At 41.4% G+C, this 443,630-nt stretch overlaps 4 protein-coding genes and 3 non-coding genes across 8 annotated transcripts; 2 read left to right on the top strand and 5 right to left on the bottom strand.

The window, feature by feature from the left end:
* Nucleotides 1-35,525: 35,525 nt before the first annotated feature.
* On the top strand, nucleotides 35,526-76,078 carry ACOT12 (acyl-CoA thioesterase 12). The gene is made up of 15 exons (XM_052644210.1): nucleotides 35,526-35,658; nucleotides 43,339-43,408; nucleotides 47,912-47,972; nucleotides 51,184-51,285; nucleotides 54,161-54,296; nucleotides 59,609-59,765; nucleotides 61,307-61,426; nucleotides 62,374-62,524; nucleotides 63,031-63,086; nucleotides 63,366-63,429; nucleotides 64,087-64,170; nucleotides 71,581-71,714; nucleotides 73,469-73,597; nucleotides 75,536-75,662; nucleotides 75,929-76,078. Exons 1-15 carry the CDS (start codon nucleotides 35,526-35,528, stop codon nucleotides 76,076-76,078), a joined length of 1,674 nt encoding a protein of 557 aa, XP_052500170.1.
* A 10,847-nt stretch (nucleotides 76,079-86,925) lies between these two features.
* On the bottom strand, nucleotides 86,926-95,642 carry ZCCHC9 (zinc finger CCHC-type containing 9). Of its 2 annotated transcripts, none has more exons than XM_052643836.1 (6): nucleotides 95,551-95,642; nucleotides 93,418-93,846; nucleotides 91,339-91,489; nucleotides 90,937-91,029; nucleotides 88,740-88,808; nucleotides 86,926-87,468 (listed from the first exon to the last, which is right to left on the bottom strand). In XM_052643836.1, the coding sequence occupies exons 2-6, from the start codon at nucleotides 93,799-93,801 to the stop codon at nucleotides 87,350-87,352; spliced, it is 816 nt and encodes a 271-aa protein (XP_052499796.1). In that variant the 5' UTR covers nucleotides 93,802-93,846; nucleotides 95,551-95,642; the 3' UTR covers nucleotides 86,926-87,349. The 2 variants fall into 2 exon arrangements, with proteins under 2 accessions (XP_052499796.1, XP_052499797.1); XM_052643837.1 differs by lacking the exon at nucleotides 95,551-95,642 and adding an exon at nucleotides 95,453-95,530 and having other exon boundaries at nucleotides 93,418-93,824.
* Nucleotides 95,643-114,335: 18,693 nt separating this feature from the next.
* On the bottom strand, nucleotides 114,336-139,654 carry CKMT2 (creatine kinase, mitochondrial 2). The gene is made up of 10 exons (XM_052642908.1): nucleotides 139,564-139,654; nucleotides 129,176-129,347; nucleotides 127,660-127,858; nucleotides 125,728-125,823; nucleotides 125,063-125,284; nucleotides 123,367-123,452; nucleotides 122,304-122,427; nucleotides 119,521-119,655; nucleotides 118,005-118,130; nucleotides 114,336-114,598 (listed from the first exon to the last, which is right to left on the bottom strand). The coding sequence occupies exons 2-10, from the start codon at nucleotides 129,325-129,327 to the stop codon at nucleotides 114,479-114,481; spliced, it is 1,260 nt and encodes a 419-aa protein (XP_052498868.1). The 5' UTR covers nucleotides 129,328-129,347; nucleotides 139,564-139,654; the 3' UTR covers nucleotides 114,336-114,478.
* A 7,704-nt stretch (nucleotides 139,655-147,358) lies between these two features.
* RASGRF2 (Ras protein specific guanine nucleotide releasing factor 2) lies at nucleotides 147,359-395,986 on the bottom strand. The gene is made up of 27 exons (XM_052643635.1): nucleotides 395,699-395,986; nucleotides 325,002-325,108; nucleotides 303,638-303,785; nucleotides 301,308-301,397; nucleotides 296,745-296,998; nucleotides 291,220-291,299; nucleotides 290,366-290,559; nucleotides 284,574-284,683; nucleotides 283,586-283,704; nucleotides 277,785-277,945; nucleotides 276,817-276,883; nucleotides 276,153-276,289; nucleotides 262,255-262,337; nucleotides 255,529-255,777; nucleotides 254,555-254,943; nucleotides 247,341-247,469; nucleotides 244,672-244,761; nucleotides 194,018-194,124; nucleotides 172,301-172,413; nucleotides 164,174-164,234; nucleotides 163,749-163,852; nucleotides 160,985-161,069; nucleotides 156,945-157,142; nucleotides 152,407-152,486; nucleotides 151,036-151,153; nucleotides 150,400-150,468; nucleotides 147,359-147,461 (listed from the first exon to the last, which is right to left on the bottom strand). The coding sequence occupies exons 1-27, from the start codon at nucleotides 395,984-395,986 to the stop codon at nucleotides 147,369-147,371; spliced, it is 3,723 nt and encodes a 1,240-aa protein (XP_052499595.1). The 3' UTR covers nucleotides 147,359-147,368.
* On the top strand, nucleotides 176,349-176,421 carry TRNAG-CCC (transfer RNA glycine (anticodon CCC)). The gene has a single exon. It is a non-coding gene; the product is annotated as a tRNA-Gly (tRNA).
* Nucleotides 270,212-270,284, bottom strand: TRNAG-UCC (transfer RNA glycine (anticodon UCC)). Its single transcript has one exon. It is a non-coding gene; the product is annotated as a tRNA-Gly (tRNA).
* On the bottom strand, nucleotides 311,222-311,328 carry LOC128051855 (U6 spliceosomal RNA). Its single transcript, XR_008199774.1, has one exon. It is a non-coding gene; the product is annotated as a U6 spliceosomal RNA (small nuclear RNA).
* Nucleotides 395,987-443,630: the final 47,644 nt, after the last annotated feature.

Raw genomic sequence — 443,630 nt, 5'->3', positions numbered from 1 at the left:
TTTGAAAGTAAATCCGCTTTAACCTTAGCAACACCTTAGAAATGCTTTTAATATAAACAACAGGTTCAAATATGTATGTGACTTTCTGTTGTATTTCAGAATTATCCATGCATTGAAACAATTAAAAAAACTTCACAGAAATTATATGTTATAATGAATAAAGAACATGGTGTTGTTTCAAACATGAATGGACAAGTCTTTACAAAGCAGATTCTTTTATAGCCATCAGCTTATTGTATTGTTTAACTGTGATTTTAAGAATTTAAGATGTTTTCTTACTACATGTATTTAAATGTTACTTATAATGTCTTCCTGGAAAAACAAGTATTTGTAAGGTTTTTATAAATGCACAATTAATGTATAAATATAGTTGGAATCTGGGATGACTGTTCGTAATCTACTATTTTTCATTCTACCACGGCCACCAGCTACCTGATACGTTTTGTAAATTTAGCATCTTCTGCGTGTGTGTGCACGCACATGCATGCACACGTGCATTATTACATTTTCAAATGGATTTATCTCTGTTTTTGTAAAAATATCTGAGCTATTCATGTAGTGGGAAAGGTTGCCATAAAGATGTACATAAATATCCATTCATTTCACACATTTTCACATTTAATGTTAAAATGCAGTATTTCATTTACAGTTTCTACCTTTTTTTTCATTGCTAGACTATTACTTATTGAAAAACTAAAGGAAATTGTTCATATAAAACTAGCACAAATGCTTTCTGAATTATAAGAATTGTAACTAATGTGGACATGTGTCTCTAATTGAATTAGATGTTCTGCTTTATGCAAAACCAGCAGTCTTGTATCAAAGAATTTATTTATATGCATTTAAATAGGTTATGATGAGTGTCTAATTATCTAACTATAAAAAGCTAAACTTTGACTACCAAAAAGTAGTAATATTATTAGCAAAATTCATGGATAAAAGTTCAGTATTTTATTCCAAGTAGGATTACACATAATGCAGAAATCTGAAGTTATTATGCACATAATTCATGTAACATTATGCTTCTTCTCAAGTACATTCATCTTTCTAATGAATTACACAGATTATCGCCTCAGTTCACCATAAGCATTTATTTACCCACATGAAAATTCTGAAGTAGGTTCTGTGCACAGCTCTATAGATAAGAATATAGAAGGAGGATGGTCTATAACTGAGGTTAAAAATAATTCATCCTAGGTATCAGTGGAAATATATAAATTATTTCTTCAATAAATTCTTAAATACTGTTTCTGTAGTATTTAAGAGGATTTAATGTTAATGATTTCTAGCATTATGGTTTTGATCCAGATGGGGTCTTCTAGTTCAGTGATGCCACACATTTGTACATAGTGTTTAGAGAGGAAAAAACTGTAAATCTTATTGGTCAGACACCTTACTGAACTAAAGGTTACCTCAAGTAACTTATTAAAATGACAGTTTTAGCAAGATGTCTGGATTTCTGGCAGATGGAAGGTAGGTAGCAAGGCAAGAGAAGAGTCCCTGAATTTAAAACAGCTAGCATCCTATAACAAAGAACTTTTTCAGAAGGCGTTATTTAAACTATTTCTGATTGTATGGAAGTGGCTGTTAATGGTAATAGCATCATGTAGGTTCAGAACAAGAGTAACACAGATAAACAAAAGTCAGTAGAATTGGTTTAATTTCTCCTCGGCTCCTTCTGGTGAGTGAGATAACAGTAAAAGAGTAGGAAAGGAAGGGTGAGGGGCCGGGTGCACACCCAGCCCCACACAGTAAGACTCACCGAGTGTTCCCATAGCTCAGTGTATCCCTCAAGGTAAAATAAACCCTGTGTATCTAGAAAGGCATAAAAGTTAAAAAGAAATTATACAAGTTTTATTCCCTGCAAAAACTGTCTGATGAAAAATATGGTAGTGCTTTTTAGAAAGCCCTCAAGTCAATAGACATTACACATACAAGTGTTACCTGTCTCATTCAGTTTGCAAAGTTTCCCTTGAAGTCTGTGGGGCTCAGCTTGGCTACAGTTGCATTTCTCTTTGCCTTTCTCAAATTTTCCTCACGTGATTTTATCTTTGCATCTTACAGCACATAATTCTTGATGGTAATAGGAAGGAAGCTCTTGATATCTACTCATGTCACATGGAAAACTTTGCTTTTAAGTGTGCTCACAATATAATCTTGGTTATCACATATACAAAAATTTGAATACAATTTGTAAAAGAATTCAGTGTTTCTTGTTTTTGTAAATATTGTTTCAGGGAAAGAAATAGTTTAAGAAGTGAAAATCAAAAGTATTCTCTTGACAGTCTTATTGGTGCTCACTGTTTCGTCATCAAGTTAGTTATTATTCACTTATGACTGAAGGGCTGTTACACATATTTAACAGTCTCAAAATTGTTTTAATAGAACACATGCATAAATCATGGAAAGTAATATTCATTTTAATTTTGAGAACTCAGCATGGTATGTCAACAAGCAGTTACTAGCCAAATGTCATATATTTAATTGATCTCTGAGAAGTATTACCTAGGTACAATTTTTTGTTCAGTTGAAAAACCTCCAGAGAACTGAATTTATACCCACTGAAAAAGACAATACAGTGAACACGTAACAAAGATAATAAGCCATGTATGAAAGTGTCACATGGAAATAGAGCACCAGCAATTGCAAGAGACACATCTCACCATAGAAGTTCTCAAACAAATACCCAGTTCAAAATTGAAATGCTCAGTATAAAAGTTAATGAGAAATTGATTGACCCCAATAACCAAATCAAAACCAACACAGGAGCCATATCTAGTTTGACCATAGGTGGATTAATAAGACCTCTATCAGTATTTCTAAGATAATTATCTCCACAAAAATCAGACCACAACCAAATTCTCAATATTGAGACATCAGTGTTTAAAATTCAATCCACTTAAGCAAAAATTCCTTTTGAAATAGGCAACACAGTCTTCTCAGTTTCTTCCCCAAAAGGAGTAATGCTGAAAGATTTCTGGTTGTAAAACTACATGGTCCAGTGAAGCTCAGTTTAGAATGTAAAGCATTTGAAGTTCAAATCTACAGAATGTGTATGCTACAAGTATCTCTAAAATGAACCTTATAAATCATCTCAGATGGGAGGTGATCTGGGGTGAGTAGAAGTCTGGCAAACTGTCACTGGTTACTTCTCATGACTTGAAACCTTGTTGAATCAGGCATCCACTACTGTATTTTCAAGTTTTAGAAAGATTTGCATAGTGTTTCCATGTACAAGTTACTGAACTGTGCATCTGCAAAAATGAATAACTAATAGCAACCGTTTTCCCTTCACACATCCAGAAACAATTTTGTTGTCTTACTCTGGCAGTCAGCACTTTGGAAAACATGAAATGTAGATTGCAAAAAGTGTCTGTTCCAGATTACTTCAACCTTCATTTGAAGCCTGTTTAAAATAAAATATCTTTCTGGTTCACTTGGCAGTATTATTTCTCAAGTTTGCCATGACATGAGTTGTTGCACTGGGTCTCAAAAATTGAGGTCCCCACTTGTGCTTTAAAGAGGCACTGGAAAGGTACAATCCTATCTTGCTGAAGAGTTTTGGAGCAGACAGATAATTCAATCACATCTATTTTCCATTTGAGTTGCACAAATAGATGTTCTTACTCCTAATAAGTAGGAAATTGGCATTTACCAAAATCACTTAACTGCCACAGAAACTTCAGAAGTAAATGCCTACAGTTAATCCCTAACCTATTGTGGTGGATTTCCTCCCACTAAAGACAAAAATGTATGCTATAGGTTTTATATTACAGATTGCTTTGTGGTGGATGTTGATTCTGCTTGCCAAAAATAAGCACTATGACTCCAACTGTTTTCAGATAGAAATGCCAACAATTAAAACACTTCAAATCTATTTCTGGCATAAAAACACACAAAAGAAAGGACTCAACCAAAAGAACTGTGACAAATACCTAAGTAATTTGGGACTTGGAGAGAGTCCCAAATATATGTGCTAACAGTAATTTATTAACATATTTCAACTTTCAAACTCTATGGGGGTAAATGCTTATTTTACAAATAGAATTTCTATTTTGCCATTTGATTAAAAGTTGAAAATCAACATAAATATTCAGAATGTGTTTAGAGTTCAAGACATTTCTCAGTTACTTGGCCATGAACTTTTGTTTTCAGTGATTATGTTAAAAGCATATATTGAAAAAATTTGGACTTAATTATAAGAAATCAGAGGTCTGAGAGGTTCAGATCTAGATGGCAGAGTATGAGGATGTGAAGCTCACCTCCCCTGATGAACACATCAAAGATACATCTACATGTGGGACAGTTTTCACTGCAAACTGGTGAAAGAACTCCGTTCAACCAAGGCTCTAAGAAAGATACACAGGTAATCAGGTAGGAAGAGAAGGAAAGCAATACCATTGAAACCTGGGTCACTGGGCAGGGACTCAGAGGAAAAAGGGGAATATGTGGGGAAGCGGGGAACCTACTCTGGGGAGTGAATGGTTGGAGCCACAGATTGGGCCCTTCGGTGCTGGGGTCCTACTTGGAGGAGACAAGTCCCCTCAGCCAGCTGCAGGACTGCTAGGACTAACAGAAGAGCCATGGAGAGCCTGGACTCTCCTGGTAAGGAGCGCACACTCTGCCTTGTCCCTGAGGCAGGGTAGAGAGAGCTTCGCTCTGGCGACTGCTGGGTTTCCTGCAGCCACCTAGCTGCACTGGCCCCCTCACATCCCTCTCCAACGCATCACAGGATCTGGAGGAGCCGTGACCAGGGGAGAGACGTAACCCGGCCCTCGGCTGGAGCCTGGGTGGGAGGGCAGTGCCCGTTGTTAGTGATCACACAAGCGGCACATCAGAAGGCACCCAGATCTCTGATGGTGGCCACTCCACCACCGCTCATCCCTCAATACATGCCAAGAGTCAACATGGGCCCTGCCCGTCCTCTGGAGCAATTCTACACAGGGAAGGGGCAGTGACTGGCGGTGAGGGACAAAAGGGACTTACATGCAGGCTGCATCTAAGTAGAGTGAAGGTAACAACTGGATGCCTGTAAAGGCAGCACACAGGAGGTAACTCAGGCCTCTGCCAGCAGAGGACATAAACTGAGAACCTGCACAGGCCCCACCTGCCTCAGCACTCCCCCAGCCCGGGGCAAGCGTCACAATGAGGGGAAAGGGAACAGCCAGCTCAGACCCAGCTCTGGGATGTCTGACAGCCCCCAGGGCCTCAGGGCAGTGACAGCCACCGAGCAAAGGGGAAGTCACACCCAGCACCGCTCCAGCCACTCCATCTCTAGCCCCACCACCCACTGAGCTGATAGCTACCGCAGACCCTGAAGAAAGAGGTGACTTAATCCCTGTCTAATCTAGCTCATCCACCAAAGGTACTGGGCACACCCGTTCTTATGCTCCCACATAAGAACACCCCTTCAAGACCACAGTAGCTACCTTTCACCTAAACTCGCAGAGGCAGAGAAATTAAGCCAAAATCCAGAGGAACTACTCTCAATTGAAACAGAGCAAGAGAAACTCCCTCAAAACAATGAAACAGAAATAAACAATTTACCGACTAAAGAACACAAAGCATCAGTAATATTTGAGTAATAGTCACTGAGTTAGAGAAAGAATTGATGCACACAGTAAACACTTTAACAAAGTACTAGAAAATAAATACTCGATCAGCAATGAAGAATTCAACAGCTGAAATAAACACACTAGAAGAAATGAGCAGCAGATTGACACAGAACGCATAAGTGACCTGGAAATAGAACAGTGGAAATCCCCCAACCAGAATATCTTGGGAAAAAAAAATTTTTTTTTAGTGAAAACAAGAGCTCTCCAGTATAACATTAAGCATACCAACATTCACATTGTAAGGGTCCCAGAGAAGAGAGAAAAAGGAATCAAAAATGTATTTGAGGAAATTATGACTAAAAAACTCCCCCAAATCAAGAAGGAAACAGATATCCGGGTACAGGAATCACAGAGGGTCCCATAAAAGATGAACTCGGACCCATATCAAGACATAACAGAATCAAAATAGCAAAAGAGACAAAGTTCTAATGGCAGCAAGAGAGAAAACAAGAGTTGTATACAAGGGAATCCCCACAAGGCTATCTGCTGGTTTCTCTGCAGAAACTGTGGGCCAGAAGGGAATGGCATGATACATTCAAAGTTCTGAAAAAGAAAAACATATCCTAGGTTACTAAACCCAGCAAGATTATCATTTACAATAGAATGAGAGATGATGAACTTCTCAGATAAGAAAAGACTAAAGAGTTGATCAACACTAAATCTGCCCGAAAAGAAAAGTCACAGGATCTTATCTAACATGAAAAGAGGCAAGTATCTATGGGAAAAGGAAATTTCCTTGAGGAAAGGCAAATATACTATAAGGACTGAGGATCAACCACTTAACCATGAAGATTAAAAGACAAAAAAAGAATAAAATCAACTACAACTAAATAAAACTTAAAGCAAAGGAAACCACTGACAAAAAAAGTCAGCTTATCAATGGGGAGAAATTATTTGCAAATGTGACTTAACAAGTAAATTCCAAAATATATGAACAGCTCATACAATTCAACATTGAAACAACCCAACTTAAAATTGGGCAGAAGACCTGAATTGACGTTTTTTTCCTGAAGAAGACATAGAGATGGCCAACAGGCACATGAGAAGATGCTCAACATCGCCAATCAGAGGCATGTAAATAAATTGAAAGGATGATGAGATAGAACCTCACACCTGTCAGAATACTTACCATCAAAAAATCTATAATAATATTGGCAAGGATGTGGAGAAAAGGAAACTCTCATACACTGTTGTTGGGAATGTAGATGGTACACTGTGGGAAATTGTATGGATGTTTCTCAAACTAAAATAAAACTACCATATGATATAGCAGTTCTACTTCTGGTATATATCCAGAAAAGATGAAAAAACTAATTTGAAAAGATACATGCACCCTCGTGTTCACAGCAGCACTACTTCCAGTAGCCATGATATGGAAGCAACACAAGGAAGTGCGCATCAAGAGACAAATGGAGAAAGGAGAGAATATACATACGATGTTGTGCTGTTGTTGTTGAGTCACTAAATCATGTCGATGGACTGTAGCCAGCCAGGCTCCTTTGTCCATGCGAGTTCCCAAGCAAAAATATTAGAGTGGATTGCCATTTCCTCCTCCAGAGGATCTTCCCAACCCAGAGACTGAACCTGTATCTCCTGCACTAGCAGGCAGAGTCCTTACCACTGAGTGACCTGGGAAGCCACCACAATGTTGTATTATTGAAACATAAAAATGAATGAAATTCTGCCAATTGTCATAATGGAGATGAACCCACAGAATATTATGCTTAGTGAAATGTTAAGACAGAGGAAGACAAATAGGACATATCACTTATATACTGAATCTAAAAAATACTACTAATGAATGTACATAGCAAGACAGAAATACAGATAGAGAAAATAAGCTAGTGATTCCCAGTAGGATGGGAGAAGGAGCATGTTAGGGGACATAGGATCAAGAGATACAAACTACTATGTCTAAAATAGATAAGCAAGAAGGATGTGTTGTACAGCACAGGGAAACAGCCATTATCTTGCAATAACTTTTAATGGAGCATAATCTGTAAAAGTACTGGGTCACTATGTGGGACATCTGAAACTAATATTGTAAGTCAAGTATATTTCCGTAAGAAGAAATTAGAGATCTAAAACTGGGTTTTTAAGATGTTTGTATATAGAACTGTTTCAACTGGAGAGCATAATCTGCACATTTCTAAGAAGCAAACAGAATTAGATTAGTTTCCCATTAGTTAAACTTTACCATCCTGAGACATTTAGCCAGCATACAGAGATGAGAAGCTGGCTGTGTGAAGTTTACTTTGACCTTTACATTCCAGCAGAGATGAGACCAGGGGAGTCTTGCTGCAAACAACCAAGAAATGTATGTGCAAAGTTGGCTCCTCTGTCTTCCTATGAGATAATTCCATCCATTTATGCAACGTGAGCACACTCCTTTTCCTGCAGTTAGAATTTGACAGATTCTGCCTTCATTACAAAAACACTTATTTTTCAAGTCACGTTTAAGGCAAAGAGGATGAATTAAGATGAGGGTATGAGGGTTTCCCTGGTGGCTCAGTGGTAAAGAATCTGCCTGCCAATGCAAGACACATGGGTTCGACCCCTGGTCCAGGAAGATTCCACATGCTAAGGAGCAACTAAGCCTGAGAGCTGCAACTGTTGAGCCCATGTGCAACAACTGCTGAAGCCCGAGTACCCAGAGCCCATGCTCTGTAACGAGAGACGCCACCACAGGCCTCACACAGCATCTAGGGAGTAGGCCCACTCACTGAAACTAGACAAAAGCCCGCCCAGCAGCGAAGACTCAGCAGACCCTAAAATAAAACATAAATAAAATGATTTTTAAAAGATAGGAGCATGAGAATGGAAACTTCAAGAAGGGGACTTTTAAAAAATCTATTTTCCCTTCATAATAGAAGAGTACATAGAAAGGAACAGGTCAATGAAGAAATTAGTTATCTAAGCAAAGAGCCTCTTGATGAAGAGGAGAATGAAAAGGCTGGCTTAAAACTTAACATTCAGAAAACTAAGATTGTGGTATCTGGTCCCATCACTTCATGGCAAACAGATGGGGAAACAATGGCGGACTTTATTTTCTTGGGCTCCAAAATCACTGCAGATGGTGACTGCAGTCATGAAATTAAAAGACACTTGCTCCTTGGAAGAAAAGCTATTGACAAACCTAGACAGCATATTAAAAAGCAGAGACATTACTTTGCCGACAAAGGTCCATCTAGTCAAAGCTATGGTTTTTTCCAGTAGTCATATATGGATATGAGAGTTGGACCATAAAGAAAGCTGAGCACTGAATAATTGATGCGTTTGAACTGTGGTGTTGGAGAAGACTCTCGAGAGTCCCTTGGACTGCAAGGAGATCCAACCAGTCCATCCTAAAAGAAATCAGTCCTAAATATTCATTGGAAGGACTGATGCTGAAGCTCCAATACTTTGGCCACCTGATGCAAAGAACTGACTCATTGGAAATGATCCTGATGCTGGGAAAGACTGAAGGCAGGGGAAGAAGGGGACGACAGAGTATGAGATGGGTGGATGCCATCACCAATTCAATGGACATGAGTTTGAGCAAGCTCTGGGAGTTGGTGATGGACTGGGAAGCCTAGCATGCTAGAGTTCATGGGATTGCAAAGAGTTGGAACCAACTGAGCAACTGAACTGAAGCATGCATTATCATGATCAAATGAAATCTAACTTGTTTAATCAGAAATTCCTACAACTTTTGTAAGTAGAATTACATAAAATCATGTCTATATGTCTTTCTCTCTCATTTGGGAGTTCTGTTATCTCTAGTACCGACAATTAGTCCTTGTAATTAAGGTATATGTAGAATTATTTTTTAAATGTACCTTCATAAGTAGTTATTAGTGTAAAAAGGATTAATGTGGTTCTGGAAACAACTACTTTACTCCTTAAGGAATAACTCTGGCACTGGTAAAAGATTCCAATCTTTTCTGAAACATTATTAAGACAAAAAAAGACTCCAGGAAAACATAATTAACTAAAAGCCAAGCTGATACAAATCTTACACTACTGTGGCAAGTAATAACGGCACCTCACAATCACTGTAATCTTTCCTATAATGAATGATTACAATTTGATTAAAGAATTCCATTTCTCCATTAAGCAATCTTTCAAGAGGTTTTGCTTTGGGGCTAACTACTCTCCTCGCCTCTACCACAAGACCCATTGTTTACATTCAAGCCCATTATTTACATTCAGTTAACAGTAATCTTCCTTGACCTCTTCCTACTTGTATCCCTCCCCGTGGGTCCCTCCAGTCCTGTTACAGGAGCAGTGTTAATAAACACACACCACCGAATCGGCAACAGGTGGTTCCTTAGTCAGTAAGGCACACACTAGCAGCCTACACAGAATGAAGCCCCACTGCCTGCCTCCCTTGTACCAGTCCCCCAGTCTCCGTCAGTTCCCACGGAGACCCACAAAACTTTTAGCTGTTTTAAGTTTTACCCCCAACTTCTTTAGTTTGCATTGTGTCCATTTGGTGTTTGTTTTTCAGGGTGTTTTCCCCCTTTTATTTCACATTAGGTAGGCATATGATCCTTGAAAACCCTGAGTTCACTCTGGGTTTTTTATTCCACATCTTGTAGCACTGAGACAAATATCTACTAATATCTTATATATCAGCTTCGATTGAATATTGTAAGTGTTTAGTTTTCTTCCCAATGTTTTCAAACAATGAGGGTGAGGAGGGGAGGGTGAGAGTATGCCCTTTTCTCTTTCATTTTTGATTGTCTACATGGATGAAATGTGAACTCCTTGGTTTATAACAAGCCACCTCCACCCCTTCAATCAACAGTTCCTCAGTGTGGTTTATAGTAAACATATTTAGGCTTCTAAGACTTCTAAAATCTATAAATAATTCAAATATTATAGATGCATGCTCATTTCATCTATGAATTTCTGCAAACCCAATTCATTAAAACATAACAACGCAGTGTTTGTCATCTAAACACAGTCAATTATTTCAATATCTGATGTGAGGGAATGGGGAGACTGTTGCTGGTAAGGCAATCATATCCAGCTAAAACTAATTAGTCACCGGGCATTCAAAATTAAAATAGTATACATTTCTTTATGGTCCAACTCTCACATCCATACATGACTACAGGAGAGTGGGACTATAAGAAAGCACCAAAGAATTGATGCTTTTGAACTGTGGTGCTTGAGAAGACCCTTGAGAGCCCCTTGGACTGCAAGGAGATCCAAAGAGTCAATCCTAAAGGAAATCAACCCTGAATATTCATTGGAAGGACTGATGCTGAAGCTCCAATAATTTGACCACTTGATGCAAAGAGCCAAGTCATTGAAAAGGACCCTGATGCTGGGAAAGATTGAAGGCAGGAAGAGAAGGGGACGACAGAAGATGAGATGGTTGGATGGCATCACCGACTCAATGGACATGAATCTGAGTAAATTCTGGGAGACAGTGGCAGACAGAGGAGCCTGGCACGCTGCAGTCCATGAGGTCGCAAAGAGCTGAACATGACTTAGCAACTAAACAACAATACATTTCTTAAGGAAAATAATTAAATCATAGTCCAACATATTACTGAAACCTGAGTATTTGATGATTGCTCCACAACAATCGGGCTTCCCAGGTGGTGCTAGTGGTAACGAACCTGCCTGCCAGGAGACATAAGAGACACAGGTTTGATCCCTGGGTCAGGAAGATCCCCTGGAAGAGGGCATGGCAACCCATTCCAGTATTCTTGCCTGGAGAATCCCATGGACAGAGGGAGCTGAGCAGTCCATGGGGTCGTGCAGAGTCAGACACGACTGAAGCAACTTAGCACACACGCACAATAATTAATTGGTTACATCCCTGAGATGAGACTTCCTCCTCCATCAAAAGGCAAGTAAAACTACGAAGTGAATATGCTGATTAAAATGCTGTGATTTTACTCAGTGTCCCAAAGGACTCACATGCCTATTCAAAAGCTAAGATTAAAGGGGGAGACGTAGGTGGGATGGAGGTGTGTGTAGACCACACCTCTGGCCAGGTTGGTGGACACGACAGCTGCGGAGCAGAGCAAGGACACACCCCTCCCCAGGGCATGCTGCTTCTCCATCAGTCTGAATGGCACAGGGAAGCTTAAAGGTCTCCAGAAATCACAGCACCAGTCTACTCCCAGTGAGTGAACAGCCACAAAGAGCAGCAGAACTCTTAAAGGCTACATGTTTGTTTTAAAGCATTTGAGGTATGACTGACATGTAAAGAGCTCTGCATATTTTGTATGTACACATCACTAAGCTTGGGGATAAGCTGCACCCATGAGACCATCAGGAGCATAGACATATCCATCACCTCCCAAGTTTCCTCTCACCCAGTTTGTTCCGTATGTGTGTGCGAAGAATACAGTATTAAAACCTTAGGCGCTGCGCTGAGTAATGTGCTTGCTCCATGGCTCAGTCATGTCCGACTCTTTGTGACCCTATGGACGGTAGCCCAGCAGGCTCCCCTGTCCATGGGATTTCCCAGGCAAGAGTACTGGAGTGGGTTGCCATTTCGTCCTCCAGGGTATCATCCCAACCCAGGGATCGAACCTGGGTCTCCTGTGTCTCCTGGATTGCAGGCGGATTCTTTACCTGCTCAGTTATCAGGGAAGCATGCTGAATAATGTCTCCAGAAATTATTACATAATTCAAACTTTCTCTGGCTTTCCCTGGTGGCTCAGATGGTAAAGCATCTGCTTGCAGTGCAGGAGACCCGGGTTCGATCCCTGGGTTGGGAAGATCTCCTGGAGAAGGAAATGGCAACCCACTCCAGTACGCTTGCCTGGAAAATCCCACAGACAGAGGAGGCTGGTAGGCTACAGTCCATGGCGTCGCAAAGAGTCAGACACGACTGAGCGACTTCACTTTCACACTTTTCTACCCTTTGAATATGATCTCCTCATTTCCTCCAACTCCTGCACGTACCTTTCTACTGCTTCTAGACTGACGATTTGATGATTTTTAGACTCCACATGCAATATTCATCTTCACGTCTAGCTGCTTTTAGTTAACAAAATGTTCCCCAGGCTCATCCGCATTGTTGGAAAAGGCAGGATTCCCTTGTTTAAGGCTGAACAACATATAATTGTACATATACACTGCATTTTCTTTATTCATTCATAAGTGAGCATTTACATTGTTTCCATGTCTTGAATATGTCTTGAATATTGTGAATAATGCTGCCGTGAACACAAGAAGGCAGGGTTCCCTTCAAGATCCTATTGCAATTCCTTTGAATATATATCCATGAGAGGAATAGCTGGACTCTATATGGTGTTCTATGTTTAATTTTCTGAGGAGACTACTCTTTTTAATCGTGGCTGAAAAATTTACATCCCAACTGAGAGAATACAAGGGTTCCCTTTCCTCAATACTTATCAACACATTTTTTAAATAAGCAGCATCCTAACAGGTATGAGATACTTCATTGTAGTTTTGATTTACATTCTTAATTAGTGATGTTGAGCATCTTTTCAGATACATGTTGGCCATTTCTAAGTGTCCTTTGGAAATATATTAATATTTATTAAAGTCCTTTGTTTTTTGATATTGAGTTATAGGAATTCTGTTTTGGCTTTTAAGCACTTAATAGACATGGTTTATAAATACTTTTTCCATTCCATAGGTTGCTTTTTTTTAATGCTTGCTTTTTCTATTCTTCTTTTTTAAATTGGAGTATAGTTGCTTTACAATGTTGTGTTAATTTCTGCTGTACAGAAAAATGAATCAGCCATATGTATACATATATCCCCTCCCTCTTGAACCTCCTCAGCTCCCCCAAGCCCATCCCTCTAGGTCACCTCAGAGCACCTAGCTGAGCTCTCAGCTCTATACAGCAGGTTCCCACTAGCTAGCTATTTTACACATAGTAGTGTATATACCCTTGGAGAAGAAAATGGCAACCCACTCCAGTATTCTTGCTGGGAAACCCCATGAACAGAGGAGCCTGGCAGCCCACGGGGTCACAAAGAGTTGGACATGACTTAGTGACTAAACAGCAGCAGTGAACATACATCACGTCCATTTTCCCGCCCCCTTCCCACCCCCCATCCCACATGCCCGTTCCCTATGTCTGTGTCTCTGTTCCTACCCTAATAGGTTCATCTGTATCATTTTTTCTAGATTCTGCATATATGCATTAAAAATTCAAAAAGACACATGCACCAAAATATTCACTGGATCACTATTTACAAAAGCCAGAACACAGAAGCAACCTAAATGTCCACTGACAGAGGAATCAGTAAAGAAGATGTGGTACATATATACAGTGGAATATTACTCAGCCATGAAAAGGTACAAAATCTGGAGTCATTTGTAGTGATGTGGATGAACCTAGAGCCTGTCATACAGAGTGAAGTAAGTCAGAAAGAGAAAAACAAGTATTGTTGCTTTTTCTTTCTGCTGACTATTTCCTTTGCTGTGCAGAAGTTCTTTGTCTGATTATTTTGCTTTTGCTGTCATATCCAGAAAGTCATTGCCAAAAATCAGTGTCAAGGAAATTTTCCTCTTTTTCTTCTAAGAGTGTTAAAGTTTTAGCTTTTACATTTAAGTGAAATAAAACATAAATATTTGACTCATCCTAAAAAGGAAGCTAGAGATATATTCCTAATAAAGAATATGCATAAACTCTAGCCAAGAAAAAAAAAACCCTTCAGATATTAACTTTCAAAGTTCTGTTACTTTTGCTTATGAAGATATTTTGGTTATTTTTAAAATGAATAAAGACCTGATTAGATACAGTGACCATAATACTAGCAGACAGAAACTGGGGGTTACAATCTTGCTGTCATGATATGACTAACAGGTTGTTGTTGCTGAGCCTCAGTTTGTTCAGACTTAAACTAGGAGGATGGATTTGAAAAACCTGTACATACTATAAACTTCCAGAAAGTATCAATAGCAATGATAAAATTACCTCATCTTAAAGCCATTGCATTTTGAGAATACTAAGCAGAATACTATATCTAACACTGCTAATGTCAAGGTGGGATCTTATAAATAGCTAGAAAATTATATTGAGGTAGAGAAACAGTCTGCTAATAAAAGCAAATTTGGAAAACTGATTTTTCTGATAGTTCACCACCACTTATTATTTCACTTTCCTATGTTAACAACCAATTTTATGTTACCATTGAAAAGCCAGAGAAATTCCCTAATAATAGTGATTTTCTCCATCTAAAACTAACTAAAATGTTAATTTCCTAAAGAAAAAAGCAACTAGGAAGGGATGAGTCAGAAGAGATGATTAAATGTGTCCCCTGCCCAATGCATTAACCCATTTACAAATTTAACAGAATTTTTAAATGTACCTACATCTCCATAGGACTGACTTTTGTTCCCTTTACTACATTCTGAACTTTCACTACATCCAAATCTAAAACTCTAACCTGGGGAGTTACTAATAATATTTCAAGAGGTTAAAAGATGCTTGCTTCTTGGAAGAAAAGTTATGGCTAACCTAGACAGCATATTAAAAAGCAGAGACATTACTTTGCCAACACAGGTCCGTCTAGCTAAATCTACATTTTATCCAGTAGTCATGTATGGATGTGAGAGTTGGACCATAAAGAAAGCTGAACGCCGAAGAATTGATGCTTTCGAACTGTGGTCTTGGAGAAGACTCTTGAGAGTCTCTTGGCCTGCAAGGAGATCCAACCAGTCCATCCTAAAGGAGATCAGTCCTGAATGTTCATTGGAGGGACTGATGTTGAAGCTGAAACTCCAATACTTTGGCCACCTGATGCAAAGGACTGACTCATTGGAAAAGACCCTGATGATGGGAAAGATTGAAGGCAGGAGGAGAATGGGATGATAAAAGATGAGATTGTTGGATGGCATCACCGACTCAATGGTCATGAGTTTGGGTAAACTCCAGGAGTTTGTGATGGACAGGGAGGCCTGGCGTGCTGCAGTCCATGGGGTCGCAGAGTCAGACATGACTGAGCAACTCTACTGAACTGATTAAAGGATAAAGAAGTGTATTTATGAAGTTAACTTGTTCTTATTGAGTTTTCTGCTATTCTTTTTCATACATTTGAAGAGAACTCTAAATGTCCACTTGAATGAAGGAAGCTACCATAATTACACAGTCGTGTAGTAATGAGATTTTGGTACCTGAAATATTTAGAAGACAAACAGATGAAGAAAGGTGTCACAGGAAAGCAAATTTAATGAAGAAGTCTCAATCAAAAATGCCCCAAATCTAACAAACCAGGTGATAGTTAATATCAGATGTGACAGAACCCGATTTATTTTTGAGGTAAGGAAAGAGAAGAGGTGGCAGTTGCCAGATCATACAGGAGATTTTGGAAATAAATCACTTTGTCATTTAATAAAATCTGTTCATTAGGCTATGACTTGTGGACTTGGTTGTGCGATCAATTTGTTTGAAATTAGACTATAATTAATTTGAAGCACTCTGCACAGATTCAAATGTACATATACCTTGCTTTTATACTCGAATTCACAGTTCACATAGTTTTGTGTTTTACTTTGACTGTTTTTAGAATTATGCTAGAGTTTATATATGTAATTTGGAAATAAATCTTTATATTGGGTTTTATCAATAGAGACTTCTTAAAAGTCAAGATTTTTTGTTTCACCATAAAATGTACATATACATTTACCTGTTTCAATAGTGCTTGTGTCTTGCAGTTTGGGATATGTTTTAGAATAAGATTTATTTTACAAAAAATTATATTAAAATTATATGATTTTATGTTATATAAAATCATATAATTTTATGTTATATAAATTAAAATTATATAATTGTATGTTACATAAAATTATAGAATATTAAAATTATATAATTATGTGTTATATAAAATAATTACAGGATTATATTAAAACATTACAATTATATTTTTTAAATTCAGTACTGAATTTCTGAAGAAACTAAGAATTAAGAAGCAACATTCAGATTATGTATGAATGCTATTATGACAATATTATAAAGGATAAAGTAGTATGAAATATCAAGAAGCTTGTCAATCTCAAGCATTAAGGTGATTCTGAAGTCAGCCAGCCCAGGTTCAACATCTCTTTCCACAACTTCACACTGTGTGTGACTTTGGACAAGATACCTAACTCTGCTCATTTCCTCAAATATAAAATAAGAATTCTTACTATTACCTTATACTAATCCATGCAAGTCTTTGTGACAATTACATGAAATGATGCATATACATTATTTTGCATGCTGTCTGGCACAAGCAACAATAAAGTATTAAAAATAAGTCTAATGATTCTCTTTTATAATTACAAAATATTGAAAGGAAAATTTATTTTACATTGATTCTATTATATGAAAAAATATTTAAGGTTTACCAAAACAATCCCAAATTACATATGCATATTTATTTTAAAACCAACTGGTAAATTTCCTTTTTTCAAATGAAAAAAAAAAAGATTTTGCTTTGTTTCAGGCTATGAAGTACATTAGTTGACTGAGATCTTAGAACTTCAAGTATGCCTTAAAAATCTCATGTAAAAGACTAAATTTTTATTCTATATAGATTTAGCTTTTTTAAAACTTACCTAGTGCAATTAAGCTTTTCATGTTAAGATCAGTTATAGAAAAACATTAGAAACTGCAAAGACAGTTTTTATTACTTTGCTATTTGAGAAAGAACAGCAAGGTAGCTGATATAAAATTTCTATTAAAGTGATGTTTAATAGGTTATATTCTGAATTCAAGTGAGATTTGGCCTGATCACAATTTTACGTTTATATTCTGTACATTAATGACCGAGGTGTGGTAGAAAGTCCAGAAGAATGAAAAATTTTTATATTTGTTGCACTGTAGACGTTAGCAGGACTGTGGGCCAGAGTACTTGAGGAAGTGTTGAAGTTTAAAAAATGGTTCTTCTTAATCCTCTAATATCTAGAATTCTAGTTAGCTAATATGTTCAGTGTTTGCATTATTGCCTCCTACTCTTATTGTGGGTCTCAGCATGAAAGTCACCTCTCCAGAGAGCTCTTCCTCTACCCCTGTAGCTAAAGTTGCCATCCCTGCCCCATTTCATGATTTTTCTGCATAGTACTTATCTCTATGATAAATTATCTTACTTATAATTTATCTCTGGCCTTCTCCCACTAAACTGTGAGTTCGATGAGAGGAGGAAACCTGACTGCCTTGCTCACTGCTGTGCCCAGAACAGCCTCAGACACACGAATGAATGGAAACAATGAACATGAATCACTAAACTAGGTTTGCAGCCTCATCCCTGTTCTGTTGTTGGGCTTGGTGGGGGTTAAAAGCGGATAAAACTTCACATAATTAGAGTCCTATCATTGTTTCCCAGACTTCTCTTATGATATGGAACACTGAGGTGACAATGCCCTTACATTAAAAAGGGTCCCTGCCCTGATCCTGCACATTATTTAAAAGGGTCCAGGTATTACAAGCACTCTCACCCAAATTTTTATCAAACTATGCAGGTCAAGAAGCAGCAGTTAGAACTAGACATGGAACAAGAGACGATCCAAATCGGGAAAGGAGTACATCAAGGTTGTATATTATCATCCTGCTTATTCAACTTATATGCAGAGTATATCATGCAAAATGCTGGGCTGGATGAAGCACAAGCTGGAATCAAGATTGCTGGGAGAAATATCAATAACCTCAGATATGCAGATGACACCACCCTTATGGCAGAAAGTGAAGAGGAACTAAAAAGCCTCTTGATGAAAGTGAAAGAGGAGAGTGGAAAAGTTGGCTTAAAGCTCAACATTCAGAAAACGAAGATCATGGCATCCAGTCCCATCACTTCAAGGGAAATAGATGGGGAAACAATGGAAACAGTGGCAGACTTTATTTTGGGGGGCTCCAAAATCATTGTAGATGATGACTGCAGCCATAAAAATTAAAAGATCTTGGTCCTTGGAAGAAAAGCAGTGACAAACCTAGACGGCATATTAAAAAGTAGAGATATTACTTTGCCAACAAATTTCCGTCTGGTCAAAGCTATGGTTTTTCCAATAGTCATGGACAGTTGTGAGAGTTGAACCATAAAGAAGGCTGAGTGCAGAAGAACTGATGCCTTCAAACTGTGGTGTTGGAGAAGACTCTTGAGAGTCCCTTGGACTGCAAGGAGATCCAACCAATCCATCCTAAAGGAAATCAGTCCTGAAAATTCATTGGAAGGACTGATGCTGAAGCTGAAACTCCAATACTTTGGCCATCTGTTGGGAAGGACTGACTCCTTGGAAAAGACTCTGATGATGGGAAAGATTGAAAGCAGGAGGAGAAGGGGATGACAAAGGATGAGATGGTTGGATGGCATCACCAACTCAATGAACATGAGTCTGAGTAAACTCTGGGAGTTGGTGATGGACAGGGAAGCCTGGCGTGCTGAAGTCCATGGGGTTGCAAAGAGTCAGACGTGACTGAGCAACTGAACTGAACTGATGCATGCGATACTCTTGAGGTCTGGCTCTCAACTGACGTGGACCATTCCTAACCTAGATATCCACTCTAATGAGCAACACTGTCCAGGTCTCGGGGAAATGCCTTTCCACTCTGCTTGCCCTACAACCTCAAAAGCTGTCTGAATTTAATAAAGCTTTGTGATTTTTCAGTCAGAAATGAACTTTAGAATGTGGGAGGATATCATTGAGAGAATTTCAGGGAAAAATTTCAGGTGAGAAGAGAAACTAATTCACCTGACAACCTTACTGTAAGATGGTTAACATCAAGGTATTTCCTGGGAGTTTTTTGTTTTCTTCATTCTCCAGTTTCCTGACTCGGGAGATACTTAGGAATTAGGGACGTTGTGAGCCACAGTAGCATGCAGTGGCTGTGTACTCTCCACAGTATGAAACAGTTACTCATCCAAACTTCACCAGCCCAGAGACATGTATAATAATAAATTCAGTTGTGTTTTGTATTTTGCCAACTTTCTGCTTTGTCATCATAAATGTGTATTTTAAGATGAGAGGATAGAACATATTTTATTTCACAATTTGCTCACTTGAGTTATAATTTTTAAATATTTAGACATATGGTGTGTGGGCCTCCATTTGGACTCTTGCTCCAAAATGTACAATTTTTAGAAACAGGCTTGCAATGAAGGCATATGAAACAGTTTTTTTTCTCCCTGTCTGGGCTGTAAGTCATAGTTGGGTAAAAGGAAAGGTTTCCTTATATCTGGAAGAAATTACAATCATCCTCATCAGATAATTCAATCCTATCTTAATTCTTGCTCTGCTTGAATCTAGTTCTGGAAACTCTTACCCAGTTCAGTTTTATGATCTTAAAGTTATCAGAAAACTCTGCTTGTCAAAGTTACTCTATTTGGACATACCAGATTTCCAGGAATTTTACATCATTTCTAGAAGCAACATAATACTTATTTGACATGCTTCCCATGCCCAGAAGATCCCCTGGAAAAGGCAATGGCAGCCCACTCCAGTATTCTTGCCTGGAGAACCCCATGGACAGAGGAGGCTGGTAAGCTACAGTCCATGGGGTCCAAGAGTTGGACACGACTTAGCAACTAAACCCCAACCACCCATGTAATTTAACACGTGTGTGTGTGAAGGTCCAGCCCTCTTAGCTAATCAAAGACCTGATGTGAGAGAAAAAAATTGACAGGACACAAAATCTGTTTTCTCAAGGCAGATCACTGAAAAGGCAAATAAAATCCCCTGCTTACAATTTTTCATCAAGAATAGACTGAGAATCCAAAAACTCATGTGAGCCAATAGAGAATTCTGTAGTACATTATTACAAAGAAACTCACGTATTTTGTCTCAAAGTTCGCTAACCCACACAGATTCTCTGATAATTGATCACACTAGCATAGGAAGCAGACACAGAATATGGCAGGAAAACATGGAGGTTGACTCTGGATGTTTCTCTTAGAAAAGTTCCTCCGTTTCTCTTACCATCTTTTACCAAAAACACACATGCTACTTCTCATACGCAGTCATTTTGTTTCATGCTTACTATTTCTAGTAGTTTTATACAAATCAGTTTTTCGCTACCTCAGTCTGTATTTTTAGAAGTCTCTCTTACTCGCTTTCATATTCACTGCTTTCCTGCACATTCTCTTAATCAGGCTTTGTCATCACCTGGATCTTAAATCTGCGGCATCTTTTGTCCTAGCTTTGCAAAATGTGATGCTAAGGTCTCTAACTTATTATCCTGCTTTTCCACCTTGTCTTCCCTAAGTTAGCAGAGCAGTGGACAACCATTTGTCACTTCATCTTTTGATTCATCCTCATAGTAAGTTTATTCAATATGACATGTACATGTTCACAAATAGATCACAGTTCCTCTACAAAAAGGAGCAAAATTCTAATGATGTCAACTACCAAAAAGGTATGGGAAACCATTTAAACCATAATTTTTGCTAAGAACCTCACCTAAAAATTTCTACCTACTTACATTCATCTAATTCATTTGCTCTTAAATCATACCTAGTTTTAACAGTATATTAAATTTAGTTTACCCCAAACAGCTGCATTATAGTCAATAATGATAATTCTGAAGCACGCCCACTCTAATCAAACCAACAGACCTAAACCAGCTTTTACCTATCAAATATTAATACTATCCCAAACCATGAGAACTTGGAAACACTTGGGCTGGTTTCTGAGCATATACTTAATTTAGAGAGCAGTTCTTTGCCTTTAATTGGACAGGGCTTTTTGCAAATAAATCTTAGCAATACCATCCAGAGGTTTAAAAAATTACAACATATCTATTATATGCATACATAGATACATATAGACGAATAGACTTTTTTTTTTTTAAGTTAGCCACTTTTCAGGTAAAAACTCAAAAGAATAATTGAGTCACCATGACCATCTCAACTGGACTAAGTTAAAGTTACAAGCTCTGATGACAAAAGTGTTCTACTAAAGAATTTTATTTGCATGCAAAGAGGATCCTTTCAGGGGCTTCCTGCCGACTCAGTGGTAAAGAACCTGCCTGCCAACACAGAAGACTTGGGTTCAACCCTGGTTTGGGAAGGTCCCCCGGAGAAGGAAACGGCTATCCACGCCAGTATTTTTGCTTGGGAATCCCATGGACAGAGGTGGACTACAGTCCCATGGGGTCGCAAAGAGTTGGACACAACTTAGCACGCATGTAAGGATCCTTTTAGAGCTATTTTTGGAGTCTTTAAGTGTCTGCAAACCAATTGAAAAGTGCACTCCATTGCCTCCAAGAGATTTAACATCCTCTCTTTTTGCTTTGAAGGTGGATTTATCTAAAACAAAGTTTCCCCAGAATGGCCATTGCAATTCCAAATGATTCAAAAGTTCATCTATATATATATATATATATATATATATATATATTCCCCCCCTCCCCACCCCAGAAAGGCACAAGAGCTTGACCCAAACACCAGGGGAAACTATCTTGGTTTAGATTCCCTAAAATATCTTCCAGGGATTTGTGTCTGACTCTGTGACCCCACGGACTGTAGTCTACCACCCTCTTCCCTCCATGGGATTCTCCAGGCAAGAATACTGGAGTGGGTTGCCATTTCCCTCTCCAGGGGATCTTCCCGACCCAGGGATCAAATCCGGGTCTCCCGCATTCCAGGCAGACGCTTTAACCTCTGAGCCACCAGGGAAGCCCCAAAATTAACTTTAACTTTGCAAAAATCTCAGAGTGTTAAAAATGACTTCTTAAACTGGTAACTGTGAGGAGCCTTCTTTCCCAATAGTTCTTCCCAAATACACAGAATCACATGTTATCCCTCCTTTTGAAAGGATGAGTGGGTTGACCAAGAAACTTCAACAGAACATGAACAGAACAGAAAAACAAACAGCAGTGGAACAGTGTGCATGATCAAGTTGGAAAGCGTCATACACAAAGAGTGAAGCTCAGACTTACCAGGGACTCTGCGGTTGGCGGGAAGACAGAGGCAGAAAGGGCTTATGTGAGGCAGCAGCCAGTTTGCCCACTGGCCTTGAGGTTGCAGGGTTAGTCTTCTTTGAGCCCCACTTCAGGCACGATTAAATATCCTTGGCTCAAAAGTGGCCATATCATAATAAAACCAATAGTCAGCAACTAATAAAAATTATTGCCCACATTCTGAACAATGGTTTGCAAACTGAGAGCACCCAAATGAGAGCATGGAAAAAGAAACATATGCGCTTACAAACAGCTTATATAGTGAGAAGGCAACGTCGTCACAGTAATTGGTAATTAAGCTAAACTAATGACTAAATTGGTTTTGCCTGCTCAGGGAATCTTCAAGACTGGTCTCCATTTTATTTCAATTGTAACACAGGTTGTATAGCATAAGCCAGATTCCCTGGGGAACAGACTCCGAGCAAAGTATGCTCTCTGTTTTAAGAGGTGGTCATGTGCATGCGTGCTAATTTGCTTTGGTCGTGTCCAACTCTGTGTGACGCTATAGACGGCAGTCTGCCAGGCTCCTCTGTCCATGTGATTCTCCAGACAAGGATGCTAGAGTGGGTCGCCATGCTCTCCTCCAGGGGCTCTGCCTGACTCGAGAATGGAACCCACATCTCTTACATATACCTGCACTGGCGGGTGGGTTCTTTCCCACTAGCGCCACCTGAGAAGCCTAGGAGATGGTCACAAGCCAATCCAAATTGAAAGGGAGTGGACACAGACCCCATCTTTCAATGGGATGAGTGTCAAGAAATTGCAAGCAAGTTTCTAAACTGCCACAATCTTCAGCAGGTTGCAGGCTGTCTTTGTAGCTGCCCCCATGGAGATGATGAGACTTTCCAGGAGCAAAAATTGATCCATAGTAACATAGGCAACCTCTGGTCACAGAAAGATTTCCCCCTATAACCGTAGGAAAGATGTAAATTATTCCAACATCCTTGCACAATTCCTTTACCTCTAATCTTAGATCTAAAACAAAGTGCATCCAAGGACTTTCTAATTCCAAAAAGCCTTGAGATGATGAAAACTGCTGGAGAGTCTGGGACCAGATTATCTGTGGACTTCATTGTTTAGTTGCTCAGTCGTGTCTGACTCTTGCAACCCCGTGGACTGTAGCCTGCCAGGCTCTTCCGGCCATGGGATTTCCCAGGCAAGACTACTGGAGTGGGTTGCCATTTCCTTCTCCAGGGGGTCTTCCTGACCCAAGGAACAAATCCACATCTCCTGCATCGGCAAGCAAATTTTTTTAACATTGAATCATCTGGGAAGATCACGTGTAGGTTATTGTCCAATTCAGCTGGAGAAACTAAAACTCTTGGCCACTAGATTGATTTGATCTCCCACAGGATTCTTTTCCTAATAAAAATCTGTCCACAGGTTGTATAGCATAAGCCAGATTCCCTGGGAACAGACTCCGAGCAAAGGTTTGCATGTTCAAAGTTTACTGGGGAGTGTTTTTACCACACAGTACCTGTAAGGGATTGTGTGTTTTCTATTGTTCCTGTCAAAAAACAAACAAACAAAATAACACAAACAAGGCTTAACTCAGCACAATGTATCATTTAATAATTTTAGAGATCAAAATCCAAAATCAGTCAGCAGGGCTGCCTTCCTTCTGAAGTTCTGAAGGAGAATCTGTTTTCTTGACTTTCTCATCTCCTAGAGGCTACCTCCGTTCTTTGACTTGTGGCCCCTTTCTCCATCTTCAAAACCAGCAGCATAGCATTTTCTCTCTTCTCTGATATCCTGATTCTCTCTCAGAAGGACCCTTGTCCACCAAGGGTAATCTCTCCATCTCCACATCTCTAACTTAATTACACCTGCAAATTCCTTTTGCCATGTAAGGCAACACATTTATAAGTTCTGGGAAGTAGGGTTAGACACCTGGGGGAAGCCATTCATTATTCTGTCTACCCCAGAAAGGAAGGAAGCAGACTGGGCAGATGGAGCTGAACTCTGATGTAAGTACAACAGAGACCTCAGCCAATCACAGAGAGATTCTAAACCAGGCGTGCTCTTCAGAGATGTCCCAGACTGAGGCAAGAGGCCAGGTCCTTATACTCCGCAAGTAAGCCAGTCAGCGAAAATGACCCCCTTTTGGGGAGGGAACATAAATCCTGGCAGTTCCCGTCCACAAAGGGCAATATCTGGAAAGGTGCCCAGGTGTCATCCAAGAATGGGGACACTCTTGGTAACTTGGAGAATGAATGTTTGGGTCCTGCAGGGGGTATTGTGTGCTGCACACCACAAAATTCACTGAAATCCACCCCTTGCCTGCTCAGATCTGCTTGCTTTGTACAGGAAGTCTGATGACCTTGGAATAGCTGCTCCAAGTTTCTAGCTGGTCTCTTTTCCTGGAGAAAACTTACAAGAGAAAATTTATGAGACAAACTGTACCCCCTACTGTAGCTGGTTTCAGTTTGTGATGATGCTAATAATCACCCTCCTCAATTACCCATTCTAGATTACCCTTGGCTACACCTCTAAGGGCTTAGGTGGTTTACCTGGTGAGTGAACAATGTCCTCATTCCTGAAGAGCTTGTTTATCCTGGTCGTCATGCCCTTCAAAGGACATAGCTGCTGAAAGATCTATTTATCACCAAAACCAGGCAAGGAAGAACCAAGAGATGCTCCCCAAATCACTGCATGCCAAATGGATTTTTGCCTTCCCCCAAATTCCAGCCTGCTCCTGGAGTTTTAAATCAGTTTCCCCTGCCAGGATGGTGACATCTTTCCTTCCTGCTGGTCTCTTGGCACAATGAGACTGGAGTGACTAGAACGCTTGCTGGACTCCCCTGGCACAAGTGTCCCTCTTTGGGAACCAGGAGATATACGCTCACAAATCCCCGAGCTGTGAGTTGCAAGGACTAGAATCATACATTTCCCAAGTAGCACAAGTGGCAGTGGCTGGGTCCACCCCTGCTACCACACCCTGTTTCCCAAGCCCCTGGGTTCCATCAGGAAAGCATACATGACCTGCAATGATCTCCTTACTCCACTTCTTGCACTTTGCCCCCTGCAGTCTATTCTCAGCAGAACGTCTAGAATGATCCTTTTGAAATGCAATGCAAATCTTATCTTTCCTCTGCTCAAAACTCCCCAATTCCCCATTTCACTCAGATTAAAAGCAAAAGTCCTTACAATGGCTTTGAAGGCCCTGCACAACCTGTCTCACCCTTCATCACCTTTGTGATATCATCTCAGGACTCTCCTGCCCAATCTGCTCCACACAGCCTCTGCACTGCTCCTCAGACATGCCAGGTACACTTGTAGCTAAGGGCCTTGGCATTGCTGTTCCCTCATCCAGAACACTGCCGCGTTAGTCGGAACAACCTAGGGAATGCCACAGTGACAAGCAACTCTCACATTTCAGGGTTACAGCAGCAGAGTCTCTGGGTTAGCTGCTGGCTCTGGCCCATGATGTCCCGATCCAGATGCATCCTCAGGGGCCTCTTCTATGTGGATTCCACTGTCTGAAGAGAAAGCAACATGACAAGTCACGCCCTGACTCTTAACGCCCTTCACCCATTGCTACTTATGTCTCACCGGTCAAATCAGTTCATACTCTAGGAGATCTGAGATGCAGTCCCACCACGTGAACAGAAGGAGGACAGGGACATTAGGGAGCACTCCTAGAGACAACCTGCTCCCCCAGAGAGGCCTCATGGCTCTTCAGTCACTTCCTTCTGACCTTTGCTCAACTGTCAGGGTCTCAGGGAAGCCTTTCCTGATCACTCTGTGTAAAGTTGCAACCATGCCCACCTACCTCTTCCCCTCTCCTGTTTTTTCTCCAAAGCATCTCACACACACAAACACAAACACACCCATTTATCAGTATCTGCCTCCCCTTACCAGAATGTAAGCTCTAGCAGGGATAAGCTCTCAACATTTGCTGAGGGACCCACTTGGCTACCTACTCCCATTCATATTAGGATTTTGAAAGATTAATTGAGAATGTCTTTTGCCTCCTAACTTCTACTGACCTAATTCAAGTGACAAGAATAAAAAAGTAAGGAAATGATGGCCTATGTTTATGTCCCTTAGATACCCCAGGCTACACATGTGATTCTATAGAGGAAAGAATATGCAAGACAGTTGTAATTCCAACAGGTAGGAAATACATTTTTTCCAAGATTTATTAAAATGTTTGTCTTCACTAGTTCCAGTCTGTAAACCAAGATTTTTCTGACCTATGAATTACTGTTTTCTAACAGAAATTTAATTCTCTCTTCTGTTTTCTCTGCATGTGATAAAATCAGGAGAAAAAGATCCTAAATGAAAAATCCAAGAGATGTCAGTATCTACATTATGGGACATTGTTTTCTTTTCAAATGCCAAATGATAGGTATTAGGATATTGTTTAATACATTAAAATAACATGGCAAATGGCAAAGATTGCAGTACCTTGAATGAGTGACTCAAGAGGCAGAGTTACTTAGGAATTCAGATTCAATTACTGATTAGATGGACAACTTGATTACTGATTGCTGCTAAGTCGCTTCAGTCATGTCTGACTCTGTGCGAACCCATAGACGGCAGCCCATCAGGCTCCCCGACCCTGGGATTCTCCTGGCCAAGAATACTGGAGTGGGTTGCCATTTCCTTCTCCAATGTATGAAAATGAAAAGTGAAAATGAGGTCGCTCACTCGTGCCCGACTTTTAGCGACCCCTTGGACTGCAGCCCACCAGGCTCGTCCATCCATGGGATTTTCCAGGCAAGAGTACAGAGTGGGGTGCCATTGCCTTCTCCGGATTACTGATTAGGTTGGACCATAAAGAAAGCTGAGTGCTGAAGAAATGATGCTTTTGAACTGTGGTGTTGGAAAAGACTCTTGCGAGTCCCTTGGACTTCAAGGAGATCCAACCAGTCAGTCCTAAAGGAAATCAGCCCTGAATATTCATTGGAAGGACTGATGCTGAAGCTGAAACTCCAATACTTTGGCCACCTGATGCAAAGAACTGACTCAGTGAAAAATACCCTGATGCTGGGAAAGATTGAAGGCAGGAGAAGGGGATGACAGAGGATGAGATGGTTGGATGGCATCACTGACTCGATGGACATGAGTTTGAGCAGGCTCCGGGAGTTGGTGATGGACAGGGAAACCTGGAGAGCTGCAGTCCATGGGGTCGCAGAGTCAGACATGACTGAGCAACTAAACCGAACTAGGTGGATAATGCAGGGTAAATTTCTGACCTTAGTCTCCTCATTTAAAAATTGGAATAATTAGAGTGGCTGTCCTAGACAGACTCTCTTGTGAATTAATTAGTAACTAAAGCCCCCCAGGATAATGTGGCATTATATCAGGTCAGGTTACTTTTCCAGTGTCCCATGGGGACAGGAACTGACCTGGATCTCTTTGATGCTGCTGTGTATGCCCCATAGCACCTAGGCAGGGCTCAGGCCAGGGAGACCTGGTGGGACCAAGAAGTTGCCTGATATAAAGACACACTGTTGACTGTGGAGGCTTTGTATCTCTAGCCCAGTCAGCTGGATGGCTGAAACACATTTCAAAACTGCTGTAAGAAAAAAACTATTTCCAATGTGTGTTACCTTGGTTTTTAGGATGCTACAAAGCATTGTAATCAAACATTGTTATAAAAGCATATCACCTATTTGAGAAAAATGACTTAAAAATGTTGTTATGGAGTTGTGTCACTCACCTGATATGAGCTAAAAATGAGCAGTATGGATGTCACTCAGAGACTGAAAAAGTAGAAATGAATATTTCCATAGCAAATAAAAGAAAAACAAAAAACTACCAGCAATTGTGTAAGAACAATGGGGAGTGGGTATGTATTGGTTAGAAATCTTTTGGTTATACATGACAGATACCCAAACTCAAACAGGTTTTTTGTTTGTTTGTTTTGTCCTAAGCAAAAAGAAAAGAGTAGGGGAGAAGAGGCCATAGAAAAGACTTATCTGGTCATGTAATTGAAAATTCCAAAGTATGTTGACTTCAGGTGAGGCTTGATCCAGCTGCTGATCAACACTATCAAGAACTTGTCTTTCCCTATGTCTTCCCGATGCCTGAATGCCTTTGTACAAGTCACTAATAATTCTAAAAATTCATCTAGCTTCCATTCTCCATTCCAAATCATAGATCATTTCTTTGGGGGGAATAACTTCTCCCCTAGTGTGTTTAATCTTCATGAGGAAGTAATTCCAGGTACCTGTCTCAATCTCTACTGAAACCAAGAGAAAAAGATTTTGCCCCTCCTGTGCTCTTCTCTTCCCCAGTCCTAGGGCCATGAGAAGACATATGAATTAAGCTTAGTCAGATAAATGCCTCTCTCCTGAGACTTTAAAGCTTAACCAAGGTCCACAAGGAAGGAAGCAGCAGAGGCAGGGCCATAACAGAACCTTCTTAATAAGCATTTGCCATATGTCCCAGCCTTGCAGCAGTCTTTGCACCTGCCCACTGTCAAGCCTGGTTCACCATATTTAGCCAATTTTGGGAGCCCCAAGACCCAGGCAGGGCTCAGGCCAGGGCTCATTCTCCTTTTCTCAGGATGCTTAGGTCCTGCTGCTTGCTTGACAGAGCAATGAAGACTTTCTGGGGATGGCCACGTGGAGGAGAGCCTCCCCTCTCGATGTCCCCATGCGCTGTGTACAGTATCTTATGATGTGCCTTTTTTCACACCACATTACTGATTTAAATACCAGACAGAGTTCCTTGAGAATGGGGGCCTTACCTATGCTTAGCCCAGTGTCTGGTCAATATTATACATTTAAAACAATATGTTTAATGAAATAACTGATGCATGAATCTCCTTAGAGAGAAAAGACATGCTCGTATTAAACAATTCTAAATTTTAAGGCAGTATATTATTAAGCACAAATCATAAAGGCTGTATACAAAGTGGGGAACTGCCATACAAAATAACTTCAGGCTGTTTTATAAGAGGTTATTACATAGTCTTTGAGGATCTATGTACCTGTCAGGACAAATCTTGTTTCATCCTTGAAATTTAATCTGGAGCTTTTTCTCAGCAGGTGGATATCTCTCTGCTGCTGCTACTACTAAGTCGCTTCAGTTGTGTCTGACTCTGTGCGACCCCATAGATGGCAGCCCACCAGGCTCCCCCATCCCTGGGATTCTCTAGGCAAGAATACTGGAGTGGGTTTCCATTTCCTTCTCCAATGCATGAAAGTGGAAAGTGAAAATGAAAGTGAAGTCGCTCAGTCGTGTCCGACTCTTAGCGACCCCATAGACTGCAGCCTACCAGGCTCCTCCAACCATGGGATTTTCAAGGCAAGAGTGCTGGAGTGGGGTGCCATTGCCTTCTCCAGGATATCTCTCTAATAGGGGATAAATATCCATTTTACCACCAGGAAATGCCTCTGATGCTTAGGTACAGGCCTCCTCCTAAATGAAATAGGTAGGTTTTAGCCTTCCAGCATTGCTCCAGTTACCAAGCCCTGGCTGATGATTCCTCGTGGTTAAAGATGTGTTTGGACCTGCAGGGTGAGCTCTGAGCTTAGTGGGGGTCAGCCCCTGCCCTCTCCCACGGGCCCATGGGGAGCCACTCTAGTGAGTATAACACGGGCATATCTTCAGGGAGGACCATCCTTCAACCCACTATGGACAGATAAGTACACACACTTCATAGCTCCGTCCACAGTAAGGGCCTAGGAGCAGTGACACTTGGACAGCAACAAGCACATCTTTGCATGGTACTTCCACTGTTCTGAAGGTCTGTGATTGTTTAAAAACACAAATCAGGAGTGACCTTCAATTTTGGTCAATTGCAGGATATAATCTGAGGAGCTGCCCACAGCCATCAGCTAGTTTCCATACATGTTTATCACTGTTTCATACTTCTTAAAATGAATTACAGTTTTGTAGCACTTTCGCATGTTATTTATTAAGCAATGAACTCTGTAAAGTTGGAGACTAAATCTATTTCATTCATCATTCATTTATCCAATGCCCCAAACCGTCCCTGGGACACAATAGGCACTCAATAAATATGTACTGATTGAATGAATGAATGAGCAAATGAAGGTAGCTTGGACTAGAAGAAGCATGGCCTTTGAAGTTAGACAGATCTAGGTAAATTGTCCTCTCTCATTTCCAACTGATCCAACCTGTCAGTCCTGAAGGAAATCAGTCCTGAATATTCACTGAAAGGACTGATGCTGAAGCTGAAACTCCAACACTTTGACCACCTGATGTGAAGAACTGACTCGTTGGAAAAGACCCTGCTGCTGGGAAAGATTGAAGGTGGGAGGTTCTGGGGATGACAGAGGATGAGATGGGTGTATGGCATCACTGACTCAATGGACATGAGTTTGAGTAAACTCCGGGAGTTGGTGATGGACAGGGAAGGCTGGTGTGCTGCAGTCCATAGGGTCACAAAGAGTTGGACATGACTGAGTGATTGAACTGAACTGGACCCCACTGGTCACTTTCTCAGCCTAGTTGAGACAGCAGCAAGACTATTGGGTTTGAATCCTGGCTTTACTATTTTCTAGTTGTGTAATCTTGGGCAAGTTGCTTCAGTTTCCTCATCTACAAAATGGTAATTATTAATATAATAACACCCATTATATAATAATAATATAAAATAATAGTATAATACTTCACTGGGCTGTATAGCATGTTATGAGGGGCTCAGATGGCTTCACTGCAGAATTCTAACAGATGTTTGAACAAGAATTTCTTCTAGAATACAGAGGGAACACTTCCCAATTCATTTTATGAACCTGACACCAAAACCAAAGACAGTAAAGAAAAGAGAACAGACTAATTTCTCCCAAATTGTAAATGTAAAAATCCTTAACAGAATATTAGCAAAGAGAATTCAGCAACATGTAAAAAGAATTAAACCCCATGACCAAGTGGGGCTATTCCAGAGATACAAAGCTGACTCCATATTGGAAAGCAGACCCTGGAGGCCAGCAAATTGTCAAGCGGTGGCAATGGTATCCAGGAACCTCCGCTGAGCAGGTCCTGGGAAGGTGTGTGTGTGTGTGTGTGTGTGTGTGTGTGTATGTGTGTTTGTGTGTGTGTACTCAGTGGTGAGTGGTGTCCAACCCTTTGACTCTCTGGACTGTAGCCTGCTAGGCTCCTCTGTCCACGGAATCTTCCAAGTAATACTAGAGTAGGTTGCCATTTCCTACTCCAGGGGATCTTCCAGACCCAGGGATTGAACCTGTGTCTCTTGCCTCTCCTGTACTAGCTGGCGGATTCTTTACTCCTGCACCTCCCGAAGGTGAGGCCAAGCAAACCCTGCAAAGTAAAAAAACTGGACTTAATACACATGGCTTAATACATATGTTCAAAAAATAAAGTGCTGCACTCCACACATCAGGTGACACCTGCCTGGCTTGTACACCTAATGCTTCTTTGTTTGAGAGCTTCGGACACAGAAGACATGGGAACAAACAGAAGGAAGGCTGGCCTGAGGCTTCAGATGCTAAATGGGACAATCCAATTTCCTAAGGTCAATGTGACCCCAAAAAGAGGGTCCAGGAGCAAAGACGACGCTCCAGGCAATAAGCTGGCCCTTGAAATATATGGAAACCAATTCTGAATTTTTTTTTGTTTAGAAATTTCATATTTACACTTTGAACCACATCCCTATAAATTTGAATTTGAAAACATTGAGCTGGCACCTTTCCTAAACTATACCAAAGGTGGAGATAGAGACTGCTAGCTAATAAAGTTCATCTCTGTACGAAATATGTTGTTACCAGACCCTCTGCCTGGGGTTCATCTCATAAGAAGAAAAAGTTCCCAGCTGCCCCTGGGAAGTCTCTGAACATCAGTTCAGGACAGAAAGCAGCCCCTCACCACTCCACATCCCAGCTTCAGTGCAAGCTGAGAGCCTCCTCTCTCCCTCCAGAGGCACAGCTCTCAGCGAAGAGTTGCTCTTGCCCTGAAATCAGAAGTGCTGAGGAGTTCAGCTGGGAAGCAGCCCTCAGCAGTGAAGGGTGGGAATTGGAGGATAAAAATCCCAGCTCCCACTTCACTGGGAGGAGTAACTCAGGCAGGTTCTTCACAAAGGTTAATATGCTTACAACTCCCTTGGGAATTGGAATAATAAGCAGCTTCTGGCTCAGAGGTTAAAGCGTCTGCCTCTAATGCGGAAGACTGGAGTTTGATCCCTGGGTCGGGAAAATCCCCTGGAGAAGGAAATGGTAACTCACTCCAGTATTCTTGCCTGGAGAATCCCATGGACGGAGAAGCCTGGTAGGCTACAGTCCACGGGGCTGCAAAGAGTCGGACACGACTGAGCGACTTCACCTTCACCTTCTGACTTAGCAAGCTGGGGGTGGGGCGATTCTGCATTTCTAACAGAATCCCAGGTGATGATGACGCTGATGGTCTGGGGACCACACTTTGACTCTCCTACAAAGTGCCTTCTGCAGTTTTCTCCCAAATAAACTGCTTGCTCTCAAATTTCTGATGGAGGGTTCGCTTTGGGGGGAAGCACTTTTTTTTCCCTTTGCTTATATTTCATGCTCCTTGTTCTCAGTTTTCTCAGAGCCTGACCATTAACTTTGCAATGTGACCCAGGGTAAATGCCTCATTTCCTCATGTCCGGAATGCGGGGGTCTGACTACCTCATTTCCCTTCCACTCCAGCATCCTAAGATGTTCTTATTATTCTAGTGATTATCATACTCTGTCTACTCTTCCCGAACAGCTCCCCTGCTCTTGTACATGACCTTCTAAAATCAAGCTGGCTTCAGAGCCAGCTCATCTTCAAAAGATGCCTCTGAACAGAAATGGAAAAATGGAAGCCTTTTCTTCAAACATAACAGCAGAAGTCTTCGACAGATAAAGGCTATAGCAAATGTTCACACATGCGGATGCTATTAAAAAAAAAAGTAAGAACAGTAGTTTCAGGCAGAGGCTATGAAACTGAAAATTGGTGCAAAACCAACAAAAGCTAAGAAACCATAATCAAGACATCTAATTAGGAGATAATACATGTAACAAAGCACAATGGTAACTGTGTGTACTTTGCTTCTTTAGTCATAAATTCCTAGACATACATATACAGACACATGCTGTCCTTTTCCAGATAATCATTTTGGAAAGTAAAGTATACATATAAAGCAAGTACATACATATTATTATGTTAGTCACTGTTTTTTACCCCAAACAATAAAACCCAGCCTAAACACATGTTTTATTTCCAGTAACTTAATAAATTTTCTAAAATAGTAATAAATGAAATTTGCACATGTAACTGTTAGGCATTGCTGTGTAACAATCCCCCAATCACAGTGACAGACAAAAATAAATAGTCAAATCCCATTCAGCATGTCTGCTGCATGGCTCAGCTTCAGGCTGCAAGTCTGCAGGTCAGCTGGAATGGCTCTGCAATACGTGAATGCAGCCCGGCACCCAGATGCTCGTGGGGCAGTGGCTCAGGCACAGCGTCTTCTCACTGCAGAGGTCAGATGTCCCTAAAAATAAGTGCTAGGTTCAAACAGGTACACCATTACCTCCTCACATTCTATAAAATGCAAGTCACATGGCCAAGCCACACACCAGTAAGTGCCTCCCGTGGAGTAATCAGTAGATGGAGTGAGTATTTGCTGAATAATAATCCAAGCTGCCAAGATGCTATAAAGAACTCTAGAGGCACTTTCTAATGAGGAATGACAAAAGTGATAAAACTAATAACACTGTTATTTGAAAATCAACATGTAGGGGGACCATCCTGGAAGCATAAGTTTTACTTTGCTAGAAAATAGTCATTTTATAGAAGTCAAACTTCCTACTTACCCAACTGAATGCATCCAATTCTTAAGCTCATATGGGACAGAAACCTACCCACAGAGGATCCTGAAAAGCTACCATGTCCATGATTCCTTAATTCCTCTCTTATGTTAAAAGCGCTTTTAAAAAACAAGCAAAATTACCAGAATCTCCATTCAGATGCTCCAAGCTGGGGCTTAGCAGGCCATCTGCAAAGGGATGAAAAGCAGCACTGATTTGTTGGAGTCGATTAGACTTTGTGGTAAGTCAGGAGCCCTGAGTTCAAGTCAGGTGCTCAACAACCTTAACTGCTCCGTTACATCAGCTGCCTGCCTGACACACCCCTCTAGGCACCCATTTCCTCACCCATGCATGCCCTCCCAGATGCAGCCAGTCCTCCTAATATGGCGTCTAGGGCTCTATAATATGTTGTAGGTTTTCTGGTGTCACTGTTTCCCTAATGGGGAGTGCCCTGCAGAATCACTGATTTCAGCTCTGGAAAGCTTATGTGTGCTAAAAGTTGACAATGAGAAATCTTATTTAATATTCTAGATTCTGTCTCGCATCAAGCAGAACTTCTCTTGGGATCTGTTGAGCTCATTTGCAATGCAGCAACAGTTTATTCTCTACATTAAAATCAAAAGGTTGCCTTCCCTTATTGGGTGACTCTGATATGCCAGCAAAAATCAGCCCCTCTTTCTGTGTTTGGCTGTGGGAGTAATTTCATAACAAAATGATGAATAATAGAGCGGCTTTTTTTGAGCCATTATATTATTCTAAGAACCAGAAGGTGGATTTTGAACTAGGGATGGGAGGAGTGATTGCCCACCCTACCTGGCAGTGTACAGCAGAAAAAAAAGAAAGAAAAGTCAAATACTTTAAAAATCAACTTCCAAAGCGAAAGGTCTACCTTTCTCTGGAGAAAATGTAACTAATTAATTATTAACTCCCCATCACTTGTCAAGTTCTTCAGGCAGGCACAGTAACCTCACTAGTTTACTTGGCAAACACCCATGTCCCCTTAGCCCGTGAGTTTTGTACTTCATCTCACTAATTCTCTGCACAGTCCTCTGAGATAAGGGCTATCTCCCCTTTACAGGTGAGAAACCCGAGCTGGTTCCAGCTTTGCCAACCTCGGTCGCCCCGGATTCAGTGAAGAGTTCCATTTCACTCTCCTCGCGACATTCCTGGCCCCTTAAATCTCACCTCCTGGTGCGCCAGGGCGCGGGATGCGGGCTCGGGACAGCGGCTCAGTGCCCTTTGGAGCTGGGGCGGGCCCGGCCGGTGGCCAGGCGGCGCCTAGGCCCGGTCGCTTCGCACTCTTGACGAGCCATGGAGCTGGAGCGGCCGGCGCGCGCGGAGGTGCGCATGAGCCAGGCCATCCAGCCTGCGCACGCCAACGCCCGGGGCGAGCTGAGCGCTGCACAGCTGCTCAAGTGGATCGACACCACAGCCTGCCTGGCGGGTAGGAGTGCTGGAAGGCGGGTGTAAGACCAGGGAGACCCGGGGTGCCGGGGATCCGGAATGGGGGGAGCCCTACTTGAGGGGCCCAGTGTGTGTTGGGTAGGCGAGTGTCCGGGATGGCAGAGAGTGCCCGGGAAGCGGGCTGGGATGTGGAGATGCAGGAACGCTGGTGTCAGTAAGGCAGAGGTCAGGATGTCAAAAGATCTGAGGCAGTGGGGTGCGGGTCTGCGCCACCCCAGGACCCGCAATGGGTAAGAAGGGAGAAGGAAGGAGAGGAGGGTATTTACAGAGTTTTAAGCCTTGTGCAGCTGGGAAATAATGATTGAGACTGTTTATCCAGTACTGGGAAAGTCCTGGACCAGTGATTCTTAAACCTCTTAAGTCTTTTATCCCATTAAATAAGCGAGGCCCCAAGAGAACTTTCATGTGGTTTCTTTTTTCATATGCATATTTACCATATGTGAAAATTTTTAAAATAATTCTTTTGAAAACAAAAATCCATTACATATTTTTATGGTAAAATAACTATTTTCAACAAGAACATAAATGTACTTAGAGAAGCGGTGTTGGCTTACATTTCTGCAGATCTCTTTAATGCCTAGTTCAATACATCACCCATCTCCCATATCTGCTTCTGAATTAAGTCTGTTGCCTTCCACGCCCTCGTGTAGTCTCCACGAAGGACCTTTGCACCTGCTGTTCTTTTTGCCTTTGCACTCTTCTCTTGGCCCTTCCTTGCATTCCATCTCCACTAAACCTCATTTCTGCAGAGCAGTCTATCCTAACCACCTGCTGTACACTTCACCCTTTCATCACTTTTGTCACAACACCCTTTCCAAATTCCTTCACACCACTTAACACAATCTGCAATTACTTTGTGTATTAGTATGTTCACCTTTGATTTCCTGACTGGCCAGTTAGCATGTAAACTAAAGCTAGTTTTCTAATGCTTAGTAAGCACCAAACAAAAACCTCCTGATTATATGGATGGGTAACTGAATGGATGTGTCCAGAACCTGCAATCTTATTTAGGAAGCCAGGCTTTGCATACAACACTTAATAGACCCAGCAAATGTACATTTTAAGTAAACTATGTTAGGATAAAATATTAGAGCTGGAAGGAGCTTAAGATCACGTATTCCAGGATTCTTATTTTACAGAGGACAAAAGTAAAGCTCAGCTAATTACAAATCCCTGCTTTCCTCAATGAGTGTTCATACAATTTCTAATCCCCTGTGTGTTAACCACCCACAAAATTCAGTCATATCCGATGCCAGTCTGTTTGATTTCTGTTTATTGATAGGAATGTTTGGCTTCTGTCTTAACAGTTTTAATCAGGATTTGAGGTTGGTTATAATAGCATAATAATGGCGACATGAATACAAATGTAATTCACATGGAGGAGAAACCAGTATAGAAATTATGGAGGTTGCTAATAATAACGATGCCTATTTCCATGGCAACCGAATTCATCATGTGAATATTGAAGTGACTTTTAAAGTTACCGCACTCAGTGCTTCTGTCCTATAATGAGGGAACAATTGCCCTCTTGCAATTTTCATAAAAATTTCTATGCTTTTACATCTTTGGAAACTCAGACCACAACAGGAGTCAACTGATAACCAATTACTGTGGACCTTAATAGTTATATTATTAATAATACAATATTGAAGAAACCTTTATGATAAAGTTGGTTTAAACCTTTATGATAAAGTTGGACCTATATAGTCCATGGAATTCTCCAGGCCAGAATACTGGAGTGGGTAGCCTTTCCCTTCCCCAGGGGCTCTTCCCAACCCAGGGATTGAACCCAGGTCTCTCATATTGCAGGTGGATTCTTTACCAGCTGAGTCACAAGGGAAGCCCAAGAATACTGGAGTGGGTAGCCTATCCCTTCTCCAGTACATCTTCCTGACTCAGGAATCGAACCAGGGTCTCCCAACTGACCTATAGCCAAGGTGTAACTGAATATTTGGCAGAGAAATGCTCCATCATGGCATTATATTTAATACAATAGGAGTAATAATAATAAAAAAACTTTTTTTCTGGCATTTTTCCAACCAGAGTTCCTAGTGACCCACACTTCTGTATAGACACATTACTATGACAAATAATGATCACAACTGTGGCCCCAAAGTACTTGCATGACACCCAGGCACTGCTAGATTCCCAAATGCCTTCTCAATACTTAAAGGAAGATTAAATACATTCACTATCATGTTGCCATTAGACCTCATTTCTGTCTGTGGCCCCATTATTCTTCTCGTATCTTAATCCTAGAGGCTTGAAGCCATCTATGAGTCATTCTCCACCCTCCATATTTTAAAATATCTCAGTCTCACATTTCCTTCTCTATTTCATTTATGTATCTTTTCCAGGGTTCACTCTTTCGGGAATGGCACCCAAATATTCACTGATGCATGCCAAAAATCTAGGCATCAACCATCCTTGATTCTGTACCTTGCTTCTCCCTCCATATCTCTAATCTATGAACCAAGTCTTATCAGTGTTCCTTTGAAGCAATCTCTCAAACCCAAGCATCTTGCTCGCCTCCACTGCCACCACCTAGTGCAGGAGAAACATCATCTTTCATGTGGACTTCAGCAGTGGTTTCCAAACTGGTCTTCTCCATTCATTCTGGTCTCCTCTCCGCACTGCATCTAAAGTACTTTATGAAGGTGCTTATCTGATCATGTCACTTGTTCTGTTCATCTTGTCCCACTGTCTTCCTTACCAAAGGCTATAAAAATTACTCTTCTAACATGGTAAGTATCTCCTATTAGAAAAATATCTCACACAGATAACAACTATAATCTCTGGAACAAACACTGAATAAAAGCCACATAAGGGAACTGAAAATCAGACAAAAGTAGGCTTAAAACATTTGGGAATCAACTCTCAGAGGAACAGAAAGGTGCTAAGAAGCTTTGGTTTTTTTGTTTGCTTTGTTTTTAATAATTTTAAGATCTTCTTTCCTTAGAAAGAATCTAATATTCTCCCAGCTTAATTTCTGAGGGAAACCCATAGACATGCTGATTTGAAGAGCCAGAGGATTTGAGGGAAATACAGCTACTGGAATATGAGGAGGAAAATTCAAGACAAGAGAGAGCCAGAGAGGCAGAGCCCTAAAATATATTTATAATCTTTGCTCAGCTCTCTGGTGAACCTTGAGTCATGTATGTACAGGCAGACTCCAGACTTCCTTCCTGGAGGCCAAAGAATTAAAAGAGCCTATCCCATCTCTAGGGAGACAGAGTTTTATACTGTGAGTTTGATTAAATTACCCAATTAAAAAAAAAAGCACAATACTTTTCAGAGGATCATATAAGAACCCACAATTTCTATAACATATCACTCATAATAACTAGGCTACAATCTAAAACTACTTGATATTCAAAGAAACGGGAAAGCATGACCCATTCTTAAGAGAAGAGACAGTCGGTAGAGACCAATCCCCAGAAGACTTAATGCTGGAATTAAGCTTCAAGGATTTTTTTTTAAACCGCGTGTCATAACTCTGGGGCTTCCCTGGTGGCTCAGACAGTAAAGCGTCTGCCTGCAACGCAGGAGACCCAAGTCATAACTCTGCTCAAGAATACAGTGAAAAATATTATCATAACAAAAGACACAGTAAATCTCAGCACAGAAATAGAAACTATAAAAACAATAACTCAATGGAAATTCCAGAACTGAAAATTATAGTATTTTAAATTAAAAACTCACTAGATAGGATTAAACAAAGAATGGAGGTGACTGAGTAAAGTTATTAAACATAAAGATGGATCAATAGAAGTTATCCAGTCTGAAGAACAGAGGGAAAACGAATTTAAAAAATAAAATGTCTGGGATTTATGAAAAAAATCAAATGCATAAAATGCCTTTTATAATTGAAGTCCTATAGACAAGAGAAGGCATGGGAAAAAAACAAATATTTGAAGAAATAATAGATGAAAATTTCCCAAATATGGTAAAAGACATACATACACAGATTCAAAAAGATCATAGGACACCAAGCAAAATCAATACAAAGAAAGTCACATTTATGGACATCATCATCAAACTATGGTGAAGAGAAAATTTTGAAAGTAGAGAAAAACACTTTATGATATATAGGAAAACAAGGATTAGAATTAGCCACTGACCTCATTAGAATTAGGGCTTTCCTCAAGGCTCAGGTGGTAAAGAATCTGCCTGCAATGCATAAGAACCAGGTTCAATCCCTGAGTTGGGAAGATCCTCTGGAGAAGGATATGGCTACCCACTCCAGTATTCTTGCCTGGAGAATTCCATGGAAAGAGGAGCCTGGTGGGCTACAGTCCAAGGGGTCACAAAGTCAGACACGACCGAGCACCTAACACTTCCACTTTTATTAAGAGTTAGCCACTAGCCCCGTCTGGAGGCCCAAAGATGCTGAAACAATATCTTTAATACTAAATATTATAAAAATTGTCAGCCAAGACTTTCAAGGCCCTGTTGGTTTATCCTCAGCCTTCTCTTACCTACTCATGTTGTTGCTTTTTTCATTTTTTCCACAAAAGCCTTCATCCAGCAAGCCCTCCCTTCTCTGTGCCCTTCTCCACAACATACATCTGTTTCTACTCCTGATCATCTTTCAGATCTCACTTCAAGCATCCTCTCCACATGGACACCTTCCTTGACATCCCACCCAGGTGTGGTTCCTCAGTTACAGACCCTCAAAATATCCATGTATTCTTCAGCTCATCTAACTTATTTTGTTATTATGTATTCGTTTAATTAATGTCTGGCTTCTCCACTAGACTCCATGAGAATAAGGACAGTGGCTGTTTTACATTTCCAGGATCTTACATAGAGGTTGGCGCAGTAAAGGTTGTTGTTGTTGTTCAGTCGCTAACTCATATCCAGCTCTTTCCGACCCAATGGACTGCAGCACACCAGGACTCCCTGTCCTTCACCATCTCCCTGAGTTTGCTCTAACTCATCTCCATTGGTTCAATGATGCCATCCAATCATCTCATCCTCTGTTGTCCTCGTCTCTTGCCCTCAATCTTTCCCAGCATCAGGGTCTTTTGTAAACAGTCAGCTCTTCTCACCAGGTGGCTGAAGTACTGGAGCTTCAGCTTCAGCATCAGTCTTTCCAATGAATATTCAGGGTTGATTTCCTTTAGGATTGACTGGTTTGATCTCCTTGCTGTCCAAGGGACTCTCAAACACCTTCTCCAGCACCACAATTTGAAAGTATCAACTCTTTGGCATTCAGCTTTCCTTATGGTCCAACTCACATCCATACATGACTACTGGAAAAACCATAGCTTTGACTATATGGACCTTTGTTGGCAGTGATGTCTCTGCTTTTTAACATGCTGTCTAGGTTTGTCATACCTTTTCTTCCAAGGAGCGTTTTTCAATTTTGTGGCTATAGTCACCGTCTGCAGTGATTTTGGAGCCTAAGAATTTAATCAATATTAGTTAAAAGAAGGAGTGAAGAAGTCACCATCGTTTTGATCAATCATCATTCCTGGATTACTTCCACTTAGCTACTACTATTCCTCAGCTTCTCTCAGTTTTCCCGGGAAATCAGAACTAGCTTTTGGGGTCCTCCACTTTTACTGGCATACTGCATGAAGGACAATTAAAACCAAGAACCAGAACAGATTGGTCCTGTCAAATTCATATCTGTCACACTTACAAAGAAAAATGATCACACGTAAAATTTGTGGCCCTATGTTGGTTCCCCATATTTTAATTTTTCATTTTTAATTTAATGGCCCTTGAAAGTCTATAATATAGACCATGGCAATTGAGTCCCTAAAGCCCATATTCAGCCAAGAACTTCTCTAGGGAACATTCCTTGGTTGGTCTTTTTTCTCAGAGTTCCTATTGCTTCTACAGTCAAAATGACTATTTGGAACAATCTATTTGATCTTTCTAAGCCAAAATTGCCTCATTTGTAAAATGGAACTATTAACAGTATCAACCTCATGTAATTAATATGCATACTTAGCTCAGTGCCAGACCAATAATAAATGATAATTATTATTATGATTATGGTTCTTTGTGATCCCTAAATGCAACCTGGTATAGTGCTACATACACATAGAAGACGCCCAATATATACAATAAAAAGTCAGTCTTTTTTTGCACTTCAGTCATCATTTAAATCACTCAAAATTTGGTAACTCGTGTTGGTTACCAAATTGTTTGGCTACAGTGTTACACTTTATCAACAAGAGTAGTTTAATAAACATATCATTCCCTCATGTCAGGTAACCAAAATGAATGTAGTCAACATTTTACAGCATATATTTGTAAGAGTCCCAATCATTCTCCAGAAAAAGGGCATTGACTATGGCTAGGTCTCTGTCACTGAGTAGACTCATTAAAAGATAGGACTGATTCAGCTCAAAGTGTCTGAAAAGCAATGGGAATTTAACAAATATTTGATATACTGAATTACACTGAGCCCACCTTGTGCATTTCTAGAGTCTAATATTTTTATGTGTCCTTTCTCTAACTGAACTTCAGACCTGGGAAGCCCATTCTCCCCTCTCCATCACTCACATACACAGTTCTGCTATGGTTAGTTTTCTAGTAACTCAGTTTAGGTCATGTGCATATTTGGAAGAATAGCTACTTCCAGTGAGTAAAACCAGAATGTCCCATTTTCTACAGAATTAGATCATAGGGAGGAATGTTTCACATACTTGCTCTCTGGAGTACTTTATCATATCTCTTTATCTGGGACTGTCAATGTATATTACAATTAAAATAATCCTCTAAACACAGAGAATGCAGATTCGGTATAATTCACTCTCTCTTTCTTTTTCATAATATGGCACTTAGGAGTGAAGTCTGCAAAATTAAAATGGAGTTAAAATTTCTTTCAAAAGCTAATGCAGTCAGTCTGTTTAGGTTTTAATTGTTCCTCAAAATGAAATTCTGGAAAAAACACATGTCAAAAATTTTCCCAAAGGGGACAAATTCTGATACTTTTACATAAAGTAAAACCAACAATTAAAAAAAAAAAAACTCAACGAATTAAATAATGCAGACAGGGGCCATGGAAATAATTGGAGCTCCTTCCTAACCTCTCACCCTACTCAATGCTTTCCTCCTCCAGCACAGTTAATGCAAGTGAATTTCATATGGATTTAGTAGTAATAAGTAAATAATGATTAAATACTTACTACATGCCCATCTCTATTTCTCTGATGCCGAGACAAGTTTCTATCTGATTTGGGATATGACCTTGAAGTCTTCCATACTGTTCAGTGCTTACACTGGTTAAGTGGTTTAAATATATTCAGCTACTGGTTACGTGGGACAATAGATACAGCTCTGATGCATTGTTTTTTTAAAGAAGGGTAGTACTTGACAAAATAGTTAAAGTTGACACCAATTTATTGAAGTTACTATTCAAGTAGCTAGATATGCAGGGTATTGGTGTTGAATTTCAAATCAAAGAGTGTAAGTTAAAACTTTGGAGGAAGTACAGTAATTTTCATGCAGTAGAAAAATAACTTTTCAAGCAAAGGAACTGTTATCAATCCAGTTCATTCAGAAGTGTGGGTACAGTGGTCCTGTATTGAATAGAGGGGTGAGTTATTAGAATAAACCCACTTGTTTTGTTCCTCTTCCTGCATGCTGAAGTATTGAAACATAACTAATCCAGCTCTTTTTTTTTTTAACCTATTTTTTGAAGCTGAAAAACATGCTGGCGTTTCCTGTGTCACAGCCTCAGTGGATGACATACAATTTGAAGCAACAGCTAGGTAAGTGGCATTGCTTTATCATGCCTTTCCCCTGGGCTTATTAGTTCATTTATAACATGTATTTGTGGCACCTAAGCTTACTCATTTGCAGTCAGGGATCCAATTTGTTAATAACTAATATTTGAGCCAATGTAAATCAGTAGATAATAATAATTTCAGGACCTACTTTTAGTAAATACTCTTAGTGTAAAATTTATAGCCCTGATTTATTAAGAAATAACTCTCAGCATTAAATGCCTTTTGGTATAAGGCATTACAGGATTTCTAAAAGCTGATTCTTAAATGGCTCTTTCCTCTACTAGGAATAATTAATGATAATAAGTATCTCTATAATGGTGAATTTCATCATTAGGTTGTTGGGTAAATATTAATTATTCTCAGTAGGGATGTTAAATTATGAAAAACATTTTATATGTGGGAATGTGTATGTTTTACCATTTCTTATTTGTAGAAAACTTCAAGATATACAAATCTTTCAACCATATACAAAAGAAGAGAGAATAGTACCATGTATCCCCAAGGACCCAACACCTAACTACGAAAATAATCAATTCATGGATGATATTGTTTCATCAATACCCCTCCATAATCCCCCATACACCTGGTCTATTTTTAAGCAAATCCTATAATCATCTCTGAATATTTCATATATATTTCTAAAAAACATGGGCTCTTTTAGAAAACATAATAACACAGACACAATACCATTAACAAAAACTATCATTCCCAATAGTCTTAAAAAGTGTTTGTTTTGTTTTTTAATTTATGCAATTGTCTGTTAAATCAAGAACCAATATGGCTGATATGACCTTTAACATACAATTTTCCTTCTCTTCTTTTCTCTTGCAATTTATTTCTTGCAGAAATCTGGTCTTTTGTCCTATACAGTTTACTGCACTTTGTGTCTGCTCACTGTCTCCCTGTTTAACATGTTCACTGATACAGGTTTGGTCATTATTTCTATTCCTTTCTGGTGGCAGGATTAGGAATTATGCTTTTTAAGAGGTCGTATTAGTAATTCTAATGAACTAGGGTCGTATAGTTTTATTTATTTGATTTTATGTTTGTATCTCTTTTTCTTTCTGAATATCTTGATCCTAAAAGACATAAACATAACTTACAAAAAAAGAAAAGGGAGAGAGAAGATTGTCTGCTGCTAGTCTAGGACTCTTCTCAAGGACCATGGCGTAGTTACCACCAGTTTTCAAACCCCAGGGAGTCTGTCCACTGAGATGCCCAGTTCACCTCTCCAATCTTCAGCTTACATTTATCTATCTGGCACTTATCCATTTATATGCAAACAAAATTAAGTTAAATAAAACCACATGCATAAAAAATTATACCATCAAAGCTAATCCAAAAGAAATTTTTGGTAGGCATTAGAATCGTAGATATAGAGAGACCTTTAGAACTCAATGCAGTCATCTTTGTACTGATAAGAACCCGAGGCCTAAGCCCCATAGCCAGCCAAAGGTCAGAGGGCACCTACAGCCTGGATCTTCTTACACTCTATCCAGTGCTTTCCCCAACCCACTTCTTCTATCTTTGTGATCAGCAACCTTTATTGAACATCTCCTGACACTTATTCTCATAGTCTGCTGCAGTGTCTGAAAGAGCCTTTGACAGATACAGATACAGATGAAGATCTGTAGATACAGATGAAGGCCTGCTGACTCAGTGCAGACACTAGGTGATTTTTTTCCCTCAAGTAGAAAAAGCTGACATGTGTCTTTATCTCAACAAAATTACAGATTACTGAAAATGCAAACTTATTTGAGAATACACTGAAGCACCATTATTAAGCTTAGGAAAGCCAACAGTATGTTACAATAAAATATCTATTATATACTTTCCAACCCTAAATTCTATAACTTAGACTTAACAAGTAATCTCAGCATCGAATTGTAGTTTGCCATTTGTACTATGTTGTGTTTCTGCTATCAGAAAGGACTTGTGGCCACTAAAACACATGGGACCCACACCATTAAAAAATAAGAAAATTGAAAGCTACCTATAGAAAGCCATATAATTTGGTTAAAAGCCATATTAGATATTTTTAACTCACAAATATATATTGCATATAGTACTGGTCTAGGCTCAAGAGAATACGTGAATGATTATGACAAAATTCTGGAGTGTGGCAGCCATTCAGTCTGGTAAGAAAGTCAGACAAATACATAGTCATCAGAATAGAGGATGCATGCCTAGGGTGAGATATAAGTCCTGGGAGGTACACATTGACTAGAGAATCAATGAGTGTTTCATGATGGAGGTAGTATTTAATATGGGCTTAAATGAGGTATAGATTTTCATTGATGAATAGGGAAAAGACTTCACAAGATGAGGCACATGGAAGAGCCTGAGCACTGAGTTGGGAAGAAGTGGGTGTGCTCAGGAAAGGCCGGTGTGCTAAGATGATGCCCTAGCAGGAGTGTGGGGCTGGGTAACAGAAAGCCTTGAATGCCATGCTATGAAACTGATTTTACTTAGTTGGGATTTTAGCCGTGCCATTTATTTGACAATTCAGTGTCAGAAGTTTAGTTTGGTGGAGAACCAAGTCCTACGAATTTCTCCTGCTGTTAAAGGCAGGGCAGAGATCACAAGAGATGAAAAAGATGCAAGATGGCAAGATACTTCCCCCTCTCAATGTCTGACAGGCAGAGAGGCAGATTTCAGTAGCATATAAGTACAAAGTACTACAGCAGCTTTGAAGAGGGACTCACCCTGTACCTCGTGCTATTACTGAAAACGTTTGCTAGAAACTTTACTAGAGCTAGGAAGTCAAGGAGGAACAAATTTAAGGATGTTGGTTTGGGTTTTCACATGGTAACTGTAGGGGTTAAATAAGGTAATATGTGTTTAGGTAGCTAACACTCAGCCTAGTAGAGCCTCCATAATTATTGGTTGAATCTGCTGAAAGAAGTTTGAAAATATGGCTCTGAGTTTCAAGAATGAGGTTCAGGCTAAAGATGAAGATTTGAGAATCATCTCTGTAAAGATGATAGGATCGTGGAGGATAACAAGTCTTCAGGAAGAGGGTAAAATGAGGGAAAAAAAAAACCCATAAATTTGGGGGATGGCTATACCTAAGGGATGGATTAAGAAAGGGAAATCAGTGAAGAAAACTGAGAATGAAGAGAGAAAAGTATTTTGGAAGCCAAAGGAAGAGAAGGTTTCCTGAAAAGTTGACTGATGCTATTAAATGAAAGGAGACCTTGGATTCAGCTGTTAGGAACTGACTTTGGAGAAATCAAGAGTAAGATGTGGAAGCAGCACCTAGATTTGAGTGACTGAGAGTGAATGAGGGATGAAACCTCCAAACTTTTAAACCTGGCAAAACCCTAATCTTTGAAGACCCATCTCAGATGTTACCTCTTCTATGACTTCTTCCCTGACTTTCAGAATTAGTCACTTCTGGGTGCTTTTGTAATACCTGATTTTTTTCTTCTTTTTGAAAAATTTCATAGCATTACACTTCATCTATATCCTCGTGTCCCAAGTAAAGACCAGTCTCCTTGATGTCAGCAACCTTGTCTTATTAATCACTGTATCCTGAGGTCTTAGCTTAGTGCCAGGACTAGTTGGAACTCAGTTATGAGCTGGAAAAAGAAAAAGATTATAGGAAGCTTGAATATGGAGGGGAAGAGAAAAGAATCTTGAGGTAGAATAAACTTGAGAGTTAAGATTTTTAGAAAGGAAAAGCCTTGAACATTTTCATAGACTGATAAGGAGTTGAGGAAGGGGCAGAGACTGAGGCTACAAGAGTAAAGAGCTGCCTAAACCAGGCCATGGGTGGAGGAGGAAAGGTTAAGAGTGGGATGGGATCAAGGGTACAGGTAAAGAAAGGGGTCTGGAAGAGATCTAATTTTCTTCCTCTGAAAGAAAAGATTGAGAAGAACAGTGAGAATGCAGTTCACCTCTGAAGTAAGGGAGAAAAACTGAGGTGGCTTGAATTGGATAGACCCTTTGGTGAGCAAGGGGCCTAAACACAAAAGCTTTGAAACAACTTGTGGTTATATGATCAGAGTTCCAGAAACAATGTGGAGTGAATGAATCATCTGGCAACAATGAGTGCTCCTATAAACCTAGTGAAGCTATTCCATTTGTTTGCTTGCTTGCTTGCTTGCTTGTATGTCTATCCATTTATTTGTTAACCAACATTTAAAAATATCAGTTGCATAGGTTTGCATGTGTTTGTTGTAACTTCTCTTTAGGAAACAGCTGTGGTACAAGGTGTAGATTTGGAAATCATTTTGCACATCATCTTAGCAAAGGCCCTTTTCTGTTAAAAGGCTAGTCAGCTGACACATGTATGGTTTACAGAGATCTGCATCTGTTTTTGCTGCTGTCTTATATGTTATCATTAGTTTGCATTTTTCATGCATGAGCATTATCAACATGGTAAGATGGAACTGTTCGATGGCACACATATTTAAGTGAATCTTCAAGTCTGAAATGGGAGGTGCTAGAATTACTGAGGTTTTTTTTTTTTTTTTCCACTAGAGTTGGACAAGTTATAACCATCAAAGCAAAAGTTAGTAGAGCATTCAGCACAAGCATGGAGGTAAGAGGCTCGCTTTCCTTACTACTGCCTCTTGGTGCTCATCTCTTTATTGTTTACAGAGGGCAGAGGAGGAAGCCTGGAATAACTTAGAGTTTATGAGATTCTGAATTTCAGAAGGCCCTTGTATCTGTAGTCAGGCTCACAGGTAAATAAGGAGACTATGTTTCCCTGCTACTAAAATTAAATGTGATGCAATGAACGGTTTTTACACAGAAAGTAAACACACAAGGGAGAAGGGCACCCTTGGTTCTTTGCCAGGTATGGCTTTTATTTCTTAATTATTCTGACTCTATTAATATTCTAACTCTACTTTTTCTCCATCTCCTCACCCCTGATGAAAACCAGCCCCACAATTAACTAGTTTTTGAAAGGCAGAGTAATTGGAGCAAGAAGGGAAGCTTAGACTTTTCTTCTTCATCTACTTAGTTTTCTTTACTATAGTTATGAATACAAAATTCTCAGAAACACAAAAGTCTAATACAGGTTAAAATAGCAGGAAAGGATTTCCTGGATCCCATATTGCAACTTGTAGGATGGTCAGCAGCGGTCCCTTTGCTCTCTGGGCACAAATGACATGTATTTGTATCTGAGGGCTCCCATGACAAAGTTTCACAGATTAGGTGCCTTAAGTGACAGAAGCTGATTGCCTCCCTGTTCTGCAGGCTGGCAGCCTAAATCAGACTGTTAGTAGGGTAGGTTCCTTTCAAGGGCTACGGGAGAGAACCTGCCCCCATCCTCTCTCCTGACCCCGGTGGTTTGCCAGTGGCCTGCTCCACTCCGATCGCAGTCTCCATCTGAACATGGTGTTTTCCCTGTGTTGCTGGGTCCACGTTTTCCCTTTCAGAAGGACATCAGTCATATGGGCTTAGAGGTCCATCCTACTCCAGAAGGACCTTGTCTTAAATAATTACACCCTACTTTCAAATAAGGTCACATTCTGAGGTACCAGATTTGGTGGGAGACACAAATCAACCCATAACATAACTGTTTTGGTAATAACCATACCTATGGTGATGGCTTTACCCTAATTTAGTCCTCACTTTCCCCTAGTATCTATGTAAACAAGGCACTAAAAACTTGAAGAAATCAGAAAGGTTATATAAACTTGTGGATAAAATGAGCCGTGTCAGAGACAGTATAACAGTGCTTCTGGATTCTGATTCTCAACTATAGGGCTCTTGATCTCTGCACACAGTAGCTTCTGGGCCTGGCCTTTCTCCTGAGAGACAGTACTCTCCCTCTATTCAGCCCATGCATAGATGAAAGTCCCCTTTCTTTTCTCCTGTCCTTTTCCCTGAGACCAGCCAGAATTTCCAAAGGAAGTTTGACTAAAAGCTAAGAAAAGAACAGAAAAGAGAGAAAAAAAAATAACAAACACCCAGTGAGTGGAAAGCATAGATTTCTGATCTGAAGAAAAATAAATACTAGCCCCATTTAGGGCTAATGTAGTCCCTCTACAAAGTTGTGGTCCTATGTGGTCTCTATGAATGTGTTTTTTATTCAGTGAGGTCTGGCTGGAGGGAACACCAGATTCCCAGGGCTGTGTGAACTCTTGGAATTTTTACAAGAGCTCAATTTACAATTGTTTCTTCCTCAGAAACTGTTCTTTTCTGGCTTTGTGAAATTTCACCCTACACAGGCTCAGACTGGTATCAACCCAAACACTCAACAGGGACAATATGCACATACCTGAGATTCTTTCCTTTTGTAGCTCCTTCCTTTGTGGGACAATCTCAGCTGCCGTGATCTTGATTTCTGGGTTTTCATTTCAGTGTTTCCCATTTCCCCTCCTTGGTCATAGTCTGGGAACTGCCTACAGAATGAGAGCCCAGGCAAGTGCTCCCCTCATTAATCTTCCCTTTCCAAGGAGATCCAGCTCTGCATTGCCTGCTGTCCTATGTGTGAAAACAGTTGCTTCCTATACTTGGTCCAATTTTCCAGTTGTTTTCATACAATGTAATTCCAAACTGACCTACTATGTCATGACAAAAAGTGAAATTCTCGCTGGCATATGTTTTTGAGACATTTGGGTATTAACTATTCTAATAGAAGACAAGGTTCAAAACTTGCTTTAACTCTCCAAAACTGTTGCTTTGTTTTTACTGTTAGTTGTCTATTTTCCATTTGCTTATTTCTCTGAAAGTAGAAAGTTATGTGGGTGAGAGTTGGGATTTGAGAATGGATGGTTTAAATCTGGTTAATCACCATCTGGTTAACTTACATTTACCATGCAAATACTAATTTGGTTTCATAAGTTAAGTGACTCACTGACTGATGTTTATTTCTGTACATGATGTACTTGGTGAAGATGAAGAAATAGATACTATCATTGATAACACAGTGCTGAACTAAGAAGGGCGAGGTTGCCCTCTGTTTCAGGAAGATAGTATTATTTCTCTGGGCTATGTTCCCAAGTTTACCTATACTTCTGCTGAGTGTGATCATGATAAGGACCTAAGCTTCAGAGTTCTTCATATGGGAAATCCAGTCCACTGTGCTATCACCATAGAGTGTCTTAGCCAATTCTCGCTAATCCTAAAAAAGAAAACTCCTGAAAGAGGAAACAAAGCTGCAAATAACATGACTATAAATAACATTCTATCCATGTCAACTTGGTTATAAAACTGAGACAAAAGATTAAAAATAGTTGTGGTACACCTCTCTGATGGGCTATAAGGCATTTGTTAATATCTTATTTTCAAAAGCACATTTAGTAATAATAGGATTTGAAAATGTTTAATAAATGCCCCAAAGTTGTAAGATATAATATAAAACTGTAAATACAGTATGATAGTCTTTTGTATGTATGTGTATGCAGATAAATATACATACACATCTATATACATATAGACACATTTCATATATATGTATAACACTGGAAGAAAATTTATATAAAGGTTAGTAATTATTAATTTGGGTGATGGGATTCGTGATATTTACTCTTGATAGTCAGATTCCATTTTTATCATTTATTTTTATACTTAACAAAATTTTCCATGGTAAATATACATTTTTCTATAATCAGAGAAGAGATTTTTTTTTCAATTTAATAGAAAATCACAGAGAGGATGATACTGACTAAAAGTAAATTAAAATAAGGGTTTTATTCAAAAAACAAAAAAATGGTGAAGTGCACAAATGAATTTTGAATGCCGCAGTGTCATCTGTTGTCTGGATGACTGAAAATTTTTTATTTTTCTTTCCACTGTAGATCAGCATCAAGGTTACAGTAGAGGACATGCTCACTGGCACTGAGAAACTTGTTAGTGTGGCTTTCTCTACCTTTGTAGCCAAACCAGTTGGAAAAGAAAAGGTAAATTTCTGTCTGAAAAGTATCTAGCATATAATTCAGGGACTCATTAACAGAATTACCAGCATCAAAATTGTTACAGGTAAGGGACATTTCTTTCTTACCAGGAATACACTTTCCCAAGATTTGTTATTCACCAATACTTACTGTAACTGTCACCAATACTTATGCAATGATACCACAGTATTAACTACCTTAGAAAAAATGAAAGATGTAGCCAATTTGTGAAAGAGGGAAAAAACATTGTGTTTTAAGTGGTCTGAAGGTCATATCAGTTTCCCCAAAATATTGCTTACTGGTTTGGTTCTTTTGTGGTTATATAACTCGAAATTGAGTTAAAATATTTTTTAAAGCAAGAAGCATTTTAGCTACCAATTGTGCATTATGGTCCAATCACTTTTTCAAACCTAAAGGAATAATGTCAAAGTTGCTGAGTTACTGAAGTTTGAAAATAAGCTGCAGGGCATAGGGTGTAAAAACACTCTTAATAGAAATATGTTGGCCTGATGTGGGTATTCCAGTGGGCTTGCCTGGTGTTGGCCCAGAGCAGCTTATCCTTTGTCTACTGCAGATTTACTATAATTTCTTGGATTTTCTTTTTAGAGCCAGGATACCTAGGGGAGGATCCACACTTAGTACAAGCATTTTAAAATGTAATAATTAAATTTAGAACTCAAATCTTTCACTTGAAGGATCGCTTTAGAAGTGGGCACAGTGGCTTCTCCTAGCTCCACAAGTACTATTCACTCTGCAAAAGTCTTCCTCACATGGAAGAGCCAGCTGGGACAAAGCTTTCCCTGTACCCAAAAGAAGCTACTGCTACTGCTAAGTCACTTCAGTCGTGTCCGACTCTATGCAACCCCATAGATGGCAGCCCAGCAGGCTCCACCATCCCTGGGATTCTCCAGGCAAGAACACTGGAGTGGGTTGCCATTTCCTTCTCCAACCCAAAAGAAGCAGTCACCAGCAACTCCTCACTTGGGCCAGGAGGCACACAGATGGGCCAGGGCCTAGTTAGGCCATGGTGGTGCCTGGGTGGCAGGTGTCTCTGCAGTTTTGTACAGTGGGATACTTCTTCCACTCTCTGTGTGATATAAAATAGACCACAAAGCAAATCCCCATTGCCTGGGGGGCATGGTTTTTTCAAACTGAAGTTCATATCACTTATTGTATTATAAAAATGCAGCTTTCTGGGCTGTATCTCAGACCTATTGAATTAGAATCACTAGTATAGGAGTCTGGAATCTGTACTTTGACAAAGCATCCTAGGGATCCTATGTTCACTAAAATCATTGAGACACTGAGACAGGTCTTCTCAAACATTCTGTTTTCCCTGGAATCCCCTCTGAATCTCCAAACTTTTGTGAATAAGAGAATATAGGGGTGGTTGCAGAGTTCTCATATCTGAGAGCAAGTGACAGAAAGGAATCCACCTCCCCAAATCATTCCTTCACATGGAGGAGAAAACAAAACCCATCATTTCCCACCTCCAGCTTCAGGGACTCGTGGAATAAGAATAGAATAGCCACACTTCAGTCTAGTCTCTGCTGAGCCTAAAGATCTGTTTTCCAACAGTGCTTCTGAGAAAGCAAGTGCCCTAAGTGCTGTCGTAATTGGTTAGCTCAGATAACCTTTATTGTAAAGCACCTGTATTTTCTAGTTGGTAAATTCTTACTCAGTAGCACACCATTAAGAGAGCCATGAAAAATCAGTGGTTCGACCCGACAGGGCTACCTGGGTCTCTGTCCAAAGTGAGTTCATTCCAGGAAGAGATGGGCAATGATTACTTCAGTCTAGTTCAACAATGACACAGGCCAGATCATAGAACGCTTCCCAAGACTCCACAGGGTATGCTCGTGCAAGGCCTTACTGAAGCTAAAGGAAAGGGCACAGCAGGAGAAAGAAAGCACAGCAGACATCCGAGAGGTTTGAGACTTCCAGCCAAAGTTCTTAGGGATCTCTTCAGCACACGAAATGTACTTCATCTGCAGGTTGGAAAGCCGAAACATTAGTTTACCAGGTGGTCTTCTGCACCCCACTGGTCACACAACTAAAATAAAGCTATGTAATTAGTTAAACCAGTATAAGCTACTAGTCATTACATTCCTAAACAAGTTGGATGAGGTCATCCAGGGGAGTTTGACTTTAACCATGTTTTAGAAATCACATGCTATTTCATCGTTATCTTGGTCAAGGGTCAGCCTTTACGTGGCCTGTAAATAAGCATGGAGCTCTCCCAGTCCAGCTGCAAGGTGACTCACACACAGGACAGCACTCAGGCATTTCTGGAAGAACTTGAGCCCTTGCTTCTGTTGCATCACATTTCCAGGTTTCTGGAGGTCAGCTGGAGCTTTAGTCTGATATACTGATTCTTTCAGTTTGCTTATTAGATAATGTTCCCAACATGTGATGAAATTTCCAAACAGGGAACATCATGACAGCTTTCTCTAGAATATCTTTCTTCTCTCCCTCTGATATCTTAATTTTTCAAAAGGTAGAAAACATTTCTTGATGAGAATTTAGTGGCGTCAAAGTCCCTCTCATTCATTAATTTGAAGAATAGTTTATTTTGTAATTCTGTTGAAAATTTTTTAAATCAGGGAAAATTAATATTTGGAAAACTTTTTAAAGGCACATATTATATGAACAAATTATGAAGCCTACATTGGTTTTTTCAGTTTAAAAATATTTTAAGAAAAAATTAAGACAAAATAAAATGTACACATCCATTATATGTACATTAAATGTACATATCCATAAATGCTCTATTTACTTTGAGTTAGAAAATAATGTGGCATATTATTTGTTTTTGCAAAGTTCATGTTGTGCTTTTATAATTTAACAAGGCAATGAAAGATAAATGTTTTTCTTTTTCTAGATTCAATTAAAACCAGTCACACTTCTAACTGAACAAGATCATGTGGAATACAATCTGGCTTCTGAGAGAAGGAAAGTTCGATTACAACATGAAGATACCTTTAAAAACTTGATGAAGGAAGGTGGCAAGTTTGATGGTTAGTAAATCTATTTACAGGAACTTTAATTATATGATTGTGATCATATTCTGGAGGAGGTTCCATGTGCACTTGAAAAGAATGTGCATTCTGCTGCTGTCCTGATCCTTTCTGGTAGTGAGACAGAAAACCAAAGACAGAATAACCTCAATTCAGGTCAAAGTTCCTGACCGAAAAAATGTGGGATAAATGTAACATTGTCCAAGAGGAATGACAAAATACTTATAAACATCCAAAGTACAAGAACTGAAATTGACCTCCAGATGAGTATGTCCCAGTTGGAAACCAAGGATGAGGTTTGTTTACTGTCCTTAACATGGGTGCACAGCCAAAGCTCTGAGCCTAGACTGGTCTCTAGTCTAAACCTGGGAGTGCCCCATTTCCCCAATGATTGGCAATTACCTCCAAATAGGCATATTTCTGCACCAAAGTCCCCTATACTCAATACATTCCTGCATACATTTCCTAGATGATCCTTACACACATGAGACCTGCCCTAGTACACAGCTCTATGTACCCCAGTGTATGCTATGTATGTCTTCATAGGAATCAAGTAAATTTTTCTTTAGTTATCCATCAGAAAAGGAGTTGTGCTGGGGTCCAGCCCCCACAGGATCCAGGGGAACCTGAAGGAAAAACAGCGTCGGCGATTGATTTAGAGAGAGATAAGGAAAGAATATTGTAGATAAGAAAATAGAAGAGAGAGAGGCTGATATTCCTTGGTTTACATAGAAAGCCAATAAAACTTCGAGACAAGAAGTTTGCCCTGTTCACGGAGGCCACAGGTGCCTTCCCGGTCTCCCGAGGGAGTGAAGACGCAGAACATCTTCCCGTTCAGGTCTTAGAAATGTGGGCAGGTAAGTGAACGCAGGGAGCCTCTATGCTCCAAGAGATCAGCCTGAAAAAGAAAGTAAGAGAGAAAAAAAGAGAAAAAAGAAAAACACGGGGTGACCAAGCTTCTTCAAGCGAGGCCCATTGTTTTTATTTTGAAAAGGGTCTTTTATACCTTTACTTGTACATAGAGGGAAATGAAAGATGCAAAGTCATACAGAGTCAGCCCAAACATTACATCTGTTTTGTCTTTATCAAAACTGGGATTTCTTCTGCAAACCTTTCCCATAAACAATGTTGTGTACATTATCTTTTGGCCTTGGAGGCCTGTGAACATTTATGACCCTCTTTTGATAGAGGCTTCTCAACCAGAAAACTTATTTTCCCTTGAAATGTTTTTTCTTATATTTCTAATCTATGTCAGCCTCAAAAAGTATTAAACAAGTTACATTTCTCACGGAGTAAAGGTGCAGTGAGTTACAAGAAAGAACCAATTAGCTCAAAAGTCTGATGTGGTTAATTTCAAGGCTACACTTGTTTTTCTTACTTTCCAACTATGTGAACTAATGCACTCCCAGGTGCAGAGTGGATAAGAGATATGGGAACTTAGCAACAAGCATTGGCCCAATAATGAAATCCTACATTAACACTACTCGAATAACTTTTAACTCTTGAAAGGCTCTATGTTTTAGGCTTTTTGTGCCTCTCACATTTGGGAGGCTGTAAATAATCACATGTGTAGCTGCAAGAGTCTGGATATATCTGCCAAGCAAGCTAAAATGCTAACAGAGGGGTTTTGATTGGAAATATTCCTCTCATGTCCAGGAGACTTATTAGCTATAGTCCTAAGTTAATTTTCTCCAGAGAAAGGTGATCAGGGTTAGCCCCCTGTTAATGTCAGAGGAGTTGGTGAAAGTCATGAAGTAGTAAAACAGATTCTGGTTTTGGGGGTAGATGCTCGAGAAAGCCTACGGAGCCCGTTGAGTTCTGAAGCCTTGCTTAACAGTTCTCTTCCACATGACCTTGTCATGGGTGGGATCTCCCGTGGTGGCCCCTGGCAGAGTTGCCTTATATCTGAGTCTTTACAAAGTCTCTCACAGTATAAGGTCTTTTCTTATTTTTTTAATTTTATCTTGGTAACACAATATTCAAACAATTACACACCTTTCCTTTTTTTTAATTTAGCTATATATTGTACAGATAATTTATATTAATTTATTTTGAACCAAAAAAGTGCCATTTGAGTAAGAGAAATTAACCTTAAAAAAATCTCAATCAGTACTAGTTTGGGATGTTTATAAAAAATTATCTAGCAAAATCAGTACTTAAAAAAGACAGAAGTTGGAAGGATTTAAGAATTTAAGATTTTATATGCTTTTTAAGGATTACTTTAGGAAGCAATCCAATTCTGATTACAGCAATATGGTGGACTCGCAGTCTGAAAAAAATCTAAAATTTCTGGATAAAATATTTACAAACACATCTCAGCAGGCAGAAAACTAAGAAAGAGGCTTCAAGTCCACAAATGATCAGAAACACAAATGCAGCAGTGTAAGGAGACACAAGAGCTGGCATTTGCTAAGGGGGACCCTGTAGGTGGTAGACCCTGCGCAGTGTTTTAAGGCACCTGCCCTAGCTCAGGAGGCACAGTTAAGTGGGAAGGTGGATCAGGGAACCAGACCTGGAGCTGAAACCCCTCCAAAATGATACCCTCAGTGGGTCAACTGGAAAAACCATGCCTCTGAGAACTCTGGTCGGCATGCTTCCCGCTTAACCCTATGTGGAATGGAAAAAACACTTGTTTCTCTTTGAGGATTCAATCACAACTGCATTCTCAAGCATATTTGGTGTCAGGATTCACATAATTTGTTTGGCTTGAAACAGACCAAGTAAAACCTAGTGTGAATTCATACTGTGTTAAGTACCCACAGGTGATCTGCAGCCACAAATGCAAATCCTCTGTGCAGACACGACTTTAAGCCCAGTCCTCAAGAACTCCCACAGATAGAGATCCAAGGAATGTGAGCTCTTAGACAAGAATCATAAGACAAAAGTAAGTCACCTGAATTCAGAAAAGCACCAGACAACAGAATGAAGCCTGCAATGAAAACTAAAGAAACAGAATTTACCACATAAAGAATCTGAAGTAAAAGGTTAATATATTTTAAGAAATAAAAGAGTATCAAAAGTATTATGTAGGAACAAGAAAATGACCTAGAACATTAGATGAAGAAGCAAAAACCATTTCTATACAAAAAGAATACAAAATAATTAAAATTTAAAACTTATTAATGAAACAGCATCTAAGACAGTAAACTGGAAAGTAAATCCAGGAGTTACCTAGAATGCAGATGGATAAACAAGGAAATGGAAACTATACAAGAGATTAGGAGACAGAGAGAATAGAGTAAGAAGTCTAACAGGCATCTAATCAAAGTTCCAAGAAGAGAGGAGAAAAAGAATGGGAGAGAAGTAACATTTGAAGCAAACAATATAGATATTTTATTAAGAGGTAACATGAAAGTTTAACATGCATTTGAAAAGATTTTGGACCTCATTATTAATCAGGGAAATGCAAACTATAACCACCATGAGACCCTATATCACACCCACACACACATCTGGAAAAACTGGAGTCCACAATACTAACCAAGTGAAAATGAGGGGCTGGGGAAACTACTGTAAAAAATAGAAGTAGGAATCAGTACAATCATTTTGTTACCTAAAATATCCTGTTGATAGTAAGGATTGTGAACGTGGAATAAATCAGCAAAGTTAAGTTTATTCATCCATCCATCCATTCATTCATTCAATAAATACTGACTGAGCACCTACATTCTGGAATTCTATTAGGATTTTAAAAACTCAGTCCTTACCCAAAGGAGCTCAGGATCTAGGGGGTCAGATAATCAAAGATCACACAAACAAACATAAAATTGTGACTGTGAAAGAAAGGTACAAGTAGGAGCTAATAACAGTGGAGTCAGCTGTGGAGGTCAGAGAAGGCTTTCCCGAGGAGGTGGTAACTGAGATGGGTCAAAACAGAATAGAAAGTAAGTGGAAGAAGGTGGTGGTGGGCAGCGGGACTGCTACTTACAGAGAGAGACCATGTACAAATGCCCTGATGCTGAAGATGGCATTTTAGTTATAGGAGCTGAAAAATGCTGGAGTGGCTGGAAGGGAGGGGGAGAGAGATTACGAGAAGATGTGATGGGGGAAGAAGGGTTGCTACTGGCATTCAGACTAGCTGGGGCTGGAGAGGTAGGCATAGGCCAGAGAAGAAAGGAAGGGCTTGGGGGTCATAAACATGATTCAGGCTTTTCCAACAGGCCAAGGGGAAGTCACTGTATGTTTTTAAGGAGGGGACTGAAATGATCAGTGAAATGCAGGAGGAAAAAGTAAAAGAAAAAGACAATTAAAAATATAAAATTTACATTAGGAAATGAAATGAAAATCTCTGTAACCACACTTCTCTGCTGACTTATATGTAAATGTGCCAAGAAGGGCTCCATTCCCAGTTACCAGCAACAGCTGGGCATATCTGTGCTCTCACACTGCCAGCTCAGCTCTGCCTCCGAGAGTACAACCAGCATCGTACCCCTGATCTGTAATTCCTCCCCCAGCTCCTCAACAACAGCACGTGAGATTTAAGCCTAGCTGGTGATTCACTTGATGATGCAGGAAGTATAACTGAATACATTTTACTGCTTTGCAGCCAAAGTAAATTATTTCTCCATTGTTGAGAGGAAAAACCAATCTGTCAGTGAATGAAGCAGATATGATTCAAAAGAAGCAGAAAGACACCAAGAAGAACAATGTATTGTGTCTTTTCTGTTTGTGACTGCTTTCATTACCAAGCAGTCACCAGGGGAGGCCATATTCCCATTCTGAAGTTTATAGTGCAGCAAACTGTTCCAAATTCTGTGTCCATGGCCCCTAAAGCTCAAATCCCTTTCTTTTCATTAACTTTATTAACATACCATAAATGGCCCATATTTAAAGTTATACTTGATAGGTGCTGAGACATGCATACTCCTATGCAATCATCACCACAATCAAGACAATAACATATCCGTCAATCCCCAAATTTCTTTCTGCCCTAACCTGCTGTAATCTGCCCCTTCTCCACCTGAAGCAACTCAAATTTAAAACTTGTTCTTTTGATCAAAATTCTGGTTGACTTATAAAACAGGTTGGAATACAATCTCTAAAACGTCCTTTCTGATCTGTTGTCTTACCCAATTCACTGTTAAATAAAATCTATTCATTTCCTCGGGAGTTTTAAGTCTTGGGTAATAATATTTAATTTTTAATTAAGTATTATTATTTAATTAATATTTAATTTTAATTAAGTATTATTTAATATTTAATTTTTAGAAAATTAAAAATAATTTTTCTAAAAATCTCATGAATTGAAGGAAAGGTTATAGCCTCAGGTTCTACATTTAACTTTACTATTTTTGTTTATGTCTACCTTTCAGATCCCATTTGTGATGAAGAGGAAGGAACTGTTTCCACAAGGGGCACCTCTGTTCAAAGCATTGAACTTGTCCTCCCACCCCATGCAAACCATCATGGAAATACATTTGGTGGCCAGATTATGGCTTGGATGGAGGCGGTGGCTACTATTTCTGCAAGGTTCTTGGTTTTAGCCTTTGGTTTGTGATCTTGAGGCTAGTTGGGAGAAGGCAGAAGGGTCTGAGACTGGCTACTGAGTGAGTCAAGGGAACAAGTAGAGAACAATGTTGCCTTTTATCAAACTGAGAAAATGATCAGTCATTTTCCTGTTTACCTGAGAATTATTCTGTCCTTTCCTGAGGGTTAAAGTTTAAATTCTTGGTCCAAAAATAAAAATGAAATGACAGTTCTTACAGTTATTCTGAATTATGACTGTTGATCTTGCAACTCTTATAAAGTTAGTTATGACAAAGTAGATGGAAAACAGAAATAGAAGATAGCCATTATTACACTTAAAAACAGTCAAGATACAAACTTTTTAAAAGGTGGTTCACAATTAGGTCTGACCTCTGGAGGTGCTGGTTAGAATCATTACGGTCAAAGGATTAATTGAAAAATATGATGAGAAAGAGGGAAGAACTTGGAAAAGTACTTTTAAATGCTGCTCAGTTTCAAAAAGGGTAATTTCATTCTTAACGGAGTCATGTAGGTAACTGGGCAGTTTTAAAGAACACTGTAGTCTCTGAAAATGCATTTGAACAGGATCTGCCCTTCTGACAATTTTTGTAACCACTAAAAATTGTTAAGGTTTTATTTTCCCAAAATTAAAAGAATTTTACTTATTAATATATCTATAGTTATGACTATAATTAGAAACCTGTGGTTATCCTAAAATTGTGCACAAATATAAGAGCTTGTTTTTAAAACAACATTGTCATTCTTAATGACAATAAAGCATTTAAGCCTGTTCTACTATAAAGGCTTACAATGTAATTAACTATGGCAAATCTGTTCACTTATCGTTGGCAGAATTCTTTAGAGTAACTGAATGACCACAGTGGGAATCTAAAATGTAGACAATTATAGTAACTTTCTGAGATCAAATTTTCTTTATAGATTTTCAAAACTTCGCACACCAAAAAACTGTAAAATGTGTACCTTGCAGCCTTTCAGGCTTTGTGCAGCAATGCAGGTAACTTTTTTTGTGGGGAAGAAAAATTGGTCTCTGACATGTGGGTGAATTTAGGCAACAGTGAAGCCAAGGAACTCATGTGAATGGCATCAGCTGAAAGTTCTCTTCACTGTTTCCCATGCCAACCTGAGAGTCACAGCTTCCTGTGACTGTAGTCATGAGCTGTCAGGAGGAATAAAACTCTGAAATCAGAACAAAAGACAGTTGTTTGGTTTTTGGAGATACTTCCATAGGGCACAAAACAAGAACAGGACTGTCACCACAAGAACAGAAGCACCAGCATCTTGGGAAAGCCACCCACAGACTCGGACATTGTATCTCCTAAAATATTTGCAGATAATGTCACAGGACCACTCTCGACACACACAATCCAGTTATTTATTACCCTCTTGGGCTGAAAGAGATGTTCATTAGAAAGCACCCCAAACACAGGTCTATTGAATCCATTAAGCAAAGCAGTAGCTCCTGAAAACATTTTGGAGAATGATCACTTTCTTCTCTTTCTCTCTCCTTCCCTTTGTTTCACCAGCCGCCTGTGTCAAGCGCATCCTATTCTGAAGTCCGTGGATATGTTTAAGTTCAGGGGACCATCTACAGTTGGAGACCGTCTTGTCTTCAATGCCATTGTCAACAACACATTTCAGACCTGGTAAAGCATGTCTAGTGCTCTTAGATTGCTATAAAATGAAATCAAACTTGCACATAAGCAATGTTCTTTGTTTTATCTCAACCTGGAGGTGAGTATAGGGAATACTTTACAATAACCACATTCCTTCTAATTTTTTTGAAATTTCATGTTCAAAATCTATAGACATACATATTTATCCTCTGTTCCACTGAGGCCTCCTTACACTAAGTGATGATAAGTTGGTTTTTGTCTCATAATAAGTTCGGGAGTTGGTGATGGACAGGGAGGCCTGGCATGCTGTGATTCATGGGGTCGCAAAGAGTCGGACATGACTGAGCGACTGAACTGAACTGAAGGTTGACTATATTTCCCATTTGATCCAGGATGGTCTTGGTTTGTGTGTATCATAATCATTAATTCTTCCTTTCACTCTCAAAAGGGTCCCATATGGTCAACAATTCATAATGGACCTGTCATTTATTACCATGAAGTCCAAAACACTTCTCAGTTATTTTTATTATTCTTGATGCACAAAGAAAAGATTTAACTTGGTATTTTTTTCTTTTTAAATGTAAAAAAGAACATCTGTATTTCCTATTCAACTTCAGTGTTTGATGCTTTTAAATTATAGAACTACTGTTTTAGGAGAGAAAACTTGACTTTGGCATAATTTAACACCCCACCCCCCATGGCCAAAATTTATTCATGAATGTATATAAGGTCCCACTGGCCTTTTTTACTACTTGAAAGTGGGAAAGTAAAGCAGACATGCTCCCAGGAGCTTGTATATAAGATCAATCGACTTGATGAAATGGATGTTAACCGCTGCATAGATTAGCAGACAACAAAGAAACAACAACACAGGGTCCTCCTTCTCTTCCTTGCCTGGAGGAGCTGGTGGGGTGGTGGGCGGGGGAGGCCTAGCATGCTCAGGCTCTCTGCCCACTACCCTTCTTGCCCTTCTGCAGTGTTGAAGTTGGAGTGCGCGTGGAGGCCTTTGACTGCCAGGAGTGGTCTGAGGGCCGGGGCCGTCACATCAACAGTGCTTTTCTCATTTATAATGCTGTCGATGATAAGGAAGAACTGATCACATTTCCCAAAATCAAACCCATGTCAAAGGTCAGTTATTAGCACATGCAGTTTGGTAATCAGACCACTTATTCTGGGGGAAGCTGTGGTACAGAGCTCCACCCAAAATCTTTTCCTGCACTGGCAACAACCTGCATGTCCATTCCCCTTTGCTTTTCTTTTTTGCCTCACAAAGTAAAATGATCCTTTTCCTCTCTTTCCAAATCACTCCGGTCTTTAAACAGTGAAGGCCCTGAAGACCTCACATCTATTCAGCCACATGCTGCTGTTGGAAGCATATGTCTTCCATGTCTCATTTCTGACTCTCTTTTCCCACTTTATATCCAGTTCTCTACTTTATATCCAGCTGCTCTACATTCATCAGAATTAAGTCTTGTGGAATAAGCGGCCTTACTGCCAAGTCTGACCTGAAGACAGTTCATGTAGAGATTCCTTGTCCCAGTTAGCCTTTTCAACTGACTTAGGAGAGACAGACTTAAGGACTGTAGTACAGAAATATTAAGAATGTATTGATTTTACTTTTTTTTTAATTTAAGGATGATTTTCGACGGTATCGTGGCGCTCTCGCACGCAAGAGAATTCGCCTAGGCAGGTAAGGGACTCAGATGTAAGATATTATGGACTCTTATCTGACAAATTACATAGCAAAGAGCCTTCTCTGGGTCTCTATTCCCGCATAATATAAAAAGAGAAGGTTTGATATTTTTTGACTGTGGATGCCACTGTGATGAAAATTGTTCTTGCTGATTGTTCCGCCAGAAAAGGCAGCTTTTTGTAACTGCTGATTTCACTTCAAGAAAGTGTCACAGTTATTGCTATGTGCTAGATACAGGGAAGAAAACTATTATTTAATATTTTCATTTTTTTCCAGAAAATATGTCATTTCCCACAAAGAAGAAGTTCCACTTTGCATATACTGGGATATTGGCAACCAGGTGACAATTTTGTGATCTGAAGTTCTTCATGTAAAAGTCGCTTTATTACAAAAACGGGAACCCCCTCATTTAACTGACTCATGTTGTGCCTACACAGGTTAGATACAGAGGTGAATTATAGCAACCTGTCATCTCAAAATGAAACAAAACCAATCTATGAGTAACTAGTCATCAGCCAGCTGCTTCACTGCCTTGTTTGAATTATCTACATAGTTACTGAGTTACAGACTCCGGTTGATCTGCATCAAATGCATTCAAGCAACATAGGACATTGAGATCTAGTGTCTCAACGTGATCTGTGCTGAATGACACGCCTTCTCAACAAAAAAGTATTAGTCATTTTAACGTTCTGACCATGAAATGTAAAGGGAAATCTAAATTTGCTTATTATACATTGATTACTAGTCACACTGAAGGGTATTTTTGTCTTTACTTAGGATATCAATTAAAATGATACTAATTTCCTAAGCATATAGGACTCACACGATTTATCCAAATTCTGAATTAAGAGTCTGAGACAGAAATTATATTCCTATAACTTAGTTCTAACTTCAACATCATCACTTTGGCTCTAACAGTATCCATTTTCTAAGCAGAAAATATTTGATCACATATCTGTACACTGAACCCACAGCTTTTCAATTATTTATACTTTAGGTATCCTTGAGTAATGGCAATGTGGAGGCTCTCAAAAGCCTGGCAGCCAAAAGTGGATGGGAGGTTACCAGTGCTGTGGAAAAGGTAGGAGGCATTCAGGTATACATACAGCTCACTGCCCATCATGAATGAACGTTTTCATGGTAGAGGTTGTTCTACTACTTCTAATGCTGCTTTCAAGAAGGTAAAAAATGGAGATCAAGATGGCAGAGTACAAGGACACCGAGTCACCCTATGAACACATCAAAAATACATCTATACGTGGAGCAATTCACAACACTGAAAACAAACTGGAGAGTGGCAGGAAGACTCTTATACAACAACTATGGCTATAAAGAAAGATCCACATAGTCAGGTAGGAAGAGAAAAAACGCCATCAGGTCAAGACCTGCATCCCTAGGAGAGGACACCCCAGCCCTGAGGTCTCAGCCCGAGAGAAGGAGTATCCTTAGCTGGTTTTAAAACCAGTGGGACTAACAGAAGGGCTGTATAAGAAACCTAAACTCTACTCTGAAAGGAATCAATGCTTCCTTATTCCTGGGAACAAGGCAAAGGACGCAGACTGAAACTCCCAGGGCTCTGCTCCACTGCAGTTCTCAACTAAGGCAAATAAAAGTTCAGGACTGGAATAGGTAATTCTATCAAACATACAAAAAAGAGATAATACCTAGCATTCCCAAAATAAATTGAAGGGAACACTCCCAAATTCATTCTATAAGGCTATTGTTACCCTGACGCCAAAATCAGACAAAGACACTCAAAAAAAGAGAAAATTACAGGCCAGTATTTCTGATTAATATAAATGCAAAAATCCTCAACAAAATATTAGCAAGCTTAATTCAAAAATATAAAGAAAAGGGATCATACATCAGGATTAAATAGGATTTATTCCAGGGATACAAAAATGGTTTAATATTTACAAATGAGTCGATGTGATATACCACATTAACAACAGGAAGGATAAAAATAATATGATCATCTCAATAAATGCATAAAAAGCATCTGACAAAATTCAACATCCATTCATGATAATAACTCTCATCCAAATTGGTATTATATTTCAATATAATAAAGATCATATATGATAAAATTAAAGCTAATATCATACTCAATAATAAAAAGGTAAAAGCTTTTCCTCTAAAATCAGGAATAAGACACCCTTTATTTAATTCTAGCCACAGCAATCAGACAAGAAAAAGAAATAAAAGACACTCAAATTAGAAGGGAAGAAGTAAAACTACCTCTTGTTTCAGACAACATGATACTATTATATAAAGAAAACCCTAAGATCGCCAACAAAGTAACTATTGGAACTAATAAGTGAATTCAGGAAAAGTTGCAGTATACAAGACTAATATACAGAAATCTGTTTCTTTGCTGTACACAAATAATGAACTATCAGAATGAAAAATCATGAAAACAACCCATTAAAATCACATAACAAAGAAAAAAAAATACCTAGAAATAAACTTAATTAAACAGGTGAAAAACATAGTCTCTGAAAAATATAAAACACTGAAAGAAATAAAGATATAAAGAAGTAGAAAAATACAGTGTTCATGGATTGGAAGAATTAATATTGTTAAAATGACCATACTATCAAAATAATCTGCAGATTTAATACAAACTCTACCCAAATAGCCATGAAATTTTTCAGAGAACTAGAACAAATAATCCTAAAATTTGTATGGAACTGCAAAAGACCCCAAATAGCCAAATCAATCCTGAGGAAAAAAAGAACAAAGTTGGAGATATCATACACCCTGCTTTCAGAATACATTACAAAGCTACAGTAATCAAAACAGTATGGTACTGGCACAAAAACAGACACAATTAAGCTTAAAAATTAAGCTAATTAAGCTTAAAAATTTTTGCACAGCAAGAGAAATCATCAACAAAATGAAAAAACAATCTGCTGAATGGAAGAAAATATTTGCAAATGATATAACCTATATGGGGTTAACCTCCAAAATATATAAACAGCTCATATATAAGAAATATAAGAAAACCAAACAACCCAATTAAAAAATTGGCAAAGACATGAATAGATATTTTTCCAAAGACATACATATGGCTAACAGGCACATAAATAGATGCTCAACAATCCTAATCATCAGAGACATATACAAATCAAAACCACAATGAGTTATCACTTTACACCTGTCAGAATGCCTATCATCAAAAAGACCACAAATAAATATTGGTGAAGATGCAGAGAAAAGGGAATCCTATTACATTGTTTGTGGAAATGTAGACTGGTACAACCACTATGGAAAACAGTATAGCAGTTCCTCGGAAAACTGAAAATACTGCAGAACAACCATATGATTCAGCAATTCTACTACTGGGTATGTAGTGCATAAATATACACTTATAGATATATTCATATATAGTCATATATACGGGAGTATAATCTATGAAAATATTAAATCACTGTTATACACCTGAAACTAACAGAATATTATAAACGAACTATATTTCAATTTTTTAAAAGGTAAAAAAGTCTTTGGGGAAATTTCTTTTAAGAGTCAAGTATCTTTCCAGCTCTGACTCTGTTCCCCACCTAGGCTGATCTAGAAAGTGAAAAGTGAATTCGCTCAGTCATGTCCGACTCTTTGTGCCCCGTGGACTGTAGCCCACCAAGCTCCTCTGTCCATGGGATTCTCCAGGCAAGAATACTGGAGTGGGTTGCCATTTCCTTCTCCAGGGGATCTTCCCGACCCAGGGATCGAACCCAGGCCTCCCACATTGCAGGGAGACACTTTAACCTTAAGGGCCTTCGTATCACCCTACACATTCCTACCTCCAAGCTTAGTTCTCATATTCAATCTCTTTCTCCTTCTCTTCTCTATCTACCCCAGTCCTACCTGATCTTCAAGATCTGGGACAAATGCTTCTCCATAAAGCCAATCATCTCCTACTGAAGGAAATTATCACTTTAGGAACTCCTTTAACAATTACTTTTTTTAAATTAACTTGTCAATTAATTATGTATTATCTCATGACACTTACTCCATAGCCACACTGAATTGGTATTTGTCTTACATGGTAATTTTACAAATGGGTCTTTTCCCTTAACTAGATTACAAACATCTTAAGAAAGCAGCCTTGTCTTGACTTTTTTGTATCTCAGCACCTTTTACAATGCTTTTGCATGTCATCAAATTTAAATAAATGTATATCATTTGAATTTCATCTACTTTCAGAGGTATATCAGGTGACCCTTTGAAGCTGATGCCCACACTAAACATATTATAAGCTCTTTGAGGACCATTTTGTTCATCACTATAGTCACAGAACATAGCACTAGCTGGCATTCAGGAGATGCTCAATAACGCCGACACTTTGTCTATGCTCACATTTCAGTGCATACCGTTTTTCATAATCATTGAAACAGTAGCCTCTAAAACAGGATTACCACATGTTCTGGTTTTCCTGGGACAGTCCTGGTTGCCCCATCATAATTATTAACCATGCCCAAGTCTTCCAGTTTGAATAAATTACATGGCCACTCACCCTGAAATAGAAACAAATTCAGATACTACTTCCTTGTTTTCAACTCTGACTTTGACCTCCTCCGCACGTTTTAGCTTTGGTTTGTTTGCTTTTACTATGTCTTGGTGCTTACTTCTGAATCCTTTCAGAGTCTTCCTTATTTTCTTTGGATCCAGTTAGGTTTCCATCTATGCTTGGTTCAGTGATGCAAACAGGTTTAACATAACAAAGTTACTTGCTTCCATTTACCCTTTATAAAAGGTGCCTCAAGACCTTGTTTTCTTTTATTAACACTAAATCTGCTTCTTGCATCATTGCTGGTATCTGAGCACTCACTGAGCAGCTTAGTAAAAGACAAACTTATGTCTGGAATGAAGGATGAGAACATACTTAGTGAAGTCATATAAATTAAAATTTCAATTCCTTTGGAGTTTGGACCAAAACCCAACAACCTAAACAAATAAACGTGCATTTACAAGTGTCTAAGGAGAGCCATCAATAATTAATTCTTAACTTTCTGTACAGTTACTTACTAGAGAACATTGTATAACTAGAGAAACATTCTTATGTTATCTCTGTTGAATTTGAAGCCCTCCTTTTTTTCAGATTATATTTGTGATAAAAATAGAATTTTTTTCTTTTTTGGGTTATCCTCTTCTCTCCCACTTTTTAAAGCTTTTATGCTTTTAACTATCTTAACCCATCATGTTTTTAATTTCAAAATATAGCTTATTTTTTTCTGTCACTTTTTAGCTGAAAAAATTTTCACAACTATTAAGAATTATACTTATTTCAGGTTTTAAAAATCTATACTTATTTTGATATAAATTTTGATAGATGGCAAAAGTAAAAAATTTCTGGTATTCGTAATGAAAATTGGGCAGTACTTACTGTTTTAATCCATATTTCATTTTCAAGGTATAGTGTTGGAATTAATAATAGCACTAATACAAGGAGCAAAAGATGAGCCCTCATCTTAAAGGAGCTTATATTAATAGTCTATCTTGAAAATATCTTAAAAGTACTTAGACTATCTTGAAAGCACCACACATACACATACCATAGCTGAAGGATAATTTTAAGGTAGTTTATAAACAAGAGTGAGATTTAGTATTTAAACTACAAAGCTCAGCTCTTGGGCAATTCAAAGTCAGGGAAGATAGTTGTTTAAAGACAACTTTGGAGAGTAGTTGATTCTTTCCTCCTTGAAGACAGTGTAAGGATAAATTGCTGGAAGGGTAAAAGAGGCTTTTTAGGCAGTGAGTAGCTTGAGCCACATCTTGGTGGAAATTAGCATGGGTGAGCGATTGGCCTGATAGGAGTAGCTTTTTATTTAGGCAGTAGCTGAGAGAGGACAGGAAGCCAGAATGGCAAGAACCCTTGACACAGGACAAAACCCACAGGAAACAGACCAGAGGAGATCTATTCTCATTGAAGCTGGGGAATGACTGGCTCCAGACCTGCACCTGACCACGTCCCCTCCCCTTAGTCAATGGGTAATCGACCTTCAAGAACTCTACCCTCTCCCTATACCTCTGTAAAAACCAGTTTTGTCCTCCTTCCCACAAGACAGTCTCAATAACATCTGTCAACAGATAGTATAAAACTCTAAAACTGAGCTATTTCCACTTGTGCTATAAGATCTAAACTCATTAAACAGAATCTTATTAGAATGAAAAAATATATCATTAATAAAAAGTTACCAAGCTCCAGCAGATTTTGAACCTACTTTAAGCTTCATTTCATAGAATAAAATTTCATAGAACTGAAATTCATTCTCAAATGATAAAACATTTGAGATGATAAATGGAATGTAACCTGTATTCTTCTAAGCATGAAAGGGAACTCATTTTCTTGGAGAGTTGGTCTTGGAGAATTTTTTCACTAGGCAAAAGTTGGCTTTCCTAAAATAGTAGAATTTCAAGAGAGCCAACACCAACAGCTGCCTTTCCTTGTCTGCATCAATGTCATTGTCTCTGACAGCAGAATGTTAAGGACTTTCTGCCACTTTTACCTTTGGGGAAAGGATCAAAATGCCATCCATTCATCTAATACTGTAGTTGACACTGGCCAAGTCCAGTGAGCTCCATAAGGGCAGAATTTAATGATGGCTACTTACTGTGAAGTTTGTTATGTCTCCAGGACAGGAAGCAGCAGCATGTGTCTCCAACCTGGGGAGCAGCTTCCTGGAGAAGTGCTGTGATGGTTTTCTCAGGCTGCCAAAACAGAGTGTACCAGAGTGGGTGTCTCATGGTTATGGGAGCTAGAAGTCTGTGATCAAGGTGTCGGTCATGCTGGTTCCTTCTGCGGGGAGTGAGCAAGATCTATTGCAGGTCTCTCCCCTAGCTGACAGCGCTCTGCTGCAATCTTCAGCATTCCTTGGATAGTCGATGTATCACTTGACCTCTGTCTTCATCTTCATATGGGATTATCCCAGTGTGTGTGTACATGTATTTGCCCATACTGCCCCTTTATATAAGGGCACCAGTCATATTGGACTAGGGGCCCACACTCCTGCAGTAGAACCTCATTTAACTTATTACACCTGCAATGACCCTATTTCCAAATGAGGCCACATTCTGGGGTACTGGGGGTTAAGACTTTAACATATGAATGGAAGGGTGGGACACAATTCAACCCTTAAAAAGAACTCAGCCCACTGTTACATCCCACTCTACCCTGGTTTCACCAAGGTTGACTGTGCTTGCCCCAAGGCCAGAATCTGACTGAGGTGGTGGAATTCACCCTGGCCACCTGCTCTTACTCCTCTGAGACTGCAGAGCCCCAACAGGCTGGCTAAGAGCCACAGGGAAACCAGGATCAATGAACCTCCTGCTACTTCTGCAGCATAGGGGGCAAGAGTAAGTAGGTGTAGGCTGGGCTGGTCTCAGCCTTTGACTTAGGGCTACATTCATGGTTCTCTTTCTGTTTGATAAGTGCCCACAACCTACATCATGGCCTCCTTTGCAGGCTCACTTTAAAGACAGGCTTGGTGCCGAGGTCAACTGGCAAGGTAAAATGGCATAAGCAAATAGCTAGTTCTTACCTTTCTAAGCTGCTTTTAGTCAGTTTCTCATTTCTTCATTCTCTTCTTAAAAGATATTTATGTTTAAATAAAGGTTTTCTCCCTCACAGCCTTTTTCCATCTGCTTGATTCCTGCAGTGAAGTCTTAACCCTATGTTTGTTTGTCATCTCATTGCTTGTTGCCATGGGAATGATTATAAGATGGTAAATTTCAACACTATCTTCAAAGCATCCTGAAAGAGATGGAGTAAATGGGCAGGATAGAAATGTGCTCTTAGCTGAACATATATCTCTGATTATTGATGAAAACACAGTAGAAGCGAAGTTCAGAGTAACAAAGGGTACATTAATATTTAAGTGTAAGTCAAATGGATCCCCAAGACAAGCTTTCTGTTCTCTAAGGAACAGCAAGCACTAGACACTCAGGAACTGATCGTGTGACCCTTGTGATTCACCAAAAAAAACAATGCTTTGTGCTGAAGGAACAATATGGTTCAGCAGTCCTGTTGAGACGTTGAGTTGGATCTAGAGGTGCTGGCTTACTTCCTGGATCCCCTCAGCCCAAATGAAGGCACACCTGACATCCTGGGAATGTTAGGCTGCAGCCTTGGCTCCAGGGTCTTATGGGGAAAGGAAGCACTGACTTGCCTAGCAGTCTGGTGATATTTTTTGTCGTTCCTGGATAGAGGCAAGGAAATATCACAAAGAGATAAAGCTCTTTATTTTCCATGAGAAAAACTACTGCACAATAATTAAATAACCTACCCTCAAGTAGCATAATGTGTAGATGACACAGGAGAATAGCATCCTGGTCTGAGTTCTAGACATCCAAATATTGACAGTGAAGTTTCCATTACTGGCTTCATGATTAGCCAGGTGCCAAGATGCTTTAGCTTGTGCAATCCTGCTGTGGTCTTAATGTAAAAATATCAATTTTCCTTTTGTAATTTATTTTTTTGGTTATTTTATTTTAGATAAAAATATACACTCTGGAAGAGCATGATATTTTATCTGTTTGGGTTGAAAAGCATGTGAAAAGACCGGCATACTTGGCTTATCATCTCTTGTCCAACTTTACCAAGCGACCTTTGTGGGACCCCCACTTCACGTAAGAATAAATTTAAAAGACTTCCTAATTCAACCTTGAGGTCATGTAAAAAATGACCCCTACACTGCAGTCTATCTCCATCGCCCCACGTACGACCCATTGTTTTAACTGAAGAGTATTTGCTATAGCACAGTATCAGCAGCTGTTGGAGAGGCACAAAAATTATTCTGATCATCTAGTTTTCATCTTTATTGACTCGACATGCTTTCCCCACATCTATTGTAATCCTACCGGTAACTCTTCAAGGTTGATATTATTCCCATTTAACAGGAGAGAGGACCCGAGACTTGCCAAGATTACACAGGCAGTAAAGCAATGGGACCTCATTTGGAACCCAGGTCTGTCAGGCTCTAAATTTCCACACTCTTGTACTTTAAGACATAGTCTCATTACTCCTGAGAAAGTGATTATCAAATTGTACTTCCCATTCTTGATCTTTACTTGGTAGCCCTTCTTTTTCTGTGAAACAGCACTCCCTGGTGAGAGGCTGGGAGAAGCAGCTGTGTGAGTAGACTCCTTCCTGCCCTCCCTGTCTGATCAGGGCCCACTGATGTCAGCCTACATCTCTTCTGTTACTTCCTGTCTCCCACATCCCTAGTCCAACCTTCTCCACTCTCCCTCCTTTCCTGGAATGCATGGCTGTGCACCTGGTCAACTCTTCTGTCAGGGTGACATTCCCTTCTCCAAGGAGTTCCAGCTCCTGGGTTGCAGGGTTCAGGCCTTAGGGACACCTTGCTTTAAGGAAAACTGGCAAGATGGGCTTCCTATTATATTCAGCATTATTAATACCATTTACTTCCTAATTTGGATGAGGTAGAATTTCATCTCTTAAATGTCTAAATCTCACTATGATTAACAGCCCATAACAGACAATTTAATACCACTAAAGTGAAACAACTCTAGGCTCATGTGTTATATTTACATAGATGCCAGAAGGATGCATCTTGGTTAATGTTATTGTTAGTAAACACTTCATGAGAAGTGTTTTCTTCACAATTTTCTTGCATCAGTATCTATAGATATAAGTACAAAGCTTTCAGCAAGAATAATGCCTAACCTTTGCTGCTCTTTTCAAATGTTTCTCTCCACTATTTTCTACATCACCTGACATTCCAGGTGAATGAATAGAGAGGAATGAATGAATGAATTCCAATTCCATTAACTTTTTTTCTGCATCTATCTGATTCAAGTACTGTGCTAGGTATTTTCATTTGATCCTCAGCCCATAGGTATTATTATCTGCATATTACCTATACAACATACCATAGGTATTATTATCTACATTTTATGGATTGAAAAAAAAGTGACTTGCCTAACACAACACAGCTACTCTGGGACTCAAAGGCAAGTTGTTTGACTCCAAGCTTAGTGCTCTTTCCCAATATACCATATTCCTTTACCTCAGAGTCCACAAAGGATTGTCCATAAAGTTTGCTAGTCTTTAAAACATTACTTGATCCTAGAGAAAAATAATTTTCTGGAAAAAAGAGAAGTGCCCTTCTCTCCAGTGTTGAAGGCAGTGACCTTAGAGTCAGATGGCCAGCATTCTATCACAGGCAGAATTATTCCTCCTGGCCAAACAGCTCTAAAGATAGACTTTAAGAAATGATGCTGGCTTTGTGGAGTTGGTTATGTGAACAGAAGGGTGAATATAGACACCAATAATGAAGTTATGCAAACAAACAAAACAAAGGCATGCCTTATTCTACCAGGTAGAAAAGTGTAGACTTTCTGTCACTGTTCTGTTTACCTAGGTCCTGCGAAGTCATAGACTATGTAAGTGAAGATGATCAGATATATTATATCACTTGTCCTGTGGTGAATAATGACAAACCCAAAGACTTGGTAGTACTTGTTTCACGAAGAAGGCCACTCGAAGATGGGTGAGTATTTGTAACTCAAGTGTTATAGCAAGGTCTTATAGTATAAAGTAGAAAGAAAAAGTTGATATGAAAATAAGGAAGTCAATGGAATAAGCATTTCTGGTCTTGAATGATGTTCATATAAATTTTTTCTAGATGAGGCTTTACTTATCATTTAAACAAAACTATTAAGTGCCAGCCATGTGCAAAGCATCATGTAAGACTCCTAAAGCAGTTCCCTTTCCTTTTATTCTATGCACATGTAAAACTGATATTTACCCAATCTTTGAAGCATTCTATTACTGTTAAAAATGCAATGAGAGCCAAATAAAACACTGCTGCTGCTACTGCTAAGTTGCTTCAGTCGTGTCCGACTCTGTGCGACCCCAGAGATGGCAGGCCACCAGGCTCCCCCGTCCCTGGGATTCTCCAGGCAAGAATACTGGAGTGGGTTGCCATTTCCTTCTCCAATGCATGAACGTGAAAAGTAAAAGTGAAGTCGCTCAGTCGAGCCCGACTCTTCGCGACCCCGTGGACTGCAGCCTACCAGGCTCCTCCATCCATGGGATTTCCAGGCAAGAGTACTGGAGTGGGTTGCCATTGCCTTCTCCGAATAAAACACTAGGAGTTGGTTTTGGTTCAGAATTTACAAAGGCTCTACTTTGTACACACCCAAAATGGCTAGCTTTCAATCAGTGTGTCTGTTCAAGGCTACTCCATGGGCACTGGACTTCTCAGAGAATAGGTTCTAAGGAAAAGGGTCCCAAGAGTAAGTGTTCAGAGGGATAAGAAATGAAAGCTGCCAGGGTGGTTATGGTTTACCTCTAGAACTGGTCAGCATTATTTCTGATGTCAAAACGGGCCTATAGAAAAATCCCTCCCACATGGGATTAATGCACATAGACGTTCAGTGTATTATCATCTACTATGGCAAAAGATATTAGAAATAAATGGAAGCTTTATCTTATAAATTATAGTAGAACCATACTCGGAGAAGGCAATGGCACCCCACTCCAGTACTTCTGCCTAGAAAATCCCATGGATGGAGGAGCCTGGTAGGCTGCAGTCCATGGGGTTGCTAAGAGTCGGACACGACTGAGCGACTTCCCTTTCACTTTTCACGTTCATGCACTGGAGAAGGAAATGGCAACCCACTCCAGTGTTCTTGCCTGGAGAATCCCAGGGACGGGGGAGCCTGGTGGGCTGCCGTCTATGTGGTCGCACAGAGTCGGACACGACTGAAGCGACTCAGCAGCAGCAGCAGAATATATAGCATACTATACCAGAATACTACACCAGCATTAAAAAGGATGAAGTAGTTATAGAGGTATTGATACAGGAAGCACCTCTAAAGATTTATCACTACATGAAAAATCAAATTATAGACCAATATTTGTAAAATGATTATATTTATGTAAAAATCTGAATATGTCCATTCAGACCCTCCAGAGGGTGTGAATAAAGTAGAGGGTCACAATAAAATGTTAACTTTATTGGTGGTCCTCTCTAGGATAGGAATATACTGTGGTTAAGGTAGACTGAAGGATGACCTCTGTTTTCTAATGTACAGGGTTCCTATTGTTTGAAGGTTCTTTAACACAATGGTATTATTTTTTCCATTAAAAAAGTGGACGAGACTGAAATAACAACCCATTAGAGTATACACACACACAAGTTTGGAGTCTGACTACAGCTCTGCAGAGTCATGCAAAGCATACATAATTTTTAGGCAGAAAATATCTATGGCCCTTATTACTATTTCCTATACTTGAATGTAGCCATAGAGAATGTTTTTTATGCATGTCACTCATGTAAAACATCTGGGTCTTCATAGTTTTACTTCTACTATATAAACGAGTTGCATTAACTGCAGAAATTTACTTTTCTTCACCATTTACTGTTTCATTCACTGTTCTTCATTTCTCTCAAGAACTTAGAAAACGTCCTTTTATCTTTCAGTCACACTTACGTGGTGGCAGTGAGGTCAGTTATTCTGCCATCAGTCCCACCTTCTCCACAGTATGTCAGAAGTGAAATCGCATGTGCCGGATTTCTCATCCATGCTACTGACAGCAGTTCATGTACCGTAAGTTCAATGAAACATGCACATTAATTTTCTCCTACAGATGCAGAGAAACCATTTACCTGGATTTGCTAAATTAACTATAATTCTGTAATGTGTGTCCACCCACACCCACCAGAGAATCCTCAGGTCATCCTTTCAGATCCATTTCCAAAGGACTGGGGTCATAGCCTCCCCTACACCAAAAAGATTGAGATGCTTGCTTGAAAAAGCTCCAATGAATAAGAAATTAAAATATTGTTTTGTTTCACTTTGTTTTCTTGAAACAGGTATCTTACTTTAACCAGATTTCTGCTAGCATCCTTCCTTACTTTGCTGGAAACCTTGGTGGCTGGTCAAAATCTATCGAAGACACAGCAGCCTCCTGTATACAGTTCATAGAGAGTGCTACTGATGATGGGCTAATAAGCATACTTTAAATTATCTGTCATTTTATTTCCCACTTCCAATTCCAAACTCCCTTAGTCCTGACACTTGACAAGTTTCTTGGCCACAAATAATTTCGTATCAGTCTAAGAAAAATGCAGTTGTGAAGAGGTTAAAAAACAAAATTCATCCCAAGTCAAATACCAGTGATTTGGGTTGAGATTAAAAGAGATTTAAGACTCTGTTTTTAGATCATCTGTGGCTCTGCTACCTTCCAGGGGAACAGGCGATGGAAAATTTCTCATAATCAATATTGTGTGTTCTATAAAATGGTGAAAGTTTGGTTAAAACAATCAAAACATTTTTAGGCTAGAGGGGTGGGTGAAACATATTTTGTTTGAAATTTTATAAAATATTATAAAATCAGAAATGATACGTTGGCTAGGTGATGAATAGTATGGGGTTGTTCCACGTACAGCAGGTATCAGTGTGTCAGAAGCACCTAACAAGATGTATTACATGTTTTAGAGCTTTAAATTAGGAAGACATTAAAACATAATGGAATCCAATCAATTTTAGTAATAGGAACTACTTTCCTGGTGTCATTTAACATATATCAAGGTAGCTCACCCATTTAGTATCTATTGCTATATACACTCACAAAGTACCTGCAAAATGTGATACTGTAGAGAAAGAATGACCTGAGCTCTTCTTTCATAATCATTACATTAGAACTTTATTCTCTAGACTTTACATTTATTATTTTACTCTGTGATTTGTCTTGACTCATAAGACAAACCAGCATACATCAAGTTAACCTCCTCTACGGGACAACTTCTAAAATTTGAAGGACTTCTCCATTAGAGTTTAGAGCACTTAAGAGATTAGATACATCTTGCTTTAGTTTGTCAAATCTTTACCTCTGTCCAGACCTGGTTGTAGTCATTTTTATTAATCTATGCCAACAGGTTTTCATTTATATGAATTTTGGACTATGTCCCAATCTTATGAATTAACATTTAAATACAATAAGAAGAGTGGAGAGGCAGATTTAAATGCTTATACATTACATTCCAAAAGCAGATTTTTTAGAATATTTTTAATTTTAAAAAAGGTTAGAAAATGAGCAGTAAAGAGGGTTACAGTACACTAAAGTTTCGTATGCTAAAATTTCAGCCCTCTTCTACAACTGAAATGCTTTTAACTTTTGTCTTTCGTACATCTCTGAATTTGTATTTTTTTTTTTTGGAAACTTTTTTCTGAATGAAAGAATAGAGCAACTTTGGCTGGATTACTTTTAGATACAAAGATGTTGCCCACTCTAACTTATAACACAGGCACAGTCCATACCAGCACTGTCCAATACGGTAGCCACTAACCACATGAGACCATTTAAATTAATTAAATTTTAAAGTAAAATTTAAACATCAGCTACACTAGCCTCATTTTAATATTATTAGTCACATGACATTATCAGGTCATCATGGCCTAATCCAACTGCTCACTTTCAGACTACTGGACTAAAGATTCTTTAAAAGGGCACGACACTGGAAAAGACAGCAATGCATTCAGGCTTTACCTAGGGGACTTCAAAAAGTTTAAAATCTATTGCCTGAAACCATGACACAACTGACTAACGCATTCCTATTGTAAAATTCAACAACAGCACTTAGGTTTATATTTCCTTTTTTAATGGAAACTTGTTTGATTGCTCTTTCATGTATTCAATAAATATTAAGAATCTACTCTGTATGAGACATTTTTAGGCACTGTGGGTTTACCAAGTAACAGAAGGGTACTGATCACATCATAATAAAGTAAATAAATACTATAGGCTATTTGGTAGCTCAGATGATAAAGAATCTGCCTGAAATGCAGGAGACCTGGGTTTGATCCCTGGGCTGGGAAGAAGCCCTGGAGAAGGGAATGGCAACCCACTCCAGTATTCTTGCCTGGAGAATTCCATGGACAAAGGAGCCTGATGGTCCATGGGATCACAAAGAGTCAGACATGACTGAGCAACTAACACTTTCACTTTACTTTTCAAGAGGTAAGTGTTAAATGGAAAAATAAAGCAGGGTAAATGATGTGCATGCTGGGGAGGTGTTGGAGATGGCTGTTCATATTTTAAACACGGTGGTCACCTGCCAGAAGCAGTAGGAAAATGCTTCTACAGCTTCTGGCCTCCCTTCCCTGGGGCTGAGGCCAGTGCTTGTGGCTCAGTGCAGAGGCTGGGGTTCCCCAGCCCCACTGAGTGTATCCTTTGCAGGTGGGGGTGCAGAGCCTCCCCCACCCTCCTTACCTCTGCCACCCTCACTCCAGCTGGGCCAGGGCTGGAGGGGCCTGGTGAGGGCTTCCAGGAGTTGCCCTCACACCTGGGAATGCAGGAATGTGGACTGGGGTCAGATGTCTGAAGCTTCCCATCTACTCCTTAGGGCCACTGCAAGTTAAAGATGTAATATTTAATAACATTTTTCCGGCCATGAGACAGGACTTTTAAACAACAAGGAGGTGTGTGTGGGGTGGGTGTTTCACATCGAAAGATAGTAAAATATTCTGTATAATGAATACAGAAACATATACATCCAGGATTTGGGCTTTGGTTATTGATGGCCTGATACATTGTTTAGGAATAATAAAGAAAACATTAAGAAAAAAATAAAAATTAAAAAAAAATAGGGTGGTCAGAGTAGGCTCTACCTCGAGACATCTGAGTGAAGACCTAGAGGCAGAGAGGGACTGAACCATGAGGATTTCTGGAGGTAGCACATTTCCTGTAGAATGGCCCAGGCAAAGTCTGTGAGATGGGAATGTTTCTGGCGTATTCCAGGGAAAGCAGCTCTGGAGAGGCTGGAATAGAATGAAAGGTAATCAAAAACAGATGACTTGAGTACAGTCTTCCTCGGCTTTCTTTGGTGCCCCGGCTTTAAGCAAACATGATTGATCCAAGAGTAAGCAGTGAAGCTGGTTCATCAGCAGCCATCCTCAAGCCCCTGGAGACTAAGGACAGAGGGAACATAAAAATGTAGCCAGGCTCACTTTCTCCTTTGGAGTGCTAAAATATCCTCCAGGAACACTTGAGATTTCATGCCCTTCTTGATGGTAAGGGTTTTCAAGTGCTTCTAACAGGACTGAAAGCTTTTTGATTAAGAAAGGAAACTCTTTCCTATTAATTCTTCCTGGTGTTAATGCAATGGAGTTTCTGATCTATATTCAGTTTTTCTATCATATTTTTAAAGAATTCTAGAGGAAAAAAATGTGAAAACTGATCTGTATACTTTAGAATATATCTACCCTTATATGCAAATACCACTGCTGCTGCTGCTGCTAAGTCGCTTCAGTTGTGTCCCACTCTTCCCGACCGTATGGACTGCAGCCTACCAGCCTCCTCCATCCATGGGATTTTCCAGGCAAGAGTACCGGAGTGGGGTGCCATTGCCTTCTCCAGCAAATACCACTAGGAAATAATGAATAATTTGAATAAAAATCTAAAGAAATCCAGTGTATTCTTATATATACCCACCATGTGGTTTTATTCATATTTTTTATTGCACATTTCGCACCTTGGAAATTTTTATTGATCTATTTGTAGAAGCAGTTTTGAAAATATGTGTTGAAAATGTATATGTTAAGGAATAACTTTAATGGTTTGGAATAAATTATTAAAATGTAAACTATGAAGTTTGCTCATGATTCATTTTACCCATTTGAAAGTAGTGTAACTACTGGATCTGACAATTCACCATGGGCTCAGAGGGGTCCTGCATGTTCTCGCTTGGTGTGCCAAACTGCAAGACTTATCTACTGGCAATATGCTAGTCCCACAGGCAATTCAGTAGGTCGTGGTGACCACAGCCTGACTTCAGTGTAATGGCTCCCTCTCAAGGTGCAGAAGACTGGCTTGTGTGCTGTGTGCTACAATTTTTGCCACTTGCTCAGAGTGCTGGCCCTGTGTTCATCAGCTGTGACACAAACCCACCATGTCCACAGCATCCAGCTGGGCCCATCATGTCACCCTGGGGGCTAAGGGAAAATGGAAGCAACACAAATAAGTTAATACTCATGATATGCTGTTTGCTGTGTCATGAGTAATAATGTCCTTTGTCCCTGAACCAGGATTCTCATGCCTTCTACTGACATCCATGAAACTGTAACAGACTAGATTAATAATCTCAGACCCTTCATAATTACTGAGAGTAACCCACCTCCAAAAGTCACAAAAGAAAAAGTGAAAGTTGTTCAGTTGTGTCTGACTCTTTGCCACCCCATGGACTACACAGTCCATGGAATTCTCCAGGCTAGAATACTGTAGTGGGTTGCCTTTCCCTTCTCCAGGGGATCTTCCCAACCGAGGGACAGAACCCAGGTCTCCCACATTGCAGGTGGATTCTTTACCAGCTGAGCCACAAGGGAAGCCCAAAAGTCAGAAAAATATTACAAAATGCCTCTCTCATTGTACACTTCCAAGTATATAAAGTACCATATAAAAATTGTACATTTGATGCCATCTTTTCCTTCCTCATTTTGTGACATTTTTAGGGACACTTGAAAACAGGTTTAAAATTAATATTTCTATCATTCCCACAGCTCATTATCCCTCTCCATGTCCCCCTTCTTTCCTTATCTGGTTTAGGGTCTGTGGTTATTATTAATGTCACTCCCTGTACCTTTTGCTTTCATTTGGCTTGTCTGGCAAATTCAAAACTGTGGCTGAATTAAAGTATTTGTAAAACCTCAACCCTGCACTGAGCACCTGAAAACTGTGGACTGGTCTCACTTGAGATTTATGAGCACAAATTTCAAAAGGGCTCTGATAACCCGACTGCGTTTCCTATATGCTTGCTGTTTCACACTGCCCTCCCTTCCTTCAAGGTTTTCATGTGTCTTACTCCTTCACAGTTAATCAACTTTAGAAAATACTTCACTGAGTATAATACAAACTCTTAGCCAGGAGCCATCTCATTTCCCCCTCTATGTACCTCCCATTCTTTGCCATTCCTCCTATCATAATAAATTAAACATCTCTACCCCCATTCAATCCTAAAGGAAATCAATCCTGAATATTCACTGGACAGACTGATGCTGAAGCTAAAGCTCCAATATTTTGGCCACCTGATGGTCACCTAACTCACTGGAAAAGACTCTGATGGGCAAAATTGAAGGCAGGAGGCGAAGGGGATGACAGAGGATGAGATGGTTGGATGGCATCACCAACTCAATGAACATGAGGTTGAACAAACTCTGGAAGATGATGAAGGACAGGGAAGCCTGGCATGCTGCAGTCCATGGGGTCACAAAGAGTCAGACATGACTTAGCAACTGAACAACCACCACCACCCCTAGCAAAGAACTATTTCTCTAACCTGCTCCAAGGCTTCACTCCTTCAATTCTCTTTTTTCTCTATTTCAGAAGTCTTTCCTGGATTATTATCATAGTCATTATTATCTCTTAAAATAAAGCAAAGCAACACTTCATCTGATCCCATTTCCTAAAGGCCACCCATCTTTACTCCAATTATCTATAAACGTGGTCTTCACAACCTTATTTCATTCAATGAATCGTACTTCTCCCTCCACTACTCCACAGACCTCTCTCATTGCCACAATTAACGGCATCAACAAAACTGACTGGCTCCTTCTTTTTGCAACATTTTCTCCGCTTGGCTTCCATCATGTCGCTCTTGGAAACTACATCACTGGTCACACTTTTAAAGCCTCCTCTTGTGGTTCTTCCTCCTCCACCAGACCTCTAAATACTAGACCACCCGGGGCTCCATCTTGGTCTCTTCTCCTCTATTCCTCATTGAGTCCACCCAGTCACTGGGTCTTAAAAGACATCTACTTGCCAATAACTCCCAAATCTACGTCGCAAGCCCTAAACTCTCCTGAACTCCACATCTGTGTATCTAACTGCTTAGGTGACATTTCCACTAAGATAATAGTCATCTCAAAATCAACGCATCCAAAACAGATCCCTTAATTCTGCCACCTTTCCCTTCATAAATCCTTCCTTCAGGAAATCTTATCAACTCTATATGAAGAATATAATCAGAACCTGATTCCTTCTAATCAACTCTATAACCCTAATTCAAAACATCGTCTTCTATCATCTGAAATATAACCTGTTTCTATTCCTACTCCTCCCTTCGCTCTCAACTCAGCAATCAGATCGTGTCACATTTCTTCTCAAACCTGTAAAAAATTTTGCATAGCACATAGTAAAAGCCAAAGATTTATGAGTCTGGGATATGATGTGGTATATTCAATTATTTTTCAAAAATATTCACTCCCTTGCCACCATCCCCAGCTCTGCCAATGGAGTGCACTATTCCCCTTCTTCATCAACAGACATGATGCAATCAAAGGCTTGAAGATGTTTTTGCAAGTGGACCTGCCCTCTTACATCTTTGTCACGAGAAAAACAGGTCAGGACTAGTCTGCTGGTCGCAGGAAAAGGAAGAGATACAAGCAATAGGGCTGCTTCATCTGAGCCTACTTTAGATCAGTTCAGTTCAGTCGCTCAGTCGTGTCCGACTCTTTGCGACCCCATGAATCGCAGCACGCCAGGCCTCCCTGTCCATCACCATCTCCCAGAGTTCACTCAGACTCATCGAGTCCGTGATGCCATCCAGCCATCTCATCCTTGGTCGTCCCCTTCTCTCCTGCCCCCAATCTTCCCTAGCATCAGAGTCTTTTCCAATGAGTCAACTCTTCGCATGAGGTAGCCAAAGTACTGGAGTTTCAGCTTTAGCATCATTCCTTCCAAAGAACACCCAGGGCTGATCTCCTTTAGAATGGACTAGTTGGATCTCCTCGCAGTCCAAGGGATTCTCAAGAGTCTTCTCCAACACCACAGTTCAAAAGCATCAATTCTTCGGAGCTCAGCCTTCTTCACAGTCCAACTCTCACATCCATACATGACTACTGGAAAAACCATAGCCTTGACTAGATGGACCTTAGTTGGCAAAGTAATGTCTCTGCTTTTCAATATGCTGTCTAGGTTGGTCATAACTTTCCTTCCAAGGAGTGTCTTTTAATTTCATGGCTGCAATAACCATCTGCAGTGATTTTGGAGCCCAAAAATAAAGTCAGCCACTGTTTCCACTGTTTCCCCATCTATTTCCCATGAAGTCATGGGACCAGATGCCATGATCTTCGTTTTCTGAATGTTGAGCTTTAAGCCAACTTTTTCACTCTCCTCTTTCACTTTCATCAAGAGGCTTTTTAGTTCCTCTTCACTGTCTGCCATAAGTGTGGTGTCATCTGCATATCTGAGGTTATTGATAGTTCTCCCGGCAATCTTGATTCCAGCTTGTGCTTCTTCCAGCCCAGCGTTTCTCATGATGTACTCTGCATAGAAGTTAAATAAGCAGGGTGACAATATACAGCCTTGGCATACTCCTTTTCCTATTTGGAACCAGTCTGTTGTTCCATGTCCAGTTCTAACTGTTGCTTCCTGACCTGCATATAGGTTTCTCAAGAGGCAGGTCAGGTGGTCTGGTATTCCCATCTCTTGAAGAATTTTCCACAGTTGATTGTGATCCACACAGTCAAAGGCTTTGGCATAGTCAATAAAGCAGAAATAGATGTTTTTCTGGAACTCTCTTGCTTTTTCCATGATCCAGCAGATGTTGGCAATTTTATCTCTGGTTCCTCTGCCTTTTCTAAAACCATTTTGAACATCTGGAAGTTTAGATCAGCTGACCTCAAACCAGGCTTCTTATGGATATAAGCAAGCCCCACTGATATTAGCAGAGCTATCCAGATAAGCCCAGCCTAGAAATTAAAAGACACTTATTCCTTGGAAGGAAAGTTATGACCAACCTAGACAGCATATAAAAAGCAGAGACATTACTTTGCCAACAAAGGTCCCTTTAGTCAAGGCTATGGTTTTTCCAGTGGTCATGTATGGATGTTAAAGAGTTGGACTATAAAGAAAACTGAGCGCAGAAGAATTGATGCTTTTGAACTATGGTGCTGGAGAAGACTGTTGCGAGTCCCTTGGACTGTGAAGAGATCCAACCAGTCCATCCTGAAGGAGATCAGTCCTAGGTGTTCACTGGAAGGACTGATGTTGAAGCTGAAAACTGCAATACTTTGGTCACCTGTGTGAAGAGCCTACTCATTTGAAAAGACCCTGATGCTGAGAAAGACTGAGGGCAGGAGAAGGGGACAACAGAGGACAAGATGGTTGGATGGCATCACCGGCTCGATGGACATGGTTTGGGTGGACTCCGGGAGTTGGTGATGGACAGGGAAAAGAGTCGGACACGACTAAGCAACTGAACTGAACTGAGATTTGACTCACAAGCATAAGCTAAATAAACAGTTACCATATGCTTCTGATTTGTGGTGGTTGTGTAGCAGAAACTGGCAGTCTGTAAGATGTGACCCCTGTTAACTGTCTGATCTTTACTACCTTATTCCCAACTCTTCCAACCACACTGGCCTCTTTGCTATTTTTCAACTACACCGAGCAGGCTCCTTCCTCAGTATCATTGCCCTTACTTAATATCAAACATCAAAATATCCAAGGCTTCTAATACTTCTCTGTATACCTAGGTACCAATGGAATATTACGGATGAACTTTGAAAACATTATGCTAAGTGAAGGAAGTCAGTCAAAAAGATCACATCTTCTTTCTGACCCTCAAATATGGCAAGCTCACAGCTTTGACTATTTTCTGTCCCTAAGTATTCTTTTTCCTTATCTTCATAAGATTCCCTCTTGCCATCCAGATGTCAGCTTAAAAGTCTTCCCCTCAGAGGCCTTCCCTTGATTTTCCGGTCTAAAGTAGCTATCCAGTCACGTATCATCTCTCCGTTAAGTCTAATTGTCACATATTCATTTAATTCATTCATTCCTTCAACAAGGGTGAATGCTTTGTATGCACCAAGCACCTCTGAGTATAATGAGTAAGACTCAAAATTCCTGCCCTCATGTGACCTATAATCCAGTGGAGAGGGGACAAATAGTGTTCGGCAGGGACTTAAATTATGGAGAAAATTTAGAGTAAGAGAATGAAAAGTTATTGGGATGAGGAAAAAGCTATTTCCTATAAGGGTAGTCAAAAGACTCTTTACTGTGCACACTGCCAAGTAGAGGCCTAAAGAAAGTCAGAGAGGATCAAATCTGGGGTGTGGTGAGGGAATGTCAAGAAAAGAATAACTTGAGATTTGAGCCTGTAGGCTAGGGATATGACTGTACTAAATAAAATGGAGACAAGAAAGGAAATTTGTTTATTTTTCCCCTCAACGGAAGTGATTCAGTTTAAAGCTACTGTGAGTTTGGGGTGTTAGTGCAACATCCAATTAAGAATGTCCAGCAGGCAGGTGAGCACACAACTGAAACCAAGGGTCTTAGGACTGGACGTAGATTCAGGAGTCAGTCCTAGAGAAGTGAAAGATGAGCTTGTAAAAAGAGATGACATTTCCAAAGGACTAAAAGGAAGAAGAGTGCTAACGACTACATCTTAGGGAATTCAACAAAATATTTATAAAATGTTATAAATATTGACATTCTGATATTATTTTTACTGATAGTTCTGATATGTATTTTTTGTGCCTAAGTCTGCCTTCCATTCTTCAGCCTCAGCAGAATGCATGTGGCCTTATCTGTCTTATTCACTGCCACAATCTCAAGTGCCTGAAAGAGTACCAAGAATGTAGTTAGGTCCTTGTCCTTGCAAAATCTACAATGAAAAAGTACATGTGTGCCTTCCTTGTTCAGCATTGATCGTTAAGAAAATAACCTACAGTGAGCAACCTGCAATCTCTCAGGACATCAGAATTTCCACCTCTGGTGAGTTCCTTTAACAAAGCGTCCACATACTTTTCCAGCCTTACATGGGACACCTGAAATGCATTTCTAGTTTCACTGTAAATAGATCCTTAAAATGGAAACAAAGTAACCATAAGGAAAACAAAAACGGACTTCTCTGCATTGAAGACTATATAAAAAACATCAGACTTAGCTTGCAGCTGATGGGTTTTTCACTTTCCAGAGCCTTTTGCTCCAGATAGGATAGGTGAGATAAACCTGGGTGTGTCCAGGCTGAAGGACTAGGACAGCACTCCTATCCTTCTCCAGCTGTGTGGCTTGTGCTATTCCTTTAAAATGACACTCACTTCCTTAAGCTCTGGTATGCTGAGCCAAATTGGGTTATGTTTTCCTGTGTTGCTGAAAAAAAAGAACAGCTCTTATTAAGATTAGAAATATTGAGATATACAGACATTAAAACAGAAAAGTGTTCCTTTTCTTATTTGGTAAATATTTTGCTTTTGAAAACATCAGTAACTAATCACAGCTGTTTCCTTTTGTTACAAGTGCATCCAATCAGGTAAAATTCCAAATGAAACACACAATCCAACGAAGTCATTCCATTATACAGTACAATGGGAGCCTTAAGCCTTGTGAAATATATGTATTAAGTATGCATGTATTCATCAAATCAAACAAAGAAGCTAATGGGTCTCTGATTAGTGTTCTAACTCTATTATGATGATGCCTGAATCTCACCCTGACTCATCTAAAACATGTGAACAAAATGCTATTAAGTTTAATAGACAGTCTGTTACACACCATCATCATTCTGGTTAAATATCCCAAACTGAATTTTGGCTGGACTCTCTCTCTTGAAAACCAGGGGCAAAGAAAGAGCTGCTATTAAGCTGAGGTACTCTTCTATTTTAACCTCAATAATTTGTAAATCTTTATGCCAAAACTAAAACAAATATTAATCAAAATTAATCTCATTTAGGATTCAAAAAAGATCATGTTTCCAAAGAGATTGTTACATGGACATTACCAAGGCTCATTCAATCCAAAATTAGGTATTCATAAAACTAGGTAAATAGCAAACGAATTTTTATTTAATATTTTAAAAATACATTTTGTGGCAATTATAAATACATTTCTAACATAATGATAAACTGATACTTGGAACCAACAATAGGGCCACAAATTCAATTCCAAATGCAAAGCAGTTACCCTATGTTTAGGGATAGTTCATATTAATGCATAATTTTGTTTTTAAGAAAAAAATGATTGTTACAATCAGGTATATAATCACTTAGTTACACCTAAGTTCTACTGGTCAAAAATATATTCTTTTAGAAAATCCATTTTGAACATCTTATACTTTTTTTCAGTGATCTTCTCCAAACAATGGGAGAAGTGCCCCTTGATGGACAGAACTCAGGAATTGGTTTGATCACACCTAAATTATACTGTTATCTATAATACAGGCCTCCAAGGGACAGTCTAGCTCCAACTTGTGAAGCAGGCCCAGTTCAGAATGTTGAACAAACAACAGTACTAATCATCAAAAATTAACAACTTTAGGTATCTTTGTTTTGGGTTTCTGTGGTTTAGGCACATCCAAAATTTCTTCATAGTCTGCACTCATTCCCTTTGCCCAGCGACCAACTGTGACCATTCGATCTGTAAAGACACAGAAAACTCAAAATGTAAGAAAGACAGTGATCAAATACACCCACCTAGATTGACTGGTGCTGGTTTAGCAAAGGAACTAGTTTTGACATGAATAATCACAAAGAGAGAAGAGTCCATCACTAAAGCAAAGTGAGCAATTCTGTAACTGATTATAACCCTTGATTTCAGAGTACACAGGCAATTTGTCATCCCAATTAGGAAAATGCAGCAACTGCTTTGCAATGCACAAGTTGATGAGAAAGCTCTTTCATTCTTTCCCAGAGTTCATCATTACAGAGTCAATGAATTCCAAGAGACTGTAAACAGCAAGACTTATGAAGCCATCAGTTTTAAATGCACAAGATTCCACCTGTGCAATTATACAACATCTGCTTGTCAGTCTTGTCATTTGGGAAGTGGCAATCCTCCCAGGAGGGAGAATTCAAATTCCACTTCTCATTTCAATCTCAGTGCCTACAATGTAGTAAAGACTATCTTCTTCTAGACAAGACTCTAAACAAGAACTCTTGGTTTTCAAATTCAAATGCTAGGGGTAGGAAGTAAGAATGGGCAGACTTATTTGTATAGTACTATGACCATTTGATATAGAAAGAAATGTACTTTTTCTCCAAGAAGCACTACTGGGCTACCCTACTGTCTTGCCTCCTTTCACACAGATTGTCACCATTCTAATCTAGGCAAACTAATGTAACAATGGTCTCCACATACCCCAATATCTGTCTTAGGTCTGTTGAACATTTATGAAGTTTTAGATGACCAAGTAACAAATATGGTAGTATTTGTTAGGAAAAAAATATAAACTGTCCAGATACTATGTGGATTACACAATTTAAATATTTCTGGAAGTTTTTGCAAACAACTTGGAATCCTTCTGACTTCAGAACATACATGAGGATTCTCAATCATAACAATACTGCAACTTATTCTATTCATTTTCTTAGTAAATTAATATTTTTAAGTAACATAATTGACTGTTATTATTAAACACATAAGTTAGCAAATATAAATATTTATGAATAAGATGCTTTATAAAATCAGGGTCCTCTGGGGCTTACTGATCATTTTTTTCCCCACCTGAGAACAGCTGCTAATGCTTACTTAGTACTGCTGATAAAGAAATGATGAAGTCATCACTGTAACAGGAAACCAGACAGCCTTAAAACCAGTTGTACCTCAGGGAGTTGTTAATTACAAAATTCAACAAAAACACAGAGGAATATTCAATCTCACCCCTTCTAAACGAGGCCCAGAGATCTCACCTGAGTTCTGACTTTCGGGACAATCTTTCTTCATATGTTCCACAGAGCCACAAAGTCTGCAGCCACCACCTATAAAAAGAACAAAGTCACTGAAAACCTCTGATACTTACATAGGGCATGTAATGTCTCAAAGCACTTTCCTAGCTTGTTTGGTCCTCATAACCTTGTTAGCTGCAAAGGTAGCTGAAGCCAGGAACGACTTATTCCTATTAGTAAGTCTATTCTCCATTCCTTTTAACCTCATAGAGCACTAAACTGTAACCCACCATTTCTTGCCCCTGACCTTCAAAGGAGATGTGGGAAAGAGAAGTGAGATATGATGAAAGGTACTTGTTCTCTGGAGTGTCCAGGAGCCACTGCATGGAAGCCTGGGTCTTAACCACAGTTAGAAAGGCATGGGCTTGTGAACTCTGAAAAATCTGTGTGCAGATGCATTTTTTGAGAAGAATGCCCACAGTTTTTAATCAGATTCTTTAGTGATCAATGCCCCCTCCCCCTAAAAAAGGATACAAACCTCTGCCCCACTGTATAGGTCAGATAGGCATGAGTAATCACAAAAGGAATGAAGTTAACTTTTCTCTCAGTGCCTTTATCTGCCAGGCATCCTAACTCTAGTAAAAATGCCTATTTGCCTACTTTAAGCAACACTCCAGGACTGTGAATTACAACACAGTCCTAAAATGAGTTTTTCTAAAATGAGTCTTTCACTGAACAGTCAAACACTAATGCTTAATGGTCAAGCATTATCATGATCATGCTCATAATATTAAATGACTTACTCAGAAAAATGACCCTAACAGGGCATAAACGTGGATGAACTCACGCTTTTCTGTGACTTACTCCCTTTGCCACACTTTTTATATCTAGTCATTTTGGTTCACCATACAAAGGCATCTTTGCTCACTAGTCATATTATATGGCCTGTTTATTAAGTTCAAAACTGAAAGACACTTTTGAGTATCTTTCAGGTCCAAAACTCTTTACTGCTGTAGATGCCACAGTGAAACAGAGGATGCACTTTAATAATTAATCCTCATAACTCTTTAAGGTAAAATATCATAATTCATCAAATCTAAGACACCACTGATTATAAGATATATCATTATTTTACATTCCTTTCTGGGGGAAAAAAAAACTGCCTATTATGTAACACGCACCAATAGTAAGATACATTGAGTTCAGATATATTAAAATGTGAAAAAAAATCATGCATCTTAGAATCAATGAAATAAAATTTTCTCATCTCAATTTCACAGGTGAGGAAACTGAGATGAGAAAAGTTAAATAACTTGGCCAAAGACCCACAGTGAGTGAGTGGTAGTGCTGAGACTATAACTAGTGTTAACTCCAAAGCTATGCTTTTTCACTGGACTTCTGCAAGGGAACCCAGGACATGACACTAGAAGTGTCTAGAACCTAATGGTACCAGCATCACATTAATAAATGACTCACATTAACAGATGCCAACCTCCTCCTTAAAGCTTTAAACATTACAGACTTTATTGTGGGCACCTTAAGACATTAGCTGAGCCAAAGGTAAGAATGTTACATGGTCCATGCCAGACAATAAACTAAGGAAAACATTCAGGAAAAAAAAAATCCAGAATAGTGAGTACAAACCCTTCTACCCAAAATATTACGCTATACTGAGATTAAATTCACCACACTATTTTTTAAATCTTATATTAGTTTGAGAAATAATCTTTTTGCTTGTTAGGTTTAAAAGTAGCTATTTATAACACGTTCTCACAAATGATACTGAAGTAAGTACAAATAGTTTGAAATATAGAGGTCAGCTTTTTCTGATTTGATGTATCAACTTAAATTACACAAAGTCTAGTACATAGAATGTGTGCTCAGTTGCTCAGTTGTGTCTGACTCTTTGAGACCCTGTGGACTGTAGCCTGCCAGGCTCCTCTGTTCACGGGGATTCTCCACGCAAGAATACTGGAGTGGGTTGTAATTTCCTTCTCCAGGGGATCTTCCCAGCCCAAGGATCGAACCCTGTTTCCCACGTCTCCTTTACTGCAGGCGGATTTACCTCTAAGCCACCATAGGATAATGCTTTATACAAATAATGAAATTCTAGAGATTTTGCCACTTATTCAGGAATTTAAAAACTGTTTAAGTGTAAATTAAATCACAACTGCATGATAACTCATCACCATTCTCAACATACAAGAGTAACAGTACTCACCATCAGCATAGAGTCCTTTGGGATTATCAGGACAAGATCTGGACAGATGCCCCATTTCCCCACAAACAAAACATTTTGCAAAAGGAAATTCACCTGTAATGATCAACAGTTCTTGTTTAGTTATATACATGTATGGATGTGAGTGAATATATATCAACATAGATACAGATATCTATCTATATCTATATATATAGTGTAATTCATATCACTTTAAAACACTCTGAGAAGAAAACATATTGTTGTTACATAATTTAAAGTTTAATCACATTTGATTTCAAACTATTAAGTGGCACACTCATAACAAACCCTGTCAACAATGAAAAAACCAGTTGGTTACTTACTGGCCAGTGTGCTCATTAACCAAATGAAAAAAATTGATAGGAAAAACCAACAACAACATACCAAGAGCTGGGTCTACTTTAGCCTTGCACTTGGTTATTTCGTGCTCTGTGGATCCACACCTGTAACATATTCCAGTGCCCATTTCTTGATTCTCAAGGGCAGCAGGGCAATCTGCAATCCCATGGCCAGGTTGTCTACAATGGAAACATACCTGAGAAAACAAAAAGTGAGTTTCCACACTGCAACACTACACTGGCTTCATTAATTCTAGGCATCAAAAAAACAATCCCATTTTAAAGTTGTCTAGTTCTGTTTTTTGAACTCTCAGTATTTCATCTGTAGAAAAAAGTGTTTCTCACACCCTCTTAAACTGTAAGAAACGTCATTTTCATCAAAGGGTTTCAGTGCTTTTGAAAACCCTCAATTCATAAATCTATCAGTCTAGGAGACAAAGTTATAAATCTTTGCAGGAGGTAATTGCTTAAAAGAATTAAGCAAATATGGACTCATTACATTTCATTAATGGAGATGTCTGTATCTTAAACTGAGTTTTCTGGAGGAGACAGGCAATGAGCATAAAAATTATCACTCAAAATTAATACCTTCACTTTTTAAAGTTCACATCATAGAATGAATTTGGGTCAAGTGATTCCATTTAAGTTGTGATTCAAATCATAAGATATATTTCATACCCAAAATTATACTTTATAATTTTTATATCTTTTATACATATTCCTTAATATTTATAAACAGAAGTTTCATCTTAAAATATATGCACATTTTAAAGGTATAATTCTAAGATTAATTATTTGCTACCAGCATAACATTGAGCAATGGTTTCATTGCTTTACATACTACCTAGCAATTTGGAGGATATTTTTTGCTGCAATGAATAAGTGTATCAGTCATAATCAAAGACGGTAGATATTTAAGACATTTTATTTAAACTGGAAAAAGTTTTTGGATAAAACAGTTCATCATTTTTTAATTAACAATTAAGAACTGATACTTAGTCTGAGCTACTAAGAAAAGTTAAAAAATGAATTGAAAGGTCTCAACAAGCCTTATGGTATTAAAGCATATGCTTTGCTATAAAGAATTCCTTTCCTATTTTGAAAAACAATGTCTTTCCCCTTAATTAAAAACATAAATTTTCCCTTCAAGTCATAATACTAAACTTTTTCAAAAAGTATGCAATTCATCACACCACCTATGTCAAAGAAATTATCTTTAAATTTTTAAAAAAATTTATTTGGTTGCGCTGGGTCTTAACTGCAGCTGTCGAGATCTTCGATTTCCTTGCAGGCTGCAGAATCTTTAGTTGGGGCATGTGGGATGCAGTTCCCTGACCAGGGATCAAACCTTGAACCGGGGGCCCCCTGCAATGATGCATGGAGTCTTAACCACTGGACCACCAGAAAAGTCTTAAAATTATCTTAAAATTATCTTCATGTTAAATTAACTTGACTTTAAAATATTTTAAAATAACTCCACAATTTAAACAAGACTATCTTGATCCAAATAGAAATGATTCTCTTTATCCAATTTATTCATAAGGAATATTTTATCAGTATTAGCTTATAAAAGAATCTTACAAAAGACACTCCAAATATGATACTGCATAGAAATAACCCTGCAAATAGAAACCACATTTATGGAAGCTGCAACATTTCAAGTCTACACTCTTGCAAACAATGTTCTACATTTAGTAAGTCTATTAAAAAATAAAAATGTAAAATAGCAACAAATCTTGATTCTTATGTATTACCCTGCTAGAAGAATCTCTTCCTAGAGAAGGGAAAGAATTATACCAGTATTTCATTTCCTGTGTCTGAAACAGCTTAAAATCTAGTCTTGGGAATGCAGAAATTAAAAAAAAAAAAAATTCACACTCATGTTTTCTACCCAAAAAATGGAGATAATGCCACCATCTTTGTATGTTGTGATAATTCATCAGTACATCAAGTGTGTAGCATATAAGAGCATATAAACAAAAATCCTAGAGTTACTACTATCCCTCAAAAAGATGCCATCTAAGTCTAGCATACAGCCACAATCACACTCTGCTAAAATATGTATATGAGCGTATGAATAAGTTTCCAACCATACAACATAAGGTGATAGAAGGGATAATCTTACCATTGCATTTTTCTTTGCTGCTTGTCTTTTTAATCGTCTTCCTTCCCGACGACTGTCTTTCTTTAAAGCAACTTCAATTTCTTCCCTTACTTTCTGACTGTCTGTTGCTATCACCTCACCATTGTGAAGCATCTGTGGGTTTTGTCTTAAATATTCCATGAATCCATTCACATCTTCATTTAAATACTCCTTTTTCTTTTTATTCTTTTTGTGTTTTGCTTGGGGGGCATCATTTTTAAGGGACAGCCTGTTGGCTTCAAGTTGTTTACTCTTTGGAAGATTTTGGCTTTGTCCCTCAGAGGACCCCTTCTTCATATCCTCCCATGATGTGGCAGGAAAGGGTCGTTTGTTCTGTGTGGTAGTGACTCGTGCCCACCTGGTCATAGCTTCATCAGAGGGGTATCAATCTTTAAGACAACCACGGTCAATCTGTCATCATTTCAAAGAAAAAAATGAAACTAAAGATATATGCTATATCACTATATCAAGGATACCCATATGTTGAGTGTTAATTATTAGAAGACTTTTTAACTTAAAAACTTAGAGATCTATATATTTAATTCTATAACATGCTGCATAGACATACCTGCAATGTAAATCTAGCCCTTGCCAGAGAAGCTACCACTCCAGTTTAAAAAAAAAAAAGCAACAATTAAAAAAAAAAACCACATATAAATACTTGCTTCAAACTGGAAAACAATTCAGCAAAAAAACAAATTATTTCCAAAATGAAATTACATGGTAATAGTAAATTAAGTTACTTTTCCCAAATTTTGCAGTTTTCTTAGTTTATTTGCCTATCTCCAAGTCCCAGGTCTACTTTCTTCCAATCTTTTTGCACCATCTGCCATTTCATCACAAATAGTTTATACAGCAAATTAGTTAAGTATACACAAATCCTGTCCTGAAGCATGAAGTTGTCATGCTTCCTTCCGGAAGATTGATAAGCAAAATATATTCGTTTAGTGTCACATGATAATACCGAGTCTACCTGTTTTTTTAAATTTTATTTTAATTAGAGGATAATTACTTTACAATGTTGTGATGGTTTTTGCCATACATCAAAATGAATGGGCCATAGGTATACATATGTCCCTTCCCTCTTGAACCCCATTCCCACCCCCGCCCTCCCCTCTAGGTTGTCACAGAGTACCCGGTTTGGGTTCCCTGCTTCATACAGCAAGGTTTCACTGGTTATTTATTTTACATACGGTAAAGTATATGTTTAAATGCTATTCTCTCAAATCATCCCACCTTCTTCTTCCCCTACTGTGTCCAAAAGTCGGTTCCTTACGTCTGTGTCTCCTGTAATCAGAGTATAAGCTACTTCCAACCCAGCTGTTTCACATCGTTTCCGACTATTAGCACGCTGCCTTCTAGGGCAGCATCCCCTGCACTGCTGCTGCTGCTAAGTCGCTTCAGTCGTGTCCGACTCTGTGCGACCCCATAGACAGCAGCCCACCAGGCTCCCCCGTCCCTGGGATTCTCCAGGCAAGAACACTGGAGTGGGTTGCCATTTCCTTCTCCAATGCTTGAAAGTGAAAAGTGAACGCGAAGTGTCTCAGTCGTGTCCGACTCTTAGCGACCCCATGAACTGCGGCCCACCAGGCTCCTCCATCCATGGGATTTTCCAGGCAAGAGTACTGGAGTGGGGTGCCACTGCCTTCTCCCCTGCACTAACCAGTGTTAAAACCTCAGCTTCGGCCACAACATCCCTTCAACACAAGCGGTGGGGAGGAGCCAATAAACAGGCGTGGGACTCTGCACGCCACTTTACACCACGCGCGCACACTCGTCGCCGCAGATCCTGTGGCTGTCACAGTGGGGAATGGGGCCGTTCAAGGGGAGATGGATGATCCTTCTCCTGAGAACAAAGAACTGGGGGAGCTCTGAGTATCCAGTCGGTCGCGTTCATTCCGCCCGACCGGCCCCAGTGAGACTGGACGCGCCGGCCCAAGCGGCTACCCGACTACAGCTGAGACGGATCCCCGCGCTCCGCCTGGGCCCGCCGCGAAGCGCGGTGCTTCCGCCTCACCTGGCGCTGGGGGCCCCCGGGGACCTAGCCGCCAGTTCCTGCGCCCTCCCGCCGCGCCCCAGGGAACGGGCCTTACTCCCCAACGCGCAGCTTCTTACCAGGAAAGAATCCTCCAGAGCAGAGGAGTTAAGCAGGCCAGAAAAACCCGCCCCCTGCAACAGAGGCGGCGACACCCGGGACCGGAAGCACGTCGTCCCGGCAGTGCGTCACTTCCGGCGAGCAATTGGCTCGCTAGGAGAGGTGTCCCTGTCCGGCGCTGCGGTGTTGCCTCAGCTCTGGGAAAGGTGGCTAATTAGTAAATGTGGAGGACGCAGTGTTTGAGGGGCACGCGCTGGGCGCCGGGGACGCAAAGATGAAGAGTGTACCATCTGTGCTGTGCAGAACGCAAGGCATAAAGTGGGGAGACGAATGAGAGGATCCGTGGCGATGGGAGAGGCCCAAAAGGCTTCCCTAAGAAATGCTCTTTGTAATGGACTTCATCGTAAAATTAGGCAAACATTTCTTGGAGTCGGTGGCTGGAGGGACTTACGTTTTCCTTTGTTGTTGTTGTTCAGTCGCTTAGTCGTGTCTGACTCTTTGCTACCCCGTGTACTACAGCACGCCAGGCATCCCTGTCCTTCGCTATCTCCGGGAGTTTGCTCAAACTCATGACCATTGAGTAGGTGATGCCATCCAATCATCTCATCCTCTGTTGTCCCTTTCTCCTCCTGCCTTCAATCTTTCCCAGCATCAGGGTCTTTTCCAGTGAGTCAGCTCCTGGCATCAGGTGGCCAATGTATTGGAGCTTCAGCTTTAGCACTAGTCCTTCCAGTGAATATTCAGGGTTGATTCCCTTTAGGATTGAGTGGTTTGAGCTCCTTGCTGTCCAAGGGACTCTCATGAAGCTTCTCCAACACCACAGTACAAAAGCATCAGTTCTTCAGTGCTCAGCCTTTTTTATTGTCCAGTTCTCACATAAGTACATGACTACTGGAAAAATCATAGCTTTGATTATACAGACCTTTGTAGGCAAAGTATTGTCTCTGCTTGTTAATATGCTGTCTAGGTTTGTCATAACTTTTCTTCCAAGGAGCAAACGTCTTGTCATTTCATGGCTTCAGTCACCATCTGCAGTGATTTTGGAGCCCAAGAAAATAAAATGTCACTGTTTCCATTGTTTCTCCATCAATTTGCCATGAAGTGATGGGACCCAACCAGTCCATTCTGAAGGAGGTCAGCCCTTCTTCGGAAGGAATGATGCTAAAGCTGAAACTCCAGAACTTTGGACACCTCACGCGAAGAGTTGACGCATTGGAAAAGACCCTGATGCTGGGAGGCATTGGGGGCAGGAGGAGAAGGGGACGACAGAGGATGAGATGGCTGGATGGCATCACTGACTCGATGGACGTGAATCTGAGTGAACTCCGGGAGTTGGTGATGGACAGGGAGGCCTGGCGTGCTGAGATTCATGGGGTCGCAAAGAGTCGGACACGACTGAGCGGCTGAACTGAACTGAACTGATCTGATGGGACCAGATGCTGTGATCTTTGTTTTTTGAATGTTGAATTTTAAGCCAGCTTTTTCACTCTCCTGCTTCACCTTCATCAAGAGGCTCTTTAGTTACTCTTTGCTTTCTGCCATAAGGGTGGTATCATCTGCATGTCTGAGGTTATTAATATTTCTCCTGGCAATCTTGACTCCAGCTTGTGCTTCATCTAGCCAGGTATCTTGGATGAGGTACTCTGCATATAAATGAAATAAGCAGGGTGATAGAGAAGTACATGACCTTTGTCATGTCTCGCCTCTCCCACACCTTGAGTATTCCCAACCTCCAGGAGTGGGCGCTTGGCAGCCATGTTTATATCGTGTGACTAACTCTTCACAGCTGATTGGGCCAGGACCAGGCACCTGTGATCAAAAGAGGTCCAATCTGAGACTTTTGCCTGAAATCAGGACATGCAGTTGCAGGACATTATGTTTTCCTAAGCAGCAGTAAAATAAAGCTATTAGCACGGTGGGAATGGATCATTGTAATAGAAATATAAAGGACATTTGGGGCCCTATTAGGTGGAGGTGGCTCAGAGTAAGGAAGTCTCCTGCAGTGCAGGAGACCTGGGTTCCATCCCTGGTTTGGGAATATCCCCTGGAGAAGTGGATGTCTACCCACTCCAGTATTCTTGCCTGGAGAATTCCATGGACAGAGGAGCCTGGTGGCCACAGTTCATGGGGTTAAAAGGAGTTGGACATGACAGAGTGACTAACTTTCACTTTTTACTGGGTGGAGGTGGCGCCACATAGTCCTAAACAATGCTATTTAAGCATGCGACTGAAATACCACCATGTAGAGTCAAAGAAGGTCTGTCTTCAAGAGAGAAAACTTAGTCTCCTGAGCAACTATCTCCACAACCCCCTTCCCTTCCCTACAAAAAAAACAAATGGCTACCACCAGTGTTTGTACTTGGTGGGAAAGTTGGCAATCCGCTCAGCTCACCAGGACAACTGAGCCCATCCCCATCATCACACTCAATCCATTTCACCTCTTAAACTCTTAAATAGCTATTCTTTTTATCACTGCTGTTACCTCCTTTGTTCTAGCTTTCATCATGAATCAGTGGCAGCTGATCTGGGCATCTGTTCTGGCTCCACTCCCTCAAATCCATTTTCCATGCTTTAGCAAAGCAAACTTTTGAAATGTAAATCAGATTGTTGCTCTCCTGCTTTAAACCTTCTGTATTTTCCCACTGTTCTTAAGATGAAATTCAAACTCATTAAGGAGATGCTTCCCTGATAGCTCAGTTGGTGAAGAATCCACCTGCGATGAAGGAGATCCTGGTTTGATTCCTGGGTCAGGAAGATCCCCTGGAGATAGGATAGGCTACCCACTCCATATTCTTGGGCTTCCTATGTGGCTCAGCTGATAAAGAATCCACCTGCAATGCGGGAGACCTGGGTTTGATCCTTGGGTTGGGAAGATCCCCTGGAGGAGGAAACATCTTACCCACTCCAGTATTCTGGCCTGGAGATTTCCATGAACTGTATAGTCCATGGGATTGCAAAGAGCCAAACACGACTGAGCGACTTTCACTTCACTTCAAAGAGATGTTAAGTTCCTGCCTCCTTCTCTAGCCTCACAAGTTCCCTCTCTTCTTTGAACTCTATGACAGGAGTCTCACATGCACCTTGTTATCTCCAAGTCTTTATATATATTCTGTTCTCTTTGTATGGTACTCCTCCTCTTATTCTTCCAATTAATTTCCATTCACCCTTCAAGACTTTTACTGTTTTATTCTCAACTAAGCCATCCAAGGGCTTTGCAGGTGGCACTAGTGATAAAGAACCCCCCTGCCAGTGCAGGAAACATAATTCCCTGGGTCAGGAAGATCCCTGGGTTGGGACAATCCCTTGGAGGAGGGCGTGGCAACCCTTTCCAGTATTCTTGCATGGCCAAACCCATGGAAGAGGAGCCTGGGAGGATACAGTCCACTGGATTGAAAAGAGTCATACATGACTGAAGTGACTGAGCACGCATGCAAGGCTTCCAAAGCCCCTGTCTCCAACCTAGATCAATTCCTAATACATACAGCAGTCTGTATATACTTCCTTATGGTGCTTTTCAAATTTGTAATTCATAGTGAATTGTGTAATAAGTTGTTTGCTGTATCCCCTTTGCCTGGTAGATAATTGATGCTCAGTATGGTCTGTTAACTAAATGAAGACTAAGTATTTTGCAATGCTTGGTAAAGTAAGCTAGAAAATTTCCTCTATTTTAAGAGGAAAGATTAAAGTCGATGCTACAGGAATATTGGAATTTGATATGGTAAATATCACAAATAATCCTAAGTCTTATGGGAGTAAAAGTTAAAAAAAAATTTTTTTTAATTCCTCCAGCTCTGGAAGAGAAGAAGCCTCCTAAAAGATGAAAGCATTCATGCTTAGTTGCTCAGCCGTGTCTGAGTCTTTGTAACCCCATGGCCTGTCATCAGCCTCCTCTGTCCATGGGACTCTCCAGGCAAGAATACTGGAGTGGGTAGCCATTCCCTTCTGCAAGGACTCTTCCCAACCTAAAGGTCAAATCCAGGTCTCCTGCATTGCAGGCATATTCTTTACTGTCTGAGCCACCAGGGAAGCCTGGTGAGAGTGCTGTTTACACCATCATTTTCTTAACTACCTGTCTTCAGGCTCTAAATGTCAACCTGCCATGCCTGTGTGCTTAGTCATGTCTGACTCTTTACAACCCCATGGACTGTAGCCCTCCAGGCTCCTCTGTCCATGGGATTCTCCAGGCAAGAATACTGGAGCAGGTTGCCATTTCCTTCTCTGGGGGATCTTCCTGACCCAGGAATTGAACCCGTGTCTCCTTCACTGCAGGGAGATTCTTTACCTGCTGAGCCATCAGGAAATGTCAACCTAAAACCTGACATTTCATAAAGAGGTTTTCTTTTGTAGACACCAGGTTCTTGCATATAGTATATACCACTAGAGGGTGCATTCAACTAAAACTCGTCTTTAGTATTGTACTGAATTTTAATCTGTAGAAGGTTGTATATTCCTGGAAGTGAAGGAAAATAATCTCAATTTGTTTTTGTGGAAATGCATCAAGTAAAAATTAGAAATTGAGTAAGTCAGCCATAGATATCCTTTCAGATTCAGAAGAAAGTATTAGTATTAATAGTAGCTAACTTCTACTGAACATTTTACAGGTACCTAGAACTGTGTTTAATGCTTTACATTCATCACCTGATTAATCCCTCCAGTATCCTGAGAGGTAGAAAATATTATGTTCTCCATTTTACAATGAAAAACAAGTTCAGAGAACTAAAGTAACTTATCCAAGGTCACATATTTGGTAAGAAGAGTCAGTATTTAAATATCAAGATCTCAATTCAAAGGTGTGAGCTCCATTAGTATGTTGAAATATTAATACTACAGAGGATTGTTTGCTGGCTTGAACCCTTAATGTGGGTTAAAACAGACTTTACTCACCCTTGCCATGTGAGACTTTTTTTTTAAATGTGTTCACTTTTACAGTTCAAGAGATTTTTTTAATTAAAATTTTTCATTCAGCTATCATTAATATACTGTTTAAATATGTTATTTTCAAAACAATATGATCCAAAGGGTAAATGTTAAGTGAGAAACTGAAGTTCTGGTTATGAAGGACTGAAGTACCTCATTTTTAGAAAATTGTGATGTATATAGTGCATACAGAAAAGGTTATAAAACATATGAAGTAATTATAAAATACATGTTCATATAAACACTGCCAAGTTTAAGAAGCAATCGCCAGATATTGTTTGAAATCATATTAATGTAAATATTTTTGCAGAGGCAGTACCTTTTAATGTTTCAAACAAAAATTGTTTATTATGATATTAATATAAGCTTTCTATAAACCATCTCTCATCCTGATAACAATAAATTCTGGACAAAATGTATAAAACAACTACCTGAGGATTCTGAAGAGTAAATAAAAGCAGACATTTGTGGAGGGGAGTAGAAATCTGAAGAAGCAATTAGCACATGATTGTGTGTCCCTTTATGTGTTTGTGTCTTTGCCATAAGAGAGAGCCACAGTCACAAAGTACATGAGCAGCTAAAACTGCAGTAGAAACCCTACCATCACTTTTTGGCATGAGGAACCAGGGGAAAGAAGCATGCAACAGCCACTCCTGGAGAACAAGGAGAGAAAAATCTGAAGAAAGAGTGCTCTTGAAGCTCTCTCTGTATGTGTATGTATTTTGTATTGGGTTGTCCAAAAAGTTCATTCATTCTTATGGAAAACCTGAACAAACTTTATGGCCAACCCACTATATGTCTATGAATCCCTTACAAGTCTCAGGCTGGTCCCTGAACCCACATGCACAGGACAAACTTGAGAGGCTAAAAGAATGAACTGAAATTTGAGTTTTCACTGACAGAAACTGAGGCAAAGCCTGTAACATAGTCTAAACACATTAACTGCCCACTTAAAATATTTTTTCCTAAGGAATAAAACAGAGCTCAGAATATATATATAATCGCATCCATAATGTCCAAGATAAAATCCAGAATGTAAATTTAGCACTGGTTTAGCGGTACTTTGAATTCTGATCTTCCCTAATTTGCCTGCTACTATTTTTCAGAGTCCTCAAATAGCTGATGTCTGCATTGAGTTTTACAGCTGCATTCATGGGGAGATAGGGGAGAGTGTACTCATTCCATCTTACCTGGAATTGGAACAACTACAATTAGAATTTTAAATCTTCATTCTTGCCTGGATTCTCTCAGAAGAAGAAGTCTTGTCAGCCTGAGTAAAGTCACCTTGTCGGTGCTTTAGGGCTGGGAGTGTCCAAGGACCACACGGGATAAGCCACCCCTCAAGCTGAGTCTCACAGTAGCATGAGCAGCTATTTAGCTGTAGAGTAATTTGTAATGAAGGTTAGAGAATCTAAAAAGAAGGGCTGGGATCAGATTTTACTAAGTTAAAGGATTTTTTTTTTAATGCCAAATCAAAGTGTTTATCCTTTAGAGCTTAAACAATGAAGACCTTCACAGAGTCTTTTAGATTATACAGTAGATCCCATAAAATAGGTCAAGAGAAGAGGGTTGGATGTAGAAAAATGTTTTAATATCTTATGCAGTGCTCAGGAGACTCTGGACAATGTCCAGTTCAGTTCAGCCTCTCAGTCATGTCCAACTCTTTGCGACCCCATGAACTCCCTGTCCATCACCAACTCCCAGAGTTTACTCAAACTCATGTCCATTGAGCCGGTGATTCCATCCAATCATCTCATCTTCTGTCATCCCCTTCTCTGCTTGTCTTCAAGTTTTCCCAGCATCAGGGTCTTCTCCAGTGAATCAGCTCTTGGCATCAAGTGGCCAAAGTACTGGAGCTTCAGCTTTAGCACCAGTCCTTCCAATGAATATTCAGGGTTGGTTACCTTTAGGATTGACTGGTTTGAGCTCCTGATGTCCAAGGGACTCTCAAGAGTCTTCTCCAGCACTGGACAATATACTTACTGATAAATATACATACAGAATATATACTATACAAAACAGAAATACAGCACAGGAGAGGAAAAAAAATAATGATTCTACTGTTGATAATTTAAAAATGAGATCCAGACCAGTGACATTCTAACAGATTCCTTCTTAAAATTCTGTCATGATTTTTTAAGCTGCTTTAAGGCTCTTACAAGAAAAGATGCAAAAGGGAAGGAGAAAAGGAAAGATATACCCATTTGAATGCAGAGCTCCAAAGAATAGAAAGGAGAGATAAGAAAGCCTTCCTCAGTGATCAATGCAAAGAAATAGAGGAAAACAATAGACTGGTAAAGACTAGAGATCTCTTCAAGACAATTAGATATACAAAGGGAACATTTCATGCAAAGATGGGCTCGATAAAGGACAGAAATGGTATGGACCTAACAGAAGCAGAAGATATTAAGAAGAGGTGGCAAGAATACACAGAAGAACTATACAAAAAAGATCTTCACAACCCAGATAACCATAATGATGTGATCACTCACCTAGAGTCAGACATCCTGCAATGCGAAGTCAAGTGGGTCTTAGGAAGCATCACATGAACAAAACTAGTGGAGGTGATGGAATTCCAGTTGAGTTATTTCAAATCCTAAAAGATGATGCTGTGAAAGTGCTGCACTCAATATGCCAGCAAATTTGGAAAACTCAGCAGTGGCCACAGGACTGTAAAAGGTCAATTTTCATTCCAATCTCAAAGAAAGACAATGCCAAAAAATGTTCAAACTACCGCACAATTGCACTCATCTCAGTTCAGTTCAGTACAGTTCAGTTGCTCAGTCGTGTCCGACTCTTTGCGACCCCATGAATTGCAGCACACCAGGCCTCCCTGTCCATCACCAACTCCCAGAGTTCACTCAGACTCACATCCATCAAGTCAGTGATGTCATCCAGCCATCTCAACCTCTGTCATCCCCTTCTCCTCCTGTCCCCAATCCCTCCCAGCATCAGAGTCTTTTCCAATGAGTCAACTCGTCACATGAGGTGGCCAAAGAACTGGAGTTTCAGCACTAATCTCACAAACTAGCAAAGTAATGCTCAAAATTCTCCAAGCCAGGCTTCTACAGTACATGAACCATGAACTTCCAGATGTTCAGATGGATTTAGAAAAAGCAGAGGAACCAGAGATCACACTGCCAACATCCACGGGATCATCAAAAAAGCAAGAGAGTTCCAAAAGAACCTCTACTTCAGCTTTATTGACTATGCCAAAGCCTTTGACTGGGTGGATCACAACAAACTGTGGAAAATTCTTAAAGAGATGGGAATACCAGACCACCTGACCTGCCTCCTGAGAAATCTGTGTGCAGGTCAAGAAGCAACAGGTAGAACTGTATGTGGAACAATAGACTGGTTCCAAATTGGGAAAGGAGTACGTCAAGGCTGTACATTGTCACCCTGCTTATTTAACTTCTATGCAGAGTACATCATGAGAAACGCTCAGCTGGATGAAGCACAAGCTGGACTCAAGACTGCTGGGAGAAATATCAATAACCTCAGATATGCAGATGATACCACCCTTATGGCAGAAAGTGAAGAAGAACTAAAGAGCCTCTTGATGAAAGTGAAAGAGGAGAGTGAAAAAGTTGCCTTAAAACTCAACATTCAGAAAACTAAGATCATGGCATCTGATCCCATCACTTCATGGCAAATAGAAAGGGAAACAATGTAAACAGTGAGAAAGTTTATTTTCTGGGCTCTAAAATCACTGCAGATGGTGACTACAGCCATGATATTAAAAGATGCTTGCTCCTTGGAAGAAAAGCTATGACCAACCTAGACAGCATATTAACAAGCAGAGACATTACTTTGACAACAAACATCTGTCTAGTCAAAGCTGTGGTTTTTCCAGTGGTCATGTATGGATGTGAGAGTTGGACTATAAAGAAAGCTGAGTGCCAAGAATTGATGCTTTTGAACTGTGGTGTTGGAGAAGACTCTTGAGAGTCCCTTGGACTATAAGAGATCCAACCAGTCCATCCTAAAGGAAATCAGTCTTGAATATTCATTGGAAGGACTGATGCTGAAGCTGAAACTCCAATACTTTGGCCACCTGATCCAAAGAACTGACTATTTGAAAAGACCCTGATGCTGGGAAAGATTGAAGGCAGAGGAGAAGGGGAAGACAGAGGATGAGATGGTTGGATGGCATCACGGACTCTATGGATATGAGTTTGAGTAAGCCTTGGGAATTGGTGATGGACAAGGACATGCTTGATGACAGCCTGGTGTGCTGCAGTCCTTGGGGACACAAAGAGTCAGACATGACTGGGCAACTGAACTGAACTGACTGACGGCCCTTATAGTAAGGCCAATGGGTAACAGAACTGAGTTCCTTTCTTCTTCGTTAATTATTATTTTACGACTAGTCTTTAATGAATAAAGTGAAGTCGCTCAGTCGTGTCCAACTCTTTGCGACCCCATGGACACCAGGCTCCTCTGTCCATGGGATTTTCTAGGCAAGAGTACTGGAGTGGGTTGCCGTTTGCATTACCTTTAATATTATTACTAAAAAGCTTTTTTGGGGGCTCCAAAATCACTGCAGATGGTGACTGTAGCCATGAAATTAAAAGATGCTTACTCCTTGGAAGAAAAGTTATAATCAACCTAGATAGCACATTCAAAAGCAGAGACATTACTTTGCTGACTAAGGTCCATCTAGTCAAGGCTATGGTTTTTCCAGTGGTCATGTATGGATGTGAGAGTTGGACTTTGAAGAAAGCTGAACGCCGAAGAATTGATGCTTTTGAACTGTGGTGTTGGAGAAGACTCTTGAGAGTCCCTTGGACTGCAAGGAGATCCAACCAGTCCATTCTGAAGGAGATCAACCCTGGGATTTCTTTGGAAGGAATGATGCTAAAGCTGAAACTCCAGAACTTTGGCCACCTCATGTGAAGAGTTGACTCATTGGAAAAGACTTTGATGCTGGGAGGGATTGGGGGCAGGAGGAGAAGGGGATGACCGAGGATGAGATGGCTGGATGGCATCACTGACTCGATGGACATGAATCTGAGTGAACTCCGGGAGTTGGTGATGGACAGGGAGGCCTGGCGTGCTGTGATTCATGGGGTCGCAAAGAGTCGGACATGACTGAGCAACTGAACTGAACTGAAAAAGCTTTTTTTAATCCATGGAAGTTTTGAGACAAGCCCGTGAGAATTTCCAATTATATATAGATTCATAGAAATATATACCTTTAAAAATCTTGTTTTACGGGTCAGAGAAGTTAAGTGATTTCCATAGAACACCCTGCTGGTGACAGTTTTATTACCTGACATGCACATGGAGATGGCCCTATATTTTTAGTTTTTCATTTGATTGTTGGTTTTCTCACTAAATAACAAAATTACAAGCAGGACCTGAAGTGCCTAACAGCAGAAACCCATTAGTGGAAGTTGCTTGAGATTGCTAAGCAATAAGGAAGAGAGATAATATGAAGTTTGTGTTCTTCCCTGAAAAAGCTTGAATCTTTTCGTACTCTTTGTTTAAACATGAAAAAAGAGTGGCACTGGAAACTAATCACAAAAATGATGTGGTCTTCTGACGCTCTTCTCACCCTCTTCTTGTGTGTCTCTCAAGCTTGAGTTCCTAATCAAGCATTTTAGTGGTTAGAGTGTCAAGTGCTTTAAATGAATACTTAAACCTAAATTATAAGTAAGTGGTAAGATTTATAAGCTCTTCTCTCTGAAGTACTTCCTCCCCTTCTCCTAAAGCCTGAGGAAATGCTACCAGGTACGGCCCTACGGTCTAAGGGAACAGTGGTAGTTCCCTTAGTAGTTACAAAGGGAATTCTATAAATGGATAGTTAGGAAGAAACATTTTTTGATCTCTGTGTGTGTGTGTGTGCTGTGCTCATTTGTGTTCAACTCTGCAAGCCCATGGACTGTAGCCTGCCAGGTTCCTCTGTCCATGGGATTTCCCAGGCAAGAATACTGGAGTGGGTTGCCATTTCCTTCTCCAGGGGATCTTCCTGACCCAGGGATCAAACCCGTGTCTCTTGCATCGCCTGCTCTGGCAGACAGATTCATTACCACTGTGCCACTTGGGAAGCCTTTTTTATGTCTACTGCTTTCCAATACCTTGTTAAAGACTAGATATATAAAAATGACAGCCCTCGGCTTTAAGCAGCCAGCAACCTATAAGGGTAAGACATGAAGACCTGTAAATCACTAGCAAGGTGATAAGTGAATGAATTACACTGGGAGTACAGATTACAGATAAGGTCATTTTTCCTGGGAGATTTTTGGAAACTCTCACAATAGAATGTGTTGCAGACAACTGGAAAGAGGGATTAAGGAAGTGATGGGGAGGAGTCGATAAAAAAGCAAAAAATCTACCCATCTTCTTCAATAAGCTGAAATGCTTTGTGTAAATAAGGCACGATCACACACACACACACATATGCACAGACTTAAGCTAATACTTGATACAGGACCAAAGTGAACACCATAAAATGATCGAAATATTTAGAACAGATTTAGTAACTACTGTAAGTAATCTACCTATAAATCAGCGAGTAAAAAATAATTAATTTTTAAGAGGACCACATAGTTGGGAAATAGTCCTCCAAAAAGTATGGCATGGCAAATAAACAATCATGGGAAAAGAGGTTCCATAAATATTGTAAGAAACATATATGGGCCAGGAAAATGTACCATCATATTTATACTTATTCTGGAAGATGTGTGTATATGATGGTGAGCTCTATGAAGATGAATTGGGCACTGCCTATATTCCCAGAGGAATCTGTAATCTAGTGGAAGAGATAGGAAGGTGTACCAAAGTACCCCAAGGAGTAGATGAAAGAGGGCAAATGTGGAACTGTACCAGGTGTGCCCAAGGCAGCGCAATATGGAAATTATTAGCCAGTTTTCAAATGGAAATTGGCCATAGTGTGTATGTTGCTTTAGATATCTAAAAAGCGTCTTGGAGCAGGAGAGCAAACCAACGAAGGGATTTCTTTCAAGATCTGATCCAAATGTACAGTGATGGGGTTCAGGGAAGGTTGCCCCAAGATGTTCCACTCTGGCCTGCTGATTATTTTCAGCTAAAAACAGGCAAGCCCCAGAAGACTTGAGAAGATTTTCTGAACATTCCTGATAGTGTCCAAAAGAATTTAAGACAGGCAGCCTGTCCCGGGAAGGAGGAGTTATCACCATAAATAACAACTATCGTAAGTATGCTGTATACACTAGCAGTGTGTCCTATGACAATCACTTAACTTCTCTGACCTGTAAAACAAGAGAGGTAGACAGGAAGAAACCTAGCAAGGCCCGTTTGATCAAAGTCTTGTGTCCCCTGTCTTTGGATGGCCCAGCAAACATTTGTATACCCAACATTAAGTCTCTTTATCATCCTGCAAATTATCTTACTTCCCTTTGAGGTCCCTGACCCCTACCTACTCCTTAGTCCAGAATAACGGTGTTACCCCATCTTGCCTTGCCATCTTTGGAGTTTTTCATATTTATGAGGATTTTCCCATGCATATGCAATACATTTGATTTTCTCCTATTAATCTGCCCACATCTGCCTTTAATTAGCAGTGTAAACAGAGAAGAACAAAGAGTGCTTCTATTCATCACCCGATTCTGCAGGGATTAAGCTGTAATCTGCTGCAATCACTGACCAACTCTGTGCTCTGAGAGGAAATGAAGCTGATAACAGGATGATGCACTCTGTGCCTCAGAAAGAGGGAACTAAGATGATACAGGATGCTCTATGCTTTGGACAAGTAGGCCCCATGGAGAGTCAGATGTACATCTCAAGTCTCGCATCTCCACATACATAGAAATACACTAAAACCATTAACTTGTGATACCTGTTCTTTGTGACTAGCATTACTCTTTTACCAACATATATGCTTGACAGATTCCTTCTCCAAAAATCATGTATCAATATCTGGACTGATTTCTTCCTAGATGTCTTTGGAGCAATTCTTCAGAGCTATGGAGAGGCTGTCTCACACTGTAGTTCTCAGTAAAAATCCCTGGATAAAACAAATATATAACTCTTACTTTGTGCATTTTTAAGTTGACACCAGCCAAAAGAACTAAGAGGGAAGGAGAGCAAAATTGCTCTTCCACTCACCAGTCTTCAACCTATAGGTGTTTCTGCTTTTCCTGTACTGGGTATTTGTTTTAAAATTATATTTAGGATAGTGGCGATGACTACACAGCAGTGTAAATGTGCTTAGTTCCACTGAACTGTACACTTAACAGTGGTAAATTTTATGTATTTTTATCACAATTTGAAAAAAACAGGAAAACTGCTGTTTGACCTTTTTATGAGTAGTATTTTCATCTTGATTCTCTTGAAGTTTACTTTTTTACGTCTTTATTTACTACTTAAGAAGCTGTTCTTAAATGTAGGAAGCAAGTTGTTAGCCATGTATAATTTTCCTTTCTAATCATAAAGTCAGCCATCAACTTAAATTTAGAAAGTTCTGTTGTGGAGCACAAAGCATTTTTGAAATAAATATAGCCATTATTAGTAAGCATCTTATGCTCGAAAACTTTCCAAATAGTCATGAATATTCATAATATATAATACTAATGCTCATACACAGTAACACTCATTGACATCTGGGGGAAACTAAGATACAAAAACTAGTATTTTAAGACAGCTTAACTAACATTAAATTTGTCAAAACTGTATCCAGGCTTTAAAACATCTGTTCCCTCTCCTTCACTCAGAGACATGATCCTCCTATAGTTGCCTAATATTTCATATTTGCCAGGCTAACATTAAAATAAGCATTGATACTCGGCAAACATTCATCTTTCCTTCTCAGTTTCAAATTCTGCTGAATCTCATAGTAAAGTCCTATTTGGAGGTGGTGGAATTCCCCCTACCCAACATAATACATTTCTAGAAAAGATTTTAAAAAACAGGGGCCTCATTGGCTTATAAAACTGCTAGCAGCATAAAACAGGGGAAAATGCCGTCTCAGTAGTATAATAAGAAAATTTGGAATCTGAGAGAGAACAATTATTTAGTTTCTATTACAAAAAATAAAACAGGATAGCAAAAGACAGATAAATCAACCTCTGTTTTCATTAAGCCAAACCCATAGGCCATTTAAGTTAAGGTTGAAGAGATGTGCCAAGGAATATGTTGAACACGATGTATTAAACCTTAAACCTTCAAGAGCCAAAACTTTTTACCTGCCTAGCAGAAAGAGATGTGATTGCACTGTCAACCAAATTGTTGTCATGTGAGTAAAATGCATTAAAGACTTTAAAACCAAGGCTCTTTTACTCATTAAAGTCTTCTAGAGCTTCATTAATTTTAACAGTATAATCTCGTTCTGATGGAACCGCACCTGAATGCAGTTAGTGCTTCATCAGTTCTGATGAGCTCCAAGTAATTCAAGCCAGGTCTGCAGAGTGATCACAAATTATGTGTCTCTGTTTACATCTACTCTAGGCCTGTTTGCCCATGTCTTCAGCAGCACAGCTTTTACGTTCCAGGAGCCGAGGGGCTTCTTTTCTGGCCTCTCTTACAGTAGAGATTTTTATTTTCAGAGCTGCCTTTATACTAAAACCTGAGTTTTGTGCAAACAACAACAAAAAAGATTTTGTGGAGATGCCAAAATATAACATTTCTTCTCCAAATCTTCAGACTGAATACAGATATAGAATATAGATATGAGTCAAATGCATTTTTGAAAAGTTGGGAGTCTGATGTCTTTGTTAAAAAGTAAATGAATCAGTTCTGCATTTCCACTGTAACTCTGTTTCAAAAAATTCTTTTTAGAAAAACCTTTTCTTGGGACTTCCCTGGCAGTTCAGTGGTTAAGACTCCATACTCTCAATGTAGGGGATAGGGGTTCTTTGGTTTTGTCTCAGATCCCAGGCAGGTCTTTTAGTCTTCCAGACGGCTAACCTCCATTATGTGCAGATTTTTCTAGTTTAGTTCTCAGAGGGCAGTTTTATTTACTTTCTCTTTTTTTGAGGGTTTTGAGGCTCCCTCCGATATGTTGTATTTCTCAATAAAATTTTAAATCCTTGTATAGTTCCCTACACATGAGAAAAAGAGTATTTCTACCATAGAGAGATTGTAATTATTTCATTTCTACCTTGATTATTAGATTAAATACAGTAGATATTGCATAATTTGTACCAAAATTTTCCTCCATTAAAATTACTAGCAACTATATATCCTTTCACATTAAAAAAATTAGCCTTGCTTTAATGTCAAATTTTCTAATTTTTTGGCCATGTAGCATACAAGCTTCTTAGTTCTCTGACCAGGGATCAATCCCATGCCCTCTGCAGTGGAAGCACTGAGTCTTAACCACTGGATCACGAGGGAAGTCCCTAAATGTCAGATTATTAAAAGTTGTTATGAAACATTTTTGGCATTCAAAAAGGAATAAAAGACTTTTTATGTCTGGGGACCAGCAGGTGAGAAGAGTCACCATTGTGAAAGGGGTAACCACCAAAAACCATAGAAGTCAGAAGACAGTGGAACAAACTATTTAGAGGTGAAGGAAGGGGGTAAAAGTAGAGAATTTAATGTTTATCGAGTCAGGTAATTAGGTCTGTGTCTTCAAGAATATGAATTTCATCCCATTAATGTGTTGTGAGATCAATTTAGAGTACTACAATCAGCATTTTTTTTAAACTGAAAGAGAATAATACAGAATAGAAAAATATCAGAGTGCATCTCACATAGTAAGGGTAAGTATTATTACCTGAAACTTTTATTTGGGTTTTACATACATACACATACGCACTCACTATCTTACTCATATATGAAAAATATCAATAATATAATGGATTCTACGGTAAAAATATATTTCTTCCTAGAGGTTCCAGTGAAAGAAAAAAATGTAAGTCACTGTTTATTATTTAATCATCATAAAAACTCTGTAAGGCAAATTATCTTCATTTACAAATGAAACCAAGACTCTATTGAGTTAGATTATTTGCCCTTGGTCAAACAGCTATAGTGGCTGAGGCTGAATTCAAGGCAAATCATTTGACCTCAAAACAACTTCTTCCAGATGCTTTCACAACATGCTCTTTTAAACCTTGGGCCTGAAGAAGAATAGCCATTTCTGCATAAGCAGACATATTGTGGCAACACACAAGTCAAAAATAAGGACCCAAAGAAGAGAGCCAGAATGGTTTCCCAGGCATCAAAGCCTTCTCCAGCTGCATTCTGCCGCAGATACAAGGAACATCATAAATTTTAAAAGCTCCGTGACACAAAACCACACTCTGTTCACATCATTGCTTGATGAATATTGATTAAAGGAGACTTAGTAAACGGAAAGTATTTGCATGATCTGACACCTTCAGCTGAAAGATAGGGCATTCAATTAGAATTTTAATTAATAGTTGTCTTTTTATCTTTTTCAATTGACTCATCTTTTACATAAAATCTCTTATTTTCACTGTAACACTGCCAATGTGCTTCTTTCTTGAATAGCAAAAGAGACCACAACTTCTGCAAAGTGGATCATATCACTCAAACAGTTGGCAATATTTGAGGAGAAAGGATATTCTTGTATCCAATTTAAGTGCTATTACATGCTCTGAAAACTGTCTGAAGAGCTGTCAGAGGAGGATATTTGATGAATATGGAAGATGTCAACAAAAACTGAGGTGCTAGATTGAATATTTAGGAATCCATTGTAGACTCTGTTTAAATGACTGCCTTTAGTTATGAATATCCTGCTCTGAAAGAGTCAAGTCACATGTAAGTACATTCCTGGTAATACAATAAAGAGTATTGACCCACAAATCAAGGGTTTCAAATGTAAACAAGACAATTTAAACCTTAAGAAGTCTATGGTCACGCCAATATTAAATGCAAACGTTAGTGTGGTTATTGATGAGTAGAACTAAAGATGAGCAATGAATTAGGTAAAAATGCAACAAAAAAGGAGAGATGTTAGCTTACTCAGTTAATTCTTGTTAATAATGTTGCTTTGCATGTCATAGATGACAAGGCTTGCTTTCTTTTTAATATATAGCATATAATTTTATACCATTGCTTATTTTTTAGTTCTTCTATGAAAAAACAAAAACAAAAAAAATTGGTATATACTTCTATCTAATCTCTTCAAGCTCATTTATGCTTATGTTCTTCAGATGTATGAACTGGCCTTCATTGACCACTTATCTCATCAGACCTTTCAGAGAAGCGATCATCAGATCTGTTGGTTTGTTTGCCCTACAGAATGGTTTTAAGGTATATTCAGAGATAGATTATTATCATAATAATGATTTCTTTTTCATTATTTAACAAGCAAACTTTTACATGGTACTTAAAATGTGTTGAGCACTCCTAAGAGAACTTTACAAATATTTTATCCTCCCAACGACCCTAGGAATGATTTCTTTTTCATTATTTAACAAGCAAACTTTTACATGGTACTTAAAATGTGTTGAGCACTCCTAAGTGAACTTTACAAATATTTTGTCCTCCCAACGACCCTAGGAAAGAAGCATCATCGTTCTCATTTTACACAAAAGAACTTGAAGAACTTAGAGACTAAGTCAATTACTTAACGCCATATAATGGGAGAGTTGGGACTTGTATTCAAGAAACATGCTGTAGAGTCAACATGCTCGGCCATGATGCCAGTCCTCTCAGCCCTCCATCCCTCGTCCCCAGCATGCCAGTCACTGTCGAGGTTATGCTCCCTCTTATGTCTATGGGCATTGGTGGGTAGAATGGCCCTTCACCCCCATCCCATTCGGAGGATGTTCAGGGGAATATCACAATATCCTGAACTATACTGGGTGTGCCTTCCTCTTCTAAATTTCGACCACATATCAGTCTGTCTCTCAAAAGTTAGTATGGTGCCTTTTAGCATCAGCACAAGTGGATTATTTTTACACTTTATAAAAAGGAGGGACAACAATGCTTATATTATAGCAATGATGTATCTTCACTGTAGCATCTACAGTACTCACAAAATGCAGAATGTGATCTCATTCCTGTTATTCAAGGTATTTTTCTATTCATGTGGAGCAGTTTTAGAGTTATAGAGTTAGTTGCTCCCACCTCTTCTATTGTGCTCTTCAGGTTACAGACATCACAGGATGGATGGAAAAGAATAACAAGATTCGAGAGATAAGTATCTGCATGCTGACGGAAGAATTCAGCTATCGAATTATACTAAATATGTTTTCAGTATTTGAGACATCAGATTTTGGATCGCTTTTGAGAGACCAAATGTACAAATAGACAATGGCCAGACTATCTATGCAAACAGAACTCTGACTCACAATCTTTGCAGCAACCAATTCAAGAAGCCAGACCGCAATCTCTGAAGCCATCAGCTTTGAGACTGGGCTTGGTCAGAGATTCCCAGTTCCCCTCATTTTTCCCCTGCTTCCAATTCAGGACCAGCCAGAGAAAGCCAAATAATACTTTCCAAACCACTTACTTAGGATATCCCGCTTGTAGTTAGTCTGCCTCCAATCTCCCCAGGCCTACCACTCAGAGCACACCTGAGCACACCCTTCTTTTTCACCAGAAAGCCTTCCTATGCCTGCCTTTGAGTTTTTGCCAAATTTAAGTAGGCGAAGGTGGCTGACTCCCTTGCTACAGCAAGCCCTGCATAAATAGCCTCTATTTGTCCTCATCAATATAGTCTTTATTTCAAGAGAAATGAATCTCCTCTCACTCTACTTACCAGAAAACTGATTACATTAGTTCCTCATTTTCCAATGGTGTCTGTAGGGATTTGCTGAAAGTTTAGCATCTAGATGGTTGGAGGTTTTTTAGATTTGTGCGAAGCGGTCTTACAAATATGAGATTTATCATTGTCCTAAAATATTTTTACTGCCTGGCACTTGTAATTGGATGTGTTTACCCATCTTAATAGCATCAAAAAAAAAAAAAAATCAGGAAAACACACCAAAGATAATAAGGAGAGTTTTATTGTAAAGATAGACAGGACCTATAATTTTTATATTTTTCCAAGTCTACAAAAACTCTCAGAGTAGAAATTTCTTTATGTCTGTCATACCAGCAGACAGATTATTTATAAATCAGGGAAAGGAAAGTTTACTTCCTGCCAAACTGAGGTAGAGGAGGTGGCACCTTAATATCCTGGCCTCTCTCCAGCTTCTTCTCACAATCCACCAGGTAATTGACTCCATCGATGACTATCTGAACAAGCTCGACCTTTGACAATGAAAGAGATGAAAGATTAACTTGTACAGAAGACACAGCAAGGCTTTGATCAAAAGGAACAACACTGGGACACATTAGAACTTTCCCTGTTAGATGGATTGTATAACAATTTCTTCTCATTGTTTCCCTAAAGTTTTGTGGGAAGAGAGGTATCTGATAGCTAGCAGGGATATTACAGGGTTACTCTCGATCTTTCTGTCATTAAGATAAGGTTACTACTTTGCTTGTGAGAACTTTTTAAAAAATATGAAAACCATTAGTTTGCATTTCAGACATTTCTTCCCCATCAATCTCTGCTAAAAAATGACAGGAACAGGAACGTCACTCAGTCGTGTCCGACTCTTTGCGACCCCATGGACTGTAGCCAACCAGGCTCCTCTGTCCATGGGATTTTCCAGGCAATAGTACTGGAGTGGATTGCCATTTCCTTCTCCAGCGGATCTTCCTGACCCAGAGATCGAACCCGGGTCTCCCACATTGTAGACAGATGCTTTACCGTCTGAGCCACGAGGGAAGTCCAATCAATCTCTGCTAAAAAATGACAGTTTGTCTTACAGTATATCTACACAGTGACACCCTCATGATATTCTCTGACCCAGATCTAAATTCTGACTTGCCACTAAGCTACCTGAGCACTAAACATGCTATAGTTCAGATATTATCATTTACACAGTGAACGGCTTTCTGAGCAATATTTCAACTCAAATGTTTGGCAATTAAAGAATGTTTGCACTGTACCAGGCTAGTTTGTTACTTAAGGAAACTATGTGAATTACATTAAGATATACTTTTTAAAAAATACTTGCTTAAACTAAGTTAGAATTTTCATTTACAAATAACTGGTTTTCTTAAACTAGAGTACATTTACCTATGATTTTTCCCCTGGGAATCAGCTCTCAAACAAATTTCTTACACTGCTCCTAAAAAAACCCAACTAAGGTAGTAAGTAATTACTATTTAGTTTCAGACATCACTAAAATACATGATATAACTCAAGAATGCCCAGCAATAATGGAGGAGATGGTTAAGTGTTTCAGCTGAACATATTTTAGGCATGATGGAGTCTAGTGTCCTCCCCACTTCTTTTCATGCAGAGGGAAATGGAAGCTCTAAGAAAGGGTTGGGTCAAAAAATTAGTCATTACTAATAAAAAAAAAAAAACACTTATTTTTTCTACTTATCCAACTGACCCATTCCATTGTTGATGAGGATGTGGTGAGGGGTCATTCACTGCCAGTGGAACTCTCTTGGTATAAATCTTCTGGTAGGAAACTTGGTCATAAGTAAGGGACTCTCATATTTAACCCAAGAATCCCCTTTCTAGAAATATATCCTAACTAAATAATCATAGTTGTGATCAGAGTTATACATAGAGATGGTCAAACATAATATCAAATAATCAGGGAGACATTAAATAGATACGTTTTGAAGACTATTTAATACTGTAGAAAAATGCTCATGTTGAAAATTACATTGGGGAAAAGCTGTTTTATATCCAACATATGTAATAATACTAAATTTAGTAAAAAAATTTTTTTGAATAATTGTAAGAATGGAAGGCAATTTAGAATAATGTTCACAATGGTTAACAGGGTTGTTAGATTAAATAAGTGGATTTTAAAAAAAAAACACTTTTGGGAATATTTCTAGTTCCTATAAAAGATCACTTACTAAATCATAGGTGTTTTTTAATGATGACCACCTAGCTTTCCAGTAATTAAAATTAAGTTTTAATATTAGAGGCAAACAGGGCTAGGGCCTAGATTTTCTTTATTATTCACTGCTGCCGCTGCTAAGTCGCTTCAGTCATGTCCGACTCTGTGTGACTCCAGAGACAGCAGCCCACCAGGCTCCCCCATCCCTGGGATTCTCCAGGCAAGAACACTGGAGTGGATTGCCATTTCCTTCTCCAATGCATGAAAGTGAAAAGTGAAAGTGAAGTTGTTCAGTAGTGTTCGACTCCTAGCGACCCCATGGACTGCAGCCTACCAGGCTCCTCTGTCCATGAGATTTTCCAGGCAAGAGTACTGGAGTGGGGTGCCATTGCCTTCTCCATTATTATTCACTACATCATATGTTATTAAGCTAATTTCAGAAGGTGTGGTATTTATAGCTGCTTCTTCCTCAAGTACTTTACCAGAGCTGGTAGCATGCAGGCTGATTTCATCATTTTGTTTTCTCCCTTCCTTCCCTCAGTTTGCTGGTAGGAATACCAACTAGCAATGAAATACACAAAAGACGGCAAGAAAGAAGAGCACCAATGATCCATGGGTTTAACAACCAGCCACTGAGTTATTGAGTTGTATATTGTTGTTGAGTTGTTAAGTCATGTCTGATTTTTTGCAACCCCACAGGCTGCAGCACACCAGGCTTCCCTGCCCCTCACTATCTTCCAGAGTTTGCTTAAACTTATGTCCATTGAATCAGTGATGCCACTGAGTTGCGTAAGAGCCTTTTAATCAATGATGGGCACAGTATGTTCAGGGCTTCCCAGGCGGCACTAGTGGTAAAGAACCCGCCTGCCAGTGAAGGAGATGGAAGAGATGTGGGTTCTATCCCTGGGTCGGGAAGATCCTCTGGAGAAGGAAATGGCAACCCACTCCAGTATTCTTGCCTGGAGAATCCCATGGACAGAGAAGACTGTGGGTCACAAAGAATTGGACACGACTGGAGTGACTTAGCAAGCACACACAATATGTTCAATGAGATAAACTGGGAGGAATTACTGAGATCGGGATTTGCTTAGGATTCTGCTGCATGTTCATCAGGTGTGCTCTTTGTGCTTTTTCTCACGCGTCACTCCAGGCCTACCTATAGTTTATGAATCTCATTCATCCTTTATATTCACAGAATCCTAAGGGCCATCTGCTGAGCACAATCTTACACATATCTGGTGCATACCTTATTTGCCATCTTGAGCCCTAAATACAAAATTTTACAAACTATCAAGTAGCTAAAAATGCCCAAGTGAAGATGATAGCATGTGACCTTCATCAGAGGAAATTCAGAATCAAGAGAAAAATCCACTATTTCACTCCACTCAGAGAGAGCGCACGTGTTCTCTGACTTCATAGTGATAAGACTGCTGTCCTTTAGCAAAACAGAGCTCCCACCACTCACGATTGCTGGAACAGCTCTGGGGGCAGGCTGGTGACAGCAGTCCCACTGTGAATTCCTTCGCTTGTCTATACATTCTCAGATCCCATGGTTCTTACCTTTATGCAGTGCTTTCCCATGGAGGACAAGCACTACAGAATGAAATGCTAACATGAGCCAGGCCTCAATGGGCCTAGAGGAGGTCTTGAATTTTGTGAATAAGGAAGGGCTGTTGAGGTTACTTCTTGTCCTCTTAGGCTGATTTTGTTAGCTCATTTTTGGAAAGTGAGAGAAATGTTACCTCCGATCGGCCAATTCGATCTATGTTGGAAATGTCATACACGTCTGCTACCGCTGCAGTGTCCACACCACCGGTGCCCCGCTTCTGGAGTCTCAGGTTCTCCAGAATCTTAGAAAACCGTGGATCCTGGGACGAAGGAGAATACTTGGTGTCATAAGAGGCAAAACTGATTCATCATCCTTGGCACATGTAGAAAAGATGCAAAACGAGAAGTAATAACAGTTCATATTTAGTAGGCAGATATTTGGGCTTCCCAGGTGGCTCAATGGGTAAATAATCCTCCTGGACTGCAGGAGATGCGGGTTTGATCCCTGGGTCGACACAATCCCCTGGAGGAGAGCATGGCAACCCACACCAGTATTCTTGCCTGGAGAATCGAAAGGACAAGAGGAGCCCTGCAGGCTACAGTCTATAGGGTTTCAGAGTAAGACACGACTGAAGCAACCAAGCACATATGCACAAACACAAACATATACTTACTATGTACCAGGGCCCTGTGCTGGAACTTTTAAAACTTATAATAATCCCATGAAGAAGGTATTATTTTTACCCCTATTTCACAGATGAGGAAACTAAGCCTCAGAGAAATTAACTTGCCTAAAAGTAGAACATAGCTAGAAGGTAGCAGAACTGTTATTAACTTCTATACCCCTATTTTGGTATCTAGATATCCGTTGGTGAGTTTATTGTTCATCTTTATAACAGCTGTTATTGATATAATTAAAATCAAGATGTTAAGTCACATCAAATAATTTTCTTAGAATTAGAATTTTGAATAATCTTATCATGCTTTGGGAGGGGGCAAAATCACATTTTCTAAACTTGTTTTAAAGTATTTGATTCACTTGGTGTGCTATGACAGAGAAACCCCCAGGTGCCCATCAGAATCCATTTTCCTATCTTAACAGGTGAGCTGAGGAAGTAACCACTGTCTAGGTTCTTGCTAACGGAACAAGCAGAAGTGACAAGTGCCACTGGCAGGCCTAGACCTTAGATCTTCACACGGACACACTGGCATGCTCTCTCGCCTTCCCACAAATTGAACATGAGGTCTGACTTTGACCACGCCTTAAGGCAGCGGTGCTGTAAGTGTAGTTCCCTGACCAATAGCATCGGCATCACCTAGAGACTTGTGAGAAATGCAAATTCTATATTCTGGGTTTTCACAACCCTCCAGGTGATTCTGCTGCAGGTTCAAGCCTGAGAACCTCTGAACTAGAAGAGAGGAGATGGAAGGCTGGCCAGGCAGCAGAGAAGCCTGCCTGTCCATCTCTCCTTGTGATATGATGGAGGATTTAAACTTCCTAAAGTGACATCCCATTCTTACAGCCCCTTAACCTCTTATCCTATGGACACAAATGTTGTTTCAAGCAAACAACCTTTTCTTGTCATTTTCTTTCATCGGTCAGAAAGTGAAGGTTAAGGAATGCACTGGGACATTTCCCCCTCCACAAAGCAGCCCCAGGTGAGCTCATCCTGGTGGAACCCAACAGGACCACAGGCTATGTGACAGTACCTTGCTGAGCTTTGGGATCCTGACGTGGACACCAGCTCGCAATCCCGTGCCGAGGTTCGAAGGGCAGGTCAGAATGTACCCCAGGCGCTCATTCCACATGAACTCCCAGCCTCGCTCTTGGATTAAGCGTTCCACCTACAACAGGGAGCAAATGATGAAGTTCTCAGAGAGCCATTCACCCAGCACGCCCCCAGCACCAGGGAGAGGTGTGTGTACTGTAAGTTTGCCATGAATAAAACTAAGGTAAATTATAGTACTACTTCTATATTTGGAAAGGAAAAAGTAAAACTGCAGTTCTTTTTTTGAAGTTATTTCTAATCCTTTTATTTTAATAATTTTTATTTTTTCATGGGTCTTCATTGCTGCAAGGGCTTTTCTCCAGTTGTGCTAAGTGGGGGCCATGCTCTAGTTGCGGCATGTGGCCTTCTCATTGCAGCAGCTTCTCTTGTGGCAGAGCACAGGCTCTAGGGCACTTGGGCTTCCACAGTTGCATGTGGGCTCACTACTTGCAGCTCCCAGGCTCTGGGGCACTGGCTCAATAGTTGTGGCACATGGGCTTTGTTGCCCCTCGGCATGTGGGATCTTCCCAGATCAGGATCAAACTCATGTCTCCTGCACTGGCAAGCGGATTCTTTACCACTGAGCTGCCAGGGAAGCCCAGTCTTTTTTTATTGAATGAAAGATTCTTTAAATTCTATCATGCTTTACAATTTTCAAAAGTTTCACACATGTGATTTCATATATTCTCAGAATAACCTTTTCTTCCTCCTACCCTTCTATTACCCCTCCCCCATCCCCTTTGCCCGCTGGTAACCACTAGTTTGTTCCCTATAGCAGTAAGTCTTCTTTTTTTGTTTTATTCATTAGTTAGTTGTACTTTTTAGATTCCATATATAAGTGAGATCATAACAGTATTTGTCTTTCTCTGTCTGATATTTCACTTAGTATAATGCCATCCAAGTCTGTCCATGTTGCTGCAAATGGTAACATTTCAATCCTTTATTCTATAGCACTTCATTAATAGAAAATTAAACCTCTTCTATCACCATATCAAAATGGTCCAATTAAATTAGATGAACCATGTAAAGCACTGAACACAGTACCTAGGACATTAGTTCAGTTCATTCGCTCAGTCGTTTCCGACTCTTTGCGACCCCATGAATCACAGCATGCCAGGCCTCTCTGTCCATCACCAACTCCCGGAGTTCACTCAAACTCACGTCCATCAAGTTGGTGATGCCATCCAGCCATCTCACCCTCTGTCATCCCCTTCTCCTCCTTCCCCCAATCCCTCCCAGCATCAGAGTCTTTTCCAATGAGTCAACTCTTCGAATGAGGTGGCCTAAGTATTGGAGTTTCAGCTTTAGCATCATTCCTTCCAATGAACACCCAGGACTGATCGCCTTTAGAATGGACTGGTTGGATCTCCTTGCAGTCCAAGGGACTCTCAAGAGTATTCTCCAACACCACAGTTCAAAAGCATCAATTCTTCAGCACTCAGCTTTCTTCACAGTCCAACTCTCACATCCATACATGACCACTGGAAAAACCATAGCCTTGACTAGATGGACCTGTGTTGGCAAAGTAATATCTCTGCTTTTGAATATGCTATCTAGGTTGGTCATAACTTTTCTTCCAAGGAGTAAGTGTCTTTTAATTTCATGGCTGCAATCACCATCTGCAGTGATTTTGGAGCCCCAGAAAATAAAGTCTGACACTGTTTCCACTGTTTCCCCATCTATTTCCCATGAAGTGATGGGACCAGATGCCATGGTCTTAGTTTTCTGAATGTTGAGCTTTAAGCCAACTTTTTCACTCTCCTCTTTCACTTTCATCAAGAGGCTTTTTAGTTCCTCTTCACTTTCTGCCATAAGGGTGGTATCATCTGCATATCTGAGGTTATTGATATTTCTCCCAGCAATCTTGATTCCAGCTTGTGCTTCTTCCAGCCCAGCATTTCTCATGATGTACTCTGCATAGAAGTTAAATAAGCAGGGTGACAATATACAGCCTTGATGTACTCCTTTTCCTATTTAGAACCAGTCTGTTGTTCCATGTCCAGTTCTAATTGTTGCTTCCTGACCTGCATATAGGTTTACTAAACAATAAATGTCAGTTGCTATTATTTTTTCATAAGAGCATTGTAGGAGAATATAGTAATTCTTAGCAAGTAAGGCTGTGGTCATGTTGTTTTTGTTGTTTAATCACTAAGTCATGTCTGACTCTGTGATTCCATAGACTGCAGCACTCCAGGCTTCCCTGTCCTTCACTATCTCCTGGAGCTTGCTCAAACTCATGTTCTTTGTGTCTATGATGCCATCCATCCATCTCATTTTCTGTCACCCCCTTCTCCTCCTGCCCTCAATCATTCCCAGCATCAGGGTCTTTTCCAATGAGTTGGCTCTTTGCATCAGGTAGTTAAAGTACTGGAGCTTCAGCTTCAGCATCAGTCCTTCCAGTGACTATTCATGGTTGATTTCCTTTAGGATCGCCTGGTTACATATGAACATAGATGCATTCTATACTGTTTCTATGCTTAGAACAGCCAAGAGCTCTGTTAAAGAAATCAGAAAATAGCTAATGATCCACAGACTTCTCTAAACCATCCTGCATTGGGGCAAGAAGCATGGGAGCTTGCTGGAAGCCACACCCCAAAAGAGTGCCACAATCCCTAAAAAAAAAATTAGCCCTGTCTTAGAAGTCACCACAGTACTTTTTTCAAGAATGAAAAATATAGAGATTTTATTTTAGTGAATATTCAGAGTTCTCTGATGACATCTTACCTCTTTAAGTCCACGACAGAATCGCTCAAATACTCTTTTCATATTGCCTCCTTTCTCCATAGAGATTACTCTGGTGTGGTCTTCCTCATTAATCCAGATGAGAAATGTCTTGTCATAATTATGCCTAATGAAGTGAGAAATACGGTGTTGAGTGTTAATTACATTTGTTTCAACACATGAAAATTCCTGTTACCTCTGTAGCTTGATTGCTTCATTTCACCTTACTCATTGCCTTAGATGGTCCTAATTTCTTCACTGTGCCCGTACAAGTACTGCAAAATAATGTTACCCTGACAGAATGAAGAGTAACACCAACTCCAACCGTCCTGTCATGTTTTTGCCAAACAAGAACATAATCTCTCTCATTCCTCAGACTAGGATGACAATAATTCAGCCATGATAACTTTCAGCTTTGTTGCTAACAAGAGTGTTCTGCCTCCTAATAGATTCAACCAAAATCATATGGCACTTAATAAAAGATTTTACCTGCAGCTCAACACGTTTGGGATACAGATGTCACATATGTTTGCTGTATAGATCCTGCCTATGCACCCGCACTGAACAGCTGCTCCCCAACACTTTGATCTGGGCTCCTTCTGGTAGTGCCGTAATAACTACCAAGGAACAAGAATCAAAGTTGCCTGAGGACTGTTGGCCGAGATAAAATATGTGTACACTCATAGCTACTCTTCCTCGTAGGATTTTGCTTAAATCCTCAACATTTATTTTTCTTTTTCTGCTTTTCTGTTTTAATGGCATGAAACAGAGATTCTCTAAAGTCAAATAATATGAAGCTTTTTCTTACAATTTTTTTCATGCATAATTCATGCAAACCAGCTAGCATTCCTGCACATCTTGGAAACATTACTATACTTATATATTAAACACACACACACACACACACCAATTTCTAAGTACTCTATCTTCTCCATTTCTAAGTACTCTATCTTCTCAAGCCAGGCATGCTGTCAAGAGCAGGTCACAGCAACTTCAGGTTAGGACAAACAGTGATCTGAAGGAGAACACTGCACACACTGCCACTGTGAAAATGCTCAGTCCATACCAGATTCCCCGGGCGTCTGGCCAGTCACGGGCCATCCCAGCACAAGTTAGTAAAGGGGATACTGGCTTATCAAATAGAAAGTGGTCCTGTAGGCCAAAAGGGACAAAGCAAAAAGACAACACTAATGAGATCAGACACGATGGCAAGTGCCAGGTGGTCAATTTCCAACTCACTAATAATGGCTGAGGTCTCTCAGGCAGTGCTTCTCAGTGTTGGCTGCTCACTATAATAATCAGAGGGCTTAAAAAATTCTAATGCCCAGTTCCCATCTCTCAGAGATTCTTGTTATTGGCTGTGGCCTGGACATTGGTATTTTCTAGTGTACAGCTAAGGCTGAAAACCACTGGCTTAACCCAGATGGTAATCCTTAATGGAGTGTGTCTATCCAGCCAGCACCAACCCCATGCAATGGCAGAGTGGGCAGTGAGCAACGGGGTGCTGTCCCAAGAAGTGTTCTACATAGTTGCATTCTCCATGTTTCTAATGTTGTAGATTTACTTATTTTATTATCCTTTTCATTACAAACTACTCGAGATGTAAAATAATGATCTGTAAACAAAAATAGTCACCATTTATCTAATGCTCACTCGGTGCCAGGCTCTATGCTATATACTTTTATTTCCTTTAATCTTCGCAACAACATTCTGAAGTAAATGTAATTGTTCTATGTGATAGGAAAAGAAAACTGAGACTCAGATAAAACAACCTATCATACAGCTAGGAAATGGCAAAATCTAGATGCAAACCTAGACCTGTCTGACTCCCAAGTACGCCTCTAACTACAATATACCACCAGTGTCCAGAGACTGGCATTTTTCTTGCTTGTATGGACACAGTAAGAATATGAATGTGGATATCATATATTCCAATATGATCACACTGAAGTCAGAAATCAAGAGGACACGGGAAGGGGAGTCCTTCTATAGTCCTAAGTGGAAGAGCTGGGACAGGTTTAGGGACTATTATTGCCCAGGAAACAGCGTGGCCTTTAAGCTGGAAACCAGAAGCAGCTACTTGAGGCCGAGGAGGAGTTGTTCTGTAACAGGGCAAATGGAGAGAACCAGGAGACTGAGGCCTCTAGACCACCTTGGCCCGTCTCGTTTGGAAATGGGGCATCTTTTCTGGTACTGCATCTTCTGAAATGACAGAAAATTTGTTTCTCCTTTTCCTTGGAGTTTAAAGTTACTTGTGAAAATGCCAGACCAAAAAAAGGGACTTGGGTTTGTCTCCCCTAGTGTGAGACCAAAGCCATGGAGAGCCTGGGGAGGCAGCAGGAATCTCAGAGGCGGGCTCTGGTGTGAGGCAGGTTTGGGGGCAGGCCTTCGACCTGGATGATTCCCCTTCCAGATGTTCTGGGCTTTCTGGATTTGAGTGTGGCCATGGAGACACAGGCAGGATTTTCCAAGCCCAGTTGTTCCAATTTATCAACAAGCCAGGGGATCCTCCATCCACTCCCACCCACCAATCCCAGCCCACCCTATGGTTTCCTCTGCAAACTTCATTCAGAGACCATCTCCACTTTTGACCTAAACTTTTAAGGCCTGCTTTTTCTGCTTTAGACTGACCAGGTTGAAACCCTAGCAAGCTCCCAACCAGGGGCAGGTCCTGGGCTCCAGGGAAGCCACACAGCGGCCACTCAGGGCCCTCTTGGCATCGCCCCGCCTCTGGAAGCCCGGGTGGTTCAGGGGCCACTCACATCGATGAGCCGCTGCTGGTCCTGCTCCGTCATCTCGGACAGCTTGTAGTAGCGCCCAGCCAGGTCCCCCTTGAGGCCCTCCAGGGCCGTGATAGCCACGTTCTCCACCTCCCTCCGCTCGGCCCGGCTGCAGGCTGGCGGCAGGCTCAGCCCGCGGATGCTGCGGCCTGTGCGGACCCGAGACGACAGCACGTAGTGCTCATCGAACTGCCCCTGGGTGATCTGCCGAGCAGAGCGCGGGGTCACTGCGGGGCTGTGGCCACAGTGGCCTCCACCCCGCCGACCAGAGGACCCCCGGGCACAGAGCACGTGTGCACGCTGGAGCCATCCTGCTACTCTGGGGGCAGGGGTCTTAGAAGTCAACGGAGGAGCTACTTCACAGGGCGCCCTCTGCAGTCCTTTACCCCGGCTAGATTTGGGGTGAAAAAAGGAATTGTTTCAGGAAAGGTTTTCAGTGACCACCACTAACCTGGTGGTAGGAGGCAAGGAAAACTGACTGGCTATTTCCTGACGGTCTCTGTGGCCCTCCTGGGAGCATGGTGTGGGAAGGCCGTCACAGAGCTTTCAAGGGCAGCTGGACCCAGGGACCCTTCTCTCTCCTGCTCCTAGTCTTGGGTTCTGGAGTGCCAGCTTCATGGGAGGGTACAGAGGTGGCTGGAGCCTACCTTGGATGCATCCAAATCCGTGGGGTGCTTCATCACCCTGGGGTCATAGCCATTGTGCCTCAGCTTGATGACAGGGTCAAAAAGGTCGGCAAACACCTGCAGGAGGGAAAAGGCTCCTGTTTCCTTTGGAAGGACCAAGGAGGTCCATCTACTTTAATTGGTTCATCATTTGCTCCTTTTTATCTTAAGCACCAAGCCAAAGGTGATGCCCTCCTTCTCTGAAATTCTCAGTGCAACCATGCAGGAAATAGGTGTGAGACTGGATTGATGGCTAATCATAATAGTAGTAGTAGCACTTGTTGTTCAGCCACTAAGCCGTATTTGACTCTTTGGAACCCATGGGCTGTTTCCTGCCAGGCTCTCCTGTCCATAGGGATTTCCAGCAAGAATACTGAGTGGGTTGCCATGATCTCTTTTGGGGGATCTTCCCAGATCAGGGATCGAACCTGTGTCTCTTGCATTGGCAGGTGGATTCTTTATCAGTGAGCCACCCAGGTAGTCCAATAATAGTAGTAGGCAAATGCCAGAGGAAACCTCTCTGAGGCACACTGCCCCTTGGGTGAGGGCAGAGATACAGATCTCTGTCATGGTAATCTCTTCCCTAGTGATTCTGCCAAGTTTTCTACTATCAGATGAAGCAAGAAAATTTTGTGTTCAAGAATCTGAAGGATAAAGTAAGCTGCTAGATCAGAAGCTAAGCAGTTTTGTGGTCAAAACTGGTTCTAGAGTTTAAGTAACACAATACATTTGTAGAAAAGTAGCTGCATAGAAAGAAAAGTGCACAGCAGCAGTTAAGGCGAAGCAGGGACCCCTTACGCTTTGAGGACCTTTCTGCCCAAACTAACTCGAGCAGAATCTACTTTTTAAAAAACCATAAATTTCTGGGAACATCCTTTAGGTAAAATAAGGATAAGAGAAGTCAAACAGAGCAGCCTGCAGCCTCTGGGAGCTGTGGGACATCCAGGAGTCAGCGCCAGTCTGGGACTCTGGGAGCTCAGAGCTGGGCTGCTGCTCTTGAGTCAGCTGCCCACCTAGCCTATTCAAGACGGCCCCCTCACTCCCCTTGACGGCTGCCTTCCCAAGGAACCGCCTTCCGCTCCCTGCAACAGAAGGTGCAAAGGAGGCAGACCTGAGGGAGACGGGCTTGAGTTATTTGCCATGACACAGAAGTTGCACTAGTGGCTGAGCTCCAGAACAGGGGACCATCCTGGGCTTCTGCCCCTAGAATGAGGATGCAGATCATGGGATTTCTTCAGCAGACCTGGTGTGTGCATGCTGAGTCTCTTCAGTCACGTCTGACTCTTTGTGACCCCATGGACTGTAGCCTGCCAGGCCTCTGTCCATGGGATTCTCCAGGCAAGAATATTGGAGTGGGTTGCCATAGCCTCCTCCAGGGGACCTTCCTGATCCAGGGATCTAACCCCTGTCTCATCTCCAGTACTGGCAGACAGGTTCTTTACCACTAGCGCCACCTGGGAAACCCCAAGAGACTTAATGATTCACTAAGACTACAGTGGACTGTGTCATCAGTAATTCCCAAACTGAACACCCATGGAACCATCCTCTCCCCTCAATAAAACTCAGCCACAAACATATCACCTCCTAAAGCCTCACTGGTGAATACACATCACCAATACAATGAAACAACAAAGAATTAAAACATTTTATTTTTTCTGTACCAGTTCACTCCCTTGACAAGCTCAGAGAACTGAGTCATGCAACTCATTCCTCTATGGGGAGGATACTAGAGCAGTCGCAAAGGAAGCCTTGTGCCTGGGAAGAATAGACCTCGTTGTTCCAGAAAGCACTGCAGGTGTTCTGCTGAAGTTGGCTCCCCTTTATGGGAACCTGTTCTGAGAACGCAGCCCCACAGAGGGAACACAAAGCACCCACCCAACACATACACTGTGGAACCGGCAGCTGCGAGTTTACCTCATAGGACTCCTCGTCACCAGCCACCATGCCCACGGTCTTTATGAAAGGGTGGCCAGGGTTGTCCACTCCGGTCTGGATACACTGGTCCAGGGTATAGCCGTTGGGCGTCACCTTGTTGCGGAGCTTGGCATAGATGGCTGGCGTGAGGCACTCGGCCATGCAGTTGTTGTGTTTGCGCAGGTCAGGGTAGTCTGCACTGTCCGCGGAGGAGAGAGTTCAGTGAGCAGCCCCGGCAGGCACGGGGCCTACACAAGAGCTTTGTTTCTGACCAGGCTCTCTTCAGCCAGAGGGCAGAGGGAAACTGGCTAGGTCGTGATTCAAGACAGCCAGAGTTTAAAAACATACGTTCCTGAACTACCAAAGAAATGGACCTAGCCCCGCCTAAAGAGGTTTATGATGCTGGCTGTGGGAGCCCACAGACTGTAACCTATGTTTATATAAAGAGGAAACAGAATGAAGATAATTAAGAAAGAAACTAAAATCATATGCAGGCTTTTTTTTTTTTAAACCCAGAAGTTTTGGTAGATTATAACAGTTACTTTTTGACCCCTTAGGTCTGTGATAGAGAAGCTAAAATCCCTGCAGGCGTAACTGCACAGAAATTCATTTATTTATCTGTCCTCTATGACGCAAACTCTACGGCTATCTGCTATGCTGAGCTCAGTGCTTGCCTATAGACACAGGCATTCAGTGAATATCTGTTAAACTAATACATAGGAAAAAATCAAATGGAGGTGCAATCTTACCCTGGGATATGCACCAACTGAAGAATAGGGAATTCAGGACCACCACAAGCATTCTTACCTCAGGAATTCCTGAGGTACCTGGCAGGTACCAGCAATTTCCTCAGAGATCCTGATTCCCACAAAAGCCAAGTAAGTATTTCTGAGAAACACCTCAGGTTTTCCTTATGTCTTCGTGCACACCTGCCTATACAGAATCCCTTCAAGTCAGCGCTCCAACTCTACCCAGTGTGAGACCTCTCGGCCAGGGTAAGGTCCCCAGGGCGGAGAAGACACTCCGTCTCCATGCCACTTCTCTAATTCCCCTGCAAGTCCCTTTAAAGCTGATACTTCAAATCCCTGCTATCACATCACATTTTCCAGAAGGCAGTGCAGCACGTGTGAGGCACAGGTCTGGAATCAAGGACCCTAGATTCATATCTGGCTATACCAGCTGTGTGAACTCAGGCACTACTTACTTTTCCGAAGCCTCCGTTTCATCACAGAGAGATGTTAGGAGGAATAAAACACTCTGTGTAAAGTTCTCATCACACCTAGACACGTTCAACAAAGGTTCGGTCTTGTTATTACCGTTCCACTAGACCTCACGCTCTGGGCAGGAATCATGACACTACACTTCCTTGAGTTCACCACAGGTCAGTGTGCCTCACAAGTCAAAATGATTTACTCATCCTCAGAGACCAAAAGAGGGGCCCTTGCTGACAGTTTCAGCAGGGGAAAGCGTATTTCTGGCTGGCATTTGGCATCATTTTAAAGCCAAGAGGACTTACCTTGGTGGGAATAGTCTGTGTTGCTCCCGGGCCGCAGCACACACGTTCTGCTTATTCAGCAGGTACCCCGTGGTCAGGGCACCAGTGCCCAAGGTAGCAAATAACAGAGAGGCATTGCGGCCAGTCAGCAACTTTGAGAAGGTACTGGCCATCCTTCCTCTTGGATGAGTGTCTGGAAAGCAGAGAAGCTGAGGATTATTTTATATATATATATTTAAAAGAATTTTTTGGCTGTGTTATATTGCTTGCAGGATCTTAGTTCCCTGACCAGGGATCAAACCTGGGCCTCCACAGTGAAAGCACCAAATCTTAACCATTGGGCCTCCAGGGAACTCCTGAGAAGCTAAAGACCAGACAGCCTCACAGGATGGCCCTGAACCATAGTATAGAGATCAACAGGGGAGAGAAAAAACTGCAGGAGACTTAGCCTCTGTTTTGTTTCATTTTTTTCTTTCTCCCTCTTTTCCCCACCCTCCTCACACTGCTTGGAAAAATCTGGTTAGTTTTAGATGTAGAGAATGTCAAACTGCTTGAAGTCCATGTCATTTTCTCCACCAATATAATACCAAGGGAAAAAATGGAGGCTTTCCACATCTGGCAGCTTGACAGACCATGTGCTCTTTGGGCTCTGCCACTACACAACTAGACCCTGAACAGAGTGGCATGCTGGGCTTATGAGAAGTAGAGGAAGCTGTCACCGAACCAGGCTCTTTTTGCCCAACACACAGGAATCCAAAGTGCTGAGACACTAAGGTTTGCAGCAACCCTTAGGAGGGTTTATTCACAAGGCAGTCATGGAAGAACATGGGAGGAAAAACTCACAAATTTACCTCCTGGAAGGTAAAGGGCGTGGAGTATTTTTGGGATAACAAAGAAGCATGGCACTCTGAAGCATAGAGTGCGTGGGGAGTGCTCAGAAAGGTGATTGGGAAAAGGTGTGGTAATGGTCATTTAGCACAGGTGTAATTAGGCTACCTCTGTAGGGTCTGAGGGTGGAGTTTCCAGCCCTGCGCTGTCAAAAGGTCACTGAGCTTGGACACTCATGCATGCCCAGTTGTGAGGTCAGTGGTCCTTACAGTCTTAACCAGCTCAGCTCGAACTAGACACAGCTGAGTCCATGTTCCTGGAAAATAACCTGGGCAAACACCTTATTGTTTAGGCCAGAAAGTGCATGGCGGACACACAAGCCTTAAATCGACCTTGACTGGTGAAGGCGGCTGCTGCTGCTGCTAAGTCGCTTCAGTCGTGTCCGACTGTGCGACCCCATAGACAGCAGCCCACCAGGCTCCGCCGTCCCTGGGATTCTCCAGGCAAGAACAATGGAGTGGGTTGCCAGTTCCGATCAGTGAAGGCAGGTGAAATCAATTTCACTAATTATTATGAACAGTTTCAAAGTCTCTGAGGACCACTCTCCTACTTCACTCACCCCAAGTAGTTGGTGCCAGAGCTCAGGGTAACAAGCCAGGAGATTTGGGTTATCCTGAGTGTGGATGTCCATTTGCACACGAAGAGCAGGCTATCAGCAGGGAAAGGGCAAGCTGAGTCTAAGACTCTCCAGCTGAACTAGGACCCTTGAGAGGGGCTAAAGTGGTCCAAGATCAGGAGTTCTCCCAGCAAAAGCAAACAAATGCTCTCTGAGGAAGGTATTTTCAGTTTAGGCCCTACTTCCTATAGATGAAGATCAAGCCATAACAAGCTCTCAAAGATCACTAAGCACGCAAGGAGGTACTATGAATGGGAATCAACAGAATAAAGGGCCACAGATTTAGACCTCCAATGACTGGAATTCAGTCCAATGACTGAAGATACTGTAATTTTCAGACAAGAATGTAGATTATCTCTATATAAAATGTTTAAAGAAATGATGAACAAGCAAGGGATCACAGTGATGAGCAATCAACAGGAAACTACTAAGAATGATCAACCTGATCTGAAAGAGAACCAGAATGAACTATGGATAATAATACAGCTGAAGATAGAATAAATGAATTGGAAGATATATCATATAAATTATCCAGAATGTTGTGCAGGAAAATAAGAAAATGGAAAATATGAGACATAAGAGATATAAGGATAGAATGACAAGATCAAAGACACACCTAATGGAGACCTCAGAAGGGAGAATAGAGAAAACAGACAAGCCATATTTGAAGAGAAATGACTGAGACTTTTCCAGGACTGATGAAAAACAAAAATCCACGATTCAAGAGGTATGACATAAACCAAGCAAAATTAAAATAATCCACACATACCTGAATAATATAGTTAACTGCAGATTACCAGCAACAAAGATATCCAAAGAAGTTAAAGAGAAAAGACAGTTCATCTATAAACAAAAAACATCAGCTGATTTTTCAACAGTGAATAATGGAAGACAGAGAACCAGTGTCTTTAAGGGGCTAGGAGATTATCAACCAGACTTGGGAATATAGTCAAAGTATCTTTCAAATCTGACAATGAAAAAGACAATTTAAGGTAAAGAGCAGATCAGTAACAAAGGAGCTAGTAAAATATATGCTTTAGAAAGTAGGAAACAGACAACAGATGGACAGGCGGAGATGCAGACAGAGAACACGTATAAATCCAGATAAATATATAATGTCACCAGGGATGAAAATCAGATTCCCTGTCTTCCACCCCCCAGAGATCAGCATGGATTAATTCACAGCATCATCCAGGATGGGGGAGCTATTTACCATGGGTTGATAAGTGGAAAACAATACAGCAGGCAATTCTTAGTACCCTGTCATTATATTGGTCTCTGTGATGCCCAAACGCAGGGTGGAATCTTTTCCCCTAGTGTTTAGATTATCAGGACCCTGCTATAGGATTCTCCAAGCATAGGTGCATTGGATGGCTGCAAGGAGGCTCTTGAGAGTATGGTTACGAGATGGAAACCTAGGCTACCCTGAAGACAATAAACTCTCTAATAGGGTGAGGTCAGCATGGCTTTACACACAATTCTAACAAGTAGCCTTCTGCAGTTCACTTTCTTACCTGACTGCATTTTGGGAACTGGGATCAGTTATTCTTCCATGGTCACCACCTAGAAGTCTTTACTTAATACCTTTTTGAGCAGCTCTTGGGAGAAATTTGAACATCTCACCTAAAGCATCAAAGTCCTTGAAAAAAAATTAGGGAGTTATTTTCCTATGTTAGCCCAGGAAATCAAATTATCAGGTAGCCTTTCCCTTGTGCCATGTCTAAAAAGAATCCCCTCAATCCTAAAGACAACAGGAATTACTTTAGTAATCAGCAGGCAAAATAAATGGGCCATTTCTTGGAGTTGTTCCAGGGACTTGTAATGACCCAACATTCATCTGAACACATGTACTTCTTTGCTCCCTACTAGACTTTGGGCTGTTGTCCATCTCCTTCCAAGGGTAGGTCAGTGTTCCCCAAGGAATAACACCCATTCTTCCTGGCTTTTGTACACAGCAGATTACATCTTTGAAATCTGTTGTATCTGCTTCCACACCCTCCAATCTGCTTCCTAAGCAGAGAGGCAATACTTTTCTTCTCTGATTTAACCATAGAACTCTCCAAAGTAAGGGAAGCAATGTCCAAGCTCTTTCCAGATTATATATGGGCCAAGACATACTCCCTAAGTAAACAAGAAGTGCATTTGTTTCTGAGTTTAGCTCAGATAGTTGATTTTTATTTTTCTTTCCTTAGTTGGCTTTAGCACTGGTACGTGTTCACATCAGCGTGTTTGAGGAGATAAATCCAAAGAGGCAGAGTCAGGAGGAAGAGGAGGGGGTGGTGTCCACGTGTAAGTCCACTGGTGGTCTTTAAAGGTCTTCTCCCTGTGAAGGTGATCTGTGGGTGGGTGTCTGATTCAAAATACTAATGTTTAAAATGTTATCATATCCATATTTTAGTTTCTGTGAGTGCATGCTCAGTCAATAAGTTGTGTCTGACTCTTTGCAACTCCATTGAATGTAGCCCATCAGATTCCTCTGTCCATGGAGTTTTCCAGACAAGAATATTGGTGTGGCTGCCATTTCCTCCTCTAGGGTATCTTCCCAACCCAGGGATCAAACCCGCTTCTCCTGTGTCTCCTGCATCGGCAGGTGACCTTTACCACTGAGCCACCTAATCAGCTATACTCTAATATAAAATAAAAAGTTTAAAAAAAAAGATGAGGGAACTCAAAAACAGAGAAGTTAACTGACAGCCAACGGTCAGTTAAGGGAAATCACGTGTACTGAGTTTAAATGAAAATCCTGTTTTTACTTATACGGTTTAGTAACAATATTATAGTATGTTTGGATGGAGTCAACCTCTCCTCTCCAAGGAATGGAGCTGCCAGACAGTTCTTGCTGCCTCTGATTCCTCATGGTCTCTCAGGGATCCTGGATGGTTCTTCTCAATCAGAGTTTCCACCGAAGGCTTGACAGAAGATAATTATGGGGCCAAATGGCCATCCAGCCACACAGGCATCATTTTGGGCAGCTCTGAAGGGCAGTGCAATCAGAGGGTGGGCCCTCAGGGCTTCGGCCACCCTCCAGGAACACCAGTGACCACAGACTTCCAGAGGTCATCAGGCATTAGGTCATGGCCACCGTGAATGATACTGACATGCCTCATGGAGGGAGGAGTCACAGCGGGCAGCAATGGACGGAGAGGCAAGACTTGGTGATGAAAGGGTAAGGACAGGCATCTTTCCACTTATTTGTTTGATAAATGTTAATATTTAGATATCTAGTATGTGGCAGCTTTTACAGAGCTCATAGTCTTAGGGGAAAATTCTCAGGTAGCACTTACTATATGTGGGGGCACATGGTTCCATTAGCTTTATGGTTATTCCCCCATTAAATCCTCACAACAGAGGACGTTCTTATTATCCCCATGTTATAGATAAGCAAATGGAGGTGAAGAAAGGTAAAATCACTTGTCCAAAAGCACACAGTGTGTGAGTGGCAATGTGGGGATTCAGGACGAGTGGTCTGTTTTCACAGTCCTTGCTCTTAACCAGCACTCCACCTGGGCAACTACAAGTCATAGCGTCTGTGTTCTTCCAGGGGAGCCAGAGCCCTGTGGGAGCCCCTGGGAGGGACTGGAACTGGCTCAGTTCATTCAGCTATACTGTTTCAGGGAGCTGGTCTGGTCTTAATCAGTCTGAGCTATTGTTCACCTCCAGCTGCTCTCGGACTGGCACCAGGACACGAGCTACCAAAGATGAGAGCAGCCACGATGCCCTGACACCACACACCCGTGTGCATAAACAGATGACCACGGAGGCCAGCTGCATTGCCTCTCTCTGGCCAGCTGCCTTCCAGCCATCCTCCAGGTGGGAGGACCGCCACTGCACTCAGCCCACACCACATTCAATCTACTTTGGAATACAGCAGAAAGAAAAGAGCAAGAAGGGCTGGCTAGAGCCCCTGTTCTATGCCTTGGTGCAGGATCTTCCGGATGAGGACACAGACTCCTTGACTCACCCAAATCTGGCTCTGGAGAGAATCTATAGAAGATAATTCCCTGAAATGTAGAGAGTTGAAGTCCAGTGGGACTGAGTCTGCCCAGGATGTATAGTGGCTGCCTGTTCCCAAAGGCCCAGAGAAAAGCCATGACTGGGAACAATCTTGATGGATTCCAGATTCCAGAACATTTGCAGCTACTAGCAACAAATCTGAATGAGGCCTGGCACTTACAAAGGGCTGAATATATGCACACATCTGTAACTATCACTTTGCTTCACCTGAGAGGTCACCTCTAGGTGCTGCCCTCAGAATGTTTGAGAACATTTGGGGTGGGTTGCCATTCCCTTCTCCAGGTGGATCTTCCCAACTCAGGGATTGAACCCCAGAGTATTTACCATCCGAAAAACCAGGGAAGCCCCATAGAAGGAGAGAGGCACAACGATATTTAGTGAAGCACTCTGTGTAGTGGCATAAAAACCTAGAAGAACCTGTCTGTCAGAGGAAGAAGAATGGTATGAAATGTGATAAAAAGAGACAATGGAATATTCCATGGCTATTAAAGAATCAGTTAAAAGTGCCTCCACTTTACCTAGATGCATGTCTATGCTCTATTCTTAGGTTAAAAGAGAAAAAAAAAATCTCAAAGTAATGAATATGAATGGCTCCAATTTTATAACAATGATGTATCTATGTATGTATTTGCATATATTAGTATGAACATAAAGAAAAGTATTAAAGGTTACTCATCAAACTGCAAAAAGCATTACTTCAGAGCCACAGACTTGAAGTAGGCAGATTATTTTCTCTTAATAGAATTCTGTATTATTGCATCACTTGTAAAAACCAGCATAGATTGCCTTTATCATCAAAAATTAAATTTAAAACTAAAAGAAAGTCAGCTGTGAAGTGTGTTAAAAAGTCACATTTTCAAACTCCATCTTTTGAACGAGTAGCAAGAATGGCACTGTCAACATGTCTATTATGTTAAGCAGGCAATTCTCAGGCCCTGCTGGGTCTACAGAGCCTGCAAGTTGCCTACCTGAGCTTCAGCAACCCCCTCTATATAACGGACTCCTCCTTTATATACGATGAGACCCCTCCCTGAGCTGCTGTGAGGACTAAGTAGGCGCTGAGTAAATGCGAGTCTCTCCCCTCTAGTGACCTAAAGGCTAGGGGCAGTTATTACTCTCTTCCCACAACCACCACTGGGTTTCCTAGCCAGCACTGGTCTGGCCCTTCTCTGAATGTTTGTTGACTTCAGTTTTACCATTCAAAGTGTTTCATCTAATTGCTTTATTCTATAATCTCTCTGAGGACAACCCTTGATTCCAGATGGAGCTCATTGTGTATGTTCAGATCCACGGATCATCCTTTGAAAACCAATGTCAGGGTTCACAACATCGATTTCCTCAGTTGGGTTCCCAAGTTCTTCTTCCAGACTCTGACCCTTTACCCAGGCCTTTCCTTCCACCTGGAACGTCCTTTCCATCTCTGCGTGGCCACACCTTACTGTCTTTTTTTCTTTTTAACTACCATTTACCAAACTCCCACCATGAGCCATGCATCATGCAAGAGGCCCATACAAATATTGTTTTTGGTCTTTAAAACAATCCTGGCAAGTAGGCATTATTTTGCAGATGGAGAAAACAAAGAGAGGTTAAGGGACCAACACTTGATAAGGCTGGGATTTGAATCAGGCTTGTCTCTGGCCCTGGATCCAGGCTCCTTGCAAACCACAGCACCTCACAGGCAGCCCTGCACTGATCAGCAACTGGAGAGAAACCACCTCTGTGGTTCAGGACCTGGGAGCCACAGATCACTTCACTCAGGCTCCCAAGACGATAGAAATGCACTTACCACAGAAACTTCTAGACATAGGATTGTCACCTGAGAGCATATGACTCCCCCAGTGTCCCAGAATATTATAAGCCTGTCCTCTCTCCTGTCCTCAGGCTTCTGCTGAAGTGGCTGAGATGCCAGGTGCCACTTCACCCACCCCACTCTGACGCCAGGTGCCCAAAGCGCCTGCCAGGCATGCCGGGGATGCTGGGCCAGCCTGCCTTTCTCCAAGGAGACAGGGCATGGGGTTTTCTTCTCTCTCCTCCTCTCTCCTCCCCTCTCTCCTACAGAAGTAGGGACTGCAGGGACGAGGAGGGAGGCCGTCTCCAGCTCTCACCCCACAGAGGTCACCCGCCTCAGTTTCCCTAACTTGGAACACTTCATGACTCCTGAGTTGATTTTTACCATCAGGGCTACACTCTGGCCAAACTGCTGGGCTGCAAGCCAGTGAGATTTCTAAATGGGTGCAAGATCACAGCCAAAAAGCAATGGTGCTGTGGTTATATTCTTGCCCTCTCCACTAAAAAAACAAGAGCCACGACATTAAGCTCTTCTGTCATCATGCCCAAGAGCCCCCCACGTCTGTCTCAGGCAGGCGTACTGGGAGTCTGGGTCTGGTTTTTTCTGGTTCTGTCACATCCTAGGCTATGGATGGAACCCAGGCTTGAGTTCTGTTACTGCCTCAGTTCTGACCTCCTGGTTGTCCTGAGTAACTGGAGGGAGACGCCATGGGTGCCATTCTGCTGACTCAGAGTTATTTCTGGTCCAGCTGTACAGGGCGCCTGCGTTTCGAGCTCCTTGGAGGGCAGTGGAAGGCCAGGGGTCGGACCACGTGTCAGCGTTCCCTCCGGAGAGAATGACCCCAAAACAGAGGGCGTCCTTGAGGCTGGACTAGCTCCACAGAACACTCTGAACAAATTCTCCTGATGTCACTCATGGCCAGCAGAGAGTGGCTGTCCCTTCCCAGCTCTAAGGGAGCAAAGGGTTCAAGTTACTTCTCCACCCCCGGATGTACTGGCACCCTAAGAGGCACCCTTGGGCATCTCCATTCTATTTAACAAGTAGAGAGTCATAAGCAGAGAAATCTATGGTCTTTCCCTGTAAAATAGAGGCCTTTCCTAGGCCTCCTGTTGATGAAGACATACAACCATCACAAGCTCATCTCTCAAGGGTAAGTTGCTTTCAAGAAAATAGGAAGCTAGGAACCATCTAGTTCTTTGAAATGCTGTACAGGAATGGAAGCCTCCTTCCCTGCCCAAGGGAAGGAGGCCTGTGGCCTCCCAGGCAGCAGTGGGTGTGACCTCCAGCGGTCACCTTCAGATGGGCTCCCTGTGGGATTCCTGGCTCAGTGAGCAGGGACTCCCAGAATGCTGACGCAAGGTCCATGTGGGCCCCTCTGGGAAGGCAAATGGCTCCTGTTCTAGGCTGTGGCAAAGATGGAGTCCCAGAGCCTCTGAGCCAGGGGCAAAGTCTGTCTCAGAACCAGTCCTCCTCCTGCCTTGGAACATGCAGGACGCTCCATTCCTTCTCCTGTCCCCCACCCCAAGTTTCCCGGACCTTCCTCAGCCTTCCCTTTAGGAAAACTGACCTGGCCCCTGGTCCATGCTGTAAGGGTAGATTTGCTCAGGAAGCTGGCAGAGTTTGTGGGTGCATACGGTGCTCGTGCCCTTTGCTAGAACAGTGCCTTAACCCACAGAAGGTTTGAGGGAGGCGGCTAGAAAAGGTGCCCACAAAAGTAGAAGAGGAAGGGGAGGGCTCACACAGCCTAATAACCCCCAGAGCCAGCTTGGGAGGCTCAGGAAGCCCTTTGCCAAGTTCTGCTGGCGGCCGTGTTATTCTATCTGAGCACAGGGGGAACTGACCAAGGACACAACCTCTGACACAGAGGCAGCGGGATGGCTGCAGACAGGAAACTCGGCACTTCTGGAAACAACACACTGGGTGAACGCGCGAAGCCGGTCATGAGGCCACTGCCTGCCACCTCTCCTGATTCCACTTGACCCTGTGGGGCAGGGTGTCTCAGAGTCAGGGCAACGCTAAAGGGAAGGTCTCGGGGCAGCGCTGAGCAGGGCCAGAGGGCTTTGCCTCATTCTGGTGAATGTCACTCTCCACACCCAGCAGAGATGTCACCTACCCAAGGGACAAAAACAGAGCTGACAGTAACCCAACCAAGCAAGCAAACAACAGTCCTTTGCCAGAGATGAAACACATGTAGGCCAACTCTGTAGCATTTTTACCTCCAGTGGAGGGGTTGGGGTGGTGCAAATAGTTACTTGGGTTTTAATTACTTATTCATTTTATTTGTTTTCATTACTTTAAGTTATTTTAACTATTTTGTTTAAATTTTATTTTATTAAAATGATTTTAAATAAAATTTAAAATATTTTAAAAAATTTTAATTGCTTTATTTAAATATTTAAATTATTTAATTATTTTAGAGTAAGAGTAAAGGCACTCAGTCGTGTCCAACTCTTTGCGACCCCATGGGCTGCAGCCTACCAGGCCTCTCCCTCCATGGGACTCTCATTTTAAATGTTATTTAATTATTAATTTATTAATGGGGTAGAGATTTTAAAAATAGTTCTCTAGCAATAATATTAACTAGTTTAAATCAGGTCTAGCTCCGGGGCCAATCTGTAATTAGCTCCTTTCCAGGGCTTCAAGGTGTCCGTTTTTCAGTTAGTTTTTCGCAAGCCACTGGTCTGCATCTCTTCTGATGCTGCTGAGGAAGCCATCCCTCAAACTAATGAGTTTCTACAGATTACAAGGGAAAGAAAGTTGAAAGCTAACAGTCCCCAACTCTGTGGCATTTAGTTTTTCCATCAAGAAAAAGTCCTGATTCACTATCAAACACAGGCCCCGCAAGCAGGGTGCTGACAGGGTGCCAGCCCCTCGCGCGCAACTGGCCCACGGAATGGTCACCTGCGCCTGGGTGCGGAGCGGCTCAATCAAGGACAGACGCGCTGCCGGCTCTTCTCAAGAGTTACCACGAATTCCGCACACAGGAGCATCGCCCAGACCCCGGCCCACAGCCCTGGGTCCACCGCTCACAAGGCCCCTACCCTGGCTCTAGCAATGACCCCAGTTTTGAGGAATAAAGCCGGGTTTCACAGCCACACTGACCTTGGAGCCGAAGCCGCCTGCGTCCCGCCGCTCGCGAACAGCCAAGGACTGTAAGGTGGGGGCGGGGCCGGCCTTGAAAGGGCTCCTGAGAGGGGCGGGGCGGGGCCGGAGGGGCGGGGCGGGGCCGGCTTTGAAAGCTATCCTGGGAGGGGCGGGGCCGGGAGGGCGGGGCGGGGCCCGCCTCGGCCAATCCCGATGAGGTCTCAAGACATACTTGCTCCCCAGCCCTTCCCCTGTAGCACCGGCCTCTTGATTCTTCCGCCGGTGGCAGGGGGTGGTCTCTGTCCTATTTCTAGCGCCTGTCTTTTCTTTAAAATGTTTCCCTGCTCCAAGTCCAGTCCTGTAGGCTGTCTCTCCAGGGCTCTGCGAGGGCTTCCTGGGCCCGCAGCCCGCTAACTGGCTGCCCAGACCTGCAGGCTCCTGCTTTGGAAGTGGGAGGACCGCGGGAAAACTGCTGCACCTATTTGGGAATTTGTTCCTATCTTCCCTCAGGAGCCCATCCCTGGGTCCCTGGTTAGCTGTGGAGAATGGTCCCTTCTCTCCGGGACCCTCCACTTTCCCCTCCAAGCTGAGAAAGACATCTAAAGCTCCCTCAGTTTCTAATCACATTCTGAACCAGAAACCAGGGCATCTCCTTCCAACTAGTTATCTGGAGGCTGGATTCGGGGCAATCACCCTTCTCTTCTAGATCAGGTCGTCTGAAGTAGATTACTAGACCGTACACTTTGTATCCACAACAGCTTAATTTACTACCAGAAGGTCCTGCAGGCCATCAACCTGCTTAAAAATAGCCCTCCCTGGAACATCCACTGCAAACCGGAAAGGTTGACTGTAAATAGCATTGACCCACCAGGACTTTGGAGCACAGCCTGCATTTCAGAGGGAGCTGCCCAGGCCTCTGGTGACGGTCACGTACCCAGCTTCTATGTCCAGGTGCACATCACCAGCTGATTCCTTTCCCTTCCTTCTCAAGACCCAAGCCATGCGAGGAGGAGATGATGGAGCAGGGCATGGAGCCCAGGAATAACCTCCCACTTAGAGTGGTTCTCTTTCAGAGCCTCCACCTCTTTTAAATATGACCCAAAGCAAAAACAAATATTTTACCTTTGCATGGGGGTACTGACTGGGAGAGTGCCTCAGAGGGCCTTCTGGGGCTGGAAGGGTTCTTGATTTAGGGGTAGTTGTATGAGTGTACACACGTGTAAAAATTCGTCACGCTGTACACTTAAGATTCAAGCACTTTACTATGCATTGGTCTCAGTTAACATATATGCTATCATTATAACCTAGTGTACAAGTGATACTTACCCTTTTTGCACATGATATGATATACTCAGATATTTTCTAGGTTCTCCATTATCTCATTGAACATTTGCAGACTGGGACCCACCAAACTAGTTGCATGATCCTGTAAAGAGTTAGAGCTCCCAGTTTGCACATTTTGTCCTAACAGACCATAGTCCCTCCTGCTCCCCTGGCAGAACAGGCAGCAAGTTAGAGGTCTGTGGGGCTGACCAAACTGTTTCATAGCAGTTCAGGCACCAGGTGAAATAAATACAGTGAGCCTGAAATAGCCCAGATCCCAGACGCAGAGAAGGGTGAGGGTTTTGAAGAGCATGGAGACACAGAATTTAAAAGATGGTGGTTATGATGAGAAACTGCTCTTTTTTTTTTCCCCCAGTTCCTTATTAGTAGACATTTAGCCTCCACCTCCCCACCCTATGGGCTTCCAAGGTTGCTCAGCAGTACAGAAACCACCTCCAATATGGGAGACACAGGAGACATGGGTTCAATCCCTATGTTGGGAAGAACCCCTGGAGGAGGGTGTGGCAACCCACTCCAGTATTCTTGCCTGGAGAATCCCATGGACAGAGGAGCCTGATGGGCTGCAGTCCACGGGGTCACAAAGAGTCGGGCACAACTGAAGCAGCTTAGCACGCGTGCATGTACCCACCCCATGCCTTACCTCAACTCCTCATCTTTTACAGTGTAATTTTACGTTAGTAAGGTCAGAAGAGAAGTTAGGCTATTTTTGAGAAAAAATGTGTTGCACCCTTTTTTTTGAAGGCCTAGTTATCCTTATACTTATGATAAAGGTGGGGTGATGAAGTGACCACCTCCATAGCTGACTCAACAGAAATCCCAGATTTCTGAAAATTCTATGATCTCTGTCATAGGCCACAGACTCCCTTCTCATCTTCACCAATTCCCTTCAAAGTTCAGGGGCTCTTTCCATATCTGGTGGCCAGGTGTTCACATCGCTAGCTCATGTCATAGGGATGGGAACAGAAGTGAAGCGTGTAAGTGCCCTATTACTTGCTATAAAGGAAATCTCCTGTTGTGGGCTTATTCTCTTTTCTGTTCCTTAATCTGGCTAGAGCCTGGATGTATTAATAACAGGACCCAGATCTGACCAGCAGGCAAGGTCAACGCCATGAGGAACGGCCAAGTAACAAAATGAAAGGAACCTGGGTTCTCAAATCCCTACCAGGCTGATTGCTCACTTCAGAAGTGGAAAAGGAAGCCAGTGAGACATTCTCCCTTTTCTGTTTTCTCTTGGACTCAACAGCAGCATGTTTCCTTCAGCTCTAAACATTAGCTTCATCTACTGGACAAAAGTGAAGTATTTTCATATATATTATTCCATGGAGCCACTGCAGTAATTCTAGGGGCAGATCTGAGGCTCTCATTTTAGGTGAGGAACACAGCCTCAGACCTCCACCTCTAACCTTAGTAGCTCTCCTCTCCACAGCCTGTTCATGAGCTGCCATTGGGCAAACAGAGCTGATGGGAGAGTAATGAGTTCTGTGTGCCTGGAGGTAATCAAACCTGGGCTGGTGATGGCATGGGAAAGCTGTAAACCCTGGAAAGACAGTGGGGCCAGAAGACCTTTAATGTCATCTTTGCACGCATACTCAGTTCTGTCTGACTCTTTGAGACCTCATGGACTTTGGCCCACTGTCCAAGCTTTAGCCCAAGCTCCTCTGTCCATGGAATTTTTCAAGCAAGAATCCTGGAGTCAGTTGCCATTTCCTCCTCCAGGGGATCTTCCCGACGCAGGGATCGAAGCTGTGTCTCTTGAGTCTCCTGCATGGGCAGGCAGATCCTTCACCATTACTGCCACCTAAGAAGCCTGAGGTCCTTCAAATTCTCTAATATTTTAGTACCTGCAACATGGTTTCTTCTAAACCTCTTCCTCCCTGAACTTTAGAAGTAAAAGAATATCTGAAGGAGCCCACAGCTATGAAGAAGACAATATAGAAAAATGCTGAAACAATCAAATGAAGAGACTAAGGAGATTTTGGAGAATTTGAGAAAGGCAAAGTTTAATTTGCGTACAGGCATAACCCACACCTCGCCTGGCAAGTGTTAGGCCACAGCACAAACCCCTCTGTCGGAGTCACAGATGTCAGCAGCTGTGCGAAGTAACTGGACACGAACAGTACAGTTCTCCAAGTAATACATGGGTTTGTCCATCACACACACAAATGACAAACAAATACACTTAAATCCTCTGCACAAGAGAGATGAGGATGGTAATCAAATTACCTCACATTTGGACAGCACTTTACAGTCGGATCCACTTTGTCCTCATGACAGTCCTGTGAGGTAGGCAGCACAGGCATCACTATTAACTCCATTTCACAGATGAGGAAACTGAGGATCAGAGAGGTTTCGGCACTGGCCTAAGGTTTCCCAGCTTTAGCTGGGTAGATCTGAGTCTAGGGCTACGATGCCTAGTCCAGTGCTCTTTCACAACTGCCTTTCCAGAGAAAAATTAATGGTGGTGTAACAAGACAGTGGTTCAACATCATTTAGTAGAACTATTATTTTTCTTGAGCAAATGCAATCAAGTACAATCAAATCAACCCTGATGTTAACATCATGTGGTATATAGTAGCCAAGATGAATAATTTTCTGATCTTTCATGTATTTATACCTACAACAAGATGGTTGTTTTCTACTTTAGTTCCTCCCTGCCTTAATTTTAAGTCACTAACAGATACCAAGAAAAGACACTTTGATTAGATTTCATTGATTCAAGTCTTATTACCAGGATTCACATAGTGGTGTCAGTAATCAAGTCATTATTTAAAGCTACAATCTGTTGTCTTTCTGAAGTGAAAATGAATCTTATTCACTTATTCCTTCTGGCTGTGGACATTAGCATAGCTCTATTGTTTAGCCATAAATATTATCTTTTATACCATTTCAATAGCAGGAAAAAAAAAAAACTTCACAGGCTGGTTTTAAAAAAATCTTATGGTTTAAAATGAAGGGAAAGTTTGTTTCCCCAGCCCCCTTCCAGGGGGAATAAGATCAACCTTTGAAAAGAAAAGCTAAATGAAATCCTTTATTTTAAAATAAAACTTAATTCTATTGGGAACAACCCCCCTATTGGATTACTCTTTTTAGTTAAGAATTTGAAAACGGTTCAATCATTGCTGACCCAAGGTCCTGTCTGTTACAACACTGTGAGAAAAAAAGAGGTGTGGGTCCATTATCACATAATCCAAACTGGAACGTCATGGATTTTTCTCTGCCAAGTTACTCAACATCTGTACTGAAACTTAACAAACAGTAAAAGGACTTGGTATGAGAGTCAGTTGAAAATACTGCAACAGTAGGTTTGAATTTCCCTCTTTAAATTCCTTCAAAGAAACACTAAGGAAAATTGACAACATTCTACTTCACGCCTGAATCAGTCTCTTATTAAGTCCCTTAAATAAGAGACTTGTCCTTGTAGCAAAACTGGATGTCTGAGTTAATCACCAAAGGCATCCTCTAAAATCCCCAAGATAATTTCATTGACTGTAAAAAATGTGAGTATTCATCTGAAAGCATGAAATTGGATTTTACTTCTGATTTTCTAGGTTAATTTTGCAAGAATACAAGTGTACCCTATTTGGCTGTTAGAGGCTGACCTCCCATCTACTCATAGAAATGGGTCTCGTGTAATAGAATACAAGCAGACCCAGCCAGGAGCGCTCATTCCAACCGTCACACAGAGCTTGCAAGGCAGAAGAGGATGGGCGCTTTAAAGAATCAAAAGGAAACCACAAATTGCTCTTGGGGCTTTTAAATGTGACCAAATTGAGCTTTTTAAAAATGCGCTTTCCTCTCCCAGCTGGCCCAGAAATGGTGCAGGTCATCAAAAGCAACTCCCTTAGAGGTGGAAAGGCTTCAGACTCTAGGAAGCAGGAGAGGTGTGTAACTAGCAAAAAAAAATATTAAAGGTCAGCGGAGACGACGGACAGTGCCCACAGTTTACCGCCAGGGGGCGCTCTTCCAACATTCTGCAGGAAATAGGCCTGCAGGCTTTGTCGCTAGCTGAGGAAAACCTGTATGCCAAAAGGGAAAGAGCATTTGGAAATTCCTCTAGTTTCTATTTTTCTCTAATAAGAATGGCTGCAGTGCCTCTGGAACCACTGGGTCAGAGAATTAAGGGTCCAAACTTCCAGGGACAGTGCCCACAGAACCACACCCTCCCTTCTGGAAGACTCTGGAGACTCTAGGGCCAGAGTCTGATATATCAACATTTTCATATATTGTTCTGCCTGAAACTGCTGTCTGTGTGGTCTTTTCACTGATCTGTCCTGGTTTTAGTTCACTTTCAAAACTGTGTCTTTGCACCAAGAAAGTTAACCTTTACTTTCTTATTCTTTTGCAAGACTTTGAGGTGCTTGGTGCAACTGACATACATTAGTTCAAACTTTGTTTCTGAACACTGAGGAATAAATGATAAGTTTTGCATTGTTAGGATCCAAAGAACTCATGCTTCTTATCATGCACCAAGATGCATCAACTTTTTATTTGAAACTAAAGAGAAAAAACGAGCAACTTTAAAAAAAAGAAAAGAAAGAAAAATTAAGCATCCATGAGTCACCCTCCTTGAGTTAGTGCTATCCTGTTAGCTAATATGAGCTATTGAAAATATTTTTGGAATGATCTTCAAATATTATAAATATTTTCTTTTACTTACTTGATATTTCACTATATAGTTATGTACAGAAATGGCCCTTACCATGCAGGAAAAATGTACATTCTCACCTCTGTGGGACATTATCAATTCCACTGGGTCTTATGAGCCAGCAAGTTGAGTTTATTAGTCAGCTGTCAGCTCTAACAACATAATTAAAGTGCAAAGAGAGAAAGCAGCCAAACAGATCAATTTTTTCCAATGTCAGCATTAATATGCTTCATGCCTCTAAGAAATAATGCCAGATGCAATAGGCTCAGGTAACAATAACTATATCTTTTCTCTTCTTTGAAAGCAGAGGTCTCCCTGAGAAGAGAAGAGGGAGGTAAACATGAGAACATGAGCTAGCCCTATTTCTTTAACAACTAACAATCCTGGGGAAATCACAGTCGCTTTCCCAGCCTAGGGTAGGAGGACGAACCCCTGCATTAGGTTTTCTGACACAAGAGCTCATGAGTGTTTGGGCCCACTTCCCATATACTTAACAATATTTTCACTCAGAAATGTCTCAAAATTTACAAACAAAGATGACTGGGGAAGAACTGTCTCCTAATAGCATATGGAAGGGTGGGTTTTGAAAAGAAACTCCCACTAAATGAGGGGTCCCCAGACTCCAAGGTCTAATGCCTGCTGATCTTTGGAGGGGCTGATGTAATAACAAGGGAAATAGAGTGCACAATAAATGTGACGCACGTAATCATTCCGAAACCAGCTCCCCTCCGGCCGCCCCAGACTGTGGAAGAATTGTCTTCCATGAAACCGGTCCCTGGTGCCGAAAAGGCTGGGGCCCACTGCGCTAGACAACTTAAAAAAAATACAAGTGATGTTCATAGTGAGCCTAACCACGGTCTGTGTAAATCAGAACAGATTCCCACATAACCAAGGGGGTGGGGGGAATGAACACAAGCACAGCAAGGCGCAGAGATGGTTTTTAAGTATCTCTTTTCACTTAGCACTGAAACACACTCTTCCCCTCAGTGGCCTTCTGTTGTATTCCACAGTTCTGTTCGTGAGGCGCATGGGCATCTTTTCACAAAGCCTGCACCTGCCTCTCCAATGGCATCGACTTCCTGAACTGCACAGCCTCAGGAAGAAGTCCCCCACGTGGCTGGACCCTTTGGGGGCACAGCAATTGAGTTTGAAATTCTGGAAATGTTACATACAAATCCATTTGACTTTCGACACGTCTTTCCTGTCCTGTTGCCTAAAGACTGAAAGAGCAGTTTCAGAACATGCCATTCCTCCAATATAAATATTTACGATGCACTGAGGACCATGCACATGCTGAGGACTGAGATTGCTTATGTGTCGGCCCATCCCTACAGAGACAGCCTCGGCTCTCCTGGAAGCCTGTAACAAAGGAAATGTAAGAGAAGCCGTTAAATCCTAGGAGAAAACTGGGAGGTGGCCCAGGCCAGTTAAGTGCCAGTGGAACATCATAAGCCTTTTCCACGGACCTTTGTCCCTGAGCTCTTAACAGAACACGGGCCGAATCTGAAATTCCCCTTGTTACCTGCTCCATTCAAACGGCTACCAGCACCTCCCAGTTTGTACTCCCTCATGCAAATGTGCCCTCAGCTTTACCAAACACCACTCTCTTCAGCTTCCCACCCAAGTCTGAAGCATCTGTCCTTGATCCCAACCAGCTGGGCTTCCCTGGCTGGAGACAGAATTCTGGTTTGGCTCCGTCATCTTTGGGGAACAGAGGAGACGGGCTTTGCCTCCATCCCCCTGCCCTCTCAGCACTGCGGGAGGCATGGCATGCACAGTTCTGTCCGCTCTGCTTTCCATGAACATTCCACGGACGCGGGGCAAGGTCGGATCGTCAAGCAGGGAGCCGAGGTTCAATTTTTAGTGACAGCTCATACAGCGTATCTTCGTCTATGATGAGGGCCTTGTCAAGCAAGTACTGAGTGACCTGGAGAAGAAAGGGATATCCCCGCTTTGAATTCCTTCACAACACCAGATGTACATTTTCTGAATGGAGCCTGACACAGTTCAACATTTGCTCCCAAGCACTGAAATACTTTATGTAACAAAAAAACATTAGGAATATATTCTGACTGTATATATATAAAAAATCTCTGTTCCCCTCTTTAACTCCCTACCCTAGGCACTGCCCTCAAGAAGCACCACTGTTATCAGTTGGCTTGTATTCTCCCAGATATTTTTCAGTATCTTTCCAGACATTACCAGGTACTTACAGAAACCATTTTTCCTCTAATACATGGTATCACAGGGTATATTTTATTCTGCTTTCATCAGGCTAGAGGTTGTGGAGGGCTCATGTCATGCAAAAAGCTCTCACTGCTATGCTGTATTACGAGTGTGACATATCAGAGTTTATTTAATGATCTCACACTGATGGGTTGCCATCAACATTTCACTACAACACAAAGTTACACTGAAGTCCTTGTTAGCATACTCCCTAGTCCTCACACGTGAATGGTTCCACACCAGAAATGAAATGAAAGGACACGGAAACGAACAGGTTAGAACAGGGGTTAGCTCCGTAAAAATATCTCTTTATTTTTACTGACATATAGCAGATATAAGTAAAATTAAATACTTTGATTAGTTTTGACAAAAGTAAATACCCATGTAACTTATATATCTGGAGAAGGAAATAGCAACCCACTCCAGTATTTTTCCTTGGGAAATCCCACGGATGGAGGAACCTGGAGGGCTATAGTCCACGAGGTTGCAAAGAGTTGGACACGACTTAGTGAATAAACAATAATAATCAAGCTACATATGTAGCATGCTAGAGAATAATTTCATCACCCAGAAAGTTCCCTCATGCAGCTTCCCCATCAAGCTACTGCCAGAAGCAATCGCTGCTCTGATTTCTATCGCCATGTGTTAGTTCTGTCTGCTCCAGAGCTTCATGTAAGTGGAATCACACAGTAGGTACTCTTGAGTCTGGTTTCTTTTACTCTGCGTAATGGCTGAGATTCATCTGTGTTGTGGTGTGTCTCACTGGTTGCCATCTTCTACTACTGAGTAGTGGGTCCACTGTATAGATACACCACAATTTGTTTATCCATTCATCTATTTATGGACACCTGGACTGTTTCCAATTTTTGGCTATTATTAAGAAATGCTATAAACATTTTATGTGAGACTTCTTGTGAGCATGTTTTCACTTCCCCCTTGGATAAATACCTGGGTCATAAGGTATTTAAGTTAAATATGCATATTTAACATTTTCAGAAACCTCCAAAGGATGCACTTTTCCAAAGAGGTTGTACCATGTTACTCTCACCAGCAATGGATAAGCATTCTGGTTACTTGGTATATTAATTTTTACAACTGTTGTGCCTATAGTACATGAGAGTATCTGTTATCCCATATCCTAACTAATGCTTGCTGTTAACAATATTTTTAAAATTTGTCTATCTGATAGCTGATAATGATGCTTTGTAATTTGTATTTTTCTTATTAATGAAGTTGAGCATTCTCCAAATATGTACTGGACATTTTTGTTTCTTCTTCTGTGAATCACCTGTTTATAGCTTTGTCAATATTGTGTTGCTTATGATTTTTCTTATAGATTTATAGAAATACTTTTTTTAATTTATAGGAATAATTTTATTCTGTATCTTTGTTTTTTATGTTACAAACATTGTCTCCCAGTCTACTGCTTGTATTCTGACTTTTTAGACAACTGCCCTTTGTCAAATAGAAGTTTTAGATTTTGATTCAGCAAACTTTATCAATCTCATCTTCTATAGCTTTCGCATTCTGTGTTTAAGAAAGTCTTTCAAATCCAAAGATCATGAATATTTTGTCCTATATTATTTCATTAAAATAATGTAATGTTTCTTTTTATAATAAGGTAGTGAATTCATCTGGAATTTATTTTTTGAATAGTATAAGATGGAGAACCAAAATCCCTATTTCATTGACACAATGATCAGTTTTTTTCTGTCACTTTCTTTAAATGTCTCCTTTACCCCATATTAAATTTTCATAGAGACAAAATCTGCATCTGGACTTTACCCTACCCCCTGAGTTTGTGTTCCTCTGCCAAGATAGTCTTCCTATCCACTGCAGCGTTAGTGTCTGTATCTAGTAGGGATGACTCCCCCTTACTCCTTATTTTTCAAAAAATTCATATCATTTTTTTTTTGCCTATCAAAACTTTCTTATGAGTTTCATAATAAGTATGTCAAGTTCCATGAAATAAGAGGGATGATGAACTGTGTGTTAAATGGAAATCTTCTCTCTTACCATTTCAATTTTTCTGTAAAGCTAAAATGATTCTAAAAAATAAAATCTATTACAAAATGAAAAAAAGGAAAGGAAGAAAAGGAAGAAAGAAAAAGGTAATAAACATCAGTTATTGTTGGGATGGAGAGAAGAAGGGGATAAAGACATGAGATGAATCTTGAAAGATGAGTAGGGACCACATAATGCAAGATTTCTAGGATATATCACAATTTTTTTCTTTCCTTAGCCTAATAGCAAAGATAAGCCAATAAAATATTTTATGCAAGGGGCAAATAACTCCCACTGTGTGTTTCAGAGAGTCCTATTTGGCTATAAATTTGTAGAATGGATTTGCATTCAGTATACCACGTACCAGATATTGGTAGCTTGGACCAGGGGTGGTAGTGGTGGTGTGGACAGCTTCACAAGAAATACTGGATATAAAATAGAATTTGATCATGAATTGATATTCTTTTTGCTCTCCTTCTTGTTTTTCTTAATCAGAGTTACCAAAAGTTTGTCTGTATTTTTGGTCTTTTCTTTGAGTTAGCTTTTGGTATTACTGGTCTACTCTACTGCTGTTTCCAATTAACTAACTTCTACTTTTTTCTTCTTTACGTTCCCTGACAACCATACAAGATTACCTTTGGCTGATGATCGATTCGATAGGAAGTCTGCTGGAACTGGCGTATCTCTCTGATGATGTGTGATATCTGATGGAGGAACAACAGAAGCAAAGCATGAGCATTGCCCTGGGTTGCAGCAGTGTTCTGGGAGCCTGTCCCAGAGCAGTTAGTCCCTTACTCCATCCAATGAGGTATCTGGACCCCAGCTCCATCATGACCTAGCCTTAGGGCTTTTTTGCCTTCAATGAGCCACAGGAAACCCTAACAGCAAGAAGATACTGAATTCCCAATCAGGGAAACAGCTGGCACGGGGCATCCTCAGGTGGCAAGCATGGGGCGCTAGTGTCCATGGGCTCCTCACTTCTACGTGCTCAGAACCCAGCTGTCCAATAAGAAGCCTTCAGCATCTGTCTGTCACTGTTCAGTCTCAGAAAGTCATCCCTGGCGCTTTATTCCCCACCCTCTTTGTCTAGACTGCCAGCTGAAAGAGGACTGCAAAAATCTCCTGAATCAGCCAACATCAGGTATCAGACCCAGTGTCGGCTAAAAAGGTCAAGATGAAAAAGCCAGTGGTCACTCTTCCATGACATCACCCCTTCTCTATAAGCCACTGAGGTCACCAAGACAGGCTGCTTACATGAAACTCGAACCCACCATTCTCATCTTGGAGAAATTGACGAGGCCTTCCTCAGTAAAGTTTGGTGTTCCTTCTTCAATAAATGCCAGGTCTGTCAGGTACATCCCCAGATAAGGAACAGCAGGGGGGTTACAGCTGAAAGACCAAGAGGCACAGTTCGGAAGCTCATTCACACAGGTGTCCACCCACCTCCCCCATTTCAACAGGAAGTAGCTCTGCGCTCCCCTCCTGAAAAATAAAACTCTGTTAATTCCACGTTCAGAAACATGCTCATGATATGCAGAGGTTTAATTATGTCTTACAATAGAGCATGATACAAAGTTACAGCTCAAACAACAGGATGTCTTAGAGACAAATACAAAACATTTGCTAATAGGGCTTGCTTGTGGCATTTGTCTGCAATGCTTGTCAAATGGCCACACGGTTAGAGATGCACCTCATTAAAGTGCAAAAGTTCAACCCTGAAGAAGTGGGTGGAAAAATCAATGTGATTAGAGCTTGTAAAACTTGTTTTCTGTTTTAGTTAGTATTTAAATGTTTTAAAAGGTAGAGACTTAATATCACACCTGCACACTAAAGTGAGGCCTTCTTTGTTTGGAAGGTACATTCTCAGAGTCTAGAGGTTGAGAATACGGCCTTTTAATCCAGGGGGAACTGAGTTTGAGTCCCCACTTGCCTACTTCCTAAGTGGTGCTGGGCAAACTCTCTGAACTGCAATTTCCTGTCTGTAAAATGGAGACAATGAAACTTTTATCTCTAGTTTTCCATTAGGCTTAAATAAAACACATCAAGCACTTAGGATAGAGGCTATCATTTATTCAATCTTCAGTAAATAGTTCTTATACTATCGTTGTTACTTTAAGTCTTTATTTCAGTCATGGCATCACAGGACAAAATTTTCCAGAGTAAGTGAAGTCCATGTGGCAGGTCATAAGAAAACAAATTGCAGGAGAATATACTCTGTTCTCCCTCCCGCTCTCTGTGTGTCTGAAGAATAAGAAAATGATCCAGCAAAAAGAGCCAAAAATAAAAAACTAAAGCAACAGGGACTGGAATATTCAAATAAAGAATCACAGGAAATCACTGTATTTAGATTAGGAAATACCAAATAAACAAACTTTTTATAGTAAAATATAGTAGGATTTACTGTGGTGACATTTTCTTCTTATTTGGAATGCTCTGCACACCATGAATATATCCATAAGACACTTACTATATGCGTGGTATTCCAAATGAAAAGGAAAATCAGAAAAACACCTGATGATGGAAGCTGTGTCCCATTTGATTTTCTTTTCAAAGCAAAGTATGAGGTAGGCCATTATTTGTATACTATAAAAATTATATAAATATACTTCTGAATTATGAATAATTTAACAAAATAGACATACTTTTTAAGGGTTTCTCTGAGGTTTTTAAATCTTCCTTCAGACGAAACAGTCTTCTGAAGCTTGTCCATTAGAGCTTTTGTCTAGAAGGAAACAAATAACTTAGTATGTCATGAAAATACCCCTATGGTTTGATAAGGTGGTGAGTTACTGAAAGTTGCTCAATTCTCTTCTACAGTGGCAGGTACGATGACGTGATATGATTTTCAAAGTAAGGAGATGTACTTAAATTTCATTTGTTAAAAAAGAACATGTGACAATACTAACTCATTTTTTATATACATTTAAAAGAGAGAAAATGTATAGAAAAGAAAAATTGTAATGCACAGGAAACATAGGAACTTAAAGACCTGAAAAGAACATACCAAATAGGGGTCTTAAAGAGAGGTCCTGTGTCAGGGGATTTTCATGATGAATCTTTCTGACTGTTAATTTCCACGTCATCCAAGCACATATTATACTGCTTGACTGCAGACTGGTCAATACCCTCTAGTCCAAATCCTTTGTGTTCATCTTCATCAATTTATTAGAAAAGAATAATTAATATTTACCAAGAAATAAAGTTGCTGATGACCTTGGTCTAGAGTTTCTTCTAGAGAAATGGAGAATGGTAGGGTAACCCTTGGAGATAAAGACTCACTCCCGGTATTACCCACATCCAGGCAGCTTGGCTGGGAGAAGCATTTGGAATGAAGCTGAGGGTGAGGCTCCTCAGACAACTTTGTCTCAGTCTAGAGAGGAGTTTCAAGGCACCATGAGAGCTTCCAGTGTGACTGCAAGGGCTACTTTCCCATCCTGGTTCCCGAGGGCTCTGGGAAAAGACAGCCAGCATGGCTTGAACGGGGTGGAGGGTGGCGGGGGTTGGGCAGGCCTCCTGCCTGGTCCCTGGCTGACCTTCCCTCAAAGAAGCTGCAGAAATGACTGTTCTACAGCCACAGACCAAATTTGGTGGCCCTCAAAGAACACATTCTACCGGGCCTTTTGGATGTCTCCCAGACTAGACTCAGTTTTGCAGAAAAGACAGCTACACAGCTGGTGATATTAACAAAAGCGTCCGAAGCAGGGCATTTCTGCAATCAGGCCCTGCCTATGGCAGGTCTGAAGCACTGGGTCCTCGAGGATAGCCCATTATTCACAAGAAAGCTGCTTTGAGTGATCCATATATGTGACTGAAATGGTAAATTCTATTTAATGTCTCTACAGGTAATATCGGAGAAGGCAATGGCACCCCACTCCAGTACACTTCCTGGAAAATCCCATGGATAAAGGAGCCTGGTAGGCTGCAGTAATATTCTAATTTTTAAAAATAATTTCAACACTAGCCTTATCATCTCTATTCCATAGTCAGTTCAGTTATTCCTAACCTTGCATCCTGCCAAAGACATGAAGATTGCTTAAGTTAACCATAGTGAAGGCCTAAAGAAGATTTAACAAGGTGCCAACTTCAGAGGGAAAAAGAAACAGAATGCAGAAAAGAACAGGCCGAGGAGTGACCGGCTGACCCTGATGAAGTGTGGCATGTATGACAAGGGAATAGGCTCTTTGCATCCAGTGCCCAATGGCTGAGGCAACTGCTGCCTTCAGTTCAGTTCAGTTCAGTCACTCAGTAGTGTCCAACTCTTTGTGACCCCATGAATCACAGCACGCCAGGCCTCCCTGTCTATCACCAACTCCCGGAGTTCACTCAGACTCACATCCATCGAGTCAGTGATGCCATCCAGCCATCTCATCCTCCGTCGTCCCCTTTTCCTCCTGCCCCCAATCCCTCCCAGCATCAAAGTCTTTTCCAACGAGTCAACTCTTCGCATGAGGTGGCCAAAGTACTGGAGTTTCAGCCTTAGTATCATTCCTTCCAAAGAAATCCCAGGGTTGAGCTCCTTCAGAATGGACTGGTTGGATCTCCTTGCAGTCCAAAGGACTTTCAAGAGTCTTCTCCAATGGAAACCCAAGTTAAAACCATAATTACATTTAAAATATCTCCAATGAAAATGAAATATTTAGGCATAAATCTAATGAAACATATACGGGACTTATATGTTGCAGATTTTAAAATGTTGACTTAAGAATTCAAAGAAAATCTAAAGAGTAGTAAGAAATACTGTGTTTATGGAATGGAAGAGTCAATATAGTAAAAATGTCAATCCTCCTCAAACTGACTGATTTAATGGAAGGACTGATGAAAAGAACCTAATTAAAAACTGATCTGAAGACATGAACGGACATTTTGCTGAAGATGCAAACAAGCACGTGAAAAGATGTTTACCATTATTAGCTGTTAGGAAATGCAAATTAAAACAATGATGAAATATCAAAATGGCTAACATTAAAAATAGTGACACCACCAAGTGCTGACAAGAATGTAGAGAAACTGGTTCATTCATATGTTCTTGAGAGGAATGTAAAATGGTACAACCTCTCTAGAAAAGAGTCTGGCAGTTTCTTGAGAAACTTAATGCACAATTACCGTATGATCTAGCGACTGCACCCTATGGCATTTATCCTAGAGAAATGAAACATTATAGTCACACAAAACCTATACATGAATATTCACAGCAGCTTCATTTGTAATAGCTAAAACTAAAAACAACCCAGATGTTCTTCAAGGGGTAAAAGGTTAAACCAAATAAGGAACTAAGTACTGATATGTGTAACAACTTGAACAGATCGCAAAGGAGTTACGCTGAAAAAAAAGGCAATCTCAAAACGTCATATACTATATGATTCATTTATATAACATTTTTGAAATGACAAAATTATAGAGATGGAAAACAGATCTGTGGTTGCCAGGAGTTAGGGAGCGAGAGGGAGGAAGGTGGCTGTGGCTATAAAAGGGTGGCAGGAGGTATCCTGGTGATAGAACTGTTCAATCTCTTGACTGTAGTGAATCTACCCCTGTAATAAAGGTACATAAAACTAAAAACACACATGTACACACACACGCGAGTACAGGTGGAACAGATGAAGTCTGAATAAGGCTGGTGGATGGTACCAATGGTTAATTTTGCGCTTGTGATACTGTCTGTAGTTACACAAGATGTAACCACTGGGGGACACTGGGTGGAGGGTGGAGGGGATTTCTACTATTTCTTACAATTGCATATGAACCTACAAAGATCTCAACATTAAAAGTTGTGTTTTTTTAAGTTTTTATAAAAGCCGTGGATATTATTTGCAAGGCTTTTTTCATAGAAGCGTCGCTAGTTCTAGGGGCCCAATTTGGGATTCTCAAAGCACTCCACTTTTACTAAGGAATGGTGGGGAAGAGAATAAAAGATTTAGCTTAGGCTTGGTTTCTTGCTACACAGGGAGGAATTTAAAAGGCTTGGAGAGAGAAAAGAAGATAGAATAGAGTAAGAAGTAAGTGTCTCTAAGAGGGGCTTGAACTCTCAGGAGCAACAGAAACCAGATAGTTTTGAGGAAATGTCACAGAATATATGCTCTTCTTCCTGCCTGAAACCCTGGAGGTGGGCACCCTGCAGACGCCCCTCACCAATTCTAGGCGACCACAATGAGGCGGGTATAGTGGTCTGTGGAAGAAGGATATGCAGAGAGGCCCTGGCAAAACACTCCTAGCCTCTGGTACCCACAGAACACACAGGGGCCTAGAAAATTCCCCCAACACCCTTTGAGAGGGTCAAACGAGTTATTTATTAATAGTAAAGAAGAGTTAGCCTGCCCTTCAGGGATCAGCAAGGGGAAGGGCAGCCTGTAGTAGAGGTGATACACACCCCATCTCAGAGAATCAGCAGTGCCAGTGAGAGCAGAGGTGAGATCAGCCAAGCTCCCTGGGTACAGTAACCAGGCCATGTTCCTGACGGGGTAGGCTTGCCATCTGAACACCAGGCACAGGCAATTCACCATGGCTTGTACCCAACAGGAAACCAGTGGGGGCACACAGCCTCCCATGAGCCCAGAGGAGCCCTCCCCAACACCCAACATCCACGGACACCATGGCGAAGACCAGGAGGAAAATGGTGATGTCACTCGAATCTTTAAGTTATCTGAATGAAAGCAAAAAGCATGAACAAGCTGAGTCCAATTAAAAGAAAATTAAGAAAGTTATATCCCTTCACATCCATGTCATTATGCAACAACTTGACTACAAGAATGACAGATAAAAAGGTGAACACAGAGGCCCTCGGTCCCCGGTCTTTGGCCCTAAGGTACTTGTTCCGTTACTTTGAGGGACAAAGAATGGAGGCAGAGACATCACTGTGCTCACCCGGAGTCAATGTGCCCTCCCTAAATAATTCAGTGAACAGCTCCTAATTGTCAACCACAGTGTCTGAAGATGTCCCCAGATATGTTAGAATGAGTATTTTGGTTTGTGTTTTTCCCCCTAAATTAACCATTTGGAAACACACATGAGAGGTATCAATTAAGTGGTAAGAACACAGTAATCACCCATGTTGGCACCTTTCTTTGCCAACGGAGCTGCTCATGTCAGCTAATTATTTCCTAATCAGTAATATTTATCTTGGCTCAGGTCTCCCAGACTCTCCTCCTCTCGGCAGCGGGAGGTGTCGCCTGCTGGCGCTCACCTGCTTGGACACCTTGGCCCAGGTCTTCTTCAGCCGGTAGATGGCACTTCTGTTTAAGGCTGAGGTGATTTCCAGCACGCCGTTGTAGTTGTGCAGGCACCGGCAGATGTCCGCCACCGCCACCCACTTCTCGATTGTGTTGGCTCGGGAGGTGACATCCGCGTAATTCATGATCTGGGAGGCCACCAGGTTACTCATCTGAGACAACGGAAAAGCCAAGAGAGGCCAGCTAAGAGCCAAAGCTGTTCATGCAGGCACAATACCTGAATCACCTACAGAAACGTTGGGAAAGTGAGTGTCAAGGGATGCGAGATCATGGTCCGTCTTTATTTCTGAGTGGCTTAATGGAGTCTTATTCAATGAAATGTATTAATGTATGAGTGCTTATTAATGTATATTTTCCTCAGGAGGAGGTACAACAGAATTTGCCCTGAGTGAACTGACAAGTACATATTTGCAATTTCTCCTTTGGGACATGGTCCGTTGTAGATATCAACCAGATCTGAAAAGACTAAAGTCTGTAATAATAACATTATTAACAATAATCATGCTCATTCTGAGAGTGAAGAAAGGAGTTGTTTGGGAGCATCTTGATGGGGGAAGAGGTGATTTTGTTAATCAGTAATTTTGATGAAGAAGTCATTTCCAAAAATTCTTGAAAGAAAGGCACAGGATGAGCTATTCCCCTGAGGAATGGCAGCCTTTGCAGATCAGAGGTTTCACTTCTTGGGGCCTCTCCCCATGTTCCCTGGGTCCCAACAATGTGGGGATAGTCACCCTAGAAAGCCTCAGCCATCACAGAGAAAGAAAACACATTTCCCTCCAATCAAATCAAATTCTAAGCTACCAACTCTCAAACCAGAAACGCTTTGTGCAGGGGAAGAGAACATTTTCACCTTCTTGCTGATTTTTTTTCCCACCAGCAGTGAAAGGGACCTACAGTTTCAAAGCTAAGTGCTATAACTCTATTAGTTAAGTGCAAGTTGCTCAGTTGTGTCTGACTCTTTGTGACCCCATGGACGCAAGTCCATGGAATTCTCCAGCCCAGAATACTGGAGTGGGTAGCCTTTCCCTTCTCCAGAGGATTTTCCCACCCCAGGGATCGAACCCAGGTCTCCCGCATTGCAGGTAGATTCTTTACCAGCTGAGCCACAAGGGAAGCCCAAGAAAGCCTATCCCTTCTTCAGTGGATCTTCCCAACCCAGGAATCAAACCAGGGTCTCCTGCATTGCAGGCAGATTCTTTACCAACTGAGCAATTAGGGAATCACCTATAAGTTAAAGCCAAGAGAAAAAAGAGGCAGCTTAAGAAGCTTAAGACTTAGAAAATGGAAAGGAAAAGGATAGAATAAGATTGATAACTAACAAAGGGAATATAAGATCCATAATTTCCTATCCATACACTAAATCTGATGAGTACACCCATTCTTTGATAATTCCATAGGTATTTTAGGTCATGGGCTTCCCAGGTGGCTCAGTGAAATTAAAAAAAAAAAAAAAATCCACCTGCCAAAGCAGAAGATGCAGGTTCAATCCTGGGTTGGGAGAATCCCCTGGAGAGGGGAATGGCACCCCACTCCAGTACTCTTGCCTGAGAGATCCCATGGACAGAGGAGCCTGGTGGGCTACAGTCCTTGGGGTTGCAGAGTCAGAGACATGACTGAGCACACACACGAGCATCTTAGGTCACAGGGCCTCCACAGGTGCATATTCATTAGATAAATTATTCTTTTACGTTGTGGGAACAGGAAAAACAAATAAATCAGTCTCCCTGACCTTAGGGTGGTGAGCCTGGTTAGGCCTGAAAGGTGGGAAGGTAAGCGGAAGTCAGACAGAATCAAGTAAATATCACACAGTGAGATGCAAAGCTAAGGGTGGGGGTGGGGGGAGCTTGAGAATTGGAGGCAGCGCAGGGCAGATGCTGGCTTCTGGAAACAGGTCACGCCTGCCCTGAACCCTGAAGGAGTGGGAGGAGCCGCGGCCTCCCATCCAAGCATCTGCGAAGGGACAGGGAGGGAAGGTGTGGCAGCGTGGGGGACTGGCTGGACAGCTGTGTGAGGAACTTGGGGGACCGTGAGAGACAAGGACAGGTGGGCGGGCTCCTGCAGGCCAGGCTGAGAGGCTGCAGCCGTATCAAGAAGACAAGAGGAAAGGCCATGGACAAAATGTCATCACAGACAGGATTATAATTTGATGGGCTTTAGAGAGAAGTTATTTCTGTGACACTGTGTGAAGAAAGGGTTGGGTGGCAGCGAGATGGCGTGGGGGTGGGGACTGGTGAGTTAGGAGCTCATGGAGAAGAGAATGAAAGGCCAAATCAAGGTTATGGCCATGGGAAAGGAGGGGAAAGAAGGGTCTGAGACATGGGTCGACTTAGGGCTCACTGGTATCCTGAGGGGTGAGCAGGGTGAGGAAGAACCGAAGGCTGAGTGAGTGAGCGGCTGGCAGGGCCATTACCCATGACCAAGAACAGAGAATAAGATGAAAAGGCAGGCTTGGCAGGTCTGGGAAGGGCTGGTGATGAGTTCCACCTGTGATCTGGATACAGCAGCCAATCAAGAGGCTTCAAGTAGAGACTTGTGGGTCTGGAGCCTGGGACCCACAATCTGGGACCCACAGTCTGAACCTCTGATTTGAGAGGCATTACATCCCAAGTATATGTACAACACAGACAACAACAACAAAAAAGGCTTATGGTCCACAGCAGGGCCTCTGTTTCTCCGAGAGTGATCCAAACGGGTCATGTGTCCTATCCTTTAGGAAGCAGCTGCATTGATGCTTATTACGTGATAACATCTAATACGCATGTACCCTCAGAAAACAGAAAAACTGTACTGAGAATTTGCACTGTTTCGCATTTTGATTCTGAATCATTTACTAATTTACCTACAGGGTCCCTGGCAGTCTTTTTTTTTTTTTAATTACCATTATCCCTTTTACTATAGTGTAGTAGAATTGAAACGGTAGCCTTCCCTTTGCCTGCATAGGCCTGAAGATACTCCAACATCTGTGGTTCTTCCACAGGACTAAGACCATTAGAATAGCACCAACAGGTAGTTGGAAGATATAAAAGCAACTCCATCTTACGGCTGCGGAAGAGTAGAGGAGACGAACCGACAGCTGGTTATCACTGCACACAGCCTCAGAAGCACTGTAATTATGCTCAAAGAGGTCCCTTCCCACCCTGGAATGTACTGGGACTGAATGTTCAGTAATAATGAAGAAGAGCTGTACCAAAACAGCCTTACTATCACCAGCACCACCAGGGGCCACTCACTTCTACAACAAAATTGATGGAATGTTAAAAAATAAGCTTAAATCTCTTCTATGAGTTCACAGTGATGTGATAACTTCCAGTTACCTTTCAGTGACAAAGTGCAGTCAGAATTAGTTGATCTACGACCATGAAGTAATGATGACCATCATAAAAATAATAGGAACAACCTATGCTTGAGAGTCCCTTGGGCTGCAAAGAGATGAAACCAGTCAATCCTAAAGGAAATCAACCCTAAATATTCATTGGAAAGACTGATGCTGAAGCTGAAGCTCCAGTACTTTGGCCACTTGATGTAAAGAGCTGATTCATCGGAAAGGACCCTGATGCTGGGAATGATTGAGGGCAGGAAGAGAAGCGGGTGAGAGAGGAGGTGATGGCTGGATGGCATCGCTGACTCAGTGGACATGAATTTGAGCAAATTCTGGGAGATAGTGGAGGACAGAGGAGCTTGGAGGGGTATAGTTCATGAGGTCACAAAGAGTTGGACACAACTCAGCAACTGAACACCACCACCTATGCATCACTAAGCATTCATGGGATGTGTGTACCATCAAAGTGAACCTCTTAGGACTGAAATGTAACTGGAAGTTATCACATCACTGTGAACTCATAGAAGAGATTTAAGCTTATTTTTTAACATTCCATCAGTTTTGTTGTAGAAGTGAGTGGCAGACTTCCTTTAATTTAGAGAAGGAGTCTGAAGACCCTGTTACTCATCTTCCTATAACACTCCCGCCCAAGGTTTCATTGTTATGGTTACTCACATCATTGAAGTGTTGGCTGGTTTTCATAATGTAAGGTGTTCTTTCATTTTTATCCAGCTTCATCCACCCCTGCCCAAGAAATTCTCTGAAAGTTCAAAGCAAAACACAAAATCAATTAAGTTTTTTAAGGATATCTATGGTCCTGAATAACTATTATGAATATTATATAAGTTAAACTTGACACTGCTCAACTGCTGCTGCTTCATCTCAAATGAATTTTAGCCCAATTCTACTGTTTCACCACTGGATGCCAAAAAGAGAGATTTTTCGGTTTTCAGCTTTCTCTTTTAAATGTTTGGAGTGAGTGAGAGATAGTCACTCAGTCGTATTCAACTCTTTGCGACTTCATGGACTATAGCCCGCCAGGCTCCTCTGTCCATGGGATTCTCCAGGCAAGAATACTGGAGTGGGTTGCCATTTCCTTCTCCAGGGGATAAATGTTTGGAACTGGGTCCCTATTAGGATCATAATAAAGGCTTCCCCGAAATTGGAAAACAATGACAAGAGGAATAAAGAGGTTAAGTACTAACTCAGAAACCAAGACCATTTCCCCTGGATCAGCTTAAAAAATCTTAAGGCTTAGCAGAAGGCTTAAAAAAATTCATCACTACCAAAAATATTAATCAGCAACAGCATGTTTTCCTCCACTTTGTTCTGACATTCTCCAGGAGAATGTCAATTCCACAGGCAGGGACTTTCCTTTGCTCTCCCCAGAGCCCAGAACAGTACACGTGGTAAGGGCTAAAAGAACAAACACTAGAGTTAGCACTTTGCAGCCTGGTCATTTGAGGAAGGCAGTTATGGCAGGGGGAGCTCAGCCTGGTGGAAAGTCTGTCTTCTAAATAACATTCCTGCTCCTTCATTTCACTCATGAGCAGGTCACCGGATCACAGCAAGCAAGGGACAATCAAGCTGGAGCATACAGGAATTATTTTGTCAAGGCACTACCAAAAATAACTTAAAATGAAATTACTCTGACAAATTCTCAATCCAGAAATGTTGACTGAGTTCCTGGACAAGGACCTTTGTCCCGTGATGTGGATGGTACTACTGTTCCCGTCCTGCAAGGCCGTTGTATACAAGATGTGCTAACTCCATGGAGGGAAATAACTGGTACATGTTCACAGTGGCACAGAGGGGACAAGGAGGAGAGGTGAGACGCATCCCAGGAAGAGACCACAACACCCTCAACCACAAGGGTCCAGGCTTTGCTCTTTCTCCTCCTCCATAGAGGTCATGCCCCCCACTCCTGAATCCTCATTGCACAGGAGGGTCGTCAGGAGGAAGGTGAAGAGGCTCCTAACTCAAGTCATCAAATAGTTAACGGGTTCATCTGTTCAGCCATGGGGCCACATTCCTGTTTTAAATGGCAGATGCGATATATTTAATTTTTTTTAATTGGGGTATAGTTGCTTCACGATGTTGTGTTAGTTTCTGCTGTACAATGTAAGTGAATATGTATATTCAGCTATATGTATATATACAAGCCCGCCCTCCAGGACCCCCTCCCCACCCACCCAGCCCTCTAGGTCATCACAGAGCACTGAACTGAGCTCCCGGTGCTATAGCGCACGTTCCCCTAGTTCTCTGTTACACACATGGCAGAACATGTCAGTCCCAATCTCCCAATTCATCCCCCTCCCCTCTGGGTCCACGTCTGTTCTCTGCACCTGCGTCTCTATCTCCACCCTCCAAATAAGTTCATCTGTACCATTTTTCTAGATTCCACATATATGCATTAATATATGATATCTGTCTTTCTCTTCCTGACTTACTTCACCCTGTCATGGATAGGTCTACAAGTGCTGAAAGAGGAGGCGAGGATTAAGACAAACGCATAACAGAAAAGTCTGCAGGAGCATGCCTAGCCCTGCTCTTTATGCCGCTCTGACCTAGCTGTAGCTCTGACCCCCCCATCCTGCTACGCCAGAGCTTCCATCATCACGGGTGCCCTCTTCTCTACATACGACACGGACCACACTTAGACCTCTTGCTCAGCCCCTCCCTTGCCTTCCACTTAGCTATGATTTCACAGAGGATTTGGGCCAACAGTTGTTATTTGTCCAAATAGAGGCTTTGTGTGTGGACCTGCTGGAGGCGGGCGGCTGAAAGAGCCACCATCCTCTATACATGAGGCAATGATGCTTGTTATGTGACAGCGTCCACTCGGCATATACACACTCCACACGTGCTCTGTGCCAAGCACTGTCCTGGGAATCTACCTTGCTGCGGAGTTTCCATGGTCAGCAGTACTTGAAGATTTATGGATGTGGCTGAAGAACTGCCGTGGAATTTACAGCATGGACCCAACATCGTGTTTCTCAAAGTATAGTCCTGGACCACACAGAATTACCTGGAATTCTCATTGAAAATGAAGTTTCTTGGGCCTCAGACCTACCAGAATCAGAATCTCTGAGGGAGGCACCAAGGAATGTACGTTTTTTAACAAGTCTCCCGAATGATTTTAGGCAGTGAAGTCTGAGAACCACCGTTACAGCTGCATGAAAGTTTCTATAACATTCGAATGCGAGTAGTCAGAGAAACTCACACTCTCTGTTTAACTGCAGTGCATACAGCAACATAAGAGTGGCCATCTTGAGAGTCTCCAATATTTTTGTATCGATATTTTCAACATAAACTGGAACCCAAAGACATTCAAGTGGGTCCAAACCGTCATAAGATGAAAAGCCACAGCTCTGGGCACACACATGGGGTTGTGGCGGGGTGGGGGTGGGGGGCGCTGCGGCCGTGGGTGCACACTCACTCGTAGGGAATGCTTCTGAAAACGACGTGGTCCAGGAGGGTTATCTGCTCAGCCAGCTCCATGGCCGACAAGGTCTCGAAGCACTCGGCCTTCGGACAGTCTGTCTGCAAGAGATAAGGGCAGGGAATGACACACACCTAGAAGCCAGGTGCCTGTCAGCTCACTGCAGTTGCTGGAGTACAAAGTCCACCCCGGATTCCAGCTCTGAAGAAAATGGTGGAGAGCTCAGAGATATCAGGCAGCAAAATTAACATCACGGATCATGATGTTAAACGCCGAGCCACATCTGTTCCCTTTCACACAGTTTCAGGGATAGAACATATAGTCCGGACCCCAGTTACCAGCTGTGGGGACAGTGCCTGCCTTTGCGAGGTTAAATCTCACATATAATTAATTGTGCAGGATAAGACTATGGCTCAACTTACCAGCTGAATTATATCCTCTAGTTTTAGGTGGATGTCATCTTGATCATCTTGTGAAAGGGCCCTAAAAAAAGTCAAAATATCCTCCATGAAAAGAACATAGACAGGCCAGGAATGAAACGACAAAAATGCAGTTCAGTTTCCCCCAGGGTGGAAAGTCAGAGGGTTTGGGTCTACGAGACTGCGGGGACTTGAGTTGAAGACATGGGGTCCAGAAAACAGGAAAATGCACTTGTTAAAGGCAGAAGAAGATCATCAAGAGCGCTAACTTATAAGAAGGAGTCAACCCATTGTACACAAAAGTGTTGTGTTAGTCACTCAGTCGTGTTCAACTATGGGACCCCACAGATGGCGCCAGGCTCCTCTGTCCATGAAATTCTCAAGGCTAGAATACTGGAGTGGGTAGCCATTCCCTTCTCCAGAGGATCTTCCCAATCCAGGGACTGAATCCAGGTCTCTTGTACTAAAGGCAGATTCTTTACCACCCGAGCCATGAGGAAAGGCCAAGGTTGTAAGTAAAACACCCAGCGTGAGAGCGAAGCAGCGGGTGACCTGGCGCTTTGCCTTACTGCGAGGATCTGTGCCAGGAATCCGGGCGCCCTGCACCGCTGGCAGTCAGGGTTTCTAACAGGCTGAGTGCTCCGTCCACATTCCTCCAGCCCCTGCCCTGGCCCCCCGCCCCCCCCGCACCACTGGTGCTGAGGCAGAAGAGGCAGAGCTGGCCTCTCCCCAGGCACAGGCAGACCAGAAGCTCAGGAGAGTTTCCAAGTATCAAGAGTTTGAACAATGCCAGGCAGAGACCAGCAGGTAAACTCTTCCCTGTTGCTTCCCAGTTGGGCTTTCCCAAGACACATTTGGTCTTGTATCCATCCCCAAACTCGGTGTTATTCAGCTGTCAGCCAATATATTTTTGATCAGCGACAAATGAATTAAAAGAATTCCTAAGTTAAGGCAGGTGCTGGTTTCAGAGTGAGAGTGACACTTCATGTCCGACAGGAGTTCAGAGTCCAGGGTTATATAATCCTGATTATATATCAGAGATCCTGATTATCTAACTTTTATCTGGGCCAAACATTTTAGGTGTCCTAAAATGAAGGCACAATCCTGTCTTAAAAGTATTAAAAAAACTTAAACACTGCCCAACTGTGTAGCCTGTCTGTTGGAGGATGCTAGTTTTAAAAAGCAACAATGATATGATATTCTGTTGTGTTCTGAATGGATTAAAACAAAACTATCACCTTAAAAATACAAAATCAACTGAGGTGGGTAACTGTATGCCCATTATGTGCTAGGAACCTGCTAACCATCTGACACACACTCTCTCCTGTATCATAAAAAGTCGCTTTAAATAAAGCTTTATTATATCCATTTTATAGATAAGGAAACAAAAGCTTAATGAAATGGACTAACTGGCTCAGGGTTTGGTCCAGTTTGCTTCCCTGTTGCTCTTGCTTGTCATGAGCAGGCTTATGAAAGGCATTGCTTCCAGAGTCCAGCATAGAACACACACCGAAAAAGATCAGTTCCCTTTCCTCTATCTCCCTTCTCTCTAACAAAAGCTCTAGGCTGTTTACCAGGGAGCAGAATCCTTCTAGCTCATAGGAGTGGCAATCCTGTTGTCTGCAATTAGCCATATCATTTGTGAGAAGAAAAAGTCACCATATGCTAAGGGGCAGATTAAGGTGAGGAAAAAATAAGTAAACACAACTCCTTTTCCAAAGACTGTTACGTCACACTTAAGGGTTAGACACAGGGGGAAAGTGGCTCTTTCCCAAAGTACATGTCATTCTTTCTACTGTAGCCTAGGTTCCTGGAGAGAGATCAGTGGCCATATAACTATGTGTCGCTGTGGAAAAGATCTTTTTTATGAGGTTGGGCAATATTCTTTACTTGGAAAGAAATGGTCCAGAAGTTATTTCACTTCTTTCAAATGTTCCTTTCTTCAGTGATCTTACCCTAATGTTCCAAGCTATGTCTGGTCCCATTAAGTTACCTAATATTTCTCTCTTCAAAAGAATCTCTGCTCTATAGATCAAAATAAATGCTATCTCTTTCGAAAAGGCCCCTTAGAACAAAAGCTCTTAACCCTAGAGTATCGCTAAATGATCTCTAAGGGTCCATAAACCTTTTTGAAATGACATACAAATGTGTGCATATATTCATGCATTTCTTTTTGCGGGGAGGATATGGCTTCCATTATATTCTTTTGGGGAATCTGTGATCCCCAACAAGATTAAAGATAACCATAGAAATGTATACTTTTCCATAAAATGGCATGTGACGTTGCTGTTTTACAAAAGATTTTTGTGTTATCATTAAGGAACCAGCCCCAGAATTTGATGCCCACCCATGAATCCATCAGTGACGGCAAGCTTTGAATTCTTAAGGTAGATGTGAACCAAGGAAATAGCTCAAAACAATATGGAGATGTGTTTAATAAGTGAGGATGATCCAGCTGTCAAAAAACACTTTAGACCAAAATTAGAAGTGACTATAAAGTAAAAAACTTAATGGATGATTATCTTTGAAGACATTCTCAAGACAGGAGGTGAACAGACTCTAGTAAGAGAGGTAGCCCCTGACAACCATTTGGAATAGGGGCAAGATGTCATTTTGGTGTAAAAGTTCTAATGGGTCTGAACAAAATAAATGCTATACATAAACACCCACATGTAAAATATCTTGCTCTGAAACACGTAAACCTCCACATTTGAGTACCTTAGCTTGATGTAGAAGTTGCACAGTAACACAGTCTCCTGAATTTCCTCTGATTCTGGTAAACTGATTCAATGAAACCAAGGAAAACATTTATCCTGGCCTGTTCATTTGAATATCTGGTTTACTGTATGAAACAATTTGAATAAAGTAGCTCTTCTTCAAAAAAGTCTAATGCTGCTAGAGTCTGTGTGAGGCCTGTGGGTCCCCTTGTCGTGACTGAACCCATTCCAGTTGACCATCCAAGAAGTCAGTCATTGTTTCTTTTCATTCAGCGGCATGTTAGTTGTCTACAAAACACTATACTACATAGATTCAGAAGCCAGCTAGTCAGACAACATTGGAGGAATAGGAAAGTCTTCAGTAGAGGTTTTTATTCACAGTCAGGGCCATACACTACTGATGCCAATCAAGCTTCTTCATCATAAAGTAACCCCCATGACACTGTGTGAGGTGGGGATGGTTCGTCACAGAACCATCTGTATTACTGTATTCTGTGTTTAAATACATGTGTCATGACTCACTGTTATACGACTTGAATGCATCTAAATCTTTAATATCAGGACTTTTTTTTTTTTAACCTCTCCCAATCCTAACTTATATTCACTGGGAGGTATGTTCAGAAAAGTTCCTGTCAGATGTGAAGGCCTCCCTAACTCTGTCCAGTTCCAATAGAGAATGGATTTGCTTAGTCTTCTGACTGCTTTGGAGTTTGACGAGTACTCTGGGATCCTGGGTTTCTGTCTATCATGCAGTATGATCATTTTAATATTTTTGCATCTATAATGCAATACCATTAAAAAAAAAACTTAAGAGGAAGTGGGATTATGCTAGTTCTACAGCTAGAAAATTTCCCCTTCACATGTAGAAATCATGAAATCATGTAGTCTTAAAAACAGAGTCAAGAGCAACCAGCCTCTGCCCTCGAACTGCTCCACACCCTCTGGGCTGCTTGCTTGCTGCTGTGACTGGATGCCTGGGTCCATGGCCTGGCCTGCCTCAGATTGCTCCTCCCCACCTTGTGAATGGTTTAATCTCACGTTGCCACTGGGACCTACCAGACCACCTCTTCCTTCCCATGCTTTCTCAGGCATGACTTTCCTTCCTGCCAGGCTTCCTTGAGCCCATTGCTACCCATGCTCTGACACACTTTTCAAAGACAGCTGTCCATAAATGCATGGAAATGTTTACTACTAAATTCTCCTGGTTTCAGCTGAAAGTAATTCCCTGTTTATTTTTAAATTAAGAAATGAGCTAACAGGAAAATCATCACAATTTTCAGAGTTGTTAAATAATCCTTTTGCTTTCTTTTTTTTTAATAAAGAGATTTCATGAACGATAACATTCCTTCAGTTGATGGTTCTATCTAGGTCTTACTTCCTACTGTGCTTTCTAATCATTCTGATATGATTTTTAAAAACATAAATTTCACACACATAAGTATTTGATATGGAAAATTATTAAAAACCCTAAAAATGAATCTATGATTTAGTCCTCCTATAATCACAATCTCATGTGCTGGGGCTGCTGCTAAGTTGCTTCAGTCGTGTCCGACTCTGTGCGACCCCAGAGACGGCAGCCCACCAGGCTCCCCCGTCCCTGGGATTCTCCAGGCAAGAACACTGGAGTGGGTTGCAATTTCCCTCTCCAATGCATGAAAGTGAAAAGTGAAAGTGAAGTCACTCAGTCATGTCTGACTCCTACTGACCCCATGGACTGCAGCCTACCAGGCTACTCCACCCATGCTGGGGCAGGGACCCTCAAATATGATGCAAGTGGAATGAATTACTTGGCAGGAGAAATTCAGTCAAATACCAGTTGTTTTCTTGGAGCAGGGTTTACTGCACAAATCTATTCACTAGCTTGTTGGGAAGATAAGTTAGTGCCCCAGAGCTCAGTTGACCCAAACTAGGACTCAGGATCTGGCTGTTGGCCCAGCTGATGGGCTGGTGACCGACCAGTATCTATATCTGTTGGCTTCAGTTGATACGTCCCTATGTTAAGGGCTAAACAAAGGCTTTTGTTTTGGCTTCATGAGAAGAAAAATGGTTAGAAGTGGGAGAATGGACAAGGGAGTGTAACATCTATTCCCTGCTAGGCTCCATGAGTGACTTTTGAATTCTTACAGTGAAAGATGAAGAACTAGGAAAGATGTGGGAAGAGCTGTTTTCACAAAAGACAGAGACTCTGGGTTGAGGCAGGCTGCTCCAGGGCCCAGGGGGCACAGGGACGGGGCAGGCGGCATCTTTCTCAGCTTTTCAATAGGAAAATGGTGACGTCACAAGACTGCAGGCAGCATCTCCACAGAAACTGTGGCGGTGCTGGAAGGGGTCTCCCTCAAACGGCCTGGGAGCCGTGAGCTTGAACAAAGGTGCTGAGGCAGAAAAATCACTGGGTTCATTCCTGAGCACATTTCTTGGGACTTTCAGAATACCTGGAAAGACTACAAGAAACTAGAATTCTGCGTGGGCAGCTAGGGGGCACCCCATTGGTGGAATTGCTTTTTTTTTTTTTTTTTTAACTTGTTTTTTCTTTTACAAAATAGCAGTAAGTAGGTTATGACTGTGGAGGTTGCTTTGGTAAGAACTTTGAGATATAATTCAGATACCAAACAATCCACCCATTTAAAGTATATATTTAATGATTTTTAAATTACATTCACTTGTTGATTTATTTACTATTGTAAAATATTGAATTAGTTTTTTAATTGAAGTATAGTTGATCTATAATATGTTAGTTTCAGGTATACTACAGTATAAGGATTTAATGCTTTTTCAGATTATATTCTATTATAGGTTTTCAAAATTATTATGATGTCTTTTCTATAGACAAGATAATGAAGCCCAAAGCAAATTGAGTTTGACTAAAGATCTAGCCTGGTTTCACTTGGGCTGTAGAGCCCTGATAGCAGAAACTATTTTTCCTAAGAGCTACTGTCTATGCTTTCTAATAATAACAATGCCTGTAGCAGTAACGTGAGTTATAAATATGTTTCAGGTATAACCTCTTTACACATATTACATCATGTGATTTTCACAACAACCCCATGAGGTAGGTATTTAGAGCCCCACTTTATAAATGAGAAAAATGAGGTTAGGATTGACGAAGAAACTCAACAGTTATTAGTGGTTGAGCCAAGATTTAAACCTGTGACCCCCTGCAAAAGCTAGACTCAGATGGCTAGATGTTACAATCCCAGGCTGCACCATCTACTAAAATTTCCATTTGTTATCGGTTTTACACCTCTAATTCTTAGGTCACTTATTCAGGACAAAAAAATTGTACGTCTTAAGCCTGATGACTAATAAAGACCTGGGATGGTAAATAAGGTTCGTCTGAAGTAGAAGCACCAGTCAGCTGAGTTCTGGGCTCACCTGCGGGCACCGGCAGAGTGTGCTCAGGATTGATCAGTGATGCCTGGCATGCGGGCTATGAGGGGACGAGTGACACAAAGGCCTCAAATTGCCCAGTCCTGACAGCCTTTCCAGTCTGATCACCTCCATTTTCCTGCCAGCTATTTGGTCAAACGTCACTAGGGGTCCACACTTCCAGAACCTAGTTTTCAATCATCCATGCTTTAAATACAAAGAGCATAGTCAACAGTTTATACGAAGAGAAGAAGAACAGCAGTCAGTCACAGACATAACCACTCATCCACCGACACCAGGCTTTATCTGAAGATGTATTTAGAATTTTAAAATCTGAAGATAGCATAGTAACAGAGTCTCAAAGTTTACTGAGACGTTTTCATAGAATGGAAAAATTGAAGACCCTTAACGGTTTCCTCAGCTCAGTTCAGTCACTCAGTCATGTCCAACTCTTTGCGACCCCATGGACGGCAGCATGCCTAGGGCTGCCCTAAACAAGTACAACAAACAAAGTGACTGGAAACAACAGAATTCATTGTCTTAGTGTGCTAGAGGCTCGAAGTCCAAACACAAGGTGTCGGCAGAGCCATGCTCCCTCTGAAACCTGCAGAGGAATCCCTCCTTACAGGGGTCCCCAACCTCCGGAATCTAATGCTTGATGACCTGAGGTGCAGGTGATGTAATGATAATGGCAATAAAGTGCACAATAAATGTAATACCCTTGAATCATCCTGAAACCATCCCCACCCCAACCCACCCTCAGTCTGTGGAAAAACTGTCTTCACAAAAACCAGTCTCTGGTAGCAAAAAGGTTGGGGACTGCAGCTTCCTTGCTTTTCCCCAGCTTTTGGAAGTTTTCTAGCAATCGTTGGCACTCTCTGGTTGCAGCTGCATCACTCCAAGCTCTGCTCCATCTCCACACTCCTTCTTTGTCTTGGAGAGGTTTCCAAAAGCACGATGGTTTCAGTTAAACTGGATTCTCCTCTACACAGAAGCATTCAGGATAATGAAGAAACAATAGAGCCAAGCACAGAAGAAAGGAAGGGTTCTTTCCATTGCAGATGAGGCGCCAGGCTTCCTACCCCACCCAGGGACAGATACATAGCCACAAGTGTGGTGGAAACTGTAACTGAAGTGTCTGCACAGAGACACTAATGGCTGCCCTCTTCACGTAGAATGGACTGGAAAAAACTCACTCATCAGTTCAAGGAGGCATGAGGAAGTTGTTATCTGCCTGGCCGCTGGGTGTAATGAGACACAAGCAGCCTCTAGCGCGAAACCCAAAGTTTAAGACTGTCACACAGAAGTGCAGGGTCTGAATTCATACAACCTACAGGATGTGGAAATGTCCACCTAAGAAGCCAGTGGTAGGGACTTCCCTTGTGGTCCAGTGATTAAGAATCCAGCTTCCAACACAGGAGATGCAGGTTAGATCCCTGGTCAGGGAACTAGGATCGCACATGCCTCTGGGCAACTAAGCCTGGGTGACGTAACTACTGAGCCCACGCTTCACAACTAGAGAGCATGTGCGCTGCAATGAATATCCCTGAGTGCCGCAATTAAGACGCGCTGCAGTCACATAAAAAATAAGTAATATTAAAAACGGAGACACTGATGGTAAAATTGGTTCGGGACCAGTGAAATAAGCTGAAGAAAATGTATAGCTGCTCTATGGCAGCACAGCCACAATTGAGACTCCTATAGAAATGCTACCAACCACCGCCCCCCATAACTGTGAGCTTGTGATAAACAGAACCCACATGAGGGAAAAGCACCTCTGCAACACCCGCCGGACCCTCAGGAGACCATCCTCCAAGCTTTTGGTTCTACAGTAAACTACTGTCCACCACACAGACAGGAGTGACAGTACTGCTCACAGGTTATGTTGCCCAGACTAAAGCCTTCCCAAGGAAGCTTTACCAGTGAGGACAGAATTGTGCATTTCAGAAGTCTAATACACATCTTTCTGGTCTGATAGGATCCTATCATCTGTGAACACAGCACAAATCAACCAGGGTAATTACCAGGTACCTGCAAGTGCTTTTACCTTAGGATATTCGCTGTGGCTTTCCGTTCTTGGGGAAGAAGATCTGGGTCTCGTAAAACTTCTTCTAGCAAATTTAAGACGTTCATCTTTAGTTCATTGTTGAGTTCAAAGTCCTAAAAAATGAAGTGGATTTTTAAGATTTTAGTTCCGAAGGGTTTAGCTCCATGACACATGACACCACTCCTCGTAACAAATTCTCTAGAAGCTATGTATGGAAACGAGACGCTTCCCCTCCTGAGATCCTGACTTAATTGGTTTGGGGTGGGGCCCTGCTGACAGGTTTCCTGGGCTGTATTGTGCTCAGTCCTGTCCAACTCTTTGCGACCCCATGGACTGCAGCCCGTCAGGCTCCCCTGTCCATGGGATTCTCCAGGCAAGAATACTGGACTGGTTTGCCATTTCCTTTTCCAGGGGATCTTCCCCACCCAGGGATTGAACTTGGGTCTCCTGCATTGCAGGCAGATTCTTTACTGTCTGAGCCACCAGGGAAGCCCTGAGAGGTAGGCATTCCTCAGAGGGACGTGTGGTTCCCTTATCCTGGAGCACTGCCTTCTCCCCAGGTTTATTTCTGTTCATCTTGCAGCGTGAGGAGGTGATGTACTTTATCCTAAGAGCCTTCCTGAGTTGACACAAAGCCACGGAGAGCTTGTTCTCAGTGTCCCCATGATGCACTCTATCATAACTCACTGTACCGTAAGGGCTGATTTAATTGTCTGTTTTCCCATTGGTCCATGAGTCAGTAGCTGGGGCACAGCAATAGCTTTAAAAAAGAAAAAGCTTTTTCAAAGTATAAATTCTGCAATTAACTTCAATACAGGTATGCTAAAGAATAAATGATACACACCCATGAGGCCGTGTCAAACAAACATAGGAGTGATAATGAAAGGGTACCCACATGGCAAAGGTGAGTAGGATCACATGCACACCAAAATGAATGAGAGGAGTAAGTAATAACCAGCTGAATCAAAACAACTTGCAAGCCCCTACTAATGCCCACAAACACATAAATAGATACATACATGAAGAAGGCAGAAGAGAATTATTCTTTACAGTGAACTTCTAATAAATATAAAGGAATATGAGTTAGAAAATCACCATTTTTGACCGAAGCAGTGGTAACTTATCAGGTAAGGATCATGAATAGATGCCACAATTTACAGGGAAATAGAATTAATAGTGTCAGGGTACCCTCTCCCCTGCAACACCACCATTAGAAATGATTAAATACAAAGGGAGAAGCTGACAGATGTCACCTGAACCCAGTGATCAGTTACTGTCACAGGAATGGAGCAAACCAACATCATGGGTCCACAAATGTAATGTTCTGTGAAGAATCATCATTTAGTATTTTTGCCCCAAATGCATAATCTCACACTTGCATTGTGAGGAAGATGCAGGAACAGGCTTGCATGTTCCAAAAATGCTAATGTCATCAAAGACAAAGAAATTGTCCCAGTTTAAAGGACACCAAAAGCACCACAGATAATGCAAGCAGTGAGCCTGGATTAGATCCAGGATCGAGGGGGAAATGCTACACAGGGCATTACCGCAACAACTTAGAATTAGGTACCAGTCGAGAGCATCCTATCCATGTTAAATTGTCCTGAATTTGATCATTTTGCTGGGGCTATTTCAGAGCAGGTCCCTGGGGGAGAGGGGAGGAGCGAGAGAAAACGTGAGAAAGGAAGGTGGAGAGACACACATGTGGTAACCATGTGAACCATTAGTGACTCCAGATGTGTGGCCACACCTTTTATTTTATTCCAGCATTTTCTCTTGATTTGAAAATTTTAAAAAGTTAAAAATTAATAAAAAGGTCAAGTTGTCATTTTTTCACACTTTTATTATATGTGTTCTTGTAAAACATGGACAGCATACGGGCAGCATCCCGGGATCATCAGGTACTCAGAGATAAACTGAACGCTGCCACACCTTGCTTTCAGATCTGACTCCGACAGACTGTCTGCGCAGCATACGGTTTACCTTCCCTGCTACACAAAGTTACTCATTATGAGTACATTTTCACTTTAGAGAAAGTAATTTTGAAGCACTACATTCTGACTTCTTCTAAATGATTAGAGAAAATATTGCTCATTGCAATGGATCCAATAAAAAAGCATACTTTTACTATACTAAGTTCCTTCGGTAGTGTCTGACTCTTTGCAATCCTGTGGGCTGTAGCCCACCAGGCTTCTCTGTCCATGGGATTCTCCAGGCAAGAATCCTGGAGTGGGTTGCCATGCCCTCCTCCAGGGATCTTCTTGGCCCAGGGATTGAACTGGCGTCTCTTATGTATCCTGCATCTGCAGACGTACACTAACACCACTAACACCACCTGGGAAGCCCATATTTAGTAAATTGGGGGCATAAAGTCCATAATTTCACAAATTATAGACAATACAAAAGTCTAATTTAACCTGAATTGAATATTTGTGAACCTCAGTTTGGTGAAAAACGGTGTCATTAATTTTTCTCAGTATTTCCCTTTCACTGTTTGACAATCACTTCTTCAGAAGCAGGAGCCACTAGGGTCCAAGCAACACCTTCAGATGATATGTTTTCCTAAAATTTCACCTACTTTTTGCCCAACAAATTCTTGACTACTGATTTTATTTTTAAAATGTATGCAAGGAGAAGAGAGTAATATTTGCTGCTGCTTTCGTCCTTTGTCCTCCTCCTCCCACCATTTCAAATGTAATGGGAGTGACGTTTGTAAACAGCTAATGATCTCACCTACCCCCGTCTTCATGCACTACCAAAGGATTTCTCAGCCATCCAGCATCTTTGCTTAATGAATGTTTGATACTTATTATTGTGATGACTGAGTCCTGGAGCTATGCTGAATCTCTCAATGATGCAAATAATATGATTATCATAAATGAATTAGTGTGAAGGACATCAAGCCGGTGTTTGGACCTCGCTGGGGGCTAATTAGTGGCTTAATCAACAAGCATTCTCCAGTGCCTACTGTGCCTCATTCTGGGCTCAACAGTGGGAACACTTCTGAGACCCCAGGAAGGCAAGTTGTGTGAAAGGTCTTGTTAAGGAAAACAGAATGTAATCTGATTATTCTGAGCTCTAGGAAGACTAGCCTAAGAGCGACCTTTGCAAACTTGGTAAAATCTGCCTAAACACTATCTGAAGTGAGAGGAATGGTTACGGGTGAATTCTTACTTTGCTCATGTAGCTAATATAAAGCAGGTTAGCTAATGATGGCTAAGTACAAAACATAAGAATTTCCACTCAGAATTTTCCTTTACACTTGAATAGGCTTTTATCATGTTCAAAATGACCTCCTGTGTATGATTTCAGCCCTTCCTCAGCCGACCCAGGGGCAGGCAAGGCGGGAACCATAAACCTGGTTCACACCAGGCCACTGAGGCTGATGGGATGTGATCATATAGGGTGAAATGAGGCCCTTAAGGACATGGCTGCGTGGGGACAGCACAGATCTTCCATCTTATTTCCACCTGTGCTTCTCAAACTGTCCAGTGCCCACGAATCACCGCAGATTCTGGTGCAGAAGGTCTGGAATGGGGACTCAGATTCTACTTTTCTAAGGACCTCCTGGGTTTTGCTGCTCACACTCTGAGTTGACTCATTGGAAAAGACTTTGATGCTGGGAGAGATTGGGGGCAGGAGAAGAAGGGGACGACAGAGGATGAGATGGCTGGATGGCATCACGGACTAGATGAACGCGAGTCTGAGTGAACTCCGGGAGTTGGTCATGGACAGGGAGGCCTGGCATGCTGCGATTCATGGGGTCACAAAGAATCGGACACGACTGAGCGACTGAACTGAACTGAACTGAACTGAAGGACCTCCTGGGTTTTGCTGCTCACACTCTGAGTAGCAAGACTTGGCCACTTAAAAAAAATCATGCAAAAAGCAGCTCCTCAAAACCTTAGAGAAAAAAATCGGAATCTTCTGATGTACAACTTAGAATGTAAATTTTTCTTTTTTTACCAGAGCATGTAAAATGCAGAATTGGCCATTCAAAAATCCCTGTTAAAAACATTACCTACTACTCAAAAGAAGTCTGGGGACTTCCCTGGTGGTCCAGTGGCTAAGACTTTGCACTCCCAATGCAGGGGGCCTGGGTTCAATCCCTGGTTGGGGAGCTAGATTCCACATAGTGAAGATCCAGCACGTGCAACTAAGGCCCAACACAGCCAAATAAATATTAAAAAAAAAAAAGAAAAGAAAGAAAGAAATCTGAAATATCTAAAAGGCACATGCAGTAAACAGGAGGTAGATTATTTAAACAGGAAGTAGGTAATGGAAAGTAAGTTTGCCTAACAACCTTTTTGTAATTTATCTAGAATCTCATTTTTGGCTACATTTCCCCAGGACCTGAGATGGGAAACCAGAACACTGCGGGTGTTGGAAGGACACTGGGCTCCTTCTCAAAGGCAGCAATAATGATGCCCACAAGGTGGCGCTCCTGGGTCGCCTGGCTCCTCGGGAGTCTGCAGCGCCTTTCCCAGACCCGCAGGCGGGTGTCGACCAAGCCAGGCCTGAGCCTGGGAGCTTTCACGGAAGATCAGCAAACAGCGCGGCACCCAAGAGGGCCTGCAGTCATTGCAACAACCGCTTACTTAGGTTAGTGTTCATTTTCCAATTCACGAAGCAGGGTTGCGGAGACTAAAGCCTGGAAAAAAGAAACCAGTCTGCTTTCAAAGGCGGAGAGCCCAGAAAACGTGAGACTTTTTAACACTTCAGTCTTTAAAAAGGAGACTACAGCTCTTGTTCTTTCAACAGGCACTGAGGATCTTAGCATCTAGGGCTTTAGGGAAGACAGCCAGCCAACAGAAGTGGGCGCACGGAGCAGATATTAAACAATAAAATTCAGGGAGAGGGGCTTAACAAGGGGCATCTAAAAGCAGGTGCCCACTGAGTCTTAGGAGAGGGGCGGCGTCTGGAAGTGTGGGTCTGGGAGCCCCCTGTAAAGAGGTGACAGCTTAAGCAGAGTGTCAAAGAGTGGAGTGTAACACACAACACATGCTTAGGAGCAAAAAGTTACCAACAGATGATGCTAGAATCCTCCTGGTAAGCTATTAGGACTTAGGGACATTTTACCGAAACCTTACAGACTCAAACACACTAAGCATTCCTGGGAGAGCCAATACCTTCTCCAGGTCACTGAACAACTCCTGAGGTAATTATCGCAACCAAGACTTAAGAGTTTGCCACAGGCTAGATGATATTTTAATCACTCTATTATCTGCTTCAACCCTCAACCCTCAACAGCAACAAGTCACAATCGTTATTATTCCCATGTCACGTATGAGGGAGTCGAAGTACTAAGTATCTTGTCCCAAGTCACACAGGCAGCAAGTGGCACACCCAGGACTCAAACACAGGTAATGCTGGCTAAAACCTGAGTTTTTAACTGCTATACTCTTCAAAGAAGCAGTTATCAGTGAAGGTGTCTTGGCCTGAAAGACACATCTCAACAGCATTACCATGCTGATCCTGAACTACCTTCCATCTACAGTGACAATGATTTGAGACATGGATCTTGAGACTCAGGTTTGTATGAGTAAGAACTAAATCACAGAACAGAAAAATCAGTTTCTCTGGCACTTTACAACTAACCCCTGTTGATAGTTTAGGCATTTTGGAAATGACATTCATTCTTGCAGGAGAATAGAGTAATAATTATAATATACCACATATGGCCAAGGGAACTCTAGGACACTAGGAAAGTCTGATTCAATAAGCACAGTTTGGGAGTAAAGATAATTATGAGAGTAATTTTCTCATTGTAATCAATACAGTGTATTCTTAACAGTGGCCAGAGTTTTTAAAAAGAAAGTGGAAATGCTGCAGAGTGGAGTAAAATCACATAGATAATTTTAATGGATTGAAGGGCTCATAAAGAAGGGGCCTTGGGTGTGCTAGGCTCAAAAATAAGAGCCTAAAGTTTGACTTCACGATTTTCACTGCAAAGCTGTTGTTTCCTGTTGTCTTTGACTACAGAAGATGATTTTTTTTTTACTTGAAATTGTGATGTAGATTTAGGTTAGATCCAGGCCATTGTGTCAAACGGGAAACTGAGCCAAAGATGCTGACTGATCTTCCCAAATCTGTGCAAATCACCCTGGAGTCTAGGGTGAACGCCATGAATGCTAGTGAACCAAAGATAATAAGCCTGTCAACCCCTGCGGATTTCCGCTCTTCTGAGGGGAACCTTTATTTAGAACTTCAGTATTGCCACCCGGTCCTAGGGGAGACTGTGCTGGATAAGGGACCCTGCATGGTACCTGGGTTGTCTTGTCTACTCGCCACCACCCTTGTCTGCCTGCCTTCTCACCACCTCTGGGCAACTATGACTCTGAATTGGGGTTTCTCCCTGGAAAAGTGAAAGGTATAGAGTTTTCCAGCATTTCTCATCACCAAACTGCAAGAATATTTTAACCACCTCTTTGTTCACGCTACGAAAAGAACAGCCTAGTTGAAATTTTAAAGAAAGGGCATTAAGTGTGGAAGAGAACCCTACAAAAATACCATAGTAACGCTAAACTCTTTAGAGTACCTGTTCAACACTTACTAGGTATTAATTACTCATAAGGTTGAGAATCTTCAAAGAGGAACAGAATATACAAGAAATGTATGCCTGACCATCATGTAGGAGTTTATGAACCAGGAAAAGGTAGTAAATTCCAGATATCATTAACCCCCAGATTTGCTAAGCATGCGTGCGCCTGGTGGGCCCTCAAATATTTGTTGGATGAATGGATAAACGTTCTTGGGAGCGTTCTTAACTTTGAGACAAGTGATAATGAGCTACCTAATTCTTCTTAAACTGGCAGTTTGGGAAATTAGTTTAGCAGATGTGAAGTGGGAGGCTACGAGGAGAAGGCACAATGCGAAATGTAGAAGATATGTTAGAACAAAAATAACCGGGGAGAGGCAAATGGCGATGAATGACACCAGCTCAGCGCGAAGGAAAAAGCTATGCAGAAAATCATTTATTCCATCATTTCTTAACAAATGACTCTGCATGGGAATGACTTGCTAAAATGCAGCCTCTAGACCTGAACAGCTGTGCTTAGAAGAATTTTAAATACTGCCCTACAACCTTGAAATCCGAGAGCTCCTGAGCTTACATCTCTAAGTTTCAAGAGAGAATCAGCCAGTTTAAAGGCATTTCTCAGGAAAAAAAGAGAATTTTTCCACATGCTGTGTTTTCTGTTGGTTTCTAGATAGGTGTGAACTGATATGGAATTGTCTCTTTCAAGAAAATGGCAAGGATCAGAGGGAGAAAGAAAAGTGTGGAAGAGCCTGGTTTTAATCCTGATTTTGTAACTTTCTTAATTAAAGAAGGCCACATGCCAGGAAAATTTAACTTGAATAAAAACCTTACCAAAATGCTAGGATGTATTCTCTAAGCTATGCTTTGTCCTCCCTTCCCAGATTCATGAGAGGGGAAAAGACTGATAAAGAAAGCTGGTAAGTTTTCCCCACAGAGAAGACAGACTCAGAATCATAGGAATCTGGTAGAATTAGAACCTTCAATGTCCCTCCAGAGAGAAACTTTACCCGAGCAGATGAGATGATATAGGTGGGTGACTCTGGGGAGCAGAGTTGGGAGGAAAGAAACACAAAGCAAAAGTCAGCAGGTGAGACAACATCTTGGACCCGAATGAACCGTCTGATGCACCAGTGTTAAGCGGGCTCCTCCAAGTCCTAACGTGACTGAAAGTAACAGAGGTCACTGGTCCTGAGGACTTGATGGCACACCATGGTCTCCAGAAATACTTCCAATGACCCAAGAGCATGCGGAATGCAAACTGGGAAAAAGGAGGATCCCCACAGCACCTTTAATCAGAAAACTCTTATAGCAGAGATAAGAACCTATCAAAGTACATACAATCCCTTGTGTGCTTCTCTGAATTTTCTCTGTCAATGCAATCCATCCACAAAAGGTTAAAGAATCCCACTAGTTCTACAGGGAAAACTACATTTCTGTCTCGGCAACTAATGGAAACTGAAAAGAAGTTCCATTTAAGACATCTTCTTTAACTCTTAATTCTATTTCACACTGACTTAAATAAATCCTGATGAAAATGTCTTGCCAAGCATTTTTAAAAGACAAGCATGGAAAGCTTAAGGAGAGTTTAAAGGATAACAATATGGAGGCATAAAAGATAAGAAAAAGCTCTGGTAAGCAGTTCAAGAAACAAGAACCTTGTTTGCCTGGACCACAGAAAGAGTTAAGATCTATCCTCAAGCTTAAAAGAAAAAAAGAGAGAACCCATATCTATCAGCTAATAGTTTCTTATATATTTTCTAGAGCAGTCTGACAAATCATTCCTTTCTGTAGAAGAACCCCATACAGATCATTTGGTCAAGTTTACAGATTTACAGCAAACACACACTGGAATCCAGACTAGAATTCAGGTTTCTGGATTTTGTTCCTCATGTGAGTCTTTTTTGACCCAGAAACTAAAGTGAAATGCAATGCCCAAGGCAGTCTATTCTGAGGGGAGGAGAGGACAATGTCAATAACCACCACCACAAAACTCAGCAGGATCAAACACCCACTGATGAAAATAAGTACCAGCCTACAGGTTCAGGAAATCAGAAGGAGCGAAAAGGATGTTGCTATCCTAATGAAATTAGATACAGCTTTCTCTATTGGGCTGCCTTTATGGGAAGTCTTGGGCTTCCTTGGTGGCTCAGCAGTAGAGAATCTGCCTGCCAGTGCAGGAGACACGGGTTCAATCCCTGGGTCAGGAAGATCCCCTGGAGAAAGAAATGGCAATCCGTTCGCCTATTCTTTCCTGAAAACTCCCATGGACAGAGGAGCCCAACGGGCTACAGTCCATGGGGTCTCAAAGAGTCAGACAGGGTTGAGCAACTAAACAACAGCAGCAAATGGCCAAGTCTGGGCTTGTCCTGGTTTGCACCTCGTGGATGTTTGCGATTTCTTAGCTTTGACATTTAGAGGCCCACGGTGGTAGCGTGGACAGCTAGAAGCAAATTGGGACCAATTAATAAGGATGAGACTAACATAAAAACTATGTCCATGGATTATCTTTCTATTTGGTGGTTTTTATAAAAGCATTTGCAAGGTTGAGGTAATACACACTAATTTACCATTAAAAATAAATATTTCAGAGACTTCCCTTGTGGTCCAGTGTTTCAGAATCCACCTTCCAATGCAGGGGACGTGGGTTCTATCCCTCACTGGAACATTAAGATCCCACATGCCGCAGCGCATGTGCGGGCTTGCCAAGCCTGCAATTACTGAGCCTGACTGCTGCAACTAAGACCTAGTGCAGCCAAAATAAATAAATATTTTTAAATATTTCAGAGCTTCCAGCATCTCACGATGTGACTGAATTCTCTCTTCTTATTCCCGGCATCCCCATCAGAACCCACAGGCAGGGGAAGGCCTAGGAGCCTCCCTGTACTACCTGAGTGATGAGGCCACATCCTAATCCACCTGGGATACTGGTGGGATGTCTGGGGTCCTGAGGCCTTGAAAACAGCAGGGGTTTTTCTGGTCTGTGACCTTGGACAGCACCCCCAGCTCCTGCCCTGGCAGTGCCCGGGGGAGACTGGTACGGGAGACGGCTAATCACTGTCTGAATGCAGGGGGCACAGCAGTGGCTGCTGGAAGGGGGCAGGACTCTGCCCAGCCTTCAGCAAGCACAAATCCTTTGTCTAAGGGACACAGAGTCTAGGGCCAAAGTCTCAGAGAAGACTAAGAAATAGAGAACGGAAGTGTCGTCAGTGCTAACATATGACATGCTCACTGTCTGAGGTCACAAGTGGCTTTTTCCTATCCGTTTGGAGTGCTCTGCGTCCTGAGTGTTAGCTGGCGAGATGCAGGGGCCGTGAGATGGGTGGTTGAGAACCTGAGCTGGGCAGCCAGCAGCCCAGGTGTGAAACCTGGTTCTGCCACTGGCCACCTGCAACATCTCAGGCAAATTATTAATATTTCGTCCCCAGGCTTCAATTTCACCATCTGTGAAACAGAGACTATACCTTCCCTCCCGCAAAAGGCTGGAGTGAGGAGTGAATGAGTGAATATTTGAAAACCACTTAGAACGGCACCTGACATTAATACAGTATTGTTAAAGAACCCTTGGAACACTCTGGGAGCCTGTCACTCAGAATGCATCGTCAGAGAGCAGACTGCCTTCTGGGGGTGGCAGGGGTGGGGAAGTTAGGTTTTGAAGTCGCCTACGAAAGACCGAGTGTCCCACTCCATAACTAAGACCATCTCAAACCTCAGGTTGGCGCAGAGATCATTCCCCTGGAATCCCAGAGTGCCTTCTCCCAGGTCAGTGTCAGGGACACATCTCCCCAGGAAGTGGACACTGGGAACTCACATTCAGCTGTGGTGAGGATGCGGGGGAGGGACATTTGTAAGGTCCTGGTCACCTTTAGGTGAATGAGGTCAGGAAGCACCCAGGTGTGGCAGAGAGTTCTGTGGTCCAGGGAGGGACTCTTTCTCCTGAGAAAGCTCCAAGATCAGGCATCCCTACTCTGAAGGCTGTCTCATGAGTGGAAAGAAAATCCACGACTCAGGAGCAGAGTCTGGGTGGCCCGTATAGCCGGGGAGAGTCTCCCAGGCAGACTGGTAGGAGCAGTAGAGACAAGGACGGGGTGGACCCGAGGACAGGACAGGGCTGGACGCAGGCTGAGAGCCGTCAGTCCAGGCAGCAGGAGCTGCCTGGTCAGGAGCGGGTTCTCTCTTATCCATCTCATTCTTCCACCCACAACAAAAGTCTGCCACGTGCTTGTCCTGGCCAACCTCCATTTCAGATTTGGAGCACAGAATAAATCTGAACTTAGTGCTTTAAGTTGACACTGGATTTTATGTTTTCCTAAGCAAGGCTAAAAATTTCAAAAATTTAATGGTGCTTCCTGGGGCTTCCCCAGCAGTTCAGCAGTAAAGAATCCACCTGCAATGCAGGAGAGGTGGGTTTGATCCCTGGGTCGGGAAGATCCCCTGGAGAAGGAAATGGCAACCCACTCCAGTATTCTTGCCTGGAGAATCCCATGGATGGAGGAGCCTGGTGGGCTTCAGTCCATGGGAATCACAAAAGAGCTGGACATTTCTCAGCAACTAAGCAACAACAATAAATAAATAATAACCTAATAAATACAGTGCATGCATGCTCAGTTGTGTCTGACTCTCTGCTGCCCCATGGACTATAGCCAACCAGGCCCCTCTGCCATGGAACTTTCCAGGCAAGAATATTGGTGTGGGTTGCCATTTCTTTCTCCAGGGGATCATCCCAGCCCAGGGATCGAACCCATGTCTTCTGCATCTCCTGTACTGGCAGGTGTACTAGAAGCCCCAGTAAACACAGTATACGTTCATAAAATCCAGTTTTAAAAGGGCTCTCTGTCACCTGTCAAAATAAGAAAAAGAAGGGATGAACTGATAAGCTCTCATTTTAGGATGTCCTGATCCCTGAGGTCTTTGAACACACTAAGTACAGGCCGTCACAGCGGCACCTACTTTTCTGCCTCAATTAGTCAATAGGGCATGTTTCCACTGTACCGCTGGTCTGGGGTCGCAGGTCCAAAGCCCAAACATAAGGGTGTTCGTTGTCCTTCCTTACTGAGAAAAAGCCATCATCTTCTCTGTGCGATTTATAACTGTAGTACCAATGTTTCAAAAAGATTTTGCTTTTGCTTCAGTAAACCCAGTCTGGGTACTTCCTTCTTCAGCAGGCTCACTGGGGCCCTGGCGGAGACCACCCACCCAGGTTCCTGCTTCAGAAGAACGGGGCCCTGCAGGGCAGTGGAAGGACAGGACATCAGAGCTGGGTCTACTTACTGCTGAACTCTTGAGTGGCCTGTTACACTGTAGGCACTAATCACACATGGCCAGAGGCTACTGTTATGGATACCACAGACATAGAACCTTTCCATCACTATAGAAAATTCCCTGGGCAGTACTGATTGAATCTCCCTGAGACCTAATGGCTTCACTGGTCAAATAGGGGTAGTGGCATTTTGTCTGAAGGCCTGGATTCAGCCCAGATTCCACCTTCACAGGGCTCTCCCAAGAACAGCCATACACAAAGTTCTGAGCATCCATCTAGAATGGTTACTCTAACAGGAATTGTTGTTCAGTCACTCAGTCATGTCCAACTATTTGCAACCCCATGGACTGCAGCAGACCATGCTCCTCTGTCCTCCACTATCTCCCAGAGTTTGTTCAAATGCATGTCCATTGAGTTGGTGATGCATTCCAACCATCTCATCCTCTGTCATCCCCTTTTCCTCCTGCCCTCAATCTTTCCCACCATCAGGGTCTTTTCCAATGAGTTGACTCTTTGCATAAGGTGGCCAGAGTACTGGAGCTTCAGCTTCAGCATCAGTCCTTCCAATGAATATTCAGGGTTGATTTCCTTTAGGACTAACTGGTTTGATCTCTTTGCAGTCCAAGGGACTCTCAAGAGTCTTCTCCAGCACCACCATTTGAAAGCATCAATTCTTCAGTGCTCAGGCTTCTTTAGGGTCCAACTCTCACATCTGTATATGCTACTGGAAAAACCATAGCTTTGACTATATGGCCCTTTGTCGGCAAAGTGATATCTTTGCTTTTTAATATGTGGTCTAGGTTTGTCATAGCTTTCCTTCCAAGCAGCAAGCATCTTCTAATTTCATGGCTGCAGTCACCATGCATAGTGATTTTGGAGCTCAAGAAAATAAAAGCTGTCACTGCTTCTAGTTTTTCCCCTTCTATTTACCATGAAGTGATGGGACCACATGTCACTATCTTAGTTTTTTAATGTTGAGTTACAATGAAACACTACTCAGCCATAAAAAAATGAAATAATGCCATCTGCAGCAACATGGATGCAACTAGAGATTATCCTACTAAGTGAAGTAAGTCAGAAAAAGAAAGACAAATACCATTGGTATCACTTACCTATGAATCTAAAATATGACACAAATGAACCTGCCCACAAAACAGAAACAGACTCACAAACATAGAGGATAGATTTGTGGTTGCCAAAGGGAGGGGAGGCGCGAGAGGGATGGACTGGGAGTTTGGGGTTAGCAGATGCAAATTATTATATATAGACTGGAACAACAACAAAACAACAAGGTTCTACTGTACAACACAGGGAACTACATTCAGTATCCTGTGATAAACTGGTAATATTAATACAATAGAAAAGAATATAAAATGGAATGCATATATATATACACACACACATATATATAACTGAATCACTTTGCTGTATGGCAGAAATTAACACAATATTTTAAATCAAGTATATTCAATAAAAAATTACATAAACATGTTATACCAAAGAACAACCTGGGGTAAATGAACGTAATTGGCAAATAAAGGGTTTTATTCTGAATGTATAAAAAGTACACAAAATCAATAAGAACAATGTTAAAACTAAGGGAAAAAAAAAAGAAAAACTGAGCAATGCCCAGGAAGTGGGACATTGACTGGAAGGGGCCTCTCTGTTGCCAGAAATATTCCATTTCTTAATCAGGGTGGAAGATGCACAGGTGTGTACGTGGGTAAAACGTCACTGAGTTCTACCCATGTTCAATACCCTTCATACGAAGCATATAATATCTCAACACAATGTAAAAAAGCATTTAAACCAAGGTATTCTTCATCAGCAGCTAAAATGCTTTGTCCATTCTACAATGAATGTAAGAGGACAGAATTGAGTTATAAACATAGTAAGTGAGTTATCTTGATAAATTCCGTGAAACTTGCTCTGCCAAGGTGACCTACACTTCCTGTACCGTGAACAATAATGAAATAATTGGGAAGCAGTACTGTTTCTCAGTGACCTCATTAGATTGCTCTACAGGCCATCCTTCCCCACCTTTTAGGATGGGCACCAGAGTTTCCAGAAGCTTCAGTTATAAGAACAATCTCTTCAGTCAAAATGTCCAATCCAATACATGAATCGAAGTTCCATTTCCGTCCAGAATACACCAGTTCCCTCCTGGCCCTGCCTGGCTGGCCTCGAGCCTGGGACTCCACATGGGAGGCCCCTTCTCTCTCCCTACTTCCTCTCTGCTTTCTTGCTATCACCTCTGACCTTCCAGGGGAAGAAGGTTTAGCCTGGCATACTGCGGCAGGTGGAGCCTGGCCCTGGTTCCCTCTGGACGTGGCATATGGGACAGTGCCAAGCTCCTCCTTTCGCGGCACTTGTGGGGTTTCTGGAGACCTCTCTGCCGGAGACTTAAGGCCCGCTACCCGACTCAGGCTCACGCTCACATCTACCCCAGTGTCGGGCACACTCTGGTGCTCAGTTCTGATTAGTGAATGAGTGAAGGAGGTGAGAAAACAGAAAAGGGAGTAGCAGTGTTCCCTCCACAAACTCTTTTGGGAAGATTTTAACGTAATTAGGTCGTTTTTGTCTGACCTAACACTTTTAAAACATGTAGGCTAATTCCCTTCAGTTCACAATTAAGACAACAAAAGATTGTTTCATTCTCAGGTACTTCTTGTTCCGATGGTGCCCACAGTCTGATGAAGTGAGCTGCAACCTGTGGATACAGCTGCAGGCTCTTTGCTCAGTGCTATTCCATGGTTTGTAATAACCCACAAACAAGTGGACAGAGTATTTTTTCAGAATTAGTTGATCAATAAGACAACTCAGGAAAATCAAAATTGCTGTAAATTGTACATACGAGACCTTCCATAGATACTAGAACACAGATCTGAGTTGTTTATAGCCAGCCTCAAAGTCCCTCCCCAACCTGGCTGTGCACAGAGGGCACAGGCAGAAACACTAATTCGAAAAGATACATGCACCCCAGTGTCCACAGCAGCACTATTCACGATTGCCAAGACATGGAAGCAACCTACAGCAACAGATGAATGGATACAGAAGGCGTGGTGTATATTATATGGACAATGGAATACTACTCAGCTGTTAAAAAGAACGAAATTTTGCCATCTGCAGCAAGATGGATGGACTTGGAGGGTATTATGTTAAATGAAATACAGACAGAGAAAGACAAATACTGTATGATATCACTTATATGTGGAATCTAAAAAATGCAACAAACTAGTAATACAACCCTAGATCTACAACACAGTAGAAGAGACTCACAGATATAGAGAACAAACTGTTAGTTAGCAGTGGGGAGAGGGAAGGAGGGAGGGGCAATATAGGAGTGAGGGGTTAAGAGGTGCAAACTATTATGTATAAAATATGCTACAAGGATATATTGTACAACGTGGGGAATATAGCCAATATTTTATGATAACCTTAGAGTTTAACCTTTAAAAATTGTGAATCACTCTATTGTACACCTGTAAGTTATAAAATATTGTACATCAACTATACTTTAATTAAAACAATTTTTTTAAAGCTCTGCAGTCCAGGAACCTGCAGACACCTTGTAATCAGGAATTGTGAGATTGACACATAAGGCTGCCCAGCACGACACCCCCAAGGAGGGTGTGGATGCCCAGTTGAAAACACTTTCTCTACTCAGACTTTTTACACACACAGGCTTGATTTCCATTAGTGGTTGTAGTCTCTGCCTTGGCTGACTTGAAAATGACTTTCTGGAGAGAATGAACAACAGCAACATTAAAGTGTAAACTCAACAGCTATCCCTGGGCAATTACCATGTAGTCAGCATTGCAGAGCCAGCGAAAGGAGATACAAAGATGAATGAGGCATGGCACCCTGTGTGGAGGGAGCTTCCAGGCTGGTTGGAGGGAGAGGAAATGTACATCTCTCCTGTCCTTAGCTGGAAGGGGCTGTACCTATGTTGTACCTTACGTCCTTCATGTTTCTTAATTCAACATCACCTTTAATTCTCTCTACAGTCTTAGGTAAGGGAAAACATGGATAGTTGTTCTTTTTAGAAGAAGAAATTAGCCTCCCTAGAGAGTCTGAGTAACCAGTTCAGGGCCCCAGAGAAGATAAGTGGCAGAGCTGGAAGAACACAGCCCCGCTCCAACTCTAGGCTGCTGATCCATAGACAGGTGCATATGTGAGAAACTCAGCTCGCCTTGTGGCTTCACTTTCAACATGGAAGGAGAAAAATGAGTGAAAAAGCATGACAAGATGAGGAGAAGTTAGGGGAGAGTACATTCACAGGAGAGAAATTTTAAAATCAGGAAAAAAATGAAACATTTTAGCCTTACCAAATACTAAAGAAAAGGCTAGGAGAGGAAGTGGCACCCTAGCACTACATTTAAGGGGATAGGGAGAGCTGAAGGTGACATCCTAGGGAAGTTTCTATTTCTCTGGAGACCCATACCCATAATTCTGCAGTTCTTTCTTTATTTCTCCTGAAATAAGTTCAGGATAGTATCTGCCAACATGAGTTAGCTTTGATGAGAACTGAGAAATAAATGCATGATCTCTAATACTTTATAGAAGACTCAATTTTCTAGATTATTTGTAGACAAATTTGCATCTTGCTGTTTCACTGTGGTTGTTTTCTACAAATTGCAATGGTGCCCCCTAGTTAGTCTATCATGTGAGGAAAAATGCAATTGTGAGCATGCTGTGCTGCTTTTTGAAATGCATTCAACTCCTTGCTAATTTTCTTACAAAGCTACTACTTCAAAACAGTCAAGTTGTCACAATAACGCTGCATTCTTCCTTAAATGGGCTCAACTGGTACTGAATGAATCAGGTAAGAAAAACAATCTCTTGTCCAAGCCCTTCATTTGTGATGTGAAAACCAGAGACAACAAAGATGACGGTGCGATTTCTCTGGCAGGACTCCCCACTTCATTCAGTGATTAAGAATTTGCCTTGCAATGCAGGGGACATGGGTTCAATTCCTAGTCAGGGAAGCTAATGTCCCACATGACGTGGAGCAAATAAGCCTGTGGGCCGCAACTAGAGAGAGCCTGTTCATCACAATGGAAGATATATCACGTGATGCAACGAAGATCACATGTGCCACAACTAAGACCTGACGCAGCCAAATTAATTAATTACTTTAAAAAAACCCTCAAATATGCGGGTTAATTGACAGAGTTAGATTAGAGCTCAAGTTTTCTGACCAGCAGTCTCAAGTCCTATTACCTCTGTGAGAGTAAATACCTTTAAATAAACCTGGATAGTCAAGGCTATGGTTTTTCCACTGGTCACGTATGGATGTGAGAGTTGGACTGTGAAGAAAGCTGAGTGCTGAAGAATTGATGCTTTGCTTTTGAACTGTGGTGTTGGAGAAGACTCTTGAGAGTCCCTTGGACTGCAAGAAGATCCAACCAGTCCATCCTAAAGGAAATCAGTCCTGGGTGTTCACTGGAAGGACTGATGCTGAAGCTGAAACTCCAATACTTTGGCCACCTCATGTGAAGAGTTGACTCATTGGAAAAGACTCTGATGCTGAGAGGGATTGGGGGCAGGAGGAGAAGGGGACGGCAGAGGATGAGATGGCTGGATGAGATCACTGACTTGATGGACATGAGTTTGAGTAAACTCCAGGAGTTGGTGATGGACAGGGAGGCCTGGTGTGCTGCGATTCATGGGGTCACAAAGAGTCGGGCACGACTGAGCGACTGAACTGAACTGAACTGAAACCTGAATAAAGGCTTGGAGCTGTCAATCCTTCTTCAAGCACCATGGTGGTCACCTTGCTTGGGGGTCTATCAAGTCGGGGGCCATGCACCCACCTCCTCTAACTCAGCTGGCTCAGGTGGTACTGCAGTGGTGACAGGAGGTGGTGGGCACACAGTGTGGCCTCCAGGACCATGAGCTGAAACCAGGTCTGTCTGGTTTCTATTGGAACTGTTTACCAACCCATTATCAAGAGCCTGCCTTGACCTCTCTTCATAACAACCCATTAATTGATTCCACTCTCCATTAAGTGGTCATGACTGAATGCTTTAAAAAGCTCTGGTCTGTGCAGTGATCGCATAGGAAATAGAATGACTTTGGGGAAAGAATATACTTTAATTTTAATGACATTTTAATTAAAATGTCATTGAGTTTAATGACATTTTAATTGTAATTCCAGTTGGATAAACAGAGAGTTTTGCTTAAAATCCATTACCATATGAAACTCTTAAACAGTGCTTTAAGTTCTTATCATGCTCTTCAAAATTCAGAAAAGAGAATTAAAATGAAAGTACTTACTTTCTCAAAATATTAAAATAACAACTTCTCTTGTAGCTTGAAGTGTTGTGACCAACTTATAATTAAAACTTAAAGTCTAAGCTTAGGATCCAGGCCATGAGGTGTAATTAAAAGCACTCTGGCTTTAGAAATGGATAGGCCTGGGCTCAAGTCCCACCAAAAGCAAGTCAGTAAAGCGAAGAAGGGAGACCTGGAAACTGAAGCCAGCAAAAAAATGTCCTAAAGCTGTTTTCCAATAAGCAGAAATGCTACGGAAACACCTGCACCTCACACGCTGACTGGGAGATGGTGATGGAGAACTCACTTGAATGAGGAAGATGACAGGCTGTGCACATGATGAAGTTACACCAGGATAATCCGACACCAACCACACATCACGACAATCTACTCACATGAGCAGGCAAAGTAAGAAAAGACAAGTGAGTGAGTGGTAAGAACTGCCTTTGGCACATCAGGGTCTAAATTTTCTACAGTAATCCTGACAGGAGAAAAGACTGGATACCCGAGCAGCTATACTGTCCACACATGTAGAGATGAGCCACTTTGGTGGAGAGAGGGTCTGGGATGCTAAAATTGATTGCAAAGTGCTTTCCCATGTATAAGCACATCTGAAGTGACAGGCTGCAAAGTATCTGAACTGTCCAAATAAAAGCTAAAACCTAGGGTGCTTTTTGTTGCACATAGAAGATTTTATTTCCAAGATGACAGCTTCATTTTAGTCCATTTCACCCACACTTGGAAGGGGAAAAGGGTTTCCTAGGAAATTAACCAAGCACCATTTGTTATCCTGCCTTTGCTTTTCTAATTAAGGATTCAGGTCTGTGGCTGCCTTTCCAGCCAAGTTCACTCCAAACTGGCAGACTCAACTCTCTGGGACTAGGACTTGAGCTCTGGAGTTCAACAGTTCTTGGTTCAAGTCCAGTTTCTACCACTTAGAAGTGCTGTGACTTTTGGTACTTCATGTCTGGGGTTCAACTGTAAGATATAGACAATAAAATAAAACAGCAAGTTCAAGTTGACCTGTGGAGTAGGTGTCCAGTACAGTTTCGTACCCTCTCCTTTCCATTTACAAAATCTTCCTCCCAGGATTCGGCTGCACCACATGAAACTTTGCACCTGCTGCATTTATTCATCTGTGTGGCTACCCATCTATCTAGGCCTCCCTGTTGGCTCAGTGGTAAAGAATCTGCCTGCCAGTGCAGCAGACGTGGCTTTAATCCCTGAGTCAGGAAGATCCCCTGGGGAAAGAAAATGGCAACCCACTCCAGTATTCTTGCCTGGAGAATCTCATGGACAGAGGAGCCTGATGGGCTGCAGTCCATGGGGTCACAGGAGTTGGGCAAGACTCTGTGACTAAACAACAACATTTATTTATCAATCATCTCCTTGTATCTATCTGGGGTGCTTTTGGATTAGAACTAAAGGCCATTTGGACACAATCTGAATTAAGAGATTCTTGCTTTCGTATCAATCCATTTTCTATTTCAGTAGCTAATGGCTTGGTGCTATTCAGCCTGATATTGCCTGTATGCACACATGTATACCTAAATGTACAATGTAGCTGTTAAATCAGATGATAACACTTTACTATGAATCTCTTAATTATAAGTGATGGATTTAGTACACCAATCTCTTCCTATCTATGAACTGTCTTTACCAAAAGTAAAATAACCCCAGTCTACTGTAATTTGAATTGAGGTACTTTTCTAGCTACTGTAAGTATTATATGTAAATTGTGAGGGACCCTTGTTTGAGATCATTAGAGGAAGAGGGTGCTGGGAATTGATAAAAGGGATAAAAGGAAACTGAGGCTAACAGGGAGGTGGGGGAGTTTTTGAGGGAAGACGTGGAGGAGAGGAAGGAGCTGGGACCAGGGAAACCTGGGCTGTGACCGGTGCTGTGACTGCAAGTCTTGGCATGAACTTGCAGGGCCGAAGCTCTGACTGGAGAAGAGAACCACACAGCATCTGCTCAACTTTGTCTATCAAAACTACTCCGCATCTCCAAGCCACTGTCAGACCCAGGAATCAGAAGCCAAGACTCTGGGTCAAAAATCAGAGATGACAGGATGGACGGTCAGGTGGCAGAGAAACATCATTATCATGTTTTATCTGCAGTGAAGCAAAAGGGATTCAAAGCAGCTCACTGAGATTGTGGAAGAGAGACTAGACATTTCCAACGAGCTAAGGATGGTTCTCTGAATTTGAGTCATATAGGATCCATTGTTATTTATCTAAGATGTACAAGATGAAGTGCTTACAGCCTTTATTGATGTGCTGTACTTGTTTTTATTTTAATTACTGTTTAGGAGCTGTCATGGGCCAGCTAGTGGTGAGGTCCACATCCCACTTGTTCCAATTAGTGAACTGTCCTGCCACAGGGTTTTCAGGAGCCTGGCCCTCGCGAGACTCTCTCTGATGAACGGTCATTACCAAGGACCAGGCAGTAGAACCTCAGTACGACGGCCTCTGAGAATATAATGAAGTGAAACATGGGAATTCCTTGCATTTTTTCCCTCTACTCACTAGCTAACTTGCACTTTATATGTTTCCCATGTGCTGATCTGAGCCATGAAGGGCCCCTTTCTCTCCACAACTTCCCTTGCAGGGTGCTAGCCAGCCTGCATCAGGAAGGCCCACCACTTATTTGACAGTGGGGACATTGGCACAATTCATGCCCTGAGTCAATGAGACAAAGGGGGCCCTTGCTTTATTTTGTGAAATGGTGAAATGGATACAAAGTCTATAAACTTGCACTGAATATGCACAAATAGAAAACAAGCAAGTGTCCTGTGAGCATGATGCAATTTAAAAACAGAATACAGCAGACTCTTGGGAAACGGATTCGAACTGTGTGGGTCCACTTGTATGCAGACTGTTTTCAATTGTAAGCACTACCACACTGCACAGTCTGAGGTTGGTTGAATCCGTGGATGTGGAGGAACCACGTACATCACAGGACCACAGGTACAGAGGGCCAGATGTAAACTATACACAAGTGTTCCACTGCACAGAGGGCTGGCGCGCCTAACCACCACATTGCTCAAGAGTTGGGACTTTCCTGGGGGTCCGGTGGCTAAGACTTCACACTCCAAGTGTAGGGGGCCCAGGTTCAGTCCCTGGTCCGGGAACGGGATCCCACATGCCTCAACTAAGAGTCAACTGTTCTCGAAACAAAACATCAAAGGAGGTGAAGGCAAAAGTGTCTTCTGAATCAGGCTGAGGAAACACCCCCGTGTCTGGTGCCAGAATGCTGCTTGCTTCCAGGGACTGCTGTTTACCTCCATGAGGTGCCACCCCAACTGACCCACCTCTACTTATAGAGAGGGCCCTGTGAACAGTGCTCCCAGGTGGCAGAGGACAGCTGGCACCCACAGTGGGTGCTGTTCTGCAGAGATGAGAGAAGGGGGAGTCCTGCTCCACCTCCTGTGTCCTGCCCTTGGAAGAACTGGACCACTGGATGCTGGTGGTACACATTTGCTTGCTTTGACCTGTAGGCCCACCTTTGAGTTTTTTCCCTTCAACATGCTCTATTTCCAAGGTTTCAAACTCTACTTGAAAGCATCAGGAGGTGCTGTTAATGATTTTTAAAGCTGGTGTTTAAAAAAAATCCTTGAAAGTAATTACCGAGGCTACTGAATTACCTGTGCGTGCTTTGAGACCCAGTGACGGAGAACGTTCAGTACTCGATTGGTGGCTGTTCTACGTATAATAAACTCTTTGTCGCATGTTCTCTCGGAGTTGTTAAATCCTTGGGAGGAAAAGAAACACACATGTTGTAGTTAAAGCCAATCCCTGGGGACCTGGAAAAGGTCACTTATTTTGGGACACTGCTTAATGCCACTCACAAATGACACGTCTTGGCAGAGGAGTAAGTGGCTTCAGCTGGTCATGGATTCTGCTTACTTACCTGTGATGCCCTCAGAGGCCACCACATAGTTACAGGTACAATTAAATGAATAATGTGCACATATTTATTAACGGTCACTGATTAAAGCTACAGATGGTCTAGTGACATTTCCACTTATGCCAAGAAGGAGTTTTAACAAAGTATTTGAGCTAACATTAGTTTATACTTTTGCTCCAGAGTCATGTAACCACAGATATTTTCACTATTTGTAGACGGATAAGCTCATACCTTGGTTCACAGATGATATAAATACTTTGCTGTGCACTCACATATTGAGAAGCAGAAGGAGCTTCCCAGGTGACGCTAGTGGTAAAGAATCCACCTGCCAACACATGAGGATGTAAGAAACTTGGGTTCAATCCCTGAGTCAGGAAAATCCCTTGGAGGAGGGCATGGCAACCCACTCCAGTATTCTTGCCTGGAGAATCCCATGGACAAAGGAGCCTGGCGGGCTAGTCTATAGGGTTGTGCAGAGTTGGACACGACTGAAGCAACTTAGCACACAAGCACCTAAGAACATGACCTCCACAGCCAGACTGGGTTGAAATCCCTGTCCTCCTACGGTGTAAGTTACAGCTCCTCTCTGGTGATCAGCTTCCTCATGTCCTGGACGGAATAAGTGTATCAACTGCAGAGACTTTTTGGAGATTAAGCTAGTTAAGCATTTAGAGTGGCACTTGGGAAAACAGTGAGAGTGCAATAAATGGTAGCTATTATTACAACTCAATCTTGGGTCAGAGTCTTCATCTCTGTGCCAGCCTATGTTTCTATCTTGGCCACCTCTTCACTATCAAGAAACCATTTTAATATTTTCTACTTATTCTCTATTTTAAAAGATTTTGCTTTCCAGTCATAACTAAGTGACTTGTTTCCTTTAAAAATGAATTCAAGGGGACTTCCCTGGTGGTTCCAGTGGTTAAGAATCTGCGTTTCTACTGCAGTGGGCCTGAGTTTGATTCCTGGTCAGGGAACCGGGATCCAACATGCCGTGTGGTGTGGCCAAAAAAGTAAAGAAATAAATAACTGCCATTATTTTTTAAAAAATTAATTCAAATCTCACATAACTTCACTGGGAAAGTTCTTAAAAACTGTCCACAGTCACTGATTTCATTTCATCTCCTACTCACTGTACATCCTACTCCTAGCTTCTTACCCCTTCTTACCACCAAAGCAGCCCCCACTCAACTACCAATAACCTCTACGTTTCTATAACCTATTCAATGGACATGAACTTAGGCAACCTCCAGGAGATGGTGAGGGACAGGGAGGCCTGGCATGCTGCAGTCCATGGAGTCAAAAAGAGTCAGACACGACTTGGCAAGTGAACAACAACAACTTATCATCTCTCCATAGGAAATCTCATTTAATGATCACCTATGAAGATTACTCTCATAATTACATCCTTAGTTTTCTTCTCTGGACTCTGGATCCATGAATCCAAATGCCTCTTAGATTTTTCAAAAACCTCAAACTCAATACATGCAAAAGGAAACCCCCTGGCCTTTCCATCAAACCTTGTTCTCTTCTGGTGTTCCCCATCTCAGTAAAGGACCACCACCAGCCATCCAGTTATGTAAGCCTGGAACTTTGGAATAGTTCTTGGCCCGCCTCTCTGCTTCTCCTCGATAGTTTTACCTGCTAAATAAATCTCAGATCTGTCCATGTCTTTGTATTTACAAAGCCAAAACTGGCACTGAGCTCTACCAATTCTTATCTAGTCTACTGACAACAGCCTCCTAACTAGCCTCACTGTCACTCCTGCCTCCTCAAATTTGTTCTCTTTTCTGAAATCAGAACGATCTTCCAAAGGGCAAATTAGATGTGTCATTCCCCTGTTTAAAGCCCTTAATGACACAAAACTCCTTAACACAGCCTTCAACGTCTTCCATGGTTCGGCTCTTAGCTCCCTTTCAGCCTTTTCTGAGACCTTATTCTTTTCACAATTTCCTCTTCCAATTAACCACCCTTCTTTCAGTCCCTTATCCTCACCCCAAGGTCTTTGTATATACTGCTCCGTATCTGGCACAATTATCACTTTGCTTTTTACTCAGTGAAAGCCACTCTTAGTTACTTCACGTCCCCCAAAAAGCCTTTAAGGGCCTGAACCAGGTAACTCCCGCATTGCACATCTCACAACAACATGCACATTTATTTCCGGACACTGGCCATATTTGCAATTTTACACATTTTATCTATATGATTTTCTGATCAGTATTTGTGTCCTCCATGAAGACAGGGATCAGGTAAGTTTTTGCTGAGCATGAGCACATACGTGGCATGTAGCAGAAGCTAGACACAATATATGTTTGCTGAATAAATGAATGCAAGCTTGTATAGTAGGAAATCAGTAATTACTGAATGTGCTGTAAAGGTAAGGGTGACTGAATAAAAGACTGAATGAACAGTCCTCAGAGCCTACAGATGAGTTAGACCAAAAAGGGCATACACTTCTAAAAAGCAGAGGTCCTTTCCCCACACTCCTCTTTGGATGTGGACAGGTGTCTTCCACCCACTAGAAGACACTGTCAGAGGATGCTGATGTGCTCTTGGTGAAACAGACATTGAAAAAACAAAAAACTTTTTGATGTTAAAATCTTAGAAATTCTGGGGAAAATATAATATCTTTTTAAATGCATAGCTCAGTTCTCAAGAAGATAAGGAGTTTTCCAGAGTCAAACACAGAGAGACTTGAAAAAAAGAACTAAGTCTCTGAACTACTGCTCTGAGAGGAGAGTAGGTTACCAGCCTTGGTAACAGGAAATGTGGATTGTGAATCCACGTGACTCAAGAGAAGAAGCCCCAGGGCCTTCAGGAAGTGTGGGTGCTGGAATTCTCATCAGACCACCCCCTCTGCCCGAGAGGGAGGACTCAGAAAAGAAATTCTCCAGCCTGCACAAGGAGGTAGTTAAGAAACTTGACTATTTTAGCCTGGATCTCAGGGGAGTGAACTCCCCCCTGCCGAGAACAGATAACCGCAGGCCCACCTCGTGTGGGTTTGAAGCTCAGAATGAACCATTACCGGGGGGCCATGGCCAGCGATAACTCTGGCGCCCTGACAAAAGCATACACAAAACCTCTCCGGAGGGACATGAGCTTACCCTCAGCCTGTACTGGATGACCAACAAGAAAGACCCGTAGGAAAAACTCACAATCCCAAAGCACAAAACAAATAAGCCATCCACCATAAACAAGGGTCCATAGACACAGGGGATCAGGAACTCCCCACCTCATCCCACCCCTCCACCGCCACCAAAAATTTCAAGTATCCTAAAGTAGGATGCTTAAGACTAAAGATATAAAAGTGTGAACTAAAAACATGTGAAAAGAATTTAAACTATTTTAAGTTTTATAAGATCATAAAATGTCTTCAAATTAACAGAATTATTCTTTCAATTATTGCTGAAAAATAGACAAGTTGAAATTTAAAACATGGATTTGTTAGTCACTCAGTCGTGTCCGACTCTTTGCCGCCCTAAGGACTATAGCCCGCCAGGCTTCTCTGTTCATGGAATTCTTCAGGCAAGAATACAGGAATGGGTAGCCATTCCCTTCTCCAGGGGATTCTTCCCGACCCAGGGATCAAACCTGGGTCTCCTGCACTGCGGGTGGATTCTTTACCTGTCTGAACTACAAGGGAAGCCCAAAACATGGATAGAAAAATATAAATAAACACGAGCTAGACCCAGTTAAATACAGAAAGGAGCAAACTGTAAAGAGATCTGAAAATTTGCAACCTCATGGGTAGTAGCCCACCAGGTTCATCTGCCCATGGAATTTTTAGGCAAAGAATATTGGAGTGGGTTAGCCATTTCCTCCTCCAGAGAGTCTTCCCAACCTAGGAATCGAACCTGTATCTCCTGCATTGCAGGCAGATTCTTTACCCTCTAAGCCATCAGGAAAGCCCTAACCAGCTGCAATACAAAGAGCTAAAGAGGTAGAAAACAGGAAAAAGGGGAGATAGGTGCTCTGATCAGGAGCATGAACCCATGTGCAAAATTACATCAAGATCCCATGTATCAGCTTAGCACATAACAGTCCCATTAAGGCAATTTCAGTTCATGAGTAAGCTGTAACTCCACTAATAAAACTTGACCTTCAGGATTTACTAGAGATATCCCCTCAGAGAGATGGTTTATGTATCTGGTGTCGGGAATTTCTAAATTGGCAGTTTAAACAGAATTGATAAGAGTACTTCTAAGATCAAAGATGTCCATCTGTTGATCAAGCAATGAAAGATGCCCGTTTTTCACAGACTTTAAAGCTCTTTGATCAGAGCAACCATTTTTTGCAACTTGCCAGACTTCCTCCTTATTGTAAGCCACCGTACAAGCTGGGGGCTGCTTGAGCAATATGTATTTCCAAATTGAAATGCGAACCACACAGCCAATTGGTGGCGACACCCATGTAGAAGCCAATCTGTCCTACAGTCATGGATCCACCCCCGGGGGGTTAAGCCACTTTTTGTAAAACCAAACAGAAACTCTTTGTGGAGTTTTACAAATCTTTCCCTTGTCAAGTGTGACAGACCAACCAAACTCTACAGATGCCAGGAGGTTTTATTTTACTAACATCACACGTGTGAAATACTGCCACCACGAGATTCCTGTCTTTCCAATTCATGCTTGGGCTGTTTTTTAGTTGTAGGCACTAGTCAGATGGGCTAATTTGGGCAACAAAAGTCATCTAGAAAAGTGGTAAGAAGCAAATCACTGGGTATGTGAAGTTAAGAATGAGATTCACCTTTATGGTCCTTCCCCCAGACACCTCGTAAGTCATTCTGTCCCTTACAGACGGTGGTACATGTGACATCTCTCTCATTAAACTATACATTCCCTGGTGAAGGGATTTGATCTCAAGCATCTTTGTAGGCCCTTCAGTTTTGCACACAGGCACTCAGCAGTTATTTTTCTTAACAAAAACTGCATCGCTCCCAATGAAAACTATCAGAAAGTGTCTACAGATCCTATGGATCTGAATTAAGGGCATTTTCCCACCATATCACTATGATGACTATGGATATGAAATCTATCACAAGCAGGCAGACAGTAAAAGTGGTGAGGAGGGATGCAAGGACATTTTAAAATATAGGAAAGCAGGAAAACTTTCATTTTTTTTCTTCAAATGATGTGATAGTTAACTTCACTGCCTACTTGGAAGAGGCAAGTAAAATAACAGTGAGATGGAAGTAAGATGACACGTAGGTGGATTATGGGCTTGTTCAGTTAGGGCTACCCTGACGTTGCCTGAGGGCAAATTGACAAAAAAAAACAACCAAGGAATTCTTGAACATGGTGAGGTTTTTTAACCTGGAAAGTAGATCATCAAGAAGTGGACTGTTGTGAAGACCAACAGAGCATCTTTGGGCCATCCTCTGATGTGGTGTGGAATGTCAATCAAGAAGACCCAAACAGCACAAAGAGAGTGTTGATGTCAGTGGTCCATGGGGACGGGGTGCCTGGGAGTGAAAGTAAATGCTAACTATTGTTTATTTTAACCACACTTCTAGAAACTGTTTCTTATTGTGTTTTTATCCCCAGTACCTGGCATTGTAGGTCTTAATAAACTTAGGTTTATTGAATGAATGCATTGAGATCACTTTAATGATTACATCGGTGGGGGAATTAAGAAAAATGCCACAACAGTGGAGAATAATTTCTCACGTTATACAAATGAGACTCAATCTCTCCAATAACATCAATGTTATCCATGCACTTTACTTTATCCAGTAAATATCTTTCTTTAAAAATTGTATGTAATATAAAATCATATAATTGGTTTGTACATTTCTACATACTTGGCTTACAACTGTATTCCTTTTTGGTTGTTGGCATAGAAAGATCATCCATATTTATTGCTGCCTTATGCCAGGCACTGTGCTAGCAGCTTTACAAGTTGTCTGTACTTTAGCCCTTGTAATAATAACAATTACCATTTATTGCATGTCCACCAAGTAACAAGTATCAGGCCATAAGTACTATGTGTGTGAAAGTCACTCAGTCACGTCCAACTCTTTGCGACCCTATTGCCTACACAATCCATGGAATTCTCCAGGCCAGAATACTGGAATGGGTAGCCTCTTCTCCAGGGGATCTTCCGGACCCAGAGATCGAACTGTCTCCCGCATTGTAGGAGGATTCTTTACCAGCTGAGCCACAAGGGAAGTTCTATAAGAAATGTGGTCAACAAGAATTCTTCAGCAACAATAGCAACTGAGTAGAGTAAATGTTGCTTTTCCCACTTACAGACAAAGAAACAGGAATTCAGAGAGATTAAGAAACTTGGCAAAGGTCACAGAGTTAATAAGTGCAGGAGCTTCCCTGGTGGTCGGTCCACCTCGAAATGCAGAGGATGCCAGTTTGATCCCTCGTCTGGGAAGACCCCACAGTTGTGGAGCCAATAAGCCCACTGGCTCAACTACTAAGCCTGACCTCTGGAGCCTGTGAGCTGTATCTAGTGAAGCCTACATGTCCTGGAGCCTATGTTCTGCAAAAAGAAAAATCACTGCAAGGAGAGGCCCGCACACCGAAACTAGAGAGCGCCCGTGCACAGCAACGAAGATGCAGAGCAGCCAAAAATACATAAATAAAAAAACAACAAAATAAGCGGCCGATCCAGGACTTGAGCCCAGGTCTGTCCATTTCCAAAGCCAGAGTGCTTTTAACTGCACCTCATAGCCTGCATCCAAAGTTCAGACTTTAAATTTTATTTACAAGTTGGTAAATACTATGAAAGCTCCAAGATAAGAAGCCTTTTGAATGTTCTGGAAAAGTAACTGCTTTCCTTTTAATTCTTTCTAAATTTTGAAGAGCTATAAGAACATAGTGCCATTATAGAGTTTTATTATGATAATGGATTTTAAACAAAAACTTTTATCTAATCAGAATTTAATTTTTCTCAAATTAAATCAAATTCACTACATTTCTTATGTGACCTTCACATAGACCAGGGCTTTTAAAACTTCCAGATATGATCTATTAATGGGGAGTGAGATCAATTTAGTGGATTGTTACCAGCTTTAACAGTGAAATAGATGAAAACTGAGTAGACTGTATATAGTGAGAGTGCATATTCGTCAGAGAAAATTTTGTACCAGTCGTGTGTGTGCATGTGTGGGTCAAAATGTAAACCGTATTTAAGAGTGGGTTGCAATAAAAGTCTAAAAGTGACTAATATGGACAATCTGATTATGAGTATTATGTTTAAACTATCTGCATTAATTTCCCAGAAATTCTAGAAAACTAAGTCTGTTCTTTACTCTGAAACAAGTCTGAAGGAACAAGCAGAGGACACTCCTCTTCCATTTCTGGTCTGTTCTTAAGGTGACTCCAACCAGTTCTCACTCCTTCGGGAACATAATTCTCTCCCACGGTTTTTTTACATATTCCAACCTGACACCTCAAGTTCCATCATTCCCCCAAATCCTTCATTCCTTGAAAGAAATCCTTCTTACATTTCTATATGAATGACACATTCTTCTCTCGTAAAAAAAAATCCAAAAATCAAAAAAAACTTTTTTCTCTCATGCTCCTCCCCATCCCAACTTGCCTTTGAGTCAATGGAACAGCCACGGTTTCTGCTTCTCGGGTGGGAAACCTCACTCCTCTCTGTATTTCCTTGGTTTTTCCCATTCAGTCAACAAACACTGTTGACTTTTTGGTGGCATCTGTCAGACTGATGCCTTTCTTCTCCAGTCTCCTGCTATGACCCTGCGTCTAGGCACCTCATACATGGGTTGTGGCTTCTTATCTCCTACATGTTCCTGTGTCCCCATTCTCTCTGCCTTCTCTTCATTCTCATCCATAATTCAGTTATCCCATCAATATCTATGTTCCAGGTCCTGTGCAGAAATATAGACAGTCCTGTCCTGAATATCTGTTCACAGGTCCATTGTCCTGTGAATAATACCTATGTTCACCTGGTGAACAAGAGATGTGGCCCCTGCTCTCATGGTTTTTTAAATGGGGAGAAGACAGCCTTCAAACAAGAAAAACACCAAAGGTGTGTAATTCGAAACCCTGCAAATGAGCAAGGCACTGTCTCTTCAACAATAACTGCAAATATCCCTCTAATTTGTTACTGCTCCAGCACCAAGTACTTCTAATGTCTCCCTATTGCCCACTGAACCAAGTCTAGAATATTTTCCTAGTTATGAAGGGGCTTTATGAGCTAATAAACTAAAAAAAAAAAAAAAAAACAACACCTAATGCAGACAAGCAGATTTGCACATACACTGTGCTGAACATCATGATAACAGCATTCACTCAGTCTATAAACTGACAGACTCATTTTTGAGAGATAATCTAGAATAATAGCTACAATTTCAGAAATTGAACCTTAGTTCATACATGGTAGGATGTTTGCTGTAGTAATATACCAGTACATTCAGTTACTCCCATTTTAATGGTTTCTTCCCTGGCAATCTTTTGTTTGCAAAAGGACAGAACACCCAATTCAAACTGAAACAGGAGGGACAGGGGCAGGGCACAACCTTTAAAAGACTGACATAGCGAAGGACATGACAAAGACTGGTAGGACCAACTGGGTCCCAGATGGCAGAAGATCTCACTTCCACTAGACCTTGAGCCTCATTAGACACTTACTCTGATACTGTAACAGAGAAGGCAATGGCACCCCACTCCAGTACGCTTGCCTGGAAAATCCCATGGACATAGGAGCCTAGCAGGCTGCAGTCCATGGGGTCGCGAAGAGTCGGACACAAATGAGCGACTTCCCTTTCACTTTTCACTTTCATGCGTTGGAGAAGGAAATGGCAACCCACTCCAGTGTTCTTGCCTGGAGAATCCCAGGGATGGGGGAGCCTGGTGGGCTGCCGTCTATGGGGTCACACAGAGTTGGACACGACTGAAGTGACTTAGCAGCAGCAGCAGTGATACTGTAATATATTAACATGCTAAATGACACGCCTAACAGTTCTGAGGCTAACCTAAAAAGGTCAAAAAGTGGGTGATGGCCCAATTCCTGGAACTTTCTGCCGCTTCCCCCTAAATAATTGGAATAATCCTCCTACTCATTAACCTATGAAATTACCCAGCCCATAAAAACTAACCACACCATATTTCAGGGCCGCTCTTGCGTTTTGAGGAGGCCCACACTGTCTGTAGAGTGTGTTTCTCTTTAAACAAATCTACTTACCTATCATTTCATCTCTGAATTCTTTCACAACAAAGCGAGAACCTTAAATTCACCAGCAACAAAACTGGCTTAGAGTAAAAAGGGAATTGCTATTTTATACATCTGGGGATGGTTCTAGACTCAGATCCCATTTGAGTCAGAGGTACATGTTAGTCTGGTCCATGTCTATTTCTCTTAAGTGCTTTTATTCTGCTCTCATTTCCAGGTACCAAAAATGGGTAAGGCCTTGCTAATCATATCATCATATTACCTCATATAACAGCATCCAGAGGATGACAAGGCATTCTTTCTGGTAGCTTCCACTAAAGATAAAGAAATGTGTAACCTAGAAATCCTCTAAAATATCTTTGCGTTTCACTGACTACATCATATGCCTTCCTCAAATTGATCCCTATGGCAATAGTGGGGAGGTGTCAGAGATGGCAAGGAGATGCATGTGTGCATGAGTGTGTGTGTGTGTCTGGAGGAGGTAGCTCCCACTCAAAGCACATGGCCAGAAATATGAAAAGGCTGTTTCTCAAAGGTGTTATAGGGCAAGACATTGATGAGGCAACGAACAAATTATGCATAGTGAGATTTTTCTAAAAATTTGTCTATAAGTGTGTCCTTATCTTTCGAGTTGTTAAGTTCTTCTCTTTACTCCATTTAACCTGAGATTTTTTTTTTCCAAGTGCGATTAATTGCAATAAACACATCCTTGAATAATAGAATGAGGAAAAGAAGTTCAGCAGGTCTATCATCATTTGTGATGAAAAATACATGAAGAATGACAAAACCAATATCTTCTCTTTGCTTTCACCTTTCAAGAAAATCAGTAAGATTTTCTCGACTAAGATTGTCAGCTGAACTGTTCTCATGGATTTTTAAAAAAATATGTGCTGCTTAGATTCTTGAAGAAATGGTTATATACTAAATTTAAAACAAAACTTATTGAGAACCATTGGGTGTTACTTCTTTTAATTCTCACAATTGTATAAAACAGATTCTTTGTCTTTACAGATGAGGAAACTGAGGCTCAGAGAAGCCCGAATAGTTACCTAAGGTCACAGATGGTAAGAGCAAAGCCAGGATTTATGGTGAGGTCATCAGATTCTAAAATCCAGCCTCTTCCCACTGAGACACGAGACGTCCTGGCTGCCCGTGTTTATTGCTGTTTAAGCTCCAGGCCTCCCACTGCGGCTGCCGTCAGTTTCTGTGCTGACGTAGAGATACAAGGACACAGAGCCAGTACGGAGGGAGACGGTGACTTCTGCCAAGGCAGAATGGGGTCCTTTGAGGTGCAGGTAAGATGTAAAGCCAGAAAGTAAGCAAATTTAAATGAGTTGTCAAGAAAACTGCTGAGACAAGAAGAAGAGAGATAGTCTAGAAACTAAGAGGTGATAATGATTTGTGGGAGCCAATAACATCAACCACTCTGAAAATCAAAATGTGGCCATCTATTAAAGGAAATCAAGAAATCTAACACTCATGGTCAGAGTTTCTTGATAGCAAAACCAGTATTACCCAGGCCTTGGAAAATACAGTAAATGCTCTAGAAATGGTTAACATAAGGAACAACAAAAAACAAAAAGAACAAAACTTTAAATTTCCCGATTATTTCCTTTTCGGCCCAACTTCATAACCAACTATCTGAAAAACAAGGAGGATGGTTCTTCAGTATGTTAGTCTGAATTCTCTGATGGCTGTCTGCTACCCCTTCCGGATAACAGCCAGCTCACCAGCGTGATGTGGAACAACATTCCTGTCCTTGCATTAGGCGACATCTCCCCACAAACCCAAACAATAGTAATTTTCCAAATCCTTCTACATTTCTTTCTACAGAGCCTATACACACGTTTAGAAAAGCTTTTCCATGGAGGCAGAGGGTGAGGCAAGGAGTGACAGCTCCCGATTCTGGGAGGTGTATCAAATGCGTATACAGTGGTGAAGGAACAGGCACTTGTGTGTGCAAGGAGAGGGGACAGCCACAGAATGAGCTGAGCTGTTCTGAAGAAGCCACTGCAGAGAATTTTTAGGGATGGCTGGGGAGGGGGCATAAAAACCGGCCCTTTTCTCCCCCTCAAATGTTAACATTAGACTGTCCACAAAAAGTTTCAGTGTATTAAAACGATAGATTCTGCCAGTAGAAAGTGAAACATACCTTGGGAGAGAGGGTGGAAGCCACAGAATACAAAGAGAGCCCATTTTATCAGACACAAAATACTGGCTGAGAGTCTTTATGCCAATCTCTTTCATAGGAACTGGGGTACAGCGGTGGACAACAGGAAGCTAATTAGCTGTTTACAGGAATTTATGCTTTACCGAGGGAGACAGAAATAATGAGTAATAAATCATGTCAGTGATATTATCTATAAACAAATGAATAAGGTAAATTCAGATATTGAAAAGAAAAGCTATGTGGGAAGTAAACAGGCGTGTGTGTGTGTGTGTGTGTGTGTGTGTGTGTGTGTGAGACAGAGAGACAAAGAAAGAGAGAGGCAGAGATAAAGAAAGAGAAAGCAACAGAGACACACACACAGGAAGAGAGAGAACATTTGTTAGGCTGGGTTGGGAAGGCCTCTGTAAGGAGGGGACTGGGACAGGCGAGCTGGGACATGAACAATGAAAAGGCAACAGTCATATGAAGATCCAGGGGAAGAGCATTTCAAGCAGAACAGTGAATAGGAGGCCATGAGACAGTTCAGCCTGATGGAGGGCCAGAAAGCGGCCCAGTGTGGCTGGGGCCTGGTGAATATGGGATCCAAAGAAAGGAGACGAAGTTGGAGAGCAGGTAAGACCACTGAGCATCTCCCAAGTCAAGTGAAAGAGCTGGATTGTCTTCTTGGGTACCGGGAAGCCACCAGAGGGCCCTGTGCCAGGGAATCATGACCTCATTGACACTCTGAACAGGTCACTCCGGCTCCCTTAGGTAGTATGCACAGGAGTGGGCAAAGTGGAGTGGGAGAGGCCAGGAATGAGGCAGTAAACCAGGGGACAAAGGCTTGGACAAAGGCTGGGGCGGGAATGGTAAGAACTGTTGGAGATGGAGGAGTAAGACTTGTGGACGGACTGGATGTGCAGGTCTGCACTGATCTGAACAGTGCTCCCCCGAATTCACGTTCACTCAGAACCTGTCAGTGTTAGCTTATTTGAAACAGGGTCTTTGCAGGTGTAATCAAGGTAAGATGTCAAACTGGATTAGGGAGAGTCCTAACTCCAGTGACTGATATGGTTATAAGAAGGAAATTTGGACACGGACACACCCAGAAGGAAGAAGGCCCCGTGACAACAGAGGCAGAGAAGAGAGTTTTGCTGCTACAAGGCAGGGAACACCAGGGACTGCAAGCAGTCAGCAGAGGCTGGAAGAGGCAAGGCAGACTCCTTATCTAACGCCCTCGGAGAGCATGGCCGGGCTGCCACCTTGATTTCAGAGTTCTAGCCTTATCGTACTCCTTTCCCAACGTGGAACAAGTCCATTGTTCCAAGTCCAGTTCTAATAGTTGCTGCCTGATCTCTATACAGGTTTCTCAGGAGGCAGGTAAGTAGGTGGCTTGGTATTCCCATCTCTTTAAGAATAGCGTGGACAGAAGAGAGTAAAATTCAGATTTCAGATTTGTTTCATGAAAGAACAAATTTCTGCTGTTTTTAGTCAACCATTTGAAGTCATCTATTACAGCAGCGCTACGAAGCCAACGTGAGGTCTAAAGAAAGGGGAGGAATCAGGAAGAGTCCCACGGTTTGGGGGCTGAGCATCTGGGTTAGATGATGATGTCATTTCCTGAAACTGGGTTTTAGGGAGAAAATCCAGAGTTTGGTTTTAAACTGAAAGATGCCTCTTTTAGACATCTAAGTATCTATGTCGAGAAGGCTCTTAGACATAACAGCCTGCAGCTCAAGTAGAATGTTTCAGACTGGAAATGTAAATTGGAGAGTCTCAAGTATTTACAAAGTACTTAGAATCATAAGGCTATATGAGTAGAGTGTGGACAGGGCAAAAGGCCAGGAGAGCCTTGTGATCCCAAGACCCGTAGAGATGCTGTAGAAGAGGAGACAGCAAAGGAGATCAAAAAGGGAAGGAGAGCAAGGTGAAAGAAAAATCTGGCACACGTGGTGTCATGGAGACAAAGAGGACAAGCGTTTCAACGTGGAGGATGCCATCAGCTCCGCCATATGCTGCTGAGAGACAGACTAAGATGAGGGCTTTGACTTCAGCAAGATGTAGGTCCTAGGTGACAAGATAACAGTCATTTCAGTGTGAAAGTCCAAGAGAATAGGTGGAGGGGAAATGGAGGTGATGGAGGGGAGACATCAGGGAGGCTAGCTCTTGTGAGATATTCTGCATTGAAAACAAGCTGCGAAATGGAACAGGAGCCGGTAAAACTGATGATATAAGGACACACTGGCACGCCAAGGGGGATGGCTGGCTTAGGGAGAGCTGAGGATGACAGGAGGAAAGGAATTAACTGCATGAGAACAGTTCTCGAGTATGTGGAAGGGGAGGGGTGGACCCAACAGCAGGGCAAGGGTGATTCTTCCAGACCCACGGGGAGAAGGCAGAGGATGAGTCCAGGGGCAGTGGGCTGGTGACGTTAGTGGAGGAAAGAGGTCATCCTTTCTGTTTTCACTGTGAAGGAGGAGAGACGCTCACCAGTGAAGTTGGAAAGGGAGGTGGAGATCTGAAGAGAGGAGAGGATGAGAAATCCTGGTGTGTGAGGCAGTGACTTTACAGGATGACCAGGCGGCACAGAGCACCCATGTGAGATCTGAAAACAGAGGGTGAGTCTGGGCAGCCCAGCTCTGCCGGCCTCTCCAGAGAGCAGCTCCTCTCTGTGAATACCAAGTCCATCTGATCCTGTTGTGTTTAGTAAAGGTCCTGGTAGCTCCAGGCTCCGTGCCTTTGATCACACCAGCAGAACATGCCAAGCAGGCTTCTGCTTTTCCTCACATGCCCTGGAGGCGGCCGCAGAATGGGGCGGAGGGTCAGAATGCAGGCTTTCAAGCCTGCAGGGGCTCTGTGCCCTTTCATTTAAAATTCTGTGCCTGCTTTGAAACTTACAGGAAGCTCAGGGGAGGAGAAAATCACCACCATCCCACTGTGTACTGAAGTGTGCAGTTTAAAGACATCTCCCAGGAGTTCAGACAGATTCTGAGCAGCTTGCCACACTGTTCTACTCCAGTGGATTAGTTTAACAGCCCTGACGGATGGATGATTCAGCCCTGGTCCCTTATGCCAATGACTTCGGATCCATCACCTAGTCGCAGAGGGCAATGTCAAACAACTCACAATGCTGATAACGGTGCAGTATGGCATTGTTAAGTGTACTGAGACACACGACGCAGGGATGGTCTGGTCTGGTTCCTTCACCCTCAGCACGCCTTGCCACCTGTGACTTGAAGACTGCAGTTGCAGTCTGAGACACCTTAGCGCCCCTCTTCAAAATTTCCCTGCCACTCCATCCCCACTCTTTTCCTTCCCCATGGAGAAAGCAGCAAATGTGATATAAGGACTAGCAGATTGGAGATGTTTTAACGGACTTTTCTTACTGAGTTGCTTTGGAAAAGTGCCTTCGCCTCTCAGGGTCTCAGTTTCCTCTTTGGTATCACACAGAGCATGGCTTTGCCAGCAAAGGTCCATCTAGTCAAAGCTACGGTTTTACCAGTAGTCATGTATGGATGTGAGAGTTGGACTATAAAGAAAGCTGAGCACTGAAGAACTGATGCTTTTGAATTGTGGTTTTGGAGAAGACTCTTGAGAGTCCCTTGGACTGCAGGAGATCCAACCAGTCCATCCTAAAGGAGATCAGTCCTGGGTGTTCATTGGAAGGACTGATGCGGAAGCTGAAACTCCAATACTTTGGCCACCTGATGCGAAGAGCTGACTCCTTTGAAAAGACCCTGATGCTGGGAAAGATTGAAGGCAGGAGAAGGGGACAACAGAGGATGAGATGGTTGGATGGCATCACCGACTCGATGGACATGAGTTTGAGCAGGCTCTGGGAGTGATGGACAGGGAAGTCTGGCGTGCTGCAGTCCATGGGGTTGCAGAGTCGGACACGACTGCGCGACTGGACTGAACTGACTGAGTGCTTATTTAGATGCTCCTAAGGTCCCATGGAAAAGAAATGCAACAAAGCAAAATGGCTGTCTGGGGAGGCCTTATAAAAGCTGTGAAAAGAAGAGAAACAAAAAGCAAAGGAGAAAAGGAAAGATACAAGCATCTGAATGCAGAGTTCCAAAGAATAGCAAGAAGAGATAAGAAAGCCTTCTTCAGTGATCAATGCAAAGAAATAGAGGAAAAGAACAGAATGGGAAAGACTAGAGATCTCTTCAAGAAAATTAGAGATACCAAGGGAACATTTCATGCAAAGATGGGCTTGATAAAGGACAGAAATGGTATGGACCAAACAGAAGCAGAAGATATTAAGAAGAGGTGGCAAGAATACACAGAAGAATTGTATAAAATAGATCTTCATGACCCGGATAATCACGATGGTGTGATCACTAATCTAGAGCCAGACATCCTGGAATGTGAAGTCAAGTGGGCCTTAGAAAGCATCACTACGAACAAAGCTAGTGGAGGTGATGGAATTCCAGTTGAGCTATTTCAAATCCTGAAAGATGATACTGTGAAAGTGCTGCACTCAATACGCCAGCAAATTTGGAAAACTCAGCAGTGACCACAGGACTGGAAAAGATCAGTTTTCATTCCAATCCCAAAGAAAGGCAATGCCAAAGAATGCTCAAACTACCACACAATTGCACTCATCTCACATGCTAGTAAAGTAATGCTCAAAATTCTCCAAGCCAGGCTTCAGCAGTGTGTGAACCATGAACTTCCAGATGTTCAAGCTGGATTTAGAAAAGGCAGAGGAACCAGAGATGAAATTGCCAACATCCGCTGGATCATGGAAAAAGCAAGAGAATTCCAGAAAAACATCTATTTCTGCTTTATTGACTATGCCAAAGCCTTTGACTGTGTGGATCACAATAAACTGTGGAAAATTCTGAAAGAGATGGGAATACCAGACCACTTGACCTGCCTCTTGAGAAATCTGTATGCAGGTCAGGAAGCAACAGTTAGAACTGGACATGGAACAACAGACTGGTTCCAAATAGGAAAAGGAGTACGTCAAGGCTGTATATTGTCACCCTGCTTATTTAACTTCTACGCAGAGTACATCATGAGAAACGCTGGGCTGGAAGAAACACAAGCTAAAATCATGATTGCCAGGAGAAATATCAATAACCTCAGATATGCAGATGACACCACCCTTATGGCAGAAAGTGAAGAGGAACTAAAAAGCCTCTTGATGAAAGTGAAAGAGGAGAGTGAAAAAGTTGGCTTAAAGCTAAACATTCAGAAAACGAAGATCATGGCATCCGGTCCCATCACTTCATGGGAAATAGATGGGGAAACAGTGGAAACAGTGTCAGACTTTATTTTGGGGGACTTCAAAATCACTGCAGATGGTGATTGCAGCCATGAAATTAAAAGACGCTTACTTCTTGGAAGAAAAGTTATTACCAACCTAGACAGCATATTCAAAAGCAGAGACATTACTTTGCTGACTAAGGTTTGTCTACTCAAGGCTATGGTTTTTCCAGTAGTCATGTATGGATGTGAGAGTTGGACTGTGAAGAAAGCTGAACACCGAAGAATTGATGCTTTTGAACTGTGGTGTTGGAGAAGACTCTTGAGAGTCCCTTGGATTGCAAGGAGATCCAACCAGTCCATTCTGAAGGAGATCAACCCTGGGATTTCTTTGGAAGGAATGATGCTAAAGCTGAAACTCCAGTACTTTGGCCACCTCATGTGAAAAGTTGATTCATTGGAAAAGACTTTGATGCTGGGAGGGATTGGGGGCAGGAGGAGAAGGGGACGACAGAGGATGAGAAGGCTGGATGGCATCACTGACTTGATGAACATGAATCTGAGTGAACTTCGGGAGTTGGTGATAGACAGGGAGGCCTGGTGTGCTGCGATTCATGGGGGTGCAAAGAGTCGGACATGACTGAGTGACTGAACTGAACTGAACTGAACTGAACTGAAGGTCCCTCTCAGGGTCTCCCTGGACAAAGCTCAGGTCTCCCACCAGGTGTCCTACACCCTCTCTTCCTTGGCAGCATCAATTACCTGCCTCCTCCCCTCCCCACCCCTTTTCTCCAGCATCTCAATCTCCATAGATCCTCCCCTTGGCTTACAAAGGCCTCTCCTCAGCGCTGCCACTCCTTCACATGACAGTGAACACTGTCTTTCTTGCTTATTCCTAGAATTGTAAGCAGGCACGGGCTTTCAGCAGGAGTAATAAAGAGCCGCTTTGCCCCAGTAATCCACCTTTGGTAAATCTGGGCAACACCAATTCCATACATCTGACTGCATCTGTGATTTTACATAAGGTCCCCTTATGACCACAACCCCATCTCTTTTCTTTGAGGTTCTGTGACACTGAGCTGCACCCCATGTGGCACAGACAGAACCAAGTCACTGTAGGAAAGGGTGATGGGACTCCTAAGAGTCAAGTCACCAGAAGAAAGGAGAAATCTGAACTGACACCCAGAGTAAGTCCTGGAGCTTAGGAAAAGTGTAAACCATGTGGTCTGGGTGCATCAGCAGAGATCTGCAGCAGCCCCAGGGGTGGCCGTGTTGAGTAGGATTTACGGGGGCATCTCTGCGGATTGGCCAAAGCTCCCACAGTAGCAGCAGAGGCACTGAAGAGGCCCAGCAAGTGGGGCCTCAGGCAGTTAGAACTTGACATTTGACCTAGGGAAGCACCAGCAGGCAAGTGAAGACAGGGAAGCACAGTACCTGCAATTCTTAGAAATATTCCCAAGGAAGCCTATGAAAGATGGATATTCCAATATTAATCCATACTGGATGCGAGGTGGAGGAGGCAGTTCTTAAACTGATTTAACTCAAGTTATTCTCTGGTTGCTTAGCTGGTAAAGAATCCACCTGTAATGCAGGAGACCTGGCTTTGATCCCTGGGTTGGGAAAATACCCTGGAGAAGGGAACGGCAACCCTCTCCAGGATTCTGGCCTGGAGAATTCCATGGACGCAAAGAGTCAGACACAACTGAGTGACTTTCAGTTCACAAGAAGAAATCAGGCCTCACTTTGAGGCTGCAAGCTGGAAGCCTGGGGCATTGGGTTAGGGTTACATCTCCCTTCATTCAGTAATGTAATTTCACTCAGACGGGAAAGAATTAGCCCATAATGTGACTTGATTCCTGGGTCAGGAAGATCTGAAGAACGGAATGGCAACCCACTCCAGTATTCATGCCTGTAGAATTCCATGGACAATTCCAATATTTTTAAATGTACTCTATCACCGTGGATAAATATACCAACACAGACTGGTTCCATTTGTTCTAAGACGTTGCTATTTCCTGAGTCTGGACGTTCCTGAACCTCCCTGCCTCGGAATTTACCACACTTCTCCTCCCATCCCATGCTCCCCGGGGTCTATAACCACAAGACTTGAGGTGCCATTAAGTACTTTCAATTCAGCAACTGAGGACTCAGAAGAGAGGCTTGTCCACAGCTGTGAAACCTTCAACCCCAGGAAACACCCTCCACATGCAGGCGGGGTTGAACCCTGGCCCGTCCTTGGGGCCCGCTCCACCCTGGCTGAGGATTCTTGTCTCAGAAAGTGTTTCAGACAAAATCGATTTGTATAATATACTTTCAGTGGAAGACGGCTGCTCAACGCTCAGCATCGAAAATTTTCAAACAGATCTCTAACGATTCTTAAAATGTGTTTGAAAGCTTCAGAATTTCTCGTTGCCCTACCCAGACACCTTCACCTCATCTATGGAGGACTTTAACTCACATATAGGAACTTCATAGGGAACTTATTCCCTCCAGAATCCATACTTTGCTGATCAAGTCAATGGCTAACTGGTATGCAACTGCCAGAAGGTATTAGAAGCTCCCCAAGAATTTCATTCGCTAAATCTGTGTTACTGTCACTATTCATCAGGCTAGAGAAAATCTTTAAAACCGCAAATTCTGAAAGTATGTTCTTTTTAACTTCCCAAGAAATGATTCAACAGTCTAAAAATGATTCAACAGTCTAGCAGATACTCGTGCAAAAATATTTTCTACTGAATCAGGTCAAAGTATTTGATTAATATAAATAAAATTAACAAACCATATTGATTCCTAAACTTCATGAAGGTAGGACCTGTTTTTTTTTTTTTTTCATTAAATTTGTCCAAATTTTAAGGGTAGAGACCTTAATTCACACAGTGAATAAGTGTGGTACAGAGTTGTTTTGGTTAGAAAAATAATTTTCCAAAAGTAAACTAACTTCTTGGACTTGAGGTTCTATTGAAAAACTGTAAAGGTTACTAAAGCTGTGAAGTAAATGTGCGAATTGCTGAGAAGTTACCCTATCCTGAAGAAGAAAATATGGCCCTTGTGCTCATCTCTCAAACTCAAGCCAATGACTCTTACTCTTCAGAGGCAGGAGGTCTCTGGGTTAGGGAAGGTCTAGGGAAATACATTACAGTGAAAGCATCATTCTAAGAGTTAAAACATTATGACTATATTATTTTATAGCTAACATTTACTCAGTGCTCACTTATGCCAAGGACTAAACTCATTTAAGCTTTCCAATAATCCTATGTCAGTTACCCTTACTTCATGGAAAATAATAATGATTAAATAATAATGGTAGTAGTGGTGGTGACAATTATTTATACAGGGTTCATTACAGGCCAGGCACTGTACTAACACTTCACACGTATCTAACCCGCACACTAACCTCACGAGGCACCAGAGTTTTTGCACGCACAATGTCATTGGCTGCCATTCACATCAACTACAGACATGACGGCAGCACTCACAGGTTCTGATCTCCCCAACTCAGAGTCCCCCAGTGAGCAAACACGCCTGATGCCCTCAGCCAAGTCCAGCTCTCTGATTACACAGCGTCTCATGCTGGGACACACGTTGGGTCTGTACTTCCCTGGGTCAGAAAAAAGCGCTGTTTATTCTCAGCACAGGACTTGACAGGCAGACATATACACATACTGGGGTCCCACAGGGACACTCTAATTGCATGTTTCTTTTGTAGTGAGACCACATATTGCACAAACATTGCTTGACTTGAAGACATTTTAAACTAGTGAGTCTGGTGGTCAAGAGAGGTGCATTTAAATTTGTGCCTATGGACTACTTCATTTTTGCATATTCTGCCAATACATGTATTCACATCTATACTTCAATTATTATGGTTAAAAATAAACACCTTTTGGTAAGTATAAGTGACTATTTGTAAAAGCCTAAGATGGAGAGGGGGTTCCTTCATGTCTTCTGGGGCTGGAATGCTCAAAAGCTAAAAATTGTATTTCCCAGGTTCTCCTGCCATTCAGGTTCTGAATGCAAGTTAGAGCAACTGCTCAGGGTCTGGCAGGTGGAAAGGAGACTGAGGCCATTATCTGCTGAAGCAGCCATTTCTGCCAGCAGGCATGGCCACATAGGCCAGCAGCGTCCCAGCCCACAGGCACATGCTTCGCCGAGGTAGGCAGCAATCTTCTGATCACTGAAGTGGTGAAGTCACTGTCTTTTGGGGTCAGCAGTTTCCAACGAGACCTCCTGTGTGCCCACCACCCTAAGGACCAGAAGAAGCAGCCCTTGGTGGGTCAGTTCTATGCTATACCTCAGAAGTGATTTCCTGAAGCCCAGACTTAAGCCTGTTCTTTCTTCTGAACCCAATTCCCTGCAATAAATCTCTTCCCAAGGAAAACAGCTCATTTGTTCTCTACAACCAAGCTTTCACAGATAACAGACAGCAAGCATCCAAAGCCAAAGATCTAGGAATTAGCCCACAACACTCACTATCTGTGGTTTCCCTGGTGGTTCCGTGGCAAAGGATCTGCCTGCAGAGCAGGAACTGCGGGTCCAATCCCTCAGTCAGGAGGATCTCCAGGTGAGAGCGTGGAAACCCACTCTGGCATTTTTTTTCCTGTTTTTTTCCTCTTAAATTTATTTATTTTTAAATGTTCAATTAAAACAGCATTTTGCACATTCAGAGGTAACTGGAGGCTCTTTAGTTTCATTATGCTGCAGCTTGTCTTTTAACAGAGTGCCATAATTTCTAGGTAAATATTCACTGATCAAAACTGCTTTCCACATGTGAAGGAAGGAAAGAAGGAGGCAGGGAGGGAGAGAGGTCCCAGCAGAAGTAAGGAGACTTCATACAGAAGCTTCTCTCTCCCCCTGGGGACAATTCTGGGTGAATCACATACTCTTTGAGCCAATCTTTAGAAGACAGCCGGCAAGAGGTTTTTAAAAACCTGTCTCTGTCTCTGTTTGATGGCAGAACCTGACCATTCCTTTAAATGAAAACCAAACCATTGCAAAGGATTGTTCTACAGATTCAGAGAAAAAGGCTGAGTGACAAAAGAAATGAATTTAAATAGACGATACTGCATATCTGACTAAAACACAGGCAATGAGCTCACTGGTGCCAAGAATGCACATAGTAATTAGTAATCTTCATTATAAGGATTTAAATAAAGCATCTAATCTTTTGCACACAATTTATATACGGAAATCTTTGTAAACAAGATGGAAAGAGAGTACAGTAGGGACAAAACAATATATATACAAATATTTTGTCCAAGAGGTCCTCTCCAGCTCTATAATGTTCAGGAAGCTCAGCAAGTTAGAACAACCTATGACTGGTAAATAACACATCCTCTCAAGGGCATACTTTTCACCTCTGGCTCCTGGAGACGCTAAGAGCCAGCTCTTATACTCGATTCCAAGGGTGAGGATTTAATAGCATCTCAATCATACAGTGTAGTCACTCATTAGAGCTTATTCCCCACCATCAGCCCAGAGAGTAGGCTGTTCTCTTTCAAGATCACACTTCGGAAATGCTCTCTGATGAGGGAAATGAAAGCAAATCAGCAGATCATGGTACTGGCCATCACATGGCCCTCTTTCTCTCAGTATGACTAATTCTGTCACCAGCAAGATAATTTTCAGTTTCATGAAAGTCTGTTTGTGTATCAGGAATGTCAATGGTTCTACATTTTACTCACTTACTCTCTTGGTAAGATGCTGTGGGCAGTTATGCAGTGATCCCAAGATGAATTTAAATTGAGTCCTTGACCCATCTGAGCTTCAGATCTCATGATGGGAATGCAATGATCACAGCAGACAACTCTCACACACAAATACCCTCTTTTTAGCATAGAAAAATCTTCAAAAGGCATGGGCGATTCTTTAAGCTTCAAATGAATTAACCTACCCTAGCCTCATATTATTAGAACTTTTAAAGAAGGCAGGAAACAAACACACACAATTAAAAGCTCCTTGCTTACCTACCTCTGAAATCACAGTGCCTAACATTTGGTTTCAGATACTCCAGTACTGATGGTGCTATAAAGCTTCCTTCAGAATTCTCAATAGGGTTTTCCTTACAGTAAGATCCCTGGGAGAGAGTTCAAAAAGACCTCACCTAACTCTTGAGAGTCCCTTGGACTGCAAGGAGATCCAACCAGTCCATTCTGAAGGAGATCAGCCCTGGAATTTCTTTGGAGGGAATGATGCTGAAGCTGAAACTCCAGTACTTTGGCCATGTCATGCGAAGAGTTGAGTCATTGGAAAAGACTCTGATGCTGGGAAGGATTGGGGGCAGGAGGAGAAGGGGATGACTGAGGATGAGATGGCTGGATGGCATCACGGACTCAATGGACGTGGGTCTGAGTGAACTCCAGGAGTTGGTGATGGACAGGGAGGCCTGGCGTGCTGCAGTTCATGGGGTCGCAAAGAGTCAGACACGACTGAGCGACTGAACTGAACTGAACTGAACGCATATCAACTTTTGCTCTAGAGGGAAGAGTTCAAAGGTACAAGGTGCTTATAAAACTCTGCTCTGCTTTTAGTTGGAATAGTAGAGTCAGTAGTAAAATAAAATTTTCACTGGAGATAAAATGAGGATAAAATAGTTAAGCCAGTAAAGAAAAGAACAAATGAAAGCACATATAATTTTTAACAGGTTTACTGAGATAATTTACAGGCCATGAAGTTTATTTATTCCCTTTCAGTGTATAATTCGCTAATAGGTAGTAAATTTATAAGGTTGTGCAACCATGATCACAAGCCAATTATAGAATATTTCCATCGCCCCCAAAATATCCCTAGTGCTGATCTGTAGTCATTCCTTGTTCCCGCCCCCATGCCAGGCAAGCATGAATCTGCTTTCTTTCACCACAGGTTTACTTTTTGAACATTCACATAAATGGAATTATACTGTGTGTAGTTATTTGCATGTGGCTTCTTTCACTTAGCGCAGGAGTCAGCAAAGTACCTGCTGTCTGTTTTGGTAAATAAACCTTTATTAGAACACAGTCATATTTAATCATTTACATATTGTCTGTTGCTGCTTAGTACTACAGAAGCAGAGTTGGGACAATGCCACAGAGACTATATGGTCCACAAGCCTAAAATATTCACTATTTGACCTTTAAAGAAACATTGCTGACCCTGACTTAACATGACATTTCTGAGGTCTATCCATGTTGTGATACTGAATTTTGATATTCAATATCAGAGTAATCCAAGTCTATGCACCAACCAATAATGCTGAAGAAGCTGAAGTTGAATGGTTCTATGAAGACCTACAAAACCTTCTAGAACTAACACTCAAAAAAGATGTCCTTTTCATTACAGGGGACTGGAATACAAAAGTGGGAAGTCAAGAAATACCTGGAGTAACAGGCAAATTTGGCCTTGAAATACAGAATGAAGCAGGGCAAAGGCTAACAGAGTTTTTCCAGAGAACGCACTGGTCATAACAAACACCCTCATTCAATATCATAAGAGAAGACTCTACACACGGACATCACCAGATAGTCAATAATGAAATTAAATTGATTATATTCTTTGCAGTGGAAGATGGAGAAGCTCTATACAGTCAGCAAAAACAAGACCAGGAATTGACTGTGGCTCAGATCATGAACTCCTTATTGCCAAATTCAGACTTAAACTGAAGAAAGTACAGAAAACCACTAGACCATTCAGGTATGACCTAAATCAAATCCCTTACGACTATATAGTGCAAGTGACAAATAGACTCTAGGGATTAGATCTGATAGACAGAGTGCTTGAAGAACTATGGATGGAGATTCATGACACTGTACAGGAGGCAGTGATCAAGACAATCTCCAAGGAAAAGAAATGCAAAAAGGCAAAATGGTTGTCTGAGGAGGCCTTACAAACAGTTATGAAGAGAAGCGAAGGGCAAAGGAGAAGAGGAAAAATATACCCATTTCAATGCAGAGTTCAAAAAAGTAGCAAGGAGAGATAAGAAAGCCTTCCTCAGTGACCAATGCAAAGAAATAGAGTAAAACAATAGAATGGGAAAAACTAGAGACCTCTTCAAGAAAATCAGAGACACCAAGGGAGCTTTTCATGCAAAGATGGGCACAATAAAGGACAGAAACAGTATGGACCTAACAGAAGCAGAAGATATTAAGAAGAGGTGGCAAGAATACACAGAAGAACTGAACAAAAAAGATCTTCACGACCCAGATAATCACAATGGTGTGATCACTCACCTAGAACCAGACATCCTGGAATGCAAAGTCAAGTGGGCCCTAGGAAGCATCACTATGAACAAAGCTAACAGAGGCGATGGAATTCCAGTGGCGCTATTTCAAATCCTGAAAGATGATGCTGTGAAAGTGCTGCACTCAATATGCCGGCAAATTTGGAAAACTCAGCAGTGGCCACAGGACTGAAAAGGTCAGTTTTCATTCCAATCCCAAAGAAAGGAAATGCCAAAGAATGCTCAAACTACCACACAATTGCACTCATCTCTCACAGCTAGCAAAGTAATGCTCAAAATTGTTCAAGCCAGGCTTCAACAGTATGTGAACCATGAACTTCCAGATGTTCAAGTTGGATTTAGAAAAGGCAGAGGAACCAGAGACCAAATGCCAACATCCATTGGATCATCAAAAAAGCAAGGGAGTTCCAGAAAAACCTCTACTTCTGCTTTATTGACTATGCCAAAGCCTTTGACTGTGTGGATCACAACAAGCTGTGGAAAATTCTGAAAGAGATGGGAATACCAGACCACCTGATCTGCCTCTTGAGAAACCTGTATGCAGGTCAAGAAGCAACAGTTAGAACTGGACATGGAACAACAGACTGGTTCCAAATAGGAAAAGGAGTACGTCAAGGCTGTGTGTTGTCATCCTGCTTATTTAACTTCTATGCAGAGTACATCATGAGAAATGCTGGACTGGATGAAGTACAAACTGGAATCAAGATTGCCAGGAGAAATATCAATAACCTCAGATATGCAGATGACACCACCCTTATGGCAGAAAGTGAAGAGGAACTAAAGAGCCTCTTGATGAAAGTGAAATAGGGGAGTGAAAAAGTTGCCTTAAAACTCAACATTCAGAAAACGAAGATCATGGCATCCGGTCCCATCACTTCATGGGAAATAGATGGGGAAACAGTGGAAACAGTGGCAGACTTTACTTTTTTAGGCTCCAAAATCACTGCAGATGGTGACTTCAGCCATGAAATTAAAAGACACTTACTCCTTGGAAGAAAAGTTATAACCAACCTAGACGGCATATTCAAAAACAGAGACATTACTTTGCCAACAAAGCTCTGTGTAGTCAAGGCTATGGTTTTTCCAGTGGTCATGTATAGATGTGAGAGTTGGACTATAAAGAAAGCTGAGCACCGAAGAATTGATGCCTTTGAACTGTGGTGTTGGAGAAGACTCTTGAGAGTCCCTTGGACTGCAAGGAGATCCAACCAGTCCATCCTAAAGGAAATCAGTCCTGAATATTCATTGGAAGGACTGATGCTGAAGCTGAAACTCCAATACTTTGGCCACCTGATGTGAAGAACTGACTCATTTGAAAAGACCCTGACACTGGGAAAGATTGAAGGCAGGAGAAGGAGACACAGAGGATGAGATGGTTGGATGGCATTACCAACTCAATGGACATGAGTTTGAGTAAACTCTGGGAGTTGGTGATGGACAGGAAGAGCTGGCGTGCTGCAGTCCATGGGGTCGCAGAGTTGGACACGACTGAGTGACTGAACTGACTAAAGGTCTGAGCTACTGAACTGAACTGATCCATGCTGTAACAGGCTTTCCAGGTGGCACCAGCAGTAGAGAAGCTGTCTGCTGAAGTAAGAGATGCGGGTTTGATCCCTGGATTGGGAAGATTCCCTGGGGGAGGGCATGGCAACCCACTCCAGCATTCTTGTCTGGAGAATCCCACAGACAGAGGAGCCTGGCGTGCTACAGTCCATAGGGTTGGAAAGAGTTGGACACGACTGAAGTGACTCAACATGTATGCATACATGTTGTAACATGTATCAATCAACATTCTTTTTTCTTGTGGAATAATATTCTATTGTACAAAAATATCACATTTGTTTATCCATTCACTTGTATGGACATATGGTCTGTTTCTAATTAGGGGCTATTATGAATAATGCTGCTATAAACATTCCTGTACAAGTCTTTGTGTGAATATATGGCTTCATTTCTCTTGTGTAGATGCCTAGTGCATGCATGCATAAATGCTCAGTCACTCAGTTGTGTTTGACTCTTTGCAACACTATGGACTGTCCCTCCAGACTCCTCCGTCCATGGGATTATCTAAGCAAGGACACTGGAGTGAGTTGCTATTTTCTCCTCCAGGATCTCCAACCCAAATTGCTGGATCATAAGATAAACTTAATACATTAAACATTTTAAGAGACTGGCAAACTGTTTTCCAAAGTAGTTGGTCTATTTTACTTTTCCATCAGCAATAGTTCTCCACATTATCACTGCTGCTTTTTTTTTTTTTTTTGGTCAATTTTATTACAGATATTCTGATGGGTATTGAGTAGTATCTCATTGTGATTTTAATTTGTATTTTCCCTAATGACTAATGAGCATCTTTTCATGTGCTTTTTAGCCATTTCTTGATTTTCTTTGGTGAGCTATCTATTCAAATCTTCTACTCACTTTTACTTAAGCAGTTTGTCTTCTTCTTGAGTTCTTTATATATTCTGGATAGAGGTCCCTTATCAAATATATGATTTGCAAATATCTCTTCCCATTTCTCTACAAGTTGTCTTTTTTGCTTTCTTGATGGTGTCCTCTGAAGTACGAAACTTTCAATTTTTATGAAGTCTAATTTATTAATTTTTTCATTTATCAATCTTATATTTGATGCTGTACCTGAAAACTCTTTGCCCAACCCAAAGCACTAAGACTTTTTCCTATACTTCTTACTAAAGTTCATAATTTTAGCCTTCACGGTTAGGATTAAGTTAATCTTTTTGCTTGTAGCCAGCCATTGCTCCAACACCATTTGGTGAAAATGACTATCTTTTCTCCCATTGAATTGCTTTGGTACTTTTATTTTAAAAAAGAATCATTGGACCATGAATTTGAGGGCTTAATTCTAGACTCCTATTTCCATTTCACTGAAGTATATGACTATTCTTATGCCATTACCCTATTTTCTTGCAAATTGTAGTGTTCTAGACAATTGTAGTTTTCTATTTCCTGTTGAAATCAGGAAATAGAAGCTTTCCAACTGAGTTCTTATTTTTCAAAATTGTCTTTGCTATTCTGAGTCCTTTGCATTTCCATATAAATTTTAGCACCCTATAAAAACAAAATAAAAATGAAAGCAAAAGCAAATATACATTTAAAGCTATGAATTTAGGATCAGCTTGTCAATTTCTGGAAACAAACCTGTTGGTTTTGATATGAATTGTGCTTAATATATTATAGATCAAGTTTTGGGAAAACAACCTTCTAGTCAGTGAGCTTCGAACCTCTCCATCAATTTCTCTCAGTATTGTTCTGGACATTATAGTACGTAAGTCTTTCACTTCTTTTATTAAATTTATTCCTAAGTATTTAATTCCTTTTCATGCTTTGTGAATAGAATTGTTTTCTTAATTTCATTAAGTTCATTGTTAGTACAATTGACTTTTACATATTGTATATTCTGCAACCTTGCTTAGCTTGTTTCTCAGTTCTGGTAGATTTTCTCTGAGAATTTCTTATAGTTTTCTACATATAAGATCATGTCATCTATGAATAATGACAGTTCTACCTCCTTCCTTTCTTGCAATCCGGATGCCTTTATATTATCTCCCCCTGCCCCCCTCCACCAACCTCAGGAAAAATACTCCAGCGCAGAGCTGAATAAAAGTGGCCAGATAGCCTTCAAATGGTTCTTGACATTAGCAGGAAAGCATTCAATCTTTCACCATTAAGTAAGATGTGAGCTGTACATTTTCCATAGATGACTTTTATCAGACTAAGGAATTGCCTTTCTTGGTTGGATCATATGCAATGCTTTTTCTGTTTCTGTAAAGATAATCAAATGATTTTTACCCTTTATTATACTTATATGATGTATTATAGAACTGATTTTCTGATAAGCCAATTTCCCATTCCTAAGAGAAAATGTATTTATGCGTGATGTTTAATACTTTTCATAAGCTGTTGGATTTGGTTTGCTAACATTTTACAGAGAATTTTTGCATTTTATGTTCATAAAGACTATTTCTCTACAGTTTTCTTTTCTTCTTGTGTCTTTCTCTGGTTTTGGTATCATGGTAATACTGGCTTCATAAAATGAGTTGAAAAGTGTTTTCTCCTCTATTTCTTAGAAGATTCTGTGATGCACTGACATTATTTATTCTTTAAATGTTTGGTAGAAATCACCTCAGAACCCATCTATCTAGGTCTGGGACTTTCTTTTGAGGAATATTTTAAATTAATAATTCAATTTTTTCATCTGTAGTAGATAAAGCCAGCTTATTTCTGAATCTGACAACTCTGTGGTGGGAAGGGAATCATATACCACCAAAAAGCCTACCTATAGTTGAACAGAAAAAGAATAACTTAATATGGATATCCTTTCCTCTTTTTCAGGTATGATAAGCCATTTCATACATTGCCAAAAAGAGAATTTTAGTGACAGCTTCAAATTACTGGTGACTTCCCTGGTGGCTCAGATGGTAAAGTGTTTGCCTACAATGCGGGAGACATGGGTTTGATCCCTGGATCGGGATGATCCCCTGGAGAAGGAAATAGAAACCCACTCTAGCATTCTTGCCTGGAAAATCCCACAGACGGAGGAGCCAAGTAGGCTACAGTCCATGGGATCACAAAGAGTAGGACGCAACTAAGCGAATTCACTTTCACTTTTCACTTTCAAATTGTTAGCAATAATTGTCCTAAGGCTGAGTTTAGTACCTATGATCTTTATTTGAATTTGAACAAAATACCTCTTCATTTCATAGATTTAGCACTGCTTCTCAAGATCCTTCTAACTACAAAAAAATCCAGTGTTCCCAATATTTCAGCATAAATGAATCTAGTGTTATAGTTATTACACATGAAAATTAACAGGACTGAAAGCTATCATAAACTGAACTGAACCACAATGGGAACTGTTCTGGAGCATGTACATGATCACAGCACCAGCATGGCTGAGTCCAACCCTGGATATGATCCCAGCAGTACCTATGAAAATCATCCATGGGAATGTCAGTTTCAGCAGCTGGACCTGTGATTGGCATGGCTGGGGCAATGTCGGGGGAAGTCTCAAGGAGCCCTTACTTAAGAAAATCCAGAACTGACCATAGTAGGTGAAATAAAGCTATTCAGTCATATTGGAGATATTTCTCTTGATCCCAGACTTCCTGTCTTTCTGCTCTCAGATTCTCTCTATCTTACAGAATCATCTCTTTCTAGTACAGGACAACCAAGCAGAAGGAAGGTGCCAATAAGCTTGAAGCACCAGGAAATGCAGGCTTCATTCATTTGCCATCCTGCAACCTGTACCTCAAATTTGACTTCATGGAGGCCCTTTCTTTCTGATTATCACTGTGTTGGAGAAAAATGAGTTAATTTTCAAAGTTCCAGTAAATTAAACACAATTATTCTTTTTTTTAATGGTGAGGAAACTGACGCCCCAAGGAGCTAGTAAGTAACATAACCCGGAGTTTGAGGCTAACAGGCAATCTGTGCACCAGCCCCTTGAGACCCTGAAAAGTACAGACAGTGCACAGAAGCAAACACCATGTCAGATGACCTTGCCTTTAATAATGGCAACACTGCTCAAGATTTGTTTGCTAGGATGTGTGACACTTTCAGGATAGAAGGTTGCAGATGTAATTTCCATTATTAAGATACCAGTTCCCTAGGGACCGAAACTCAGTTTCCTTTGGACTCTATCCAGAATGGAGCCTGGACAACATCTTCAGACTCGCTGTGCAGCCAGGGATTAGCCTCAAGCCCAGTGGTCCCCAACCTTTTTAGCACCAGGGACTGGTTTCATGGAAGACAATTTTTCCATGGATGAGGGAGTGGGGTGTGGGGTTCAGGGAGCAATATGAGCAATGGGGAGTGATGTGGGGTGGCAGATAAAGCTTCACTCACACGCTCGCCTGCTGCTCATCTCCAGCTATGCGGCCCTGTTCCTAACTGGTCCACAGCCCAGGGGGTGGAGACACCTGCTCAAGTCTCCTTTCCTAAAAGACAGGAGGCATAAATAAAAAAGCTCAGGGGACACCTCTCTAGGGTTGCTAGGGGCCAGACAAACTCATCTGGGAAGTGTGTTATTCCCTTCTCTTTGGTTCTCCCCACTTAGATTTCTTGCTGACACCTAACACTTAGCTAATTGTGAACTGAGATCATTATATTGTTAACTCCATTTTTCAGGCCTTGGACTTGCAACTTAACCCTTTGCATGGCTTCTCTCTTTTTCACTGGGTACTATGTATCAAAAATGTCTACACTAATATTTCTCAGACTCCTCCCTCTTCTGGAACCATCCAGTGCAAATTCTAAGCACCATCTACTATTACTACTATAAAAACATTCTGGTGAGTTGCTCACCTCTTCTCTCCCCAGTTATCTGTCACAATACACAAGAGTCAGCTGAGTGAATACCATTATACAGCATAGATTTACTTTACAAACTTATCTTCAAGCCTCTTGATTGTGCCCAGAAACTACACTCCTTCTATCAGATGACTATGGAAGGACACACAATTAATACTCTTTTGCAGTTATTTTACTAATTCTTGCCCATGTAAAAGTAGTCAGTAGGGGGCATGGTATACATGTGTTCGTGTGAATATGTATGCTCATACATGCACACACGTAAGTGACGCAGGAAGAGACAGAATGAATGGGCAACAGAAGAATGCATTCATTTCAATGCAATTCTGCTTGTCATGATGACAGGGGCTGGAGATCTAATGGTAAACATAACAGTGCCTGTTCTCAAGAAGCTTATAAATTATGTAGAAGAAACTGCCAATAATAACAGCAGGAAATATTCAGTGAGTGCTTAGCTGGTTCCAGAAGCTAAGAACTGCATGGGAATCATCTAACCCTGTGACAACTCTATGAGGGAGGTACAATCATTGCTCTCACTTTTCTCAAAGATGAGAAAACTCAGACTTAAGAGATTCTGCCTGAGATCACACAGCTTAGGCAAGTGGCAGAACTCAGATACAAGAGGCTTATTTGACACCAAAATCCACTCTCTTAACCACTTTCAATACTGACTCCTTGGAGAGTCATTCACACTGCTCTCACTGACACTGCTTTCGCACCAAGGCCCTCATGGTCCCTGTTCACCGAATAACTTCTTTTCCCACGGCCAGATCACCAGGCACCAGCACTCAGAGATGGCTTCTCCAGCAAGTGTTGTTCTCAGGACAGGGCATGCAGCCTTCCCCTACCCTTGATGTAGTAAGAACAGAAGTGTGAAATCCTCAGGCCTGAGTGTGAACTCCCACCAAGAGGGCAAGAGGTTCTCTTCACTGCATCCTCCACCCACCCGACAGTTCCAAGTGAGACTAGACTCCCTGAGTCCATCATTGATCCCAACTGAACTGTTTTCCACAGTAAACAGCCTGAGTGCTTTCAAAACCCAGATTGGAATTCCATTAAAGATGCCAGGGCAATACTAAAAGCCATTAAATGGTATGCCTTAAATGGGTGAGTTTACAGTATATAAAATGTATCTCCATGAAGCTATTAAAAAATTTGAAAATGACAGGGCAGCCCATCTTTGAAAATGAAAGGCTCCTGAGTCACCATCAAAGGTCGTTGAATGGAAAAATATTTCAAGGAAATGGGTGGTGAGTGGATTTTAAAATGATAATAAGTAAAATCTGGTTGTGAGTTCAGGTTTTCTTCTACTTGGCATGATATCTATTTGAAGAAATGTTTAGGAAAGCAAAGAAATACATTCAAAGCCCTAAAAACTGACTTTCTGTGTGTCCATCAGCATACGAGAACCCTCCTCAGGAATGTTTTGGTGGCAGACCCTGAGCCCTGCTGAGAAATTAGACACAAACTATAAAATGAGGAATAAAAGGCAACCCCTAAAAAGAAAAGGCAATCCTTGAAACTTCCTTATGTATAGGAAGTGACTGAATCTGAGATGGAAGGAAGCTGAGACTCATATTTGAAGATGGTTAATAATTAAAAGGGCTTCTCAGGTGGCGCTAGTGGTAAAGAACCCCCCTGCCAATGCAGGAGACTTGGGTTCAATCCTGGGCCGAGAAGATCCCCTGTAGCAGGGCACAGCAACCCACTCCAGTATTCTTGCCTGGAGAATCCCATGGACGGAAGAGCCTGGTGGGCTACAGTCCATAGGGTTGCAAAGAGCCGGACACAACTGAAGCAACTGAGCACACACACACACACAATTAAAATTGTTAGGGGACTTCCCTGGTGGTCTGGTGGTTAAGCATCTGCCTTGCAATGCAGGGGACGTGGTTATGGTCCCTGGTCGGGAAACTAGGATTCCACATACTGCAGAGCAGCTAAGCCCATGCAGCACAACTAAGGCCCCATGCAACCAAATACTAATTTTAAAAAATAAACTCATTAAAGACCAATTAATTAAGTGGATACCAACTAACGGGCTTCCCTAGTGGCTCAGTTGGTAAAGAATCTGCCTGCAATGCAGGAGAAGACCTGGGTTCGATCCCTAGGTTGGAAAGATCCCCTGGAGGAGGGCATGGCAACCACTCCAGTATTCTTGCCTGGAGAATCCCCACGGAAAGAGGAGCCTGGCGGGTTACAGTCCATAGGGTCGCAAAGAGTCAGATATGACTAAGTGACCAAGCAGAGCTAATGGTTCAACCATCCCTTGACATTTCAGAGGTGGCTCAAAATGCCACTTTACAAAAGTAACCTGGTTTAATGGAATGAGCACTGGACCAGGAGTCCAGAGACTTGGACTCAGGGCCCATTCTGCAATTTGTAACTGCCTGTAAGTTGCTTCACCTCTCTAAGCCTGGTTCTTTACATATTAGAAGAGGAAGATAATATCCACTTTCCAATCTTGTTGTGATGGACACCCATGCTGTTACTTATAAAAGGGCTTTGAAATTGTAAGGCAGTACACAAATGTGAGGTGCAGGATTAGGTGTTCACAAACCCAAACTTCTAGGATGGAAAAAAAGGAATGAGAACATCACTTATGGATCTGTAACACAGCAGTGAGCAGGGTAAGTAGGATGGAGGCAAGAAACTCTAGCTTTTGTAAGACTGTTAGCTTTAGTGCCTGCCTCTAAAGGGGTCTGGCTCATTTTCCACATAATCCACATGGATCAAGAGAACTAACTCTGGTAGTGTAACATTATTTGCCAGATGGCGCTTTATCCTAACTAAGATGCTCTACTGTTTCGAATTAATTCTGAATTATGTACAGGATCTTGAAAATTAGAAGCAATCCCAAAGAAAAGTCTGTAAAGAGGAGGAGGATTATAGGCAGGTAACATCTGCATTGCTGCCATTCAAGTGCAACACATGATTAAACATCGAACTTAATGGACAGAGGAGCCTGGCAGACTACGGTCCACAGGGTCGCAAAGAGTCTGACATGACTTAGCAACTAAACAACAATAATAACACTCAAGAGTCTTCACATCTGGGGATTCAATAGCATCTGAAAAAGAAGCTGTTTGCCACTCACCGCCCCCCATGACTATTTGTTACATTTATTAAAAAAAAAAAAAAAACAGACACGCACACAAAAACATATCTGGATACTACTATTTAACTCTACTTCAACAAGTCTATTTCCGGTTTTCTGTAGGTTTAGGGCTCCTGATTTTCGAAGACACTGAAATAAACTTTGGATAAGACTTTCATCACTTCTCATTCTGATGCACATGTGGAAATCCTGGTAATATTAATTTACTTCAGTGTGACAGACACTGCCTCCACTTAATGTAAAAACAACTAAACTCCTAAGACTATAACACACATCAGAAAGTGTGGGGCCACACAAATAACATGAAGATCCAGAGGGAAATGTCTCAAAGTTAAAAATACACCAAAAAAAAAAAGCTCCAAAAAGCTCCACTATTTTCAAAAAACTAACTGGAAGAGTGTGTGAAATGCTTTGAAACCGTAGTAACCTTTTCTTTCAGGGTTATGCACTGAAGGCTTGTTATTTTGCTAATGTGATATTTTCTCTTGGTTTTCAAGTCCAGAATTTAATAACATGGCCAATAATTACACTGATTATCAGTATCCTGGAGTTTACATCTTGATCATTTGAAATTTACTGTATGCCTCTTCATCTAATCTCTTCACTGGATTTATCAGTTCTTAGAGAGCAGAGTCAATGCCTGTTATTTCATTTTTACCTTTCCACAATACCTGGTATGGCATAGTGTGCACATGGAAAGACTGATATAACTAATTGAAGACTAAACAAAATCACATAAACTTGTTCATCTTTTAATCCAAAGAGTGGAAAAGAATAATGTTTTTAATCCCGGCAGAGACTTCTGAATTTCCATACCAACCTCTCTGATGAACAATTGGACTTAGACCTTAAAAATCCAAAGCAGCTATTTCTAGGAGTCTTTCCAACAGAGCCGGGTAGGTAGTAAGGTCAGTGGCAGCTAAACTTCCCACCCCCTCTTACTCTCCCAAATTTCTCTGGAATCCCTATGCCACTCTAGCCCCTCCCCTAATGTCACTGGCCCAGTTTCTAGTCACAACACTTCAAGAGCCAAGTTTTCATTCCCAGAACCACAAAGTCAGTGTTTAGAGAATACAAACCACCTACCAATAAGGAATTCACTAGCTTCTTTAGAGCTTTGTCTTAGACTTCTAAATGCCCCATAGTTCCAAGAGACCATCTTCTCTGCATAAGGGCCTTAAATTCCAACCCCCTGGGTAGCTGAGATGCTAAGGTAAGCATAATGTGTCACACAGGCCAGCTTCAATTTCATCTTAAAATGATAATTACAGTTTCACATTCGGCATTCCAGACAGACAATAGCTACACAGGGAGGCTCCTCTCAGCTTGCAGAAGACAGTAGAGCCATTAAGTTCCTTCCTATTGCTAAGCAACAGTTGTGTTCAAATCAAACTGCTCTCAAACAGAAAAATCAGTCTATTCAATTCAGAGCACTAGAGGTGAGGAGAGTAGAGAAAGACTGTTTAGAGACCATGAAATACAGAGTAGATTTGAGCTACATGTTAATTCTAGATATATTCTCTCCATTTCAAAATATTTTTAGGGAATAGGTGCAGGGTTTTCTGTCCTACAGGAATGGCCCAGGCATGCTTCTCTTTCTAATATGAAAATATTCTCCCTAAACTCAATTGGATTATGAATATTTTTGCTAAGGTTTACTGGCTACCAAAATACCACCTGTAGTGGCTATCTATTGCTACACAACAAAACACCCTAAAATTTATGGACTGAAAATAGCAAACATTTATTATTATACAGTATCGTTAGAATGAGATTTTGGAAGTGGCTTAGGCTCAGGGTATCTCATGAGGTTGCGAGCCAGATGTCCGCCAGGGCTGCAGTCATCCAAAGTCTCAGTCAGCTGGGGCTGGAGGCTTCACATCCAAGCTCATGCACGAGGCTCTGGGCAGGGGACCTACTTTCTAGTTTCCTATAGGTTTCACTGGCCAGTCCTCATGATATGGAAGCTTGTTTCCCCCAAAACAAGTGATCCAAGAGACTGATTAAGACAGAGGCCATTATGCCTTCTGATGACCTAGGCTCCGAGTCACACAATTATTTCTGCTTAATTTTATTTGCTAGAAACAAGTTACAAAGTCCTGTTCCCACAAAAATAAAGAGAAATTAAGCTTTGTTTTTTGAAGGAGTATGAATTTGTGGATGTATTTTTAAAACCACCAGACCACCCACCAGAAATCCTTCTCCAAACAACATGGCGGGGATTGGTAATGGAACTGTGGGTCCTCTTTTCATTAGCCAGATGATATGATCCAAATCTGCCACCTACTACCTACGTGACCTTAGGTAACTTACTTAACTCTCTGTATCTTAATTTCCTCTACTGGAAAAGTAGTATAATAATAGTAACTACTTCACATACCAGTTAACATACGTAAAGCTTAGGACAGTGCTTGGTATATAGTATATCCTATGAATTATGTAATTTGATTGTTGTTGTGATCCTAATGTTGACAATACATACATTCCACTCGATTTGCATACAGAAATGCCCAACAGGGCAGCAAAGGACAGAGGTGTGGAAGATGTGCATGCAACTTTGAGAGATCTTCTATAAAAATTATCCACAATTATGATGTATTCACAAGATAAAACAGGTTAATTACAAGCTGGAATCAAGATTGCCAGGAGAAATATCAATCACCTCAGATATGCAGATGACACCACCCTCATGGCAGAAAGTGAAGAGGAACTAAAAAGCCTCTTGATGAAAGTGAAAGAGGAGAGTGAAAAAGTTGGCTTAAAGCTAAACATTCAGAAAACGAAGACCATGGCATCCGGTCCCATCACTTCATGGGAAATAGACGGGGAAACAGTGGAAACAGTGTCAGACTTTATTTTTGGGGGCTCCAAAATCACTGCAGATGGTGACTGCAGCCATGAAATTAAAAGACGCTTACTTCTTGGAAGAAAAGTTATGACCAACCTAGATAGCATATTCAAAAGCAGAGACATTACTTTGCCGACTAAGGTCCGTCTAGTCAAGGCTATGGTTTTTCCAGTAGTCATGTATGGATGTGAGAGTTGGACTGTGAAGAAGACTGAGCGCCGAAGAATTGATACTTTCGAACTGTGGTTTTGGAGAAGACTCTTGAGAGTCCCTTGGACTGCAAGGAGATCCAACCAGTCCATTCTGAAGGAGATCAGCCCTGGGTGTTCTTTGGAAGGAATGACGCTAAAGCTGAAACTCCAGTACTTGGGCCACCTCATGTGAAGAGATGACTCATTGGAAAAGACTTTGATGCTGGGAGGGATTGGGGGCAGGAGGAGAAGGGGACGACAGAGGATGAGATGGCTGGATGGCATCACTGACTCGATGGACGTGAATCTGAGTGAACTCCGGGAGTTGGTGATGGACAGGGAGGCCTGGCGTGCTGCGATTCATGGGGTCGCAAAGAGTTGGACATGACTGAGTGACTGAACTGAACTGAACTGAACTGAAGTTGCCTCTTCAGGTCTTCCTAGCACTTGTGAAGCCACAAGCCACATAAATGCCAGTAAGACAAACAATATTGGCAAAAGCCTACATTCTGTGCATTTCTTATAAGTTCACTCACTAAACAACTAAACAATTCAGAGCTGCATGTTCTCACAAATCTTGAAAAGAAAAAACAGACAGTGGGGTACACATGTAACATTAATGTATTGAATAATTCATGGTAATTAATATCTTGTTGTTTACTCAAGAAGTCATGTCTGACTCAACTCTTTGCAACCCCATGGACTATAGCCCGCCAGGTTCCTCTGTTCATGAGATTTCCCAGGCAAGAATACTGGTGTGGGTTGCCATTTCCTTCTCCAGGGGATCTTCCGGACCCAGGGATTGAAACCTCATCTCCTGAGTTGCAGTTGGATTCTTTACCACTGAGATACTTGGGAAGCCCAATCAGTATCTTACTGCAAATTTAATCCAATTCTCAATACCAAGATGAATACCTCATCTGACCAGGTTATATCACTGTATTAAGACTCGGTTTCTGCAATCCCTTGAAAGAAATCACAGGTCCCTCAATGTTGCTAGCCAAGTAAGACTCTACCCACAGATGACTAATTTTATCCATGCTTATCTCTCTGGAGTTATCATGCTGCTGTATCTGTCAGGTGAATGCCAGGTGGACACAGAGGTGGAAAGAAGATGGAAAGAAATGGGTATGCTGCAGACGAAGACAGGATCAAGAATATTGCGTCACTCAAGTTTCCCAAGATCTTGTTCTTTTGAAGTAAATGTGAAATCAGAGGCAGTAATAGGGCAGCAGTGTGGAAGGAACAGATCTGAGCCTCATTCTCAGGCACCGTGAGAACGTGAGCCAAGCCCTCCATCACTCTTGAGTCTCACACTTACTTCAAAACTATAAAATAAGAAAGACAACCCCCGAATCCCCTCCGTGGTGAAAGGGTGACAATGAGATAATATTACGCTGTGGAAGCAAAAGTCGTCAAGCCACAGTGGACAAGAAGAGATGGACTTCCTATAAAATAGCCCGACCAAAGAAATAAGAAATAGTTTAGGGAAGGAGGACTGGGGAGGTTCGGGAGTCCATTGATACTATTCAGGTATGTCTCAGGAGCTCTTATTTGGATCAACCCACAACTCCGGCTGTAAATGATTACAGTACATCTGAGGTCACATACTGGCGGCTCACAGCCATACGTGGTCCACAGAAGGATTCTGCTTGGCCTGGATAGTAGTTTTTAAAGAGTATGAATTCACTTCCCACTTACAAATAGGATTTTTCATATGAACATCCAGATTTCCGGGTTTTCCTTAAAAAAGAAAAGAATGAAAGAAAACAGATGTGACAGCCCCAATCTATCTTGGCCAAAATCAGAATGAGCTGAGCAGTAGCTGCCCCTTTTTCACATGGTATCAGCTCTTCAACCCCGTCTTTCGGTTACCTGCCTGGCCCCGAAGTAGATGAAACTGTACTGCAGTCAAGCAGCAATTAAGCAATGTAAGCACATCAAAAAGTGAAAAGGCATAATCAACTGCATTGTATCTTGGCTGCGGAGAGACAGTCAGAGAGGAGAATGATCTTCGCAGAGTTCAGGAAAGGGCAGCACAAAGAAGGAGAATTTGGCAACACAACATGGTCAGGAAAGAGGGTGCTCAGGCCAGCTGGAACAAGGATCTGGGTCTGCTTGAAAGGCTTATCAAAAACACATGATGGGCAGAGGAGGCGCTCCATGTGATCTGACTTGCTGCGGGCATCCTGCCAGGAAGAGAACTCAATGGCCTCCTGACATGAGCATCCCTAGCTGTTCTGCAGGCTCATACTAGTTAACAGGAATAAATTAGGAGTCTGGGATTAGCAGACATGAATTACTATGTATAAAATAAACAGCAAGGTCCTACTATACAGCACAAGGGACTATATTCAATATCTTGCCTATAATGAAAAAGAATATGTATATTCACGTTGCTATACACTAGAAACTAGCACAGCATTGTAAACCAACTATACTTCAATTACAAATAAAAAAGTTTAACACAGATGTAACTTCTCAGTTACAAAATTTTAATTCCAGTCTCTGTGTGCATGCGTCTAAAAATAAGACTGGAATCCATGAGCACAGAATATCTTTCCATTTCTTTGTGTCTCCTTCAAATTCAATAATGTCTTATGGTTTAACATTGTTAAAATGTCCATATTACCTAAAGCAATCTATGATTCCATGCAATTCCTATCAAAATCTGAACACTCTTTTTCACAAAAACAGGATGAAAATCTCAAAATTTGTACAGAACCACGTGCATGCTGTGCATGCTGCGTTGCTTTAGTCTTATCTTTGTGACTCCATGGACTGAAGCCCACTAGGCTCCTCTGTCCATGGGATTCTCCAGGCAAAGATACTGGAGTGGGTTGCCATTTCCTCCTTCAGGGCATCTTCCTGACACAGGGATCAAACCTACGTCTCTTATGTCTCCTCCATTGGCAGGTGGGTTCTTTACCACGAGCATCACCTAGGAACCCTTATACAAAACCACGAAAGACCCCCAAACCAAAGCAATTCTGAGAAAAAAGAACAAATCTGGAGGTATCACACACTCTGATTTCAAATTATACTTCAGGACTTCCCTGGTGGTCCAGTGGTTAGGAATTCACCTGCCAATACAGGGGACATGGCTTCCATCCCCGGTCCAGGAAGATCCCACATGCCTTGGGACAACTAAAACCATTACAGCTACTGGAGACCATATACCTAGAGCTTGTGGTCTGCAATGAGAGAAGCCACCACAATGAGAAGCCCTTGCTCATCGCAACTAGAGAAAGCCCATGCGCAGCAATGAAGACTAAACACACCCCAAAATAAACAAATAAAAAAATTATACTTCAGGTATACCTTGGAGATATTGCAGGTTCAGTTTCAGACCATGGCAAAAAATTGGATATTGCAATAGAGTAAGTCATGCAATCTTTTCGGTTTCCCAGTGAATATAAAAGTTACATTGACATTATACTGTAGTCTATTAAATGTGCATTAGGTCTAAAAAAAGTAATGTACATACCTTAATTGAAAATACTTTATTGCTAAAAAGTGTTAATTATCATCTGAGCCTTCAGCAATTGATAATTCTTTTGCTGGTGGAGGGTCTTGCCTCAGTGTTGATGGCTGCTGACTGACCAGTTCCTGAAGGCTGTGGCAATTTTAAAAAATAAGACAAACATGAAGTTTGCCACATCAACTGGCTCTTCCTTTCACCAACGATTTCTCTGTAGTATGCAATGCTGTTTGATAGCATTTTACTCTTAGCAGAGCTTTCAAAACTGGAGTCAGTTCTCTCAAACCCTACTGCTGCTTCATCAACTAAATTTATGTCATATTCTAAATCCTTTGTTGTCAAGACATTCAACAACCTTCCCAGCATCTTCAAAAAGTGTAGATTCTATCTTAAGAAACACTTTCTTTGCTCCTCTATAACCAGTATCTCCTCATCTGTTCAAGTTTTATCATGAGATTGCAGCTAATTCAGTCACATCTTCAGACTCCACTTCCAATTCTAGTTCTCTTGCTACTTCCAACCACATCTACAGTGACTTCCTCCACTGAAGTCTTGAATCCCTCACAGTCATCCATGAAGGTTAGAATCAACTTCTTCCAAATTCCTGATAATCTTGAGCTTTGCCCATGACTCATGAATGTTCTTAATCACATCTAGAAAGGTGAACACTTTACAGAAAGTTTTCAACTTACCCTTCCCAGATCCATCAGAAGAATCACTATGTATGGCAGCTATAGCCTCACAAAATGTAATTCTTAAATAATATGACTTGAAAGTCAAAATGACTCCTTCCTCTACAGGCTGCAGAATGGATGTTGTGTTAGCAGGCATGAAGACAACAGGAACCTCGTTGTAGGTCTTCATCAGAGCTTTTGAGTGACCAGGTGCATTATCAATGAGCAGCATTATTTAGAGATGAATCTTTTTTTCTAAGCAATGGGCTTAAAATATTCAGTAAATCATGGTATAAATATATGTGCTGTCATCCAGGCTCTGTTGTTCCATTTACAGATCGCAGGCAGAGTAGATATAGCATAATTCTTAAGGGCCCTAGGATTTTCGGAATGGTACATGAGCACTGGCTACAACTTCAAGTCACCAGCTGCATTGGTGCCTAACGAGAGTCAGCTTGTCCTTGGAAGCTTTGAAGCCAGGCACTAACTTCTCCTCTATGGCTGTGAAAATTCTAGAAAATCCTAGATGGCATCATCTTCTAATAGAAGGCTGTTTCACTTGCGCTGAGAATCTGTTGTTCAGGGTTTCCACCTTCATTAATGATCTTAGCTAGGTCTTCTGGGTAACTTGCTGTGGCTTCTATCATCAGCACTTGCTGCTTCACCTTGCACTTTTATGTTCTGGAGTCAATTTCTTTTTTTTCAACTTCAGGAACCAACATTTGCTAGCTTCAGATTTTTTTTCTACAGCTTCCTCACCTCTCTCACTCTTCAAAGAACTGAAGAGAGTTAGGGCCTTGTTCTAGATTAGGCTTTAGGAATGTTGCAGCTGGTTTGGGGCTTCCCAGGTGGTGCTAGTCATAAAGAATCTACCTGCCAATGCAGTAGACACAAGAGAGGCAGGTTGAATTCCTGAGTCAGGACAATTCCCTAGAGGAGGGCATGGCAACCAACTCCAGTATTCTTGCCTAGAGAATCCCATGGACAAAGGAGCCTGGCAAAGCTATAGTCCACAGGGTCACATGGAGTTGGACATGACTGAAACAACTTAGCATGCATGCAGCAGCTGGTTTATGGAGAAGGAAATGGCAACCCACTCCAGTATTCTTGCCTAGAGAATCCCGTGGACAGAGGAGCCTGGGATGCTGCTGTCCATGGGGTCACTACTGAAGTGACTTAGCAGCAGCAGCTGGTTTGATCTTCTATCCAGACCACTAAAACTTTCTCCATATCAGCAATAAGGTTGTTTTGCTTTCTTATCATTCATGTGTTCACTGGAGTAGCACTTTTAATTTCCTTTAAGAACTTTTCCTTTGCATTCGCAAGTTGGTTAACTGGTGCAAGAGGCCTAGCTTTCAGCATATCTTGGTTTTTGACATATCTTCCTTAATAAATTTAATCATTTCTAGCTTTTGATTTAAAGCAAGAGACATGTGACTCTTCCTTTCACTTGAACACTTAAGAGGCCACTGCAGGATTATTAATTGGCCTAATGTCAATACTCTTGTATCTCAGGGAACAGGGAGGCCTGAGGAAAGTGAGAGAGACAGGAATGGCAGGTATAGAGCAGCCAGAATACAAGCATTTATTGATAAAGTTCACCATCTTTATATTGGTATGGTTCATGGACCACCCCCAAATTAAATAGTAACATCAAAAGTTAATGATCATAGATCACCATAACAAATATAATGATAAAGAAAGAGTTTAAAATATTGCAAGGATTACCAAAACATGACACAGAGGCATGAAGTGAGCAAATGTTATTGGAAAGATGGCACTGATAGACTTTCTTGACACATGGTTGCCAAAAATCTTCAACTTGTAAAAAGTATAGAATTTGTGAAGCACAATAAAGCAAAGTGTAGTAAAGTGAAGTATATCTGTAAAAGTTGGCTTAAAGCTCAACATTCAGAAAACGAAAACCATGGCATCAGGTCCCATCACTTCATGGGAAATAGATGGGGAAACAGTGGAAACAGTGTCAGACTTTATTTTTGGGGGCTCCAAAATCACTGCAGATGGTGACTGCAGCCATGAAATTAAAAGACGCTTACTCCTTGGAAGAAAAGTTATTACCAACCTAGATAGTATATTCAAAAGCAGAGACATTACTTTGCCAACTAAGGTCCGTCTAGTCAAGGCTATGGTTTTTCCTGTGGTCATGTATGGATGTGAGAGTTGGATTGTGAAGAAGGCTGAGTGCCCAAGAATTGATGCTTCTGAAGTGTGGTGTTGGAGAAGACTCTTGAGAGTCCCTTGGACTGCAAGGAGATCCAACCAGTCCATTCTAAAGGAGATCAGCCCTGGGTGTTCTTTGGAAAGAATGATGCTAAAGCTGAAACTCCAGTACTTTGGCCACCTCATGCGAAGAGTTGACTCACTGGAAAAGACTTTGATGCTGGGAGGGATTGGGGGCAGGAGGAGAAGGGGACAACAGAGGATGAGATGGCTGGATGGCATCACTGACTTGATGGACATGAGTCTGAGTGAACTCTGGGAGTTGGTGATGGACAGGGAGGCCTGGCGTGCTGCAATTCATGGGGTCACAAACAGTCGGACACGACTGAGCAACCGAACTGAACTGAACTGATAGTAATCAAAACAGCATGACATTGGCAGAAAAATAGACACAGATTAATGACACAGAATTGAGAGTCCAGGATAAACCTATATATATATGGACAATTAATTTATGACAAAGAAGCAAAGAACATACAATGGGAGAAAAGGCAGTCTCTTCTTTAAGTGGTATTGGGAAAGCTGGACAGCCATATGCAAAACAATGAAACTAGACCACTCTTCTACTCCATACACAAAAATCAACTCAAAATGGATTAAAGACTTGAATATAAGACTTAAAATCACAGACCCCCTAGAAAAAAACATATGCAGTACACTCTTTAACATTGGTCTTAGCAATATCTTTCTGGATATGTCTCCTGAGGTAAAGGAAACAAAAGCAAAAATAAAAACTACATCAAGCTAAAAAACTGCACATCAAAGGAAACCATCAGCAAAACAAGAAAAACAACCTACTGAATGGGAGAAGATATTTGCAAATCATATATGCAATAATGGAGAAGGAAATGGCAACCCACTCCAGTATTCTTGCCTGGAGAATCCCATGGATGGAGGAGCCTGGTGGGCTACAGTCCATGGGGTCGCAAAAAGTCAGACATGACTGAGCGACTTCACTTTACTTTCACTTTCATATGCAATAAAGGTTTAATATTCAATATATATATAAAGAAACTCATGCAGGGAATTCCCTGGTGATCCAGTGGTTAGGACTCCACATTTTCCCTGCTGGGGGCCTGGGTTTGATCCCGGGTTGGGAAACCCAAGATCCCACAAGCTGGACAGTGCAGTCAAAGAAAATAAACAAAAGAATCTATGATAGAAGCAGAGCTGAAAATTAGAGGAAAAAAAATTTTTTTAAAACTCACACAACTCAACAACAATTAAACAAACACCTCTATTAAAAAGTGGGCAGAGGATCTAAGTAGACATTTTTCCAAAGACATACAGTGGCCAGTAGGCACATGAAATAATGTTCAACATCACTAATTATTAGGGAAACGCTAATCAAAATCACAGTGGCATATCACCTCACATTTGTTAAAATGACTATGATCAAAAAGACAGGAAATAACAAGTGTTGGTAAGAATGATGAGAAAGGGAACACAAACACTCGTGGTGGGAATGTAAATTGGCACAGCTACTATGGAAAGCTGTATGGAGATTCCTCAAAAAATGAAGACTAGAATCACCATATAAGCCAGTTATTCCATTTCTGAGTATTTATCCAAAGAAAACGAAGATACTAATTCAAAAAGACATATGCACCCCTATATTCAGTGTAGCATTATTTGTAATAGCCAAGATAGGGACACAACCTAAGTGCTCATCAATGGATGAATGGATAGTGATGTGTACAACACAATACTATTCAGCCATAAAAAAAAAAGATGAAACAGCATGGACAGACCTTGAGGGTATTATGCTAAGTGAAATAAGTCAGATGGAAAAAGACAAATGCCATATGGTTTTATTCATATGAGGAATATAAAAAATAAAATAACTAAACCAAACATAATAGAAATGAGCATAGATACAGAGTAATGGTTATCAAGGGGAAAGGGACATTGGGGATGGTGCAATGGTTAAAGGGGGTCAGCTGCTTAGTGATGGATGGAAACTTTCTGTGGTGAGCACACAGTAGTGAATACAGAAGTTGAAGTATTATACAATGTTGTACACATGAAACTTGAGAACAAATAATTTAAAATAAGACTTGGAGTCATTTTCAGTTACATCTGGTTTGCCAAAGCTCTTTGTTTTTCACTAATAATAGTGATAATAGCATTTTCATTAAAAATATAAATCAGATACAGGCTGTCTTCCAAACTTCAACTAGCTGTATTAAGACATTTTAAAAAATGGATTTTATATTATGCTGGAAAAAAAATAGAAAATATGTCTCAGACTAGGATACTTTCAGTAGGCATGCTACAACCAGAGAGGGAATAAATATACCTTCTCCAGCTAGTTTAGTGGTTCTCCATCTTGGCTCCACCTAGCGCCAAATATCACCTGGGGAACTTTAAAAATCCTGATGCCCAGGATGCACCCAGACCAATCAAGTCAGAATCTGTGGAGATGGGACCAGTTATCGGTATTTCAAAAAGTGGGTCCAGAATTGGGAGAGTGGCACTGACATATAAGCACTGCCATGTGTGAAACAGACGCTTAGTGGGAAGCTGCTGTATAGCACGGGGAGCTCAGCTCAGTGCTCTGCAGTAACCTGGAGGGGCGGGATAGGGATGTGAGTGGGACGGAGGTTCAAGAGGGAGGGGATATGCACACAGACAGACAGACACACATATCTGATTCACCTCACTGTACAACAGACAGTAACACAACACTGTAAATCAATTATACTCCAATAAAAAACAAATAGCAGGTCCAAGACCAGTTCACACCAAGCTCAGATCTACTACTGGCTACACAAACCTGAGTGGTTTGACAGGGCATAAAACAGATTATGAATTATCTATTTTACAATTACCAAGTCACCACGAATAAAGAACTCACTATTCCCCCAAGCAATTGTAACTGTGCCATTAATTTTCCTATAAATGCAGTCAACCATTCCTCTACTTTGTTAATTTAGTTCAACTTGCACAGAATGGCAAAACCTACAATCTTCTCCCAGATAATCAAGAGTTGCTTGTAGTACCTCCGCTGCCATTATTTCTACTCTCATAAAAATAACCCACCTCACACTTTCATATTTCATTTTAGATCATTTCATAAACTCTATCATTAATCCCAGAGCTTCAGGTGTATAGTAAGCACCATGATATGCTCTGATATGTGTATTCATTGGATTTGCATTTCTATTCAAATCATAACTATATCCAAACTGCACCTGCAGATTCCCTGTATCAGCAGCCATCTGAAAGGCACACATTTTAATCTGACTTTAATGCAGAGCTCCTCAATTTGAGCAGATGCTTGAAACTACATTTCAACCAGTGTGGTGGCTCATAAGACTCACTGATTTTTTTTGTCTCAGTGTTGCATAGAGTTAAAACCCCGCCACCAAAAGAGGACTTATTTGACTGATTGATGATCATTGGTCCCACTGCCATCTCCACCCTTACCTGCTCCCCCAGATGATCAGAATTTCCTAAAGCTGTTCTCATTCCAGGAATGATCAGGACTGAACTCATAAGCAGATTTACCAGGAAGCCAATGAAGCTTAAGCCTGAGGGCCTCTCAATGTGTTTGGGCCTCTTCCAGGGCTCTGAAGGTTTGTACTTGTAATTTGATACGCTTTTGCTTTAGGCAAATTGTGTGTTATACCCCACAAACCCTGGATCCATTCATAATGGGCCTAACGTAACTTGGCTGCCATTTGGAAGGCAAGCACTAAAATAAGCTGTGAAATCTTCATAATGCGAAGTCAACAAGAATTAGCTGTGTTACAACCATGTCAACTGGTCAGTCTTTTCTTCCTATCCAACAGAGGGACTCCTGTTGGTCTACAAGGAAAGAGGGCATGGTGTGGCAGGAAAAGAAACCCATCATTGGAAAGGACAGGCTCTAGGTCCTAAAAAAAAAAAAACCAGAGGGAAAAATCTAGGCTTTTCCAGTGTGTGTAGAAATCAGGCAGGCTGGGACCCAAGGGGCAGGACTGGCAATCCTGAGCAGATCCCAGGCCACCTGCCATAGATAAAAATCAGCTATCTCTGCCTTTACAGCTAGGCATGTACATCTTGTTTGGCCTTTTTGTGAAGAAATTTTTTGTTCATCCTCTTGCTAAATTAAAATTCATTCTCATGTAGTAAAGTTACCTTCTAAGCAAATATTAATGAGAAATGGCTCTCATGCAAATGTCTGGAATGAATATTTGAAAGCATAACCACTAATTGATGGTTCTAACCCAGAGTTCCCAGACTGCTGTGTATTTTGATGGAGGTAGAGGTGGGGGACGCAGAGATAGATGGGAGAGGATTAAAGTGGGAGGGAACCTGAAGAGGAGCCTGAAATATGGAAGCCCACTCTGCAGACTGCATGGCTTGGCCAGGCAGCACCTTGTATCAGGCTATCAGCCACAACCACCAGCTGGGCTTATGTTGCAGTCAAACAAGCAGAGAGACCAGGAAAGACAGACGTGAGCATGAGGTCTCTGCAACCTTCTCTCCTGCTCACTTTGGCAGCCCTCCACATTCTGGGGGCACATGTGGGTCAGTAATTCCTGATTCAGAGAGTGGATGAAAAGTCTGATATCGGATCCTAACCATTATCTAGCACTCCTTCCCTTCGGACATTTGTCCTTCTGGGTCTAGAACTTCTTTGGACAGCACCAGGCTCTCCCTGACCAGCCAAGAAGTCCAGATCATCTTCTCAGTACTTCCTTTCTTTCTGCTCCATGTCCACCTGCTCTCTTGACCTGTGAACTTGGCCCTTCTGCCAAGTTCTCCCAGGCAGGTGGACTCTCCTGTGGGGCCAGCTCCATGGAGCAGCTGAGCCCCCGGGAAGTACTGATCCCTATTCCAAAACTGATCCCCTTTCTTAGTACCATGGGCCAGGGAGACTGACCCCTGTATCCCCAGCAGGGCCACAGACACTGCCAAATCCCTCTTTCCTTTCATTTATGTCTAAAACTGGATCACGTTCTTGAGGTGCTAGCCTACTGTGTGCCCCCTTTGCCTGGCACAGTAATATAGCCACTCTTTCTCCTCCATAAAAAACAAATAAACAAAACAATTGGATCATGAGGCTCTAGGCCATACTACAGGAGACAGCAGCAGCAGTGTGATGAGAGAAGAACCAGGCTACCCTGCATCCAGGTCAGCCAGCAGTCTGCCCGCCTCGGCCGGCTCACCGAGGAGAGCTTTCTTGCTGTGGCTCTTCCAGCAGCAGGAGAGAAGCAGGAAGACAGGCGGCAGAACAGCAGCAGGGTTCAGACAGTGAGGGAGATGGCTCTTATGGCTACTTCACCTCTGGCTCATCATGGATGGATAAGCCCGAGTCCGAAAGCAATTCTCCATTAGAAGTCTGCTTCAGCCGCGGGTGAATAAAGGTACCTTCCCTGACCCAGCCTCCAGCTAATGGGGAGATGGGTTCATTCCAAATTGACTGAAAAGCTATCTTCCCTCCCAAACCATATTTAAATTAAGAAACCTGTGAGGAAGCTCTGTCCTTCACCTTTTCCAAAGATGGCCTAGATCGTGAGAAGAAAAGACAGGAGAAGGTCTCAAGGAATTACAGTTGATAACTCACTCTGCCGAAAGGGCAAAGAAGACTCCTATTACTTCATCAAATAAATGTCCATTATTATAACATGCAGTCAACAGCAGAAGCTGACTGGATTGAGAAGACATCCATATTATTACCATTACAGACTGTACTGTGCCATGCTGATGGGAATTGGGGGGAAGGTTTAGGGAATATGTGGGGCAAAGAACATCCCCAGTTTGCCTGCCCACATCCAGTGAAGAGTGTGTGGTAAAATATTTAAGATGTAGAATGTCACCAATGTGCAAAGATTTTCCATTCAGATGGGATATATATATGTATATATATGTGTAATTATATATATATGTATAATTATATATATATATATACATATATACATATATATGTGTGTATATATATATACACATATATATAATTACCATGGTAATTCGTGTTCATTATAGAATATCTCTCTGTTCTGACATCAGTTTAGAAAGATTTCACCCAGACAGTACCTACCAGTTACAACTGTTTAATACAGGTTCACAGGCTTTGGTAATATCCTTTTTTGTCCATTGTTAATGAGCAATTGCTAATGAATAAAATATATCATCACTTCCGGAACTCATGGAGTTAGTTTACGTGAAGGAACTCACAGCAAGAGGATTGTTTAAACCACATACAGATTTATTTTAACATAATGTCCTTCTTGCATATGAGAAAAGAGGACAGAGATAATAAATATAATTTTTCATCTATTTAAAATACTGTGCTTTTTTATTCTAGGTACTTTTTTACCTTGAAAATTAACTGACAACAATTCAGCACCACAGAGCTACTGGAAATGAATTATGAGTCCAGTAAAGCAATAGATGCCTCTCTCCTCTCCCACCCCTCCACAAGCCTTCCCTCCCACCATGAATATGCTTTTAGCACTGTAATCAATTAAAAGGGAAACGTGTTCTCAACAGTTTGGCTTAAAAGGTTAAAGAACTCTGCTAATACAACATAAGAGAAATAACGCATCCTTTTCTGATATGGAAGTCTTGAAAGTGTTAAGCATAGGCTATCTGTATGAGACTTACCTGTAGGTGTTTATTTAAAAGACAGTCTTACACCAAGACACACTGACTTAGACTAGGAAGCTGGGAATCTGCAATTTTAAGAAGCTGCCCAGTGTATTATGGAGATGCTGGCAGGCAAGGACCACTGATTTACCATAAATTGCCAGAGGTCTGGGCAATTAATTGCCAAGCGCTCAACAGCTCACCCCTACTCACCGGGTGGACTCCCGTGTCCTGCTGCAGCCGTAGCAATTGCAAAAGCAGAGGCTGGCGAAACAGAGCAGTGGGAGCTGTCAGCTGTCTGTCCTGGTTATTTAAAAAGAATGGAAATGGCATGGTGAGGCAGATGCATAATATTACATAACGAAAATTCTCATTTTCATTCCTGCACTGAATGAAGGGTTGGGTCAAATACCCTGTGTTGTTCTTATTAACAGGCAAATAACCAGATTCTATATCAACAAGTTCATTCTAGTTATAGACCCAAGAGAAATGAAAACATACGTCTATACAAAAACTTTTACACAAACATTCTCAGCAGTATTATCCATAATAGCCAAAAAGTAAAAACAACCAAATCTCCCCCAAATGACAAAATGATAAACCAAATAAAAAATTCCCATGTGAGGGAATATGATTTAGCCACAAAAGGCATGAGGTAGTAATACATACCACAACATGAATGTACCTTGAAAGCATCATACTAAGTGAAAGCTGGTCACAAAAAGTCACGTATTATATGATCCCATTTATATAAAATGTCCATAATAGGTAAATACATAGAGACAAAAGTAAATCAGTGGTTTCCAGGTGTGTGGGGGGATGAGAATGGGAATTGACCACTGATGTGTACAGGATTTCACTAGCAGGGGTGATGAAAATATCTGGATTGAGATAGTGGTCATGGTAGCTCAGCCTTGTGAATATATAAAACCACTGAAGTGCACACTTTAAAAGGGTGAATCTTATGGTATGTGAATTTTATCTCAATATAAAAAAATTTTTTAAAAATATCCTATATGTTATAGATAGAATTTTCTTCTCAAATCACCCTTAGAAAGGGGGACGGGCTCCCATATTGAAGGATGCACTGAGCACCTTTTTGTACCCCCTCTCACTTCTCAGATATTTACACACAGCACTTGATAATGTTGATGCCAACCTCACTGTGTTTCTCATTCAGGCTTTTAGTGAAGATAGTTCTGTGATTCTGCAGCTTTATTAGTTTGCTTCTAAAGTCATATAGTCGTGCTTAAAATAAATAAAAAGGGAAGCAAAGAGCTGCTTAATGTGCCTAAGCACTAAAGCACAAAACAATTCTACCCTCTCCTTCAGCTATAGCCTGAAAACATTTGTAGAACAAGGTGGGCAAGGAGACAGATGAACAGGCAAAATTTCAGCTACACAGTGCGAAAATGTGGGCTGCTGTCACTATTGGGATCCTCCATATCATTCCTTCCATGCATTCCCTCCATGCATTCCTTCCTGCATCTCTGGGATTTGGTTGGATCAGGAAAGAAACAAAGGACTTAGTTAATCCACAAACAGGATGAGGATTTTCAAATAATGCCTATATAAATTTAAAGAATTTTAAATGAATATAAACATATGAAAACAAACCATAAAACAGAGCTCTAATGACAGTATCCAAGTGGATAGCACTTAAATAACTCTTGCCTTGGTAAAATTTTGCTTCCATACAGTTTGACCCCAAACTCTTCCAGGTTAATAATGAACTCAAGGCAGTCTGTCTGACATGGCAATGGTCACGGAAGTTGCCAAGGTCATCAAGTTGCCACTGATCAAGGCTCTAAGAACAGTAAAGAGATTTGGCCAATCCCATAGTAGTCTTACAACAACGCAGAGAAGTCTAACTTGTCACATCGGTTTTCCAGAAGTACCCAAATGTCAGGGTGACCCATGACTGATCAGGAGCCCAAAATCAGTCCCACTCCCCGAGGGCTAATATCCATCAGGGCAATTCTGCTGACAATGGTCCACCCAGGCTAGCTTCTCTTAGAGGTGATGGCAATGACAGCTTCCACTGTTTCTGAGGCTACAAATGAAACGACGATTTGGAGCCATGCACTCTGTCTTTTGCTAAACTGCCTTACTTGAAGTAGGAGTATGAAAGTCAGAAAACATCTACATTTACTTAGGTTACTTGGGGTGAATCTGCTTTTACAAGTGGATAATTTTCCCTTCCAACTTGAAATAATTGTCTTGAGAAAAAAGGAGACATTTCAAAAACAACTGTTATTTGGAGTTATATTTATTTGAGTGATGGGGAGATAAAAGTTTTCTATCTTTTGCTCTGATGGTTTTCCCTTCAATTAGAAATGGTATATTTTAAAACAAATTGTGGGATAATATTTTATAATTTACATAATAGAAAATATACCAGATTCTGCCACTAACAACAATGAAGACTGGAGTCCCAGGCAACTGGACATTACTTTAGCTGAAATATTGTTCTTAATAAGGTCACCCCACAGTTTTGTGACCCAGATGAACCTATTTAATACAGACTACACTGGGATTCATTGTAAGGTCATCAGAGTCTGGGAACACTTTGGCAAAACCAGCACTGACATTCAATCAACTGGCAATCAAGAACAGGCTTAGAGGTTAACCTGAGTTTCAGGTTACTCCACACAAAATACCATGCAATGATGGTGGTCAAGTAAATTCTGGTTATATTAGTGACATTTTCTCTAATCATTTATGTTCTACTACTTGCTCCCATGGTAACATTTGCTTCTAATTAATTTTCATAACTGAGACTGAAAAATATTTGGGAACTGAAATGGTAAGGTAAACAAAAGATTCAGGAGCTAGAATCATCTCTCACTTGCATATTTCTTAGTCCCTTTCTGAGTGCTCACCTCCAGGCTGGCGGTAGCGGAGGTGCCGAGGAGTTGAGGGCGACCTGCAAGGTGAGAGTTCTGCGGCATCAGCTGCAGGGCAGCTATCCACACCTGCCCGGTCCACTGGCGCAGACTCGAGGACTGCTGCTTTGGAACATCACACATTTTAACAACCAGGTTATGAATTCAAGAGCGTCTTGTTAGTATCATGCATGGAAACATAAAAGTTCCTTATGGATAATAAGTATTTCATACTAGTCTGTATTTTTAAAGGACTTAATCATGATATCGAAGAACTAACTCATCGGAAAAGATCCTGATACTGGGAAAGATTGAAGATGGGAGGAGAAGGGGACGACAGAGGATGAGATAGTTGGATGGCATCACTGAAGTGATGGACATGAGTTTGAGTAGGATCCAGGAGTTGTTGATGGACAGGGAAGCCTGGCGTGCTGCAGTCCATGGGGTCGCAAAGAGTCGGACACGACTGAGAGACTGAACTGAACTGACCATGATATCGAGCCACTCCTCCTGGCAGAATGCTGATGATACACAACATGTGGTTAGTGGCTACAGCACTGAACAACATTTTTCCATTCTTCCGGAAAGTTCTAACGCCCTAGAGCTACAGATAAGCAGCAGGCCAGTGGAAATTTTTGCAATGAAAATTGAGAGGTTTTAAGATAATTTGAGTCTCTTCACTGCAGGTAACACCCCATGAGTAAAAGAAACATCATTTCAGGGTCACATTCAAGCTATTAGCACATCCCTTGCACTAACTTGTTAACCAGGTAAAACTACAACTTCATGTGTGTTATTTTAAGGAAAAGCACTAAAAGAATTTCATGAACTTCTAACAACTCTTTGATTTCTTTTTCCGAGGGCTTTGCATCAACTGATAAAAACTGCATCACCTCCACTAATTTTCCATTATCTCTGTCAGCAGAATTATTCTCAACTCCTTTTACCATTCCATTCAAGATTTCACTCGACAAACTCGACAAAATTCCTAATGACTTCACATAAAGCCATTTTTGCACTTGTATGTGATTCACTCCTTTAGAAATATGGCCCAAATTCAGCTCTTCTGAAACACAAAGGGGCCAGGGTAGGGAAATGGTTAGAATCTTTCCTTAAATGACATAATTACAGTCAAGCTGGCAATGATGCAGGATGGAGACAAAAAAAAAATCAGTGCTTAGCTGTTAGTTTTATTATTTTCTAAATAACTCCCTCAAAATTCAGTAATAGACGGCATCTGCTCTGCAAGAGCAAGCAGAATATCAAACATGTGTCCTCGGTCTGATTCAACCATTCATTCCTCTGAGGCAAATGAGCAAATCATCTAGTCAGCAAGTACACCGAACCAAAAAACTCCCCAGTGCGAGAGCTGGACAGGGCTCGGAAAGTCCACTGAAAGAACAGAAAAGCACAGAGTAACACTGTAAGCAAACAGGCACCTCCAGAGAGGAAAAATCACGCTGGCACAGTGCGGGGAAAAGAAGCGTTTCCTTCTGGCAGGTTCACTTTCAATCAATCCCTGCAAACAGCTTTGCCTGCAGAACGAGTGGGCAGATGTGAGCTCAAAACAAATGCTAAAATTGGGAGCACTTTCAACCCACAGGCAGGCAATTTTCAAACTAAGAACAAAGAAACAGACACTGGTGATGTGGGTCGAGAGGCAATGCTTAGACTGTGTTGCACAGCCAGGGCCTGAGAGAATGCTGATGGACTAAGAGACCTAAACACCGTGAGCAGGCCCCCATGGTTCTCCTCCTTCTCTGCTGTGGGTTATACTCTGCTGATATCCCACCACTGGGTGGAATCTGAATGTGTGTTGGGCTGAGATTTGTGCTTTTTAGAAGAATTCCAGATAGCAGAAGGTGGGGCCTTTCTGGAAGGGAAAAAGAAGACCACTAATGGATGCTGGGTGAGCCTGGAACACATTTGGGAATTAGTAGAGGTGAAACCAACTGCATTACTCTTCCCTTACAAGCTCAGAGCCTCACTCAAATGAGGGAAAGCTCCTGTTTCTCTTTTGTCCCTTCATGTCATTTGAAGTTCTCTTGCCAGGAAAGATGGCAAGGCTGGCATTATAACTGCAATGACAATAAAATCAGACAAAGGTTGCTAGCATTTTTCAAAGAGGGCCCCCTGCAACTGTCTAGCTGGACAGCAGTGAGAGGACCCATGGCCTCACTACAGACCCAACAGTGCAGCTGATCTTGTGCAACGAGGTTTGGAAAGGTGCATCCTGAGGTGAACAGCAGAAAATGTATAAACTCCGGGCACAGACTTCTTATTCAAGTTTGCCAACTGTTTAAAGTGTCAACATTATGCAAAGCACACACAAACATCTTTCAAATTAAAGAGAGATCATTGTCTCCATTTACTCTGCCAACTGGAATTTTCAAGATTAGACAGCAGAGTTAACACAGCAGCACTCTTGGCTTCTACAGACATTGTGCACATGCGCGTGCACACACACACACAAACTGATCTTGTCAGGCTGATGCTGAAGTAAAGTATTTCATCTATGACTTTTCTGGAACTATTCATGATCGGTACTACCTATATACCAATGCAAAATAAAAGGAAAAACTAAATCTATAATTCCTTCGTTTCACCCTTCAGAAAAATGCCCGAGAGCTCCCTAGACCTCAGTATTATTTCTAAGCTTTCTATTCACAGTGTTTCCTTTATGAGGATCCACAGGATAAATTATTCTCAAGTCTCAGGAGCAAGAAAAGATGTGCCTGCAGACCAGTCTATTCTTAGTTGTCTGTATGAATCATGTAATTGATTACACTCAAAACCAAAATCAGAATGATTCCAGGAACTGGAGAGAACCACACAGTATTTGTTTGTTCAACAATTTTTCTTCATTGCTTGTTTCTTTATCTACTTGATTTTTAATCCAGCATACCATGTGCCACTCTGAGTTACATCTTTAATACTTTGAAGAACAATATGGGAAGTAAACACATTAAAAGTCATCAGAAGACAGCTACCCAAAAGGGAAAAGAAATCAAGATGCAAAGAAGTGGCCAGAAACAAAGTATTTAAGGGGATGATGGGCCTTCCCAGGTGGCACTAGTGGTAAAGAACCTGCCTGCCAATGCAGGAGATATAAGAGACACAGGTTCGATCACTGAGTGGGGAAGATCCCCTGGAGGAGGGCACAGCAGCCCACTCCAGTTTTCTTGCCTGGAGAACCCCATGGACAGAGGAGCCTGGTGGGCTGTAATACATGGAGTCACAAAGAGTCGGACACAACTGAAGTGACTTAGCACACATGCAAGGGAAGGGCTGTTGGGGGGCAATTATAGATAAGGGATAAGGGGGGATGTGTCAGTGGGGTAGTTGTGACTACGACACGCTGGACACTGGGCAGAGGACTGGACATCTCTGGAGCTGAGGTAGCTTTTCACGGGCTAACAAGTGCCATGGCCATGCATGGACACAATCCTGAACAACCCCACCTCCTCAGCGAGATGAGCTTTGCATTTAACCTTGACTGGAGAACCACAAAATCCTATCTCTACCCCACAAGCCATATGAATAAACTGACCCCTGAAACTCTAACTGCAAATAATTTGTTGGGGGGAAATCCAGTGGAGATACAGAAGCATTAAGCCCTCAACTTTGGTTTTTCTCTAATGTGAGAAAGATCCTAATATTTCTGCCTCGCCTTTATCCATGGGCCCTCGCCATCTGCTGGGCCCTGGTTAGAAATAAACTGAGCTGCCACATAACGACGTCTCCAGGCACCACTAGCTGTGCCCACAACATTCCCACCTCTGGCAGTCTGTTAGCATCTTGCCCTGGGAGCTTGATTTGGTCCTTTCTCGTTTATCTTGGCTCCCCAGTTCTAAACTTTTTCCACCTCAATACTCTTGGGGAAAAGCCACTGATTCCTGCCAGTGATCACACCTCTATGTGAGACAGTAGGCCAAACAGATGTTATGATGTGGCATTGGACCATCACATGCACTCTGGGCTTCGGCCTGGAAGACCAGAACTAGGGAACTTGGTGACCACTGTGGGACAATTCATGTGTAAGTAAAAGTCTAAGAATTAATTATTATGGGTAAGGGACAACTTGACTGAAGGCCTTTAGAACTATAACACGTACTTAGTATATAATGCAGAAAGGAACAGATTTTTCTTTAATTCCTCTATTAAAGAAAAAAGTTACTATCTATACTATCAGTCCCTAGCCAAGTTAAAATGCAATCTCTAGAAAATTGCAAAAAAGGAGAAAGATTCTTACCGCGCTCCCATTAGAAGGCCACTATCAAAAGAACAGAAAATACTAAGTGTTGGCAAGGACACAGAGAAACTGGAACCCCATACTCTGTTGATGGGAATGGTAAATGGTGTCGGCACTATCAAAAACAAAAATTCCCTCAAAAAATTAGAAACAGAATTACCATATGATCTAGCAATCTCACTTCTGGGTATATATGCAAAAGAACTGAAAGCAGGGTCTTGAAGAGAATCTGCATACATATGTATATTGCAGTATTACTCACAAGAGCCAAGAGAGGGAAACAACCCAAAAGTCCATCAAGAGAAGAATGCATAAAGAAAATATGGAATACACATACAAAGGAACACTATTCAGCTTTGAAAAAGGAGAAAACCCTGGCATGTGTTACAACAAAGATGAACCCTGGGACGTTACACTACATGAAAAAGCCAGTCACAAAAAGGCAAATATTGTGTGGCTTTACTTATATACAATACAAAAAGTAATCAAACTCATAGAAACAAAAACAAGACAGTGGCTGCCAAGGGCTGGGGGGAGGGAGAAATGGGGAGTTGTTCAATGGGTATATAGTTTCAGTTTTGCAAAAGGTGAATATATTGAGGCTTAACACTACTGATCTGTACACTTAATGGCTAAGATGGCCAAAAAGAAGGAGGAGGAGAGAAAGGAGAACTTTTTAGGAGAGTTTTAAATAGTTGTTAGATACAAGAAAGCAGGAAGATTAGTAACAGGGTCTACTCTGCATAGCTTCACATGGTGTCCAAACTGGACAAAAGCTGTCACTTCACAAGCTGTGACCACTCCTGCTCTCAGAAATGGCTTTCAGCACTGGGGGTTACCACCAGCCCTTTGCTCATAGGTGCTCTTTGGCCATGAGTTTGCCTGTTTCTTCCGTGCAGCCCACTTGTCCATTCTTCTTGGCTGATGTCAATGACACCTGCAGGTTCTGCTCAACCAAACATGATCTCCCCTGCTTTTCACTTTCCTGAGCACTCCATCTAAATATCTTGAACCACCTGTGTTTGCTTACCTTCTCCAGAGAACTACATATAAGGGGCCAGGGCACCATCTTATTTACCACTGTGGATCCTGTAGCACAGCAACGTGCAGAGAAGAAGGTCACAGTGACTCCTGAACAACCTTACCCTGTTCTGATCCCAGCCTCAGGGGCATTCCAAACAAAGTCTTGGAGCCACCAATGTCTGACGCTGAAATGCTATTCCTAAAGCTCCCCTAACTCAAAATGACATGAGAATCCAGACTAACCTCCAGATTCCTCCTCTCTCATTTAATACAACCCAATAACGGAGGAGAAAGAACTTTCTATATTCAGGGAAGTTCCAGTACTTCCCAGGCTGCTCTGACCCAGAGAGGAGATTTGAACTAAGCCTCCCAAAGTCACTCCCTCCACAGAGACTCCCAAGCACTGGTCTGGATCAAACCCCGGATGCACTTGTCAGCCTGTGCACTGCCTCACTATTCCCAAGAAAAATCCATCATGATTCTGCGTCAGCTTGTTGTTCTAATGACTTTTTAATTATCTTTCCCCTTTCATCCTCCTTAGTTGCTAATATGTCAACTTAAAGAATTCCTTGTTTAAAAGGGTGCTACTTTTGATCTTGACAACCATTCCAGTTAAAATTCACCAAGCACTTCACTCAGAAAGCTGATTTAAATGATCTGAGCTAGAAACTGCATAGAAGCTTCAAGCAGGTAGAAAACAGGAGTCTATGCTTCCATCTCAGTAATCCTCCTTAAAATTTGGACAATTTGCCTGACTTATTGCCCAATTTTTTATTATGTTATCAGCAAACAAATCAGTCACTGTGTAGTTTACAAAGAAGCTGTTTGCTAATTTGGCCGTTAAATTCTGTTTATCACAGACACACTGGGTTGTAAAAGAACAAGGCTAGGCTCATTTCCTCCAACCCTTACGCTGTCCCAAGCTGAGAAGGGTATGGAGATGTGTCACGGCAACCCCTAATTAGTCCCCTGAGTGTTTTGCTTGATTTATTCATTTAACAAAAATTTACAATCTGTGAGGCACTGGCCAACGCCCTGACAGTACAGACGTGAACAAGACAGACAAGATTGCTGATCTCATGAGCTTCTGCAGGAAAAGACTGCCCAGGCAGAAAAAGACTGCCCAGGCAGGGGCATAAACAAGTGCAAAGGTCCTGAGGCAGTAATGACCCAGGAGTTTTTGAGACACAAAAAGGAAATCAGTGTGACTGTAGCCAAGAAGATGAAGAAGCATGGCAGCAGCAGGGATTAGAGAGACAGCATCCAAATCTCATAGGATCTGAAGGCCTTGGGAAGAAGATTGTACTTTATTCTAAGTATGATGGGAAGTCTTTAGAGAATATAATCAGGAAACCAGATGATCTAATTCACATTTCTAAAAACCGCTTTGGTTGTGTCATGGACAATGAACACTGTCTCAGACTTTATTTTTTCCCTATATCTCTGTCGTAATATGGAGTGTTGCCTTGGAAACTAAACTCAAGAAGTCATCTTAATGCTTCCAGGCTAGGTTGTCATCCTAAGCAAGGAAAGGCCGGAAGCAGTGCAGGTGCTTAAGATGGACACTGGAGGAGGAGAAGGCTCTGGGGCTCAAGGTCATGGATGAGGGTGCCTGCAACTTGCCTCTGTGCCAAACATTGGGCTATGCTCTTTAGCCAACCAGCCTTAATCAAATTCCACTAAGAATCTTCTGGTGATAATCATCTAGAAGACACCATCCTTGCATAGACAACTGACTACAGTTGGCCTTTTACTACAGAAGGCGACTAACCCTGCCCTCCTTCCACAAGAGCTGGAGACTTTCAGGACTTTCTAACTAGCCATTGCACTCACTCTACTTTCTATGCAAAAGTAGGAAAGTTGTAAAGAAAGGGAACTAGGGTTCCAGAAGGAATGGTGGGGTCTGCAAACACAGGGTGTGGTAGCAGGATAATACCTCTCTGAATACTTCGTTTTAGCTTGTTACACAGATCCACGCGGGGGTTATCAACAGACTCCTCTACAGATCCTGGGCTTTGTTCTGGAGAAGAAAGGCCTCTGCTCAGATCCAACGGCACTTTACCAGTGTGAGGTGGTGGGGACGCAGCTGGGCTGTGGGTGGTGGTGGGGCTGCTGGACGCCGAGGAGGTGGTCAGATCCAGCGCGCCTATCCTTGAGTTCAAGGGAGAAGTCAAGGACAGCTTTCTGGCCCTCACTGGGGAGGATGTCCTGGACACTGCCAGTGGAGGTGGGGAAGAGAATTTGCGACACAGGCGTGGGGATTTGCCCTCCACCAAGTGTTCACCTCTGTTGTTCTGGCTGGTAGCAAAAAACAGTTCCAATGACCTAAAAGTAAGAGCAAAAGCTATTAAGAGATTGTGGCCAACTGAAAAATTAGTCTCCCGATGTCGTTCAAGACATGCTCCCTACATTAAAAGGCCATGCTATCATAGAACTTCTGTAGCTGGATTCCTTTATTTAAATGTTGGGTGTATGGCATACACTTGCCAAAAGAACACACTTTTTAGGCTTTGTCTAACCCCTTGCTACTAAACTGTGTCCAAAGACAAGGAACACTGGCATTGGGCTCCACTCCAGATTTACTGAATCAGAGCCTGCAATTTAACAAGGCCCGCAGGTGATGCTTCTGCATATTAAAATGTGAAAAGCACAGTTGCTTTAAAAAAAAAAGAAAAAAGAAAAGTAGAAAGAAAAGCTCCAAACAATAGCTTTATCTTGGCAAAGGCCACTTGGAAACTTAAACTGCTTCCCTTGGGAACTGTGACCTCCCCTCATCCTCTTCTATTCGGGGTTGGGGGGTCTGGTAAGCTCAAAGGCCAGCCAGGACCCTGCAGAGTGGGCTGTCCATCAGCACAGAGACCCAGGGACCAGGTGGGGCATACTTTCATCTCAGGCTAATCCCAGGCCTACCTGACGGGGATGGAGGTGAAAGGCCTCTTATATATGTCAGAAAGCTTCCCCAGCACCACAGCTGCCGTCGTGAAAATCCGATAGGTGTGCAGAAAGGTGTTAAGGAAATCGATGCTAAGAAACCGCAGGTCGGTCAGTCTCTCCAAGAGACGCTCCACGCTGGCGTACCGGATCTGCGGCACTTTGCAGGAGTTGAGGGTTTTACTGAAGCAAATGTCAGTGTCGTCCTTGTGAAGCCGGGCGTCAGACCTATGCACAAGGCAGGAACGTGAGGACAAAACCAGAGCACAGCTGCCCCTCAGCCCCTGAGTATTTCAGGGTCTGTAAATACACACTCGTGTCCAGGCTTCCCCTGGCATTTGATAAAAGATGTGCTAGGACATATACAAAGCAGGGCCACAAAAGCATCAACCATGCCATTATAATTTAGGAAGATCAGAATTAATTGTGCAGACAGGAATCATTCACTCCACTTTGTGGATTCCTTCTCCAGGGGAGGAGAAATAATTTTCCCTTTACACTCCTGAGATCTTAATTGAGTCTCTGTGATAAAAGTAAACAAGAGGAAAATAAAGAAGCTTATTAACATGTATACCTCATGTATCCCTGGGAGATAACCAGGAGAAAATGAGAAACTCAAAAAGGTAGCTTAGAACTCAGACTTAAATGCCATCTTAATAGGAAAAGGGAGGTGAGGGGTATGTATAGGCCTCTCAGGGAAGAGTAAATGATTTTTAGGGAAGATGAATGGACCCTTAGAATAGATGGAAGGTTTGTGACAGTTAGCATGGGTGTGATGTTGACATCTCGTCTCTCCTGTGACAGCTGTCAATTTTCCATGGTTGGTAAAACTCCTGGGGAGACTTATGACAATTGAGTTCCTTTTTGAGAATCTGTCTTTAGGCAGATAAGAGTTCTGAAAATTCCTCTCTCCATTTGCTGTTTTTCAAGTGTCTGTAGCTCAGTGTAATGAATATGCCAAAGTGGCCTATGTTAGGGTAGCATACTCCACTTTCACTTCTTTCTCTGGTTCAATCCTATTTCATTAGGTAATTAAAGCCAAAGTCCTATTTAGGAGGAGCAGGGCTTATACCCTCAAATCAGAATGTCAGAAGTGTGATTAAAAAGTAAGGGTGACATTCTCCCCACAAAAGAGTGGGGAAGAGGGCAAGACCCAGACAGCACTGCTATTATCTGTGGTTATTTCTTTTTCTCACTTGTAATTTTGTACATCTGTGCTCCCCCCCACCCAATTTTTTCTTGACTAAACTAATAGATATTATATTATTAGGTATTTTTTCCTCTGGAAACAGCTCTTTGGTCAGCTCTACTGTTTTTCTATATTTTAAGGTATTAATTTCCATTCTTAGTTATTCTATTCCTACATTTTCCTACAGTTGATTTTTGTCACTCTTTTTCTAGCTCCTTAATCCATTTCATTCTTTCTGGCCAATTAATGCATTGAAGGTCATCCATTATTCTGCGTACACTTTAAACCATCAATTGTATAAAATGTTGCGTTTTCTTTATGTTTTCAATACTCTACAGTGTTAAAAAATGTCTTCCTAAAAAAATAACGGATGTAATATAGTCAGTGAACTCTTCTAAAAAGAGTCCCCTTGCACAGTCCCCGCCTGCATCTGCAATGCTGGGTTTCTCTCATTCTGTAAAACCACCATCTGGCTGCTCCTCAACCTTTCACCTGAAGGCCTTCTCCTGGAAGCCTGCAGCAGCCTTTCCAGGTGGACAGCAAACTCAGGGGAAGGTTCACCCAGCAGCCCTCAGGATCCCTGGGTGTGCTCAGAGCTCTCAGCCTGTGGTGCACCTTCGTTAGAAAGGTCAAGAAGACAGCACCGGGGCTAAGTTCATAAGACGAAAAGCGTGGAAGCTGAGGCTGAATCCAAGTGAGGCTCAAAGGAACGCACACCTTTGCGAGGACTGCCCGTAGCCTTCACATTCCCATCTGAGACTCCGTGCCTACCTTCACGGCAGCATCTCAGAAACAGTCGATCAATGTAGTGCTGGATTTCATCACTTGATTAAAGGGTATACTATGGGCCAGTGAGGTTCAGTGAGACAGTTGCTTGCTAAGAATCAGCTGGCTTGTTGTGAGTGCCCCTAATTAGCTCTTGCAGTACTTGGGAGGGATTTTAAATTATATATTTATTTTCTTTGGGATAAAAAGAAATCAATAGCTTCTTTAGCTTGCTCTTGGAAACATTCTACCCTAAAGTAAGCTCAGTGCAGGGGGGAAGACTTCATTTGAGGGCCTGAAAGAGCATTTTAAATGAGTAGCTTACTTCTGATGAGGAACTAAGGGCAGCCTGTTCATTCTAGTCACATCACTGATCTCGAAAGTCCAGAAGAGCATCGAGTGAGGTTCGTGAAAATAGAATGGCTCTTTCTCATCCTTCATATGTGACCATCCACCAACTTTACTTTTCTGGTTCTTAATCTTCCTCCCTTGTTAAAATACCTCAGAAACTTCTTTAATTCAATCAGTCTAGAGGATGGATAATCAAGGTGATCACTTTTTCTCCCACCATTTTCCCATCGAAAATCTCCATTTTCTTAGAAATGGCATTTCTAAATAATGCCATTAAGCTAGGAAAAAAAATTTTTTTAACCTCTAAGTTGAAGTCAACTATTATGAAAAGAAAGCAAGCCTCAGCCTAAATACATAAAGTATAAAACATCACTTAAAGGAATATAATCACCTAATAAATATCACAATTTTGCATTCTAATGGTAGTTTTGCACTTGGCATTTTTTGACTATAATTACTTTAATCAAGTACTAGGAGGAAAAAATATATTGTAGCCAACATGAAATTAAAAGTAATTATACCACTGCCTCTCAAAATTATGATTACAGTTTCATTTTAACTAAAGAAAAAAAATAAATATTATGAAATTATTTAATTTTCTTTTATTACACTGAAAGGGATTTTACTTTATTTCCTAAGGGGCCCTCAAGAAGATATAATGCGTTACTTAAGCCTCCTATGATAATAACAACTCCTTTTTGGTAAACATTTTAAAAAAACAATCTTGAAACATCAAACCCAAATCACTTATTGTAATTAGTAAGTTTTAAAAGTGAGTCCCTGCAAAGTAATGCCATTAAGATAGGATACATTTTTTTTCTTCTAACTCTGCAAAATATCTTTTTTTTTTTTTAATTGCATGTAGCCAGAGAGATGTGCAGGGAGGCAAGAATATAGAATTTAGGGAAGAACAGGACCACGGAGGAGACTATCAGAAGGAACAGAGATTGCAAAGTCATCTTTTTCTCTGATTGAAGAGAACCAGGCTCAATGAGCCAGGGGAAAAATGGAAGGAAGACAGATACAAAATATATGAAATTCTGCCTTGGGAATACACCTCGTAGAGAACAGATGGGCATCCAAATATGTGTGACTTCCATAGGAAGTCCTTACAGCCTCAGATACAGGTTTCTATTCTCTAGCGAGTGGTTCCAGCTCATAACAGTGACCTCTCTGTCCCTGCAAATGCAGGGAAGTCTTGGTCTATACAAGAGGCAGTTACAAATGAAACCGGAAATGGGCATTAGTCAAACTCCCAGCACACAGGACAGAAGATGCATTGAGGTGCCAGTCATAACTGAGACGGGCAGAAAACTGAAGTTGTTATGTGCATTAATTTTTAAAGTGAACAAAGTGTATGTAGAGTAGGTGTGCAGCTGCCCTAAGGTTCAGAAGCTTATAAGTTGGCTTATAAGTTGTCCCCATCTGAGGAGGGGAAACCCCCGGGGAGGCAGGCACCAGGGGCATGCGGCCCAGCCAGGCATGCAGAGGTCCCCCCTCCCATGTCATCCCTCTGCCCACCCCACCCCCCCACCCCAATATTCTCATTCTAAAGCAGACTGGAATTTCAAGGCTGTCTAACCTTCAAGAAAGTACTTTAAGAATTGAATGAAAATAATATACATTATTTTGTGAAATATTAAAATAAGTCCCATCACTTCATGGCAAATAGATGGGGAAACAATGGAAACAGTAAGAGACTTTATTTTTCTGGGCTCCAAAATCACTGCATATGGTGACTGCAGGCATAAAATTAAAACACGCTTGCTCCTTGGTAAAAAAGCTATGACCAACCCAGACAGCATATTAAAAAGCAGAGACATTACTTTGCCGCCAAAGGTCCATATAGTCAAAGCTATGGTTTTTCCAGGAGTCATGTATGGATGTGAGGGTTGGACCATAAGGAAAGCTGAGCGCCAAAAAACTGATGCTTTTGAACTGTGGTATTGGAGAAGACTCTTGAGAGTCCCTTGGACTGCAAGGAGATCAAACTGGTCAATCCTAAAGAAAATCAATCCTGAATATTCATTGGAAGGACTGGTGCTGAAGCCGAAACTCCAATACTTTGGCCACCTCGTGTAAAGAACTGGCTCTTTGGAAAAGACCCTGATTTGGGGAAAGATTGAAGGTAGGAGGAGAAGGGGGCAACAGAGGATGAGATGGCTGGATGGCATCACTGACTTGATGGACATGAGTCTGAGCAAGCTCTGGGAGCTGGTGATGGACAGGGAGGCCTGGCGTGCTGCAGTCCATGGGGCCCCAAAGAGTCGGACACGACTGAACGACTGAACTGAAATGAACTGAACTCTGGTAGAACACTAATAAGAAAACTAGCCTGGTGATGTGAACTTAAAAATTAAGTCATAATTTGAAACTTTTGACTTAATATTCCATACTTGGTTTTAATTTTATTATCATACATTTTTAACTGATCTTTTCTTTTTACCTACTTTAAAAAAAAATACACATTTATTTATTTATTGTTGGCTTCATTGTGTCTTGGTTGCAGCACATAAAATCTTCATTGCAGCACACAGGTGCTTTCTAGTTGTGGTGTGTGGAATTAGCTGCCCCATAGCATGTGGTATCTTAGATCCCTGGCCAGGGGTCGAACCTGAGTCCCCTGAATTGGAAAGTGGCTTCTAAGTCCCCTGATCTGTTTTTTTTTTTTTAAACTACACTTAAAAACCCAGGAAACGTAAGGCTAAAGGAATCTCTGCATGAGAGTCTTAAAATGACCCCTGTTGTTGTTCAGTCACTCAGTCATGTCCGACTGTGACACCATGGACTACAGCAAGCCAGGCCTCCCTGTCCTTCATCATCTCCTGGAGCTTGCTCAAACTCATGTCCATTGAGTCAGTGATGCCATCTTACCATCTCATCCTGTTGCCCCCTTCTCCTCCTACTCTCAGTCTTCCCCAGCATCAGGGTATTTTCGAATGAGTTGACTCTTCACATCGGGTAGCCAAAGTATTGGAGCTCCAGCATCAGTCTTTCTAATGAATACTCAATGTTGATTTCCTTTAGGAATTTCCTTGCAGTCCCAGAGACTCTCAAGAATCTTCTCCAACACCACAGTTCAAAAGCATCAATTCTTCAGCTCTCAGCTTTCTTTATGGTCCAACTCTCACATCCATAAATGACTACTGGAAAAACCATAGCTTTGACTATACAGACCTTTGTCAGAAAAGTAATGTCTCTGCATTTTAATATACTGTCTAGGTTTATCATAGCTTTTCTTCCATAAAAAGAAAGGAAAAAATGACCCTGTTCAAAATATTTTAAAACTTGACTAGCAATTTAAAATAGTATCATCCTTTTACATATTTTCTGCAGTAATTGTGGCACTAGTATAATGTACTCTGCCTTCATCTGATACAATAATTAACAAGTTTTAAACTTTGTACCATGGGATGATGCTAATTACAATAAATACCTATCATTGTACCTACAATGAAGGTACCTATCAATTGTACCTATCATTGTACCTATCAATACCTGCAACGAAGAGAAAAGTTGATGCTGCTTTTTGTCTTAGCTCAGACCTAAAAAATAATCCACATAAAAGGCATGGAAGACAAACATTTTCTTAGCTTCATGTAACTTTTTGGAAAGATATAACAGGACTACTTTTTAAAATACATTTTATTCTTAGAATTTGGACTGCAAATAACCAAGAAAATGAGAGTAGGGAACAATTTGGTCAGCTTGAAAATCCTTCCAAAACAATTTTTGAATCTGGAAACAAGAAAGTATATAGAGACAAAAGTACTAATGTAGAGAGTTATGGCACATAGTTATTGATATAACTTCTCACTTCCAATAAAACTACAATTTCCTTAGTGATAACACTAAATTATCAGATTTGCTTTCTTAACAAAACACATATACAGCAGGATGGAAGTCCCCAGCAATAGTCTCTGGGGCAAATCCATACACAGGCTGTGGGTAGATGGTACCATAGAAAAGCCAGTTAATTTATGTTGTGTGTCTTCAAAATCTCAATGCGTCTCTACAACCAAATCTAACTAATACGATTCACACTCACTAAGAAGACTGCAAAAGAATATGCCAAACTTTTGTCCATCCTCTGATACATCTGCTATCACAACTTTATATACCGAACTTAAAAATTCTGATAGGCTTTTTGTACTGAGGAAGGCATTCTGAATAGTATGAAAAGCTATATTTATATGCTGTGAGTCAAGAAACTATGAATCTTAAAAACCATTACAATAGTCTTATTATTTATAATGGCATATTATGAATTATCACATTACTGCTGAATGTATTCACAGTATGAAGCTGAATCCCAGTGAAGTAATATTTTATTCAGGGTTTTATATTCTCCACCAATTTGATCCTGATTAAAATGTCAGAGAAAGGATTATCACACTTACTTAATCATATGTGGCACAGTAACTTTGGAATTTTCTTCAAACACTATAGTCATTAAACCATTACACCGTATATTGTCCACACACTGTGAAATTAAAAAATAGACAGTTACAACCCACATGAAAACCTAGGCAGAGTAAGTATTCCTAGAATTATTTACAGTCATTAAAACAATTCAGTTTCTCATCTGGGCACATAAGCACGCAAGCATGGGTATGCACACATGTGTACACACACACACACACATACATGCACACACACAGAGGGAAACATTACACATTGAAGAACAGATTCAATACCCAAATACCAAAACTGTGCACCTAGCAAATGCCCAAGGATAGATATAAGGCCCACATTTTCCTGGAATGTGTTCCCCAAGGGTTCTGAGCACAATGTCACATCGGCACAATCCTCTGGCAGTCACAACTCTACTTGAGGAGTTTATACCCCTAGTGACCACTTCTGCAATATTCCTTCTCTACCACTGGGCGTGGTATGGGGCAGGCAGAGAAGAAATGGTGGCTTCCTTGGATGGGATTCATCTTCTCTCTCACTAGTAAGCTCTGTGTGTGCTTTTTTGTGTGTTTTTGGCAATAAATCCCCGCATTTTACTACTTTCTCAAGAAGCTTCTATTGGCAATGTGTTGGTTTGGTGAGGATGAACTGTATGATTTCTCCTGTTTCTGACATACATAAAGCCCTGTTCATCTGCTCTCTTTTCTTTCTAAGAAGAAAACTCAGAACTTTGCTAATTTTCTCTGCCTTCTTTATTTACATCTATGCCTTATCAATTCAAAATTTCCCTTTGTAATTACTTTAGGTTAGAGAAGTATTTTGAATTATACATATTCCCTTTAAACAAAACAGAAAATGAAAAAAAATCTAAACAGTTTTTAAAATCAGAAATTACTTTTAGTTACTAGGATACCATGTACTACTTAATGATTATAATTAAATGGTGTAGGAAATTGATTGCCAAGTGATTTCATACGGCTCCTGAACTCAGGGTTTATCCTAAACCCCAATGTCTAATGAAAGAATGAATATGCATATAAAAAACTTTGGATTACCAGCATCCCCTGACTGTTGATTCCCCTACTTAGCATATCAGCCATTTTCATACTTAATGTTCCTTAAAACTTTGTTTCCTCAAGTCTTATGCCATTATTTCAATGACGAGGTATAGTGGATCTCAACTTCTGGGAATAAAGCAGAATATTTTAAAGTTCCTTTTCATTTCTTCAAACATCTGAAATTTTGAATTATCTTCTTATATGAATAATTGTGGTTCAGTTCAGTCACTCAGTCGTGTCCGACTCTTTGCGACCCCATGAATCACAGCACGCCAGACCTCCCTGTCCATCACCAACTCCCGGAGTTCACTCAAATGCATGTCCATCGAGTCGGTGATGCCATCCAGCCATCTCATCCTCTGTCGTCCCCTTCTCCTCCTGCCTCCAATCCCTCCCAGCATCAGGGTCCTTTCTAATGAGTCAACTCTGCACATGAGGTGGCCCTAACTACAAATTAGATGATATGTGCTTATACATTAGTTTATACTATATCTTACTCCCCTAGGTGGATTACAAAAATACATATAGTAAGATAAAGTCAAGGTAAGTAAGAAAATCAGAGAGGATTTGGATAAAGGGTGAAAAATAATAAGATGAAGCCGGGAACCAATTGACCACATATACTTTATGTTGAGAACTTCCAAACACTTGCTCTACGTGGTCCTCAAAATTAGCTGAGCCATGGGGCAGCCAACTCAAAGGAAGCCATATGATCAACTACAAAATTTACGGCTTAACAGAGCCTCAATTCATCCTATTCTCTGTCCAAAGGAAAATTATCTCATGGGTCTTATAAAGAAAACATTGAATAATGTCGTGAACATTACTGTCCTCAACAAGCTTGTTTTAAAGTAATTACAGTTTTGTTTTTTATCAAATCATGTCTTATAAACTTCCTCAACATTGGCTGAAGAGTATAATTTCAAACTAAACACTCTATGGTGAGTCCCAAAGGATGGGTCCTGCCTTTGCTTATCTGATTTCAAGCACTAATTTCATACTCTGCAGAAAAGGGTATGTATGAGCTGCTCTCCTTTCAGTTCAGTTTAGTTCAGTCGCTCAGTCATGTTCGACTCTTTGTGACCCCATGAACGCATCATGCCAGGCCTCCCTGTCCATCACCAACTCCCAGAGTTCACTCAGACTCACGTCCATTGAGTTGGTGATGCCATTCAGCCATCTCATCCTCTGTCGTCCCCTTCTCCTCCTGCCCCCAATCCCTCCCAGCATCAGAGTCTTTTCCAATGAGTCAACTCTTCGCATGAGGTGGCCAAACTACTGGAGTTTCAGCTTCAGCATCATTCCTTCCGAAGAACACCCAGGGCTGATCTCCTTCAGAATGGACTGGTTGGATCTCCTTGCAGTCCAAAGGGGTCTCAAGAGTCTTCTCCAACACCAACAGTTCAAAAGCATCAATTCTTCGGCGCTCAGCCTTCTTCACAGTCCAACTCTCACATCTACACATGACCACTGGGAAAAGTATAGCCTTGACTAGATGGACCTTTGTTGGCAAAGTAATGTCTCTGCTTTTCAATATGCTATCTAGGTTGGTCATAACTTTTCTTCCAATGAGTAAGCATCTTTTAATTTCATGGCTACAGTCACCATCTGCAGTGATTTTGGAGCCCAAAAAATTAAAGTCTCTTCTTTAGGCATAAATGAATGCTGCTTCTCCCATCAGTTTTGAGTAGCAGGAAGTTAGACATGGTATTCTTCCCAAAGTTCTGAAACTGCACTGTCCTAAATTAGTACCCAGTTGTATGGAGTCAGTGCTTCCACCAGTGAGCCAAGCTACCAGTAGGAGGGGTATCCTCTTGGGCCTCAAAATGGCCACACGACCTCAAAGGGAGAGCTCTCAGTCAGGGCCAGGTGAAAAGAGATGCTTATGACTCCATTCATTTCTAAGTATGTGAGGAGATGAGTCTGGCTGGTGTGAGCATCTATAACGGAGGAGACAGTAAGAAAGAGGAAGTCAGCTGGAGTCAGCCGTCTCGAATCTGGATTATATCCGGCAGGCAGATGGGAAGTCACTACAAGTTTCTAAGTGGTCTTCAAGTTAAAAGATCTACAGCTGGGGGAATTCACTGAATGGCAAGATCATCAGGATGATATTCTGAGTCACAAATGAAATGATTCATGCCTCCGCTGAGGCAGACCATGGGAATGAAGAGGAACAGATGGAGATAAATATTTTGAAGAAAGCAATAATAGAAATTGATGAGTTACTGAATAAAACCAAGAGGAAAAAAAGCAGGGTAAAACTCACAGATGACTATAACTATTAGGCCATTTTAAATTGGAAAATGCAAATATATTTAAAAGCAATAAACATGGCCAACTGTCTTTTGAGTGACACAAAACTTAACCAAAACTAGTCTACCTTTTTGGATTCTCACGAGCACCAAGAAGATGCATGGATTATATGGCATTAGAGAAAGCAATAGCACCCCACTCCAGTACTTTTGCCTGGAAAATCCCATGGGCAGAGGAGCCTGGTAGGCTGCAGTCCATGGGGTTGCTAAGAGTCGGACATGACTGAAGCGACTTAGCAGCAGCAGCAGCAGGGATTTTATTAAATGAGGGTCTCATGTCTGCATTTACTGCGTATGTACCTATGTGATAGATACTGGGCTAAATGCTGGGAGATGAGGGCAGGGAGCAGAGAAAGAATATATAAGAGTTTCAAAGATGAGTAAGGTAAACCACTTTAAATTCATTTTCCTAATTCCAATGGGAAAATGGTTTAGCACTATCCCCATTCTTATGAAACTATGAGTGAGATTTTGGGGCATGGGGACAGATGTTGCATACAGACAGGGAGAGGAAGGAGGGGTTAAGTCATCTTTCACCCCAGTGACATTTCTAGCTATTCCTTAGACTTTTCACTCTCGGTTTTTCTGAGCAGAATGAAGATGTTACCTGGGTAACCAACACAGAAAGTGGGAGGACAGAGATGGTGTTTGGTGAGAATTGTGGAAAGTAAACAGTGTTCCTTCAATTTCCTTTAACAGTCTAAGCAACAGCATAGTTATCAGACAACAGCCTTAGGATGTCTCAGGGCTATAGATTTTATGTTTAGATATTCTATTTGGTTCTTTGAAAGTTAAATCTGGATCCTTTTTACATAGCGATCTTTTCTTTCCTTTCTTCTTTCTTCCCTCCTTTCCTTTCATACTTTATTTTAAATCTTCTTTTAAACCTTTCTTCTCTATGTTATCACTCTATTAGATGAAGTTCCAGCAGTGCTAATTATACTGCTTAACTGAGTCTTCTGACTCTCATTCATGATAGATCAGTTACTCAAAAGGTTTGTAATTTTTGATTTTGAGCACATTGTCATGAGCCCTGAACTGTTGAAGTGTTGCTAATCCAGTGACTTTGTGTTTGCTTTTACCAAGCTTTCTTGGGTTAGCACCAGTCCAAAAATTGTTTCTGCATTAATTTCTCAGTTTGGAATTTTCACACCATGTGAATATTGTGAATCTGAATTTCAAATCCATAGGCCAGAAATGCATTTGTTTTTCTCAAAGGAGATTTAAAAAAATTCAGAACCCAAGACAAAGACAGACTTCTTTATGATTTCCCAGGACAAATGGGTTTTTTTTTTTTTTAGTTCTTATTTCATGCACAGGACTGCCTTCCAATCAGGCTTTAAACAGAAATCTCAGTTCCTTTAAGAGGCCCAAGGCTAACCCTCGCTCCTTTAGTTAATACCCCTCAGGCATGGGACCAACAATCAGACTTAAATCATTCTCAAGTCTCTGTGTCTTCAGTTTACATGCTGTTTGCTCTGACTTTAAATTTCCCTGTTATTTCTGGCAACTAGATATTTCCTTTTATATTTATAAATATCATCAATGAATTAAATTTTTTATTATACTGATTTTATGTATTAAATATTTCTTTTTTAAAAAAATTAATTAATTTATTTATTTTACTTTACAAAATTGCATTGTTTTTGCCATACATTGACTTGAATATTTCTGATTTTGTAGCCAGAGGGGATCTAAATCGGTACAGTCCTCCACACTGCCAGAATTGAAACTTGAGATAAATGTTTTAGATCCAAATAAGAAGATTTATGTGACCACTTTTGAACATCTTATTATCCAGTGTCAGATCTCATTTCATAAATCTATTTGATTCATTGTGTCAAGCATTAAATTATTTTCAATCAGAAGAGAAAGAAATTTTTACTTACACTCAAGTCTCAGAAGGAAATATACATGCAATCTGAACCAGAGATCAAAAGACCATGTAATAAAAAAATCACATTTAATTGTACAAAAAGGTCTTTGATAACTGACACATCTATCTGTGGGATGGATGAATATATATGCATATATAGATATACACACACACATATACACATATGTTGCTGTTGATTAGTAGTTAAGTTTTGCGACCCCATGGACTGTAGCTGGCCAGGCTCCTCTGTCCCTAGGATTCCCCGGGCAATAATATTGGAATGGGTTGCCATTTCCTTTTCTAAGGGATCTTCCCAACCCAAGGAGTGAACCTGCATCTCCTACATTAGCAGGCAAATTCTTTACCACTGAGCCACCAGGGAAGCCCATACTCACATATACATACATGTGTATATAAAATATATTATGGTATATTTATAACAAAGAAGTGGTTTTGAAATGGACTCTTTATCTATTAGAGGTTCCACAGACAGGGTTCAGTGACAACATGATTTTGAACAAACAAGATTCCTAGGGGCTCTGGGTTTACCAATTCTACTGCAACCAGAATATTTTGCTTTTATCTCACTTCCATTTGGTATTTTCAGTACTGCTGCACTGAAGAAAAGAGTTCTCTTCCAGAAAGAAAGTTAAATTGCAATAGAACTTTTATTTATGAATGTGTGTATGAATATATTAATATTTATATTGAAAGTATATATTCATAATCGTATAAGCACATATCTTGTGTTGGGGAGAAGAGATTGAGCCCTGGGAAAATGAATCCAATTCACTCAGTTAAAAGAGAAAGACATGGAAATAGCCAGGGTGTCATATAACTTTAAGGACACAATTTATGTGAATTACTGTACACCTTAAAATCAGTAAGATAACAAAAGCAGATTCCTAGATCATGGCTATTCTAGTTCAGTTTGTGATGACTATGACCAGGGGATAGAGGACTGGGAATATGCATATTTATAAAAGCCCCAGGTAATTAAAAAAATTTTTTATTGGAGGATAATTGCTTTACAATATTGTGCTGGTTTCTGCCATACATCAACATGAGTCAGCCACAGGTACACATATACCCCCTCCCTCTTGAATCTCTGGTCCCATCTCCCACCCCATCCTACTCCTCTAGATTGCCACAGAGCACTGGGCTGAGCTTCCTGTTTCACACAGCAGATTCCTACTAGCTAGCTATTGCACGCATGGTAATGTATATGCTTCCATGCTGCTCTCTCAATTCCCCTACTATCTCCTTCCCACACGGTGCGCAAGTCTCTTCTCTGTCTGTGTCTCCACTGACGCCCCTACCCTACAAACAGATTCATCAGTACCATCTTTCTAGAGTCCACACACATGCGTTGCTGCTGCTAGTGCTAAGTCACTTCGGTCCTGTCCGACTCTTTGTGACCCTGAGGACTGTAGCCTGCCAGGCTCCTCTGTCCATGGAGTTCTCCAGGCAAGGACACTGGGGTGGGTTGCCATGCCGTCCTCCAGGGGATCTTCCCAACCCAGGGACTGAACCCTTATCTCTTATTTCTCCTGCACTGGCAGGCAGGTTCTTCACCACTAACCCAACCAGAAATACAATATTTGTCTTTCTCGTTCTGACTTACTTCACTCTGTACAAAAGGCTCTAGGTTCATCCAACTCATTAGGACTAACTCATATGTGTTCTTTTTTTAATAGCAGAGTAAAGGTCCATCTAGTCAAGGCTATGGTTTTTCCAGCAGTCATGTATGGATGTGAGAGTTGGACTATAAAGAAAGCTGAGCACTGAAGAATTGACGCTTTTGAACTGTGGTGTTGGAGAAGACTCTTGAGAATCCCTTGGACTGCAAGGAGATCCAACCAGTCCATCCTAAAGGAGATCAGTCCTGGGTGTTCATTGGAAGGACTGATGTTGAAGCTGAAACTCCAATACTTTGGCCACCTGATGCAAAGAGCTGACTCATTTGAAAATACCCTGATGCTGGGAAAAATTGAAGGTGGGAGGAGAAGGGGACAACAGAGGATGAAATGGTTGGATGGCATCACCGACTCAATGGACATGAGTTTGGGTAGACTCTGGGAGTTGGTGATGGACAGGGAGGCCTGGTGTGCTGCAGTCCTAGGGATCACAAAGGGTTGGACACCACTGAGCAACTGAACTGAGTTGAATATTCCTTTGTGTCTATACATACATACATCACAATTTCTGTATCCAGTTTTCTGTCAGACATCTAGGTTGCTTCCATGTCCTAGCTATTGTAAAGAGTGCTTCAATAAACACTGGGGTACACGCATCTCTTTCAATTAGGTTCTCTCAGGGTAAGGTGGCTCAGTGGAAAAAAATCTGCCTGCAATGCAGGAGACACAGGAGATGCAGGTTCGATCCCTAGGTTGGGAAGATCCCCCGGAGGAGGGCATGGTAACCCATGCCAGTATTCCTGCCAGGAAAATCCCATGGACAGAGGAGCCTGGCAGGCTACAGTCCATGGGGTCACAAAGAGTCGGACATGACTGAGTGACTAGACACATGCCCAGTAGAGGGATTGTTAGACCCAGGTAATTTTGAAGCATTTGGTCCTTGAAGGAAGGCTGACAATGCCTTTTGCACCAGCGTTTTTGTATGTTTGTTTGTTTGGGCTTTTTTGTTTTGCTTTGTTTTCCTTTTTTTTAACTATACCACACAGTTTGTGGGACCTTAGTTCCCTGACCAGGGTTGGAACCTGTGCCCTCTGCAGTGGAAATGCAGAGTCCTACCCACTGGACTACCAGAGAATTCCCTCTAGTAGGCTTTTCTGCAGCTCCTGCTTAAGGAAGTATCTGGTCAAAGGTCAGTAACCTACTGCATCACCATAACTTTCTATCTTCCTAATATGTCTAAAGAGTGGGAAGAAAAGTAAACTCAATTTTTCTCTTAAATCACCTTTTTATATTAAAGTAAAAAAATTCCCTATTGATTCCAGAGAAGCTATTTTAAGGGAGGAAGCATGTCAGTGTGCTACAAATTTGTCTATATTTTGACACATCTGCCCAAACCAAGAAGCTCAGAGGTGAATTTTAATTCTACATTTTAGTTAATACCCATAATTACAGAAAAATCTGTTTAATACTCCATTATGTATCACAGTAAGACATGCACAGATGAATGCACTATATTGAAATGAACGGTCAAATCTTCAGCCTCAAATTTTTCCCTATAAATAGATGAAAAAGGGAAGAATTATTGGTCAAGACCATTAACCACTTGCACATTTTGTTGGAGGCACCAACGGTTAATTATGACCTTGCTGGTGGAGCTAAAAGTATAATTAATCATTCAAGCAATTGTTACTTCTAAAAATTACAGCTTCAAAGAGAGAGGCCTGACAAAGCTAAAAGTCTTAATTTTCATACAGAGTTCTCTATGTGAAAGTGGGATTGTGTCAATACTTAGGCACTACTTTATTATTTCAAGTAAGAGCTACATGTGATTAGTATAACGGTACAATGATTTAGCAAGGTGGAGTCAAATTAAGCCAGAAAAAATTAAAATTATGCAAAACAAAAAAATGACAAAAAGAAGGACAAAATCATGGAGAATATATTCATAATTTAGATTGAAAGAAATGTTCATTTCCCCAGGACAGGGAAGGATATCTACAAACATAGCCCCAACAAATAAATGTCCATCTGGTATAAACAGACAAGAAATAGATATGGTGGAAAATGTTAGTCTCACTGATAATTGCAGAAGTAATTAAAACCACTAGGAAGGAATTCCACTTTTCCATTAAATGAGGAAATGCGATAAACATGACAGAATTCAGCCCTGGCAGGACTTAGAAGAGATGAGTTACATGTTTCTTGGGGTGTTCTGGCAGTCTGTCGAGTCACGAATCATGAAATCATGAAAGTGATCAGGCCCCCTTCACCAGCCCTATACCTGTGGGTAAGACACACCAACAAGGGGCCTTGAAAGGAGGAGTAACTCTCGGTGCAAAGATGGCCAGCACCACCCCAACATACACTAGTGCTGAAACTTGGAAATTGCCTGTATGCCTAATTATTCAGAAAGAGCTAGAAAAGTGGTAAGTTAACATGATGCATGCTTAGTTACACAGTCATGTTGAATTCTTTGGGACCCCATGGACTGCAGCCCACCAGGTTCTGTCCATGGGATTTCCTAGCCAAGAATACTGGAGTGGATTGCTATTTCCTTCTGCAGGGGATCTTCCTGACCCAGGGACCAAACCCACATTTTCCGCATTGGTAAGCAGATTCTTTACCCGCTGAGTCATCGTTAACATTGTAGGATAAACATATATTACCATTAGGAGACACCGATACAAAGAACTCATAGGAACACAGGAAGATGAAAAAGGAAAAAAGGATGCATATATGCACCTAGAGGCAAACTGTTGAATTATTTTTGTATGGCAGGATTGTGAAAGTCTCAGAGATGAAAATATTTGATTTTCAAAACAGTTTCTCAAATGTAATGTGCAAAAGTGATCAGTGGAGCCTGTTAAACCTGAGTGGGGGGGGGGTGGTGTCTGGAATTTGGGTTCAGGAATCTGCATTAAAATAAAAAACCTTCAGGTAATTATCTGTGAAAGACACTTTGATAAACATTTATTTCGTGATCTGGGTGTTGGGAGTATTTCTGGTTCCTTTTTGTATCCATATTTTCACATATACATGATAAAATATTAAAAGGTACATTTCAAGCATTCTGTAGGCTCATCTTATCAATAATGAATATGCCCAGAGGCATGTTTGGGAGACTAACAAATTTCATCAATGTATGTATAGCACACAGATTCCCCCATAAAATGAAAATGTTTTAAGTGGAGAACAAAATCCAGTTGAGATGCAGGCTGCTGGGTAGTAAACTAGGCTCAATTGATAGTGGAGCACTCTGTCCCCACCACCCACCATTCAAACCCTGAGTCAGGAAAATCACTAAGTGTCTCAGAACACTCACTACCTGGCTCAATACTTTTTTTCTTAAATTCGAGTGTAATTGCTTTACAATGTTGTGCCGGTTTCTGCTGTCCAGCGAAGTGAATCGGCTATATGCATACATGTGTTTCCTCCTCGCTGAGCATCTGTCCCTCCCCCACATCCTAGGCCCTAGGTCATCACAGAGCACGGAGCTGAGTTCCCTATTCTATACAGCAGGTTCCCAGTAGCTAGCTATTTTACACACAGTAGTGTACCTAAGTCACACTTAATCTCCCAATTCATCTCACCCTCCCCTCACCGTGTCCACTTGTCTGGTCTCCATGTTTACATCTTTATTCCTGCCCTGGAACTAGGTTCATCTGTACCATTTTTCTAGATTCCACACATGTGCATTAATATATGATGTTTGTTTTTCTCTTCCTGACTTACTTCACTCTGTTTGATAGACTCTAGGTCCCTCCATATCTCTATAAATGACCCAATTTCATTCCTTGTTGTGGGTGAGTGATATTCCAGTTTATATGTGTACCATAACTTCTTTTAGAAGCAGTTGACTCATAGCCACTCCCTCCTCCTCGATACATTTCCCTCATTTAACTTGCAAGACACCACACCCTCTCGGCTAGCCTCCAATCGCACTACTGGTTCCTTCTCTTCTTTGCTGTTCTCTGTGACTCCTCACTCACTCCACAGGCTTCTCATTTCTATCTATACTGATTCCCTGGGTGATCTCAACAGTCTGTGGCCTTAAATATCATCTAAATGGCAGAGTCTCACACATGGACCTCCCTCCAAGCACTGAGTGTCCATACCCCACTGCTTACTTAACAGCTCCATTGAAATTACTTCCCCCTTTTCCACTTTCCCTCTCAACATTTCCCTTCAGCCACATCTAGTGAAAGTGAAGTGAAGTCGCTCAGTCGTGTCTGACTTAGTGACCCCATGGACTGCAGCCTACCAGGCTCCTCCATCCATGGGATTTTCCAGGCAAGAGTACTGGAGTGGGTTGCCGTTGCCTTCTCCACCTTCATGCTATTGCTCAAAATATATTGCCTCCTACTCTAGAGGCTTGCAGTAGCTGTTCCCTCCATCCGGAATGACTTTTCCTTTGTTACATATCTACATGGTATTTCCATCACTCGCCACAGTCTTTGTTTTCATGTTGTCTTCAAAACGAGATGATCACCTTTTCAAAATTGTACTGACCCACAGCTACCTCCAGTAGCCCAATCCTTCTCAACCTTTCCTATCACCTTCTAACATAAAATATTGTATATTTATTATCTTTACCTTGTTTTCAGTTTTCCCACACTAGACTGTAAGCTACACAAGGTCAGGGAATTTTTGTTGTTCTCTCCTGTCCACGATATATCACAAGCACCAAGATAGTGCCTGGCATATGTTATCACTGCATAGATATATTTGTTGAATGGCTGAAATTTTAAGTATCAAAACCACTTAAGGTTCTACTGAACACAGTAATTTCATATCATGATATCACCGTCACTCAGAAAGGCACAGTTTCCTGTTGTTTCCTTCTCCAATTCAATTGTACATATAATCTAGTACACTAGTATATTAGCCATAGAAACTTGGAGAAATAGGAAGAAACCACACACCTAACTCAAGATGTAGTCTACGTGTGTACTCAGTTGCGTCCAACTCTTAGCTACCCCATGGACTATAGTCTGCCACGTTACTCCGACCATGGAATTTTTCAGGTAAGAATACTGGAGTGGGTTGCATTTCCTGCTAAAATGTAGTCTAAATAGAGAGAATCACTGCTTCTGGGAGGCAAAGTATTAGATCCTTTCTTTAAAGGACTTGGTATAGAATCATTCATACACCTCAAGGGTCTTTTCTCTCTTAGCGATGCCTCACCTGGCCCTCTAAGTAAGATCGCTTAAAGTTTTTATCAGCTCTGAATCTTAGGCACCCCAGTTATATCATAAGGTAGAAACGATAAGAAGCTGGAAAAACATCTTTGTCTACAACTCTAATTCCCACCATTCTTCCTATTTATCTTGGCTTCACAACACATACACAATTTTGTTGCATTAAGTTGTCTACTTCCCTTTCTTCTCTACTAATCTGTCTGTCTCCTTGAGAGCAGGGATCGTTGCCAAACCCCTGGTACCTACACAGTGCCTGGCAGCACAGGGTGATTGCTCAGTTAACGTTCACAGAATCAATGACTGACTCAGAGTTTCTTAAGGTAAAAGATGCATTCCACAGACTTAATTACAGTATTAATTCATACAGCTTAGAGCTAATGAAAGTATTAGTAAATCACCATAAGTGTGTAATTATGCAAACATACATGATCCCTTATTTTTGTTTCTTTGTTAACCAAAAAAGAAGCACCTTGACTTCAGCTGTTTATTCATCATCAAAACAGTCCTGGAAGAAAAGCAGTAAAAATCTGGAATTCCAGTAGAGGACATTTAGAGTGGTAATAAAAGACCTGGATTAGGTTTGAGTCATGAGCCAGCACAGTTGTGTAACTTCAGACAAATGCTTATTAACCTTCTGAACCTCAGTTTTCGTACCTGTGAAATGGGACTACTGTTTCTGTTTACCTTCAGAATATTATTGTTAAGGACAAATGAGATTAAGTCTGGTAAAACTTCTTTGACATATAAAAATAATTAACTTGCACATTCACGTTCTATTTTTGCTTTTCAGTCACTTAGAAAAAAATTAAGGGGTTTTCCTGGGGTACAGTGGTTAAGACTCTGCCCTCCCAATGTAGAGGGCACAGGTTCAGTCCTTGGTCGGAGACCTAAGATCCTGGATGGCTCATGGCAAGGCCAAAAAAAAAAAAATATTAAAAAATTGTTTTTTAAAAAAGAAAAAAATAACTATCTGAAAAACTATGATATATTTATAGTTCATATTTATATCTAAGGCATATATAAATTACTAACAGCTCTTCAGAAAAGGAAGACAATGGGATCTATAACATATGCCTTTCCTGTTTGCCCCAATCATCCTTTAATCAACAACTCTAAAGATGATTAAGCTTTACTATTTTCCTTCACAGCTTCCTTTTTCACCTAGATTGGTTAATGGAGCCAGAATTAATGTGGAGCTTGGCTTGAAGAATGCCCAAGTCCAATCATCACTAGTTTTGACATTTTTTTCAAATCCTGAACAAATGTAGCAATTCCCTAACCAGGCAGTGCTGTCAAGGAAAGGTAAGCAAATCTGTTCCCTAACTTTTTCTATATAAAATATAGGAACTCATTTTCAGGCCTCATACTACAAGCAGTATCTCTCTTTTTTATTTGATTCCACAGTCCTCGTTAGCTATTTTTACATCTCTCACCATTTTCCTATCTCAGCAACAAATAAGCAAAAAAAAAAAAAAAAAATCTAATGAGGTCACTGGAGAATTTACTACTCACGGGGCAATTTTAACACTCTCCAAACAAACAAACAAAATCACTGTTCAACACAAGTGTATACTGGCTTGTACAAAAATGCCCAGGACGCAAAATACAATGACAACATTTAGGTAAATTTTAAACAAACAAACAAACAACAACAAATGATTCAATCCATGAAGACAATGACCACAGCAACCAGACATAATTTTTTAACAAAAATATATTGACTTAAAACTGCATCCCAAAAGTTTATCCTGTGAAATTTAAAACACAAACAAAAACCAACTTGGGGCCAAAGTCACTTGCTTACCTGACTGATGTCACTTGTCCAGGCAGCTTTTTCCTGGCGGGAAGGTGCTAACAAGACCACAGTGAAAGGGGCAGCATCAGGAGGCTCCACCACTATTTTGAAATCCAAGTGTCCAAACACTTGGCCAGAACCTTTGGCTTCAACACACGTAAACCAAACAATCAGATGTGAATACAAAAATATGAGTGATAACTGCTTTCTCAAGGCCCTAGTAATACAACCAATGTGCATTTAAGTCCAGAATCTCCTTTTAATGATACAGTACTTCTCAAGCATGGGGACGGCTTTGTTAAGCTCATAAGCAGATGAAAAAGCTGAGATCAGTGGGTTCCTCAAGACTAGGGTCCTGCTCTTCTTATCAATTCATGGCTTTTTAAAAATTTAAATTACAGAATTCCAACATTCTAATTCAATTACTTTCTTCTCTGCTGCTGCAAAGTCACTATCAAGAGACAAATTCAGTAAAATGTAAATTTCCAAAGATGGCTTAACTGGGGTCACGGGTTAAATGGTTCAACAGAATTTTTCATATATAAATGAATTCAGGGAATTTATTCTTAATATATTTCCTGTCTCCTGAAGCAGCTCTTCTTAGCTATCAACAAATAAAAACCATAGGACTATTTAATGCTAATATAATTCTAAGTGACAGAATGTGACTTACAGTCATCATCGCTCACATCAGGCTCCTCGACCAAGGTACATTCTATTAGAGACAGAACTCCACCTGTCTGGAAACAGACCAATTTTTCATTAAGAGGCTGAGAGTCTTGCATAGGTTGGGAAGCTGTGATTTGTAAACCTTATATTCAAACTGCCACAGAAGAAACAGCAAGTCAGTCTTGAAACTAATTTTTCATAGAGCCCAAAGTTAAATCAAATGTGTAAAAGTAATTGAACTCATTGAGCTTCATGATTCTTCCCCACCATCTGACTCTCACTCCCAACATATATGGCACCTCAGAGGCCCCACAGAGTGAATGCAGTGCAGCAAAGGGTAGAACTCTACAACCAGTAAGTGACTTAAGCAGTGAACTCTGCTGTTGTGAGGCTGGACAACATTTTCAGGCATTAATAACAGAAGGTACAGATAGGCAAACATTTCCTGTAAAGGGCCGGCTAGTAAATGGTTTTGCCTTTGCAAGCCATATGATCTCTATCACCACTGCTTAAATTTGCCATTTTAAAAAGCATGAAAACAGCCAGGTACAATAGGAAGGACAAGAGTTGTGGCTGTGTTCCAATAAAACTTAATTATTAAAAAGAGGCAGCAAGCTGTGGGCTGCAGTTTTCTCACTCTTGGTACTGAGTAAGATAAAATCGCATTTAGTGAATATTACACAATCAGTACAATGCAGTCATTTGACAAGATTTTTGAGCTCAGTCAACAACTAGTAATTTTGTCCAGGTTATGATTTTAATTGCCCTACTTTATGGCAATTGCACTTAAATTTCTATTACTTTGGATTTAACTGACAACAAAGTAAATGTCAAGGTTGGCAACTGTATATTACCTCACCATGATATTGTAATAATCTATTTTATGACAGCAGGCATGGGAAAGTCATAATTAAATTAACCTCAATGCCTCTTAAGTGCACAGAATATAAATGGAATATGTAAAACCAGTACCTTGAGCAGATGCAGCTTTCCTCCTGAACTTCTTGTACAAATTAAAAAGTGTTTTGTAAACAAGAAGCACTGTCTTTCTCCTTCCTTTTTCAAAGACAATGAACCCAGGCGAACTTTACTAAGTTTCCCTCTCTCAACGGAAGGTACTTGAATAAGAGAACCTGGTGATCACAAAAGTGAAGAACACACAGTAATTAAAATTCTGTCAAGTGAGAGCAGTTCCTGATGCAAAAACACTAGGACCTGTTTCCCAAGATATCAAGGAATTATTCTGATGCACCATCGGAGTAAGCAAATCCCCTGCACTTTGATCAGAAGAAGCAATGTATTGCTAGGCTTCAAGAGTCACACCAATTCTTACTATTTTTGTAGAACACTTTAGATTTGATTATTTATACAGAAGCTGGAAAATAAGTTTAAAACAAAGCCATACTGAATTCAAAGAACGGGACATTTCTGCCTTCTGTCCTTCATAATCTGATCTTTATCAATTTATTTACATAAGAATAGGGTACATATTGTATAATTACATATAGTAATAAAACAACATTATAAAAAGCAAGTCAAATTTGTTTTTCCTAAAGCAATGAAGGTAGATAAATAGCATTAATATAGCCTACTTTGTATTTAAAAACATGATGCACATTTATAATGTACATTTTTAAATGTACATTATAAAAATACACACATTATACAATTCAACACAATTTAGTGAAGGGCTGTTTTTAAAGGGCAGTTATTTCAGGTTACATTTAAATTATATGTGATAAAAATTCTTTGTGAAATCTACATGGAAAAGAAACCACATAGATTCTATATGCAGAACACTCCTGTGAGGGAAACTATCCTCCATTCAAGAAGCTAAGGACAGATTTTATATCATCTCCCTCTAATTATGACCTCCTGCTCTCCTCAAAAGGAAATTCTAATTTAAATATCGACCAAAAAACACTATGAAAGATGCTTGCAAAAACATTGCCTCTGACTTCTGAAATGCTCTGAGCCAGTACTATTTCTTTTTTTTATATTTGATTTTACTATTTCTACTCTTTCTGTAATTCACCACCTACCCCAAATGTAGCTTTACAAAGGCTCCTATCAGCCTCATAAGAACTATTAAATGAATATTCATCACTTAATTATGAACAGTAGTCATCACTAAGAGATGAGACTGTAGGCAACTTTATTTTCCTCTTCATTTCCTAGGTTTCCTGATTGGTTTTTTTAAATTGTGTTTTTGGAATATAAATCTATGATTGTGGGTCACAAAACACTTACATTAACATATGACTATTCCAAACAGTACCTACCTTTACAGAGATCTAAGGATGTGCAGGAGGTAAAAAAAAAAAACAAATTTCTATGGGTCCCTGAATGCCACCCATTCAGGTGAGTGTTGAAGTGGGCTGCCTGACAAAGGCACAGTGATCATCTATTTGGTGCCTAAAGAATAACACAGAGGTAGTCCTGGGGGAGGGCATGGGACTGGGGAACGGGGGTGGGAAAGGGCTTGGTTCCAGTGATAGGAATGGGCAGCAAGGAAGAGAGGTAGGTGGGAGCAAACTGGCAGAGAGCACAGGGAGCAAGTAATCAAATACGAGGAATAAAGGAAAGGTGAAAAAGCAGCAGGCAGAATGCTTAGAGGAGTAAATGAGCAAGTAAAAGCCACAGAAGGATTGTACTCGTGAGAACCACTGGTGGAATCAAAGCCAGAGATCTTCCAGAGGACTTGGGTTATGCTGGCCAGGAGACGGCGGGGGATTCAGCAGCATAAAGACTGAAAGTCAGAAAGGGAATGGATGGGAAAACACAGAAAGTTCTAGCTTTGCCATGGGCGGTCATGAGTCATCCAGACAGATGGGTTAGGGCCGAGCGGAAGACTGCAGCAGAGACAGGTGGACAAGTGGGCTTAAGGGTCGTTTTCAGAAAGGATATAACGGAGGCTAAGAAAACTGAATAATAATGTGCTTGTGGGTAAATGCTTCTAGTATTTAATGATTTTGTAAGCTGGAAATTTTAAAATATACACTGTTAACTCATGTATTAGTCATTATTGTGAATTTTAGCTTTGAAGTAAAAAACCAAATGTTTCCTTGGCAACTATACACTAATATGCCTAATCTATAACTGCTCATCTTGGATCCAAATAGGAGACTATATGCATTAGGTATGCATAGAAATCTGTACATCTGAATTAGAAGTGAACAATTTCAACACTGGTTTATACAGTAATATTGAAAAAGATGTTAAGTGGGTTTTTTCACATTTCATCTTATGTTTGACATGATGTTTCAACACAACTATGAGACTTGAAGATTCCTTTCTAGTTTTTACAAAAAAGTGAAATCATTAGTCTTAATGATCCTTGGCATTACCATCATCATCAGTCTATCTAATAACTGGGTTCAACTAATACAAAAACTTGTTTTTCAGTCACTAAATTCCCATGGTGTGGCATTCAAGGCTGGCTAATGCCCTTATTCTTATTCCATTCAGTAGTTAAAAAGACTGAAGAGCAATTTCCAGGTTATTGGATTAGGCACTCGAATAGGTATAACTATTTCCAGACCCCATGTTACAATTTCAAAGAACACTGATACATTGAAAGTACATGATTTTGAGTCTGGGAATGATTAAAGTACCAGAAAGTTTCATGTTTCATTCTCAATGCATTTAGCTTTAAATTCGGTCACTCTATCTACTTTTCCTGATTCTCCTTTCTACCAGACAACGATGACTATGTATAATGGATTTTGCACAAAATGTCAACTTACAGTGCCTTTATCTTCTAATAAATATTCATATATATTTCATGTTACTGAAAATAGAAACTTATTCCAAAATTTAGATTTTGGTTTTTAAAGTTTATGTCATAATCTCACTGACTCCAGTCGTTCTTATGAACATTTAATTTTCACAACAACCCTAAAAGACGGTTACTACTATTAACCCCACTTAAAAAGAGGAAGGAGCTTCCCTGGTGGCTCAGTGGTAAAGAATCTGCCTGCCAATGCAGGAGGTGCAGGTTCGATCCTTGGATCAGGAAAATCCCCTGGAAAAGAAAATGGCAACCCACTCCAGTATTCCTGCCTAGAAAACCCCATGAACAGAGAAGCCTAGTGGGCCCCAGGCCATGGGGTCACAAAACAGACACGACATACTGACTAAACAACAAAGAAAGGAAACTGGGGCTAAAAGAAGTTAAGTAAATTGTCCAATATCACACAGCAAGGAAAGGGAGGAGACAGGATTTGATCTCCATGATGTAGCTAGCTATACTATTATTGCCTCAAACATGTACAACATTTGCTCAAGAAACTTTGAAAAGATTTTGAAAATAAATGACAATGTCAGACCACTGCTATAACACAGTCCTTTGCATCATACTCATCAACTATCTAGTAATTGGAATCAGTTTATAATAAAATAAGCTATTTCAATCAATAAATTCCCACGGATTGACATTCAAGATTGGCTATCACCCCTATTCAGAGGGCAGCTTTCAGACGACCTTTTTTTTCCTAGTCCTCAGAATTAAAATTCATTTTGAGATTGAAAACACACATATATATGCATATATGTTTGCACTCATGCATTGAAAGTATCTAGTAAAAGTAATAATTGTAGCAACCAAAGCAAAACAACACAAATGTTCCAAATTGACTGTAATTGGATTACTTTCTACTTTCAGATTGAGGCCTGATTTCTTTTTAAATCACCTTTATTGAATAATTCCCAAACAGACTAACCAAACCAAACAACACAGAAAAATACTGCTGAAAGGCAAATCATTAATATCAGTGTCAATACAGCGATAACATCAGATATATGAATAGCTGACAAAAGCTCCTCAAACATGTGGTACAGAACAAGCAATAAATAAAATCTAGACATGAATCAAAGAGAGGTGGCTCATGATTGGTTTTTCTGATGCAAGGAAAAAAAAATACGATTTCTTCACTGTATTCACCCTTCCAGCATTTTTCATCATAGATGCTTTTTCCAACTTAGAAATATATTAAACGTTTATGTGTAATAATAATACTCATCAATCCAAAGTCCTTTCAGAAATTGAATACTAGCTATAGAAACTTTTGTTTCCATTTTCACATATTACAAAGCTCAAGTCCTGTAGTAAGTATTTTTTGGTGGACTCCAAATATAAGAAAAATACAAAACAAGACAGCTGACATTCAAAGCTGCAGTTCAACAAGCAATTCAATTTAATCCATTGTCCGTTTTCCAGGTATCTATAATGGAAAGCATTGAACTAGGCAATGAGAGAATTCATAAATAGTGCCCTTCAGAGTTAGAGTAATTGTAAACACGTTGAAGAAGACGAGATGCACACACCAGGAGCAAAGGCGCTTGGAAATGAGGAGGAAAGTACACTCATTCACACTGGAGGGGAGAGTAGGGGAAGATGTGGAAATTTAAAAGGCTCTGATCTGAGCCTAGCAGGACAAAAGGACCTTCCACAGGCACAAGGAACATGGATGAGGGAATCCCTGGTCCCCAGGGGCCTACACATGTAAAGGCACAGAGGCAGACAATACCAGAAAGGCAGGAAGCCAATATGGGGACACAGTCTGTGAAAAGGAATGGAGGGGGAATTAGGAAAGCCTGCTGTTGTCAGCGTTATAGTCCACTATTACTTAAAGAAAAATTAATACTTCAAGTCAAAAATGCAAAAGGTATCATATCCTGAAATATACTTCCAAACTTTAACATATGTGTGACTTCTTTCCTTGTAAATAAATAATGGAAAATAGAACAGCATGTGTTAAATTTTTTAAGTGTTGTGTGCAAAAATTAATGTGTGCAGCACAAATAATGTCTTGTTTGATGAGGTAAAAAAAAATGTTTCAGGCAGCACATTTTGGTAGGCACTAGAAATGCAAATATCTTCAATTAATATTGGCACGTTAGAAACAGAAACCACATTAAAGGTTAATTCTAGTTCCAAATGCCACTCCTCCTCAAGTTCAAAATTATGACTGTGTGCAATATACTGCCTGAAATCGACTCTGTGAGGGCATGTTCCCCTCCCCTAGGACACCTACACACTTGTAAAGAATTTCGAGTGTGGTTTACTTCGTGTAGTTTGTAATATCACGGAGGAATATGCACTGTCATAGCATAGCTTCTCTACAGTTTCCAGCATAAGTATCTTCCACTCTTCAAAGGCTTAATTTACTGGGTGATGCCCCCAAAGCACACCCCTCAAACGTGATACCTTGGCCATCGCCAAAATATGGCAGGGCAAGTTGAGACATTTCATCTAGCAACTGGAGTTACCAACTGGATCAGGTCATATCATGTGGGGCCGATCCGGAAGTGCTGATGAAAAATGGGAACAAGAGGCAGCTGTTTTCACTGCGGACATTGTCCCCTCTCCTATGGGAAAGGGCTTTGAGTGAGGCAAGTTTCTCTCGGGCCTTTGCCTGGATGTCGTCACCACCTGGCACTGCCACTCCAATCGGCCAGACCAATCTGTCCTCCTTGGAGCTGCAGAGAATGTCCGGTCCACTGAGGAGGAGGGTCCAGTCAGAATGCAATTTACTGTCCCACTCGTGCTTTACTATTATTGTGTTGCTGTTTTTCATGGCCCCTGAAAAGAAACAGCACAAAGGTGGGCCTCAACCACAGCCTCAGTCAAGGCCATGGGGACGTCCTGCACGAACAGCATCAATCAAACAGCTAAATCAAGCCTGCTCCACAATGCTTTCCTGGATCTGCCTGTGATAACATGACAGGTACAGAGACCACTTAGCTGGTGAGTCCCCTGAACAAGGACTTACCTTGGCGGATGAAAGTCTGGCTGGTGTCCAGCAAAATATCACAGCCCTCAACAATCATTCTTTCTATGGCAAGGTTCTTCCTTATGTTTTCGGTGTCGCTCACTTCATCATGCATGACCCTGTCAAATACAATACAGGACCTATTATCCCAGTAGGTAAGCAGCAGAGCTCCATCTGGGAAACAAGGGTTTGACCTTGTATCAGTTTAACTGGAGATGTAGGGTAAGTCACACTGGACTTCTAACCTTCATCAAGTCATGCCTCAAAGCAAAGCAACTGGAGTATTCTGGGACTGTTGCTTATAAATGCAACAGGAAAGCAACACATTATTTTATGAACTGCTTCTTTCATTGAAATTAGGATGCCTTTTCTTAGAGGTGGAGCAAACTAGAGACCTTTATACTATATATACTATTTATATTTGTTCCTTCTAAGTTAAAGGAACATAGCTGTAAAGAAATGCCTGAAACACTGAAAAGTCACTGATCAAAAATATACATTCTCCAACTTCTTACCAAATATGAATATAAAAACGCAACTAACCACCTTCCTATTATAATGAAAGAAATGTGAATCTTTTCAAACTTAAACCAAAATGTGTCTAATCTCAATTATATAAACTTGAATGACATAAAATCATTTTCAAAGATTTTATATATATACAATTATACTTATTATATAAATGTTATATATATATATATACTTTTTTTTTGGTTAAAATTAATGTGCATGCTGATTGAGGACCATCTCAGAAGCTAGCATTTAATGTTCAGGGGAATCTGAGAAGCCGCTTACGTCTTGCTTCTTGTTCCCGTGGACATACACGTTCAGTTCAGTTCAGTCGCATCCAACTCTTCACGATCCCATGGACCGCAGCACGCCAGGCCACCCTGTCCATCACCAGCTCCCAGAGTCTACATTAGGTCTTCACAAAAGACTAACATGCTGCTTTGCCATATCAAGCCTTTATTATAAATTCATCACATACCTGGATAGTTCCTCTAGTTTGGATTTTGCAAACTCCAGACTTTTCCTCTCCACATGCTCATGGGGTGTATGAGCCAGGAGTTCATGAAGCGTGATGATATACCTGGGGATCTAGAAGCAAACCAAGGCCAACGTGAGCAGGAGGGCCGGGTGAGTAACACTAAACCTTCTCTACTGTGCCATCACCACTTCTGAAGAGCTCATCTCTACTCTGACATGTCTGACTGTTTTACAAATATATTTTTAAAAATAGTTATTTATTTGGCTGTACTGGGTCCTAGTTGCACATTTGGGATCTAGTTCCCTAACCAGAGATCAAACCCAGGCCCCCTGCATTGGGAGTGCAGAGTCTTAGCCACTGGACCACTCAGTTTGAATATTAGGCTTCAAACCAATGTTTGAAGCCCCACAAACAAATATTTTTTAAAAATACATTTAAAATGAACTGTTTCAAACCTCACACACACAAAAACTTCACCAAGAACACATGAAGATAATAAGGTACAAAGAAACAACTGTTTTTTTAGATTTTTAATGTAATCATATATTTCTCAATCATAATTTTTGAAAACTGGTTCATAGGGGAAAAGATACAGTTATCAGCAAGTCATTTGAGTCTGTATTTTAGATTTGTTGGTCTACAATTTTTTAATTGACCCTATCGCAATGTTTTCTTTAAGAATCAAAACGTGGGAAAAGATATGTTTACCCTTATTACATTCTGATCCTGCTTTACCTCAACTCATCCTTCTAGCAGTAAGCAGTATTGTTTAATTAGATCATTTGTTTATACTTTTATTAATGAACAGACTATCTATCTGAATTCTCTCAAAAGCAGAAACGCCACCAACCCTGTGGAGGATTTAATAGAATACAGTGAAGAATTAACTCAAGTTAAATATGTTGATTTAACTCGACATGTTTTTTACTGGCTTATAAACAAAAACTTGTTAGAAAGCAGGGGCATTGGGTTTAATTTTAATAAAAACCTGCATGAACAATACCTACCATAATGCTGCCCACTATGGGTCAGACTGAGAGTTTGAGGTTTGCATCCAATCCTCCAGCAAAACATAAGGATCATTTCCCCACTTTACGGACAAGGACACAAGGCATGAAGAGGTTCCATATCTTGCCCAAAGTGGCCTCACAGTCAATGGCAGAGCCAACCGTGAGCCCAGTTCTGATCAGTACACTAGTCTAGTGGGTGTCTCTGCAGGGACTGGGGTCTTACTCAGACTTTGAAAGGACCTCTAAGAATGAAGAAAGTAAAGCAGCTTCCCAAGACTCTGTGGGTAGCTCCTTTTATGCTGACCTGAGGCATTGGCAGCTCTATCTACAAATCTGCTTTTCCTCTCTTGCCTTCACTGGGTCATTTGCTAACATTTACTGCATACCCAGATTACCCATGGGTACAGAGGGCAGTGCCCTAAGCATAGACATCTATCAGCAGTTCATACTCTAGGATCATGTCCTAGAGACTGTCATCAAGTCAGGGTTTTGGAAGTGCAGTATCCTCAGTTATAGGAGGATGGGTCACAAGAGAACCCTTCCTCTGAAGCTCATGTGAGGAGGCTTTGTGCCTCTCTACCCCATAAACTTCTCACTAAGACAGCTGGTTGGGCCATTCCTCTTGGTAAAGGCTGCTGGGATAAGTATGCTTTCAAATATCCCTTTTGTACAAGGCCATGACTGATAAAAGTTTGCCTCTAAGTTAGTAGTTCTACAAGAAAATCAAGGCAATCAATAGCTAAGGTACTCAATTTTTCATAACAAGTGGAGGGCAGGAGTGGGAGAGCCTGACTGCTTATAATGTTCTGAAAATCCACAAAACTAAGCTCAGTCAATAGCTTCATGATCCTCCCCCAATCATTAAATCTACTTTAGGAAGCTCTTTGGCTAAGTGTCAAGTGGATGGATTTGAAAGTAACTGGCCCATCTCATTTTCTGGTGGAGAAACAAATAAGCCTGAAACTACCAAAAAGCAGGCGAAGGACTTCTGCAGAGAGAAATGGACAGTGCTCCAAAGAGCTCATCTGACATAGTCAAGAACTGATTATAAATCTCTCCCCCCAAAAGACCTTGGAGTTTCCCAGGTGGTAAAGCAAAAAAAAAAAAGAAAAATCCACATGCAAATAAATACAGGAGACTTGGGAGATGTACAAGACAAGGGTTTGATATGTGGGTTGGGCCGGAAAAATCCCCTGGAGTAGGAAATGGCAACCCACTCCAGTATTCTTTCCTGGAAAATTCCATGGACAGAGGAACCTGGTGGGCCACAGTCCATGGGGTTGCAAAGAGTCAGATAAGACTGAGCGTGCATGTGTGTGCACACATACACACACACACACACACACACACACACACACACACACACACCCCACGGGGTCACAAAAAGTCAGATACGACTGAGTGCACACACACACACACACTCCAAAACCCAAGGATCACAGTAAGGATTATCTAGATGAATCATAATTCTTTCAATTATGAAATAATACTTGTCACCTTTAGACACTAATTAGCTTGCTCTTTAGTTACAGTAAATAGGTAAGTAAAGCAGCAAGTGGCTACTTCCTGGAGGACCTCTAACAGCACTGTCCTTGTCAGAAGCAGATTTCATGATTTGCTCATCTATGGACATATGAGCAGCTGAAGACAATTCAAACAGTACTAGCCAAACCACTGTTTTTGCTAAATAAATATTAAGTTAATGACTACCGTATTGTCTATAACAAATATCTTGATAACACAAACTTTCCTGTCTGATATTCATAGTCCAATTGAGGATAAAGTCACTGCACCATCAATTAAGGATAAATTCACTATAATTCCTCCATGTTTCCATAGCTCAGCATAATTCACTCACAGTAACAACTGACTTACTCAACAAACAGCCCGGAAGAGGTGGAATATAACACTTCTCTAAATATACACAGGCTAAAAGTTTCCATTTACTTCTCTTCCTCCTTTGGCCCCCATATCAACTTTTGCCTCCTTATCTAGACTCGGCAGTGGCCTCTTGGCAGTACAAGCTAAGGTCACCTCTTCCACTCTTGATCTAAGGAAAAAAGCATCACACCCCAGTTTTATCCCAAGGTGTCCAGCTTACGCTGGAGCAAGGCGGATGTGCAGAAGTACCACTGCTAATACAATTTATGCACAGGGAAGGAGACCATCTGAGGGAGCAAACGCTTCAGGGCTCCTCAGGGAAAGGACCAAAAGGGAACAAGAAGTATAGAATGAACCTAGCAAGAAAAACCTTCAAGTTTCTAGAAAGGGCAGTTTTCTCCCAAGTGTTTCTACATGGTCTCTCCTAGGAAGAAGGCAGGAGGGAGAACAAGGCATTTGGGCAGCAATTCCAGTGTTTTCTGCTCTTGGTCTGTTCAAAATAGCTACAGAGAAGGAAAACAGTTTTGGAGAAGCAAATAAATAAGAGCAGAATTCAGCGCTCTTTCAATTTGTACATTTCTTGCAGTTGCACCAATTCTGGCTAAATTCTTTTAAGTTTGAGGCTTCTCCCAGTACCTGCTGGTTACCCTAGTCTTAAAGAAACAGACAATCTCAACATCTGACCCTTCAGCTTAATTCTAGGATCTGGAGGGAGGGATCTGAGACTCTTAGAAGGTTAGTTAGTTACCCAGCTCACATTTCTAGTCTGGTCCCCCAGAGAGCCAAGGCTCTGGGAGATATTTAGAGCTCAACTGTCCCAATTTCAAACTTAAGAAACAGAAATTCACATTGGTTCAGTTAAGTTTCCCAATGCTACGACTGAAGGAAGAGCAGGACATGCTGCTACTGCTATTGCTAAGTCACTTCAGTCGTGTCCGACTCTGTGCGACTCCATAGACGGCAGCCCACCAGGCTCCCCCGTCCCTGGGATTCTCCAGGCAAGAATACTGGAGTGGGTTGCCATTTCCTTCTCCAATGCATGACAGTGCAAAGTCAAAGTGAAGTCGCTCAGTCGTGTCCAACCCTCAGCGACCCCATGGACTACAGCCTACCAGGCTCCTCCGTCCATGGGATTTTCCAGGCAGGAGTACTGGAGTGGGGTGCCATCGCCTTCTCCTGTAGGACATGCAGGTCTGCTAAATACTCCCAATCCAATGGTCCCTTTTGGACATTATGGGAATTCATTCCCTGGGATCAATCAAAATGCCAACTTGTTGTTATTGGGCTTAAACTCCAGGAGGAGAAAAGAAGGTTAGAAGAAGACTATCTCAGCATTTTTAAGAAATCCAAAGGCCTTTCCAAGGCCCTACATTCAACTGTTTGGACACCTGACCTAAAATTCAAGTACAGTTCTTGCATTTTAAACCACTGAGAGACTCAGAGCAAGGGAAAGAATACTTGAAAAGGCATTCGTGGGCTTTCAGGAAGGGAGTGAGGTTCCTCTCTGAATGTTCCATGCATCTTTCACAACCCTACCTTTGTTTATCCACCTGAGTTGAGGGTTGCTAGGCAGACAGGGTTTAGAGAATTTAATCATAACCTAGAGCTAATTGCCAAAGATTCAAATAGAATCTCAGAACATTGAATAAAATTTTGTTTCACTGTAAACAAAATCTCAAATTATAATTTTGTATAAGGTTTTTAAAAAGCATTTTTTTCTTTGTAGTTTCTCTTATGGAATATTTGTTCAGAGAGGCAAAGAGTTAAACAATTCAGTTCCATGGTGAAGAAAAAACACAAGGGCATTACAAAGTTTCACTATACTTAAGTTGTTACACATGCATCCTTTTGGTTTTTTAAAATCTTACTAAATTTCTACAGTGACTTCCAGGATTTCAAGCGGGAGTGACAAACTTTAAGACAAGCAATCACGAACCAGAGGAGCATCTCTCTCGGAGGCTACGGAACGATCAGCTGAGGTCAGAGATACCCATTCAGAGGGACAAAGCCCTCCACAGAAACCATAACACACATGATTAGAAGAGTCGGTTTGCCACATAACAATCTGGAGGGCTGGACTGAAGCCCCACAAATTCCACAACGGGAACACTCGATGCTTTTCCAAAAGAACAGAATCAACACTTTTTAAAAGGACAGGAGATTCAATTCACATTTTGGCCTCTGCAGCTCTCACTAAAGAGTGGTGAAGTCCTAGATACAGGAAGGGACGCAAGTGTACTTGATCCTTGGGGTTGCTCTAACCCCCAAAAGTGAAGGTTGGGACAAGCCCTAGGTTCACTGGAACAACCTGACTAGAGGCCAGGAGTCCCCAGGCCTGGCCAGGGGCTCTGGCTCCTTCGTCTCCCCACAGCCTCTATGATGGGGAAGGTCCTCCTTGTGCTCTGCAGAGCTCCAGCCAAGGGCGACGCGGCAGCAACGAGAACAGGGCAGGAAAACAGACACCTTCCCAGCAGTCCTTTCTACCCCCACCCCACCCCCCGGCCCCAGAACCTTTTATGCAACCAGCCCGCACTGGAACATTTGCACGGCAGCCTATTTCTGTAAACCCAATAATATTTTTAAACACGCTGGAGGAGGAGACTCCGTGGAAGAGGTCTGTGAGGAATCTTTCTGCAGAGAAAAATTTGTGCTGCTTTTCAAAAAAAGAAAAAAATCACTGATTTAATTGTCTCAAAAATGCCTGGTTTTCTTACAAATACTAGACAGACTGGAGAGAATGTGTGGCATAGATTTGTTTATCTCAGGGTCAAGCTCAAGATGACAGAGGAGATGGCACAACCTCCCACAGGGAACACTTGCACATCTCATGCTGGTCACACTGGGTATCAGTCACATCGAGCTGGAATCAGTGACTTATAAGACACATCCTGGGTGACTTACCTGAAACATTGGATATGTCAAGAACGTCTCCAGCATCCTCCCCTCACAGGCAGGGTTGGCTTCATACTGTTTTAAGAGTTTGTCAAAGTCTCTGTTTTGCTTACAGTTGGCGAGTACTTGGAGGCTATACTGGTGATTACGCACAAATTCTTGATAAATGTTCAGCATGGGGAGCAAGATATCAAACAGATCAGCTGGAAAGAAGAAGCAAACATGGCTGTCTCCCTTGGTGCTCAGTAAATTATCCATGGGACAGGGAGAAACTGCTCACTCTGCAGGAATGGCAGAGAGCAGCTCCCGGCACTAGGTATCAGGCTACACAGCCCAGTGCAGATGCCAGAATGACTGACCTGGTGGAATGCACCCCGAGGCAGAGCCCAACTCTAGTCCCCAAAGAACCTTGATGGGCCATGGGGAAGGGTCAAAAGGGCAGAGTCCCAGTGCCCACAGAAGCTCCCAGGTCATCTGCTGCTGCTGCTGCTAAGTCACTTCAGTCGTGTCCGACTCTGTGCGACCCCATAGATGGCAGCCCATCAGGCTCCTCTGTCCCTGGGATTCTCCAGGCGAGAACAGTGGAGTGGGTTGCCATTTCCTTCTCCAATGCATGAAGGTTTAAAGTGAAAGGGAAGTTGCTTAGTCATGCCTGACTCTTAGCGACCCCACGGACTGCAGCCCACCAGGCTCTTCCGTCCATGGGAGTTTTCAGGCAAGAGTACTGGAGTGGGTTGCCAGTGCCTTCTCCTCCCAGGTCATCAGGGAAGTTCAAATAACAGGATGAATAACATTGAAACTATTTTACTCTTTATTGCAACCACATTAAGAAAAAATTTTCTCTCTCTAAAGCATGCACTTACCTAAAATTAAAGTAGGCCAGTTGGCTATTCTTGCCTTCAGTCCTTGATGAAATATTTCGTGAAGAAACATGATTGTTTCACTATAAAAAAATGGAAAAAATAATAGAATTAAATCACTATAAAGTATCTAGTTTGTTAAAGAAGTTCACTGAATCCTTAAAACCTTAAGTACATGATATACATGTCTCTGAGGGCCTTGGAACCATACAATCAATAAAGACATGGATTATATCAGCCCCCAGAAAGCAGTTTATCTTTCAACAACCCGAAAACCTCAACGAAAATTCTGAGCTAAGCCTCAAATACTGGAAGACAGTAAGCACCAAATCAATGTCATATAACCCTCTTCATCAACTTATAATACTGATAAAAACAGCTTTCTACTGTTAGGATGTAGCACTTCAGCTGATAATCAGAAAATTAGTTAAGATCCTTCTCTTCAGATTTAATTCTAAATGATAATTCAGCCTTCGTTCTCTCTCTTTCACTAAAATGAGTTTTGACAGAGAGGAAGACTTGGCAGACCTCTACCATAACCACTCCTAAAACCCTCATGCCAGAAAGGGAAAGGAATCTTCTGTAACGGATGCAGCCTACATAAATATATTAGAATGAAGACTGAATCAATTAAAGATCCGGATTTCTAGAAGGTTTAAGAAGGGGAGTTATCAAAGTAACATTTGCTTTCTCCTCACTAGAATCAATCTACTGGAACGAACCTTTGAAGGTTTTTCTGAACTAACACGTCGACACAACCAAAAACAGGATTATTCATGTCAGTGACATACTTGGGTTTGTTATAAGTCAAAGTCCACAACAAGAAACATCAATGGGAAATCCTTACTATCTGTGAATGGCCCATGAAACATGATAGATGCTCCTTGTAGACTGTGATTTGTTTTCTTTCATAGAAATTTTAACTAAGCGGTATTTGTTGTTTTAGGATTTCAACCAAATCTACTTTGGTAGGTATTGTAGATCAGTCCTTCAGTCTCCATTCCATTGTCCCTCTAGGTAGAGAGGATGGAGAGCTAAAACTACATTTTCCAGAGTCCCTTGCAGAGAGGGTTCTAGATGTAAATTCAGTCCCACCCATAGATGCACATGGTAAGACATGAAAGGCAGGAGCAGAGGCCACCTTCCTGTTACCAAAAGTCAGTCACACACGTGTGTCTCGGGGGCAATTTCAGTGCCTAGCCTCAGTGGTCTAGTTTCTAGGCACCAGTTTGATACAGCTGAGAGGCAGCTGCGGTGGCAAGGGCCGAAGCAGTCGTTTTCTAACCTCTGGGTTACATCTGTGGTGCTGTGCCCTTGAATTCAGTGGTCCAGGCCTGCTGTCTGACTTGTGCTCCAGCCCTTCCTAAGGATCCTGTAAGCAGTGAATTCCCTCCAATCACAGAGGAGGTTCCTCTTTCCTACACTGAAAACTAACTGGCACATCTACCTTCATATTTTGGTATTTAAATAGAAAACAGGTGAAACAATTCTTGGTGACTTCAATATGCACACAAACAACATTCCAATGACCTGGCCTTTCTCGGGTCTTTGAACTTCTTTCTCCAGAGGTCTTGTCTTCCACTGACCTCAGACAACACTCTTTTAATCGTACTCTAGACCGTCTCGTTGTCCATAACCGCATCCTCTCCCTTACCTCAGTTTCAGGGCCACTGCTCTGTGACCATCCCTTTACCTCCGAGTTCATTATCTTTAGAAACCTGACTCCCCAGATCCCTTCCCACCATCAGGACCTGAGACCATTGATCCTGCTGCCTTATTACTGACCAAAATCCCCTCACAACATCATTTCCCATTCTCCACAGTTTAGATCTCATGGTTCAGTGTTATAACCCCTTCCTTGCACACACCTTCAACTCCTTTCTTTTTTCAGTTCATCATATTAGTCTCATACACACTAATACTAGTTAAACTCAACCCTTTGCCCACTCTATACCTGCACTTCTGCAGCTGAAGGTGGTTCAGATCAGATCAGTCACTCAGGCGTGTCTGACTCTTTGCAACCCCATGAATCGCAGCATGCCAGGCCTCCCTGTCCATCACCAACTCCTGGAGTTTACCCAGACTCATGTCCATCGAGTCGGTGATGCCATTCAGCCATCTCATCCTCTGTCGTCCCCTTCTCCTCCTGCCCCCAATCCCTTCCAGCATCAGAGTCTTTTCCAATGAGTCAACTCTTCGCATGAAGTGGTCAAAGTACTGGAGTTTCAGCTTTAGCATCATTCCTTCCAAAGAACACCCAGGGCTGATCTCCTTTAGAATGGACTGGTTGGATCTCCTTGAAGTCCAAGGGACTCTGAAGAGTCTTCTCCAACACCACCGTTAGGAACAACATAAAATCATCCTGAATAGTCTCATAAAGTCATAACCACAAGCCTGATATCTAGCAGTTCTATTACACTTCCCTCATCCTTTCATGAACTGGAGAAGGCAATGGCAACCCACTCCAGTGTTCTTGCCTGGAGAATCCCAGGGACGGGGGAGTCTGGTGGGCTGCCGTCTATGGGGTTGCACAGAGACGGACACGACTGAAGTGACTTAGCAGCAGCAGCAGCAGCAGCATCCATTCACTGCCCTGTTCGCCTTGATTATCATTTCACACTTTTTCCTCTCTTCCCTGACTCCAGCACTTCGCTCTCATCAGCACTGTCACTTGCTATCCTTGATTCCTAACCACATGATGTGTCCAGGTATTATTCCTTCCCTGTCCATGCTCCCACTTAAAGTCAAGCTTTTGACTTGTTCACCACATTCTATCCACTTCTGCCTGCTCAAGTACCCTGCTCCAGCAATTCTTCCCTCTCTTTCCCATATCCCATCTAAATACATGCACACACACACAACTTTATATTTCTTTATTTACCTCCAGGTACCACTCTGTTTCTCTGATCCTCTTTATAGCAACCCTCCTTGAAATAGTTTTCTATACCAACTCTTTCTAATTCCAATTCCCCTTCTCACCAAATCAGGTTTTGGTCCCTCATCAAAACTGCCAATAAGCTCCAAGTCGTTAAACCCCCAGTCAGCTCTCAGTTATTGTTTTATTTGACCTTTTGACATAGTTGCTTGTTCCTGCCTGCACTGGTTTCCAGGACAACCCATCTCCTGTTTTGTATCCTACAACCCTCGCGGATCCTCTTCATTATAATTTTTTGAAGGGGTACAGCTGCTTTAAAATGTGGTGTTAATTTCTGCTGCACACAAGTGAATCAGCTATATGTATACATACATCCCCTTCCTCTTGAACTTCCATCCCACTACCCCAATCCCATCCATCTAGGTCAACACAGAGCACTAAGCTGAGCTCCCTGCTCTGTGCAGTAGGCTCCTACTAGCTTTCTGCTTTACACAGGGCAGTGCACACATGTCAGTCCTAATCTTCCAGTTCATCCTGCCTTCCCCGCCCTGCTGTGGCTCTTCATACTCCTAACCTCTAAATGCTGAAATATCCCAGGGCTCAGTCCTTGGTCCTCTTCTCTCATTCATTTGTACTCACTCCCTTCGTAATCACATTCAGACAAACAACTTTAAACACTATTCATATGCTATTAGACTCCAAAATTTATACCTCCAGCCCTGAACTCCAGACTAACATCCAACCCTGCTCACTTTATCTGGCTAACAGCATCACAGTCTCGAGAAGTTCGAGATAAAAACTTTTGGTCTTTTCTCATAAACTTGTTCTTATGTCAGTCTTCCCCATTTAATAAATAGCAGCTCCATCTGTCTAGTTATTCAGGCCCAAAACCCTGGACTTTCCTTCAAAATCCACTTCAAACTCATCAGCAAATCTTATTGGCTCTACGTTAAAAATACACCCAGAATTTAATCACTTATCACTACCTCTGTCATCTCTTGCCTAGATTACTGCACTAGCCCCACCTAATAGGCCTCCCTGCTACAGTCATCTCTCACCTGGTTTATTGAAATAGCCACAAAACTGATCTGCCCACAGTCTATACTCAAAAGAGAAAACCAGGGTGAACTTTTAAAACCTAATCACATCACGGTATGCTTCTCCTTAAAACCCCACCAATCTCTCCCCATCTCATTTAGAGTAAAAGAAAACATCTTTACAACACCTTAACTGTTACCACTCTGACATCTCCCTTCATCTGCACTGACACTGGCAGTCCTCAAACAAGCAAGCCCGGCATGCTCCAGCCTCGGGCCTCTGCACAGGGCATCTCCCCTGTGTGCATCTCTCTCCCCTCAGGCAGCCACACGGCTTGCCTTCTCCTCAACTGCAGTCTCTGCTCAAATGTTAACGTATCGCTGAGGTCTTTCTAAAAACTGGCTATAGAAAAACGATGGGAAGTTTTCAAAATGTAATACCATGTAGCAATCTTTTAAAAAATAGAATACTGTTTTTATATATCAAATATGGAAAGATGTCCAGGATATACTGTTAAGTTTAATACGTACCTGTAAACAGCAGGCACATGTTAAAGTACTTGCCTTTTGTGTTAGAAGGGGGGAAATAAGATTATATTCAAATTTGATTGACCTACATCAAGAAACACTGCAAGGATATATAGAAAACTAATGAAAACAGTTACAGATAGCAAGTGAGGAAAATGCGGTGGGGAGAGACAGAGTTCAAAGCTGTTTGATGTTCTCATGTTGTTTTAATTTTTTTTTAACCATGTAAATGCATGGTTAAATGCAGGTTTTTGTCTACTTAAAAAGCAAATAAATAACTAAAATGGTAAGTAAAATAGAATACTGGAGTGGGCCGCCACGCCCTCCTCCAGGGAATCTTTCCAACCAGGGATTGAACACGGGTCTCTTATGTCTCCTGCATTAGTAGGTGGGTTCTTTACAACTAGTACCACCCGGGAAGCCGAAGCAGCACTCAGAAACAAACAAATGACTAAAATGTTAGTAAAGTACCCTAGCAGTCCCCTTTCTCCCTTCTCCCCTTGGTTTCTTTATTTCTTCCACAGCACTAATCACAATATAAAATACTGCATCTTTCACTTATTCACTATTCATCGTCTATATTCCCACAGCAGAATTTAAGTTCTATGAAGGCAGGGACCTTCTGCTTTGTTCACTGATGAATCCTCAGCAGTAAACGCACTACAAATATTTATTGAGCAAATAAATTTACTAGAGATCCTCAGGCCCTCTGTTAATTTTTGTTCTTCCTAAAGTACTTCTGTGTAAGTTACATGTGAAGACCTATTAATCACTTCCATTTGCCTCAGGTTATGAAGGAGATAATTTTCCCCAACACACACACAATGATAAGATGTCAGAGGGGTAACAGTAGGTAACGCCATGTCAAATGGAAAAAAAAAAAAAGACAGAAATAACTAGATGCCAATATACAAGATAAAAATAAGAAAGCATGGGCCAACAATGAAACACCAACGACAGCTTTCTTATTTTCAATATCATAAGGTCACACAGGTGAATTTATACCTCTTCTTTTACGAGTGAAGTAAAACTTCCTTTAAACACTATGGATAGGTTTTTCACACAACTTTTACTTATCCAAGACAAACCTGTTGAGAAAAATACTGCTGACGTCGTCGTGGCTGATGGGGGGCTTCTTGGAGCTGGCCGCCATGCGCAGGGGCCGCAGGAAACCGTTGACGAGGATGTAGAGCTGGTGGACGTACTCCGACTCAGCCTCGACCATGGTGAACACGATCTGGTTTCTCTTCCTCATGCTTTCAGCGTGAGGCGAACAAATGTAATCCTGCACGATGGTCTTCCATTTCCTTCTACATAACCACCCTCGCATGAAGCTCTGAACCTACAGAACAGCGGCAGCAAAACAGAAGTGAATCTCAGGGAGGGGTGGCGCAGGCTTCTTAAGCTGGTCAGTAGGGTGTCCATCCTGCGCCGCGTATATCGTGCTCCTTCACTGGAGCACTGGTGGGTCCACCACAGAATAAAGAGTGTCAGGTTTGGGCCAGATAGCAGCAAAAAAAAAAAAAAGATGATTTTTAAAACAATATTTTCCTTCAGCTTTACTAGTTTCTCCAATACCTTAAGCTGTTTAGGCCTCCCTAGAAGGACATCAGTGGAGAAGGCAATGGCACCCCACTCCAGTACTCTTGCCTGGCAAATCCCATGGACAGAGGAGCCTGGTAGGCTGCAGTCCATGGGGTCGCTAAGAGTCGGACACGACTGAGCGACTTCCCTTTCACTTTTCACTTTTCATGCACTGGAGAAGGAAATGGCAACCCACTCCAGTATTCTTGCCTGGAGAATCCCAGGGACAGAGGAGCCTAGAGGGCTGCTGTCTATGGGGTCACACAGAGTCGGACATGACTGAAGTGACTTAGCAGCAGCAGCAGCAGAAGGACATCAGAATATAATAATATTACATATTTAGTTGTTAACATTTCAAGAAAGGAATAAATTGAAGGTTTATTCTTTAACAACATAAAGTCAGGTATTAACATTTTTTAATTGTGGTAAAAAAAACACATGCATAACATAAAACTTACTGTCTTAACCATTTTTAAGTGTATAGTTCAGAAGTGTTAAGTATAATCACATTGTTGCACATACAGATCTCCAGAACATTTTCATCTTATGAAACTCAAACTCTATAATTGTAAAACAACTCTCCATTTCCCCCCTCCCTCAGCCCCTTGTAATTCCCATTCTACTCCCTGTTTTTATGAATTTAACTACTTTGGATAACTTACGTAAGGGGCATCATTCAATATCTGTCTTTTTGTAACAGGTTTATTTCACTTAGTATAATGGCCTCAAGGTTCATCTGTGTTGTAGCATGTGTCAGGATTTCCTTTCTTTTTAAGGCTGAATAATATTCCACTCTGTATATGTATGTATATATAGATAGATAACATTTTGTTTATCCATTTTTCTGTTGATGAACATTTGGGGTGCTTTCACCTCTTGGCTATTACATATAATGCCGCAATGGATACAGGAGTGCAAGTATCTCTTCAAAATTCTGCTTTCAATTATTTTGGATAAATATTCAGAAGTGGGATTGCTGGTAGTTCTATTTTTAAATTTTTGAGGAACCGCCATACTGTCTTCCATAGCAGTTGAGCCATTTTACAATCTCACCAACAGAGCACAAGGGTTCCAATTTCTTCATATCATCAACAATACTTGTTATTTGGGTGTTTTGGTTTTGTTTTTTTTTTAATAGTAGTCATCCTAATGGGTGTGTGATAATATTATACTGCAGTTTTGATTGTACTTCCCTGATGCTTAGTGATGTTGATCATCTTTTCAAGTGTTAGGGATTTCTCTAAAGAATCATCTTTGAAAGAAACGCATATCATCTTTGGAGAAATGTCTACTCAAGTCCTTTGCCTATTTTAAAATCAGGTTTGATCTTTTGTAATGGCTATTTGAGTCTTTTTTTTTTTAAGCTTAAAAAAAAAGTGTTAGACATCAGCTCATCTGACCTCTTCTTTTTACAGATGAGTAAACTAAATTTCTTGGTTAAGTCACACAGGAAATCTGCAACCAGGCTTGCCCTTCTTTTACCGGCTTTTTGTTAACTATAAGGACTCTCTTTCTCAGCCACATGGGCAAAACCACACACTAAAAATTCACAATGGTGTTATCTTGTGGGGAAAAAAGAAATAAAAATTAAAATCAATGTTGTAGGAAGATGGAAGCCCCTAAAACTGATATGAATCCCCAAGATATATGATTTGAAAAATAACAGGCCAACTGGACAAAGTGTGCTAGCCTTTGCATTTCAGCCAACAAATATTTACTGAGCATCTTTTAAATGCCCAGGTAAATGCTGAGTGCTAAACAGAGAGGTATATGTCATATCCTGAACCCAAAGGCTCTGCCACTTAACCTACTGGGTGACCTTGAACTCTGGGCTCCATTTCCTTATCTACAAAATAACTGACCCAAAAATGTGAGGTCCTTTCTAAATATAAGAAAAATTATATGATAATTTATTAGTATTTGTTATATCTAAGCAGTAGATTAAGCAACAAAGCAGGTTGCAAAGTCATATATAATTGAAAGCAATAAATTACTATCAAACCATTTTTAGTATCATTGTTTTCTTCTTAACAGATTATTTTCCTTTTTTTCATACTATTTCACCCATATGGTCTCAATTATCATGCATTTAAACAACTATTCTTCTTTTGCAATATTTAAAACTGTCTCATTTACCAACTGATGTCAGCACACTATCAATTTTCATAATAGGCATTCACAGTTGTCATACCTCAAGCAATAAAAATTAAAAACACATTTTAGTAGAATTATGTGGAGAAAATTATATGCGTATTATTTGGAGAAATCTTACGGGAAAGTTCTGTGAGCCAATTTCAATTTTTGGTCTCCTGACGTTAAAAAATTATGTTGCTATTTGTAAAGATCAGCATAGAGTATCTAACTCATTTGTGGGACTTCCCTGGTGGCTTCGATGGTGAAGCCTCTGCCTACAATGCAGGAGACCCAGGTTCGATCCCTGGGTCGCGAAGATCCTCTGGAGAAGGAAATGGCAACCCACTCCAGTACTCCTGCCTGGAAAACCCCACGGGCGGAGAAGCCTGGTAGGCTATAGTCCAACGGGTCTCAAAGAGTCAGACACAACTGAGCAACTAACACACACGCGCACAATTCATTGGTAAACATCCCTTTCCACAGAGACGTCAATCTGACTGGGGACATAAAGGGCAATAGAGTTAAATTCAAAACCTGTTAACAAATTTAAAAGTAAGGTTTTTTAAAAAATTATTTCCATTATGAAAGAGGAAGACAGGAAACTATAAAATGTATTTTATCATTATTCCTCCATTTAACAGAAGTGTTTTCAAAAATCAACTGAATTTGTGTTAAATAAAAGAATCTGCCTGCAATGCAGGAGATCTGGGCTCGATCTCTGAGTCAGAAAGATCCTCTACAGAAGGAAATGGCACCCCACTCCAGTATTCTTGCCTGGAGAATTCCACGGACAGTGGAGACTGGTGAGCTAGCTACAGTCCATGGGATTGCATAGAGTTGGGCATGACTTGAGTGATTAACACAAACAAAATCTATTTACTTAAGCAATATTGCCTTCTGTGCAAAAGCTGGCTTGTTTACTTGCTAACATTTTCTACAACAGGACAGTACTACAATTGTATTTTACTGATATCTTTGTTTATATGGAGCTGCGTGTTATTAAAAGAATGGCAACAGCGTTCATCTTGTAACAATAACATAAACCAAATTTAATTTAAAGATTTTCTAATTCTAAGAGAGGAATGTTTTTATTTTACTTTGTTATTTCTTGAAAACTGAAAACAGTGCAACTTAGTCCAGAGCAGCTTTTCTATTGCAAATTCTGAGCAATATTTAAAGCTTTATTGCAACTGAAAGGGAATAATTACCTAGCATAGGAAAATAGGAATAAGAAAAAAATGAAGAAGAAATAAAATTCTGTCACTGTGCACCTTTTAACATAATATTAACACAGCTGAATCAGTGCTTTTACACAGGACAACTAAGACTGTGGAACTCAAAACCAAGATGACTTAAATCAAACACAGTAGACTACAGAGAGTGCCAGGGTCTGGTTAATTGCAGAAGTTGTATAGTTGTAAGTGACAGTAAGATGGAAGGAGTTGCTGATTATGTGGATGTTAAACAAGAAAGAAACAACAATAAAACAGAAACCTGAGCAGATGTATTGATTCACTCAGTTTTCTCACATGCTCAAAAAAATAAACTTCTCTAAATAAACACTGAAGCCTAAAGCTAAAAGAAACATTTTTGAAGTGTAATTTAAAAATTATTCCCTAAAATATAAAAGTGGCACAAACACCAGCAAGTTCAGCAGCACTTAAATAACCCAAATGGAGAATACCACTGTCTTCATGTCCACCTTTAGCATCCGTCTCACAGAATCCACACATGGATTGCCAGAACCGGAAAGAAATCTAAAGCCAAAGCTTTTCCAGGTAAGTAATCATGTGTGATAATTCTGAAGCAGAAGTCAGGAAGCCATTGGGAGAGAAACACCAAGACTGTTCTTAGCTCAGAGTCAGGGTGGCAAAGACATCACTACAGAAAGACAACTGGTCCCCACTACACTTGCCCAAAGCTGGAAACCCTACCTTTTTTATCTTCTTGATGTCTGGATCCTCATCTTCTTGATTGCTTTGGTAAGGTCTCATTCGTTCCTTTGTTTTATTAAGAGCGATAATCTGTAACATAAAATTGGTCCATTTCATGATTTGGGAAACACTAGGCTAAAGCCATATATCACAGGAAGTTATGCTTACAAGGTAACTTATAAGCTCCTCAGGAAACATTCGCTTTTCAGGCACATTATCTTCTTTTGATGCTAAGCAGGGGAAGCCTGAACTTTACCCCAAACTTGTCTTATTATGCTGCTAACAAAAGTGCTTATAAGAAGTAACTGTGGAGAGTGTGAACGGGGGCCTGGGTTACAGAAATGTGAGTCCAAAACTAGACCCTGACTGCCAGCGATGACCAGACCAAGGCCTTCTCAGCATCTCAGGGATATGTCAAGCATCTCATCAATGGCAGCTTCCTGTAAAGCCCTCTGATCTCCAAATGCAGTGACACTCAGCTCCAAGCTCATGCTTTCTAAAATCAGCCTGCAGCCTTCCAAGCACACAGAGTACAGCAGAGTCACAGACCTCCTAGGGAAAACGGGAACTGCAAAGAACTCCAGAGCCCTGGGGCTCGGCCAAGCCAGTCAAGAAAACACAAAAAGACAAAAAGATTGAAACCACCTGGGGGATCTCTTTATAGCCTCAGCTCATTGTTATGACTCAAAACCAGGTAGCCTCAGAACCACACTTAGCAGTGAAATTCCTTGGACAGAGAATCTCTATCACTCAACTGCAGGCTCCTGCAAACTTAAGGACTGATCCAGATTTTACCAACAAGCAAACACTAAACACGCTGAGATCATAATTGCCCACTCAGACCTGTCTTTACATTCTGTCCCCATTACCAAACTCTCTCCTCTGCCATTTTCCTGGCAGGGAAGTGGGCAAATAAAAGGAGTAGGAAATAAATTACAGCTCCTGTCGATGACCACACAAGTCAGACCTGCTACTGACAGTCTGTGGCTACGATATATATTCAGACTAAAAAAGAACATAGTGAAGGCAGATAAGCACACACAAATAAATACTGGGGAACACTGCTCGGTGCTGAGTTTCTCTCATGGAGTAAATGCCAACCTCTTTCACTTCGCAGACAAGCATCTGCTCTGGCTAACTGTGGCGAAGACAGAACACAATAATTTTGCTTTAAATTACAGTGCCTGATATAGTCTTTTAAAATGCAGGTTTGTTATGTTTTCTGTTGTTGTTTTCACTATCTCAGATTTCAGGGTTGGATCGGGAAGTTAACAACACTAATGATATGGTGAACAGTCTGCAACTTTTCATCCTCAGAGAGGCAATCGGATCCCAACGGGAACATCAGCTTAAACCCTGCTCTGTCTGCTGAAGGTGAGGTACAGGGGCAGCAGGAGGTGAAAACCCTCTCAGAATTTGCAGAGTAAGTCTCAAAAGAAGATGGGAGGAAACAAAGAAGAAAATGTTAAATGACAGAGGAACAAGAAATCACCCAGATTGAGGAGCCTGCGGTTTGTTTCTATCAACAGTTACAATCAGCGGTAGGTTTCATTCTGTCCTGTTCTTTTCTTTGAAGCTAAGAGGACACTATTGCACCACTCGTCAGAAAGAGTAGAAAAACTTCACTTTCTACATTCCTCTGCAGTTCTTCAGGTATTGATCACTTCCCACAAGGGATGACAGGACAACACGGGAAGGTACACTCAGGTTTCTGTATACACGTGGAGGCACCTTGAGGAGAAGGGAGGACCCACAGACAACTGCAACGGCTGCCGTCTCCACGACCACCTGAGTCAATCTCACTCTCTGGGGGTGCAGAGCCTGAGGGGTTCGCAGTCAGGGTGGGGCAGGGAGGGAGGCAGGAATTCCAGCTTCAGGAAACAAACGCATCCTAGCATATGTCACGTACTTTAACCCAAAGGAGTTTTTCAAAATTCTATAGAGAAGGTTGAGAAAAAAAGCAAAGACTTTCTGACTTCATCTTTGGACCTTCTTTAGTTGTCATTCAGACTTTTACACTGAATCTATGACAGGTTCACAATAATCATTACTATGAATCCATCTGAAAACAAATACTATAGCCAATTCTTGAATATTCGAGCAAATGAAGGACATCAGGCGCACAAATAATGTAAAGCTGCATATTATTCTGATATTTTATTGTACATATTTACCTAATCCTAACTTAGAAAATATATTCATTCCTCATGTACCTGTGATGGTGGAGGAACTAAGTTTGGGATCAAAATTTTGCCCCTATAGGCTTTAAGTAACCATAAGGAGATGACAATAAACATGAAACAATGAGGCGTCTATCAACTAGGAAATACCTCTGATTTAAGCCTTTCGATTTCTGTATCTTGATCTTCAAGTTGATGCCGGAGTTGGTTAGCTGCAATTTTTTCTGTCTCTACGATCTGAACTAGATGAATGTACTTCTGCATTAATACTTCCCTCTCAATCAAAATGTCTGCATAACTTAAGAGAAAATTACAGTTAGTCATTGAGATAGTATTCTACACAGTTTCATATAGAACAGCATGTTTATTTAAAAAGAAGCCATAGAGTTTAACTAACTCTATGTAAACATTAACGTTTGGCTTACATTTCATATTAACTATGTAGACTTTGAATCATCACATTTTTACATAACCTTTAGAAGACTTTATTTTACGATGGCAGCAACTCACAACTTTGTCATATAAATGAGAAAGATGCAAAGCAAATCTATTATTTTATAAAGAAAATAGTGGAACTTATTTAATAAAACTGAAGTCTTTGAATTGATGGCACATATTTAAAGTGTTTCCCAGAGTAAAGCACTAGCCAATCAGAACAGACCAACTACCAAGCAGAATGAACGCAGGAGCCATCAGGAGAGGCCCTGGCTGGAGAGAACAACGATGACTGCACCACCAGCCTGGCTCTCTTCAGGATTATGGGACCTCTGGATTCACGCTTCCCAAAACCATTAGAGGCAAAAACTTCATTCTAAAAACAAGTGTAGGTTCTTGGGCCCTGACATCATCAGCCTAACTTGTTTCCACTACTTTGGCCAAGTGTGAAAAGCAAGACATTCTCTCTTAGATTTTTTTATTGATCTCCATGGCACCCAGATTTTTGCTTCCAGAGCTTCTTGTGCTATTTAGGGTGGTAAAATGTTTATTTGTCCAATCCCATAATCTTTTCCATATGATGTGATAACAGTAATAAATAATATCTATTTACTGAGCATGTGGGGTACATCACATATATTCTCTTCCTCCCAGCAACCCCAAGAGACAGACTTTATCATTCCAATGTACAGAGAAAGAATCTGATCCTCACAGCTAATAGGTGGCAGGGCTGGGATTCAAATCAAGGTCTATCTGACCCCAAGCTCATGTTCTTAACCACAAGATAAACTGTCTCTCTAATGAGAAACAGCACACTGGATATAAACAAGAATATCGTAACAGATAAGTTTTGAGATATCTGCCCCCTTGATATATCTTCTACCCCCCCTACCTCTTCTTTGAGAACCTGGGCTGTGGCAGTCCTGTTTACACCACAAAATCTGCTCTCATGATCACATTGCCCTGGTCTAAAAAGAGATAACTGGCCCAAGCTAAACCAAGCTGGATTATTTCTCTTTGGAATCTGGGACTGTGCCTCTGACTTATTTGCTTGAACTGAGATGATATAAACTTGGAAACTCAGATCACTATTATTGATCAGCCACATTTGGCCACACCCATACCAAAACAAAGATAGAAAAGAATAAGATGTTCAGAAAAATAGACGAGAGAGAAAAAGTCTGAGACAGAAAGGTAAATACTTCCTGTAATTACCTTTGACCCTCATGATATCTGAATATAATTTCACCCTTGGGTTTGGTGAGATCCTATTGCAGTTTCCATGTAATAAATTCTCTTTCTAACCTACACTAGTTTGAAATAGATTTTTGTTACTTGGAACTAAAAAAGTCTTAAGACAATTCTAAAAATCACAATTTTAGTTCAGTTATCTCAACCTTCTCAGCACTTACATCATGTGTGCCATTAGTGTTAGAAAAAAAAAAAAAAAGCATAGTGTCAGCAATATTTTAAGTCACTTGTTCTAAGAAATTACCCTAAGAGAAGAAAGAAAGGCTGTGTAAGTGTAAACGGGAAGAGGGGGAAAGGAGAAAAAAATGGCACAGTCCTAAAAGAAATATGCTTTAGGGTACTTTAAAAGGAGGATGTGATAATAGAGCCTGAGAAAGTTACTTATTATAATAAAAACCCCACCCTTTCTCACCAGTTTTATTAGAAATATGCCAAATTTATTACAAACATGTTAGATCAGTGTTAGGTAGCAAAAGAATATTTTATTTTCTTCTATAAAAAGAAAAAGTCCAGACTAGCATGCAGAGCTGAATTCATGCAGACTCATCATTGATATATCTGCCTCCCTTCATTTCCAAGGTCCTGCTGAAATGCTAGGAAAACTGGTTTTTGTTTAAAGAAGGAAACCATAATAACATTATAAAACAGGAAAATATGTCATCAACAGACCAGAAGTTTTATGAAATTCTATGAAGAGAAAAACCAAGAAGAATCAGAATGGTGGGAAAATCAGAGCAAGGAAACCACACAGGCAGACCCCTTGCACAGGCATGGTTCCCACCAAGCGTGGCCAGAGAAGCTCCAGGTCCAGAATCAACAAACACAAAGGACAGGAGACGACAAGGGAAGGATCATCAGGGTCTTTCATTAAACAAGAGCCTTCAGAACATCTGGAAGTTAGGTTCCTCCTCTTCTCATTTTACAAGATAAAGAAAGAAAAGGTCCAACAGGCAAGAATGACATGTCCTCAAGTCAACCAAAGATCTGCTCTCTGTAGAAAGCAGGCCACCTTCCCAAAGAAGGCGCCTCATGAGGGGGTTAGACTCAGAGAACAGAGCTTGGCTTTACATCACATCCACTGCAGACACAAGACAGAGAGCAAAAGGGAAAGGCACTGGCGAGGGACTAGGAGTGAAGTACACTGCATGACTTTTCTACTGGGTAACAAATTACCGCAAACATAGAGGTTTAAACAGCACATACATATTATCTCATAGGTTCCGTGGGTCAGTTTAGCTGGATCCTCAACTCGGAGTCTCCCAAGGTTGTTATCAAGGTGTCAGCCCAGGTACATGCTGTTCTAGAGGAGTGAATGAGAGAGAACCCACACTCAAGTTCAATCAGGCTGTTGGAAAAAGGGATTTTCTTGCAGCTACAGAACTCAGGCAGTTTGCTTCTTCAAGACCAGCAGGAGAGCATCTCTGACCTCAGGGGTGGGCTTCCACCCCCCTCTCATTTGATTAAGTCAGGCCCACTGAGGAAAAGCTCCTTTTTAATTAACTCAAAATCAACTGATTTAGGACCTTAATTAACCTGCAAAATCCCTTTTCCTTTGCCATAGAATGTAATCTAGAAACCACTATTCACTCGTGTTCGCTATATACTAGTTGCCAGTAGCAAGTCACAGGTTCCACCCAAGCACACTAAAGGGGGTAGAATCTGACAAGGGAGAGTCCCAGCCAACCTTGCTGCCGTCTGCCCACCCACCTGAAAAGGAAGCCTGCACAACCACAAAAGGCACACAGAGACCCTTGTTCACAGTCACAGTGTTAAGCCCAGGCCAGCTACCTATAGTAACCCTCAAGATCCTTCATTTAGAAACAAAGATCACTAGACACTTGAGAAAATTAATCCCTAAGAAAAGTAGTAGGCGGCACGCAAGATGACCCCTAGTGATGGAACAGATCACAGCAAAAGTGATGGGACGGCCCTTCCAAGATCAGTGTACAAGGAGACTCTGGCTTCCACCTTATTATTGGCCTTCTCTTACCTTGCCGGTTTGTGCTGGCCACTGCCATGTCGTGAGCTGCTACATGGAGAGGCCCACACAGGCAGAAACTGAGAGAGGCCTCAGCCAACAGCTGATGAGAAACCGGGGCTTCCGTCCAGCAACTGGCAAGGAAGTGAATCCAGCCAACAATCACGTGAGTGAGCACCGTTCGAACCTGCAGGTGTGGCTGCAGACCTGGCTGACACCAGGATTGCTGCCTTGCGTCCTCGGGGCAGAGGCATCCAGCAAAACCATACCTAGATTCCCAAGCCACAGACACTGCGGGGGATGGCAGGTTGTTTATTGTTTTAAGCACTGGAGAGTAAACAAGCAGCAAGAGTTAATAAGTAAAGCCTCAAATGAGCAAACAGAAGAGATACTAGGGAAACGAGGCTAATCAGGCAACAGAGATTTATTATCTTCAGAGAGATATGGAAGGATAGTAAAGCCCTAAAGCAAACAGTGGCTGGAAAAGAAGTGATCAGATAAAAGGAAGAGTTCTTGGAAACAAAAACAATTGTTGAAAAATTTCAGGTCAATGAATGTGCCAACCAATAAACCAGACATGGCTAAAATCTAAGCTGGGTGGTGGCAGAGATAAAGAACACTGAACAAAAATACAAAGAGATTAAAAATAGGAGAGAAAATTTGAGCAGCCTGGAGTACAGATCCAAGAAGTCTAAAAACTATCTTATGGGAGTTTCAGAAGGAAAAAAAAAACACAGAGATTGTGATGGAGAGGAAATAATCAAATTCAAGAAGCCTTCCTTGAACTGAACACAGTACAGTTCAAATAGAAAGGCTAATCCAAATGCCAGAGAGGACAAATTTTAAAAATGTCACACCCAGTCACACCCTGGTAAAATGTCAGAGCTCTAAGGACAGAGATGGTGACTGCAGCCATGAAATCAAGCTTACCCCCTGGAAGAAAAGTTATGACCAACCTAGATAGCATATTCAAAAGCAGAGACATTACTTTGCTGATGAAGGGCCGTCTAGTCAAGGCTATGGTTTTTCCTGTGGTCATGTATGGATGTGAGAGTTGGACTGTGAAGAAGGCTGAGCGCCGAAGAATTGATGCTTTTGAACTGTGGTGTTGGAGAAGACTCTTGAGCGTCCCTTGGACTGCAAGGAGATCCAACCAGTCCATTCTGAAGGAGATCAGCCCTAGGATTTCTTTGGAAGGAATGATGCTAAAGCTGAAACTCCAGTACTTTGGCCACTTCATGCGAAGAGTTGACTCATTGGAAAAGACTCTGATGCTGGGAGGGATTGGGGGCAGGAGGAGAAGGGGACAACAGAGGATGAGATGGCTGGCTCGATGGATGTGAATCTGAGTGAACTCCGGGAGATGGTGATGGACAGGGAGGCCTGGCGTGCTGCGATTCATGGGGTCGCAAAGAGTCGGACATGACTGAGCGACTGAACTGAACTGAAGGATAGAGAAAAATCATGAAATCTTCCAAAGAGAAACCGGAGGTTAGCTAAAGAAAGTGAGTATCAGGCAGATGCGCTCCTCCTCAGTAACCCAGGGAGTTAGATCACAATAGAGAATTGAACATCAGCCTTGATAGTTGGTACGTAACATTTGTATAACCATGATGCAAATACCCCTCACTGTTTTTTAATTTTCAGAACCAACAGTGGCTTAATTAAACTTATAGAACAGAAGGTAAATGTTTAAAAAAGCTTACAAACAGAGAATAAATAATAGAGAAAGTAATAAAACCTCAGGGTTAGAAGAGAGAAAAGAACAATAAAAACATATTAAAAGTCTCAAATTACGTATCTTGCATAGCAGAGAGCCAATACATACCGTCCAAAGTTGGTAAATTAACAGAGGCTTAATGATATGATTTTAAGATATAAAGTCAACCACTGTAAGTAACACAGAGGGGACAGAGGAAGGAGAGGTAAGAGATTTGTAGGAGTGTTAAAGTCTTCATCTTTATAACAGGGAGCCAACAATATTGCTTAAAATTACTGAGTCAAGAAATAGATAAAAGGACTTCTTAGAAAATAGTATATGAACAAATAATAAATACAGAATAAAGGTGCTACTTAATCATATAAGTAAAAATTTTTCCTTTCACAAGGGCTTCCCTTGTGGCTCAGCTGGTAGAGAATCTGCCTGCAATGAGGGAGACCTGGGTTCGAACCCTGGATTGGGAAGATCCCTTGGAGAAGGGAAAGGCTACCTGGCCTGGAGAATTCCATGGACTATATAGTCCATGGAGAAGGCAGTGGCACCCCACTCCAGTACTCTTGCCTGGAAAATCCCATGGACGGAAGAGCCTGGTAGGCTGCAGTCCATGGGGTCTCGAAGAGTCGGACATGACTGAGCGACTTCACTTTCACTTTTCACTTTCATGCACTGGAGAAGGAAATGGCAACCCACTCCAGTGTTCTTACCTGGGGAATCCCAGGAACGGGGGAGCCTGGTGGGCTGCAGTCTATGGGGTCGCACAGAGTCGGACACGACTGAAGCGACTTAGCATCATATAGTCCACAGGGTCACAAAGAGTCAGACACGACTGCACAACTTTCATTTTTCACAAATTGTTTATCAAATTTATCAAGAGTTTCAGTAAATAATGCTCCTCAGCAAAACAGCAAAGATATGTTAAAATGGCTATACTACTGGAGTGAACTATGTCACAATATGCATCAAGATACATTAAAAAGGTCATACACATCCTTGGTCATAGTAATTACACTTCTAATAATCTAACCCAAGGAAAATAAACAGAGATCTGCACAAAGATGTACAAAGAAACAAGATGTGCATTCATTAATCATTTTAATGAATATAAGAAAGTGCAAACAATCTAAATGTACATGTATATAATATGGTAGTGATTAAACAAGCAATAGTCGATCCACACAATGGACTGATACATGCCATTTACAATCATATTTTAAAAGAACTGTAACATAATAAAGACATAGCCAAGACTTACTAATAAGTGAACAACAACAATAGCAAAAACTCCAGGAGATAAAAATAAACATGTTTTGTGTATGCACATAAGTTCAATTGCAGAGAGAGAAAATTATGTATATCACAGATATAAGGGTTGGGAAGGAGGGGTGACCAAGAGGGAATGATAGGCACTCCAAATAGAAACAGCAGTGTTCTTTCACTAGTACAATTATGGGTAATTTTTAATTAAATTCTTTTGTGTTTTTCTGTATTTTTCCAGCACCTCTATAATTTTAAGTGGAAGCCCCACATACACCAATCCTAATGACAGATATTTACTCTGTGAGACAGGATTATATAATGTTTGTTTTTTTTTTAACTTTCTTTTTTTTAATTTTTATTTTTACTTTATTTTACTTTATAATACTGTATTAGTTTGGCCATACATTGACATGAATCTGCCACAGGTGTACACGAGTTCCCAATCCTGAACCCCCCTCCCACCTCCCACCCCATATCATCTCTCTGGATCATCCCCGTGCACCAGCCCCAAGCATTCTGTATCCTGTATCGAACATAGACTGGCGATTCGTTTCTTACCTGATAGTATACATGTTTCCATGCCATTCTCCCACATCATCCCATGCTCTCCCTCTCCCTCAGAGTCCAAAAGTCCATTCTATACATCTGTGTCTCTTTTGCTGTCTCACATACAGGGTTATCATTACCATCTTTCGAAATTCCATACATATGTGTTAGTATCCTGTATTGGTGTTTTTCTTTCTGGCTTACTTCACTCTGTATAATCGGCTCCAGTTTCATCCACCTCATTAGAACTGATTCAAATGTATTCTTTTTAATGGCTGAGTAATACTCCATTGTGTATATGTACCACAGCTTTCTTATCCATTCATCTGCTGATGGACATCTAGGTTGTTTCCATGTCCTGGCTATTATAAACAGTGCTGCGATGAACATTGGGGTACACGTGTCTCTTTCAATTCTGGTTTCCTCAGTGTGTATGCCCAGCAGTGGGATTGCTGGGTTATAAGGCAGTTCTATTTGCAATTTTTTAAGGAATCTCCACACTGTTCTCCATAGTGGCTGTACTAGTTTGCATTCCCACCAACAGCGTAAAAATATGGAACACTTCACGAATTTGCGTGTCATCCTTGCTCAGGGGCCATGCTAATCTTCTCTGTATCGTTTCAATTTTAGTATGTGTGCTGCCGAAACGAGCACTGTAATGTTTATTTCCTTCTTAATATGTCCCTATGACTTCAAATTCATTCTTTCATTCAATGTTTATTGACTGGTACATACCCAGAAACTGTTCAAAGCACTGGATACAGGAGTAAACAAAACAGAAAAAAAAAAAAAAAAACTGTGCTCTTGTGAAGTTTACACTGTAGTACAGAGTGAAAAAAAAAGGTCTTAATGACCCAGATAACCACGATAATGTGATCACTTACTTAGAGCCAGACATCCTGGAGTGTGAAGTCAGGTGGGTCTTAGGAAGCATCACTATAAACAAAGTTATTGGAGGTGATGGAATTCCAGCTGAGCTCTTTCAAATCCTAAACAATGATGCTGTGAAAGTGCTGCACTCAACATGTCAGCAAATTTGGAAAACTCAGCAGTGTCCACAGGACTGGAAAGAGTCAGTTTTCATTCCAATCCCAAAGAAGGGCAATGCCAAAGAATGTTCAAACTGCCATATAATTGTGCCCATGCCGGTAAGGTTTTTCTCAAAATTCTTCAAGCTAGACTTCAGCAGTATGTGAACCTAGAACTTCCACATGAACAAGCTGGATTTAGAAAAGACAGAGGAACCAGAGATCAAATTGCCAACATTCTCTGGATAAGCAAAGGAATTCCAGAAAAACATCTACTGCTGCCTCATCGACTATATTAAAGCCTTTGACGGTATGGATCACAACAAACTATGGAAAATTCTTAAAGAGGTGGGAATACCACACCACCTTATCTGTCTCCTGAGAAACCTGTATATGGGTCAAGAAGCAACAGTTAGAACCGGACATGGAACAATGACTGGTTCAAAATTGGGAAAGAACTGCATCAAAGCTGTATATTTTCACCCTGCTTATTTAACTTATATGCAGAGTACATCATGCAAAAAAGCAAAGAGGAACTATGAAGCCTCTTGATGAGGGTGAAAGAGGAGAGTGAAAAAGCTGGTTTAAAACTCATCATTCAAAAGCCTAAGATCATGGCATCCAGTCCATCACTTTATTGCAAATAGAAGGGGGAAAAGTGGAAGCAGTAACAGAATTCATTTTCTGTGGCTCCAAAATCATTGTGGATTGTGACTGCAGCCATGAAATTAAAAGAGGCTTGATCCTTGGAAAGAAACTAATGACAAACCTAGACAGTATATTAAAAAGCAGAGATATCACTTTGCTGACAATGGCCCATATAGTCAATGCTATGGTCCTTCCAATAGTCATGTATGGATATGAGAATTGGAGCATAAAGAAGGTTGAGCACCAAAGAACTGCTGCCTTCGAATTGTGGTGTCGGAGAAGGTTCTTGAGAGTCCCTTGGACTGCAAGGAGATCAAATTAGTCAGTCTTAAAGGAACTCCACCCTGAATAGTCATTGGAAGGACTGATGCTGAAGCTGAAGCTCTAATACTTTGGCCACCTGACGCAAGGAGCCAACTCCCTGGAAAAGATCCTGATGCTGGGAAAAATTGAAGGAAAAAGGAGAAGGGAGTGGCAGAGGAAGAGACGGTTAGATAGCATCACTGACTCAGTGGACATTAACCTGAGCAAATGCCATGAGACAGTGAAGGACAGGGAAGCCTGGTGTGCTGCAGTCCATGGGGTCGCAAAGAGTCAAGCATAACTTAGTGACTAAACAACAAGAACACAGCAAAAGACATTAACATAAGAAAAATCTGTAGTGTGCTGTTGCTGTTTCGTCCTTCTCCAGGGGATGTTCACAACCTAGGGATCGAATCCATGTCTCCTGCATTGGCAGGTGGATTCTTTATCACTAAGGCACCTGGGAAGCCCAAGCAGTATGCTACTGGTGATCATTACCTTAAAGGAAAAAAACAGAGGAGTAGGAGAAGGCAATGGCACCCCACTCCAGTACTCTTGCCTGGAAAATCCCACGGACGGAGGAGCCTGGTAGGCTGCAGTCCATGAGGTCGCTAAGAGTCAGACACGACTGAGTGACTTCACTTTCACTTTTTGCTTTCATGCATTGGAGAAGGAAATGGCAACCCACTCCAGTATTCTTGCCTGGAGAATCCCAGGGACGGGGGAGCCTGGTGGGCTGCCATCTATGGGGTATGCGTCTATGTCGCACAGAGTCAGACATGACTGAAGCGACTTAGCAGCAGCAGCAGGGAAGGAAATGGGGGAGACGGGGTTACAATTTTAACCAGGGTATGAAGGAGGGTCTTTACTGAAAACCCAGCACTGGAGTAATGAATGATCTGAGAAGAGAGCCTTGTGGCCAGCTCAGGGAAATAGGCAGAGGAAATAGCAAGTGCAAAAGCCCTGTGGTGGGAGTGGGTCTGGCCTATATGGGAATGGCACAGTGGCCCGTTTACTAGGGGGCATACACGAGAGGCAGAAGAGGGGACAGGATTTTATGCAGGTAGGGTTCTAGAGACCAATCTAAAGTCTCGGTTGTCACCCTTTATGAGATGCAGAACTTTAATCAGAGGCAGGGCAAGATCTGACTTCTTTACAGGATCACACTGGATGCTGTGATATGAAAGGAGAGAGCTTGAGGGGTGGAGTATAAAGAAGAAAGGGAAACCAGTGGAATTTCCACAATAATCCAGGAAAAGTGCTAAAGACTAGTCCATGCTGGATGGTCATCTAGACGATCATCAACCATGGGACCTGGCACGAAACAGTCATTCAAATGAAATCACTGTCAAATGAAAGAAAATGTCCCTTCACATGACTTGTTTTGCACAGTTTATTCTTCTTTACAAAATAATTTTCTTTTCTCATAAGTTTCAAGTCATTTGAAGTATTTCATTGGGTCTCCCCAGTTTACTCTTATGGGGATATTGTCCCACCTTAAAAATCATAGGTTTTTTTTTTTTTAATGTACCCCACTAGTAGAATAAAAAATGTACTACAGATTGGATCAAATCAGTGAAATACATGCATGGCTTCCCTTTAGTGTAAGAGTTTTCAGAGCACTGTTATTTCTATTCTACTATATTACCAATACATGTTTTGTCTGATTAAATTTTCTGGTTGCTAGATAATGCTCAGGTTTAAGTGTTTCAGTCTAAACTACTCATTACTTCTGTTTTGCAATTTATTCACTTATTAGTTTTTGTTATTCAGTTTAAGTTTCCTTGAGAAAAAATGGTTCGTCTTTGCCAAGGGAAATAATAAAATTAAGCCATATAAATGAACATGATGAAAACCAAACTAAGCTGTTGAGTACCAACAGATGGCAAGTCTGAGGAATATATATGGGAGTAAAATATTCTTGGGTGATATTTATAATCAAAACCACTACTCCATGCAAGAGAGAAGAAATATTCCAGTAGAATCCCGAAGAGTCCAGAGATAAGGCACATTATAAAATCACAGGCCATAAAATTATCAGGAAGGAATTTTACTTGGGCCAGAACATTATCCTAGTTATTCTGCCATGTCTTTTTTTTTTTTTTTTTTCCTTCAGCTGCTCCAGGTCTTTGTTGTGGCATGCAGGATCTTTAAGTTGAGGCACGTGGGATCTAGTTTCCTGACCAGGGATTGAACCTTGGCCCCCCTGCACTGGGAGCGCAGAGTCTTAGTCCCTGGACCACTAAGGAAGTCCTTTATCCTAGCTATTTTGATTGAAGATATATTTGCTAACGAGAGAGAGATATGTGTCTAACACACTAGACAATTATAATTACAATTAGCATATATATCTAGCATATCAGAGAAAGGGAGAGAACTATAGTAAAACCCAAACTGAAAAGCTGTATAATGGGTAACTGAAGAAATATTCCCAGGATTATGCTCAATTTTATTGAGAAAACTTTGGAATCAGCATTCAGAGGCATCGTGGAATTTTTGGGAACTGGAGAAAGCCAGTTCAGGATGACAGTATTGTGGTTCCCAGCTAAACAATGTTTGAACACAGGCAGCAGCACCCTTATCTAAACAAGACCAGGCCTTCAGGCATCATTATAGCCACCTTAACATTGCTACCCTCCATTTTTCTGGCTCTCAAATGCTCTTGTATCAATAGGTCCACTCCACTGGCTTATCAATATTTTCCAGGTATCACATCAGTGTTAGAAGTTTTAACACTAATTTATTCCCACTAATCTCTTTTTTTCTACAGACAGGCTCTTCTTTCCTACATTGTCCCCTTTACAGTAAGTGGAAACTCAAGCATCTCTGTTAGGAGAGATCAAAAAGAGAAATAAAATTTAAGGACTAAGGATGTCAGAGTTGGACTATAAAGAAGCTGAGTGCCGAAGAACTGATGCTTTAGAACTGTGGTATTGGAGAAGACTCTTGAGAGTCCCTTGGACTGTAAGGAGATCCAACCAGTCCATCCTAAAGGAGACCAGTCCTGAATATTCACTGGAAGGGACTGATGCTAAAGCTGAAATTCCAATACTTTGGCTACCTAATGCAAAGAACTGACTCACTAGAAAAGACCCTGATGCTGGGAAAGATTAAAGGCAGGAGGAGAAGGGGATGACAGAGGATGAGGTGGTTGGATGGCATCACTGACCCAATGGACATGAGTTTGAGTAAGCTCTGGGAGTTGGGTGATGGACAGGGAAGCGTGGTGTGCTGTAGTCCACGGGGTCACAAAGAGTCGTACATGACTGAGTGACTGAACTGAAAGCTCCCTCTTTTAAACACTGCTTTCTTTTCAGTTCACAGTTATAGTTCATTACTTACAAAATCTGATTAACTTTGGGACATGTGAAAAGTTGTCACTAATCTTTTATAAAGCACAATTAAATATAAAAAATGAGCAAAACATTGTTATAAGGAAGTATAACAGAAAGCCAATAATGGTAAAGTTATTACTTTGATAGAAAGAAATTTTAAGGAATGCTTCTAAAACTAAATACATTTTATACTATAGTACTATATTTAAAAAGTGAGGAACATGTTTTATATCACAATTGATACTGATGACCCTTACTGAGACTTTTCTTTCTTTACAAATATGCATAAATACGTATCAGTAGAATTCTCTTTATGATCACCAAAAATTCTTGAGCCAAAGTATATATCTAACTATATTCATTAAACACAAATGAATTAAAGGTGTTTATAAATTTATAAAACAAATTTTGTTTGTTTAATTTCTATTATGAGGACTCTAAACAAAATAGTAATGGAAACAGGTGCTGGTGGGACTGTGGAGGAACTGGAACCCTCATACATTGCCAGTGGGAATGGAAAGTAGTGTATCCATGGGGGAAACAGTCTGGCAGTTCGTTGAAAAGCTAAACATAGAGGTGCTACATGACCCCAAAATTCTTGCCTTGTGCTAAGTTGCTTCAGTCGTGTCCAACTCTTTGTGACCCTATAAACTGTAGCCCTCCAGGCTTCTCTGTCCATGGGATTCTCCAGGCAAGAATACTAGAATGGGTTACCATGCCCTCCTCCCGGGAATCTTCCCAACCCAGGGACTGAATGTGTGTCAAACCCGTGTCTCTCATATCTCCTGTGCTGGCAGGTGGGTTCTTTACCACTAGTGCCATCTGAGAACTGAAAACATAAATCCACACAAAAACTCATATACAAATATTCACAGTGGCACTGCTCATAACTGCAAAAAGAGGAAACAGCCCAAATGTCCATCAATGAATGAAGGAACAAAAAGTGGCATAGTCACACAATGGAATAGTATTCAGCCATGAAAAGGGTGGAGGGCTGATTACGCTACAGCATGAATGAACCTTGATAACATTATGTTAAGTGAAAGAAACCACAGACAAATGCATGTACATGAAATGTCCAGAATTCACAAATCCATAGAGATAGCAAGTAGATCAGTGGTTGGCTAGGGCTAGGGAAATCAGGGAATAGGGAATAACTGTTAATGGATGGGGTTTTTTCCTTGAGTGTTGAAAATGTTCTGGAATTAGGTAGTGGTGATGGTTGCATAACTTTGTGAATATACCAGAAATCATTAAATCACAAACTTTAAAATGGTGCATTTTTATGGTGTGTGAATTGCATCTCAATTTTAATAATAATAATAATACTTTTTAAAAAGCAACGAAATGACTTCTCCCCAAAAGCAGTATTTTCACTCACTGCATGATAAGTCAAAGATTTTTATGTCAAAAAATGCCATAGATTTAAGTACAAGACAAAAAATGACATGGGCTTATAACAAATGTGAAAAATAGAAAATATCTCTGTCACACAAAGAGCTCACAAACAAACTGATAAGAAAAACACCAATTGGAAAAATGGGGAATGGATATGAGATAGTAATTCATATAGGTAGTAGAGACAAATATTAACAATAGCAAAAAATAGTCTCACCAATAATCAAGGAAATACTTATTACACAAGATACCATTCTCTACCCATCAATATAATAAAGATTTTTTAAAATGATTCCAGCTTTCTCATGCCCTAGCAGAGGGAGATTAAATTGGTACCCAAATTTCTGAAAAGCAACTTGGCCCTGTGCCAAGAGCAGGGATAAGAGATGAGCAGGACACATTTGTGTTGAAGGAATTCAAGCTGACAGGGAGAAGCAGAGAAACAAATCAATGCAATAATCTCACAGAGGCTCAGAGATAAATAAGAGGTTACAAGGGGGCTCAAAGAAGGGAATGGTCAGCACTTCCTAGAGCTGGAGAAAGAGGATCCAGGAAGATGGTGCAGATGACTGAGACCTGAGCCTGAAAGATGAGCCAGAGTTACTCAAGCTGGAGGGACACCCCAGCACATCTGAATTCCTGAGCTCAGGACACGGTTGGGGGTGGTGTGCGAATGGGGGAACGGCATGAGAAGCTCACAAAGGTCAGCTCAGAGGGTCCTTGCTTGACTGGCTCACTGCATCCCAGAACTTGCTAGGGAGGGAATAAATATCAGTTGAATGAATGAATTTTTTTTCCTTAAAAGGGACCATCATACTATTCTCCCAACCCCTGTATCTGTTTAAATTTTTATATCATAAGAAAATAGACTCTAATAACTAAAATTACTCAAGGGCACCTGGAATTATTCTAGAAGATCAGATGTTTTCTTCAGAAAGGGTATTCCGTAATCGTGTGGAAGACAGATCAGAATGATACACATGTGGAAGGGAGACCTCTTGCAGAAAACTAGTTTTGGGCTTACTGAGTATCAGTCTATCTATATACACACATGCAAATACGTAGGAAAAAAAAACAAACATAACAAATTGTGACCAGTAAGTCCTCTGAGGAAATAAGTAGGCTTGAGGAATGTTGGGGGAGAGGGGAAGGATATGAGTGGAAACTAGAATTTTGTACCCTCTGCACTTGTGCATTGTTTAAATTTTCATTTTCTTTTTGGAGAACTTGCATTTATAGGTATTATTTGTGTAATTCAAAAATAAGTACTAAATACAAAATGGCAAGTTGAAGTTACATAAGGAGCGAAAAGCTCTGGAAAGTCATGTTGACCCAGGTGACACAGCTTCAGCGGGGCAGAGACAGAAACCCACCCCCAGAGGCTGGAAAGAGCAGAGGTGTATGCAAAGAAAGAACAAACAAATCATTTCTCCAAGAAACCTGGCTGCACTTTCAAGAGTGGTCAGCAGCTGGAGGAGGATTTAGGGCCAAGGCAAAGGGTTTCTGGTTTTTAGGTGGGAGACAAATATTTAAGAAAAACCAAAGTACACAAGAGAAAAGTCAAGGGGAGCAGGCTAAAGGGAGATAGGAGGTTCAGGGAAACCCACTGGAACTATAAGAGAGAAATGAATCAATTATCCAGCAAGAAAATCAGAGGGAAGAAGCCAATGGTAGAGACCTTCCTTGAACCAGAGAGGTTCTCTGGAGGCGGCCCCCTGCAGGGGGTGAGCCCACGTGCACATGAGGACCCGCTCTGCGAGTGGAGACACAAGGTCGCACTGCGGTGTCAGCTGACGCTTAAGGAAGGAGAAGAGACAAGCGTCTGAGGCAGACAACCCTGTGAGGAACAGGAAAGATAACTGACAGGCAGGAGGATTAACAAAGGGCTGCAAATAAGACAATCCAAGCCCCATGTTTCTCCACAGAAAACAATTTCTACTATCCAACCAGGCGAGTCTTTCCGTCCACAAACACTGTTCCTTTTCTTTCGTGTTGCGCTCTTCAGGCTCTAAGGGAAAAGGCGCGGAAGTCTCTTTCATCGTAGCAGGTGTGGAGGCAAAGGTCTGACAGGCGTTCTTGGTAAAGAAAGACAGTATCTCAAACACACAAAACTCCACATCTTCAGCTTTTTGATAGTGGCAGTCTCACTGTTACAAGAAGAATACAAAATATGGCCTTCGGATCGCTCTAGGCTGTATAACATTACCATGCGTGTCTGATTTCCTAGCCCTGTGGCTTTGCGGTGACACATAAAACATTTTCAGCTTTTCTGTGTAATCACTCTTCTGACTTGTGAGGGACTGCCCCATGCGCAATCTACAAAGTGCTAATTTTATGGGGATGACAGAATACACACAGTGGCCTTCAGTGCTGGACAGATTTTGTATTATACACTTGGCTCCAAAGTAAGCCTCTGCTGCTGCTGCTAAGTCACTTCAGTCATGTCCGACTGACTCTGTGTGACCCCATAGACAGCAGTCCACCAGGCTCCCCCATCCCTGGGATTCTCCAGGTAAGAACACTGGAGTGGGCTGCCATTTCCTTCTCCAAAAGTAAGCCTCTAGCCAGGTAAAAAGAATGAGGTTACAAGCATTAGGTGTTTGGTGCAACTACCATGGTGGGGGGCGGGGGGCGGTGGGGTGCGTGTGTGTGTGTGTGTTTTAGAGGGAGAGGTGAAGAGATAGAGAATATGAACAAAGCTGCCTCAGGCACAGACCCAAGAAGCTGGATTAGAGCTTTCTTTAGTGGACAAGAAGACAAGGTTTAACTGAAAACCTTAACTGGAGGATTAAGTTTCTCCACTCATCAAGTTCAGAACTGACTTCAGGGTGAAGGAAAGGGCTGTGGCAAGCCCTAGCCAAACATAACCCGATGTGAGCTTTATGGGATGGAGTCACATGGCCAGTTTCTTTTTCTCTTGCAAATACCTTCCCCATGAAGGAAAACCTAAGAGCCACCTGCCACAGGCACACACGGAAGGGAGGAAAGAGCACCGAAGGTGTTGAGTTTTAGCTGGAGAAGTTGGAGGCAAAGCGGGCAAATAAGAGCAGGACCGCCTCAAACACTGAGAGCATATAAGCAAGAGCTCTGCAGGCAAGCAAAGCCACACACACCCCATGGTGTGCGACATCAGGCACCATGTTTTCCACGGCTCTGATGTTTCACAAGCCCTCCCCTGACCTCAGACTTGGTAGAAACCCAGAGCCAGCTCTCCCCTCAGGACACACCTGACTTCTCTAGGAGCCCCTGATGCTCATTCTCCCATACCTGGCATACCAGTGGGCAAGGAGACCCATCAGTATTGCCCGGCTCCCTACTGCCCCTTCCAGGCATTCATACACCACAGTTCCCTGCAGAAGCCCTTCCTGGCCAGCACTTGTCATCCTGCCCCACAGTCCTCCTCTCAGTCATCCTAGCCCCTCTCAGGGAGTGACACCATCCAAGCTAGGGATCCAAGAGCGATGTTAGATGCCACCCTGGTCCAACACTGTCCATTTCCAGGCGGGAACAAGATTCTTTGAAGTCAACCCCCTACAACTCTGAAATACTTTCCACCTACCTCTTTCCCCAGCTGCCATCAACCAAGTCCTTCAGGTCTTATGCTTAGATCAGAATGGGAAAAGCCTTGGTACCTCCGGTTCAACTGGATCCTCTTCCAGGACATGACTACCTTCTAACTTCCGAGGTTCCATTTGCTCAGGGCTCCAGCAGGTGACACTCGGAGAAAAAGAGCTGTAGACATTGTCATGTCAGCCAATGAGTCCTTAAAGACCCACAATCAACTGGATCAATGCTTTTGATTCTCATAATGGCTACCATAATGAAGACTGAATGCTAAAGAATTGATGCTTTTGAACTGTGGTGTTGGGGAAGACTCTTGAGAGTCCCTGGGACTGCAAGGAGATCAAAGCAGTCAATCCTAAAGGAAATCAATCCTGAATATTCATTGGAAGGACTGATGCCGAAGCTGAAACTCTAATACTTTGGCCACCTGATGTGAAGAGTCGACTCTAGAAAAGACCCTGATGCCGGGAAAGATTGAAGGCAGGAGGAGAAGGGGACAACAGAGGATGAGTTGGTTGGATGGTATCACTGACTCAATGGACATGAGTCTGAGCAAGGTCCAGGAGCTGGTGAAGGACAGGGAAGCCTGGCGTGTGGCAGTCCATGCACTTGCAAAGAGCTGGATACAACTGAGCAACTGAACAACAACCACAACAATGTCTACAACCGAATCAACCATGGTGGACAGATAGGGCCAAGAGAACAAAGAAATATCAAGTTACTGGAAATGTCCAAAGCTCCATATCTAAATAGCAAACCATTTCTAGAACAAGTACAGACTTCATTACTATTAAAATACTCTGGCTTCACCTCATCTCAACAAAAACAAAACTAAGCCTTGATATCACCTTCCCGTGAACCAAAGCCAGTAATACATAATGAAATGATATTTTAAATGTGCCAGTTTCTAGAAATGTAATAGCAACCAACTTTGAGCAAAACTATAAAACAAGCTTCCTGGACAAGGTAAAAGCTTCAAGATGAGAATATGAGTTTCCAAAAAGATGTCTTCCTGGGCCGGATCTAAGGAAGAAAACAAGCAACTGAACCTACCAGGAAATGACCTAAAGATCCTCTAACAGCAAATCAAGTCGATGCAGCTCGGAGGTACAAAAGCCGGCCTCAAGAATGTGATTCTCATGACACCCCAAAGATAGGACACCCAGGCCAGTACTGATAAACACCCCAGGAAAAGAGGAGCAGTGATCAAGAGAAGGATTCTGAGCAGTCCCTGTTTCTGTGTAGTACCTACAGAAGGATCTGTAGCTCAGAAAAGAACTAGTCTCCGGATAAAATACTCATCAGTTCATCAAAAGCTCATACTTAAAAAGAGGGATCAATAAAACCACAATTATGGAGCATCTGCTATTAAAAAGGCAGTAATACCAAAGTAATGCCATCAGGCTGTCCTCTAAAGGTGAAATGTTTAGTTAGCAACCAGTTGTTTAATTAGCACGATTCCAAGCAAAAAGGGCTGACAAATTCTTTCTCTGAACCAGCCTCATTAACTTTCTGTCTCTACTCATTTACAAACAAAGTCAGGATGAATTTCACAGACCCAAGTTTACACCAAAAACTTGACTTAATGAAATGTAAATGAAAAAGTTATTATCTTCTGTGATTTAGAAAGCAAAAATTTAAGAAGCATCTCAATGCAAAAAGTCAAATACAAGATCTCAGGTGTAAAGCAGTCAAATTAAAAGGAAGTCATCAAATAATGGAGTCCTGGACCTCAAATCAAAGAAGAAGCAAATCTAATGGACCCAAAGTCAGAACACCAAGAAAAATGGTCAATTAATAACCATATCTTCACATCTAAAAGAGAAGAAAAATTTTACCATTGGATTAACTAAACCATTAAAGCGGTTTCTAAAATCTATGCTTCCTGACAAAATCATGTAAGCCCTGGATTGATCATATGGCAGTCAATGTCAAATAGCTACTGACCTACTTCCACATATATGACAAAGTTTTCTTGGTATACCAAAAAAACCTCTTACTTGAAATTTTACCATTTTAAAGTAATTCATACTCTATTTGGTTCACCACAATGTTTGCTTGGCAACTACAAAGGAATTTAAGCTGCTAATGGTATTTGGTTCTTCTGGAAAGAAAAAAAAAATGGGCAAATGCACGTGTTTTAAATTATTTACTTCATTTTAACTCCCAGGTAGAAAGGAACAGAAGTGGTCACAAAGACTGGGTCTGGAAATGACCCAAGGGTTCTACCTTGCCAACTTGATCGTTCTTCCACCTTTGAAAACCTGACTTTCTTTCTACAGCGAGTCAGTCTGCATTAGCCTTAAGTCTGGAGCAAAACCGTCAGATAGAGACCCCGAGAGTGAAGACAGCTGAACAGTGTGCCTGGATCCTGATGTTAGCAAGCTGCCTCAGGGCCCCCCTTGGAGAGCAGCATTTGGTCACCAACCATGCGCATTTCAGAGAAATATTTTGGAGGGAAGGAAAGAAAAGGAACTGAAATCTTTTGCAAATAACATCTACTCTCAACCCTGACCTGACATTAGCCACTTTCATCTTTGAATTAGAGGAAGAGAAAAAGAGACAATAACGAAGAGTAACACAATATAGAACATTGGTTAAAGGTTGTGGAGTCAAAGAGACCTGAGTTTGAGTCCCAGCCCTTCCCTCTTCCATTTAACCAGCTTTTCACACCTTGGCCAATATGCTTAATCATCACGAACCTTTGTCTTCTCATCTGTAAAACAGAGTTAATAATACCCTACTGGTAGCTGGGAGGACTTTTTTTTTTAAGATGAGTATGAAGAGCTCTTAGCATGCTGCCTGCCACAGGGCAAGTAGTTAACATTATACAGCAGCTGAAGAAAGAAGAGGGGAAGGGGATGACAGGAGGGAAAGGGAAGGGAACAGAGGGGAGGAGGGGGGCAAAAAGCCTTCAGGGTTCAAAGAACAGCCTATACGCACTCAGGACAGCACCTTAAATTCTTTATAATCAATGTGAAAATATTTCCTGATGACCTACTACATAATCAGCACTGTGCTTCATTCAGAAGCGAATGTGTCCCCATCTTCCTCCTCTCATGCTATCTACAAGTCCAGCTCAGGAAACAGAAATCACACGTGTGAAATATATGGAAAATAACCCACATTGTACTAAGTTGTTAAATATTCCACATGTAATAAAAGCAAGCACTGCGGTCATTTGTAGAAAGGGGCCAGTGAGTGCTGGCTTGGGGCGAAAGGGTCCAGGAGTGAGTGGTAGAGACAGACACAGACGTGAATGGACTTATAGGTGAAGGAGGGGGCTCACGTCCGGCAAAGAAAGTCATGTGTCCCAGACTGAGTTTCGCCCTGAAACTTCAAGCAGGGAGTCACAGTGGGGACAGGCAAAAAGCAGTGAGCACAAGGGCCCTTCAAAGCAAAAAGGGACAGGACTTAGGAACTGAATATGAAAAATAAAAGAGACAGGTCTGCCTGGGTCTCTTTTGGATTTCCCATTCCCATTTGAGGCCAAGTGTGCTCATGTCTACCTTGCTGGTATTTCTCAGGAGGAAGCAAAAGCACACTCTTCTATCTCCCCAGATGGCAGTTGGTGTTGCCTTTCTCGATAACCAGGCTGCACAGGGCAGGGTTTCCAACTGGAGGCTCAGCTGGGTCTGTATCCCAGCTCTGCCACTCACTAGCTGTGAGGCCTCAGGCAAGCAAACTAACTTTCCAGGTCTTGGTTTCCTTATCTGTAAAAGAGGGGTTAACCATGACATGCGTCTCACAAATTGTTGAGGGGATAAGTGAATCCAAGCATTTAACAGATTCCTTAATTGAGAGGCACTTGTAACAGGGCCTGGCACATAGGCCCAAACCCTGTGTTCAGTAATCATCATTACTATTGCTTTATCTATTACCTTTAATCTTCAGCTAGAATATAGCCACAGAAAGCATAAAGAATCATCTCACACACGACTGAGGAGGAGGTACTAAGGGGAAATCCAACTTGGAATTGCAAGTTCGCCCAAAACTAGCACCGATGGTGAAACCTCAATGCAAAACCCAGACAATCCAGTGGCTCCCATACCTGGCTTGGTGAATGGCCTCCATCCACTCTTTACCATCCTGCTCCTCCTCACAGCGCAGCTCTAGTGGCTTCTGACCTTCATGGCCAAAAAGAACAGTAAAGTAATACTGGAAAGAAAAACAAACAAAGTTGTGTTTTATTTTTGAGGCATAATAGCATAAAAAGACAATACTTCCCTACAAAGAGTATATGCTTATAAAATGCATCAGCATTATGTAAATCATATTTCAAAATTAAATAACATTCCCAGTCCACTTGGCAATGACTTTGCACCTGGAAGATACCATACATTGCATCTTAATACCCTTCAATAAGATTCAACTTACAATACGTCACATACAGAAAAGGTATTTGGTAAAATGCTATACAAACACATGATTAAAATTCTTTGCAAACTCGAAAGTGAAATTTCTGAACCTAATAAGGGATTTCTACCGAAAACTTACTACAAACATTTCACCTAATGGTAAGTTATTATAAACAGCCCTTCTAAAATCAAGAATAAGAAAAATGGCAATTATCACCACTTCTAATTACCAATTCTGTCTGGAGGGCAACATAGAAAAATAAAGCAAAAAAGAAATGGAAAGCAAGGGAGGAAATCATTTTGCACAGATGATTTAAGTGTCTATACTAAAAATCCATTGAAACACTATTAAAATAAGAGCATCCCTCTAAATTATTAGATGCAAAATCAATATACAAAATGTATTGCACTTTGGTACAATATCAACAAATAAGTAACATTTTTGTTAACACAGCATTTGCAATAGCAAAGAAATATAAACAGGCGAAGGACCTAAGAAAATAAGTTTATCACCTCTAAAGAGCAAATTAATCTGTAATTTCAATATATTCTAATAAAATTACCGATAGGTTTTCTTTGGGTGGAATTTGACAAAGTGAACCTAGAATCTGAGCCAGGGACGGGGAAGATGTCACTTTGAATCAGTCTGTTTGAGGCTATGTTTTAATTACCAAGCTGAGACAGTCTGGGAAGGAAATATGACTGGAAAACTTTTTATTATATGAGAATGATCAGAAAATACACTGGGCCTGCCCACAGTTTCCTCCTGGGGCCTGAAAATGACCAGTCCCACACAGCTGCTCTGAGATTAAAAACCAAAGATAAAAACCCAAGTTCTTTCTGTTGTCCCACCTTACCAGCCCCTGCAAACTTCTCTTTATTCAGTATGATCATTACATGCTCATTTTCTTCAAACAAATTAAAAATACTCAGGACAAAAGCTTTTAATCTATAATAATGCTGATTCACTATTTTTTACACTTGAAACCAATATAATATTATAAATCATTTATACTATAATTTTAAAAATCCTTCAGGACAACAATCTTAGAGATAAATTCTTAAAAACTCTAGAATTTTCAGCACAATTTTACAAAAAAGGCAAAAACTGGCCAAGAGACTTCTCATGTTACCTGGGCATAAATCTTCAGAAGACTTGCCTGTGAGAGAATCCACTGCACTACCCTATGGACAGGCCTGAGCCCATAAATGACAAGCTGTCTTTAATTCTTAAACCTCTTGTCCAGCCAGAGGACTAAATGCTATGAGCTAGGGGGAAATAACCTGATGAAAAGGCCACTGAGAAGGGGAGGAATTGAGTTTAGCACTGTATTCAATAAAGCTCCAGTTAAACTTAAGAGGATAGGAGTTGCAAGTCAACAAAATAACAAATCAGTGGTTTGAAGGGCAATCCTATAAGTGATGGCATTTCAGCAACAGCTGGCTACCATCCAAGGCCAGATGCCCAGTCCGGGAAGAGGAAACACTTAATGAACCTGTTATTGAAAGGCTGCAACTAGCGCCTCAACAGCAGCTGCTGCTTGGGAACCCAATTAAAAGCCACCTTTAAAAGACAGCAAGGTAATTATATCAGCAGAACTACATCCAAAGGTTAGACCGTGTCTCAGGCATGCCGACGATGGAGTTTGGAGAGTACAGGTTGCATTTCCAGGAGTTCACTTAACAAATTCAGCTCGACCACAAATAATCAAAACACTGTCTCTGCATGTACCTGCAAATTATTCAGGCTAAGCTATTCATCAAAAAGCCTTCTTTGTGTGTTCTGGTCTCGCTCTGATATGAATTCAGTTTATCATGGACAAAACAGACACCTGAGCCCAGCTGACCCGAGAGAGCGTGGACCACAGGAGGCAGCAGCCACACACTTCAGCATCTGATGACCAAAGAGAGAGCTAGAATAAATGCCAGACCCCCGTCAGCACCAGCAAGGACCACCCCATAATGGCTGATAAACACGCATGCAATCCCAAGGACAGGGAGCCCCGCTAACTGAGATACTGTCTCAGGGAGGCACAGAAGAAAGAATGAATCACTTTTTCCTTAAATTGAATAAAGTAGGAAAAACCACTAGATCTTTCAGGTATGACCTAAATCAAATCACTAATGATTATACAGTGGAAGTGAGAAATATATTTAAGGGACCAGATCTGATAAACAAAGTGCCTGATGAACTATGGATGGAGGTTCATGACACTGTATAGGAGACAGGGAGCAAGACCATCCCCAAGAAAAAGAAATGCAAAACAGCAAAATGGCTGTCTGGGGAGGCCTTACAAATAGCTGTGAAAAGAAGAAAAGTGAAAAGCAAAGAAGAAAAGGAAAGATATACCCATTTGAATGCAGAGATCCAAAGAATAGCAGGGAGAGATAAAAAAGCCTTCCTCAGTGATCAGTGCAAAGAAATAGAGGAAAACAAGAGAATGGAAAAGACTAGAAAGCTCTTCAAGAAAATTAGAGATACCAAGGGAACATTTCATGCAAAGATGGCCACAATAAAGGACAGAAATGGTATGGACCAAACAGAAGCAGAAGATATTAAGAAGAGGTGGCAAGAATACATGGGAGAACTGTACAAAAAAGATTTTCATGACCCAGATAATCACGATGGTGTGATCACTCATCTACAGCCAGACATCCTGCAATGTGAAGTCAAGTGGGCCTTAGGAAGCATCACTACAAACAAAGCTAGTGGAGGTGATGGAATTCCAGTTGAGCTATTTCAAATCCTGGAAGACGATGCTATGAAAGAGCTGCACTCAATATGCCAGCAAATTTGGAAAACTCAGCAGTGGCCACAGGACCGGAAAAAGTCAGTTTTCATTCCAATCTCAAAGAAAGGCAATGCCAAAGAATGCTCAAACTACCACACAATTGCACTCATCTCACATGTTAGTAAAGTAATGCTCAAAATTCTCCAAGCCCAGCTTCATTAATATGTGAACTGTGAACTTCCATATGTTCAAGCTGATTTTAGAAAAGGCAGAGGAACCAGAGATCAAATTGCCAACATCCACTGGATCATCAGAAAAGCAAAATAGTTCCAGAAAAACATCTATTTCTGCTTTATTGACTATGCCACAGCCTTTGACTGTGTGGATCACAACAAACTGTGGAAAATTCTGAAAGAGATGGGAATACCAGACCACCTGACCTGCCTCTTGAGAAATCTGTATGCAGGTCAGGAAGCAACAGTTAGAACTGGACATGGAACAGACTGGTTCCAAATAGAAAAAGGAGGACGTCAAGGCTGTATATTGTCACCCTGCTTATTTAACTTATATGCAGAATACATCATGTGAAATGCTGCGCAGGATGAAGCACAAGCTGGAATCAAGATTCCCGGGAGAAATATCAGTAACCTCAGATATACAGATGACACAGAAAGTGTTTATCTGAGGTTGTATTATCAGATATGCAATATCAATAACCTCAGATATGCAGAAAGTGAAGAACTAAGCCTCTTGAAAGTGAAAGAGGAGAGTGAAAAAGTTGGCTTGAAGCTCAACATTCAGAAAACTAAGATCATGGCATCCAGTCCCATCACTTCAAGGCAAATAGATGGGGAAACAATGGAAACAGTGAGAGAGTTTATTTTGGGGGGGCTCCAAAATCACTGCAGATGGTGACTGCAGCCATGAAATTAAAAGACACTTACACCTTGGAAGAAAAGTTATGGCCAACCTAGAAAGCATATTAAAAAGCAGAGACATTACTTTGCCAACAAAGGTCCAACTAGTCAAGGCTATGGTTTTTCCAGTGGTCATGTATGGATGTGAGAGTTGAACTAGAAAGAAACCTGAGCACCGAAGAACTGATGCTTTCAAACTGTTGTTGGAGAAGACTCTTGAGAGTCCCTTGGACAGCAAGGAGATCCAACCAGTCCATCCTAAAGGAAATCAGTCCTGAATATTCATTGGAAGGACTGATGCTGAAGCTGAAACTCCAGTACTTTGGCCACCTGATGCAAAGAGCTAACTCATTAGTAAAGACCCTGATGCTGGGAAAGATTGAAGGCGGGAGGAGTATAGGACGACAGAGGATGAGATCATTGGATGGCATCACTGACTCAATGGGCATGAGTTTGAGTAAACTCCAGGAGTTAGTGATGAGCAGGGAGGCCTGGTGTGCTGCAGTCCATGGAGTTGCAAAGAGTCGGACACGACTGAGTGACTGAACTGAACTGAACTTTTTACATGATTGGAGCAAACTAAATTTACTACTCTCAGCAGCTTCTTTTTTCTCCACTTATTAAGTATGGAGGGGTCTTAATGAAAAAGTTGGCTCAAATTTTGGAAAAAAAAATGTTTGCACATCTAAGTGTAGTGCTGCTAAGTGTAGTGAGGATAAATCTATTAATACAACGCTGTTGACAGTCTTACCCAGCTCCCTCCTGGCCAAACAAGATGACCAGAATTCTCTTCCTTAAAGATAAACCTGAGCTTTCATATCTACTTACAAAAACCTTCATTCATATTCTCAAACTTAACACCCTACCAACTGGCCTTAGTCTCCATTTTGAAATTAATTTCTGCTTCTTTCCTCCTAAGTATGCCACACTCCAGCCAATCAACCCACCACTCCCCCAAGAAGACAAGCTCTTTCCTCGGCTAATGCTACTGATAGAGTACGGCTCTGGGATCACCAGACCGGGGTGTGAGTCCTGACTCCTTTAAGTGGTAAACAACCTATGAGACCTTGGAGCAGGAGACTAACATTTCTGAGACTAAGTCTCCTCTAGTCAATGAGGCCAAAGACAGGTTTACAGGATGGACTAGCTGACATATAATGCCTGGCACCCAGCAGGTACTTAACAAATGTTAATTCCCTTCTCTCTCAGTGCAAACCACTGTCTTGATGTTCTTCCTCTCCAGTCCCTCTCCTACCTAAAATTCTTATTGAACTTTCAAGACTCATGTCATGAACCGTCAATTGCACTAAATCTTTCCCAGGTACCTTCTGGCAAAAAGGAGTCCCTCTCTCCTCTGTGGGGTCAGTTGTGGCTCAGTGGTAAAAGAATCCACCTGCCAATGCAAGAGATGTGGGTTAAACCCCTGGGTCAGGAAAATCCCTTGGAGAAGAAAATGGCAATGCATTTCAGTATTCTTGCCTGGAAAACCCCACGGAACCTGGTGAGTCTGTGGGGTCGCAGAGTCAGAGGCAACTGAGTGTGCATGCATGCACACACTCCCCTGTGTTTCAGTAACCTCGTGCACACTCCTGTCACACAGCCGGAGAGTTGTCCACACATGTGTCTCTCTCCCCTGTAGGACTTGTCCCTTTGTACCCAAATCCCTCAATAATGTTTGGTGAATAAATGATCATCATAAAGAAAACATAAGGTATAATCAACCTAATAAATTTGCTTCAAACAGCCACATATGACAATTTTATGACTGTATAATCACCTCTAGGTAGACATCCAGAGAAAAGATTTAGAAACACCGCTAAAGCTACTAAATACATATTTTTATTAAAAAAAGGAAAACAGAATATTATGATGTTCTTCATAATAGAAAAGCGGTAAGTACAGATACTGCAGGTTGGCAGATTCACTAAAGGGTCTTACCACTTACCCATAGTAACTACAAAATGCCAGAATGACAACATGATGAACAGGTCTAGGAAATTTAAATATTCAGGGTTTTATTGGTATGTATTGTAGCTTTATATGACTTTTCATTTTCCATTTGTTTGGTTTTTATTATAATTGGTTTGCTGCTGTTTATACTGTGTGTTTTTGCAGAAAGAACAAATGTAACCCAATATGAGAACACAAGTTCATTTAAAACTCTGGTCCTTAGACTTCTGTAAGTTAGAAACAAATTCATGGCTATGACTGTGGCAACTGCAGGGGAATAATATTATAGGGCCACTTCCACTTCCTACATTTCTGTATTGGTTGGATCATTTACATAAACACTTAGAGCTATACAGCCAACAAAAATATGCTCATTCCATTTTCAAATTGAGTCATTAACAGTAAACATATATAGCTATATAATCAACAGTAAAGATATTATCCATTTTCAAAACTATCCCTGCTGGCTCAGCAGGAAAGAATCTGCCTGCAATGCAGGAAATCTGCATTAGGTCCTTGGGTCAGGAAGATCCCCTGGAGGAGGAAATGGCAACCGATTCCAGCATTCTTGCCTGGAGAATCCCATGGACAGAGGAGCCTGGCGAGCTACAATCCATGGGATCACATGAATCAGACATGACTTAGCAACTAAACCACCACCGGGTCTTTATAATACTACTTATACCCCCAAGAAAAGTAAATGATGTTAGTCAAATCAGGGATGTTCAAAAAAGATTAAAAACCACCATTGGTGTTCTTTAAAGTACCAGTTAGAAAAATAACCTCTTTTAAACAAACTGCAGTACCATATGTATTATTATTTTGATGGCACTTAAGGGTTTTAAATTATCACATATATTAGTGAAAATTTCCAGTTATAGAGTAAAAGAACTAAAACCAACCCTCTCTGCAGCCTCTGAGGAAGAAGATTCTCCTCAAATCCTCTTCCTACACTCGGCCCCTGTCTAGCAGGGGAGGGAGGACCTACAGGAACTAGCTATGGTCCCCTCTCCAGAACCACATTTCTGACCTTGCGAGTCAGACAATGGATGGGATAAAATGGGTGCATTCCAAAGTTCCCAACTTGGTGACTTGCACACCTGGGGACGGTGATCATGAGAATACAGCAGTCTGGCCATGGCAGTGCCTCTGGGACCACAGCACGGCTCTAAAGCCAGGCAGAGCTCTCCACCCCGACCTGGGCCTTGCGGTCTGGCCTTCCTAGTCTCCAGAAACGTGAATAATACTGCTGAGTGGCCCTCCGCAGCCCAGAGCATATTCCTCCCACAGCAGCCTTACATGTTGCTATGACCAACCACCCCTTTCAGCAGGGAGACTCCAAGCATTCCTGGATGTGGAGATGGATGGACACCATGGACAGCAATTCTCCAATCTGGGTGCGTTTCCCAAGCAATAATAAAGCCTGAGCTCATGTTAATCTTGCTATGCTTCATTACATCTTCTTCTTTCTCCCTTTTCCCCTCTTTTCTCCCTTCTGTAACTGCTTGTAGAGTGGGAATGAAACACATTTTAAACACTGGATACATTGACAAAACTGAGCTTGCTGTGCCCCCTATACTAATTATACTACTCCCACGGGTTTATTGTTGCTGTTCAGTCACTGAGTCGAGTCCAACTCTTTGGGACCCCATGGACTGCAGCACGCCAGGCTTCCCTTTCCCTCACCATCTCCCAGAGTTTGCTCAAAGCATGTCCATTGAGTCAGTGGTGCCATCCAACCATTGCATCCTCTGTCGTCCCCCTCTCCTCCTGCCCTCAATCTTTCTTAGCATCAGAGTCTTTTCCAATGAGTCAGCTCTTTGCAACAGGGGTTTAACTTCACCCAAACTGCTAACTATCTTTAACATTCACAGGAATTTCAATTAATGTCCCCAGAACACGATTGGCCCTCCATAAGAGAAAGGAATCCCATCCCTGAGCCCTAGAGGCACAGATTGCTCTAAATCAGGTTTACTGCCACTGCCCTGGCAGTGTGTGAGAGGGAGATGAGAGAAGGCAGACTGAAAATAACAGGTGAGCATTTAAAAACGGGAGCTACTTCATGTTTTTGATACCATTCCCTTCTCTCCTCCTCCTAGCATGCCTACTCTTTTGTATTTCCTGCCATTGAAATGTTACTTGCATCTATGGCCATACCTGAACATGCCCAATCTCATCTGAAACGTTACTTGCAAGAGACTTCTCTGCCCACTGCACCTGCTCACGATCGTGCCAGCCAATGGGGTACACCCTGAAGAAACATCTAAAGCATTGTATCTGGGACCCAGCCCTACTGGTATCTAGAATAGAAAACATTTCTCTCTCCTGCCTCAGGGACGGTGTTCATATAGTGCGATCATTTCTTAACCACAGTTCGATCTCATACTTTCAGCTTCAAAGAAGACTCTGTGTATATTAAAGGAGACTGAATTTTCCAACTACTTCATAGACACCATCTTTTCATATCATGGTTATAGGCTGAAGCTCATTTTTTGTTGTTAAAACACATGTCAAATCTCCCAGCTACTACCAAGTCTTCTTAAGAACAAAGATCCAAGATGCTGAAGCCTTTCCCTCCCTATTGGTTCACTTTCTTTTCAACTTTGAGATTCAGAGGTCTTGCCATCGGCATTTTCGCTTCAGCACAGACGACTTCACAGACTTCTGTGCATCTGAACCAGCAGTGTGGTCCAGCAGCAGGCTCCCCAGGCTGGAAAGCAGGACACTGGGATTCTGTCCCGTCTCGGATGACTCAGCGTGAGCTCTAGCAAGCTCCTATCAAGCTCAGTTTGTTCCTGGGCCAAGTGAGGAGAAGGCCACCTCTCCCACCAACCCTGAAGATCAAATGGTGAAGGTGAAGATCTTCACGAAGGTGAAGATCAAATGCAGTAACACACATCAAAGTGTCTTGAAAAGCAAGAAGTACGTCTTGTCGTTACTATAGCGGTAGAACTGCCAGTTCTCGCTGGGAAGCCAGTCACCTCAAGTCTGTCTCGGACACTGGACTTGCTCCAGCTCTGCAAAACTGGGTAATCTGAGTGCTCCTCAGGTTGCCCCTCCCTGCTTTCCTCAGATAAAAGCACGTGGGTGGGGGGAGAAAAAAAGGATGTATTAAAATTATGAACCAGCATAGTGGGTACTTGGTAATTAAGATGAGGTCATGCTGTTTTTATTATGGTGGTTGTTTGTTGTTTGTTTTGTTCTTATGGATATTTTTGTAGTTGGCTGATACTCATGATGAAAAGATTTCTAATTTCCCCAAAGGCTTAGATAAGAGTTGTATTTTGCAGTTTCAATGACATGCAAGAGTTTGCTGAATGATTTGTCCCAACAGAAGCCAACACGTAGACTATACATTTGAAACTGTGAGTAAAGCAGAGTATTAACATGCATAAAATCCAGTATCACCATTTAAGAATTGCCTCAGAATATATCCTTTTATTAAACATATTTTAATGGACAAGAATTTAACGTTGGATGCAGCTCAAGGAATGAGTGTTTAACTGCCTTCTACCTGTGGTTTCCTACCACAACAAGAAAATATATTATGTCTGGCTTCCAAATTTCATAGAGAAGTGAATCAAATTAATTGTGCCAAGGGGTCAGAAAATCTGTCATTTTATGAACGGCTAAACCAAGTTGATATATTTGGTTGTGCTTCAAATCTTTGAAAGGTTATCATATAAAACTGCAACAGAGAAACTTTCATGAACCAAGGGACCTGAGCTCCCATAAATCACCAGATACACTGAAATTTATGAAAAGGAAAGCATGCAAGACACATGGTGGCTTAAGTCATCATCCTTGACTCACAGAAAAAGGCAACAATTCTTCTCCATTATTGTTACATTTTCACACAGTGCTGCCTTTCTCTTGTACTACCACTCCAGACAGCAACATGTGCTATTGATAACATTCCATCTTTCTGACTGGTTTCACCTCATCCCCAGTCCTCCTGTTTACTTACCATCTTATCTTTGGAGAGAGAGATCTAACTCCTGTCTGTCTAGAGCCACCGTAACCATCGTTACAGCCTTCTCTTACAGCAAGCCAACTAAACTTTATCACCATTGCAATGTCCATTCTATCCCAGCCTCTCCTGAACTAATCTAGAATCTCTAAATTCATACGAAACCTCCAAAAAACCTTTTTAGTTCATGCCATCTTCATCACTTTCTCATTACAATCATTGGTCTGAGTTATTCCTCATTTGCCAACCGTATTCTCATTTGTGTAAAATGTATGTACAATGAAAATGCATGTTGTTAACATCGAGTTGGCACCCCACTCCAGTACTCTTGCCTGGAGAATCCCATGGATGGAGGAGCCTGGTGGGCTGCAGTCCATGGGGTCGCTAAGAGTCGGACAAGACTGAGTGACTTCACTTTCACTTTTCACTTTCATGCACTGGAGAAGGAAATGGCAACCCACTCCAGTGTTCTTGCCTGGAGAATCCCAGGGACGGGGGACCCTGGTGGGCTGCCGTCTATGGGGTCGCACAGAGTTGGAAACGACTGAAGCAGCAGCAGCAGCAGCAGAGAATAATTCAACACACAGACTTGAGTGTCAGAGTTCCCCTGCTGCTACAAGGAAATGGCAACCCACTCCAGTGTTCTTGCCTGGAGAATCCCAGGGACGGGGGACCCTGGTGGGCTGCCGTCTATGGGGTCGCACAGAGTTGGAAACGACTGAAGCAGCAGCAGCAGCAGCAGAGAATAATTCAACACACAGACTTGAGTGTCAGAGTTCCCCTGCTGCTACAAGGAAATTTTCTGAGGTGCTCTGTCAAAGAGGGACCATGGTTATGCCAAACAAATGGGCAGGGGAAATATACATAAATGAGATCAATTTTAGGTGTATCCTGTGTAGCCCCATAAGGCACAAACAGAAACAATGGTTCAAGAGACAGATTTGAAAGATCTTTCTAAAAATGAGATGGGATGCTGATGCCAGTTGGCCATCTCTCAGTGGTATTTAGAAGGGATTCCTGTCCTCTGAAAACAGAATAAGGTGGCCTCTAAGATCCCACATTATCAAAATCCTTTCGTAGCTATAACATACTCTAGAATTCTACCATTAAGGTATGACATACTGTGCTGTTCAGTATCTCAGTTTTTATTGCATGGCAATTTACCAAATGGGAGTAAAAGAAAATACAAGTCTAAATAAAGAAATAATTAGTGCCTTTTAAGAAGCCAGACACGACTGAGTGACTGAACTGAAGAAGTCCTTTATGACATTATGCCTGGTGTATATTGATAATCACCAGTTACACTTACCAAATTAACTAAAAGCAACCACTGCTGCATCGATGTTTTTAAATCAGAAGCACTGGGTTCGTAACAAAACTGACAAAAATGTTTTATCTTTTACTTTTTAAGTGCCAACTACTGACAATAATTGCTAGCACTTAATTCACTGAGCAAACCTCAAAGATGGAAGCCCTAATAATAATAATAATCAAACAATAGTGATCAAATGCATAGCTCATGAATCAAAAACTGGATAATAGTAAAAGATTAATGAATGTATTTAATGAATAAAGAAGTTTTCTAAATTGATAAGGGAAAGCCAAATAGCCTAGTAGGAATGTGGGAGAAGAAACAGAATATTCACTTGTCCACAAACAAAAAACATAATAAAATGATACAAACAGGTAAAAATATGAAAAAATGCATATTAGTACAATAAAATGTTCCTTTCACATTGTAACTTTGTTAATAATAAAATCCAGAGTTAGGAAGTATAATGTGTTGATTAATATTAAAATGGTGGAGTTGGTTGGCAATTTGTACCACAGACTTTAAGCCTCTGTTTTTATATAGGAATCTATGATGCTAGAGCTGAAACTCCAGTACTTCGGCCACCTCATGCGAAGAGTTGACTCACTGGAAAGACTCTGATACTGGGAAGGATTGGGGGCAGGAGGAGAAGGGGATGACAGAGGATGAGATGGCTGGATGGCATCACTGACTCGATGGACGTGAGTCTGAGTGAACTCCGGGAGTTGGTGATGGACAGGGAGGCCTGGCGTGCTGCAATTCATGGGGTCGCAAAGAGTCGGACATGACTGAGCAACTGAATTGAACTGATACTAATGAATTCATTAAAAATACTTTCAAAGACTTATGTCCAAGAATGTTTAAAGCATCAATAACAACCATAAAAATATGCAACAATAGGGGAAAAATTTAATTTGGTATTTAAATTGAAATGCTCTGAGCAATTAATAATGCTCTGTAAGAATATTTTCAAGCTAGCATCTGAACTTTGCACAGCAGGAAAAATTTCAAGCAATCTTCTGAAAAATAACAGCTAGGAGACTGAAAGGACTGCACAAGGATTTCAGCTACTACCTGCCACAGGAAGACAGAGTTTAGAAACTGAGTCTGCCCAGTAAATTACCTGTTCGAACAAAAATGAACACTCTTCAAAGGACAACAACATAATCCAGAATCTTTAAAATGTATTATCCAAATGTCTGGTATATGCTAAAAGGCTAGTAGAAAAGAAACAACAGGAAAACTAGGGCCATAGTCATGAGAAAATAGAACACAGATGTTAGAATTAGCAGACAGAACTTCAAAGCAGCTATTAGAAAGAGTATACAAAGGAAAAGAGAAGCATAATGAGAACACAGATGGGGAATCTCAGGAGAGAAATGTAATTCCAAAAAAGGACCAAATGGAAATTTTAGAAATGAAAAGCATAACGATTGAAAAGAAAAAAGTAAATGGGTAAACCTAATTGCAGATTGTAGACAGCTGTTTCCAAGAAAGAGTAAACGTAGTATACCTGCACACAGAAGACAGCGAGTCGCTTTGAAAACTGGTTCCATATGAAGGCTCAGTGTTGTCTCTGTTGCTGTCAGTTTAAACATTTAGCACATTAGTTATATCAGCCTTTGTAAGAATAAACCTATGCTCCTGGGCCCATGAGTAGCCACCTTTTTTCTCCCCAACTGTCATTTTGTTCACATACTCTTTGTATCAGCACTGGGGTAATCAATGACAGGGATTATCTGAAATAAAGTGACCTGGTCGGTCTGTCAATCTGATCATTTAGTGCCAAGTAAAATGCCTGCTAGAATAAGAAATGAACACTCTTCAGAGGAAAATAATAGAATCTAGTCTTTAAATCTCTCTAGTGAATGCTGCAGAGATGATCCCATTTGGGGCCCATTCCTATTTTGTTCATCCACATGCTTCTACTCAGGCTTTGCTACTCCCAAACTTCTAATCTTTTTCCTTCCAGGTCTTTGATGCCAGCCAGAACATTCACCACCTCCTATAAGCCTATGTGCATTTGAGCCTCAGACCACTTCTCTTCCAACACAAAATGGGTGGCCAGGGGCATGATCTGCTAGTCCACCCACTGGGGGAATTTCTCCTTATCACAGTCTTTCAAGGCCATTTTGAAGTGACCCATCCCCAGGCCAAGCTTGGGTTTGTCCCTTTTTCCTTCCCTGGGCTGTACAGAATCCCCCATATAGCCATCGACAGAGGCTGAGAGAGGGCTGCTGGGGTGACTGTGGTGGATGCCTGGAGGTAAAAAAGTTAAAATTGTGTGTCAGAGTTGTCTCAACCCAGGCTGAAATGGCTAGATCTTTATACCGCTGCCTCACTCGGTCACTCAATGTGGGCTGCTTCAGGAAAGGTACCCTCTTGGACAAGGCAGATCTCTGCAGGCTGTGGCAGACTCTGAAGGAGCTGACAGCTAGAGGCTGTCTGCTGACTGACCCCCTGCAGCTAGGCAGCAACTTTCTCTGAAGGGGAATCTGGCTGGTGCCCCGCCATGCCAAGGAAAATCCCCAGTGTCCTTCAACAGGTGAATAAACAATATGTGGAGAAGGCAATGGCACCCCACTCCAGTACTCTTGCCTGGAAAATCCCGTGGATGGAGGAGGCTGGAAGGCTGCAGTCCATGGGATCTTGAAAAGTCGGACATGACTGAGTAACTTCACTTTCACTTTTCACTTTCATGCACTGGAGAAGGAAATGGCAACCCACTCCAGTGTTTTTGCCTTGGAGAATCCCAGGGACAGGGGAGCCTGGTGGGCTGCCATCTCTGGGGTCGCAAAGAGTCAGACACGACTGAAGTGACTTAGCAGCAGGTACACTAATACAACTGAAAACTATTCAGCAAGGAATAAGCAACTGCTGATACTTAAATAAACTGGGTGAATCTCCCCATAAACTATTAATAATTACACAGGAAAAGGTAATTTTCAGGTGGAGAAACCTGACAGACACCATGATAACTAAATGAACAAGATAAAGAAAAATTCTGAATTCCTATGTATGGAAAGAGAGAGAAAAAAAAAGTAAATAGGGCAAAATATGCATGCCTAGTGAATCTGGGTCAGAAAAGGCAGTGGCACCCCACCCCAGTACTCTTGCCTGGAAAATCCCATGGGCGGAGGAGCCTGGTAGGCTACAGTCCATGGGGTCACGAAGAGCTGGACATGACTGAGCGACTTCCCTTTCAGTTTTCACTTTCATGCATTGGAGAAGGAAATGGCAACCCACTCCAGTGTTCTTGCCTGGAGAATCCCAGGGACAGGGGAGCCTGGTGGGCTGCCATCTATGGGGTCGCACAGAGTCGGACACGACTGAAGCGACTTAGCAGCAGCAGCAGTGAATCTGGGTAGAAGACATGCAGGACGTCATTGTACTACTTTTGGAATTTTACTAAAGTTTGAAATAATAACAAAATTTTGAAGAACCGACTCATTGGAAAAGACCCTGACGCTGGGAAAGATTGAAGGCAGGAGGAGAAGGGGACAACAGAGGATGAGATGGCTGGATGGCATCACCGACTCAATGGACATGAGTTTGAGCAAGCTCCAGGTGTTGGTGATGGACAGGGAAGCCTGGCATGCTTGCAGTCCATGGGGTCACAAAGAGTCAGACATGACTGAGTGACAACTTTTTTTGAAGTTTTTTAAAATGTTGCAGTGAAAGAGGAGAGTGAAAAAGTTGGCTTAAAGCTCAACATTCAGAAAACTAAGATCATGGCATCCAGTCCCATCACTTCATGGCAAATAGATGGGGCAACAGTGGAAACAGTCCCTGACTTTATTTTGGAGGGCTCCAAAGTCACTGCAGATGGTGACTGCAGCCATGAAATTAAAAGATGCTTACTCCTTGGAAGCAAAGTTATGACCAACCTAGATAGCATATTGAAAAGCAGAGACATTACTTTGCCAACAAAGGTCCATTTAGTCAAGGCTATGGTTTATCCAGTGGTCATGTATGGATGTGAGAGTTGGACAATAAAGAAAGCTGAGCGCCAAAGAATTGATACTTTTTAACTGTGGTGTTGGAGAAGACTCCTGAGAGTCCCTTGGACTGCAAGGAGATCCAACCAGTCCATTCTAAAGGAGATCAGTCCTGGGTGTTCTTTGGAAGGACTGATGCTAAAGCTGAAACTCCAATACTTTGGCCACCGGCTGTGAAGAGTTGACTCATTGGTAAAGATCCTGATGCTGAGAAGGACTGGGGGCAGGAGGAGAAGGGGACGACAGAGGATGAGATGGTTGGATGGCATCACTGACTCGATGGACATGAGTTTGGGTGAATTCTGGGAGCTGGTGATGGACAGGGAGGCCTGGTGTGCTACGGTTCATGGGGTCGCAAAGAGTCGGACACGACTGAGCGACCTAACTGAACTGAACTGAAAATGTTGCCGGGCTTCCCTGGTGGTTCATACGGTAAAGAATCTGCCTGCAATGCAGAAGACCCGGGTTTAATCCCTGGGTTGGGAAGATCCCCTGGAGAAGGGAATGGCACCCCACTCTAGTATTCTTTTTTTCTGAGTTGGAAAACAGGTTTATTATGCCGGCGGGCCCGGAGGAGTTAACACTCTAAGCTCTGAGCCCCAAATAAAGGGCTTACAGAGTTTTTATAGACAGTCTATAGAAGGCAACACTAGCTGCTAATAGGCTGGTTTAAACTAAGGGGTTTCACTCATGCGGGAAAAGCAGTCAAGATGGGGAAGGGGTTGCCTGAACTTTACATAGACAGGCATGATTAAGCAGGTTTCCAGGGGCTGGGCAATTGCAAAGAGCAGGACAAGGGTGAATGAGATAAGCTCCAGTTACTAGAATTGTTAGTTCCCACTTTCTGAGACCACATGACCTACATGATCCAGACTTTGCAAGGAGCAAGCTGCCACTCCAGTATTCTTGTCTGGAGAATTCCATGGACAGAGGAGCCTGGCAGGCTACAGTCCATGGGGCCACAAAGAGTCAGATACAACTGAGCAACTAACACTTTCACAAAATGTTGCTAGAAGGCAAATTCATGGTCATATCTCCAGGTATCTGAGGATCTATTACAGAAGTTCAGTGACACTGTAACATTTCCATTGATTGGGGAGAGGAAGTCAATAAGTTAAAAAAGCAAGATTTAGACTGGTGGAATGCAACTATTTACCCTAAAAGAAAAAGTATATGTAATATATATTTATTTATAATATTTATGTCTGTAAATGGATAAAGAAATACACTGAAAATGCCTGCTGCTGCTGCTGCTAAGTCGCTTCAGTCATGTCCGACTCTGTGCGACCCCACAGACGGCAGCCCACCAGGGTCCCCCGTCCCTGGGATTCTCCAGGCAAGAACACTGGAGTGGGTTGCCATTTCCTTCTCCAATGCATGAAAGTGAAAACTGAAAGGGAAGTTGCCCAGTCATGTCCGACTCTTAGCGACCCTATGGACTGCAGCCTACCAGGTTCCTCCATCCATGGGATTTTCCAGGCAAGAGTGCTGGAGTGGGGTGCCATGCACACTATATGAAAAAATGTAAGAGCAAATCCATCATCCAATAATTCTGCTTCCTAGAGAAACACTCAAAAAGCACATACAAAGATGTTCATTGCAATGCCATTTCAAGAGCCAGAAAAGACAACAATCTAAATATCTATCAATAAAAGGATAGTTACATACATAGTAGTAAACCAAGAATAAGCAGTTTAATAGAATGAGTTCTACATAGATCAACATTTATAGGAAAACCAATCAAAGCAAGCTAGATAATACAGAATGAGCATTTACAAAACAGTATTAATGAAAATGGGCTTCCCAGGTGACTCAGTGGTGAAGAATCTGCCTACCCATACAGGAGACGTGGGAATCTGCCTGCCCATGCAGGAGATGTTTGATCCCTGGGTTGGAAAGATCCCCGGAAGAGGAAATGGCAACCCACTCCAGTCCAGGTGCATGTGGGCCACAGTCCATGGGGTTGCAAAGAGTCGGACATGACTTAGTAACTGAGCACACACACATACATTAATGAGAATAAATGGAAGGAAAAAAACCCAAATGTTAATGGTAGTTAGTTCTTAGTAACTATTATCTTCTAATTCACACACTTAATGCATTTTTCAAATTAGTCATAATGGCATATACATTTTAAAGACATAAATATAAAAAGTCCTATGAATGGTAAAATTTGAAAAATACCTGGGGTCAATTAGACATTTTCCTGCTCTAAAACAAAACAAATAATGCCAAAGCATCACAATGTGAGAAAGAGGGCTATATGGTAGGCACTTATTTTTAAGTAGAAAAATGTATCACGAATTGCTGGAAACATTTATGTAAATAAAAGGACTTGGAGCACATCTGGTGGATATGCCTGGGTATTAAATACCAAAGAAGCAGGATTAGGAAAGGAGCTTAAAATCTTGTCTGAATATGAACTATTAATGATGGTTTTGCTGGGCTGCTTTGCCCCCAAAAAAGACTTTTAATATTAAAAATACATTTTCACCTCATTTGCTGATAGCTGAAAGCTTATAGCTGTCAGACATTTAAAAGAAAATGACAGTCTCAAATCTCCACAATCAGAATGGCTAAGAATATCAAACTTCAGTCCTGGAAAAGAAAATTCACACATGCACGTGTACATAAGCTAGGGCTTTTTTTTTTTTTTTGCTTCTCCAAAAATCCTCAAAAAGCTAAACCCCTCTCAAATTCTCCAAATCACAGTGTCTTTAATTTAGTTTATGCCACACTCTTATTTCTCTTTAAGGAAGACATAACAAACAATTCAGGTTTGTGCCTTCTGCATTTGATTTTTTTTTTTTCATTGTGAAAACACAAGAAAATTCCATGGCTTTTGTCTACCACCTATGTAAATTATTTATCTCTTGTAAAATGTACTTTTGCCCTATGAAAATAATCACATAAATCATATAAATATAGAAAACACAAAGAAGCAAAATTAGAGGGGGAAATTTATCGAAAATCCCAACATCACCCAAAGACAACCACTGTTAAATTTAGATATATTTCAAGCCATTCTATTTTCTAAAACCAGTTTAATATAGTTGACCTCATGCTGCATATGCAAAGTTACTCCAGTTTTTTTCAAGTTATATGATAACCTAAATATGTTTCCATGTTACTTATAATACGGTAAACATTTATGAAAGCCTGTATAGCACTGCACAGAGAGGACACACTACAGTTTATGTAAACATATTTGCATATTTTTGAAACACTTAGAAGGTTTTCTGCCATTACTCATACTATTTATGGTACATAAAATTTTTCATTTGAATTTTGAGTTAAGACTCTCAAGTGTGGACAACAGATATGAACACTTTGGGGATTTTTTAACTTGTCTTTAGATTTTTCTTTAGGGATCTTTGTTCCGCATTGGCCAAGGTTGACACCAGGTTGCATCTGACAGGCGTGATAATCAGCTACTGAAACAATCCTTGCACCACAGTTACAGCAACTAAGCAGCCCCAATTGTGATACTATAACTGGAAATTATAAGCACCTGAATATTCCTCCCCTCTGGGACCTTACGCTCTCAGGGGAGCTTCTTTAACCTGAGCAGCATATGATGTTCATGTCTGCATATGTGGGCATAAGAATAGCTCACATCTATTCAGTGCTTAACATATACCAAGCATTGTACTAAGATTCCTTCTGTATTTTCTCATTTAATTCTCATAATACCATTGTGATTTATTCCCCTTTTACAGATAAGGAAATAGGCTTAAAGAAGCATGACAATCATCCCCAATCCACCAGGGCATGTGCCCTACCCTGGAGGCCCAGGGGTAGTAACGGACCCACATTCAACCACACACACTACTTCCTATTCTCTGTTGTGAAAGCTGTACACGTGGCAAAGCTAGCTGGGTCATACGAGTCCAAAACCCTGGACTTGGACACAGAGTCTATTCTGCTGAGCCAACTCACCACTAAAGGATGGACCACATGGGAAGGAGAAATAGATGGGCTGGAATCTCAAAAGAGAATGTGTGTGTCCAGAAAATAAATTTCCCCAAATCATCAAGTCTACACAGTTTTACCCCTGAACTTTATAATATTCCTATCTGCTGCCCTAACTATTTGTATCCTCATTTCTAATGTTTATATCAATAGCCTGAGAGACAACAGGTGCTACAAAAAGGAAAGGAAAGAGAGAGGGGAAAAGACAGAGAAGGAGGGAGGAAGACATCTATTAAATATTTATCAACCATCTTATTTTAGAAAGGATCATGCTGGTGTGTTACACAGACATACATAACACTTTCTGGCCATGAGGACATTATTATTTAGCTATAGAGCTAAATTACACACTCATACAACAACTGAATAACAATGTAAGATTAAATGTGTGTGTGTGGGTATGTGTTCAGTTGCTCATTTGTGTCCGACTCTTCGTGGCCCCATGGACTGCACCATGCCAGGCTCCTTCGTCCATGGGATTTTCCAGGCAAGAATGCTGGAGTGGGTTGCCATTTCCTCCTCCAGGGGATCTTCCTGACCCAGGGATTGAACCTGTGTCTCTTGGATTGGCTGACAGATTCTTTACCACTGAGCCACCTGGGAAGCCCAAATAACAGTGTAAGGTATATAATAAGCTGTATGAAATGGCAAACATCAACATTTTTTTCAGATTACTAGACATTTGAGACAGTTCCTCCTGTATATCAGACTACTCATCCTGATTTTGGCCTATGAGAAAATACTTACTACAGATGAAGACAGTAAATGCTATAGGAGATCACTGAACAAACATCAAGATACTAATGAGTCACTCCCCAAGGCTAAGTCCCTGAGGACTAGTCCCTAAGCATTCAGAAAGAAGGATGGTACCGAATATGGGAAGAGGAAATGTGAAAAGAGGGCTTCCAAGATGGCTCACTGCTAAAGAATCCACCTGCCAAGCAGCTGACTTGGGTTTGATCCCTGGGTAGGGAAGATCCCCTGGAGAAGGAAATGGCAACCCACTCCAGTATGCTTGCCTGAGAAATTCCATGGACAGAGCAGCCTCGTGGGCTACAGTTCATGGGGTCGCAAAGAGTTGGGCACGACTTAGCAACTAAACAGCAACAGTAGTAGTGTGAAGAGATGGGAGGAAACAAGGCCGAGGTCTCCTGCTGGATCTTCCTGGGGAAGCCCGGGGGCCTTTAGGTCTTCTCCATTACTGCCACTGCCAAGGGATGTGTACACTTCCATTGCTCTTTCCACTCACGTCTCCACATCCTACTCACCCCCTCCCAACAAGGATGCCCTATCTGATCTGCCTGCTCAGCATTTCACATTCAGCGGGCTGGTCTCCTCTGTAGGTGGGGTCACTGCTCTAAAGAACAACATGCAGCCGCCCTTCTCTCTCAGTTGTGTACACAATTAGGGGAGTAAGGTTAGCAGTCATCATGGAAAAGCAGGTGATCCTATTGGTTGACTTTGTTGGTCGTGATGCCAGCCTCTGTGGGTTCCAGTCCCATTGATGTCCCTTAGGAACTTACATATCCTTGGGCAAGTTGCTTAATATCTCTGTGCTTCAATTTTTGCATATAAAAATGTAGGTGATTGTTATAACTATCTCACAGAGTTACTGTGAAAATTATATGAATTCTTACAAGTAAAGAATTTATGCAAATACAACTATTTTCACTAACAAATTTGGGTTTGCCTTGCTCTTTATTTGCAGGGCCTGCGTACACAGGTCCAGACTTACGGGAAATAGGAAGCTCCTATTTCAACATCAAACTCAGGCCACACTGTCCTACATAGTCAGCGGGTGAGGTCTGCCCAGGATAATAAATCAGCCTTTGTTTCTCATTTGACTGGATATTCTTCAACACATGGCCCACTAGTGAGAATCAGAGGAGGAAAGGAACATAACTCCATAAAAGAAGGGATGTAAGGTTGCATCAGTTCATTCATTAGATTTTAAAGAGCCACAGAAACTATAGAAAATAAATTTTATTCCATAGGCAATTGCAACTATGTATTTTCTTGGGCTGGAATCATGAGATAATAAAAGCTGTCTTTTATAAGAGTTGACTGGCACTCATACAGAGCCTTCGGCAGAAAGTCCCTGCATTCATTCAAGCCAGGGTTTTTGAAGGTAAAAGAATTTCCAGCACCTACAACTTTTATTTTCCTACCCCGATTTTTTTGGGGCTTCCCTGGTGGCTCAGAAGGTAAAGCATCTTCCTGCAATGCAGGAGACCCAGGTTTGATCCCTGGGTAGGGAAGATCCCCTGGAGGAGGAAATGGCAACCCACTCCAGCACTCTTGCCTGGAAAATCCCATGGACGGAGGAGCCTGGTAGGCTACAGTCCATGGGGTTGCAAAGAGTTGGACATGACTGAGCGACTTCTCTTTCTTTGCCCAGATATTTTTAGCTAGGTTTTTAAGGACTCTGTATACAATACTATATTCAACAAAGCAAGAGTCGTGACCTTAAGTTCTTAAACCCCATGCCTGACATAGAGTAAGGGCTCCACAATGATGACTGCATAAATATAAGACAGTATTTGCTATAACTGAAAGGATACAATAAGAAAGCTGAACTTGATGGCATGAGTTTAAAAAAAAGAAAAAAGGAAAACAGAAAGTGAGGGAGTGTCTGCAGCTAACTTCCACTGCAGTGACCAGCAGGAGCATTCTAGGGAACACACACTCGAGTGCCCTGAAGGTGTGTGGCGTCACAGGGGAGGGGCCGCTCTGGCCTCAGGGCCCAGCTTGAGAGGTCCTGGGAAGGAATGGACTGCTACACCCCAGGGAAGAAGGGCCTGCTTCACTGTACAGAACATCTCTCAGGAAACAGAAAAGGTCAGTGTAAATTCTCAAGTTGTTGAGCTTGAAAACCAGCAAGTAGGCAAAAGGAAATCCAAGTTCACCCTTCCTTCCAACAAGGGAAAAAAATCTTGGGAGCGTGTTTTCTGGGAAGAGTCGGTCTACTTGAAACCACAATCAGAAAAGTTTCGAACAAATTACATTCTGGGGAAAGAAAAAAAAGCACATGATTTTGATGGCATCTAAATCAGTCAAAATACAAGAAGAGGAAATGGATTTGCTGCTCCAGGGTTGAAACTACTCATTTTAACTCATTTACATCCTCGTCTCTGTCTACCATGTACGAATCTTTCTACTGACTATTCTGACTGGAACACGCTTTGGGGAACACCTTGCCGCTCTCAGAACTGTTGAGGCTTTCAGAAAGCTATTTAAATCAAGAGACTGCCTCTTTCAAAGGCCCTTCAATCAGAGTAAGAAGCATCAAACTAAAATCAAGAAAAGCCCAAAGAGCCATCAAAACAGGATCCCGACGGAGAACTGTGAACTGAGTATGATTACAGCTCAATAAACAGCAAAACAACCTAAAGTGGAAAACACTGACAGGAAATAACCCAAAATGTTAAAGCACATGTTTTTGGCTAATACAAATTTAAGTAATTTTGGTTCCACAGTCATCTAGTATTTTAAAGAGCATTTATTTGCTCTTATTGGAAGAGCACACAAACATTTAACTAGCTAACTGAATATTAAAGTCCAAGCTTTTTTCAAACTCAAGAGACATAAAATAGCATCTAGGGAACTTAGTGGGGTGTGGTGTGCTATTTAGACCTCACTGGAAATAGCTTCCTTCACATCTTGAAAATTTTTTATTATCGCTCGGGAAATTTTTTTTAACTTGGAAGTGACCTTAAAGATTGTATGATTAAAAAAAAAAAGTACCTCATTGTACAACTGAGGAAACAGTGAATTTCCTAACAAATGGCCTGTCAGGGGCAGACCTAGAACTCTGACCCACATTTCCTGCCTCCTAACCAATGTTCTCTCCAACTCTGAGTATATCACCAAGGAAAGTGCCCTTTCCAAATAGGAAAAAAAAAAAGGCATTGCAAAAAATTGTATCTCTCCACACCTGGGTATATACCCAAGAGAAACGAAAACCAATGTTCACACAAAAACTTGTATATGAATATCCACAGCAGCATTATTCATAATAGGCAAAAAGTGGAAACACCTCGAATATCTTGTTAACTGATGAATGGATAAACGATGTGGTATATCCATGAAATAGAATATTATTCACTTGTAAAAAGGACTGAAGTATTGATACATGCTATATAATAATACATACATGGATGAGCCTTGAAACTCCTATGTTCAGTGAAATAACCCAGTCATAAAGGACTACATATACAGGATTCCATTTGTATAAAATGTCCAGAAAGGCAAACCCATAAAGTCAGAAAGTAAATCAGTGGTTGCCCAGGGCTGGTGGGGCTTCCCTGGTGGTCCAGTGGTAAAGAATCCACCTGCTAAGCAGGCAACACAGGTTTGATCCCTGGGTCAGGAAGACCCCCCTGGAGAAAGAAATGGAAGCTCACTCCAGTATTCTTTCCTGAGAAATCCCATGGACAGAAGAGCCTGCCGGGCTACAGTCCATGGGGTCACATCAGACATGACTTAGTGACTAAAACAACAGCAACAGAGCTGTGGGGGACAAGTGGTGGGAAACTGGGGAAAACTGAGTTGTTTTAAATTCACTGTAGGAATGAGTGCAACTGCAAACAAATACTAAAGATTTATCAGCACTTCTGTTCCAAGTAAAGAATAATACTGATGATGTCATATGGGGAGAAAACAATCATTTGTGTAGATTATGATCTCAATCAGCACATTTATACCTCTTCCATTTTTGCTGGGCTCCCTTTGATTATGCTACCCAAGCTCTGGTACTCTGTCTCTGTTAAGATGGTAAAGTCTCCAGAGACATTTCAGCTGATGAAATAACCCAAATTAAATAGATGTGTACACTATCCTGTGGAAGAAGCCAGGCTTAGTCAAGAGCCACCTGCTTTAAAGAACAGCACATTATTAAGCTGCGAGAAATGAATCTGCTTCAAATGGTTTAACCAAGTAGTTAGGTGTGGGGTGGCTCTCATTCACAAGCCAGCTGATGGAATGTTGCTATTGGACTGGACATTCAGCTTCACGGCTTCCCACCACACCCAAAACAGCCTCTTAGCTGTTTGCCCTACTTCTCACTCACAGAAAGTCCAGGAACACACTGGGAAATGGATCCCACTCTGTGATGAGTGGGTCAGTCATTGCCTGGAAACAAAAGGGTGTGCAAGAAGTAATGTGCCAAACCCTATCTGGTTTCAAATCAAGGAGGAGACCTCAGATCCAAGTACGTCCAAAACTCAGTAGCTGAGCGTTATTTTTTCTCCCCTGTTCAATGACAGGAAACTGCTCATTGTGTTTAGAGTTCAGCAGCAAATGAGAGCTTTATTCTGGCCTCAGATCATCCCAGAGAACCTTAAATGCTCTGAGGCTCTGACCAACCTGCCTGCCAACATTAACACAAACACAAGCACACATGTCAACTCCCAGCTTTCATTTCACCATCAGCCCTGCAGCAGGGACTCTGCTTCCAAGCAGGAATTTTTAAACAGAAGGGTTGGGATGCATACAAGGGATGGATACCCTGTTTGCATGGCTGGTCTAAAGTTACATGAGCCCTTTTCTAGGCAAAGCCCCTAACTGTTACCTCCAGGACTCTCTTCAGAGACGTAGGGCAATGGTAAACAGGTAGAAGTCTCAGCTGTCCACCACTTAGGGAGCAAAATATAGGCCTCTTTTTCCTAAAATAATTGAGAAAAAGTAGATATTCCATTTCTTTAGGTCCACAGTTCAGCCTCGGCACTGACTCTACCTTACACAGATTTCTGTTTTGATGCCTGAAATCAAAACACTGATTTTATACAATTTTATTTGCCAATTATATCTTAATACAGCTGAAAAATTGTTTTCATAAATAAACCTTAAAACAAAAACCAATTTATTTTTTCTCTATGAAAAAAACCTGACTCTTTGTTATATTAAAAAACTGAGATAGCTACTTTCCTCTGGCAGGAAATCAATAACTTTGACCAATTCACACCCACTGGACAGAGTTCAAGGGACTCTCGTTGACAGTTTCCAACTGGTTTGAAGACATCCAGTACAGATTTTTTCCGTAAGTGGTCCAATGGCCAGAGGCAGGTCTGCCATGCTGCTTGCCAAACCTGTCACAATAAATGTAATATAATGCTGATAATTTATTGTTGGGGAAAATGATGATTCTACTATCAAATATTCCATTTCACTATCTAGTGAGATAACATCTTGCAAAATCCTGGAAAAAGATAGCTTAATTACAAAATTTCCAGGTCTACATAATAAATACTCTTATTTACATGATCTTGATATTCCACAAGAACTAATACATTTAAAAGTCTAGGCTGTTACTATGTAAAGGTACACTAAGATTTTTTTTAATTTTTTACCTCTTCCAAAGATGCAAATTTATCCAGTAGTAATTGTAGTCTCTTTATGTTAATATCATATAATCACTTGTTTACAATGACAAAACTGCATCCTCTGAGTCACAGGAAAAATTAAGAATAGATGTTGTGCATATGCGTGCTCAGTTATGTCCAACTCTTTGCAACCCTGTAGACTGTAGCCTATCAGGCTCCTCTGTCCCAGGATTTTCCAGGCAAGAATATTAGAGTGGGTTGCCATCTCCTTCTCCAGAGGATCTTCCCGATCTAGGGATCGAACCTGCGTCTCTTATGTCTCCTGTGTTACAAGCAGACTCCTTACCTCTTGGGCTGAACGGATAGGGCACTATAAAATACTGTCCAGATGCTCCTTAAATAGTGCTCCATTATATCTTTTTCCCCATAATTGATCATTTAAAACAGGTAGTAAATGAATGGCATTTCAATAGCCATCTAGCTGTGTTAGTAAATACTTGGCTCAAAACATAATACTAAATCCCGTATCCAGAATATAAATGCAGGAAAGAAAAGCAAATAAATAATTAGATGTATTGCAGAGAAAAACAAAGCCCTACAAATAAAGCTGACAAATTTGATAACTACTCCCTCTATAAATAGGAATAGTTGTTAAATGCTAAATATGCCACTTTTACTTCCTCCAACAAAGCCAAACTAGAAGGAAAAATTGGTTGATACTCTTTTTGGAAAAATCCACTGGATATATATAATAGTTTGCAACTGGACTACAGATGCAAAGCCATTTGCTGAAAACTACAGAGGTAACCCCTGGTAGCTCAGACGGTAAAGCGTCTGCCTACAATGCGGGAGACCTGGGTTCGATCCCTGGGTCAGAAATATCCCCTGGAGAAGGAAATGGCAACCCACTCCAGTATTCTTGCCTGGAAAATCCCATGGATCAAGGAGCCTGGTAGGCTACACTCCACGGGGTCACAAAGAGTCAGACACGACTAAGCGACTTCACTTTCACTTTCACAGAGGTAACGAATTACCTAATTCCACATATGTGCTTAGTTGCTCAGTCGTGTCCAACTCTTTGCAACCCCGTGGACTGTAGCCTGCCTGGCTCCTCTGTCCATGGGGATTCTCCAGGAAAGAATACTGGAGTGGTTGCCATGCCCTCCTCGAATTCCACATAGAGATGTGTCTTTATAGATAAGACTGACTGAACAGATGAACCCAGTCAACTGAAATGACTGGACACTTTTCTCCCATTGCTTAGAGACCACCAATTCTGTCACAATTCAAGACGACACAGAAGACAAGACCTTGCTCAAACCAGCAGATGAGGGGAAACCCAGATTTCCATTCAATCTAACACAAGTTTCTAAGTGTCCGTCGTGTGGCCAAAACCATGCCAGGCACTATCAAGATGAGAAACTCTTTTTCTCAGCCCTCAAGGAAGTTACAATCCTACAGCAAAACAGATGCAATAAAACAAATAAATACAAATCAGAGTAGAATTAGGTTTTGTGAGGTAGCTGCTCAGGGTTTGCAAAAGGGGAAAACAGTTCATGTGTATGTCTGTCAAAGCCCTTTGGTCATCAAACATCCACATCATAGTCTTTAATTGCCGAGGGGAAGTACCTGTGCTCAAGAAGCAGGGAATCCTTGACTCTCAGAGTACCAGAGAGCATCTTCATGGTCACAGAGGAATGAGGCTGGAGGATGAAAACAGACTAGACATTTGTGTTCCCCCAAAATTCATATGTTGAGTCCTAATGGCCAATGAGAAGGAATTAGGAAGCAGGGCCTTTGGGAGGTGATTAGGTCATAGAGTGGAGTCCTTGTGAATGGCATCAGTGCTCTTATAAAAAGAGACCACAGAGAAGTCCTTCACTCTTTCCAGCATGTGAAGACAGCAGGAAGATGGCCTTCTATAAACCAGGAAGTAGGCTTTCACCAGACACCCAGTCTGCCGGGGCCTTGATCTTGGACTTTCCAGTTCCTCCAGAACTGTGAGAAATAAATTTCCGTTGATTACAAGCCACCCAGTCTGTGGTGTTTTGATATAGTGGCCCATACAGACCAAGTCAGAGGGCCCTAAAGAGGCAGCGAAAACTGAGATGTTCACGTGTCAAAAGAATAAAACCTACAAGACTGCAGGGACACATTCTGCAGGGGTACCAAGTGGCACACCTGAAATCGGTGGGGTCCTCCAATGAATCCAAACTGACAGAGCAGAGAGGCCCAGCGAAGGCTGGTAAGTCCCCACCAAGTCCATCATTAGCTCCGAGCATCTTACCCTTGATTACAAGTATCCTGGAGAAGACCTGTGTAACAAAGACCAGTTTCATTCACAAACCTAATAGAAAAGACTGCTGCTGGAAGACTATTGACTGGGTTAACAATTGTATTTCCCAGGAGTGAAGACATTAAGAACAGAGAAAGAAAAACAGCTTGTTGGATCAAGTATATCATCTCAGCCTCTTCAGAACAGTGCTTCTTAATTAAGGCTGCATGCAGCGTTGAGTTTGGTAATATGCCCCATCTATTTAAATAGGAAATAAGAAAAATACAAAATTAACTGTGATAGCACTCACTGGTGCATAACTCAGCCATGCAACAAGTCCCCTCCCTCCCCAGTTGTAGGTTCTCATTTTCTGTGATTAGACAGTAGCTGACTTACAAAGTCATCTTAGTTTCAGGTGTATAGCACAGTGATTCAAGTACATTCTTTTCACTTTTAGGTTATTACAAAATTTTGAGTATAGTTCCCTGTACTATATAGTAGGTCCTCTACATACAAACCTTTCAAATTGCAAACTTTCAAAGACATAAACATGTGATCGCATGTCTAATCACGTGCTTCAGTTCACATGTCTGTTGTATGTTGTCATGTGTGTGCTGCCTCTACAAGGGGTTGTGCTCCTGTGTACTTTATTTTACAGTGGTGTGCAGAGTGCTTTCCTGGTGGCTCGATGGTAAAGAATCCACCTGCCAGTGCAGGAGATGTAAGAGACTCAGGTTTGATCCCTGGATCAGGAAGATCTCCTGGAGAAGTAAATGGCAACCCACTCCAGTACTCTTGCCTGGGAAAACTCATGGACAGAGCAGCCTGGTGGGTTACAGTCCATGCGGTCACAAGAGAGTCAGATGCGACTTAACTGACTGAAGCATACGTATTGTATAGAGCACAACAGTGTCTTTCAGTGCAGCCCGGTATCGTTATTGCAAACCCAGGATGTCCCGAAGCAGACATAAAGGCAGCAGTGATGCAGCCGGTACTGCTAAGAAGCGCTACCTGTCGTACTGTATTACTGTATTTTTTCAAGGTGCTGTAAGATTAAAAAATGTTTTATCTTTATGTTTGTTTTCATGTACTATTTGTGTGAAAAGTGTGACAAATATATTACAGTACATAGCCAATTGTGTTAGCTGGGTACCTAACCTAACTTTGTTGGACTTAGCAACAAACTGAGCTTACAAACACGCTCTCAGGACAGAACTCATCTGTATGTAGGAGACTTTCTATATAGCAGTGTGAATGTGTTGATCTCATTTTTGAAGCTTCTAGCTCCACAGTTACATGCACTGCGAGGTGCATCAGCAAGCAGCTCAACCAGTTAGGCATGTCGCCCTGGCTTCATCTATGGTCTTCTTGGTCTTGGCCAAGGTGATAGGGTGTCAGGGATACAGCTCTGTTTGAATTCAGCTGGCCAACAACACCCCTGGTTGCAGTTATTTGTGTTTTGTGTACCATGTTGAGGAAACACAAAATGAACAAAGCCTTTCTTTGCTCAGTCATAGCAAGCAGATGAGCACCGAACATCACCAAGACAATGTACTATATGAAATCTGCTGTATTCGCACTCCAGCTCATGCCATCAGAGCTGTCTGCATGGCTTTGACAAAACAGCCTTGGGGAAAGTCAGATATGCCCTTGATACTTCAGCTTTTACTAGGAAGAGTTCACTGCACCAGTTAAGATCCCAACAGGAAACCAGTGGCACCCTCAGATTAGGACACTTGGGGTACATTTACAAAACTGAGGAAAAGAGTGCAATAACTGGGGTGCTAGCATGCTATTCACCCCTCTCCAAGCTCAAAGAGACAGAAGGAGTTAGTATTCACCCAAATCAAAAAGCTAGGGAGGCTGCAAGGATGCCAACCTTAAATGGAAAAGTGACCTTTAGTAGACTGAGGCAAGCTCACAGACAGGGAGCCCACAGAATGACTATGCTGACTTACTTCTCCCCTCTCCTGCCTGTTGACTGAAAACAAACAACGCACAACCTAAAAGTTGAGAGTTATGCTTTATTCAAGATGTCCCAGGTGGCACTAGTGGTAAATAACCCACCTGCCAACCCAGGAGACATAAGAGACACAGGTACCATCTCTAGGTCAGAAGAAGATGAAATGGTAACCCACTCCAGTATCTGTGCCTGGGAAACCCCATGCACAGAGGAGTTGATGGGGTACAGTCCGTAGCAACACAAAGAATGAGACACGACTGAAGTGACTTGGCATGCATGCTTTATTCAGGGAACTTACTGAGGACAAGAGCCTGGGAGACAGCCTCTCAGACAGTTCTAAGGAACTCTTCCAAAGAGGTAAAGGAGGAACCAGGATATACATAAGTTTTTGCTGAAAAAAAGTAGTCAAACATCAAAAGATTACTGCTAATCACAAAAAAATCAGATATCTCAATCCATGATTTTAGTGCTCTTCTATACACAGGAAGATGCAAGAGCCTAGGTTTATAAAAATCATTCCTTTTACACGCATCTTAACTATGTAGGACCAGTATCCTGGTTTTCACCATCCTGAATTCCCCTCAGGGTCACCATCAGGGCAGCTGCAGTGGCTGAAGGTTTGATGGTGGTCAACAATCATTGTTTATTGAGATGGCATGCAATGCTCTTTATTCATATGCTCACCTCCTGCTGGGCTCCGTACTGACTGAACCCAACTAGAAGCCACCAAGCATGGTACTCTGTTGACTCAATGCATACAGGCAGAGAGCACACGGTAAAAATGAGTGGAGAGTGGGTGTACAAGGGGAATAGTAGAAGGTACTCTGTGCATCTCTTAATGCATAAAAACAAAAAGCAATACGGAACTCCAGGGAAGGGAACATGCAAAAGAAAGTCACGGTGCAAAAAGGAAAACCCACTAAAATGTGGCCGACTATGCTGAGTATATTGGAAAGAGAATTTAACATTTCTTGAAGACGAAGAAGTTGTGGTCCTGGTACCAGAGAGAAAGAAATCTAATCATAGTGTAGCCCTGTATACTGCAGTAAAACCTACTTTCATCTTTTGTCTTTCAAAAACCAACCTATACGTAAAGCAGATGACGATTTAAATTTCAGAATGTAGGTGCTGCTTCTCAGTCACTAAGTCGAGGCCAACTCTGCGACCCTCTGGACTATACAGCTCACCAGACTCCTCAGTCCATGGGATTTCCCAGGCAAGAATCCTGGAATGGGCTGCCATTTCCCTCTCCAGGGGATCTTCCTAACCCAGGGATTGAACTCACATCTCCTAAATGTCTAATTTAGCTATTTTGTAATATATGACTGAAACAAAAGTGAACCATATCAAAACACATGCGCATAAACACACACACACACTATGGCAAAGTAACTTAACCGGTCATGCCTGATCCCTTTCCCTGAAATTTGTAATTTATGCAGGTATTTTGCATAAAGGTCAATCTACTGAGTCCAGGAATTGTAATTATTAACACTTTCATCTTCAAAGTGCTAGTTCAAGGCATAGGAAGATCCCCTGGAGGGGAACATGGCAACCCACTCCAGTATTCTTGTCTGGGAAATCCCATGGACAGAGGAGCCTGGCAGGCTACAGTCCATAGGGTCACAAAGAGCGGGACATGACTGAGCGACTTCACTTTCACTTCTTTCCAGAATAGAGGTGACCAGAGATATCTGTGAAGAATATGGGCCAGGAAATCTCAGCAGGGCCTGGAGGCCAGCGTCTACTCTGTGTCCCACGGTTTCTGGACAGTCCAGCAAACACTGGTTTACCAAACGTTTGCTTTTGTATCTCCATGTGAACTGCCTTCCTCTCAAGTTCCAAAGCACTGCCCCCAGCAACCTTTTTTGTCTTTAGCTGAAGATGGGATTTCAGGTAAGGATTTCGACCAGTTTGGTGAATCACTCAATTCTCCTGGGTCTCTGCCATGTACACATGTTATCAAACTTTTGTGTGATTTTCTCCTGTTAATCTGTCTCATGTCAATTTAATTCTTAGGCCAGCCGGAAGAACCTAAAAGGGTAGAGGAAAATTCCTTCCTCCTCAAAAGTACTGTTAAGAAACAGTGGCTTGTATATTAATTAAAACCTCCAGAAGAAGGAAAGGCAGACACAATTAAATGCTACTGGCTCTTGAAATGGGATTAGAAATGAGAGTGGGCGGTAGACTTGTCTTTTCATTTTAAATCTTTTTATACTACTCAGATCATTTTAACCACGTGTATCTACTTGGATAAATATTAACTTGTATAAACATGTAAGCACAAATATACAATAAACCCTCAGGAGATTTATTTGTAAAAATTGAAAGACTGGTTCTAAAGTTCAAATGTTATACTCTATATATGATTCCATTCATATAGAATTTTATAATAAGCAAAGCTACAGTAACAAATACCAGATTAGAAACTGCCCATGGCCAGGACTTACCACAAAAGCACCCAAGTAAACTTCCTAGGGTGTTTATGGGATATATTCCGTATTTTGATTGTGGGATAAAATATTCCATATTTTGATTGTGATAGTGACTACACAGTTGTACACATGTATGCATGCTAAGTCACTTCAGTCATGTCTGACCCTTTATGACCCTATGGACTCTATGTAGCACTGAGCTCCTCTGTCCACGGGATTCTCAAGGCAAGAATCCTAGTGTGGGCTATCATGCCCTCCTCCAGGGGATTTTCCCAACCCAGGGATTGAACCCACATCTCTTATGTCTCTTGTGTTGGCAGGTGGGTTCTTTACCCCTATTGCCATCTGGGAAGCCCACACAATTGTATACATGTGCCCAAACTCATGGAAATATATACTTAAAATGGATGAAATTTATTGTATGTATAGTCTCTATATATGTATAGTAAAAGGTACTTTTGTTTGAGAGGCTGGGGGAAAATCCACTATAATTCCCTCAGAAGAGTATATTCCCATACTTGACTTCGAATCACAGCATTGTTGTGGCACAGCTGATTTTGCTTCAAGCTATCACGTCAGTGAATGGAATAAAAGCTAAGAGAGTGGTTTTTCACAATACAGACTATCACAGAGGCAAGGCCACGGTGCCATCTTGTCAAATCTGTGAGATTTATGGATCAGAAAATGAATTTTCTCCAACACCATAAAGGTGAAAGCAGCAAACGAAATTTTATGTAGGCTTTATTTTTGTCCTGCAGTCTGAAAATTGTTCTCATAGGATTCATTAGGACTTGACAACAAAGACTCTCAGAAACCTGACAAAGCTGTCAGCTCACGTGTCTGCTTTACTTCCTTGGCTCTGCTGTTTGATTGTTGCCACTTACTTAAGGTCCCTTCACTGCCCAGTGGCCCTTTATTCACTGAACTCTATCACAGACCAGGTCATGGTCTAAGGACTGGAGCTACAGCAGTAAACCAGAGATAAGGTCCCTAGTGGAGACAACACAAAGATAGAACTTCTTTGCTGTTGTTCGTTGGTTAGTCACTAAGTCGTGTCCAATTCTTTGCAACCCCATAGACTGTAGCACTCCAGGCTTCCCTGTCCTTCACCATCTCCCGCAGTTTGCTCAAAATCATGTCCACTGCGTCAGTGATGCCATCCAACCATCTCATCCTATGTTGTCCCTGCTCCTTTTGCCCTCAATCTTTCCCAGCATCAGGGTCTTTTCCAGTGAGTTGGCTTTCTGCATCAGATGACCAAAGTATTGGAGCTTCAGCTTTAGCATCAGTCCTTCCAATGAATATTTAGGGTAAATTTTCTCAGGATTGACTGGTTTGATCTCCTTGCAATCCCAGGGACTCTCGAGAGTCTTCTCCAACACCGCAGTTCAAAAGCTACAATTCTTCAGTGCTCTTCATGGTCCAACTCTCATGACTACGGGAAAAACCATAGCTTTGTCTAAATGGACCTTTGTCGGCAAAGTGATATCTCTACTTTTTAATCTGTTGTCTAGGTTTGTCACAGCTTTTCTCCCAAGGGGCAAGTGTCTTTTAATTCCATGGCTGCAGTCACAGTCCACAGTGATTCTGGAGTCCAAGAAAGAAAATGTGCTACACTCAATATGCCAGCAAATTTGGAAAGCTCAGCGGTGGCCACAGGACTGGTAAACGTCAATTTTCTTTATTATGAGGAAAATCAAAAGCATTTGTTTAGGAACATGAAGTTAGGAAAAGAGCTGCATCTCTTCCATTTGCTCCTTTCCAACCCCACTCTTCCTCATCTTGCTCTGTGCCCCTGGAGGCGGAGGTGTATAGACATCCTCCAGCTTTTGACAGGGCTTGGCCCATGGCAGCCACCATCCAGGGATAGAAGGGAAATGGACTCAAGCTGAGGTAGCCATCCCTCCAGCTCACCTCTCTACCATGACTGGTTGTAGTTTTTGTTACGTAGTTCCTGAAGGCTAATCTCTTCAATATCTATAACCAGTTTCTCCCCTCATGTCTTCAGGAAGTGCCAAGGACACCCTGCTCCAGCTACTCCTGGGTGACATCCTCTGGCCTGCTGGTAAATGGTGTCTTTATTGACAGCCCCTCAATTACCCAGTTTGAGAATATCAGCTCTTACTTGCCAAGACCTTGGCTAATACAGAAAACTCTGGAGACAAAAGGAACCTTGGGGATACATTTTTAAACCCTCTCACTATACAAATTAGGAAACTGAGGGATCAGTAGCAGCCACTGGATTTAATCCATTTTGTACAGACTTTCCTTGAAATTAAATAAAGTTGATGACTTTCTGCTAGCGAAAGCTTTAGTCTCAAATTTTCTTCCCTTTTTAAGCAATTCAACTTAATATTTTCCAAAATATAGCTCAGTTGAGCAAAATAACACTCATGGAAGACTGCATAATGGATATGGGTCCAACCATTCTCCAGAAATGATCATTTATCCCTGGAGGCAGTCAGAGAGCTGTACACTTGGACTTTATCATTTTGGGCCCTTGTAAAAAGGTCTTCACTAAACTATGCATACATATGCCATCAGTCTATATGGAAAGACCTTTTGAAAAATAGTCCCACAAAACATTCTACCATTCATTTGAGAAATGCTGCTGAAAGCATAGTTCACAACATATACAGTGTTCCCTTTATGAGGTGTTTCTCTCCAATCTAAACACAGGGAACGCGGTTTTGCCTTAATCTTAGGGCCATGATGCATTGTATCACTGACTCAGGGAGCCTGGATGCTCTCAGCCAAACCCGTAGCTCAATTCTAATTAGTGAATGGCATCTTCTAGAAAATGTTTTGCATGCTGACGCTACTCCTAGCTTCTTTTCTTTCCATATCCTTACATATTTTATTTTTAATCTTTGTGGGTGCACCTTTGTGGGCTATGCAACAAACTGAATGCCCACATCCCCCCCAAAATCCACGTCAAACCCAATCCCCAATGTCACAGTACTGAGAGATGGGGTCTTTGGGAAGTGATTAGGTCATGAAGGTAAAGCCTCATGAATGGCATGGGTGTCTTATAAAAGACACCCCAAATCCCTCCCTCACCCCTTTTACTGCATGAGGACACAGCAAGTGAGAAGATGGCCATCTATGAACCAGGAAGTGGATCTCTCTGGACACCAAACCTGCTGGTCTGTTGATCTTGGACTTTTTAGCCTCTGGAACCATGAGAAGTAAATTTCTGTTGTTCGTAAACTGCCCAGCGGTAATTTTGATACAGAAATTCAAACAGACTAAGACAGGCTTATCAAATTCTTTTTGAAATGAGACAGAGATGCAAGATAATTTAGAATAAACTTTCAAAAAAGGCTGAAAATAGTGACATGTATCTTTCCCCATAAAGCTTGATCTATATTTTAAAATGCCCCTAAAACTGTCAAGAAGCCTGAAATGTGATGATAATCTTTACAACTTATCCTGAAGCTTATCCTGGAACCCATTCCTTTCCATTTTGTTGAAGAGTTTCTTCTCCCTTTCAAAGGAAGCCTCTGGGCTGTATCTCCCTCTTATTCTCTTCTGCAAATGACACCACTAATCTTGGCTTTATTAGCCAGAAAAAAAGTGGAACAGATACTAGACTACACTGGATGAACTTGCAGAAGCCCTGTGACATGTCTCTCACAGGCATGAAGGTCAGTGGTGCTCCCAGGCAGGGCCCAGGAGACACCCCTCCTGCAGCGCAGCCTCAACACCAAAGGGAACGTTCAGACCTAAAAAGCAGGTCCTTCCAAGAACAGTACTGGCTTCCCTGAGGGTCTTGGTCCTTCCATATGTCTCTCTCAGTTTCTGTTTCTATGTGTGTGTGTACGTGTCTGTGTGTGTGAATGACAGTGTGAGTATGTATATGTGTGTGTGTGTGTGTGTGTGTGTGTGTACAGCACATGTAGGCATGCAAAGAGTTCTCTTCTCTCTGTTAAAGAGAATGGGTCTTCTCTGGTCCGGGATGGGGCTTGGGGGAGGAGCATGTGACGGAGGTTAGGATATGGCAGGTACTCATACGGAGGACTGTCTGCATTATGAACATCCTCATGGGAATTTTCTCCTTTGATATCCCATCCTTGTCTATAAGGTCCATGAGACTAAATTTACCCACGGCAGCACTTACTTATCTAAAGGCCTTCTGCTTCCAGAATTCACAATGAAGTTGTTAGACAGGTTAAAAGGCACCTTCCTTGGTAAAGCTGATGTATAAACTGCTGATGCTCAAAATATCTCTGTAAAATTTAAATATGCTTATGGAATTTAAAAATGAAAATATTTAGAAATTAATGCAACTCAGACTTCCTTGGTGGTGCAGTGGATAAGAATCCACTTGCTGATGAATCCGCCTGCAATGCAGGAGATCCAAGAGACGTGGGTTCAATCCCTGAGTTGGGAAGCTTCCCTGGAGTAATGAGTAGGTATTAGTCTTTTAGGGCTTCGCAGGCGGTGCTAATGGTAACCTGGGCTCCTGCCTGCCAACGCTGGAGACTCAGGTTTGATCCCTGGGTTGGGAAGATCTGCTGGAGGAAGATATGGCAACCCACTCCAGTATTCTTGCCTGGGAAATCCCATGGACAGAGGAGCCTGGTGGTCTAGAGTCCATAGGGTCGCAAAGAGTCAAACGTGACTGAAGCAACTTAGCAGACTAATGCAGGGGACACAGGTTTGATCTCTGGTCTGAGAAGATCCCACATGCCACAGAGCAACTAAGCCCATGCACCCCAACCACTGAGCCCGTGCTCTAGAGCCAGGGAGCTGCAACCACTAAGCCCACATGCTCTAGAGCCCATTCTCCACAAGACAGGACACCACTCTCCACAACTAGAGAAAGCCTGCATGCAGCAACAAAGACCCAGTGCTGTCAAAAATAAATAAATAAATATAGCAGCATGTACGGGTCAAAAAAAAATTTTAATTAAAAAAAAGTAAAAGCAGAAAAAAATGCAACTATTTGTTTTCATAGATAATATCTTAGGAACATGTTTGACAGTTGAAAAGTTACTTCAAATGTGTATCAATACACATCTCAGTGATAGCAAAGCAAACAGACACGTCAGAAATAGCTCTATTAATAAAATAAAATGGTGTGTAAGGCGGGACTTTGAGGTAAAACTGGAAAAAGGTGGAAGAGATCCTATTGAGTGCAAGAACCCCCAGTGAGATCTTCCTGAGCTTGTTAAAGCACAGTCTAGGCCCTGACATGCTGGATCACAGTCTGCATTTTTAAAAGCCCTCAGGTGATGTGGAGACCTCTTTAAGGCTCCAGAAGCCTTGCTCTAAGGTCCCAGGAGTTCATATTCTCTATCAGTGAACATATAAAATTAGGAGGTACTGACAGAAACAAGGGGTGGTAGAAATCTATAGTAAAACTAAATGAAAATGAGGTTTTGACATTCCTGGAGGTGAGTACCTTCTCTAGTCTGATTCACAAACTCCTCCACTACAATAGCGCCATCACCTACCTGAGCTTATATAGCTCAACCGTGTGAACCTTCGTATAGTAAGAAATCAGCACTTACAATGTAGGATGACAATTTGAACTCCACTCTTTCGCAGAGTCATACCAAGGGATGTCCACAGAACAGAGGTGAGAAGCCACCGGGATAAGGGGCATGCTAGCCAACCAGCCAACCAGCCAGCCAGCCAGCGAGGGGTGGGAAAACCTGGCTGGGAAGTAGGAAAAGCCACCAGAGAGGAGCCCAGAGTGCTGGGAGCTCGGAGCTCAGGCTGGCGCAAGCCCTAGGACTGGCTACACGACCTGCAACAGGGCTGGCCTGGGCAACAGAGCAGCACCCTGACAAGCCCCGACCCCAGCCCGCACCAGGCTTTCACCTGGACCGACAGCCCTGCTCATTGCAACAGGGCCACTGCAAGAACAAGCCTCCCAGGGAAGGCAAGTGCCCCAGCAGACCTGAGCCCCAGCCTCAGAACTCTTTGGCCTGGCAACAAGGGTCCGAACTGCTTGTGGCTACAGTTCCCACCCCGCTCCTTCCAGAGGCAATGAGGCTACAGGAGTGGTCAGGAGGATCCTCAGGACTCCAAAAGCAGGCTCTGAGTTGGCCATGAAATTGCAGGTGTGAAGGAACTCACCTCCTTCCTACAGACCCTGGAAATCAAGCCACTATTGGACCATATAGTGAGCCTTTGTGTGATTTAGAAAATGGGGCTCCAGCTAGACAGAAAAAGAAGAAGAAGAAGAAAAAACTCAGTAAGGGACGTTCCTTTGGGTGTCGGGAACACAGGGCTTAGCAGACAGAAGGCACCTGTGTGCTAAGAAAATGGCCCTCCTTCCCCCAGGGAATGCAGCTCCAGCTCAGTCCCTAGAACAAACACGTATGCAATGTTTACAGACGAAGCCTCCTGCCCTCCCTACCCTGGCAGCCTCTAAAGTTAGGCTGGAAGAGAAAGGAACATAGACTACATAAGCACAGGCACCCCAGAATCCAATAAATAACCCAGACAAAGAACAGTACTCTAGAAGCAGGGAATAGTTCCCAGAGGACTCATCCGTCCTCACATCTCATTATGACTTGTGTCGTAATTGCATTTTACACAATACGATTATATTGAGTTTTATAAATTGACCGATGGCATGATTAACTGCAGCATAACTACACTGTATCGTGTCGGCAGTAATGGAATACATTTCAGAATCCAGGAATATAATAAAGCCCAAGCGGCCAAAGTGGAGTTGTTTATTTCAGCACGCACAGGGAGGGGGGGTAACTGCTCCGCTCAGGGGCCACCGCCGTCCTCCAGTTCTCATTTGCTAACATGATGGGGCACTTTATGAAAACATTTTTCCACCAGTCTCACACTAATAGCTCCAAACTGCAACAACATTATTGGTTGTTCCAAAATTTCATACCGAGGAATCTTTAAAGGAGCCCCCACTACAGTGGAACGTCTAAACTAAAAAATGGCTGCCCAGAAGTGAACTCATGAAAAACACTTCCATTAAGTATGTTTTTACTCAATTGTTTTAACATCTGGTATCTTCAGGCCAGACTTTCTATAGTTGACTTAATTTGATTTTAGGTATCAACACACAGTAAAGGAGTTCTTTCTTCTAAAAAATAATAGTAACAGTGTTCAACTGAGTCACAATGTCACATTAATTTTTTTCATGCCTGCAACAAGTCAATTTTATAATCACTGGAATAAACATTTATATATGTGAACTACATTTATTGTGTTAGAATTCATTTTTCTGTGCTTGTATGTCAAACCATAGATAGTGGTCAGTATGTATCATGCACTTATTATATATCACACATTGTTAAGGATTTTGCACATGTCTTGTCTCAACACCATTATCTCTGCATCAACCCTATGGAGGTACAATAGATGTGACTTTTAGCCTCATTAAGAGATGAAAAAGTGAAGCACAGAAATGTTAGACTGCTAATACATAGAAAAGTCAGTATCTGAAGCCAGGAAGTGTTACTATCTGTTACTATAATAATGCAAACAGTATCCATCAAGGCCTGAACTATACATACATCAACCAAGATTTTAAACACTTGACAATGATTTCATTCAGCAAGACTTCAACATTTAATAACAACCTTCAGAGAATAGTACTAAGATATCCAGATAATTAAAAAGAAAAAGATATTGTCCATGGCTACAAGTACTTTGCAGGCTAATAAAAAATAAAAACATACACATAAGGTACATTTATTTCAAAGCTACATCTAAGTGGAAATGATAATGATTTAAATGAAATATAGAGAAAGATGACAGATATAACAGGAAGTGTTGCCAAGGTGATCCCTAATGTATCTTTCTAAGGAACCAGTGCCTGGATTGGCAGTGATGGGAGAAGGGAACTTCACATCATGATCAAATACAGAGGCAAAAAGTAACAGGAGGATGCAGGTGGGAGCTGGGGAACAGAATGTATGTCACAAAGTATTAGTATTTCAAGTCATATGAAACTATGCCGAGCTACTTCACAGTGGTTTTCCTTTACCCAAGAAGCTACATTTTACACTAATCTCCACCACTAATCTGGCTTTATTCTCCTTTCGTCTCAGTGTTCCTGGGCAACACTCTGGACTATTAAGTGGAAACCATATTTCCTGTGTTCCCTTTCTGGTCTGCTTCCCACTAGTGTAAAATGATTTGCTCAAAAACAAACTAGCAGGGTAAACGAGTGATGTCACTATGCAATCACCCACCACTGACATATTTGCAAAAACTGTCTCTGCCTGAAGCCAAAATAAAATGAGGGTTGAATTTACATGACTCAGGTTACTTGTCTGCTTCTTTTAAAAGATGATGGAAAGGTCTTCAGTCAACAATTATGTTTTATTTAGAGAGCTCCTGCCCAACTAGGTGTTCAGCCCAGAGTAAGTGGTTAGCCCCCCTTAAAGGTTCTAGCCCCCAAGGACTTGGTGATCCACTGGGAACCAAGTCAACACAGTGCCTGGCATACGTTGGCATTCAGTAAATGGGAGTGCCTGTTTCTTGAGTACTGTAGCTGAGCCAAGGGAACTGACGTAGAAGTCAAGAAGCAAACGACAAATACAGAAGGTAAATCAGAGAGCTGAGAAGCACTGGACAGGGACCACCAGAAGGGTGTGGCAAACTCCCCAAAGGGGTCAGAGAGCTGCTCTTTCACGGAAGAGGAGGGCACCTGGCAGAAATAGGAAGCTGGAGAGCATTTTGAGCAGTAACACTGCAAAGAATCTGACCTGTTAAAGAATGATAGCCACCTCTGTGTGGTATGACTGGGGCCCAGACATGGGGAGAGTGGGAGAAACTAGGTCAACCCACTGAGGGCTGCAGTGTCCTGCAAAGAAGGCAGGATTATCGAGCAGTTACAGGGAGCCAGGAACAGATATTAAGCAGGAAATTAATCTGATCATACTAATTTAAAGAGAGAGGTGTGATGGCAATGTGGAGGATGGACGGGAAAGGAGGCCTGGAGGTCATCAGGTAGTGCCACTGAGGGAAGAGGAGGGTCTGAATTCAAGTGGTGATGAACGAGATAAAAGGAAGAATTTTAACAAATATCAGTACTAAGAGATTTCTATCTGCAAAATATGTAGCTTAAGCTCTCAAGTTAGAGACTGCTGGATTTTCTCGTGTCTGCAAAGCATCAGGCAGGAGGCCATTCAGATTAATGCCTTTTGAAAGAGGGATTAATTAATAATTCTACATTCCAGAACATTCCTCTCCTGCTTTCCTTCTTTCAATAAACATCAGCAAGACACTAACTACATATGCTATCCTGGTAGCTAGGGATACAAAAGTAAGACACAGATGTGGTGGTCGAGGAGCTCCGAGTTAAGTAGAAGACAAATGGATGCAGAGATAACAACCTCAATAATCCCAATGCTGTATGAAGCGTATGAGAGCTGGCAAGTGCGCAGAGACTTACAAGCTATCTGACTGTGCAGAGCAGGTAACTTTTTTGTGTGTGTCTTTTTAGAAGGTTTTGATTGGAGTATAGTTGATTTACAAAGTTGTGTTAATTTCAGGTGTACAGCAAAATGAATCAGTTATACATATACATATATCCACTCATTTTTCGATTATTTTCCCATATAGGCCATTACAAGTATTGAGTAGAGTTACCTGTGCTATGCTGCTGCTGCTGCTAAGTCACTTCAGTCGTGTCCGACTCTGTGTGACCCCACAGACGGCAGCCCACCAGGCTCCCCCGTCCCTGGGATTCTCCAGGCAAGGACAGTGGAGTGGGTTGCCATTTCCTTTCCCAATGCATGAAAGTGAAAAGTGAAAGTGAAGTCGCTCAGTCGTGTCTGACTCTTCGCAACCCCATGGACCGCAGCCTACCAGGCTCCTCTGTCCATGGGATTTTCCAGGCAAGAGTACTGGAGTGGGGTGCCATCACCTTCTCCGCCTGTGCTATGCAGTAGGTCCTTATTAGTTATCTATTATATATATAGTAGTGTGTATATGCCAATTGAAATGTTTAGTCAGTTTACTTTTAATTACGGAGATAATTGGGTTTAGTTATGTGATCTTGCAGGTAACACTTGACTCCATTTATGCCTTAATAATTTAAAGAATCTATCAGCAAGTTTTTAATGATAAACACATTGCCAGTGATTCACTCCCCATTAACTTAGCCAAAGCAATGGATGAATTATTTAAAATACATAAGAAGAACATAGATTCTATGAAACTTTAACCTTGTGAATGTTAAAGGCAAATCCCATTTGCAGAGCTTTGCTTGCTAGCCGGGGCTCACCCATTAACTACTATGATGAGAGTCATTTTCTTATGTTTCCAACTAATTCTCAGCATTGAATTTCATCACAGAAATAAACAAAATGGTAAAAACCTATTCAGACCTGTTGGGGTCTAGCACACACTCTGTATTGCCTATCCGGATTTGAAGAGAAAAAAAACCTTTGCTTTGTAACAGCAATCTCTTCAGACTACTTTTGGTGGCCCTAGTCCACTTTCAGACAATTTTTCCAGTAACTGGCAGGAGTTCCCATGGTACTCCACCCCCTCCACATCCTTCCTGTGCTAGGTCACTTAAAAATAACTAGCCATGAAACAATTTAAAATTTCAGGAAATTATTTTAGAGGAAAAATCACTGGCTATCACAGTTGTGGTGAAGTGAAGACTCCAGGTAGATCTCAGAAGGATTTCAAATAAGAACTTCACTTTTTAGGTTGTACAAACTTCTTTACTCCCTACCAATGTCTACTTAACCTTAATATCAAGACAATTTGTTTACAATATGTGAGGAATCTGAAGGAAAAAGCTTTTTATTTAATATCCCTCATTAAGTGACAACAAAATCTATTTTTATGAATTCCTATGCCTCATAAATATGTTCAGTTTGAATTCTGAACTTTTTCCAAGGAGCTATTTCATATATTAGTTACAAAGTTATTAAATAATTAACTTAATTAATTATAAAAGATATACAGATTATAGAAAATTAGACCATATAGGTAGGCATGAGGAAAATTAAAATAACCCAAAGAGAATCAGTATAAACAGTTAGAACCTATTTTCTTCCTTTCAGAATTTTTAAAGCACAATTTCTCTTTAAAATACTGCTTCTCTATAAATACTTTTTAATAATTTATTGCCATAACTTATATTGGCAATATAATTATGTACATATTTCATAATTTAGCTAATCAATCTTCAGGGTGGGGCATCAAAAATTGTTTCCAATTTTTCTTCATTAAAGGCAATAATGAGCATAGTACTTAAATACTCATCCAATGCTTTCCTTAGGACAGAAGGCTAGAAGTGGAGTTGCTGAATCAGAGTAGACATGATAGAGTCATGATTTTTATAGCACAGGAAATATATAGCTCATAGGTTGTTTAAAACATGCATACAAAAATAAACTATAATGTAAATATAGCTATATTTGAAAAACATAAAGGAAAGTATATATTTTTATTTAAGAGTAAGAGTTTACATCTACTAAGTTATAGTTTAGCTGTCTACAAAGCACAAATTCTCAAACTAGAATAGGCTGCCAGCTCCTCTGTCCACAGAATTCTCCAGGCAAGAATACTAGAGTAGGCAGTCATTCCCTTCTCCAGGGGATCTTCCCCATCCAGGGATCAAACCCGGGTCTCCTGCATCACAGGCAGATTCTTTACCATCTGAGCCACCAGGGAAGCAAGAGTATACATAGGGCAATAAACTTGGGTGCTACGCTATAGTCAGTACTATACAATAGAAATATAATGTGCATGTCAAATGTAAGCCACACATGTAATTTTAAATTTGCTAGAGGCTGCAGGGGAAAAAGGACAGAAAAACCGGTGATATTAATTTTAATAATACATTTAATTTGACCCAATGTATTTAAAATATTCGTTCACCATCTTATCAAGTTAAAAAGAAGAATTATTGAGATATTCTATGCTCTTTTTTTTTTGGTACCTAGTCTTCAGATTTGAGCACGTGTAAGTGTAAATATTTATAACACATCTCAATTCTGTCTAGCTACATTCTAGGTTTCAAAAGCCACATAGGCCTAGTGGCTACTATATGGATAGGCAAGCTTTCTTCTGTAAAGGATCAGATAATAAATATTTATGGCTTGGCAGGCCAACAGGCAAAACTGAGGATATAGTGTAGGTACTTAAACAGCACGTTTTGCCTGGGTGGCCCATCCAAGGTGGCGAGCAGCTTTGCACCCAAGTGCCCTCAATGGGAGATACTTCTGAGATGAAGACAGTGGCTTAAATGTGGACAGGGACACTGCTGACAGTTAACCTGGATTTTAGTGAGATCCCTTCTCCTCCTGAGAACCCAGGTCACACTGCCAGTGGGACAGGTGGCCAGGACAGAGCAGGCTGAGCAGTCGAGATTCCCAGACAGAGACAACTCCATCCAGGGCCCTGCATCTGGCAGAGGGAAGACCCCAACGTGTGGGCAATCGAAGTGGGCCAGAGGGAGAGCACAGGCCCACGGGTGTGCCACAGCTTGGTCCCTGAAGCTCACTGTGCCAGCCCACCCTGGTTCTGAAATAGGCTATCAAGTAAGGGAGATTTAACAAAGCCCCTTGCACGGTGAGGATTCTGAGAAATCCTGTCATGAAGAAACCTGCTTCACTCTGGATAACTCCACTTTTTCTGCTTTCTTAACTTTTTCGGTGTGAACCCATTTTAACGATCAATAAACACCAAGGCACACAAGTTGAAATTTCTCATAACACAGAGAGAGATACTGCTCTGATCTAATTTTGTAAAGCCCTGTTTGACATCAGGAAAAATTCCTCAGAGTTAACCTTATTAATAATAGAACCAAATTCCCAGGTTCCTTCTCAGGCTCCCGTCTTTCCTTGTTCCATTTTCCCAGAACACGGTACTAGATTAGCTCTTCAGCTCTCCCGTCTGCACACTAGTTCCCTCCAAGCTCTTTATGACACACAAGCTAGTGATTGTGGTCTGCTCCAAGCGCCTTCCTGATTTTTCCCAAATGTTACTCCCAACTTGAACCTAAATGTCCCAGCTGAAGTCAAAATGAACTTAGCTCTTCCTTCTTCCTAGGAGTTAAACTTGGTTCCTCTGTCAAGGACCAAGGACCACAGATGTGCCTGCAACCCTCTCTGACCACAAGGCCAGAAAGGTCCTCCTCATCCCCCAGACATGTACGGCCTTTACAAAGCCTCACATATCCTTAGTGAACTCCTTCAATACACCACCTCACCTCCCCTCTAGACAGGCACTTTCAGGATCAGGGGCTAGACCTGAAACTTTGTTCAGAGGCCTTGGTATAATGCTTTGCAGCAACTGCTCAAAGTCTGCTTAATCAATAAAGGAAGGAATGAAGTGCCTGGGTTCTGATGCAGGGGGATCTGGCTTGTGAGCACATTCAGGTTTCCTAAAAGACATATGAGGTGAGGATATACCTGCTAGCCTTCACAGCAGAAAAGCCAATAATCTAACCCTTGTCCTGATTTATCGTTTTAAGGCATGAGCCACATACTGCTAGTGAATTAATTCAAGGTCAAATTTCTTTTTCCCTTTATGACACACTTTATATCCTTTATATCATTATTCTCCAAAGACAAATTTAATATATTGCAATTTTCCCACTGAAACTAGAAGCTTTGCTTCTAAAAAGCACTTTTTAAGCATGAGAAAGGAACTGTCTGGAATACCTCTTAAAGAGGACGTTAGTTACTAAAGCATCACAACATACACACACGTGTGCACTTACAAACTTCAATAACAAAAACACCACCCTTGTTCTAAGAAAGTCTCTTTCATCCCAGTTGTACCACATGGACTGCTGAGAATGCCATTTAAGAGTCTAACCAGAATTTCACAAATTTTTTCAAAGCTACCAGGAAGTACAGGTACCATAATTTTCAAAGCAAATCATGACCTCATGACCTGAAAGCCCAAGTGCTATTATGGGACTGTAGAGATAGAATATTTTAAATCAAGATTGTCCTGGAAAACCTGGAATCCTGCTGTGATATCAATTAAGCCAAATAGTATGAACAAAAACAAGTCTTAATAAAACCTGACACGGAAGGTTTTCACTTCATAACAGTGATTAGATAAGTAACTAGTGTTGGTGTATTGCAACTACAGTAGCATGTCATACATAAAAACTCAGCTCCAAAACTTTTAGTAACTTTTATACAAATGTGCAAAAGAGATTAGAAGTATCTGGAAGACACTCAAGTGGGTTTTACTGTGATGTCATGAGCAGCAATCCTGAGGAATCTGGGAAGTGGGTATGCAGGAGGTGTGGTCTGTGAGAGCTCTAGCCAACAAGACTGCCAGGTGAAAAGGCATAGGGCTTTCCTCCTTTATGGAAAGTGACAGAGTCTCCAAACAAACCTGCCTTCCAGGATGCTAAAATAATCTTCAAATGAAATGTTTTGTCGAGCAATCTAAATTTCCACTGACAGATGAATGAATAAAGAAGATGTGATACATATATACAATGGATTATTACTCAGCTATAAAAAAGACTGAAATAGTGCCGTCTGCAGCACCATGGATGGACCTAGAGGTTACTGTATTAAGTGAGGTAAGTCAGAGAGAGAAAGATATATATCAAGTGATATCACTTATTTGTATAATATAAAAAAAAAGATAGCAATGAACTTATTTACAAAACAGAAATAGACTCACAGACATAGAAAATACACATATATATGTATATATGAATCACTTTGCTGTATACTAGAAATAAGCACGACGTTGTAAATTAACTATACATCAATAACAATACATAAATGTTTTGTCTAAACAACAAAACTAGAAAGCCCATTTATTTAAATTCACAGCAACATATAAGTTTTAAAATAAGAGGACAGAAGAGGTTCAGTGACATTCTTTCAGAAGTTCTGCTTGGGGCCAAAATCATTCTTAGTATCAAAAGCCACAGGGAGAGGTGTGAGGGGGAGGGCTGGTGGAACACCAGGAACAGGAGAGATGTTCTCGGTGGAAAGGATCGGAAGTCCCAAGAAGCAAGCCAGCCGTTAACAACATCAAAGGTAGGAAAGAATGAGTATCCCAGGAGGGTTTAATTGTTTTGCTCTGGTTTCGTTAAATCACTAAAGGTTAACACAATTCAATTTCAGGACAGGCTGCTGCTGCTGCTGCTGCTGCTGCTAAGTCACTTTAGTCGTGTCCGACTCTGTGCGACCCCATAGACGGCAGCCCACCAGGCTCTCCAGGCAAGAGTACTGAAGTGGGTTCCCATTGCCGTCTCCAAAGGACAGGCTAGAATTGTCAAATTTGCCATTCTCTAACCACAATGGAAGAATTTGAAAAATAAAGACCCACTGCCAAAAAAGTTGATAATGTTTTATGGAGAAGCAACATCTTGAATTTTAGTGACCAACGATCATGTGATTTAAAGGGGCTGCAGGAAGAGATAACAACCGCGATAAAAGGAGAGTAAACACCTTAAAAACCAAGCACTGAATTTTCTTCTTTCTCATGTGGTCAGGACACTCCTCATCCTTGTATTTAATTATTATCAAAAGGTCAAAAGCCCACTGCATATGATACAATATGTGCTGTGCTTAGTTGCTCAGTCATGTCTGACTTTCTGCGACCCCATGACTGTAGCCCACCAGGCACCTCTGTCCATGGGGATTCTCCAGGCAAGAATACTAGAGCGGTTAGACAGGCGTTCCTTCGGGGGATCTTCCCAAACCAGGGATCGAACCCAGGTCTCCCGCATTGCAGGCGGATTCTTTATCATCTGAGCCACCGGGGAAGCCTATGATATAATAAAGATATTTATATACCTCTAGGCTCAAATGACACACAAATTCATGAAGCGTTCCATAGTTTTTTATTTTTTTTGGACTTCCCTGGTGGCTTAGACGGTAAAACATCTGCCTACAATGCGGGAGACCTGGGTTCGATCCCTGGGTCGGGAAGATCTCCTGGAAAAGGAAATGGCAACCCATTCCAGTACTCTTGCCTGGAAAATTCCATGGACGGAGGAGCCTGGTAGGCTCCATGGGGTCGCAAAGAGTCGGACACGACTGAGTGACTTCAGTGTCAATGTCAATGTCAGGCTCAAACACACAGAGCAAACAGCACTGCAAACACAACTGTCAAGTATCTTAGTCTGAAAATTCCCACTCTGTGTCTATCATGGTATCATTAAGTGTGTTCATACTGTCATGTCCAACTCTTTCAGACCCCATGGACTGTAGCCTGCCAAGCTCCTCTGTCCATGGAATTTTTTAGGCAAGAATACTGGAGTGGGTTGCCATTTCCTCCTCCAGGGGATCTTCCTGACCCAAGGATCAAACCTGCATCTCCTGTGTCTCCTGCATTGGCAGGTGGATTCCTTACCATGAGCCACCTGGGAAGCCCATGGTATCATTAAACGCACCTAAATTAGTAAAGGTGTATAGGAAAAGTATTGTCACATCAACCAAATGTGTGCATTGATTGAAACATATTCTAATTTCACAAAATGTAAAACATTACAATCCAAGTATGCTTAAAATCGATGGAATGTGGTAATTTCAGGCATTTCTACTTTATTCATTCAAACAGAGCTCATTTATCATGGTCCTAGGCACTCGAACTAATCAAAACAAACACCTCCTAAGAAGAGTGCTGCTGCTGCTGCTGCTGCTGCTGCTAAGTCGCTTCAGTCGTGTCCGACTCTGTGCGACCCCATAGATGGCAGCCCACCAGGCTCCCCCGTCCCTGGGATTTTCCAGGCAAGAACACTGGAGTGGGTTGCCATTTCCTTCTCCAGTGCATGAAAGTGAAAAGTGAAAGTGAAGTCGCTCAGTCGTGTCCGACTCTTAGCGACCCCATGGACTGCAGCCTATCAGGCTCCTCCACCCATGGGATTTCCCAGGCAGGAGTACTGGAGTGGGGTGCCATTGCCTTCTCCCCTAAGAAGAGTAAATCCCACCAAAATGCATTTATAGGTCTATAGTTTTATTTTCCCAAATTAGACTACTGTATTGGGCCATATTTGTTCCTGTATTTTACTCACAGGTGAGATTGTACCTCCATTCTAGGAATTAACATTTCCTGTTGGGTTTTCAACCAGTTACAATACTACCTTGAAATGAAAGTGGGACAATTATTAGAGAAAATAGCTTTTAATTAAGGTGGAGAAGTTGAGGGAAATACCCTTATGGTCATAGCTAAAAGCTGCCTATCACTTCCTGCTTCTTTGTTTATTAATTTAAATGCTTGCGGCTCCACCTGCCCTGACAATTTTTTCACAAATGTCATCCTGAGGTTCACTGCAGCATTACTTACTACACCAAAGCACAGCTTTATAACATTAAAACAATCTAAACATCAGACAGCAGAATGTTTACTGTACATCTGTGTGATAGCAAGAATGTTGTATGGTAATTTAAAATAATGTTTTGAAAGATAGTTACTGACAAACAAAATGCTCACAATACAATGTTCAATTAAAAACTCAAGATCCAAAACTCTACATATAAAATATGATATTGATTATGCTTTACTTTTAAAATGTCTGTTTATTATATTCATATCCATGAAAAAATTCCTGAAAGAAATCCTCTGACAATTCAATATATGGTTTTTTCTGAGGAATGGGATTTCAAGAAATATTAATTTTCTTATAGTTCTCTGACTTCAAATTATACACATGAAAAACATTCCTTTTTCAGAGAATTAATTTTATAATTCACTAATAAGTTTAACCATGTGCCTAAAAAGTTAGAAATTATAAAGGAAACACAAGTAATACAGAGTTATTAAGAAATCAAATGGTTAAAATATGTGAATGTATTTTGAAAGTTAAATAGAATTATATATCATTATTTAATTTTTAAATAATAATAGTTTGAATTTGTATTGCAACTGCATAAAAATAGAAGACTAGACACTGGTTAAGGTGAGGTCTATTTGGGTTCATGGGCAGTGTCTGAGATACCAAGATAGTTTCAAGATCACAAACATCAATCATTTACACTCAATTATTTACAAACAAACAAGCTCTGTTTTTCATCCCTGACCAAATGTTCAAGAAATTAGATAATGCCTTAATTATTCTCTCAAAGAACTGGGATAAGAATGCAGGCATTTTTACTGGTATCCACTTGGGCTACAGTGTTGCAAAAACAACCAATCACTTCTATATATAATTCATGGAGTCAGAAAATATATACTATTGGTATCCATTCACTGATTTCTTTCCCCGGTTTCATTGAGATATAACTGACAAATAACACTGTGTAAGTTTAAAGTGTACCTGATGATTTGATATGCTATATGTTGTGAAATAATCACCAGGATAAGGTCAGCTAACAAATCCATCACTTTACATTGTAACCTCGTGTACCTGTGTGTTTGTGTGGTGAGAACATTTTAGATCTGCTCCGGTAATTAATTTCAAGTATACAATACTGTATTGCATAGTAACCAAGATATCCTTTGGATCCCCAGAAACATTACTTTTTTAATGAATAGATTTATTTATTTTAAAATAAAAATTATATATATATATATATTTAAGGTGTACATAATGATGATTTTATAAACCTGGTGAAATAATTACTACAGTCAATCTAGTTAACGTATCATCTCCTCGCATAGTTAGCATTTTGTCCAATAAGTGCATCTGCTATCTATTCTCTTAGCATATTTTCAGTTTTGATACAATACTAGAGTGGGTTGCCATTCCCTTTTGCAGGGGATCTTCCTGACTCAGGGATCGAACCTGGGTCTCCTGCATCACAAGCAGGTTCTTTACCATCTGAGCCACCAGGAGAGCCCAAGTATGGCCACCACGGCTATACATTAGCTCTTTAGGCTTATTTGCCCTGGTTTTCAGTTAGAACTCACTGCTTGCCCAATTAAACCAAGCAGTTTCCAATTCCTTCATAAGATTATTTTTATAAATAAAAAGTTGCTTTAAAAATGTTCTGTTAAATTAGGAGACTGGGATTAACATATACACACTACTATATGTAAAGAAGACAACTAAACAAGGGCTTAGTGTATAGCACCAGGAATTCTCAAAATTCGGTACTAACCTTTATGGGAAAAGAATTTTTTAAAGAATATACATATATTCAACTTATATATACATATGGATATATACTTGCTTGCTTGCTTGTTTGGTCGCTCAGTGGTGTCTGACTCTTTGCAACCCCATGGACTATAGCCTGCCAGGTTCCTCTGTCCATGGGGATTCTCCAGGCAAGAATACCGGAGTGGGTTGCCATGCCCTCCTCCAGGTGAATCTTCCCAACTCAGGATGGAATCTAGGTCTCCTACATTGCAGGCAGATTCTTTATCATCTGAGCCATCAGGGAAGCCCAAGAATATTGGAGTGGGTAGCCAAACCTTCTCCAGGGGATCTTCCCGACCCAGGAATCGAACAGGGGTCTCCTGAATTACAGACGAATTCTTTATCAGCTGAGTTACTAGGGAGATATATATAGATATATAGATATATATATAGGGTATACAGGGTGTGTATATATAGGCTTTCCAGGTGGCACAGTGTTAAAGGATCTGCCTACCAAGAAAGAGATTCAGGTTCAATGCCTGGGTCAGGAAGATCCCCTGGAGAGGGAAATAGCTACTCACTACAGTATTCTTGCTTAGGAAATCCCATGGACAGAGAAGCCTGGCAGGCTACAGCCCATGGGGTCATAGATTTGGACACAACTTAGTGACTGAACAACAATATGTGTGTGTGTGTATTTTGCTATACACCTAAAACTAACACTACATTGTATTGGTAAATCTCCAATAAAGATTTTTGTTAAAGTCAGGACAACAAAGAAAAAGCAATAATAATAAAAATAAAAATATTCTGTCAACATGGCAATTTGTACCAAAAGGGAGAAAAATGAGTAAGCTGTGGATTTATTTTTTAGTATACATTTTAAATACCCTCTATAAAAGGCTGAACCTTTAAAGTACAAATATTAATTTAGCTATATTTTTCTTCTGAAAAATTACCTATTAATCTCATTAATATATTTAAATGTATCACCATTAGAAGGATCTATGCAACAGAAAACATCTAAATGACAAAAATTTCTCACTAACCTATTTAGGTAATATTCTCCTGCACTTAGTAAAAGTAATCTTCCAACTATTTCTTGAGGAATCTGTCATCCACTAAATATTTTCCACAGACCTTAAAAACCTTGGGCTCAAAAAGATGCCAACAAACTAGGCAGAGAGCTATCTGGTTCTCAAAATGGACCATAAAATGAACAGAACACACACCTACAGTAAGCAAACTCTCAACTGACCTCCTGTTTAAATGGCCCTCACTTAAAGGAAAAAAATGTAACTGTGAAGAATTTAAAGGGACATTCTTGAATTTAAAAAATATAAAAACTGTCACTATGTGAAAAGTGTCTTATAAACTTTTATGTCAATTTAATACTACCATTTTCTTTACAAAGTAGGAACTATACCCATTTTCAAGATGAGGAAATATTACATCTCAGAATACACATGTTCAAAGATGTTCAGAATTAAATTGATAAAATAAGGATTAGTTGTGATTTGACTTCTTAGTATTTTATTATTACTGAATTACAAGCAATTAACAGATACATTTCTGGAAAAAGGAAACAAGATAATTCTTCCACTGTTTTGAAAGGAGTTTGACTCACTTTTAGACTCACTATTAAAACTCATTTCTAAGTGGTAACAGCCAGGTAACTTGTTATAGACCCTCCCCAACCACTCTAACATGCACACACTAGGGACAATTAGAAAAGCTGGACATAACACACATCTACATACACACATACACACACACACTCACACAAATCCATTTGAAAGCATCAATGCACTAACAAGATAGCCAGGGCCTAAGAAGTAAAGACCATAGAGAAGGGAAGTAAACTAGTGAGTCTAACAGTCTTTGAAGTTGTTCCTCTCAATGAATTTGCCAATTGCAAAGATAGGCTCGATAAAGGACAGAAATGGTATGAGCCGAACAGAAGCAGAAGATATTAAGAAGAGGTGGCAAGAATACACAGAAGAACTGTACAAAAAAGATCTTCACCACCCAGATAATCACGATGGTGTGATCACTCACCTAGAGCCAGACATCCTGGAATGTGAAGTCAAGGGGGCCTTAGAAAACATCACTACGAACAAAACTAGTGGAAGTGATGGAATTCCAGTTGAGCTATTTCAAATCCTGAAAGATGATGCTGTGAAAGTGCTGCACTCAACATGCCAGCAAATTTGGAAAACTCAGCCATGGCCACAGGACTGGAAAAGATCAGTTTTCATTCCAATCCCAAAGAAAGGCAATGCCAGAAACTGCTCAAACTACTGCACAACTGCACTCATCTCACACGCTAGTAAAGTAATGCTCAAAATTCTCCAAGCCAGGCTTCAGCAGTATGTGAACTGTGAACTTCCAGATGTTCAAGCTGGTTTTAGAAAAGGCAGAGGAACCAGAGATCAATTGCCAACATCTGCTGGATCATTGAAAAAGCAACAGAGTTCCAGAAAAACATCTATTTCTGCTTTATTGACTATGCCAAAGCCTTTGGGTGTGTGGATCACAATAAACTGTGGAAAATTCTGAAAGAGATGGGAATACCAGACCACCTGAACTGCCTCTTGAGAAACCTATATGCAGGTCAGGAAGCAACAGTTAGAACCGGACATGGAACAAGAGACTGGTTCCAAATACGAAAAGGAGTAATTCAAGGCTGTATATTGTCACCCTGCTTATTTAACTTCTATGCAGAGTACATCATGAGAAACGCTGGACTGGAAGAAGCACAAGGTGGAATGAAGATTGCCGGGAGAAATATCAATAACCTCAGATATGCAGATGACACCACCCTTATGGCAGAAAGTGAAGAGGAACTAAAAAGCCTCTTGATGAAAGTGAAAGAGGAAAGTGAAAAAGTTGGCTTAAAGCTCAACATCCAGAAAATGAAGATCATGGCATCTGGTCCCATCACTACATGGGAAATAGATGGGGAAACAGTGGAAACAGTGTCAGACTTTATTTTGGGGGGCTCCAAAATCACTGTAGATGGTGACTACAGCCATGAAATTAAAAGACGCTTACTCCTTGGAAGGAAAGTTATGACCAACCTAGACAGCATATTGAAAAGCAGAGACATTACTTTGCCAACAAAGGTCCATCTAGTCAAGTCTTTGGTTTTTCCAGTGGTCATGTGCGGATGTGAGAGTTGGACTGTGAAGAAGGCTGAGCGCCGAAGAATTGATGCTTTTGAACTGTGGTGTTGGAGAAGACTCTTGAGAGTCCCTTGGACTGCAAGGAGATCCAACCAGTCCATTCTAAAGGAGATCAGTCCTGGGTGTTCTTTGGAAGGACTGATGCTGAAGCTGAAACGCCAGTATTTTGGCCACCTCATGCAAGGAGTTGACTCATTGGAAAGACTTTGATGCTGGGAGGGATTGGGGGCAGGAGGAGAAGGGGACAACAGAGGATGAGATGGCTGGATGGCATCACTGACTCGATGGACATGAGTTTGAATGAACTCCGGGTGCTGGTGATAGACAGGGAGGCCTGGCGTGCTGTGATTCATGGGGTCGCAAAGAGTCAGACACAACTGAGTGACTGAACTGCACTGAACTGAACTGAAGTAGTACAGAGCCAAGAGGCTAAGAGGCCAGGCAGAAAGCAGCAGCTAAGAGGCTGGAAATCAGCACTGAGTTTTTGGCAGTCCCATGGGGCTGTGAAGAGACCAAGGAGGACAGGATTATGTAAACACTTAGAATTCCTGATAAGATCTTGGAAAGGCTATACTTTAGAAATCAGGACATAGTGGAAACTGCTCTCACAAACCTGAAACCCAACTTTCACCAGCTCATCCTCAGAATGGATTAGTATAAACGACCCCACATTAATGCCAGCAAGAAACCAAAAGTAAATCCTCTCTGAAGGAAAATAATGTCACGCAGAAACTGAAATTACCTCTTTGGGTTTTTCATAAACAATGTCCAGCATCCAAACAAAATTACAAGGCATGAAGGTGACCATTAGTTTACAGCTGAGTCCTTGTTGAAACTGACCCATAGAGGACTTATAACTTTCCAATCTGAAATTCCCATTTTTGGATGAGTTAACTCAGACTCAAGAACTGACAAGGTAGGCAGGGCTCAGATCTTGTTTGTTTAATGGAAAAGGTATGTTTAAGAATGTAGTTGGTGTGGCCCCAGAAGCATCTCAGTTTTACATTTTAAACAGCAGCATCTCTCTCTCTCTGTAGGAAACTTTATCTGCTCAGCTACCTGAGGCAAAGCCACTGACTCAATAGGATCCTTGATTCACAGAAACTCCCTAAATATCCGGGCCTGATTCACTGATGGTTTGGCTAAGCTGAAACCCAGCGGTATCCTCGGCGCGCTGTGGCTGGTCAGTCTCAGTGTCAGCAATGCAGAAGAAAGAGCAGATGCAGTTGCTCCAGCCAGAGGGCAGGGCTCAGACTTCGTGGCTGTTGGCAATGGCACAGCTGTCTGCTCTAGCACTTGGAAAACCACAGACGGTAAGATTCAAAGATCCTTCTTTGGAAACATGAATGGGGCGGGGGGCGGAGCTGACTGAACTGTCTGCTGACTGAACTCTCTGGATCAGGCACGCAGGTGCCACAGGAAGGGCTGTGGGCCAGCTGGAATCAAGCCGCTGATGGAGGCTGACTCTAATGCAGAGGGCTTCCGCTGCAGGGCAGGCTTGTGACTCAGGTCCAAAGTTGACCCATTTGTCTCGCAATGGGAGAGGCCATGTCATGAGGGGTGTCACCCCTCCCACTCTTGGAAGCTTGCCTCCACCAGACACCTGAAGCCCTCTCAGGGCCCCCAGCGCCGCCTCACCACTGTTGGTACTCTTTTGGGTTAGGGGTTAGTGGTTTCCAGTCACCCCACTGTGGCCCTGGAAATAACCTGTGCACTTAACAGTGGACTGACTGTCCACCTCTTTCTCCCTCATTCCCTCCCGGTCCAGATATTTCAGCAAGGCAGTTTGATTACTGAATACAGGTATTCCAAGAAAGGGCTCATCCCTTCTCGATCATTTCCTGGGTACGCATCAGGACAAAGGGGGAAGGATTACAGAGCGTTACACAGATGTATTTTGAAAACTGAGGATTCAGTTTCGACCAGTATTGGGCATAAGGCATTTTTCTTTCACTAACAGCAGCCCCAGGTCAGCCTGGATGATACATCCTCCAGGTGGCAGTATAGTTGAAAGGTAGCTGTCAGGAATTCAAGCTTAGCTCTGGTTAAGTTAGTAAAAGTACCTTGTTCCTCTCGCATCTGACCCTTTGAGATGAAAGGCAGGTGTGAACTGGGGATGACTGAAAAAGTGAAGTTAGAAGCACTGGAACAGAACACCCTCGTTTGTGAATAACACCGCTGTCAGAATCCTTGTACAAGTCTCTGGTGCATATACATGTATCGCATCTCTAGAGGAAGAACAACCTACCATGTAGGGAGGGAACACCTCAGGCTTCAGGAGGTATGAGAGAGGAAAGAACATTAAGATATTTTTGTCCTGTAGACTGCCCCTGGAGCTTTTCTCAAAGGGGAAACATCCTGGTGTGGCAATCTGAAGCTGCTGCAAGGGCATTCTGTTTGACCTACGGCTGCATCTTCTGTGATCCACTTGATTGCTTTGACCGCAGAGCAACAAGGGAGACCCCAGCTCCTGCACCTTCCATACAAAGCACCTCCAGATGCTGTCCCTATCCACACCGCACTCATTTCATGGGCAGACAAATGCCACAAAGAAAAATGAATATACTTTATACTACAATAAAATTTTAAACTTCTCATCATCAAACAACACCTTTAAGAAAGTATAAAGGCAAACCAGAGTAGAGAAAATATTTCCAATACATGTAACTGACAAAGGACTCATGTCTTCATACATACTAGGATGAACAAGATGATATTCACTTATTTTGACATTCAAAAATGGCAATTCATATAGTTTAACTTAATATTTAAAAACTCCTACAGATCAATAAGGGCTTCTCAGGTGGTGCTGTTGGTAAAGAACCCACCTGCCAGTGCAGGAGATGTGAGACAAGGGTTCAATCCCTAGGTTGGGAAGATCTCCTGGAGAAGGACATGGCAACCCACTCCAATATTCTTGCCTGGAGAATGCCCTGGACAGAGGAGCCTGAAGGGCTACAGTGCATAGGGCCGCAAAGAGTCTGACACCACTGAAGTGACTTAGCATGCACACACAGATCAACAAGATAAGACAACTCAACTGAAAAATGGGCAAAAGACTGAATAAGCACTTCAAAACAGAGAATGTTCAAATGGTCAAGAAATACTTGGGAAAATGTTCAAGTTAAATATCAGAGAAATAAAAATGAAAACCAACATGAGATACTACTACATGTCTACTAGAAGGCTTAAAACTAAAAAGATTGATAATACCAACTATTAGCAAGGATGCAGAGCAATTGTAATTCTTATACATTGCTAGCAGTAACACAAATTGATATAACTATTTCAGAAAACTGTTTAGCAGTAATTATTGAAGTTGAATATAAGTAAGTCCTATGAACCGAAAAGTTAACTCCTGGACATATACGTGAATTTTGTGTTCTGTACAAGAATTTCCATCGCCATATTATTTGTAATAGCCTCAATCTGGAAACAATTCAAATGTTTCACCAACAGTAGACAAAGAATAGACCAATCAACCACTGTATACTCAAGCCGATGGAATACTACAAAGAAATGAAAAGGAATGAACCACAGCATCCGAAGTGTCATCCAAAACTCACAGATATGATGTTGAGGGAAAGAAGCCTGACACAGAAGAGTCCTTACTGCATGAGTCTATGATGAAGTTCAAAAACAGGCAAAAGGAATCCATGACGTTAGAAGTAAGGATGGTGGCTACCCATGGGTAGGAGCACTGAAGAGGAACAGAAAAAGGTTAGTTTCTGGAGGGCTAAACATGTCAATGACTTGATCTGGGTGCTGCTTACAAAAATATGATCACTCTGTGAACATTCAGGAAGAAGCACACCTGTGATCTGTGCACTTTTCTATACGTATGCTATACCCTGAAAACAGGTTTATATTGTAATTTACTGTTAAAAGAACAACATTCAAACAACGTTTACTATTAAAGTATTAGAAAGTAAAGAGAAGTTATGAACATGAATCCTTAGCAACATAAGAGGCCAATCAGGACCAGAGGACAGACACTGTTTTATTGGAAAGATCTTATTGATAAGGTGAGGATGTAAAATTGCTACTGAAGGAAGAGAAGGTGGCTTACAATGTATACATATTAGTTAGTGAAAATAATATTTATTTACTAGCTTGATGAATACCCTAGACATGTTAATAATAATGTCTCTGACATCCACCAAGCTTTTCATGAAACTCCCTTAATCCACAGCTCCTGCTGACTGACAGCCAGTCCACGGACTGGTCAGAGTCCAGCAGTCTTGTCTAGCCTCCAAACATGAGCTGAGCCAATGAGATTCCCTCTCACAAAAAGACGAGCCTGAATACACTGAGTGAATAAGAGATGCCGCAGTGAGAACCAAAGCAGTAAAAGCAGAGAGAAGGGCCGTACCATGCTGAGTCAGTACCACAAGAGGCACGGCAGCATACAGGTAAGGGAAGCAGAAACGACGAGAAAACAGGAGCCATGAGGAACCAGAGGCCACACACTGAACACGTCAGCCAACACCAGTGTCCAAAACACAGCTGTAGTGCTTTAGTCGCTAAGTCATGTCCGACTCCGTGACCCCATGGATTGTATCCTGCCCAGCTCCTCTGTCCACGGGATTTTCCAGGCAAGAATACTAGAGTGGGTTGCCATTTCCTTCTCCAGGGGATCTTCCTGACCCAGACACTGAACCGGTGTCTTCTGCACTGCAGGTAGACGCTTCACCCTTGAGCCACCAGGGAAGCCCAAGTCATAGCTGGTCACAATAAAGATAGAGCAATACTTGCCCTTTTATAATATTCCCACTATCCCCCTACCACACAGAGAGGTCCCCATTATTCAAGACAGCTTGAGTTCATGTCCCTCCCTTGCCTAAAGCAAATAATCATGTGACAGCAGCCAGCGAACCCTGGAAACCTCCGCAGCACTAGGAAAAGCAAACTATCAGTTCAGTTCAGCTCAGCTCAGTTCAGTCGCTCAGTCGTGTCCGACTCTTTGCAACCCCATGAATCGCAGCACACCAGGCCTGCCTGTCCATCACCGACTCCCGGAGTTCACTCAGACGTCCATCGAGTCAGTGATGCCATCCAGCCATCTCATCCTCTGTCGTCTCCTTCTCCTCCTGCCCCCAAAAGCAAACTATACACCTGACTAATTAAACCTTAGTAACTGCCTTAAAATAGCAGTCTCTCAGAGCTATGTGAGGTGCTGCCTCCAAGTCTGCGGTCCTCATTTTGCCCCAAATTAAGCTTAACTTGCAACTCTGAAGTTGTACAACTTTTTAGTCAACAGTTATGGCAACCGATGAAGCGACCCAGAGTGGACTTCCTTCCTTCGACTGGACTTCATGAGGAACCAGAGCTTTGGTACCAGCAGTGGTGCCTTGCACCCATCCGCCTCCTCGGGGAGTGCAGACAAATGTGGGTAAGTCTCTCCTGGTTCTTGAATCTCCTGGATTGGTTGAGATTCTGAGTTTTATTTGGCGGTGGAGCAGTTCACCTAACCCCTCCCAGTAGGAAAGATACTGGGGGCGGGGGGAGAGAGTGGAGCATCCAGGGCATACCCACTCATGGTCTGGACCCTGAGGCGGCTCAGTTGAAAGAACCGACCACCCAGTCAAAAGATACTGGGTGGGCGGGGGAGGGGGGATGGCTGAAAGATGCCAGGGGAATAGCCCACCTAGTGGAAAGGTACTGGCAGGGAGGGCTTATTTGGGAAAAAATTCGGGGAACACCTGGGGCTCGGCTGAATGATGCCAAGGTCACTCTGTTTCAGGGGACTGAAGGGTCTTGGCTGAGTGTTTAAGTAAGAGACCGATCTGACACTTTGCCTTAGTCCTCATACCATGCAGTGGTCCCATAGCGAAACCCACTCACTAATTAAAATACTTGCTCGCCTGGGGTTTGCACGTAAGAACTGGCCATGCAGCTACCTGAGCAGCCACGGTGGTCTTAGATTGAAGAATCCGAGACATGTAAGACAAGCTGAAACAACTCTGGGATAACTCCTGGAGGAGTTAAGCTCACAAATAGCACGTTGGCCCACTACGCAAGTTAACTAGTGATTTTTACCCAGCTTAAAATGGAAACAGAATCTCTCAAAAACAGAAACAAAGGGGTGTCAGAAAGCCAGCCTCTGACTAACACTCCAGCCAGAATCTTGTACAATATGTACGGAGCTCATACTTGCAAGTAACTAGTTAATTGGAGAAATTATACTAAAAGAGATCTCAACCTAAAATGGCCAAATTGGGGTTCTTTTGATATTCCAAAACTGACATTTTGCATGCACAATTAGAAAAGGCCAGCCATGCTTACTTTGACTTGTATCTAGAAGCTTCTAAAAGAGGAAATGATAGAGTAACTTCTTTGCAGGAAACCAACAAGAAATTGCCTGAAATTATATCATCAGTGAAAAGGGCTGCTAACGCTGACTCTGCCAGGTCTCAGGATTAGTGGAACTGGGAAGTCATGTTTGGCATTTACGCCATTTGGCTTTTGATTTCTGGGCATCACTTTATCATCTTTTGGGGGACACTCTTGCCACTTGGCTTTTGGTTTCTGGGCATTTCTTTGCCTTTTGTTTCGAGTTTGACTCCTGGCTGGTGAAGTTTTGGTTCCGTTTGGTTTGAGTGTACAGACAACTGGTGTAAACTGCTCGAACTAACATGGAAAGTGCTCACTCTAAGCTTCCACACCCCACTTTGGAACCCCTTGGGAAAAAAAAAATTTTTGGACTGGTCAATCTATAGCAATCATCCAATGACAAGAAAAATGGCCTAAAAATATTAGATCTTTATTGACATAGGATAGGAAAACATACTGAAGTTCCCTTATGTCCCCTGGTGGCTCAGATGGTAAAGCATCTGCCTGCAATGTGGGAGACCTGGGTTTGATCCCTGGGTTGGGAAGATCCCCTGGAGAAGGAAATGGCAACCCACTCCAGTACTCTTGCCTGGAAAATCCCGTGGGCGGAGGAGGCTTGTAGGCTACAGTCCATGGGGTCGCAAAGAGTCGGACATGACTGAGCGACTTCACTTCACTTCAACTGCCTTAAAATAGCATTTACTACTGCTGGGTCTCAGAACTGATTTTGATAGATGGATGAAACACTGGTTTATGGATAATGTCCTGATTGTTGCAAAGCTATGCAAAATACTGAGAGATAAGAAGTACCAATGGCATCAGAAGAGAAAGCATTCACTCTTAACTCTAAACAAGACTCTTTCAGCTGCTGGAAGAGTTTGGTAAGTAGATTTCAATAAAGATAAGAATCCCTCAATAAGAAAACCACCAATAATTTAATTTCTTCTATGTCTGTTGCGCTTAGTCACTCAGTCATATCTAACTCTTTGGACCCCATGGACTGTAACCCTCCAGGTACCTCTGTCCATGGGGATTCTCCGGGCAAGAACACTGGAGTGGGTTGCCATGCCCTCCTCCAGGGGCTCTTCCCAACCCAGGGATCGAACCCAGGTCTCACGCATTGCAAGCGGATTCTTTACCGTCTGAGACACCAGGGAAGTTCAATTTCCCCTACAATGGGGTCAAATCATGAAAATACTTTTTACACCATAGTCATGGTTAAACAACTGATTTCAGACTTCTTTTCTTTAGGATTTAACAAGCCAGGCCTTATTTAAAACCTATTTCTACTACCTTTATATCTTCACAACTACTGTCTCCGGTTTCCTCCTTTATAATGATATCAAAGGAACAAAAAGATGATGACAATTACAATAACACACATTAAATCAGAAACACATTACAACTCTTTCCAGGATCGTTCTCTTCAGAGCTACACCTACTACAATCTTCAGCGCCAAACAAGGGCTGTGCCAAAAAGGAAAAACCTCCTTATTTAATATGATGTTTTAGACTTGCTTTAAAAGAGTCAAACAACAACATAGGCATGTGTGGGGAAAAAATGTAACAAGAAAGCAGAAAGCTGAATATTGTTGAAGCTGGACAATAAGTATATTAGTATTCCCTAAAATATTCTATTTTGTTTGTGTTAAATTAGAAGTATTTTTTAAAGAGAAAGAAAGGAAAAACCTGCCAAGCAACCCTAGTAATTAAAGCAACAAGAAGAATATTTAAAAAGAATTATATTAGAAAGAGAATAACACAAACACTAGCTGACAAATGTGTCATGTATGTGCTGGGGCATGGACCGACTGCCTATGAGTCTTTCAACAACCAGATGATGCAGCTACTACCACAATCCCCATCACAGGCAGGGATACAGGCTTAGAAAGAGAAACTGCTCATCATGGATCCAGTAAGCATCTGTGTGGAGACTGAAACCCCCACAGTTTAACTTCTGAACCAAACCATACACAAAACTACTATCTGATCTGGAAAGTGACATTCTCTAAGTTGACAGCAAATCCGTATCAGATATGCTGCTGCTGCTGCTGCTGCTGCTAAGTCGCTTCAGTCGTGTCTGACTCTGTGCGACCCCATAGACGGCAGCCCACCGGGCTCTATCAGATATGAGCGGTCACCTATTCCTGTGCATCATAAATCATCTTGTTACAACTCTGCAATGAGGTATGATACTCCAGTGAGCCTAAGGCCAGACTACCTCCTCCCCATTCCCATATTTCTAACCCCAGAAGCCTCCTAGCTTTCCAGTCGTCCCTCTATTTGACGGCACTAACCCTCCTGTTTACATTAGTCACACAAATGGCATGAGCTCATAAATATAGTTCAGGAAATGAATCAGGCGTTGTCTACATTAAATCAGAAAACGACAAAATAAAACATTTCGGGAAACTGAAAAGAAAGAATGCAAATTATCAGTAACCAGGGTCCCTCAGATGCCTGCTGACCCCAACATCATCAGTCTCAGCCAGTTCACAGCATAAGTATGGGAGGAGGCAATAAAAGAAATTTTAGCCTTCATTGAAAAAAAAAAAAAAGGCACTGAAGCAGGGGTTCCCAACCTCCAGGATCTAATGTTTGATGACCTGAGGTGGAGCTGATTTAATAATAATAGAAATAAAGTGCACAATAAATGTAATGTGCTTGAATCATCTCGAAACCATCTCCCTATCCCGTCCATGGAAAACTCTTCCACGAAACTTGTCTCTGGTGTCAAAAAGGTTGGGGACCACTGCACTAAAGAATCAATAACTTATTTTTAAGCATAGCTTTTCTTAAAGTAGTTTTACTTGTATCTTCTCAGATGTTATGAGAATTCTAGATTTCATTAACTTACCGCACTCTAATGCTATGACTTACATAAGCCTCCCCAACTTTCTCATTTCTTTCTTTATAGTTCAATAAAAAAGAATTACTACTTAAATAAACACAGATAAACTTTTTTCTTTTTTTCTGCCCTCTCCCTAAAAGTATATTTGGAACATTCTGCATTCACTACGCGGAGAAGGCAATGGCACCCCACTCCAGTACTCTTGTCTGGAAAATCCTAGGGACGGGGGAGCCTGGTGGGCTGCTGTCTATGGGGTCACACAGAGTTGGACACAACTGGAAGTGACTTAGCAGCAGCAGCATTCACTATGAGAAGTTTTAAGAAAAATGATTTCAATGTTCATTTCTAGTGAATCGTAAGTTTCTCAAGTGCTAGTAAAAAGGAAAAATTGTGAGAATATGTGCTTTCTGCATCTTTGTTCCACTTTCTGATACAAATGTTTTATCAAGGAAAACTTGCTGCTGTTTTCCTCCCAAAATATACACATAATCATATTTTAATTCCTTGGAGAAAAATGGTAAAATATTTTATACCCTTTGGTGGAGCCAAAATAATGTACTTATAACTTTATGATCAGCTAATATTTGAAAATTATACCAACTGAACTGCATTGAATAATTCTGGAATAATGGTCAATTTTTAGAATAATTGCCAAATATTATATAGTAAACAAACATTGTGAGAGTTGGACTGTGAAGAAAGTTGAGTGCCGAAGAATTGATGCTTTTGAACTGTGGTGTTGGAGAAGACTTGAGAGTCCCTTGGACTGCAAGGAGATCCAACCAGTCCATTCTGAAGGAGATCAGCCCTGGGATTTCTTTGGAGGGAATGATGCTAAAGCTGAAACTCCAGTACTTTGGCTACCTCATGCGAAGAGTTGACTCATTGGAAAAGACTCTGATGCTGGGAGGGATTGGGGGCAGGAGGAGAAGGGGACAACAGAGGATGAGATGGTTGGATGGCATCCCTGACTCGATGGACATGAGTTTGGGTGAACTCCGGGAGTTGGTGATGGACAGGGAGGCCTGGTGTGCTGCGATTCATGAGGTTGCAAAGAGTCAGACACAACTGAGCGACTGAACTGAACTGAACTGAACCAAACATTTACCATAGTGCTATACTGATACCTAACAAATATCATTGCTAGTTTTGTTTCAATATTAACCAAGATTTTCATATATATAGTCTTAAGGTAATTTCAGAGAGGAATTTATACTGTGATGTCACTTAACACAATCATTAGTCCTGAAAAATCACCTCAAATTGTATTTACAACTCATTGTAAATAGTATTGTATTTACAGATTGTATTTACAACTCCTGTCTTAAAATACATGTCTTAGTGATAGAAATAAAACCCTGCAAACTCCAAGATATGTAATTGAATGCTAAGTTGTTTCAGCTGTGGCCAGTTCTCTGCCGCTCCATGAACCACAGCCCGCCAGTCTCTGTCCATGGGATTCTCCAGGCAAGGACACCGGAGTGGGCTGTCATTCCCTTCTCCAGGGATCGAACCTGTGTCTCTTACGTCTCCTGCATTGGTAGGTAGTTTCTTTACCACTAGCACTACTTGAGAAGCTCCATCTCATTGTATAAAAAGTGTCTGATTTTTAATGATGGAAGATAAACTACATAATTGCACAAAAAGTGCTTAATATTCAATGATGGAAGATAAACTCAATAAACATATACACAATATGCATACACAAATATACACACATATCCCTTTCTTATAGGACAAATAAACAAGGCATAAAAACATAAAATCAGGACTTCAGACCTGAGTAAATCCATATTGTTTGTCAATATGGCTTATTTCATTACTTTTTCTACTCTCCAAAATTAAAATTATATTGATTGTATCATGCATATTTATTGAGATATATGGACAAAAATATGGCCAACTAAAAAGTATAATCTGCATTAAACAAACAGCAATATCAATAACTACTATTACAACAAACTACTAATATTTGCTGGCTAAGCCAGAAGCTTTTGGTTATCATACATATTTTTGGACTTATCATTCAGTGAAAGAAAAATACTTGTGCTTTTTCATTCCTGAAAGAAGGGGAAAAAATTGTTATTACACTACAAATATTTTCCACCATTTAGTAGTGTATTTAGTACTCACTTATTAAAACCCATGGAAAAATACTTGTCACAATAAAAATTCACTTTCATGTACATCTGTCCCATCAAAGATGGGTTTCTCTACACTGAATTCTTAATGATAAATACAATAATATAAACAGTAAGGTTGAGTGCAGTCAAAATTAAAACTATTTTTCTAATCCCATAGATTATTTTTCTTCATTCAAATCTTAATTGGAAGAATGATTACAAAATTCAAGTGATAAATCACTTCTTTCCTAAATTATACTTTAAAACATTTTATAAGATTTAACAAATGTTTTTCTTCCGTTTACCCTTTATTTGTGTTCAATAAGCAAAGGTTGAAAAGAAAATACTGAGTTGGTAGTATATTTCAATTAACGTGAGCTGGAACAAAAACCGATCATCCACACTCCCTAACCTCCACAAATATTTCAGGGCTTGCAGGCAGCTCTGCCTAATTCAATAAAATGATTAAAATCCTCTGCTTGTGGTCAAGTTAGGAAGGCTAAAATGACTGGCTGGAAATGAGGTGACAGGGCGAATCACATAACCTTTAATCCCTTAAAAATTAAAACATGTTTCATTCAGCACAAATATGACTAGTATCTACTACTTTAAACCTCCAGAACTAACGGATATATTCTCTCCCTTGCCTCTGAAACAACTGAAATCAGGCTGAACAGGACACTCAACACCACCAGGAGAGTAAGTAAAGATTACTTTGTTCCTGTATGCCTCTCCTGTGAGCAGGCAAGACAGATACAACCACTTAAACAGATCAGACTAACTGGGATGTATGCTTTCACCCTAGAGTGAGTATTTTTCAAGATTCCCTACAAAGTAAATGAATGGCCCATACAATTGTTTAAACATAAAGCCCATTTTTCTTTGAAAACTGTATTTCTCAAAATGGAAACTGCTCCTTAAACAGTTTTAAGAGGAAAAAATTAAACAGTGATTCACTTACTACAACTCCAACCTCCATTTCACCTAGATCTGAAATTTCTTGAAGCTCAGTGGATTTAAATAGTCTTCTTAATAAGGCACTCTTCAGAGATTATTCAGTCTTCATACCTAGAGTTAGACTTTGGTCATCTCCCTAAAACTCTTAAAGCCTCAATCTTATCATAGGTAAACATGAGAAAGAACATTACCAATCTCCAAGAGCTGAAGTGAGGTTCCAATTTGATTAGCTAATAGAACGTAACACTGAGCTTGGCACATAGAATGTGAAAGGGAAGTCCGACTCTTTGCCACCAGATGGACTGTAGCCTACCAGGGTCCTCCCTCCATGGGATTCTCCAGGCAAGAGTACTGGAGTGGGTTGCCATTTTCCTTCTCCAGGGGATCTTCCCGACCCAGGGATCGAACCTAGGTCTCCCATATTCCAGGCAGACGCTTTAACCTCTGACCCACCAGGGAAGCCCAGCACATATAAGGTTCCTGCTAAATGCAAATTCCTTTCCCCCTTGAACACCTTTACCTGGAATGAAAGGTAAGTCTGTCATTTTCCATAAATGGAGCTCTTTTAGAAAGAAGTGCTACCAATACACATATTTTCGAGAAAAGGAGCACCACTTAAAGTTTTCTGTAACTGAGAGCATTTTGACTATATCACTGCAACTATCGCTAAGAAATAGCTACTTAGAAGGTTGATAAATAGCTAATAGAAGGTTGATAAGAGCCATGTATCTCCTGAGGACCAACTAAAGTGAAATCCTGGGACACTATTGAGAAAAACAGAGCAATGCAAATAATCCTTCAACCTAGGCACATTTGGAAAGTTAAAATCACTTTTTTTTCTTCTTAACTGGAAACAGTTTAAGATAAAATGGTGAAATAAACAAAAGAAGTGGGAGGGAGGGAGGGACAGAGGGAAAGAAGGAAGGAGAGAGGGAAGAAAAAAAATGAAGGAAAAAACCTTAATTTTCTTTTGTCAACCAACGCGTTTTGAATGAGTATTAAGAAGAAACAAACCAATGAGTGTTTTCTTCTCATAACCTACCACAGCTAATTAGAATTTTAAATAAATTGAAGAAGTAGAATTTAAACTGGCAAGAATGATTAGAGGCATTTTATAGCGAGAATTACATCAACTGTCACTGTCATTACAATATGTCGCCCTTCAATGTGAATGGTAAGAACATCTTTGTCTCAAGCAATGATGTTTCTATAGTTCTGAACCTCTGCTGATAGGATTTATCAGAATGTCCACTTCAATCACCTGCTTGGCCTTAGCTACTCAGACGCAGTATTTATTACAGAGACTGGTAATCTTTAAATCTTGTGAAATTGTCTTTCACATCCTTGTACTTAGCAAAAAGCTCACACTATCTGTTAAAATCCTAGAAGCAGGAGATGTCCTAATTGGAAGGCAACTTAGAAATCATCTGAGCCAAACTCTTAATATTTACATGTTAAAAAAACAGATTTCATTAACAGAAAAAATGTTAATGAGATGTGAAGAGATTTGCCTTAAAGAAGTCACACAGAAATAGTGGAGGAAACCGATTCTGTCTCCTTAAGACCTGTTCCAAGCCCTAACCTTCAAGTATGTTTATGGGGTTGCTAGAAACGTTTATGAGGAAAGCTCCAGAAGCATACTTGGAGAAGCAGACCTTGACAGGATCTCTGCTCAGCCCCTCTCATCTTCCCCCTACCTCACCCATCTCACAGATCCACCGTGTCTAGCTGAGGTGAGTACACTTGTTCAGTCGCCAAGTCCTATCCAGATCTTTGTGACCCCATGGACTGCAGCACACCAGGCTTCCCTGTCCTTCACTATCTCCCCGAGTTTGCTCAAACTCGTGTTCACTGAATTAATGAGGCCATCCAACCATCTCATCCTCTGTCGTCCCCTTCTCCTCCTACCCTCAATCTTTCCCAGCATCAGGGTCTTTTCCAAAGAGTCGGGCTCTTCGCATCAGCGCGTTAGCAACACAAATTAACTGAAAGAGAACCAACTAAATAAACTGTAGATTTAAGGTAAACTGTTTCTACTTGCTTCTCATCTTCACAGTTTCTTCTTCATTCTTCAAACACAACCAGATAGTACTACAGAAAAAATATCAGCCTGCTCAGCCAACCTAAGTCATAAAGGCTGTCTAACACAAGACAGACTAACAGATTTCCCCATCCGACTCCTAATCCATTTTGAATGCTGTATTCTCTATCTCAGTTTTATTACAATCACCGCAGGTTCTAATTTCTAACCTCATGGAGATGTAGAAACGAGTGAGAAATACTCATGGCTTGTATGACCGAGAAAAAAATTTTTTTATAAGGAGACCTATTTTGGACTTCCATTACGAAGTAGCAGGAGAGTCAAACTATTTATAGAGATTAGAGTTCTTTATAAGGTATGCTTCAAAGAAAACTGTCCTAAAGATGAGAGTCTGGTTATTCTCCAAGTAGAAAAATCTTGGTTTTCATATGTTATTAGGACAGGCAGCCACGTTTCGGTGCAACTCCCACTCCCAGTTTATTTATTTATTTTAAGTGGCTATCTCCTGATATTAGCATACATACAAAGAGAGAAAAATACTTTGTAATTAAGTCAATGATGTATCTTCAGAATAATCTCAAGTATCCTATTCTAGTTTAGACATAATAACACGTTTTAAATCTATTTGTCTTTGCTCCTATGGGCCTTGGAACACATGCCTTTAAGAAAAATCTCACCAACAGAAACATTTTTTTTAAAAATCCTGAAAAAAAAACCTCTACATATTTCTTCAAAACCCCTCCTCTGGCTCTCAATTTAATTTCTAAAATATCTAACTTGAAATGTAAACTTATATTTCCAGTACCTACATCTACAAAATTGGAACTCAGTTTTTCGAAGACCCTCAACATGCTCTCAAAAACCAAAGGGGGTATACTTTTAAGGTTTTCAGGTGTGTGTTAAACCAAGCTTAATCAGTTAAATCTGAATGATTTACAGTGAAACCAAAGTGAAAAAAGAAAAATCAAACTTCTGGTCCATCTAGTTTTAACTCCTCTTAACTTTACACATTGATTTATGAGCCCCCAGGGGTTATGCAGGCATCTTACTCATCTTTCCATCGCTAGCGCCTCCCACAGCCGCCCTCGGGGTTTGCAGTAGAAGCTGTTTGGTCTGACTTGCACGGAAAATTAACCTGCTAAATATGTTTATGCAACAACAAAGACCATCAATCTTTTTTTCCAGGTGGACATCTAGAAGCGAATTGAGAAGATCTGGGAGCATAAAATTAGTCTGCTTTAACTTTAATAACAAATGGTGATTGAAAAAATACAAATTTCGCATTCGCAGGAATGGGGTGCGGGAGTTACTAAATTTGCAGGGTTTTTTTTTCCCCCCTCCGTGAGTACAAAACATAGCAAAACTAATAAAATTACAACCCAGGATAAAAAGATCACATTCATTTTCGAAGCATTCATTGAAAAGTACACAGAAGCATTCTTTTTAAATGCCCGCGTGTTTACACATAGCAGGAATGTGGCTACTAAATATTAATCCTGAGGGAAACGGATACACATTTACCTTCATAATTAGACCCAGCAGGCCAAATGTTAGCAAAGTAAACTGACAGAAACCAGAAAGACAGATTGAAAGTGACCAACAGAAAGTGCCTGTCCGTCCCGGGAGCCCGGTGTGTTCCCTGCTCAGCCAGCGACCAAACATCTCAGGCAAAGAAACCTGCACGCAGCAGCCGGGTAAAGGAGAAACCAAACTTTCCCAATTAAGTTAGTTCCGTTTTGCCAATCTAAATCCAACAGGTGTCAACACACGTCACCACACTAAATCCTTCCGAACAAGGTGTAGAGAGGCCATGGGAGGTGAGCAAAGAAGCTGAAAGGACCCGCCCGCTTTCGGGACACGGGAAAAAAAAAAAAATAAAGCCGAGTCCTTATACCAACGGATCATAAAGAGATGAAGGATGGAGGACAAGGTGGGATGGAGATGGGGAGACGCGTGGAGCGGTCCTGCCACAGACCCCGCAGGGGCACCTCGGAGCGAGGGCCTTGCGTTAGGTCGGGCCCTCGACCTCCGGGGTTAGGAGAGTTGGGAATCGCCGCGGCCGCAAGCAGGGGGACAGGGAGGGGACGGCGCGTGGTACCTGCTTGTCCAGCGTGTCCCGGGCGCCGCCCGGCCCGGCCCCGGCCCTGGGCGGCGCGAGTGCCCGCTCGCAGCTGCAGCCCTCCAGGAGGTACATGCCCGCCGGGCGGCAGCTCTGCTCGCCCTCAAAGTAGAAGAGCACATTCTGGTAGAGGGCGAACCACTTTTCGTGCCAGCGGCTCGCCTCGGCTGCCTTCTTGCTCAGGAAGCCGCGCTTGGTGCCCTCTTTGCGGGCTAGGAAGGCTAGGTACAGGGCGTGCCCCTCGTTGTAGCGCACGCTCTTCTGCATGGTGAGGGCGCGGGGGGCTCAGCCCTGCATCGCGGCCATCCCCCGCCGGCTCCTCCGAGGGCGCGCCCGCCTGGCTCCAGACGACGTGGGGGGCGCCCCGCTGCCTGACGCGGCGCACCCGGCACGCCGTCGGCCTCCCGGGCGCGGCGCCGCGCGGGTCCGAGGGACGGCGGGCCGCGGCCGGGACACGCTGCCTGCCCTGACCGCCCTCCCCGCCCCGTCCTCGGCCTAGCGAAGCCCCCGCGCCCCGACGCCCGAGTGGAGAGGGGCCCGCGAGGGCGCCCGGCCGGCCGCCGCTTCGCTCAAAGTTGCGGGAGCCCGAGCCCCGCGGCGGGCTGAGAAGGACTGTCCTCGGGCAACTAGCTCCGGGAGACAGAAGGTAAAACGTCACGTGGGAGATCAGCTGTAATCGGCTTGGAGACCGATTTAAAGGGCAGAGTCGGCGCGGCGGCGGTGACGGCGGCGCTAGCCGCTCACCGCGGCGCGCGTCCCTCCCTCGCCCGCCCGCCGGGCCGCAGCCTCTGCTCCCGCCGCGAAGGGGCGGTTCGCGAGGAGCTGGCGGCGCGCGGCGACCGCACACCCCGGCTCACACGCGCGCTCCATCGCGCGCGCGCACACACACACACGCAAACCAAGTATACATACTCACAAACACACAAACCCACATTCCCGTGACGCGCACAGTCCCAACACAAACGCTCGCGTTTGCACAATTACACACTCACAAACGAGAACACACAAATACACAATCACAGACCCACATACTCCAACACACACAAATATATTCGCACAAATACACACAATGCAATGCTTGAACACACAAAAAATGACACATATACAAATAACACCCACAACATGCATTCCTCCACAATAAAATACAACCCCACTTGCAAATTACACATATATGCAACTTACACAAATTCACACACTGACATGCTCACCCAAACACACATTTACACACACAAGTCATACAGACATCCACACACTCAACCAAACTCACCCCCACAATGGACACATGCACACTTTTACACTCATACACACATTCATACACAAATAGACATCCATACACAATACCTTTCTACTCACATTCATTGTCATACACTCACACAAAATGTGATCATATACAAACACATATTTGAACACACACACAACTGTACACATTTACTCAAAAATACACACAAATAGCATCTGCAGTCCATGGGGTCGCTAAGAGTTGAACACGACTGAGCGACTTCACTTTCACTTTTCACTTTTTGCTTTCATGCATTGGAGAAGGAAATGGCAACCCACTCCAGTGTTTCTTGCCTGGAGAATCCCAGGGACGGGGGAGCCCAGTGGGCTGCCATCTATGGGGTCACACAGAGTCCGCCACGACTGAAGTGACTTAGCAGCAGCAGCAGCATATTCATACACAAGCACTCAGAAACATACAAGTACACATTCATGCAAATTTATACACTTTCACAAGCCCACTGACACAGACAACACACTCACCAGCCAAATCCACATACTCACACTCATCCACCACTGTGTTCCACTGCAGTGGGTGGGGTCACGATGGTTTTGCATAGCAGGCAACCTTGACTTTTCTGCCTATACACTGTACTTAAAAATAGAAGTGAAGATCTCCTGTTCCCAGAAAGGTATCGGATATTATGGGTTCCCTGTCAATGACCATTATTTCTCAGGATTGAGACGAAAGACTAAATTTTAAGCACAGAGTTTTCAACCAGGAAAAAACAGCCCAACAGGGAAACTTGGGGCCCCTGGCAGAATTTATCTGGAGAGATCATGCTGTCATAGGTTCATTAGATACCCTTGCTGGGACTGGGATTCATTTGATTAACAAATCTCACAGGTTCAGCCAGAAAACCAAGACCCCTACTAAACAATGTAAGTGGAATAGAAGTAATGGTCCCAGCAGAGAAAGCTGTGAGAGAAAGCTAGTGAACATTCCGGGGAGTACCTGTGTTTGATTCTGTTATATACATTTTTTAGTCACTTATCATAAAAATGGTTTGCTATAAAGTGTTTATTGTTAAAGATAAGATAATAACGGCAAAATCCTTTTCTGGGCCATGAATCCGCCATAGCACACCTGTGTCTGGTACCAATAGTTGTGTGTTCATTAATTGGTAGCCCAGGGGTTCTGCTGTAAGTGCTGTTTTTGCAGAATATTTTAACTCTGCCTCACTGAGCAGCTGAGTGTTCCTTCCATTTTAGCTCAAAAAAAAAAAAAATCACTATTAAAAACTGTATAATAGGGAAGTTGCCATTTGAAATTTCAGTATGAGAACTGTGGTCATTTCTCTCTACATATTTTTAAATATCTAAAGGCCAGTGCTTGGCTAATTTGGGTTTAACCCAGGTGGGATATTGCATTGTTCTTCAGAGGAGATACCAGTAGAGAGACACTAAGTAAATGTGGACACGATTTTGAGTCAGATCCGAGAGGCAGAGGAGATGGCAGTTACCTCAGGAGGCCTTTCATTTCTTTCTCTGTGATCCAAATCCCATAAGCGAGTTGACAGGGGTAGAGTTGATGAGCTCCATTTTTGAGTGTAAACCATTAAGGGTGTGACTTCAATACAAAAACAATTTTGCAATGAGTATTTAGAACTTCTAACCACTTGCGTATTTTTTAAGATGTGAAACTACCCTCCCCCGCCCCGCCCCCCCCCGCCCCCCCCCCCCCCAATAAGCAGTGCCTTTGGTATTTAGGCTAATTTCAGTGCTTATTTATCTTATCTGCTCAAAGTTCCTTCTGATTTGAACCCCATGAAGTATTCTTCTCAGCCTCTGGTGTGTCACCACTTCCTACCATGGAAGGTGTTGTGACTGTCATATGCCCTCTGACAGTGAGAAAAAGGAGCTCTTTCTTTCCCCCAAAATTTGACTGGTGACCATTATGAGTTTTAATTATGAAAATTCACTGGGAAACTGATCACCTGTTTATGTCCTCAGCACTACATTGAGGTGAGGGAGAGGATATAGAGAAAGCCCCTTACCTCTGCCCCTGGCGTGCTCAGTCTGTTTGGAATAGGGTTTAACTTTTAGACACTTCTCACCTATCTGTTATTGGAGAAAGAAATGGCAACCCACTCCAGTGTTCTTGCCTGGAGGATCCCAGGGATGGGGGAGCCTGGTGGGCTGCCGTCTATGGGGTCGCACAGAGTTGGACACGACTGAAGCAGCAGCAGCACTTGTCCGTTCCTCCAAGGCAGGGCTGCAGCACCCAGTGCATGCCCAGCTGCTAAGTCACATCTGACTCTTTGTGACCCCATGGACTGTAGCCCGCCAGACTCCTCTGTTCATGGAATTCTCTAGGCAAGAATACTGGAGTGGTTTCCATTTCCATCTCCAGGGGATCTTCCCAACCCAGAGATCCAACTCACGTTTCCTACATTGACAGGCAGATTCTTTAGCACCAAGCTACCTGGCAAGCCTGAAGCACCCCGTAGGAGAGCTTATATGCAGTAGATATACAAGTAGTTCATAATATTTCCTAAATGAATATTGGGCCACTGAATTATTAAAGATGACACGCACATTAGCAAATATTAGATCATTCTGCAAGACTCTTAAGAGATGGAGAAACAACCAGAAATTCCTAGACATTCTAGAGAAGCTATATCCAGTGAGTATCTGATGGACATTTGTGGACTTTCAGCTTCCTTCATCTAGAGGGAAACTGCACCCCTGGAATGGTGCCATCTTGAAATACTAAAGGGCCAAGAGGTTATGTAAATGAGGATGATTATTCCCCCAGCTAATCATACAGGCTGGCAAACATGGACTATGTTCCAAGTGGGTGGAAACAGGTGCTTCTATGAATTCATTGTTTTTCCCTCTTGCGTTTCATGAACTCGTTCCTAAAGGGGACAGTTTAAGTTGATTTTCGAAAATGGTGCATTTCTCACTGATAATGATGAAAGTGTCCTCTTTCACTTTTCCTAGGTAAGTTAAGAGAGAGAAAAATGGCAATGAACTATCGTATCTGGAAACCATATTTACGACTTGTAGAGGGAGACGATTTCCAGATAATTTGACCAAAAAGTAAAGGAGGGAGAAAGGGAAGGAGGAAAGAAGGAAGGGAGGAAAAGAGGGAGTAAGGGAATAAAGAGGGAAGATAAGAAGGAAAGAGAAATTTTCTCTGAGTTGTCCAAAGCTATTAAGGTTGGGGAGGTGGAGGCAGGGAAACTCATTCTCCATTTACAGAACTTAATCCATGGCTTTTCCAAATGCCTAGTTCATACAAGAGAAGACTTTCCAGGAGGGGGCTCTGTGGCCAAATATTCAGGGGTTAGAAGAACAGTAGGCAGGTAGGACCTGAGGAGCATGGTACCCCAGAAGCTAAATAGCAGTGCTTGGAGAAAGAGGGAGTGATCAGCTGTATCACATACTTCTTTGATGTTAAGTTAGATGCTGACCATTGGGTTTGGACAATGAGAAGATCATTGATGACAGTGACAGCCGTGGTTTCAGTTGAGTGGTAAGGCTAAAAACACTGAATGGAGTATATTACCCTCAAAATCCAGGATGCAAATAAAAATATTAGGAAAAACTGTGTCAATCACCTTACCAGTGTGAACTTGGAAGCTCAACACTCAGATCTTCTCATTCTGAGCACAGCCAGCTGTTGGCCCTAGTAGGTAACTGCCAGACACATTCTGACAAGTCAGGTCATCCCCAGGACCACAGACACCTGGGTGAGAAGTGCTGCTGAATTTGGAGAAGATTCACGGCCATGGGGGAGTTTGCTCCAGGAATAGACATCTGACGAGACCCTATCATGGTCAGCCAGCTGATAATAATAAGATTGGATCCAGCCTTACCACAGTCACTGCTTGTCCAAAGCGTCACACAGTGGGCTGTCTGGATGCTTCAGAGAGGAGTCTCTTTATCCTGCTCTATCCCACCAAAGACTCTGAGCAAATGTTCTCGGTAGCTCTGCGTCATTGGTCTGAGTTCAGTTTCTCCTCGTGCTGTAGGTGCAGGTGCTGATGGTGTAGGATGCAGGATGCATGCCTTTGCCTAGACTGAACTCTGAATGTTTTGAAACCTTGGGGATAATTAGAGAAAAGGAGTGGGGGAAGTCATGGGAGTAATCCATAAACCGTAAATAATTTTCTGCCTCTCAGGAGCTGGAACCTTGGGTTCCCTTTGGTGTAGAAACTGTTCCTTCATAAGAAATCCTTGAGAAGGCTCTTCAGTTGAGAAATATAAAACAAATGACTTCTCATCATTTCAAGAAAACCATGATGGGATCTGAATGTGGGTGGCTCCAAAGGTCAGCATTCTTTTGTAATACTTGTGTGCATAGCTACTCTTGGAGGAGATGTTTCTTTTCCTTCTGGCAGAGACTGGCTGGATACAGAGATGAATGCACAATTCTTCTCTCCTGGAGTGGAGGGGACTCTATTTCCCAGCCCTTCTTACATTATAACTGGGTTTTGACCTAAGGGATGTAGGCAGACTGATGGGCACCTGCTGCTAGGTTCGGTCAGGATCATCTCTGCTCTTTCTTCTCTTTGGTAAGAGTGAAGATGTATCTTGAAGTCAGCAGGGCCACAAGATGGAAGAAGCCGCGGTCCCTGAGTCACTGCATGGCTTTGAACTGCCCGGAGCAGCCCAACCCATGTGAGACTGTGACATAGGCAAAACATAAACTTCTGCTTTATCAGGTCATGGAGATACTGGGCTTCTTGTTATAACTAGCGCTAAGTGCCCTGATTGATACATTTCTCTGCGGACTTAAAGCGCATTAAATCAGCTATAAACTGTTCTTTTTGCTTTTTAAAAAACAGGCTTCTTGAAATATAAATGACTTACAATAGCTGCACATATTTAAAGAATACTGTTTGATAAGTGTTGACATATTTGTATACCCATGAACCCATAGCTAAATCAAAATAACAAACATTTCCCTGGTGGCTCAGATGGTAAAAAAAAAAAAAAAAAAAAAAATGCCTACAATGCAGGAGACCTGGGTTCGATCCCTGGGTTGGGAAGATCCCCTAGAGTAGGAAATAGCAACCCACTCCAGTATTCTTGCCTGGAGAATTCCATATATAGAGGAGCCTGGCGGGCTACAGTTCATGGGACCACAAAGAGTCAGACACAACTGAGCAACTAATACATATCACTCCCAATAGTCTCCTCATCCCTCTTTGAAATCCTTCCCTTCCCACCGCTTCCTCCCCTCCACCCCCATGCAAACACTGGTCTACTTTGCCATTGTTGGTTTGCAGTTTTTAGAATTTAAAATAATGGACTCATACAGTCTTGTAGCCTGTTTATCTGGTGTCTGCCATTCAAAGTAGTACTGAGATTCATTCATTTTGATGAAGTTTCCAACAGTTTATTCCTTTCATTTCTGAGTAGTATTCTGTAGTGTGAGTACACCACATTTGTTCATGCATTTGCCTGCTGGTGGACATTTGAGTTGTACTTTGGATTAACCTAGTGAAAGTGAAAGTCGCTCAGTCCTGTCCGACTCTTTGCAACCCCATAACCTAAGAACGGAGAAGGCAATGGCACCCCACTCCAGTACTCTTGCCTGAAAATCCCATGGACGGAGGGCCTGGTGGGCTGCAGTCCATGGGGTCGCTAAGGGTCAGACACGACTGAGGGACTTCACTTTCACTTTTTCCTTTCATGCACTGGAAAAGGAAATGGCAACCCACTCCAGTGTTCTTGCCTGGAGAATCCCAGGGATGGGGGAGCCTGGTGGGCTGCCATCTACGGGGTCGCACAGAGTCAGACATGACTGAAGTGACTTAGCAGCAACCTAAGAACACTAAGATTTTCTCCTGTATTTTCTTTCAGAAGTTTTCTGGTGTTAGGGCTTATATTTTGGTCTATGATCCAAGGTGTGAGGTATGAATTGAGGTTCGTATTTTTGCATATGGCTGTCCAACTGTCCCAGCACCATTTGTTGAAAAGATTATTCTTTCCCTATGGAATTGCCTTGGCATGTGTGTCAAAAATCAATTGACTATACATGTGTGGGTCTATTTCTTGATGCTGTTCTGTTCCTTTGATGTGTATCTTTATATATATATATATATACACACATATACATATATATGTATATGTATATATATCAGATTTACATTGATATACAACTTTATACCAACTTTACACTGTCTTGATTAACTTTTTAAAAAGTCTTAAAAATCAATAGTTTTAAGATTTGAAACTCATGCTCCTTCTTCAAAATTGTTTTGGCTATTTTAAGTCTTGCAATTCCACACAAATTTTAGATTTCATTCACAGATTTCTTCAAGAAAAAAAAAAATTGCTGGGCTTTAGATTGGGATGGGATTGAATCTATAAGTCAATTTAGAGAGAACTGACATTTTAACAATATTGAGGTCCTCCAATCCATGAACATGGTGTATCTCCCCATTTTAGGTCTTCTTTAATTTCTCTCAGTAGTGTTTTATAGTTTTCAGTGTACAGGTCTTGCACAACTCTTGTCTAATTTATTCTAAATATTTCACATTTTTTAATGTAATAGTGTCTTAGCTTAAGACTGTTCTTAACTGGGTAGCTTGTCAGCAACAGAAATTTCTCTCAGTTCTAGAGACTGAAAGCCCAAGATCATGGTGCTAACCTGGCTGGGTCCAGCAAAGAGTTCTCTTCCTGATTGCAGACAGTGGACTTCTTGCTGTATCCTCATAGTGTAGAGAAAGAGAGCATTTTGGTCTCTTCATTGTCTTATAAAGGCACCAATTCCATTCATTAGCGCTCCACCCTCACAGTCTAATACCTCCCAAAAGCCTCCCACTTCCCAATATCATCACGTTGGAGATTAGATTTCATTATGTGAATCTGGGAGGGCGGCATGAACACAAACAGTCCACAACAAACAGTAAATGGTATGTTTTCATTTATTTTCTGATTTCTCATGACAGTAATATAGATATAAAATTTATTTCAACATATTGATCTCATACCTTGAAACCTCACTATATTCACTTATAAGTTCTTACAATCTTTTCATAAGTTTAAGATTTTCTACATAGACCATGATGTCATCTGTTAATAAAAATACTTTTATTTCTTCCTTTCATATCAGCATGTCTTTTATGACTATTTCTTGCCTTTTGCTATGGCTAAGACCTCTAAGAAATATGTTAAATAGAAGAGGTGAGAATGTACATCCAGGCTTGTTTCTTATCTTGGAAGGAAAGGATTCACCAGGTGTGATGTTATCTGTAAGTTTTTCATAGAGGCTTCATTAATCAGACTGAAGAAGTTCCCAGCTATTCTTGGTTTGCAGAGAGTTTTTTTTTTTAATCGTGATTGGATATTGAATTTTGGCAGATGCTTTTTCTTATGTTCATATGGTTTTACTTTTTAAATCATTCAATATGGTGAAGCAATAGCTTTAAATAATAGTGTTAAATAAATCATGCATTCCTAGGATAAACTCTACTTTATTATGGTGTATCATCTACTGTTAACCCATACAGTATATTTTTCATCTCAAACATTATTTCATCTTTAAAAGTTTGATTGGGTCTTTTTGTCTTCCATTTTCCTCTTCATCATGCTCATGCTTTCTTTTACCTTACCCAAACATATGGGAGTATATTTATAATAGCTGTTTTAATGTCCTTATCCTTCCATTTTATTGTTTCTGTCATTGGTGTCATTTCTGGGCCTATTCATTAATTTCATTTTCTCTTTCCAAAGAGCCACATTTTCCGGAGTCTTTGTCATATTTGGTTAGATGCCTAAGGAAGTATTCTTACCAGGATAATCCAGTGGACAAAGGGATTATCTTTGTCCTGGCGGGCTACAGTCTGTGGGGTTGCAGGGTCGACTGAGGCGACTGAGCACGCGCACATGCGCGCGTGCGCAGACACTGCGAATTTTACATTTTCAGTTCTGCTGCTTTCATTGTGTGTTTGTTTGTTGTTAATACGCTGCTTTAAATATTTTCTACTTTGTTCTGGAACTCAGTTAAGTAACTTGAAAATAGTTCGATCTTTAGAAGGCCTACTTTTAAGCTTTCTTTTCAGGAAGGTTCAGAACAGCCTTTCATTTAAGTCAGTTTGGCCCACTCAGCCAAGGACTCTACTTCATGCTCCCTGTGTTAGGAGATATGTCCATTCTTCTAGGAAGTGGTGTAAACTCTGGAGATGTTTCCTCTTGCTTCTTTTTTTCTTGTTCTGACTTTAGTCATTTTCTCACATGCATGAGCTGATCTGGGCTCAGCTGAAGACTGAAGGGGGACTTTCTGTAGATTTGCAGCTCTCTCTTTATGTAGCTGTCTCCTCTCCAGCACCCCGTTCTGTGTATTCTAGCCTCTGGCTTTCCTGCACTCAGTCTTGTCTCTTCACCTCAGTGAGGCCACCAGGTCTTCGTAGGGTTCTCCCTTTAAGCTCTGCAGCCTGGCAGCTCTCTCCAGGATGGGTGGTGGGGCCACTGGTAGGCTCATCTCGTTTGCCTCCCTCACTCAAGGACTCCCAAGTGCCTTCCCCCCTCTTTCCCTGTGTCTGGAAACCACTGCTTCATAGATTTTGTCCTATATTGTGGTTGTTTAGGGTATGAAGTAGAAATCCTGTCTTTGTTCTTGAGAGATTATTTGGTGGTTGCTCATAGGTGATGAAAAGTAGCTGTTGCTGGGATATTCACAATGTAAATGACGGGTGGGAGCTTCAGCCCACATGTAGGAGACAGGAAGAGGGGCTGCACCAAGCTTGGCAAAGCTCCACTGTGATCTGGACCATGGAGGTCCTCGCTACTCAAGCTGTGTTATTTAACACCGGAGGCCACAAATGGCTTATGTTGGACTCTTAAGTCCCATTAGTGGCTTAAAATCAGCTCAGACAGGACCTATGTTTTCTCCTAATGAGAGTGATTCTTCCTTCCATAGAATCATTCTGAGAAGAGGCTGATTCTATGACAAGTGAAAACTGGAGAGGAAGGTTTGTGTCGAAGGAAGAGAGAAACTTTTTCTCTAGCAGGGAGCTTCTCAGTTCATCTCCATGTTAACATCTGCATTCTCTATGTTGTCAGAACCTTCTGTTCTCTGTTGTTCTGATGGAAATTAAAAGAAAGGACTGATTCCACGCTTGAGATGGGTTGGTAAAGGTGAGTGGTGCTTCCCCTTGCCAATCTCCATTCCCACAGGGTAACTCTGGCCCGGAGTTGCATGGAGGTGATTTGAGCTTCAAGGAGATACTAGATAAAGATCACCACAGCTGGCAGCTCAGTGAGACTGGAGCAGGAGACGATATACAGATCTTCTAGTGAATCCTCATAAGGAAGCAGCCCAGTGGCCTCCTAACAATTGTGTGTGTGTGTGTGTGTGTGTGCGCGCACACAAATGCATGCGCATGTTTAGTCACTCAGTTATGTTCGATTCTTTGCAACCTCATGAACTGTAGCCCACCAGGCTCCTCTGTCCATGGAACTCTCCAGGCAAGAATACTGGAGCGGGTTGCCATTTCCTTCTCCAGGGGATCTTCCTGATCCAGGGAGCTCATGTCTCCTGCCTGGCAGGCAGATTTTTTACCACTGAGGCACCAGGGAAGCCCCTTTGAGGCCTATATGCCTGTACAAAACCGTTGATCTCATCTGGACCTCCACAGTAAAACCACTTATCTTCTTTCTCTTCATCTTCCCTCTTCCTCTGCCAGGACCCACTGCAGGCTGCCTGGTGAATACTGCTCTTCTCACACCCTCTCACTGCTCTTCTTTTTCTGTTTTTCTCAGTCTGTCTTCTATTGGGTTACTTCACTTGTATCCACAGCACAGTGCACTTAAAAGACTAACCTCACTCAGGCATGAACAGCCAATCAGAGAACTGCTTTGCTTCTGGGTGTCAGCCTCCACAGCCAATCAGAGAGCTGCTTTCCTTCTACATGGCAGCTGGTCAACCACAACACATTGGCTGTGAGTTTCAGAGCCTTGCTTCTCCTCTGAAATCTGGCCTTCACAGAGTGACCACCTTGTTCCAGATTCCCAGGATTCTGGTTTTAGCATGGAAATTCCTACATCCTGGGAAACTCCCCAGACCCCAACAAATGGAATGGTTGATCTCCCCAATCCTGAAGCCAGTGCATGACTTCTTTGTTCCCAAGAGCTGGTTTTTAAGGCCATTCAAGATTCAAGTCCATCTGAGCAACTTAAGGGTGGAAGTGGCTAGTTACCAGATGACCTAAGATTTACTATGATGGAGCTTATTATCAAATCTTTATGCAGTTAAATTTGTCTCATTTATTTTAAATGGTAAAATTATCATGTTCAGTAAATGTGTCAGAGTCAAAAACACTTGTAGAGTAGTGTATGTTTGCCTAAGGCAAATAAAATGAGATTCTGTAAGTGCTAGTCTTAGTTCTTAGGGAGTATGGGAAGATAATCTTATACTGTGGATTATCATTACTTAAGCAGGCTTTAGTAAAAATTGTAAATATATATGTATATATATACACACACACAAAGCTTCCCTGATGGCTCAGCAGGTAAAGATCTGCCTACAGTTCAGGAGACATGGGAGATGTGGGTTCAATCCCTGTGTCAGGAAGATCCTCTGGAGGAGGAAAATGACAACCTACTCCAGTATTCTTGCCTGAAAAATCCCATGGATAGAGGAGCCCGGTGGGCTACAGTCCAAAGGGTTGCAAAGAGTCCGACATGACTGAGTGACTAAGCATGCACGCACATGTACTTTGTATTTGAAAAAGACATTTATTATTGACCGCTCGCAATCCATGTGCTCTGAATGGATTTTCCAATGCCAGAGATGGATTTTGGTGCTCCGTCCACATTCCTTGGGGCCAAAGATAGACATCTAGTTAAGGAATGCTGTGGGAGGCAGGGTGATGCTCACATAAAACCCAGAAGTGGAGTCTGCACGGACAGCAGAGGTCTCTGAAGGGCACTAAGAAAGAGAAATTCCACCATCTGTGAGTCATCACTCTGAGTTTATTATTACTATGTCCCTGTGCATTGATTAAAAATGCATATACTCTCAGTAGGGGTACACATATTTGTGTGAATGGATTTATCAACTCTTATTCTTTCCTAACAGGAGAAACAGAGCACCACAAAAGCTCTGGATCATAAAGAGGAAAAACTGGAGGAAGGGAGGGGAAGAGAAGTGGTGTATGACATTGAATTCTGGACAAATAGTTATTGGGTTGGCCAAAAAGTTTGTTTGGATTTTCCTGTAATATCTTACAGGTCAACCTAATAGTTAAAAGAATTGGTAGAAGGGATATGGGGAGATCTTACATCATTCAGGATTCAGTAAGGAAAATTTGAATATTTTACATAGAGAGAACTTAATTCAGGGATGGAAGACCAAAGGAGTCAAATGGGGTTCAGGGTGGAAACTTTGCTGAAGAAAGGCAGGAAGTCAGTACAGCTTCTGGGCTGCAGAGACAAAGGGAGAAGATGAATTCCTGGGTCCCTGGCATAACCAGGCAGGAGCTGGTATCATGTGGGCATGTCTGGCAGGAGGTGAAGCCACGGAAGAGGCTCAGCTGTTGCTGCAGACTCAGCCAGGCAGAGATGGGGGAGAGAGGGAAAGAACTGGATGACTCTCTCCTGCCTTCAGATTCACCGATGCTTCTTGTTGGCTGCACTCACCCTGAGCCTGGCAGACAAATACAAAGTGGGCTGGGGTGTGGGGAGGGCAAGAAGTGAATGTAAGAGCTAGCAGCCCCAAGACTGGCAAACACCAGATACATACCTAACTCTCAGCTTCATGAGCATGCCAGGGGTGTGCTCTTCGCAACTCAGCCCTAGACTTCAAAACATACACTGTTGCAGTCAACTTTCCAAAACTCCCAACCCTGTTTTCTCAAACTGGAAATGAATTTATTCTGTAAACCAGCTTAATGGTCTCTGTGACCCAGATCATTAAGAGATCAACAAACGTTTATCAACTTCTTACTTGTTATGGTGATCATGGTAGAAACAAGTATGAATAAGACTGAAGCACTGACATATATACACAACCATGTATAAAACAGATATCTAGTAGGAAGCTGCTATATGGCACAAGGAGCTCAGCTGTGTACTCTGTAACAACCGAGAGGGGTGGGATTGGGGGTTGGGAGGAAGGCTTAAGAGGGAGGGGATATATGAAAACTTGTAGCTGATTCACATTATATAGCAGAAACATTATGTATACTGTTTTACAACACTGTAAAGCAATTAACCTCCAATTAAAAATAATTTTTTTTAAAAAAGTGCTATTTACAAGTAGGAGGTGGTAGAAATGGGTGAAGGTGGTCAAAAGGTACAAACTTTCAGTTACTAGATAAGTAAGTTCTGAGGATGTAATGTACCACATGGTGACTACAGCTAATAATACTGTATTATATACTTGAAAGTTGCTAAATGACTGGAGATTAATCTCATCACAAGAAAAAAAATTGTAACTTTGTGAAGTTACAGATGTTCACTAAACTTGTGTCGATCAGCTCACAATATATATATATCAAATCATTATGGTGTATACCTTCAACTCATAAATGTTGTATGTCAATTACATCTCAATAAAGGTGGAAAAAAGTGCAAAAAAAAAAACCAGCCTCTAATAGTTTCCCATTTTATACAAGAGGGCAAGCAAATACACAACTTTTTTCTTGCCTTGTTTATAATGCAAGGCAAGACAAAAGGCTAAAATGAGTTTTCCCTGTGGCCATCAGAAAAACTAGATGATTGAGCTAAATGATTAACAAAAAGAAAGAGATGCCAAAACATAGTTCATAATTTGTGAGCACTTTCTAAGTTGGTGAGTTATGGTAAGACTGAGGAAAGGAGAGACTTGCTAAAACTAATTGGTGAGATTCTTTAACACCAGTCCACATCAGATTCCCTGACTCAAATTCCATCTCTCACTACATTAAGCCCAAGTTCCTTTTCCGCACAGAGGGCTTTCTGTGACCTGGTCTCAATTCCAGGTTTGTCTCATCGTTTACCGTTTCAAATATTACTCTCCAAGAACTTCAAAATTCAAGTTTTAATTTCCAGGCACTTCCAATATTAATCTCCAGTAACTCCAGACTTCCGGTCGATCTCAGCTTTTACCATGTTCGGTGGTGCTCGTTGAATAAATGACTGTTTCATGCCTCTAGCTCTTTATCTGTTTCTTTCTGTAAGAGCTTTGATTAGACAGTAAAGAATCCATCTGCAATGCAAGAGACCCAGATTCTATCTCTGGGTTGGGAAGATCCCCTGGAGATGGGAATGGCAACCCTCTCCAGTATTCTTGCCTGGAGAATTCCATGGACAGAAGACTCTGGCAGGCTACAGTCCATGGGGTCGCAAAGAGTCGGACATAACTGAGCAACTAACACTTCTCTAAGAGCAGCCTTCTGTCTTCATTTGACAAGTGTGAAATGCTTATCTCTGCTTATCCTGCAAGAAATCACTTGGTTATTTTTCCTCTGTGGAGGCCTCACTGAACTTCCAGCTGGATTCAGTCTTCTTTCCATGTGCAATAGTCATATTCTCTCTCATATAAGCATTCACCACACTTTAGAAATTATCTGTATGTCTATCTCTGTTACTGGACAAAGCTCCCTGAAGCCAGGGACCCTGTCTTACTCATTTCTGAGGCTTAAGAGAGGTCCCAGTCCAGGCTAACCTGCACTGAACCTAGCTGTGACTAGTGTTAGTTATCGCCACCCCAAATTCCTCTCCACTCCTCTTCCCTAACGATACCCTACAAGTAGGAATATAACCAGGAGTGTGCTCTAATCTGCTCAAGCCACCAGAATATTCTTTCTCTCCCACTTGGAGTGATTGATCTAAGCCAGTCCAATCAGAGTGAATGTGAGGACTCTCACTTGAAACTCTAGGGTAAAGACTAAAACTTTCTCTTTACTTAGATGTGGAAGAGAGCCAAGGAGCTTCTGGAGCATCAACCACCATTTAACTCTCACTGATCAATTGCTACGCCATCTGAGTCTGGGCAGTTAGACTACTTCCAAGGGAAGAACTCAAGAGAATGGAGGGCACATTTCTGCCCACCATCCCAGACCCAGACACTTGCTAAGATTTGTCATATGGTAGGACCTGCCCTGACAGTGTGGATCCCTGCTGGGGATCTTTTCATCCTGTAATCCTATCTACCCCACAAAATGAGGGCATCCCTGGCTAAGAGGCAAGAATCTACCGAACAAACTTCTGCTCCCACAAAGGTAGATTCCTCTCAAGATTTAAAAATTACCAAATAACAACAAGGCTTCAGTGGAAAAGTAGGGACTCTAGATGGTAACGTAAGACCCAGAATCTGGCGGGGATACACACACACAGTTGATTTCATGTAGAGAAAACAGGTACTGGAGTTTGAGGAGGGCAGAAATAAAGAGAAGGGAGTGATGAGGAGTAGGGTGAGCCTTTAGCATTCTAGAAGTGAGACTTGGAAACCTCGGTCAAGGGCAAATCTGCCCAGTTGCTTTGACCACTGCGGTTACCTCCCTCCATTTTTTTGAACTAAACATACTGGAGATTTCCTCCAGTGCAAGTAACTCAGGTGAGTCTCTAGTCCTAGCTGACATTTTCCCACCGAGTAAGTTTTGACCTGAAAAAGCCCAGGGGTCTGGTAGTGTCACAAGTAATAATAGTGACGGCAGTAACACACTTACTTACATAGCACTTACTATGTGCTCGGTCTTTTTCTTAAATTAACTCATTTAATCCCCACCGCAACATTTTGACTTGCACTTTATTATCATCACTATTTTATAATTATATTTCAACAAAAACACTTACTTCAAAATATACTGGGCAGCCACATACACCATATCAGCAGTTGCCCTATTGCCATCGCCTCTGCTAAAGGATTGAGCAAATGAATTCTTTTGTTTGCATACATTTCCTGTTCCAAACGTTCAGTGGTTCCCTGTAGACTGGAGAATGATATTAATATCTAAGTTCCTTAAACTACCCTGCAAGTCTTTCTACTCCAATCTGTGTCCAGCAGACTGTCCTCACCTGCCCTAACCCCTAAGATTGGCCCTACTCTCACCTGGAAAACTGCACCATCTGGGAAAACTGATCTTTTCTGCAGGCCAACTAAGCCCTACCTCTGCTCTGAGGCCCCCACTCTAACCCTCCCCTCCCCAGCCTCCTCTGAACTCACGTGGCAATTAAAATTGGTAAGATGCCCTGGACAACCAATATGTATTTCAGGAGATAGCTCTTGAAATATTACTCATCTTGGTGGAGAATTCCCATTATATTTTATCTTACTAGTCAGACTGTGGACTTCTTGAGGAGCGATCATAACTGATAACAGATCTATTTTCCCTGCAAGGTGGTACACAGGGACCCACCCTGGCAGTGTTTGGTAACTTTTAGATGGATTCCAGGAAGGGAGAAAAAACCCTCATGTTTAAGGTTCAAAGTTCAAATCCCAACTCTTTGCCACTTTCTGGCTGAGTGAATAACTCAGGGGAGTTGTGCAATTGCTCAGGACCCTAGGCCTTCCTTTAAAGAGTAGTTAATGATCACTTACATCGCTTAGCCTTGCATACAAATGCGCCGTGCATTTTAGCTATAGTTAGTCTTGTTGTTCTTGTTTTTTAACTCTAGGCACTTTTAAAAGTTCACCCGAAACCACAGGTCGTAGACCATAAAGAAGATGACGCACCTGACTTAGGCCATGGGAGAGGAGGAGTTTTGCTAGCGAAAGATTCAAGGGCGAAGAAAGGTGACTTGAAGCAGCCTGTATTCACATCTCTCCTGTGGGCTCCGGGCTGTATATTGAACAATATTATAAATCTGATCCCACCTTCCACCTTTCAGAATTTATGTAGGAATTCAATTGTCCAAATAATAATATAATTTATAGGGTTTGGTTTACTTCAGGCTTTACTTTTTTCCAGGCTTAGCTGTGGTCCATCCACAGCAGCATGAAAATTAGAAGGCCCTTTTAGCAGAGGATAAATGTCACCACTGAAGCCATTTTTTAAAATGATCGATGGGCAAATCCTATTTTTATCAGAGACCAGAGCATGTGTAATTTGAACTAAAGTAGACAAGCCAGGATGAGACGCATCAGTAAGGCTCTGGGAAGTAAAAAGCAAGATAAAAAAGCTCCCTGGAAATGTTATCTGAGAGAGGCAAAGCACAATGGAGCCTCTTAATGCTCAAAACATAGCATGTTTGAGGCAGTATTGTTTTATATCAGCACTGGAATATGTCATGATACTGTTAGGCATAATATCAACCATCAAACAGATCAGAGTTCAAATCCTGGCTCTGCCATCCATCAAAGGTAAGACTTTGGGGAACTCTATGAGCTGGCACTCCAGAATCCAGTGGAAATTTGTTCATTGATTTCCATGTCTGTGATTAGGGACGATAATGATAACAAACTGACCTCATAGGGTTGATGTATTAATAAATGTACATTTTTAACACAGTTCTAGGGACATAGTATGTACTCATTAGTTAGCTATTATTATTCTACCCACTTAATAATTCTACTCTATTGTTTTAATACCACAATCCCTGGTGTTAGCCAAAATGCCAAGAAAAGCAGAAGTCTCAGTTATTTAACAGCTTCCTTCCTTTGATCAATCCTCAGCCACTGCCACTCTCCTTCTTTTATTTCTCACCAAGTTTATGGTCAGGGACAATAAAGCATTTCCTGTGGGATCGAGTCATTTGGATTTCCTTTGCTGGAGGCAAGCTTGATCTCCCAGGAAGGACCATCTGGCACTGCCCCTGGCTAGACTTTGGAGCCAAGTAACATTGCCTGGCAGTGGGCACAGGAATACATTTCATTTCCTCTTGTAGGATTCAACAGTCATATTTTGTTCAAATTATAGCTCTGTTCTTCTTTAGTGCTAGGATCGACTGTGAAAATTAGGCCTGAAATGCACATGCATTTTCTAAAATTGTGCTGTTCTGTGTAACAGCAGTCTCTAGGTCTTAACTAAGTCTATAAATTCTGTGATGTTTCTATTAAGAAGTCAATGTGAACCAGACAGATTAGAAAGGAAACCTCCGAAATCCATATATCCTGGGCGGGGGGAAAGAGAAAACTTGAGAAGACACAAGCCTGAGAGTTCTTACAATGCATTGTATATGCATTTTCATTTACTTTTGTCTTTGTTTGCTTGCATGAGTTGTGTGAAGTTAACTTTCAATGCGTTTATTATACGACTCATGATATTACAGTTGCTGATATCTACTGCTGCAATGATTATTTATGGCAAAATTAGCTCCTGTTGGTAAGTGCACTACGTTTTCACCCAAAGAGTACATCCATGTTTGGGCTATTTTAATCCCAAATACAAACTGGCAAGCACAGTAATTGTGGAAGAGGACAAGGAAGTTGGATCATAAATTGCCTTTATGGAAGACAAAATATTCTGGGAATACTTAGAACCTTGTTTCTAAATAATATCTGATACAAACTATTATATATATATATATATATATATATATATATATAGAGAGAGAGAGAGAGAGAGAGAGAATAGATAAATACCAGGTGGTCCTATTGTATAGCATAGGGAACTATATTAAATATCCGATGATAAACCATAATGGAAAAGAATATGAAAAAGAATGTATATATAACTGAACTACTTTGCTATACAGTAGAAATTAACACATTGTACATCATGAGAAATGCTGGACTGGAAGAAGCACAAGCTGGAATCAAGGTTGCTGGGAGAAATATCAATAACCTCAGATATGCAGATGACACCACCCTTATGACAGAAAGTGAAGAGGAACTAAAAAGCCTCTTGATGAAAGTGAAAGAGGAGAGTGAAAAAGTTGGTTTAAAGCTCAACATTCAGAAAATGAAGATCATGGCATCTGGTCCCATCACGTCATGGGAAATAGATGGGGAAACAGTAGAAACAGTGTCAGACTTTAGTTTTTTGGGCTCCAAAACCACTGCAGATGGTGACTGCAGCCATGAAATTAAAAGACGCTTACTCTTTGGAAGGAAAGTTATGACCAACCTAGAAAGCATATTAAAAAGGAGAGAGATTACTTTGCCGACTAAGGTCCATCTAGTCAAGGCTATGGTTTTTCCTGTGGTCATGTATGGATGTGAGAGTTAGACTGTGAAGAAGGCTGAGCGCCGAAGAATTGATGCTTTTGAACTGTGGTGTTGGAGAAGACTCTTGAGAGTCCCTTGGACTGCAAGGAGATCCAACCAGTCCACTCTGAAGGAGATCAGCCCTGGGATTTCTTTGGAAGGAATGATGCTAAAGCTGAAACTCCAGTACTTTGGCCACCTCATGCAAGGAGTTGACTCATTGGAAAAGACTTTGATGCTGGAAGGGATTGGGGGCAGGAGGAGAAGGGGACGACAGAGGATGAGATGGCTGGATGGCATCACTGACTCGATGGACGTGAGTCTGAGTGAACTCCGGGAGTTGGTGATGGACAGGGAGGCCTGGCGTGCTGCGATTCATGGGGTCTCAAAGAGTCGGACACGACTGAGTGACTGAACTGAACTGAACTGAAATCAACTATGTCAATAAAACATACTTAAGAAAAAATAAACAGCATCTGAAGAAAAATGGGAAATTGCCCCAACTCTGATGACTTTGATGGTGACATTTTTTTTTTTTTTTTTTTTTTTTGGTTTTAAATATTTGGCTGCATCGGGTCCCAGTTGTGGCAGAGAGGAGCTTTGTTGAGGGCTCTCTGTTGCAGCACGCAGGCCTCTCTCTAGTTGTTGCACACAGGTTCCAGAGAACACAGTCTCATTTGTGGCACTCAGGCTTAGTTGTCCCACAGCCTGTGGGATCTCATATCCCCTGCCAGGGACTGAACCTGTGACCCCATCCTTGGATGGGAGATTCTTAACCACCAGACCACCAGGTGACATTTTTGAAGTTAAGGAGCTAAATTTTAGCTCATGATCTCTTGGTTTTATGTCCTTCTCCATTAAAGATCATGGGAACTTTTGAAATACATTCAGTTGTCTTAATGGCAAGGAATGTCATTATTTTTAAGAATAAAAGTTATTATTGAAATTGCTTTGAAATCAAGATGTGAAGCTAGACTTATACGAGGTCACATAGGGTGGACTTCAGTGCATTTGGAAAGAGAATTTTGCTGATTAGGATTGGATCAGATGAATAGATGCTGAGATGTGGGGAAATTCTGGATTTCCAGTCACTGAGACCTCCTCTGTTATTTCTAATTTTTCTGTATGACCACAGTAACATTATCCCTTGAGCATTTTCAAGTCTAAATTGTCAAATGGTCAAGAAAAAGATAAAGATAATTTCTCAAGGTCCTTTATCAAAGGCACTTCTCTGGTTAACTTTTTTTACTAGCTAAACCTCTCTGAGGCCACCTCCGGTTCCAGCAGTGGCATCATCCTGAGCTTATCCTAAAGAGCCCATTGCCCACTGAGGCATGGACCACTGGAATATTCCCTTTAGGGCAACTGGTGGGGCGCTGCTTGGGCAACAAAATAAAACAATAGTACATAGTTTCAACCCCTGGGTCGGGAAGATCCCCTGGAGAAGGAAATGGCAACCCACTCCAGTATTCTGGAATAATCCCATGGACAGGGGAGCCTGGCAGGTTATCATCCATGAGGTCGCAGAGTCAGATATGACTGAGCGGCTAAGCACACACACAGACACTCATATTTTTAGCAGGCTTTTATTTCAAAAAATATCAAAATGTGCCATATGTCTTCTTGCAGAAAAGACATTTAGGAAGTCATCTAGACCATGTTTCTCAAAACATTGGGTTTATAAAGTTTCACTGTTTCTCTGTGAAATGAGAAAAGTAAGAACAGTGTAGTAAGTTTATAGTACAATTGCATTTATTCAAATTTAAAGGCCAGTCTTTTATTCGGAAAATTTTGCCCTTCCTATTTTAGGAATTAAAATATCACTTTTATATAAATGACAGGTATTGCGGACATTAGGTTTAAATATATAAATCCAATTTGGTAAGCTGATAAAGGGGTGAGCAAACTGTCAGTTTGTGAACTAGTTCCTACAAACCCTGCATGGGGAGCTACCTTATTCTTTGCTCCTGGGGACCCAGTTACTAAGCTAGCTCTCTCCAACTGGGTCCCTGCAAATGCACAAGGTAACTTGTAATCACACATTATCACATTACAACAAATGTTGCTGTTGCTATTTAATGACCAAGTTGTGTCTGACTCTTTGCAACCCCATGGACTGCAGCCTGCTAGTCTCCTCTGTTGATGGGATTTCCTAGGCAAGGATACTGAAGTGGGTTTCCATTTCCTTCTCCAGGGGGTCTTCCCAACCCAAGGATCTGCTGCTGCTGCTACTACTGCCGCTAAGTTGCTTTAGTCGTGTCCGACTCTGTGCAACCCCATAGATGGCAGTTCACCAGGCTCCCCCGTCCCTGGGATTCTCCAGGCAAGAACACTGGAGTAGGTTGCCATTTCCTTCTCCAAACCCAAGGATCTAGCCTATAACAAATATAAAGTAGCTTTTCTAAATTAAAAATTTAAAAATTTTTGCATGCTACGTGGCATGTGGAATGATGTTCCACATGAACACACCCATGGATGAACACACCCATGATGTTCCTCAATCACAGATCCATCTGGTGCCCCTCGCATTGGAAGCACAGAGTCTTAACTGCTAGACCACCAGGGAAGTCCCTAAAATAGCTTTTTATTTTGAATCAAAACTTCCGGACATTTCTCAAGTTATTCCTTATGATTTACTCTTTGAAACCATGGAATTTATCTGAGCGAAATTGCTGCCAAATCACCTACCCTTCCCCTTGGCTTCACTTCCTCTAGTTCCCAGCAACCACCTTGCAAAATGGCCCCTTCCCTTACTGCTGTGTGGAAATTGGCTCCCTGCCAATTTCATATCCCCTTGCGCACCCCCCTCCAACACCCTGGACAATTATATCCCCATCTAGTTAAATTTGTTTTTCCTTGACAATCAGCTTCAACATATGTTTTTAAAATCTCTTTCTTATTCAATTGTATTGCTTTTCTGGCTCTTTAAGACTCAAAATGTTCTGCTCAATCTGTAGAATTTTAGTTATTTTCTGGGTGAAACAGGCTTTTATGAACTAACCTAGAAACCTCTTAACCATGTTTCCATGGGGAAGTGCATTTCTAATAACCAGCTGATATATAGACCATCAGAACACAAGCTGTTTGTACACCACTGGGTGTCTGGAATGTCAAGGGCCTATGACTTTTATTTGCCATGTGATATGCAGCAACAAAGCAGCTAAATGTGCTTTTCATTTCCATGTGACCACTGTTCTCCCAAGAACAGATGTTTCACGGTTTCTGTGAGCTGATGGAAGAATGGAAATGCTCCCTACCCCTCAAAAAAAAAAAAAAAAAAAAAAAAAAAACCCACAATAAATCAACAAGGTGAAAGAGCCATTAAACTCCTTGAGAACTGGGTGCGTTAGTCTATCCAAAGAAAATTTTATGGGCCAATGTGCAGAAACAGATTTTTTAATAAAGCTTTCCTGATTCAAGGCATAAATCTAAGAAAGAATGCTAACAATTCACAGGTGCCAAGTAGCAACAAAACTTGACCTAAGGGCAGCCTGTCCATAAAATGGAGGATATAAAAAGTGGAGAAAAATTGCAAATACAATCAATTGCTAGCTAACTTATACTAAGCAAATTAAAACAGGAAAATATAAATTAAAAGAAATAGCTATTGTGATGTTTATGCACGTGGCCCACTCAGGGGAAAAAAAAACAAACAACTATTAGTTTAATAGTAACTTAGCTGCTATTAGGGGAATTTTTTAAAATAGCTACCAGGGTTGATTTAAATAATTGCACAAGATAAATTTTGTATATTTTTCTCTTATTTACAAGGAGAAAAGAAGTACATGGTAGCATAAACAACAAAAAGGGACACCAAATATTAAAACAACATTTTTGGCAAAAATGAAATATGTATAAAACAGAGATGAAAGGAAAGTAGCACAGCGACAATTGAGATGTTTATGTGTTTCCAGAAATGTAAAATGAAAGTAACACTCCTACATGATGTCCAGAAGGCAAACTCAGCTACCGCAACAAAGAAACAGATACCTATAAAAATTAAAGAATGATCACATTTTTGAGATCTTTTCAAGGATCCACAAACACAAGTCATAAAGCAAGGAAATGGCAACCCACTCCAGTATTCTTGCCTGGGAAACCCGATGGACTGAGAAGCCTGGCAGCCTACAGTTTGGTGGGGTCACAAAACGGCTGGACACGACTTAGCAACTAAACAAAAGTAATAAAACATGGTTTGTGAAATAGAAAACTACTATTAAAAAAAAAAACAAGAAATATCTGGAAATACTGGCTGATCACAGAATGCCAAAATGAAGACTGTTCCAAGAAACTATAAAAAAGACCAAACTCACGTTGAGCATTGAAAGGCAGCCCTGCTTGCCTAAACCTATGATCTAAGCTGTGGAGTTGCTGTTGCTCAAAACAGCAGCTGGCTGGTGTTCCTTTGAAGGCAAGGAACAGAAAAATCAGACTTACAGCTTAAACTATAAGGATGTTAATAGTTCACCAAGTTTAGGTCGCCAATCCTAAGGTTGATCTGACGGTTCAATTGTGTCATCAAGGACTCCAGCTCTTTCTATTCTTGATTTCATTGCTTTCGTGGTCATAGTTCCAGGCATCACATTCTTATACTACAGCTTTCAAAGCTAAAACTGGACAGAAACAACTTCCTCTTTGCTTGCTGCTCTTCTCAGAAAGGAAAAGTATTTCCCGACTCCTCTAGCAGATTCGGAGAAGGCAATGGCACCCCACTCCAGTACTCTTGCCTGGAAAATCCCATGGGCCGAGGAGCCTGATAGGCTGCAGTCCACGGGGTCTCTAAGAGTCGGACAGGACGGAGCGACTTCTCTTTCACTTTTCACTTTCATGCATTGGAGAAGGAAATGGCAACCCACTCCAGTATTCTTGCCTGGAGAATCCCAGGGACAGGGGAGCCTGGTGGGCTGCCGTCTATGGGGTCGCACAGAGTCGGACACGACTGAAGTGACTTAGCAGCAGTAGCAGTCTAGCAGATTCCCCTTAAATCTCAGAGCTAAATCTGTGGCTCAGCTGGTAAAGAGTCTGCCTGCAATGTGGGAGACCTGGGTTCGATCCCTGGGTTGGGAAGATCCCCTGGAGAAGGGAAAAGCTTCCCACTCCAGTATTCTGGCCTGGAGAATGCCATGGACTGTATAGTCCATGGGGTCACAAAGAGTCAGACACAACTCAGCGACTGTCACTGTCACTTTCAGAGCCAGATCAGATGCTTGCATGCTCCACTGTGTATGATTCTTTGTGACCCTATGGTCTGTAGCCCACCAGGCTTCTCTGGCTGAGAAGCCCTGATAAGATGCTTATCCGTAGACCAATTATGAATACTCTCAAGGAGGAACAGAATTGCTGAGATTGGCTTAGACTAATCAAACTATAGGGATTCCCTAGTGGCTCAGTGGTTAAGAATTCACCTGCCGATGCAAAAGACACAGGTTTGATGGCTGGGTTGGGAAGATCCCCTGGAGAAAGAAATAATAACATGCTCTAGTATTCTTGCCTGGGAAATCCTATGGACAGAGGAACCATAGTTCCATGGTGTCCCAAGAGTCAGACACATTGTTTAGCAACTAAACAATGACAAGCAAAATCAAACTATTAGTTGGGCACATTGCAGCTAGAACAAAAATTGGGATTCTGTTATCAAAGAAGGAAAAAGAAATTGTTTAAATTTGGTCTTTTGGAAAAGATAAATAGGTAAATAAAAAGCCTAAGCAAAATGTTATACAAACTACCTAAACAACTATGCGGCTGCTGTAGTGTGGATGGAAACATGCAAAGGTCAGTGCAGGCTAAGTAATGCTGCAGGAATAAACAACTCCAAATCAACAGGTTGATTTTCCACTCATGTTATATCTATCACAGGTCAGCTCCACTAATAGACCAAGGCTCACAGAGCAGCTCTTATCTGGAACGCTGGTCTTACAGCAGAGAAATAAAAGATATGGCAAACAAGATGCTCATTCTTAATATTTCTGCTCTGAAGTGACACACGTCACTTCTGCTCACAATTTATTACCTACAGGAAGTCATTTGGCCATGCCTGAGTTTAACAGCCAGGGAGTACTATTTTCCTGCACGAAGGTGATCTCAGGGAAGGGCAACAAATATTTTGAATGATAATGCAATCTACCAAAAGGGTGAATGTGTCATTTACCCATTATTCACTTCAATGTGATCACGAACAACTGTGACTCAGCATTAAGCTTTTGTAAAATGACAGTCTAACTTGAATTTTTCTGTTGCCATTAAAGCCCAACCTTGCTATTGATTCTAAGATAAGCCACCTGAAGAACCAAGTAAACATGGACCAGCACTTGTTGGTTACCTACATTAATTTTTGTCAGCAGAATAATACAATCATATAAAAAACAATTTAACACATCCATTAAAAAGTTCCATTTCCCCCTTTTCCCTTAGCTTTGATTCCTTCCGAGTGCAGAAGGGATTTTTAACTGTCCCCCTGACACCTCATGTTCTCTCTCTTTTTTAATCTAGAATTAGGTTGGCTCAAGGAACAGTTCTGGCACAACCACAATAGCCTAATCTTTCACAGTTCGGATATGACTTGGTTGGAAAAAGCATATTTGATTGTTGAGAGTCTGTTTGGAGTGGGGTAAATCCCATACCTTCTGAAGTTCTGTTCTAACCCGCCCAGGACACAGCCTGATCAAGTCCTTGCAAAGCAGCTCTCTCCCACAGAGAGTTGCCTTCACATTTGGCTCCGGTATCCTCAGGATGAGAATCAGGGCAATTATATAACTATCTGTGATTTCTCTGCAATTAGTTATGGGAGGAAACATGGCTTTTCTTGCTGCCTAGGGCTTTGCAGAAGGGTTTAAAGCAAGTTTTTGCACTGAGAGCTTATTTTAACTTATTTTGTGATAAAAGTTCTATGGTGACATATTACACAGAGATCATATATGACTTTTTGGAAACAGTTAACAGATTAACTTGTTTTTTAAAGCACACAAAATTAACATGAATAGGGCATATCTAAGGCATCTTCCCTAGTATTTCTCAGTCAAGACCTACGTAAAAGCAATATGTAATCCATTAACTTTTTTGTGTGCATGTAAGATATACATCCACTCCAGTATTTTTGCCTGGAAAATCCCATGGACAGAGGAGCCTGTACGCTACAGTCCATGGGGTCGCAAAGAGTCGGCCACGACTGAGCGACTTCACTTTCACTTTCAAGATATACAGGGACTTTACTATTTCAACCATTTTAAGTGTATAGTTTAGTAGCATTAAGTATACTCATAGTTTTGTGCATGTATCACCACCATCCTTCACGAGAACCTTTAATCACCCCAAACAGAAGCTCTGTACCCATTTAACAGTAAAGGCCCATTACTCCATCCTGCAAGCCACCCATTCTACTTTCTGTCTCTATGAATTTGACTACTCTAGGTGCCTCATGTAAGTGGAGTCATACAGTTTATCTGTCTTCTTGTCACTGGCATATTTTGTTCAGCATAGTGTCCTTAAGGTACATCCACATTGTAGGATGTGTCAGAATTTCCTTCATTTTTATGTTGATTAATTTTTAAATTGACATAGATGATAATATATTTAAAAATGATCTGCATTGTCTTTAAATATTGTTTTGCTTTCTTTTTAATTTACACACAGACTTACTTTTGATGTACAGTTCAATGCACAGATTTGTATAATCACAAACACAACAGGATCCAGAACTCCCATAAATTTCTTGTCAGGCTCTACTCTCCTCCAACACTAATGTCATGCAATCATTAATCTGTCCTCCTTCCCTCTAGTTTGCCTTTCCCAGAATGTCACATAAGTAATGCAACCTTTCCGGACTGTCTTCTTTCATTCAACACAATATGTGAGCGCTTCACCCATGTTGTCATTTGTGTCCATAGTATGTTCCTCTTCCTTGCTGTAAAGTACTCCACTGTATGGAGCTATCAGTTTGTTTATCCAGTCACCAGCTGAAGACATTTGGATTGTTCCCAAAAATGGGCCATTCCGAATAATGCTGTTGTAAGCATTCATGTGTAAGTTTTTGTGTGAATATGTGTTTTTGTTTTCCTAGAGTAAATAGCTAGGAGTAGGAATGTTAAATCACGTGACCAGGATACGGAGTGGAAGTGTCAGCCACTCAGTCGTGTCTGACTCTTTGCAATACCATGGACTGGAACCCGCCAGGCTCCTCTGTCCACGGCACTCTCCAGGCGAGAATACTGGAGTGGGTAGCCAGTCTCTTCTCCAGAGGATCTTCCCGACTCAGGGATTGAACCTGGGTCTCCTCATTGCAGTTTGCTTTACTGTCTGAGCCACCAGGGAAACCTGGCAACCATATATTTAACTTTAATAGAAACTGCCACATTGCTTTCTAAAGCGGCTGTACTATTTTTCATCCTCACCAGCTAAGTATAAGAATTTCAGTTGCTCCACATTCTCACCAGCATTTGGTTTTATATGTTATGTGTATGTGTCTGTTTTAAGACATTCTAACAGGTGTGCAGTGGTATCTTATTGTGACTTTAATTTCAGTTCAGTTCAGCCGTTCAATCATATCCAACTTTTTGCAACCCCATGGACTGCCGCATGCCAGGCTTCCCTGTCCATCACCAACTCTCGGAGTTTGCCCAAACTCAGGTCTATTGCGTCAGTGATGCCATCCCACTATCTCATCCTCTGTCTTCCCCTTCTCCTCCTGCCTTTGATCTTTCCCAGCATCAGGGTCTTTTCAAATGAGTCAGCTCTTTGCATCAGGTATTAGAGCGCCAAAGTATTAGAGCTTCAGCTTCAGCATCAGTCCTTCCAATGAACACTCAGAACTGATTTCCTTTAGGATGGTCTGGTTGGATCTCCTTGCAGTCCAAGGGACTCTGAAGAGTCCTCTCCAACACCACAGTTCAAAAGCATCAATTCTTCAGCGCTCAGCTTTCTTTATAGTCCAACTCTCACATCCATACATGACTACTGGAAAAACCACAGCTTTGACTAGAAGGAGCTTTAATTTACATATCTCTAATAACTGATGATGTTACACATCCCTTAATGTGCTTATTTCCCATTCATTTGTCTTCTCTGGTAACAGGTCAGTTCAAATCTGTTGCCCATTCATGTACTAAATCGTTTACTTACTGATGAGTTTTGAGAATTCGTGCATTGATAAGGAGGAAGCAGCAATATGATTGATTGCTTTACTGTAGCCTAGTGTAACTGACCAGAGAAGGCAATGGCGCCCCACTCCAGTACTCCTGCCTGGAAAATCCCATGGATGGAGCAGCCTGGTAGGCTGCAATCCATGGGGTCACTAAGAGTCGGACACAACTGACCGACTTCACTTTCACTTTTCACTTTCATGCACTGGAGAAGGCAGTGGCAACCCACTGCAGTGTTCTTGCCTGGAGAATCCCAGGGACGGGGGAGCCTGGTGGGCTGCCGTCTATGGGGTCGCACAGAGTCGGACACGACTGAAGCGACTTAGCAGCAGCAGCAGCAGCAGTGTAACTGACAGAATTGCCTCACAGTAGCCTAGTCTATACACTAATGAATGAATCATTTCAAAAACTTCATGGCATACAGTATTACAGTCACATTCATAATACAGTACTGGAAACACTGCTACACTAACACACACACACACTTGTTTAAAGATCTAAATGTAAGACCTGAAACCATACAAGTTCTAGAAGAGAACATACGCAGAACACTTTTTGACATACATCATAGTAATTTATTTTAGATCTGTCTCCTAAGGCAAAAGAAACAAAAGCAAAAATAAACAAACAGGACCTAATTAAACCTAAATCTTTTTACAGAAAAGAATATTATCAACAAAATTAAAAGACAATCTATTGACTGGAAGAAAATATTTGCAAATGATATGACCAATAAAGGCTTAATATCCAAAATATATAAACAGCTCATATGAGTGAAATTCACTCAGTCGTGTCCGACTCTTTGTGACCCCATGGACTATACAGTCCATGGAATTTTCCAGGCCAGAATACTGGTGTGGATAGCCATTCCCTTCTGCAGGGGATCTTCCCAACCCATGGATCGAACCCAGGTCTCCAGGCCAGAATACTGGAGTGAGTAGCCTTTCCCTTCTCCAGGGGATCTTCCCAACCCAGGGATCAAACCCAGGTCTCCTACACTGCAGGCAATTCTTTACCAGCTAAGCCACAAGGGAAGCCCAACAATACTGGAGTGGTAGCCTAACCCTTCTCCAGCAGATCTTCCTGACCCAGGGATGAAACCAGGGTCTCTTGCACTGCAGGCAGATTCTTTACCAAGTGAGCTATCAGGGAAACCCATGAACAGCTTATACAACTCAATATTTTAACAAAAAATTTTAAAATGGGCAGATGATGAGTCAACATTTTTTCAAAGATGACATACAGATGGCCAACAGGGACATGAAAACATGCTCAACATTTCTAATTGAAAATATGCTCAACATTGCTAATCATCAGAGAATGCAAATCAAACCCACAATGAGATAGCACCTCACACCTGTCAGAATGAGTATCATCAAAGTCTACAAATAACAAGTGTTGGAAAGGAAGTAGAGAAAAGGGAACCCTACTATACTGTTGGTGGGAATGGAAATTGGTGCAGAGATCAAACCAGTCAATCCTAGCAGAAATCAACACTCTTTATTGAAAGGACTGATGCTGAAGCTGAAGTTCCAATACTTGGGCCACCTGATGTAAAGAGTCGACTCATTGGAAAAGACCTTGATGCTGGGAAAGCTTGAAGGTAGGAGGAAAAGGGGGCAACAAAGGATGAGACAGTTGGATGGTTTCACTGACTCAATGGATGTGAGTCTGAAAAAACTCTGGAAGATAGGGAAGAAGAGAGGAAGCCCAGAGAGCTGCAGTCCACAGGGTTGCAGAAAGTCAAATGTGACTTAGCAACTGAACAACAACTGTGTAAAACAGTATGGCATTTCTTCAAGAAACTAAAAACAGAACTACCATATGACCCAGTAATTCTCCTGGGAATATATCTATAGAAAATGAAAACACTAATTATAAAAAAGGGCTACACGCACCCCAACTTTCATTGCAGCATTGTTCACAATAGCCAAGATTTGGAAGCAACCTAAGTGTTCACCAACAGATGAACAGATGAAGAAGATGTGGCATTTATATAAAACTGAATACTACTCAGTCACAAAAATGGATGAAACTCTGCCATTTGCAACAATGTGGATGGACCTAGAGGGTATTATGCTTAGTAAAATAAGTCATAGAAAGATAATATTCTGTTAAGCAGACACATTCCTTTGCCAACAAAGGTTTGTCTAGTCAAGGCTATGGTTTTTCCAGTGGTCATGTATGGATGTGAGAATTGGACTATAAAGAAAGCTGAGCGCCGAAGAATTGACGCTTTTGAATTGTGGTGTTGGAGAAGACTCTTGAGAGTCCCTTGGACTGCAAAGAGGTCCAACCAGTCCATCCTACAGGAGATCAGTCCTGGGTGTTCTTTGGAAGGACTGATGCTGAAGCTGAAACTCCAATACTTTGGCCACCTTGTGCGAAGAACTGACTCATTGGAAAAGACCCTGATGCTGGGAGGGAGTGCGGGCAGGAGGAGAAGGGGACGACAGAGGATGAGATGGCTGGATGCCATCACCGACTCTATGGACATGGGTTTGAGTAGACTCCAGGAGTTGATGATGGACAGGGAGGCCTGGCGTGCTGCGATTCACGGGGTCACGAAGAGTCGGACACGACTGAGAGACTGAACTGAACTGAACCACTTACATGTGCAATTTAAAAAATAAAATGAATGAATATAATGAAACAGACTCACAGGTAACAGATATAGAGAACAAACCATTGGTTATCAGTAGGGATATGGGGTCGCAAAGAGTCGGAAACAACTGAGTGACTTAACTAAGGGATAGGAAAGGGGGGAGGATCAAGACAGGGGTTAAATGATACAAACTACTACATAAAAAATAAATAAGCAACAAAGGGTATTTTGTAGAGAAAAGGGAAATAAATTCATTATTTTGTAATAACTTTAAATGGAGTATAATCCATAAAAGTATTGAACCACTGTTATACACCTGAAACTAATATACTATTATAAATCAACTGTACTTCGATTTACAAAAACACTTGGGATGATAGTCTGATATGCAGTTTCTTCAATTACAAGAAAAAGAGAGGCATATTGAATAGTACTGTGAGTCTTTGAAAGCAAAGTTATAAAACAATGAGAAAATCAACACATTATTAATTTTATATTAACTGTCACTCACCTTATGCCTATCGAAGCATATGCCATCCACTTCAACACAAGTCTTGCACACAATGTTCTACACCATGAATACTTAGGCAGTGATGAGAACCATGATGACACAAAAACATCTCATACAGTTCTTGTATAAGTTATTAGATTTTCACACAATGATACACACACATATACAACAGATAGGTTTTCGTATGGTAACCATATGGCACAGCGGTTGTTTACTATTCATTAAGTGGAGGTGGGTCATCATAAAGGTTTTCATCCTTGTCCTTGTCACACTGAGTAGGCTGAGGACAAGGAGGAAGAGGACAGCTTTGTCTTGCTGTCTCAGGGGTGGCAGAGGTGGAGGAGGTAGAAAGGGAGGCAGGAAAGGCAAGCACATTCAGTATAACATCAAAATACATAATAATCTCTTCTGACTTTTTTGCTTTTTCATACTTCTAAAAACTGTTTCTATATGATATCAATGCTTTCTCCACCATTTGCTTTTGTTCCAGTGTCCATATCCATAAAAGGGTCTGTGTTGTAAAGAAGTCAAAAGCAGTCTTAAATGATGGAAACCCTTCTGCCGGACTGTCTATGTCAATTTCTTTTCTGGCACTGCTGCTTCTACACCTTCTTCCTCATCTGGCACTGGTTCAGAAGCACTTGCCTCCGTCAAGCCATCTTCTGTCAATTCCTCTAGTGTGGTATCCAGCAGCTTTTGAAGTTTTCCAAGATCTAATCTTGAAACCCTTCACCCACCCCACCCCACCACACCCTACTTTTTTTTCCCCCATATCCATGATCTCTTTCATGATTTCCCTGTAAATTCTGTGAAATCATGCCAACATCTGGATACCATTTACTCCAACAAGAATTTATAGTTTTGGGCTTGATGGTTTTCATGGCTTTTCTATAACTATGATGACATCTTCAATGATGTAATCATTTCAACAGTGTCATCATTTCAGACTTTCATGATGTTCTCTGTATCTGGGTACTCTGCCATAGCATTAACAATTCTTTCTGTAGAGTACCATGTGTAATGAGCCTTAAAGCTCCCTAGAACTTGATCTAGAGGCTGAGTTAGAGATGTGTTTGGGAGCAAGTGGGTCACTTTGATGCCTTCAATGTTGAATTCATGGGGTTCTGGGTGGCCAGGGAGATTTTCCAGTATCAAAAGAACTTTAAAAAGCAGTTCCTTTCTGGTAACGTACTTTCTGACTTTAGAGACAGAACATTGTTAGGATCAATCCCCAAAAAAGGTTCTCATTGTTTAGGCCTTCTTGTACAACCAAAAGACACACGGCTGGTGCTTATCTTTCCCTGTTAAGGTCCAGGGATAAGCAGTTTTATAGCTAAGGGCTGTCTTGGATAAAACTGATTGTATTTTCACAAAACAGTAGTTAGCCTATCTCTTCCTGCTTAAATCTTGGTGCATGTTTCTATTCCTAAGTGTTCTTGTTGGCATTTTTTGGCCCCCCAGAATAAGGCAGTTTCATCTGCATTAAAAACCTGTTCAGGCAGATATCCTTTCTCCTTAATGATTTTCATAATGGCATCTGGTAACTCGTCTGCAGCCTCTTGGTCAACAGAAGCTGCTTCTCCTATTACTTGATGTTTTTTAAGCCACACCTCTGTAACTCAAACTATCTTCTTCTGGTATTAAAGTCTCTAGTTTAGATCCTTTACATTCCTTTTGCTTTAAGTTGGCATATATTTTCTCCACTTTTTCTCAAATCATATTAGAGTCTATAGGTATGCCTTTTTAATAGCAATCCTGAACCCACATAAAAGCTGCATTTTCAATACAAGCTAAAAAGGTATTTTGCAAAAAGTGCAGGGATTTTGTGTCTGCTGGCATAGCTACAGCAATAGCTTCATGAATTTCCTTTTTTTCACAATAGACTTTACCCTAAATTCATTTACCTTGAAATGGGGGGCAACCACAGCTGCAGACCTTGATCTATATAGCACATATAAAGCAATTCAACTTTTCCATGACTTTTCTCTGCTTCCTGTGAGTATTTCCAGCATCACTAGCAGCACTTTGTATGGGGCCCGTGGTGTTTGTTAAGTTTATGGTCCTGCACTAAAAAAGGTGAAAACCCTGCAAGAATCATAAGAGATCACTTTTTACTGTGATACACAATTTACTGGAGAAACAAACCGCTCATGCAGAGATGATTAGCATCACACAAAATTTTAAGTGGTGCTCACTGCAACAGCAACAGGAAGCGGCTACAAAATTATTATAGTAGTATCAGTTCAGTAGTATAGTATGTACTAAAGTTAATTGTATACAATTATGACTTAATATTGCAGTTTTACGTTTATCTTACATCTGCAAATGGTGCCAGGTATGGCCTGTGTTTGTATGCATAAATTTTGACAAATTTTAACTTTTCATAATAGATTTGTGTATATTTTATGGTAATAAATGATAAAATAGACTAGTGTCTACATATATTTTTTACATGGATGATATCCCTATCATTTTTCTTACTCTTTCAATATCTCTGGGCTATTTGATTTCCATAAGTTTTTTCAAACTGTCACAAATCTCCAAAAAAAATTTTCAACATATTTATTAAAAACATCCTCACGTAAATGTATCCCCTCTGTTTAAACTTATATTTTCTGACCACAATGAGAAAAACCCTCAAGTGAAAGTCAGTCAGTTGTGTCCAACTCTTTGTGACTCCATGGAATTCTCCAGGTCAGAATACTGGAGTGGGTAGCTTTCCCTTCTCCAGGGGATCTTCCCATCCCCAGGACTGAATCCAGGTCTCCTGCATTGCAGGCAGATTCTTTACCATCCAAGCCACCAGGAAAGCCCAAGAATCCTGAAGTGGGTAGCCTATCCCTTCTCCAGTGGATCTTCCCAACTCAGGAATTGAACTGGGGTCTCTTGCATTGCAGGCAGATTCTTTACCAGCTGAGCTACTGGGAAAGCCCCGAGAAACCCTCAAAATGAGTAAAAAAGCAGATGCTGAAGGCTGCCTCAATCAATATGACTTCAACTCATCTGTAGTATTTCTTCAGAGCTGGAACGTCAAAGGTCAAGGAGATTTCTCCCATTCCATCGAAGCTAAGGTTCTGTGTGGGACTACCTGTTGCCAATAAGACACAGTTGTGTGAGACTTGGCAGAACTGACTTTGTAAAGTGAAGATCACATGCTTCCTCAGAGGTTCTGTCTTGGAATTTGGTTTCTCTGCAGTGGTTACAGTAGAATACCTGTGCGTGTATGTTAGTCGCTAAGTTGTGTCCGACTCTTGGCAACCCCGTGGACTGTAGCCTGCCAAGCTCCTCTGTCCATGGGATTTTCCAGGCAAAGAATACGGGAGTGGGTTGCAATTCCCTTCTCCAGAGGATCTTTCCAATCCAGGGATTGAACCCTGGTCTCCTGCATTGCAGGCAGACTCTTTACTGTTTGAAAAAACCAGGGAAGCCCCAGTAGAACATCTGGTGTCTAGTAATTAGCTTTGTGAATTGCAAAGGAAAGGTACTACCAGTAACTAAGAACTTGGCTAAAACAACTACTTGATGTTTTTAAAAATGTCTCAACCTTATAGACCAAAGAAAAAATAAAAACTGAAATTATATCATGCTTGGAAGTTAACTACAATGAAAACATCAAAATTTATGGGATGGTACTCAAAAGTGTGTTTAGAGGAAGATTTGTAGCTTTAAAATGTTAACATACAAATATCATTATTAAATATGAGGACTTTGGGGTCAAACTGCCTTGGTTTGAATACTGACTCTTGAACTCAGTGCTCAGAACTCAGTCATGTATGATTATGGGCAAGTTATTCAGTTCCCCTCAAGCCTGTATTCCTTTATCTGAAAAAATGGAGATATTATCTCAGAGAGTTGTTAGAAAGATTAAACAGGAAATACACAAAGCAACTGAGAATGCACACACACAGATCTAAAGCCCTCAGCTCAGTGCTTAGCATAATCACTCAAACAATATTAAATATTAGTATAAGAAATTAGCAAATATATAACAGTCTCTCTCTCTAGAGGAAAACAGACAGCGGAGAGTAAATGGGGAGTCAGAAATTTTCTCAATGAAGGAAATTCCGTATCTACTCTTCGTTCGTTTTCAGTAGGTTCCAGGACCTTCACAACCCTATTCAAAGCAATGAAAGGATTTGGAACCTTGCCCCAGGGAAAAAATACTTGAGGATTTCTTGTAGAAACAATTTTTGTTAGAATCTCCTGATTCTGCATGAGAGAAGTTTTAGAACTATTTAGGGAACTATCCAAAATTAGATTGAAGTAAGTCTCCCCAAGTATATTCATAAAACATTCAATACCAGTATTAATGTGATTTCTAACTTGGTATCTAGTCATTTTTATCAGTCATACTCAAACATCAAGAATGTCATTTGTAACTATTTGATATTGATCAGCTATGTTACAGTTTATAGAGCTCTTTCTTATGCATTTCTAATTGACTCTTAGAACAATCCTATGAACACGCTAAGCAAGTCACTTGTTACTATTCCAACTAAAATTTTACAAAGGAGAAAACAGAGTTTCAGAGACATTTTATATGATTTGTTTGAAGACACTAAATGGCAGGGCATAGAAATTTAGAACTCAGTTAAGAACCAAAAAGTACTAGACTCAGTACAATATTTTCCTTATATTTTTATCCAGAAGTAGTAACTTTAGGCTGCCTGCGAGAGTTATGGTATTTCAGAGGGTTTTTATTTACTAAGAAGAAAACACTCTGTGTTTCATCAGGATTTCTTTCTACAACCCTTTCAACACAGATCTAATCCTAAATACCTTAAGAGTATAAGGATCTTCCATTACCATTAGTACAGTTATTCCCAATAGTATCTAGTTTTATTCCATTCCCAAGAACTGTAAAAAGCTTTTCCTGTTCATTCTATATAACAATATTAACTCTGGATTCATCCTTTAAATATCATAACTCTTCATGAGCACACTTACATTTCATTGCATATATATATATATGCAGATGAGCATGCTCAGTCGCTCAGTTGTGTCTGACTCTGTAACCCCATGGACTACAGCAGGCCAGGCTTCCCTGTCCTTCACTATCTCCCAGAGTTTGTTCAAACTCATGTCCATTGTGTCGATGATGTCACCCGATCACCTCCTTCTCTGTCGCCTCTTGCCCTCAATCTTTCCCAGCATCAGGGTCTTTTCCAATGATTTGGCTTGTGCTATACAGTAGGTCCTTTTATTCTATTTTACATACAGTAGCTTATATCTGCTAATCCCAAACTCCTATTTATCCCTCCCCAACCCTCTTTCCCCATGGTAACCGTAAGTTTGTCTTCTCTTTCTGTGAGTCTGTTTCTGTTTTGTAAATACGTTCATTAGTGTCATATTTTAGATTCCACTTAAAAGGGATATTATGTGGTATTCCCAAGCAGATATTTTTATCTTTCCTTTAGTTATGGTCTCCCTTTCAATTTTAAGATATTACTGAATCTATAAATAGATCATGCAAAATGTTCTTTAACTCAAGATATTTCACTAATTCAGATAGGTAGGTGTGTTGGAATACTCCTCCTATCAAGTTGAACTGGGGAAGTTCTCTGTTTCTAGAAGGCTGATTTCCAGTGTATTCACATATTGCACAAACTTCCAGCACTCTCATGAAGTCAGATTAATCACTGGTACTGGTGTTCAGAGCTGCTGCAGAGCTCATAGTCAAGTGAAGCTGGATAAAGTGAAGCTGCCCTCTGGACAGAACAGACTAAACAGAGAAGATGCTTGATCCTGGAGTTGCTACTTCCCAAGCAAATCAGCTGTTCAGGAGGTGGCCCAAGACAAAAGCTACCCACAGGAACAACTATGATAAACTGAACCAATCAAGTCTCCCTTCTTAGGACATCTGAAATCAAAAGGAAGTAACAAACTGTAGTGGGACAGAAATGGAGACCCCTGGAGAGAGGGCAGTAAGTATAAGTGATGAAAATGCAGAGGCCAGAAAACAGAGAGAAATGGTGGAAAGTCAGTAATGGTAGAAGCAAGCTAAAAAGAAGACCAAGAGAAGCTGATTCACTACAATGGTGGAACAGCTGCCACATCAGTTCAGTTCAGTTGCTCAGTCATGTCCGACTCTTTGTGACCCCATGGACTGCAGCACGCCAGGCTTCCCTGTCCATCACCAACTCCTGGAGCCTACTCAAACTCATATCCATCACATTGGTGATGCCTTCCCACCATCTCATCCTCTGTCATCACCTTCTCCTCCCACCTTCATTTTTCGCAGCATCAGGGTCTTTTCCATTGAGTCAGTTATTTGCATCAGGTGGCCAAGGTATTGGAGTGTCAGCTTCAGCATCAGTCCTTCCAATGAATATTCAGGACTGATTTCCTTTAGCATGGACTGGTTGGATCTCCTTGCAGTCCAAGGGACTCTCAAGAGTCTTCTCCAACACAATTCAAAAGCATCAATTCTTCGGTGCTCAGCTTTCTTTATAGTCCAATTCTCACATCCATACATGACTACTGGAAAAACCACAGCTTTGACTAGATGGACCTTGGTTGGCAAAGTAATGTCTCTGCTTTTTAATATGTTGTCTAGGTTAGTCATAACTTTTCTTCCAAGGAGCAAGCATCTTTTAATTTCATGGCTGCAGTCATCATCTGCAGTGATTTTGGAGCCCCCCAAAAAAGTCTGTCATTGTTCCCATTGTTTCCCCATCTATTTGCCATGAAGTGATGGGACCAGATGCCATGATCTTCGTTTTCTGAATGTTGAGTTTTAAGCCAACTTTTTCACTCTCCTCTTTCACTTTCATCAAGTGGTTCTTTAGTTCTTCTTCGCTTTCTGCCATAAGGGTGGTGTCATCTGCATATCTGAGGTTATTGATATTTCTCCTGGCAATCTTGATTCCAGCTTGTGTTTCATCCAGCCTGGCATTCTGCATAATGTACTTTGCTGCTGCTGCTGCTAAGTCGCTTCAGTCATGTCCAACTCTGTGCGACCCCATAGACAGCAGCCCACCAGGCTCCCCCGTCCCTGGGATTCTCCAGGCAAGAACAGTGGAGTGGGTTGCCATTTCCTTCTCCAATGCATGAAACTGAAAAGTGAAAGTGAAGTCGCTCAGTCATGTCCAACCCTTTGCAACCCCAAGGACTGCAGCCTACCAGGCTCCTCTGTCCGTGGGATTTTCCAGGCAAGAGTTACTTATAAGTTAAATAAGCGGAGTGACAATATACAACCTTGATGTATAGAAAAGAAACCCTGTTTGTGATGAAATGACTAAACAACAGAAATAGAACTGTATATGCTGTATCCTGAAAATAATTCAAATTTCTCCTCTTCTACAAGTCCAAGTGAGGCTGCTGTTTCTGTCTTCCTTAACTTTCAGGGTATCCTCTGGTATCTTTCTGTTCTTGCAACTTAGAATCTATTACTATTAACTAAGTTTGCAATTATTCATTTAAATTGCATGATAAATTGCTATTCTGAAGGAACAATTTTAGTTGAAAAAATATCTTAACTGTGCTTAGACATTTAGGTAACATTTTATTTCTTGTTTGGAGGCCAGTAGCTAAACTGAATATATATATAATAAGATGTCTTGCAATTGGCTACCTACATTCACCTGCCACTAATAAATATTTTTATATTTAAACCCGATGCCTTGAAGTCTCTGGTATTTTTGTTTCGTAAAAAAGTTAATATTTTCAGCTTGCTCCTTCCTATAAGTAATAAATTACATTTTCTCACAGCAAGAGAACACTAACCCTGTAACTTTTTTATTCAAACCTCACTCCAAGGTTTCTATCTAACACAGGAGTGACTGTTCTGAGAGCTTCTAATACTGTAGGTTTGTTAAACCACAGCTGACCCACGTTAACTGACACAGGGACCTGTTTGCCCATTGCTTACAATGTGTGAGTTAACTTTTGGGTCCATTAACAATTCTTTTCAGACTAAGGTCATCTTGTTTTCTGTGCCTACAGAGAAAGGACATTTTGGAACTTCGCTTGTGTACTAATAATATCAAAGCTACTATTCACTAGAAGATTGTAGTGCCCAAGGTCACGTAGCAAGTTGATGCTTGGGAAGATTTTCATTATCTCCTTTCCTGACTATGCTCTACATTGGTTGGAATATCACTTAGAATATAAAAATAACATTATAGCAGAGAGCTCATGAACAGTTTGAGGCACCACTGCATACTCTTTATAGACACTCCTTTAAATCTCAGAACACAAAGATGCAACTTCATGTGTTTCTTTTGCCTAATACTCTATTACAAAGAAAGGCAAGGATTTTGGAAAAATCAAAGGCCCACCATTATTTGCAGAACTGACTTCTAATGAGTAAGAATTTGACGGCATTGTGGCCATGCTTCTCATAACTCAATTCTTTAACTATCTGCATCAGGATCACTTATGATACTCATTTTAAAAATAAACTTTCCTCTTGGTACCTTCCACTCAATTTTGCGATGAACCAAAAACTCCTCTAAAAATAAAGTCTATTTTAAAAAATGAATATGAATGCAGACCTTACACTGTTCACAAGAATTACCTCAGAATGGATCACAGACCTACACGTAAAATAAGAAACTACAAATCTCTTTAAGGATAACAAAGGAGAATACCTAGATGACCCTGAGTATGGCAGTGACTTTTTAGATGTAACACCAAAGGCATGATCCATGAATGAAATAAGTTGATACGCTGGATTTTATCAAAATTAAAAAAAAAAAAACTTCTTTGCAAAAGACAATGTCAAGAAAATGAGAAAATAAGTCACAGATTGGGAAAAAAATATCTGCAAAAGACAAATCTGAAGAAGGATTGTTATTAACACTGTTCAAAGAATTTCTAAGGCTCAACAATAAGAAAATGAACCTTCCAATTCAAAAAAAGGCAGAAAGCCTATACAAACACCTCATCAAAGATATACATATGGTAAATAAGCAAAAGAAATGTACGCTATTAGTAACTACAAATTAAAACCACATTAAACTCTACACACTCATTGTGAGTCGCTCAGTCGTGGCTGACTCTTTACGACCCCATGGACTGCAGCCCACCAGGCTTCTCTGCCACGAGATTTTCCAGGCAAGGATACTGGAGTGGGTTGCCATTTTAGAATGGCCCCAATCCAACAAACCGAAAACGCCAAGCGCTGACAAGCATGTGGAGCAACAGGTACTATCATTCAGTGCTGGTGAGAGGCAAAATGGCACAGTCCCTGTGGAAGGGAGTCTGGCAACTTTTTACAAAACTAAATCTATGCTCACTCTCCTTGGTATTTATCCCAAACTGTGTCTGCACAAAAACCTGCACACAGATATGTATAGCAGCTTTATTCATAATTACCAAAACTTGGAAGCAATTACAATGTCCTTCATAAGGTGAATGGATAAACTGCGATAAATACAGACGATGCAACATTATTCAGTGATAAAAATGTGCGCTATGAAGCCATGAAAAGACATGGAGGAAACAAATACATATTACTAAGTGAAAGGAGCCAATTTGAAAAGGCTACATACTGTGTGATACCAACCAAACGACAAAGGTAATGAAAAAGGCAAAACTGTAAGCGGTTCCACGTGTTCCACGTGTTAAGAGAAGAAAAAGGGATAAACGAACAGAGTATGGAGGATTTTTAGGGCAGTGGAACTATCTTATATGACAGAATAATGGTGGATGTGTGCCATTAAACATTTGTCCAAATCCATAGAATGTATAACACCGAGAATGAAACCTAGTATATATACCATGGGCTTTGAATGATAATCAATGTGTCATCGATTGTAACAAATCTACTACTCTAGTGGAGGAGGCTGTACCTTATGGGCAGAGGGTATGTAAGAATTCTCTGTACTTTCTCTCCTCAACTTTGCTCTGAACCTAAAACTGCTCTAAAAATACAGTCTTAAAAAAAAAGCTTCCTGGGGTTCCATGGCAAACCTACTGAATCAGACTGAATCTTGGCAAAGGATTATGATCTAAGGAATGTGATTTTTAGCAAATTTCTTTGGAGACAAGACCACTAATCATGTAGGCAGAGGTAAGAAAGGGGAAGGGGAGAGAAAATGGGAAGGAAGAGATGAGGACAAAAATTAGTGTCGACTAATATTGCTGTATACCAACCTCAGAGATTTAGATTCAGCAGAATTGAATGAGGCTTAGTAACCTATATTGAAAATCTCCTCAGATGTTTCTGAAGCTACAATGAGGTGCCACCTCACACTGGTCAGAATAGCCATCATTTAAGTCTACAAATAATGGTTGGAGAGCGTGTGGAGAGAAGGGAATGCTCTGCCACTGTTGGTGGGAATATAAACTGGTGCAGCCACCACTGGAAACCAGTAGAGAGGTTCGCTCAAAAAACTAAAAATAGACTTACCATATGATCCAGCAATCCAACCTCTGGGCATATAACCAGACAAAAATGCAATTTGAAAAGGTGTATGCACTCCTGTGTTCACAGCAGTACTATTCACAATAGCCAAGACATGGAAGCAACCAAAATATCCATCAGCAGATGCATGGATAAAAAATATACATATAAAATTGTGTGCATATATATATGTACATATGTATATACTTCTCTGGTGGCTCAGATGGTAAAGAATCCATCTGCAATGTGGGAGACCTAGGTTCAATCCCTGGGTTGGGAAGATCCCCTGGAGGAGGACACAGCAACCCTCTCCAGTATTCTTGCCTGCAGAATCCCCATGGACAGAGGAGCCTGGCGGGCCACAGTCCATGAGGTCGCAAAGAGCTGGACATGATTGAGTGACTAAGCACAGCACATACAACACACAGGTATATATCCACAATGGACTCTTAGTCATAAGGAAAAATGGTAGAGTCCGCCTACCAATGCAGGAGACATTAAGAGACACGGGTTCGATCCCTAGGTCAGGAAGATCATTTGGAGGGGAAATGGCAAGCCACTCCAGCATTCTTGCCTGGAGAATCCCATGGATGGAAGAGCCTGGCGGGCTACAGTCCACAAGGTCACACAGAGTTGGACATGACTGAAGCGACTTAGCACGCAAAGAAGAATGAAATAAGGCCATGTGCAATGTGAATGGACCTAGAGATTATTACACTAAGAGAAGCAGAAAGAGACAAATATCACGTTATCACTTAGATGTGGAATCTAAAATATGACACAAATGAACAGAAACAGACTCATAGACATAGAGAACGGCTTTGACGTTGACAAAGTGGAGGGAGGGATGGGGAAGAAAGGATTGGAGTTTGGAATGAGCAGATGCAAACTATTATATACAGGATGGATAAGCAACAAGGTCCTACTATATACCACAGGGAACTACATTCAATACTAACAGAAAAGAATATGAAAAAGAGCATATATATACATATATATATGTAACTGAATCACTTTGCTGTATAGCAGAAATTAACACTGTAAGTCAACTATACTTCAATAAAATTTTTAAAAATTAAAATAGAACAAAACCTCCTTAGGTGATTCTGATAGAGGGAGGGACATCCCTACATCCATGAAAGAGCTTCATGGAAGTCAAGTTTTCTGGAAAAAAAGGGAGCATGAGGCTGAAAAGGAAGCTAAAATCACACATAATATTTCTGATGCAGAAAATAAAAGGTTCTGAATGTTAAAGAAGAAAAAGGATATAGTCAAAGGCAATGAAAGGATGATTTGAGCAAAGGACAAAACAACTCGAGAAAAGGGTTCTTCATTCTGAGATTAATAATTATTTCTCCCAGAAGACAAGCCTGGGACATGTCTCACGATCACACAGCTGCACATTCTTCACCATGACTTCATGAAAACAAGGCAGATGACAAAGTTACCTTTGGGGATTTAGTCTCATAAATAGATTAGGTAGTAAAGCTCTAACATGCCAGTTATCAGAGTAGTAATTTCTAAATGCCACAATCCCATGGAGGAGGGCATGGCATCCCACTCCAGTATTCTTGCCTGGAGAATCCCATGGACAGAGGAGCCTGGTGGGCTACAGTCCATAGGGTTGCAAAAAGTCAAGACTGACTGAAGCAATTTAGCACATGTGCATGCAAAGCATTTATTATGAACACGTAAAATTAATTAGCAAAACTTTCAGATAAAAATCAGTTCATACAATGGGTTTAAAAAATTAATTTTTAAAGATGACATTCAAAATCTATCAAGTTGGTTAAGTGTGTCCATGAATTGGCACCTAAAGCTAGGATAACCATGAAATTCATTATTCAGAACAGGACACTTCTTTGGGGAGAGGGCTATGCCCTGTAGCTTGTGGGATCTTAGTTCCCCAACTAGGGATTGAATCTGGAACCTCGGCACTGAAAGGGTGGAGCCTGACCACTGGACCACCAGGGAACTCCCAAATGATTCAGTCTGAACTCATGGCACAATTTTTCTTACAAAATTCCTACTTCTTTCCACTGAACAGGCTAAGAAACAATGACCAACCCCAAAGCACTGGCACCTCTAATGCCCAAACTGTGGCCACCAGATGTCACTTCTCACTCCACAGCGTCGGGACTCCTTTGAGAAATATTCTACTCCAGGCCTGCTCAGAAAATGAACAAGATGAGACTGGCAATCTTGTCATCTCAGAAAATGCGGAGTCTCCCAAAGGCGAACAGGTTTGGCTGCAATAGGGCACTTTTGAGTGAAAGAGGCTTTTAATAAGTGTGCCAGGAAAACAAGTAAACGCCAGGATGCCCCAGATTCACCCCAAGCAAACCAGAATGAATATCCCCCTAATGGCAATACCTCTATGGATATTAATACAGTAACAATAATCATCTATCCTAACTTCAATGTTCCGAAGAGGACCTGATGGCAATTACAGACTTAGAAACCACAGATCTGATCCAATTTCTTTTTTCTCCCTACCCATGTTCTTGGGGTGAAACATCAAATGGCACTTTTGTAATTACGTGGCACAGCAGTAATTAATATTGATCTTGGAACTTGGGAAAGGTCAACATTAACTTGTAGACTGCATTAGATTCAATCTCGTTTTTCCTCTGGAATTCATGCAGTGAGCACTGTTTCACCAGCTGCATTACGACTACCACCAAGACAACAAGCTCCACTTGGACAAACTGTCAGAAGAAATTTTTATTTTTTTGTTTTAAGATTTAGGACACTTCTGTACAGATCTGGAATCCATAGTGAAATAGTATCTTGATTATAAAGAGTCATTTCACTGGGTTTCTAATATGAAAAGGTTTGGTTGTTCTTTTCTATTTCAATAAATATTTGTTGGGGTTCTATAGCATGCCATGCTTTGTCTAAATGATAGATTACGCATAGGAGAGAGAGATCAAACGATTTGTCAGTCCAATGAAAAATACCGTTTAGTCACTCATAATCTATGAGACTCAGTTCAGTTCAGTTCAGTTCAGTCGCTCAGTCATGTCCGACTCTTTGCGACCCCATGAACCGCAGCACACCAGGCCTCCCTGTCCGCAACCAACTCCCGGAATTCACCCAAACTCATGTCCATCGAGTGGGTGATGGCATCCAGCCATCTCATGCTCTGTCGTCCCCTTCTCCTCCTGCCCCCAATCCCTCCCAGCATCAGAGTCTTTTCCAATGAGTCAACTCTTTGCATCAGGTGGCCTAAGTATTGGAGTTTCAGCTTTAGCATCAGTCCTTCCAAGGAACACCCAGGGCTGATTTCCTTTAGGATGGACTGGTTGGATCTCCTTGCAGTCCAAGGGACTCTCAAGAGTCTTCTCCAACACCACAGTTCAAAAGCAACAATTCTTTGGCACTCAGCTTTCTTCACAGTCCAACTCTCACATCCATACATGACTGGAAAAACCATAGCCTTGACTAAACAGACCTTTGTTGGCAAAGTAATGTCTCTGCTTTTGAATATGCTATCTAGGTTGGTCATAACTTTCCTTCCAAGGAGTAAGCATCTTTTAATTTCATGGCTGCAATCACCATCTGCAGTGATTTTGGAGCCCCCCAAAATAAAGTCTGACACTGTTTCCACTGTTTCCCCATCTATTTCCCATGAAGTGATGGGACCAGATGCCATGATCTTCGTTTTCTGAATGTTGAGTTTTAAGCCAACTTTTTGACTCTCCTCTTTCACTTTTAGCAAGAGGCTTCTTAGTTGTTCATTTTCTGCCATAAGGGTGGTGTCATCTGCATATCTGAGGTTATTGATATTTCTCCCGGCAATTTTGATTCCAGCTTGTGCTTCTTCCAGTCCAGCGTTTCTCATGATGTACTCTGCATATAAGTTAAATAAGCAGGGTGACAATATACAGCCTTGACGTACTCCTTTTCCTATTTGGAACCAGTCTGTTCCATGTCCAGTTCTAACTGTTGCTTCCTCACCTGCATACAGGTTTCTCAAGAGGCAGGTCAGGTGGTCTGGTATTCCCATCTCTTTCAGAATTTTCCAGTTTATTGTGATCCACACACTCAAAGGCTTTGGCATAGTCAATAAGGCAGAAATAGATGTTTTTCTGGAACTCTCTTGCTTTTTCCATGATCCAGCGGATGTGGGCAATTTGATCTCTGGTTCCTCTGCCCTTTCTAAAACCAGCTTGAACATCTGGAAGTTCATGGTTCACGTAACGCTGAAGCCTGGCTTGGAGAATTTTGAGCATTACTTTACTAGCATGTGAGATGAGTGCAATCGTGCAGTAGTTTGAACATTCTGTGGCATTGCCTTTGGGACTGGAATGAAAACTGACCTTTTCCAGTCCTGTGGCCACTGCTGAGTTTTCCAAATTTGCTGGCATATTGAGTGCAGCACTTTCACAGCATCATCTTCCAGGATTTGAAATAGCTCAACTGGAATTCCATCACCTCCACTAGCTTTGTTCATAGTGATGCTTTCTAAGGCCCACTTGACTTCATATTCCAGGTTGTCTGGCTCTAGGTGAGTGATCACACCATCGTGATTATCTGGGTCGGGAAGATCTTTTTTGTACAGTTCTGTGTACTCTTGCCATGTCTTCTTCTTCTGCTTCTGTTTGGTCCATACCATTTCTGTCCTTTATCGAGCCCATCTTTGCATGAAATGTTCCATTGGTATCTCTAATTTTCTTGAAAAGATCTCTAGTCTTTCCCATTCTGTTGTTTCCTCCATTTCTTTGCATTGATCGCCCTGAGGAAGGCTTTCTTATCTCTCCTTGCTATTCTTTGGAACTCTGCATTCAGATGCTTCTATCTTTCCTTTTCTCCTTTGCTTTTCGCTTCTCTTTTTTTCACAGCTATTTGTAAGGCCTCCCCAGACAGCCATTTCGCTTTTTTGCATTTCTTTTCCATGGGGATGGTCTTGATCCTTGTCTCCCGTACAATGTCACGAATCTATGAGACTAGTGGTTTACAAACCAGACTGCACTTTAGACTGGGGAAAACTTAAAAAAAAAGAAATCCTGTACCTTGCCACATAAAAATCTGCATATGAATGCTCACAGCAAAATTCTTCATGATAGCCGAAAAATGGAAACAGTCTAAATGTGTATCTGCTGATGAACTGATAACAAAATGTGATATATACATATAACCGAATAGATTCTAGTAATAAAGATGAAGTACTGCTACATGCTACAACATGAACCTTGAAAACAGTAAGCCAAGTGAAAGAAGCCATATACCAAGGACCACATAGTGTACAATTGCATTCATATGAAATGTCCAAAATAGCAAACTGATAGAGACAGAAAGTAGATTAGTGACTATCTAGGAGTAGGGATTTGGGGGAGGAATGGAAAGTAACTGCTAATGAGAACGGATTGTTTGGGGTGAAAAAGTGTCTTAAAACTGACCATAATCACCAGAGAAATGCAAATAAAACACAATGAGGTATCAGCTCACACCTGTTAGGATGATAACAACAGTAACAAGTGTTGATGAAAGCGCAGAGAAAAGGGAACCCTGAGAATGAAAAAGTTGGCTTTTCAGAAAACTAAGATCATGGCATCTGGTCCCATCACTTCTTGGCAAATAGATGGAGAAACAGTGGCTGACTTTATTTTTCTGGGCTCCAAAATCACTGTGGATGGTGATTGCAGCCATGAAATTAAAAGATGCTTATTCCTTGGAAGGAAAGCTATGACCAATCTAGACAGTATATTAGAAAGCAGAGACATTACTTTGTCAACAAAGGTCCGTCTAATCAAGGCTATGGTTTTTCCAGTAGTCATGTATGGATGTGAGAGTTGGACTATAAAGAAAGCTGAGCACCAAAGAATTGATGCTTTTGAAGTGTGGTGTTGGAGAAGACTCTTGGGAGTCCCTTGGACTGCAAGGAGATCCAACCAGTCCATCCTAAAGGAGATCAGTCCAGGGTGTTCATTGGAAGGACTGATGTTGAAGCTGAAACTCCAATACTTAGGCCACCTGATGCGAAGAGCTGACTCATTTGAAAAGA

This window comes from Budorcas taxicolor, chromosome 7 (assembly GCF_023091745.1).
Source record: "Budorcas taxicolor isolate Tak-1 chromosome 7, Takin1.1, whole genome shotgun sequence".
NCBI classification, from domain to species: Eukaryota; Metazoa; Chordata; class Mammalia; order Artiodactyla; family Bovidae; genus Budorcas; species Budorcas taxicolor.
This window is presented reverse-complemented; position numbering and strand designations above follow the sequence as displayed.

What these genes read in the sequence shown, in the direction of transcription:
- CKMT2 (XM_052642908.1), bottom strand. Translation starts at nt 129,327, where the DNA reads ATGGCCAGTACCTTCTCAAAGTTGCTGACTGGCCGCAATGCCTCTCTG. An exon ending in ACCAGCAGCGGCTCATCGAT is followed by an intron (nt 123,453 to 125,062) that starts GTGAGTGGCCCC and finishes TTTGGCCTACAG; the next exon opens with GACCACTTTCTATTTGATAA. An exon ending in GGATCCCAAAGCTCAGCAAG is followed by an intron (nt 118,131 to 119,520) that starts GTACTGTCACAT and finishes CCTTCGTCCCAG; the next exon opens with GATCCACGGTTTTCTAAGAT.
- ZCCHC9 (XM_052643836.1), bottom strand. Translation starts at nt 93,801, where the DNA reads ATGACCAGGTGGGCACGAGTCACTACCACACAGAACAAACGACCCTTT. An exon ending in TAAAGTAGACCCAGCTCTTG is followed by an intron (nt 91,030 to 91,338) that starts GTATGTTGTTGT and finishes TGATCATTACAG; the next exon opens with GTGAATTTCCTTTTGCAAAA. An exon ending in TCCCGAAAGTCAGAACTCAG is followed by an intron (nt 87,469 to 88,739) that starts GTGAGATCTCTG and finishes GTGTCTTTACAG; the next exon opens with ATCGAATGGTCACAGTTGGT.
- ACOT12 (XM_052644210.1), top strand. Translation starts at nt 35,526, where the DNA reads ATGGAGCTGGAGCGGCCGGCGCGCGCGGAGGTGCGCATGAGCCAGGCC. An exon ending in CAATTTGAAGCAACAGCTAG is followed by an intron (nt 43,409 to 47,911) that starts GTAAGTGGCATT and finishes TTTTTCCACTAG; the next exon opens with AGTTGGACAAGTTATAACCA. An exon ending in TTACCAGTGCTGTGGAAAAG is followed by an intron (nt 64,171 to 71,580) that starts GTAGGAGGCATT and finishes ATTTTATTTTAG; the next exon opens with ATAAAAATATACACTCTGGA.
- RASGRF2 (XM_052643635.1), bottom strand. Translation starts at nt 395,986, where the DNA reads ATGCAGAAGAGCGTGCGCTACAACGAGGGGCACGCCCTGTACCTAGCC. An exon ending in AAAACGAAGTATTCAGAGAG is followed by an intron (nt 247,470 to 254,554) that starts GTATTATCCTGC and finishes GATGTTCCAAAG; the next exon opens with CAGCAGTCCTCGAGTCTGCG. An exon ending in CTCAGAGAAACCCTTAAAAA is followed by an intron (nt 151,154 to 152,406) that starts GTATGTCTATTT and finishes TTGGTCTTTCAG; the next exon opens with CTGTAACCCCCCTGCTGTTC.